Genomic DNA, 576,716 nt, shown 5'->3' with positions numbered 1-576,716 from the left:
AGCCGGGTGACTTGGAGGGAGACCGACAGGAGCCTGTGAGTAGGATACTGCGCACTCACCGACAAGGGAGACGTGGGAGACTTTTACCGGAGGCCACTTCCTGCCCCCGTTCGCAGAGAGACACGCCCTCCGCCCCCGCCTTTGTGAGACAGATCCTTACCTCAGGTCGCGGCTGTGACTACACGTAAAACGGCCACAGAGGCCTGGACACTGCCCCCCGGCCTTCTCCCACTGCGGCGACCCTGTCATCACCGGCCTCAGGAGACACCACCTCGTCCTAGGAGAAATTAGAGGCCCATTTCCCGGCTGTGGAGGGACCCTTATCAGAGGACAGCTACTGGTCATTTGGGGAACTGCGTCATTACCGCGCCCCACCGGCATTGTTTCTTCAGGGCCTGTTGCGCCCCACCGGCATCGTTTCTTCAGGGCCTGTTGCGCCCCACCGGCATCGTTCCTTCAGGGCCTGTTGCGCCCCACCGGCATCATTTCTTCAGGGCCTGTTGCGCCCCACCGGCATCGTTTCTTCAGGGCCTGTTGCGCCCCACCGGCATCGTTTCTTCAGGGCCTGTTGCGCCCCACCGGCATCGTTTCTTCAGGGCCTGTTGCGCCCCACCGGCATCGTTTCTTCAGGGCCTGTCGAGCCCAAATCTTCTCGGGATATCGAGGGGTCAAGACAGCCGCATCAACGATCTCTAAGCGGCCGCATCTGCGTTCCCGAGTGACGCAAGGAAGGATAAGTGCACTATAGCCATAAGTACTATAGTTTGACCACATTCCGCTTTCTACACCCGGACTCGCCGGGGTACTCCCAGTTTCCTTAGAAAAGTATTGTTTATTTTATTGAGTCCCTGCGAGGACAGATTTGTGTTTACCCCTTTTCTGCCTGTTCAGCATAGCCCTAGGGGCTCCAATTTATAAAAGTTGATTATACAAGTTATACCCTGTCTCGTGTCTCGTCACTGCATCCTGAGAATCTGCTGGTCACTACAGATGCGCCTGATCTTTTTACTTTAATAGTAGTCAGAACATAGCATTAGTTGTTTCAGAACTTTATGGCAACACGCCTCATTAACAATAAGGGAGAATCTGTGCTTTCCATCCAATCAGCCTTGAATCAAACCCCATTGATCTAATATTAACTGTCCATCCTAAGGATAAGCCATTAATATCAAACTGCAAAAAAACTCCTTTAGTACAGCTATCTATAGCTACTGTGTATCAGGTCTAAAACAATGTCAGAAACCATATGATGCATACTGATCAGTTTACATTTGTTCATTTTATAAAAATGAAAAATAATTTGATTATGCTCATGGCAGTGTTTGAAGGCGAGCATAGGTGCATATTTTTACATCCCATACAAGATCTATTGTTACTTTCCTGAAATACTGAATTAGTGTTGCATCCTAACTTTGATGTTGCTCTGATATTCAGGACCCCACTGCCAATGACAGTGTGCCTTAAAGAAGTTGTCTAAGTAGTGGACAACTTCTTGTCATATCCAACACTTGGCCCTGATAAAATAATAAAGCTAATACTCACCTACCGTGCTGGCGCCATTCCCACGGTGTTGGCATTGGCTCTCTCTCGGTGCTCCCATGCTGTTGTGAAACGTGACGCCGGTGCCCAATCAGTGCTGGTGTCACTGTCCCCACCTCCTGACAAATTCAGCATGAAGAGGAAGTCGGAGATCAGCTGCAGCCTAGACTTCTTTTTCATGTTTGATTTGTCTGAAGGCAAAGACCGTGACGACAACGCTGATTTGGTGCCTTTGTCACGTGTCACAACAACCGCACGGGAGCCCATGTCACAACAATCGCACGAAAGCTTCTAGATAGCGAGTGCCGACATCTGCATCGGCATGGGAGTTGAGCATAGGTTTTATTATTTTGTGGGAGCCAAACATTTTGATCAAGAAAGGGTTGTCCTAGTAGTGGATAACCCCTTTGAGCCAGTTTTTGAGCTGTATCAGTCTAGTAACATGTCAGTTTTTTTTCTCTGGATTTTCAGTGTAGAGAGGTGAAATCATTACAAAATTTGCATGTTACATGTGCAAATGTTGTGGGTTATTTAAATTGCAGCAAAATCTGTTGTGAAATTTGCAGAAGATCTCCAATACAGTGTGCATGAAACTTTACATAGTAACATAGTTAGTAAGGCTGAAAAAAGACATTAGTCCCTCCAGTTCAGCCTATAACATTCTGTCAGAATAAATCCCCAGATCTACGTCCTTCTAAAGAACCTAACAATAACTGTAAGATACAATATTGTTACGCTCCAGGAAGACATCTAGGCCTCTCTTGAACCCTTCGACTGAGTTCGCCATCACAACCTCCTCAGGCAGGGAATTCCAGATTCTCACTGCCCTAACTGTAAAGAATCCTCTTCTATGTTGGTGGGAAAAACCTTTTCTCCTCCAGACGCAGAGAATGTCCCCTTGTGACTGTCACCTTCCTTGATATAAACAGATCCTCGGAGAGATATTTGTTTTGTCCCCTTATATACTTATACATGGTTATTAGATCGCCCCTCAGTCGTCTTTTTTCTAGACTAAATAATCCTAATTTTGCTAATCTCTCTGGGTATTGTAGTTCCCCTTCCCCTTTATTAATTTTGTTGCCCTCCTTTGTACCCGCTCTAGTTCCATTATATCCTTCCTGAGCACCGGTGCCCAAAACTGTACACAGTACTCCGTGTGCGGTCTAACCAGAGATTTGTACAGAGGCAGTATAATGCTCTCATCATGTGTATCCAGACCTCTTTTAATGCACCCCATGATCCTGTTTGCCTTGGCAGCCACTGCTGGCACTGGCTGCTCCAGGTAAGTTTATCATTAACTAAGATCCCCAAGTCCTTCTCCATGTCAGATTTACCCAGTGGTTTACCGTTCAGTGTGTAATGGTGATATTGATTCCTTCTCCCCATGTGTATAACCTTACATTTATCATTGTTAAACCCCATCTGCCACCTTTCGGCCCAAGTTCCCAACTTATCCAGATCCATCTGTAGCAGAATACTATCTTCTCTTGTATTGACTGCTTTACATAGTTTTGTATCATCTGCAAATATCGATATTTTACTGTGGAAACCTTCTACCAGATCGTTAATAAATATTTTGAAGAGAATAGGTCCCAACACCGACCCCTGCGGTACCCCACTGGTCACTGCGACCCAGTTAGAGAATATACCATTTATAACCACCCTCTGCTTTCTATCACTAAGCCATTTACACACATTTTCCACCAGACCCAGCATTCTCAGCAAACTTTAACTGATATGTACAAGTTCAGGGACAGTTTCATTTTTTTATTTGCATAAAAAATGTTTTTTTCTTCATTAAATATTGTTAACTGCTTAGTTTCTACAGCCTTATGTATTACAGCACATACCTGATTGATTTCTATATCAGATGAGATTTCTATTTTATAGCTAATAGTTGACATTACAATGAAAGCAAGTAAAATATGTGCACATATCAGATTGTACAATCAACAGGGCTAGTTTTAGTTTTTCCATGTATAAAGCACTTTGTACTGGTTATTTTGCATACCACGTTGCTCATTCAGACATAAATATGGTCTAAGCTTCTATATTTTAATCTTTGAAGTATACTAATACGTAATAACAGATTTTTCAATAGGTCAAATAAACACATTTTAAATGTGAAGAAGCACATAAGAGCTTTGCTTAGATTGCTTTACTGTACATTTCTTTTAAAACAGATGGCCATTTGGCTCATATGCCAATTTGCAGCACTTTGAAGCCCACATAATGTTCCTTGCATCTTCCTACTAGAACATGACTAGAGTGTCTACCTATTTTATTTGTGCCTTAAATTATGCAATGCTTTTAAGGGGAATTTTGCTATTTAATCTGAGAGTAGTGTAATGTGGGGGCAGAAATTCTGATTGCAGTGATGTCTCACTTGCCCAGTAGCTTGCAGTAGTTTCACTACAATCAATGTGTTATCAGCAGGAGATTATCACTGCATGACTAGGTGTGGTGTGCTAGGAAGTCCAGCTAATCTGTCTTTTACTCTACCCCCTAAGTGACTGGCATCTTGCTGACAATGTACAATATACAAGGATGTGGCTGGGGTTATGCACAGCTCAGCATTCTGACCACTGCTACATCTACAGCAGAGAAAACCGATATTTTATCAAACTGCATCAAGCAGTCCAGTATGTGACACATTACTGGATTCAAAATGCAAGGGAAAGAAAGGGAATGGAAGTCAGCTCACCACATCCAGGAGCAACTTGCTGTATCAGGTGAAGCTGCACGGAGCCGTCCAAACCAATCCAAACCATGATTAAGGCATTTCGCTGAAACGAGTTGGTTTCTATACATGCCATCCCATTAGGTGGACAGTTTTTATATTTCTTATGTTGATACAATAAAAGGCAATTTTTTTTTATTCCAACCAGATCATCAATTTATATAGTGGATATTTGCTGCTGGAGGACCTCCTTCTTTTTTGATTGTTGGAATTAGGCTCTCTGAACTTACATCATGCAGTCAAAGCAAAACCTGCAGACAAATTCCTTTATAGTGAACCTGTCCCCAGGTTTGGCCGATATAAGTTATGGCCACCACCTTTCAGGGCTGATATACAGCATTCTTTAATGCTGTATATCTGCCCCCAACCCGACCTGCAAGAGTAGAAAAATACATTTTAGTATACTCACATACGGGATGGTCCGGTCCGATGGGTGTCGCTGGTCCTGTGTCTGATGCCTCCCATATTCATGCTTAATTTGTGTGGACTCCTGCGCAGGCGTAATTCTCTGCCCTGTTGAGGGCAGAGCAAAGTACTGCAGTGCGCAGGTGCCAAAAAAGGTCAGAGAGCCCCGGCGCCTGCGCACTGCAGTACTTTGCTCTGCCCTAAACAGGGCAGAGAATAAGCCTGCGCAAAAGCGCTGCCGGGAGATTATTGTGGATGACGCAGGGATGGCATCGCATGAAGATGAGAGATGCCGGACCAGGACCAGTGACATCCCTCGAACCGGACCGTCCTGCAGGTCAGTATAATAAAAATTATTTCTCTACTCTTACAGGTTGGGTTGGAGGCTGATACACAGTATTATAGAATGCTGTATATCAGCCCTGAAAGGTGGTGGCCGTATCTCATATCAACCAAAACTGGTGACAGGTTCACTTTAAAGAGTCACAATGAAAGTACAGCGATGCTGTATGCTTTCATCCTTGTTTTTTTGATAAAACAGTTCTTGAGAAGTATAGCTTAGCCAAATCAGGCTTGTCTAGATAAATGCTGTTAGGCTACATTCACACTTATGTTTTGACATTTACTTTTTTGACAGACCTCCATTGATTTTTATGGGGTCCATCTGGCTTCGGTTGTGGGTTCATTATTAAAACGAAAGAAAAAGTGCATCAGGCAGAACTTTTTCTTCTGTTGTAAAAAGTGACACATAACGGAACCTAGACGGATCCCATCATAATCAGTAAGGTCACTCTGCTACCATTTGCATCAGTTATGCAACAAATCAACTTTTGACATTAATTTAATTTGTCTGTCCTAAAACCAGAGCAGACAATCAAAATGTCAATAAGCAAGTGTGAATATAACTGTAGTGTGTCATGACAGTGCCGCCACTTTAAAAGGGCGGTCCACTACTGGACAACCCTTTATTAATGGGTCCAAGGAGACTAGAAAAGTAAAAATATATATGCTTCAAGGACCAGGTCTGCTCCTTCATAGTCAGCGGTCTCTTCTTGCTTAGCTCAAACAAATTGTGAACATAGCAGCCGATGACTGCGAACTGAATGGCTGCGGCACTCGTGATGACTTTACTGGATGTTGATATAATGGGGACGCAGTGGTGACTACAGAGCAACAGCGCCAGTCTGCGAGGGGGTGAGCATGAATTATTATTTTATTTTTTTTACCTCCTTGGGCCCATTAAGAAGTGGTGGTCTGGGGTGGAAATTTCTTTAAGCTTACGTTTCCGCAATGAGTTTTTGGTGATTTTTTTTTTATGATGCCCATTTTCAGAAAAAAAGAAAAGTAGCCTATTTTACTTAATGAATGCAGAAATGGTGCAGAAAATCTGCAACAACAAAAATTCACCAAAAGCTCATCGTGGGAACACAGCTTAAAGGGAACCTGTCAGCAGAAAAAACACGCTATTAATCTGCAGGTAAATAGCGCTATGAACCTGCCTGGCGCCTGCACTTAGCTGAGCGCTGAAGGGAGAAAATTTACTTTATTCCACACGGCGGCACAGGTTCAGTAACCACTCTGTAACTTCACACTGACTGACAGCCAGCCTTAATGCAGAGCCAGTGGCAGATAGGGTCAGGGCAGTTACAACTGTCATTCTGTTGTAACTGGAAGCCAAACGCTCATGGGGGGAGGGGGGATCAAAGTTAATTTTCTCTCGGTAGCCTGTGGGTAAGTGCAAGCGCTAGGCGTCATGCTGTGACTGTACGTAAATAGGGAAAGAGGCACTGCAGTGTCCATTGGGCTGGGATGCTAACTATCCCTGCTCCCAAAGGTACCTCTAAGGGCAGTTTCACACGTCCAGATAATTCCGGTACCGGAGCTATCCGTGTCCGTGTGCATACGGAGGCCATTCGTGTGACATCCGTGTGCTATCCGTATGTCCGTGTGTACCATCCGTGTGCTGTCTGTGTGTCCGTGTCCATGTATTTGAAAAATTAGTTTCAATGTTAACCCTTTGACTTTTAAAAACACACACGGATCGCACACGGACAGCATACATTGACTTGTATGGGTCCGTGTGATCCGTGCTGTTGCACAAAAACGGACATGTCAGCGTGTTTTGCACATGGACACACGGTCCGTGAAAACACGCTGACATCTGCATAGACACATTCATTAGAATGTGTCTACGTGTGTCAGTGTCTCCGGTATGTGAGAAAACTGTCACTACACGTACCGGAGACACTGACGTGTGAAACTGCCCTAAAGGTGAGGAGGTTTGGGCCATCAGTCTTACTTTTCTCCTGTTATACCCTAAGCTGTCCCCTCCCCCTACTCCAGGAGGCCTGATACAGAAATGCTAGTGTATAAACATGTAATGCAAACAGGTATAACAAAAAGCAACCAACATACAAAACACTCACTAAAGGTAGAGAGGTATATAGGGAAGGGTCGGAGTGCACCAACCAAATGGGAATAGGACAATGAGGAAAGCATGCACCAAAAACAGCTTGCAGCAATCACCAGCAGCAACGATGACGACGATCTCCCACTCAGCACAGGGTCTCTAAGGAGCTACGAAGTAAAACTTTCACTGGCAAGGAAGAGAAGGTCTGGACAGATTTTATAGCTAGAGGAAATGACCAGGTCAGGAACAGCTGTGAGATGCAGCTGCAAGTTTCTAACCAGCACAGAAAGGGTCGGTAACCTGCAGATTAATAGCTGTTTTCTGGTGACAGGTTCCCTTTAAGTTGTATTTTGCTGAAATGCATGTGACAGTGAATTTAAAAAAAATAGTTACTTCATACCCACTGTTGAAACAGCATTTTATTTCTCTGTCACATTTCTGCTGCTGCTGTTTTTGTACTACTTTAAAAATAATGATATAATACAATGTATCATACATTATGCTACACTAATAATCATTTCATGGTGGTGACATGGCACAAAGCATCCCCAAGGGGAGCAGAAGTAGCAGTCAAACCTGAGCCCTAGTGTCTTCAGCTGACCATTACACATTATGCACTAATAAAGAGATTTATTAGGGTACATACATCTGATAGCTGTAAATAACTTCACACCTGGATCTCTATACAGTACTGCTCCCTCTGCTGGAATATGTTGGTACTAAGTCAAGGCAGACTATTAGAAATAGGCATACAAATAAAAAGAATGTTGAAAGAAAATAGCTTTTTATTTAGATGGGCCTCTGTGTTACAACAGTTTGCAAATATAATTATTCTTGTTAGCCAAAAAGGTATTCATCCTGTAATACTTTTTTCTTTTACATAAAAGTATTGAAATAGATTATCTAGCTTGAGCAAAGTTCAGGACGTTTTACAAATTTTACTGCTCTGGCATCCTCTTGTGGGCAATGCTTGTAACTTCAACCAATCACTATGTAATATTAATAAATGCATTAATGGAAGCAAATTTTGTATTGTCTAAAATATACAATAGATTCAAGTAATGTAGGAATTTATATTAAAAAATAATTCAAACAATGCTTCTAAATAATGTAACATTCTTATAATTATCAGGTCTACTATGTGACTGCCTACATCACTGTAGTCAACTGTCAAGTGAGAGCGTACACCAGAATCCCATTTTACAAGGTTTCTGATGTAATCCCCGACGGAGCTACTGAATGTAGGGTCAAACACTATGCGAACTTAGCCTTAGGGCTCACACACACATATATATATAATATATCTACTATCTTATATACATTATATATGATATATGTAATATATATAATGTACACTGTGTGCAGAATTATTAGGCAAATGAGTATTTTGATCACATCATCCTTTCTATACATGTTGTCCTACTGCAAGCTGTATAGGCATGAAAGCCAACCACCAATTATGTAAATCAGGTGATTTGCATCTCTGTAATGAGGAGGGGTGTGGTCTAATTACATAAAAACCCTATATAAGGTGTGCTTAATTATTAGGCAACTTCCTTTCCTTTGACAAAATGTGTCAGAAGAAAGATTTGACGGACTCTGAAAAGTCAAAAATTGTGAGATGTCTTGCAGAGGGATGCAGCAATCTTGAAATTGCCAAACTTTTGAAGCGTGATCACCGAACAATCAAGTGCTTCATGGCAAATAGCCAACAGGGTCGCAAGAAGCATGTTGATAAAAAAAGGCACAAAATAACTGCCCATGAATTGAGGAAAATCAAGCATCAAGCTGCCAAGATGCCATTTGCCATCAGTTTTGCCATATTTCAGAGCTGCAACGTTACTGGAGTATGAAAAAGCACAAAGTGTGCCATTACTCAGGGACATGGCCAAGGTAAGGAAGGCTGAAAAATGACCACTTTTAAACAAGAAACATAAGATAAAACGTCAAGACTGGGCCAACAAATATCTTAAGACTGATTTTTCTAAGGTTTTAGGGACTGATGAAATGAGAGTGACTCTTGATTGGCCAGATGGATGGGCACGAGGCTGGATCAGTAAAGGGCAGAGAGCTCCACTCTGACTCAGACGCCAGCAAGGTGGAGGTACTGGTATGGGCCGGTATCAAAGATGAACTTGTGGGACCTTTTCGGGTTGAGGATGGAGAGAAGCTCAACTCCCAGACCTACTGCCAGTTTCTGGAAGACATCTTCTTCAAGCAGTGGTACAGGTGCAGCTCTGAGAAACGGTCCGGCACATCCCGGCGCTCGCTGAGGCTCCTCTGAGTGGCGGCTCCTGCGGCAGTGAGTGAGTACAGAGCGGCGGCACCCGAATACTGGGCTGGTCGGGCTGCGGTTGACGGTCACCTGACAGATGCAGATTGATGCAAAATTTCTGATAGATGCAGATTGATGCAAATTTCTGGGCAGATTTGTGTGATTTGTCCTCTCCACAGGAGGCTCAGTGCCGCGCCTCCGCCACTGTCTGTTGTGTCTGGGGCTTTCCCTCTCAGATTTCATCTTTTCTGCTCAGCAAGTGAAATCGGCTGCACATCCACCTTGAGGCCTCCTGGGATAGTTGCAGATTTTTGCTGCGGATCTGCGGTACAATCCACAAGAGATTTTACACCTGAAAATGTCCAATGTGATTGTAGGTGTGACATGTGTAGAGAAATCCACGTGGGGAAACAAGTGGGAGGGAACTGCCATGCTGTGTAGAGCCGCAGCGCCCCCTACACACGGGCAACCCTCCGCTCATCGGCCCTGTGTGCATGGGGACTAAAGGGTTTGGGGGCTTCTGCCTGATGTGAATGAGCCCTAATATCTCACCCCCCGCCCCCGATGCAGAATATGGTACTGATGTGTGGGATCAGCCGGGCTCATAGAAGGTGAGGTGGTCCTCAGGCAGCCGCGTCCTGATTATCATCATTTGTTAGATAATATCCGTCAGGAAATCTGCTACCAAACACCAAGTGCTGTGACTCCCATCCCTTCCTGCATCTCCCCTGGCTCACTTTCCACATTTGATCCCATCACAGAAGAAGAAGTCTCCAGACTCCTCTCTTCTTCTCGTCCAACTACATGCACTACCGACCCCATTCCCTCACATCTCCTCCAGTCTCTCTCTCCAGTCGTCACAACCCACCTAACTACAATCTTTAATCTCTCCCTCTCCTCGGGCATTTTCCCATCCTCCTTCAAACACGCCATCGTTACTCCATTACTAAAGAAACCCGCTCTCGACCCATCCTGCACAAACAACTACAGACCAGTCTCCAATCTCACCTTCATCTCTAAACTTTTGGAGCGCCTAGTTTACTCCCACCTTACCCGTTACCTCTCCACTCACTCCCTTCTAGACCCTTCACAGTCTGGCTTCTGCCTGTCAGGAACACAGCACTGCACTTGCTCACTGAGCCAGTGCGCATGTCCTGAGTACAAAAACAGTGCTCAAAGATACCTGTGGAGCGGGCAGCAGCGGTGATGATGCATGCTCCAGGACCTGAAGCACGTGACTGCTGGGGGCGTGGCCTAAGCTCCACAGAGCTAGGAGCTGCAGGGAAACTCCTAGAAAGGTAACTACAGGACAATGTTACCAAGGGACATAGACAGAGACAGAAACCAGATCAAGCCAGGTCAAAGCACGAGATAGCAGGACAGTACCAAAGGGTTAGACAGAGCGAATAGTCAGGACATAGCAATAGATCAGAAAACCAGAACGGGCAATGGACGGTACAATAGGGACAAACTGCAACGGAGTAACAATAGCCAAGCCAGGAGGTCAGAACCGGAGAAGACAATAGTACCAAAACGAGAGACGGAGTATAGAGTGAGGGAACAGACTGGGTCATACACGGGAATCAAACAAGCAATGCAGAATACACGCACACCAGGGGGGGTCGGTGAGACACACAGCCAGAATAACAGTATAGCTGACAGAGAATGCTAGTCTGGAGTAAGTATAAATACCCCTCCCAGATCCAAAGAGAGGCCGGCAAAAGTTAACCCTGTGAGAACAGGACATTAACCACGTCCTAACCATGACACCGCCCCCTACATTTGACTGAAACTGCACTCATCAAAGTGACCAATGACCTTCTGACAGCAAAACGCAACGGTGACCACTCTCTGCTCATTCTTCTTGACCTATATGCAGCTTTCAATACTGTTGACCACCATCTCCTACTCTCTAGGCTCCTGTCACTAGGCATTAAGGACACTGATATCTCCTGGTTCTCTTCCTATCTCTCTGACCGCTCCTTCAGTGTTTTGTTCTCTGGCTCCACTTCATCTCCTCTTCCTCTTGCTGTCGGGGTACCTCAGGGCTCAGTCCTTGGCCCCCTTCTCTTCTCTCTCTACACAGCCCCAATTGGACAGACCATCAGCAGATTTGATTTTCGGTACCATCTTTATGCTGATGACACACAACTATATACGTCTTAGCCCGACCTTAACCCCTCTGTACTACAGAACGCCAGTGACTGTCTGTCTGCAGTCTCCAATATCATGTCCACTCTCTATCTGAAACTCAACCTCTCCAAAACTGAACTTCTTCTGCTCCCGCCATCTACTAACCTCCCTAAATCTGACATTTCCCTCTCCGTGGGTGGTACCACAATAACACCCCGGCCGCAGGCGCACTGTCTGGGTGTTATGTTTGACACCAATCTCTCCTTCACATCCCATATACAATCTCTTGCCCGCTCTTGCCGCTTACACCTAAAGAACATCTCTAGAATCCGCCCTTTTCTCACCATGGAAACAACAAAAACCCTCACTGTAGCATTGATCCACTCCCGCCTGGATTACTACAACGCTCTATTAATTGGCCTCCCCGTCACTCGACTATCCCCTCTCCAGTCCATACTTAATGCGGCAGCCAGGGTCGTCCATCTGGTTAATCGGTACTCGGACGTGTCCGCTCTTCGTCAGTCATTACACTGGCTGCCCATTCATTATAGGATCCAATTCAAAGTACTTGTTCTCACCCACAAAGCGCTCCACGGTGCGGCACCCCCCTACATCTCCTCCCTCATTTCTGTCTATTGGCCTAGCCGATTGCTGCGCTCTGCAAACGACTTTCGACTAACCTCTGCACTAATCTGTACCTCCCACTCCTGACTCCAAGACTTCTCCCATGCTGCTCCTATCCTCTGGAATGCTCTACCCCAAGACATTAGGACTAACCACAATTTGCATAGTTTTAGGCTCTTCCTCAAAACACATTTGTTCAGAGCGGCTTATCACGTTCACTAATCAAAGTCATTCTTTGTGTAAGTGTGCCTGTGAGGCCCATTCACTATCTCCTTCACTCCCTCAAGATGGCTGGACCTTGATTGTAAATATACAATTGTAAATACACACCTGTACTTTGTATCTCCCTCACCTCATTGTAGATTGTAAGCTCTCACGAGCTGGGGCGGCTTATTTCGTCTTATTTTGCTTTAATTATTGTATTGTTAACGTTGTTACTTATGACTTGTGTTTTGAAACTGTTAAACTGTAAAGCGCTGCGGAATATGTTGGCACTATATAAATAAAGATTATTATTATTATTCTTTCATGTCAGTGGCCACGTGATGTTATAGTGTATGTACTCTGCCACATGAGAGGAAAGTCATGGCGCTGTCTACCTGGGGGGGGGGGCTGTCTACCTGGTTGTGGTGTGTGGCTGGGGGGGTGGTCACCCTGGCAGTGGCATGGGGGGAGGGGCGGTCTCCTTGGCTGTGGCATGAGGGGGGAGGGGCAGTCTCCCTGGCTGTGGCATGAGGGGAGCAGGCTTAGCCATGGCATGAGGGGGTTGGTCTTCTTGGCCATGGTGTGTGGCAGAGAGGGCATCAGTCTTCCTGGCTGTAGCTCACAGGTGTGGGTGGGCACCTTCCTGGCTGGGGCACAGCTGGTGCGCTCTGTCGGGCGCCCTACAAATATCGAGCAGTTTAATCTCGGTGATCGGCTCTGTACGATTTTCATTGTGTTTTTCTGAACGTTGTTTCTGAAGCTTCCATAACGGCTGGGCACTGACCCCATTAGTGACCAGTAATACGTGATTTTGTGATGGTCACTAAGGGGCTTCTCTGCTGAATCTGTGCATCATGAATCATGGTATGTGTTAAAGGCAGCCTTCAGACAACGGCTGGAGCCATCATGGGTAGGACCCTAGGGAACCGGCAGGACATCAGAACAGGACTCGGATAGCACAGGTTCAGGAATGTTGGCACTACAGCATCGGGCATAAGCTGGACAGATCCAAGACTCACTGGCGGTACTGTCACCGGGGAACAGAGCTGGAAACTCCCGGAAACCATGGAGGAGGATTCCATCCAGGAAGAAGAACGGGACTGGCTTAAGAGCACAACTTCGACCACCAGAACCACGGACTGGATATCTGGACACAGGCTGGACACCCAGGAACACGGACTGGACACAGGCTGGACACCCAGGAACACGGACTGGACATCAGGACATCTGGTCACCAGGTGGACGTCAGGGCGGACAACAGGACGTCAGGGCGGACAACAGGACGCCAGGGCGGACAACAGGACGCCAGGGCGGACAACAGGACGCCAGGGCGGACAACAGGACGTCAGGGCGGACAACAGGTGGACATCAGGCACAGCACATCTGGAAGAGGTCAGACACCGGACATCAGGCAGCAACCTAGAAAGGAACCCAAGTGGTCTGGTGCAGACCTCGCCGGGTTGGACTGGAACCGGCAGGGAATTGCACCAAATAACCAGCTGAGCACAGCGTAGCAGAAACTCAGCAGATACCCTGGACTCCTACTTCCAAGATGACACAGTTCAGACAGGGTCAGGTAAAGGAGCAGATCCAGGAAACAAGACACAACATGGACGTGCCTGGAAATGTAGCCTCCAGGAAGGGCAATCTGGGTATCATGCCCCCCAGAGCAGGTCAAGATACAAGACACAGTTCACACAGGGACAAAGAGCAACAGCTCCCCAAGAACTGATCAGAATCAGAGCAGGAGCTGAACACACAAACTCACATGGCTAGGTTCAGGAACTCAATGCGAAGCTCTGGCAACTCCACAAAGGGGAGGGAACTTTATATAGGAGCTGCCTCACAGCGATAGGCTGGAGCAGCAATTGTAGCACACACCCATTCCTCATAAAAGCAGGGGAGGTGTGGCCGCGTGCACCCTAAGCAGACAGAAATCAGCAATGCAAAGGACACCTGGCGAGAACTGCAAGCCTGAACACATGTGGTAAGCCATACACAATGCAGAGGACCCATTAGCCCACGGGTAGCTTTCCACAGCGGCAGCCAGGAACCGCACCAGCGGGTGGTCATGCAGAGCAGCGGAGCCACACATGCAGCGAGACTGGGAACTGAGCAGCATCCAAACAGGACAGCAGCATTCCAGCTCATTAGAGGGAAGGAAGCGAAGGGTTAAAGCAGAGAAATTCAGAGTCACGCCATGAAACAAGGTCCAAACACAGTGGCGTTACACCAATCTTCCATACCGGACATCCCTTTAAGAGGGAAGATGTGCCTATGGGATGAGGGCAGTGGTGTAAATACAAAGTTATGGGCTCCGATGCAAACTTTCAAATGGCCCCCCCCATGCCAAAATATTTTCCACCCAAATTCACATTTTCCCTATTCATTTCGAAAACTATAGGTTTGTTGCAATGTTGTATAGCCTGACCTCAGTGGCGTAACTATCTGGTGCCCAATCCTGATATTTCTTCGTTCTAAAAGAAATCTTATTTCATGGGACTAATTTTTGGTAGTAGGTAGTGGTAGTTACACCACTGGTATAAATAATATCACTATACAGAGCAAATATAATACCGCCATGTAGTGCATACATAATACCATTATAGAATGCATAAATAGTACTAATATATTATAATACCACCAGACAGTGCCTAAATAAAGCCACCAAATAGTGCATAAATAATACCTCTATAAAGTGCTGAAATAACACCACTATGTAATACCACCCAGTAACCAAGTAATGCTATAAATCAGAGCTGAAATAATAACACCATTGCCATTACTAAATGATGCCGCCATATGGTGCACACGTTGTTTTATGGTGGGATAATACTGCAGTCGTTGGGGTGAGGGCCTTGGTCTGCGCTGTGCATGGAGGGTCTGTGATGAATGGACCATACGTTTCCTGGCAGCGATGACTTTTCCAGCCCTCATTATTGTGGCCACATCATGTCTCCTGCTGACCCGCACTTTTCTGGGGGGGGGATGCAGGAGTTTGTGGTCCAGATTCCTGCAGCCTCCCACAACGGAGGAGATACCGGCCCCAGATTTAAATCTGCATCAGATCTGCAAGGAAAATTAAGCAATGTGTGCATGAGACCTCAGGGTTCTCATTCATTTTGCTGGCTTCGGGAAACCCTTCAAGTTTGGTGACAAATTTGTGCAGAAAAATCTGCGACAATCTGCAAATTGTGCACAGGCCCTAAGGGTAGGTTTCCACGGGGCGTAATCCCTGCACTTTGGACGCAGTGGAAACCCCGCTGCGCCCAAAGTGCCGCCCCCTGATGTACGTACAGTGATTCCGCATGTGTTCAATGAACACATGCGGAATCACTACATCGTATCCATAGACTGGGTTATTTATCTTGTGGAGACGGAGCGTCTCAGCAAGATAAATAGATATGCTGCGTTCTGAAAAGACAACATTTTTCTAATTTTGGTTCTAGACAATACCACAATGAATTTTAAACAAAACAATTCAGATGCAGTTGAAGTTCAGACTTTCCTTCACAGCAAAACCTTCCAAATGCAAGCACCACACCTCAAATCAACTCCAGGCCTTTTATCTGCTTAATTGAGAATGACATAATGAAGGGATTGCCCACACCTGTCCATGAAAGATTGTCCAATTACTTTTGGTCCCTTTAAAAACAGGGTGGCACATGTTAAGGAGCTGAAACTCCTAAACCCTTCATCCAATTTTAATGTGGATACCCTCAAATGGAAGCTGAAAGTCTGAACTTCAACTGTATCTGAATTGTTTTGTTTAAAATTCATTGTGGTAATGTCTAGAACCAAAATTAGAAAAATGTTGTCTCTGTCCAAATATACAGGGCCAAGTATATAGCATGTGATGTTGAGTCACCAGGTTCAGGCTTGATCACTCCAGTGCTGGATTCTGTAGAGTCTCTGGTCACTCTCAGTATAGGGAGATTTATTGCAGTAGACTGAACTTTCATGAAGTCTGGTGACCCTGGAGCCCATGACCTGGCACTGACAGGGTGACCGGACTCCTGCAATAAATCTGTGAGCATCAGCAGAGCGGCTGCTGGTACAGCACACACACGGCCCTGGACTTATAGGTAGGTGAGCAGCGTCCTCCTCCTCACCACACAGAGAGCTGAAGCTCTTACTCACTGATATCTCCGGTCTGACCCATCCACCAGCTCCTCTCCAGCAGGAAGAAGATGCAGCTGTGTTCCCTCTACCTCAGCAGACACTGCACACAGGGAACAGTGAGAGTCTGGTCCACTGTGATGCAGGTAGTCAGGACATATATAATAGTGCCGGCCCGCCAGCAGGCTGCTTAGTGTCCCTCTGCCCCCCCACATGGCCCCGGCTGCCCCCTCCCCCTAGACATGCCTCTTACTGTTACCGTGCGGGAGGAATCTCCTGCACGGCAACATGGTGCTGGGTGCCTCTGACCTACCGCCGGCCCCTGACTCGCCAGGCTTGGTCGAAGCCGTGACTGCTGAGACCATGGTAGTTATGCCCCTGCTCCAATATATGATGGGCCCCATAAAGTGCCCCATATATAATGGGCCCTATATAATACTGCATACAGTACAGGAAGGGCCACAGAGCATAATGAGCCCCATATATTGCTCCATACAGTATAATGAGTCCCATATAATTCTCCATACAGTATATGATGGGCCCCATATATTGCTCCATACAGAATGGGCCCCATGTAATGCTTCATACAGAATAGGCCCCATATAATGCTCCATATATAATGGGCCCCATATGATGCTCCATATATGATGGGCCCCTTATGATGCTCCATAAATAATAATAATCTTTATTTTTATATAGCGCTAACATATTCCGCAGCGCTTTACAGTTTGCACACATTAATTGGTTCCATATCAAGCTCCATATTTAATGGGCCCCATATGATTCTCCATGATGAGCCTCATATAATTTTCCATATACAGTGGGGCAAAAAAGTATTTAGTCAGTCAGCAATAGTGCAAGTTCCACCACTTAAAAAGATGAGAGGCGTCTGTAATTTACATCCTAGGTAGACCTCAACTATGGGAGACAAACTGAGAAAAAAAAATCCAGAAAATCACATTGTTTTTTTTTTCATTTTATTTGCATATTATGGTGGAAAATAAGCATTTGGTCAGAAACAAGCAAACAAGATTTCTGGCTCTCACAGACCTGGTGGAACTTGCACTATTGCTGACTGACTAAATACTTTTTTGCCCCACTGTATAATGGGCCCCACATATCATTCTCCATCGTATGATGGGCCCATATAATGCTCCATATATATATTCAGCCCCATATATGATGCTCCAGTGAATGATGGGTCCATATAATGCTCCAGTGTACAATGGGCCATGTATATGATGCTCCAATGTATAATGGGCCACATATACAATATGATGCTCCAGTGTATGATGGTCCCAATATATAATGCTCTAAAAATAAATCCTCACCTCTCTTCGCTGGCCGCTGCTTTGCTCTGGACTCTTCAGCGACGCCATCTTCCGGCTCTCTGCATTATGACTGTTCAGGCAGAGGGCGCACAGTACTGATGTCATCGCGCCCTCTGACCTGAACGTTACAGTCAGAAGACGTGGAAGATGCCGCAGCAGTGGAGTGGGGAGAGGTAAATATCGCAAGTGCCGGGGCCCTAGGCAAGCGGGGTTGCCCACTCGCGGGTGCCATCACTGGCACAGACACCGGGCCCCCATAGCGCACCGGTGTCCCTGACGGCGAGTGGGCCCCCCGCCTGCTCAGGGCCCCGGCATTTGACCAGATGCGCTAGGTACTGACGCCAGCCCTGAACAGGAGCTCCAATAAACACCTGGTAGCTGCTTAGTTACACCCCTCCTAGGTAAGACTGGTCCCGTGGCATAGTGGGTTCACAAACCACGTGCGCCACTTGTGTACATAACACTTATAAGGGTTAAATCCCCTATATGACTGTATAAGTGGTTTAATTTGAGTTTTGGGGGGTGACTGAATTTATCTTAAAATCTTGATATCAGTCCAGATGTTACATAGCCAGTAACTAGTTTGGCATCAGGATCCATTAAAACAGTCTAACCCATCTCAAATATTAAAAATCCTTGGCATCCTGATTCTGCTTTCTGTAATTTTTACATGATATGTAATCATGTAATATTGAACTACAGCACATTGACTCTTAAGCCTTATGTGTTCCCTTGCAGTCAGAACCACATCAATCAAAAAGTGATAGCATATCCTATTGATATGTCATTTTTTTGTCATGGGAAAGCAGCCTAAATGCGTAACTGTCATTTATGGTGACAGGATAGAATAAACTGGTTTATGTGTGTACATTAACAAAATTATTTCTGGCTACTGTATGATTGCATTTTTTATCCCCTCTGCAGTCAAGATTCAAAGAAGCTTTATTGGCAGGACTAAATACATATTAGTTTTGCCAAAGCAAGTGTACAAAAGGGAATAGGGATAGGGACTGTAGGGATATTGGGAAGGGGCTGTAGGAAAGGTGGATGGGGCAGATCCAGGATGGGGGCTATAGAAGTCCATGGCATAGGGAAGCTGGATGGGGCAGATCCAGGATGGGGGCTATAGAAGTCCATGGCATAGGGAAGCTGGATGGGGGCAGATCCAGGATGGGGGCTATAGAAGTCCATGGCATAGGGAAGCTGGATGGGGGCAGATCCAGGATGGGGGCTATAGAAGTCCATGGCATAGGGAAGCTGGATGGGGGCAGATCCAGGATGGGGGCTATAGAAGTCCATGGCATAGGGAAGCTGGATGGGGGCAGATCCAGGATGGGGCTATAGAAGTCCATGGCATAGGGAAGGTGGATGGGGGGATGGGGGCAGATCTCTAATTCTAAATATGTCACCTAAATGAGCTAACAGTCTATTTTGTTTTGACCAAGACGGATATTAGTTGTAAATCATGAGTTCAGAAGACAGAGAGTGAGGAGAAAGAGTGGACACTAAATGGGAAAAGTTTCCCTCATACCCTGAATTACCAAGTCTCTCACATTGAGGGAAAAAAATACCGAAAATGTGGATCCCACGTAACCCCAGCTTAAAAATGGGGTGGGACATATGGGACTGTGTATTGCGTGTTGTGCCTTGTGGGTGGAGTAGTCCTCAAATTCAGGGAGCATTGCTGCCATAATGAAAGCAGCTCTCAGCAGCAATATGCATCATGACTTGGGTAATCTATTACTTTAGCAAAGGGAACTTTAGGGTCCGTGTAACAGTTGCCGGTACCAAACGACTGCCGATAAGTAAACATTTTCCGATCAACAGTCCTTTAAAAGCCTGTTAACTGTGACTGACAGCTCCTTTACTGTGTATCTTCAAGCAAAGAACCTGTCAATCAAACTGGAGAAGGAAGCACTTGGTCCAAAGTAATTTAGCCTCATTTGCATATTTGATTCAAATGCAGATTTCTCAGAGACAGAAGAACAAACTGTCCAGCTAAAGCTATGGCCTGACTTGTCTTTTCAAGAACAATGTGCATATAAATAGTTTGGGAGGCTGAAATCCTGTTGACAGATTCCCTTAAAGGAATAATCAAAAGGTTCCTGCATTCGTTAAAACTATGCGGATTATAGCCTTCTTGAGTGCTACTTTCTTCTTATAAACGAGACAAAAAATGAACCACAATGTAGATGTTCACAATGGAACTGTACCAGTATGAAAACACTTCCATTGCCTTTATTCTTGGCAAGTACAGTAACTATGTGCTGTTTAGGGAAACAAAAAGCAAACGACATGTAGAAACCTTGTAAGTAGCAATGCAATACTGTGATATCTAATTATGTGTCATTCATCTATAGCTTCTTGGGGTAAAACATTGTGACCTTTTCAAGATAATTACCTAACAACAATGATAAAAAGACCACAGAAAGGTGCCAGCAGCATAATAAATAAAGATCAGAACACACTGGCCTAAAATAAGACCCCCTCAGTTTATTTCAGTGGTTGATTCAAAGAAAGTTATCTCTCCCTCTATAATATGTTGTGTTACATGTAACTAATTTTACACAATGCTAGCATTATTTGCAATAGTCTAGGAATTGGCAAAAAGCGCTCATAGGGCATTAAACAAATGGCGTATGGTTTTATTGCGTTTTTTGCATTCACTTTGTAACCCTGTGAAACCACAGCATTTGATTGCCTTAGATAACAATATCCCATCTGATGCTGCTCCACTGGTTGAATAAATCAGCGTTGTGTAGTGTGGCTAATGGTCGTATAGTCAATGGGAGGTATATGTCACAGAGATGGCTTGTATTTTCTCTAGTGCATGAAAACACTAAGAGGTTCATTTGTTGCACCTGGTACCGGGTTGCGGGTAGCTATAAGAGATGGGCGGGTCTGGCTACCCACATACCTCACTTTTGGGTGTGGTTACAGACTATATAATGGAGGCTGTTTGGCACATGGTCTGTGTATTGGGAGGGAGAAGGCCTATAGTATGTTTGGCTCCAGACTGAGCCTGAATACTGGACGCTAACCCAGTCTGTGTGCCCACAGGCCTGGTGGAGCAGAGTCCTGCTAAGGAGATTGTGACTTTGTTTTGCCTGATCTAAAGGCTGTTTACTTTCTGTTTGTGCTTCTGAGGTTTATGCAGCAATAAACCCACATGAACTTTTAAAGGAATGTGCCTCCTATTTTCCTCCCTTCGCACCCAAGTGAGTACAACCCCTACAGTTGATATATGCAAAAAACAGAAATATGAATAAGCAGCACTGCTAATGAAGAATTCACAGGATAAATTTATTGTGGTTCTCCAGAGGAAGAGGTCTGTTTGACCTAGAAATGCGCCTGGAAAACTACAATCTATTTCTATTCATCTGAATACTGTGATTTTTTTTTTTTTTACCAGAAGCACAGCATACCCACATTTCTCCCTTTTGGTATAGAACAGTATTTATAAAGGAGATTGTGACAATCTCCTATGAGTTGTGTATATGATTTCATTTTAAGGAAATATTCAAATCTAAAGGGAATCTGTCACTAGATTCATTCTGTTTGAACCATTGGCAGTATGAATCAGGGCCTGGTTACATGACTGCAGCCAGGTATGTTTTACTGTAAGATTTCACAGCGTTTCAAAGAATACATGGTTTGAAAACCCATATGGAGACCATAGGGAGAGATGTGACAAAACCGGAATGACTTCTTCCTGCCCTGGCTGGCCATTTCCACCCTGACTGGCTTCTTTCCGCCCTGTGCTACATAACTGACAGGTCTCTCCCATGTGTGTAGATAGGGAGAAACCAGTCAATCACCTGGACTAGGATGTGGACTTTTTTTATTTATCTAAAATGGCAACCCCCACCTCCTCAAAACAGTGAATTGATGGGGTTTGTAACATAGTATTATTACATGTGTAAAGCCCCCGTCACACACAGCGATCTCGCTAGCGAGATCGCTGCCGAGTCACAAGTTTTGTGACGCAACAGCGATCTCACCAGCGAGATCGCTGTGTGTGACACCTATCAGCAACCGGCCCCCCTGCTGGGTATCGCTGATCGTTGTGGAAAGGGGTGGACATTTTTTTGGTCGCTGGCCTCCCGCTGGTCAGCACGCATCGCTGCGTGTGGCAGGTGGGAAACCAGCGATCAGCGAGCAGGAGCTTGTAATCAAGGTAAACAGCGGGTTTCTAAGCGCCGTGCTTGCGCTTAGAAACCCTCTGTGTACCTTAGTTACCAGTGCGCTGATGCAGGGAGCTGGTAACCAAGGTAAACAGCGGGTTTCTAAGCGCCGCGCGGCGCTTAGAAACCCACTGTGTACCTTGGTTACCAGCTCCCTGCATCAGTGCGCTGGTAACTAAGGTACACAGCGACGCGAGAACTCGTCGTCGCTGGTGAAGCTGCCTGTTTGGCAGCTCACCAGCGATCATGTAGCGACACACCAGCGATCCTGACAAGTTGATATCGTTGTCGGGATCGCTGGTGAGTCGCTATGTGTGACGGGGCCCTAAGAAGTCTAAAGGAGCTGTTCATTTATTTTATTGTATTCAATATTGTAATTAGTCCCCTACTATGTAAAATTCTGCTAATATTACCTTATTTAAAAAATACGGAGAAAAAATGAGTTTACCATATACAATAAAAAACAAGTATTTATTAATACAAAAGTTCATCAATTACATAAATAGTAAAATGTACAATAAAATATATCATATCAATTAGTATGTATGGATACACATGATCCACAAGACTGATGGCCACAGACTATGAGCAGAACATAATAGCAGGACAGAGCAAAAAATAACCTGTGTCAAACCAAAGGTGATAGAAAGAGTTAATGTAAACATCAGGCAGCGGATTCACTCAGAATCAGGTGGCTCATATAGGCAACCATGCAGTGCAATGGTATGCTGAACAAGTGCCCCTAAATCATAAACATCAGCATGGTATCGACAATGAATATATATGTATACATATGCAAAGACAGCTACATGACTAAGTAAAGAATGAAGAGGCTAATTACCCATAGTGACTGCCCGTGCTGTGACCACGTTCCCCAACGCACGTTTCGCTTGATATTTCTTTGCTTCCTCAGGGGGGAATCTTGGGCATGCGCAGTAGTTCTCTGCGTCTCTCATGCCCAAGACTCCCAGCCCCGCAGTGTGAATAAATCATAAGCGACTGCGGGGTGGGATCTGTGGCCGCGCGATATGAAGGCCAGGATGTGATCTGAGAGCACGGGCAAGTCGGGCAGCGCTAACTGCGCATGCCCACGAAACTATAGTACAGCAGGCGCCAGCATTTCAACAGAACACTGAGGAGGCGGCGCCAAATACGAAATGACTGATGGATGCGAGGCGTCTTTCAGAGGGGGAAAGACCTGTCCCCCTGTCAAAATTCAGGTATTTTTGAACAATTTTAAAAACAATCATTTCTGCGGTGGAAGGGACGCTAAGTAAAAGAGCCACCTTGACAGAATGCAGCATTAGTGCTGCACAAGGTGGCTCTTTTACCTAAAAACGCCTGGAGGGGGTGACAGGTTCCCTTTAAAGTCTCTGGCTTGGTCCTGAAGATAATCGAGGCACTGTCTCCTGATGAAAGCAGTGTGGTCAGGTTCCCTTGAGCGAGGTCCTGGGAGGATGGAGCAACGTACGGGTCGTGAAGAAGTCTTTGGTTCTGCTGGAGTGTTGCAGGGTTCAGTGATGGAGGCGAGATGCAAACCAGCCGGCTCCGGCTGATAGTGCTGTTCAGGGGTGGGCCACGTGCCCACGTTAGTCTGCGGGACTGCACACGCGGTCAATTCCGTCTCCGAGGTGGGTGAAGGCACATAGTCAATTTCCTCACAGTCAGTGGAGGTGCGTCGCAGCGTACGGCAGTGAGGGACGGTGTTGAGAGGTCGTCTCACGGAGGCGAGAGTTAACTGTCTCCTGATGCGTGCTCTGTCTTCCCACGAAGTCCCCATTGTTCCCACGCACAGCCCTTTTATCTCTGTCACACCACCTTCAGAAAAGTGCAAAGTTTGGTCCAGGTCTAAATGCTTTCCCCCCTGCAGCAATGGTGACAGTCCCTTTGGTTCCGGGACTGGCACAAAAGACACACCACCGACCCGTTCCATCTTCCTACATTTGCATGAACAGTGCATGAACGGTACCACTGAAGTTCTCCACAGGACGAAACCGAAACACCTATCACAGTTACTGATGGTACCTGCACAGCTTTTCTCAGATATTATAGTGTAGGAGAGGACAGTTCACTCCTCTGACTGTATAGTTATATGCTATTAGCTTATGTAGGGGGTAATAGCAGGAAGGATAATCACACTGTCTCCACAGCCGGCAGAGATAATACTGAAAAGAAAAGTAAGGAGTAGACTGAACTAGGTGTACTGTACAGTACATGGGTTAGACATATTTATAAATAGTGCAGAGAAAAAAAATTTAATGGGTGGTGCAGGGATAAAAAAAAAAAAAAATTACCAGACTGCTTTTATAACATGTTTTACCTGTGAAATCTGCACAACCTTGGCCATTTACGTGTAGTGTTGCTTTGCAGCAATTAAAACAATGTTAATGAAAGCAATGACAATTTCAAAGCAATCTAGGCTCTGTTTAGACTGGCATTACCATTTTGCTAGGTGTTTATTGCAAGAATAGCACAGTCTAAAGAACTATGCTTGTCAATCTAGAAACCTGTCAGGTAGACCCTATTACGTAAATGGGTTCCACCATGATTCATTGAGATATGTAAAAAAACAGATCCATAACAGTGGTCATGCCATCATAACACTTATATAAATAAGTCTAAGAAAATGAACCAAGTCTGTTTTTTATGAGTGTTTGATGAATGAGGAACAAAACATCACTATCTCAAAATTATCAGCCATTGAAAAATGTGCAGATATTTACTTATTTCGAGTCTTTTTAATAGTAATCAAGAAGAAGAAAATACAGATTTTAGATTTGTATTTTTAATATGCTGACATAGTGTAATGATTCCTTCCCTCAGTCTTTCTTAGGACACAGTGATTGACAGTTCAGTCATCCAGTCTGGTGCAGGGGTGTGCTGAGCTGCCTGTGCAGTGACTGATAGCTCGGATGTTCAATCTGGGTCTATGAGGTGCTGAGCTTCCTTCAGGTGTTCCCTGTTCCAGTGATTACTTAGCTACCCAACTGAACTGTTTGGCCCAGATAGCGGCCAGTTGTAGCTTTCAGCTCTGTGTGGCTTGTTTGTCTGTGCCTTGTTCTCAGCATTCTGATTTTTTGCACCCTGGACTTTCCTATTGACTACCCGTTTGTATTACCCCTTTCGCTCTGATCCACTGTCTTCCTGGTATTCTGACCTCGGACCATTACCTGACTACGCCAATGTCTTTTCCTCTTCCCTCTTCCCTTGTTTATGACGTATCCTCCTGGCTATTGACCTTTAACTCCTTGACTATCCCGACTCATGGCCTGACCGTGAGAAGTTACTCGGTGTCACACATAGTAAGTTGGGCTGAATAGAATACATGGAGGAATCACAAATTGCTATGGTACTTTGTTAAAATTTCTCCCTTATAAGTGTTTTCACTTCACCATGACAAAGCTGCAATATTCTTCACTACTACTAAGTAGACAGCATGTACATGCAGGTATGCAAGTTTTAATTTAGCCGATTGTGATTTGGAAACCTTAAACACCAGTGACACACAATTTCTTTCCTCACAATATCAGTATTGTTCCCTTGGAGGCCAATGGTAGCAGCCTGCAATGTATTGTAGTGAGGGGGGTGAACAAGGAAGCAGGAGAGGCCATTATAGTTAACAACAAAAAGTTAAAAACAAAGTGAGATAGAAGTTGAAACGACACACTGTATCAAATAACTTATCAGACTAGATGTCATTCCCACTTTAACTGGTTCCAGGCGGCCCCTGTAGATAAAAGTCGGTGCTTGCCTGGCTTTGTGCAGCACCGACGTTTCTTTACGGTCAGTGGTTTCGCAGCGCTCAGGACCCCCAGGGTCCTGCAACCTCTGACAGATGACATAATTGGGACCTGGTCCCAATGATGTTAACCCTTTGCTATCTTCTAAATTTTTAGACCATGCCCAGTGTAAGGGAGAAGACCGGGCTGCGGGTACCTGCTTGCCGGGACCGGAATTGTTGAGGCTGCCTTCCCTGTTTCCTTGGGGAAGGAATAGGGGACAGGACAGGCCCCATGACCCAGGAAGAGGGGGCGTGTTTAGTCAAAGAACCCGACTGGAAGCTGAGGGAGAAAACGCGCGAAGCTGCAGAGAGGCCCCTGCCGTCAGTGTGTGAGCAGCAGGGCAGGAGCGCACCCGAACCACCGGCATTGCGACGGACTGCAACAGACAGACCTGGCGGCCTAGAGACAGTTTTGGTGTGGGCAGGCGGCGTGCAGTAGGCTGAGAGGAGTGCTCCGTCCCCAGAGCGCTGGTGCTGCACAGGCCTGCGTCCAATAAACCTGTCGCCAACTACGGGGACTTGAGAGAGAGAAGTGCCCGGTGACTACCAGAGAGCAAGGTGCCGTACGTTCTGTGTCCGTGAGTACAGCTTACGTGCCACATAAGAGAAACCGGGTATGGGACAGACACTTGCACCCTTATTTGCCAGTTGATACTTGCCGGTCTACTTTGGACCCGGACACAGCTGCAGCCATAATTGACTCGGCCGCATGAACTTGTGGACTAGAGGCTCAGCGGAAGGTACCAGAGACTGATCACTGCCGCCAGAAGACAGATCCTTGTTGCCTACAGGACCTTCCTGGATAAGCACCGCGCCAGCCGTTGTTGGCGCTATTGCCTTCCCAGCAAGAGTCACAGTCTGAGGAACTTCTGACACATTAAGTGTTTCACAAGAACTGCCATTACCTGATTCATTGTTCCTGAACTCTGCATATCCTTTGCAAATTGAAGCGTTTATTCCATCAATAAACTGTTTACGTCCCTGCGTGGAGTATTCCCGTTAATTAACTCTGCCATCTGTCTGTCACTGCATTCCGCAACCTGCTTACACCCATAACCACACCCATGTCCACACACCCACACCAACACACCAATTCAGCATTGCCGATCACATTGTTTTATGAACCATAATCAAACACAGAAAAAATAAATATTTATTTCCAACAAGTAATGAATTAGGCTATGTGCACACGCTGCAGATTCACCTGCGGGTTTTTTCCCGTGGAACCGCAGGTAAAACTGCAGGTAAAGTGACCTGCGGTTTTGCTGCGGTTTGGCCTGCGGTTTTGCCCTGCAGTTTCACACCTCTACTATGTTAAAGGTGTGAAACCGCAGCGGAATCCACAGAAACAATTGACATGCCGCGGAAAAAAAAACGCAGCAAAACCGCGCGGAAAAAACCGCAGCGTGAGCACAGCGGTTTAGAAAACCCATAGGGTTACATGGTACTGTACATGTCTGCGGAACTGCTGCGGTTCCGCAGGGCCAAAACCGCAGCGGAACCGCAGCAAAAACCGCAGCGTGTGCACATAGCCTTACAGTATAAATGCAAACTTGGTTATGTAATTTTAAACTACATTCTTACTACACTAAATTCTATTTTAACCCCTTTACCCCCAAGGGTGGTGTGCACGTTCATGACTGGGCCAATTATTACAATTCTGCCCACTGTCCCCTTATGAGGTAATAACTCTGGAACGCTTCCATGGATCCCGGGGATTCTGACACTTTCTCTTGACATATTGTACTTCATGTTAGTGGTAAAATTTCATTCAAATAACTTGCGTTTATTTGTGAAAAAAAACAGAAATTTGGCGAAAATTTTTAAAATTTCGCAATTTTCCAACTTTGAATTTTTATGCCCTTAAATCACAGAGATACGGCACACAAAAAACTTTATAAGTAACATTTCCCACATGTTTACTTTACATCAGCACAACTTTGGAACCAAAATTTTTTTTTAGGAAGTTATAAGGGTTAAAAGTTGACCAGCGATTTCTCATTTTTACAACACCATTTTCTTTTAGGTACCACATCACATTTAAAGTCACTTTGAGGGGTCTAAATGATAAAAAATACCCAAAAGTGACACCATTCTAAAAACTGCACCCCTCAAGGTGCTCAAAACCACGTTCAAGAAGTTTGTTAACCCTTCAGGTGCTTCACAGGAATTTTTTGAATGTTTAAAAAAAAAAATGAACATTTAACTTTTTTTCACAAAAAAATTACTTCAGGTCCAATTTTTTTTATTTTACCAAGGGTAACAGGAGAAATTGGACTGCAAAAGTTATTGTGCAATTTGTCCTGAGTACGCTGATACCTGATATGTGGGGGGGAACCACTGTTTCGGTGCATGGAAGAGCTCAGAAGGGAAGAAGCTCCGTTTGACTTTTTCAATGCAAAATTGGATGGAATTCAGATTGGACGCCATGTCACGTTTGCAGAGCCCCTGATGTGCCTAAATAGTGGAAACCCCCCACAAGTGACCCCATTTTGGAAACTAGACCCCCACAAGGAAGTTATCTAGATGTGTGGTGAGCACTTTGTTTTCAATGTTTTATTTATTGAAACAATATTGGTAACTTGACAGCAACGCAACAGATACAACAATGCAGGTATGTTACATCACAAATAATACAATACAGTGTTCAAAGGACTCTTTCGATCTCAAGAACGGTAATGAGTACTAGAGGATGTCCATATCTATAGGGATGTAAACACCCACATCTTCGTCGAAATATTATCGTTACCTTGAAAAAATGCGATTAAGTCTTACTTGTTATCAACAAATTAGACATACATTTGGGACAGGACCTGGGCTCAATGTTGAATAACAAACCTTCACGTGAAAAAATTAGCTTAGTAGGAACCCAGTCTGGGCCCAAGAAAATGGAGAGAGTAAACCATAGGGTTCTATCAATAAACCGGGTGGGGGAGGGGGTCGAGAAGAAGGGGGGGAGGCAGAGGTCTGCAAACATGATGCTCAAGTCCAGAGTTTAAGATGTAGGGTTAGGTGTATACATAGAAATGATTTTTTCTGATTTCCTGTACGATATCCAAAGACTCCAGACATGCAAGAAAGCGGAAAAGCTATGTGTAGAAAGTGCTACCAATTCTTCAGCATGGTATAACTGGTCAATTTTAGTTAATAACTGGCTCCTGTTTGGGATGTTGGACGTAAGGCAATATGAAGGCAGAAGGAGCTTGCCGGCTGTCAGGATGAAGGACACCAGTTTCGATATGGCTTTGTTATTTGGGATACTTGGGAGATTGAGGAAAACATGTTCCGGTGTGAACTTTAAGTGGGTACGTGCTACTTCATCTAAAACTTGGGATACCATGTTCTAAAATTTTTGTATGACGGGACAGGCCCACCAAATATGAAGATATGACCCTCTGTCCATCTCGCATCTCCAACACAAGTCCGACAAAGTGGGGAACCATTTATGTAGCATAAGTGGCATCGTATACCAATGAGTTAGTATTTTATAGCTATTTTCTTGGGCTCTCACACAGTGCGAGGGTCCATATAAAGACTTATATATTAAATTAATTTGGGAGTCAGAAAAGGAGTGGCCCAGCTCTCTCTCCCATCTCCGCACAAAGGCTCTTTTTTGAGAAACTTGTTGTATAAGCAGCATACTATAGAGGGCGGACAGCACTTTTTTCGGAGTTTTTGTTTGGGAGCATAGTGTTTCAAACGTGGTTAAAGGTCGTGTAAGGTCGCCTTTGATCATGGCTTGGCGCAGCGACTTCCTTAGGGATTCATAGTGTAGGAAGGTGCAATTAGACATTGTAGGTAGTTTTTTCATATCTTGAAAGGATATAAAGAACCCCTCTTTATATAACTGATCTAATAGAGGTGATTTGTCAGTTGATGACTGATTCGTCAATTCCGAAGCCATAGTATCCGAGACCTTAGCTAGCGGTGAGGGGGTTGGCGCTAAGTAAATTGCCACTGATTTCCAGCATTTAATCGCCGCCCGAGTAAGGAGGTTCGGATAGGTAATTTTAGGTGTCGTTATAGGGGAGAGAATAACAGAACGTAATTGAATCTGAGCCATCTGTTCTTCAATAATGAGCCAGGGTTTCTCTCCAGTCCTCCTGACCCAATCAACAGTCCTTGACAGGACAGCAGCCAAATAGTAAGTTTTCGTGGACGAATCCAAGATTGGGTCTAGAGGAATATTCAGGTCCCCTCCAATAAGCGGTACACCTTCTAGAAAGGAGCGGAATTGGTTTAGCTTGGATGTAATCCATTTAATTTGCTTCTTGTTGGGGGCGTATAGGTTGCCAATAGTGACCAAAGTTCCTCCCAGTAGGCCTTTAATAAAAATATATCTCCCCTCTGTGTCAACTAACGAATCAGATAGTAAAAAAGAAGTATTCTTATCAAATGCAATTGACACCCCTCTAGAACTCTTCTGGGGGGAAGTGGCATGGTACCACTGGTTGTAATATGAATTCTCAAAAGAGGGTAGTTTCTCAATTTGAAAATGTGTTTCTTGCAAAAGAAGAATATTAAAATTTTCCTTTTTCAACCAATTTAGTATCTGTGTTCTTGGTATGGGTGAAGTTAGGCCGTGCGTGTTAAAACTTGCTAATTTTAGTGTACCTTGTTTAGCTTCCATACGAGTTGGAGCTGGTGGGTAGGCCATTATTCTGAAGTGCGACCTCGCAGGACCAACCAGGGAAGGACGGGGATAAAAACAAGGGGTAATTAGTGTATAAAGGTGATAAGGTTACTTTAACTGAGGTAGTACACTGGTCGAGGCCAGTGCTAAAAACTGTAACACAAACCATATTATGTTGAAACAATTAACATTTCAAAAGAGGGGAGTGAGTAGGATGGCGCCAATGTCACGGGCATCATGAATAAACAACTCTTTCCCATCTCTTGAGACAATGCCCGCCCCCCCTCCTGCAGACAGTATACATTGAAAGTGGAGCGAGCAGGCCCCCCGAGAGAGAAAACAGCAATACATTGTTCCGAGTAGTATTCTACTCACACATGGAGTCCATGGGATCTGCCATAGATAAACGATTGATGCTGCAGCTCAATCTTTCTACCTGAAACCAAAAATTAAAACACACAAAAGAACACAGGTATACATTAAAGTCAAACTAAGCGGCCTCTAGATGGCTCTATCATTAGTGATCGGCCATGACTGACAAGCAGTCTCTATCTCATGAACAAGTCTTTGTCCTGGGCTGCCAGTTCTTCAGTTATCTTCATCCGGATGGTTAGAATTTAGCTTTGCTGCTTTACGTCGGTTTCGAGTGGATTTTGTAGACTGGGCCATACTCCAAGGCTCGGGCTGGGCGAGAGGGTACAGTGAAGGGACTGAATGGTATACCTCTATATCTGGATACTTTTCCAAGGTGATCCCCAGCTCCTAGCAAGCTTCTTGAATTTCCGCCGAGGTCCTGGCCTTGATGCGTTTGTCCTTGGAGGATATTGCAATGCCAAATGGGTATAACCAACGGTATTGGTATTGGTTCTGTCGTAAAGCCTTAGTAAAGGGTTTCAGAAGACGTCTCTTATTTAATGTCGATGTTGCTAGGTCTTGAAAGATCAAGATTGGGGAATCCTCAAATGTAATAACTTCTGCTTCTCTTGACCGTCTTAATATTAAGTCCTTAGTACGATAATCCAAAAAACGGCAAATGACGTCTCGGGGAGGGTCTCCCATTTTGGGTCGTGGCTTTAGCGACCTATGGGCCCTAACCATTTCAAATTGCGAGGGGTCGTCTTGAGACAGCAGTTTAGAAAATATTTCAATCAAGGTTGCGATCAATGCTTCAGCAGCTACTGATTCAGGGATACCCTTTATCCGCAGATTATTCCTTCGTTCTCTATTCTCATGGTCCTCAAGGATAGAATATATTTGGTTGATATGTACCCCTTGGCTCTGGGAGCAAGTTATGACCTCATTGGTTTGCTGAATTATGGTGGAATTGGAGGCCTCGGTGTATCCACCCTATGGCCTATTTGAGATATTTCTTGCTTAATGTCAGATAAGTCTTTTACCACCGGTTCAAGAGATTTAGTAAGAATCCTCATTATGAAGGATCTAGAGACAGGCTGGTCCCCCATAGTAGTATCATCATCCATGTCGCTCATATCAGAATCAAGGTCACCCTGCGAGAGTTGATCCATATGTACAGGGGGTTTTGATTTAGTTGCGGTGGCTTTAATTTGTTTTTTTATTAAGGAATTTATTCATGTCTACTTGAGTTAGAGAAGCCTTCCTTATGTCCTGAAGAAACTGAAGTGGATCTACCAATCTTGACCATCATTAGATGTTGAAATTCAGCATTGTCTGGCAGCTATTTTAACGCCATTCACACTCCCCCCCATATAAATTTTCATGAGGAAAAATTACATTTTTAAAGGATGTGCAGAAGGATAGGCTCGTCTCTCATTTTGAGACAATTGGGCGCTGATTTTAAAATGGCCACTAGGTGTCGCTTTTAACCCAGCAGTGAGTCAGATTCCAAAGAGAGTGTCCTGAATCTTTATTTCTGGTGTTTATAAGATCCCAAGTCTAAATAAGAGGAAAAAAACACAGGTGGGAGATAAAAAGCCCCTCAAAGAAGGTGGGGGGTCAGGTCAGCGAGGGTTAACACTCCAGACTGTATTGTCCCCTTCTCTCCTTAGTCTCCTGCATCTTTTATGGCAGCGGATTTTTATTCTTCTTTTTTGTATTCTCTCCTTCCCCTCCTCCTCTCCCGACACCTCCCCCCCTCAGCCACAGCTCTTGGTGCAGTTTTATCTTACAGGGCCTGTCAGTGCTGTTCTCGCGGCCCCGGACCCTGGCGCCGCCACCGTCTGCAATATGGCGTCGGCCACAGGTGGGAAAAGTGTCTAGGACGCCACTGATCCTCTAGTCCCTGCTCAGGTATATCTCAGAAGCGGTCGAGCCGCCAAGAAGGTCAGGAGCACAGGAGGGATTCACCACGCTCCCCAGCGGAGGTGTATAGTGAGCGCCGTCGGTCGGCTGTAAACAGCACCTGTGAGGAGGCAGGCGGGTGTCGCGAGATGAAAGGGTCTGCCTGCAGAAGCTCCCCCTTCCCACTCCGGTGCCCGGTTCTCTCAGATAGCTAGCGGGGGAGGGAGATGTGACCGCTTTGCAGGGGTGCGGAGGAGAGAGGAAGCGCTAAACAGTCTCTACACGTGGTACCTCTGTGGCGCTGGGTGTCCGTCCTCCACAGCCTCACACTCTATAAAGATGGCGTCCGTTCTCTTCACTGCAGCGCCTGAGGCCAGGCCAGTTCTCAAACCCGGGCAGTTGCTGTTCTCTCTAGTAGCCAATTTCCCTCTCCCAAGAGAGCAGGGTGAGCTCCGGACTCCTCTGGTGCACGATTTCTAGCCAAGGGGTCCCTTAATCTTTATAATCGTTTAGTTTCAGTATGAGCTCTTGCTAGACGTGTCTTGTCTCCAGCTCAGCTAGGCCACGCCCCCCGTGGTGAGCACTTTGAACCTTCAAGGGATCACAGAAGTTTTTAACGTGCAGCTGTACAATTAAAAAAATCATATTTTTTCCACAAAAATGATCTTTTCATCCCCAATTTTTATTTTTCCATGGGTAACAAGACCCCAAAATTATTGTGCAACTTGTCCTGAGTACGCTGATACCCAATATGGGGGGTAAACCACTATTTGGGCGCATGGCAGAGCTCGGAAGGGAAGCAGTGCCATTTGACTTTTGGCTGGAATTGAGATCGGATGCCATGTCGCATTTGGAAAGCCCCTGATGTGCCTAAACAGTGGAAACCCCCCACAAATGACACCATTTTGGAAACTAGACCCCCCCAAGGAACTTATCTAGTTTATAACGCCCAGGTTTGAAAATAAAAAAAATCATATTTTTTCTGCAAACATGATCTTTTAGTCCCCAATTTTTTTACATTTTCCCAAGGGTAACAGGAGAAATTGGACCCCAAAAGTTGTTGTCCAATTTGTCCTGAGTACGCTGATATCCCATATGTGGGAGAAAACTACTGTATGGGCACATGTCAGGGCTCGGAAGGGAAGTAGTGATGTTTTGGAATGCAGACTTTGATGGAATGGTCTGCGGGTGTCATGTTGCCTTTGGAGAGCCCCTGATGTGCCTAAACTGTGGAAACCCCCCACAAGTGACCCCTTTTTGGAAACTAGACACCCCAAGGAACTTATCTAGATGTGTGGTGAGCAGTTTGAACCCCTAAGTGCTTCACAGAAGTTTATAATGTAGAGCCATAAAAATTAAAAAATCATATTTTTTTCCACAAAAATGTTATTTTTGCCCCCAATTATTTTTCCAAGGGTAACAGGAGAAATTGGACCCCAAAAATTGTTGTGCATTTTGTCCTGAGTACGCTGATACCCCATATGTGGGGGTAAACCACTGTTTGGGCGCATGGCAGAGCTTGGAAGGGGAGGAGCACCGTTTGACTTTTTCAACGCAGAATTGGCTGGAATTGAGATCATGTTGCGTTTGGGGAGCCCCTGATGTGCCTAAACAGTGGAAACCCCCCAATTCTAACTCCAACCCTAATCCCAACACACCCCTAACCCTAATCTCAGCCCTAACCTTAGTGACGCGCCCCAGAGGCCGTGGGATACTTGGCACCGAGCCCGTTAACTTCAATAGGAAATGTCACAGTGGCAGTGACCCGGTCCATGGCCTCAGGCAGTCATGTAAAAGGGGTAGAGTTAAATGGGGATAAAGTTTATGTAGTGATTTGTGATGCCAGTTGGAGTATTCAACTGTAGTATAGCCGGCACTGCAGATGATCCCTGGGGGAGTAGATGGTGATGGCAGTGCAGATGTTGAACCCTCTCCAACCAGGGCAGACCCCCGAGATTGTGATGGAAGTAGAAGGCACGGAGTAATTAAGCAGGAGACAAGAAAAGTCACTTTATCATTTACTGTAGTTCAGGTGCAGTTCAGAGGAGATATTACAACTCTCACCAGGTTACAGTCTGCTCTGGAGAATGGGAGTTATCTTTCCCTCTCTGCTGTGACTGAGTGTAAGCTTCCTGCTATTCTAATCCCTTCTGGGACCAGGGCTTCCCTGAGTTTAGAACATCCAATATTGCCTCTACTTACTGTGTATTTCTCCTTCAGCAACTTGCAGCTTGAATCTTTTGTGAAGCAGCTCAAGTTCCCACTTGCACTATCCTTCACTGATCCTAGGTTGTTGCAGTATTTCCGAGGAAAAACACTTTGCTGCTGGTTGTATAATCCCAGGCAGTCTCTCAGCTTACCACCCTGCTCTGAAAGCATGGATGGTCTAGGGGCTGGCTCCCTGATGCTTCTTTAGCTGTACTCCTGGATTGAGCACGTCTTAACATGGCTTCCAAGCGTTCTTCCTCTCTTCCTTCTCCTTCACACTGAAAAACAACAGCTCTGCTCCTCCCCCTCCCAGTTAGGGTGTGTCTGCAAAGCTCTAAGCTTCAGACAAGTGAGGGAGGGAGGTGAATTGTGTGTGTGTTGTGGTCTCTAGCAGAGAAAGCATAACTCCCATTGCTCCCAAAACACATACAAAATAGTACATATTTAAATCTTTTGTGGCGGTAAAGACATAGGGCGCCACACTAACCCTAACCCTAATGGGAAAATGGAATTTTCTTAATTTTATTATTTTTCCCTAACTAAGGGGGGGGGGGGTTTGATTTACTTTTTATGGTAGGTTTTTATGTTAGGCAGCTGTCACACGCTAAAAGACGCTTTTTATTGTAAAAATAGTTTTTGCATCACCACATTTTGAGAGCTATAATCTTTCCATATTTTGACCCACAGAGTCATGTGAGGTCTTATTTTTTGCGGGACGAGTTGATGTTTTTATTGGTATCATTTTTGGGCACATGACTTTTTCTGATCGCTTTTTATTCCGATTTTTGGGACACAGAATGAACTAAAACCAGCATTTCATGAATTTCTTTTTGGGGGGACGTTTACACCGTTCCGCATGTGGTTAAATTGATAAAGCGGTTTTATTCTTTGGGTCAGTAAGATTACAGCGATACCTCATATTATTTTTTTATGTTTTGGTGCTTTTATACAATAAAAACAATTTTATATAAAGAATAATTATTTTTGCGTCGTTTTATTCTGCGAGCTATAACTTTTTTTATTTTTTTTGCTGATGATACTGTATGATGGCTCATGCTTTGCGGGATAAGATGACATTTTCAGCGGTACCATGGTTATTTATATCTGTCTTTTTGATTGCGTGTTATTGCACTTTTTGTTCAGAGGTATGATGATAAAGCATTGTTTTTTGCCTTGTTTTTTTGAAGGGGTTCACTATAGGGGTTAATTAGTGGGATAGTTTTATAATAAATATGTGTACTTTTGTTGTTTTTTTATTTACAATAAAAAAAATTATTAGGGGAATTTTTATTTATTTAGGAATTTTGAGAAAATTATTTTTACACTTTTTTTTTACTTTACTATATTGTCCCAGTGTGGGACAATATAATAAAGTGTCAGATTGCTGATCTGAAACCTTGAACAGCAGTGTGTCAGATCGGCGATCTGCAGGCACTGCTGGAGGCTTTCTCAGGACCTGCTCTCAGCAGGCACTGAGGAAGCTGACTTCCTGCAGGACCCCGAAGGCCCCTGCGGCCATATTGGATCCAGGGGCCTGCAGGGAGATGACCCTCGGTGCAGCGTGAGCACATCGTGCAGCTCCGAGGGTCTTAGGGAAGCACGCAGGGTGCCCCCCGTACACTGCGATCAGTGTGCCAGGGGTTAATGTGCTGGGGGCGGTCCGTGACCGCCCCTGGCAAATAGTGCCGGGTGTCAGCTGTGATAATCAGCTGACACCCGGCCACGTTGGATGTACTATTCCGTCCTTGGGACTTAGGTCCCAGGTCACATGGACGGAATAGTACGTCCAATATAGGTAAGAGGTTAAAGTTGAAGATTACAAATGGACAACTCAGATGACACAGCAATGACAGGGGGTGGTGTGTAATAAGGCCACATGCATTTCGAGCAACACGGCTCTTGAACATTGGTCATGCTAAAGCCATGCCTTGATGACTCAAGGCAACTGAATATCATACAAGGGAATGAAAATGTAAAGCTTAAAGTCAAGAGTCAGCTTTTATAAAACATGAGTGCATTTAGTATTCATTAACCTGCAGCTGCTTACATATTCCCTTTAAAACGATTTTTCCCCAACTCCCGGCACAGTAAGGGTGTTTCCAATATTCTAAAACATTCCTACAGAAAATAGCATGAGAGGTACCTGATGTACAAGTTACACATACAAACATAAATTTTAGTTTCACTTACGGTACTTTTTTTTTACATGCTGTGCTTTCCAGCCAATTGGCAAAAAGAAAATCCCCACGTACAACACATGTTGCCACAGTAATATCTGTGGATAATCCCGTAGCATACACATTTTGGAGCAAAGTCATTATGGCTTGAATATTAATAAATAAAGTCTTACATAATGAATGGCATGTCTACAGTCTACAGGAAGAACACTGCCACTTACGGTATATTTAGTAGGCCAAATAAAAGCATATTCTCTGTCTAGGAAGGTCTCTAGTATGGCCTTGAAATGTCATGTGACCTTTAATTAATATTTTATTGGTCTTCCCGGAAAAGCTTTTGAATGCACACGTAATACTGCAATTATACAGGGGCTCTCATGTTGGAAGGCCAAGTTATTGACATTTGGCAGAAAGCACATGATGAGCGCCGTCACAGGGACATGAGAGGCCTGTGTTGCATGAAACAAGATACTCTTCCATTGATTTTAGATTATCGAGGACCTGCTTCATAAACTCATTGCAACGAACTATTTGAAAAAAGTAAGATGCTTTGATCCTGCATACAGAGACATCTTCGTTCATCAGCAGCATTCTCTTTACTTTCTCTGGACAATTACCAATACTGTAAAAGCTTATTTGGCAGAAGAATCCTCTTCACTTGATTCGGTCACCATAACAGTTGATTTGTTTGCACATTTCATAAGGAATTATTGTAATACATTTACAGGAGTCTGAGATATTTACAGTTTTCAGCAATATTTTTGATTTAAAGGGATTCTGTCAATAAGATCAACTCCTCCCCCCAAAAATGCATATATATGCTGCTCCTCGAGGTAGGCACAGTCACGCGTGTGGTTTAAGTCTCTGGGTGGTTTATTGCATCATAAACCAAAAACCCAAACTTGTAACAGAAAAACAGCCTGTCCGGCTCAAATGAAAATAAAAAGTTCATATACTGTCCTGCTCAGTTCTTCTGGGACAACACCTATGGCAGCTCTCCCAGAAGCTAGCAGTCAGGAGGCTTCCTTTCCTCCACACACACACAGAGAGAGACAAAAACTAACTGGACATGTAACTCCCTCCAGCCACACCCTGGAGGCGGAGATATGGTGGGTAGGCATCCCGCCCATCTCTGACCTACCCACCATAAAAGCCAGGCCCATATAGCGAATGGATTGCTCTCAGCACATATCATGCTGAAGAAAACACTTATGGCTTTCACATCATGCATGAAAGCAACCTTTGTGACACATATCTCCCCTCATGTATGGCCCCAGTGACCCTGTCACAATGAGTATGTAGGTCTTTGAAATGCAACCTTATATCTTCTATATGTGATTAGCATTCTCATTCATGTGCAACTGAGGCATTAAATGCTCTGGAGTTAGAGCTCCAAACAAGGCACTGCCTGCCCAGGTTGTTCCCCCGCCCATCAGCATCCTCTTTAGCTTGATTGATCGCTCTCTGTCAGATTTTCTGACCTCACATAGTCAGTGAGCTATCAATCAAGCTAAAGAGGCTGGTGCTGGTCAGTGAAGCAATATTGGAAGCAAAGGTTTGCGAGGTGCTCAGTCATGCCCAGAGCACTTAACATCTCATTTGATATGAATTGACACAGTAATTACAACAGATTAAAATGTAAAATACATTGATACCTTTAAATCTTCCAAGACCTTGCATACTTTTATACGCAGTTTTGGGAAGTTAATCTTACTTGTCAGATCCTCTTTAAAGTTATTAGTAGGTCCCTTTTACCCAGCTCCAAAATTGTGCATTAGTGATTGGACTGCGTAAATATTAGCTTTTTCTGCAGTTTTATTAGTAGGAAAATAACTAGACTTAGTAGAGCATAAAAGCAAAGTTTGGACTGCTACCAGTGCCTCTCACCGTTTCACAGATTACCGGGCATTGGGCTGAGGTTACAAATATATGCTAAATTTATCTGTGTATCCAATATATACTGTAACTATGGTACCTAATGATCATTGGGTCAATATCCAAATGCAATGTTATTATCAGTGTTATAATTAACATATTGTCTGGTGGTCCAATTATTGAGGGTCCTTTTCCGTCCCAGCACCTGATGCCTTTACAATGCAGACAACTGAGGCACATGGCATTGTAGTTCCCACACTATGCTAGCTGATGTAAAATGAAGAAATGTAAACTGTGATGTTCCATGTCTGTAGACAGATTGGCTTGGGTCAAAGGGCTAAATGGGCACCATAAATAATGCAGGTCTTCAATAATTGGGGCCAGTAGTGTAGCATTGCATACTAATTGAAGTATATGGAATACCAGGCTGTAGTTATGACTACAAAGCCACATTTTTATGAATATACTTACAACCAGGTGTTGCTTGTTGTGGGTATGTTCCTACACACTATTTCCCTGTCCAATCAATGCTAACCATTGGAGATAACATCAAGTTGTCAATGCATTCTTAAATTCTAAGAGCAATAACAGAGGAACAGCACAAGACAGAGATATGGGAAGACATGCCCTAGAATTATTTTCTAGAAATGCACTTTCTTTTCTATAGCATACAGAAAATTGACAGATGCTCTTTTGAAGTTATTAAAGAAGTGTATATATATATATATATATATATATATATATATATAGATATATCTCAAAAAAATAAACCAACAGTTATCTATGAGGACAACCAAGGATGCATTAAACTTACAAGCAGCGAGAAGATTAGTGCAAGGACTAAGCACATTGATGTAAAACATCACCACTTACCTGACGTAGTGGAACATTGTATATTAGAGTTTATTTATTGTGAGTCTGACTGGATGATAGCTGATGGTATGATGAAGTCATTATCAAGAGCCAAGTTTGTGGACTTCAAAACCTCAATGGGACTAACAGGATAAGTAGTTGTTGAGTGGGGGTGTTGGAATATGTTTGGTACAACAACTCCATTCCTGTCTATGAGTGTTTAGCTGCTTGATTTGTATGCTGTTCATAAAGTTAGAACAAATAAAAAAAACCTCCCAGAGGCTCATACAAGGATAGCATGTGACTTTATTTCCTCTGTCTGTGTATGAGAGAAGCAGCCTGCTGTAGATGCAGCACAGATAGAGACACACAAATGATTTATTCCTGAACTATTAAGCTTATCATATACTGTTCCTGTTTGTTCCAGAATAAAGAAGCTCTGTTGTCACATGTTTGGAGAGTTGTTATGAATGGGTCTTTGAGGAGGATGGCAGGAACAGGCTAAGCCACCAGAAAACCAGAGAGGTTGGTAACTAATCAGATTGCAGACCCCTGTTCCTATCCACACAACTAGCAGTAGCCGTGGAGCGTACCTACGATGCCTTAGACGCTTCGGCACAGCCGGAGAGCTAACTAAGCCTAAAGCAAGAAAGGTGAAATCTAAACTGCCCCGGAGCAGACCCCAAAAGGAATAGATAGCCCCCAAACATATATTGTCGGTGAGACAAGATGAAACACAAACGCAGGCAGAAAAATAGATTGAGCAAATGATGGGGCCCAAACTGACTAGATAGGATAGGAAAGATAAGACACTGTCTGCAATCACGCAAAAACCATGAAAAATCCAACACGTCTGATGTACAAAAAAAGACTGAAGTTAAACGACTTCGCCCCCACTATATCAGCACTCCGGTATGAACTGGAAGCAAAGCAAAAGAGACCAATATAACAGGGGACTGAACAAACTGACAAAGGCTGTAACATATGGAACGGTGTTATGAATGGGTCGGCGAGGTAAAAAAAACACCACAAGCTAAGTCTCAGAAAACCAGAGAGGTTGGTAACTATGCAGACTGCAGATCCCTGATTCTAACCACGCAACTAGCAGCAGTCGTGGAGCGTTCCTACGTTGGTCCTAGACACCTCGTCAGAACCGGAGAGCTAAATAAGCCTAAAGCAGGAAAAGAGGAAAACTAACTGCCCCAGAGCAGACCCCAAAGGAAAGACAGCCCCCCACATGTATTGACGGTGAAACAAGATGAAAACACATACAAAGGCAGGAAAATAGGCTGAGCAAACGATGGGGCCAAACTAACTAGAAAGGACAGGAAAGGAAAGACACTGTCTGCAATCTGTCAAAAACCCTACCAAAAATAGTGTCCAACACATCTGATAGCAAAATTAACCCTGAAGTCACTAGACTTCTCCCACTATATCAGCACTCTGAAATATTCTGAGACAGAGCAAAAAGAGGCCAATCTAATAAGGGACAAAAAAAAGCAAATTGGCAAATACAGATAAATAAGAGTGGAAATTCAGCACAGCCCAACCGAGCTGGCTGACCACACAAAAAACTGAATTGACCAACAAGAGCAAGTGTGAACATTAGCAAAAACAAACTTAACTTGAGAAGACTGGAACAGAGCTGAGTCCAAGACCTGAGAAGCAGACTGAATCACCAGCACCAGGATAGGGCGTCGGCTGTCTTATATCCAGTCTGATACTCCAGAGATCCAATCGTTATCCTCCTCACCAGGTGGCAGATCACTACCAATTAAACCAACCTCACTACCTTCTGTCACCACCAGAGGGAGAACGGAAGAACTCTCAACTGGTGGAGCAGAAAATGAGCTCATAACAGAGCGGTGGTCCAGCACAGCCCCCAGAGGAGCAAGCTGAACCTGCAAAACATGCAGAGAGAGACAAAACCAAATCAGATGGAAAGGATTAGCAAATTAACCACTTATCTGACCAATGCAGGATCAGGGCAGGAGACATCAGACCTCAGAATGCACAGGAAAGCAATCACCAGCAGGGATTGCAGGAAGTCTACAGACCTAAATACTCCAATCAGTAACCCCAGATCTCCAATCATCATCATCAGGTGGCAGACCTCTGTCAATCTGGCCTGCTCCACTACCTCCAGTAACCACCGCAGGGAGAAGGGGAAGCTTCGGCTTTACCAGATGATTGGCTAGAGAAGGATCAGAAAGCACAAAGCACAATCTCCCTCTGTGTAGATGATAATCAGATTGTGCATTTATGCAAGTGTGCAACTGAAAAGATGTGGGGTGAGTTACAGAAAGTGCGTGAAAGATCAAATCTCAGCAATAAGCTTTATCTCATGAGAAAGCTGTATCAGTCTAAGCTAAGTGATGGACAGAATATGCAGGACTATATAAGAAACACCCTAGAGATTGTGGAGCATCTCGGGGTATTGGAGAAGAAATTAAAGATTTTCATGCTGTTGCACTTCTATTAAGTGGTCTTCCAAAGAGTTATGACACACACGTGACAGCACAGGATTTCCCTAAATATAAGAGCAATCTATGAGAAACTTGTGAATGTTTTGTCTGTAAAAAGCCCGGCCACCTTAAAGCAGACTGCAGAATTTGGGAAGCAAGAATGAGTCAGCTTAAAAGCACCACAGTCATCAAAGGGTTAAAACAGCTGTAAAGGAAGATTCGGCATGTGTTGAAGCTGCATTTAATGCCAGTACTGGCCCATCTGCAAAGCATATATGGCGTATAGATTTTGATGCTGGCAGCCATATAACAAACAGCAAGAATTTTTTCACTGACCTTAATGAAAGCAAGTCAGAAAAGGTCATCTTAGCTAATGGTCACTATATGACTTCAGAAGGAAAAGAAGATGGCTACCTCCAGTTTCCTCAGCACAAAGCAGAAAGATCCCAATTAAGGATGTTCTTTATGTTCCCAGCCTTGAAAGCAATCTTCTGTCAGTAAAGAAGACCACACAAAAGGGGAATGTAGTTACTTTTAAAGATAACAGCTGCATCATCTCAAAGAAGGGTCACACTCTTGCAGAAGGAAAAATCCAAGATGAACTTTATCAGCTAAAATGCAAAGAAAGAGTGTACAGGGCTAGGCAAGATCAGCATAAGAACTGTATCCATGTATGGCACAGACGTCTTGGGCACAGAGACCCAGAAGAAGAAGTAAGGAAGCTAGCTCAACTCGCAAATGGTATTGAAATCAACCAGTGTAGTCAAATGATGAACTGCACCAGCTGTCTAAGGCTACTTTCACACATCAGGTTTTCGGCGTCAGGCGCGATCCGGCGTCGTGCCGGAATGCCGGATCCGGCAAATGTTTTGTAAAACCTGATGTGCCGGATCCGGTTTTCTGCCGGATCCGTCTTGTTCTTGACAGACAAAACCGGATCCGTCTCATCCGGTTCATCCGTTTTTCTATCCGTTTTTCGACGGATTACGCCGGATCCGGTTTTTAAAATTGACCCTTGTGGCCCCTCAAGGCAGAGTACACTGGCAGGATGACAGAGTGTGAAAGATTTGTGCCCTAAAACCAAACTTGTGTACCTTCTGGACCAACAGTATATACCTTTGCCAACCAAAGTTGGCTATCTTGTCATGGTCTACTATTTTTAGCTTTAGGCCACAGGTGTGTACCTGGTTGTGTTTTATGCAAAGTATTTCACCTTTAACAAAAGTTGTGTACATTGTTAGGAAATCACCAACAATAAACACAACTTTTTAGGTGAAATACTTTGCTTCAAACACAACCAGGAACACAACTGTGGCAAAAAGCTAAAATTTACCCACAGTTATATACCTGGTTTTGAATACCTTTTTACCTTTGAAATACCCTGTATTTAACCTTTTTTTTTAAACATAGTTCGCCGCAGAAAGAAAAGACAGACAACCATTGTGAAACGATAATTTAACTTTTATTTAAAATTTTTTTTTTTTTGTAAAATGTTTTTAAAGTGCAACAAACTTTTTTAATAAAGGTTTTAAACCCAATGGGCATTTTTATTAAAAAAAAAACACATTACAAATCTGTGTATTGTGGGGTGGAAATACTGCTGGAGGGGCTGCGGGACACTTCGACACTGGGTGTGTGGAGAGAGGACTGGGATCGTGGTGGGGAAGGAACAGTTAGAGGTGAAGGTGTGGAAAAAACTACAGAATGGGTGGACATGTTGGAGGCAGAAGAGGTGGTGGGCGGTGGAGTGGAGGGTTGGGCAGGGACTGTAGGAGCAGATGATGTTGATGGAAAGTTGTATGGGGAATTAGTTTGGTACGGGGAAGGAGTTTGGTACGGGGAAGGAGTTTGGTACGGGGCAGGTTGCTGGAAGTGGGGAGATGTCTGGTACTGGGGAGGTTGCTGGTACTGGGGAGGTTGCTGGTATGTAATAGGAGGGGGAGGATGGAAAGTGGCTGGAGGGGGTGCAGATGTAATAGGAGGGGGAGGATGGAAAGTGGCTGGAGGGGGTGCAGATGTAATAGGAGGGGGAGGATGGAAAGTGGCTGGAGGGGGTGCAGGTGGAGGAACTACAGTGGTGGGAGGTGGAGGTTGGGAGGTAACCTGCTGTAGAGCACCGTGGCATGAATGCATTACATGCATCTGCTGGGTAGGAGATAGTGTTGCCATGCGCTCCACAACAGACCTGAAAAAGGTGTGGTTTGGCGAAGATCTTGCTTCTGAATGCATGGTTTGCAGAAGTGTCTTCACCTCCAGAATGCTGGAGTTGATCTGCTGAAAGCCTGCGGAGATTTGCTCTGACAAGACTTTTAGACAGTTCTGGAAAGATGCATTCAGATGCAAGAACTCTTGCGCATAACTCTTTTCCTGACCCCTCTGCCGCTGCCGCCCAGTACCCGCAGGTGTACTAGAGGTGGCAGGGGCAGAAGGGTGGGGTAAAGGGAAAGCGATCTCCTCACCAGCAGCTTCATGTAATGTAGGCGGCCACGATGCTCCTGTGCTGGTGGATGGGACAGATGGGTCGAATGTGTGGGAAGGCTGGGAAGGTGCAGATGTACCGGGGCGGTCGAAGTGTCCCTCGGTGCCGGTCTCCTCAGGGATCGCCTCAGAAGGGTCCAATCGTGCAGGCTCCCGAGTGCTGCTCACCGTGCTGTGGAATAAAGAGAAAACAAAACAATTAAAATACTGACATGGTATGGCCCTGGCTGAAAAAAAAAAGTTACATCTAACATTTTTTTTCACATGTGGTGTGTAATATTTACCTTCTGGTGAGCATTGTTTCCCGGAGGAACGACAGGGCTTGTGCGTACTTGTACTTGCTCCTGCGTCCTCCAGATCCACTCGGGGCCCGCATCTCTTTATTGAACGCCTTCTTGAAACGATCCCTCACAGACCGCCACCGATTCACAATTCTGTTCCCTGAAACGAGAAAGGAGTGGTTAGTATACAACATCAGTGTTTCACAAACTCCAGTCCTCATGGTCCCCAGGGGTCATGTTTTCAGGATTTCCATAGTAAATAGAAATCCTGAACACATGATCCGTGGGGACCACGAGGACTGGAGTTCGGGAAACACTGGTTTACATCAAGCAACCGGTACTGTATATACTTACGCTCTTTAATCTGGGCCCGAACATCGAGGTCCTCCCAGCGGCCCACAAGGAGCGAACAGATTTCCTCCCAGAGTCGTCGGGTAACGATAAGGTCAGCGTGGCGGCGGTCAGCCATATTCCAGAGCGGCTCCCTTTGTCTGACGAGATCGATGAGGTGGTCCACATCGAGTCCTCCATCCTCACCGTCAGAGTCGGGAGCACGCTGTGAAGGCTGTTAAAGAAAAAGACAAAAATAACATTAGCCTCCACAAAAGAAATGAAATAAAAAGTGCAAAAAAACAAAGCAAAAATATTTATACTTACACGCTGGTGACCGCCGCGTTGCTGTCGCCGACGACCCTGGGAGGCACTGCGAGGACCTCTTGGCCGAGCACCAGATTGGGAAGACTAGAGAAGAAAACAAAAAATGTTATGTCTTTGGATGTAGGCATTTGTTTGCTGTGTGTGGTCTGCAGAACATTGTTTTCTATGTGTTGTGTGTAGTGTGATGTTGTGTTTCTGCGTTTGATGCAAAAAACTTACCAATTGTGAGCCCACTCCAGGTGTCTGTCCACCCCTTCCTTCTTCTTCTGGGAGCTCCTCTTCATCTTGTGATTCCTGTTTTGAAATAAAAGGCAATGAATAGACATATATTACAGAGATGATGGATTTTGGAAATAAAAACTTACCGTCAAACGCTGACGATGCGAGGGAGGGCTCCCAGAAGAGGATGTGCTGTCCTGTTGATGGCCAGACTCCATGGCTGTGGGTATTGCTGCTGCTGTTGCTGCTGCCAGTGATGCCATTTCTGCTGCTGCTGCTGCTGCATCTCTTTGGCGGCTGTTGAATAAAGAGAAACAAAGGGCCAATGAATATCTTGATATTCCATGGCCCTAGTTTGGAGGAATGGGGGATTTGATAATTACCGTCTCTCATCTGCTGCTGGACTCCCCTCCCGTTGTTCAGCATGCTGCTCCATTTGGGGTGGTGCTGATGGTGCTGCTGCTGCAGATGTCTGCTGCCTTCTCCTGCTCCTGGTTCTTGGCTTGGGTGGCATGTTGGGTGTGGCTGAGGGTCCCATTGTCTTGCTTTTATATATCTCCTGTGGGCAGTGCTACTGAGCATGCTCAGACCAAAAAACCGGATCCGGCGCATTGCGGCGCTCATAGGCTTTCATTGTGTGAAAAAGCCGGACGCTCCGGATCCGGCGTGTCCAGCTTTTTCGCCGGAGACAAAAAACGTTACAGTAGCCGTTTTTTCCAGACGCCGGATCGCGACACATTGCCGGATCCGGCGAAAACCGGATGAAACGCATGGCCATACGGCGCGATCCGGCGCAAATGCAAGTCAATGGGGGGGAAACCGGATCCGGCATTGCATTTCGCCGGATCCGGTTTCTGTCAAAAGCGCCGGATCGCGCCTGACTGCGAAAACCTGATGTGTGAAAGAGGCCTTAAAGGGAAAATGTCCAGAAAATCCTTTCCTAAAATAAGCACCACTAGATCTGCACAGCCTCTGGATCTGATACATACAAATGTATGTGGTCCAATGACTGTTCAAACTCCTAGCAATAAGTGATATTTTCTCACATTTACTGATGACTATTCCGGATATACAGTCGCCTATCTGCTTCACAGTAAGGATGAAGTTCCACAGAAACTTGAAGAATGTCTTGATAGATACCAATAGACACACTGGCGCTAGTCCACCTGAAAAATATGCAGGTAATCACAGATGCAGCTGGTGAATAACAGGCTCTGTGCCAGTGCCTGTTGAAAAAAGCTGAATCAGTAAATAAATAAAAAGATTCACCGCGCAATACTGAGATATAGGGAACTCCGAATATACGGATACACACTGAGTGGTGTGAAACAAATCTCGAGGTCAGAGTTGTTTCCCGTTGGTAGGGATGCTTCACAATGTTTGGAAATCCGTATATAGGGGTAACTGCTGGATGATATGGTAAAAAGGAGAAACATTTTTTTTTAACGATTAAATGGTGCAATACAAATCCTAACAGGCTGATCCCTGGTCAGATGATACTCACTCGAGTATGTCCAGATCCTGTGATGAATAGTACCGGAGTCAGATTGAGGTTCTTTGGTAGGATAAATCTAATTATAAATTGATGATACAGCAAGGAACAACCAATGGTAATAATGTCATGTAAAGCCTGGAGTAATGATCATTACTAAATGAAGGCTGCACTTACTGAGCAATGAAATGACATGTGGAATTAAATGGTTAATTACTTATGGAAGTGGCTGGAAACAAGGCGCTGTAGGTGGGTAGCCAGGTAGCAGTCTAGACCCACTGATAGAGCGAGGTGCTGGGCTGAATAGATCTGCTATTAGACCCTGATTGATCCAGCTATATAGCGGTTGGAGCTCGGACCCTAAGTGGTAAAAGAAGGTGAGTGACAGGCTGTGTGTGCTGCTTAACCAAGGTGATGGATCGGTGCACTTACTTCGGGTTGCTTGTGCTCAGTGACGCAGGCTGGGTAGTGAAGCTCCACTGGAGAGCGGTCCCTGTAGCAGCTGTGTCAGCGCGTGAGTGGCGCCGGCACCTTGCGTGCTCCGGCCAGAAGCGACGCTGAGGAGGGCGGCGGGAAGTGGGGGCGGAGCAAAGACGGGGGCACAGAGGAGGCACAAAACCGACGCGTTTCAAGGGAATACTTCCCTCTTCATCAGGGTTGTGCTAATTGGTGTGCAAACCGTCCTTTTATAGAAGCACTGGATCAGCTAATCTCATTAACACCTGCACCAAATGTCTGAATGGGCTTCTTAATTGGATGAATTAAATGGAATAAATGTCAACTGGATGAGTGAATGACCCTGGACCAGCCATCACAAAAAAATATAAATGTAAATAAAAATGAAAAAACACTAATTAACATATTCTATCTAGGAATATCTAGACTGAGAATCCCACCAAGGACAACATCTGCAAGGAGTTTGTATGTTCTCCCCGTGTTTGTGTGGGTTTCCTCCCACACTCCAAAGACATACTGATAGGGAATTTAGATTGTGAGCCCCATCGGGGACAGTGATGAAAATGTGTGCAAACTGTAAAGCGCTGCGGAATATGTTAGCACTATATAAAAATAAAGATTATTATTTATTTATTATTACTGAGAAACACTGGATCATTAACATATTGACAGCATCCCTTCTACTTGTAAGGATTTGATATGGAAATGTGAAACTGGATTTCATTTAGAACCCTTCTTGGAAAAGGGCATATACTGCCCATGTGAGATACATGTAGTGAATATTTATGAAATACATCTAGATTAAAAAAGTGTAGCGTAACAGGACAAAAAACAGTTATGTCCTTAAAGCAATTTATGGTCTAAGAGATATAAAACCTAACATTTATTTGCAAAACTTTACTTATAAAAAAGGATAGACTCCATGTATAAGATGTATAAAATCCAATTATAAATCATATAAAAATAGCGTTTTGTGACGAGCCCATCAAACAATTATAAACTAAAACCCCATTATATTATGGGAAACCTGATACTGTAGTAAAATGCGGCTTAATTCAGAAAAATAGTGTATTTGCCAGACCATAAAAATATATATTGATTTTAGCTAAAGTTATCATACCTAAAATTGATCATTTATGTAACTAAATACACTAACATGGTCAACTCTAAACATTATTGAAGCCTACAAAACAACTGAGTTCAAAAAAGCCCAGCCACTTGGCACTCAAAACTGCAATATAAAGCACAAAAGAAGTTTTTCCGTGCAAAAAATATTTCTTATTTTAATTAATAAATATTTACTATAAAAGGCAGACATGCAAATATGAGTATACGTAAGGTGGTAGATCCAAGGCCCAGACCACCTGACACATAGCGGTTAATACCACATTAGAAAGGTTTCCATCAGGGTAGTGATTGACATAGGGATAAGTACATAATGGAACAATGCATCCCAAATTCAAACAAGTCAATGTGTGGGTAAAAAGTGCCCTGTCACTAACATATCTTGACCACTGGTGAATTCAAGCTGTGAATAAGGGAGCAGAGCAAAAGCAACGCTAGTGCATGCAGCTATTTGGCTCTACAGCCACATATCCATTCCAATCCCCTCACACTATGCTGTGGACAACACCACTAGTATGGCACCGCAACAAATTCCTTACCCATGTGGGTGGTCAGACATTCCTGCCAGTGCCCTGACGCGTTTCGCTGTAAGGGCTTCCTCGGGGGGCTATGTGACCTGTATTATGGCCAGATGGGCTATTTATAATCCCCATAGCATATAGATGTGCGCGGCCATCTTAGCCGATGCATGCGCGGTCGACACCTGTGTCCCGCCGTGTCATTTCCGGCTATCCCGGAAGCCGCACCACGTCACAGCACCCATGGTAACCATGGATACCCGACATATGCCTGCTCCGTTCGGATGCCTTCCACAGCGCGGCAGGCGAATCCACCACGCAGGCGCATGGTGCCTCTACCAATATGAGGAGGGACTCTAAGCTGAGCGATATTGTGCTCTCACCGGCAGAATTGTTATGTGATCACAATTTCATTTTCACGGACTTATTAAGCGCATGTATCAATATTAAGTATAATTCTAATCCACAGATAATAAAAGATACGTAATGAACATGCGCATAGGTATTCCACTGATGCGGGATGTGTGTACAGAAAAGACACCTGCATCTCCACTATTCAAGAGGGATCTCATGTAGGACATGTGTACAAAATAGGATACATGTGTCACTACTATCCAACAGGGGGCATCAGCATAAAATATTAATGTATATTGCCCACATGGTAATGGAGAATATACAACATCTACAGTAATACAATATATATAGAAAATAAGGCATTACTACAGTAATACAATATATGTAAAAGATAAGGCATATAGATGTCCAACTGATGGATTTAGAAAACACATGAACTACACAGTGGAATAGCTAGAGAAAAGTGCCCAATATCACATAAAGGCTACTACTGGTATTACACATCAATTCCTTTAGATATTACAAGTATGCATATATTAAAATCTTGGGACAATTACCGCCCAAAGTTCAATCCAAAAATAGTGGTTAATGCACACAATTATAAAACAAAGGAAGAGAAGAAATCTACAGGTAACTTGAGATACAATCAAAAGATAGGCAGTGTCCATGTTGGAGTAAGATAATCCATCTCAGTCTGCATCGTCCAATATTTCATGGTTTGATAGTAGCCATGGACCTTCAGGGTTCAAGTTATAAAAAGGTCCCATATTTCATGATTTGGTAGTAGCCGTGGACCTTCAGGGTTCAGGTTATAAAAAGCCCATATATACTCAAAACTATTGTTTTTTTAATGTGTATTATATGCTTGATTTTAATCTGTTTTTGTTCTTTTTTTCTTTTAATAGTTTTGAGTATATATGGGCTTTTTATAACCTGAACCCTGAAGGTCCACGGCTACTACCAAATCATGAAATATTGGACCCTATATTGGACAATGCAGACTGAGATGGATTATCTTAAGGGCCCGTCACACATAGCGATATCGCTAGCAATATCGCTATAACATCACTGGTTTTATGACGCAGCAGTGATATTGCTAGCGATATCGCTATGTGCGATACTTACCTCCGACCGGCTCCCCCGCTGGTTATCGCTGATCGCGCGAGAACCGCCTGGGCCGTTTCTCGTCGTCAGCTTCCTGCTATGGCGACGAGCGATGCGTGGACGCGGGCGGGAGGACGTCTTCATCACCTCGTCTGACAGGTAAGTAGCGACCGCCGACCGCTGCTATGTCGCTGGTGAGATATGCCTGTGTGGCAGCTCACTAGCGACAACTTAGCGATGCACCAGCGATCCCGACCAGGTCATATCGTTGTCGGGATCGCTGGTGCATCGCTAACTGTGACTGTACCTTTACTCCAACATGGATAATGACAATTGTATCTCAAGTTACCTGCAGATTTCTTCTCTTCCTTTGTTTTATAATTGTGTGCATTAACCACTATTTTGGGATTGAACTATGGGGTGGTAATTGTCCCAAGATTTTAATGTATGCATACTTGTAATATCTAAAGGACTTGATGTGCAATACTAGTAGTAGCCTTTATGTGATATTGGGCACTTTTCTCTAGCTATTCCACTGTGTGGTTCATGTGTTTTCTACATCCATCACTTGGACATCTATATACCTTATCTTTTATATTTTACAATATTTTATATTGTATTACTGTAGTAATGCCTTATTTTTTATATATATTGTATTACTGTAGTTGTATATTCTCCATTACCATGTGGAAAATATACATTCATATTTTAGGTTGATGCCCCCTGTTGGATAGTAGTGACACATGTATCCTATTTTGTACACATGTCCTACATGAGATCCCTCTTGAATAGTGGAGATGCAGGTGTCTTTTCTGTACACACATCCCGCATCAGTGGAATACCTATGCGCATGTTCATTATGTATTTTTTATTATCTGTGGATTAGAATTATACTTAATATTGATACATGCGCGTAATCTATATTAATATGGTCCGTGAAAATGAAATTGTGATCACATAACAATTCTGCTGCTCAGAGCACAATATCGCTCAGCTTAGAGTCCCTCCTCATATTGGTAGAGACACCGAGCGCCTGCGTGGTGGACTCGCCTGCCGCGCTGTAGAAGGCATCCGAACGGAACCGGCATACGTCGAGTATCCATGGTTACCATGGGAGCTGTGACGTGGTGCGGCTTCTGGGATAGCCGGAAATGACGTGGCGGGACACAGGTGTCGACCGGGCATGCACCGGTTAAGATGGCCGCGCGCATCTAAATGCTATGGGGATTATAAATAGCCCATCTGGCCATAATACAGGTCACATAGCCCCCCGAGGAAGCCCTTACAGCGAAACGCGTCAGAGCACTGGCAGGAATGTCTGACCACCCACATGGGTAAGGAATTTGTTGCGGTGCCAAACTAGTGGTGTTGTCCACAGCATAGTGTGAGGGGATTGGAACGGATAGGTGGCTATAGAGCCAAATAGCTGCATGCAATAGCGTCGCTTTTGCTCTGCTCCCTTATTCACAGCTTGAATTCACCAGTGGTCAAGATATGTTAGTGACAGGGCACTTTATACCCACACATTTTCTTGTTTGAATTTGGGATGCATTGTTCCATTATGTATTATCCCTATATCAATCACTAGCCTGATGGAAACCTTTCTAATGTGGTATTAACCGCTATGTGTCAGGTGGTCTGGACCTTGGATCTACCACCTTACGTATACTCATAATTGTATGTCTGCCTTTTATAGTAAATATTTATTAATTAAAATAAAAATATTTTTTGCACGGAAAAACTTCTTTTGTGCTTTGTATTGCAGTTTTGAGTGCCAAGTGTCTGGGCTTTTTTGAACTCAGCTGTTTTGTAGGCTTCCATAAAAATATATAGTATAATATACAATGGCTCTAGGAAAAAATGAAGACATAAAAATACAAAGATAAATCAAATCATTTCATAAAAAATTGGCTAAAAATGAAAATGAATTGATCCTAGACCTGCGTTGGGAGTCATACATGCTAGGCCAGAGTAAATGTTGGAGGTAAAAAGGTAAGGGAAAAAAAGAGGGAGGGGGTTAACGGAAAAGGGTGAAATTAAAAAGCATATAGCTTGATTTCATGGTTTAGGCCTCTCGGGGCCCGGCTGTCCAAGGTATAAATCCACCTTGATTCAACCCATGACATTGTTTTTAAGTAATCTCCCCTTCTGGGGTTGGGTCGAACCATCTGAATGCCTAAAAAAAGAGACCCCTTTGCAGGACTGATTGTGAACCTCCAGGAAATGTCGGGATAATGGGTGTCCCTTATATCCTTTTTACCATATCATCCACCAGCTACTCCTATAGACAGATTTCCGAATCAGCAATCGAGAAATAACATAAAACATAACTTTTAATAATAAATGTAAAAGCTACCAAAGATAGTAGTGCAAGTAAATCACTAAATCAAAAACCACAAAAAATAAAGGAGGTAACTGTATGAGTCTCTATGACAGATTACTACCAATATATACATGTGGCTATTCCAAGTCCAAAATTTTTGAGAGATTGGACCAGAAAAATACTTGGACTAAACCAGTGCAAAAAAGGCCAAGTAAAAAATGAACAGTTTCCTTATCAGAGGAACTAAAGAGGCCTCTACCCTGTAAAGGTTATCAAGGAATATGCCTATTCATGTATATAATAAGGACATAACAATAAACCCATCAACAAAGAAATGTGAAAAGGAAAGATCTCACCACATGAAGATGGAGGATGTCCAGGATCAGATGTCCCATCAGAGTCATATCAGGTCAGGAAAAAAGGGGGGTTCACCCTATACAAGCCCTGTTTGAACTATAACTGACACCCATGACTCCCGCCCTAACAAGGGCAGTCCACATCTAATCCCTATAAACCATAGCCCTACAAAATCCCTGTGCATCCCGATGCGTTTCGTCACTAAATGACTCTTCAGGGGACATATTAGCACAAGAGGTGGTAATTGGGATCGCATCATTCTACAAAAAGAGACCAAGTGGATTTTTTGTTTGAATACCATGACCCCAAGAGGGCTTAATGATCAACTCAATTTTGGCTGCTACATCTAGGGTTTGATATATGTGTTTAATATTTCCTTTGTATATACTGTAAAATACCTCTTTTTTATATGTTTACGCTACCTTTTATTCGGAGTTTGAATTTTTGTCATTTTCCATCTTGCTTTATTTTGATTCTGGTAATGCTCTCTTCAGGCCTCTGATTGGATTAATATTTTTGGTAATCATTTTATGATTGAGGCCTTTTGGAGATGTATGATCTGTCTATTCGCTTGTAATATTGGCTTATGGACTGTTTTAAGTGCGCATGACGATATTGCCTTCTAGCAGCATTGCGACCTTTGTCGCATGCTTTACTTCCGTTATGTTGGCGCTGCTTTAACATGAGTGCGCATGACCGGAAGTGTGGCGGCCATTTTTTCTGCTGGCACCGATGAGTGCGCATGACCGGAAGTGCAGCGGCCATTTTGCTTTTGGGCGGTATGACGCAACCGGAAACAGGGCGGCCTTTGCCGCGGGATACGCCGGCATTTACACACTATTGCATGGTTTGGAGGGTGGGCGTTTTCCATTGATACACTCATCATGTGCCTGCGTCCCACAGGGACCAATGGTGGACGGCGTGCGTTCCAAGTCATCTCAGGTGGATGTGTTCTATTTGATTGGCAGTTTATTTAAGTGCCCTCCTCATTAGTCTGCCTCACTCCATTTTCATCTTAGGAGGCAGCCTGTATACTCTGTCATGATGCCCAGTTTGTGCTAATATGTCCCCTGAAGAGTCATTTAGTGACGAAACGCGTCGGGATGCACAGGGATTTTGTAGGGCTATGGTTTATAGGGATTAGATGTGGACTGCCCTTGTTAGGGCGGGAGTCATGGGTGTCAGTTATAGTTCAAACAGGGCTTGTATAGGGTGAACCCCCCTTTTTTCCTGACCTGATATGACTCTGATGGGACATCTGATCCTGGACATCCTCCATCTTCATGTGGTGAGATCTTTCCTTTTCACATTTCTTTGTTGATGGGTTTATTGTTATGTCCTTATTATATACATGAATAGGCATATTCCTTGATAACCTTTACAGGGTAGAGGCCTCTTTAGTTCCTCTGATAAGGAAACTGTTCATTTTTTACTTGGCCTTTTTTGCACTGGTTTAGTCCAAGTATTTTTCTGGTCCAATCTCTCAAAAATTTTGGACTTGGAATAGCCACATGTATATATTGGTAGTAATCTGTCATAGAGACTCATACAGTTACCTCCTTTATTTTTTGTGGTTTTTGATTTAGTGATTTACTTGCACTACTATCTTTGGTAGCTTTTACATTTATTATTAAAAGTTATGTTTTATGTTATTTCTCGATTGCTGATTCGGTACTTTGTATCGTGAGAATTTGAGGGTATATAACCCACTTTTTTGCTGTTTATATTATAGACAGATTTCCAAACATTATGAAGCATCCCTACCAACAGGAAACAACTCTGACCTTGAGATTTGTTTCACACCACTCAGTGAGTATCCATATATTCGGAGTTCCCTATATCTCAGTATTGTGAGGTGAATCTGTTTATTTATTTGAACAATATCTTGCTGTAGTGTTTAACGTTTAACAAATTTGGAAGAATGCCAAAAGCCCTGAGTGCAGATAATGGAGCTGAATATACAAGTGGTAAGGTGCAAACCATTTTGAAAAAGGATGGAATCGTGTTCCAGACTACCCTTCTATACAAACCAGAACAAAATGGCATTGCAGAGAGAAAGAACTGTACTCTTTGGGAAAGTGGATGAAGTACGTTGTTTGATGCGAATCTACTTACAAGGTATTGGGGAGAAGCCATCATGACAGCTTGCTATCTTCAAAACAGAGTGCCAGGTAAAGCCACAAATAAAACTCCATATGAGCTATGAAACTGCGAGAAGCCTATCCTGAAGCACCTCAGGATATTTGGAAGCAAAATGTTTATGTATGTTCCCAAAGAAAAACATTCCAAGTGGCAATCACACGCAAAGCAAGGAGTTCTGGTGGGCTATAGTGAAACTCAAAAAGGATACAGAATCCTGTACCCAGAGACCAACACAGTAACAATCAGCAGGGATGTAGTGATTGATGAAAACTCTATTGCTCAAATTCCATGAAGTTACACCAGTTATTCAACCTAAGAAGCAAGAACAAGAATCTCAATCACCAAACCCAGATGCCGAAAGGAAAGCACTGAAGTGTGGATAAGCTCTGAAACCACCAAAGAAGACACAGAAAAACCATGTCAACCTCCAGTCAGGAGATCAGAAAGGCCAAATGAAGGTATCCCAGTTAGACACCTTTCTTATATGGTGAGAACACTTCCTGGACCAGAGCCACAATCATGGCAAGAGATGCAAAAACTGCCTGGTCACGAGAAGTAGAAGTGGGTAAATGCCGCTAATGAGGAGATGGAGTCCCTTCAACACCAGAAATGGGAGCTTACTGAGCTACCACAAGGAAAAAGAGCTATCGGATGTAAATGAGTGTTCAAAAACAAATATGACTCGGATGGTAACGTTCACTGGTTTAAGGCAAGATTGATCGCAAAAGGGTACTCGCAAAAGTATGGTGAAGATTATGATGCTACATTTTCTACAGTTGCGAAGCAAAGCACATTCAGAACTTTAATGTCCGTAGCTGCAGTTCAACAGATGACAGTGAGACATTTTGATATCAAAACAGCCTTCCTACATGGTGACATTGAAGAAGAGTTGTACATGAGCCAATCCGAGGGATATATTAAAAAGTGTGAAGAGCCCCTTGTTTGTAAAATGCAAAAATCTCTCTATTATTATTATTATTATTATTTATTGTTATAGCGCCATTTATTCCATGGCGCTTTACATGTGAGGGGGGTATACATAAAAACAAGTACAATAATCTTAAACAATACAAGTCATAACTGGTACAGGAGGAGAGAGGACCCTGCCCGCGAGGGCTCACAATCTTCAAGGGATGGGTGATAATACAGTAGGCGAGGGTAGAGCTGGTCGTGCAGCGGTTTGGTCGATCGGTGGTTACTGCAGGTTGTAGGCTTGTCGGAAGAGGTGGATCTTCAGGCTCTTTTTGAAGGTTTCGATGGTAGGTGAGAGTCTGATATGTTGTGGTAGAGAGTTCCAGAGTAGGGGTGATGCGCGAGAGAAATCTTGTATGCGATTGTGGGAAGAGGAGATAAGAGGGGAGTAGAGAAGGAGATCTTGTGAGGATCGGAGGTTGCGTGCAGGAAAGTACCGGGAGACGAGGTCACAGATGTATGGAGGAGACAAGTTGTGGATGGCTTTGTATGTCATGGTTAGGGTTTTGTAATGGAGTCTCTGGGCAATTGGGAGCCAGTGAAGGGATTGACAGAGGGGAGAAGCTGGGGAATAGCGGGGGGACAGGTGGATTAGCCGGGCAGCAGAGTTTAGAATAGATTGGAGGGGTGCGAGAGTGTTTGAGGGGAGGCCGCAGAGCATGAGGTTGCAGTAGTCAAGGCGAGAGATGATGAGGGCATGGACTAGGGTTTTTGCAGTGGACTTAAGCAGTCAGCAAGAGCTTGGAACTTGAAAATGAACAAAGTTTTGATGGATGAAGGATTTAAAAGATCGCAAGCTGATCCATGTTTGTGTATGAAAAATGTAGCGAAGGAGTGAATGTATGTTCTCCTATATGTAGATGATGCAATCATGTGTCATCAAGATGAAATGGAAATTGCAAAGCTAGGTGAAATTCTCAACCAGTACTTTGAGACTAAGGACCTTGGAAATGTGACATATTATTTGGGAATCCAAATCCAGAGAGAGGAAGACGGGAGTTTTCTTCTCAACCAAAGTTCTAAAATTTCCACAATACTAAACCAGTTTGGTATGTCAGAAGCCGAAGGTGCGTCAACACCAATGGATCCGTCCTACTTAAAGTTGGAAGGATCTCACTCTTAGAGGTTGTGTGGATGCAGATTGGGCTGGAGATTCAAGTGATCAGAAATCAACAAGTGGTTTCTTGTTCAAGTTAGGAGAAAATTCAATTTCTTGGTCCAGCAGAAAACAAGTGTCAGTCACATTATCTTCTACAGAAGCAGAATATACGTGTGCTGCTTATGCAAGTCAAGAAGTAATTTGGTTGAAACAACTTTTGGAAGATTTTGGCAAGCCATTAGCTCAACCAGCAGTTATCTAAGAGGACAACCAAGGATGAATTAAACATGCAAGCAGTGAGAAGATTAGTGCAAGGACTAAGCACATTGATGTAAAACATCACCACTTATGTGACTTAGTGGAATGTTGTATATTCAAGTTTGTTTATTCCACATGTGAGAATGTTTTTAAAAATTCTAATCAAGATCTTTTACTGTCCAGAAAGCCCACTCCCAAACCCTCAGGTGATAAATTCTGTACCAACTTTATCACCACCTACAGTTCACAACACAAATCTATCAGGATCATCATGGAGGGTCTGTGGCATATTGTCAAAAGAGACCCCATTTTAAACAAAATCATTCCTGAGAAACCTGCTATAACCTTCAGGAAGGCTAAATACTTAAACACATTGGCACCCAGCAGGCTCACTATTCCATCTCACAAGCAGAACAATTCCTTATCCCCTGGCATCTATAAATGTCATCACTCTAAATGTAGTTGCTGTCACAACATTGCACATCAGACTATCCCTTTCTCACATCCCATCACTCAAGAAAAATTCCCCATCAAATACCACCTCACTTGTCTGTCCTCACACGTCATCTATATCATTACATGCACTTGTCCCAAAATCTACGTTGGACGTACCACCCAGGCACTTCATTGTCGGTTAAATTCCCACCGACATAATATTAAAATTGGCTTTCAGAAGCATGGTCTGTCACGTCACTTTGACCTTATACATGGTCGTGACATCAAGAAACTAACTATTTACCCCATTGAACAGATACCAGACAATACACCAAACCGAATCCAGACACTTAATAGGAAAGAGGTGTACTGGATTTACAAATTAAAATCTCTGGAACCCTTTGGACTAAATATTGTTTCTGATGTCTTTTATTAAAAATCCATTTTGTTTTTTTGGAGATTTTTGTCCCTGCCTCCCATGCATACTGAACCCTCCATTGGGATGCTTAGCCTGACTGTCTTGTTTTATCCTTCCATTCCACACATTTGTTTCACACAGAAAGCTCTCTCTTTTAACTGTAGTATTCTCTTCAAGCTTCTGACACTTCCTTGAAGCTCGTGTTAACGCCATCTAGTGCCTCTTTATAATACTACAACCCCCCTTTTTTTACATTGTTACCATGTTTTTATGATTTAATATTAAAACACTACTGCACTTTATTTCAAAAATTTTTTTTTCTTTTTTACAATCGGTATTTTTTTTATATAAGTGCCCTTAATCATTTTTTTTTTTTTTTTTTTTTTTTTAAATTCAGGGTACATCTCAACAGGATCACCTTCGACTGCGCCATTTTTGCGCGCGGTTCGGGTCGGTGGACCGCGGGGACGTCCCGGACGGACGAGCGTCGGCGCATCTTTCATTTTCGCTTTCGTTCCCGCGGAACGCTTTTCGACCTCCCTACAAGTCAACCTCTCCTTGCCTCACCATTACAATTGTGTTTTAAAGGTTTCACACAGTGGATGCGCCCTGTTTTGTTTCTTTTATTTACAAGTTTGTTTATTGTGAGTCTGACAAGATGATAGCTGATGGTATGACAAAGTCATTATGAAGAGCCAAGTTTGTGGACTTCAGAACCGCAATGAGACTAACAGGATAAGTAGTTGTTGAGTGGGGGTTTTGGAATATGTTTGGTGCAACAACTCTATTCTTGTCTATGAGTGTTTAGTTGCTCGATTTGTATGCTGTTCATAAAGTTAGAACAAAAAAACCTCCCAGAGGCTCACACAGGGATAGCATGTGACTTTATTTCCTGTGTCTGTCTATGAGAGAAGCAGCCTGCTGTAAATGCTGCACAAATAGAGACACACAAATGATTTATTCCTGATCTATTAAGCTTATCATTTATTGTTCCTGTTTGTTCCTGAATAAAGAAGCTCTGTTGTCACACGCTTGGAGAGCATCCTGAATAATTCGCTGCCAACAGGGAAACTGCCACAGGAGCAATTGGCGAAGGTCCTGATGCCATATCTTACTGTGGAACCACAGAAGGCATTTATAACATTGTCCTGCAGGATGCCAAGGAGTACAATAACTCAAGGTGGAGAGTATGGAATGTTTGGGCCTAACTTTAGCTGTTTGAGTGCGACGGGTGCACGCACCTCTGGTGCTACTAAAAGGTCCCGACCTGTTACACCTGGTGCAAAAATGCCTGCGGCGTGAACCGTGCTCAGTGTCACAGATTGTTGAAAGAGTGGTAGTGGACCTATTTATTCACTCATTACCTAAATCCATACAAAGCAGGGTTGCCCAGGGAGATCACTAGAATGCAGATGGCCTAGTGAGTCCGGTGGAAAGATATTTGGAGGGGAGAACTTCCTTTGCAGTCAAGGGAGCCCAATTTCACCTGTCAGTGATACTCAAAAGAAGGGGACCATGACTACGTCTGAGGAGAGTACAGAAACCCAGGAGGGGGTCAGAGCCGGGTTCAAGAGGTACACACTATCACATTGTTTGTTGGAGGTGTCGTATCCCGGGTCATATATCAGCCCATTGTCAATTGACCACAGAGCCTATGGACCACAGCAAGAGGTGGCGCTGCTCCTATTTTGCCTAACCTGCCTGCAGCGCTTTTCCTCATCTTGGCTAGAGGTGTCAGGTGCTGTATTCAGGGAGACGCAAAAAACTTTCCTGTGTCCCAGGTCTACATTGACACAGACTGGGATTTCGCGTCCAACACAGTGAGAGTTGTCAAAACCTTGCATGCTTTAGTTGTCGGTCATGATTTTACTCTGTTTTGGGATTTGTGGGGGAAAGCGTCACCGCCTTGTAGCTTGGCTGATAACCAGGTCACAACTGAAGAAATCTTGTCACATGCGACGGCCGATGAGCTTCCGTTGTCGATACTCATTGGCAACAAGGATGAGGAAGCATTGCATGAAGCCAATATCTAAGTTGGAGGTGTCCAGGGGAAACTTTGGAACTGACCAACTCAGGGACTTCAGTAAAAAAAACACTAGGGGAAAAGTAAGGGTGCTAAATGTTGTTCCCTAGGAATCAGGTATCGGTGTTCGGGTTCTGCATTTGGCTGGACCTAGGAGATGAGTCAGGCAAAAGAGCGCCTCCTCAAGGCATGATCCAAGGGTATAGTCCGTTGACTCAGGTGAAACTGACTATACCATTCAAGTATGGGAAAGGGTTGGTGAGGACCATTCTAAAGTTTACCAACCAAAGAAATGGAAGAGCCCTGCCAGATGGGTCATATCAGCTTGGTCAAAACTTGGCGGGATGGGGTTCACAATTGATGAGGTGAAGATGCCCAGTCCCCCGGCTTTGGGCAGAGGGGAAGTGTATGTAATTAAACAACTGGCAGAATCCTATATAGGAGGCCCCTTGAGGGTTAATAAGACCAATATATGGATCCAGGTTTGTTAGGAATGAATAGAGGAGATGAGTGGAACTATTAACACCCATCCTCCAATCCAGTGGGTGCAATAGGTTTAAAAGGACAACTGAGCTGTTCATTCCTTGTCTGAGAGTAGAGGAGAAAACACATCTGGTATTTGGGTCTATATATGCAAGGTGGAAAGACCTGTGTAAATTGCTTTGACTCTGCAAGAGCATTGGACTTTAAATATTGAGCAGCTGAACAACTCTGTTTCTCATACTGCTGTATGCACTCTGTTTTGTTATTACTTTCTGATGGAAGTTTATGAAGTTAATAAACCTTCTTCTAAGACAAGAAACTGCATGTCTGTGTGAACGGTACCAACGAGCTAAATCCCTACAGTACGTAGTGACTGATATGAGCGCTGTATCATGTCTCCATTCAATTCATTAGGCCTGGCACTTATACATGCAGTTAGTATAATTAGTAACTGTATGAATAAAAACATTGAATTACCTTTAAATTTTGAATGTACCAAATTCCATTCTGTATTCAGGCCAAGATTTTTATCAACATCCAGTTTCAGCCCAATCCTAAAAAAATGTTCCAAACAAAATCAGAATACTGATTTTACTATACAAGAGGAAAATATTATCTAATTTAAAGTTATGAGATACGTAGAATTCTCTGCCAAGCACATCCGATAAAAGAAAAATTTGTTGGACCTCCGAGTCAATACAACTACAAGAATAAAGCTACAGTACAAAATATTGGCATCTTTTAGTTCTTTTAACAGAATATATGATACATAGAGTTGAGCGAAACTGGTCGAAAAAATTTAAAAGTCACCGACTTTCGCCAAAGTCGGGTTTCATGAAACGAAACCCGACCTTAGCGTGACGTCAGCCACGAGGTCGGCGACCATCGCGCCAAAGTCGCGTTTCAAAAGATGCTTTTGTGCCCTTTTTCAGCCAATCAGGAAGAACGGACACTGTGGGCAACGTGATGACATAGGCAGCGGTTACCACCATGTTTGTGAAGGGCATGCAAGTGATTGGCTTGCTTTGTGTGGCGTCACAGGGGGTATAAAAGGGCGTGCACACCAACCGCCATGTTACTTATGCTGATCCCAGAATAGGGAGGGCTGCTGCTGCTGCTGATTCTGTAGGGAGAGCGTTAGGCAGGGAAGGAGATACCAAAAACTACTTCTGCTGCTAGCGATTTTGCCAGTACAACACACCAGTTACTGTGCAGTGCAAGGGGAGGCTATATTTCGGTGCATCAGCTCTGTTGGTTATTAGGCTGCCTTTTAAGGCTCCCTGATAGCTGCATTGCTGTTTTCACACTGCTGAGCAAACTGCTTTTTTCAAAGCAATCAAAATTTTATTGTTTTGTCCTGGTGAGTTACTGAGCGTTCATTTTTTCACACACCGTACAGCGGTGTATGCTCCTCACACAGTACCGTGTACCGGCTGTTATCACGGCCAAATTGAAGCTATCTACATGTGTGACTCTGTAAGGAAAAGTCGAGGAGTTTGTCCGTTCAGTATATTTGCTGTTTGATTACATTCAAAACTAGAGAGAGAGACAACGTGTGTTAGTCCGTATACAAAAACAAGGAGCTTGACAATTTTACATACATTGTACAGCGGTGTACGTGCACGCTCCTCTCAGTACCGTGTAACAGCTGTTATCATGGCCAAATTGAAGCTATCTACGTGTGTGACTCTGTAAGGAAAAGTCGAGGAGTTTGTCCGTTCTTACAGACCTACACTCTAGGGAGATTCCCATTCTGTCCAATTCTATATACACGTTGTAGTTAGTCATACACTAGGCAATTTCTGCCTGTCACATTGCGCTGTAATCTGTCCTGGGCCAGAGACAATAGTTCAGCGTCCTCCAATCTACATTGAGATTCAAATTCTCACCAATACTCTATACAGCTTTTGCCTTCTCATACACCAGCCAATTTCTGCCTGTCACATTGCGGTGTAATCTATACTGGGCCTGAGACAATAGTTCAGCATCCTCCAATCTACAGTGAGATTAAAATTCTCACCAATACTCTATACAGCTTCTGCCTTCTCATACACCTGCCAATTTCTGCCTGTCACATAGCAGTGTAATCTATACTGGGCCTGAGACAATAGTTCAGCATCCTCCAATCTACAGAGAGATTCAAATTCTCACCAATACTCTATAGACCCTTTACCTTGTTTTACAGTACCATATAGCTGTTATTTTGGGTACCTTTTTCAAAAAAATGAAGAAGTATGGTGGAAGAGGCCATGGAAGTGGGCGGGGGTTGCCAGCTGATCCTGATGGTGGTGTTGGTGGTGGTGCTTCTGCTGGTTGTGGCAAAAGCACAATAGCACCTAAGGCAGGAGGTGGTGAGCCGGCGTCATTGTCTGGCTCCACAAGGCCTCGTAGGCTCGCTTTTCTGGGAGTAGGTAAACCGCTTTTAAAGCCAGAGCTTCAGGAACAAGTTTTGGCTTACATTGCTGACACAGCCTCCAGCTCTATCTCCTCCTCTTCTGAAGTTTCAAAAAATAAAAGCACTGCGTCGTCAGTGGAGGCTCCTGGTCAGGAACAACACCTTTCCTTGTGTCCTTCACCCCTACCAAAAGTGAAGGATGCGGCAGGCCACACTACAGATTACTCCATGGAGCTCTTTTCTCATACCATGCCTGGGTTATCAAGTCAAATCGTGAATTCCCCAGTCCAAGATGAATCTGACATGGAGTGCACTGATGCACAGCCACTGCTAGATTTATCTGCTGGTACATTCACTCAGAGCACTACATTGTCCTCGCAGTGTACTGAGCCAGAATCTGACCCTGATGAAACTCATGTGCCCCTTCCCGCATACTATACCACCATACACGGAAACACAGAGGAAGGTGCACATGACCTTAAAGAGGAGGTGATGGATGACCCAGTTGTTGACCCAGATTGGCATCCATTGGGGGAAGAGGGTGCCGCTGCCAATAGCTCAGAAGAGGAGGAGGAGCATCCGCAGCAGGCATCGACATCGCAACAGCTGTTATCTGGCAGGCCCGGAGCAGTCCAAAAACGGGTTACAAAAAGAAAAAAAGAGTTGCAGGACAGCTTGGCCAGACAGTCAAAATAGCACAGTGTGCAAGGCCTCAAAATGTCTTCCATAGTAGGAAGAGTGCAGTGTGGCACTTTTTTGAACAAAATCCTAATGATCAGGCAAAGGTTATCTGTAAGAAGTGCGCAAAGACCTTTAGCCGAGGGAAAAATCTAAGAAATTTGAATACCAGTTGCATGCTTAGACATTTAACCAACATGCACTTGCAAGCGTGGACGGACTACCAAACCTCACGTACCACATGTGCAACTGCTCCCAAAGAAGGTAGTTAGCAACGCTACATTGTTTCCCCCACTGTAAGCCCACCGTTTAGCACACCACCAGCAACAAATGTTGAGGTGTCGTCGCAAGGCCAAAGCAGTCAGGGAATCGCAATGTTATATCAACGAAAGACTGAATCTAGGCCATCAGAAAGAACACCAACTCCATCACCATCATCAACCCTCTCTCATTCCGCCATGTCCACCGCTAGTTCCACCATATGCAGCTCTCAAGTCCAGCTCACCTTACCAGAGACTATGAGTAGGACAAGAAAGTACTCATCCTCTCATCCGCGTACACTGGGTTTGAACGCCCACATTGCCAAACTAATCTCGCTAGAGATGATGCCCTACCGGTTGGTTGAAAGCGCAGCTTTCCGCGAACTCATGGCCTACGCAGTACCACGCAATGACCTACCCAGTCGCCACTTCTTTTCTCGCAAAGCCATCCCAGCCCTCCACCTTCATGTGAAAGACCGCATTGTCCATGCACTCAAGCAATCAGTGAGTGGAAAGGTGCACCTCACAACTGATGCATGGTCCAGTAGGCATGGCCAGGGCTGTTATGTGTCCATCACTGCGCACTGGGTTAATGTGGTGGATGCAGGGTCCACAGGGGACAGCGGTGGTGGGCCAGTGCTGGCTAGCCCACGGTATAGGAAATGTGACGTCTGCCTGCGGGTCTGGGCTGCAGCCAGGCAACACCCCGAGAAACACTGATACCCTTTACCCCTATACAGGGATCTGGATTTATAGCAGAGCCCAGGAGGCGCTGTCTGAATAGGAGCAATGACCAGAGCAGGACGGTCGCCAGAAAGGTGTTCCAATACGGGACACAAACGTGGAGATATGCAAGTCTAAACCAGTCGGACAGCAATGGTACAAAAACGGTAGACAGAAGCAGAGTCAGATTCAGGCCGAGAGTCATAAACCAGGAGAGTAGCAGAGGTACAGAATCGTTAGGCAGAGGCAGAGTCAGATTCAGGCCGAAAGTCATAAACCAGGAGAGTAGCCGAGGTACAGAATCGTTAGGCAGAAGGAGAGTCAGAAGTCCAGGTCAAAGTCAGAGTCAGTCAGAAAGTAATTCGCACAGTAACACACGGGGGGAACCAAGAATATATCCGGCGGCTTGCAAGACCAGTCCCAAGGTATTTCAGGGATCTGGTCACCCCTCATAGGTTCCTGAACTGATGATGTCATCAGTACCGCCCCCAGGACCAGGCCAGATGGAGATGCAGTAACCTCTTGATGACTGACAGAGGGGCGGAGCCTGCGTCCACCAGATGCCTGCGCAGGTGCCCTTACTCTGTCAGCACCATAACTCCCGGGCGAGCCATAGCGCCTCCTAGTGACCACGACAGGAGCAGAAGACCCAGAATTTAACGGCGACGTGACAGACCGGCGCCTCCTAGAGGCTAAAGCCGGGACAGTAGGCTCTGAGCCTGACGTGACAGAACCACGGCCCCTTACAGTGGCCGAGGCAGGAACAGCCGTCCCTGAGTCTGACGATAAAGTGGCGGTACGGCGCCTCCTAGTGGCCGCGATCGGAACAGCAGGCCCTAAGTCTGGCGGAAACGTGACAGTACCCCCCCCTCCAAGAGGGGCCTCCGGACCCTTAAAACCCGGTTTATCAGGGTGAAGGAGGTGAAACCTTCTAATCAACCCCTTGGCATGAATGTCACTAGCGGGGACCCAGGACCTCTCCTCTGGGCCATAGCCTTTCCAATGAACTAAATATTGCACAGACTTTCTCACTAAACGGGAATCAAGGATGCCCTGGACTTCGTACTCCAAGGCACCCTTGACCAAAACTGGAGGAGGAGGGGATTGGACGGGACGAATTGGGGAGCGGTACACCTTGAGAAGGGATTTGTGGAAAACATTAGGAATTTTAAAAGCCTGAGGGAGCTTTAAACGAAAGGCTACCGGGTTAATTACTTCTAATATCTCGTAGGGACCAATAAACCTGGGCCCCAGTTTGGCAGACGGCACCTTAAGCTTAATGTTTCTGGTAGACAGCCAAACTTTGTCCCCAACTCCTAGGTGCGGCCCCGTGGACCTCCGTTTATTTGCGGCCGAAGCCTGCCTGACCTGGGACCCTTTCAAGTTTGTGTTCACCTCTGACCAGATTGTCCTTAAGTTACGTATGGAATTCTCTACTCCCGGAAGCTCCGACATCTTGGCCGAAAAGGAACCAAAACGTGGGTGCAAACCATGATTGCAGAAGAACGGGGTGGTTTTGATAGATTCCTGGTATTGGTTATTTAGAGCGAACTCAGCTAATGGGAGATGTTCCGCCCAATCAGACTGATGTTCCGAGACATAGCAGCGAAGATATTGCTCTAGAGCCTGGTTGGTACGCTCCGTTTGACCATTGGTCTCAGGGTGGTAAGCGGAGGAGAAGGATAATTCAATACCAATACGTTTGCAGAATGCCCTCCAGAATTTGGAAACAAACTGGGTACCTCGGTCGGACACGATATTCTCTGGAGCGCCATGCAGCCTTATCACATGAACAATAAACAACTTACTCAGAGTTTCTGAATTAGGTAATCCAGAGAGGGGAACGAAATGACATTGCTTACTGAACCTGTCCACCACCACCCAGATACATGTTTTCCCCTCTGAGGGTGGTAGGTCAGTAATGAAGTCCATGGAGATGTGGGTCCATGGACTCTCTGGAGCGGGCAAGGACTGGAGCCAGCCGGCAGGCCGATTGTGAGGGGACTTGGCGCGAGCACAGATTTCACAAGCTAGTACAAAATCCTTGCAGTCCTTAACTACCGTTGGCCACCAAAAACTCCTAGTCACAAGTCTGGCGGTATTATTGACCCCAGGATGGCCTGCCAGGACAGAGTCGTGCGACTCCTTCAGAACTTGTAGGCGAAACGGCGCTGGAACAAATAATTTCTGGGGGGGCGTCGAGTCAGGGGCTGGTTCTGGGGATCTACGGATCTCCTCCAGAAGGTCCAGAGACACAGCCGACACAACAATACCATTGGCCAGTATTGGAACTGGCTCCGAGTCCTCAGCCTGTGAGGGGCAGAAACTTCGAGAGAGAGCATCAGCCCTCACATTTTTGGTACCAGGACGAAAGGTTATTAAGAAGTCAAACCTAGAGAAGAACAAGGCCCACCTCGCTTGTCTAGGATTTAATCTTTTAGCTGATTCCAGGTAAGTCAGATTCTTGTGATCTGTAATCACAGTGATCTTATGTTTGGCGCCTTCGAGGAAGTGGCGCCATTCCTCGAAGGCCCATTTGATCGCCAATAACTCCCGATTACCTATATCGTAATTTTTCTCAGTGGGAGAGAATTTGCGGGAGAAAAAGGCACATGGGCGAAGCTGAGTGAGTGATGCAGTGCCTTGCGACAGCACTGCTCCCACTCCGACCTCAGAGGCGTCCACCTCTACAATAAACGGGCGGTCCAGATCAGGCTGAACCAAAACTGGGTTGGCTACAAAGCACTCTTTTAACAAAGCAAAAGCCTGAATTGCCTCAGGGTTCCAATTGGTCACGTCTGCCCCTTTTCGGGTCAAATCCGTGAGAGGTTTAGCAATTTCGGAGAAACCCCTGATGAATTTTCGGTAATAATTTGCAAACCCTAAAAATCGCTGCAGCGCTTTTAGCGACTTGGGTTGCACCCAAGTTTTAATAGGTTGGATCTTGGCAGGATCCATACGGAAGCCTGTGCTTGAAACCACATATCCTAAAAATTGTACCTCCTCCGCAAAAAAAACACATTTCTCCAGTTTAGCGAACAGGGAGTGTTCTCGCAGTCTCTGCAGTACGGAGCGAACGTGCTGAGCATGTGTCACAGGGTCAGCAGAATAAATCAAAATGTCATCTAAATAGACGACGACATACACCCCACAAATGTCCCTGAAAATGTCATTTACAAAGTGCTGGAACACGGCAGGTGCGTTACTGAGTCCGAAGGGCATTACCAGGTACTCAAAGTGGCCAAGAGGGGTATTAAAGGCTGTTTTCCACTCATCCCCGTCTCTTATGCGGACTAGATTGTATGCCCCCCGGAGGTCCAGTTTAGTAAACCAACGGGCTCCCATTAGCTGATTAAAAAGATCAGGGATGAGTGGAAGCGGATACTGGTTCTTAATGGTAATTGCATTCAATTCCCGGTAATCAATGCAGGGTCTGAGACCACCATCTTTCTTTTCTACAAAGAAGAAGCCAGCTCCAACTGGTGAAATGGACGGTCTGATAAACCCTTTTCTTAGGCTATCCGCTATGTACTCGTTCATAGCCTGACGCTCTGGACCTGAGAGATTAAATATTCTCCCTTTTGGGAGACGGGCATCTGGAATCAGATCTATAGGGCAATCATACTTTCTGTGAGGGGGTAGCTTTTCAGATTTTGCAATAGAGAAGACATCCTCAAAATCTCTGAAGGCAAACGGTATGTGGAGGGGTTTAACTTTAACTTGATTTACTGTTAGCGACATGCAGTTTTCCTGACAGTGTGAACTCCAGCGTATAACATCGCCTAGGTGCCAGTCGATGACTGGGTTATGCTGGCGTAGCCATGGCATCCCCAATATGACTGCAGCAGACAAATTATCCATCACAAAAAATGACATAACCTCGGTATGCAATGCTCCCACCGACATAGTGATTTTGTCAGTAACAAATTTAACCCCCTCCTGGACAATAGATGTGCCATTAATAGCTGTAGTTTTTATAGGGGCATTAAGTTTTAATAGGGGTACACCGAGACTTTTAGCAACCAAAGAATCCATAAAATTCCCTTCAGATCCACAATCCACATATGCGTTCACACACTGAGATTTCTGACCAAAAGAAAGGGCAATAGGCAATAAAACTTTAGCCGCATCTGCGGGCAATACCTGTGCCCCTGGGCAACCATAGCCAGAGTTGCCCAGAGGCCGATGTCTCAGTAGTATGGATCTCTGACGCTCAGCTCTCTCTCTGAAGGCTCCAGACTGCAGCATACTGGTGCAGGAAGATGAAAGTGCTCCTTCCGGCTGTGCACTGAACCAGGTGTTTAGGCCAGAAATCAGCTCAGTCAGAAGAAGGGAGAGAAAAAAAAAAAAGGTTCAGGGAGACTGCTTTTGTATATGGTGGATATATACACAAGAAGCAGTTTTTTTGTATGTGGCCGGATATAATGTGACGTCTGCCTGCGGGTCTGGGCTGCAGCCAGGCAACACCCCGAGAAACACTGATACCCTTTACCCCTATACAGGGATCTGGATTTATAGCAGAGCCCAGGAGGCGCTGTCTGAATAGGAGCAATGACCAGAGCAGGACGGTCGCCAGAAAGGTGTTCCAATACGGGACACAAACGTGGAGATATGCAAGTCTAAACCAGTCGGACAGCAATGGTACAAAAACGGTAGACAGAAGCAGAGTCAGATTCAGGCCGAGAGTCATAAACCAGGAGAGTAGCAGAGGTACAGAATCGTTAGGCAGAGGCAGAGTCAGATTCAGGCCGAAAGTCATAAACCAGGAGAGTAGCCGAGGTACAGAATCGTTAGGCAGAAGGAGAGTCAGAAGTCCAGGTCAAAGTCAGAGTCAGTCAGAAAGTAATTCGCACAGTAACACACGGGGGGAACCAAGAATATATCCGGCGGCTTGCAAGACCAGTCCCAAGGTATTTCAGGGATCTGGTCACCCCTCATAGGTTCCTGAACTGATGATGTCATCAGTACCGCCCCCAGGACCAGGCCAGATGGAGATGCAGTAACCTCTTGATGACTGACAGAGGGGCGGAGCCTGCGTCCACCAGATGCCTGCGCAGGTGCCCTTACTCTGTCAGCACCATAACTCCCGGGCGAGCCATAGCGCCTCCTAGTGACCACGACAGGAGCAGCAGACCCAGAATTTAACGGCGACGTGACAGACCGGCGCCTCCTAGAGGCTAAAGCCGGGACAGTAGGCTCTGAGCCTGACGTGACAGAACCACGGCCCCTTCCAGTGGCCGAGGCAGGAACAGCCGTCCCTGAGTCTGACGATAAAGTGGCGGTACGGCGCCTCCTAGTGGCCGCGATCGGAACAGCAGGCCCTAAGTCTGGCGGAAACGTGACAGGAAACAGTTGGCTGTAGGTGTTCAACCCTCCTCCTCCTCCTACAGAAGCGAAAGCTCATCCACAGAGTGCAGTCGCATGAGCACTCCATCCGCAGCTGCCAGTGTAGCACACGAGGTGTCCCTCTATCGATCAGCTAGTCGAAAGCGTCAGCAGGCTGTGTTGCAGATGATGTGTTTGGGCGACAGACACACCGCGGAGGTACTGGCCGACTTCTTTCAACGACAAACTGAGTCATGGCTGGGCAGTCTACATCTTGAAGCAGGCAAGGTAGTTAGTGATAACGGCCGAAATTTTGTGGCAGCCATAGCCCTTTCAAAACTCAGACACATACCTTGCTTGGCTCACACCTTGAACCTGGTGGTGCAGTGCTTCCTCAATAATTATCCTGAGTTAACAGGCCTGTTCCATAAGGTTCGAAGACTGCTCGCACATCCGCCGGTCGCCGGTACACTCCAGTCATATGCAGAAGCTGCAGCAATTGCTCCACTTTCCCAAGCACCGCCTAATTATCGACGTTGCAACAAGGTGGACTCCACCCTGCGCATGGTTGAGCGGCTGTGCGAACAGAGGCAGGCCGTAATGCATTTGTGGGAGGATACACGGGCAGGCACTTTGAGGGCAGACATGGAGTTGACAGGTGTGCAGTGGTCGAAGCTGAAAGACCTCTGTAAAGTCATTCAGTGTTTTGAGGAATGCACACGGTTGGTAAGCGCAGACGATGCCATCATAAGCATGAGCATCCCACTTATGCGTCTGCTCATGCAAACTTTGACGCACCTTAAGGAGCAGGCATCTGCAGCCGAGGTAGATGAGGAGGAAGAGGAGGAGGGAAGCCTTGATGACAGTCAGCCATTGTCTGCTCCGGGACCTCTCCTGGACGAGGTGGAGGAAGAAGAGGAAGAGGAGGAGGAGGATGATGATGGGGATGATTATTTAGGTGAGGAGGATGCTTCTCATGGGGCAAGAGAAAATGTTGGCGTGGCAAGGTCTGGTACAGGGTTTGAGCGTGACTGGAGGGATGTGGATTTGCCAGAAAGTGCTCCTCCACCCAGCACTCGCAGTGCATCATTGACACCTGGAACATTGGCCCACATGTCAGATTATGCCTTGCAGATCCTAAAAAGGGACCCCCGCATTGCCAAAATGATGAACGATGACGACTGCTGGTTGGCCAGCATCCTGGATCCACGCTATAAAGGCAAATTCCAAAACATAATGCCACAGGAGAACCTTGACCTAATATTGGCTAACAAACAAGCAACTCTGGTAAACCGGTTGGTTGAGGCATTCCCAGCACACAGCAGCGGTGATGGTTCTCGCACGAGCCGTAGGGGCCAGGGGCAGCTTGGAAGAGGTGTTCGTGGTGCACACATCAGAAGTGGCATTGGAGACAGGGGTTTCATGACCATGTTGTGGACTGATTTTTCAAGTCCCGCTCACACGACTGGTAATACTGCATCGATTGAAAGTGACAGGAGACAGCAGTTGTCAACTATGGTTACAAACTACTTCTCGTCCCATATCGATAGTCTCCCGCACAGGTCATTCCCATTTGACTATTGGGCCGCTAAACTGGACACCTGGCCTGAATTGGCACAATATGCCTTACAGGAGCTCCCTTGCCCAGCTGCAAGTGTGCTATCAGAAAGAGTCTTCAGTGCAGCTGGATCAATCCTGACAGAAAAAAAGACTCGTCTGTCGACCCAAAATGTGGATGATCTAACCTTCATTAAAATGAACCATGCATGGGTTTCCAAGGATTTTGTCCCACCTTCCCCTGATGACACCTAGGTTGCCAGAAAAATGACTTGCTTTGGTCCTCCTCTTCCTCGCACTTGCCCAATTTCGCCTTTTGCAGCAGCTGAATGTCCAACATCAACATATGCCATTTTGTAAACCTCCCTGACTGGGCTGCTTCCACCCCATGGCCGGGGTCACCACCTAGCGCACCCATCCGTGCGAGTGCCGTTGCCCTGGACAGGTGGGTGGGCCGACTCTTGGGCGCGGGTACTGGCACAGGGTCCCTCATAGTGCAATCAAGTGTCTCTAACGGTGGGGGTGCACACCCGCCGTCAGACACACCGCCGTACTATGAGGGGCCCAGTGCCAGTACCGACACCCACGAGTGTGCCCCCCTTGCTTGGGCAGGGCCACAGCATTTGCAATGTTTACCTCTCCCTGCTCCTCAGCTGTGTAGTCTGGGCTGTCAAATCCTTCACTGGGACTGCCACTACAAATTTGTTGAACTGATAGATGATGGTTAAGACGTAGCTATGCCCTGTCCCACTGGCCGGGCTCTAGCTTCAGATGATCAATGGCTTCCATTTCTTATGGACCTCGACTCACAATGACATGCAGTGGTGGTTTATCATCAGCTTTCACAGTTTTCCTACTCACAGACGCGTGACATTCCGGCGCACATTTTTAAATGTGCCCTGTCATGCCAATCCCATAGAATCGCCTACGGCCTGTGGCTTCTGTCTTTTGCACTCCAAAGTTACGTGACAGATCATGATAGGCAGTGAGCAACATGTTTACATCTCTCCCTGTGATTAAAATTTGATGGAGATGAGTAACGCTGATGGGATCAACGGTACTGCGATACAGCAACACTTTCTTCACAAAGTTATGTTTTCGCTGTCTCCACACACAAATTAATTGAGGGCCAGCATCGCCTCAGAATTGTGACCGCAGTTTTTCCCGTGATTGTTAATTAAATTCCTAGATTTCTGCAATCACTAGACTTTATGTCAGTAATTGTATGCATCTCATTTCCTATGTCAGAGAGGCTGGACTGTCTTACTGAGACAGAAATATATATGAAGATTTAAAAATACCACCAAAAGTGTATACTGGTGTACGCTTCAAAAACATTTCCTTTTTTCTACTTTTTAGATTGTTGTCTAATCCATGCTAAGACCACGGAGATTTTAAATGTTTAAACTATGCTATATATACCTGCTATCCAGTGATAATGTACCATTTCTCACCTTTGTCCAATCACGTCTAATCCATACTGGGCCTGAGACCATCTGAGCCTGCCTCCTGATCTATAGACATAGGTTTTTATTGTGTAAACTATGCTACATATATACGTGTTATCCGGTGAAACTGTACCCTTTATCAACTTTCTACAATGTTGTCAAATCCATACTGGGCCTGAGAACGGCTGCCGAGCTGTTAAGCAAGCTACAGCACCTGTGGTTTGGACACGTAAATTTTTCATTTTGTCAGGAATGCCGGTTAGGCCTAATTCCGTAATTGCTGTTGACCTGCACTTACTGGGAAATCATCGTTTGCGGGGAATAATTGGAATCCCAGATCCCCATCACTAACGGTGTTCAGCGGGTTATCAGCACCTGTAAGTGACAAAAGCTGGTCCTTTCAGTGTAGCGCGCATGCAGCCCCGGACATGTAAGGGCATGATAGACCTGTTATTGCTCGATCTCACATGCCAGAGCCTCGCGTATCCCTCTAGTAAGCTTGACGCGTACCGCGGGGGCATGCCGGAGTCTCGGTCGTCAACAGAATAAAGCTGAGAAATCGCTAGCACAACTACAAACGGACTTACCACACCACACACAGAAACGACAAAGCTTGCAATCTGTCCATCTTTTCTGTAGCTTGTATAGTTGTGGTTTCCCGGGTGGAGTCCAATTAAGCCACAGGCTCCACTCCTGGTGGTGCCCTTTTGGACATTCCTTTAAGGTTCAGCTTTGCAATCATACAGCCCCCGGAAACCAAACACTTTGCCTTCATGGACGCAGTTTGGAGGTTCGTGGGAATAACGCCGACCCATTGGCAGTTGTCATAATTTATTGGTGGGCAGTCCAAAGCTATATGATCGTGTTCGATTTCAGAATTTTTTTTTTTTTTTGGTTTGTATTTTACATTTTTATTCCAGCCTTTCTTGACTTCATAAGGGCATGACAAGCCTATATCTGTGTCTCCTCCACCTCCTCCTTTTACTCCTCCACCTCTTTTCTAAATGTAGTTGCCTTTTCCATATGTTATTTTTGTCTTCTGAGCATTTTGTCTGCTTTGGGACACCTTTAAAGGTGTTTTGTAATTGTTTTCTATGTGTTTGTATGTGTTTGCCTGCCATTGTTTTGAATGGGGTTCGACGGTGTTCTTCGAACGTTCGACGAACATTCTACGAACTTGTCTCTTGTGTGACGAACCAAAATACTAGCAGGGTGGCTCAACACTACTCCTGATATATCGAAGTACATTGTTAATGTTTAAACTATGCTATATATACCTGGTATCTGGTGATACTGTACCCTTTCTGCCAGGAAGTCCTCCTCCAACCAACACTCTAAGTGTATCATTGACACCTGGAATATTGTCCCACATGTGTGATTATTTCTTGCAGATCTTCTTGTTATATTGTGGTGTGATCCATCCTGAGTGTGTGAGTGTCTATGGGTTACTCCTGCAATTTAGATGTACATTTAAAAATTACCCCAACACTTTATGCAGCTCTACGCTTGTGATACATTACCCATTTACTACTTGTTATATTCTGGTCTAATCCAAACTGACCAAGTGAGAGTTATTTTCAGACTGTGGAAATAAATGCTGAAATTGACAACAATGACACCTACACTGTGTACAGCTGTACTCTTGAGATCCATTACCGTTTTACTGCTTTTTAGATTGTGTTGTAATCCAATACGGAGTCTGAGAGTGTCTGTGTGTGCCTCCTCAAATATCTACGGAGATTTAGAATGTTTAAACTATACTATATATACCTGCTATCTGATGATACTGTACACTTTGTCTACTTTTTATATTCTTGTCTAATCCATACTGAGCCTGTGAGCGTCTCTGTGTGACTGATGGAATATAGGGAGATTGACAATTATCCTTTGACTGAATAGAACTGTACGCTTCTGATACAGTGCCATATATCTGATGTTATTTTGAGTCTATTGTCTGCAAAATTTTGAAGTTTGGTGGAAGAGGCCGCGGACGATGTCGTGGGGGGGGGCCAGCTGGTGCTGATGGTGGTGGTGCATCTGCTGGTAGTGGCAAAAGCACAATAGCAGCTAAGGCAGGAGGTGTTGAGCCTGCGTCATGGTCTGGCTGCAGAACGCCTGGAAGGCTACCTTTTCTGGGAGTAGGTTAAGCGCTTTTAAAGGCGGAGCATGAGGAACTGGTTTTGGCTTACATTGCCGAAACAGAGTCCAGCAAATATGCCCTCCTCTTCTGAAGTTTCAAAAAATGCAAGCACTGAGTCGTCAAGTGCTGGCTCCTGGTCAGGAAGAACCCCTTTCCTTGTGTCCTTCACCCCCACCAAAAGTGAATGATGCAGCAGGCCACACTTCACATTAGTCCATGTAGCTCTTTCTATCATACCATGCCTGAGTTATCAAGTCAAATCGTGAATTCCCAAGTCCAAGATGAATCATACATGGAGTGTGGGTGGCCAGCCAGGGCAGTGGGGTTAATTGGTACCTGGCCGGTGTCTCACAGGGATGTGTCACGGTGGTGATGACCCGTTCCGTGGCCCTGGGCATCCATGCAAAGGGGTGAATTACGTTTATAGGTGAATGATACTTGACGCCACCTGTCGCTTCTGATTAGATTGACCAGCGCTGCAGTGTCGCTTCTCTGGGACAGATGTTGTGGTGCAGCTAAGATGTAGAAGCCCTGCACAGGTAGGGCCGTAGTTGCAGGGCAGATGAAAGAGTTGGTAGATGGTGTGCAGTGCAGGATGTAGCAGAGCCGTGCGCCAGGCGCAGGAGAAAGATGACAGACACAGTCATGCAGTTCCTTTACCTGTACTTGGTAAGTGCCGTCCAGGACCCAGAGTACAGATGGAGAAGGAGTTGGTCAGCCTGGAAGCCAATTTGGAATTCTCTCTCTGCAGATAGGTAGTGTGGCCTCCGTTCTAGCGCTTATCTGAGGTATTCGCAGTGCTGAGTTCAATGAAGTTCCCCCTGTTGACTCTCTTTTGGAACTTTCTCGTATGGCAGGCAGCTGTAGCCTTTTCCTTCTGGCTCCCACAAGTCGATGCTGGGGCCTCCGAGCCTTAGTTGGGTACAGAGCATTTACAACTGCTACTTCCTCCGGTTTCGGCTGCAGGAACGTCAGTGTCCCTACAAACTCGGAGACCGGAATCCGGACCATGCGCTCCAGCTAGGAGTGAGCCTTAACTCTGCTCATCCTCCAGCTCCCCTTCTCACGTCCACACACTTCCCCTTCCCTGCACAGAGTGCCCTAACTTACCTCCTCCCGACCACAGAGAGCAGCTCCTCAGCAGTCAGGTTCAGAGGTCTCCCTGCTGGCCTGGAGTGGGAAATGGGTTGTGTGTTGGTTGAACTCCTTCGTTGCTCCCAAGCATGTCATCACACTCCCTAGGAGGAAGGTAATTCCACTGTGGCGACCGTACTCCTGGGGACGCCACAAGTGCACTGATGCCCACCCACTGCTAGATGATTCTGCTGGTACATTGACCCAGACCACTGCATTCCCCTCACACTCTACACAGCCAGAATGTGACCCTGAGGAATCTCAGGTTCCCCTTCCCGCATACTATACCACCTTACAAGGTGACAAAGAGGAAGGTGCAGATGAAAGTGCAGGTTCCTTGAGCAGGTGGGGGGCATACTCATGGGCGATGGCACTGGCACAGGGCCCCTCATAGTACGCAAAAGTGTCTCTGCCGCCACCCGCCATCAGACACACCGCCACACACCACCGTACTATGAGGGGCCCTGTGCCAGTGCCGTCGCCAACGAGTGGGCCCCCCTGCTTGCTCCGGATCACAGCACTTGCAACGTTGAAATACTTACCTCTCTCTGCTCCACCGCCATGACGTCTTCCGCGTGTCCTGACAGTGATATTCTGATCAGAGAGCACAATGACATCACATCTGTACGTCCTCTGCCTAAACAGCAAAGTGCAATGAGATGGAAGATGGGGACGACGAGGAGTCCAGACTAGTACAGGGATTCCCTAGCGAGGAGACTTATTTAATTGTTTTCAATGGTGGGACAGCAATTTTTGGGGAGCACTATACTCTGGAGAATGATATATGGGGCCCACCATACACTGGAGCATTCCAAAGGTGGACATCAGACACTGGAGCAGCATTTACAGGGCCCATTATACACTGGAGCATGAGAAATGGGGCCCATTATATATGGAGCATTATTTGGGCCCATAAAACAGTGGAGCTTCATCCATGGGGACCAACATATACTGTAGCATTATGTGGAGCTCATCATATACTGTTTCAAACATTATATGGGACCAATGATTCTGTATGGAGAAATATATGGGCCTCATTACTCTGTATAGTGCACTATGCGGTGCCCATAATACTGTATGGAGTAATATACTGTCCATTTTTGAAGCTATTGGAGAATTTAAAATCGGTATCAGTCATGAGATGTTAAAAGTGAAGTATTTTTCATTGTACTATACCGCTATTTCTCTACCGTATAGGAGCATCATGAGTTGTAGTATGTGTTAAAGGGGCGCTCTTTGGCCCAGGGCACATGAAAACCTGGAGCCAGCCCTACCCCTCCACAACTTTAGCCAAATAACCCCCAGTTTTCAGTGCGTAACTATTATTATGAAGTAAATTAAGGTTGACAAGCTTCAGTAATAAAAATTGATGTTTTTGCCATTCAAATGAGCACTGTAGGTGTGTTTCCTGTCCTCCACTCCCTGCCGACTTTGCTTCCCCATTGACTTGCATTGGGTTTCGTGTTTCAGTCGGCCTTCGACTTTTCACGATAATCGGCCGATTTCGTTCGACCCGACTTTTGAGAAAGTCGGGTTTCATGAAACCCGACTCGACCCGAAAAAAGGCAAAGTCGCTCATCTCTAATGATACGTAATGAAGTCTGACTTCTTCGGTGCTCTGCTGTAACTGTGGAGAGGAGGTGTATGTGGCTATTTAGTTCATTGCTGCAGAAAATTCACAAGTGCGAATGCTGCTCTTGCAATGGTTGTTTTTTTGTGACTCATAAAATGGGGTCCTGATGTGATCCCCAGCGGGGATAAGGAAAGCCAGAAACAAGTCATTGCGTGCCAAGATCAAAACCGAGAGATACGGGATGTACCGTCGACTGAGAAGTAGGGGTAATCAAGTCGAAGCCAGAGGTCGAAGCCAGAATGCGTAGTGCGGTACAATAGGGACAAACTGTAACGGAGGTCAGAACCGAGGAAGACAAAAGTACCAAAATGTGAGACAGAGAACAGAGTGAGCAGACAGACCAGGTCATACACGGGAAGCAATCAATCAATGCAGTATACATGCACACCAGGGGGCCAGGCACACAGTCAGAGGAAAATGATAACGCAATCACCAATTTCTTGCAGAAAGCCCTCCAAAACTTGACAACAAACTGCACACCCCTATCAGTCACCACATTAACAGGCACACCATGAAGCCAGACTACGTGTTGTATAAATAAGCGGGCCAAAGTTTCAGCAGATGGTAGAGCAGGCAGAGGTACAAAATGAGCCTATATGGAGAACCTATCAACCACTACCCACACCTCAGAGTTTCCCTTAGAAAAGGGAAGATTTGTGATAAAATCCATGGACAGATGTGTCCATGGTCTATCCGGAATTGGCAAAGGCACCAACTCCCCGGCCAGCAATGAGAACTCTTCGAACGGGCACAAACCCCACATGCAGACACAAACTTTTTAATATCTGCTACCATCGATGGTCACCAGAAACCCCTAGCCACTGCTCCACGTGTGGCCGAAACCCCAGGATGGGCACTCAGTGCAGAATCATAAAACTCCTGCAGGAGTCTGTGACAGAACCATTCAGGTACAAAGAATTTGCCTGGAGGTTTATTACAGGGGGCCAGTGCCTGGGTCTCTAAAACCTGTCTCTCTAAGTCAGATCAAGTTTTGGCCACCACCACCCCTGGCTGAAGAATGGTGGAAGGAGGCACTGGAGGGGACACAGGATCAAAGCTTTGGGATAAAGCATCTGCCTTAACATATTTAGATCTGGGGCGAAAAGTGATGGTAAATAGAAATCGGGGAAAAAAAAGCGCCCACCGAGCCTGTCTGGGGGTCAATCTTTTGGCAGACTTGATACGGGCTAAATTTTTGTGATCAGTGATCACGGTTACAGGGTGAACTGCCCCCTCCAAATAATGCCTCCATTCTTCGAAGGCCAACTTGACCGCCAAAAGCTCCCTATTGCCTACATCATAATTTCTTTCGGCAGAAGAGAACTTCTTAGAAAAGAAGGCACAAGGTTTAAGATTAGTAAGGATGGCAGGACCCTGAGACAAAACTGCCCTCAACCCTACCTCAGAAGAGTCAACCTCTACGATAAAAGATTTAGATGGATCTGGCTGGACCTACACAGGAGCGGAAGAAAAACATTTTTTCAAAGCCAGAAAAGCATTTTTGCAGGTACAGACCAATTCTTTACATCAGCCCCCTTACGTTTGAGATCAGTCAAGGGCTTAAACACCTGCAAAAAACCCTTAAAAAACTTTCTGTAATAATTAGCAAAGTCCAAAAGCTATTGCAATCTCTTCAAATCTCGAGGTTGCACCCAATCCGTAATGGCTTGGACCTTTTTCGGATCCATGCGGAATCCCTCCCCAGACACAATCAAACCCAAAAAGGATAATTCTTGTACAAAGAATGAACATTTCTCCAATTTGGCATACAAATGCCTTTCCCTGAGTCTCATAAGCACCATACACAGATGGTGCAAGTGAGTTTGACTGTCCGTGGAATACACCAGAATGTCATCCAAGTAGATAACCATAAAATGACCAATTAGGTTTGAAAAAATGACATTAATGAAATTCTGGAAAATAGCAGGAGCATTAGTGAGCCCGAAGGGCATGACCAAGTTTTCAAATAGCCCCTCAGTTGTAAGGAAGGCAGTCTTCCTCTCATCCCCTTCCCGGACCCTTATGAGGTTATAGGCCCCTCGTAAATCAACCATTTGGCCCTATTAAGTTGGTTACACAAATCTGGAATAAGTGTTAAAGGGTACATGTTTTTCACCTTAATTTTGTTCAGTTCCCGAAAGTCGAGGCACGGCCGCAAACCACCTGTCAGGGTCCTGACAGCGCCGGCGTACAGCCTCCGCTAAGCAGGGACTCACCCGCACCGTAGGGACTCCTGGGGACAAGAACAGACGGAAAATAAAGATGCACGGGACCTGAATGTAGACGTTTAGAAAGCAGGCACAGGACCTACGGTCATGTGAACGATCATGTGACTGCAAGGGGGCGGGGCTTAGCGTCCTGCTTTCAAAGAAGGTAGAAAACTCAAAGTCGGTCAAAGCGGGGGTCATGCACAATACAGGCAAGCGAGGTACAGGAGGGATAAACAGACGGGAGGTCAGACAAAGCCAAAGGTCAAACACAAGATCTCAGTAAAGTACCAGGGATGAGACAGAACGGATAGTCAGAGCCAAGCAGAGATCAAAACCAAACAGACGTAGAAGGTACCAGGCAGAATCCAAAGCAGAATCCAGAGAACAGACCGAGTCATACACAGAGAATCATGCAACCAGAACACAGCACTAACACACTCAGGGGTCACCACACAATGCCAAGGGCGAAAGTATAACTGACGGGGGATGGGAGCTTCCTGAAGCTATAAGAAGCCTCCCCAGAACCAATGAGAGGCCACCATAATAGGTCCCAGGTGTGCAGGTGAGAGTCTGCACTGAGGTCAGAACATTAACCCCAGCAGTGCCGGTCACCCAGCACTGGTATCCATAACACCACCATCTTTTTTTTTTACAAACAAAACCCCCGCTGTCACAGGCGAGACAGAAGGGCGAATATGCCCCTTGCGGAGACTCTTGGTAATATTTTTTTCCATAAATGTGTTTATTAAACTTTTCAAAATAAGGTACAACAATCCAGAAAGATGAAATACATATGAATACATCAGAATATACAGACAGGTAAGATACAACTTTGTGAGGGACAAAACAAGCTTGTAATCCTAGATATCTCAAGACTCTTGGTATTATACTCCTTCATGGCTTGGCACTCAGGCCCAGACAAATTAAATAGATGAACCTTAGGCAACTTGGCTCCTGTGATCAACTCAATGGCACAATTGTAGGGTCTATGTAGTGGTAGCGCCTCAGCCTCACTTTCAGAAAACACGTCTTCAAAGTCCTTCAGGTAATCCAGAATACCCTCCAGACCGACAGACGACACTGATACAGATTTTAAAGGGGTGAATAATGGCCCCACATAACACAAGCCGTTAGCCTTACACCCCAACTGGATTATCTCTCCAGTAACCCAATCAATGTTAGGGCTGTGGCGTTGAAGCCAAGGCATCCCTAACACCAGACCTGCAGGCAAATTATTTAAAAGAAAACAGCTCAACTTTACTTTTGCACGTGAGCAGAACCCACTCTCAGGGAGAAAACCTCAGTCATGAAACATTCCTTCTCACGTGAGAGGAAAGGAGTCAATGGCCACAATTTTGACTGGAAATTCAACCCTGACTGTCCGTATCTTATTAAGTGTCACCACACTAGCGTCAATGGCAGAACCACAGTCAACAAAAGCAGTAGTCATAACGGGATTGCCAGCAAGTTTCTACTCCACCTGGAGAAGGATTTTAGCAAGTGAGGAAAAACATACCTGGAAGTCTGGGCAACCTCCTCGACCATTAACCAGACTTAGGCATTTCCTGACGTCTTCGCTTTTGAAGGACAAAAGGGACAGTCCCTTTTTCAATGTCCAGAGGCTCCACAGTAGAAGCATAGTAGGTTATCTCTGTGGTGTCTCTTCTCTCTTTCTTTCATTGAGATAGCACCAACCTCCATGGGTTCAGGTGTGGACACAGTGTCACCCAGGTTGGAGTATAAAGGGGCCTCCTGCTGCATCACTTCTCTAGCACGGGGCCTTCGGTCCATGCGAACCATCTGAATCATGGCGTCCTCCAAGGTATCAGGGGGAGGATGTAACGCCAGAGCGTCCTGTAGACGTTTGAAAAGGCCCCTATGGAATAATCTCCTCAGGGCGTTGTCGTTCCATGATATCTCTGCAGCCCAGCGCCTAAACCTAGAGCAAAACCATTCTGCTGAGTGATTCCCCTGTGCTACACTCATCACCATATCCTCAGCCATATCCTCAGCCAGACCCACTCTATCAGGCTCATCGTAAATGTGCCTCAGAGCCTCAAAAAACGAACCTACAGACATGCGTTCAGAATATAAAGATTACCAGCACCAAATTAAAACACAATTCACGTATATAAACTCAAAAGTACATAGCAAGAAAAGGAAAAAAACGAGTTTACCATATAATATGAAAAGTACGTACAGTTGTGGCCAAAAGTATTGACACCCCTGCAATTCTGTCAGATAATACTCAGTTTCTTCCTGAAAATGATTGCAAACACAAATTCTTTGGTATTATTATCTTCATTTAATTTGTCTTAAATGAAAAAAAACACAAAAAGAATTGTCCTAAAGCCAAATTGGATATAATTCCACACCAAACATAAAAAAGAGGGTGGACAAAAGTATTGGCACTGTTCGAAAAATCATGTGATGCTTCTCTAATTTGTGTAATTAACAGCACCTGAAACTTACCTGTGGCACCTAACAGGTGTTGGCAATAACTAAATCACACTTGCAGCCAGTTGACATGGATTAAAGTTGACTCAACCTCTGTCCTGTGTCCTTGTATGTACCACATTGAGCACGGAGAAAAGAAAGAAGACCAAAGAACTGTCTGAGGACTTGAGAAACCAAATTGTGAAGAAGCATGAGCAATCTCAAGGCTACAAGTCCATCTCCAAAGACCTGAATGTTCCTGTGTCTACCGTGCGCAGTGTCATCAAGAAGTTTAAAGCCCATGGCACTGTGGCTAACCTCCCTAAATGTGGACGGAAAAAAAAAATTGACAAGAGATTTCAACGCAAGATTGTGCAGATGTTGGATAAAGAACCTCGACTAACATCCAAACAAGTTCAAGCTGCCCTGCAGTCCGAGGGTACAACAGTGTCAACCCGTACTATCCGTCGGCGTCTGAATGAAAAGGGACTGTATGGTAGGAGACCCAGGAAGACCCCACTTCTTACCCCGAGACATAAAAAAGCCAGGCTGGAGTTTGCCAAAACTTATCTGAAAAAGCCTAAAATGTTTTGGAAGAATGTTCTCTGGTCAGATGAGACAAAAGTAGAGCTTTTTGGGCAAAGGCATCAACATAGAGTTTACAGGAGAAAAAAGAGGCATTCAAAGAAAAGAACACGGTCCCTACAGTCAAACATGGCGGAGGTTCCCTGATGTTTTGGGGTTGCTTTGCTGCCTCTGGCATTGGACTGCTTGACCGTGTGCATGGCATTATGAAGTCTGAAGACTACCAACAAATTTTGCAGCATAATGTACGGCCCAGTGTGAGAAAGCTGGGTCTCCCTCAGAGGTCATGGGTCTTCCAGCAGGACAATGACCCAAAACACACTTCAAAAAGCACTAGAAAATGGTTTGAGAGAAAGCTCTGGAGACTTCTAAGGTGGCCAGCAATGAGTCCAGACCTGAATCCCATAGAACACCTGTGGAGAGTTCTAAAAATGGCAGTTTGGAGAAGGCACCCTTCAAATATCAGGGACCTGGAGCAGTTTGCCAAAGAAGAATGGTCTAGAATCCTAGCAGAGCATTGTAAGAAACTCATTGATGGTTACTGGAAGCGGTTGGTCACAGGTATTTTGGCTAAAGGTTGTGCAACCAAGTATTAGGCTGAGGGTGCCAATACTTTTGTCTGGCCCATTTTTGGAGTTTTGTGTGAAATGATCAATGTTTTGCTTTTTGCTTCATTCTCTTTTGTGTTTTTTCATTTAAGACAAATTAAATGAAGATAATAATACCAAAGAATTTGTGTTTGCAATCATTTTCAGGAATAAACTGAGTATTATCTGACAGAATTGCAGGGGTGTCAATACTTTTGGCCACAACTGTATTTATTAGTACAAAAATTCATCAATTTACATAAATACTAGAATGTATAAAAATGTTGCATATATCACAATCAATATGTATGGATATAAATGATCCACAAGATAAGTGGTCACAGGTTGCAAGCAACAAACACTAGCAGGACAGAGCATAAAATAATCAAAGGAGCTCTCCATGCAGGTGAAACAAGCCATCCTTAAGCTGCAAAACAGAAAAAACCCATCCGAGAAATTGCTACAACATTAGGAGTGGCAAAATCTACAGTTTGGTACATCCTGAGAAAAAGAAAGCATTGGTGAACTCATCAATGCAAAAAGACCTGGGCGCCCACGGCATACAACAGTGGTGGATGATCACAGAATAATCTCCATGGTGAAGAGAAACCCCTTCTCAACAGCCAACCAAGTGAACAACACTCTAAAGGAGGTAGGCGTATCAATATCCAAATCTACCATAAAGGGAAGACTGCATGAATGGGCATGGGCATTGATTGGGGTGTGATCAAAATGGTAAATGGATGTGGATTGGGGTGTGGCCAAAATGGTAAATCGGTGTGGTTTGGGGTGTGGCTAGGGATATGGCCAGAATTTAATTTGTCCCTCTTTCTGTTCTTCAAAAGTCAGGAGGTATGATGTTAGGGTAGAGCTAACCTACAGATGTAATAAGCGCGTACGAGGAAATGACAGGTTCACCCTCCTCTCACCATTGTGTACTATTAGCGCTTCAATATATGGATGCAAAACTTCCTGGCAATGATTAGGAAGCTTCACACAAAAAAATCTCCAGCCTTTGCAACTAGTCCTGCCATCTGGTGTTTCTCAAGCAAATATCTGATTCATTACTAACAGAAAAGGACATTAAATCCTTACTGAAGTAATGCAGCAGATGACACAGCAGTGCTGGGCTCAGTCCTTATTAGACAGTACATATTTTCATGGCAACTGAAACTGACTGTAAATTCTATTTTCAAAATGTAAACTAATTAAAACAACCAAACTTTCTGTATTGTGATGGTTTATTTCCCATCTGATCCTGTATTTTTTTTACTGATGTGTGGCGCCCCTGAGGGTTCAGTTGCCACAGAGGTACTGCACCTCCTCCAGAGTTGTGGTACCCCACCTTCCTGGTAAGTTGGAGGCTCCTAACCACGCTCCAACACTCGCATCCCACACAACACAGTAGTTCAGCAAAGCCGCATTGCGGCTCCCTGCTTGGAGTGTAGCAGAGCACCTTTGGTGGCTCCCTGTTTGGAACACGAGACGTGCTGGGAGGCGGGTGGAGTTAGAATATATAAAAGATTGGGAAGGGTTAGGAGTTCAGTGAGTTCAGTTCAGTTCAGTTGAGAGGAGTGAGGAGAGAAGATCCCTGGGAGAGGGATGGAGGAAGGAGGTGCTGCAGCAGATCTCAGTGACCTGGGTCTGCTGGCACAGGAAAGGAAAGAAGGAGAAAGACATTGAACAGAAACCTGATCTTCCATAAGAGGGAAAGACGAGTACGGAACATTGGAGTAAAAGGGAACAGAGGATGTGGGTTAGAGGAAGAACCCTGCCTAGAAGCTCTAAGCGCAAGGCCGGGGCCCGGTTCCCGAGGTTGTATGGACACTAATGGTTCTGCAGCAGACACCGGTGGAGTAGTGGGCTGTAAATGCACTACTCCCATCTAAGACTTGGGGGCACAACAGCAAATTGGATAGTGAGCCGGGACTCAGGAGCAAGGAGTTCCCGAAGCAGGCTACAGCTGTCTGCCGTACAAGTAGAGTTCTTGGGAACATCTGTCAGGAGGAACTACAGTGTAACTCAGTACTAGGAGTACTTCACTTAAAGGCGCTATAGAGGAGACGTTCAGAAAGGCACATGTTGGTGGAGTGTTGGATGGGAGCATCCTATCTTGCCTGGAGGTTGACTGGGTCCCTGACCCAGAGGACACATCACGGAGGCAGGCACCTGTGTGTACTACAGACTGTGAGTAAAGCTTTGGAACTACAAGCCCTGGTGTCCTCCATTCATTCCTGCACCAACACACCGGGTACCGCTACATCTGGGTACCAGCTTCTGCACTGCCTGCGTCTCTCCTCTACCCCTACATCTACACTGCCCTGGGACTACAGCTCCGCCTGTGGGGAGCTTCACCATCTTGGCTGCAACACACCATCAGTCCCAGAGGATCTGCATGCAGCGTCGGCCTAACACCTCACTTGCCGAACACCACAGGTGGCGTCACGAACTATTAATTCAGTTAACCACATTTGCACCATTTCATCTCCCCTATTACTTGGGCGTCCAGGGCCACGGACCGGGTTACCGCTGCTGTGACACCTCCCGCCGACACCGGCCCAGTACCAAGTACCCCACAGCCCTGGGAGGGCGACCCAGATGCATGCCTAAAGTACTTCCAATGTGGCCAGTTTAATTAAGAGGATCTCAGATATAAAGTCTAAAAATGCCAGATTATTCATCTCATAAAATAAAAAAATCTATACTCAATCCACAGCATCCTAAGACTTCAGAATGTGAACAAGTGCCCATGCTTACTCTAAGAAAGAATCAGACAGAGGTGAAACACTTCGAACCAAAAGACTGTATTAACCCTTTTCCAATGTAGAACGTAAATGTGATGCTGAGTCAATTCTCATAAACAAGCTGTGGTTCAGGATAGTCAAGGAGTCCGAGGTCAAAACCAGGAGAGTATCTTATAAACAGAAGAAAGAGAAAAAGTCATAGTCAGGTAACAGTCTGAGGTCAAAATACCAGGAGAATAACCGATCAGAGCAAAGGGGTTAAACAGATGGGTGGTCAGAACGAGGTCCAAGGTCAGGCAGCGAAATATCAACAAACAGAACTCAAGGCACAGAAAGACAAACCACACAAAAGCTGAATGTACATCTGGCACAGGTCTGGGAAAGACAGGCCAGCAGCCTTGCAATCACCTGTGACAATGAACACCTGAAGACCGCAAGCACCTTCCAGTCTCATATTAGATGGTCAAGCTGTCAATCAAAAGACCAACAGTTCAGCACGCCCCTGCACCGCTGGAACATTGAGCTGTCAAAGTATTGACAGCTTCAGCGTGCCCCTGTAAAAGATTGGACTGCTGAGCTGTCAGTAACTGCATCCCAGACACACTGAGGGGTGAAATCATGACAGTAAAACTGTGTCCTTAGTCATGTCTGCATATGTCAGGGGGATGACCCGACTGCAGGGCGGGTACCTGTGTGCCAAGGCTGGAACTGATGAGGCTGCGTTCCCTGTTCTCATGGAGAATCTTGAGCTGGCAGGACCTACCTCATGGCTAAGCGTTACCAGGGGCAGCGCTGGGCGCAGGACTAGACAGAGTTGGCGGGAAGTGAGAGCTCCTGCTTCGGGGCCGTTAGGAGCAGAGGAGTGCACCCGGCCGTGAGAGAGACAGACCGCAGGGACTCTGACGAGAAGACCGTCATGTGCAGGTCGGCACCCGGACATTGAGGTGCCAATCGCTCTGTAACGGTCAGTGCTGCACGTGTGCCGCCTGACAGAGACTGTGACTTTGACCAGGTACTGCTGCTTCCTGAAGCCCCAGTGCATATTCATCGAGCCTCGACTAAGTCTGATAGGACTGTGGCCTATACCTTGCCGGCCACCAGAGTCTCCTTACTGAGGACTCCACGGGACGTTTCAAAGACTCAACGTTGCCAGCCGGGCACATATCATCACCTTCTTCAGAACCCCACTGGATCTATGTTGTGCTGACGTTTGTTGGCGCCATCATCTTCTCCGGGACCTCTTCTGACAGGAAAAAGTCTGATTGATAAGTAACTCCTTTGAGAACGACTTCACTCGTTTCTCCTACGTTGATTCCCCCTCAACCAAAGTCCTGTATTTCCTGTACTGCCTGTTATTTACCGCACGGTTACCTATCTCCCTGCATGGAGTAACTCCCTGCTTTATTAAAACCTGTTAACCCTTGATCTGCCTCCTGTCTGTTACTGCATCTGCCAACCTGCTCACACATATATGGAGCTGAGCCCGCGCTATACTCAGTCATTGCTGTGACTTCCATAGGCTCTCCATGACAGAATAAAAGGGTGCCACTGGGTTTTATACGGTAGCTGTTGGACATCTAAAGGTCCACACGGTAGTCATCCTAGTCCTTCTTATGAAGCCAAGCCAGTCGTTAAGATTCACTCGAGAGTGTCAATTTAACTATATAATGCAATTTCAAATCATATGATTGCCCTTTCAAGTCACTTAAGGAGACTGCAAAAAAAGGTAAAAATTAAAAGGAAAAGTTAAATAAAATATTCTAAATATAATTTGAATAATTTATCTTCCCTATTTTTTTTAAATAAAAAAAAAAGAAGCAAACCTTAAAAGTCCTATAAAAATATAAACATTTTTGTCCTGTATGGTAAATTCCATAATAGTAAAAAAAGGAACGACAGAACCTCCCCACGGCTAGGATCACACTACCGTTTTTCTCTCATCCAAGAAAATTGATCCAATTATGCTAATCACATTCTGATCAGAGATTGATCAGAATGTGATCAGTGTGTAATCTGATTTTCATGCATGTTGATCATAAAAAAAACATGTAATCCTAGAGCGGTCCCATTTTTTTTTCAATGGACCTATAGACTTGAATGGCGTATGGCAAATAGCACTCAGATTTATATGAGCCCTAAAAATCATGCAATAAAAGGGGATCAAAACTTTTTATGTATGGCATAATGATAGCTAGCCACACAAAAAATAAGCCCTCATTTTCTATTCTTTTCACAAGTTAAAAAACAAATAAACAAAAAAAATAAACAGCACAGAATACCAAATTGCATTTTACGGAGTCATTGTGACTCCATGCCCCCTTTTCTGTACAGCCTGTGTATATGTGCCTGAGGCCTTATGGAGAACGATTCTAGTAAAAGAAGTACATTAGGAAATTGCTGATAATGCATGTGTAAGATTATGTTAGGAAGCTGCATAATCAGACAGTGGCTCCAAAAGGCTTGTGCACTTCACTTTATAGCTTGTCTGACACCTACTATCACTATCCATAAAGTCAAGACCAGCGTCCTATGATGTGCTTCATGATATTACAATCAGGTCAAGTATTATGTAGCATATACACTCACTGGCCACTTTATTAGGTACACCATGCTAGTAAGGGGTTGGACCCCCTTTTGCCTTCAGAACTGCCTCAATTCTTCGTGGCAGAGATTCAACAAGGTGCTGGAAGCATTCCTCAGAGATTTTGGACCATATTGACATGATGGCATCACACAGTTGGCGCAGATTTGTCGGCTGCACATCCCTGATGCGAATCTCCCGTTCCACCACATCCCAAAGATGCTCTATTGGATTGAGATCTGGTGACTGAGGAGGCCATTTGAGTACAGTAAACTCATTGTCATGTTCAAGAAACCAATCTGAGATGATTCGAGCTTTATGACATGGCGCATTATCCTGCTGAAAGTAGCCATCAGATGTTGGGTACATTGTGGTCATAAAGGGATGGACATGGTCAGCAACAATACTCAGGTAGGCTGTGGCGTTGCAACGATGCTCAATTGGTACCAAGGGGCCCAAAGAGTGCCCAGAAAAAATTCCCCACACCATGACACCACCACCACCAGCCTGAACCGTTGATACAAGGCAGGATGGATCCATGCTTTCATGTTGTTTACGCCAAATTCTGACCCTACCATCCGAATGTCGCAGCAGAAATCGAGACTCATCAGACCAGGCAACGTTTTTCCAATCTTCTACTGTCCAATTTCGATGAGCTTGTGCAAATTGTAGCCTCAGTTTCCTGTTCTTAGCTGAGAGGAGTGGTACCCAGTGTGGTCTTCTGCTGCTGTAGCCCATCTGCCTCAAAGTTCGACGCACTGTGCGTTCAGAGATGCTCTTCTGCCTACCTTGGTTGTAACGGGTGGCAATTTGAGTCACTGTTGCCTTTCTATCAGCTCGAACCAGTCTGCCCATTCTCCTCTGACCTCTGGCATCAACATGGCATTTCCGGCCACAGAACTGCCGCTCACTGGATTTTTTTTCTTTTTCGGACCATTCTCTGTAAACCCTAGAGATGGTTGTGCGTGAAAATCCCAGTAGATCAGCAGTTTCTGAAATTCTCAGACCAGCCCTTCTGGCACCAACAATCATGCCACGTTCAAAGGCACTCAAATCACCTTTCTTCCCCATACTGATGCTCGGTTTGAACTGCAGGAGATTGTCTTGACCATGTCTACATGCCTAAATGCACTGAGTTGCCGCCATGTGATTGGCTGATTAGAAATTAAGTCTTAACACACAGTTGGACAGGTGTACCTAATAAAGTGGCCAGTGAGTGTACATCAATACATTTGGCTCTGGTTAAGTTTTACCACCCATTGTTTTTGCCATGGGGCAATAGGGGCCCCTAAACTGCAGTGTTGTTGATTTAGCTTCATTAACACTATTTTTGTCTTCTCTTTTTCAGCCTACATAGTAATTGATGTGTGCTATGCGACGACTAGAACAGTTGGCAATACAAATCCTTCCATTGGATCCAGCGATCACATTATTTATAGGTGACCCCCCAACTTAGCAGTGCTGCTGGGTCATAGCAGACGTGGATCAGGTTGCCAGTTCAAGTGGTGCAGGCTTTTTCCCCATGTGAAAAAAGCCTCACCAATACAAAAAAAACTGATAGAAAAAAATGCCTGCACAAATAATGCATAAAAACGATTCTCTCCTCAAAAAGAAGGTTTCATACTGCGACGTCAGTAGAAATTAAAAAGTTATGGCTTCTAAAATGGATTGAGGTCTCTCATTATGACCCTTGAGGCTTGGTGATGATTAAAGGGTTAATGGTAAGACTATGATCGATATATACGGTACCATCCAGCAAGAAGGTAAGTAAAAACCCATAAATGACAAGAGAATACAAGAAGAGCTGTACTTAGAGAATTACCATATACAGTGTAATCATTTCTGTGCACTCTTTCCATTAAAACTATATTTTTACTATGAAGTCTGACAAATGTCCAATGCGCGAATCCGCTTGTAAAAGTCAGTATATTGCAGAACCTATTCAGTAAGGATCAGTAGAATAAGGTGTGCTTAATAATGTAATGGAAGGATACAGCTGCCTTAAAGGGGTTGTCCGGACTGTGTCACTGTGTGACTCCAGACTTAAAAATCGACCCAGCGCACTCACTGTACATAGCTGGGATTCGCCGGTTTCTGACCCGGGACCAGAGGGTATGTATGAGTTATATATACACCCGGCCAGTGGGTGTGTCATCACTCCATACACTTGTATGGAGCCTGAGGCCGCTCTCCAACTACTGACGCAACGTCTAGTGGGTGTGATTGACTAGAGAGCGCGGCCTTGCTCTATACAAGTGTCATGTCGGACGCTGTTCACACCACAGCATCCGGCAGGCAGAGGTAGTTCCACCTCCAGCCACTATAGCCTCAGTGGCGCCGGCCTGATCTTCAGGCTCTCGGGGGTTAATCCTGCTGGAGACCAGGTTGGATGGTTAGTCACGCCCACGGTCTTTAAATAGTCATGCTGGCCTATGGGCGTCGCCGATTATAGCTTGTGTTTCATACCAAGTGGTTCCGGTCTGGAGTGGAGGTGTTCAAGAGAGAGAGATTCATATCTGGTGTCGTATGATCCGTCGTTATCCTTTCTCCTTCCCATATTTGTGTTTAGTTGTGCCCTGTTCACATTACTGTTTATTCCTGTGTGTGTGCGGCGCAGTGCAGTTTAAGTTCTCTCTGTCTGTCATTATTTGTGTGGGAGCTTTGGTGGTGACTTCTCACTGGGTGGAGGGCGGAGGGTTAAGTGCAGGGCTGAGCAGGAGATAAGGAAAGGTCGGAGGCTCAGGCATTTGCACCTTCAGCAAAAACCCTGGGTTGAGGGTCAGACAGGGTTTCCCCTAGTAAAGGGACACCACAGGGGCCCCGGGTATTTCAGCCTTAGTTGAACTAAGCCCCCGTGACATTATAATCGGCCCACATTTTTTCAGGAGTCCATGGATCCATTAGATTCCATAACCTGCCAGTTGGCGGCGCTGTCCATACAGGTCTCCGAGTTCAATGGGGCAGTTCAGCAGCAGGGCCTGGTAGTAGCAAAGGTGCAAACAGCATCTGCAGGTATCGGTGCAGAGCCGAAGTTTCCGCTGCCAGAACGATTTTCAGGCGATCGCAGCAAATTTGTCATATTTCGGGAGGCCTGCAAATTATACTTCCGCATGCGGCCAATATCCTCAGGTAATGAGGCCCAGCGAGTAGGGCTGGTGTTGTCATTACTGAGTGGTGACCCCCAAGCATGGGCATTTTCCTTACCACCTGACTCTGCTACATTTCATTCGGTCGATAATGTTTTTTCTGCCCTCGGGCTCATTTACGATGACCCTGACCGACTGGCTCTAGCGGAATCTAAAATCCGCGCCCTCCGCCAGGGGGAGCGCTTGGCAGAAGACTATTGTTCGGAATTTCGCCGCTGGGCTGTAGACACACAGTGGAATGACCCAGCACTGCGGAGCCAGTTTATTCATGGGGTATCAGGGAGGGTGAAACAAGCCCTCCTGATGTATGAGACTCCGGCATCATTGGAGTCTGCCATGAGTTTGGTGATACGTATTGATCGCCGTTTTCGTCAGGGGGCACAGGAGACGCTACCTCTGGGGGAAAACAGAGGTGCAGGTGTGGTTGAAGTAGATGAGTCCCCTGAACCTATGCAGATTGCTGGCGTGGCACAGGTTCAGCCTCGCGCTCCGGGAGTCCGGAAGTCCGGAGCATGTTTCTACTGTGGTAAAGGAGGTCATTATGTTAACGTTTGCCCGGTACTACCTAAGAGGGTCACACCGGCGGAAAACTGTTAAGCTCAGAGGGTATGGAGGAGACCCAACTGAGCGTATGCATATCCTCCATGATGGTATCTCAATGTATGCTCCCTGCCAAGGTTATTGTCGCCGGCAGAGAGCTACCTATATCAGTGTTTGTGGATAGCGGTTCCGCCACCAATCTCATAGATGAGGAGTTTGCACACACCGCCGGGTTTAAGATTGAAAAACTTCCTCACCCCATACAGGTGGTGACCATTAATGCTGTTCCCCTCCTTCAAGGGGAGATTACTGAGTTTGTGGCAGAGGTGAAACTCCACATTGGGGTCCTACATTCTGAGTCGGTTACATGTAGGGTCCTCCGTAATCTCCCAGCTCAAATGGTCCTGGGTTTTCCATGGCTGTCCAGGCACAACCCGGTAATTGATTGGAAAACTCAGGACATAGTACAATGGAGTGGTTTCTGCCAAGACAATTGCTTGGCCACATGTGTGTCCGCCGTGACGCCCAGCCTGCCGGAGGCTTTGCAGGATTTCGCGGATGTTTTCTCTGAGAAGGGTTGCTCAGAACTGCCTCCACATAGAGCCTATGACTGTGCTATTAGGTTAAAACCCGGGGCCAAATTACCTAAGGCCAGGATGTTTAATATTTCTGGTCCTGAGAGACAAGCTCTGAAAGACTACATCGCGGAGAGTCTGAGCAAAGGTCACATCCGGCCTTCGTCCTCGCCTGTAGCCGCGGGGTTTTTCTTCATTAAGAAGAAAGATGGGGGGTTACGCCCGTGTCTGGATTTCCGAGAGTTAAACCAGATTACGATCCGTGATCCCTACCCAATGCCGTTGATCCCGGATTTGTTCAACCAGGTAGCGGGGGCAAAATGGTTTTCCAAGCTGGACCTCAGGGGGGCGTATAACCTCATAAGGGTCCGTCAGGGGGATGAGTGGAAGACGGCGTTTAACACTCCTGAGGGTCATTTTGAGAGTCTGGTTATGCCGTTTGGGTTGACCACCGCGCCTGCCGTTTTCCAACATTTTATTAATGATGTCTTTGCTCATGTCTTGGGGAGATTTGTGATTGTATACCTGGATGATATCCTCATTTATTCTAGCGATCGGGACACTCATTTGCAGCATGTTAGGCAGGTGTTACAGTTGCTCCGGGAGAACCAGCTCTATGCTAAGCTGGAAAAATGTTTATTTTTTGTCCAGGAGTTGCCCTTTTTGGGATATATTGTGTCCGCAGCTGGTTTTAAAATGGACACCGCTAAGGTGCAAGCGGTGTTGCAATGGGAGAGGCCGGAGAGTCTGAAAGCACTCCAGCGGTTCCTTGGGTTTGCGAATTATTATAGGAAATTTATAAAACACTTTTTGACTGTCGCCAAACCGCTCACGGACATGACAAAAAAGGGTGCCGATCTGGCGAACTGGCCTGAGGTGGCTATACGTGCATTTGAGCGTCTGAAGAATAGTTTTGCTTCAGCCCCCATTCTGGTGCAACCAGACGTGTCTAAACCTTTTGTGGTAGAGGTTGATGCGTCGGAGGTGGGAGTGGGGGCAGTACTGTCTCAAGGCTCGTCCTTGAGCGAGATGCATCCATGCGCCTACTTCTCCAAGAAGTTGTCGCCGGCCGAACGGAATTATGATATCGGCAACAGGGAGTTGTTGGCCATCAAACTGGCTTTTGAGGAATGGCGATACTTCTTCGAGGGGGCGGCTCACCAGGTCACAGTTATCACCGACCATAAGAATCTGCTCTACCTGGAGTCGGCCAAGCGTCTGTCTCCTAGGCAGGCTCGCTGGGCATTGTTTTTTACTCGTTTCAATTTTCTTGTGACGTACCGTCCCGGGGCTAAAAACACCAAGGCGGATGCTTTGTCTAGGTGTTTTCCGGGGGGAGAACCTCGGGAAGAGCCGGTACCCATCCTCCAGAAAGGGGTAGTGGTCTCGGCTCTCACGACTGAGGTAGAGGCGGAGATTGCCGAGGCCCAAGAGGAGGTACCACCAGGACTTCCCGCCAACAAATCATTTGTACCCCTGCATCTTCGGCCTAAGGTGTTGAAGGAACACCACGATTCGGTACTGGCTGGTCACCCAGGGGTGAAGGGCACCTTAGAGCTGGTATCGCGTCGTTTCTGGTGGCCCAAAATCCGGCAGGACGTGGTCTCGTACGTGGCAGCTTGCATCACGTGCGCTAGGGCTAAGTCACCCCGAACCCGTCCTGCTGGCACGCTACAGCCTCTGGGGGTACCCAATAGGCCATGGACAGAAATCTCCATGGATTTTATCACTGACTTGCCAGCCTCGGCAGGGAACACGGTCATCCTGGTGGTGGTTGACCGTTTTTCAAAGATGGCGCATTTTGTGGCGTTGTCCTCTTTGCCCAATGCTAAGACGTTGGCTCAGGTATTTGTGAAGGAGGTGGTCAGACTCCACGGAGTACCGTCTGACATAGTATCTGATAGGGGTACGCAATTTGTGGCGAGGTTTTGGAAAGCTTTTTGCTCAAGGTTGGGGATCAAGTTGTCACATTCATCGGCGTTTCATCCACAGTCTAATGGACAAACTGAGCGCATGAACCAAAATCTAGAACAGTATTTACGATGCTTTGTGTCCGACAACCAGGAGGAGTGGTCTACTTTCCTTCCTCTGGCCGAATTCGCATTAAATAATCACCGCCAAGAGTCATCAGGAGAGTCTCCATTCTTTTGTGTGTACGGTCAACATCCTCAGTTTTGTACCTTACGTCAGGGTGACTCCGGGGGTGTCCCGGAGGAGGATCAGCTAGGAGCCCAATTGTCATCAGTCTGGAGGCGGGTGAAACAGCGTTTGTTGAGCATGAGTGCCAGGTACAAACGGGTGGCTGACAGTAGACGCGTGCCAGGTCCGGACCTGTGTGTGGGTGAATGGGTGTGGTTAGCTACGAAGAACATAAAACTCAAAATCCCTTCTTTAAAACTGGGTCCAAGGTTTATTGGGCCTTTTAGGATTTCTGCCATCATTAACCCAGTAGCTTATCGGTTGGAACTTCCCGCGGTGTACAAGATACACAACGTGTTTCACAGGGCTTTATTGAAAAAGGTGGTAGGCTTGGTGGACACGACGCCGATGCCACCTCCAGTCATGGTGGATGGCGAGTTAGAGTTCGAGGTCGCCAAGGTAGTGGACTCTCGAGTAGTACGCCGTACTCTTCAGTATTTGGTGCACTGGCGGGGGTATGGTCCAGAGGAGAGGTCTTGGGTTCCAGCCTCAGACATACATGCGGATCGGCTGGTCAGTTCTTTTCACCGTCGTCATCCGGACAAGCCGGGTCCTATGAGTCTTGAGGGCCCTGGGGTCCCTCGTAGAAGACGGGGTACTGTCATGTCGGACGCTGTTCACACCATAGCATCCGGCAGGCAGAGGTAGTTCCACCTCCAGCCACTATAGCCTCAGTGGCGCCGGCCTGATCTTCAGGCTCTCGGGGGTTAATCCTGCTGGAGACCAGGTTGGATGGTTAGTCACGCCCACGGTCTTTAAATAGTCATGCTGGCCTATGGGCGTCGCCGATTATAGCTTGTGTTTCATACCAAGTGGTTCCGGTCTGGAGTGGAGGTGTTCAAGAGAGAGAGATTCATATCTGGTGTCGTATGATCCGTCGTTATCCTTTCTCCTTCCCATATTTGTGTTTAGTTGTGCCCTGTTCACATTACTGTTTATTCCTGTGTGTGTGCGGCGCAGTGCAGTTTAAGTTCTCCCTGTCTGTCATTATTTGTGTGGGAGCTTTGGTGGTGACTTCTCACTGGGTGGAGGGCGGAGGGTTAAGTGCAGGGCTGAGCAGGAGATAAGGAAAGGTCGGAGGCTCAGGCATTTGCACCTTCAGCAAAAACCCTGGGTTGAGGGTCAGACAGGGTTTCCCCTAGTAAAGGGACACCACAGGGGCCCCGGGTATTTCAGCCTTAGTTGAACTAAGCCCCCGTGACAACAAGTGTATGGAGCGTGAGTCTGCTCCCACTGGCCAGTAGTATGTGTAACTCCTATACAACAGTGTACACAAAAAGCTGCCAATCAGAAGTGTTGGCGGATTCACGTAGTGCTCAGCATTCAGAGAATAGTAGATCTGTAGCACATAAAATAGTGATTTTATCAAAACTACAGATCAGCCCAGTAAGGGTATGTGTACACGTTGCGGATTTGCCTGTGGAATTTTCTGCTCGGATTCTTCCTCTCTTGGCAGAAAGTGCAGTTGAAAATCTATGTTGATTTGATGCGTTTTTGATGTGGATTTGATGCGGATTTTCAGGCGTTTTTTCATGCAGATATGTATGCGTTTTTGTAATCTAAGTAAAGATATATTAAAAAAAAAAGAATTGTGATATCATTTTCTTGTCCATCCTCTTCTTTTACATACTCCATTGAATACCATAATATCATCACATGCCGCCGTCACTCGGACCAGAGTGTTCAGCTGCATAGAAATACATGCAGCCGCACACTCTGGTCCTGAGTGGCGGCAGTGCCGGGTATTGAGGCGCAATGTCTGTTTAATTTAAAAAAAATGGAAAAAAAATTGTGTGGGCTCCCGTGCAATTTTCAAAACCAGAACAGGGGAAGCCAGCAACTGGGGGCAGATGTTTATAGCCTGGGAAGGGGGTAATACCCATGGATCTTCCCAGGCTATTAATATCAGCTCACAGCTGTATATTTAGCCTTTACTGGCTATTAAAATAGGGGAGCCCCCCAAATGACGTGGGGTCCCCTATAATTAATAACCAGAAAAGGCAATGCAGACAGCTGTGGGTTGATATTCATAGCCTAGGAAGGGGCCATGGATATTGCCCCCCCGCTACAAGCATCAGCTCTCAGCCGCCCCAGAAATGGCGCATCTCTAAGATGCACCAATTCCAGCACTTAGCCTTTCTCTTCCCTCTTGCCCTGTAGTGGTGGCAAGTGGGGTAATAGTTGTGGGGTTGATGTCACCTTTGTATTATAAGGTGACATCAAGCCCACGGCTTAGTAATGGAGATGTGTCAATAAGACACCTATCCATTACTAATCCAATAGTTGTTAAGGGGTTAAATAGAGACACAGCCAGAATAAAGTATTTTAATGAAATAAAACACAACACAGTTTTCCATATTTATTATACACCTAAACCATGCAAATCCCTCAATCTCCTGCAAAAAAATAAGATAATAAACCAACACAAATACTACCTGTTATGATGTAATCCATTTAATAACGAGTGTCCCATGACGATCTCCCATGTAGAACAGTGACATCGGGAGATGTGACTGCTCTACAGGGCCTCTGGTGATACACTGACTGGAGGTAATGGCTCCTGCAGTGCATCACTGAAGAGGTCACCAAAGTTTGTGCTCTCACTTTACGGCACCGCTGCATGAGAATTTTCTCACATTCATTGCCGGTGACAGCATGAACCCCGGTTGACCTCTCTCCCGTTCGCGGAGGGATACACTGCGGAGGATTACCTCTGGCCAGTGCATTGCCAGAGGCCCTGTAGAACAGTATGTTGTATGTTTTTTTTGTTGTTTTACACTTGAACACAGTCGCCGGATAATGGGACTACTGTCCCATCATCGGCTAATGCTGTCACTGTTATATGTGACAGCAGACATAGGATGGGAGCAGTAGTCCCAACAGATGATGCCTGACTACACAGACCCTCACACACACAGTATGATGGTTCCACCTGTAATCCCCTATATATAGTATGATGGCCCACACATGTAATCTCCTATATATAGAATGATGGTTCCACCTCTAATCCCCCATTTATAGTATGATGGCCCCACACCTGTAATCCCCCATATATACCATGATGGCCCCACAAAGCACTGATATATATATGTCAAACAAAAAAATACCTCTCTTCCTTTCTTCATTCCCTGCTGCTCCCATCGGGCTGCGGCTGCAGCGTTATTAGGGCCATGGATGGGAGAGCAGAGTGCATTCTTTCTGCCCACAGACAGTGCTGACACATAACACTGTCAGCACGTTCACGACTGCAGCCACACATGCGTCGCAGTGTTCAAATGACGAACGCTGTGTGCATATGCATGTCCCGGTGATAATAAGCCACCAAGGCAGGCACCTGCAGTGTGCTCTGAGCCACCGCAGAGCAGAGCACACTGTCAGTGTTTAGCGCTGGTCTGCAGCAGTGCAGCGGACCGGCAAGAAAACCCCAATGGCCTGGTCCTGGTCCACATACCAGTGGTTGGGGATCCCTGGTTTAAAGGAGTTGCTGGGTCATGATAAAAATTAGGGTTAGTGTTTAATATACCACATTTTCAAATTAACTGCGGTTGTCATGTCATGTCATATGTGATTTGAATACTTCCGATCACATCATGACATTTTTCTCTTTTGCTTCTCTTAATGTTCTCAATTCCACAGAGGACAGGAAACAGAAGATTCCTAACATTGTGTATATTACACATTGTTAGGTTTAAGCATGTTACCTTCCATCCCTAATATTGACATTATTTTCTGTAGATTTTTGGATGTCACTAACCATTTAGGGCAAATGGACAACAATGTCCAAATCCTACAAAAAAATCAAAGCATGATAGCATATTCCATCAGACTCTGAATGTACAGAGATACTCTACAGTAAAAGTACAATTTGTGAGTCTGTATGCAGTGCAAGGAGGCTGTATTGCTCTTTGCTTTGACATACAAGTTGCCCTGATATGTGCACTAGACCACACACTGAGGTTCCAGGTCTTTATAAGAAGTGCTGCTCAATAAAGGGCCTGTCACACTAAGCGATATCGCTAGCAATATCGCTGTAACGTTACTGTTTTTTGTGACGTAGCAGCGATATTGCTAGCGATATCACTATGTCTGATACTTACCTCCGACCGGCTCCCCGCTGGTTATCGCTGATCGCGCGAGTGTGGGGAAGGTGACTTGACGGACAGACGTGACTGGTAGTAGGAGGGGACGGTTTGTGCACTAGAGACGGAGATTGACAGGATAGAAGGGTGACAGCTGGGAAAGGTGGATAGGAGAGGGCAGTACCTGGAAATGACCACAAGATGGCAGGGGGGAGTAGTTTAGGACTTAACATCAGCTTATGGCTTGAGAAACGCTTAGTCATGGGGGGCTGGGAGATAGGAACCCAGGAGGGGAATTCCCGGTGAGAGACAGGATAAATAGAACATGGTAGGGTTCCAGGCAGGCTAGTCCCAGGAGAAGCTCGATAGAAGACGGTGAATATGTAGGGATGGTGACCTGACGGACGGACTTGTCAGCAAGTAGACCACAAGATGGCAGGGAGGAGTGTGAGTTCAGGACTTGACAGCAGCTTAGGGCTTTAGAAACCATTGGTCATAGGGGGCGGAGTTACAGGGAATCGGGAAAGTTATAAATTTGACAGGAGGGTTCCAGAAAGTTCCAGTCCCCGGGAAGAGCTCAAGTGGAGAGGAGCCTGAGGCAAAGTGGGTGTTGTGAGGAAAGCTCAACCAGGGGACTGAGGAGAGAAGAAGTCAGGGGGGTGGTCCTGACACGAAGTACCGCAGTACAGACGAGGTCCCGAGGGAAAGCATACTGAATTTGACGACGACAGTTGACCAGTAAAATTACTGTTGGTGTACAGGCCTAAGGCGGCCACAGTGACCAAACTGGCAGGAACATCACTAAGCTGAGAAAGGGACGGTGTGTGTATCGACGTCCCAAGTGAAAGTACGGTGTGTGTGTGTACCGGGGCCTGGAAACGGAGGGCCGTGAAGGAATTGCGGTGTATTGTCAGAGCCGTCAGTCGGACGGCGGAAAATAAACTTGGACCTGTTGCACCCGAAAACTGTCTCCATCTTGTGTCTGTACGTTACTGCGCGGTGTACAGAGGGACCACCCCCCCAGTCTGGCCCACGGACCCTACAAATAGAGAAGAGCTTGACCAGGGGACTGACAGCAAAGAGACAGTCAGGGGGGTGGCCCTGACCCAAAGGACCGCAGGACAGACGAGGCCCCGGGGGTACCGATTGGACGACAACCTCGGGCAGGTGAAGCGCTGACGGTAGATTGGTCTAGGACAGCCCCAGCAAAAGATCCGTGAGGGAAGTTACTTAGACTGGAGCAAAGGTGCAAGTACCCGGGCCTGGAGACAGAGAACTGTAAAGAGGCTGCGGTGCATGGTTGTGGTCGTCAGGAGGACGATGAATAAATCCGGAACTGTTACAACTGAAATCTGTCTCCGCCTCGTCCTTGCATCGCCTGGTGTCTGCGTCATCCGGACAGGGTAAGCAGTGGTCCACCCCCCAACCCCGGCCCCTACCACACGAGAACGTCCTGGGCCGTTTCTCGTTGTCAGCTTCCTGCTGGGCTTCCTGTGGCGCCGACGAGCGACGCGTGGACGCGGGCGGGAGGACGTCAGGATCGCCTCGTGTGACAGGTAAGTAGCGACCGCCGACCCCTGCTATGTCGCTGGTGAGATCTGCCTGTGTGGAAGCTCACTAGCGACCACTTAGCGATGCACCAGCGATCCTGACCGTGTCATATCGCTGGTCAGGATCGCTGGTGCATTGCTATGCATGACAGTTCCTTTAGAGACATGGAGAACAAATAAAGTGTTGCTAGCAGTGCTTAGTCTGAAGTCACCCTACACTAGGCACTGCTAGAGCTCCATGTCTCCTATTGGGTGACATTTCTGAGGAAGACCTGGGAGGGTAGAAACATTTATCAAAATATTGTTGTCTTAAGGTACTGTCACACTAAGTGATATCGCTAGCAATATCGCTATAACTTGTGACATTATAGCGATATTGCTAGCAATGTCGCTGTGTGTGATACTTACCTACGACCCGCTCCCCCGCTGGTAATTGCTGATTGCGCGAGAACGTTCAGGACTGTTTCTCGTCGTCAGCTTCCTGCGGCGCTTCCTGTGGAGAGACGAGCGACACGTGGAGCCGGGCGGGAGGACGCAGGATCGCCTAGTTTGACAGGTAAGTAGAGACCCCCGTCCCTAGCGATGTCGCTGGTGAGATCTGCCTGTGTGGCAGCTCACTAGCGACCACTTAGCAATGTACCAGCGATCCTGACTGCGTCATATCTCTGTATGCCATTCTACTTGCTCCATCTCAAGGCATTGAGTACACTCAAGTATATCTGAAAGTTGTACTCTCTGCAGTCGTAACCATGAATACTAATAGGCTTGGACTGGTCAACAGGAGAAGCGGAGAATCCTCCGGTGGGCCCCTGTGCAAGAGTGGGCCATCATCCTCTTATATGAACAGTACTTGGCACAATATACTTGAATCACTATGTACAGACAAAGGCAGCATCTTAATCATTTAACAATCTTCCTAGTTCATTGTTATATGATTTTGTGATTGAGGATAATGTCACATTTGCATGTAGCTGAAAAGTGGGGCCCTGGAATTGGTTACTGGTGGGCCCATGGCACCCCAGTCTGACACTAAATACTAACATGGTCAGGCTGCACAACAAGACCTGTGTATTGCCAGCTGTAAGACTGATCTACCAATTTATCATATCACATATTTCAACATTTCTGAATATCAATATGGCTCAATGTTAGTGTGTAGGAATAAGAATGTGTGCACATATTATTACTATTAGGCTTGGTTTACTCCCAATTTGGCTATGGTAACCCAATGAACTGCAAGTACATCACCATTAATTTTAAACCCAATTCAGTTCATCCAATCATATGTTAAGCTATCATATCCGGTGCCAAGTAAATTCTACGATATAAAAAAAATATTAAAAACAGAAATATGCAACCCACAGCATACAAAGAAACACCGTAAAGAATCTTTGAGATTCTGTAGACACTAGATAATATAAAATTTTGGCTAGTCTTGGAGTATGTTAAACAATTAGGAAAACAGAAGTTACACAAAAGATCCTGATTTTATCACAATCCAAATAAAGGATTGAATAGCAAGAGAACATTTGTTTCACTGCAAACTGAAGATACTGGTTAACACATAGGACACACTTCCACTAGCACACACTATAGCCAAGAAGCCTTACAGATGACACTGCAGAATTCAATGTGACCAGCCCTACTGGGAACCCAATCTATAAAGCACTGCAAACGGCTGCATCCCTACGAACGGATCTTTCAACTACTCCATGTATGGTTACATTATGAGAGACGGAAGCGTAAAAATATATGTCCCCTTGCTGGCAAGTACACAGTACGTGGTTGCAAATGTCATGACTTCCCACATAACGCCTTCTGTAAGAACAAACAGCATGCATTCATTATTGCAGGGAAAATAGAACAGAATTACTGTAGAGAAAGCAAGCTGACAAATGCACATGGCTTCATTCACACACATCCCATTATTTGCGAGAATGAAAGGCTGTGGAAAAACATCTCTGTTCTGTACCAAATCAATTATATATAGGTTTATACATGTCCCATTCATAAATAAAGGGTGTTATTAATGCCACATACCCCACTTTTCACCCATCAATGCTTACACTGCATGAAAAGTTAACACCTTATTGTCTTCTTCGTCTATAATCTCCATTAGTTCCTATATCGTACACAAGATATTGCAAATGAATGCTTCACCCCTTGTCCTTTCTCTATGTGGCTGCCCACCCAGTGACACATCTGTGACCACCAGGACAAGCTCTACTGCCTCATCAGTCAGTTCACTAACATGGTCCTTATACAGAATGCAGCTGGAGTGTCAGACTTAAATTTCTTATTAATGTCACTCCATCAGGCATTTTCCCATTATCACATTCATTCGATCGTATACACACATCATATATTTTAATAAAAAAAAAAATGATTTATATATGTTACAATTTACCAATGTAACAACAGCATGAACGTTACTATAAATATATAAAGGATTATCGTAATACCCTAGTATCATACCCGTCAGTGATCGTGCAGAACACGATGCAGACCAGTTCTGAGGTTCTCTAACACTTTCATTGTTGGCAGTAACAATAAAGAAATCTAATTTTGGTTATTTTGGGGCAAAAGAAACAATTGTTTCCATATAGGCGGTGCATTGTGTTATTACTAGGCATGCACAGCTTTGTGTACTTACCGGTATCATCCATTTATGTCTTCAAGTATCTTCGTGGTCTGACCGAACCCCTCTGATTGCCTGCGTCTTCCCAATAGTTCTCTGCCCTTTCCTGCCCTTCCTTTCTGACAGTCAGTCTTTGCAGTGCATGCAGTTCTTGTTGAAACAGCAGCAGACACAACACAAGGAAATTCAGATCTCCAAGGATGACAAAACAGCCATTAGCTCCATTATAGGATGACTAACACATTCTGAGCCTATAGAGGAGGCACTTGAAGCCCCATGGATTCAATTCTATTCTAGGCAAGCATAGTAGGGGAGGGGGAGCTGAAGGAGTCAGCCTTCCAGTCCTCACTATTATCTTGCAGAAGTCGATTCTAAACATAGGTTTCTGAAGGAGAAAACTGGAGCACTTAATGGTTCCCGATGAAAAGGAATTGCCATCAATCATTGGCTTCTTGCCTATATACAGTATATCAAGATGTCAATCTTCATTTATTGGCCGCCAGTAGGGTGCAAACCAAAAAAAACCCAAAATATCTCTTACAGGTGACAATGGTTTCATCTTAAAGAAAAAGAGGAAAAACCAATCACAGTGTGACATGTGCAATGTGGCATCGTACAATATTACAGGCAATTACTGGCAACCTGTTTACACTGTCAGGAAACAAACATTGCTGGGAACGCTCATTTACCATAATTGGCCAGTGTAAATAAACCTTAAAGGAATCCATACATTTTTTGATTTATTTTTTTCTATTGCAAAAAAATGTACAAAATATATTTACTTTCAACTCAATTACAAAGGATAGAAGCTTGTATGGAACAAGTTTGACTATTTTATTGTCATTAAATGAGTTTTCCCATCTTAGGAATCGGTGGCATATCCAATTACCATATATGTCATACATGTCTGGTTGGTCGGGGGTCCACCCATTGTGTGATGTAACTTCTACTAATTTTGTTGGTATTTACCCATTTTACTTTGAGCCATGAAGGATACAAAATGAAAAATTAACCCTCTAAAAGCAAAATGATACTTATGTGCATTATTGTGAGGGTGACAGCTTGTGGGGGAGGCTCAAGACCTGAGCCCTTTCTTCACAGGTCTGATGCCAGTTAGATTACAAAAGTGGCATCTGTTTCTAACAGCAGTAGTGAGAGCTGAGCTCCGATCATTGCAATAAACCATATAAATCCCACTGTCAGTCTCTGACAGTGCAATTTAAGAGACCAGTTGTCGGTGCTCACACTTACCTGCTCCCATTGGCACCCCACGTCACAATTATGGAGCATTGGTAAGTTGGCATGGCACTGGGTCTTGCTGAAGACCCCCATCAAATGCCATCTTGGTACTCCATCCAGTGGATGAACTTCACAGCTTCAAAGAAGACATTTATTTTCACTATATACTGCAAAACTATGGTATTGCCGTATATAGTTTGAGAAAAATAAAAAAAGTTGTAGCTTTTGGAAGCAGGGGAGAAAAGAACTAAAGTGCAAGTAAAAAAAATGATATGAGGAAAGGGTTTAAAGCACCCAATAAGACAGCAACAATGGTTGTAAATATTATGTGTTATTCTCTGATACAGTGGCTTACGAAAGTCAACATTTCCCCCCCCCCTTGGTATTTTTCGTGTTTTGTTAGCTCACAATCTAGAATTTCATTTTTTTTTGAGGACTTGCATCTGTTCATGTAACGAACATGCCTAGAATTGTGAATATTTGTTTTAAATTTTCTTGTGAAGCAAACAACCAATAGGACAAAATAACTGGAAGCTTCAGTGAGCATAACTATTCACCCCCCCTAAAGTCAATACTTTGTAGAGACTCCTTTTGCAACAATTACAGCTCCAAGTTGCTTTGGATAAGTCTCTATGAACTTTCCACATCTTTCCATTGGGATTTTTGCCCATTTCTCAAGGCAAAACTGCTCCAGCTCCTTCAATTTAAATGGTTTCCTCTGATGAACAGCAATCTACAAGTTTGACCACAGATTCTCAATTGGATTAAGGTCTGGCCTTTGAATAGGCCACTCAAAAACATTTACACATTTTCCCTTAAACCACTCGAGTGTTGCTTTAGCAGTATGCTTTGGGTAATGGTCTTGTTGGAAGATGAACCTCCATCCCAGTCTCAAATCATTGACAAACTGAAACAGGTTTTGCTCAAGAATATCCCTGTCACGATCCATTTTTGGATCTGTGGAAGATCTGGCTTCCCACATTAAAACTTTTTTCCTTTCAGGCCAGCGGGGGTTAAATGCATTTTTTCCCCTCTGGCGAGCTGATGTTACTGTGTAGGTAACAGCAGGTACGCAGGATGCAGTGACGAGACGCGAGACTGAGCTGAACTTTGAGAAGAAAAACTTTTATAAAATTTAAGCCGCAAGGGCTATGCTAAGCAACCAAAACACAATAACACCTATTGTCCTCGCAGGGACTTCTGCACAAACAAACACTTTCAAAGAGAACACGACTAACACGGCAAAGGCCGGTTGCTATATGGCCGCGATATGGCCGACTACGGGTCCTTATTTCCTATAGTGTCACTTATCCGTCCTGACGTCCCTCGGCGTCTCTGACGAGGCTGCTTTGGTGTCGCAGCCGCTGGGCCCAGCTGCTGAAGATCTGTCGGAGTCTTCAGGCACCCCAGCGTCCAGGAGGAGTTGGGGTACAACAGGCCCTGAAGGAGTCCTTTGATGAGGTAACCCCCTGCAGAAACAGCAGGGTTCCGCTCGTAAGCGAGTTCAATGAGACTCCAGTCCCCAAGCAGGGTTGTGTCGCAAATCCAAGGAGTGGCGGTTGGCAGGCCACGTGCACAGCCTGGGCCTAGGCAAAGAGTTTCTCTGTAGGCGAGGAGTAGGCCCCAACTGCCGACTGCATCGGGGTGACGTCAACTGCGGGCGATGATGATCAGGCCGCAGCCGCGAGCTGATGCGGGGTGGTAGCGGGCAGGCCGCAGCCGTGGGCTGGAGTGAAGCGGCAGCGGCTGCGAGAGGCGGCGGACAGGCCCTAACAGGCTGGAGCATAGCGGTAACAGCTGAGGATGACCGTAGGCAGGTAGTGACCCCGGATTGGAGCGAATCGGCAGTATCTTGTTGGTAAGTTCGGCGCTTACTCTCTGCAGGCCACTGTAAGTCTCCCCTCTGCCGCTGGTCTCCTCTCTTGTCACTGTCTGTCACTCTGGCTCTCTCAAACTCCCACAGTCTCTTCCTTCGCATCTGCCGTTCCGCCAAGTGACTCCCCTGCGCGCTCCCTGTCCCTTTTATACTCGCCCCTCCCCTTGCTGTCCTGTCACTCCCAGCAGTCCACTTTCCTCCGTTCCCCAGGTGCAGTTCCCTTAGGAACCTAGATGGCGGTCTGTTGTGAGTTCATTTTCTGGTCTGCCAGTTGTGAGTTCTCCTTCCAGGCTCCCTCTGGTGGTAACAGGAGGTAGTGAGGCTGATTTAATCAGTAGAGATTTGCCACCTGATAAGGAGGATGACGATTGGACCTCAGGAATCTCAGACTGGATTTAAGACAGCCGACGCCCTATTCTGGTGCTGGTGATTCCTTCTGGCTTGTCAAGTCTTGGTTCTCAGCTCTGTTCCAGTCAGCTCAAGCTAAGTTTTTCTGCTAATGTTCACACTTGATTTTGTTGGTCTATTCAGTTTTTTGTGCGGTCAGCCAGCCCCAGCTGGGGCTGTGCTGAATTTCCACTCTTATCTGTATTTGCCAATTTGGTTTTTGTCCCTTATTAGATTGGCCTCTTTTTGCTCTGCCTCAGAATGTTTCAGAGCGCTGATATAGTGGGAGAAGTCTAGTGACTTCAGGGTTAAATTTTTTTATCAGAAGTGTTGGACATTATTTTTGTTGGGTTTTTGGCAGATTGCAGACAGTGTCTTTCCTTTCCTATCCTTTCTAGTTAGTTTGGGCCCCATCATTTGCTCAGCCTATTTTCCTGCCTATGTTTGTGTTTTCATCTTGTTTCACCATCAATACATGTGTGGGGGCTGTCTATTCCTTTGGGGTCTGCTCTGGGGCAGTTCATTTTCCCCTTTTCTTGCTTTAGGCTTATTTAGTCCTCCGGCCATGACGAAGCGTCTAGGTTCATCATAGGTACGCTCCACGGCTGCTGCTAGTTGTGTGGTTAGGATCAGGGATCTTCAATCTGCATAGTTACCAACCTCTCTGGTTTTTCTGGGGCTTAGCTTTTTTAGGTTTTTCCTCCACGGTGACCCATTCATAACAGCGGTCCCTTTGGTTCCGGCCCGGACACTCTGTGGGGGCCCTCCTCCCTACACTCCCCCATCCTGTATGCTCACCAGTCCTCAGGTGAGGCCCTCAGTATACTTGGGTTGGTCTGCGGAGATGTCAGTTTTTGTTGCCATATGAACTGGTCCTGTTCGTATCGTTTGGGGGGTTTGCCGGGTGTTGACCACTCGGAGCGTCTTAGTTCGACAAGGGTGGGAGTCTTCTGGGGTGGTGGACGGTGGTGGGCTAGCTGGTTCAGGCAGGCTAATTGCGTCAGTTGGGTTGCCATTGAGTGGAGAGCCCCTGGATATGGTGGGGAAGTCTTCTTCGTCGTCCGGGTCCCAGAACACTGGCAAGGGTTCAGAGACCAGAGGAATAGGTTCAGGTTGTACCGGGTCGGTGGAAGTACATGGGCGTAACATACTACAGTGCACAATGCGAGTGGGTAGCGTTCCATCTTTCTCGGGTCGTATTTCATACACTGGTCCTTCAGGGTTTATACGGCGTAGGACTCGATAGGGACTCTCTTCCCAGCGTGGCTCTAATTTGTTTTGGGGGTGTTGGTCTAGTACGAGTACTCGGTCTCCAATTTGGAGGTTGGGAGGTGGGGATAGATTCTTTCCTGGGTGTTCTAAGTCTTGGAGTTTGGTATGTACAATTCGATGGAGAGTTTGCAGCCGGAGCCGGTGATTTTGCACCCATGATGATACCCCGGTCCAGGGCTGGGGTTCCTCTGGGTCCATCTCTACCTCCGTGATCCCTTTGCCTTCTCGTCCAAATAGCAGGGAGTAGGGGGTATAGCCGGTAACTCGGTGCACCCGGATGTTATAAACCCATACTAGTTCAGGGACATATTCGGGCCAACGGGCCTGCTTGTCACTCTCCAGAGTACGCAACATTTGGATTAATGTCCGATTAAATAGTTTGCAGGCCCCGTTTCCCTGCGGGTGGTATGGCGTGCTACGGGATTTGTCAATACCGTAGAGACGGTGCAGTTCCTCCATAATTTTTCCCCAAAAACATTCTCCTTGGTCGGAATGTATACGTTGAGGGCAGCCGTATACTTGTATGAAGATTCTACAAATTGCGGAGGCGGCCGACTCCGCGGTCTGGTCTCGAGTGGGAGTGACCACAGCGACTTAGTGAAATGGTCTTCCATGACGAGGCAGTGTTCGTACCCCTGGAATGCGGGACCAATGGTCAGGTAATCCACCGTCAGAAGCTCGAGGAGTGCTGAGGTCACTATTGTTTGTACTGGGGCTCGCAGCGCGGGCGGTTTGGCTAATTTGCATAGGCGGCAGGCCCGGCAAGTCTCGTCCACAACAGCATGCAAGCGTGGATGGTAAATTATCTGTTGCAACCATTGCAAGGTCTTTTGAGCTCCGAAATGAGGCCCCTTTTTGTTGGCTTCTCGAGCCAGTTCGTTAAGTTGGTCTCCGGGCGCGACTACCTGCCAAATCGTCATAGATGTTGTCCTTGATGTCATTTTACGATACAATAGTCCCTTTCTAATAACCAGCCTCTCCCATTGTCGTAACATCAGCGACATGTCCTGAGTCAATGTCTGTCTTTGGGAGTCAGTGGGCAGTTTACCAGCGGCTACCCATTTCCGGAGAATCCCAATTTCTTCGTCTTCTTGCTGCTGTTGGATCCAATTATCATGGGATTGCTCCAGCATTCCCCTTAGGGTCTCCGAGGGGAGTACTTTCTGGGTGGCAGCTGTGAGTACGGCAGCAGTGAGGGCGAACGGTATCTCTTCCCCTTCCAGCTCGTCATCTCGACTGTTCCCTGGGGTTGTATGTCGAATCCTGGAGAGGGCGTCAGTGTGTCCATTCTCGGCCCTCTTTTATAGATGATTTTATAGTTGAATTTCGCCATCCGGGCCACCCATCTTTGTTCCAGAGCCCCCAATTTGGCGTTCTCCAAATGAGCCAGTGGGTTATTGTTGGTCTGCACCACTACTTCAGAGCCCGCTAGGTACTCTGCGAACCGCTCCGTCATGGCCCACACTACTGTGAGGAGCTCGAGCTTAAAGGAGCTGTAATTGTCAGGGTTGCTCTCGGAATCATGAAGTGAGTGGCTTCCACACGCGATCACTCTCTCCCGGCCGTCTTGAACTTGTGACAACACAGCCCCCAGCCTGTGAAGACTCCCGTCAGTGTGCAGGATGAACGGTTGAGAGAAATCTGCATAAGCTAACACGGGGGCATCCGAGAGCGCAGCCTTAAGGTCTTGGAAGGCCTCTTCTTGGGGTTGTAGCCACTGGATTTTCCATCCATTTGCCTCAGCGGGAGCCCCCTTCAGCAGGTCGTGCAGGGCTCGAGCTCGACATGCAAAATTCTTTACGAAGCGACGGTAGTATCCGGTCAACCCCAGGAAGGCCCGCACGTCTTTTATCGTCTCGGGGGTAGGCCATCCCTGAATGGCAGCAACCTTTTTCCGGCCTTATGCCCTCCGCCGAGACGATATGTCCCAGATATTCGATCTGGGTGCGAAATAGGTGGCATTTTTGGGGTTTTACCTTCAACCCGTACTTTTGCAGCCGGCCGAGTACCTGCCCCAACCGCTTCAGGTGGTCCTCAATCATGGCAGCATAGATGATGATATCATCTAGGTATATCAACGTGGCCTCAAAATTGAGATCTCCCAGACACCGCTCCATCAACCACTGAAAGGGGCATTGGCCAGTCCGAGCGGCATTCGATTGAACTCAAATAGTCTCATAGGAAGTATGAACCCCGTCTTAGCCCTGTCTTCTGACATGAGCACCTGCCAGTACCCACTGGCCAGGTCCAAAGTCGAAAAATACGTCGCCTTCCCCAAGGCGGACAAGGATTCTTCTATACGGGGTAGTGGGTACGAGTCTTTGATGGTGCAAGCATTCAGCTTTCGACAGTCCACGCAGAACCGTAGGGTGCCATCCTTTTTGAGGACCAACACAATGGGACCGCCCAGGGGCTTTGGCTTTCTCGGATAACTCCCTTCCATAGCATTTGGGCCAGCAAAGTTTTCACCTCTTGGTAGAACTGTGGAGGAATCTGTCGATATCGTTCGCGGATGGGGGCCGCTCCTGCCGCGGGAATTCCATGGGCGATGGCGGTGGTACATCCAAAATCTTCCTCATGACTAGCAATTACCTCGTGGTACTGTCCGAGCAGTGTTTTTATCTGGGAAAGTTGAGTTGAAGTTAGTCCGGAGAGCTCGGCCTGCATTTGTTCCAGGATGTTTCGACCCTTCTCCTGAGTCGAGATTTCGGTAGCCTGTAGAGTCCGGATAGTTACTTCCCAAGGATCCTCAGATTGCACTCTCAATTGAACCGCAGGGGCCGGCAGCACTTCTTCCAAAGGCCTTACTAGCTTGGCCAGTTCGGTCAGGGGCTTCAGGACAACGTCTTGGTCTTCAAGGTTGACGCAGCGCACCAGGACAGTCCCCTTTTGCACTGTGGTCAGGGAGCGGGCCACCAGTATGCCAGGAGGTAAGCGCTCCGAGTAGCATGGCTCCACCTGCATCTCTACGCCCTCCAAGGGTATCGAGGCTCAAATTGGCAGGGCCATCACTGTCTGCCCAGGGGGCAGTACAAGCAGGGGAGCGGCTGGCGTGATGAATTTGCCCAGAGCGTCGCCCTCCCGGCAGTCCTGATGTACTTGCGCTTCCCGCACCAACTGCTGGAATACCTGTCCTTGGGCCGTGCAGGAACCCCACTGCTTCAGGATCTTGTGTGTGGGATCATTGAGGAGCAGATTGTCGAACTCCAGTAGTATGTTCATGCCCAGAATAACTGGATGCTGCTTATCGGTTTCCCCTTGGGTCAGAACCACTCCTCTGCGGCCGAGGGATTTTCTGCACAGCGTCACCTGTACCCACACCACCCCGGCAACAGGGACCGGTAGTTGATTGGTGGCTGCTAGTCTGATCATGGGTCCCCACTGGGGTCTCGCTGCCACGGGGAAATTCTGCTGGAAATAAGTTGCAGGCATAGTTGTCACTTGTGAAAAATGAGGATGAATGAACTCATGGAGATCAACATCCAACACTGCGGAGACACCATCACATGTTTCTCAACGCAGTGATTCTAGAGCAATGCCCCCATCCCTTATGGGAAATATGTAAAACCATGCAAAACACAAGCCACGGAGAGACCATCACATGTTTCTTAACGCAAGCAATGACTAGCCAGGTCTTTCCCAGGGAAGGAACAACCACGGGAAGGGCAGTCTCCAATGAAGGAAACCACCTATGCCAAAACATGGTATCCATCCACAGACAGCTGTTTCAGGGTATTGCCCCTCATCAGTGTGGAGTAGGAAACTGGCCAGTAGGAGCAATGCCTAGTAGAAGACTGTGAAAAATGAGGATGAATGAACTCATGGAGATCAACATCCAGCACTGCGGAGACACATCACATGTTGAGACATGCCTTCTACTAGGCATTGCTCCTACTGGCATAGGTGGTTTCCTTCATTGGAGACTGCCCTTTCCGTGGTTGTTCCTTCCCGGGGAAAGACCTGGCTAGTCATTGCTTGCGTTGAGAAACATGTGATGGTGTCTCCGCGGCTTTACATATTTCCCATAAGGGATGGGGGCATTGCTCTAGAATCACTGTGTTGAGAAACATGTGATGGTGTCTCCGCAGTGTTGGATGTTGATCTCCATGAGTTCATTCATCCTCATTGTTCACAGTCTTCTACTAGGCATTGCTCCTACTGGCCAGTTTCCTACTCCACACTGATGAGGTGCGGAGTTTCCTGAATACCTTGAGTGCTGTCTCTTGGCCTTCCAGCATCGCCACTTCGGTGGCTTAAGCCGGTCACTGCTTTTGGGAGATAGCCAGGAGGTTTCGGGGAGGAGACCCTTGGAGTTGCGGACGATGGGAGTCCGACTTCAATTCTCTGGGACCGGTGATAGCTGGGTCAAAAATGGATTCAGGTTTGACATCGCTGAAGATAAGAAGTTGCATTTTTCCCTGGGATATTTGGTCAACATGGTGTTTTATGACATCCTGAAGATTCGGAAGTTCGATATAATATGCCTGCAGGAGTTTAGGAGAGAAGGCAGGTATGTACTGGTGCTATCTTCTATGGCGGCTTGCCAGAATTTGTTTACTGCCCTAAAAAATGGAGTGGCAAATCCTTTGCTGGAAGGTCTTACCTTTACTGTGCTGTACTCTAAGGGAGATATCCCACTTGTAGTTTTCATGCACAACCCTTTTGTTTCCCTGGAGGACATTGCTTTATTTTTGAAAAGACATTGCATTTATGTTCAGTATTCCCACAGGGTCCTGAATGGAGAAGGGCTCTGGACCGGGAAGTACAAATTTTTTGTGAGATTTGGGATGGATCCCCAAGGCCCGGGAGGCATCCATTACCCCTCTCTTAATTTTCCAATTGGGAAAAATACTGTTTTTTTGTTCTTTCCAGATGCCCCGATGTATTGCAGGAGGTGTAAAAATTTTGGGCATACCCAGGATAGTTGCAAGGAGATGCCAACTTGCAGGAATTGCAATGCTTCTGGCCATATGGCAAAAGACTGCACAAATCCTGTTATGTGTAATGCTTGTGGTGAGGAGGGCCATAAGTATCGGGACTGTAAGGCCAGGATCAGTCCTAGGTCTTACGCTGAGGTCTCAGGTGGGGCAGCTGCACCCCCTGCTGCTGTTGTTGACATTCCACAGGTTTCAGACCCGGAACTTATTGAGGAACCTGAAATCATGGATGCACATGAGGAGGCCCTGCCCCAAACGGAGTCTCCCAGCCCAGAGGTGGCAGTTTTGGAAGCTACTGATGTTGAATGTGAGCTCCCTCATCAGTCTGATGTCTGTGGGGAGGGGGAGTTGGAGAGTACTCTTGGCAATACCCCCAGTGTATCTTGGTTTGCTACTGAGGAGGACTTGGCCAGTTGTGGAGATCAAGGTGACTTCACTCTTGCGAGGTCCTCTGAGGATGAGGAGCCTGGAAATTCCTGTAAGAAGCCCAGAAGGATTAAGCAGACCCCGGTGAAGTTGGTTTAAGTCTGGTGAGTGAACGTAGTTACCCTCAGAATGTCTTCTCTCCTGACACCAATGCTTTTTTAGGCATTCCCGCAGATTCAAGGAGTTGCAGTTCCAGATGGAAGACGAAAACGGCTGAAGAGGAAGTGGCGTGTTTGTCGTCATGTAAATAACACAGTCATGTTATGGCTCCCCAAGCTGGTTGGGGCATTGCGTCCCTGAATGTCAGGCAAATTAGATCCAAATTCAGGAGGGCAATCGTTCTAGATTATATTAAACAGATGAATGCTCACATCTTTTGTCTTCAGGAATGTGGGATTGTGGACGCTCCAAGCGATAAGGACTGGCCTTACGGACAGCATCTATGGTCTGGCTCATGTGTTAATGGGAATGATGGTGTAGGGATATTAATGGGTAACAGGGAGATTAGTTTAGTTAGCTACACGGTGGTAGAGGTGGGTAGATGTATAATTGCACATGTTAGCTATAGTGGGTGGCGGGCTAGAATTATTAATGTGTACTGCCCATCAGGACACGACAGGAAAAAGAAGCGTCTGGCTCTTTTGGAAAAATTAAGTTTGTTTCTTACGGGCAAAATGCCTACAGTTTTAGTTGGAGACTTTAATTGCACCACAGAAGGGAATTGTGACATAACTGGTAAAAAGTTGTCCAATCTTATTTCTGATTTTTCCCTTCTAGATGCTGCTGCTCTGAAATTTGACATCCCACCACCGCCAACGAACCATGCTGATAGGGGTGGTATTGCATCCAGGATAGATAAAATGTTGATTTCCAAAAATATGTTGTGTATGAATTTTGAACAAAATGCTGTACCTTTTTCTGATCATGAGTGTTTGAGAGGTGTGTTTAGTGCGATTGATGACCGTGTGTATGGGGGTGGGGCTTGGAAGCTGAATGTAAGATTGTTAGAAGATGAGGATGTGATGAATGAATTAAAAATAAAGTATAAAGAGTGGAGAGTATGTAAGAGGGATTTTGCGTGTGTACTGGAATGGTGGGACTGGGTTAAGGTGTGTTGCAAAAAATTCTTCAAAAAGTGGGGCTATAAAAAAGCTGCTATTTATCGGAGTAGATTTAATGATTTAAACAGGCGCTTAGACTGGTTAAGGAAGTGTGGAGAAAGTGGCATGGATGTGTCTGATCTGCTGGCTGAGACAAAGAGTCAATTAAAGAGTGTTATGGATGAAAAAGGGAAAGAAATCATCTATCGCTCCAAAATAGAACATCTTGAGAAAGATGAAAAGTGCACGAGGTTCTTTTTTAAGAAAATGAATGGGAGAAAGGTTGATAGGGATAAAATCCTGGATAGGAATGGTTTGTGTGTGTCAGGTGAGAATGTGATAAAGGAGGTGAATAGGTTCTATAGCAAGTTATATGATAAAAAATGGATTGATTCTGGTCTTGTTTCAGAAGTGCTGAATGGGTTAGAGAACAAGTTGGATAGTGGAGAATATGATATTTTGAATGAGGACGTAATTATGGAAGAAGTAGAAAATGTGATGAAGAGGGCTAAAAAGAATAAGACACCAGGAAAAGACGGATTGCCGGTAGAATTCTATGTGCAGGCGTGGGATTTTCTGGGTGCTGATTTGACTGAGATATGTAAGTATACGTGGGAGAGTGGTAAGTTGTGTGAATCAATGAAAGAGGGGGTGGTTGTGCTTGTGCATAAGAAAGGTGAGAGAAAGTGTTTAGAGAATTGGAGACCTACAACATTTTTGAATGCAGATTACAAAATCTATAGCAAATTGTTGGCGAATCGTATGCGTGAGGTGATTGGTAGTATTGTGGATGGGGATCAAGTGTGTGCTGTGCCTGGAAGAAGTATGAGTGATAGCTTATTGTTATTAAGGGATTTGATTGGAGACTGCATGGGAAGGAAACAGAAGTGTATGGTTCTGTCAATTGATTTTGGGAAAGCGTTTGATAGGATCTTGCATGTGTTTTTGTTTAAAGTTCTGGATAGAATGGGATTTCCTCAAAAATTTGTGAATGGGATAATGTCTTTGTATGATTGTGTGTCAAGTGAGTTTCTTGTTAATGGGTGGTTGAGTGAGAAAGAGAATATTAAGTCTGGTGTAAGGCAGGGGTGTCCCATGTCCCCTGTCTTGTTTGTATGTGTGATTGAACCTCTGTTGTGCTTGGTGAGACATGATAAAATGATGCGAGGTTTGTTGGTACCTGGGAGTGGTGGGAAGCATGTAAAAGTTCTTGGATAAATGTATGTTGTTGTGGCTGTGAGTGAAAGTCTTGCGTCTATGAGTAGGGTTAAGTTGCTTCTGGAGTTTTTCTGTGGCGCATCTGGCTTTAGAGTGAATTGGAATAAATGCAGTTTTAAATGTTTTGGGGATGACAGGGTTAAAATGGAGGGGGTAAAGTGTGAGGAGGGTGCTATCAAAGTGCTGGGAGTATTATTTAATAAGGACTTGGAAGGTAAGGAGAGCTGGGAGGAGTGTGGATTGCGCATAGAGCGTAAGTTAAATTTTTGGAGACTGAGAGACTTGACCTTGAGTGGTAAGATTTTGGTCATAAAAGCGGTGATTCTTACGATTTTGCTTTTTATTGAAACAGTTTTTCCACCATCATGTAGGAAAATAAAAAGAGTGGAAAAGTTAGTTTTTACTTTTTTCTGGAGCAGTAAAATAGAGAAACTTAAGAGAGAGAGTCTTTTCAAGGCGTGTCACCATGGTGGCATGGCCTTTCCAAACATTGAGATTTTTCTGGGGCTTCAGTATATCAAAACGGTTATTTTGCTGAATAAAGGAAAAAAGGGAGCATATATAGCGAGTTATTCTGCTGGTTGGATGTTATATGGCTTATGTTGGAGAAAGAGGGATGCTAGAGTGTCTGTTGCTTTCAAGTGTCCGGTCTGGTATGAGGTGATTGATAAGTTTGTGAGGAAGCATGATTTGCTGAGTGTGCCGATGAATGATTTTAGAATGGCTAAGAATGTGGTGAAAATAATACGTAAGAATGATGTGGAATGTAATATTGTGGGGTTGAGAGGGAATGAAGTTTCGGTTGCATGGAAGAGTTTGGGAACGCACGGGATGTCTAATAGACAAAGGGATATTGTATGGATGTCCTTGCACAATATTTTGCCTGTGCGACAGGTTCAGAAGAGACGAGGTCTGACCAGAATGGATGTGTGCCCGAGGGAAGGATGTGGTTGATGTGAGACTGTGTGGCATACTATGTGGGACTGTGATTACGCATGCAGTGTGTGGAAGTGTGTAGGTGGGTTGAGTAAGGAGTTAGCAGGTGCGAGTTTTATTTACTGGCGTGTTGCAATGTTTGGAATTGGTGCATGTGGTCGTGTGAAAAATAGAATCCTATGGTTAATTATGACTTGTGTGATGCAGAGTTTGTGGGATGTGAGGAATTTAGGAAATTTCAAAGAGAAGCATGTATCTGTGAATAAGTGTGTCGGGCTGATCCTTTCTAGGTTATATTTGATTTATAAATTAGACAGCGAAGGCGGTGGTGGTTCTGATGCAGAAGGTGTCTGGAAATTTAAAAAATGGCAGCACCTGATCAAATATCAGTGAATTTTAGTGATGTTTATTGATGTTCAGGATGTCTTTTGTGTATACCCTTGGTTTGTTATACTAAAATAAATATGAACCATGATGATGAGAGTTGAAACAACGACGTTTAAGTTGATGAGCTTATATTGAGTTGTTTATAACTAACCTGAATGGTTTTAAAAAACAAAACCAAAAAAAAAAAAACAGCTGTCTGTGGATGGATACCATATTTTGGCATAGGTGGTTTCCTTCATTGGAGACTGCCCTTCCCATGGTTGTTTCTTCCCCGGGAAAGACCTGGCTAGTCATTGCTTGCGTTGAGAAACATGTGATGGTATCTCCGCGGCTTGTGTTTTGCATGGTTTTACATATTTCCCATAAGGGATGGGGGCATTGCTCTAGAATCACTGCGTTGAGAAACATGTGATGGTGTCTCCGCAGTGTTGAATGTTGATCTCTATGAGTTCATTCATCGTCATTTTTCACAGTCTTCTACTAGGCATTGCTCCTACTGGCCAGTTTCCTACTCCACACTGATGAGGGGCAATACCCCGAAACAGCTGTCTGTGGATGGATACCATGTTTTGGCATAGGTGGTTTCCTTCATTGGAGACTGCCCTTCCCGTGGTTGTTCCTTCCCAGGGAAAGACCTGGCCCTCCTCCCTACAACTGCAGTGCTGCTGGGTCAGCTGATGTTGCTGGTGACCACTCCCACCTCTTTTAAAAGATCACCTGATGCATCAGCTGACTGTAGGTGATACAGGTCCTTTCTGGAGACCAGCCTAGCTGAAGCAGCTCTCTGGTGCCTGCCACGTTTGGTGTTAAGAGTCCTGTTGCTGTTGATATCTGCGGTGTGGAGCTTTGCAGCGGTGCAGCAGAAAGCTAAGTGTTGTATTTTTGTTACGTTGTCCCTTTAGTTGTGTGTCTTTCCATTCTTTTTGTTGTATTAGTGCAGTGGTGGGACCAATGCTCTCACCTGCCATTTCCCTATTTAGGGATGAGAGCAGGGCAAATGAGGGATTAGGTATCCTGCTCGGCAACGGGGTGCAAGAACTCGTATAGGGACAATAGTAAGATGAGGGCACATCCTCAAGTGAGTGCAGGAGGTGTCCATTCCCCCATTCCCTATTGACAGGGCCCACCATTGTTATAGTTTCCCTGGTGTTCCCTGGTGTGTTGTGCCATTTGGTGACTGACCAACCGTTGGGCCGTGTCACAATGGGTCAGTCACTGCGTGATAATCCCTGTATTTCGCACCATCCATCTTCTGCTTGACTAGGACCATTTTCCCAGTCCCTGGTGCCAAAAAACATTCCCCAAGCATGATGCTGCCACCACTTTTCACTGTGATGATGGTGTTCTTGGGGTGTTGAGCTGTGTTGGTTTTGCGCCAGACATAGCGCTTATCTTGGTGGCCAAAAAGTTAAATTTTGGTCTCATCTGACCACAGCACCTTCTGCCATACATTTGGGGAGTCTACCACATGTCTTTTGACAACCTAAAAAGGAGCCTTCATATATTTGTGTGTAAGTAAAGGCTTTGTTCTGCCCACTCATCCATGAAGACCACCTCTATGCAGTGTATGGCTTATTGTGTTTGTATGGACAGATACTCCAGTCTCTGCTTGGGAACTCTGCAGCTCCTTCGAGGTTACTTTTACCCGGACTGAGAGTTTTGGTGAGCAGACATCTATTGGTAGGTTTGTTGTGGTACCATGCTCTTTCCATTTGATGATAATGGATTTGATGGTACTACGGGGGATCATCAGAGATTGGGATTTTTTTTATGACCGAACGCTGACTTGTACTTCTCAGCAACTTTGTCCTTGACTTTTTTCAGAGCTCCTTGGTCTTCATGGTATTGTTTGAATAGTGTTGCCTCTTGCTTAATCTTGTTGCAGCCACTGTGGCTGTTACGCCCAACTGTGGCGTGAGTGGTTTTGCGGATCCACTGAGCCACAGGACCTGGCCTGCCTAGGAAGGGGCATAGCTAAATGGCTACCAGGTGTTCACTGGAGAGCCTGATGGTGGAGACAGTTATATATGTAACAGGTTCAAAAATGTGCAATTAATACAGGAAATGAGTGGAGGGTTTCTTAAAGAAAAACTAACAGGTCTGTGAGAGCCAGAATTCTTGCTGATTGGTTGATGATGAAATACTTATTTCATGCAATAAAATGCAATTTAATTATTTAAAAATCATGCAATGTGATTTTCTGGTTTTATTTCTAGATTCTGTCTTTCACAGTTGAAGTGTACCTACCAGACTTGTTTAAATGTCTTTTTGCATAATTATGATGCTGAATTTTACGGTGAGGATGCAGGAGAGGTTATCTTCTCATGACTTTTCTTTGAAGTTCATATTTGTGCAAGTGTACCTGAACAGTAGAACAATGTACCACAACTCCAGAGTCTGCTAATCTTTCTGAAGGTCTTTGCAGTCAAGCAGGGGGTTATGATTTGCCTCTGTAGCAATACTATGGCCTACTCTCACTGAAATATGACCTTATCTTGACCTCCACTGTTCCTGTTAAATGCCATTTCTTAATTACATTTCGAACTGAGGAAAGGGCAACTTGAAAACGCTTTGCTGTCTTCTTATAGTCTTCTCCTGCTTTGTGGGCCTCCACCATTTTCAGTTTGCTAGCCAGCTGCGTAGAAGAACCCATGGCTGCACAAGGTCACAGATGCCTGGGTTTTTATAAACATGGAAAATTTGCATCATCTGGCCTTTCATAACGATGATAGTGAACAAGCCATAACCCTTACAGGCTAATTAAGGTCTGAAATTTTGGTCAAAGTTATCTGAGCACACAAATCTCTAAGAGTGCCCAAATGTTTGCATCGGTCTTTTTAATTTTTAAAATGCTTTAAAGTTGCTGTAAAATAGTCATAATAAAGACTAGGATGCTTCAAAAGAAAGCCAAATGGGGTAAGAGCAAGACAAGGTGCAAATTCACCTTGCATATGCTGGAGAAACTGTGCGAACAGCAGCACACAATGAGTCTCTCAGTGGAACATCACCACTTCAAGATAAACAAGTGCACCTGCATGCGGGACATGTGTGCCATGTTGAGCTTATTCGAGTGCTCCAAGAACATAACCAGCGCTGATGATGCCATCATCAGCCTTACTATCCAACTTCTGTGATTCCTTGAAAAAACGCTTCAGACAATGATGGATCAGGTGGTGGCATGGGAGGAAGAGGAAGATTACTTCTGAGATTAATAGGGGGTAGACAGATTATGGATGGATTTGTAGGTCAGTTCAGTGTTAGCTTGAAGTTGATACTTTGAGGAATTGGACAAAATCAGGTGTGCACTGTGCAACTGTATCACCCGGAGTGGGGTACTGTGGTCACTGGGCAGCTTTGGATTCAGGGGTCACGGAGGTGGCAACCGTGCAAAGTGCCTGTGCTCCAGGGACAGTGAAATGGGGGTTAAAAAATAAAAGTAAAATAAAAGAAATTTGAAAAAGCGTTTGTGACGCCAGTTGGAGTGTTCGATTGTAAGAGTGCCGACACTGCAGATAATCCCTGGGGGGTAGGTGGTGATAGCAGTGCAGGTGTTTAACCCCCTCCAACTATGGCTGGCCCCCAGAGATAGTGATGGAAATAGATGGCACGGAGTAACAAGGCAAGTCACTTTATCATTTACTGAAGTCCAGATGCAGTTCATATGATAAAATACAACTCTCTCGCCAGGTTTACAGTCTGCTCTGCATGATGGGAGTTATCTCTCTCTCTCCTGTGGTTCAGTGTAAACTTCCTGCTGTTCTAATCCCTTCAGGGACAAAGGTTTCCCTGAGTCTGAAACTTCCAGTACTACCAGTACTCACAGTGCTTTCTGCCCCAGCAACATGCAGCTTGAATCCTATGTGAAGCACATGCTCGTTCTGGCATAATCCCTCACTGATTCTCGGTTGCTGTAGTTTTCCTTGGAGAAGAAACTCCACTGCTGGTTGTGTAAACCACACAGCCTCTCAGCTTACCATCCGACTCTAAAAGCATAGATGGCCTAGAGGCTGAAGCCCCGATCCTCCTCAGCATTGTTCCTGGAGAGAGCACATGTAACTACTCCCAGAACATTCTCCATTTTCTTCACACCGTCTTCCTCACAGGACAACTAGCTAAAAACTCCTACCCTCCCAGTTAGGGTACCTCTCCCAAGCTCTAAGCTTCAGGCAAGTAAGGGAGTGGGGTAAAATTGTGTGTGCAGTTGTCTCCAGCAGAGAAAGCATAACTCCCATCATTTGCAAAACACATATAAAATAGTACATATTTGACCATTTTGTGGCGGCAAAGACGCAGGGCGCCACACAACACCATCAGTGTAAAGGACATAACCACCGATACATTGACCAATAAGCATGGACAGGGACAATACACACGTGGTCAAAATTGTTGGAATCACTCATTTAATGACAGAAAAACCCACAATGGTCACAGAAATAACTTGCATCTGACAAAAGAAATATTAAGTCAAAAATCTATGAAAATCTACGAATGAAAGTCAGATATTGCTTTTCAACCATGCTTCCACAGAATTTTTAAAAAATAAAACTTATGAAATAGGCCTGGACAGAAATGATGGCACCCCTGAAAATAATGTGTCAAAAGGGACATGTTAAATCAAGGTGTGTCCACTAATTAGTATCACAGGTGTCTACAATCTTGAAAACAGTGAGTGGGCCTTGGGTCTGTATAGAGGGCTACAGATACTCACAGTGCTGTTTGGTGACATGGTGTGTATCACACTCAACAAGGACCAGAAGAAGCGATGGAAAGAGTTAGATTAGAAAGAAAATTATAGACAAGCATGTTAAATGTAAAAGTTATAAGACCATCTCCAAGCAGCTTGATGTTCCTGTGACAACAGTTGCAAATATTATTCAGAAATTTAAGCTCCATGGGGCTGTAGCCAACCTCCTTGGACGTGGTTGCAGGAGGAAAATTGATGACAAATCAAAGAGACGGATAATACAAATGGTAACAAAAGAGCCCAGAAAAACTTCTAAAGAGATTAAAGGTGAACTTCACGCTCAAGAAACATCAGTGTCAGATCGCACCATCCATCGTTGTATGAGCCAAAGTGGACTTCATGGGAGACAACCCAGGAGGACACTATTGTTGAAAAAAAATCATAAAAAAGCCAGACAGGAATTTGCCAAACTACATGTTGACAAGCCACAAGGTTTTTGGGAGAATGTCATATGGACAGATGAGACAAAAATAGAATTTTTTGGCAAAGCACTTTAGCTCTATGTTCACAGTCAGAAAAATGAAGCATATCAAGAGAACACTGTCCCTACTGCGAAATATGGAGGAAGCTGTTATGTTCTGGGGCTGCTTTACTGCATCTGGTACAGGGTGTTATACCACCTGGATTGTGGATACTTCACACTAGACCTTGGAAATCAAGGTCCCAAAGTCTGGGGGAAGAGTGGAGAGGCACACAATCCAAGCTCCTTGAAGGCTAGTGTGAAGTTTCCACAATCAGTGATGGTTTGGGGAGCCATGTCATCTACTGGTATAGGACATTGTGTTTTATCAAGAACAAAGTCAGCATGGCCGTCTACCAGGAAATTTTAGAGCACTTCATGCTTCCCTCTGCCGACAAGTTTTTTGTAGATGGAAATTTCATTCTCCAGAAGGACTTGGCACCTGTCCACATTGCCAAAAGTACCATTACCTGGTTTACAAACAACAGTATCACTGTACTTGATTGGCCAGCAAACTCGCCTGACCTTAACCCCATAGAGAATCTATGGGATATTGTAAAGAGGAAGTTGAGAGACACCAGACCCCACAATGCAGACGAGCTGTAGGCTGCTATCAAAGCAATCTGGGCTTCCATAACACCTCAGCAGTGCCTGAGGCTGATCGCCTCCATGTCACACCGCATTGATGCAGTAATTGATGGAAAAGGAACACCAAGTATTGAGTGCATTTACTGAAAAAGTGAACATACATTTCAGTAGGTAAACCTTTCAGATTTTAAAATCATTTTTCAAGCTGGTATTGTAAAGTATTCTAATTTACTGAGATAATGACTTTTGGGCTTTCATTGGATGTAAGCCATAATCATCAACGTTAACAGAAATAAACACTTGAAATAGATCACTCTGTTTGTAATGACTCTATCTAATATATGAGTTTCACTTTTTGTATTGAAGAACTGAAATAAATTAACATTAAGGATATTCTAATTTTGTGAAATGCACCTGTATATGGATCACAGCTAATGATCAAATAGATCAAAACACAATAATTTGCAAATACAGTGCAATTTAAATGTGAAACAATCCTGACTCAGATAAAATAATGCAAGCATAGCATGCATGGTCAGCAATAGTGATGAGCAAGAATACTATGTTATGAATGAGTCACCGGAGGAGAAAACAAAAATACAAGCTAAGTCCAGAAAACCGGAGAGGTTGGTAGCTATTGGATTGCAGACCCCTGATCCTATTCACCACAACTAACAGTAGCCGTGGGGGGTTCCTACGGTGCCCTAGACCCTTCGTCACAGCCGGAGAACTACATAAGCCTAAAGAAAGAAAGGGGAAATCTAAACTGCCCCAGAGCAGACCCCAAAGCAATAGACAGCCCCCAACATGTATTGTTGGTGAAAAACAGATGAAAACACTAACACAGACAGAAAGACAGGCTGCGCAAACGATGGGGCCCAACTAACTAGATAGGACAGGACAGAAAAGATGCTGGCTGCAATCCGCAAAAAACCCTACAAAAATGTCCCAACCGTCTGATAGGAAAAAAGGCCCTGAAGTCGCTAGACTTCAAAATCACTATATCAGCACTCAGGTATATTCTGAAAACAGAGCAAAGAGATCTACTGATCAGAGACAAAAATGGAATTCAGCCAGTCCCAACCAGGACTGGCTGAATACAAACACTAAGGAAACCAGGCAAAATCTCATGGAATAATAGCAGGGCAAAAACTTAGCTTTTAGTAGACAGGAACTAAAACTGGATGCCAGAGCTCAGAGCAGAAAGGATCACCAGCAAACCCTGCAGGGCGTCGGCTGCCTTATATCCACTCGGAAATTCCAGATGTCCAATCACACTTCACCTGTTCAGATAACAGGTTCTTCCCATCCCAATCAATTTCACTACCTCTCTTCGCCAGCAGAGGGAGTTCATCAGACATCAAAGGTGAAGGGGAAAATGAACTCACAACAGTACCTCCCCCTTGAGGAGGGGTCACCGAACCCTCATCCACGCCACCAGGGCGATCAGGATGGGCCCGATGAAAAGCACGAACCAATCTTTCGGCATGAATATCGGATGCAGGGACCCAAGAATTATCCTCCTGGCCATAACCCTTCTATTTAACCAAATACTGGAGTTTCTGTCTAACCAGACGAGAATCCAGTATCTTCTCAACCTCATATTCCACATTACCTTCAACCAATACAGGGTCAGGAGGTGCCATCACAGGAACTACTGGCTCAACAAACCTCTTTAACAGAGACTTATGAAACACGTTATGGATCTTGAATGCAACAGGAAGAGCCAATCAAAATGAGACCGGATTAAGAATCTCCAAAATCTTGTAATGTCCAATAAATCTAGGTTTAAACTTTGGAGAAGCCACCTTCATAGAGATATTCTTTGAAGACAACCAAACCATATCACCCACCTTAAATCGGGGACCAATGGTCCTATGCCGGTTGGAAAACCGCTGGGCCTTTTCCTGGGAGAGAGACACCTTATCCACCACTTGGTCCCAGATCTGGTGCATTCTCTCCACCACAGTGTCAACACCTGGGCAGGCAGAAGACTCCACCTGCCCTGAAGAGAATCGAGGATGAAACCCAAAGTTACAAAAAAAAGGTGACATCAAAGTGGCAGAACTAGCGCTATTATTTAAAGCAAATTTGGCCAAGGGCAAAAATGAAACCCAATCATCCTGATCAGCAGAAATAAAACATCTCAAATACGACACCAAAGTCTGGTGTGTTCTCTCCGTCTGCCCAATGGTCTGAGGGTGAAACGCAGAGGAGAAGGACAACTGAATTCCCAGCTTGGAACAGAAAGTCCTCCAAAACCTAGAAACAAACTGAACTCCTCTGTCAGATACAATGTTCTCAGGAATCCCGTGCAAGCGAACCACCTGTTGCAAAAACAAGGGCACCAACTTTGAGGAAGATGGCAACTTAGGGAGTGGTACAAGATGGACCATCTTAGAGAATCTATCACAAATCACCCAAATAACAGTCATTCTCTGAGAGACAGGCATATCAGAGATAAAATCCATTGAAATATGGGTCCATGGCCTCCTGGGCACCGGCAAAGGCATCAACAACCCACTAGAGCGAGAACAAGGTTTAGACCGGGAGCAAGTCCCACAGGACTGCACAAAATTCCTGACATCACGAGACAAGGCGGGCCACCAAAAAGACCGACTCACCAAATCTCTAGTACCAAAAATACCTGGATGACCAGCCAATGCGGAGCAATGAAACTCAGACATCACTCTCTTCCTCCACTGGTCAGGAACATACAATTTTCCAATGGGACAACGCTCAGGTTTGTCCTCCTGAAACTCTTCCAGAGCACGTCTCAAATCTGGCGAGATGGCAGAAAGAACTACCCCCTCACCTAAGATGGCAGCAGGCTTGGTCACAATAGGAGAATCAGCAAAGAAACTCCTAGAGAGGGCGTCTGCCTTGACATTCTTAGTGCCAGGAAGAAAAGAGACCACAAAATCTAAACGTGTGAAAAACAAGGCCCACCTAGCCTGTCTAGGATTCAAGCGTTTGGCCGACTCCAGGTAAATCAAATTCTTGTGGTCAGTAAGGACCACGACTTGATGTTTAGCTCCCTCCAACCAATGTCTCCACTCCTCAAATGCCCATTTCATGGCTAACAGTTCCCGATTCCCCACATCATAGTTACGTTCGGATGGGGAGAACTTTCGGGAAAAGAAAGCACAGGGATTGATTTTAGATGTTACAGTATCTTTTTGGGACAAAACAGCTCCTGCACCAATCTCAGAAGCGTCCACCTCTACCTGAAACGGGAGTGAGACATCAGGTTGCCGCAAAACCGGGGCAGAAGTGAACCTTCGCTTCAGCTCCTGAAAGGAAGAAACAGCCTCCAGAGACCAATTCAGCACATCAGCACCCTTCTTAGTCAAATCAGTCAATGTTTTGGCATACCAGAAAAATTAGCTATAAATTTACAATAAAAATTAGCAAAACCCAAAAACTTCAGGAGGGCCTTCAAAGAAGTGGGCTGAACCCAATCATAAATGTCCTGTACCTTGGCCGGGTCAATTTCAATAGTTGACGGAGACAAAATAAATCCCAAAAATGAAATCCTCTGTACACCAAAAAGGCATTTCGATCCCTTGACAGGGAATTCTCCCTCAAAATTCGGAACACAGTCCGAACATGTTCCACATGAGAGTCCCAATCCTTGGAAAAGATCAAAATATCATCCAGATAGATGATCAAAAATTTATCCACAAAATCTCGGAAAATATCATTCATGAAGCACTGGAAGACAGAAGGGGCATTAGTGAGCCCAAAAGGCATCACCAGGTACTCAAAATGACCCTCCGGAGTATTAAATGCCGTCTTCCATTCATCCCCCTGCTTAATGCGAATAAGATTATACGCCCCCCTGAGGTCAAGCTTGGTAAACCAGCAAGCACCTTTAACTCTGGAGAATAGATCAGAAATCAGGGGTAACGGATACTGATATTTAACAGTAATTTTGTTGAGGGAACGATAGTCAATACAAGGCCTTAATGAACCATCTTTCTTGGCCACAAAAAAAACAGCACCTAAGGGTGAAGAGGATGGTCTAATATGACCCTTCTCCAACGACTCCTTAATATAAGATCGCATAGCCTCGTGCTCGGGTACAGATAAATTGAAAAGTCGACCCTTGGGAAATTTACACCCAGGGCTCAGCTCAATTGCACAGTCATAACTCCTATGAGGAGGCAAAGACGCAGACTCATTCTCACTAAATACATCATAAAAATCAGCCAAATAGTCAGGAACATCATGCGACTGGGGAGAGGTGGAGAAAACAGGAGCGTCACTAAGGGCACAACGACAACCCCAACTCACCACAGACACAGATTTCCAATCCAAAACTGAATTATGGATTGAAACCAGGGAAACCCCAGAATGATGGTATCATGCAAATTATGCAACACCAAAAATCTGCAATTTTCTTGATGGTCTGGGGCGACCCGCATTACCACCTGGGTCCAAAACTGAGGTTTATTCTTCGCCAAAGGTGTAGCATCAATACCCCTCAAAGGGATAGGCGTCCGCAGAGGTGTCATAGGAAACCCACAACGTTTAGCAAAATCCAAGTCCATCAGGTTCAGAGTTGCTCCCGAATCCACAAAAGCCTTAGCGGAAAATGTGGACAGGGAGCAGATCAGAGTAATTGCCAGAAGAAACTTAGGTTCAACACCACACACAGCAAATGTGTGTACAAAACGTTTCTCTCGTTTAGGGCAGACAGAAATCATATGAGAGGCATCTCCACAGAAAAAACACAGCTTATTACGCCTTCTGAACTCCTGACGTTGCGCCCTAGACAAAACTCTATCACATTGCATAGGTTCAGACATTTGTTCAACAGGTGGCAACACCTCTCGTACAGTTTTGCGTTCACGCCAACGCCGATCAACCAATCAATGGCTAATGACATAGAATCGTCAAGACCAGAGGGAACAGGAAATCCCACCATAATATCTTTTGCGGTTTCTGACAAACTCTTCTGAAAGAGAGCTGCCAAGGCACCATCATTCCAGGTAGTAAGGACCGCCCACTTTTGGAATTTTTGACAGTACAACTCTGCAGAATCCCGACCCTGGCTCAATGCCAACAGGGCCTTTTCAGCCTGATCAATAGCATTAGGTTCATCATACAACAACCCCAAGGCCTGAAAAAATGCATTCACATCAGTCAGAATAGGATCAGGTTTCAAAGAAAACGCCCAATCCTGGGGATCGCCGTGCAGCAAAGAGATGACAATTTTAACCTGCTGCGCGGAGCTCCCCGATGAGTTAGGCTTCAAGGCAAAAAATAATTTACAATTATTCTTAAAATTCAGAAATTTAGACCCATCCCCAAAAAACACATCAGGAGTAGGGATCTTTGGTTCAGCAACATGTGAATGAGCAAGGTAGGTGGAAATTCCCCACACTTCAGCAGCAAGCTGCTCCACACGATCAGACAATTGCTCAATCTCCATTGAGAAAAAATTCCTCCTACGGCCTCAGAGAAATAGAGGAAAAAATATACAAAAAAAAAAATTCTGACACTTTTTTTTTTTTTTTTTACAATTCTTTCCTGCTATTGAGTACCCTAGAATCTGCAGTATGGCTGGTGATTCTGTTATGAATGCATCACCGGAGGAGGAGAAAACAAAAATACAAGCTAAGTCCAGAAAACAGGAGAGGTTGGTAGCTATCGGATTGCAGACCCCTGATCCTATTCACCACAACTAACAGTAGCCGTGGGGGGTTCCTACGGTGCCCTAGACCCCTCGTCACAGCCGGAGAACTACATAAGCCTAAAGAAAGAAAGGGGAAATCTAAACTGCCCCAGAGCAGACCCCAAAGCAATAGACAGCCCCCAACATGTATTGTCAGTGAAAAACAGATGAAAACACTAACACAGTCAGAAAGACAGGCTGAGCAAACGATGGGGCCCAACTAACTAGATAGGACAGGACAGAAAAGATGCTGGCTGCAATCCGCAAAAAACCCTACAAAAATGTCCCAACCGTCTGATAGGAAAAAAGGCCCTGAAGTCGCTAGACTTCAAAATCACTATATCAGCACTCAGGTATATTCTGAAAACAGAGCAAAGAGATCTACTGATCAGAGACAAAAATGGAATTCAGCCAGTCCCAACCAGGACTGGCTGAATACAAACACTAAGGAAACCAGGCAAAATCTCATGGAATAATAGCAGGGCAAAAACTTAGCTTTTAGTAGACAGGAACTAAAACTGGATGCCAGAGCTCAGAGCAGAAAGGATCACCAGCAACCCCTGCAGGGCATCAGCTGCCTTATATCCACTCAGAAATTCCAGATGTCCAATCACACTCCGCCTGTTCAGATAACAGGTTCTTCCCATCCCAATCAATTTCACTACCTCTCTTCACCAGCAGAGGGAGTTCATCAGACATCAAAGGTGAAGGGGAAAATGAACTCGCAACAATACTCGTTGCTCGGGTATTTTGGTGTGGTCGGAGATATAGTGTTTGTCGATGCAGCTGTATGATTTGTGGCTGCTGTACAGACTGAATACATGTGAGGAATGCCTGTTTTTTAGGGAATCACCACAAGTATTCAAACTGTCTAACAGCCCCAAATCATGCAGCTGTGTCGACAGAAACTAAATCTCCAAGCATGCCAAAATACTCTGAGGACACCCGAGCAACAATGCTACTCGCTCATCACTAGTCAGTACCAAAAAGCCAGAAGTCTATATAATACTAGAGCTTTCATATGTTTGTTTATGCAAAAAACTCTGCATAGAAAATGATGCCAAAATGAGCCTAAAAATGTCTCTTCAGAGAGGAAGAGGACTAGAACTCTAGTGCCACCTATTGGAAGTAGGAATCCTAAAAGTCAAAACCAGAAGCCAAAGGATAAAAGCCAAAACCAGAATCTCACTGTGTTTCGGGGTACTGCCCCTCGTCAGTGCAAAGTGTGAGATCTGGTTTGGCTGTGTGAGAGGCGTCTGACCGATATTCTTGCGGAGAATGACATGCTAAGCATGCCGAGATGAGGAGACTTAAGGCCGCAATGCTCCTCTGGGAAATATGCAATGTCGATCCTTTAACGAGCCTTGTTACATGACTTAGGATAAAAGCCAAAACCATAAACCATAAACATGTATAAGAACACTGAACATAACCTATGGCCCAATATCAGGAGCAAAGGATATTATAATACAAAGAAATACATATGTAACCACGGCTGTAACATGACCAATAATGATAAATGAAAAGAGCCATTATATTACTTTGCTGTGCATACATGAAAATTTGAAACTTAAATATTGAAAATACATTTTTATTTCTTTATTTTGATATCCCTATAAACATGTGATACACCTGAGGGAGCCATTATTGCGTGATGACACGCATCGGGCATTCTTTGGACCACAGCTCCATTTGCTCTTTATATGAACCTTGGACCATATAGGCAGGAAAAGGGACCATAATAGGTTATCAGTTGGTATTTGCTTCTATGAGCACATTCGATCCACTACTGTTTGCAAGTCTTGGGATTTATGCTGTGTCAGTTTGGGCTATTGAGCTCAGCCATATGTATTTCTTTGTATAATAATATCTTTATACACGATTAAACTAATTTTGGCATAATTTTCTATGCAAAGTTTCTTGCATAAGTTCTATTATTATATAGACTTGTGGATTTCTGGTGCTGACCATATATGCTCTGCTTGCATTATTTTGTCTGAGGGATTGTTTCACATTTAAATTGCACTTTATTTGCAAATTATTGTGTTTTCATCTATTTGATCATTACCTGTGGTTCAGTTACGGGTTGTTATGTACAATTGTAATTTTATGACTTTTTAAATGTTTTTAATTGTTTGTGACTAAAAGTGGTAAAATAAAATGTGATATTTTGGTGATCCCTTGTCTTTGTATGGCAATGTTTCTTTTCTTTATGTTTTCAAGTCTTTGAATAGATCTGTCATTAAAGGGGTTGTCCAGTACTATAACTTTTTTTTCCGAAATCTTGCTATTATGTGCCACTCAAAACATCCACTGTGTTTATTTTAACAATATTGCCTTTTATCATGCTCTAGCAGCACATCCTCAGCGCTGGCTCCAGCTCTCATGGGGTTAATCGACAACTTCCTTTCTCCTGACTTACTGTGCTCTAATACTACAAGTTCCATGATGCATTGCACTGGCCTGTAAGCCAGCACCTAGCACACCCACTCCAAACCACATCCAAACCCCTCCCTCCTCTAGCCTCTCCCTCCTCTATCTTCAAGCTGAAGCATCTTATTGTAACACTTTGTAAGCATCATGAGCACACGCACACGCACGAGCATGCACATGCATGAATGTATGCACAAACACAGACATTCTTTTTGTACCCATGTACATACTTTTATAGTGCTGAAAGCTATAAAGGTGTGTGCACACGTTGCGGATTCCAATGATGTAGATTTGATGCGGTTTTTCATGCATTTTTTACATGCGGATTTGTATTGGTTTTTGTAAGCTAAATAAAGATATGTTATTTAACAAAAAAAAAGATTTGTGATGTAATTTCCTGTCCAACCTCCTCTTTTACATTTGTCCAATCCACACTCCATTACACACAGATAGATAGATAGATAGATAGATAGATAGATAGATAGACAGACAGATAGATATGGGATAGATAGATAGACAGATAGATAGATAGATAGATAGATATGAGATAGATAGGTAGATAGATATGGGATAGATAGATGTGGTATAGATGGATAGATAGATAGATAGATAGATAGATAGATATGGGATGGATAGATATATATGAGATAGATATGGGATGGATAGATAGATATATGGATAGATAGATCGATAGATAGATAGATAGATAGATAGATATGGGATAGATAGATAGATAGATGTATAGCTAGGTAGATAGATGTATAGATAGGTAGATAGATAGATATGGGATAGATAGATAGATATGGGATAGATAGATAGATATGGGATAGATAGATAGATAGATAGATAGATAGATAGATATGGGATAGATAGATAGATAGATATGGGATAGATAGATAGATAGATAGATAGATATGGCATAGATAGTTATGGGATAGAGTCATGCCTGCTGATGATGTCACATCAATTTCCAGAGTCAGGAACTTGACGTTACACCAGAGGATATTAGTGGCGGCTTCAGCCTGGGGGGGCACATGACGCGGACTCAGCCACCAACATAGCGCCACTCACAGGCAGTATTGGCAACACAAGGTATTTACAAAATTCATTAGGGGCCCCGGGGGGATATATTGGGGGTTAACATAAAGTAGTGGAAACCCCTTTAATATCATTGTTCTGTCTTCTTCCACGTATCACACTGTGTGGATTCCAGCATACGGCTGGATTGTTGAACACAGTTATGGATGATTCAGGTAAAAACTATGAGAGACAGATAATGCAGCATGTCAGTACTGGTAGATAATATACAATACACAAATACTGGCAGGTAATCACTGCAATACAAGGTACTATCACAACAGTAGAAATGATACATGATGCTGTTATCTTGGTAGCATGCATTATATAGAAACTGAGCAATATAACATACATAGCAGTAAAGGAGAAAGATATCTAAAACAACTAATGGCTGCCAGCTTGCACTCACTGACAAGAGGATGCATATCTAGAGGATGCATACAACTATTATGCAGTGTAATAACATTACAGGAGCTGAACATGCATTGCAAACATCAAGGGGGGCTGCATTATGGCTACTAACACAGATGCATAGCACATAATTGCATTAATCTTACCTGAATCCGCTTGTATAAGCTGTGGTTTTGCAGAGAGCTGAGCTGAGCACATGTGAGCTACACAGAAGACCGGCTCAAAATGGTTACATGTTGTTGACCAGGGAAGGAAGAAGGGCAGTTCTGAACAGTTAACCATTTAAGAAAACAGAAGATTCCAAACACATGAATAAGGAAGAGAAGGGCAACTTTTGACATCTACTGGCGATAGTTGGAGCAGCACTTAAAAATATCTTGCTGCACAGAATGGGCAGAACATTCCCCGCTTGGCATCAACGGATGACACTATTTTTTTGGGGGGGATAATAACAGTACAAGTTCAGTAACTGGCATGAGTAACAGTTTGTTCTTCCCAAGTTTGCTCACTTTGACCTCTACCTTGCACACTTTCCTGTCCTTGCTGGGAAGAGGCTTGGTGACTGAGAGTCTTTGACAAGTACCATATTGCCTGGTTGGATGTTTGGGTGGTCTTTTTGCCACTTTGTCCTGGTTTGTAGAGTGGAGAGATATTGCTTCTTCTATCTGTCCCAGAAGACATTGGACAGGCTTTGCATTTGCCTTCACTGGCGTCTGAAGAGATCCTTATCGTTGAATTCTCCGAGTGGAGCTCTCGGGACACAGGTTTTCTGCGTGAGTAGCATTGCCAGAGTAAGGAATATCAGGTCTCCGGAATCGCTGGAAAGTGCTGACAGTGGTCTGGCATTCATGATAGCCGATACCTCGGCCAAGAACGTAGTTAAACTCTCAAGTGTGAGTCTGGTGTTCGTTTGCAAGAAGATAAAGTCTAATATCTTGCATGCTATGCCTATCATTCCCTCCCAGGCACCTCCCATGTGCAAAGAGTATGGCAGATTAAAAGTCCAGTTGCATCCTTGCTTGCCTAGGTACCTTTGAACATTAGCGATGTCCAAATTGGAAGGGATTTGGTGTTCTCTTGCCGCTCCAATGAAATCCGTACCTCTGTCGGAGAGAATATGCTTCACAGGGCCTCTGATTGCGGTGAAGCGTTGAAACACATTTATGAAACTTGAGGTGTCCATAGATTCGATTACTTTGATATGAACAGCTCTGATGGACAGACAAGTGAATAGAACTGCCCAACGCTTTGCTTCAGTATTGGATTTCCTAGCACGTCGAGTAGCCATGGACCAAGGACCGAATATGTCTAGTCCAACATTGGTGAAGGGGGTTCGGTACTGAGTCTGTCGAATGGAAGATTGGCCATCTTTAGATTTTGGAACGAGCCACAGAGCTTGCGACACATAACACAATTGAAGATTAGTTTGCGCACGCTTCTCTTTGCGCCGACTAGCTATAGACCAGCCGCCCGCAGAATCCCTTTAGTGAACAAACTGCCTTGTTGTCTCACTAAGTCATGATGATGCTGAATGAGCAGGGTTGTGACGTGATGACGTCCAGGAATTATTACCGGGTGTTTCTCTGAAACTTCTACCTCGGCTTCTTGAAGACGGACGCCTACTCTCAGCAGGCCATCTTGATCAACAATTGGATCGAGCTTCTTTAGCACGGTGTCTCAGGGAATAGGTTGTCCCTTGTTAAGGTTGTCTTTGACTATTTGTGTATCCATGATATCCAAGAACATCCTATTTTCTATGGACATCGCTACCTTGTTGTCCTTCTTTGTCCTGTGGAAGACTGTACATCCCATGTGGTCTTGTTCACCTTCACAGGCGTGGTCTTCATTGGTAGGTGCTGAGAAAGGGCAAGGTAGTGGAGTGCTGTTTGGCAATTCCTTTACCAGCAGACTTGTGACTTGGCTGGAAGAGAGATGGACGTCCATTTTCTAGTGTGCTGGCAAGCATACTGTTGACTGAGGCTGGCTTGTGTTCTCCTCCTAGACAGACGTCTCCTACAATGACCCATCCAAGGTCGAGCTTCTGTGCATATGGGGCGTTCCTGGAGCCGTTTATACATTTTCTAGTCTTGTGGACTCGTAGTATATCTCTTCCCAGGAGTAGAGCTATTGGAGTTCCTGGATCCATCTCAGGTATCAGGTGGGCTATAAGCTTTAGATGGGGGTGATGTGTCACCACCTCCCGTAAAGGTATATCTGACCTGTTGTCAGGAATTTGGTTGCACTCCAGGATGGTCAGTAGTGATAGGCAGGTTTGGCCATCTATGGACTCCACTTGGTATCCAGTTGCTTTTCTCCTCGCCGTCTCAACGGTACCTGAGCATGTCCTCAGGGTGTAGGGAGAACCAGTGCCTACAATCCTGAAGTTGTCAAAGAAGATGGACCTGGCTAGAGACCTGTTACTTTGGTCATCCAGGATTGCATAAATCTTGAAGGTTTTGTCCTTGCGGCCTGCAGGATAGGCTCCGACAAGGCAGATTTTTGAACAGGACCTTCCTCCTGTGAGTCCATTACAGATCTCCGTATATTGAGAGCTGACCACAGGGGTTTTTTCGTCAGTGTCCTCCTGCTTCCCATCTTGCTCCTCTGCTTGGACAATGCTCGTGGAGGTGATCCAGGGTGCAAGGCTGTATTGTGATCCGTGCTGCTGTATTCTGCACATTTCACGCTAGCTTCACAGTTCCTGGCGAAGTGAGAGGTTGTGGCACCACATTTGAAGCAGATGTGGTTCTCCTTGAGGAAACCTTTGCAATCCTCCAAAGACTTCTCCCTGAAGGCTCTGCATTTCAGTAGAGGATATGGTTTCTTATGTAGAGGCCAATTTTTTCTGACATCCTGGGGCTTGCTCTCATCTGGAGGGGTTTCATTCACCTTGTGAGGAGAGTCTGTGGAAACAATGTTAGTTTTGTGTACTGCCACAGGTATCTTACCGGGTTTGACAACATGGGCAGTGGAACATGACAGAGTAAATCAAAATTGGTGTCATTTCTGATCCCAGATTGTTTGGTGACAAAATCAACAAATACAGTGAAAGAAGGGAATGATACATTATGATTTTGTTTATACTCTGAACCACATGTAATCCATTTTTCTTGTAGGTTGTAGGAAGTTTCTGTACTATCGGATTGACACCCTTAGCGGTGTCTAAGAATGCCAATCCGGGCAAGTCTCCTTCCTCCTGGGCAACCTGTAACTCATTTAATAGATCACTCAGTTCTCTAAGCTTTAGATAACCTTTAGGTCCTATTTTAGGAAACTCATCAATTCTTTTATATAAAGCATTCTCTATGATTTCTACTGTCCATATCATTCATCAAGTCTTTCCCACACTTTAAGTAGACCTGTGCGATGATGCTTTACATTAATGTCTCTCAGTCTTTTGGCATGCTCGACCGACTCACTTCCGAGCCATTTTACCAGGAGATTTAACTCCTCACTACAAGGAAGGTCCAGACCCTGAATAGCATTCTGGAACGAGGCTCACCATGACCTATAGTTCTCAGATCTGTCAGTGAACTTTACAATACCTGTAAGACATTTCTGACTCAGGATAGTCTGAGCGGTACCTTCTCGGAGAAGAAGGTGTCTCTTTAAGGCGGGATGGGAGCTGTACCTTCTTCTCAGTGGAACGGTAGCTGTGGTTGACATCTCTGTGCTGGGCGTCTCCTTGCCTACAGTAGTGAAGCTCGGGGTTGGATCGCTGGTAATCGGCATGGGCTGAACAATATGATGCTTCAGGGCTGTCATCCACGCCAGAATGTTGACAGACGTACTCTACGATGCGTTGTGCTGGATCTTGCTACTCTAGATCTAGTCCGAGAATGGTGCTGCGTCTTTGAGAATCAGGATCTTTCATAGTGTGGTGCAGTGACCACTGTGTCCACTAGGGGGTGCTGTGTGGGTATCCCAGGACAGGCATACAGGCATATCCATTGTGGCAATGGGAATAGGACGGTAAATGACTGCTATGTATCCCAAGGTGGGTGGCCTTGGGATGAAGGCTTGATCGTGTGTTGATCAGCAAAGGTACTGCTGAGGTTTTGTTACAGAGTGTCAGGGAAGCCTTCAGGTGGCTGGTGAGATGGGTGCGACCAGTCACCTACAAACCCACCCAGGGGCGTGTGTCTAAAAACACCCATAGTAAGCTGTATGTGTGTGAATGGTGGTGAATCTGATATAGGACCTGCAATGAGGTCATAGCCATGTGATCTGGTGGGCATGGCTACGGACCATATAAGGTGACCAGGGTAGGTCACGAGAGATTGCCTGGATCTGATTGGTCTGTATGGAAGGTCTCGGCAGGCTTCCTGAAGATCACGTGTGGAGGCTGTGTATAGTGGCTGCGTGTGTCTGACAGTTCCCAGGAGGGAACGGACATCTGTAGTGTGAAGCAGCTAAGAGGTAACCTGGACAGGGGAGATTATCTGAGAGACTGTATAGCCTGTTGGCTGGATAAAGCACAGCCTGTGTGACCACAGGGCTAAGAGGAGCAGAGCTCCACTATGAAGATTCGTTGTTGTCTGCTGTAAGACTTTTGCATGCTGCTATGGTTTATGCTGTACAATTAACCGTATGGACTATGGCCCTGGGATGGAAGCTTGAACGTGTGTTAATCAGCAGAGGTACTGCTGAGGTTTTTGTTACAGTGTATCAGGGAAGGCTTCCAGGTGGCTTGGTGAGATGGGTGGACCAGTCACCTACAAACCCACCCAGGGGTGTGTGTCTAAGCGCCCATAGTAAGCCTGTATATGTGTGTGTATGGCTGGGTGTCTGAAATAGGACCTGCGATGAGGTCCTAGCCATGTGATCTGGTGGGCGTGGCTACGGACCATATAAGGTGACCAGGGTAGGTCACATGAGAGAGAGTGCCTGGATCTGATTGGTCCATATGGAAAGGTCCCGGGAGGCCGACGTGCTGGAAGGGGTGCTGACTTCCTGAAGAGCACGTGTGGAGGCCGCTGACCCAGGGAGGCCTGTGTATAATGGCCTGCATGTGTGTGACAGTTCCCAGGAGGGAATGGACGTTTGGAGTGAGAAGCAACTAAGAGGTAACCCTGGACAGGGGGAAATAACTGCTGTGATAAAGACCCATGTAGGGTCGAAACGCGTAGCTGTTGTCTCAATGCCTCATAGCACATCCATCCACTCCTGAGGAGTAAGCCGCTGTACTATTTTAATTTTTCAATAAAGCAAGAAATTTTATCAGCTGGAACGCCCCTTATGTTTCTGTCTACCGGAAATAACTGTGAGCCTATAGAGCCTGGATGCTGGAGAAAGCGAGCTCTATCGTGAACATTCTGTTGTTGGATATAAGACTGTTGCCATATATGATCAGTGGTGAACCTAGCCTCTCTGCTGCCTGAGGCGAACAGCAAAATGAGGCCCCCCCACCGCACACAAAGTAAATTTTTATATCTATATTGTAAAACTGAGTACAATAGTGGACATTTTGATTTAGATGAATAGAAAAAAAGGTGTCCAAACACAAGGATGTCAGCGCCATCACACGCACATACAAGAACAACACAGAAGTATCCAGAACAAGGGTCATTAATGGCAATAATAGGACTGGCACAGGGCCAGACTGGGACAAAAATGCATCCCTGCCACACAAATCCCACCAGCCCACAAACTATAACACTCATCTGCCCCAATCAGTGAATTTTTGCTATACTTTGTCGTCCCCTCATCACTCTGAGTTATTTGAAGAGCCACATGTGAATGGCACCACAGTGCGTATGATCGACCACAGCTCCATTTAGCAAAAAAAGGGAAAAAATATTCAGCCTACCGTACATCAGTGTCCATATAGTCCATAAGCGGTCTGATGCCAGGAGATGTCCAGTGCGGTTCAACTGGCGCTATAAATCCAAATCCAAAGGAAAAAAGAGGGGGTCTCCAGCACCAAAATTAGGGAAAAAAGATAAAACTCACATTTATAATGAAGGTTTTAAAATCATATTAATAAGCCACCAAGACAGGCAAGGCTACCTTACGCGTTTCAGACAGATATTACATGTCCTTAGTCATAGGTATATCTTATCAAAACTAGGAAGTTTAAATAAATGAATACATGAGTAGACTGCAAAGTGAACACCCAGTTTCAGGTAATTAATTAGCTCCACCTTATTCAGACCTAAGCAATTATTGTTGCTAAACAAAGCTAACATATAAATAAGAAATATATGTTTGCAGACATAAATGAATACATGCAAAAACAGCAATAAACCATAAATCATAATAGACGTAAATAGATGAGTATTGCAAAAAAAAAAAAAAAACCCATATTACATTATATATTGCAAATCTGATCTATAATTTAAACCTTTCGGTGCACGAGCATCAAGAAGCAGGATCCATTTAGCCTCAGCTGATAATAGTGCAGCAAACCAATCACCACCTCGCTCCGCTCTGTTAATTCTGTCTATGCCCCTCTCAGACAACGTAGACAAATCACCTCCATGCACTTCTAAGAAGTGTTTTGATAAACCAGAGCTAGGTCTTTTATTGCTATAGTGATCAGAAGTCTCCACGGGGCAGAAGCAGAAATATGTTCAACTAATTGTTTCTTTAACTTACGTGATGTACAACCAACATAATATTTGCTGCATGCTTCACAACTAGCTAAATACACTACATAAGTTGTTGAACAGTTTATAAATGTTTTTATCTTATAAATTTTACCATTATTATCTGAAAACTCTATACAATTAGCCATATATCTGGACAGATTACATCTGGAGGTACCACACCTAAATGAACCCACTGTGCTGAGCCACATATTACTGCTTCTAGGGGTGATATACAAACTTGGTGATAGCAAATTGCCCAAATTTGTGAATTTTCCTTCAGAATTGGATCCTGTTCCAACATAGGTATATATTTAAGAAAAGCCTTTTTTATGTTAATAAAATCCAGACTATATGGGGTAGAAAATGTAAGCTGATTTTTATCATCTAATCCTGGTTCATTATCCCTCAACAAATCTGATCTTGATTTTTTAGTAGCAATAAATAAAGCCCTCATAAGAGATTTATTAGAGTACCCTCTCTGTTTCAATCTATCAAATATAACTCCACATTCTGAATGAAAGGAAATTTCAGTCGAACACAATCTACGTGCCCTCACAAATTCTCCAATAGGTAAATTACGGATGGTATTAGCCGTGTGTGAACTAGTAGCATGTAATATAGAATTACCGCTTGTAGATTTTCTATAGAAAGCAGTGGTGATCAAACCTGTCTTATGATCTCCATGTAGAAAAACATCCAAAAAAGGAGCAGAATTTTTACAAATATCCACCTTGAATTTCAAATTTAGGGGGTTATCATTCAGATATCTTTGAAAATCCACACAAGACATCTGTACATCGTGTTGTGTGTTAGTACGCCAGATAATCACCAAATCGTCTAAGTATCTGGCTTACCAGCAAATTTTGTCACAGAAAGGGTTAAATGACGAATGAATATAAGCCTCTTCTCACCATGACATATATAAATTCGCCAAAGATGGTGAAAAAGATGATCCCATAGGGCAACCACACACCTGAATATAAAACTGCTTATTAAAACTAAAAAAATTATGTTTAAGCAGAAAGTCTGCAACCTGTAGAATATACTCAGTGTTAGAAGCCTCAAAATCCCCATATTGTTCCAAATGGAAATTGAGAGCTCTGATAGCTAAATGGTGGGGGATATGAGAATATAGGGCTTCAACATCACAAGTAACCCAAATCGAATCTTTGGAATAAGACATATTTGACAGTGCTTGTAATAAGTGTTTCGTGTCTTTGATATAACCCACTGTTCTCTTAACAAATGGCTGCAAAATCTTATCCAGCCAGGCAGGTAGTCTCTCTGTGCAAGATCCTATGCCAGCCACAATAGGACGAAAGGCAGGAGGAAATACCTCTTTATGCACTTTCAGGGCTGCCACTAGGAATTTTGGGGCCCCATACTGGCCTCCACTCCTCAAACTGTCCACAGTCCCACCGCTCTCTTGGAAAAACTCCACTTCTCACCAATCACACATTAACAGCTCCCATCACCGGATCACAAATATAGCCAGCAGCTCTTGTTTTGGTCTAAAGGTTTTTTAAGCCGCCATCACAACACTGTAGACTCTTTTGGCCGAACCCTACTCTACTGTAACCTATTAAATATTTGTATGCAATACAATTTAGGTACAGTATATTTTTATTTATTTTTCAATTTTTTAAATGAGCAATAATATCACATACAAGAGACAAATACCATCGCACCATGAACAGACCACATATTACCACCACATAGTGACCTATAATACCACACACAAGGAACAAATATGGCCACACCATGACCAGACCACATATTACCATAGTGACCGAATAATATCACATACAAGGAACAAATACCACCGCACCATGACCAGACCACATATTACCACCACAAAGTGACCAAATAATAGCACATACAAGGGCAAATACCACAACACCATGTCCAGACCACATATTAAGACCACTTAGTGACTTAATACTACAATGCTGATCAGTAATAAAAAACACAATACCATCACCATAAGTGCCATAATCCACAGGAGATCTGTACTTAGTATGCAGTGTCTGTGTACAGGTAATACAGTGATCAATGACATTATACACAGGAGCTCTGTATATAATGTACAGGTAAAACAGTGATCACTGGTGACATTATACACAGGACCTCTGTATTTAGTATACAGTATATAGTGTGTATATAGGTAACACACTAACTCACCAGTGATGCATCTAGGTGAAGTCCTTAATCTTTGCTTTTCATCTTTCATCCAGCACAGACCGCATCACGTCTTCCAGCCAGGACTCAACTCTGCAGGAAATAACACAGTTATCTAGAGCTCCCTTGCAGAACACATTACTTATTTTTTTCCCAACTTCTACATTACATCACATGAAGAAAAAAAGGCAACATAGTGTCACTCTACACAATAACAGGACCATCCCCCCATTTAAAACAGTATACTCAAAAATTAAAATAAATACATCACTGCAGTAATAATATCCCTTAATTAACCCCTATAGTAATAATGTTCTCCATCCTGGCTCCCGTGTGTCTCATTCCTGGCTTCAGCCACATGTTCCTCCCATCCCGCCCTTATGAGTATCCATTGTGCCCCATATGATTTCCCCATCTGTCTCCATCGTATCCATCCTGCCCCTTGATCCTGCACCCTTCCTGTGTCTTACTGCCACATTTTGCCCCCTCCTGTGTCTTACTGCCACATTCTTCTCCAGTGCCTCACATTCTGCCACCTCCTGTGTCTCACTGTCACATTCTGCCCCATCATGTCTTGCATTCTGCCCCCATCATGTCCAGCATTCTGCCCCCATTATGTCCAGCATTCTGCCCCCATCATGTCCAGCATTCTGCCCCCATCATGTCCTGCAATCTGATCCCATCATGTCCAGCAATCTGCCCCATCATGTCCAGCAATCTGCCCCATCATGTCCAGCATTCTGCCCCATCATGTCCACTAATCTGCCCCATCATGTCCAGCAATCTGCCCCCATCATGTCCAGCAATCTGCCCCCATCATGTCCAGCATTCTGCCCCCATCATGTCCAGCAATCTGCCCCCATCATGTCCAGCAATCTGCCCCATCATGTCCAGCAATCTGCCCCATCATGTCCAGCAATCTGCCCACATTATGCCCAGCATTCTACCCCATCATGTCCAGCATTCTGCCCCATCATGTCCAGCAATCTGCCTCATCATGTCCAGCATTCTGCCTCATCATGTCCAGCATTCTGCCCCATCATGTCCAGCATTCTGCCCCATCATGTCCAGCAATCTGCCTCATCATGTCCAGCAATCTGCCCCATCATGTCCAGCAATCTGCCCCATCATGTCCAGCAATCTGCCTCATCATGTTCAGCATTCTGCCCCATCATGTCCAGCAATCTGGCCCATCATGCCCAGCATTCTGCCTCATCATGTCCAGCATTCTGCCCCCATGACCAGCATTCTGCCCCAGTCTCCAGCATTCTGCCCCATGTTCAGCATTCTACCCCATGTCCAGCATTCTGCCCAAGTCCAACAGTCTGCCTCAGTCTCCAGCATTCTTCCCCATGTCCAGCATTCTGCCCCAGTCCAGCATTCTCCCTCATGTCTAGCATTCTGCCCCCGGGCCCCCCGGGTCGTTGCTGTAAAAAAAAAAACAAGTTCTAATAATTACCTGGCCGCGCTCCAGCGATTGGCGACGCTCGCGCTCCCTCCATGCTGACGTCAGCTGCCAGCCTCCAATTGGCTGGTGGCTGCCGTGGCTGTTAACGTGGCATGTCAATAGCGTTTAACTGCCACAGCGCCGAGGGCCCGGTTTAGCTGCCGGTAGGGGCCCGGTGAGCAGAGGAGACCGGGCCCGCATCCACCGGGCCCCATACGCCAGTCAGGGCAGTAATGCCCTGATGGTGGCCCTGTGCAACTTAGGCAGACCATGAAAAATAGCACATACAGGGTTTTCAGACACAAGATAATCAATCATTTTTCTGTCAAAAATGCCCAAAGCTTCCCCTTTACCTAATAAACATCTTAATTTCCTATTAATTTCTGATGTAGGATCAGCGTCCAATTTTCTGTATTACAATCTGATAACATACTCTGAATTTCTCTCTCATATAAGGTATTATCCAAGATAACCAGAGAGCCCCCTTTATCCGCAGGGCGGATCACAACATTAGGATTACATGATAAATCATTTAATCCCTTAACGACCGCCAATACGCCTTTTAACGGCGGTAATTAAGGGTACATAAACCACAGCGCCGTGAATTCACGGCACTGTGGAGTAAGTAAATAGCGCCCCCCAGTGTCAGATTTTCTCCGGGGTCTCTGCTGCAGGGGGTAGCTGAGACCCCAGAGAACATGAATCGGGTTGGTTTTTGCCAACCCCGCTTTTGCGATCGCTGTTATTAACACTATAACGGCGACCGCAAAAAAAGCCGCAATTTTGCATTTAATTTCTATTTCCTCTGATGTGATCGCACATCAGAGGAGAGAGAAAGAGGGTCCCCGATGCCCCCCTTGTACCTCCCGTTGGTACTCTGTCCCCTCCCGGTGGTCCTGTGTCCCGCCGGTGTCCTCCGGTGGGCGCCGCCATCTTGGATCCGGAGGAAATGGTGGGCGCATACGCAGTGCGCCCGCCGGGAATCTGCAGGCTCCGGCTGGCAGATTCCATTCATTCATTTTGATCACTATGATAAACTATCATAGTGATCAAAATAAAAAAGTAGTACATAACCCCCCCGTTTATCACCCCCTTAGTTAGGCTAACATAACAAAATAAACAAAAAAAATTTTTTTTTCAGTTTTCCATTAGGGTTAGGGTTAGGGCTAGGGCTAGGGTTAGGGCTAGGGTTAGGGTTAGAGTTAGGGCTAGGGTTAGGGTTAGGGCTATGGTTAGGGTTAGGGTTAGGGCTAGGGTTTGGGCTAGGGTTAGAATTAGGGTTAGGGCGAACTAGGATTAGGGTTAGAATTAGGATTAGGGATTAGGATTGGGATTAGGGTTGGGATTAGGGTTGGGGGTGTGTTGGGTTTAGGGTAGGAGCAAGAATTGATGGGTTTCCACTATTTACCAATTTTGGGGGTCTAAAAATTGGGGTAAAAAAAAAAATCACTTTTGTGGAAATAAATAAGACTTTATTTTCACGGCTCTGCGTTTATAAACTTCAGTGAAGCGCTTGGGGGTTCAAAGTGCTCACCACACATCTAGATAAGCTCCTTGGGGGGTCTGATTTCCAAAATGGGGTCACTTGTGGGGGGTTTCCACTGTTTAGGTACATCAGGGCTCTGCAAGCGCAACATGACGCCCGCAGACCATTCCATCAAAGTCTGCATTCCAAAATGGCGCTCCTTTCCATCCAAGCTCTCCCATGCGCCCAAACAGTGGTTACCCCCCACATATAGGGTATCAGCGTACTCAGTACAAATCGCACAACAACTGTGAGGGTATGATTTCTCCTGTTACCCTTGGAAAAATAAAAAATTGGGGGCAAAAATAACATTTTTGTGGAAAAAAAATGGATTTTTTATTTTCACGGCTCTACGTTATAAACTTCTGTGAAGCACTTGAAGGTTCAAAGTGCTCACCACACATCTAGATAAGTTCCTTAATGGGTCTAGTTTCCAAAATGGGGTCACTTGTTGGGGGTTTCCACTGTTTAGGCCCATCAGGGGCTCTGCAAACGCAACATGATGCCCGCAGACCATTCCTTCAAAGTCTGCATTCCAAAATGGCACTCCTTCCCTTCCAAGCTCTGCCGTGCGCCCAAACAGTGGTTCCCCCCACATATGAGGTATCAGCATACTCAGGACAAATCGCACAACAACAGCGGGGGTATGATTTCTCCTGTTACCCTTGTAAAAATAAAAATTTGGTGGTGAAAAGATCATTTTTGTGGAAAAAAATTGATTTTTTATTTTCACGGCTCTACGTTATAAACTTATGTGAAGCACATGAAGGTTCAAAGTGCTCACCACACATCTAGATAAGTTCCTTAAGGGGTCTAGTTTCCAAAATGGGGTCACTTGTTGGAGGTTTCCACTGTTTAGGCACATTAAGGGCTCTCCTAACGCAACATGGCATCCGACCTCAATTCCAGTCAATTCTGCGTTGAAAAAATCAAACGGTGCTCCATCCCTTGCGAGCTCTGCCGTGTGCTGAAAAAGTGGTTTACCCCCACATATGGGCTATAGGCGTATTCAGGAGAAATTTTACAATAAAGTTTGTGGTTGATTTTCTCTTTTAACACTTGAGAAAATAAAAAAAAATTGGTTCTGAAGTAAATTTTTTGCAAAAAAGTTAAATGTTAATTTTTTCCTTCCACATTGCTTTAGTTCCTGTGAAGCACGTAAAGGGTTAATAAAGTTCTTGAATGTGGTTTTGAGCACCTTGAGGGGTCTAGTTTTTAGAATGGTGCCACTTTTGGGTATTTTCTGTCATGTACACCCCTCAAAATGACTTTAAATATGATGTGGTCCCTAAAAAATGGTTTTGTAAATTTTGTTGTAAAAATGAGAAATCGCTGGTCAACTTTTAACCCTTATAACGTCCTAACAAAAAAAAATTTTGCTTCCAAAATTGTGCTGATGTAAAGTAGACATGTGGGAAATGCTATTTATTAAGAAATTTGTGTGACACATCTCTCTGATTTAAGGGCATAAAAATATAAAGTTTTAAAATTGCAAAATTTTCAAAATTTTCACCATATTTCCGTTTTTTTCATAAATAAACACAAGACTTATCGAAGAAATTTTACCATTATCATGAAGTACAATATGTCATGAAAAAACGATCTCAGAATCAGTGGGATCGATTAAAGCGTTCCAGAGTTATAACCTCATAAAGTGACAGTGGTCAGAATTGTAAAAATTGGCCTGGTCATTAAGCTGCAAACTGGCTCCGTCACTAAGGGGTTAAAGCCTTTTTTTTTTTTCAGCTTTTGTTAGATTGTTTACAGCTCCTATGTCAGTAGTTAGAATATCTCTTATTTCCTTCTCCAACAAATCCTGAAAGCTGTCCATGATGGGAACCCTTGCTGAAACAGGTTAAAAGTCTGGGTTTGGAGTTTGTATCGGTTTTAGTTCCATAGATTTTACAATCTTCCGATTAGTATCTAGGTCCATCAAGGTTTTAAATGCTATCTGTTAAGTTAAAGTCATAGATAATGGAATAATAGGAAATTCAGATGCTGTATCAGCAATAGATGTTGACATAGTAGCAGAATCCGCCGCAGATTGTTGAAAGTGTTTTTTCACTGCTAACAAGCGAACAAATTTATTGACATCTTTAATAGTTTGTGACATATTGGCACGAACACTGGGTGCAAACTTGATTTCTTTCTCCAACACTTTAATCTGAGTATGAGTACATATATTTGCTGATAGATTAATAACGGAGTAATTAGACACCTCAGACAAAGTTTTGTCTAATATCTGCGGCGATGTGACTGTCTCTTGGGGCATCTTTTTTCTCCCCCTGTGCCTCTTCCTTGCCCTATGCCATCTCCATTTTTTGACATTGACGGTACCCCTAAATTGGGCACCCTAGCAGATGGAGGGGTAGGGTGATTAGTATCCACATCTGAGAGATCAGTAGTATCACCAGCTGTCTCCTGATCTGTAACAAACTCCACTGTTTTATTTGGAGATTATATATTACTGCATACAGTATTATGGGCCCCATATAATGCTCCATACAGTATATTGGTTCCCAATTATTACTTCATACAGCCTAATGGGCCCCATATATTACTTCATACAGTATAATGGGCCCTGTTGTGAATTCGCTTTCTGGCCTACCTCTGGTTACTAGTGAAGGTAGTGGAGCTGGTTTTATTGACAGAGGGGTCACGAGTTCTCTTTCTGGGCTCCCTCTGGTGGTTGCTGGAGGTAATAGCGCTGATCTGATTAACAGAGGCTTGCCACATGATAATGAGGAGGACGATTGGAGATCTGGGGTTTCAGACTGGATTTAAGAATGCCGACTCCCTCTATCCCTGCTGGTGATTTTTTCCTGCCTCCTGAAGTCTTAGTTTCCAGCTCAGTCCCTGCATGCTCAGCTAAGTGTTCTTTTGCTATTGTTCACATTTGATCTGGTTTTGTCTATTTCAGTTTTGTGTGGTCAGCCAGCTCAGGTTGGGGCTGTGCTGAATTTACATCCATATGTTACTGCTTGTGCCAATTTGTTTTTGTCCCTTATTAGATTGGTCTCTTTTTGCTATGCTTTCAGAATATACTAGAGTGCTGATATAGTTGGCGAAGTCGTGCGACTTCAGTATTTTTCTATCAGACGTGTTGGACATTTTTTGCAGGGTTTTTTGCGTGATTGCAGACAGTGTCTTTCCTTTCCTGTCCTGTCTAGTTAGTGTGGGCCCCATCGATTGCTCAGTCTATTTTCTTACCTGCGTTTGAGTTTTCATCTTGTCTCACCGACAATATATGTTTGTGGGCTATCTATTCCTTTGGGGTCTGCTCTGGGGTAGTTTAGATTTCCCCTTTCTTGCTTTAGGCTTATTTAGCTCTCCGGATGTGCCGAGGCATCTAGGATCATCGTAGGTACGCTCCACGGCTACTGCTAGTTCTGTGGATAGGATCAGGGGTCTGCAATCCGCCTAGTTACCAGCCTCTCTGGTTTTCTGTGGCTTAGCTTGGTCTTGCTCTCCTCGGTGACCCAATCATAACAGGGCCCCATATATTACTTCATACAGCATAATGGGCCCCATGTATTACTTCATACAGACTAATGGGCCCCATATATTACTTCATACAGTATAATGGGCACCATATATTACTTCATACAGTATAATGGGCACCATATATTACTTTATACAGCATAATGGGCCCCATATATTTCTTCTTCCCATACCCTGCAGCTCTGGTCTTCTCAGTGTATTCTGATCCTCTGCACTGCTTGGCACAGGGACATAATTAGCTTCACGTATATAATTGTCCACTTGGACTGATAGTAATAGTGATTTGTTTGTACCCTGTTGTCTGAGGCTGGCCCACTTTATGCGGGTGCTCAGGGCATATGATTATACACCAGTAAAAAGTATGAGAGGCTCAATGTGACCAGTGCGACCTAGTTTCCTACCCCTCTTATTCTACCGGTACTGTGGGCACACTGACTGGTACTGGGGAAATGAAAGAAAGAACAGAGAGCAAGAAAAAAGAAAACAGAGAGAGAAAGAAAGAAAAACCAGAGAGAGAAAGAAAGAGGAGAAAGAAAGAAAGAGGGGAAAGAAAGAAAGAAAAGAGAGAGAAAGAAAGAAACAGAGAGAGAAAGAACAGAGAGAGAAAGAAAAATGGGACAGAAAAAACGAACAGAGAGAGAGAAAGAAAGAGGGAACAGAAAAAAAAGAAAGAAAGAGGGGAAAGAAAGAGGGGAAAGAAAGAACAGAGAGAGAAAGAAAGAAAGAAAGAGAGAGGGGAAAGAAAGAACAGAGAAAGAAAGAAAGAAAGAAAGGGGAAGAAAGAACAGAGAGAGAAAGAAAGAGGGGAAAGAATGAAACAACAAAGAGAAAGAAAGAAAGTTGAAACAAAGAAAGAACAGAGAGAGAGAAAGAAAGAAAGAAAAAGAAAGAAACAGAGAGAGAAAGAAAGAGGGGACAGAAAAAAGAGCAGAAAGAGAAGAAAAGATAGAGGGGAAAGAAAGAACAGAGAGGGAGAGAGAAAGAAAGAGGGGAAAGAAGGAACAGAGAGAAAGAAAGAAAGAAAGAGGGGAAAGAACAGAGAGAGAGAAAGAGAAAGAAAGTACAGAGAGAGAGAAAGAACAGAGAAAGAAAGAAAGAAAGAAAGAAAGAATGAAAGAAAGAGGGGAAAGAAAGGAAGAACAGAGAGAGAAAGAAAGAACAGAGAGAGAAAGAAAGATTAGAGAGGGAAAGAAAGAGGGGAAATAAAGAGAAAGAAAGAACAGAGCGAAAGAAAGAACAGAAAGAGAAAGAAAGGGGAAAGAAAGAGCAGAGAGAGAGAAAGAAAGAGGGGAAAGAATGAACAGAGAGAAAGAAAAAAGAAAGAAAAAGAACAGAGAGAAAGAAAGAGTGGACAGAAAAAAGAACAGAGAAAGAAAAAAGAAAGAGGAGAGCGAAAAAAAGAAAGAGGAGAGAGAAAGAACAGAGAGGGAGAGAGAAAGAAAGAGGGGAAAGAAATAAAAAACAGAGAGAGAAAGAAAGAAAGAAAGAAAGAGGGGAAAGAAAGAACAGAGAGAAAGAAAGAGGGGAAGAAAGAAAGAACAGAGAGAGAGAAAGAATGGAGAGAAAAAGAACAGAGAGAGAGAAAGAGAGGAAAGAAAGAACATAGAGAGAAAAAGAAAGAACAGAGTGAAAGAAAGAATGAGGGGAAAGAAAGAGAACAGAGAGAGAGAAAGGAAGAACAGAGAGAAAGAAAGAACAGAGAGAGAAAGAAAAAACAGAGTGAAAAAGAAAGAAAGATTAGAGAGAGAAAGAAGAGGAGAAAGAAAGAACAGAGCAAAAGAAAGAACAGAGAGAGAAAGGAAGAGAGAAAGAAAGAAGAGAGAGAAAGAGAGGAAAGAAAGAACAGAGAGAGAGAAAGAAAAAAAAAAGAAAGATTAGCAAAAGAAAGAACAGAGAGAGAAAGAAAGAAAGATTCTATAAAGATACTATAGCAGCCCGGCTCCCATTGTAGTGCCCACCTGAGCCTCCCGATGCAGGACATATCATGATCCACTCATATGGCCGGCATCCCCGAGTCCAAGGTGATCCCGCTGTCCACACTGTTGGAGGAGGACAGGGTGATGGATCTGAAGCATTCCCTGAAGTGCCTCTATGGTTCCGTCACAATCTCCTCCCGAAATTACCTCATTTCCGGTCAGCTTCTAGCACGTCACTTTCGGTGGATCGTCATGTGCGAATATTAAAGTGCTCCTCGGGGCTCCGCCGTGTACTCCTGTGTCCACGGGAAAAGTAAGCTCCCGGCCGGGGCAGAGGGGCAGACTCTCTCAAAATTGGGTCTGTCCCGCCGGGAGGTATGGATGTGCCCCACCATACACCTTGTAAACGTATGGCTCTGCACACCTCATACACACATGGTTCCGCTTTTTATGCCTCGTACACACACGGCTCTACTCTGTACACCTCGCACACACATGGCTCCACTCAGTACACACATGGCTCCACTCCGTAAACCTTGTACACGTGCCGCTTTGCTCCATACACCTCGTACACACACGGTTCCACTCCATACACACGTGGCTCCACTCCGTACACACATGGCTCTGCTCCACTCCATACACACACGACTCTGCTCCGCTCCGTACACATACGGTTCAGCTCCGTACACTTCGTACACATAGGGCTCTGTTTTGTGCGCCCCATACACACAGCTCCTCTCCGTACAACCCTTACACACGCGACTCCGCTCCGTACACCCCGTACACACACAGCTCCGCTCTGTACACCCTGTAAAACATGCTGCTCTGCTCCATACACCTCGTACACACGCTGCTCCACTCTACACCTCGCACACACAGCTCCACTCAGTACACACATGGCTCCACTCCGTACACCCCGTACACACGCAGCTCCACTCCATACACCCTGTACACACGCGGCTCCGCTCCGTACACCCTGTACACACGCTGTTCCGCTCCAAACACCTCGTACACATGCGGCTCCACTCTACACCTCGCACACACGGCTCCACTCAGTACACACATGGCTCCACTCCGTAAACCTCGTATACATGCGGCTCTGCTTTGTATACCTTTTACACACGTGGCCACACTCTGTACTCCTTGTACATTTACGGCTCCGCTCAGTAAACTTTGTACACATGCGGCTTTGCTCCATACGCCTCGTACACCTGCGGTTCCACTCCGTACACCTCGCACACACGCGGCTCCACTCCATACACATGCGGCTCCACTCTGTACACGCACGGCTCCACTCCGTTCACACACGGCTCCGCTCCTTACACCCCTTACACACACTGCTCGGCTCCGCACACGCGGCTCCACTCTGTATACCTCGCACACACACGGCTCCACTCCGTAAACCTCGTACACATGCTGCTCTGCTCCATACACCTTTTACACATGTGGCCATGCTCTGTACACCTTGTACACACATGGCTCATCAGTAAACCTTGTACACATGTGGCTTTGCTCTGTACACCTCGCACACATGTGGCTCCACTCCATACACACGCGGCTCTGCTCCGCTCCATACACACACGGCTCAGCTCCGTACATTTCATACACACAGGGCTCCATTTTGTACACCCCATAAACACACGGCTCTGCTCTATAGCACTCGCACACTCGCGGCTCCGCTCCGTTCACCTCGCACACATGCGGCTCCGCTCCGTACACCTTGCACACGCGTGGCTTCACTCCGTACACCTTGTACACACATGGATCCACTCCATACACCTCGTACACACGGCTCCGCTCCGTACACCTCGTACACACGGCTCCGTTCCGTACACCTCGTACACACATGGCTCCGCTCCGTACACCTCGCACAAATATGGCTCTGCTCCGTACACCTCGCACATGTGCAGTTCCGCTCCATACACCTCACACACACATGGTTCTGCTCTGTACACCTCGCACACCTGAGGTTCTGCTACATCAACCCTGTAAACCCCCCCTGACGCCACACATAAACATCCCTCATTCAGCACGATGACAACCAGCACAGCAGAGTCTTCCATAGACCCAGGGCTGATGCGCACAGGACCTGTGATGAGGTCACAGGAGGGGAGGGGTCACATGATCAGGGGGCCCTGACTCCTTCCCTCCTGTGACCTCATCAATTTCAAGCCTCTGCATGCTACCAGAAGCACCGGCGTGCAGAGGCTAAATTGTAGGTGCTGAGGCAACAGGCTCAAATGGCCTCATTATAGGTGTGCCCCTGTATATGGTTTATGCTCATTAATAAACCACATGGACTGATTTAATGTGAAAACCCATGCTGGACCTGTTTAATCTGCTGCCAAGCGGAGTGTCCCCAACATGAACAATAGGCGCTGCCTTACAGTACTTATACATTTTTTTTGTTCTTAATGCACATCCTTCAGCTAATCCAGTGAGAATTGTAGTCTTGACTGTAAGCTTATGTTGCAGCCTGTTTATGTAAGTCATGTTGCATTCACTGTTACAGTATTGTGTTAGTAGAGGTGTATTGTGCTCTGTAATCCTCCATATTAGTTTTGTATTTCTTGCACTGTACACTGTCAAGGTTGCTTGTTAAAGTTACATAACTCTTTGTAGAATTGTGCTTTCTGCAATGAATATTGTCACAGCTGTTTATGATTAATGTATTCGGTGTACACTTCTGCATTGTATTATCATTGCTACTGGTTTCTGTGATGTGCCCAGTATTGACTGACACTATTTGTATTCTTACAGTTTTAAAACTCATATTCATCTTCATATCATCGCACCAATAAACCATAGACTACTGAACTTTACAGTCTGTTTATTTGGGATGTGAAGGAGGTTTAGCAGTATGCTGGAATCCACATAGCTCCAGACGTGGAAGAAGACAGAACACTGAGTGCAGGCCTGGTGGGGCAGCTGCACCCTCTACCCCCCCTTCCGATAGCTATGATGAGTGTATTAGTCGGTAGTTATTTCTCGTAAGATGTGTTTTGGATAAATATATGATAACGGGACAACATTGGGTCACTCAAGAGAAAACTGTGCACCTCTTTGTTGCATCCTCCAACCCCCTCACATTCCATGCAATTATATCTATACACTTAATCATATTGCATTTCTAAGAAATATGTTACAAGCAGTACCACTTGACCAGATAGGCTGAGTGAGAACAGTTTCCAGAAGCATATCTTGAACTATTCTGATTGCCGTTTCCCAATACCCAAAACTAACTCACAAACTTCAACAAAGAAAAACCAAGACATTTCTCCTCGTTGAAGAGAATGGAAGCTATTAAAGTTTCCAATCTAGAAGAGGATACGTTTTCTTCTACAAATAATGGTCAAAGTAGACGGTCATCTAAGCAAGTTTCTTTGATCTCTTGGCCTGCGATTGTTTTCAGCCAGCCAACGAAGGACAGCTTTAGATGTCTTGTAAATTTTAACCTTTCCAAAAGCAAATACTCTGAGTGGAGCAGGATATAGGTTGGGATATGGTGAATAATCTCAGTTGCCTTTTAACTTCGGTGAATTGCGCCTTTTACTTTTGGACTTCTGCTGAAAAGTCTGTGAAAACAGATATTTTCCTTCCTTCTAAGGATACTGTACATCGGGATTCTCTCTGGCTTTATGAAGGATTATATCTCTGACCTTGTAATGTAATAATTTAATCAGGGTGAGTCTTGAGGGTGCCACTGATGGTGGAGGCCTGGAGAGAACTCTATGCACCCTTTCTATGGCAAAAAAGAGGGATAGCGAATTTATCCAAAAGGTGGTGATAATTCATTTTTTAAAATATTCTCCAGGTATGTCTCACAGTCTTTTCTGGAGTCTGTTTTAAAAATCATAATTTTTTTGTGCAAAGGATGCAATACTTTACAAGAAACTCTTACTGTATGAGGGGTATCTGGTCTTCCACCAAGCTTATTCTCCCCTCAGACCCTTTTATTCTCTCATAGACTTTTTGCAGGTCTTTTCTTATAAGGTAAGTATCCCCCTTTACTGACCCCAAATGTGAGTTTATGTGTCATGCATCTAGGTTCGAACCCTTGTGCCTCTGCTTTGCAATCAGTTTCTCTGACCGCCAAGCCACAGCAAAGACATCTTTTCTCTGGGTGTTTAGTTTCTGTTATCATTACTCCAGTCTTTTTAGGGTAACAGGTGTTTATATTTAGTCATTTATCTGCCCTCCTGGGATTTCCCACTTTTGATAGTCTCATTTGGATGTCCAGCTATACTGCTGTAATTTAAGCTAGTCAGTGAAAGTCCAGCTAGGGTTTCCCTCCATCTACTGTTTATATTCTTTACCCTGCAACTATCTCTTGCTTCTTTTTAGAGAGTAGGCATCTTATTCTCTAACAGCACATACTTAATCCTTTATTTTGTATGTGGTGGTCTGTTTTACTCACTCTCTGATCTCTTTCTACTTCAGCACACTTTCTCTTCTGTAGGTAATTTGCACTCTGCTTTGCCCTCCGTTTTTTTTAGGAAGAATGTGAAGCACTTGACGGTCTATCAAGCAGCATAGGTCCGAGTTGCCATCATCTAGTCTGTCGTTAGGGCTATCTCAGCTCATGCATGAACCACTATGGACTGCGGGGTCAGGATCTCTAGTCTGTACAGGAACCTGAAGGGACAGTTGCAGTTTTTAGTATGTTGCCTATTTTTCCAAGGGAGTTGATACACTTTCATAACATTAGGTTTATTAGGATAGTGTTAAATTTAATGACTGATACTAGGACATCACTTAAAGTAGGAACTTCCATTGATATTTGAGGGGAGACATTTTTATCCTGGCAGGATGACATTTTTATTTTATTTGAGGGTGTCTCTCTCTCTCTCCTCTTCCTCACCCCTACCCTCATCCTCTGCTATTAGCTCACATGCTAGAGCTTGTATCACAGGCTCACTTTCCTTGTCTCACGCCATTTCTTTCTCTGACAGCGCTATGATGGATCACGTGCCCTACTTACCAGATAGAGACTTTTGTGATGTTATGGCCACTTTTGCTGCACAGAAGTGGTTTTCCCAGGTACCGGATGACTCGTCTTGCCCTCCGGAGTCAGAATACGTTTGCAGAAAAAAAATATGGTGACTTGTTGCAGTATTATGACCGGATCTAAGCAGGAGTTCTGCAATTACGCAATCTCTCACATTCTCTAGCAGGCCATGCCCCCCAATTGACAGACCTTTTATGAATTTTCTACATATGACAATAAAGTATCTAAAAGCTCCTAGAGATCTTAGATAAATCTGTATAGTAAACATGTGCCAGAGATAGAGAAAAAAGATGCTACTTCAGAAGTGTGAAGAAATGGTTGTGGAGCTCAACAATTGTATGAGTGTGAATGTTGTGAGCTGTAAGTCGAGCACTCTGGCGAAGAAACGTTAGAACGGCAATGTGGGACTAATGACTGAGGGACTGCCACCTGGGATAAGATCAAGAAGTCTGGGGAAGCACAATAATTACTTTTGTAGAGGCAAAGAAGATCACAGGAAGTTTGAAAGTAGTAGACTTTTTTTTTATATAGGACTGGTTACCATTTAAATAATACAGATAACAATTTGCTCTAATTGTATCTTTCTCTTCAGCATTGTGCAGAAAAGAATGAACAGTAATTTTCCAGTACATAAACTCTGCATAATGTTCTTTAGACTCATGCCACAGCAGGAGAGAGCGAAACAAGTCCCAAGCATTCACCAGTATAATTTAATATTATGTGGGATGTACAGTATATTCATGTTTTTAGATGCCATGCAACTTATATCTGTGAGGTATGTAATAAAAGCTAAGAAAAAGCTGTGCAATTTACAAATTGTAAAGTGACATAGTGAAAGCTATGCATTATTTCCTTATAATAGGGAATATAAGTGAAGGTGCATATTCCCTTGAGGGAAGACACTTTTCCACTCTTCAACAAAATACAAAATAGAAAGGCTAGCAATCTTGAGGAGGTGATACGCTTTTAATGATAATTTATGCAAATATGTCATAGAAATAATGCTGGTGCAAATTGCTACAATAAATGGTTGGTCCAAAACTAACACTAATTTTAATCTTAAATGTCTCTTTATTATTTATAATCTGATAGCTTTTCTAATTAGACTTTAATTAAAAAGTCCCTATCATTCCCTCTCTGCTATCTAACTGCTTTATTATTTATTTTTTTACCTACTTATGGTTTGCTGACAATTCGTTTAAGAATCCCCAGTGCTTGGTGGGTGGGAAGAGGCTCCATGCAGTGCCGCAACCTCTGTTCACACCCTGAAATGAAGCATCATCAGTGACATCCGCTTCAGGGGGTGTGCTAGTCCCAGCTCTACTGAACATGCGTCGGTTGTCAGCTTGTCAACTCTGATGTATGCTCAGTACGAACTCCCTTGTCACTGTGCAATATTCTTTTCAATGCACAGTGACAGTGCGCTCCCTAATCAGCTCTAATGAGCAGTGATGAGCCAGAAAGAGAGTGCACTGTCAGTTCGCATTGTAAGAAGAGAACCCGGAGAGCAAGATAAGCAGAGACCAGCCTCAACAGCAAAACTTATGTCTGTTTAGAGAGTATGACTGGTCTCTGTTTTTCCATGTCTGCCACATATATAGCAATGGTGTAGTTCCCATAAGTTGGGCACAGTACAGTGTATTGGGCACTTAGCTGCCATATTTGCAATTTTCACTCCATAAGAAATTTGCCTCATCTTTCCAGCATATTACTGTAGACAAATTAGTAATTTTTCTAGTAGGTCAGTTTTCAGTCACTTCAAATATCACTAAGGGTCAGTGTGGATTTTTGCGGATTTTACACTGTTGCAATAAAAATATCAGTTAGAAATATTAGGATTAATAAGTTGTTTGCTTGTAGACAGGACTCAGATACTTCTTATATAGGTGTGAAACACATACCACATATATTCAAGAGTTAGCACTCCTCTAGTTGATTTGACAGGTTGCTCCCTATCACCTGGAACAGAGCAGAAAGAAGCCGGAAAGGATCGGTACTAGAGGTGTCACTTCTCTCCCTATAGTCACTGGATGGCTTTTCGAGCTATATTTTCTCTGAAACGTCAGAGTGTTGAAGAGAAAAACACACCTGGCTGTAATCACAGTCAGATCTGATTCATTTTGCCCTGGTTTTGGGCAGCATGAATCTGACATCTCACAGAGCTGATAGCAGAAGTGTAGATGACACATGGTAGGTAGGAGTCATGTTATGTATTTTGCATTGAGGACCATTGTACCTTCATTTTGTCATGATCCATGCTGGATCATGGCAGATATAAAGCACAGGTAACCTTTTTTTTTCCTAAGCTGTGCTTAAGGTGGGTTTTTTGCCCCCGGTGGCCATTAGGATTATTGCACTGTGGTGTTGTTTGTTTAAGTTTCCCCGCGGTGGTGGTGAGCGTCATTGAACTCTGGTTTCTTAGTTAAGTGCACCTGATTAGAATGCAGGTGTGATTTCTGGCCCTGATATAAAAGAGTCACAGGTGTTGCAATCAGTGTTGGTGATAGTATTCATTTCAACCATCCTTGGTGGAGGAAGGAGCTGTGGAGAGCAGCTCTGACAGAGCCTGGTGTGAAAGGAGTCATAGGGGATTTCCTTAGCTCTGACAGAGCTTGGTGGCAGCGATTCAGGAGGAGAGCTGCATGCTGGTGGTGGACTCTGTTGCCAGGAGCAAGTGCAGCAGAGTAAAGCTAAGTGGTGTTTCCCTGTTTGTGTTTTTCCTTAGTGTGTATTAGTGCAGCGGTGGGGCCAGTGCCTGCGCCACCCAGCTCCCTAGCAAGGGATAGATGTAGGGTGTGCTAGGGCGACAGGTTCGTGATCGGCGCCCGGTGCAGAACCGGCATAGGGAACGTTAGGGACGCTGACTCAGGGGAGTGCAGGAGGTCTCCACGTCCCCTGTCCCAATCGCAGGGCCCACCGTTGTAACTGTTTCCCTATCTCCTTGTCTTGTTGTTTTAGTTACCAGCCTGCGAGCCGTGTCACACAGGACAATATCACGTGCCGCGTCCTGTTGTTTTAGTTACCGGCCTGCTAGTCGAGTCACATTTTCAGTGTCCGCAGGTCCCGTGCCTCTTTACTTTCCAGCGCTGACTGGACCCTGACACTATTAGCTTGAAGCACGCCTGGTCACCTCTGCTGCCCTGCTCCCCAGGTAACTCCTAGCACTGCTTCTGTACTCAGGACACGCGCACTGGCTCTATGAGCAAGTGTAGTGCGGTGTCTCTGACATTATAACTGAACCTTTCAGTTTTGTTTGTTTTTTTTCTGAAGAAAAAAAGAAAAAAAAAAAAGTGTGTTATCCTCATGGATCCCATGCAAGCCTTGGCTGATCAGGTCAAGCACCTGACCCAAATGTTCCATAAGCTCAATGTGGAACAACACACGATGGCCCAGACCCAGCAACAGTTGGTGGTTACTGTGCAGGGGGCTGTCGATGCAGGGGCTTCTGGTTCTGGGGGTAGGGATGTGTCATTAGCGTCCCCGGAATCTCCGGTCAAATTACCAGACCTTTTCTCAGGGGATAAAAAGGAGTTCAGGTCTTTCAGAGAAGGATGCAAGCTTTTTTTTTCTCTAAGGCCCCGCTCCTCCGGGGATGAGTTCCAGAGGGTGGGGGTCATTATTTCCCTACTTCAAGGGGCTCCGCAAGCATGGGCTTTCTCTCTGTCTTCCTCTGCTCCTGAACGTATGTCAGTGAACGCATTCTTTGAGGCCCTCGGGCACATTTATGATGAACCTGACCGAGTGAGATTGGCAGAGGACATGGTGATGAGTGTCTGTCAGGGGAAACACTCAGCTGAGTGGTTTTGTTCTGAGTTCCGCCGCTGGGCGGCAGAGGTCTCTTGGAGCGACGCCGCACTCCGAGGACTCTTTCGCAGAGGCTTTTCCGAGCGGCTGCAGGATGCCTTGGCGTTACATCCCCCACCTAACTCTCTCGAGGACGCCATGACCCAGGCCGTCCGGATGGACCGCAGGCTGCGGGCCAGAGGGGTGATGCAGGTGGATACTCCATTATTCCCCAGTGGAAAAGAGACTGCCCCTGAGCCCATGGATGTAGGCGCCCTCTCCCTGAAGGATACGGAGAGGAAACGCCGGAAGGACAAGCAGTTATGCTTTTACTGCGGTAAAACGGGACATTGGAAAAGGGAGTGCCCGAATTGCCCGTCTTCAAACCCGGTCGGCGGGAAACGACTAGGTCTGGGTAGTCAACGGGGAGGCTGCTCAGACCCTCAGGTACCATTTTCCTCGTTTTCTAAAGTAGTACTGCCTGTGGAACTGTTTGTGGATGGTAGTTCTTTTTCCTCTACAGCCTTCGTGGACTGCGGATCATCTATTAATCTTATTGACTCCCAATTGGTCACACACTGCAAGATAGGGACAGTTAGGCTCAAGGTTCCGATCAAGGTGATGGCCATTGACTCATCTCCCCTCACTAAAGAGGGAATTCGCTTTATGTCTGATGTGTTTTCGCTCAGAGTGGGCGCTACTCATGTGGAAAACATAAGTTGTTTTGTGCTGGACAATCTACCTGCAGGGTTGGTGTTGGGCATGCCCTGGTTACAACACCATAACCCAGTTATTAACTGGAAAACGGGGGAGATTGTACAATGGGGGTTTAATGATTTTGAGTTATATGATAAATCCGCACTGCTGGTTGAACCTGTTAAATCTGTGTCTGTATCATCTGTCGAGCTGGAAGGTATTCCGGAATGCCTGAAGGACTTCGAAGATGTATTCTCCGAAAGCGAGGCCGAGACGTTACCGCCACATAGACCCTTTGACTGCGCTATTGAGCTGGTCCCGGGGGCTAAATTACCCAAAGCCCGTCTGTTTAATTTGTCCGGTCCTGAGCGCTTGGCTATGAAGGAGCACATTACTGAAAGTCTGCGCAAAGGACACATACGTCCTTCAGTCTCACCTGTGGTGGCAGGTTTCTTTTTTGTAAAGAAAAAAGATGGCGGGTTACGTCCCTGTCTCGACTTCCGGGAGCTTAATCAAATAACTGTACGGAATACGTACCCCCTTCCGTTGATTCCCGATTTATGTAACCAACTATCGGGGGCAAAGTGGTTTTCTAAACTGGACCTTCGGGGGGCATATAATTTGATAAGGGTCCGAGAGGGAGATGAATGGAAAACCGCGTTCCTCACGACCGAGGGACTATTTGAAAATTTAGTCATGCCATTTGGTCTTACCAACGCCCCTGCCATATTTCAGAATTTTATTAACATGGTATTCTCGGATCTCATTGGTCGTTTTGTCGTTATCTACTTAGATGATATTTTGATATATTCCCCCGACAAGTATTCTCATTTGGAACATGTACGAACTGTGCTCCAAAGGCTGAGAGAAAATCATTTGTATGCCAAATTTGAGAAATGTGTATTCTGTGTACAAGAGTTGTCCTTTTTGGGGTTAATTGTATCCGGTGAGGGTTTTCGCATGGACCCCAAGAAGGTGCAGGCCATTGCGGATTGGGTGCAACCCCGAGATCTTAAGGGTCTTCAGCGCTTCTTGGGGTTCGCCAATTATTACCGCAAATTTATCCGGGGGTTTTCGCAAGTGGTCAAACCTCTCACGGATCTAACATGCAAAGGTGCGGATGTGAGAAATTGGTCCTCGCTCGCAAAAGAGGCCTTTGCGACGCTGAAAAAATGTTTTATGTCTGCTCCTGTGTTAGTGCAGCCAGATCCGTCCAAACCATTAGTCGTGGAAGTGGACGCCTCTGAGGTGGGGGTGGAGGCGGGGGCGGGGGCGGTGTTGTCCCAAGGGCCTGCCACTCTAACCAACCTCAGGCCATGTGCTTTCTTTTCCAAGAAGTTCTCTGCTGCGGAAAGAAATTACGACGTGGGCAATAGAGAGCTTCTTGCGGTCAAATTGGCGTTTGAAGAATGGAGGCACTTTTTGGAGGGGGCCAGTCACCCGGTTACGGTGATCACGGATCACAAAAATTTGTCGTACATTGAGTCTGCTAAAAGACTAACGCCCAGACAAGCCCGTTGGTCACTTTTTTTTCTCTGTTTTCAGTTTACAATTACATTTCGTCCAGGGTCTAAGAATGTCAAGGCTGACGCCTTATCACGCAGTTTTCAGCCGGTGTCGCCCCCTGAGCCACCGTCCTCCATTCTTCACCCTGGGGTTGTGATAGCAGAGGTCTCATCTGAATTGGAACGGGAGATTCAGGGGGCCCAGTCGCAGGCCTCGGCGGCCAAGCCGGAGGGGAAGTTGTTTGTCCCAGAGCAACTTCGCCTGAAACTCTTGCAGGAGTTCCATGAATCCAAGCTGAGTGCTCACCCTGGTATTTCAGCCACACGTCTGGCGGTGGCTAGGATCTTTTGGTGGCCTACCCTTGGTTCGGACATAAAAAAATTCATTGCTGGTTGTGGGGTCTGCGCTCGTTCTAAAAGCTCTCATAGCCGGCCGGCAGGGGAGCTGATACCCTTGGCAGTGCCTGAAAGGCCATGGACTCACTTATCCATGGATTTTGTTACCAATCTCCCTCCATCTAAGGGTAATACAGTGGTATGGGTAGTGGTGGACAGGATTTCTAAGCAGGCTCATTTCGTACCCCTGTCCGCACTACCGTCAGCTGAGACGTTGTCCAGGTTGTTTGTGCAGCATGTGATCCGGTTGCATGGGGTACCCCTGAATGTGGTGTCTGATCGTGGTGTGCAGTTTGTGGCTAAGTTTTGGCGTGCTTTCTGCAAAAAATTAGGTATGTCTCTGTCCTTTTCGTCTGCATACCATCCTGAGAGCAATGGGCAGACGGAGCGCACTAACCAGTCCCTGGAACAGATCCTCAGGTGTCTAACCTCTGCTAGACAGAGTGACTGTTTGGCTCTCCACGCGAAACATTAAGTTAAAGATTCCGTCAGCCAAGTTAGGACCCAAATTCATTGGCCCGTACAAGATTGTGGAAAAGATCAATCCAGTGGCGTATAGGCTGTGCCTTCCACCCTCTTTCAAGATCCCTAACGTCTTCCACAAATCTCTACTGAAACCTTTTGAAGCAGTCTGGGGAGACTCCGAGTCTGCTGCTTCTCCTTTTTTGGTCGAGGGGCAGGTGGAGTACGAGGTTGGTCATATCGTAGATTTCAGGTTGGTACGGCGGTCGGTACAGTACCTGGTTCATTGGAAGGGGTATGGACCGGAGGACAGGTCCTGGGTACCGGCCCGGTTGATGCATGCTGATCGCCTGGTACGGGCTTTCCATGCTAAGTACCCGGGCAAGCCTGGGGGTCCAGAGGCCCCCGTTGAGAGGGGGGTACGGTCATGATCTCAGTGCGGGTTTGACTCGCACACGTGGGGTTAATGTTTGGAACCAGTGCTGATGACTGGCATTTCTGGGGTTAAAGGTTGTGATCCCGATGCAGGCTTACCTGCACACCTGGGGCTATGATTGTGGCCTCTCCCTGGTTCTGGGGGAGGCTTCTTATAGCCTCAGGATGCTCCCATCCCTGTCAGTTATACTCTTGCCCTTGGCATTGTGTGGTGACCCCTGAGTGTGTTTGTGCTGTGTTCTTGTTTATCTGATACTCTGTGTATGACTCGGTCTGTTCCCTGGATATCGCTTTGGATTCTGCCTGGTACCTCCTACGTCTGTTTGGTCTTGATCTCTGCTTGGCCCTGATTATCCACTCTGTCTCATCCCTGGTACTGTACTGTGATCCTGTGTATGACCTTTGGCTTTGTCTGACCTCCCGTCTGTTTGTCCCTCCTGTGCTTCGTTTGCCCGTACTGTTGTGATCTCCGTTTTGCCTGACTCTGAGTTGTTGTATGGTGTACTGTCATATCTGAAAGCAGGACGTTAAGCCCCGCCCCCTTGCAGTCACATGACCATAGGTCCCGTGCAAACTTGTGCATTTTCAGTGTCCGCAGGTCCCGTGCCTCTTTACTTTCCAGCGCTGATTGGACCCTGACACTATTAGCTTGAAGCACGCCTGGTCACCTCTGCTGCCCTGCTCCCCAGGTAACTCCTAGCACTGCTTCTGTACTCAGGACACACGCACTGGCTCTATGAGCAAGTGTAGTGCGGTGTCTCTGACACATGACCAAGCGTTAGCGTAACCGTTCATCACAAAGTTAAAGGAACATGAGCAATTGGTGGCTTTTGGTAGCTGCGTGCACACTGTTCAGATCTATATAAAGACCATGGAAATAAATGACTAACAAGAAAATAATATATTCTGCTTTAAATATGCAGCAACTAGCAGCTGGTGTCTGAGAGACATAGGGTTCAAAAGTATAACTTTTTCCCTGCAAGCTCTGCAAAATTGTGAAAGATCTGCAATATGATATGCAATAATGATATGCTGCAGATTTAAACATTTTAACATTATAGTCAATTTCTTCTCCAGTTTTTTTTTCTTGAAAGTGGATATGATTTGTATGCTGTAGATACTCCAGCCAAAAACCTAGATGTAAAATCCACTAAGTGTGAACATGCACATTTTTTAAACTTTCTATTAACAAAACAAAAATTCTAATAATCTGATATCTCAGTGGTGATAAAGTAAATAATCTTTAGGTTCTTTATGTGTGCTGGCATGGTGCTCCGCAATTCAATGTATGGCTGTATAGTGACGATATTCTCCCCTAAAAGCAAGGTGCTGGTGTTAGCTCAATTTCCTTCTGTCTGTTTGGAAGAACTAGTAGTCGGATAGTGTCTCCTTGAAGTACTCTTGGAGGACTGCTGGCATGATATCTCTGTGATGTTCTCAAGCTAAGTGTATCCCCTCAATCATCTGCCCTCTCTGTCTTTAGTTGTAGAAGGGGCTGGCTAGCGCTCACCCTGTCCCCTCTCTCTCCAGGGCCTATCGCTAGGGTCAGGCAGATATTAGGTTCCTTCTCGGTGATAGGTGCGAAGACTATTTAGGTATGTCAGGCAAGACAGGTTGTTGTTAAATCTGCCTAGGGGGCTCCACTCCCCACATACCTAGTGTTTGGGCTTCCCCTCCCTGTTCCCGCTGTTTTGCACCTTGCTTCTCCCTCATCCAGTGTGACAGGTGCCCAGAACTGAACACACTATACCAGGAGAGACGTGACCAAAGAGGAGTAGAGGGGGATAATTACTTTCCATGTTTCTCTTAACACATCATTAAACTGTATTTGCCTTTTTTGCTGCTTCATCACACTGCTGACTCATATGCAGTCTGTGATCTATATTCTTTTTCATATGTGCTGTTGCTTAGTTATATTCCTCCCATTCTGTAGATGTAATTTTAATTTGTCTTGCCCAGATGTAGAATCTTGTATTTCTCTCTGTTAAATACCAATTCTGATAGTCGCTGCCCATTATGCAATCTTCTCTAGATCCTTCTGAATCTTTTCTCCATCTTCTCTAGTGTTAGCTATCCCTTATATCTTTGCATCATATGTAAATTTGATTAACCTTCAGTTCCCTTATCTAGATCATTTACAAAAATGTTAAACACCAGACAGAAACTTGTGGTACACTACTTGAATTACTCTTCCAATTCGATGTGCAACCATTTATTACCACTCTTTGAGTACGATCACTGAGTCAGTTATGAATCCACCTAACATTAGCCTTGTCAACAACATACTTGGTCATTTTTTCAATAAGGATAGAATGAGTTACTTTATCAAATGCTTTGTTGAATGTGAGATATACTAAATCTACTACATTTCCCTGATCCACCCAGTCATTGATTCCACCCAGTCAGTGATCCATTTGTTCAGGATAGGGGATGGTCCAAATCTTGCACCGTGGCCCATCAGACTCTAGTTAAGCCACTGCCACTTTATATAGATACTGTAGGTACACACACAAAAATACCTTTTAGAGGAGATTGACAAGGAATGTAGTCAATAATTTATATCAGAAGGTATGGATTGATTACATTATTCTAAATGTTCTGCCCATTCTGTGCAGCAAGATATTTTTAAGTGCTGTTCCAGCTATCACCAGTAGGTGTCATAAGTTGCTCTTCTCTTTCTTATTCATGTGTTTGGAATCTTCTGTTTTCCCTAAATGGTTAACTGTTCAGAACCGCCCCTTCTTCCTGCCCTAGTCAACAATATGAACCATTCTGAGCCGGTCTTCTGAGTAGCTCACATCTGCTCAGCTCTCTGCAAAACCACTGCTTATAACAAGTGGATTCCGGTAAGGTTAATGCAATTATGTGTTATGCATCTGCGTTAGCAGCCATAATGCAGCCCCCCATGATGTTTGCAATGCATGTTCAGCTTCTGTAATGCTATTTCACTGCATGTTTGTTATATGCATCCTGTGAATATGCATCCTCTGTTCAGTCAGTGCAAAGCTTGCAGTCATTAGTTGTTTTAGACATCTTTCTCTTTTACTGCTGTGTATGTTGTATTGCTCAGCTTCTATATAATGCATGCTACCGGTATAACAGCATCCTGTATCATTGCTACTGTTGTGATAATACCTTGTATTGCTGTGATTACCTGCCAGTATTTGTGTATTGTATATTTTCTACCAGTACTGACATGCTGCATTATCTGTTTCTTATAGTTTTTACCTGAATTATCCATAACTGTGTTCAAAAATCTCTGAATCATCCATAACGGTGTTCAACAATCTCTGATAGCATCTACAACTTTGTACAACAACCCCTGATCTCATGTACTACTGTGTTCTACTATACCATCTGTTATCTCCCATTGTTGTCCATATCATCCCAATAAATATAGACTTAAACACCCATACAGTCTTGTTACTGGGAGTGGATGAAAGGTTTAGCCGTATGCTGGAATCCACACAGCGGCATACGTGGAAGAAGGCAGAACACTAAATATGTTGTGGAATAAATCCTGCAAATAGAATAGTAGTCAATACCAATACTTTTTACTGCATATATAAAGAAAATACCAATGGAACAGATAGTAATGAGTTAAGATAAGGTATGCAACATTCACAGGGATATGGTGACTGATTCAGTGAGTTGGAAAAAAATAAAATACAGGAACTGAATAAATAATCTGACAAAGGGTAAAGATGGCCTATGTCTAGATTACTGAATCCAGTCAGTGCTCAGAATAATAAAGTTAGACCAAAAAATATAGTGATAATATAGAGGCAATATGAACACGGCCCTATATTAGAATAGATAAATGCTGTAGCCAAAAATGGACGGACCCAAAAATGCAGCAGGTTGCGTCTGACGAGTCTAGACGCACACCTTGAAAAAAATGCGTGGGCACGAAAACGCTGACGAACGCATGCAAACGCAAGACCATGCGTACACGATGCGCTGCACAAAAAACGCTAATGTGAAACCAGCCTAAGATACGGGTGTGTGTCTTGGGAGGTCTTATATAGGCTCAGGAAATACAACACATGGTAGCCCATCAGGCTACCTGCAAAGCCCGATGTGGTGCCCAAGAAAATCTAATGAACCAGGGTATGTGCGTAACAGTTTAGTGTTACTCAATCAACAGTTACATTTGACATTTACTGGTTGGAACCCATGATGATTTTTAAACCTTTCTTGTGATGATATATTAAACTTATTAATGGTGCTTTGTAGGGTCATTCATATACATAAAAAATGCTACACATCTTACAAATTCTGCGAGTGGTACATAAATTTATTAGCATATGTTTTCAGAAATAGTCTTACTTCTTGCCACTTTAATGGAAGTTTCTAATTATTTGGTTCATTTCAGCCAACACCTGACAGCTAACTAATGAAAAAATATGCACCTATTGTGTAGGGATGTCATCTCATTCCTAGCTTGCATACAGCTGAGCTCACTTAGGGCTTGTTCAGACGTCAGTGATTTTTCTCGTACATAATAAACGGTCTGAGTTTTATCATTTTTTTTTGATTAGAGTAACATCAAAGTTTGATCAGTTTCATCAGTTATTCTCGGATTAAAAAAAGATAAACATTTCTAAAGCTTCTCCTATCAGTCGGTGAAAAATAGATATCCATAGTTTTGCATTGATATGTTTGAGAAAACACTCAGTTTTTAACGGACAAGTCTACACGCATATGTGGGAGCCACTTCGTCCGAGGAAATATCGCACATGTGAACTACTCCATAACCTAGACTTTTGTCTACAACACAGACCACTCTAGAATGCCACAAGACACACGCTTCTAGGCTCTCCATATAATCTGGATGCCTGATATCTAGTTGTTAAACAAGCCCTTGAATGCAATTCCCTTTACATAAAGAATGTATATGGCATGTCAGAGCGGAAAAGCCACAAAATTCTGGTCTGTTGTGTCGGAATTGGTGCAAGTTTCCTCACCAAAAGTTCCTTTCATGTACAATGACTCTGCAGTCTGATGGCATTAAGATGAAGAATTATTTCTCCTTTTTTACCGAACACAAAGTACGAATTAAAAACGTTCACAATTAACATTGTTTTGACTTTACTGTATTATATCATTATATTTGATACAGCTGCATCTCACGAAATTAGAATACCATCAAAAAGTTAATTTATTTCAGTTCTCATATTACCGTATTTTTCGGACTATAAGACGCACCGGACCATAAGACGCACCCCAATTTTCAGAAGGAAAATAGGGAAAAAAATAATAATGTGTCAAATGGGGGTCCGTCTTACAGTCCGAATTCAGCTTACCTGAGAAGGGATCCGGCACTGGTTGAGGAGTAGTCACACGGGTCATTCAGTGGTCCAGGCTCGTGCGGTGGTGGCTCTGTGCTGGGGCAGCTGTGCTGGGACAGGGGCAGCTGTGCTGGGGCAGCTTTGCTTGGACTGGGGCAGCTGTGTTGGGGCTGGGGAAGCTGTGCTGAGCTGGGGCAGCTGTGCTGGGGCAGGTGGGCTGTGCTGAGCTGGGGCCAGTGGGCTCTGCGGGGTGAGGGTGGTGGCGGTGGGCTGTGCTCCGGTGCAGGGGCAGCGGCTCCGCCGGCATTTCCTCACAGCCCGGAGGCCCCCGCACATCCCTTGCTGGCCGCCGCCATGTTGCGTTGGTCTCTGGGAACATGGACGCCGGGAAGATGGCCGCCGGTCCGGGGACGGCACATGTGCAGGTTCAGATCTCATCCCGAGATCTCGGGGGACGAGATTCAAATCTCGGCAATGAGATCTCGTCCCCCGAGATCTCGGGACGAAATCTGAACCTGCGCATGCTCCGTCCCCGGACCGGCGGCCATCTTCCCGGCGTCCATGTTTCCGGAGGCCACCGCAACATGGCGGTGGCCAGCAAGGGATGTGCGAGGGCCTCCGGGCTGTGAGGAAATGCCGGCGGAGCCGCCGTCCTTGCACCAGAGCACAGCCCGCCACCGCACCGCAGAGCCCCGCCCGCTGCCACCACCGCACAGCCCCGCCCGCTGCCACCACCACACCGCAGAGCCCCGGAGGTTAGAATATTGCGACCATAAGACGCACCCCCCACTTTCCCCCAAAATTTTTTGGGGAAAAAAGTGCGTCTTATGGTCGGAAAAATACGGTAGATAGTCATTACAAACAGAGTGATCTATTTCAAGTGTTTATTTCTGTTAATGTAGATGATTATGGCTTACAGCAAATGAAAACCCAAAAGTCATTATCTCAGTAAATTAGAACAGGGGTCCCCAACACCGGGCCGCTGCAGTGCCCTTGCCGGTCCGTGGACACAAGGGGAGCCAGGGACGGTCAGTGGCATAGCGGGGGCTGGGGCGGCGCGCAGCAGTTCTTAGCGGCGGCCAGGGAGCGATCCAAGCAGCTCCGCTGCCTGCAAGAGGGAATAGCAGGAGCGGAGCTGCAAGGACCCATCCAGCTTCCTGCCCGCCGCCCGCGCTTCCTGTCTCTGACTGACACAGAAAGGAGCGTGCCGCTGCTGTGTCAGAGCGAGGAAGCGCGGGCGGCGGGCAGGTGAGAGGAGAGAGGTGGTGTCTGTGTGTGTGTACGTGTGTGTGTGTGTGTGTGTGTGTGTGTATGTTTGTTGGTCTGTGTTTGTGTAGCCTGGCCCTGGAGGAGATGGGGACATGAGGAGAAGGCCATGAGGGGAGTGATGGAGAGACGGCAGTGATGGGGTGAAGCCAATGATGGGGAGAGGGGAGTGATGGGGTGAAGGCAATGATGGGGAGACGGCAGTGATGGGGAGAGGGGAGTGATGGGGTGAAGGCAATGATGGGGAGAGGGGAGTGATGGGGTGAAGGCAATGATGGAGAGATGGCAGTGATGGGGTGAAGGCAATGATGGGGAGAGGGGAGTGATGGGGTGAAGGCAATGATGGGGAGAGGGGAGTGATCGGGTGAAGGCAATGATGGAGAGATGGCAGTGATGGGGAGAAGGGAGTGATGGGGTGAAGGCAATGATGGGGAGAAGGGGGTGATGGAGCACTTATTCAAAACCTATGGTGAGTTGAGTCACATTATAAATGTTATTTAATTATAAGTATGCACTGCTACACTACAACCGCGTCCATAGCCCTGCCCCCTTATGACCAAAGCCCCGCCCCTGCCACACCTCCATCCCCTCCCTGCCGGGCCATGGAAGAATGGTCTTGCTTGAAACCGGTCCCTGGTGCAAAAAAGGTTGGGGACCACTGAATTAGAATACTTTATAACAGCTTGAAAAAATGATTTTAAAATCTGAAATGTTGGCCTACTGAAATGTATGTTCAGTAAATGCACTCAATACTTGTTTGTGGCTCCTTTTGCATCAATTACTGCATAAATGCGGCGTAGCATGGAGGCAGTCAGTGGCACTGCTGAGGTGTTATGGAAGCCCAGGTTGCTTTGATAGCGGTCTTCAGCTCGTCTGCATTGTTGGGTCTGGTGTCTCTCATCTTCCTCTTAACAATACCCCATAGATTGTCTAGGGGGTTAAGGTCAGGCGAGTTAGCTGTACAATTAAGCACAGTGATACTGTTGATTTTAAACCAGAAATTGGTACGTTTGGCAGTGTGGACAGGTGCCAAGTCCAGCTGGAGAATTAAATTTCCATCTTCAAAAAGTTTGTTGGCAGAGGGAAGCAAGAAGTGCTCTAAAGTTTCCTGGGAGACGGCTGTGCTAACTTTGACACCAGCAGATGACTTGGATCCCCAAACCAACACCGATTGTGGAAACTTCACACTAGACCTCAAGCAGCTTGGATTGTGTGTCTCTCCACTCTTCCAAAAAAAAAAAAAAAAAAAAAGGGAAAGGGGGGTACTTTATTTTATATATAGTAAATATTAATGGCGTGTACAATCCATCAATAAGTAGGTGGGACCTTGAAAATCACTAAAATTAGTAAGTTTTTTTTAGAAGACAGGTTCCCTTTAAAGTTTTGGAAAGTAAAGAAGGTATTTTTTTATGATAAATACCGTAAGTGAAAAAAATATTTTTATATAAAATGTAATACATTTTTAGTCCGCCTTGGTACACAGGATACACATGGATGTCTTCTGCCATTTCCAATATCTGGCAATTACTCTATTCTATCACCCACAGGAAAAAAAAAATAAATAAAGTGAAAATAATTTTGCTTCTTTGGTGGCTTGTCCCTGATGCTTGCTCTTCGTCATTTCCTAGGTGTAACAACAGCATGACAGAGAATAACGTTATGCTTTGTGACTTCTGTGCATTTCCTGTAGTGTTATGTATGCTGGTTACAGCCAAAGGAATGAAAGCAATCATGTAACACTGCAGCCCACACATTAATTCTACATTTCTCTCTTAGCCTATGATTTTAAAGTTCTTTACAATGTATGTAGGCTGATTAAAACTGGTTCATGCAGCTATTCATAGGTCACCCACTATTCTTCAGAAATCAGTTCCTTTGTGATGCTCTCTGAAATATCTTGTGGAAGTTTCGAAATGTAAACAGATCATCAATATCATATCAGTGGGCATCCAGAACCCCCACTGATCACCCGTTTTCAGCTCTGCCAAAGGACAGGATGTTCACTGTGTATTGGTTATTGCTGAGAACTGCTGCTCTGCTCCCATTTAATTTAATATGATTTGAGTTGCAGGTCTCATCAGTATTCACTAAACAGTGAGCAGAGTTGTGCGGTCCCCGCTTGATTTACAGTTGTCATCTGGCTGCAGTCTGAGCTGAAAACAGCTGATCAGTTGGGATGTTGAGCATCAGACTCCCACTATTTTGATACTGCTGACCTGTCCAAAGGATAACTCAATATCATAAGCCTGGTGTTATGTCTGTCAGAGGTCACAGGCACAAAAAGGGCACAGAAGAACACCAGCCTTCCCCCATTAACTCCTGTGATGGGATCTGGATTTAAAACTGGGTCCACTGAATTGCTTCCATGTAAAGGTTCCTTTCCGGAGAAGTGAACGAGAGCAAGAAGTGTCGTCACTCTTGGTCAATAACGAGAAGTCACATCAGGGACAAATAGTGAAAACACAAGCTGAGGTCAGCAGGATACACAACAATCACACAGGAGCAAGGTGTCAGAGACCAGGTCAAGCTACAAACAAACTAATAACTGGCAGCTAGAGGCTGTGGGCTGGGTTTTATATAGAAGGGAGTACCGCCCATGGCTCCCAGCAGAGAACGCATTACCAATGAGTTTACTGCAGCAAAACACAAGTATATAGGAAAGACTAAAAAACCAGTCTCAGCAATCTAAAAGCTTAACACCCACACACTGGCTGGCATCCAGCAGTAACCAAAGTGTTAGTCCAGCACCACCTAGTGACCAGTGCATGATTACAGCAGTAGGTTCAGACACAGATGTGAAACCTGGACAAGCCCATTAACTGATAATCTGTTAGTGATTTCACTCTGACACTAGAGTTTGCAATTTTTATTTCTGCTTTTCTTATCTGCCTTCAGCTGATTTATGACCACAAAGTTTAGCTAGACTTTGATGTGGACATAAATCAGCTGAGTGTCATGGTCTCTTTTTGAACCCTTGAGCCTATGCTTTGTGGTCGGGTTCTCTATCCGAGGAGCCATAGCAGATAAAACTTTTCTCCTGGTGTTTATTGACTGTTATCCTTGATTTAGTCTTTTTGTGTTAACAGGTGTTTTCATTTATTCATTTGTTTGCCCAATCACCTTTCAGGTGCAGCTATAAATATATATCTCTTTCCCCTTGCTGGTATTTCCTGCTGGTGATATTCTACAGTAATTTGAATGTCCAGCAATACTGACATTGTTTGTGCCAGTCAGTGAAAGACCAGCTAGGGCTTGTCTCTCTGCTGATTATGCTCATCACCCTGCACCAATCTTCTTCAGTTTCTTGTTTAGGAAGTAGGCGGCATACTCTCTAGCAGTATGTACTCTGCGATCTCTTTCTTTCTCATTCACAGTCTTTCCTTTCTCACCAGGTAAGGTTGTGATGGATAAGCCCTGGTTGGTTAAACATAATCCTACAATTGATTGAGAGACTAGAGGAGTTAGGTCTTGGGGGGAAGTTTTGTTTTTCCAGTTGTTTGTCTAAATCCCTGGCATCTATGAGATCTCTTTTTCCAGATTTTATTCAGGATTTTGAAGATGTTTTTTCTGAGAATAAATATGTCTGTGTCCTGCACAGGTAATTTGATTTTGCTATCGAATTTATACCAAGGGCCAAATTGCCTAAATCTCGTCTGTTTAACCTTTCTCTTCCTGAAAGAGGTGCCTTTAATGATCACATTCTAAAGAGTCTCTCTATGGATCACATAAGGCCTTCCACCTCACCTATCGCAGTGAGATATTTCTTTGTTAAAAAAAAATGGAACGTTGTATTTGTGTTTGGATTTTAGAGAAATTAATAAGATTACTGTACATAATCCTTACCCACTACCTCATATTCCTGATCTTTTTAACCAACTAGCAGGGGCCAAGTAGTTTTCTAAACTGGATCTGAGAGAGGCATATAACCTTATACGTGTTTGTCAAGGTGATGAGTGTCTCCCATCCCCCACACACCAACTTACTGCTCCAGGCCATACTGTGACTTCTGTCTGCTGCCAGCTCCATGCTGTGTGCCTCTTGCTTCCTGCCTGCTCTCTGCATGCTTCCTGGCTGTATGCATAGGGGGTGGTGCCAGAACTCTCTGGTTCTTATGGAATCAGGGTGCACCTGTCTAATGTGTCCCTGGCCAATTTCCAAGAGGCCTCAAGTATTTAGGGTAGCTCCACCCAGTGGTAGCTGCCTGAGCAATGCCTTCACTCAGTTATTGTCTTGCTACTGAGTTGCCAGGTCCTGTCCTGTGTTTCACCGTCACTGGAGGCTTGATTCCTAGCTTTGCCTTGTACCTGTCTGTCTGCCCTTCAGGAGGCAGAATATCCTGGTCTCTGTGTCCTTGTTCCTAGCCTTGCATCTGTCCATCCGCCCTCCAGGAGGCAGAGTATCCTGGTCTCTGTGCTATTGCTCCTGACCTTGTCTCTTACTTGTTCTTGCCACCCTCCAGGAGGCAGAATATCTTGGTTCCTGTGTCTTTGTTCCTGTACCTTCTCTTGTACCGTTACCTTGTCTGAATTCAGCCCTACCTCTGTCTCTCAGTCTCCTTGTCTCTTGTTCCTTTCCCTGCTGTGTCTTTCCTTGTGTCCTCTCCATCTGCCTGTGCTCCACACTCTTGCGGCTCTGCTTGTGCTCCGCACTCTTGCGGCTCGGCTTTGTTCTGCTTTTGCAGAACCTCTTGCTGCTAAATGCAGCTTCTCTCCGCAGCGGTATTCTCCAGTGTGAACAGGTCTGAACCTGTTCCTTCATACCCATCTATATTTCCATCCTTCCCGTACCGGAACCTGCACCTCCACCTCCTGTGTGAACAAGTCTCTACCTATTGCATACACCACTCCTTCCTGCCCGAGTCCCTGTGCCTTCCCAGTCAGCCGTGCCCGCCTACCAGTGTCTCAGCCATGCCCGCCTGCCAGAGTACCAGCCATGCCTGCCATGCTCACCTACCTGTCTGTCAGTCGCACGTGTCCTTGTGTCCTGTTCCCCAGTGGGATCAGCAGCCACAGCCAGACACCACCCTGGAGTGGAACCTGGCAGCTACCTGCCACACAAGCCTGATCTCAGCATCAGAGGCTCCAGTGAAGACCGAGGTAGCTGTCCTAGTCAGGCCCCTTCCAGGGTAGTCTGGTTTGTGTCACAGTGGGGCCACAACCCCCTCGCTCGTGCCAATCTGCCAAGGCGCGAGTGTGACAGAGTGGAAAACTGCCTTCAAAACAACCAAGGGTCACTTTGAAAACTTGGCAATGCCAATGCTCCAGCAGTGTTTCTGAACTTCATAAATTATATTTTTTCTTCTTTAGTAGGTAAATTTGTAGTGTTCTACTTGGACGACATCTTAATTTTACTCAGCTTTTCGTGAGGAGCATCGGACGCATGTTCGACAGGGACTTCACGTTCTTTGTGACAATTATTTATTTGAAAATCTAGAGAAGTGTAATTTTGAGGTGCAGCAGATTCAGTTTTTGGGTCATTTGGTTCCTGCTCAAGGTTTTCAGATGGATCCCATTAAGGTACAGGCCGTCCTTGATTGGGTACAACCTTCTAATCGTAAAGCTTTACATAAGTTCTGAGGTTTTGTTAATTATTAATCGTAAGTTCATTAAGAACTTCTTAGTCATAGTCAAATCTCTTACTGATATGACCAAGAAGGGTACTGACTTTCTCTTCTTCTACTGAAGCTGTTGAAGCTTTTGCAGCTCTCAAGACAGCCTTTTCTAAAGTTCTTGTCTTCAGTCAAATTGATGTTGATATGCCTTTTGTGGTTGAGGTAGATGCATTTTCTGTGGGGATAGGTGCTTTTCTTTTACAGAAGAAGGATGGATACTATGGTCCGTGTACTTTTATTTTATTATATAGGTGATTGGGATCTCTTAGCTGTTTTAAGAGCTTTCGAGGAATGGAAGCATTGATCACTGATCACAAAAATGTACGGTATGTTGAAGCCGCTGATTGCTTGAGCACTAGGCAAGCCCGGTGGGCCCTCTTTTTCTCTTTGAATTCTCTGTTACACATCTCCCTAGTACTTCGAATGTTAAGGCTGATGCTTTATCACATAATTTTGCTCCAGAATTGAGGGATGAAAATGCTGTCAAAATCTTTAGTGAACGGGTCGTAGTGGATGCTCTGTGGATTGATCTCAGACAGCACATTGTGGAAGCTCAGGTTGGTGCACCTGAGGAATTGCCACCCGGCAACCTTTTTGTGCCATCCTCGCTTCATACATATCTTCTTAAAGTACAAGATTCTGTGCTGGCCACGCATTTTGGTTCCTCTGCTACCTAGAAAGCTGCTTCCAGGTCCTTCTAGTGGCAGAGTGCTTCACAGGATGTTGATGAGTATATTCGTAAGTGTAGAGTTTGTGCCAGGTCTAAGGCTGCGTTCACACGTAGCTTGTTTTGCACTTTTGTGGCATTTTTTAACGTGCGATTTTGCAGCAAAAACGCAAAAAAAAAGCATCCCATGCAATCCTATGGCATTCCGCACATGCTGTGCTAATGCTGCGTATTTTTCTGCGGCGGAATCGCATCGCAGAAAAATACGCAGCAGGCTCATTCTTAGTGTGGAATTGCAGGAATTCCGCACACATAGGAAAGCATTGTTCCGCTCATTTTCCGCATGTGGCTATGGCCACCATGCGCAAAGTAAGTGGAACATGTGAGGATGGTACCCAGGATCTGGAGGAGAGGAGATTCTTCTCCAGGCTCTGGGTACCATATTCCTGTAAAAAATAGAATTAAAATAAAAAATGGTGTCATTCTCACCTTCCGGCGTCCCTCGCAGCGTCTCCAGGCCTCGGCGATGCTCCCGCCAACTCTCGTTCCCAGTGATGCCTTGCGACAATGACCTTTGATGAAGTCACGGTCTCTTACATCATCAAAGGTCATTGTCGCAAGGCATGGCATGGAACGGGACTTGCCGGGAGCATCGCGAGGATCGGGGACTCTGCGCGGGATGCCGGAAGGTGAGAAAAACACCATTTTTAATTTTTTTTTATTTTTAACTTTATATCTTTTTACTACTGATGCTGATGAAGGAGTAACCCTCCGAAACGATCGGTGGGGTGGATTGCTGACTGCTGGAGCCTCTGCCCGCCATTTCATTAGGTAATTTATGCTTCCTCTCTTATTACTATGCTTCTTAGGCATCATATATCTGTCTAACCATGGTGAATGGTCACCTGCTACCTGATAATGATCTATGTATCTAGCTGTTTACTTGATGGATGGAGCTGGTATAAAGAGATATATATACATATATACTGTTTGGCGGTCTATTCCTAATTGCCATACATTGCCATGCACTATATGCACTCTGTGATAATTTAGTAACTTTATGTATGCATTGTTACTGCATAGGTTCTGGTTGTACAGCAATCCTTTTTTATCCATGCGGTGTGCGGTTTCGCACTTTATCGCCCACTCCCCCCCATTTGTATCTGGATGTGTGTTAATTAAAATAAAAACTTTTTTGACTTTACTCTGGACTTATAGTCGCTTTTTTGGAGCTCTGCTCAGTTTTCTCTCTACTGATGCTGCATAGGCAGCCTCATAGTAAAAAGTTGGTTACACTGGTCAAACACTATGTTTGACGAGTGTGACCAACCTGTCAATCAGTTTTCCAAGCGATGCTACAGATCGCTTTGAAACCGCTAGTTAAAATACGGGAAATATGCAGGAACTACAAATGCGGAATTCTAGCGTATTTCTCACAGCAGGGAGTGGCGGAATTCCCGCAGAAAATACCGCGAAAAATCTGCACGTGTGCACATAGCCTAAATCCTCTCAGCAGGCTCCGGCAGGGTTTCTTTTGCCTAAAGAGGTTCCGTCTCATCCTTGGACTTATTTGTCCATGTATTTCTTTACAGATTTGCCTAATTTTGGTGACAATACTGTAGTATGGGTGGTGGTGGACAGTTTCAGCAAGATGGTTCGCTTCGTTCCTCTACTAAAATTGCCTATGGCTAAGAGTTTGGCTACATTGTTTACAGTTGTGCTCAAAAGTTTACATGCTTTCTTGGCCTTTTTTCAGAGAATATGAATTATAACACCAAAACTTTTTCTCCAAATCATGGTCAGTGGTTGGGTGAAGCCATTTATTGTCCAACTACCGTGTTTTCTCTAATGACAACCCAAAACATTAAAATGACCCTGATCAAAAGTTTTGATACCCTGATGATTTTGGTCTGATAACATGCACAGAAGTTGACATAAATGAGTTTGAATGGCTACTAAGGGTAACATCCTCACCTGTGACCTGTTTGCTTGTAATCAGTGTGGGTGCATAAAAGCTGAGTGAGTTTCTGGGATTGACACAGACGCTTGCAACTTTCATCCAGCCACTGAGGTTTCTGGATTGTGAGTCATGGCGAAAGCAAAAGAATGGTCAATGGATCTATGGGAAAAGGTAGTTGAACTGTATAAAACTGTAAAGGGATGCAAAAAGATATGCAAGGAATTGATAATGCCAGTCAGCAGCGTTCCACCTGTGATTATCAAATAGAAAATCAGGGGCTCTGTAAAAATAAAACCATGGTCAGGTAGATCAACGAAATTGTCCACAACAGCCAGGAAAAGTGTTTGGGATGCAAAGAAAAACCCACAAATACCATAATCTGAAATACTGGACTCTCTGAAAACTAGCGGTGTGGCTGTTTCAAGATGCACAATAAGGAGGCACTTGAAGAAAAATGGGCTGCATGGTCGAGTCTCCAGAAGAAAGCCACTACTGCGCAAATGCCACCAAGTATCTCGCCTACAATACACAAAACAGCACAGAGACAAGCCTCAAAACTTCTGAACAAGGCAATTTGAAGCGATGAGACCAAAATTGAATGTTTGAGCTACAACCGTAAACCTTATATTTGGAGAGAGGTCAACAAGACACTGGCGAAATGGTGATTTTATCAAACAAATGTCCAGAGAGGAAACCCGGTGGATTCTTGAATTAGTTACCCTTAAACAGAAGGGCTTAAATAATGATGTGCAACTCTTTGCTTTTGAATGATGCAACATCATAAGCCAAGGGTATTTAAACCCACCAATGCAGGAGGAGCCATCCCTGACGAAGGAATCCGCTGTTATTCTGAAACGTGTAGGAATTGGCTCTTTCTGCACTCCGTACCATCACGTGACCATCTGAGGCACGTGACGCTGACGTCACGAAGGTCCTGGCAGGTCCTGGAGGCGTCTGCTCCGGGTCTCATTGCATGCAATCTGAACTTCCGGCATAGTGAGCGCCTGTCACCGGCCGGGACAGCGCTCTCTTCAAGTGCCGCATCAAACACCACGGACCACGCAATACTGGAACATCGATAAGTAACTTCATTATTATCTTTGAATCATCTTCCCGTACGATAAAGTGCAAAGAGTTTTTAAACGCACTACCCTGCTGGATCAACTTACTGTTGTCAATTGAAGTGCTACACACACCACCATGCCTTTCTTTGTCTGATAAAGTGCAAAGAGATTTTTTCAATGCACTACCCTGCTGAATCAACTTACTGTTGTTTACTGAAGTGCCATGTGCATCACCCTGCTTTTCTTGGTTTGACATCTAGGTACCACGCGCATTTTCTTATTGGATCTACTAATTACTAGTCATGAGCGAAAGTGTTCACCACTACTCGGTACTTGCCCGAGTATCACTGTACTCGTTGTACTCAGCGAGCACCGAGCATTTCCGGGATTACTCGGCGGTCTCTACCCAGCTTTTTTTGGTGGACTTTACAGAACCAATCACGATGCAGGGATTGTATGCCAGGCAATGAAATGCTGCAGCCATCTTTGTTGTGGTCGTGCAGTGATTGGCTGGCCGCACAGCATCAACAGGGGTATAAGAGACCAGACATCGGATTGAGACAGTGTAGCGAGAGCTGCTGCCTTGATAGGGTCAGAATTGGAAATTTATTAGTGAGTGTGAGGTCTACCATCCTAAACAACTCAAATCCAGCTAAACCAATAGTCCTTCTAAGGACTAATTCCAGAGTATATAGGTTCCAGTGTTAGACAGGCTGGGTAGCGTACGTCACTGTATACACATCAGTGCAAGGCCTGCAGGCACTGTGTGTATATACATATCATTGCATATATCAAGAGGGTCCTGTGTTCTGGTGCTGCTGCTGCTAGCTGTGGAATATACCTAGCCCCAGGTGTAATTGGCTTTGAAAATTTTTTAGGCCAAGGCTAATAGAGCTTTTTTTATTGCAAAGCAATCCAGAGCCCCCTTTTTTATCCTCCATTTGCTTTTTGACAGTGCACAATACAGCCAGATCCTTTTCCTAGCACAGCGTAAAATTCCAGCAATTTTAAAGGGGTCCCAAACATCCCTTTTGAGCATGCAGAGAAATATTTATTTTTTGTGTGGTACGGTTGAGTATTTTTCTTTTTGAGTGTCTTACACAATTTCTTAACACTATTTTCCTGAACCCCGCAAAAAATACAGACAGGCCACACATTTTTCGGTGTGGTATCTGCGTGTCAGCTCATATCTTTGAGTGTTCAAAGTTGGGCCAGTTTACGGCTGTTTTCTTTTTTGTCTGGGGTGTCACTGGAGTTCTATACAGCAGTATTTACCCCCCCCCAAAAAAAAAACCAAACAATATTGTCGTAGTGGTATCTCTGTGCTAGCTCCTATCTGTGCGTGCGCAAAGTTTAGCCAGTTTACGGTCCATTTCTTTTTTTGGTCCTGGGTGTCACTGGACTTAGATACAGCAGTATTTAGCCAAAAAATTCTAAAAATACAGGCCACACATTTTTCAGTGTGATATCTGCGTGACAGCTCATATCTTTGAGTGCTCAAAGTAGGGCCAGTTTATGGCTGTTTTTTTTTTTTTGTCTGAGGTGTCACTGGAGTTCTATACAGCAGTATTTACCACAAAAAAAATGTAAAGAAAATTGTCATAGTGGTATCCGCGTACCAGCTCATATCTGTATGTGCTCAAAGTTTAGCCAGTTTACGGCTGATTTCTTTTTTTGGTCCTGGGTGTCACTGGACTTAGATACAGCAGTATTTAGCCAAAAAATTATAGAAATACAGGCCACACATTTTTCGGTGTGTCATCTGCGTAACAGCTCATATCTGTACGTGCTCAAAGTTTGGCCAGTTTATGGCTGTTTTCTTTTTATGTCCTGGTTGTCAGTGGACTTTTTTACAGCATTATTTAGCACAAAAAAAGTATAAAAAAAATAAAGGCCAGAAATTTTTGGTTGTGGTATCTCCCCAACAGGCCTCATTTATCCTTGCCAAAAATTTGGCCATTGTAGGTCTATACATTGTATTTATTTGCAGTCTGTTATAGTACTTATTAAATCTGATAAGGCAAAACACATTTTAACCTAAAGTACAGATAGGTAAAACTGGTTTTCCAGAACACGTATCACATACAAGTTGCCTCCCAAATCACCCTTTTGTATTGAACGTGTCTAATATGCTAGTCCATTTACAATGGGCAAGGCGCGTGGCAAGGGACAGTGAAGTGAACATGATGGTGCAGACCGAGGCCTAGGACGTGGGCAAGCTGAAATTGTGCCACCAAAAACACCCACATCTTCTAGCTGGACCTTAGGGTCCAAAATGCTAGGGAACCACCGTAAGACAGCACTATTGAAGCCCAAGCAGTGTGAAAAGGTTGTTAGTTGGATAGCGTATAATACTTCCAATTACTTGTCCACCTCCACCAGCACCCTGTCTTCCATATGGTCAAGTCACAGCTGCCGTGAATCAGGACCGCATATTACTTACCCTGATCCTCCTTCCTCCCAACATGCTGAGTGCCCTGAGACAACTGATCCCACACTTGGACACTCCGAAAAGCTGTTCAGTTTTCCATTTGGAGATTGGTGCCTCTCGCCCGATCCACTTGAAGCAGGGCAAGATGATATTCCATGTAGCGATGCACAAATCTTTGAGCAGCCACGGTCACAAGAGGTGGACGATGATGAGACACAAAAGCCGGAAAGTCAGGAAGAGGCCCAGGGTGGGGAAGAGGAAGATGAGGTGGTGGATGATGAATTAACAGACCCAACCTGGCAGGAGGACATGCACAGCGAGGACAGCAGCACACAGGGGGAGGTAGGTGTCGCACCATTTCAGAGCAGGAAGAAGCAGTTTGGTGGCTGCAGACAGAAGGCGTGCAACCATTCCCCCGTAACACCAACTTGACGTAAGTTGCCATTCCAACTGTTAGGTCTTCCCGAGTCTGGTTATTTTTTAAAGACTCTGCCGATAACCCCAAACAGGCCATTTGTAACACCTGTCATGCCAGCATCAGCAGGGGTAGCAAAATTACCAGCCTTACCACCACCAGCATGATAAGGCACATGGCAGCAAAGCACCCGACTTTGTGGGCCCAACCCCAGGCTCCAGGAACAGTGTCTGCGGGTGACACCACTGCTTCTTCCACTGTTGTGCGTGCAAGCCAATCCCCTGTCCACGGTGCATGCAAAGATGCCTCCTGACCTGCACCTGCCGTTGCCCACAGTCAAATACCCGCATCATCAAGCATGTCCACATCCTTGTCCCAGCACAGCCTAAAGTTGTACTTACCCCAGTCACTGGAACGTAAGCGTAAATATGCAACCAACGCCCCACAGGCCACAGTACTCAATTCTCATATTTCTCATCTGCTTGTGGTCAAAATGTTGCTTTTTAGGCTGGTGGAGATGGAAGCGTTCTGCAACCTGATGGCGGCGGCTGTCCCAAGGTACTCGGTCCCCAGCCGCCACTATTTCTCCCGCTGTGCCATCCTGGCATTACACATGCATATGTCCCACATTACCCCTGCCCTCAACAATGCAGTTACTGGGAAAGTACACCTAACCATGGACACGTGGACAAGTGCTTGTGGCCAGGGACGTTACATCTCGATGACGGCACACTGGGTTAACATAGTGGAAGCCGGGACTCAGTCAGACCTTTGGATGGAACACATCCTCCCGACACCAAGGATTGTGGGCATTACATCAATCAGGGAAACTCAGAAGAGCTTAAATCTCAGGTTATGAAAAAAATATACAATATTTCTCAAACAAGGTAAAGCCAAGTTTATATAAAATTGCAAAACTTTATTGTGTAATTCAATAAGGCAAGGTTAATATATAATAGACACCAAAAATCACATATGTAGGTCATTAAAACCAGTGAACAACGATGCAACCCATAGCATGATTAAGCAAATATCCACAACAATGATCGGGGAGAAAAAGGGTCAAAAACCCCCAATAGAAGGAGGAGAGGAAAGAGCGGGGGGGGGGGTCACTCAGAAAAGTGTGTGCTGGGTCCATACATATGGGTAAAAGAGTATACCGACTAAAAAGTCGCAAGAAAACAAGTCCCATAAAACGTAAACCCAGTTAATGGCCCATCAATTAGTATGAGGAGAATTCCCTCCCGTTCTTACCCATGTTGTGTGATTCGCCCATCACGCCAGTGCCCGACGCACGTTTCGCTTCCTGCTTCCTCGGGGGGCAGTGTGTCTGTGTGTAAACCTAGTCGCTTTAAATATCCTGCTCTTAGGAACTGACTGCCAATAGGGGACTTCCCAAAGCACCCGGCGCCGTGCGTCATCAGCGCATGGGGACAATAACATCCGGTTACCGATGTCACATCCGGCGTCCAGAGCGCTGCGTGTTAGGAACAAGGCGTTCCAGTGACGTCAGAGGCACACAGTGCTCGTATAGACGCCGCAAGGGACGGGGGCACAAGTGGATGAAGTGCTGACATGCGCAGTCACGGCACCCGGGGCATAAGATGTAATGCAGGATCAAAACCACCTTATTATTATGGGTTGTCCCACAAACAACCACTAGTCTCGCTGCATGTATAGAAAATTGAAATATTCTGTAATCCCCATTTTTTAACCCACTAAAGGGTAGAAACATATAAATAGAGCGCTGACATGCGCAGATGGAACTACAATAGCATCAGGTGTAGTGTAAAGTCAAATATACTTGTTCTCATAGATCATCTAACAGATATTCACTACTTCTACCACGCGTGCCACTAGAAAATATAATGCTACATAGTCCATAATTTTTAACCAATCAAAAAAATGTGCACACGTGGATACAATGCCGATATGTACGAATACAGCAAACGAGATATAATAATGCAGAGTCCAACACATGCTGTTATTATAGGGAATCCCAAAAATATTCACTAGTCCTCCCACATGAGCCAAAAATGGGTAAAATCATATACCAACGTTATTTAACCCCTCAAGAAGAAAACCCCTAAAGAGATTCTCCGTAGCTAGAGAATCATAAAATTGACAGAAAATCCATATATACCCGGATCATAGTGATCAAAAGCAATAGGACGAAAGAGAGCCCGCAGTTAACCGTGTAACATAGGGTCCTTGTTAGTAAATAACCCCGTCCCACATTCGGATATAAACATCCTCCATAACAGAGGAGACCCCCAAATAAAAAGAAATAAAGGGGAAGGGGGGAATAATTGTTATTATTGTCATAATTGTTATGAGGGGAAAAGGAGATGGGAAAGAGGAGGAGGACCAAAGATTACATAATCCTCCTCTTTCCCATCTCCTTTTCCCCTCATAACAATTATGACAATAACAACCATTATTCCCCCCTTCCCCTTTATTTCTTTTGATTTGGGGGTCTCCTCTGTTCTGGAGGATGTTTACATCCGAATGTGGGACGGGGTTATTTACTAACAAGGACCCTATGTTACACGGTTAACTACGGAATGACCGGGAGGGAATTCTCCTCATACTCCATTAACTGGGTTTACTTTTTATGGGACTTGTTTCCTTGTGACTTTTTAGTCGGTATACTCTTTTACCCATATGCATGGACCCAGCACACAATTTTCTGGAGTGACCCCCCTGCTCTTTCCTCTCCTCCTTCTATTGGGTTTTTTTTTACTCTGCTACTTATCTGTATCGGTGGGATCTAGGGTTATTTATACCTAACATTTAATTACTTTTGTATTTCCCTTTTTCTCACCGATCATTGTTGTGGATATTTGCTTAATCACGCTATGGGTTGCATTGTTGTTCACTGGTTTTAATGACCTACATATGTGATTTTTGGTGTATATTATATATTAACCTTGCCTTGTTGAATTACACAATAAAGTTTTGCAATTTTATATAAACTTGGCTTTACCTTGTTTGAGAAATATTGTATATTTTTTCATAACCTGAGACTTAAGCTCTTCTGAGTTTCTCTTTTGGCTATATATATTCTATGGAGAGTATCTCATGATTGAATCATGCTATTATCCTTGTATCCTAGCTATGTCTTCACTACATCAATCAGGGTTGCCCCCACTGTGTACAGCTCCAGCACCTCCACCTCCTCCTCTTCAGCATCCATGTCTGAAAGGAGCACATCAGTCACAAGCTGGAAGCACTGCAGCACTGCCAAAGCCAAGCAGCAACAGGCTGTGCTGAAGCTAATTTGCTTAGGTGACAAACCGCACAATGCTGAAGAGTTGTTGACAACTCTGAAAGAGCAGGCAGATGTGTGGCTTACACCACTAAATCTCCAGCCAGGCATGGTTGTGTGCGACAATGGCAGGAATCTGGTGGCTGCTCTGGAGCGAAGCGAACTGACACACGTACGATGCCTGGCCCATGTGCTGAACCTCATTGTTCAACATTTTCTAAAAAGCTATCCGGAGCTGCCGGATCTGCTGGTTAAAGTATGCCGCCTGTGTGCACATTTTAGAAAGTCAGCTACAGCTTCAGCCGCCCTTGCCGTGCTTCAGCAGCGATTGCAGATTCCGGCTCACCGACTGGTGTGTGATGTCCCCACACGTTGGAACTCTACACACCATATGTTGGAAAGGATTTGTGAGCAGAAGCGGGCACTTGGTGAGTACCAGTATTAACAAGGCCGTTGTGCTTCAGGTTTGACACCACACATAAGACCTCAGGAGTGGACATGGATGTCAGACTTATGTAGCATCCTCCAAAACTTTGAGGACTCCACCAAAATGGTCAGTGGCGAGGATGCCATAATTAGCGTCACTATCCCACTCATCTGCATTCTGAAAAGCTATCTGCTCACAATGAAAGAGGATGCATTACAGTTGGAGCATGAGGACATAGATCAAGGAACCATACAGGGTGATTGCACACAGACCAGCCTCATGTCATCCCAACGTGGATTGGTTGACAATGAGGAAGAGGAGGAGGAAGAACAGGAGCTACTTTCATGCGCTATAGACAGGACTACAACCACAACTGTCATACTGTCTGTTCAGCGTGGATGGCCTGAGGACAGAGAAGAGGAAAAGGAGGAGGAGGACACCTTGGTCAGTCATCCTGTTGGTGAGGACACGGAAGGCTTGCCTGTTGCCAGTCTGGCACGCATGGCTGACTTTATGTTGCGCTGCCTTTCCCGTGACCTTCGTATTGTCAAAATGTTTGGTAACAGTCATTATTGGCTAGTGACACTTTTAGACCCAACATAACTTTGTATCTCTTGTTCCAGAGGCAGACAGGTGTACCAGAACGGTGCAGTACCATAGGGCCACCGTTGCAAAGTTATTAAAAAAATTCCCTTCTCAAAATGCAGGTGGCAGAGATAACTTTCGTTGGCTAACCAAGCAGGACAGGCGACACAGAGACAAGTCCACTCCAGCAGAGGCAGGGTAACACTGGCAAAGTTCTGGGACAGTTTTCTAAGACCCTCCCATCGCCCACGCACTGAGGCACAGGATAATCTCACAAGGAATGCAATCTTTTCTAAGATGCTGAGGGAGTACCTTGCTGACCGTACCAATGTCCTCCGTGATTCCTCTGTGCCTTTTAATTATTTGGTATCCAAGCTGGACACATGGCATGAGCTGGCTCTCTACGCCTTGGAGGTCCTGGCCTTCCTTGCCACTAGCATTTTGTTCGAGCGGGTTTTTAGTGCTGCTGGTGGCATTATCACAGATAAGTGCATTCGCCTTTCTACGGAAAATGCAGACAGTTTAACCCTAGCAGCGCAAGAGGAAAGAAAGCCAGAACTGCTAAAGGGCGTTGAAGCCTAACTACCGCAGTTGTATGTGTCACCAGGCCCTCCAATTATCTGACCCCACTCTTTTGCGGTATCCCTGTGACAGTAATAATCACTAAATTTGGTTTATTTAAAGTCCTTATACACATTAGACTAAAGTTTGTCAAACTCACCAATATCAGTGGGATTGGCCGACAGCCTAATGTGCATGGGTGCCTCACAATTTTGATGGGAGAGTGAAGGATCCAACATGTTAGATTTACAATGGTAATTCCAAGTGCAGTGAAAAAGTGCAATTTCACAGCGTATTTTTGGATTTTTTTTTTTACCATGTTCACCAAATGCTAAAACTGACCTGCCATTATGATTCTCCAGGTCATTATGAGTTCATAGACACCAGACATGTCTAGGTTCTTTTTTATTTAAGTGATGAAAAAAAATCCAAAATTTGTTAAAAAAAATAAATGCGCTATTTTCCGAGACCCGTAGCATCTACAATTTTTGTGAACTCGGATTGGGTGGGGGCTTATTTTTTGCGTGCTGAGCTGACATTTTTAATGATACTATTTTGGTGCAGATACAATCTTTTGATCAACTGTTATTGCATTTTTATTCAATGTCGTGGTGACCAAAAAAAGTAATTCTGGTGTTTTGACTTTTTTCTCGCTACGCCGTTTAGCGATCAGGTTAATCCTTTTTTTTTTTTTATTGATAGATCGGGTGATTCTGAACACGGCAAAACCAAATGTGTGTATGTTTGATTTTTTTTATTGTTTTACTTTGAATGGGGGGGAAAGGGGATTCATTTGAACTTACATTTTTTTATTTTTTTAATATTTTTAAAAACATTTTTCCTTACTTTTGGCATGCTTCAATTGTCTTCATGGGAGACTAGAAGCTACCACAGCCCGATTGGCACTGGTAAATAGAGGCGATGATCAGATCAATTGCCTCTTCAGAGAGAAAGAGGACTTGAACTCTATAGAGCCACCTGTTGGAAGTAGCAATCCTACAAGTCACAACTGATCCTTTAAAGCAGTGGTCCCCAACCTTTTTTGCATCGGGGACCGGTTTCAAGCAAGACCATTCTTCCATGGCCCGGCAGGGCGGGGATGGAGGTGTGGCAGGGGCGGGGCTTTGGTCATAAGGGGGCGGGGCTATGGACACGGTTGTAGTGTAGCAGTGCATACTTATAATTAAATAACATTTATAATGTGACTCAACTCACCATAGGTTTTGAATAAGTGCTCCATCACCCCCTTCTCCCCATCATTGCCTTCACCCCATCACTCCCTTCTCCCCATCATTGCCTTCTCCCCATCACTGCTGTCTCCCCATCATTGCCTTCACCCCATCATTCCCCTCTCCCCATCATTGCCTTCACCCCATCACTGCCATCTCTCCATCATTGCCTTCACCCCATCACTGCCATCTCTCCATCATTGCCGTCTCTCCATCATTGCCTTCACCCCATCACTGCCGTCTCCCCATCATTGCCTTCACCCCATCACTGCCGTCTCTCCATCATTGCCTTCACCCCATCACTCCCTTCTCCCCATCATTGCCTTCACCCCATCACTGCCGTCTCTCCATCATTGCCTTCACCCCATCACTCCCCTCTCCCCATCATTGCCTTCACCCCATCACTCCCTTCTCCCCATCATTGCCTTCACCCCATCACTCCCCTCTCCCCATCATTGCCTTCACCCCATCACTCCCTTCTCCCCATCATTGCCTTCACCCCATCACTGCCATCTCTTCATCATTGCCTTCACCCCATCACTCCCCTCTCCCCATCATTGCCTTCACCCCATCACTCCCCTCATGGCCTTCTCCTCATGTCCCCATCTCCTCCAGGGCCAGGCTACACAAACACAGACCAACACACACACAGACATACATGTACACACATTATACACACACACACACACACACACATACATGTACACACATTATACACACACACACACACAGACATACATGTACACACATTATACATACACACACAGACAGACATACATATACACACAGACATCACCTCTCTCCTCTCACCTGCCCGCCGCCCGCGCTTCCTCGCTCTGACACAGCAGTGGCCGCGCTCCTCTCTGTGTCAGTCAGAGACAGGAAGCGCGGGCGGCGGGCAGGAAGCTGGACGGGTCCTTGCAGCTCCGCTCCTGATATTCCCTCATGCAGGCAGCGGAGCTGCTTGGATCGCTCCCTGCCGCCGCTACACACGCCGCCCCAGCCCCCGCTATGCCACTGACCGCCCCTGGCTCCCCTTGTGTCCGCGGACCGGCAAGGGCACTGCAGTGGCCCGGTGCTGGGCCGCGGACCGGAGGTTGGGGACCCCTGCTTTAAAGGGAATCTGTCACCCATATTTAGTGATATCATGTAAAGATATCACTAAATTGTGCATCCCATAAGGATTCTATTAGGGCTTTTGACTCCCCCCGACCCCGCACCTTTGAGGCATAAATACCTTCTTAGCTTGTTGGGGATGCATGCAAATCGCCGTGGTCCTGTCCGATGGGCGTGGCTTAGTGGTCTCCCCCCCCCCACCTCCTCGGCTTGCTTCATGTAATCTTCATCTGTGAATACCACAGACGCCGTTGGTTTTCGCACTCGCGCAATGTAAAGGCCCCCGGCGCCTACGCAGTATGCTTTGCCCAACTGTGGGCAAAGCATAAAATCGCTACGCAAGCGCTGGTATTTTCCAGCGTGGTCTATGCCCCGGAAGTGTGTCCTGCGTGTGAAGACTTCCCTTTAACGAGTCTTGCAATATGACTTAGGATAAAATCCAAATCAGAATCTCAAACATGCATGTACATTAGTCCATCAATATGTATAGGAGGGAAAACCCCATAAATAGTCTTCCAGCTCTATCACAGTAAGGGCTCTTTAAACACATCCTGGTGATTCCTGTATAGGAAAAAATAGCACTGATGAGATCTGTGGTCCATGTCCGTGTGCCTTCTGTATGTATGCATGCATGTGACATCCGTGTTACATCTGTGTATCCGTTTGCTGTACATGTGTCCTTGTGTCATATCCGTGTGGCATCCGTGTGTCGTCCGTTTATCCGTGTGACACGTACCGGCGCCTGGGAAAAGCAGTACAGTTTGTGCTGTTACCTGGCACCAGCTGTTGAAGGCAGCTCTCATCATTGTAGCCTGGTCTCCTTGAATTTAGCGCTACCAGGAGACAATGATGGGAGTTGTATTCAGCAGCAGCCATGTACCTCCTGTGTAAAATTAAGAATTAAATTAAAAAAAAAATTTCAGAACCAGCAGAGGGAAAACCCATTGCTTTGGGCTGATTCAAATAATCTAGGAAAAGGGACAATATCCCAAAAGGTTCCCAGGCTATTAATAACAGCTCACAGCTGTTTGCTTAACCTTTCCTGGTTAATTTACTGGGGACCTCAGAAAGTAAATGACGTAGGAACCCCCTACAAATTCAGACCAGCAAAGGCTAAACAGCCAGCTGTGGGTTGATATTAATAGCCTTCTAGGCTACCAATATCATACCTTAGAGTCCCCAGAAATGGCATATCCATAACATGTGCCAAGCCTCGCTCTTCCCACTTGGCAAGTGGGGTAGATGTCAGCTGACATCAAGCCAGGGGTTAGTAATGGAAAGGCATCTATAAGACACCCTCATTACTAACCCCATAGTAAGTTTTGAAATAAACACACAGTAAGAATAAAATCTTTTATTTGAAATAAAACTCAACACCCTCTTTTACACATTTATTTAAAAAAAAGTTATATTCACCTTTACATCTATAATCCATTGAAGCCCATGTCCCCATAAAAGACCAAAATAATAAATAACTATATGCCTCACTTGTCCGACGAGAAGATAAATCCATAATGTCCCACGCCGTAATCCATCTCTGCTTCATCTGGATTTCAAAATGAGCGGTGGCATGATGCCATAGAATCATAGAATGTTAGAGCTGGAAGGGACCTCAAGGGTCATCATGTTCAACCTCCTACTCAATGCAGTGCAGAATTCACTAAACCATCTCAGACAAATGTCTGTCTAGCATCTGTTTGAAGACTTCCATTGAAAGAGAACTCACCACCTCTAGCGGCAGCTTGACCACACTCGCTGTGTTTTCTAATATCTAATCTGTATCTTCTCCCTTTTAGTTTCATTCCAATGCATCTCATGTTTCCATGTGCAAATGAGAATAAGAATGACCTCTCTACACTGTGACATCCCTTCAGATACCTGTAGACAGCAATTAAGTCTCCTCTTAGCCTTATTTTTTGCAAGCTAAATGTTCCCAGATCTTTTAACTGGTCCTTGTAGGACATTCTGTGCAATCCGTTCACCATCTTGGTAGCTCTTCTCTGAACTTGCTCCAGTTTTTCAATGTCTTTTTTAAAATGTGGTGCCCAGAACTGAACACAGTATTCCTGATGAGGCCTGACCAAGAAGGAGTAGAAGGGGATAATTACTTCGCATGATCTAGACTCTATGCTTCTCTTAATTCTTCTAAGAACTGTATTATCACTGGTCACTGAAGCAGCGGTTCCCACGGACAGCTCATTGTGAGCGGCCCAATGAACTGCAGTGACCTCAATGAGATCACCACTAGCAACATGAGAAAATTCTTGAAATTCTAAGGTTAAAATTCTTAGGGCTCGTTCTATGTCTTTTTATTTTTTAATTAATGGGCATTATATATACTTTGCCATTTTTGCCATGAGAAAGTGCAGATAGCACAAAATTACCTTATGCTTATGTGGCGCCCCTGAGGGTTCAGTCGCCACAGAGGTACTGCACCTCCTCCTGAGGTGTGGTACCCCACCATCCAGGTAAGGTGGAGACACCTGACCACACTCCAGCACCTGCACCCCACACCACAAAGTAGTGTAGCAAAGCACCTTCGGCGGCTCCCTGCTTGGAGTGTAGCATAGCACCCCTTGGTGGCTCCCTGCTTGGAACATGAAACGTGCTGGGAGGTGGGTGGAGTTTAGTTTACATAAAAGAACGGGAAGAGTTGAGTCAGTCGTTCAGTCATGTATTCAGTCAGTGAGTGAAGATGTAGAAGGACAGAGAGTGAGACAGAGAAGATCCCCGGGAGAGGGATGGAAGAAGGAAGTGCTGCAGCAGGCCACAGTGATCTGGGTCTGTTGGCACAGGAAAGAGACAGAGAAAGGAAGCTTGATTCTCCATTGGGAAGAAGGATTAGCACGGAACGTGAGGTGAATAAGAGAACAAGGACTAGGGTTAGAGGAGAACCCTTCTCAAGTTCTAAGCGCAAGGTCGGGACCCGGTCCCCGAGGTTGTACGGATACTAATGGTCCTGCAGCAGACACCGGAGGAATAGAAGTAGTGACCACTTTATTCCCCACACAAGACTTGGGGGCACAACAGCAACATAAGAGTGAGCCGGGACTTAGTAGCGAGGAGTCCCAGAAGCAGGCTACAGCTGTCTGCCGTACAAGTAGAGTTCATAGGAACATCTGACAGGAGGAACTCCAGTGTAACTCAGTACTAGGAGTACTTCATTCAAAGGCGGTATAAGAGGAGACGTTCAGAAAAGGCACATATGTTGGCGGAGTGTTGGAAAGGAGTACTTCATCTTGCCTGGAAGTTGGCTGAGCTCTTGACCTGGAGGACAGGGCACGGTTGCGGGCACCTGTACGCACAACAGACTGTGAGTAAAGCTTTGGAACTACATGCCCTGGTGTCCTCCACTTATTCCTGCGCCAACACACTCAGCACTGCTACATCGCTGTGCCTGACACTACACCATCTAAGTGTCACTTCACCTACACTGCCCTGGGACTACAGCCCTGCCTGTGGAGGGCTATAACATCATTGCTGCACCACACCATCTGTCCCAGAGGATCTGTCTGCAGCGTCGGCTTACATCTCCATTGCCAAACACCACAGGTGGTGTCACGAATCACTTATAAACTTTCACCACCATAAGCACACTCCCCTGTTACAATGGGCACCCAGGGCCACGGGCCGGGTCCCAGCTGCCGTGACATCTCCCTTTGAAGCTCATTGGGCCCGGTACCGAGTACCCCACAGCCCTGGGAGGGCGACCCACTTGTGTATAAAAGAATGGTTTTAAGGTGTGGCAAGTGCAAGAGATCTTTAATATTGCTTCATTCATTATTCACAACTATAAAGACTTGACCTATTATAATATCACCACCAAAGACCACGGATTATAAATGTACATTAGAGTCGGGCTATTGTAATATTAGAAATTGAGCACAGCCTAGCAATATAGACAAATTAGCTATTGAACCCCTTCTACGCCTGGGTGGCAAGCATTTTTATTGGTATATTTTAAATTTTACAAGTATTAAAGTATTCGCTGAAACAAAAACTTCTCTGTAAACCACATTTTTGGTGTTGAAGACACTGTGTCTGTGAACTTGCACATACAATGTCTTCAATAAAATGTCGCTGGAGAATGCGCGCATAAGGAAAATGGTGATGGCCAGTGAGTGCGCACTGCTATGTTGACGTTGTTGTGCATTACTTTAATAAAATGGCAGTGGAGTCAGTGCATGCGCATACAGCAATATCCGGCGCCATTTTCTCAAGACACTGTCTGCGAATTAACATACACAATTTGTTAAATGAAATGGTGCCATAGTTCACTATGTGCACTTGCTAACACTGGCGCCACACTGCGCAGGCGCTGCTCATCGGACAGAAGGACTCAATATCTGTCACCATTTTGGTGAAGACTCTGTGTCTGGCAAATTCACATACACATTGTGTTAAACAAAATGGCGCCGTAGTGCGGTATGCGCACGTCCTGACTACAGCGCAACACTTCGCAAGCACCACCCATCCCGGCTTCGAACAGAAAACGCATCCAGGATTATATATAAGATGCTATTGTGTTATTGTCACTGCTACAGCTCAGAATACAAAGGAACAATACAATAAAAGCATCAAAAATGCAACACAGAATATATCTTTATACAAAATTCATCAAGGACTGGCTGGAATTAGATTCCTGAAATTCATCAACAGAAATTACTGCACCTTTAGGCCACCAGAGTAAGAGATATACAGTACTTCAGCTATCTGCTATAATTGACTGCAGTTTTTGGAGGACATTATAGTGAACATATGGTGGGCAGTGGTTGACTTTGCTCCCTCTGGCTAAACACTGCCTACTTTTTAGAAAAATAGTGAGTCTATCATCCAGGTGCTAAAATGTCATAGAGTTTTGCATAATATATAATATTTTTATGTGTATGAGATTGTTTTCTGGCTTATTTATTTTATTCACTTATATAGCACCATTAATTTCACAGCACTTTACCGACATCATCGCTGTCCCCATTGAGGCTCACAATCTAAATCACCTCTCAGTATTATGGCTTTAGAGTGTAGGAAGAAATTTATGCAAACACAGAGGGAACATTCAAACTGCTGGCAGATGTTGTCCTTGGTGGGATTTGGACCATGGACCCCATTACTGCAAAACAACAGGGCTAACCACTGAGCCACTGGCTTAAAAGCTTCTGATGAGTTGTCTCAAAGCTTATTGTGCAAAAAGAATCACAATAAAATGCAACTTACAAACGAAGACACGAGTGATTTGTGATATCACCATGGTACGACCACAGTTTATAAAACAGACCATTGTGACATCAAAACTTTTATAAATAATAGCATGGTGTGATATGTTATGTGGGTATTATTTTGTGTCTATTTATATTTTACGGATTTACATAGTGTTTTCTTGTTGCCCTGTATCATTCCGTGTATTCCCATATTGTCCAGAGTCTCAGTTACCTTCCAAAAGTCTGATAATTGAATTAGCTCACTTACTATCTGCAGCCTGACTGTATCTATGCTTCTTGATGAACCCCCTGTAGTGCCTTAATCCCCAAGGCACCTTTGTCAGGTCTGGGAGGCCTGAAAACCACCCCAACCTGTTTGACTACCCCTGGACATAAGGAGGGGGCTGGGTAGGACAGGAGATGTTCAAGTCAGACCATGTGTGGTGATGATCGTGTGAAGACAGCACATCAGAGAGAAGGGGAAGCATATGGACCCATTTTATCCTCTGTCTGCTGGATTATTGGACTCTTATCTCCTTGAACATTCATCCTGTTACTGAACTGCATTCGTGTTCTGGACTATTATATCCTCAGTGTGGTGGATTTTTTATGGACCTTTTAGTTTTGCCTATAATAAAGGTCTTGGGATTGCTCACACTTCCCTCACTCTGTTGATATCGGAGGATATCCCTCACTCTGTTGGTATCGGAGAAGGACCCCTTGACACATGGGTTAAACTACATCATTGACATAGGAAACAGCACACCACAAGTGATGAAAAGATACAGTAATATGACATTATTAAAACCGACTATTGGGCCATCATCACATTAATAAGTGTCACCAACCATAAGTATCAACCACCCATCATTGCTTCTATGGTTTAGACTTTGGGCAAGAGTGCAATATAGACCACTGTGATAGAATTGGGAGGCATTGACCCCAATATGTTTTCTCTAACATTGTTATTAACATTAAATACGATATAACTGATATACCAGTGATAATATTGTTTTGGGTAGGCTGGTCTGATTGTATGTTCAGTTACCCTTTGTCCACTATAGCCAGTTGCCTGGGAGCAGCGGGTCTCTGTGTATATATACTGTATTTGCCCGTCTGTGCCATAGACTGATATTTATCACTTCAAAATCGGCTTTACTGATGCTATAGTTCACTATAATTATTTATTTGATCTTTGTTGTCCAAATAGAGTTTTAGTTTTGGGGGTTATTAGTGAGCAGTCCAAGGAACCATATTCTGACCTTATTGTCCTAAATGCCCCTGTCCCCTCACCCCATGGATTATACAAGTGTTGGTCAATAGAAGGAGAAAACCCAGGTCATTAACGGACAGTTGACGCTGAGCAGGGGTACCAATTCATATTAGGATGTTATCCTCCTCTGTCAGGTAGGGATCTCTAAATAGGGACTTGGAGGATTGTGTTTCTTCCCCCCCATTCCAAAAGTAATTTTTATTTTCAGTTACTGACTAAAACCTCATTTATTTTTATATCTGATCTTTTTGGTGCTTGTGGTTGGTGATACTTCTTAATGTGCTTCTTTACCCCTGCGTATCCCTGGACTGCTCAGTTGTAGCATATTGGACAGACATCTTGGTTATTTAGGTTTTGGTTATTTGGCATTTCTGGTGTTTTGTCCTTTCTAATTAGGGTTGAACAGAGTGTTTAGGGACAGCCACCGTGGAGAGGGGACACCATTTGCGTCTCAAGAGGGTGTCAACCTCCGCTGTCAGGCAGGGGCGCCAGTTAGGGCCTAATAGGGCTATACAGGCCTACCCAACCCCCAATTTTTTTGATCACTTTTTTCTTTTTTGTGCACCATTGTGTGATTTTGATAAGCAAATTGGTTGCTTGTTTTTTTCTTTTTTTTGTTTTTTGATGTTTTTTAATGTAATTAATAAAGGTAAATTTTTACGGTATTAGTTTTTTCTGATGAGCTTTTTTGTAGAACTAATCTTTGGTGATAGTCGATAATTTACATCATCACATTAGAATAAAGACAAACACTATTGTGTCATCATTGAAATCCAACACATCCTGGGAAACACTAAAAACACAAGCACAGCAACATACAGGAAAACACTATTCGAGCTTTAAACACTGCGTATATGGTAACTAAATGTTCGTGATATTATCGAAATAGAACAATTTATAAATGAAAACCTTGGTCTCTATGACTTCATTATCACTAAACAAATAAGAATCTAAAGACAGAAAATTGTAAAATCATCAGTATAGAATAAAACATTGGAATAAAGACAATCATCACAATAAAATGCAAACTATATATCAAGACACAGTTTATGTCACCGTGAACATACCATATCAGTCTGTACAGAAAAGCAGTACTACCATGACTATAAAATAATTTTAACTCTTTCAACAATCGCCCAAGTCAGCCGTTACACAAGGGCTCTTTTTTGCCAAAGTCCTAGGGGTGGACATACATAAACTGTGTTCCAAATTATTATGCAAAAAGAGTTTAGGAGTGATAAGGTTAAAAAATTTTTGTTTGTCATTTAAACTCATTGATGGTGATGTGTGTCAGGGCTCTTTATATCACTGAAAGCAATTGCAGATACCTGTGCAAATTAGTTTGGCAGGTGTGTCCAAATAAAGGCAAGACTACTTAAGAAGGCTGTTCCACATTATTAAGCAGCCTACATTTTTTGCCAAAATGGGAAAGAAAAAGGATGTGTCGGCTGCTGAGAAGCAACAAATTGTGGAGTATTTAGGTCAAGGCATGACTACAATCAACATTGCCAAGACACTTCATCGTGATCATCGCACAATCAAGAAGTATGTAGCTGATTCCCAGCACACACGTGTGCGTGCTGATGAGGAAAAATTGAGGACTCTTTCCAACAGGCAATTGCGTCAGGTTAAAAGAGCAGCTTCAAAAATGCCTTGTCATAGCAGCAGACAAGTTTTTGAAGCTGCTGGTACCTCCAACGTTCCCCGAACAGCAAGATGCAGGGTCCTTCAGAGGTTTGCAGCTGTGCGTAAGCCATCCTGTCGACCACTTCTATCCACTGCACACAAGCAGAAACGGCTCCAGTGGGCCAAACGATACATGAAGACTGACTTCCAAACTGTTTTGTTCACCGATGAATGCCGTGGAACGCTCGATGGTCCAGATGGATGGAGTGGAGGATGGCTGGTTGATGGACACCCCATTAAAAAACACGGCTAAGGCGCCAACAAGGAAGAGGTAGAGTAATGTTTTGGGCTGGAATCATGGGGAGAGAGATTGTCGGCCCCTTTAGGATCCCTGAAGGGGTAAAGATGAACTCCATAATCTGTGGAGTTTCTAAAACAGCACTTCCTGCCATGGTTCAAGAGGAAGAAGCGTGCTTTCCGTAGCAAGATCATTTTCATGCATGATAATGCACCGTCTCATGCTGCAAATAACACATCTGCATCTCTGGCTGCTATGGGCATAAAAGAGGACAAACTTATGGTGTGGCCACCATCTTCCCCTGACCTCAACCCCATTGAGAACCTCTGGAGCATCATCAAAAGGAGTGTCTATGATGGCGGGAGGCAGTTCACATCTAAGCAACAGCTCTGGGAGGGTATTCTGTCCACATGCAAAACAATTGAAGCACAAACTATCCAAAAACTGACAAATTCAATGGACGAGAGAGTTCAGAAGCTTCTTTCGAACAAGGGGTCCTATGTGCAAATGTAACATCACCTAGAATAAAGTTTTGACTTGAAAACTGTTTGATTTCATTTTGTAATAAGCTGATAATGCTTATAATTTCACAATTGACCATTTTTTTGTTCAAAATAAAAATAAAAAGGTTGAAAACTCTGCTGTGCATAATAATTTGGAACATGCATTTTGAGTGTTTCTTATTTTTAAAAATATACTGTTTTCATAGGCAGTTTGTTCAAAACATTGCAATTACACTAGAATATTAGATGACTGGAAAATAACAATGACTGCAATTCATATAGCTAATTTAGAGAAGATGAGGAAATATTTTTTGCATAATAATTTGGAACACAGTGTAGAAGAGGGCTCCTGTGTAAGAACAATATATAGATCCTTTGAATTCCAATAGCTTATCACAATGTACAATTCCACCAACTTTGGAAGCGAAAGAGTGCCTCCATTGCATTTTGGGCCCCCTGAGCCTGCACCAATAGTATGTCCGCCCCTGCATTGTCCACCATGGCTCTATGAACATATCACTTTTGAAATTGACAAGATAACAAAAACAAATAAGCTTGTAAAAAAAACAAACACCATTGTGTAATAATCAGTAAAGAACAAAGCATAGTAATAAAGACGATCTGAGCACAGATTATAAATGAAGACACAGTTTGCGCCAAAGTGGACATTCCATATCACTTTTGAGATAATAGTTCTGACAACAATGCTTTACTGCATTGTTGCCTAATACAAACATTAACTATACAATAAAATATAAGCTACATCTAAAAAAAAATTACTTTAAAAAATAATTATAAATATGTATTTGGTTACCTGACCCTGCAACTCTAATTCTCAGCAATCTGACTTGAACGAATGGCATGGTGTCACTTTTCGATCTAGCTCTGGTAAATAGATCCTGGAAGGAAGAGCCACGATATAGAACTGGAAATGACATTTCTGGTCTTAGCCGCTGCTTAGCTTGTGTCTCTTCTACTTGATTTGTCACCGATTTCCACAGTGAATGTAGATGACAGTCGGTGTTGTCTTCTAGAGGCTTTTTGCATTCTTCAGTGACAGAAAAGTTTGCCATTAATCAAACTTTAATCTGAAAGATGACTTCAGTAAGTAAAAGTAGGCTCAATTAAAAAACATCAGCATCTGAAGTGTAGAAACAAAATTTTCAAACTGAGGAGGTGCAGGAAGTAACCACATCCCATACTGAACTTGTAACACAAAATGCAAAAGTGTTATAAATCATGACACATTTGTAAAGACTGAAAATATTGATCCCTATGCATGACAGAAATTAATATATACTTTTGACAGTTTTGATGTTACTCAATAATATCTATAATTATTTCCAGGAACACAGCTATAGGGGTGTAGAAGTAACAGATGTAATAAGGTCCTGGTGTCTGAAGATGTTGCATCATAAGAAGACAATAGTCCCAGTGGCCCTCTAGTGTCACCGCAGGTAACATTAATGGACAGACAGGACTAACTAGAAAAAGCTGAGCAACTTTTGCTATATTGTTAAGGTTGAACATTTAACACAAGGACAGAGTTAATGGCTTTTGTATGCCAGCCTTAAAGATCCTATCCCAATATGTAGTAGGTGTAATAATTCTAATATTAGAAATATCTCCAGTTAGAAATTTAGTATAGTTTTTCTGATTCCCTATATCTCTTTCCTCATGTGCAGGTATTGCAGTACCTTAGGTAACCATGGTTATGACCAGGGCCGCCATCAGGGCAATACTGCCCTGACTGGCATATGGGGCCCGGTTAGCAGAGGGGGCCCGTATCAGGCCCCGTCTCTTCTGCTGATGGGGCCCCAACGGCAGGATTCTCCGGTGCAGTAACTGAAACCTGCATCCGAGATGCAGGTTCAGTTACTCTATTGCCTTGCGGGCAATAGTTAAAGCCGCCAGTCAATTGGAGGCTGGCAGTGATGTCAGCACGCACATTGCCAGCATATGACGTCCTTGTCATTCGCCGGCAAGTGTGCACTTGAAACGCCGGGAGAGATCATCACCGCAGGAGCGCGGCCAGTAAAAGGAAAGGTGTTTTTTTATTGAAAGCGGCAACCGCACTATGTTTCACAGGCAGGGTGGAGACACATGGACCATGTGTCTCCATCCTTCCAGGGGCAGAATGGAGACAAGGGGCAGAATGGAGACACGGGGGCAGGATAGGAGACACAGGGGCAGAATGGGAGAAACGGAGGCAAGATGGGAGACATGGTGCAGAATGGAGACAGATGGGGCAGGAATATGGGGCGGGATGGAGACAGGTGGTGCAGGATCATGGGACAGGATAGAGATGGGGTAGGATGGAGACATGGGACAGGATCATGGGGCAGGATGGAGACAGATGGTGCAGGATCATGGGGCAGGATGGAGACAGATGGGGCAGGATCATGGGACAGATGGGGCAGGGTCATGGGGCAGGATGGAGACAAATGGTGTAGGATCATGGGGCAGGATAGATATCATGGAGACTGATGGGGCAGGATCATGAGACAGATGGGGCAGGATCATGAGGCAGGATGGAGACAGATGGTGTACGATCATGGGGCAGGATAGATATGATAGAAACAGATGGGGCAGGATCATGAGGCAGGATGGAGACAGATGGGGCAAAATCATGTGGCAGGATCATGGGGCAGGATCGTGGGAATTATGGGGCAGGATCATGGCACAGATGGGGCAGGATCATGGTTCAGATGGGGCAGGATCATAGGGCAAGATGGAGACAGATTGTGTATGATCATGGGGCAGGATGGATATGATGGAGACAGATGGGGCAGGATCATGGGGCAGGATGGAGGCAGATGGAGCAGGATTATGCGGCAGAATCATGGGACAGATGGGGCAGAATCATGGGACAGATTGGGCAGGATCATGGGACATCACATGGGGGCAGGATAGGAGAACATATGGCTGGAGCCAGGAATGAGACACATGGGGGCCAGGATGGGGGATATTATTACCATAGGGGCTAATTAAGGGATATTACTGCAGTGATGTATTTATTTTTATGATACTGTTTAAAATGGGTGGGGAGTCCTGTTACTGTGCAGAGCAACACTATCGCCTTTTTTTTCTTCATCTGGTGTAGTTTAGAATTTGGGAAAAAAATAAGTAATATGTTCTGCAAGCGGTGCTCTAGATAATTATTTCCTGCCGAGATGAGTCCTGGCTGGAAGAAGTGACAGCGGTCTGTGCTGAATGAAGATTAAAAGCGAAGATGAAGGACTTCACTTTGAGACGTCACTGGTGAGTCAGTGTGTTACCTGTACACTGTCACTATACACTGTATACCATATACAGCGGTCCTGTGTACAATGTCACCAGTGATCACTGTATTACCTTTACATTATACACTATATACAGAGCTCCTGTGTATAATGTCACCGTGATCACTGTATTACCTGTACACAGACACTCCATACTAAGTACAGATCTCTTGTATATAATAGCACTTATGGTGACAATAGTATTGTATTTTTTTTATTATTGATCAGTATTGTAGTATTCAGTCATTATGTGGTGGCAATATGTTGTCCGGCCATGGTGTGGCGGTATTTGTTCTTTGTATGTGCTATTATTTGATCACTATGTGGTGGTAATATGTGACTGGTTATGGTGTGGTGGTATTTGTTTCTTGTATGAGGTATTATTGGTCATCATATGGTGGTAATATGTGGTCTGGACATGCTGCGGTGGTATTTGTTCCTTGTATGTGGTATTATTCGGTCACTGTGGTGGTAATATGTGGTCTGGACATGGTGTGGCAGTATTTGTTCCTTATGTGTGGTATTGTAGGTCACTATGTGGTGGTAATATGGTGTCTGGTCATGGTGCAGTTGTATTTGTCCCCTGTATGTGATATTATTGATCATTTTAAAAATTGAAAAATAAATATTTACCTAAATTGTATTGGATATTTAAAAAAAATGTTTAATAGGTTAGAGTAGAGTAGGGCCTGGCCAAAAGAGTCTACGTTGTCATGATGGCAGCTTAAAAACATCTTTTGACTGTGGACAGTTCGAGGGGTGGTGTCATGATCCAGCATGGATCTGACAGATTAAATGGATAAGTGAACTTTTTTTCCTTTGGCTAGGTGCCAAAGTGGGTTGATTGCCCCCGGTGGCCACTAGAATTATTACACATGGTGTCATTCATTCTAAGTTGCCTGGTGGTGGTGAGTGGTATCGCACCTTAGTTTTAGGGTTAATGTGCACGCAATTACAAATCAGGTGTTAGGCTCTATAAAAGGGAGCCAGGTGGGTTCAATCACTGTTGGTGATATTGTGTGTTAGTCATTCACAAGGAAGTCTGGGTGAAAGAAGGAGCTGAACCTGAGTCCTGCACAGCCCAGCCAGAGGGGACGAGTGGTAGCTAGGTGGTCTGCAAGAAGGGCTGGCATGGCGTGGTGGAGTCACAGTTTATGGTGTTTGAAGGAAGTGCTTGCATGGCTTGGTGGAGTGACGACTATGGAGAGAGTTGCACTCAGCATGCGGGACTTGGTTGCTGAGAGCTGGACTCAAGCATGCTGGACTTTTTGGGCAGGAGCTGAACTCATCTTTGGGACTCTGTTACTGGACAGCTGCAAATAGTGGTGGACTCTGCTCCAAGGCTGCACTATGGTGAAGGATCCAGTTATGGTGATGGATCCGGGTGGAGGAGAAGATGCACACAGGTGGTGGGCTCTGTTGCTAGGAGCGTACGCAACAGAGAAAAGCTAAGTGGTGTATCCCCTGTATTGTCATTTTTCCTCATGTGTGTTTTAGTACAGTGGTGGGATTAGTTTCCGCACCGACCAATTCCCTAGTGAGGGTTTAGGTCAGGACGAGCTACGGTTTTTAGGTTCCTGTTGCGCGCCCGGTGCGGAACCGGCATAGGGAACGTTAGGAGTGCAGGGACACTGGCTCAAGGGGAGCTCAGGAGGTCTCCACTTCCCTATTCCCTGTCGCAGGGCCCACCATTGTTAATGTTTCCCAGGTTCCCCTTTATTATTTAAATTCGCCTTACTGGAGGCGGGGTTTCCAGACTTGTATATACGTGTAATGTCTAAATTCGCCAGATGGAGGCGGTGTATACAGCTGCACGTGTTTATTATTTAAATTCGCCCCACTGGAGGCGGTGTATCCAGGGTCACGTGCGTCACATGGGTTCGCCTTGCGGTACTCGCTGCGTCCAGACACACGTGACCGTGACAGGTGGAGCCTGGGCAAAGTCTCAAGGGGGCCCCGAAAATTTTGCCAGTATGGGGCCCTGAAATTCTGTGTTTTATGCTAAGCGTCTCATATTTTTTCTTAATACTCCATAGCTGTATTGCTCTTCAAATTTCATATATTCTACATGGGCATGCTTTAGCATGATAGAGTGCAACCTTATTTTGTATATTGTACATGGAGGTAGCTCCTCCTGGTATGCACCTATTCACACTACTCTGGATGTGCCAGTCAGTTTTTTGTCTTCTGAAATTCTTAGTGGCAGCCCTGGTCACAACTACTGATATAGGGACAGTTATCTAGCCGATAGTGGTCGTAACCATTGATACCTAAGGTCCTGCAATGCCTGCAGATGAGAAAAGAGATATAGCAATTCAGAAAAACTATACTACATTTCTATTTGGAGGTATTTGCTAATATTATGATTATTACACCTATTACATATTGGGATAGGATCTTCAAGATGGGAATACCCCTTTAATGAAAGCAAAAGTAGAGTAAGATGAGCCTTTTAATAATTTACTTGCACCTTACACCTGTCAATCCAGTCAGCGACAACCTAAAGTGGTGTAAATTTGATGAATTTGCCAGGCGAGCTTCACTATTTCCTGTTCTGCCTAAGCTCCACTTATTTTGACAGAGCTTGCTGGGACTGGTATAAATAAACCAAACAAATAGTGATGAGCGAACGTGCTCGGATAACATGTTATCCGTGCATGCTTGGGTGTTATCCGAGTATCTTGGGTTTGCTCGGATAATATGTTTGAGTCCCTGAGGCTGCATGCTTTATGGCTGCATGTTTTACAGCAGCAACACATGCAAGAATTGCCTAATAAACAGGCAATATTTTTATTCGAGCACGCCCAAGATACTCTGATAACACCAGAGCATGCAAGGATAACATGTTATTCGAGAAAGTTCGCTCATCACTACAAACAAACTTTTTGCAGAACTTCAAGTTATTGAAACATTTTGCAGCATTTCAAGGTGTTTTACGCTAGAAAACTAACAAAATTAACTTGCTGAATTAGGACCTTAGTTTTTTGATATGCTTTTTCACTTTTGTACAATATGAGCACATTTCATGGATAAAATAGCTTTTATGTCTGTTATGTTTTAAAGCCATAACTATTTTTACTTTATTTATTCGTCCATGTAAATGCGTGTTATACGGTACATATTATAACTATTAAAAAAATGTTCTTGTAGCACCAAATTTTGCATTTTCACAATGGTAACAAGAGAAAATGCACTGAAGATTTTGTTGTGCAATTTTTCCTGAGTACGCTGATACCCAATATGTGGAGGAAAACTACTGTTTGGGCGCACAGCAGGGCTGGGAAGGGAAGGAGCGCCATTTGACTTTCTGAAAGCAAAATTTGCTGGAAACATTAGCAGATGCCATATTGCATTTGGAGAGTCCCTGATGTGCCTAAAAAGTGGAAAACCCCCTAACAAGTGACCCCATTTTGGAAAGCTAACCCTTCAAGGAGTGTACTAGATGTGTGGCGAGCACCTTGAATGCCAGATGCTTCATAGCTTAAAATGTACAGCCATGAAAATGAAAAAGAAGAACAAAAAAAAAAAAAAAAAAAATCACATTTTTCCTATATAAATGTTCTATTAGCCCCAAAGTTTGCATTTTAACAAGGGTAACAAGAAAAAAATGCACCAAAAAAAATTTGTTGTGCAATTTCTCATGAGCACACCAATACCCCATTTGTGGTGGAAAACTACTGTTTGGGCTCACAGCAGGGCTCAGAAGGAAAGGAGTGCCAGTTGACTTTTTGAGCTCAAAATTGGCTGAAATCATTAGCAGACGCCATGTAGGGTTTGGAGAACCGCAGCTGTGCCTAGAGAATGGCAACCCCCCCCACAAGTGACCCCATTTGGGAAACTCCCAGATGCTTCACATAAGTTTATAATGTTGAACTGTGAAAATGAAAAAAAATATACATTTTTCTAGCAAAAATGTTGATTTTGCCCAAGATTATTCATTTTCTCAAGGGTAACAGCTGCAAAATGGACAATGCAATTTGTTGTTCAATTTCTCCACAGTACATATGGGGTTGAAAACTACTTTTGAGGTACAGTGCAAAACTCAGAAGGGAAGAAGCGCCATAATGGTTCAGTTTTGCTTTAAACGGTTTAAGGGTGCCATGCCACATTGGCGGAGTCCCTGAGGTGCCAGAACAGCAGAAAGCCCCTATAAGTGACATCATTTTACAAACTACCCCTCAACTTGGACCATTTTCCCTATCACTGCTGCTGAAAAACATCCCCACAGTATGATGCTGCCAACAAATTTCACTATGGGGATTGCGTTCTTGAGGTGTTGAGCTGTGTTTTTTAGCCCAAATTTTGCATTTCATAAGGGTAACAGGAGAAATTGCACCATACAGTTTGTTGTGCAATTTCTCCTGAGTACGCCGATACCCCATATGTGGGGGAATACTACTTTTGAGACACAGTTCAAAGCTCAGAAGGGAAGAAGTACCATATTGGAGTTCAGATTTTGCTGGAATGGTTAGAGGGTGCCATGTCACATTGGCAGAGCCCCTGAGGTGCCAGAACAGCAGAACCCCACATATGTTAACTCATTTTACAGACCACACTCCCCAATGAATTCATTTAGTGGTGCAGTGATCATATTGACACCACATGTGCCTCACAGAAATTTAGACCATTGAGTGGTGAAGAAAGAATAATTAAATTTTTACAGCTGAAATTTTTTTAGCCCCAAATTTTTTATTTTTATAAGGGCTATTAGGGAAAAATGGACCTCTCAGTTTGTTGTCCAATTTTTTCTGAGTACACAAATACCCTACATGTAATTAGGAACTACTTTTGAGGCACAGTGTAAAACTTAGAAGGGAAGGAGCACCATAATTTAGTGTAGATTTTACTGCTATGGTTTACGGGTGCCATGACCCAGTGGAAGAGCCCCTGAGGTGCCATAACTGCAAAAAAACCCCATTAGTGACATCATTTTACAAACTATACCGCTCAATGAATTCATCTATTGTATAGTGATCATATTGACACCACGGGTGTGTCAGAGAATTTTATACCATTGGGCAGTGAAGAAAAAAATAACATTTTTTTCACAAAAATGTTGTTTTAGCCCTAGATTTTACATTTTCACAAGGGATTAAAAATGACACTAAAATTTGTCACACAATTTCTGCTGAATGTGGAAATACCCTATATGTTGCTGTACAGTACAGCTTAGCTTCACAGTGAGAGTCGTGAGGGATGGAGCACTATTTGCCTCCCGAAGCACAGATTTTTCTAGAATAGTTTGCAGACTCCATATACAGAGCCCCTAAGGCTAGTTTCACACTAGTGTTTATTCGACGCAGCGCACGGCGCCGCTAAGCCCCGCCCCCTGCCGGCTCCCTGCCCGCCCCATCCGGTCATCGCCGCCTACTATCACACATGGACGCTTGCGATCTGCGCACCCTATCTTTAGCATAGGGTGCGCAGATCGTGCGCTGGCCGTGCGCTAGTAGGATTTTGGCGTGCGCTGCGCACTTTTGAAGGTGCGCCGAAATGCAACATGCTGGGTTCGGCGCACACGGGCGCACCTTCAAAAGTGCGCAGCGCACGCCAAAATCCTACTAGCGCACGGCCAGCGCACGATCTGCGCACCCTATGCTAAAGATAGGCTGCGCAGATCACAAGCGTCCATGTGCGATAGTAGGCAGCGATGACTGGATGGGGCGGGCAGGGAGCTGGCAGGGGCGGGGCTTAGCGGCGCCGTGTCGAATAAACGCTAGTGTGAAACTAGCCTAAATGCTAGAAAAGCTGAATATCTCTCTCAAGTGACCCCATTTTGCAAATTATACCCCTTTGGGAATTTATCTGCAGGTGTTGTGATGATTTGACTCCATGGGTGTTTTCCAGAAACAAGCAGCAGTGAATATTGCTGAGTGAAAATTGCAAATATGTTATTGTAGTGCCCATCCACTGTAGTGCCCAGTACGTTGTAGTGCCCAGTATGCTATGCCCAGCTCCTGCTTCTAGAGACCTGTAAATTAAGTGATCTGTCATCGCTACATAAATGCCAAACATGTGGAAGCTAAATGTGGGTAAGGCACACTGTGGGGCTCAGAAGGGAGGGGGCATTTGGATTTCATTTGGGAGTGCAGAACTTGTTGGATTTCATTTGGGGGGGGTGAAGCGCCTTTGTACTACTAGTAACATGGAAGCCCCCTACAGTGGCTTGCGAAAGTATTCACCCTTCTCGGCATTATTCGTGTTTTGTTACCTCACAACCCGGAATTTCACAGGTTTTTTTTTTTTAGTGTTTCCTTCAGTTCATTTAATGAACATGCCTACAGCTATGAACATTTGATTTTATTATTATTGTGAAACAAACAACAAGACAAAATTATGGAAAACTTCAGTGTGCATAACTATTAACCCCCTGTGAGGCAGCGACCGGAGTCATATGTGAGGGTTGCTATGTGTCCCCCAGGATGCGCTCAGAAGCATACTAGATCCGCTGTGGTTGCAGCAGTGTGCCTGTGACTCACAGGGCGGAATAAAAGTAAGTTTGAGCCTGGTCAAGTTATTTGGACCAAGGAGTTTGTTCAGGAAAACCCGGTATGGGCTTTTATTTTTGAAACAGACTGCAGGAAGGTAGTGGGGTCTGGTCCGTTTCCTCCAGCCCAGGTCTTATAAGTGGCCTATGGCCACAGATTGGAGAAAGGAAAAAAAAAAAGCCTGCAGAAAGAGTTTAGAGTGTGTCAGTTCTGGTTTGCACAGACAGAGCAGTGGTCTGCAGAGCGATCCCAGTGTGAGGCAACACAGGGCCAAGCTGAGCCAAAAGGTCCAGCACCCCTTGCATACCCGGCAGCACGGTCGCTCATGGCAACTGGCAACGGACTGTTTTGTTGCTTCCCGGCTGTGATCCGGAGGATACAGTGCACTGTGTGAGTTTTTTGGACATTAAACACATTTTTGTAGTTGAACTGGCTTGGGCCACAGCCTCATCACTGCACAGTGTGGACACCGCTGCTTTACACTTGGTAGGAGAATGCGAGCAGTGTGAACTGAGGCATACCCAAAGTGTGCTGCATGTCGTATATTAGGCCTGCACCGCTACACTGCAGCTTAAGTCGACTGATAAGATGGAAGAAATACTGAGACAGTTGGCCACCTCACAGGTGCGACAGCAGAAGGTGCAAGAGGAACAGCAGCAGCAGCTAAAGGAGCAGCAGCAGACCAACAATTTAATTCTGCAGCAGATTGCGGCTCTGCAAGAGGTACAGTGGGGAAAAAAAGTATTTAGTCAGTCAGCAATAGTGCAAGTTCCACCACTTAAAAAGATGAGAGGCGTCTGTAATTTACATCATAGGTAGACCTCAACTATGGGAGACAAACTGAGAAAAAAAATCCAGAAAATCACATTGTCTGTTTTGTTTTCATTTTATTTGCATATTATGGTGGCTCGACCTGGCTCACTCTCTCATGCTGGGAGGGCATTTGGGGCCCAGAAAGATGCTAGAGCGAATATTGCAGCAGTTTTTCTGGCCTGGAGTCTATGTTGAGGTCAAAAGGTATTGACACATGTCCAGAGTGCCAACTAACCTCACCCACCACAAACTACCAGAGTCCTTTGGTGCCTCTGCCCATTATAGAGGTACCTTTTGAGCGGATTGCGATGGATCTGGTAGGGCCATTAGTAAAGTCCGCCCGGGGCCACCAGCACATATTAGTAGTCGTAGATTACACCACCCGGTACCCAGAGGCGATACCACACTTCAGCTAAACTAATAGCCCGTGAACTGTTCGCCATGTTCTGTCGCCTAGGGCTACCCAAGGAGATCCTAACAGATCAAAGGTACTCCATTTATGTCTAAGGTAACCAGGGAGCTGTCTAAGCTGCTCCAAATCAAACAGCTACGTACGTCGGTGTACCATCCACAAACCGACGGGTTGGTGGAGAGGTTTAATAAGACCCTCAAAGCCATGCTAAGAAAGGTAGTCGCCAAGGATGGGAGGGATTAGGGCAGTAACATGCCCCATCTAATGTTCGCCATTTGCGAGGTACCGCAAGCGTTCACAGGGTTCTCCCCGTTTGAGCTATTGTATGGCAGGCACCCAAGAGGACTGTTAGATGTATCCAAAGAGACATGGGAACATAAGAGTGTCCGAGTATGTGACAAATATGCAGGATCGGATTGCCATTGTGCGGCCCATAGTAAAGGAGCATCTGTTAGATGCCCAGGCTGCTCAGAGCCGCACGTATGATAAGAGCCACGGTCAGGACCTTTAAAGAAGGAGACTGGGTGTTGGTACTAGTACCCACCCCAGAGTAAACTCATGGCCAAGTGGCAAGGGCATTATGAGATACGGGGAAAAATGGGGGAAGTGAATTATAATGTGTCAACCTGGGAAAAGGAAACCTGAGCAGCTGTACCATGTAAACCTGCTAAACGCCTGGAAGGACCGAGAATGTTTGGTTACAGAGGCGACTCCGGTCATACAAATGGGGGCCCCTCTGGCTAAGGACACAGCTGGGTGTGAGGTAAAAGTAAATGACGCCCTCACAAAACAGCAGCGACTGGAGGCTCAAGCTCTGGTGCAGCAGAATACAGATGTATTTTCAGAGCTGCCGGGGCGAACCTCGGTGATACAGCATGACTGTCACCGAACCCCAGGTAAGGGTACAGATGAAACCATACCGAGTGCCAGGAGCCAGGAGGCAAGCGAAAGCTGTTGAAGTGAAGCAAATGCTTCAATTGGGAGTCATTGAAGAGTCCCGGAGTGAGTGGGCCAGCCCCATTGTGTTAATACCAAAACCGGACGGGGCGTTAAGCTTCTGTAATGACTTCAGGAAGTTAAATGAGTTGTCAAAATTTGACCTCTACCCAATGCCTCAGGTGGACGAGCAAATTGAAAGACTGGGGAAGGCCCAGTACTTCATCATGCTCGACCTCAAAGGGTACTTGCAGGTTCCCCTGACAGAATTGGCTAAAGAGAAAACCGCATTTATCACGCCAGAGGGTCTGTTTCACTATGTTGTCTTACCCTTTGGGTTTCATGGGGCTCCAACCACATTCCAGAGGCTGATGGTCATAGTGTTAGAACCGCATTGAAAATACGCATCAACCTATTTAGATGACAGTCATCTTTAGTACCAACTGGGAAACACACCTGTCCCAGGTACAAGCCATGTTAGAGTCGCTCCAAGTCGCGGGGTTAAGAGCAAACCCAAAGAAATGTGCGATAGGGCTCACAGAAGCTCGGTACTTGGGTTATGTGATCGGTCAAGGGGTGATCAAACCCCAATTAAACAAGATTGAGGCCATCCAAAACTGGCCTAAGCCCTTAAGTACTAAGCAGGTGAGGGCATTCCTTGGCATCATTGGTTACTACCGCCGGTTTAAACCCAATTTTACCGGGGAATCAGCACCACTAACGGACCTCTTAAAAGGAAAAAGGACAGTGATGGTCCAATGGAATCCTCAGGCGGAAAAAGCATTCCAGTCCCTGAAGTCGGCGTTGTGTTGACAGCCGGTCATCATCAGCCCCGATGTTGTGAGTTCATTTTCCCCTTCACCATTGACGTCTGATGAACTCCATCTTCTGGTGAAGGAAGGTAGTGAGGCTGATTACCAAGCACCCGAGTTGGATGATGGTGACTGGGTGACTGGAATTGCTGACTTGAAATAAGGCAGCCGATGACATTCTGCCTTGCTGGTGATTTCCCTGAGGGATTCTAGGAGACCAGTCTGATTCCTGCTCCTCAAAAGCTAAGTTTTCTGCTCAGCTTTTTGCATTTGTGTTTTGGTTTTGTTTTGCCTTGTTTTTCTGCCATTCCCTGCTGGGGTGAGCTGAATTCCTTTTTGCTCTGTCTTCAGAAAACACCTGAGTACTGATATAGTCCTTTTGAAGCCTAGCGTCTTCAGGGCTTTTTTCCCTATCAGTCTGTTGGCTCTTGTTTTCATAGGGTTTTGGCGGATTGCAGACAGCAGCTTTTCTATCCTGTCCTATTTAGTTAGCTTGGGCCCCATCATTTGCTCACCCTATCTTTCTATCTGTGTGAGTGTTTTTTCATCTTGCTTCACCGTCATTATATGTTGGGGGCTGCCTATTGCTTTGGGGTCTGCTCTGGGGCAGTTTAGATTTCCCTTTCTGTCTTTAGGCTATTTAGTTCTCCGGCTGTGATCGAGGGGTCTAGGGCACCGTAGGAACCCCCCCATGGCTACTGCTAGTTGTTGTTGATAGGTTCAGGGGTCTGCAATCCGATAGCTGCCAACTTCTCTGGTTTTCTGGACTTAGCTAGTATTTCTGTTTTTGCCTCCTATGGTGACTCATTCATAACACCCCGACTTCAAGAAGACCTTTATTGTCCAATCCGATGCCTCAGAGGTAGGTCTAGGAGCGGTGCTGTAACAAGAGATGAACGGGGATGAGCATCCAGTCATCTACTTGAGCAAGAAACTGACCCCGGCAGAGAAAAATTATAGCGTAGTTGAGAAGGAGTGCTTGGTGATTAAATGGGCTTTGGAGTCCCTACGCTATTATTGATCAGGCCTCATTTTCGTTTGGTAACAGACCATTCCCCCCTCATCTGGATGAGAAACGCAAAAGAGAGGAATGCCCGAGTCACTAGATGGTTCCTGTCCCTACAAAACTTCAGTTTTTCAGTGGAACATAGGGTGGAGAAATCACAGGGAAATGCGGATGCCCTGTCACAGGCTCCATGTATGGTGACAAATGTTCAACCCCACAAGTTTGAACAGAGGGGGAGTATGTGAGGCAGCTACCAGAGTCATATGTGAGGATCGCTATGTGTCCCCCAGGATGCGCTCAGAAGCGTACTAGATCCGCTGGGGTGCCTTATGGTCGCAGCAGTGTGCCTGTGACTAACAGGGCGGAATAAAAGTAAGTTTGAGCCTGGTCAAGTTATTTGGACCAAGGAGTTTATTCAGGAAAACCCGGTATGGGCTTTTATTTTTGAAACGGACTGCAGGAAGGTAGTGGGGTCTGGTCCGATTCCTCCATCCCAGGTCTTATAAGTGGCCTATGGCCACAGATTGGAGAAAGGAAAAAAAAAAAAGCCTGCAGAAAGAGTTTAGAGTGTGTCAGTTCTGGTTTGCAAAAACACAGAGCAGTGGTCTGCAGAGCGTTCCCTGTGTGAGGCAACTCAGGGCCAAGCTGAGCCACGGACTGTTTTGTTGCTTCCCGGCTGCGATCCAGAGGATACAGCGTGTTGTGCACTGTGTGAGTTTTTTGGACACTAAACATATTTTTGTTGTTGAACTGGCTTGAGTCACTGCCTCATTACTGCACAGCGTGGACATCGCTGCTTTACACCGTATTAGGCTAGGTGCCCATGTTGCTGTTTTGAAGCAGTTTTTTCCTGAGCAGAAACGCACACCCTTGCCAGGAAAAATGCATGCGGTTTTTTACGCGATTGACGCGTTTTTGCATGGGTTTTTCTATGCGTTTTAGAGCCCAAATAAAGTTGTGACACAAAAAGCCTACTATGAGGTCATTTCCTGTTCAAACCCCTTTTCTCCATTTTGTTTTCTTGCTGTTTTCAATATGCCTCCCAGCCAGTGCCCCCATACTGCTGCCAGCCACTGCCCGCATACTGCTCCCAGCCAGTGACCGCATACTGCTGCCAGCCAGTGCCCCCATACGGCTCCCAGCTGCTGCCCCCATTCGGCTCCCAGCCATTGCCCCCATACTGCTCCCAGCCACTGCCCCATACTGCTCCCAGCCAGTGCCCCCATACTGCTCCCAGGTGTTAAATAATTGCCAGTCATGGGCCTTTATTGTTAAAAGTAATCAATCTTTTGTTTACAAAATTATCACACACAAAGAGTTTCTTTAGAAAAATGTTTTTAATAAACATAAATTAATGTTTTAAATTTAAAAAAAAAGACAAACAAATAGCACCGTCAACAGGACAGAGCCCCTACAAAAATAAATGCCCATACCCACCCTAGGGTGGGACATCCAGCTTGGTTGGTGGTGAGACCAAAAAATTTTTTAAAAATTTTCGTAATCTGGATTGCATCCATATGTTGGAAACATGTCTTGTGAAGACATCATAGAGTTGGGGGCAATAACATTATGGCCTGAGGTTTGAGGTGCAGGTGGTCGGCCATAACAAAATGCTGCTGCAGCGTCAGACCTGTATGCTGCCGCCTGCCCAAAACGCTGCGATGCAGCTGCTGCTGGTGGTGGTGGAGGCCCACTTTGGGGATTAAACATATTAAGAATCCCCGTCATTATAGCTGATGACGGGGGAATTGGGGATGGAACATCAACAGTCATTAAAAGTAAATTGACTGCTGACATGAACAGGTTCTGCCAGTCCCGTGGCATGGATCTTAGGCGGCCGGCTAAAAATGAGCCAAATTTGTCCAGCTCATCTTGCTTCGACGAAGTGCAAAGCATACTGAGGGTTCGACTAGTGAGGTTTTGTAACGCACTAGTTGAAATCTCAATATTTTGGACCTTCTTGGGTGCCGCCCTTCTCAATGGGAAAGGCAGAAGCAGCCCCCATCCTAGTGGGCCTTGACACGCCATCAGCAGAGCTCCAGGCAGCGCCTGAGACAGGAGCAGCAACGCTGGTCACTGATGCCATGTCCAGAAAACAGGCTCTATAGCCTCACAGTTATTTCCCCCTGTCCGGGGTTACCTCTTAGGAGCTCCTGCTCCAGACGCTGACTCATGGTTAGGCCTTTCTCTCAGGGAAGCGGCTGCACTGGGATCACTGTCCCGGACGTGCCTTATTCACTAGGCCGCCTCACGGTTCCAGAGCCACAGCCGGGCAGTGGCTTCCCCAAACGCAGGCCGTCACAGACTCTGCTCTCACACGTGGCTTGTACGGGTGCTGTTCAGGGACCCGACCCTACTCCCAGGGTCTCCCAACACACCAGCCTCACCAGGTCCAAGGTCGCAGCAGTTGCTATTCAGGAAGGCAGCACACCTTCCAACACCTAGACATTCCACATGAACCAGTCAGGTCCATGCACTCTCTCCCCCATGTGACCAGACTTGAGGCACATGATATGGTCCATAACCACACCCACAGTTGAAGTACAAATCACATGGTCATGACCTCAGTACAGGTCCTATTACAAACACAGCCACACACACACACACAGGCTTGACTTTGGGCGTTCAGACACACCCCCCTGCGTGGGTTTGTAGGTGACTGGTCCCACCCATCTCACCAAGTCACCTGGAAGCTTCCCTAACACACAGTAACAAACCTTCAGCAGTAGATCTGCTGATCAATACATGTTCCAGCTTCCATCACAGGGCCACCCACCCTGTGATACATATTGGCCATTTACAATCCTCACGCTCATCATTTCCCCATCACAATAAAGGAAACGCCTGCATGCATGTCCTGGGAAGGCCATACAGCGCCCCCTAGCTGTCACAGGGGAGAGAGTACATGGACCTGATTGGTTCGTGTGGAAGTCCTGGAAGGCCAAGGTGTTGGAAGGTGTGCTGCCTTCCTGAATAGCACCTGCTGCGACCTTGGACCTGGTGAGGCCGGTGTGTTGGGAGTCCGTGGGAGTAGGGACGGATCCCTGAATAGCACCCGGTGAAGCGTGAGTGTTGGGACGGTCTCAGGAGGGGACAGACGTCCTAAATAGCACCCACTGAGGCCCTGGACCTGGTGAGGCCGGTGTGTTTGGAGACCAAGGAGTAGGGTCGGATCCCCGAATAGCACCCGGACCGGCCATTTGTGTGAGCAGAGTCTGTGACGGCCTGCGTTTGGGGAAGCCACTGCCCGGCTGTGGTTCTAGAACCGTGAGGCGGCCTAGTGAATAAGGCACTGTCTGGATCGGTGAGCCCAGTGCGGCCGCTTCCCCGGAAGAAAGAGAAGACTGACAAAGAGTCGGCATCTGGAGCCGGATCTCCTGCGAGGTAACCCCGAACATGGAGTTATGACTGTGCCTGTTGTGTTCTATGGACATTAATGAACTGTATTGCGTGCGGTCGCCCACGATAACTGGACAGTGAGGAGGTCCAGCGTGTTTAGGGATTGCAAGGAAAAGCCATATGTTAATATGTTATGAACTATGTGTAAGCCTGTGAAGTATAACATGGCTTATGGTGCGGTTTATGATGGCACAATAAACTGCATTGGACTGTTTTAAGTGAAAGTGTTCCTGTTAGTGTTGAGCGATACCATCCGATATTGAGAAATATGGGATCGGATTGGATCTGCCTGATACCCAAAAAAGTATCGGGTATCGCCGATTCCGAAAGTCCCATTCAAGTCAATGGGTCAGAAATATCGGAATTAAAACCCTTTCTTTACTTGCACATCCAGTTCGGGAGGGGGGAAGAGTGTGGGTGGTGCGTGGGCGGATACTGTGCGTGCCTGTGTGTGCGGGCGGGGTCTGTGCGGGCCTGCCGGGGGTCTTGTGTGTGTGTGTGTGTGTGTGTGTGTGTGTGTGTGTGTGTGTGTGTGTGTGTGTGTGTGTGTGTGTGTGTGTGTGTGTGTGTGTGAAGGCATTGACTACAAGTCCCATCAGGCGATGCCTGCTACAATGACAGTGATTGACACATTAGCCAATGATGGGACAGTAGTAGTCCCATCATCCGGCTAATGTGTTGAATGTAAAAAAAAAAAAAAACATACATACTACATGTATACAATATTCATACATACTACATATATACACACAACATTCATACAGCATACATACTTCATATATACTACATTCATACATAAATACTACATTCATACTACATACATACTACATTCATACAACATACATACTACATATATACTACATTCATACAGCATACATACATACATACAGTGGGGAAAAAAAGTATTTAGTCAGTCAGCAATAGTGCAAGTTCCACCACTTAAAAAGATGAGAGGCGTCTGTAATTTACATCATAGGTAGACCTCAACTATGGGAGACAAACGGAGAAAAAAAATCCAGAAAATCACATTGTCTTGTTTTCATTTTATTTGCATATTATGGTGGAAAATAAGTATTTGGTCAGAAACAAAATTTCATCTCAATACTTTGTGATATATCCTTTGTTGGCAATGACAGAGGTCAAACGTTTTCTGTAAGTCTTCACAAGGTTGCCACACACTGTTGTTGGTATGTTGGCCTATTCCTCCATGCAGATCTCCTCTAGAGCAGTGATGTTTTTGGCTTTTCGCTTGGCAACACGGACTTTCAACTCCCTCCAAAGGTTTTCTATAGGGTTGAGATCTGGAGACTGGCTAGGCCACTCCAGGACCTTGAAATGCTTCTTACGAAGCCACTCCTTCGTTGCCCTGGCGGTGTGCTTTGGATCATTGTCATGTTGAAAGACCCAGCCACGTTTCATCTTCAATGCCCTTGCTGATGGAAGGAGGTTTGCACTCAAAATCTCACGATACATGGCCCCATTCATTCTTTCATGTACCCGGATCAGTCGTCCTGGCCCCTTTGCAGAGAAACAGCCCCAAAGCATGATGTTTCCACCACCATGCTTTACAGTAGGTATGGTGTTTGATGGATGCAACTCAGTATTCTTTTTCCTCCAAACACGACAAGTTGTGTTTCTACCAAACAGTTCCAGTTTGGTTTCATCAGACCATAGGACATTCTCCCAAAACTCCTCTGGATCATCCAAATGCTCTCTATCAAACTTCAGACGGGCCCGGACATGTACAGGCTTAAGCAGTGGGACACGTCTGGCACTGCAGGATCTGAGTCCATGGTGGCGTAGTGTGTTACTTATGGTAGGCCTTGTTACATTGGTCCCAGCTCTCTGCAGTTCATTCACTAGGTCCCCCCGCGTGGTTCTGGGATTTTTGCTCACCGTTCTTGTGATCATTCTGACCCCACGGGGTGGGATTTTGCGTGGAGCACCAGATCGAGGGAGATTATCAGTGGTCTTGTATGTCTTCCATTTTCTAATTATTGCTCCCACAGTTGATTTCTTCACTCAAAGCTGGTTGGCTATTGCAGATTCAGTCTTCCCAGCCTGGTGCAGGGCTACAATTTTGTTTCTGGTGTCCTTTGACAGCTCTTTGGTCTTCACCATAGTGGAGTTTGGAGTCAGACTGTTTGAGGGTGTGCACAGGTGTCTTTTTATACTGATAACAAGTTTAAACAGGTGCCATTACTACAGGTAATGAGTGGAGGAAAGAGGAGACTCTTAAAGAAGAAGTTACAGGTCTGTGAGAGCCAGAAATCTTGATTGCTTGTTTCTGACCAAATACTTATTTTCCACCATAATATGCAAATAAAATGAAAACCAAACAGACAATGTGATTTTCTGGATTTTTTTTTTCTCAGTTTGTCTCCCATAGTTGAGGTCTACCTATGATGTAAATTACAGACGCCTCTCATCTTTTTAAGTGGTGGAGACCAGGGATTTTTTTTTTTACAGTGGCGGAGGAATACAGTGCGGAAGGATGCCTACCTCCCGTCATTGTATTCCTGGAGCCCCGTAGAGAGCGGTCGCATCAGCTGATGCTGCTGTTCTCCACGGGAGATCGGCGTGGGACATTCGTGGATTTCTGCGGATCAGGGAGTATATTGCTTGTTTATTATTTTCATATTTTTCTACAGATGACACTGGCTTCGGGGATCAAAGTGACAAGTGATGGTGAGTATGTACTCTGTTATATATATTGTATCTTTATATGTATGAATGTATTGTATGTAGTATGTACTATGTATGTATGTTGTATGAATGTAGTATGTATGTGTTTTATGAATGTAGTATGTATGTTGTATGAATGTAGTATGTATGTATGAATGTTGTATATATGTAGTATGTAGTATGTATGAATGTTGTATGTATGTATTTTTTTTTTTTTTTTACATTCAACATATTAGCCGAATGATGGGACTACTACTGTCCCATCATTGGCTAATGTGTCAATCAGTGTCATTGTAGCAGGCATCGCCCGATGGGACTTGTAGTCCCATCGGACGATGCCCACACACACACACACACACACACACACACACACACACACACACACACACGACCCCCGGCAGGCCCGTACAGACCCCCGGCAGCCGGCACAAGCCCCCGGCAGGCCCGTACAGACCCCTGGCAGCCGGCACAAGCCCCCGGCAGGCCCGTACAGACCCCCGGCTGTCGGCACAGACCGCGCATCATGATGACATCATTTCAGCAGCCAATCACAGCCACAACAGTGGCTCATTGCATTATGGGGACTTCTGATTCCGGTATCCGATATTGAAAAAATATCGGTACTCAGTATCGGAATTCCAATACTGCAAATATCGGGTATCGGCCGATATTCGCTGTATCGGAATGCTCAACACTAGTTCCTGTGTGAATCAATATCGCAGCCAAGAGAGTGTTCCCCCAACGCACTCAGTGAGCGCTACCTTACAATAACATATATAATAAGTCATATACTGTATATATATATCTTCATTAGCGGCCTGTGTGCAATTCATGTATCAGTAATTCAGAACTTTAGCTTATGATATTTGCACAGGTTTATTTATCTATAGGCACATTGCACTTTTTCCTCTTTTCTATAGTATACAGTATTTGGATATTAATAGGGTGTACTTTTTCTGGTATAATTTATTTTTGTGGCAACTTTGATTTTTTTTTTTTTTTTTTTTTTTTTTTTTTTATAGATACCCAAGTCAGTTTATTGCTATGATGTGATGTCAGGTCAGCAATTGGTCTTACGGATGGAAGGTCATACTGGCAGTAGTTCTGCCCTAGAATGCCTTTTATTTGGTATTCTCCTGTCGTGCTGTCATGAGGGACGTCCGGGGGAAAATAGAAATTAGACCTACCGGTAATTATATTTCCAGGTGTCCATCATGACAGCACCATTATATTCCCTCCCTTGAATTCTGAAGCTGATGGGAGGTTAACATTTGTATGTAAGAATTCAATAAAATAGAGTTGCATCCATCCTGGTGTAGTGATTGGTAAAAGACACTGGGGGTGAGGTGGAAGAGGGGGCTTTTAACCTCTTGCTTGTTTCCTGTCCCTAGGGGATAAATAGGATTACATCCTGTTGTGCTGCCATAATGGACTCCTTGAAATATAATTACCGGTACGTCTAATTTCTATTTTTCAATATAAACCAGCCTTCTTTAGTAGTGAATGAAGTCTTCTGCTTACAAAGGAGTAGTTAAGAATCAGTCCACTAGAATTTTGAAACCACTTGCCCTAGTTTTAAGGCTGCATCTGTTTTCTAACCAGGAAGCTCAGAGAAATCTACTCCTCGTGACTGACCCTGTATGTGAGAAAGAAATTTCCTACAGAAAGGTCATGCAGCAAAAAAAATCGTGCTAGTCAGTTTAGATGTGAAATAGGTTATTTCAGGGGGAAGAAAATGCTACACTTTTAGCATCGAGTCCATATTTTTGTACTGATGACTCAGAAATGACTTCACACATCACTTACAAGTAAGTTATCATTAAGAGCGCAATTTCAACTTACATGTAGTTCTCAGCTGGTGGAATTCTTGTGGTGTCATCTTCATTCAGATCACTATAACTAATTAAAGGGGTTGTCTAAGATAAAAAAAAATGTAATAGGAGGGAATATGAGAAAATAAATATGCAATCCTATGCATGAAGTGGCCATCTAGATGTATGGCACTGTGAGGGATCATAATACCGGCGTGGGGAACATCATACTTGCAAAGGGGTTTGGAGACAATCATATTTTGTTGGTGCCATCATATTGTCTGGGGCATCCTATTGTGTGTTGAGGACTGTGTGGGCCCACATATTGTGGGTGGGTGACTTGACTGTGGGAGCCATGATACTTTGTGGGGGAGGGCTGTGCATGTGTGGGGTACTTTGGGAGTAAATTGTATGGGGGAATTCACAACAATGTGTGTGTGGGGTAGTATTTTGGAGGCATAATACCTTATGGAGCCATGAAAGGGGTATTGTAGTAGATGAGAACTCTAAAAGGCCTTAGTATGTGCACAATCACTGTGTTGTGCAGAATGTGTCCCTTTTGATGTCTTAACAATAATAATAATAATCTTTATTTTTATATAGCGCTAACATATTCCGCAGCGCTTTACAGTTTGCACACGTTATCACTGTCCCCGATGGGGCTCACAATTTAAATTCCCTATCAGTATGTCTTTGGAATGTGGGAGGAAACCGGAGTGCCCGGAGGAAACCCACGCAAACACGGGGAGAACATACAAACTCCTTGCAGATGTTGTCTTTAAAAGTTGGGAGGTATGAGCCTGTATATTCTACCAAAGCTTTTATTTTTTGAAGGTGGAGGAGGGTGTAAGAGGAAAGGGACAAGGAGGGTACGTAATTATGATGTTTGCTGTGGAACCCATAATTTCTATGTACGCACACTGCTTTCCCCTCCCTCAGCAGGGACGCTGACATACTCACCGCCGCCCAGCTGCATCCTTTGTTCCTTGTCTCGCAGTGCCTGCATCCCAAGACCTGTGCACTCTGCACCTCCAGTTAATATAGACCCCCTCCAAACACTTATCTGTAATGTTACTGTGGGACCCTCCCCCTCTACCACTGACAGCGGCCTAAACAAAATGCCCGATTGGGGGTGCGTCATACTATTTTCAAATCACCACCCTTTCTTCCAATAAAAAATAATAACAAAATACACATATTGCCACATTCAGAAGAGTCATATTTATCAAAATATGTTAAAAAAAAAACTATTCATTAACACTGCAAACAGAAAAAAAGAAAAAAAAAAAAAAAAAAGTTACTTTTTATGGTCGATGCAGTACCACAAAAAATGCTGTAACAAGTGATTAAAAAGTCACACCTATCCCAAAATTGTAAAAAAAAAAAAAAAAAAAGTTGTTTTGCCCCTTAAAAAATAAACCATCACACAGCTCCATCAACCAAAACAAGAAAACGTTTCGCATCTCAGAAATGGCAACACAACCCAAGTCTTTTTTTTTTTTTCCTTCTTCAAACTTCAGATTTTTTTCCACCACTAAAATAATAAAAAAAATAGACATGTTTGGTAATTGTACGGATGAGCAGAATCATATTGCAAGGTCATTTCTACTGTACAATGTACACTGTAAAAACAATTCCCAAAAAAACATTGTTAGAATTTAGATTTTTTCATAATTTCACTGTACTTGGAAATTTTACCGTTGTCCAGTACACCAAGCGGTAAAATGAATGGTGTCATTCAAAAGTAAATCTCGTTCTGCAAAAAAACAAGCCATCATATGGCTATATGGACAGAAAAATAAAAAATTATCGCTTTTGAAAAAGACAAGTAAAAAACAAGAGCTTAGAATTGGAAAATGTACACATCATGAAAGGGTTAATTTACATTAATTGTGTGAGCTTGACCCGCATTTTGTTTTCTGCTCACTCCTACTTTTTTCCTTGCGGTAGTTAGTGTACACTAGAAAATCCAACAACCGAATTCAATTTTTGAGATCTTACATTCATAATTGTGAGTAGTACCCGTTTTCATTATTAATAATGATCATTCATGTTTATTATACTGTATATGGGATGTCATTGTTTTTTTGTAAAGGCCAGTCTTGATGGTCACATTTAAGGTTCGCTCACATGAGTGATGGTTCTCTCTTCTGTCAGAGCTTGAGCCGGGTGTCAATTTACTGTGATCAGGTTCTTTTGTATGAAAGAATCGTATCACAGGTGCGGAGAAGACGGAGAACTTAACTTCACCAATCTGTGTGTTCAAGCGGACTGCACATTGGATGACATCCAAGTGCAGTCCAATGCTTCACATGCACCCATAGACTTGTTTGGGCACACACGATTCGATTTGCCGAGCCACTAGCAGCATGCTGAATTGTCATGAGAATAAAATACACCTCTGCACTGCCCCATACTGTAGTATAACATTAGGCAGAGTGCTATCAGATAAAACATCAGAGAGCACTTGTCCGCTGTATACACTTGTGTGAGCGAGCCCTTAGGCTGCGGTCACACTTGCGAGAAACTCGCATGACTGTCGCGTCTCAGTACCCGGCACTGCTGCCAGCACTCAGACCGGAGCGCACAGCTGCATAGAAATACATGCAGCCACACACTCGAGTCCCGAGTGCCGGCAGTAGTGCTGAGTATTGAGACGCGAGAGTCGTGCGGGTTTCTCGCATGTGTGACCCCGGCCTTAGGAAAAGTGTACTGTGCATTTTCAGTCATGTGAGTTTAAAAATGTAGTTAGTTCCTTGTCTGTGTGGTGCGTTGCTTATTAGGCCTCATCTACACTGCTAGATTTAACATGAAAACCACAGAAATACGCACCAGGGGTCTTTTAGCAAAGCCGGCAATTCAGTGCCTATACAGTAAACTCACACTGACAGTTTTAATAAAGAAACGAAAGAATAGATATAGACACATAGAATTCATATACTGTATATATATATATATATATATATATATATATATATATACATACATTCTATGTGTCTATATCTATTCTTTGGTTTCTGTTAGAAACCCTGTCATAGGGCTCCATTATATGTCCATTTTGCAAGCCTGCGAGAAAATCTCGCCATACGGATGCCATACGGATGCTCACATGCGCAAAATACGCGACCGCACCTTGCTTACGGATGACCTACGGAGCACTATTTAGGGGTCATTCATCCGTATTTCGCCTGTAAACTACGGACCGTATTTTGCGCAGGTTAGTGTGACCCCGGCCTTACTCTCCGTTACAAGGTAGCCCTCCATAACCCAGGTCATGATGATTTTTTGTACTATGTACCCAAAAGATATTTTTGCAGACTCTTGAAAACATTGAATATGAGACGAGTATAAATGTGGCGCCCCTGAGGCTCAGTCGCCACAGAGGTACTGCACCTCCCCCTGAGGTGTGGTTCCCCACCATCCAGGTAAGGTGGAGACTCCTGACCACACTCCAACACTGCACCACACACCACAAAGTAGTGTAGCAAAGCACCTTTGGCGGCTCCCTGCTTGGAGTATAGCAAAGCACCCATTGGTGGCTCCCTCCTTGGAACACGAAACGTGCTGGGAGGTGGATGGAGTTAGTTTACATTACAAAGAGTGGGAAGAGTTTAGGATTCAGAGGTGAGTTGGTTAGTGAGTTGGAGGGAGAAGGAGATCCCCCGGAGAGAGGGATAGATGAATGGAAGTGCTGCAGCAGATCCCAGTGACCTGGGTCTGCTGGCACAGGAAAGGAAGAGAGAGAGCGCAACATAGACTGAAAGCCTGATTCTCCATAGAAAGAAAGATTAGTACGGAACGTGAGGAGTAAAAGAGAACAGAGGACGTGGGTTACAAGAGAACCCTTCCTAGAAGTTCTAAGCACAAGGCCGGGGCCCGGTCCCCGAGGTTGTATGGATACTAATGGTCCTGCAGCAGACACGGGAGGAATAGAAGTAGTGACCACTTTATTCCCACACAAGACTTGGGGGCACAACAGCAACTGGATAGTGAGCCGGGACTTAGTAGTAAGGAGTCCCCGAAGCAGGCTACAGCTGTCTGCCGTACAAGTAGAGTTCATAAGAACATCGTACAGGAGGAACTCCAGTGTAACTCAGTACTAGGAATACTTAATTTAAAGGCGCTGTAAGAGGAGACATTCAGAAAGGCACATGTTGGCGGAGTGTTGGAGAGGAGTGCTTCATCTGGCCTGGAGGTTGACTGAGTCCCTGACCCGGAGGACACGACACGGAGGCAGGCACCTGTTTGTACAACAGACTGAGTAAAGCTTTGGAACTACAAGCCCTGATGTCCTCCACTCATTCCTGCGCCAACCCGCCCAGCACTGCTACATCCCATGCGCCAGACACTACACCATCTACGTGTCACTTCACCTACTCTGCCCTGGGACTACAGCCCTGCCTGTGGAGGGCTACAACATCATAGCTGCACTACGTCATCAGTCCCAGTGGATCTGCATGCAGCATCGGCTTAACATCTCCCTTGTCGAACACCACAGGTGACGTCACGAATCACTTATAAACTTTCATCACCATAAGCACACTGCAACAACCCCTTTTACAATGGGCACCCAGGGCCACGGGCCGGGTCCCAGCTGCCGTGACAACCCCCCATTGAAACTCAACGGGCCCGGTACCGAGTACCCCACAGCCCTGGGAGGGCGACCCATTTTCTGGCGTCACGAACAGGATGACGAGACCCAATGCCATTGGGTTCTGTGTGCCTAAGACTCAAACCTTTTGAAAATGTGCAGAATAACCAAATTGATAGACTGTAAAATGGACTCTCAAAATGGCCGCCGGCACGGTGAAGAAGGGTGTGACAACATGGGTGGTCCTAAGAAAAGACCGCGAACTGTCCTGGGCCTCCCCTGTCTGAACTTCTATGCGACAGCAACATGGCCCACCCCCCGAGGGTTTCGTATACTGGCCTGGTATGGAGAAGTAGGAAGAAGACGCCACCCTCAGAAGGAGGGGCGAGAGCCAGTGGCGGGAAAAGAGCCCAGACAGGAAGAACACTAGAACGCCATAATGGAAGGAGGGAAGAGGCCAAAAGAATGTGGGGAGGAAACGCAACTCGCCCCCAGGCCGCCCAGCGGAGCATACGACAGCTGAGATACCCTCTGCAGCGCCCGTCACCACCTCAAAGCAGATATTGCCACTGGATGAGACCTGCCTGGAGGAAGTATATGAGGGTCCCGAAGCAGAATGGAGGACAACAGGGGTTGCATCCCTGCCCGGACCTGGCGCGGCCGCGCAGGCCCCTACCGATGGCTTCGGCAGAAACCAACCTTGCGCCTGCTCGAATCCGACTACGACCTGCCCCGCAGGCAACTCCGGGGGCCGCGGCCGCCACTGCTCACTACCATATACCTGTACCGGGACCGGAATCTCATCAGGGAGCGCCAGGTATGATTACCGCTACTGACATGACCCTAGTCCTAGGAACGGAGCCAGTGAATAGGAATGGTTTAATTGTCCCCTGCCAGCCCCAGGCTACAGTACCACCAGCGGATGTCCCTATGGAACTGGAAGAACAAAACACAGTAGTACCGGTTGAATTGTTGGCAGTCGCAGAGGTACCTCCGGCAACTGCTGGTACACCATCCCCACCAGCAGTCGACATCTCCGTTGCACTTTCATTTACCCAGACTGGTCCCAATCTCACTCTTTGGGAAGCCGAGTACCTGCGAGCGGTAAGCAGACAACAACAGGATGAGGACACCCAGATCATCTCCCCTGGAAGCAGCCCAAGCAACCAGCTTCTAGAACCCCAGGAGGGGATCATTAGCCATAATCTTGATTTGAACTAACTTTTGTTGCCCAGGAGGGCATTAGCAAGTTTCCAGACTTTTCTATTTTTGATTATGATGTTTATCTGTTAATCCCGTTGTTGCCCAGTTTGATTGGCAGCGTTTTTCATGCTTGAACTGTGGAGATCATGGACGCTGAGTGATCCAGAACTGTCATTGTAAATAGTTTGCACCTCTTTAGGTGCTTTCTCTTGGTTTTACATAGGAACCTGCCTTGGAACAAGGACTACCTCGTTATAGGGACATTTCCAGACATGATGGCCGGTCCAAAGTCTACTTTTTGCACTTATGAATAATGCTTAGTATTTTTGAATAAGAAACTAGAAAGTGATAATGTGCAGTAAAAGTATTAATGACAGATTTTATAGGGTTCAATTGAGAAAGAAAAATAGAGAATGTCTTACAATGTTTGAATTAAGATGTGAGAATTGAATAAAAATATGCAGTTGACGATCCAGGCAATCGCGGTTGACACTCCTAAGACAAAAAGAAAAGAAGAGAGTAGAAAATGTGACAGATAACAGAAAAGAAATGTGTTGCTAGAAAATGTGTTACTCAAGCTGATAGTGAATTTGCTTCCATTGCACTTTAAATTAGGTAGCATAACTTTAAATATAGATAGACAGTTAAATTGTTTGCAATGTTCAAGAAACAGTGCCTCCCACATTCGGAAGTTTAGTATAAGACATGTTTATTATGCAATATAAAAATTTGTATGTTCCTGTATTGTCAACTTTGTTTCCCTTGCAACCCGCGGACGTGCTGTGTTTAACGGGGGGGTATGTGGCGCCCCTGAGGCTCAGTCGCCACAGAGGTACTGCACCTTCTCCTGAGGTGTGGTGCCCCACCATCCAGGTAAGGTGGAGACTCCTGACCACACTCCAACACCTGCACCCCACACCACAAAGTAGTGTAGCAAAGCACCTTCGGTGGCTCCCTGCTTGAAGTATAGCAAAGCACCCATTGGTGGCTCCCTGCTTGGAACACGAAACGTGCTGGGAGGTGGGTGGAGTTAGTTTACATTACAAAGAGTGGGAAGAGTTTAGGATTCAGAGGTGAGTTGGTTAGCGAGTTGGAGGAAGAAGGAGATCCCCGGAGAGAGATATAGATGAATGGAAGTGCTGCAGCAGATCCCAGTGACCTGGGTCTGCTGGCACAGGAAAGGAAGAGAGAGAGAGCAACATAGACTGAAAGCCTGATTCTCCATAGAAAGAAAGATTAGTACGGAACGTGAGGAGTAAAAGAGAACAGAGGACGTGGGTTAGAAGAGAACCCTTCCTAGAAGTTTTAAGCGCAAGACCGGGGCCCGGTCCCCGAGGTTGTATGGATACTAATGGTCCTGCAGCAGACACCGGAGGAATAGAAGTAGTGACCACTTTATTCCCACACAAGACGTGGGGCACAACAGAAACTGGATAGTGAGCCGGGACTTAGTAGCAAGGAGTCCCCGAAGCAGGCTACAGCTGTCTACCGTACAAGTAGAGTTCATAAGAACATCGTACAGGAGGAACTCCAGTGTAACTCAGTACTAGGAGTACTTCATTTAAAGGCGCTATAAGAGGAGACGTTCAGAAAGGCACATGTTGGTGGAGTGTTGGAGAGGAGTGCTTCATCTGGCCTGGAGGTTGACTGAGTCCCTGACCCAGAGGACACAGCACGCCCCAGAGGATTTACATGCAGCGTCAGCTTAACATCTCCCTTGCCAAACACCACAGGTGGCGTCACGAATCACTTATAAACTTTCATTACCATAAGCACACTGCAACAACCCCTTTTACAATGGGCACCCAGGGCCACGGGCCGGGTCCCAGCTGCCGTGACAACCCCCCATTGAAGGTCAACGGGCCCGGTACTGAGTACCCCACAGCCCTGGGAGGGCGACCCATAAAATCCTTGAATCGGAGACTATAAGGGTATGTTTCCACGGTCAGTAAACGCTGCGGGTTTGACACTGCGTACATCCGCAGCATAAAACCTGCAGCATCCAGATATTACAGCATAGTGGAGGGGATTTCAAGAAATCCCATCTACACTATGCGTTCAGAGACGCAGGTGGCAGACCTGCGTATCCGCACATGCGGCACGTCTTTCTACACCGCAGCATGTCTATTTACGATGCGAGACGCTCCGTCCCCACAGAGTAAATTTCCCATAGACTATTATTAGATGCTGTAAAGCTGCATCTAATTATTAGTCACATGTGTAATAAGTGCGTAAATGCAGCTTACTACGCATGTGTACTAATTTAAATAGTGACCGCCGGAAGTTCGCGTCCACTGCAGTTCTCGCGATGAATGAGCTGACTGCGAGAACTGCTGTACATGTAACTGCCGGGGTTATCTCAGGTCACTAGGCTGGTTCTCCCGATCAGCTGATCACAAGAACTACAGTACATGTGACCACCGGAGATCTCCGGTGGTCATCTACATGCTCTGCTGTATCTGTCAGGCATCCAGATGTGGCAGAGCTGAACTCATCGTGGAACTCTTGCTATTAAGGACTATTTTGGACAGGAAGTATTTGTGTTTATTATTTAATTTTTTTTGCAGTAGATCGAGGGCATCGCAGGAAGTAGGAGTATAATAAAATGGGAAAACTGTGTTTAGTGTTTTATTTCATTAGGAGACTTTATTCTGGCTTTGTCTTTGTTTAACCCTTTAATAACTATAGGATTAGTAATGGATAGGTGTCTTATTGACGCCTCTCCATTACTAAGCCGGGCTTGATGTCACTGGACAATACACAGGTCACATCAACCCCCCAACTATTACCCCATATGCCACCGCTACAGGGCAATGGGAAGAGAGGCTAAGTGCCGAAATTGGCGCACCTAGTGTTTGTGGTCCCCTCTTAGGCTATGAATATCAGCCCACAGCTGTCTGCATAGCCTTTTCTGGCTATTAAAGGGAATCTGTCACCCTTTTTTTCGACTATTTGCTGCCAACATCGCAATCAGGGGCTTATCTACAGCATTCTGTAATGCTGTAGATAAGCCCCCGATGTAACATGAAAGATAAGAAAAAGGAGTTAGATTATACTCACTCGGGGGGGGGGGTCCGGTCCGATGGGTGTCGCAGTCCGGCGCCTCCAGTCTTCATAGGACCTCTCTGACCTTTCCCGGTGCCTGCGCACGAGCCACGATGGTTTTAACGCATCTGATAGTCTATAGGAAATTTACACTGAGTGTCTCCGCATTGTAAATATACATGCTACAGTTTGAAAAGACATGCCGCATGTCCGGTTAAATGGGTCTGATCTCTCCAAGTGTTTTCTATAGTTCTCAGAATATTAATAAAGGATCCTGGCTAAATCATAGGGGTTTCATTAAATGCTGTCACAACAAATGCAGAACTTGCAATTATGCATCTGTTACCAAAACTTTTGATAATTATAATGGTACTATGACCCATACAATTAAGCAGTACATAAATTGCAACTTTGCTTTTGTTGTCTACAAAATTACATGTACTGCATGCAAATTAGACTTGAAATCTCATCTCTTGAGAGCTGGGTCCCGAGATCCCATCTGCGCAAGCGCCGGCGGCCATTTTTTACCGACACCACTGCGCACACTCAGGGGAACCGTGGAAATGCCGGGGCTCTGGCCTGTCGCACAATGTCGTCAGAGCCCCAGGCAGTGCAGGGCACACACGCAGCATCGCTAGCCACTGGAGACACCCGCAGCACCGGACAGCAACCGCCAGACACCTGGACGCCCCCTGATCACGGCCTATGGTAAGGCATGTCGTCTTTGTAAGATGCACCCCCATTTTCCCCAAAAAATTTTTTGGGAAAAGTGCATCTTACAAAGCAAAAAATACGGTACTTATTTTCCACTATAATTTGCAAAATAAATGTTGCCAAATCAGACAAGGTGATTTTCTGAATTTTTCTCATTTTGACTCTCATAGTTGTGGTCTACCTATGATGTCAATTACAGGCCTTGCTCATTTTTTTAAGTGGGAGCACTTGCGCAATTGATGGCTGACTAAATACTTTTTTCCCCCACTGTAACATGGAGGAGTACCACCTGGACCCGTAGAAGCGAGTAATCTTGAAACGGCCGTTGTCCGGCACCTCCTTCCCCTAGCATTCCTCTAACGTCCTGCATGTCCACATATCCATTGATGGAATTCATGTGAAATAAAGATGCACAGTTTTTTAGCTATATTGGTGAGTGCTGCATATTTCTTTCTTTTTCGCTTCACATTGAAATATTCATGTTTTTCATGCAAGCACCTCCGTTTTTTTACTGAAATATATACCGCAATACTTCAGATAAATAGCTCCGTCTGTTAATGTGGTGATTTGTGTGCCCTAGTTTGCCGTTCATCTGTTTGCTCTTTGCTGGGATCATTCTTCTTAAATTTAGTAGTGAATCACTCATTACAACATCATATGGCAGAGAGTTCCATAGTCTCACTGCTTTTACAGTAAAGAATCCAGTCTGTGATTATGCTTAAACCTTCTTTCCTCCAGACGTAGAGGATGCCCCCTTGTCCCCGTCACAGGTCTAAGAGTAAAAAGATCATTAGAAAGGTCTTGGTATTGTCCCCGCATATATTTATACATTGTAATAAGATCACCCCTAAGCCTTCAATTTTCCAAACTAAATAACCCCAAGTGTAATAACCTGTCTTGGTATTGCAGACCCCCTAGTTCTCTAATAACCTTGGTCGCTCTTCACTGCACCCACTCCAGTTCAGCTATGTCTTTCTTATACACTGGAGACCAGAACTGTACGCAGTATTCTAAGTGTGGTCGCACTAGTGACTTATATAGAGGTAAAATTATGTTCTCCTCATGAGCATCTATGCCTGTTTTAATGCATACCATTATTTTATATGCCTTTGCAGCAGCTGCCTGACACTGGCCACTAAATGTGAGTTTGTCGTCCACCCATACACCCAGGTCTTTCAGTGACAGTTTTGCCAAGTGTTTTACAATTAAGCACATAAATATACATCTTGTTCGTTCTACCCAAGTGCATGACCTTACATTTATTCCCATTAAAGCTCATTTGCCATTTATCAGCCCAAGTTTCTAGTTTACATAAATCCTCCTGTAATATATAATTGTCCTCCTCTGTATTGATTACCCTGCAGAGTTTAGTGTCATTTGCAAAAATTAAAAATTCTACTCTCTATGCCCCCTACAAGGTCATTAATAAATATGCTAAAAAGAAGCGGGCTCAATACTGACCCCTGTGGTACCCCACTGCTAACCGTGACCCAGGCCGAGTGTGCTCCATTAATAACCACCCTTTGTTTCTTATGCCTGAGCCAGCTCTTAATCCACTTACACATATTTTCCCCTATCCCATTGTTCTCATTTTATGTATCTGTTGTGAATTCCCTTGCTAGGATTTCTGAGCCGAAGCTCCCTCTGCTCCCTCTGGTGGTAACAGAGTAGTGGAGCTGGCCAGGTTGATGGATGTTCCCCACCTGACGAGGATAATTGGGAACCTGGGATTACTGGCTGGGAGCATATAATTGAGCTGGCTGCTCTTGGTGGTTGCTGGTGATTTTCCTCCTTGTGCATTTGGAGTTCTTTTGTCCCCTGCCTGATCTGCATGGTTCAGTTAAGTGATTATTTTGCTAATCCTTTGCATCTAAACTGGTTGTGCCTTTTTATTCTTTCTGCTTTGTTGCTAGGGTTCAGTGTACTCCCTGCTGGGGGCAGCGCTGGGCCCTGCTCCATATGTTACAGCTTGTGTCAGTTTGTTCAGTCCCCTGTTAGTATCTTTTGCTTTGCTTCCAGTTTATACCAGAGTGCTGATCTAGCGGGGGTGAGGTCGTGTGACCTCAGGTTTTTTGTATATCAGAAGTGTTATTTCTTTAGGGTTTTGTGCGTGATTGCAGACAGTATCTTTTCTGTCCTGTCTAGACAGCTTGGGCCCCACTGTTTGCTCAGTCTGTTTTCTGTAGACAGGAAACAAGAAAAGTTCCAGCTTCCAGGATAATAAATTTTTATTCCAAAATGTAGATATAAAATTCCACACACAGTTTTCTCCCCATATACAAATGGAGTGTGTCGGGCACTGAATCAGCTACGCGTTTCGATCCTTTGTGGATCTTTTTCACAGCTGAAAAATTGATGACATGACGCAAATCTTATAGTTTTCAAGGACCAATAGAAATGACAACTGCTGTCACATGATTAAATTGATAGGTCCTGCATGCATTTGTCTACATAATGCAAGATTGCATTATACTATTTCATTAAAATACAAAACAAACAAATTTAACATATATTAGAATACAGAAATAATTAATAATAATAATACATGATTTTGTTTCTTTTGTTTAAACCGCTGGGATATCTAGAGCCTAAATATAGGATCCAGAAGCCTTTTTTTTTTTCTCTCTATCTCCTCCATGTTTGGAGTTTTTAGCACATTCTATTCCGACAATCGACATAGTTTCTAAATTACCATTATGTTGTGTCAGGAAATGTTTAGAGACCATGGATATATTGCGCATATTTGTATTATTGTTTTCTACGACCCTAATATGCTCTAAAACACGAATTTTTAACTTTCTTGTTGTCCAGCCTGTTGTGAGTTCATTTTTCCCTTCACCATTGAGGTCTGATGAACTCCCTCCATCTCAAAGCTAAGTTTTTCTGCTCTGCTTTGTACTCTTCAGTTTTGTTTTTGTTTTGCCTTGTTTTTTGGGAGTTCTGCCATCCCCGGCCGGGGGTGAGCTGAATTCCATTTTTGTCTCTGATCTGTTGATATTTTGCTCTGTCTTCAGAATATACCTGAGTGCTGATATAGTCTTTTGAAGCCTAGCGACTTCAGGGCCTGTTTTTCCTATCAGTCGGTTGGCTCATTTTGATAGGGTTTTTGCGGATGGCAGACAGCAGCTTTCCTATCCTGTCCTATGTAGTTAGCTTGGGCCCCATCATTTGCTCAACCTATCTTTCTATCTGTGTTAGTGTTTTCATCTTGCTTCACTGTCATTATATGTTGGGGGCTGCCTATTGCTTTGGGGTCTGCTCTGGGGCAGTTTAGTTTTTCCCCTTTCTGTCTTTAGGCTATATAGTTCTCCGGCTGTGATCGAGGGGTCTAGGGCACCGTAGGAACCCCCCACGGCTACTGCTAGTTGTGGATAGGTTCAGGGGTCTGCAATCCGATAGCTGCCAACCTCTCTGGTTTTTCTGGACTTAGCTGGTATTTTGTTTTTTCCTCCTTCGGTGACTCATAACAGAATCACCAGCCATACCACAGATCCTAGGGTACTCAATAGCAGGAGAGAATTGTAAAAAAAAAAAAAAAAGTGTCAGAATTTTTTTTTTTTTTTTGTGCATATTTTTTCCTCTATATCTCTGAGGCCATAGGGGGAATTTTTCTTTCAATGGAGATGAAGCAATTGTCTGATCATGTGGAGCAGCTCGCTGCTGAAGTGCGGGGAATTTCCACCTATCTTGCTCATTCACATGCTGCTGAACCAAAGATTCCTACTCCTGATGTATTTTTGGGGGATCGGTCTAAATTCTTGAATTTCAAGAATAATTGTAAATTATTTTTTGCCTTGAAGCCTAACTCGTCGGGGAACTCCGCACAGCAGGTTAAAATTGTCATCTCTTTGCTGCGCGGCGATCCCCAGGATTGGGCATTTTCTTTGAAACCTGATGATCCTATTCTGAATAATGTGAACGCATTTTTTCAAGCCTTGGGGTTGTTGTATGATGAACCTAATGCTATTGATCAGGCTGAAAAGACCCTGTTGGCATTAAGCCAGGGTCGGGATTCGGCAGAGTTGTACTGTCAAAAATTCCGAAAGTGGGCGGTCCTTACTACCTGGAATGATGGTGCCTTGGCAGCCCTCTTTCGGAAGGGTTTGTCAGAAACTGTAAAAGATACTATGGTGGGATTTCCTGTTCCCTCTGGTCTTGACGATTCTATGTCATTAGCCATTCAGGTGGATCGGCGTTTACGTGAACGCAAAACTACACAAGAGATGTTACCACCTGTTGAACAAATGTCTGAACCTATGCAATGTGATAGAGTTTTGTCTAGGGCGCAACGTCTGGAGTTCAGAAGGCGTAATAAGCTGTGTTTTTTTTGTGGAGATGCCTCGCATATTATTTCTGTCTGCCCTAAACGAGAGAAACGTTGTACACACACGTTTTCTGTGGGTGGTGTTCAACCTAAGTTTCTTCTGGCAATTACTCTGATCTGCTCCCTGTCCACATTTTCCGCCAAGGCTTTTGTGGATTCAGGAGCAGATCTGAACCTGATGGACTTGGATTTTGCTAAACGTTGTGGATTTCCTATGACACCTCTGCGGACGCCTATCCCTTTGAGGGGTATTGATGCTACTCCTTTGGCGAAGAATAAACCTCAGTTTTGGACCCAGGTGGTAATGCGGGTCGCCCCAGACCATCAAGAAAATTGCAGATTTTTGGTGTTGCATAATTTGCATGATACCATTATTCTGGGGTTTCCCTGGTTGCAAATCCATAATCCAGTTCTGGATTGGAAATCTTTGTCTGTGGTGAGTTGGGGTTGTCGGTGTGCCCTTAGTGATGCTCCTGTTTTCTCCACCTCTCCCCAGTCACATGATGTTCCTGACTATTTGGCTGACTTTTATGATGTATTTAGTGAGAATGAGTCTGCGTCTTTGCCTCCTCATAGGAGTTATGACTGTGCTATTGAGCTGAACCCGGGGTGTAAATTCCCCAAGGGTCGGCTTTTCAATTTATCTGTACCCGAGCACGAGGCTATGCGATCCTATATTAAGGAGGCATTGGAGAAGGGTCATATTAGACCATCCTCTTCACCCTTAGGTGCTGGGTTTTTTTTCGTGGCTAAAAAGGATGGTTCATTAAGGCCTTGTATTGACTATCGTGCCCTCAACAAAATTACTGTTAAATATCAGTATCCGTTACCCCTGATTTCTGATCTATTCTCCAGAGTTAAAGGTGCTTGCTGGTTTACCAAGCTTGACCTCAGGGGGGCGTATAATCTTATTCGCATTAAGCATGGGGATGAATGGAAGACGGCGTTTAATACTCCGGAGGGACATTTTGAGTACCTGGTGATGCCTTTTGGGCTCACTAATGCCCCTTCTGTCTTCCAGTGCTTCATGAACGATATATTCCGAGACTTTGTGGATAAATTTTTGATTATCTATCTGGATGATATTTTGATCTTCTCCAAGAATTGGGACTCTCATGTGGAACATGTTCGGACTGTGTTCCGGATTTTGAGGGAGAATTCCCTGTATGTCAAGGGATCGAAATGCCTTTTTGGAGTACAGAGGATTTCATTTTTGGGATTTATTTGGTCTCCGTCAACTATTGAAATGGACCCGGCCAAGGTACAGGCCATTTATGATTGGGTTCAGCCCACTTCTTTGAAGGCCCTCCAGAAGTTTTTGGGTTTTGCTAATTTTTATCGGAAATTTATAGCTAATATTTCTGGTATTGCCAAGCCATTGACGGATTTGACTAGGAAGGGTGCTGATGTGCTGAATTGGTCTCCGGAGGCTGTTTCTTCCTTTCAGGAGCTGAAGCGAAGATTCACTTCTGCTCCGGTTTTGCGGCAACCTGATGTCTCACTCCCGTTTCAGGTGGAGGTGGACGCTTCTGAGATTGGTGCAGGAGCGGTGTTGTCCCAAAAAGATCCTGTGACATCTAAAATGAATCCTTGTGCTTTCTTTTCCCGAAAGTTCTCCCCATCCGAACGTAACTATGATGTGGGGAATCGGGAACTGTTGGCCATGAAATGGGCATTTGAGGAGTGGAGACATTGGTTGGAGGGAGCCAAACACCAAGTCGTGGTCCTTACTGACCACAAGAATTTGATTTACCTGGAGTCGGCCAAACGCTTGAATCCTAGACAGGCAAGGTGGGCCTTGTTTTTCACACGTTTTGATTTTGTGGTCTCTTTTCTTCCGGGCACTAAGAATGTCAAGGCAGACGCCCTCTCTAGGAGTTTCCTTGCTGATTCTCCTGTTGTGACTAAGTCTGCTACCATCTTAGGCGAGGGGGTAGTTCTTTCTGCCATCTCGCCCGATTTGAGACGTGCTCTGGAAGAGTTTCAGGACAAACCTGAGCGTTGTCCCAGTGGAAAGTTGTATGTTCCTGACCAGTGGAGGAAGAGAGTGATGTCTGAAGTTCATTGCTCTGCATTGGCTGGTCATCCAGGTATTTTTGGTACTCGAGATCTGGCGAGTCGATCTTTTTGGTGGTCTGCCTTGTCTCGTGATGTCAGGAATTTTGTGCAGTCCTGTGGGACTTGCTCCCGGTCTAAACCTTGTTCTCGCTGTAGTGGCTTGTTGATGCCTTTGCCGGTGCCCAGGAGGCCATGGACCCATATTTCAATGGATTTTATCTCTGATATGCCTGTCTCTCAGAGAATGACTGTTATTTGGGTGATTTGTGATAGATTCTCTAAGATGGTCCATCTTGTACCACTCCCTAAGTTGCCATCTTCCTCTGAGTTGGTGCTCTTGTTTTTGCAACAGGTGGTTCGCTTGCACGGGATTCCTGAGAACATTGTATCTGACAGAGGAGTTCAGTTTGTGTCTAGATTTTGGAGGACTTTCTGTTCCAAGCTGGGAATTCAGTTGTCCTTCTCCTCTGCATTTCACCCTCAGACCAATGGGCAGACGGAGAGAACAAACCAGACTTTGGAGTCGTATTTGAGATGTTTTATTTCTGCTGATCAGGATGATTGGGTTTCATTTTTGCCCTTGGCCGAATTTGCTTTAAATAATAGAGCTAGTTCTGCCACTTTGATGTCACCATTTTTTGTAACTTTGGTTATCACCCTCGATTTTCTTCAGGGCAGGTGGAGCCTTCTGCCTGCCCAGGTGTTGACACTGTGGTGGAGAGAATGCACCAGATCTGGGACCAAGTAGTGGATAAGTTGTCTCTCTCCCAGGAAAAGGCCCAGCGGTTTTCCAACCGGCATAGGACCGTTGGTCCCCAGTTTAAGGTGGGTGATATGGTTTGGTTGTCATCAAAAAATATCGCTATGAAGGTGGCTTCTCCTAAGTTTAAGCCTAGATTTATTGGACCTTACAAGATTTTGGAGATTATTAATCCGGTCTCTTTTCGGTTGGCTCTTCCTGTCACATTTAAAATTCATAATGTGTTTCATAAGTCCTTGTTGAAGAGGTTTGTTGAACCAGTAGTTCCTGTGGTGGCACCTCCTGACCCTGTATTGGTTGAAGGTAACATGGAATATGAGGTAGAGAAGATACTGGATTCCCGTCTGGCTAGACGGAGACTCCAGTATTTGGTTAAGTGGAAGGGTTATGGTCAGGAGGATAATTCCTGGGTCTCTGCCTCTGATATTCATGCCGAAAGATTGGTGCGTGCCTTTCATCGGGCTCACCCGGATCGCCCTGGTGGCATGGATGAGGGTTCGGTGACCCCTCCTCAAGGGGGAGGTACTGTTGTGAGTTCATTTTTCCCTTCACCATTGAGGTCTGATGAACTCCCTCCTCTAGTGAAGGAAGGTAGTGAGACTGATTACCAAACACCTGGGCAGCTAGATGATGACTGGGTGGCTGGAATTGAGGACTGGATATAAGGCTGACGACGCCCTTCTTCCTGGCTGGTGATTTTCCTGCTGGATTCTTGGAGACCAGTCTGATTCCTGCATCTCAAAGCTAAGTTTTTCTGCTCTGCACTCTTCAGTTTTGTTTTTGTTTTGCCTTGTTTTTTGGGAGTTCTGCCATCCCCGGCCGGGGGTGAGCTGAATTCCATTTTTGTCTCTGATCTGTTGATATTTTGCTCTGTCTTCAGAATATACCTGAGTGCTGATATAGTCTTTTGAAGCCTAGAGACTTCAGGGCCTGTTTTTCCTATCAGTCGGTTGGCTCATTTTGATAGGGTTTTTGCGGATGGCAGACAGCAGCTTTCCTATCCTGTCCTATGTAGTTAGCTTGGGCCCCATCATTTGCTCAACCTATCTATCTGTGTTAGTGTTTTCATCTTGCTTCACTGTCATTATATGTTGGGGGCTGCCTATTGCTTTGGGGTCTGCTCTGGGGCAGTTTAGTTTTTCCCCTTTCTGTCTTTAGGCTATATAGTTCTCCGGCTGTGATCGAGGGGTCTAGGGCACCGTAGGAACCCCCCACGGCTACTGCTAGTTGTTGTGGATAGGTTCAGGGGTCTGCAATCCGATAGCTGCCAACCTCTCTGGTTTTTCTGGACTTAGCTGATATTTTGTTTTTTCCTCCTTCGGTGACTCATCATAACACCAGCCTATATATGACAAATTGCATTTATCACAATGTATTTTATATACCACATTTTCTGCGTTGCAGTTAATAAACTGTTTAATGCTAAATGTTTGAGTATTGTCTGAATTATTAAACTTATTTGTTTTATGTGCATATTTGCACATAGAGATGAGCGACTTTGCCTTTTTTCAGGTCGAGTCGGGTTTCATGAAACCCGACTTTCCCAAAAGTCGGGTCGAACGCAATCGGCCGATTATCGTGAAAAGTCGAAGGCCGACTGAAACACGAAACCCAATGCAAGTCAATGGGGAAGAAAAGTCGGCAGTGAGTGGAGGACAGGAAACACACCTACAGTGCCCATTTTAATGCCAAAAACATCAATTCTTATTACTTAAGCTTGTCAACCTTAATTTACTTTATAATAGTTAGGCATTGAAAACTGGGGGTTATTTGGCTAAAGTTGAGGGGGGGGTTGGGCTGACTCCAGATTTTCGTAGGCCCAGGGCCAAAGAGTGTCACTGGGCTCCTTTAACACATGCCACAATTCATGATCCTCTGATACGGCAGAGAAATAGCAGTATAGTACAATGAAAAATACTTCACTTCTGACATCACATTACTGATATCCATTTTAAATTCTCCAATAGCGGACAGTATATTACTCCATACAGTATTATGGCCACCACATAGTGTGCCATACAGAGTAATGAGGCCCATATATTTCTCCATACAGAATCATTGGTCCCATATAATGTTCAATACAGTATATGATGAGCTCCACATAATGCTACAGTATATGTTGGTCCCCATGGATGAAACTCCACTGTCTTATGGGCCCAAATAATGCTCCATATATAATGGGCCCCATTTCTAATGCTCCAGTGTATAATGGGCCCTGTAAATGCTGCTCCAGTGTCTGATGTCCCCCATTTGGAAAGCTCCAGCATATGATGGGCCTCATGGATGATGCTCTAGTGTGCAATTGGTCCAAATAATGCTCCATATATAATCTGCCCCATTTACAATGCTCCAGTATATGATGGGCCCCATGGATGATGCTCCAGTGTCTTATGGGCCCAAATAATGCTCCATATATAATGGGCCCCATTTCTAATGCTCCAGTGTATAATGGGCCCTATAAATGCTGCTCCAGTGTCTGATGTCCACCTTTGGAATGCTCCAGTGCATGGTGGGCCCCATATATCATTCTCCAGAGTATAGTGCTCCCCAAAAATTGCTCCCAACCTTTAAAACAATTAAATTAGTCTCCTCGCTAGGGAATCCCTGTACTCTGGACTCCTCGTCGTCCTCATCTTCCATCTCTCTGCACTTGGACTGTTTAGGCAGAGAGCGTACAGATGTGATGTCACTGTCAGGAAACGCGGAAGATGTCATGGCGGTGGAGCAGGGAGCGGTAAGTATTTCAACTTTGTAAGTGCTGTGATCCTGAGCAAGCAGGGGGGCCCACTCATTGGCGACGGCACTGGCACAGGGCCCCTCATAGTACGGCAATGTGTCTGATGGAGGGTGGGCCCTACCACCGGCAGAGACACTTTTGCGTACTATGAGGGGCCCTGTGCCAGTGCCGTCACCCATGAGTATGCCCCCCACACCTGCTCAAGGAACCTGCACTTTCATCTGCACCTTCCTCTTTGTCATCATGTAAGGTGGTATAGTATGCGGGAAGGGGAACCTGAGTTTCATCAGGGTCAGATTCTGGCTGTGTAGAGTGCGAGGGTAATGTAGTGGTCTGGGTCAATGTACCAGCAGAATCATCTAACAGTGGCTGGGCATCAGTGGACTTGCGGTGCCCCCAGGAGTACGGTCGCTACAGTGGCATTACCTTCCTCCTAGAGTGTGTGATGTCATGCTTGGGAGCAACCAAGGATATCTAGCAGTTAAACCAATGTACAACACAGTTCCCACTCCAGGCCAGCAGGGAGAGCTCTGAACCTGACTGTTGAGGAGCTGCTCTCTGTGGTCGGGAGGAGGGAAGTTAGGGCAGTCTGTGAAGGGAAGAAGTGTGTGGATGTGAGAAGGGGAGCTGGAGGATGAGCAGAGTTAAGGCTCACTCCTAGCTGGAGCGCACGGTCCGGATTCCAGTCTCCGAGTTTGTAGGGACACTGATGGTCCTGCAGCAGAAACCGGAGGAAGTAGCAGCTGTAAATGCTCTGTTCCCAACTAAGGCTCGGAGGCCCCAGCAGCGACGTGTGTGAGCCAGAAGGAAAAGGCTATGGCTGCCTGCCATACAAGAAAGTTCCAAAAGAGAGTCAACAGGGGGAACTTCAGTGAACTCAGTACTGCGAGTACCTCAGATAAGCGCTAAAATGGAGGCCACACTACCTATCTGCAGAGAGAGAATTCCTAATTTGCTTCCAGGCTGACCAACTCCTTCTCCATCTGTACTCTGGGTCCTGGACGGCATTTACCAAGTGCAGGTAAAGGAACTGCTCGACTGTGTCTGTCATCTTTCTCCTGCGCCTGGCGCACGGCTCTACTACATACTGCACTGCACACCATCTACCAACTCTTTCATCTGCCCTGCAACTACGGCCCTACCTGTGCAGGGCTTCTACATCTTAGCTGCACCACAACATCTGTCCCAGAGAAGCGACACTGCAGCGCTGGTCAATCTGATCAGAAACCACAGGTGGCATCACGTATCATTCACCTATAAATGTTATTCACCCCTTTGCATGGATGCCCAGGGCCACGGACCGTGTCACCACCACCGTGACACATCCCTCTGAGACATCGGCCCGGTACCGATTAACCCCACTGCCCTGGCTGGCGACCCACACTCCATGTCAGATTCATCTTGGACTGGGGAATTCACGATTTGACTTGATAACCCAGGCATGGTATGTAAGAAAGAGCTACATGGACTAATGTGAAGTGTGGCCTGCTGCATCATTCACTTTTAGTGGGGGTGAAGGACACAAGGAAAGGTGTTGTTCCTGACCAGGAGCCTCCACTGATGACTCAGTGCTTTTATTTTTTGAAACTTCAGAAGAGGAGGCGATAGAGCTGGAGGCTGTGTCAGCAATGTAAGCCAAAACTTGTTCCTGAAGCTCCGGCTTTAAAAGCGGTTTACCTACTCCCAGAAAAGGGAGGCTTCGAGGTCTTGTGGAGCCAGACGATGATGCAGGCTCAACACCTCCTGCCTTAAGTGCTATTGTGCTTTTGCCATTACCAGCAGATGCACCTCCACCACCATCTGTACCAGCTGGCAACCCCCGCCCACTTCCACGGTCTCTTACACCATACTTCCTCATTTTTGCAAAAATGTACCCAAAATACCACCAGCTATATGGTACTGTAAAACAAGGTACAAGGTGTATATAGTATTGGGGAGAATTTGAATCTCGCTAGAGATTTTAGGAGGCTGAACTATTATCTCAGGCCCACTATTGATTACACCTCAATTTAACAGGCTGAAATTGGCTGGTGTATGACAAGGTACAAGGTGTATATAGTATTGGGGAGAATTTGAATCTCCCTAGAGATTTTAGGAGGCTGAACAATTATCTCAGGCCCACTATAGATTACACTTCAATTTAACAGGCTGAAATAGGCTGGTGTATGACAAGGTACAAGGTGTATATAGTATTGGGGAGAATTTGAATCTCCCTAGAGATTTTAGGAGGCTGAACAATTATCTCAGGCCCACTATAGATTACACCTCAATTTAACAGGCTGAAATAGGCTGGTGTATGACAAGGTACAAGGTGTAATATAGTACACTATAGGAACACAAAAAGCGCAATAGGGTCTTATCCGGGTTAATGTTAAAATTATAAAAGAAATTCACTCACCTATTATAGGAGAGATCAGGCATATACTATTGGTAGTCAGCTGCTGCACGTCCAATGGCCAGACAAGTGACCGCTAATATATCAATTCTTATGGAACTAATTTTTGGACTTCTGTGCGCTGCTTGACAAAATACAGGATTCCAATTATGGTAGAAGATTAGTCATTTATTCCCAACGCGTTTCGAAGTAAGAACTGTGTCTTCCTCAGAGGATGACAAATATGAGCTGACAGCGTTGTCTCAGGACTATATACACTCCAAATTTGAAAATTGGCGCCAATAGTCACATGTTCTTTTACAAGAAGTCAAAGTTCAACCACATCAAATGACATAATCATCAATCTTTACATCTTAAAATAACAATGTCCCTTTATTTTATTACAGAAAAAAACTTAAAAAAGAGGAAAAAAAGAAAGGAAAAATAAGGAATATATCCAGAAAAAACGAACTCGCTATAAAAAGAGTTGGAAAACAATGGCGAATCACTTTATCCACTCCACGAGAACAGAAGTACATCTCAATGGAAGAAAAAGATTCAGTGGATGTATATTCATGGAAATATATATATAAAAAAAAATATATAAAAATATAATAAAAAATCTTTTTTGTGAATTTGTAAAAGCCAGTTCAAAAAAATAATATAAAAAATTTATATATTAAAAATTATTTCAATAAAAATTATATATGTATATTTCAATAAAAATATTTCAATAAAAATGTACATGATTAACTTAAAAAAACTGACTGAGGGAATAAGCTTTGTCCTTTTACAGAATCACAACACATTAAAACAAAATCAATTCATATTGACAAACATACCCGTTAACATTTCACTATCCCAGATGTCAAAATCAATCGTGGCATCCAGCGTAAGGATCGGACGCGCAACAAGATCAGCGCTATCAAGGAAGCTAGGATCGCTCCCCGTATAAAGAAACATCGCTGCACAGATCAAGGAAGAGCACAAATCCACAAGTACATTGATACATCTGTATCGGAACATGACAAAAGATATTCCCATAAATTTTTCACTTCACTGAATACCCACATCTAATTGTAATATCAGTTATAAGAGTCTGACTTACAATCAAGTCAGTCGCAGACGGGAAAAGAGAACCTGATCGTTCCTTCCACCATAAAGATTATATATATCTCTCAACATTATTACAAAGGGGAAAATTATATCATAAATATATACACAATTAAAAAATAATAAAACCGCAAAAAGTTGCACACAATAGTTTAAAATAAAAATCACACCAGACTGCACATAGTGAAAAGTCGCACATGAGAATTTGTGATCAAAGCATAAAAACTGAAATAGATTAATAATAATTAGTATAAATACAGACTAAAAAAATTATTAAAATCCAAAAATAACAATTTTAAAATCGAATATATAAAGCTCAAAGTGTGTATGTACTGTATGTGTGTATGTGTGTGTGTGTGTGTGTGTATGTACGGGATAGGCATCCGCACCGTCGCAGCTACAGCCACAAAACTTGGCACAGTCACACGTCTGGACCCCGAGAGCGTCCTAAGCTATGTTGTGAGGTGAAATTTTAACCCAGAGCGTTCCAATTCATCAAACAATTTTGCCCCTATCTACATACTGGGGGAAAAAGTGTGTGCGCGTCAAGCCCCGCCCCTCATTATGATGTCATAATGCCCCTATTTGCATACTGGGGAAACAGTGTGTGCGTTTCAAGCCCCACACCTCATTATGATGTCACAATGGTTGCCATGGCGACGCTGATGTCATCATAGGTTGCAAGCCCCGCCGCCGCTCATTATGATGTCATAATGGTTGACTATGGGATGGAGGATGTGTGATGGGTATATGGGCACTGGACTATGGGATGGAGGATATGTATGACGGGTATATGGGCATGGGACTATGGGATGGCGGATATGTATATGGGCACAGGACTATGGGATGGAGGATGTGTGATAGGGGTATGGGCACTGGACTATGGAATGAAGGATATGTATGACGGGTATATGGGCACGGGACTATGGGATGGCGGATATGTATATGGGCACAGAACTATGGGATGGAGGATGTGTGATGGGTATATGGGCACTTGACTATGGGATGAAAGATATGTTTGACGGGTATATGGGCATGGGACTATGGGATGGCGGATATGTATATGGGCACGGGACTATGGGATGGAGGATGTGTGATGGGTATATGGGCACTGGACTATGGGATGGAGGATATATATGACGGGTAAATGGGCACGGGACTATGGGATGGAGGATATGTATGACGGGTATATGGGCACGTGACTATGGGATGGAGGATGTGTGATGGGTATATGGGCACTGGACTGTGGGATGGAGGATATGTATGATGGGTATATGGGCACGGGACTATGGGATGGCGGATATGTTTGATGGGTATATGGGCACGGGACTATGGGATGGAGGATATGTATGATGGGTATATGGGCACGGGCCTATGGGATGGAGGATGTGTGATGGGTATATGGGCACGGGCCTATGGGATGGAGGATGTGTGATGGGTATATGGGCATGGGCCTATGGGATGGAGGATATGTATGATGGGTATATGGGCACGGGCCTATGGGATGCTGGATATGTATGATGGGTATATGGGCACGGGACTATGGGATGGAGTATAATTATAATTTGCTATTACTAACCACAGCTAGTTACTATGCCCGGGCAGCGCCGGGCTCTTCAGCTAGTATTTTATAAAAATACTTCAGTGGTTTTGTTCAATCCATTAGGTTTCAGGGTATTTAGCCTATAAATCCAGAAAATCTCTTTTCTATTCAGTTGACCTATTCTATCATAAACATCACTGGATACATGCTCAATTGGGCTAATTTTTAATCCATTAGTGTTTTTGTTATGTTTAATTGCAAAGTGTCTTGAGAGACCATGCATTAAAAACCCTTTTTTTATATTGTGTCTATGGGAATTAACTCTTAAATGTAATGGTTGCATTGTCCTACCAACATATTGTTTTTTACATTCGCATTCAATTAAATAAATAACAAAGTCCGTAGTACAGCTGAGATATTGCTTAATGGGAAAAGATTCGTTAGAATAGGTAGATTTAATGAATTTTTCTTTATGAGTAATAATATTACAACAAAGAATTTTTTCGTCCACACTTATAAATCCCTTTTACTGGAACATTTATAAATGGGATTGATTTGTTATTAATTTTTAATCGGCTGGGGGCTACTAAACTTTTGATAGTAGGTGCCCTTCTAAAAGTAACCCCCAGGTTTTTAGGAAGGATTTTTTGAAGAATCTGGTCACTTAATAAAATATGCCAATTACTTTGCAAAATATTTCGGATTCTCATATGCTTAGTGCAATATTGAGTAATAAAATTAACCATGAATCTATTATCAGGTTTTATTGTTTTAGATCCATTAATTAAGGATTCTTGTGACAGATTAATACATTTATTATAAGCTTGTTTAATCAGATTTTCAGGGTATTTTTTATCCATAAATCTATTTCTTAAAATGACAGCTTGTTCTTTAACCCCTTTCTGCCATTAGACATACTATCCCGTCCATGTGTCCTGGGACTTAATTCCCAAGGACGGGATAGTACGTCTAATGCGATCAGCGGCGCCCACGTGGTGAGCGCCGCTGATCGCGGCCGCCCAGACACGTTAATCCCTTGTACACCGCGATCAAACACGATCGCGGTGTCCCGGGGGTTAAAGGGAAGCATCGGCAGGGAGGGGGCTCCCTCCGTGCTTCCCTGAGCCCCCCACGGCAGCGCAATGTGCAGCTCTGCTGTGGGGGACTCCTTCCCTACAGGCCCCCGGATCCAAGATGGCGACGGGGGCCTTCGGGGGCCTGTAGGGAGCTGACTTCCTCACTGCCTGCAAAGCGCAGGCATGAGGAAGACTGCAGCAGTGCCTGTGACAGATCGCTGATCTGTCACAGTGATCTGTGACAGATCAGCGATCTGTCACAGGACAGTGATGTCCCACCTGGGACTATGTAATAAAGCTAAAAAAAAAAAAAAAAAGTGTAAAAATAATTTTTTAAAAATCGCTAAATAAATTAGTAAAAAAAAAAAAAAAAAAAAAATATTCCCCAATAAATTCATTTTTTGAAAAAAAAAAAAAAAAAAAACAAAAAACAATAAAAGTACACATATATGGTATCGCCATGTCCGTAGCGACCCGCCCTATAAAACTGTCCCATTAGTTAACCCCTTTAGCGAACCCCTTAAAAATTAAAAATAAAAAACGAAGCAAAAAATAATGATTTATTATCATACCATCGACCAAAAAGTGCAATAACGCGCGATCAAAAAGACGCATATAAATATCCATGGTACCGCTGAAAATGTCATCTTGTCCCGCAAAGCACGAGCCATGATACAGAGTCATCCGCAAAAAAATAAAAAAGTTATAGCTCGCAGAATAAAGCGATGCAAAAATAATTATTTTTTATATAAAATTGTTTTCATTGCAAAAAACCGACAAAACATAAAAAAAAACGACCTAAATGAGGTATAGCTGTAACCGTACCAACCAGAAGAATAAAACCGCTTTATCAATTTTACCGCACGCGGAACGGTGTAAACGCACCCCCCAAAAGAAATTCATGAAACGCTGGTTTTTGCTCATTCTGAGTCCCAAAAATCGGGATAAAAAGCGATCAAAAAATGTCACGTGCCCGAAAATGGTATCAATAAAAACTTCAACTTGTCCCGCAAAGAATAAGACCTCACATGACTCGGTGGGTCAAAATACGGAAAAATTATAGCTCTCAATATGTGGTGATGCAAAAACTATTTTTACAATAAAAAGCGTCTTTTAGCGTGCGACAGCCGCAAAACATAAAAACCACCATAAATAGTAAATCAAACCCCCCGTTATCACCCCCTTAGTTAGGGAAAAATAATAAAATAAAAAAAATGTATTTATTTCCATTTTCCCATTAGGGTTAGGGTTAGGGCTAGGGTTAGGGCTCAGATTAGGGTTAGGGGTGTGTTGGGGTTAGGGTTGGAGTTATAATTGGGGGGTTTCCACTGTTTGGGCATATCAGGTGCTCTCCAAATGCAACATGGCGTCTGATCTCAATAACAGCCAATTCTGCGTTGAAAAAGTCAAATGGTGCTCCTTCCCTTCCAAGCTCTGCCATGCGCCCAAACAGTGTTTTACCCCCACATATAGGGTATCAGCATACTCAGGACAAATTGCAAAACAACTTTTGGAGTTCAATTTCTCCTGTTACCCTTAGGAAAATAAAAAAATGGGGGCAAAAATATCATTTTTGTGGAAAAAATTGATTATTTTATTTTCACGCCCAGGCGTTATAAACTTCTGTGAAGCACTTAGGGGTTCAAAGTGCTCACCACACATCTAGATAAGTTCCGTGGGGGGGGTCTAGTTTCCAAAATGGGGTCACTTGTGGGGAGTTTCAATAGTTTAGGTACATCAGGGGCTCTCCAAACGCACATGACACCCGCAGACCAATCCATCAAAGTCTGCATTCCAAAGCGTCACTACTTCCCTTCCGAGCCCCGACGTGTGCCCATACAGTAGTTTTCTCCCACATATGAGGTATCAGCGTACTCAGGACAAATTGGATAACAACTTTTGGGGTCCAATTTCTCCTGTTACCCTTGGGAAAATAAAAAAATTGGAGACTAATTGATCATGTTTGTGGAAAAAATACGATTTTTTTATTTTCATGCCTGGGCATTATAAACTTCTGTGAAGTCCTTGGGGGTTCAAAGTGCTCACCACACATCTAGATAAGTTCCTTAGGGGGTCTAGTTTCCAAAATGGGGTCACTTGTGGGGGGTTTCCACTGTTTAGGTACATCAGGGGCTCTCCAAAAGCAACATGACACCCGCAGACCATTCCATCAAAGTCTGCATTCCAAAACGTCACTACTTCCCTTCCAAGCCCCGACGTGTGCCCATACAGTAGTTTTCTCCCACATATGAGGTATCAGCGTACTCAGGACAAATTGGACAACATCTTTTGGGGTCCAATTTCTCCTTGTACCCTTGGGAAAATGAAAAAATTGGTGACTAAAAGATCATGTTTGTGGAAAAAATACGATTTTTTTTATTTTCAAGTCCGGGCGTTATAAACTTCTGTGAAGCACTGGGGGGTTCAAAGTGCTCACCACACATCTAGATAAGTTCCTTGGGGGGTCTAGTTTCCAAAATGGTGTCATTTGTGGGGGGTTTCCACTGTTTTGGTACATCAGGGGTTTTCCAATCGTGACATGGTGTCCGATCTCAATTCCAGCCAAAAACGTCAAATGGCGCTGCTTCCCTTCCGAGCTCTGCCATGCGCCCAAATAGTCATTTACACCCACATATGGGGTATCAGCGTACTCAGGACAAATTGCAAAATAACTTTTAGGGTCCGGTTACCCTTGGAAAAATAAAAATCGGGGGTGAAAAGATCATTTTTGTGGAAAAAATAAGATTTTTTTAATTGTACCGCTGTACGTTATAAACGTCTGTGAAGCCCTTGTGGGTTCGAAGTTCTCACCACATATCTAGATAAGTTCCTTGGGGGGTCTAGTTTCCAAAATGGGGTCACTTGGGGGGGTTTCCACTGTTTAGGTACATCAGGGGCTCTCCAAACGCGACATGGCGTCCGATCTGAATTCCAGCCAATTTTGCATTGGAAAAGTCAAACGGCGCTCCTTCCCTGCTGAGGTCTGCCATGCGCCGAAACAGTGGTTCCCCCCCACATATCAGGTTTAAGCGTACTCAGGACAAATTGCACAATAACTTTTGCAGTCCAATTTCTCCTGTTACCCTTGGTAAAATAGAAAAAATTGAAGCTGAAGTATTTTTTTAGTGAAAAAAAGTTAAATGTTCACTTTTTTTTTTTTAAATATTCAAAAAATTCCTGTGACGCACCTAAAGGGTTAATAAACTTCTTGAATGTGGTTTTGAGCACCTTTAGGGGTGCAGTTTTTAGAATGGTGTCACTTTTGGGTATTTTCTATCATATAGACCCCTCAAAGTGGCTTCAAATGTGATGCGGTCCGTAAAAATAAAATGGTGTTGCAAAAATGAGAAATCGCTGGTCAATTTTTAACCCTTATAACTTCCTAACAAAAAAAAAATTTTGGTTCCAAAATTGTGCTGATGTAAAGTAAACATGTGGAAAATGTTACTTATCAAGTTTTTTGTGTGCCGTATCTCTGTGATTTAAGGGCATAATGATTCAAAGTTGGAAAATTGCGAAATTTTCAAAATTTTTGCCAAATTTCCGTTTTTTTCACAAATAAACGCAAGTTATTTGAATGAAATTTTACCACTAACATGAAGTACAATATGTCATGAGAAAACAATGTCAGAATCACCGGGATCCATGGAAGCGTTTCAGAGTTATTACCTCATAAAGGGACAGTGGTCAGAATTGTAAAAATTGGCCTGGTCATTAACGTGCAAACCACCCTTGGGGCTTAAGGGGTTAAAATCTTCCATATTGGAGCAATTTTTCCTTATTCTTCTGAACTGATTATCAGGGATATTTCTCAGCCATTTACCAAAATGCCCACTATTAAAGGGTATATAGCTATTTATGTTAACTATTATCTCAGGCCAACTATAGATTATGCCTCAATTGAACAGGCTGAAATTGGCTGGTGTATGACAAGGTACAAGGTGTGTATATAGTATTGGGGAGAATTTGAATCTCCCCAGAGATTTTAGGAGGCTGACAATGATGCTCTCAGTCCAAGTATGGCAGCAGGCAGCTTAAGGGCAGTTTCACACGTCCAGATAATTCCAGTACCGGAAAAACCGGTACCGGAGCTATCCGTGTGTCCATGTGCATACGGAGGCCATCCGTGTGACATCCGTATGTCTGTGTGTACCATCCGTGTGCTGTCCGTGAGTCCGTGTCTGTGTAATTGAAAAATTAGTTTCAATGTTAACCCTTTGACTTTTAAAAACGCACACGGATCGCACACGGACAGCATCCGTGTGCGGTACGTGTTTACACAGACCCATTGACTTGTATGGGTCCGTGTGATCCGTGCTGTTGCACAAAAACGGACATGTCAGCGTGCTTTGCACACAGACACAGGGTCCGTGAAAACATGCTGACATCTGCATAGACTCATTCATTAGAATGTGTCTACGTGTGTCAGTGTCTCCGGTACGTGATAAAACTGTCCCTACACGTACCGGAGACACTGACGTGTGAAACTGCCCTAATAAGCAGGACTGCTGCACACAAAGGGGTGGAAAAATGAACGCTTGGTAACTGTGCAGAAAAGAGGAAAAAAAGTATTTTTGCTTTTAAAAAAGCAGTTTGCACAGCAGTGTGCAAACAGCAATGCAGCTATCAGGGAGCCTTATAAGGCAGCCTAATAACAAACAGAGCTGATGCACAAAAATATATCCTCCCCTGTCACTGCACACAAACTGTTGTGTTGTACAGTGAAAATCGCTACCAGCAGAAGCAGTTTTTTTATTTCTTCTTCCCTGCCTAATGCTCTCCCTTATTCAGAATCAGCAGCAGCAACCTCTCCCTATGCTAAGATCGGCAGAAGTAAGATGGCGGTCGGCGTGCACGCCCTTGTATAGCCCCTGTGACGCCGCACAAAGCAAGCCAATCACTTGCATGCCCTTCTCAAAGATGGTGGTGACCGCTGCCCATGTCATTGCGTTGCCCACAGTGTGCGTCCTCCATCATTGGCTGAAAAAGGGCGCTGGAAGCATCATTTGAAACGCGACTTTGGCGCTCTGGTCGCCGACCTCATGGCCGACCTCACGCTATGGTCTGGTTTCGTTTCATGAAACCCGACTTTAGCGAAAGTCGGCTACTTATGAATTTGACCGACCCGTTTCGCTCAACTCTATTTGCACATTTTTCAATTTTCTGAACCACACTTAAAAAAACCTGTAGTTTTCAGCCAGTTATTTATAACAGGTGCTGATGAGAAAAAACTCGGAGAAACCAAATCCCCAATAGTGGGAGCACGTTTAGCAATGACATTAGTACCTGATTCTAAGATTTTTGACAAAATGTCATCCTCGTACAGAATTGGTAAATTTTTTAAAACATTTTTTTTTATTTTGTCAAATTGAAGGCTATATTCCAGACTAAGAAAGGTTTTTTATTTATATCACTTTTATTTTCATGATTTTCTTTTGGTTCTAATAAGTCTGGTCTGTCCTTTTTCTCTGCAATCCTCGCCGCTCTTTTCAACATCCAGTTAGGATAACAGCGTTTTTTTAATTTTTTATGCAATTCAGCAATTTTTTTATTTTTTGTTTGATTATCCCTGCAGTTTCTTTTTAATGTTATATGTTCACCTGTGGGAATAGACCTGATTACATGTTTAGGATGTCCACTGCGTGCATGCAATATTGTATTCCCTGACATGGGTTTGCAGTATGTATTGGACATAATATTTTGGCTGGGGTCACACTAGAGAGGAATATGGACGAGTGAGAGGCGTTAAAACCATGCATTACACACGGACAAATGATTCTCTATGGGGCAGCTTCCAACAGCCGTATATTTCTCGTCCGTATTGTACGGTCCATGCCAATCGCAGCATGCTGCGATTTTCAGCGCACTACGCCCGTAGTACGCCAATGCAAGTCTATGGGGGCGCAAAAAACACGGATTACACACGGACCACACGTGTGACTTGCGATAAATACGCAGGTCTTTTGGCAGGTGACAGGAAATGGGCCTATCCATCATCAGGAAGCTTAGACAATCTAATTAGCTCAAAAAGGGCTCCAGACATCCAGGAAGTACGCCTCCACGGAGTCCTGCAGCATCATGGTGCCATATTTCCTCAATGTGAAGTTGTTGATTGTACTAGTGCAGGAGCTGCCGGAAATCTGGGACCAACGTGATGCCCATTATGCCAGCCGAGCAAGAAAGGAGGCATCATGGAGGTGCATATGTCGCCAGATGTTCCACGATTTTGGTGATCGGCCACGTGAGGAGCAGCAGCAAATGAGTAAGTACAACCCAAAAAGTGTTTAAAATTACCTCACATCAAAAAAGGCATTTAGAATCAGGCCCCCCCCATCCTGTGTTTAGACTTTTTGCCTCATGAGTCGGGTAGATTTTTATGTGAGCCATGGTTTTACACTGCCATAATTTGGCCCAGGCCACAAGCTCATCATCCTCCTAGCCAACCAAGTTATTAAGTGTAGTTACTTGATACCTGAACTATTGTGACCCTGTGTATCTGTCCTGGATGCCCCAATTATATATGCCACCCTGGGTAGAAAGCACACCCTAGAACAGGGTCGGACTGGGACTAAAATTCAGCCCTGGCATTTGAAGTTACACAGGCCCACCAGTCACATGGTGACTATATAATATCTTTGTACACTTGTAGGTTACAAGAAGTGAGGGGAGATTAACACGACTATATAACATGTAGTCACAGCTGTGCCCAGTATTTCAGCTCAGGCCTATTTATTGCTTTTAGTTGCAGTACTCCTCCCAAAGCTCTGTCCCCTTTTGTACGCACGGTGACAGAATTCCTGGCAGAACTGCTATCCAGTGGGCAACCAGACCCCCTGGTTATAGCTGCCCCTATCATACCTCCCAACTTTTGAAGAAGGGAAAGAGGGACAAAGAATGATATTTTTGCCCTCAATATTTTTGTTATGCGGGGCTTAGGTCAAAGGAGGCTGACAAACCCGGGCCCCTGCGGAGTCCCTCAAACTAGGGAAAACCCTGTCTGACCCTCAACCCAGGGTTTTTGCTAAAGGTGCAAATGCCTGAGCCTCCAGCCTCTCCTTATCTCCTGCTCAGCCCTAAGCTGAACCCTCCACCCTCCACCCAGTGAGTTGTAAAACCACCAAAGCCCACACAGTAATGACAGACAGGGAGAACTCAAACCACACCACGCCGCAACCACACAGGACAATACTATAATGTGAACAGGGCAAAACAAAGCACAAATATAGGAAGGCGAAAAGGTAACAACGGATCATACAACACCAGATATGAATTTCTCTCTCCAGACCGGAACCACTTGGCACAAAACACAAGCTATAATCGGCGACGCCCACAGGCCAGCACGACTATTTTAAGACCGTGGGCGTGACCAAACATCCCACCTGATTTCCAGCTAGATTAACCCCAGATAACCTGAGTAAAATCAAGCCGGCGCCACTGAGGCTATAGTGGACGGAGATGGAACTACCGCTGCCTGCCGGACGCTGTGGTGTGAACAGCGTCCGACATGACAATTTTATTTTCCTAAGGGTAACAGGAGAAATTGGACCCCAAAAGTTGTTTTGCAATTTGTCCTGAGTAGGCTGATACCCCATATGTGGGGGTAAAACACTGTTTGGGCACATGGCAGAGCTTGGAAGGGAAGGAGCACCATTTGACTTTTTCAACGCAGAATTGGCTGGAATTGAGATCAGACGCCATGTTGTGTTTGGAGAGCACCTGATGTGCCCAAACAGTGGAAACCCCCCAATTCTAACTCCAGCCCTAACCCTAGCCCTAGCCCTAACCATAATGGGAAAATGGAAATGAATACATTTTTTTAATTTGATTATTTTTCCCTAACTAAGGGGGTGATAATGGGGGGTTTGATTTACTATATATGGCGGTTTTTATGTTTGACAGCAGTCACACGCTAAAAGACGCTTTTTATTGTAAAAATAGTTTTTGCATCACCACATTTTGAGAGCTATAATTTTTCGCATTTTGACCCACTGAGTCATGTGAGGTCTTATTTTTTGCAGGACGAGTTGACATTTTTATTGGTACCATTTTTGGGCACGTGACTTTTTTTGATCTCTTTTTATTCCGAAACCAGCATTTCAAGAATTTCTTTTGGGGGGGTGCGTTTACACCGTTCCGCGTGCGGTAAAATTGATAAAGCGGTTTTATTCTTCGGGTCAGTACGATTACAGAGATACCTCATTTATGTCTTTTTTTAAGTTTTGGCGCTTTTATGCAATGAAAACAATTTTATATCAAAAATAATTATTTTTGCATTGCTTTATTCTGCGAGCTATAACTTTTTTTTTTTTTAGGTGATGACGCTGTATGGTGGCTCATTTTTTGCAGGACAAGATGATATTTTCAGCGGTACCATGGTTATTTATATCTGTCCTTTTGATCACGCATTATTGAACTTTTTGTTTGGCATTATGATGATAAAGCTTTATTTTTTGCTTCGTTTTTTATTTTTATTTTTAAGGGGCTCAATAAAGGGGTTAACTAGTGGGACAGTGCTATAGGGCGGGTCGTTACGGACGCGGCGATACCAAATATGTGTACTTTTATTGTTTTTTATTTCCAAAAAATGAATTTATTAGGGAATATTTTTTTTTTTTAATTTATTTAGTAATTTTTTATAAATTATTTTTACACTTTTTATTTTTACTTTATTACATTGTCCCAGGGGGGACATACCTGTCATGTGACATATCGCTGATCTGTCACATCACAGATCGCTGTGACAGATCAGCGATCTGTCACAGGCAGTGCAGAAGAATTCTTTGTGCCTGCGCTTTGCAGGCATTGAGGAAGCCGGCTCCCTGCAGGCCCCCGAAGGTCCCCGCCACCATTTTGGATCCGGGGACCTGCAGGGAAGGAGACCCGCAGGGAAGGAGACCCCCGCAGCAGCGCTGCACATTGCACTGCTGTGGGGATCTCAGGGAAGCACGGAGGGAGCCCCCTCCCTGCCGATGCTTCCCTAAACCTCCGGTACACTGCGATCGTGTTTGATCGCAGTGTGCCAGGGGTTAACTTGTCGGGGGCGGTCACGGACCGCCCCTGACACATAGTGCCGGGTGTTAGCTGTGATAATCAGCTGACACCCGGCAGCGATCAGCGGCGCTCACCACGTGGGCGCTGCTGATGCTATAGCGTACTATCCCATCCCTGAGAATTAAGTCCCAGGGCACATGGACGGGATACTACGTCATATGGCAGAAAGGGGTTAATTAAGGTAAGTTCACAATAGGTGTTTTTTCAGCGGTTTTTTTTTTCCTGCAGCAAAATCTGATCTCTTGGCAGGAAAGAAGCTGCAGAAAAAGCATGTTTTCCTTGTTTTTTTTTGTGTGCATTTTTTGCTGTGGTTTCGGCATGTTAGATTTGTGTTGAAAAAAAATTCCTATTCTATGAAATCAGGTTTTAGCACAAAAAAATGACAGCAAAACCTGATACCTGTGTTTTGGTGCATTTTTTTCAACCTTCCATTCATTTCAAGGGGTTAAAAACGCTGAAAGTAGTGACATGCTCCATTGAGCAAAAAAAACATGCAAAGCACAGAATCCTGATGACAAAAAAACCAAGCTGTGTGCATGAGTTTTCTGAAATCTCATAGATTTTGCTGGTAATGTAAAACGCAGCTGAAAATTTGCATTAAAAAAATGCTGTAAAAACGCCTAGTGTGAACTTAGCCTTAGGCCTCTTTCACACTTCCGTTTTTGACAATCAGTCAAGATCCGCCAATTTTGAAAAAAAACGGATCCGCCATTTTTCTTTGCGGATCCGTTTTTTTCCCCATTGACTTTCATTATTGGCGGATCCTGACTGATTGCCGTCCGTTGCATCCGTTTTTTTGAGGATCCGCGACAATGTTAGCGTCCGTCAACATCCTCAAAGATTTGTAAACGGAGCTTGCAACGTTTTTTTTTCCGGCGGATCCTCCAGACACTGAATTAACCCCAAAATCTGTCTGGGTGCCGGACAAAAAAAATCTCTCTCGCCAGCGGTTCCTTTAAATTTCATCCTTTTCAGGATCCGTCTAAAAACGGATCCTGTGCCATCCGTTCACATCAGTTGGCAACGGATCCGCTTGTCTGCCTTTATGGCGGATTGTAACTGATGCAAATAACTGAAGTGTGAAAGAGGCCTAACAGTTTTCAGAGATCATTAAATCAAGATTGTAATTGTTTATTCCAGCATCACAAAAAAAGAAAGGACAAAAGGTTTGTGTTATCCTTTCAGTATAATCGAATGAATAGAATTATAAAATCTATACTTCATAAAACAAAGTATTAAGGCCCCCACATTCCCCTCAAAACATATGGCCCTACCACATGATCCCCTCACATAGTATGATGACCCCACAGCATCCCACATGGTATAATGGCCTCTCACAACTCCCCACACAGTATACCACCCCACACAATATATTCCCCCAGAGCCCCCAAACACTGTATGATACCCCCCCTTTCCACACAGCAAGGTAGCCTCCACAAAAAGTTGAACCAGTATGCTGGCCCCCACAGTGATCTCCTCACAAATTGTGATGGCCCCCATAGCACCCCAGACACAGTATGATGGTCCCACCGTAGGCCCCATCAAACAGTATAATAATACTCCCCTACAAGCGCTGAGGCACAAAATTTAAAAAAAAAAACTCTATATACAATGCTGGCGAGCCCATCGGCACAATCAGCGTCCGAGTGTGAGGTGATGGAGAATATGCCACTGACTGTCACCTACCATTAACCATTTCCAAGTCATTTGCAGCTGCTGTTCTAATTTGTTAGTTATGTAGAATTAATATTATTGCCTGCAGTACTAATCACCAGCCACAGGAGGCCACTGTTTCCCCTGCCACTGCTTGAAGACTTTGGCTTAAACTGGTTTGTGCAGGATTTTATTCTGAGGCGGTGACCCCAGTTCTGTGAGGAGAAATAAAAACATTGATTCTGTTGGTAGAGACTGGTGTTACAGTATGTTACATGGACTCTGTTTTGCTGGTTTACACTGCAGTTTGGACGGAACCAGCCAGAGCAACAGGCCAGAGGGCAGTACAAGCAATTGGGAAGAAGTGCGTGACAGGAAGGGATTAGTTCGGTAGCCATCTTGGGAGGGCATGGTGCGAGCTGGAAAAAGGACGTGTGTCTCCATCAAGCGCCATTTGAGGAGCAGAAATCTCCAGTACCCGACATTCATGATACCCCTGGAGGGCCCACCACCAAGTCATCTGTGGTGCCACGCATCGGTTAGAAACACATCATTCTTTGTGTAAACAGCCATCGTCCAGGCAGGCTCATCTCTGTAACGACAGAGTGACTAGACACAGGTTGGTAAATCCTGAGCTCAGACCCACTGCAAGGATTACAGTAGGCGCGTGCACACACACAGTTAGTTTGGCGCCAAACTCTGACTGGCAGATACAGGCACTTGAATGCATCAGTAACTATCAGACTCAGCTTGCTGATGTCACGGCACCGCCAGACTCAGGGCCTGCTGTCCCGGCCTCGGCCAGTAGGAGGCGCCGGACTATCACATCACCGTCAGACTCGGGGCCTGCTGTCCCGGCCTCGACCACTAGGAGGCGCCGGACTGTCCTATCACCGTCTGACCCGTGGCCTGCAGTCCCGGCCTTGGTCTCTGGGAGGTGTTGTGCTTCAACCCCGAGTGATGGCGGCAATAGTCATGAGGCTCCTGCGCAGGCGTCCGCTGGACGCAGGCTTCGCTCCTCGGTCAGTCATGAAGGGGCTGGTGCATTACCATCCAGCCTGGTCCTGGGGGCGGTCCGGATGACATCATCAGCCCACGGGCCTGTGAGGGATGACCTGATCCCTCAAATACCTTGGGACTGCTCTTGCAGGCCGCCGGATATATTCTTGGTTCCCCTGCGTGTTACTGTGTGAATTACTGTTGACTGACTCTGACTTTTGCCTGGACCTCTGACCCTTCCTCTGCCTAACGATTCTGTACCTCTGCGACTCTCCTGGTTTATGACACTGACTTCGGCCTGGATTCTGACTCTGCTTCTGTCTAACGATTCGGTACCTCTGTGACTCTCCTGGTTTATGACACTGACTTCGGCCTGGATTCTGACTCTGCTTCTGTCTAACGATTCGGTACCTCTGCGACTCTCCTGGTTTATGACTCTGGCTTCGACCTGGTATCTGTCTTTACTGCTGTCTACTGTTGTTAGACCATTTCTGCCTGACTGGTTTAGTCTCGAATATCATTACCTTTGTGACCTGTGTTGGAATACCTTTCTGGCGACTGTCCTGCTCTGGTCATTGCTCCTATTCAGACAGCACCTCCTGGACTCTGCTATAAATCCAGATCCCTGTATAGGGGTAAAGGGTATCAGTGTTTCTCGGGGTGTTGTCTGGCTGCAGCCCAGACCGCAGGCAGACGTCATAGCTGAATTACTAGAGACTTGCAGAGATCTTCCGAAGTATAGAGAGGTGATCTGAGGAATGGCCCATTGCACGCATGTGGTCCTTAAAATGAATATGACTGTGTATAATTCCATAACTGGGTTCTATGTAAGAGGATAAGAGTTGTTGGATGCAGTGAAGAGCTGGAGGCAGAGAAGGGGTTAATAGGATTTACTAGAACAGGTTGTTATACAGGGAATACTCCACGCAGGGAGATCAGATCAGTAACGGAAACAACGGGGTTTGCACACAAACACAATACTTGAGAAAAAGGTGTACAAAAAAGGTAACTTATCGCTTGCAGTTCTTGTTGGGGAAAGGCTGGAATATCTCCCACCGACGTCGCAGAACGTGGACAATGTCTCTGGCTCTATTACTAAGGAACAAGAAGCACCGTCTCCCGACTGTGCCGATGTATCTGATCCCGCTTGGCTTGGGTGCTCTTGAATGCGGAAACAGTCCTTTATGTAGATTCCTCTGGAATGGCTCCAAACATGAACTGCATGCACGGTCACAGGCCACGGCAGCGTGCGATCCTCTGGAGTAGTCTCTAGGAATGGAGCAAGTCAGCTTATCTCCCATTGTGTAATATCGAGAGAATGATGTGCACTCTGTCTATGAGGAAAAATGGTGCTGGCTGAACGCAAAGTCCAATACACAAAATAGAAACAGCCGCACTAAAATGGTAGATGATAGTGCAAATATAGGTATTTCTTTATTAATCTGTACACGCATCACCAGGTGCATGAAATAAGTGACATAAAGAGCTTGCGGACGAAAAGGTAACGTTTCGACCAGGATTGGTCTTTTTCAAAACCTGACTTTTGGAAAGGAAAAATAGAAGAAGTATTCGTGGGAGGGTAAGTCTCGGGTAAGCTTGTGTGAGACTCGTCCGCCTGGTATGCGATGCTGCATCGCATACCAGGCAAACGAGTCATGCTTCATCACACACAAGTTTACCTGGGACTTACCCTCCCACGAATACTTCTTCTATTTTTCCTCTCCAAAAGTGAGGTTTTGAAAAAGACCAATCCTGGCCGAATCGTTACCTCTTCATCCTCAAGCTCTTTATGTGGTGCCCCTGAGGGTTCAGTCACCACAGAGGTACTGCACCTCCTCCTGAGGTGTAGTATCCCACTCTCCAGGTAAGATGGTAACACCTGACCAGCCTCCAACACCTGCATCCCACACAACATAGTAGTGTAGCAAAGCACCTTTGGTGGCTCCCTGCTTGGAACACGAAGATTGCTGGGAGGTGGGTGGAGCTTAGACTGCACAAGAGAGCAGGAGAATATTAGGACTAGGTCAGTCTGTGAGAGAAGCTCCCCTGAGAGGGATGGAGTGAAGGAGGTGCTGCAGCAGACTTCAGTGACCTGAAGCTGCTAACACATGAAAGAGAACTAGAAAGCCTGATTCTCCAGAAGGAAGAAAGATTAGTGCTGAACGTAAGGAGAAGAAGAGAACTATGGACTAGGGTCAGAGTGGAGCCCTTGCTCAAGTTCTAAGCGCGTGGCCGGGGTCCGGTCCCCGAGGTTGTATGGATACTGATGGTCCTGCAGCAGACACCGGAGGAATAGAAGTTGTCACCACTTTATTCCCACCCAAGACTTGGGGGCACAACAGCAACGTGAGTGAGCCGGGACTTCATAGCAAGGAGTCCCCGAAGCAGGCTACAGCTGTCTGCCATACAAGTAGTAGAGTTCTAAGGAACATCTGAGAGGAGGAACTTGGGTTTAACACACAACTACAAGTACTTCAGTTCCAACGCTAGTGTGGAGACATTCAGAACAGGCACACAAAAGGGAGAGCTGGAAAGGTTAATTCCATCTGCCTGGGAGTTGGCTGAGCCCCTGATCTGGAAACCGCAGCATTGTCTGTGCCCAAAACGTGAGTAAAAGAACTGGAACTGCACTCAGCTGTCTCATTGCCTTTTTCCTGTGCCAACCCACTCAACACTGCTACATCTCTGTGCCTAACACTGCACCATCTACTTCTCACTATCTCCTCATTTGCCAACCTCATCTACTCTGCCCTGGGACTACTGCCCTACCTGTGGAGGGCTACAACATCATTGCTGCACCACACCATCCATCCCAGAGAAGCAACCCTGCAGCGCTGGTCAAACTGACCAGAAACCACAGGTGGCGTCACAAATCATCTCAATGACTTTAATGACTTTATCCCCATCACTCAACCCCTTTTACATGGATGCCCAGGGCCACGGACCGGGTCACTGCCACTGTGACATCTCCCATTGAAATCAACGGGCCCGGCGCCGAGTACCCCACAGCCCTGGCGGGTGACCCATTTTGGCGTCATGAACAGGATGACGAAGCCCGGTACCACCGGGTCCTGTGTGCTGAAGATTTATTGGACTTAAAGATTGCTGAAAATGTGCAGAATAACCAAATTGATAGACTGTAAAATGGACTCTCAAAATGGCCGCCGGCACGGTGAAGAAGGGCGTGACAACATGGGTGGCCCTAAGAAAAGAGTGCAAACTGTCCTGGGCCTTCCCTGCCTGAATTTCTATGCAACAGCAACATGGCCCACCCCCAGAGGGGTTCGTATACTGGCTTGGTATGGAGGCAGAGGAAGAAGGCACTACCCCAGGAAGGAGGAGCGAAGCCCTGTGGCGGGAAAGGAGCCCAGGAAGGAGAGAGAATGCCTGGACGCCATTTTGGAAGAAGCACGGAGGCCTGAAGAGCACGAGGAGGCTGAGCTTGCTGTTATGAATGGGTCACCGAGGAGGAAAAAACCTAAACAAGCTAAGTCACAGAAAACCAGAGAGGTTGGTAACTATGCAGATTGCAGATCCCTGATCCTACCACACAACTAGCAGCAGCCGTGGATCGTACCTACGATGTTCCTAGACGCTTCGTCACAGCCGGAGGACTAAATAAGCCTGAAGCATGAAAAGGGGAAAACTAACTGCCCCAGAACAGACCCCAAAGGAATAGATAGCCCCCACACATGTATTGACGGTGAAACAAGATGAAGGCACAAACACAGGCAGGAAAATAGGCTGAGCAAACGATGGGGCCCAAACTAACTCAAAAGAAAAGGAAAGGAAAGGAAAGACACTGTCTGCAACCTGCAAAAAACCCTACAAAAACAATGTCCAACACTTCTGATAGCAAAATTAACCCTGAAGTCACTAGACTTCTCCCACTATATAAGCACTCTGAAATATTCTGAGACAGAGCAAAAAGAGACCAAACTAGTAAGGGACAAAAAGCAAATTGGCAAAATTCTGATAAATAAGAGAGGAAATTCAGCACAGCCCCCAGCCGGGGCTGGCTGACCACACAAAAAACTGAATAGACCAACAAAATCAAGTGTGAACATTAGAAGAAAAACTTAGCTTTAGATGACTGGAACAGAGCTGAAAACCAAGAGCTGACAAGCCAGAAGGAATCACCAGCAACTGAATAGGGCGTCGGCTGTCTTAAATCCAATCTGAGACTCCTGAGGACCAATCATCATCCTTATTTTCAGGTGGCAGATCTCCACCGATCAAATCAGCCTCACTACCTCCTGTTACCACCAGAGGGAGTCTGGAAGGAGAACTCACAACTGGTGAACCAGAGAATGAGCTCACAACAGCACTCCCCCCTTGAGGAGGGGTCACTGAACCCTCATCCACGCCACCAGGCAGATCAGGATGGGCCCGGTGAAAAGCACAAAACCAATCTATTGGCATATCGGAGGCAGAGACCCAAGAATTATCCTCCTGACCATAACCCTTCCATTTGACCAAATACTGGAGTCACCGTCTAACCAAACGAGAATCCAATATTTTCTCTACCTCATATTCCACATTGCCTTCAACCAACACAGGGTCAGGAGGTGCTGCCATAGGAACCACTGGCTCAACAAACCTCTTCAACAGAGATTTGTGAAATATGTTATGGATCTTGAACGTAACTGGAAGAGCCAATCGAAACGAAACAGGATTAAGAATTTCCAAAATCTTATAAGGACCAATAAATCTTGGCTTAAATTTAGGAGATGCAACCTTCATAGGAATATTCTTAGACGACAACCAAACCATATCACCCACTTTAAACCGGGGACCAATAGTCCTATGCCGGTTGGAAAATCGCTGGGCCTTTTCCTGAGAGAGTGACAACTTATCCACCACTTGATCCCATATCTGCTGCATTCTCTTAACCACAGTGTCCACACCTGGGCAGGACGAAGATTCCACTTGCCCTGAAGAGAATCGAGGATGAAACCCAAAATTACAGAAAAAGGGTGACATCAAAGTGGCAGAACTAGCTCTATTGTTCAGTGCGAATTCGGCCAAGGGCAAAAATGAGACCCAATCATCTTGATCAGCAGATATAAAACATCTCAAATAACACTCCAAGGTCTGGTTTGATCTCTCAGTCTGTCCATTGGTCTGGGGATGAAACGTGGAGGAGAAGGATAACTGAATTCCCAGATTGGAACAAAAGGCTTTCCAGAATCTGGAAACAAACTGGACTCCTCTGTCGGACACAATGTTCTCGGGAATCCCATGTAACCGAACCACCTGTTGTAAAAACAAGGGCACCAACTCAGCGGAAGATGGCAACTTTGGGAGTGGTACAAGATGGACCATCTTCGAAAATCTATCACAAATCACCCAGATAACAGTCATTCTCTGAGAGACAGGAAGATCAGAAATAAAATGCATTGAGATATGGGTCCATGGCCTCTTGGGCACCGGCAAGGGCATAAGCAACCCACTAGAACGAGAACAGGGTTTAGACCGAGAACAAGTCCCACAGGACTGCACAAAATTCCTGACGTCACGAGATAAGGCAGGCCAGCAAAAGGACCGACTCACCAAATCTCTGGTACCAAAAATACCTGGATGACCAGCCAATGCAGAGCAATGAATTTCAGACATCACTCTCTTTCTCCACTGGTCAGGAACATACAATTTTCCCATAGGGCAACGCTCAGGTTTATCCTCCTGAAATTCCTCCAGGGCGCGTCTCAAATCGCGCGAAATGGCAGAAAGAACTACCCCCTCACCTAGGATGGTAGTAGGCTCGGTCACACTAAGAGAATCGGCAAAGAAACTCCTAGAAAGGGCGTCTGCCTTAACCTTCTTAGTGCCCGGAAGAAAAGAGACCACAAAATTAAAACGCGTCGAAAACAAGGCCCATCTAGCCTGTCTAGGATTCAAGCGTTTGGCCGACTCCAGATAAATCAAATTCTTGTGATCGGTGAGGACCACAACTTGATGTCTAGCTCCCTCCAACCAATGTCTCCACTCCTCAAATGCCCACTTCATGGCCAACAATTCCCGATTCCCCACGTCATAGTTGCGTTCAGATGGGGAGAACTTTCGAGAAAAGAAGGCACAGGGATTCATCTTAGAAGTCACAGCGTCTTTTTGGGACCAAACAGCTCCTGCACCAATCTCAGAAGCATCTACCTCCACCTGAAATGGAAGTGAGACATCAGGTTGCCGTAAAACTGGAGCTGAAGTAAATCTTTGCTTAAGCTCCTGAAATGCTGAGATAGCCTCCGGAGACCAATTCAGCACATCAGCGCCCTTCTTGGTCAGATCAGTCAGTGGTTTGACAATACCAGAAAAATTACCTATAAATTTACGATAGAAATTAGCAAAACCCAAAAACTTCTGGAGGGCCTTCAAAGAAGTAGGCTGAACCCAATCATAAATGGCCTGTACCTTAGCCGGGTCCATTTCAATAGTCGATGGAGATAAGATAAATCCCAAAAATGAAATCCTCTGTACACCAAAGAGGCATTTTGATCCCTTAACAAACAGGGAATTCTCCCTCAAAATCCGGAACACAGTCTGGACGTGTTCCACATGAGAATCCCAATCACTAGTAAAGATCAAAATATCATCCAGATAGATGATCAAAAACTTATCCACAAAGTCACGGAAAATATCATTCATAAAGGACTGGAAGACAGAGGGGGCATTAGTGAGCCCAAAAGGCATCACCAGGTACTCAAAATGTCCCTCCGGAGTATTAAACGCCATCATTCATCCCCGTGCTTGATGCGAATAAGATTACTGAGGTCAAGCTTAGTAAACCAGCAGGCACTCAACTTTGGAGAATAAATCAGACATCAGAGGTAACGGGTACTGATATTTAACCCCTTTCTGCCATTAGATATACTATCCTGTCCATGTGCCCTGGGACTTAATTCCCAAGGGCGGGATAGTACGTCTAATGCGATCAGCGGCGCCCACGTGGTGAGCTCCGCTGATCGTGGCCGGGTGTCAGCTGATTATCACAGCTGACACCCGGCACAATGTGTCAGGGGCGGTCACGGACCGCCCCCGACACATTAACCCCTTGTACACCGCGATCAAACACGATCGCGGTGTACCGGGAGTTAAAGGGAAGCATCGGCAGGGAGGGGGCTCCCTCCGTGCTTGCCTGAGCCCCCCACGGCAGCGCAATGTGCAGCGCTGCTGCGGGGGACTCTTTCCCTACAGGCCCCCGGATCCAAGATGGCGACGGGGGTCTGTAGGGAGCTGACTTCCTCACTGCCTGCAAAGCGCAGGCATGAGGAAGTCTGCAGAACTGCCTGTGACAGATTGCTGATCTGTCACAGTGATCTGTGATGTGACAGATCAGCGATCTGTCACAGGACAGTGATGTCCCACCTGGGACTATGTAATAAAGTAAAAAAAAAATAAAAAAAAAGTGTAAAAATAATTTTAAAAAAATCGCTAAATAAATTAGTAAAAAAAAAAAAAATATTCCCCAATAAATTCATTTTTTGAAAATAAAAAAAACAATAAAAGTACACATATTTGGTATCGCCGCGTCCGTAACGACCCGCCCTATAAAACTGTCCCATTAGTTAACCCCTTTAGCGAACCCCTTAAAAATTAAAAATAAAAAAACGAAGCAAAAAATAATGATTTATTATCATACCACCGAACAAAAAGTGCAATAACGCGCGATCAAAAAGACGCATATAAATATCCATGGTACCGCTGAAAACGTCATCTTGTCCCGCAAAAAACAAGCCACCATACAGCATCATCCGCAAAAAAATAAAAAAGTTATAGCTCGCAGAATAAAGCGATGCAAAAATAATTATTTTTTATATAAAATTGTTTTCATTGCAAAAAACCGACAAAACATAAAAAAACGACCTAAATGAGGTATTGCTGTAACCGTACCGACGCGAAGAATAAAAGTGCTTTATCAATTTTACCACACGCGGAACGGTGTAAACGCACCCCCCCAAAAGAAATTCATGAAACGCTGGTTTTTGTTCATTCTGAGTCCCAAAAATCAGAATAAAAAGCGATCAAAAAATGTCACGTGCCCAAAAATGGTACCGATAAAAACGTCAACTCGTCCCGCAAAGAATAAGACCTCACATGACTCGGTGGGTCAAAATATGGAAAAATTATAGCTCTCAATATGTGGTGATGCAAAAACTATTTTTACAATAAAAAGCGTCTTTTAGCGTGCGACAGCTGCCAAACATAAAAACCGCCATAAATAGTAAATCAAACCCCCCCCGTTATCACCCCCTTAGTTAGGGAAAAATAATAAAATTAAAAAAAAGTATTTATTTCCATTTTCCCATTAGGGTTAGGGTTAGGGCTAGGGCTAGGGTTAGGGTTAGGGCTAGGGTTAGGGTTGTGTTGGGGTTAGGGTTGGAGTTATAATTGGGGGGTTTCCACTGTTTGGGCACATCAGGTGCTCTCCAAATGCAACATGGTGTCTGATCTCAATTCCAGCCAATTCTGCATTGAAAAAGTCAAATGGTGCTCCTTCCCTTCCAAGCTCTGCCATGCGCCCAAACAGTATTTTACCCCCACATATAGGGTATCAGCATACTCAGGACAAATTGCAAAACAACTTTTGGGGTCCAATTTCTCCTGTTACCCTTAGGAAAATAAAAAATTGGGGGCAAAAATATCATTTTTGTGGAAAAATTGATTTTTTTATTTTCACGCCCAGGCGTTATAAACTTCTGTGAAGCTCTTGGGGGTTCAAAGTGCTCACCACACATCTAGATAAGTTCTGTGGGGGGTCTAGTTTCCAAAATGGAGTCACTTGTGGGTAGTTTCAATAGTTTAGGTACATCAAGGGCTCTCCAAACGCACATGACACCTGCAGACCAATCCATCAAAGTCTGCATTCCAAAACGTCACTACTTCCCTTCCGAGTCCCGACGTGTGCCCATACATTAGTTTTCTCCCACATATGAGGTATCAGCGTACTCAGGACAAATTGAACAACTTTTTGGGTCCAATTTCTCCTGTTACCCTTGGGAAAATAAAAAAATTGGAGACTAATTGATCATGTTTGTGGAAAAAATACGATTTTTTTATTTTCATGCCTGGGCATTATATACTTCTGTGAAGCCCTTGGGGGTTCAAAGTTCTCACCACACATCTAGATAAGTTCCTTGGGAGGTCTAGTTTCCAAAATGGTGTCATTTGTGGGGGGTTTCTACTGTTTGGTACATCAGGGGCTTTCCAAACGCGACATGGTGTCCGATCTCAATTCCAGCCAAAAACGTCAAATGGCGCTGCTTCCCTTCCGAGCTCTGCCATGCGCCCAAATAGTCATTTACACCCACATATGGGGTATCAGTGTACTCAGGACAAATTGCACAATAACTTTTAGGGACCTATTACCCTTGGAAAAATAAAAATTGGGGGTGAAAAGATCATTTTTGTGGAAAAAATATGATTTTTTAATTGTACCGCTGTACGCTATAAACTTCTGTGAAGCCCTTGTGGGTTCAAAGTTCACACCACATATCTAGATAAGTTCCTTGGGGGGTCTAGTTTCCAAAATGGGGTCACTTGGGGGGGTTTCCACTGTTTAGGTACATCAGGGGCTCTCCAAACACGACATGGCGTCCGATCTGAATTCCAGCCAATTTTGCATTGAAGAAGTCAAATGGCGCTCTTTCCCTGCTGAGGTCTGCCATGCGCCGAAACAGTGGTCCCCCCCCACATATCAGGTATCGGCGTACTCAGGACAAATTGCACAATAACTTTTGCAGTCCAATTTCTCCTGTTACCCTTGGTAAATTAAAAAAAATTGAACCTGAAGTATTTTTAGTGAAAAAAAGTTAAATGTTCATTTTTTTTTAAATATTCAAAAAATTCCTGTGACGCACCTAAAGGGTTAATAAACTTCTTGAATGTGGTTTTGAGCACCTTAAGGGGTTCAGTTTTTAGAATGGTGTCACTTTTGGGTATTTTCTATCATATAGACCCCTCAAAGTGGCTTCAAATGTGATGTGGTCCGTAAAAATAAAATGGTGTTGCAAAAATGAGAAATCGCTGGTCAACTTTTAACCCTTATAACTTTCTAACAAAAAAAAATTTTGGTTTCAAAATTGTGCTGATGTAAAGTAAAGTAAACATGTGGGAAATGTTACTTATTCAGTTTTTTGTGTGCTATATCTCTGTGATTTAAGGGCATAAAAATTCAAAGTTGGAAAATTGCAAAATTTTCAAAATTTTCGCCAAATTTCCGTTTTTTTCACAAATAAACGCAAGTTATTTGAATGAAATTTTACCACTAACATGAAGTACAATATGTCACGAGAAAACAATGTCAGAATCACCGGGATCTATGGAAGCGTTTCAGAGTTATTACCTCATAAAGGGACAGTGGTCAAAATTGTAAAAATTGGCCTGGTCATTAACGTGCAAACCACCCTTGGTGCTTAAGGGGTTAACAGTCATCTTGTTAAGGGAACGATAATCAATACACGGTCTTAATGAACCATCTTTCTTGGCCACAAAATAAAAACCAGCACCTAAATGTGACGAGGATGGTCTAATATGACCCTTCTCCAATGACTCCTTAATATAGGATCGCATAGCATCATGTTCGGGTACTGATAAGTAGAAAAGCCGAGCCTTGGGAAATTTACACCCAGGCATCAACTCAATTGCACAGTCATAACTCCTATGAGGAGGCAAAGACGCAGACTTGCTCTCACTAAATACATCAGAAAAATCGGCTAGATAATCAGGAATATAATGAGACTGAGGAGAGGTAGAGAAAACAGGAGCATCCCTAAGAACACACTGACAACCTCAACTCACCACAGACCCAGATTTCCAATCCAAAACTGGATTATGAGTTTGCAACCAAGGAAAACCCGTAAGAACAATAGTATCATACAAATTATGCAGCACCAAAAATTTACAATTTTCTTGGTGGTCTGGGACAACTCGCATTATCACCTGGGTCCAAAACTGAGGTTTATTCTCCGCCAAAGGAGTAGCATCAATACCCCTCAAAGGAATAGGCGTCCGCAGAGGCGTCATGGAAAAACCACAACGTTTAGCAAAGTCCAGATCCATCAGATTCAACGCTGCTCCTGAATCCACAAAAGCCTTCGAAGAAAACGTGGATAAGGAGCAGACCAAAGTAATTGCCAAAAGAAACTTAGGTTGTATACTGCCCACCGCAAATGTGTGAGCAAAACGTTTCTCTCATTTTGGGCAGACAGAAATAGTATGAGAGATGTCTCCACAGAAAAAACACAGCTTATTACGCCTTCTAAACTCCTGACGTTGCACCCTAGACAAAACCCCATCACATTGCATAGGTTCAGACGTTTGTTCAAAAGGTGGCAGCGCCTCCCGTGTAGTTTTACGTTCATGTAAACGCCGATCAAATTGAATGGCTACTGACATAGAATCATCCAGACCAGAGGGAACAGGAAATCCCACCATAACATCTTTTACGGTCTCTGATAAACCCTTCCGAAAGAGAGCTGCTAATGCATCATTCCATGTAGTAAGGACCGCCCACTTTCGGAATTTTTGACAGCATAACTCTGCAGAATCCTGACCCTGGTTTAATGCCAATAGGGTTTTCTCAGCTTGATCAATAGCATTAGGTTCATCATACAACAACCCCAAGGCTTGAAAAAATGCATCCACATTAGTCAGAATAGGATTTTCAGGTGTCAGAGAAAAAGCCCAATCCTGGGGATCGCCGCGCAGCAAGGAGATGACAATTTTAACCTGCTGCACGGAGCTCCCCGATGAGTTAGGCTTCAAGGCCAGAAATAATTTACAATTATTCTTAAAATTCAGAAATTTAGACCGATCCCTAGAAAACACATCAGGAGTGGGAATCTTGGGTTCAGCAGCATGTGACTGAATAAGGTAGGTGGAAATTCCCTGCACTTCAGCAGCCAGCTGCTCCACACGATCAGACAATTGCTTAATCTCCATTAGGAAAAAGAAAAAAAAATCCTCCTACGGCCCCAGAGAAAAAGAGGAAAAAATATTAAAAAAAAAAAAATATTCTGACACTTTTTTTTCTTTTTAACAACTTTTTCCTGCTTTTGAGTACCCTAGAATCTGCGGTATGGCTGGTGATTCTGTTATGAATGGGTCACCGAGGAGGAAAAAACCTAAACAAGCTAAGTCACAGAAAACCAGAGAGGTTGGTAACTATGTAGATTGCAGATCCCTGATCCTACCACACAACTAGCAGCAGCAGCCATGGAGCGTACCTACGATGTTCCTAGACGCTTCGTCACAGCCGGAGGACTAAATAAGCCTGAAGCATGAAAAAGGGAAAACTAACTGCCCCAGAGCAGACCCCAAAGGAATAGATAGCCCCCACACATGTATTGACGGTGAAACAAGATGAAGGCACAAACACAGGCAGGAAAATAGGCTGAGCAAACGATGGGGCCCAAACTAACTCAAAAGGAAAGGAAAGACACTGTCTGCAACCTGCAAAAAACCCTACAAAAATAATGTCCAACACTTCTGATAGCAAAATTAACCCTGAAGTCACTAGACTTCTCCCACTATATCAGCACTCTGAAATATTCTGAGACAGAGCAAAAAGAGACCAAACTAGTAAGGGACAAAAAGCAAATTGGCAAAATACTGATAAATAAGAGTGGAAATTCAGCACAGCCCCCAGCCGGGGCTGGCTGACCACACAAAAAACTGAATAGACCAACAAAATCAAGTGTGAACATTAGCAGAAAAACTTAGCTTTAGATGACTGGAACAGAGCTGAAAACCAAGAGCTGACAAGCCAGAAGGAATCACCAGCAACTGAATAGGGCGTCGGCTGTCTTAAATCCAATCTGAGACTCCTGAGGACTAATCGTCATCCTCATTCTCAGGTGGCAGATCTCCACCGATCAAATCAGCCTCACTACCTCCTGTTACCACCAGAGGGAGTCTGGAAGGAGAACTCACAACTGGTGAACCAGAGAATGAACTCACAACAGCTTGTCTTCCCCGGCGCACTAGCCGAAGGCTTCGATCCTGCTTCCACGATGGACCACCAGCAGCTGGAGGAAGAAATTGCCCAGCTGACCCACCATCTGTGGCTGAAACAGGAGGCTCAGAGAACCATGAACCTGCAATGCGCCCAGGAGGGGCCTGCGCCAACGATTCCTCCACCACCGGTACCCGTCACCGCTGCACCAGCCTCACCGCCGGCAGCGTCTGCTACCTCCGCGGCACCCATTACATCGCCGCCAGTGTTTGCTGCCGCCTCCACCCTGGCACCACAGCCGGATGCCGCTGCCTTCCAGGAGGAGTTACCCGAGGGCCTAGGAGCTGAAGAGAAGATGGCGACTGCGCTCCAGCCTGGACCTAGCGCGGCCGCGCAGGTCCCACCGGAGGCCCCTGCAGATCCGGAGTCAGCATCCACTCCACCACCATCGCAGCCCGCTGACCAGGCAGCTCCAGTAACCACCGCTGCCACCGGCTGCTGTCCAGTGCTTGCACCGGAGCCGAAACAACACCGCCAGGAGGCACCAGGTATGACCGCCGCCCCTGCATCTGGGAAGGCCCCAGGGTGCCCAGCTGCTACAACGTCTGGGCAGGTCATGCTGGACCTAGTCTGGGACCGGGACACTAGTCCCTGGGGGGGAACACCTGAACCCCTGGCAGTGGTGCCCCTGTCCACGGTGGGTAGAGGCCGGTCCAGAGAGGAAGAGGAAAGGGAGGCCAGATGATAACAGACTATTCGCCAGCTGGCAGCAGAGCAGAGGGAGCGGGAGCAGCGGAGACTGGCAGAGCTGGGCCCTGACATGGACCGGAAAGAAAAGGCCTGCGCCGGGCATTACGGTCCCCGGGACTTGGCCGGCTGGGGTCAGGTCCTGAATTTAAAATCTGGAAAGGGGGTTTGGCTTCATCTCAGACCCCAAGAGGATCTCCAACCTCTTTGTCAGCCGGAGGGATGTAGTGTCCCACCTCCGGAGGGGACACTCTGCTCGTGATTTATACCCGGGAGAGTACGTCACCTTCACCCGGCACGAGGGGCTACGCGGCTGGTATGCCTTGAACGTGCTTCGCATCCTGAAGGACTTTATAGCAGCCTACAAAAGGGACAAGACCTATGTTCCACCGGCAGAAGCAGTCCCCACTGTGAGATTTGTACCCAGCAAGGCCACACAGGCCACATCCGCCAAAGTACAACATCCCCTGGTACAGGTTGCTACCCCTGCAGTTCCACAGGCAACAGTGCCACCAGCTGTCAGACCAAACACCAGAGCAGCAGAGATACCACCTGACGCTGCTGTGCTACCCTCACAGGCAGTTACTGCTCAAAAACAAGCTGCCACCCCATCTGTACAGGCAGCCATCCCCAAAGCCCAACAGGAGGAGTACCTGCAGTTTGTGAATCCATCAGCAGGACGTGGACATTCTGAAAATCTCCCCTGGAAGCAACAAAAGAAGCCCGCTTCCACCACCCCAGGAGGGGATCACCAATAAAGAACATGCTTACCAATAACTAACTGCACTGTTACCCAGGAGGGTATTGGCACCGTTGTGCCTCAAAGTTTGCTTCTGTTTTCTTGTTATTGTTCTTCAGTTTTGCCTCAGTTGGCACCAGTATTATTGAAATAAAGAAACTGTAGCAATCATGGACAATGACTGATCCAAAAACTTTCCTGTAAATAGTTTGCGCCTCTTAAGGTGCTCTTTTTTGATTTTATATGAACAGTCTTCAAATAAGAACTACCTCAGACCTGGAGTTCTGCTCCAACCCCAAGGACACTGCAAGAAATCCCAGCTGGGAGCGGTGTCCAGCACGTGCAAGAATTATTGTTGTCTTAGTGTGAAGTATGTTATAATGTGCCTTAAAAATATTGATAGCAGTAGAGTATAGTTATGGTACTAGAACAGATTTTCTACAGAATTTGATAGTGGTCTTTAATGAAAATGTTGGTAGTAATATTTAGGTATCTGATTAGGAGTGAATATTTTCTGCAGAATTTAGTCTCATAGTAATGCTTTAATAAAGATATGTGAAGCTTTGAATAAAAATTTTGAATTCCGGTGATGAACCAGGAGCCAGCGTTTGTCACCTATGGGTCTAGAGGTAATAGTAGAATGTGAAAATGTGAATGACAAAAGAATAAGGTGTTGAAGTGAAAATGGTAATACTTGAACTGGTAGTGAACTTCTTAGCAACGGTTACTGCCAATAGCACTTTAGATTAGGTAAAATGTTAAATTATAGGTAGTCTGTTAACTTGTTCTGCAATGTTTAAGAATCAGTGCCTCCCATATTGGGAAGTTTAGTTTAAAAATTGTTTATTTGTTCAAATGCATTTTAAAAATTTTAAAAAAGGGGACAAAAACTGAACTTGGAAATTATAGGCCAGTAAGTTTAACCTCAACTGTGGGTAAAATCCTGGAGGGTTTTCTAAGAGATACTATACTGGAGTATCTAGAGAAGAATAACCTCATGACCCAATATCAACATGGGTTTACAAGGGACCGTTCCTGTCAGACTAACCTGATAAGCTTTTATGAAGAGGTAAGTTCAGGACTGGACCAAGGGAATGCAGTGGACGTGGTGTACATGGACTTTTCAAAAGCTTTTGATACGGTGCCACACAAAAGGTTGATACATAAAATGAGAACAATGGGGATAGGGGAAAATATGTGTAGGTGGGTTAAGAGCTGGCTCAGGGATAGGAAACAAAGGGTGGTTATTAATGGAGCACACTCCGGCTGGGTCACGGTTAGCAGTGGGGTATCACAGGGGTCAGTTTTGGGCCTGCTTCTTTTTAACATATTTATTAATGACCTTGTAGGGGGCATAGAGAGTAGAATTTCAATATTTGCAGATGACACTAAACTCTGCAGGGTAATCAATACAGAGGAGGACAATTTTATATTACAGGAGGATTTATGTAAACTAGAAGCTTGGGTTGATAAATGGCAAATGAGCTTTAATGGGGATAAATGTAAGGTCATGCATTTGGGTAGAACAAACAAGATGTATAATTATGTGCTTAATTGTAAAACACTGGGAAAAACTGTTACTGAAAAAGACCTGGGTGTATGGGTGGATGACAAATTCACACTTAGTGGCCAGTGTCAGGCAGCTGCTGCAAATGCAAACAAAATGATGGGATGCATGAAAAGAGGCATAGATGCTCATGAGGAGAACATAGTTTTACCTCTATATAAGTCACTAGTGCGACCACACAGAATAGTGTGTACAGTTCTGGTCTCCGGTGTATAAGAAAGACATAGCTGAACTGGAGCGGGTGCAGAGAAGAGCGACCAAGGTTATGAAGGAACTAGGGGGTCTGCAATACCAAGACAGGTTATTACACTTGGGGTTATTTAGTTTGGAAAATCGAAGGCTTAGGGGTGATATTATTACAATGTATAAATATATGCGGGGACAATACAAAGACCTTTCTAATGATCTTTTTACTCTTAGACCTGTGACAGGGACAAGGGGGCATCCTCTATGTCTGGAGGAAAGAAGGTTTAAGCATACTCACAGACACGGATTCTTTACTGTAAGAGCAGTGAGACTATGGAACACTCTGCCATATGATGTTGTAATGAGTGATTCCCTACTAAAATGTAAGAAGGGACTGGATGCCTTTCTTGAAAAGTATAATATTACAGGGTATATACACTAGTTTCCTTAATATTGCGTTGATCCAGGGAACTAGTCTGATTGTCGTATGTGGAGTTGGGAAGGAATTTTTTTCCTCAATGTGAAGCTTACTGTTTGCCACATGGGGTTTTTTTTTTGCCTTCCTCTGGATCAACATGTTAGGGCAGGTTACGATAGGATATGGGTTGAACTAGATGGACTTAAAGTCTTCCTTCAACCTTAATAATAACTATGTTCCTTATGTAACATCTTAATACTCATTTGTTTACAGCCCGCGGATGTGCTGCAGTTAACGGAGGGGGTATGTGGCGCCCCTGAGGGTTCAGTCGCCACAGAGGTACTGCACCTCCTCCTGAGGTGTAGTATCCCACTCTCCAGGTAAGATGGTAACACCTGACCAGCCTCCAACACCTGCATCCCACACAACATAGTAGTATAGAAAAGCACCTTTGGTGGCTCCCTGCTTGGAACACGAAGATTGCTGGGAGGTGGGTGGAGCTTAGACTGCACAAGAGAGCAGGAGAATATTAGGACTAGGTCAGTCTGTGAGAGAAGCTCCCCTGAGAGGGATGGAGTGAAGGAGGTGCTGCAGCAGACTTCAGTGACCTGAAGCTGCTGGCACGGGAAAGAGAACTAGAAAGCCTGATTCTCCAGAAGGAAGAAAGATTAGTGCTGAACGTAAGGAGAAGAAGAGAACTATGGACTAGGGTCGGAGTGGAGCCCTTCCTCAAGTTCTAAGCGCATGGCCGGGGTCCGGTCCCCGAGGTTGTATAGATACTGATGGTCCTGCAGCAGACACCAGAGGAATAGAAGTTGTCACCACTTTATTCCCACCCAAGACTTGGGGGCACAACAGCAACGTGAGTGAGCCGGGACTTCATAGCAAGGAGTCCCCGAAGCAGGCTACAGCTGTCTGCCGTACAAGTAGAGTTCTAAGGAACATCTGAGAGGAGGAACTTGGGTTTAACACACAACTACAAGTACTTCAGTACAAGCGCTAGTGTGGAGATGTTCAAAGCAGGCACACGAAAGGGAGAGCTGGAAAGGTTAATTCCATCTGCCTGGGAGTTGGCTGAGCCCCTGATCTGGAGACCGCAGCATTGAAGCGGGCACCTGTCTGTGCCAAAAATGTGAGAAAAAGAACTGGAACTGCACTCAGCTGTCTCATTGCCTTTTTCCTGTGCCAACCCACTCATCACTGCTACATCTCTGTGCCTAACACTGCACCATCTACTTCTCCTCACTATCTCCTCATTTGCCAACCTCATCTACCCTGCCCTGGGACTACAGCCCTACCTGTGGAGGGCTACATCATCATTGCTGCACCACACCATCCATCCCAGAGAAGCAACCTTGCAGCGCTGGTCAAACTGACCAGAAACCACAGGTGGCGTCACGAATCATCTCAATGACTTTAATGACTTTATCCCCATCACTCAACCCCTTTTACATGGACGCCCAGGGCCACGGACCAGGTCACTGCCACTGTGACATCTCCCATTGAAATCAACGGGCCCGGCTCCGAGTACCCCACGGCCCTGGCGGGCGACCCATTTATGTCACTTTTTTCATGCACCTGGTGATGCTTGTGTAAGGGGGTGACGTTGCTATGGACCATAGAGACAAGTTGCCACTTTAAGAGACAGCACCCCCTTGGTTAGAGCAGTGAGTCATTCTTCACTCTCCTGCTTTAAAGACTGTTTTGTTTCGTCTGCCTGCACTAAAGAAGGGAGGAGCTGCTTTTCTTTGTGTGGAGAGAGACACAAGATTTCTGCAGGAAGCAGACGTGCCTGCCTGGAGCTGTGAGGAAAAGAACGTTTAGTCTGAGACTGTGACTTTGTAAACTATTCTGGGGATAAAAAGGTAGCTTTCCTGTGTTGCCGTGAGAAGTATTAAATATTAATCGGTTGTTAATTTCTTATTACACTCAGTTCTGTACTGAACATTGCTTTCGTTGACACTACATGCCATTTTTGTAAGTTTAGCTCATGGTCAATGTCAACTCCATATATAGAGACCACGTGCTTTGAGAGACGTATATTTAAGGTGGGGGCTTACTCTAGGGGTGTCGCTCTCTCTCCTTTCCTACCACCATGAGACACAGACTCGAGGAGTCTTCTGTGCTGGGCCACGACATTGAATGGACAGCCGGTATGTAACTTAATCATCATATGTGACTTCAGGGAAGCTACGTACTACAAGACAGACGCCTTTTTCAGAGTTCCAGGAAAGAAGGATCTATGAACAAATGGACAATCTCTATTTATATTCATGCACCTAATTTTATGTTTTTTTGTAATAATCTTTTCTTTGATGGAAGAATCCAAATAAACCACTACATTTTTTTATAAGAACATTGTCATATTTTACAGTATCACATCTGGTAACAAGTCCTGAATAATATGCAAGAATATGCATTTTTAACAAGAAGCCACAAAGAAAAGACAAGAAAGGAATCCAGAGGAGGGAATCAACCGTTTCTAGGAGCATCACTGGACCTGCACACAAGGAAAAGATCACGTTGCACAAAGCTTCCAGGAAGACGTGTGCACCAGCGTCGGACTGGCCCACCGGAGAGACTTCTTCGGTGGGCCCTGGCATCTGGTGGGCCCTGGCACCTGCTGGCATACAGGCCCAGCAGTTGCCTAGGGCCCCCGTTGCTTCAGGGGCCCCCAGCCAGTGGTGTGTTGCTAATAGCGGCACACCACACAGCTGCTAATGGGGGCCCTGTGCCAGCGGAGCAGAAGCCATGAGCCCCTGTCCCCGCAGCTAAAAGGAAATGAATATTCACTGCTTCCCACGCCCACATGGGTGTGGAAAGCAGTGTATATCATTTCATGGTCTCCACTCCCCCAGGGGCCCCACCCCCCAGCCTGGGCAGCCGCTATGCAGCAGTAAGTGAGGGCCGGCGCCGCCCTCAATTGTAATGGGAGAGAGTGTCAGATGACACGCTCTCTCCCATCAGTCCCCTCTGCTGACTCACAGCCGTCACTACATTTCGCACCCACTATATGTCTGGCAGAGGGGGCAGCTCCTGACACTGAAGCCGGCTGCTGGAATCAGCATGGGAGCGAGGAGGAGAGGTGAGTATTGTGTTTTGTATTTTTATATCTCTATCTCTTTCTCTATCTATCACTCTCTCTCTATATCTATCTATCTCTATCTATCTATCAATATAGCTATCTCTATCTCTATCTATATCTATCTCTATATATCTATATTTATCCCTATATATCTATCTGTCTATCTCTCTCTATATCTATCTATATATCTATCTCTCTATCTATCTATATCTCTCTATCTATCTCTATATCTATTTATCTATATATCTCTATATCTATCTCTATATCTATCTATATCTCTCTATCTATCTTTATATCTATTTATCTATCTATCTCTATATCTATCTCTATATATCTAGCTCTATATCTATCTATCTCTATATATCTATCTCTATCTCTCTATCTATATATCTATCTCGCTATCTATATATCTATCTCTCTATCTATCTATCTCTATATCTATCTCTCTATCTATCTTTATATCTATCTATATATCTATCTCTATATCTATCTATCTCTATATCTATCTCTATATATCTATCTCTCTATCTATATATCTTTCTCTTTAGCTATCTCTCTATCTATATATCTATCTCTATATCTATCGATCTATCTATCTCTATATATCTATTTCTATATCTATCTACATATCTATCTCTATATCTATATATCTGTCTCTATATCTATCTATCTCTATATCTATCTATCTATATCTATCTATCTCTATATATCTATATATCTCTCTATATATCTTTCTCTTTAGCTATCTCTCTATCTATATATCTATCTCTATATCTATCTCTATATCTATCTATATATCGATCTATCTATCTATCTCTATATATCTATTTCTATATCTATCTATCTATCTACATATCTATCTATCTATACTGTATATCTATATCTATTTCTCTATATCTATCTATCTATCTCTATATCTATCTATATAATAAAAAAAATGAAAAAGCAGCACAAAAAGAGAAAAGAGGGTGCACGCTCCCAGGCATATACCAAACCTTTGAAGTATCCATCAAAAGTTGAAAGCAGCACGCCTTAGAAAGTTCAATATAATGATGTCTTTATTCAGCCCATCAGGCTATGTGCCCATTCAGTGCAATGTTTTGGTCCAGAAAGGGTGCGGACCTGCTTGAGAAAGGCGTGCTGCTTTCAACTTTTCATGGATATCTCTCTATATATCTATCTCTCTATATCTATCTCTATATCTCTATATCTATCTCTATCTATCTCTCTATCTATATATCTATCTCTATATCTATCAATCTATCTATCTCTATATCTATCTATCTATCTCTATATCTATCTATTTCTATATCTATCTATCTATCTATCTATCGATCTATCTATCTCTATAAATCTATCTCTATATCTATCTATCTCTATAGCTATCTATCTATCTCTATATAATAAAAAAAATGAAAAAGTAGCACAAAAGAGAAAAGGGGGTGCACGCTCCCAGGCATATACCAAACCTTAGAAGTATCCATCAAAAGTTGAAAGCAGCACGCCTTAGAAAGTTCAATATAATGATGTTTTTATTCAGCCCATCAGGCTATGTGCCCATTCAGTGCAATGTTTCGGTCCAGAAAGGGTGCGGACCTGCTTGATATCTCTCTCTCTATATATATAGATATATCTCTATCTATCTATATATCTATCTCTATATCTATCTATCTATCTATCTATCTATCTCTATATCTATATATCTTTCTCTTTAGCTATCTCTCTATCTATATATCTATCTCTATATCTATCTATCTATCTATCTCTATATATCTATTTCTATATCTATCTATCTATCTACATATCTATCTCTATATCTATATATCTATCTCTATATCTATCTATCTATCTATCTATATCTATCTATCTCTCTATCTATATATCTTTCTCTTTAGCTATCTCTCTATCTATATATCTATCTCTATATCTATCTATATATCGATCTATCTATCTATCTCTATATATCTATTTCTATATCTATCTATCTACATATCTATCTATCTATACTGTATATCTATATCTATATATCTATCTCTCTATATCTATCTATCTATCTATCTATCTATCTCTATATCTATCTATATAATAAAAAAAATGAAAAAGCAGCACAAAAAGAGAAAAGAGGGTGCACGCTCCCAGGCATATACCAAACCTTAGAAGTATCCATCAAAAGTTGAAAGCAGCACGCCTTAGAAAGTTCAATATAATGATGTCTTTATTCAGCCCATCAGGCTATGTGCCCATTCAGTGCAATGTTTTGGTCCAGAAAGGGTGCAGACCTGCTTGAGAAAGGCGTGCTGCTTTCAACTTTTCATGGATATCTCTCTATATATCTATCTCTCTATATCTATCTCTATGTCTATCTCTATCTATCTCTATATCTATCAATCTATCTCTATATCTATCTTTCTCTATATCTATCTATCTATCTCTATAAATCTATCTCTATATCTATCTATCTCTCTATATAATAAAAAAAATGAAAAAGTAGCACAAAAAGAGAAAAGGGGGTGCACGCTCCCAGGCATATACCAAACCTTAGAAGTATCCATCAAAAGTTGAAAGCAGCACGCCTTAGAAAGTTCAATATAATGATGTTTTTATTCATCCCATCAGGCTATGTGCCCATTCAGTGCAATGTTTTGGTCCAGAAAGGGTGCGGACCTGCTTGATATCTCTCTATCTATCTATCTATATACAGTGGGGAAAAAAAGTATTTAGTCAGTCAGCAATAGTGCAAGTTCCACCACTTAAAAAGATGAGAGGCGTCTGTAATTTACATCATAGGTAGACCTCAACTATGGGAGGCAAACTGAGAAAAAAAAATCCAGAAAATCACATTGTCTGTTTTTTTTTTCATTTTATTTGCATATTATGGTGGAAAATAAGTATTTGGTCAGAAACAAAATTTCATCTCAATACTTTGTGATATATCCTTTGTTGGCAATAACAGAGGTCAAACGTTTTCTGTAAGTCTTCGCAAGGTTGCCACACACTGTTGTTGGTATGTTGGCCCATTCCTCCATGCAGATCTCCTCTAGAGCAGTGATGTTTTTGGCTTTTCGCTTGGCAACACGGACTTTCAACTCCCTCCAAAGGTTTTCTATAGGGTTGAGATCTGGAGACTGGCTAGGCCACTCCAGGACCTTGAAATGCTTCTTACGAAGCCACTCCTTCGTTGCCCTGGCGGTGTGCTTTGGATCATTGTCATGTTGAAAGACCCAGCCACGTTTCATCTTCAATGCCCTTGCTGATGGAAGGAGGTTTGCACTCAAAATCTCACGATACATGGCCCCATTCATTCTTTCATGTACCCGGATCAGTCGTCCTGGCCCCTTTGCAGAGAAACAGCCCCAAAGCATGATGTTTCCACCACCATACTTTACAGTAGGTATGGTGTTTGATGGATGCAACTCAGTATTCTTTTTCCTCCAAACACGACAAGTTGTGTTTCTACCAAACAGTTCCAGTTTGGTTTCATCAGACCATAGGACATTCTCCCAAAACTCCTCTGGATCATCCAAATGCTCTCTAGCAAACTTCAGATGGGCCCGGACATGTAGAGGCTTAAGCAGTGGGACACGTCTGGCACTGCAGGATCTGAGTCCATGGTGGCGTAGTGTGTTACTTATGGTAGGCCTTGTTACATTGGTCCCAGCTCTTTGCAGTTCATTCACTAGGTCTCCCCGCGTGGTTCTGGGATTTTTGCTCACCGTTCTTGTGATCATTCTGACCCCACGGGGTGGGATTTTGCGTGGAGCACCAGATCGAGGGAGATTATCAGTGGTCTTGTATGTCTTCCATTTTCTAATTATTGCTCCCACAGTTGATTTCTTCACTCCTAGCTGGTTGGCTATTGCAGATTCAGTCTTCCCAGCCTGGTGCAGGGCTACAATTTTGTTTCTGGTGTCCTTTGACAGCTCTTTGGTCTTCACCATAGTGGAGTTTGGAGTCAGACTGTTTGAGGGTGTGCACAGGTGTCTTTTTATACTGATAACAAGTTTAAACAGGTGCCATTACTACAGGTAATGAGTGGAGGAAAGAGGAGACTCTTAAAGAAGAAGTTACAGGTCTGTGAGAGCCAGAAATCTTGATTGCTTGTTTCTGACCAAATACTTATTTTCCACCATAATATGCAAATAAAATGAAAAAAAAACAGACAATGTGATTTTCTGGATTTTTTTTTCTCAGTTTGCCTCCCATAGTTGAGGTCTACCTATGATGTGAATTACAGACGCCTCTCATCTTTTTAAGTGGTGGAACTTGCACTATTGCTGACTGACTAAATACTTTTTTTCCCCACTGTATATATATATATATATATATATATCTATATCTATCTATCTCTATATCTAACTATCTATATATCTATCTATCTATCTCTATATATCTATCTATATTTATATCTATATCTCTATCTATCCATCTATCTATCTCTATATCTATCTATCTCTCTCTATATCTATCTATCTATATATCTCTATAGCTATCTATCTATATATCTATCTCTATATCTATCTATATCTGTCTATCTCTATATAGCTATCTATATCTATGTATCTCTCTATCTCTATATCTATCTTTCCATCTCTCTATCTATATCTCTATCTATCTTTCTATCTCTATATTTATCTATCTCTATATATCTCTATATCTATCTATCTCTATATCAATCTATCTATATCTCTATATCTATCTATCTCTATATCAATCTATCTATATCTCTATATCTATCTATATATCTCTATCTATATATATCTATCTCTATATCTATCTCTATATCTGTCACGATCCCACCCGCCGACACCAACATGTCACTGACGGAGGGATGCGATGCACTGCCGACACATGGCTATCATAGGCAGAGTGGGGGCTTATCTTAGTTATCCCACCACTAGCACCATGTGACAAAAATACAGCAAGCTAGTCTTACCCTAACAATTTATTGCAGGGGGGTTATTTTGGATGCCCCACCACTGCTAACAACCTTCCAAGATCTGCGGGGATTTATGTATATCCCACTTTCTCAGTTCCACTTTTGAAACTCACAGCTCACCGGAGCCCCCCTTATCCTCAGGTCAGTCAGAGAACTACACCTAGGATAAATAGTCGCCGGACAGGCTGCTTGTTGTGCACAGGCGATTAGACAGTGCAGTAAGGGAATTATCAATGCTTTGGCCGCAGCCACTCATTCAGCATATAAGTCCCTTCCGTACTGCCAGCTAGCCCAACCAACCGAAACACACCACGCTGCCACCAGCTCCCGGTTTCTCTGCTTAAGGTATAGCCTTAATAGAGGGGTTCGAAGCCAACCCAATCAGTAGCGTAATTATCTAAAACAGGCGCTTAAGTTCGTTTCTTAGAGCATGAAGGCAGACTGATAAATTTACGATTTATTCCCCAAAAGAGGGCAGTGATTACACAGATAAAAAGTTGTTACAAAATTGAGACATTAGATATGTACATTGCAAATATAAAATAACAGGGATGAAAGCAGAAATTAAACTTACAGTTGCTTAATGTTCTTTAGGCAAGCCATGTGGCTGGGGGATGGGCAGCAGCCATACATCCCCAGACTTCTGGTGGGTCCTTTCAGCATGGACTCTGCAGCTTGAACTAACTGATTTGTTCACTGGAATGCCTTATGGCCTCTGCTGTGTGACATCACAGAAGGGGCCGGCTGGAGATGGTCTGCCCCCCTACTCTTGAAGTTATGATTTCGCTACAAAACTTATCATGACTATATCTAGCCGGGGAAAGCTCGTATAAACACGCATATGGTATCATTTTTCCCAGTTTATCGAATACAATAATTAAAGACCAAACATGCAGTAGTTAGGACACTCCATTTGGAAGTAATCCATATCTCAGTTTCTGGGGGTGTTTGAACCGTGAAAATTAGGGATCAGAATACTGCGTTCGTGCCCTACGCAGAGATGTTTTTTATATCTCTGTCACATATGGTTCTTGCGATATGACTTCTTTTAATATTTCCCATAGCTGGATTGGCACATGGTTTCAAACAAAGACAGTCTTTCACTTAGCTAATCAATATTCCTTAGCTACACAGGAAATGGCCGGTGTCCTATTACCAATGCAGACATAGAGCTGTAGGCAGAGAGGACACCCACAGCTGCTAAGGGAGGGCAAGAGGGGGGAATGCTGCAGCTATGAAAGGCTGATTTTCTCATCAGTGGAGTAGCAATGGGGAATTCTAGAATGTACCAGCAAAATCATATCTTACTTAAACATTACACCTCCCCCTTTTAGAGTGCGCTATGGAGGCATAACCTGACAGTAATCCGCCATGCGCACCTCAGCGGGTTCACCCCGGTGGGAAAACCCATCGGCGTTACCATGTTCGCTTCCCTTTTTGTGCTGTACGGTAAAGTCGTACTGTTGAAGGGCCAGGCTCCTGCGTAGCAACCTTCCATTGGTTCCGGCCACTGTGTGCAGCCAGCTCAGTGGGTTGTGGTCGGTTACCACCATGAAAGTGAGCCCGTACAGGTAGGGCTGCAAATGTTGCAGTGCCCACACCATGGCCAGGCACGTCTTCTCGATGGTGGAGTATGCCACTTCCCTTGGCATAAGTTTCCAGCTGAGGTACAACACGGGGTGCTCCTGGTTCCCCGAGTCGACCTGGCTGAGCACAGCACCGAGGCCAAACTCGCTGGCGTCAGTCTGTACCAGGAATGGGCGACTGCTGTCAACTGCTTTCAACACTGGAGATTTACACAGGGCTGTTTTCAAAGCTTGGAAGGCTGCCTCGCAGCCATCTGTCCAGTTGACTGTTTGGGGTAGCCTCTGCTTGGTGAGGTCAGTCAAGGGTTTTGCAAGGGCGCTATAGTCCTGTACGAACCGCCTATAGTACCCTGAAGTGCCCAAGAAGGACTTCACCTTTTTCTTGGTCCTGGGGGTGGGCCAGGACACGATTGCGTCCACCTTTTCCGGCTCCGGACTCATGGAACCCCTGCCTACCCGGTGCCCCAGGTAGTGGACCCCGCTCATGCCCATCTGGCACTTTCCCGGCTTGATAGTCAGGCCTGCCTGGTGAAGACGCTTGAGCACCTCCTGGATATGCTGAAGGTGTTCCTCCCAGGTGGAACTGAAGAAGGCAATGTCATCCAAGTATGCCACCGCGTACTCCTTCAGTCCCCGGAGCAGGTGGTTGACCATCCGCTGGAACGTGGCAGGGGCATTTTTCATGCCGAAGGGCATGACTGTGGACTCGTACAGTCCAAAGTGAGTGATAAAGGCAGATTTTTCCTGCGCCTCAGAGGTCAGGGGAATCTGCCAGTATCCCCGACTCAAATCCATGATGGATATATAATATGTATTTTGCTTTCGCCAACCGCTCAAGCAGATCCTCGATGCGCGGCATCGGGTGTGCATCAGAGGTTGTGATGACATTGAGCTCCCGGTAGCCCATGCAGAATCGGGTGGTCCGATCCTTTTTAGGCACGAGAACTACAGGTGAGGCCCACATGCTCTTGGACCGTCGAATCACCCCCAGCTGTAACATCTCATTGATCTCTTGGCGCATGACCTGTTGCACCACCACAGAGATTCGATAAGGTGTTCGCCGTAGTGGGGCGTGATTCCCGGTGTCCACCTCATGAACCGCTAACTCCATCCTCCCAGGTCGGTTGGTGAACAAGACCCGGAAGGCTTCCAGGGTGGCCAACAACTGCAACCTCTGGGGTACGGTTAACAAATCACTTATCTCCATGTCCTCAATGGACCCATTGGCCTTGGCTTGAGCCAGCATGTCCAGGAGGGGATCTTCCTCCCCATCCTCGGGCAGGTTGCAGACCGGTAGGACGCAGGCTTTACGTTCGTGGTGCGCCTTCAGCATATTGACGTGAAAGGTCTTGCGCCTACCCTGAGCATGGTCAAGCGTGACCACGTAGGTGACTGGGTTGAGCTGTTGGTGGACAACGTATGGGCCTTCCCAGGCTGCCTGAAGCTTATCTGTTGGTACGGGGGCCAGCACCCACACCTTTTGACCCACCTGGTAGGTCCGTTCCCGGGCGTTCTGGTCGTACCAGTGCTTCTGGTCAGCCTGAGCCTGCGCCATGTTGTCATGCACCAACTGCGTCAAAGTGTGCATCTTGTCACAGAAGCGCATGACAATCTACGATGGACACTTCTGTGGGGTTTGGCTCATCTTCCCAGGATTCGCTTATCAACCCAAGGGGTCCCCGGAATCACCTACCATACAGGAGCTCGAAGGGGGAGAACCCCGTCGAGGCCTGTGGAACTCTGTAAGCGAACAGCAGGTGTGGGAGGTACCGCTCCCAGATGCGCCTTTGGGTCTCAACCAGCATGCGGAGCATCTGTTTGAGGGTACCTTTGAAGCGTTCGCACAAACCATTGGTCTGTGGGTGGTACGCCCTCGACACCAGGTGCTTCACCTGCATTTTCTTGCAGAGAGCCTCCATTACGCGAAACAGGAATTGAGTCCCTTGATCGGTAAGCATCTCCCTGGGAAATCCTACCCTTGAAAAGATGGTCACCAGTGCATCAGCCACCTTATGTGCCCTGGTTGAAGACAGAGCTACTGCCTCTGGGTACTGGGTAGCGTAGTCTACCACGGTGAGAATGTATTGCTTTCCAGAGCTGCTGGGGACGGCCAGCGGGCCTACAATGTCCACCGCGATTCTCAGGAAAGGCTCCTCTATCACTGGCAAAGGAGTAAGGAGAGCCTTAAGAGCAGGCCCCACCTTACCCACTCTTTGACAGGTGGCACAGGAGCGGCAGTAGTTTGTTACATCTGTCCCCATCTTGGGCCAATAGAAGTGTTGAGACAGCCGTGCCTTTGTTTTGCTGATCCCCAAGTGTCCAGTGAGTGGAATCTCATGGGCAATCCGCAACAACTCAGTTCTGAACTGATAGGGAATGACCAGCTGTCTTTCCCTCAACCACTCCTTTTGGGATTCTACGGGTACTGTCTCCCGGTAGAACCTTCCTCGTTCTCAGAACACCCTCTCCTTATCAGACTCGGAGGTGGGCGTCTTGGCGAGGTCTCTCAACTTCTCCAGGCTCGCATCTGAGTGCAGAGCGGCCTGGAACTCCTGGCTGGAGGCTGCCAGAAGTGACGTCAGGGTCCCTTCCTCACTGGGCCCTCTGGAATCTGCTCTGGGTTCACCTCTCGTTCAGTCTCTCCTGAAGCAGAAGAGGTTCCAGAAGGCAGGGCGCTACCTGCGATCTAGGCGCTCTACGTGTGACAGCAGCTACGTATGCTGTCTCCCCGCGGATTTCTACAGACCCACCAGCCGGCACTGCTATGGGCTCTACCTCCCCATCCACCCCCAGCACTTCAGGAGCAGTGCTACTGATGGGCCAGTTACCTTCCTCAGTGGCACTGGTTAGTTGCATGGCATCACCTTCCTCATGGTTCCCATGCACCTCCCCATTTCCTTGAGCACCGTTGCTTGCTCCTGTTAGGGGTTCCTCAGCCGTCGCACTCCGCAGAGTGACGGGGCTGAGCACTTCGGTACCTGAGGACACATCTACCATTTCAAGGAAATGGTTAACCGGTTCAGTCGGCACAGATACATCATCATCATCATCATCCCTAGAAAAATAATGGTTATCAGATTTGTTTGGTACAGTTACATCACCACTAGCATCATTCCTGGGGAGAGAATGGTTATTAGTTGCAATAATACTCATCAAGGCATTAGCAGGTAACACATTCAGTTTCCCATCATCATCATCATCATCAGGATTAACGTTACCCTTGTTATCAGATTGGGGAGGGGTGTCAGGGACGTAGTATGCAACCATCCTCCCCAAGTCAGTCCCCAATAAAACATCAGTGGGCAGGTTTTTGAACACTCCCACTTCCCGCACCCCGCTCCCAGCGCCCCAATCAAGAAATACCTGAGCCACTGGCAAGGGACAGTGGGTACCCCCGATCCCGGTGACAGTTAGGGTTTTCCCCTCAACAAACTCTTCAGGGGCCGCCAGTCCAGGACGGATGAGGGTTCGTTCAGCTCTGGTGCCCTTGAGGCCTGTAGCACAATGGACCCCCACCTGGACGGGTTGAACGTTGTCATCACTCCTCCCAACCATACCTCCCACCAAAAGGACAGAGACCTTGGGCCCAGAGGCCTTGGCTAGGGGGTTCTTCAGCCTTTCCGGACAGGTGACACTGATGTGACCAGCCCGATCGCAGTTGAAACAGTGCGACTGTCAGTAGTAGGCCTGGTGTTGGCAACAGGGGCAGGGCCTCCGGAGGGACGGCTGGCAGGGGCACTGGGGTTGGTTGCAGGCTTACCCCTCTCCAGCTGGCGGTGACTGGCCTCCGTGTCTCTGGCTTCCGGTTGGCCTCATAATTGTTGGCGATCTGGGCTGCTTTGTCCGCATTCGTTGTTTCTCGGTCCAGGACCGTCGGACCTCAGCTGAGCAAAGATGCAGGAACTGGTCTTTGATCATCAGGTCCCATAGCAGCTCAAAGGAATCAACTGACAGTCCATGGATCCACTGGTCAAAGTGGGTCCTGAGTCCTTGCATCACGTCGCTATAGCTATCGTGTGGGCCACGTTGGAGGTTCCGGAACTTCTTTCGGTACATTCAGTACACCTCGGGTGTCAGCCGGTATTTGGCAATCAGGGCCTGCTTGATGGCATCATAGTCATCATCGTCTTCTGGCGGGAGAGACGCAAACACCTCCAGAGCTTTGCCTTTTAGCCCTGGGGTCAAGTACCTGGCCCATTGTCCTCTAGGCAGCTGGTACTGTCTGCAGGCTTTCTCAAAGGCCCGTAGAAACGTGTCCAAATCTCCGTCCTTTTCCATCACGGGAAAATGCTCTGGCCGGGGCTTCGGACTCAGCGCTGCTGGGCTCACTGCTCCGGGCTGTGGGTGGTGTTCCCCCTTGCTGGAGCATCTCAAGTTCGTAGTCCCTCTAAGCTTGGGCCTCCCGCTGCTGAGCCTCTCGCTGGGCTTGGCGCTCGGCTCTTTCGGCCTCCCGCTCAGCTCTCTGAGCCTGTGCTTGACGCTCAGCTCTCTCCGCCTCCCACTCGGCTCGCTGCTCCGCTCTCTCCTGAGCTTGCTGGATCAACTTCAGATGTCCATCATGGTCTTCGGCAGAGAGTGCGTCCAAGGCCGCTTGCAGGTAGGGGTCCAGCCTGGCCTGGTTGCATGTGGGGCCGGCATACGGTGGTTGAACCTCAGCTGCAGCGCCATCTCCGCTGGGGCTGGCTTCTGCGCTCGCTGGGCTCTGGGTGCTGTCCAGCTGTACCAGAGCCGCGATCAGTTGGGCTCTGTTTTTGCTCATGGCGTCAAGGCCTTGGTACGTGCATAACCCAGCAAGAACTTCCTTTGTCTGCTGTGTGTACCAGCGTTCTCCTTTTGCCACCATGGTTCCAAAATAAAAGATAGAAATGAAAAATGAAGAAGAGGGAGGGGATACTCGCAAGTTCACAAAATTTTCTCAGGACTAGTAAACACTGAGTCTGTTCTTCAAAACTTCTGATAAAGGATTCCTGCAGGAACCGTGCAGGTTTTTAGAGGAATGATTGCTCAAACCAAATCACTAATGCTCTATGATTATCCCACCGCTGCTACCAATATGTCACGATCACACCCGCCGACACCAATATGTCACTGACGGAGGGATGCGACACACTGCCGACACATGGCTATCACAGGCACAGTGGAGGCTTATCTTAGTCATCCCACCACTGGCACCATGTGACAAAAATACAGCAAGCTAGTCTTACCCTAACAATTTATTCAGGGGGGTTATTTTGGATGCCCCACCACTGCTAACAACCTTCCAAGATCTGCGGGGAATTATGTATATCCCACTTTCTCAGTTCCACTTTTGAAACTCACAGCTCACCGGAGCCCCCCTTATCCTCAGGTCAGTCAGAGAACTACACCTAGGATAAATAGTCGCCGGACAGGCTGCTTGTTGTGCACAGGCGATTAGACAGTGCAGTAAGGGAATTATCAATGCTTTGGCCGCAGCCACTCATTCAGAATATAAGTCCCTTCCGTACTGCCAGCTAGCCCAACCAACCGAAACACTCCACGCTGCCACCAGCTTCCGGTTTCTTTGCTTAAGGTATAGCCTTAATAGAGGTGTTATGAATGAGTCACCGGAGGAGGAGAAAATAAAAATACAAGCTAAGTCCAGAAAACCGAAGAGGTTGGTAGCTATCAGATTGCAGACCCCTGATCCTATACACCACAACTAACAGTAGCCGTGGGGGGTTCCTACGGTGCCCTAGACCCCTCGTCACAGCCGGAGAACTACATAAGCCTAAAGAAGGAAAGGGGAAATCTAAACTGCCCCAGAGTAGACCCCAAAGCAATAGACAGCCCCCAACATGTATTGTCGGTGAAAAACAGATGAAAACACAAACACAGACAGAAAGACAGGCTGAGCAAACAATGGGGCCCAACTAACTAGATAGGACAGGACAGAAAAGATGCTGGCTGCAATCCGCAAAAAACCCTACCAAAAATGTCCCAACCGTCTGATAGGGAAAAAGGCACTGAAGTCGCTAGACTTCAAAATCACTATATCAGCAATCAGGTATATTCTGAAAACAGAGCAAAGAGATCAACTGATCAGAGACAAAAATGGAATTCAGCCAGTTCCAACCAGGACTGGCTGAATACAAACACTAAGTAAACCAGACAAAATCTCATGGAATAATAGCAGGACAAAAACTTAGCTTTTAGTAGACAGGAACTAAGCTGGATGCAAGAGCTCAGAGCAGAAAGGATCACCAGCAGCCCTGCAGGGCGTCGGCTGCCTTATATCCACTCAGAAATTCCAGATGTCCAATCACACTCCGCCTGTTCAGATGACAGGTTCTTCCCATCCCAATCAATTTCACTACCTCTCTTCGCGAGCAGAGGGAGTTCATCAGACATCAAAGGTGAAGGGGAGAATGAACTCACAACAGTACCTCCCCCTTGAGGAGGGGTCATCGAACCCTCATCCACGCCACCAGGGCGATCAGGATGGGCCTGATGAAATGCACGAACCAATCGTTCGGCATGAATATCGGATGCAGGGACCCAAGAATTGTCCTCCTGGCCATAACCCTTCCATTTAACCAAATACTGGAGTCTCCGTCTAGCCAGACAAGAATCCAGTATCTTCTCAACCTCATATTCCACATTACCTTCAACCAATACAGGGTCAGGAGGTGCCACCACAGGAACTACTGGCTCAGCAAACCTCTTTAACAGAGACTTATGAAACACGTTATGGATTTTGAATGTAACAGGAAGAGCCAATCGAAAAGAGACCGGATTAAGAATCTCCAAAATCTTGTAAGGTCCAATAAATCTAGGTTTAACTTTGGAGAAGCCACCTTCGTAGAGATATTCTTTGATGACAACCAAACCATATCACCCACCTTAAACCGGGGACCAATGGTCCTATGCCAGTTGGAAAACCGCTGGGCCCTTTCCTGGGAGAGTGACAACTTATCCACCACTTGGTCCCAAATCTGGTGCATTCTCTCCACCACAGTGTCAACACCTGGGCAGGCAGAAGACTTCACCTGTCCTGAAGAGAATCGAGGATGAAACCCAAAGTTACAAAAAAAAGGTGACATCAAAGTGGCAGAACTAGCTATATTATTTAAAGCAAATTCGGCCAAGGGCAAAAATGAAACCCAATCATCCTGATCAGCAAAAATAAAACATCTCAAATACGACTCCAAAGTCTGGTTTGTTCTCTCCGTCTGCCCATTGGTCTGAGGGTGAAACGCAGAGGAGAAGGACAACTGAATTCCCAGCTTGAAACAGAAAGTCCTCCAAAATCTAGAAACAAACTGAACTCCTCTGTCAGACACAATGTTCGCAGGAATCCCGTGCAAGCGAACCACCTGTTGCAAAAACAAGGGCACCAACACTGAGGAAGATGGCAACTTAGGGAGTGGTACAAGATGGACCATCTTAGAGAATCTATCACAAATCACCCAAATAACATTCATTCTCTGAGAGACAGGCATATCAGAGATAAAATCCATTGAAATATTGGTCCATGGCCTCCTGGGCACCGGCAAAGGCATCAACAACCCACTAGAGCGAGAACAAGGTTTAGACCGGGAGCAAGTCCCACAGGACTGCACAAAATTCCTGACATCACGAGACAAGGCGGGCCACCAAAAAGACCGACTCACCAAATCTCTAAAACCAAAAATACCTGGATGACCAGCCAATGCGTAGCAATGAACCTCAGACATCACTCTCTTCCTCCACTGGTCAGGAACATACAATTTTCCAATGGAACAACGCTCAGGTTTGTCCTCCTGAAACTCTTCCAGAACATGTCTCAAATCGGGCGAGATGGCAGAAAGAACTACCCCCTCACCTAAGATGGTAGCAGGCTTGGTCACAATAGGAGAATCAGCAAAGAAGCTCCTAGAGAGGGCGTCTGCCTTGACATTCTTAGTGCCCGGAAGAAAAGAGACCACAAAATCAAAACGTGTGAAAAACAAGGCCCACCTAGTCTGTCTAGGATTCAAGCGTTTGGCCGACTCCAGGTAAATCAAATTCTTGTGGTCAGTAAGGACCACGACTTGATGTTTAGCTCCCTCCAACCAATGTCTCCACTCCTCAAATGCCCATTTCATGGCTAACAGTTCCTGATTCCCCACATCATAGTTACGTTCGGATGGGGAGAAGTTTCGGGAAAAGAAAGCACAGGGATTCATTTTAGATGTTACAGGATCTTTTTGGGACAAAACAGCTCCTGCACCAATCTCAGAAGCGTCCACCTCTACCTGAAACGGGAGTGAGACATCAGGTTGCCGCAAAACCGGAGCAGAAGTGAACCTTCGCTTCAGCTCCTGAAAAGAAGAAACAGCCTCCGGAGACCAATTCAGCACATCAGCCCCCTTCTTAGTCAAATCAGTCAATGGTTTGGCAATACCAGAAAAATTAGCTATAAATTTACGATAAAAATTAGCAAAACCCAAAAACTTCTGGAGGGCCTTCAAAGAAGTGGGCTGAACCCAATCATAAATGGCCTGTACCTTGGCCGGGTCCATTTCAATAGTTGATGGAGACAAAATAAATCCCAAAAATGAAATCCTCTGTATACCAAAAAGGCATTTCGATCCCTTGACATACAGGGAATTCTCCCTCAAAATCCGGAACACAGTCCGAACATGTTCCACATGAGAGTCCCAATCCCTGGAAAAGATCAAAATATCATCCAGATAGATGATCAAAAACCTATCCACAAAGTCTCGGAAAATATCATTCATGAAGCACTGGAAGATACAAGGGGCATTAGTGAGCCCAAAAGGCATCACCAGGTACTCATAATGTCCCTCCGGAGTATTAAACGCCGTCTTCCATTCATCCCCCTGCTTAATGCGAATGAGATTATGCGCCCCCTGAGGTCAAGCTTGGCAAACCAGCAAGCACCTTTAACTCTGGAGAATAGATCAGAAATCAGGGGTAACGGATACTGATATTTAACAGTAATTTTGTTGAGGGAACGATAGTCAATACAAGGCCTTAATGAACCATCTTTCTTGGCCACAAAAAAAACCCCAGCACCTAAGTGTGAAGAGGATGGTCTAATATGACCCTTCTCCAACAACTCCTTAATATAGGATCGCATAGCCTCGTGCTCGGGTACAGATAAATTGAAAAGTCAACCCTTGGGAAATTTACACCCAGGGCTCAGCTCAATTGCACAGTCATAACTCCTATGAGGAGGCAAAGACGCAGACTCATTCTCACTAAATACATCATAAAAATCAGCCAAATAGTCAGGAACATCATGCGACTGAGGAGAGGTGGAAAAAACCGGAGCCTCACTAAGGGCACACCGACAACCCCAACTCACCACAGACACAGATTTCACATCCAAAACTGGATTATGGATTTGCAACCAGGGAAACCCCAGAACAATGGTATCATGCAAATTATGCAACACCAAAAATCTGCAATTTTCTTGATGGTCTGGGGCGACCCGCATTACCACCTGGGTCTAAAACTGAGGTTTATTCTTCGCCAAAGGAGTAGCATCAATACCCCTCAAAGGGATAGGCGTCCGCAGACGTGTCATAGGAATCCCACAATGTTTAGCAAAATCCAAGTCCATCAGGTTCAGAGCTGCTCCCGAATCCACAAAAGCCTTAGCGGAAAATGTGGACAGGGAGCAGATCAGAGTAATTGCCAAAAGAAACTTAGGTTGAACACCACCCACAGCAAATGTGTGTGCAAAACGTTTCTCTCACTTAGGGCAGACAGAAATAATATGAGAGGCATCTCCACAGAAAAAACACAGCTTATTACGCCTTCTGAACTCCTGACGTTGCGCCCTAGACAAAACTCTATCACATTGCATAGGTTCAGACATTTGTTCAACAGGTGGCAACATCTCTCGTGCAGTTTTGCGTTCACGCAAACGCCGATCAACCTGAATGGCTAATGACATAGAATCGTCAAGACAAGAGGGAACAGGAAATCCCACCATAGTATCTTTTACGGTTTCTGACAAACCCTTCCGAAAGAGAGCTGCCAAGATACCATCATTCCAGGTAGTAAGGACCGCCCACTTTCGGAATTTTTGACAGTACAACTCTGCAGAATCCTGACCCTGGCTCAATGCCAACAGGGCCTTTTCAGCCTGATCAATAGCATTAGGTTCATCATACAACAACCCCAAGGCCTGAAAAAATGCATTCACATCAGTCAGAATAGGATCATCAGGTTTCAAAGAAAACGCCCAAACCTGGGGATCGCCGCGCAGCAAAGAGATGACAATTTTAACCTGCTGCGCGGAGTTCCCCGATGAGTTAGGCTTCAAGGCAAAAAATAATTTACAATTATTCTTAAAATTCAGAAATTTAGACCGATCCCCAAAAAACACATCAGGAGTAGGGATCTTTGGTTCAGCAGCATGTGAATGAGCAAGATAGGCGGAAATTCCCCGCACTTCAGCAGTAAGCTGCTCCACACGATCAGACAATTGCTTAATCTCCATTGAGAAAAAATTCCCCCTACGGCCTCAGAGAAATAGAGGAAAAATATACACCAAAAAGAAAAATATTCTGACACTTTTTTTTTTTTTACAAGTCTTTCCTGCTATTGAGCACCCTAAAATCTGCGGTATGGCTGGTGATTCTGTTATGAATGAGTCACCGGAGGAGGAGAAAACAAAAATACAAGCTAAGTCCAGAAAACTGGAGAGGTTGGTAGCTATCTGATTGCAGACCCCTGATCCTATACACCACAACTAAAAATAGCCGTGGGGGGTTCCTACGGTGCTCTAGACCCCTCGTCACAGCCGGAGAACTACATAAGCCTAAAGAAGGAAAGGGGAAATCTAAACTGCCCCAGAGCAGACCCCAAAGCAATAGACAGCCCCCAACATGTATTGTTGGTGAAAAACAGATGAAAACACAAACACAGACAGAAAGACAGGCTGAGCAAACGATGGGGCCCAACTAACTAGATAGGACAGGACAAAAAAAAATGCTGGCTGCAATCCTCAAAAAACCCTACCAAAAATGTCCCAATCGTCTGATAGGGAAAGAGGCCCTGAAGTCGCTAGACTTCAAAATCACTATATCAGCACTCAGGTATATTCTGAAAACAGAGCAAAGAGATCAACTGATCAGAGACAAAAATGGAATTCAGCCAGTTCCAACCAGGACTGGCTGAATACAAACACTAAGTAAACCAGACAAAATCTCATGGAATAATAGCAGGACAAAAACTTAGCTTTTAGTAGACAGGAACTAAGCTGGATGCAAGAGCTCAGAGCAGAAGGATCACCAGCAGCCCTGCAGGCCGTCTGCTGCCTTATATCCACTCAGAAATTCCAGATGTCCAATCACACTCCGCCTGTTCAGATGACAGGTTCTTCCCATCCCAATCAATTTCACTACCTCTCTTCACCAGCAGAGGGAGTTCATCAGACATCAAAGGTGAAGGGGAGAATGAACTCACAACATAGAGGGTTTCGAAGCCAACCCAATCAGTAGCGTAATTATCTAAAACAGGTGCTTAAGTTCGTTTCTTAGAGCATGAAGGCAGACTGATAAATTTACGATTTAATCCCCAGAAGAGGGCAGTGATTACACAGATAAAAAGTTGTTACAAAGTTGAGACATTAGATATGTACATTGCAAATATAAAATAACAGGGATGAAAGCAGAAATTAAACTTACAGTTGCTTAATGTTCTTTAGGCAAGCCATGTGGCAGGGGGATGGGCAGCAGCCATACATCCCCAGACATCTGGTGGGTCCTTTCAGCATGGACTCTGCAGCTTGAACTAACTGATTTGTTCACTGGAATGCCTTATGGTCTCTGCTGTGTGACATCACAGAAGGGTCCGGCTGGAGATGGTCTTCCCCCCTACTTCTGAAGTTATGATTTAGCTACAAAACTTATCATGACTATATCTAGCCGGGGAAAGCTTGTATAAACACGCATATGGTATCATTTTTCCCAGTTTATCGAATACAATAATTAAAGACCAAACATGCAATAATTAGGACACTCCATTTGGGAGTAATCCATATCTCAGTTTCTGGGGGTGTTAGAAGCGTGAAAATTAGGGATCAGAATACTGCGTTCGTGCCCTACGCAGAGATGTGTTTTTTATATCTCTGTCACATATGGTTCTTGCGATATGACTTCTTTTAATATTTCCCATAGCTGGATTGGCACATGGTTTCAAACAAAGACAGTCTTTCACTTAGCTAATCAACATTCCTTAGCTACACAGGAAATGGCCGGTGTCCTATTACCAATGCAGACATAGAGCTGTAGGCAGAGAGGACACCCACAGCTGCTATGGGGGGGAAGAGGGGGGAATGCTGCAGCTATGACAGGCTGATTTTCTCATCAGTAGAGTAGCAATGGGGGATTCTAGAATGTACCAGCAAAATCATATCTTACTTAAACATTACACTATCTATCTCTATATCTATCTATTTCTATATCTATCTATCTTTCTATCTCTATATATCTATCTATCTAAAGGTACTGTCACACTTAGCGATGTACCAGCGATCCCGACCAGCGATATGACGCGATCAGGATCGCTGGTACATCGCTAAGTGGTCGCTAGTGAGCTGCCACACAGGCAGATCTCACGAGCGACATCGCTGGGGACGGGGGTCGCTACTTACCTGTCACACTAGGCGATCCTGCATCCTTCCGCCCGGCTCCACGCTCGTCTCTCCACAGGAAGCACCGCAGGAAGCTGACAACGAGAAGCGGTCATGAACGTTCTCGCGCGATCAGCGATAACCAACGGGGGAGCGGGTCTTAAGTAAGTATCAGACACAGCGATGTCACTAGCAATATCGCTATAACGTCACAAGTTACAGCGATATTGCTAGCGATATCGCTTAGTGTGACAGTACCTTATCTCTATCTATCTCTGTATCTGTCTTTCTCTCTATATATCTATCTATCTCTATATATATATTTATCTATCTATCTCTATTTCTATGTATCTCTATCTATCCCTATCTATCTATCTCTGTTAGGGCTGGCGGAACGCACCAAATAATAAAGATGGTGATAAGGTGCGTTCGCAGCCCGGGGTCCAACGTGCAGGGGTGGTAACCTGCTGCTCAGTAATGGTGGATGCTATATGGCGGTATACTATAAGAACACACGCGGGTTAACGTCACCCGGTGTGTACAGGGGCGGACTCTGTTGCTTCACAGAGCCGCACTACCGCTGAACATAAACGCCGGAGCCTGTTTGTGCTCACAGAGCTCGGCTAAAAGAGAGCACAGTGTACGGCCACAGAACTCTACCCCAAGGACATGGGGTTAGAGTTCTTCTAGGCACACTGAACGCGCGGCGTCGCTGCCGCGAGCGCCGCTATAGACGCTGGCTATGGAGCACGTGCACTGAGGAGTGCCGAGTCCCTGGTGAGGCCTGATGCCTGACTCAACCTCAGACCTACCTACGCCTAAGCCTGGGTGCTAGCAGGCTAGGCTGCACAACACATGCGTACCAAGGGTAGGGGTTTCTTAATGAGTCATTCACTAGAGACATTCATACGTGCATACATCACTCACTCCACATAGACTGTATTTACAGACTATCCTAGCGCGTGGGCGAGCGGCCATGCAAACCTTTTATAGCCACGGGTGTCCGGGACCTTCCTGGCTTCTCGGATGGGCCAATCCGAACACGAGCAGGACCTGAGCACGTGACCCTCGATCTCCAATGGGAGATCACTCCACGGGCATGCTCAGTGGCCCGACATGAGGACTTAGTCCCTGGAGAATCTCGCTGCTGAGCAGCATGCATTGTCATAGCTGTGCCAGAGGTGGCAGCAGCAAGCAAACCCACGGAGTTGGCCTGGGCAGAGCGCCGGGACCGATGAATCTGCTGAGCAGGCTCCACTGCGGCGGAAGACGAATGGGAGACCGCTGGGTGCAAGGCTCTGGATTCCTGCTGTGCAGTGGCAGGAACCCGACGCCTAACATTACCCCTCCTCCTTGGGCCCCCTCCCCTCTGAGCCTCGCTACGCTCAAACGCCGCAATGAGGAGCGGAGCGTGGATGTTCTCCACTGGGTACCAGGTCCGAGCCCCTGGACTATGACCCTTCCAATCCACCAAATAAAACTTTTTGCCCCGCATCACCTTGCATCCCACGATGGCATTGACCTCAAACTCGTCCGAAGACAAGTCTGATGTCCCGGCAGATGACTCGGAGAACCGGGACAAGTGAACAGGCTTAAGGAGGGACACGTGAAATGTAGCACAGATAGCCAAGTGTGGTGGAAGGGCCAGACGGTAGACCACAGAGCTGATCCACTCGAGGACCTTGAAGGGGCCAATGTAGCGCGGTGCGAACTTAGCAGACTCTACCCGCAGCCTGATGTTTCGGGCGGAGAGCCACACCAAGTCGCCAGGGGCAAAAGTCGGAGCAGGGCGCCGGTGTGCGTCAGCGGAGGTCCTCATTCTTTCCTTGGAAGCCCGGATAGCATCCTGGGTGTGATCCCAAATGTCGCGTGCCTCCACCGCCCAGTCTGCCACCCTGGAGTCGGTGGATGACACGGGCATGGGCACAGGGATGCGCGGATGCTGACCGTAATTTAGGAGGAATGGGGTCTGACCGGTGGAGTCGGCCCCAGCATTGCTCAAAGCGAACTCTGCCCACGGCAGCAAGGATGACCAGTCGTCCTGCCTGGCCGAGACAAAATGTCAAAGATATGTCATCAGGGTCTGGTTGGCTCTCTCTACCAACCCGTTCATCTCGGGATGATAGGCCGAGGAGAGATTCAGCTCAATGCTGAGCAGGGAACAAAGCTCTCTCCAAAACCGGGACGCAAACTGAGGACCCCGTCACTGACAATCTTGTCCGGCATGCCATGCAGGTGGAAAACGTGCTTAATGAACAACACTGCCAGGCCCCGCGCAGAAGGTAACCGGGATAGAGGTACCAAGTGCACCATCTTAGAGAAATGGTCTGTGACAACCCAAATGACCGTGCTGCCACTGGACTTGGGTAGCCCCACCACAAAGTCCACACCGACCATCTCCCAGGGCCTGTCCGCTACCGGTAGAGGAAAAAGAAGCCCAGCGGGCCGCTGCCAAGAGGACCTATTCTGGGCGCAAGAGACGCACGCCTGAATATAGTCCCTGACGTTAAGGGTCGATATGCGGCCACCGGTATGTCCTCGCCAAAAGCTCAGAGTTCCGTTTTGTCCCGAAATGTCCACCCACCCTGGACAAATGAGCCCAAGAGAGGACCTCCGGTCTCAGACGGGCAGGGACAAATGTCTTGCCCGGAGGTACTGACTCAAGGGCAACCGGAGCCACAGTCCTCAGGCTCTCGGATGGGACGATCAGCCGAGGCTCCTCCTCCTCTTCCTCCGATGACACCACTTAGCGGGAGAGAGCATCGGCCCGGACTTTCTTCTCCCCGGAGAGAAAATGAAGGGTGAAGTGGAACTGGGAAAAGAACAAAGATCATCTGGCCTGGCGAGAGTTTAGCCGCTGGGCTGTTTGCAAATACACCAAGTTTTTGTGGTCGGTGAACACCTGGAAAGGGTGGCGAGCCCCCTCCAGGAGGTGTCTCCACTCCGAGAAGGCCAACTTCCTCACTAGCAACTCCCTGTCCCCGATGGCATAATTCCTCTCCGCCGGTGTGAAGGTCTTGGAGAAAAAGAAGCATGGATACGTCCGACCTTATGTGTCCTTCTGAAACAGGACCGCTCCAGCACCGACGGAGGAGGCATCCACTTCCAGAATGAAGGGCTTATCTACATCGGGGCGATGTAGAATGGGAGTGATAGCGAAATAGGACTTAATGGAGGAGAAGGCCTTGGAGACCGGTTCCGACCACAACTTGGGATTTGCACCCTTCTTGGTGAGGGCTACCAAGGGTGCTACCAAAGTCGAGAAGGGAGGGATGAATTGGCGATAGTAATTTATGAACCCCATAAAGCGCTGCACCGCTTTGAGAGAATGAGGTTCCTGCCAATCCGTCACCACCTGTAGCTTGGCAGGATCCATGGCCAATCCCTGGGCGGAGATGATATAGCCCAGGAAAGGCAAGGACTCCTGCTCAAACACACAGTTCTCCATCTTGGCATAGAGGGAGTTTGCCCGCAGGCAATCGAAAACTTTGCAAACATCTCTCCGGTGGGAGTCAATATCTGGAGAGTAGATGAGAATATCATCCAGATAGACTACAACCGAGGTGGTAAGCATATCCCGGAAGATATCGTTCACAAAGTCTTGGAAGACGGCCAGAGCATTACAGAGGCCGAAGGGCATCACCAGGTATTCATAGTGCCCATCCCTGGTGTTAAATGCCGTCTTCCATTCGTCCCCATCACGGATGCGAATCAGGTTGTAAGCACCCCGCAGATCAAGTTTGGAAAACACCCTCGCTCCCCGTAGCCTATCAAACAGCTCTGATATCAGGGGCAGAGGATACTTATTCTTAACGGTGATGGCATTAAGACCCCTGTAATCAATGCAAGGACGTAATTCCCCACTCTTCTTCTGGACGAAGAAGAATCCCGCCCCTGCTGGTGACACTGACTTCCTAATGAATCCTCTTGCCAGATTCTCCCTGATGTATTGAGACATGGCCTCTGTCTCCGGGAGAGATAGGGGATAGACTCAACCCCGGGGAGGCTCAGCACCAGGCAAGAGGTCAATAGGACAGTCATAGGGGCGATGCGGTGGAAGGGTCTCCGCTGCCTTTTTGGAGAACACGTCCGCATACTGTCGATAGTGTTTGGGGAGCGAGGAGAGATCAGCGGGAACCTCGGTGGAGGCAACCTGAACGCACTCCCTCAGACATCTACCCTCACATGATTTACTCCACCCAATAATCCTCCCTGAGGACCACTCTATATGGGGGGAGTGGTACCGCAGCCAGGGGACCACTAGAAGTACCTGGTCAATACCCTCGGGCATGACGAGGAGGGATATCGTCTCCTGAAGAGATGGAGCCACTTAGAGTAACAAGGGGACGGTCTGGTGGGTTATCTGTGAGGGTAGAGTGGCGCCGTTCACCACTCTGATTGTGACTGGTGTAGACATCATAACCAGGGGTATAGTGTGCCATTGAGCGAAGGCTGACGACATAAAATTGCCCCGGAATCCACGCAAACCTCCACTGCCAGAGTGGAAGAATCAAACTCAAGTGTCCCCTTAAAGGACAGCTTGGAGGAAAACGTCACTGATTCTAGTGCACCGCCTCCTACGGCCACTAGGCGCGAGCGTTCTCCCAGCTGCTGTGGGCATCGGTTTGCAAGGTGACCGGACTGCCGGCAAACATGACAGCTCACAGGAGCTTGAGCGGACCGGGGCCTGGATCCCTCACGGGAAGCCCCCTGACGCTCGGACGCCCGATCGGAAGATTCCAGAGGTTTAGCAAAACTAGGTGCCAACCTAAACCTCTGCCTAGACTGGTCCCGCTCCAACCTTCGCTCGGCGAAGCAAAGATCTATACGGGTGGAGATAATGATAAGCTCCTACAGTGTAGCGGGAATCTCCCTGGTGGCCAGAGCGTCCTTCACATGGCCAGCCAAACCTTTCCAGAATGCCGGAATGAGGACCTTATCTGGCCACTCTAACTCAGAGACAAGCGTCCAGAACTGGATGGCAAAGTGGCTGACCATGGATGAGCCCTGTGACAATGCCAGCAGCTGGAGCGCAGTGTCATGGGTGACTCGTGGTCCCAGGAAGACCTGCTTCAGAGTGTCCAAGAACCGCGAGACACTCTGCACCACGTGATCACCACGCTCCCACAGCGGTGTGGCCCACTCCAAAGCCCTGCCCGACAAGAGGGAAATAATAAATCCCACTTTAGCCCACTCAGAGGGGAATCGTGCGGCCAGCAGCTCCAGCTGTATAGCGCACTGGCTTACGAAACCCCTACAAGAAGCACTATCACTCGAGAACTTCTCGGGTAGCGGGAGGCAGGACAAAGTCGGGGCAGGGATGGCTGAGGTCACACGGGAGACAGCCTGTGTGGCTGCCTGAACAGCGACCGCAGTAACATCCGCAGCTGAGGCTGAACGCTCGAGAGCCGCCAACCTGCCCTGCAGCTGCCGGATGTACTGCAGCAGTCGCTGTTCGTCCGCCATTACTAGCCAGACCCTGGCGCTAGGATAATGTTAGGGCTGGCAGAACGCACCAAATAATAAAGATGGCAATAAGGTGCGTTCGCAGCCCGGGGTCCACCGTGCAGGGGTGGTAACCTGCTGCTCAGTAATGGCGGATGCTATATGGCGGTATACTATAAGAACACAAGCGGGTTAACGTCACCCGGTGTGTACAGGGGCGGACTCTGTTGCTTCACAGAGCCGCACTACCGCTGAACATAAACGCCCAGAGCCTGTTTGTGCCCACAGAGCTCGGCTAAAAGAGAGCACAGTGTATGGCCACAGAACTCTACCCCAAGGACACAGGGTTAGAGTCCTTCTAGGCCCACTGAATGCGTGGCGTCGCTGCCGCGAGCGCCGCTATAGATGCTGGCTATGGAGCACATGCACTGAGGCATGCAGAGTCCCTGGTGAGGCCTGATGCGTGACTCAACCTCAGACCTACCTACGCCTAAGCCTGGGCACTAGCAGGCTAGGCTGCCCAACACATGCGTACCAAGGGTAGGGGTTTCTTAATGAGTCATTCACCAGAGACATTCATACGTGCATACATCACTCACTCCACATAGTCTGTAAATACAGTCTATCCTAGCGCATGGGCGAGCGGCCATGCAAACCTTTTACAGCCACGGGCGTCCGGGACCTTCCTGGCTTCTCGGATGGGCCAATCCGAACACGAGCAGGACCTGAGCACGTGACCCTCGATCTCCAATGGGAGATCACTCCACGGGCATGCTCAGTGGCCCGACATGAGGACTTAGTCCCTGGAGAATCTCGCTGCTGAGCAGCATGCATTGTCATAGCTGTGTGAGGTGGCAGCAGCAAGCAAACCCATGGAGTTGGCCTGGGCAGAGTGCCGGGACCGATGAATCTGCTGAGCAGGCTCCACTGCAGCTGAAGAAGAATGGGAGACCACTGGGTGCAAGGCTCTGGATTCCTGCTATGCAGTGGCAGGAACCTGATGCCTAACAATCCATATATCTATCTATCTATGAGAGGGGCTGCATTATACCATATGAGGAGGCTGCATTATACTGTTTGAGGGGGCTGCTTTATATTCTATGAGGGAGGCTACCCCAACTCCTGGTACATAATTAAGATTTGTACTACCTTATATTATACCCGGATATTAGTGCGTTTTACCGCACAATTGGTGGTCTTATATTTATCTCTATGCAGCTACATAGTGGGCCCCAAGAATGATTTTCTCTGGTGGGCCCAAGGTGTTCTAGTCCGACGCTGGTGTGCAACATCTTGCAAAGCTTCAGGGGCCCTGGGAATGGACTGAGATACCAACGCTACTGTGAGTGTTAACCTCTTCTGTGCACATGCTAGGGTTTAGGATAGGCTGCAATAGATAGAGCATGGCAGTCGTGTGGCCTGGTTAGAAAAGGCCAGATAGGTTATAGTTAGTGTAGCACCATACATTACTTTACTGTGTTGCCTTGCCAGTTGGATAAATACACCGAGCTGTTATAGTTGGTGCTCCGCGCTGTTTGACAGCCCAGCTAAAGAATATTATCCCTGTAAATTGTCTGTTTCCATAGCATACCCCTGTTTCTACAATTTCCTATACACTGCATTCCTTGCCTGTAAATAAATTACCCCTTTGTTGCTTGCACCTCATCTTGTGTACCATAGTCTCCCTGCATTGTGGTGGTCCCCCCGGCCATCGCTTCACTTGTACAGAACAATAAAGAAATACCTACCATTTGAGTGCGGCTGATTCTATTTTGTGTATCTGCCATTGTGGGCGGGAAGGAACTGTCCAGCAAGGAAGGGTCCAAAGACAGCTCAGCAGGGACACAGTCAGTATGCAAGTCAGGATGCTGAGGGATGAATGAGGTGGAGAGAGCAGTCATTGGAGAGGGAGTCAACCTTCTCCTTGTTCTCCTGTCGCCTTCCTGCAAGTCTCCCTCGTTCCCGCGCTCAGTTCCTTTTATCTCCCCCCTCGCCCCCTGCTGTCCAGTGCTAAGGTCCTCCCCTCCCAGAAGAACCTTCCCCCAGCAACAGTGGTGACAGTCCTGATAGTTCCAGCCCCAAAGTGCATCGGGAACCGCTGACTCTGATCTTCTTACATCCCCCCTCTCTTTTCATTCACCATTCCATGGGCGAGGCATCTTGAGAAACATCAGAGCGCTGCTTGTCTGTCTTAGCGGCTTGTTGCCAAATAAACTGATCCTGGTTGTAACGATTGGGTGGTTGTTCAGCCGTTGTACGTTCGGAGCGACGTAGATTGGAAGGAATAGTGGAGTCTTCCAGGGCACCATCAGGGCATGACAGCCCTTACCACTGTATGGGGCCCAGTGAACAGCAGTACAGAAGGGGGGCCCGCATGTCAGGGGCCCCACTCCTGTGCTTCTAGTCATCGGGCCCTAAGTGCTGTGCTCTGCGGCCGGGCCCTAAGTGCTGTGCGCTGTGGCCGGGCCTGCGGCGCGCCGCGCACACATCAGAAGAGCCGCAACAGCGACCGATATCAGATGAGAGTTGCGCTGAAGTGGAAGAGGTGAAGGACCTGTGGTGACGTCCTCAGCTCCGCCCCCTGATCACATGATGATGACATCACCACAGGTCCTTCAGCTCACAGCAGCAACTGCATCTTCACTGCAGGAGCGCGGCCAGGTAAGAATAAAGTTGTTTTTTTTTATTTAATTATTAAACGCGTCCAATATGTTTCCCTGGCAGAATGGAGACACATGGACCATGTTTCTCCATCCTGCCAGGGCAGATTGAAGGCACATGGGCAGATTGGAGTGTGACACTGGGGGCAGGATGGAGACGGGGCATGATTGGAGACACGGGGCAGGATTGGAGATACAGGGGGCAGAATGGAGACACGGGGCAGAATGGAGATGCGGGGCATGATTAGAGACACGGGGCAGAATGGAGTTATGGGGCATGATTGGAGACACAGGGGCAGGGTGAAAGACATGGGGGCATGATTGTAGATGCATGGCATGATTGAAGAAATGGGGCAGAATGGAGACACGGGGCAGAATGGAGATATGGGGCATGACTGGAGACACAGGGCAGAATAGAGATCTGGGGCATGATTGGAGACACGGGGCAGAATGGAGATACAGGGCATGATTGGAGACACGGGGCATGATTGGCGACACAGGGGGCAGGATGAGAGACATGGGGGCATGATTGGAGACACGGGGCATTATTGGAGACACAGGGGGCATGATTGGAGACACTGGGGGCAGGACTGAAGACAGATGGGGCAGGACTGAAGACAGATGGGGCAGGGTTGGAGACAGATTGTGCAGGATCATGGGGCAGGATGGATACGATGGAGACAGATGGGCAAGATGGGGAGATCATATGGGGCAGAATGGATACACATGAGGGCAGGATGAGAGAACATATGGCTGAAGTCAGGAATGAGACACACGGGGGCCAGGATGAAGGATATTATTTCCATAGGGGCTAATTAAGTGATATTATTACTGCAAAGATGTATTTATTTTATTTTTTGAGTATACTGTTTTAAATGGGGGGGGGTGCTGTTACTATGTAGAGTGATACTATGTTGCCTTTTTTTCTTCATGTGATGTAATTTAGAAGTTGGGAAAAAAATAAGAAATGTGTTCTGCAAGTGGAGCTCTAGATAACTGTGCTATTTCCTGCAGAGACAAGTCCTGGCTGGAAGACGTGATGGCGATCTGTGCTGGATGAAAGATGAAAAGCAAAGATGAAGGACTTCACCTAGAGACATCACTGATGAGTTAGTGTGTTACCTATACACTGACACTACACACAGAGCTCCTGTGTATAATGTCATTGATCACTGTATTACCTGTACACATACACTGCATACTAAGTACAGATCTCCTGTGTATAATGGCACTTATGGTTGGCACTTATAGTGACATTAGTATTGGTTTTTTTTATTACTGATCAGTATTGTAGTATTCATTCACTATGTGATGGTAATGTGTGGTCTGGACATGGTGTAGCGGTATTTGTTCCTTGTATGTGGTATCATTTGGTCACTATGTGGTGGTAATATGTGGTCTGGTCATGGTGTGGCGGTATTTGTTCCTTGTATGTGGTATTATTCGGTCACTGTGGTGGTAATATGTGGTCTGTACATAGTGCGGTGGTATTTGTTCCTTGTATGTGGTATTATTCGGTCACTGTGGTGGTAATATGTGATCTGGTCATGGTGTTGCGTTTTTTTTTCTTTGTATGTGATTTTATTTTGTCACTGTGGTGGTAATATGTGGTCTGGTCATGGTGTAGCGGTATTTGTTCCTTGTATGTGGTATTATTCATCACTGTGGTGGTAATATGTGGTCCGGACATGGTGTAGCGGCATTTGCTCGATGTATGTGATATTATTGGTCATTTTAAATATTGAAAAATAAATAAAAAGATATCTAAAGTGTATTGCATATTTTAACAATTATTTAATAGGTTACAGTACAGTAGAGCTCGGCCAAAAGTGTCTACCTTGCTATGGTGGCGGCTTAAAAAATCTTTTGGCCAAAACAAATGCTGCTAGCTATATGTGTGATCTGGAGATGGGAACTGTTAATGTGTGATAGGTGAGAAGTAGAGTTTTCCCAAGAGAGAGCGGTGGGATTGTGGACAGTTCGAGGGGTGGAGGGCAGGGCTGGGGTGGAGCCTGGGTGGAGTCTCAAGGGGGCCCCGAAAATTTTGCCAGTATAGGGCCCCGAAATTCCTAGTGGCAGCCCTGGAGTCTTCTAGTGGAGGCAAAGTTGGATCAGTACCTGCTGCAACGTTTTCTTCTGTGGTCTCAGGGCCCTGACCCACAGATGCATTCTCAGATGGCGGCTCAGGACTTTCTTCCTCTTCTACGATTATGGGAAGCACCTCTTCAAGAACCTCAGATGTTTCTTCTCCTTGCATGGGGTCCTCTGAGAGGCATGGCCGGAGAATACTTCTATGTATCACTCTAGTGGGCGCATTCTTTTCTCCTTCTGGACAAATCTCATACACGGGTCCTTCTGCACCGACCCGACGCTTCACTCTGTATGGCCTACTCTCCTACCGATTTTCCAGCTTGTCACATGGACGTTTCTCCCGCACCAACACTCGATCACCAATCTGAAGATCTGTCCCCCGCAGAGGGAGCTTCTCAGGGTGTTCCAGCTCTAGGAGCTGAGTCTGTACTAGACGATGTAAGGTCTGCAAACGGTGGCGATGTTCTCGGACCAAAGTAGACACCCCTGTCTGTGGGTAGTCCTCCCCTGGATCCAGCTCCAGTTCCATGACTTCTTTCACCGTTCGGCCAAACAGCAAGGAGTAAGGCGTGTAACCAGTGGTTTGATGGACTTGATTGTTGTAGATCCACACGAGTTCAACCACATACTCCGGCCACCTAGCCTTCCTATCATCTTCCAGGGTTCTTAGCATCTCGATTAAAGTACGGTTAAACTGCTCACAGGCCCCGTTTCCTTGAGGGTGGTACGGTGTGGTATGCGACCTGTCGAACTGATAGATCCGCTGTAACTCATCCATTACTTTTACCAAGAAACAGGCTCCTTGATCAGAATGGATCCGCTGCGGGCACCCATAGACTTTGTCAGTAGCAAATTTGGTAAATTTTACCAATTTGCTACTGACGATTTTGATTGATATTGGTACAATAGACCCCTGCTTTTCTGCACCCATAGACTTTGAATGAAATTTTTACAGATGGCATATGCAGCAGACTCAGCCGTTTGGTCCCGGGTGGGCGTCACCACCGCAAACTTCGTGAAATGATCTACCATCACTAGACAAGTAGTCGTATCCTTGATGTGCCAGCTGGATGGTCAAATATTCGATGGTCAACAGCTCCAGAGGGGCTGAGGTCACGATCATTTGGGTAGGAGCTCTTTGTTCTGGGAATTTGGCCAACTCACAGGCCTGGCAGAGTCTACAAGCCTCCTCAACCACTGCTCTTAGCTGAGGGTGGTAGACAAACCGCTGTAGCCACTGGAAAGTTTTTTCAAGACCAAAGTGAGCCCCCGTTCCGTGAGCTTCAGTCGTCATGGTAGACTGCACCGTCTCTGGAATCACCACCTGCCAGGAGGCTCCCAACTCCTTTTGTTGTTGAACATTGCAATATAACAGCCCATTTCTCATCTGGAGGTGCTCCCACTGCCAGAGTATCTTCCGTGCTTCTGGAGTCAGAGTACTCCGCTGTTCCTGACTAGGCAGCTTCTTCAGTGTCACCCATTGACTAAACAGAGCAAGTTCAATATCTTCCTGCTGCAACCAGACCCACTCAACCCGTGATCTCCCAACACTCCTTCTTGATGGGGGGCCGTATCTGATCCAGCGTGGCCGTCACCGTCCCAGCCGTCTTCCGGAAATGGGGGACCTCCTCCCCCTCCAGCATATCATTTTTACTCTTTCCAGGCGGCGCATGTCTTGCTCTAAATAGGGCGTCGGCGTGGGTGTTCTCTGCCCCCTTCTGTAAGCGATTCTGTACCAAAACTTCGCCATCCGGGCTACCCAGCTGTAACAACCCTGCTGGCATCACTGCATGGCCTCCCATCCCCCGCACACCAACTTACTTTCTGCTTCAAGCCATGCTGTGAATTCTGTCTGTTGCCAGCTCTGTGCCTCTGCTCTCCATGTTTCCAGACTGTGTGTATAGGGGGGCGGTGCCTGAACTCTCTGGTTCTTATGCAGTCAGGGTGCACCTGTGTAATCTGTCCCTGACCAATCACCTGGAGCCCTTGACTATTTAGTTTCGCCACTCCCACTGAAACATTGCCTGTGCAATGTCTAAACTCAGTTAGCTCCTTGCTGCTGAGCTAGCCAGGCCCTGTCCTATGTCTTGCCTTCTCTGAAGGCTCTTAGTCTGTATTCCTGTGTCTCGGTACCTTGCCTAGCATTTCTCTGTCTGCCTGCCAGGAGGCTGAATATCCTGGTCCTTGTGTCTTTGTCCCTGTCTCTCTGTCTGAACTCAGTCTTACCCTTGTCTATCAGTCTCCCTTTCTCCTTGTCCGTGGCTCCCTTCCTTGCTGTGTCTTTCCTTGTGTCCTCCCTGTCTGTGCATCTGCACTCTCGCAGCTTTATCTGTGCGTCTGCACTCTCGCAGCTTTATCTGTGCATCTGCACTCTCGCAGCTTTATCTGTGCATCTGCACTCTCGCAGCTTTATCTGTGCATCTGCACTCTCGCAGCTTTATCTGTGCATCTGCACTCTCGCAGCTTTATCTGTGCATCTGCACTCTCGCAGCTTTATCTGTGCATCTGCACTCTCGCAGCTTTATCTGTGCATCTGCACTCGCGCCGCTCAGCCTGCTCGGCTCTCTAGCCACTCTGCCTGCTCGGCTCTCTAGCCGCTCTGTCTGCCCGGCTCCTTAGCCGCTCTGCCTGCACGGCTCCTTCTGCCTCTGCAGTACCTCTTGCTACAGCTTCTCTCCACAGACCTTGTGGTTCAGCTTTGCTCCACTCCTGCTGCCACTGCAGAACCTCTTTCTGCAGCTTCTCTTTGCACTTCTGCCTTCACCTGCACCCCCTGTGTGAACAGGTCCAAACCTGTTCCTTATTTCACGCCTGCCTGCCTGCATCCATACCTGCACCTCCTGTGTGAACAGGTCCAAACCTGTTCCTTCATATTCCACTCCTGCCTGCCTGCATCCATACCTGCACCTGCTGTGTGAACAGGTCCCTACCTGTTCCTTCTCAAGCCGTGCCCGCCTGTCCTGTGTCTCAAGCCGTGCCCGCCTGTCCTGTGTCTCAAGCCGTGCCCGCCTGTCCTGTGTCTCAAGCCGTGCCCGCCTGTCCTGTGTCTCAAGCCGTGCCTGCTTGCCCTGTCCAGTCTGCCTGTCAGTCACATCTCTCCAAGTGACTTGTCTCCAAGTGGGATCAGCAGCCACAGCCAGACACCACCCTGGAGTGGCACCCGACAGCTATCTGCCGCACAAGCCTGACCTCACCATCAGAGGCTCCAGTGAAGACCAAGGTAGCTGTCGCAGTCACGCCCCTTCCAGGGTAGTCTGGTCTGTGGCACAGTGGGGCCACAACCCCCGGCTCACGCCATTCAGCCAAGGCGCGGGCGTGACAGTTTGCACAGGCCATGGTCCCCGCTGAGACCAATGTCCTTCCGCTCGCAGAGCATCATGAACTCTCTCCCTGCCAGTGTGAGCCACTGGAAGAGTTTGTTCCGCCTTGTGTGGTTCCAATTGTGGAGACTTCTGAACCACTCATAGTCTCCAAGGCCATCTATGAGCAGCTCCTGGCCTACGAAGAGCACGACCCAGCAGATCCGCCTAGGTTCTATGGGGACCCCAAAGAGTGCCAAGGGTTCCTGAAAAAGTGCCTGCACTACATCCTGCAGAATGCAGTTTGTTTCCCCTCTGACCGGGTCAAGGTGGCATATATCATGTCCTAGCTAGCTGGTGATGCCTTGAATTGGATCTGTCCCCTTTGGGAAGCAGGGGACCCTGTCGTCATGAGCCTGGGGGCCTTCCTGGTGGCCTTCCGTAAAGTTTTCAACATGCCTCGTCCAGCTGCTCGAGATGTCTTCTCCTTCAAGCTTCCAGATACAGACCAGACAAGAGGAACCTATGGGTGAATCCTCTCATCCGTCTGTGACCGTCCCTGACACTCCTGTTCCTCAGCCTGCTAAGGCGGCCTCCCGTGTAAGGTCCAAGAGGTCTAAGAAAAAGTGGCTGGCAAGCTTACAGCCGCAATCTGGTCTCGTGAAGGAAGATCCCGACGGTCTCTGTCCTGTGAAGCCAATGACTGTTTCTCTGCCTTCTGGGAGCTTTGGTGTGTATAAACCGCCAGCCATACGGAGTCAGTGTGTCGTCTCTGTCATACAGCTCCCGAAGCCGACGTGGGCGTTGTCTCGAGGTGGCCGAGCCCTGTTGGAAAACAGTCTAGTCCTACAAGGACAACTACAGCTCCAGGTTGGAGCTTTATACATGAAGTTCATCTTCCATGTGTTGACTGGTATGCCCATGGGTCATTCTGAACCAGAGATCCTGGTGCCCATTTATGTTTGGAGACCCAGCAAGGCACCACACTTGAAACAACCAAGTGACAAGAGGTGTCTGGTTCCCTTGTGTCGCATTCAGTCAGCAAGGTCGTCTTCTTCGTCTGGTTTGCTAGTCGCCGAGTCAAGGTGTGAGGATGCCTCTGAAGAGGGGGAGGCGGTTTCAGTCTCCTCACACGTCCCCAGCGACTATACCAGTGTCCTGCTCCCAAGAGCACCCCTGCCTCTTGATTGTCTTCCCCAGGATAAAGGGCTGAAGCTGGATCCTGAGTGTATGCCTTCAGCTCCCCTGTGGCCCAGGGGTGAAGGTCCCAAGACAGAGCTTCACCCATCCTCTAACCAGGAAGATGTGGTCCAGTTTTTTCAGGGTAACAGGCTGAAGTGGCTCCCTGTATGTATGCCTCCAGCTTCCATTTGGCAGGTGGGTGAAGATGTTGGAGCAGTGACCTACCTATCTCCATTTCTCACCAACCGGGAGGAGGAGGTCCAATTTTTCTGGCACATCGGGCGGAAGTCGGACTCGGTGATGGTGTGTTCTGTTTCTAGCTGGCCGGCTGATGTAGGGGTCAAGCCTGAAGCTTCCAGGTCCCTGCTCTCTGCCAATCAGGAGGAAGAAGTCTTTGTACCCTCTGTGCTGGAAACTGACTCCCTTAGGCACCAAGAAACCGGGCAATCTGCGATTCCTGATGGCACACATACTCCACCCTACCTGATGGATGTCGTGTCAACCTGGACTGTGTGTGGTCCCGTACTCCTTCTTGTGGTCATTCTGGCAGGCTTGAGGAAGAGGGGCCGTAAAGGGGGGGTACTGTAACAACCCTGCTGGCATCACTGCATGGCCTCCCATCCCCCGCACACCAACTTACTTTCTGCTTCAAGCCATGCTGTGAATTCTGTCTGTTGCCAGCTCTGTGTCTCTGCTCTCCATGTTTCCAGACTGTGTGTATAGGGGGGCGGCGCCTGAACTCTCTGGTTCTTATGCAGTCAGGGTGCACCTGTGTAATCTGTCCCTGACCAATCACCTGGAGCCCTTGACTATTTAGTTTCGCCACTCCCACTGAAACATTGCCTGTGCAATGTCTAAACTCAGTTAGCTCCTTGCTGCTGAGCTAGCCAGGCCCTGTCCTATGTCTTGCCTTCTCTGAAGGCTCTTAGTCTGTATTCCTGTGTCTCGGTACCTTGCCTAGCATTTCTCTGTCCGCCTGCCAGGAGGCAGAATATCCTGGTCCTTGAGTCTTGCTCCCAGTGCCTTGTCTGTTCTCTGCCCGCCTGCCAGGAGGCTGAATATCCTGGTCCTTCTGTCTTTGTCCCTGTCTCTCTGTCTGAACTCAGTCTTACCTTTGTCTATCAGTCTCCCTTTCTCCTTGTCCGTGGCTCCCTTCCTTGCTGTGTCTTTCCTTGTGTCCTGTCTGTGCATCTGCACTCTCGCAGCTTTATCTGTGCGTCTGCACTCTCGCAGCTTTATCTGTGCATCTGCACTCTCGCAGCTTTATCTGTGCATCTGCACTCTCGCAGCTTTATCTGTGCGTCTGCAATCTAGCCGCTCTGCCTGCTCGGCTCTCTAGCCGCTCTGCCTGCTCGGCTCTCTAGCCGCTCTGTCTGCCCGGCTCTCTAGCCGCTCCTCTGTCTGCCCGGCTCTCTAGCCGCTCCTCTGTCTGCCCGGCTCTCTAGCCGCTCCTCTGTCTGCCCGGCTCTCTAGCCGCTCCTCTGTCTGCCCGGCTCTCTAGCCGCTCTGCCTGCCCGGCTCTCTAGCCGCTCTGCCTGCCCGGCTCTCTAGCCGCTCTGTCTGCCCGGCTCCTTAGCCGCTCTGCCTGCACGGCTCCTTCTGCCTCTGCAGTACCTCTTGCTGCAGCTTCTCTCCACAGACCTTGTGGTTCAGCTTTGCTCCACTCCTGCTGCCACTGCAGAACCTCTTTCTGCAGCTTCTCTTTGCACTTCTGCCTTCACCTGCACCCCCTGTGTGAACAGGTCCAAACCTGTTCCTTATTTCACGCCTGCCTGCCTGCATCCATACCTGCACCTCCTGTGTGAACAGGTCCAAACCTGTTCTTTCATATTCCACTCCTGCCTACCTGCATCCATACCTGCACTTGCTGTGTGAACAGGTCCCTACCTGTTCCTTCTCAAGCCGTGCCCGCCTGTCCTGTGTCTCAAGTCGTGCCCGCCTGTCCTGTGTCTCAAGCCGTGCCCGCCTGTCCTGTGTCTCAAGCCGTGCCTGCTTGCCCTGTATCTGTCGTGCCTTCTTGCCCTGTGTCTCAGTCTGCCTGTCAGTCACATCTGTCCAAGTGACTTGTCTCCAAGTGGGATCAGCAGCCACAGCCAGACACCACCCTGGAGTGGCACCTGACAGCTATCTGCCGCACAAGCCTGACCTCACCATCAGAGGCTCCAGTGAAGACCAAGGTAGCTGTCGCAGTCACGCCCCTTCCAGGGTAGTCTGGTCTGTGGCACAGTGGGGCCACAACCCCCGGCTCACGCCATTCAGCCAAGGCGCGGGCGTGACACCAGCGCTGTTCCAGGGCCCCTAATTTGGCATTCTCCAGATGCGCTAACGGGTTGTTATCAGTGCGCACCAGCACTTCTAAGCCGGACAGGTATTCTGCGAATTTCTCCATCATGCCCCACACCAACATTAGCAATTTCAGCTTATCTTCCACTGTGGGTGGAAAGGAACTGTCCAGCAAGGAAGGGTCCAAAGACAGCTCAGCAGGGACACAGTATGCAAGTCAGGATGCTGAGGGATGGATGATGTGGAGTTAGCAGCCGGAGCAGTAGGGAGGAAGTCAACCTTCTCCTTGTTCTCTTGTCGCCTTCCCGCCAAGTCTCCTTCATTCCTGTGCTCAGTCCCTTTTATCTCCCCCATGCCCCCTGCTGTCCAGTGCCAAGGTCATCCCCTCCCAGAAGAACCTTCCCCCAGCAAGTGGTGACAGTCCCGATAATTCCGGCCCCAAAGTGCACTGGGAACCGCTGACTCTGTCTCGACTTATCATCTTACATCTACATAGGGGATTTACAGTCGTCTTGTTAAGTATGTAAGCTGCTGTGCTGCATCGCCATTAGGCCATCCCTGGCATTCATTTGATTGATCCAGTTTTCCAGGTAAATGCTCGGTAGCAGCACTAGATGGCAGTGCATTTAGGTAAATTATAGTAACGTAGTCAACGTTTCCATGCCTACTGAATGACGCAGCACAGTGGTCCTGGTCAGTTCTGATCGGGCGTGTGTGAATGAAACAGTCACATTTTGTTGGTTGGTGGAAGTGTAACCAGTCTGAGTTTAAGGCCCGGGTCACACTTGCGATTGTGATGCGAGAAATTTGCATCAATACCGGGCACTGCTGCTGGCACTCGGGACCGGAGTGTGCGGCTGCATAGAAAGACATGCAGCCGCACACACTGGTCCCGAGTGCCAGAGGCAGTGCCGGGTATATCTGATGCAAGAGACGCGCATCACACTTGCAAGTTTGAGTCTAACTGCATTAGAATGCTTGGCACTGATACAGTTATAAGTGGCAGTTATTGTGGAACTCACCGTGTGAGTGGATCCGGTAGATGCACTACTGCTGGGGCCTTTTTCTGGACCGGGGGCCCTTGACAATTGCCCAGTTACTTCTCTCCTTCCCCGATGCCGTCCCTGATATATGGTGTATGGCGTTATCATTTGAGCATTGCCTTGCAATGTTATTTCAATATTGTTTGGTGCTGTGTACAGCTATGTGCAAACTACATCTTTTTCTGGCAGATTCTGAGGGAGAAGCCACTGGTAAAACCATAGAAAAATGTTCAAAAGAAGAGAAATGAGCAAGTCTGTGTAAAAACTACTTGCCGTGCAAATGTTCAGGCTTTTCAAGGTCTTTTAAGTACTTCAAGTTTGTAAAAATACCAATTGGTAAAAAAAAGTAACATGCCCATTCTTTTTGCGCCTTTTACTTAGAAGACGCTCTGTACTTTTACAAGTCAATAGGGATACCAAAAAGAGGCCTAGGCATTTTTTGTTTTATTTTGCTTCCTCAAGCATTTAATGTGTGAAATACTGGTTAGATTTGCCTGAGTAGAAGTTGTCCACTACTTGTCATACCCCTCGCTTGGCCGCGATAAAATAATAAACCTTATACTCACCTCCTGTGCTGGCGCCATTCTCACGTTCTCTGCACTTGCTCTCCCCGGGGCCCTCGTGTGCTGTTGACACGTGATGCCGGCACCAAATCAGCACTGGCGTCACTCTCCCTGCCTTCAGACATTTTGAGCATGAAGAGGACGTCAGAGATCAGCTGCAGCTGGACTTCCTATGTTCAAAATGTACGAAGGCTGACAGTGACCCCAGCGTTGATTGGGCGCCGGCATCACGTGTCACAATACCGCAAGAGAGTCCTGGCGACTGCCAATACTGTGGGAACAGTGCCGCCAAGGGAGGGAGGGGAGTATAAGCTTTATGCTATTGGGGCCAAAAATTTTGATCCTGGCAGTGGACAACCCCTTTAAGTCCACGTTCAGTATTTTACCTCAGTATCAGTAAGCCGAATCCAGGAGTGAAACAGTCAGGAAAAGTGGAATAGAAACACGTCACCACTTCTTGCGTTTTTCACCCACTTCTGGTTTTGGCTTACAAATACTGAGGTAAACTGAATACTGAATGTGTGAAGGCGGCCTCAAGTGGTGGTGTGCACCTAGTCTGAGGCAGTTATGTGATGCCTGCATGTCTGCACCATTACTTAGGTGGTGTTTGGCAGTCACAAGCAGGTATGTGTACTTAGCCCTTATAGCCTGCTGCTGCAATCATATATTTCCACGTTCATTTATGAAGACAGCAGGCTATGAAACATCCAGCTTCCACTATGAGGAGCTATGAGGCTGCCCGTGTCCATTACAATGCGGTGTCACGGGTCAGTTAGCTTTCTGCTTGCACACAGAGCCATCACACCGTGTCATGAGGTAAATCACGCCGCCTCTCATTGTCTAGCAGGAGTTTCCTCATGTCACAGTCGGAGCCTCGGAGGTCACGTGACAAGCCATCCGGGAGACAGGAAGAAGCTGCACTACCCCGAGGGGCTGCGGACGCCGGTGGACAATATGCTGCTCCCTCTGCTGGCTGCTCTGCTTCTCGTCCCCGCTCAGCTGGGGGCTGCTCGTGCCACCTATGAGCCCACCTGGGAGTCGCTGGACGCCAGGCCGATCCCTGACTGGTTTGATGAGGTGAAATTCGGTATCTTCATCCACTGGGGAGTATTCTCCGTCCCCAGCTTCGGCAGCGAGTGGTTCTGGTGAGCCGGGAGTGAGGGTGAAGAGGGCAGGAGTAGGTGTAATAATCAGTGACAACCTTCATTATATGGAGCAGACCTGAGCCCAGTACTAATGTGGGATAGTGAAGCTTGCATGCTCTTGGGGTTATTCATTTTAAAATAAAATTCCCTCTATACTTTGATACTCTATACCTCTCAAACATGGAAAAGTCATCCATCGGACTGGGCAGTATGCATGCCATGTTGGGGAGACGTGCCTACATTCCCCCCGGTCTTTGTGTGCTGGTGCGTCTTCCAGTCACCACTGCTCAGTGTGAATGTGCTGTGGATAGAGCGCGGTAGTCTAAGGCCTCTTTCACACATCAGGTTTTCGGCGTCAGGCGCGATCCGGCGCTTTTGACTAAAACCGGATCCGGCGAAATGCAATGCCGGATCCGGTTTCCCCCCCATTGACTTGCATTAGAGCCGGATCGAGCCGGATGGCCATGCGTTTCATCCGATTTTCGCCGGATCCGGCAATGTGACGCGATCCGGCGTCTGGAAAAAACGGCTACTGTAACGTTTTTTGTCTCCGGCGAAAAAGCCGGACACGCCGGATCCGGCGTGTCCGGCTTTTTCATACAATGAAAGCCTATGAGCGCCGCAATGCGCCTGATCCGGCGGCCGGATCCGGTTTCTTTGGTCTGAGCATGCTCAGTAGCTCTGCCCACAGGACATATATAAAAGCAAGACAATGGGACCCTCAGCCACACCCAACATGCCACCCAAGCCAAGAACCAGGAGCAGGAGAAGGCAGCAGACATCTGCAGCAGCAGCACCATCAGCACCACCCCAAATGGAGCAGCATGCTGAACAATGGGAGGGGAGTCCAGCAGCAGATGAGAGACGGTAATTATCAAATCCCCCATTCCTCCAAACTAGGGCTATGGAATATCAAGATATTCATTGGCCCTTTGTTTCTCTTTATTCAACAGCCGCCCAATAGATGCAGCAGCAGCAGCAGCAGCAGCAATGGCAGCAGCAGAAACACCACCCACAGCCATGGAGTCTGGCCATGAGGAAGACAGCACATCTTCTGGGAGCCCTCCCTCGCATCGTCAGCGTTTGACGGTAAGTTTTTATTTCCAAAATCCATCATCTCTGTAATATATGTGTATTCATTGCCTTTTATTTCAAAACAGGAATCACAAGATGAAGAGGAGCTCCCAGAAGAAGAAGGAAGGGGTGGACAGACACTTGGAGTGGGCTCACAATTGGTAAGTTTTTTGCATCAAACGCAGAAACACAACATCACACTACACACAACACATAGAAAACAATGTTCTGCAGACCACACACAGCAAACAAATGCCTACATCCAAAGACATAACATTTTTTGTTTTCTTCTCTAGTCTTCCCAATCTGGTGCTCGGCCAAGAGGTCCTCGCAGTGCCTCCCAGGGTCGTCGGCGACAGCAACGCGGCGGTCACCAGCGTGTAAGTATAAATATTTTTGCTTTGTTTTTTTTTGCACTTTTTATTTCATTTCTTTTGTGGAGGCTAATTATGTTATTTTTGTCTTTTTCTTTAACAGCCTTCACAGCATGCTCCCGACTCTGACGGTGAGGATGGAGGGATTGATGTGGACCGCCTCATCGATCTCGTCAGAGAAAGGGAGCCGCTCTGGAATATGGCTGACCGCCGCCACGCTGACCTGATCGTTACCCGACGACTCTGGGAGGAAATCTGTTCGCTCCTTGTGGACCGCTGGGAGGACCTCGAAGCTCGGGCCCAGATTAAAGAGCGTAAGTATATACAGTACCGGTTGCTTGATTTAAACCAGTGTTTCCCGAACTCCAGTCCTCATGGTCCCCACGGATCATGTGTTCAGGATTTCTATTTACTTTGGAAATCCTGAAAACATGACCCCTGGGGACCATGAGGACTGGAGTTTGGGAAACACTGATGTTGTATACTAACCACTTTGTCCTTTCTCGTTTCAGGGGAGAGAATTGTGAAGCGGTGGCGGTCTGTGAGGGATCGTTTCAAGAAGGAGTTCAATAAAGAGATGCGGGCCCCGAGTGGATCTGGAGGACGCAGGAGCAAGTACAAGTACGCACGAGCCCTGTCGTTCCTCCGGGAGACAATGCTCACCAGAAGGTAAATATTACACACCACATGTGACAAAAAAATGTTTAGATGTAACTTTTTTTTTTTCAGCCAGGGCCATACCATGTCACTATTTTAATTGTTTTTTTTTCTCTTTATTCCACAGCACGGTGAGCAGCACTCGGGAGCCTGCACGATTGGACCCTTCTGAGGCGATCCCTGAGGAGACCGGCACCGAGGGACACTTCGACCGCCCCGGTACATCTGCACCTTCCCAGCCTTCCCACACATTCGACCCATCTGTCCCATCCACCAGCACAGGAGCATCGTGGCCGCCTACATTACATGAAGCTGCTGGTGAGGAGATCGCTTTCCCTTTACCCCACCCTTCTGCCCCTGCCACCTCTAGTACACCTGCGGGTAACTGGGCGGCAGCGGCAGAGGGGTCAGGAAAAGACTTATGCGCCAGAGTTCTTGCATCTGAATGCATCTTTCCAGAACTGTCTAAAAGTCTTGTCAGAGCAAATCTCCGCAGGCTATCAGCAGATCAACTCCAGCATTCTGGAGGTGAAGACACTTCTGCAAACCATGCATTCAGAAGCAAGATCTTCGCCAAACCACACCTTTTTCAGGTCTGTTGTGGAGCGCATGGAAACGCTCTCTCCTGCCCAGCAGATGCATGTAATGCATTCATGCCACGCTGCTCTCCAGCAAGTTACCTCCCAACCTCCTCCTCCCACCACAGTAGTTCCTCCACCTGCACCCCCTCCAGCCACTTTCCATCCTCCCCCTCCTATTACATCTACACCCCCTCCAGCCACTTTCCATCCTCCCCCTCCTATTACATCTACACCCCCTCCAGCCACTTTCCATCCTCCCCCTCCTATTACATACCATCCACCTCCCCAGCACCAGCAACCTCCCCAGCACCAGCAACCTCCCCAGTACCAGCAACCTCCCCAGCACCAGCAACCTCCCCAGTACCAGCAACCTCCCCAGTACCAGCAACCTCCCCAGTACCTGCAACCTCCCCAGTACCTGCAAACTCCCCAGTACCAGCAACCTCCCCAGTACCAGACATCTCCCCACTTCCAGCAACCTGCCCCGTACCAGACATCTCCCCACTTCCAGCAACCTGCCCCGTACCAGACATCTCCCCACTTCCAGCAACCTGCCCCGTACCAAACTCCTTCCCCATGCAACTTGCCATCAACATCATCTGCTCCTACAGTCCCTGCCCAACCCTCCACTCCACCACCCACCACCTCTTCTGCTTCCCACATGTCCACCCATTCTGTAGTTTTTTCCACACCTTCACCTCTAACTGTTCCTTCCCCACCACAATCCCAGTCCTCTCTCCACACTCCCAGTGTCGAAGTGTCCCGCAGCCCCTCCAGCAGTATTTCCACCACACACTACACAGAGTTATAATGTGTGTATTTAAATAAAAATGACCAGTTTTATGGTTTCAAAGCTTTATTAAACAAGTTTATTAAAATTTTAAAAAAGTTTACTAAAAAAAACATTTTTCAATAAAAGTTAAATTATTTTACACTGGTTGTCTGTCATTTCTTTCTGTGGCGAAAAAGGTTAAATACAGGGTATTTAAAAGGTGAAATGGTATTCAAAACTAGGTATATAACTGTGGGTAAATTTTAGCTTTTTGCCACAGTTGTGTTCCTGGTTGTGTTTGAAGCAAAGTATTTCACCTAAAAAGTTGTGTTTATTGTTGGTGATTTCCTAACAATGTACACAACTTTTGTTAAAAGGTGAAATACTTTGCATAAAACACAACCAGGTACACACCTGTGGCCTAAAGCTAAAAATAGAGACCATGACAAGATAGCCAACTTTGGTTGGCAAAGGTATATACTGTTGGTACAGAAGGTACACAAGTTTGGTTAGGGCACAAATCTTTCACACTCTGTCATCCTGCCAGTGTACTCTGCCTTGAGGTGACATAAAGTATAGTGCAAAATTGTCCCTCATTACTGAAACCGTCACAGAACTTCTAGTGGTAATGTCATGGTAATCTTGCAAGGTGGTTTCTTCAGAGGTGTCCTCAATGGAAATGGGTTCCTTGCAGATAACAAAATTGTGGAGTACCACGCACGCTTTGATCACCTCGTCCACAGTTTCTGTCTTGAGGTTGATCGCAGTCAATAGGACCCGCCATTTGGCTGTCAGAATACCAAAGGTACATTCAACCATTCTTCTTGCTCTTGTGAGGCGGTAATTAAAAATGCGTTTTGGTCTTGTCAATCCTCTGCTAGAGTACGGTTTCAAAAGGTGTTCTGACAGCTGGAAGGCTTCATCCCCTACACAGACAAATGGCATAGGTGGACCAGATGTTTGCGGCAGCGGTCTAGGTGGTGGGAACTGGAAGGTGTTTCCATACAGTTTACGCCCCATGGCAGACAGTTTGAAAACTTGAGAGTCATTGGAGCGGCCATAGGCCCCAATATCAACCGCAATAAATTTGTATTCCGCGTCAGCGATGGCCATGAGGACAATTGAAAAATATTTCTTGTAATTGAAATATTCCGATCCCGATCCAGCTGGCTTTACAATGCGGATATGTTTCCCGTCCACAGCGCCCAAGCAGTTGGGAAACTGACATATCTGTTGAAACTTGTCAGCAATTTCAATCCACCTCTCTGTTGTGGGCTCTGGTAAAAACTCTTCAGCTAAGGAGTCCCACAGTGCACGGCATGTGTACTTCACAATTCCAGATATGGTGGAAATCCCGAGTATGTACTGGAAATGCAGTGACGAAAGGGATTCTCCAGTTGCAAGAAATCTGTGGGGAATTAAAAAACAATAAATTAGTTTTAAATCACAGCATTACATACCAAAACTGAGCTATAACACTTGGAGATACAAACTACCACCAACAAGATTGCAGTGAAAGTGTGCTCTGATGCGATCACATCCAATAAATGTGGCTTACCTTAAAGTCACCATCAGACGCTCTGCGGGTGAAACAGAGAAGCGGCAATAGGTGTCCGCTTTTCTTATGAGGTGTGCAATGCGCTCCACCAAGTAATCAAAATTCTCCATTTTCATCCTAACATATCCAAAAAATGTATCCGGGTTTCGTCGAAGGTCCATGCAGAGTGTAGAATAGACCCCACGCGTCATTCTCTTGGCTGTGATGGGGTGGATCCACAAACGTCGTCTACGATGCCTGATGCGCTGCTGTCTCGCTCTCTCCTTCTCCAGAACAATCACCCTCAAACGATTCGCCTCCGCTATAAAATCCGCCAAATTCTTCAAAATATTTCCAATGACAACATCCATCTTCGCCAGTAACTTGCTCTTCTCTCCAACCTGCACTTTCTCCTCGACAACCTGTCAAAGAAGGGCTGTAGGAACACTCTATATATAGTTTTCCAGTAGCCAATCCCGTTCGGAAGGCCACAAGGGTCAATTTTAAAAACCGGATCCGGTGTAATCCGTCGAAAAACGGATAGAAAAACGGATGAACCGGATGAGACGGATCCGGTTTTGTCTGTCAAGAAAAAGACGGATCCGGCAGAAAACCGGATCCGTCACATCCGGTTTTACTAAACATTTGCCGGATCCGGCGTTCCGGCATGACGCCGGATCGCGCCTGACGCCGAAAACCTGATGTGTGAAAGTAGCCTAAGGCTATGTGCACACGTTGCGGATTCTGCTGCGTTTCCGCCGACAAAGTACAGTACAGTGAAACCCTATGGGGTTTCAAAACCGCTGTGCTCACGGTGCGTTTTTTATCTGCGCGGTTTTGCTGCGGTTTACAAACCGCAGCATGTCAATTGTTTGGGCGTTTTCCGCAGCGGTTTCACACCTTTACCATAGTAGAGGTGTGAAACCGCAGGGCAAAACCGCAGGATAAACCACAGGTCACTTGACCTGCGGTTTTACCTGCGGATCCGCACCGAAAAAAACGCAGATGAATCTGCAGCGTGTGCACATAGCCTTAGGGTATGTGCACACGTTGTGGATTCTGCTGTGGATTTGGCCCTGCGGATCTGCAGCAGTTTTTGCTGCGGTGTACAGTACCTTTATTTTCAATGGAAAACAAAAACCGCAGTGCACATGCTGCGGATTTTTCCACAATTTCAAATCCGCAGCATGTCACTTCTTTGTGCAGAACTTACAGCGGTTTCACACCTGCTCCATTGTCCAGGTGTCAAACCGCAGGGGAAAACTGCAGGTTAATCCACAGATAAACCGCAGGTCTTTTGACCTGCGGATTTTGCAAAATCCATGCGGAAAAATCCGCAGCAGAATCCACAACGTGTGCACACACCCTTAGGCTACTTTTACACATGCCGGGTTTTTTGCAGGCCGTTTTGCCGTGATTTTTTCACTGCCATATATACGGCCATACGGGACACGGCGCTCCGATGTATTTTTGCGGGCCATTTTTGTGGCCCCATTAGAAATCTATTGGGGCCGCAAAAGCGGCCCGCAAAAACATGGCAAGTGTAAAAGAAGCCTTAAACAGTGCTTAAAGGGATTGTCCAGGAGCAAACAATTCATGCCCTATCCATGGACTAGATCCAAAAGGAAAGGGAGACCGCACTCGATAAGCTGGTGAAGATATCGCTTGATTTATTGGCACATGCGGTACGTGTCGGCCGGGGGAGTGATATCAGGAGAGGAAAAACAGCTGACAACGGCACACCACCAGAAGTTATATGGTAACAGCGGTGCCGTCCGTGTTTTTTTCCTCATTCTTCACATGTTACTATCCATGGACTAGCTCATCAATAAAAGACCAGTGGGGGCCAACACCCGGCACCCAATCAGCAGCAGCCATATAAGCGACAGATGTGACGGAACACTTATGAGCCGTACATGGGACAATGGCGGTTACCGAATTTTGCGCTTTGTATCCCATTTACCGTATATACTCGAATATAAGTCGAGATTTTCAGCCCAAAAAATTGGGCTGAAAGTCCCCCTCTCGTCTTATATTCGAGTCATATACAAAGGGGGTCAGAGGGGGGAGGGGGGGCGGGGGTGTCAGGTCATACTTACCCGCCCTGACGCTGTCTCTTGAGCCCCCAGCTTCTCCCCGTGCTCTCTCTTCCTGCCTTCAGCGGTCATGTGGTGCCGCTCATTAAAACTCATGAATATGCGCATATTAATGAGCGGTATCACAAGACCGCTGAATGCAGGAAGAGAGAGCGCGGAGAAGCTGGGGACTCAAGCGACAGCGTCAGGACGGGTAAGTATAGCGATACTCACCTGTCCTGCGTCCATGGCTGCTTGCTGCTGTCTGTCATCGGTCAGTGACTTCAGAGGGCGCGGTGACGTGGTTAGTGCGCGCCGCGCCCCCTGCAGTCTGAACGTCACTGACTGATGACGTGCAGATAGCGGTGAGCAGCCATGGACGCAGGACAGGTGAGAATCTGACACCCAGCGACGGAGAGGTGAGTATGTCATTTTTTTTATTTTTACATGCAGCAGCAGCATGGGGGCAGCATATGAGGGAACAATCTATGGAGCTATTTATGGGGGCAGCATATGAGGGAACAATCTATGGAGCTATTTATGGGGGCAGCATATAAGGGAACAATCTATGGAGCTATTTATGGGGGCAGCATATGGGGGAACAATCTATGGAGCTATTTATGGGGGCAGCATATGAGGGAACAATCTATGGAGCTATTTATGGGGGCAGCATATAAGGGAACAATCTATGGAGCTATTTATGGGGGCAGCATATGGGGGAATAATCTATGGAGCTTCTTCTGGGGACACCATATGGGGGAATAATCTATGGAGCATTTCCCACCCTAGACTTATACTTGAGTCAATAAGTTCTCCCAGTTTTTTGTGGCAAAATTAGGGGGGTCGACTTATACTCGGATCGACTTATACTCGAGTATATACGGTAAGTGAAATGAACTTTTTTGTGTGATTATCTGGTTAATGGAGTGGTCTTTTGAATGTTGTCTATATGCTCCAATATTTGATTCACAGACAAATCAGTTCTCTTCCTTTGTACGGATGAGGGCCAAATGCCCCGAAACACATATCTGCAGAGGCAACTAAAACTTTCCCTGGGAGAAGCATTGCTTCCATAGGATAATGACTCATTTCAAATTGGACCAGACATGACCAGTTTTGGCAGCACACAAAGGCCATAGGAGTATGTGCATCGGTGCTAGGCTTTGTTTTTTTATGGTCTTTAGCAAATGGGTGTGACTCACAGGGTAATAATGCAGGGTACCCTAAAGAAATTCCCCAAAGAATCCTGTAAGCCACGTCTCGTTGGTAAAGACCATAAAAATAGCACGAAATAAATAGGATCACATCTTGGGACTGTGTGGTGGACTAGTATAAAAGCTAAAGCTGGTTTACTTGGGCAGCTAGAATAAAATAAAATCAGGTCCTCTCTTTAAGCGGATCATACTCCTGTGGGTAGGGCTGATGTTGGATGAGGGTTGGTCGAGCTGGGCAATTGCACAGTAGCAGTGACTTGCCTGCGCAGAAGCAGGATGAAGACACTACCATTAGAAGGGTGGATAAGGTACCCATAACCACGAGAGTGCATGGCACATGCGTGGGATTACAGCGCCGCAATGCACGTCACTGAGTAGTGTGACGTGCATGGGAGGGGGGTAGTATCGTGATGAAAAGAGGAGGCAGGGATTTCTTCCAGGCACCACTTGTCTTGGATCCTGGAAGAAATCATTAACATAAAAGATGAAAAGTGCATTTCTCAACATCTAGACTGCAGCTTTAAGGCATACAGGTAAGACTAGTTTAACCATTCTATTACCTGTATGACCTTAGTAATAGCTTAAAAGCATCCCGGGGGTGACAGATTCTCTTTAACCAGGATCAATGGTGGTCTCAATGCTGAGCTATATGTGAGTATCCTACAAGATGAGTTACTTCATACACTCGAGTACTATGGGCTTGAAAAGGACGACAGTTTTCCAGCAGGACAACGACCCAAAGCATACGTCAAGATTGGCGAATAAATGGTTCAGTGACAGTGAAGTAGAGGTGCTGGAAAGGCCCCCACAGTCCCCAGACATCAACCCAATCAAACACTTGAGGGTAGAATTGAAGAAAAAACTATACATACCCAAGTGAGTTGATCAGTGTGCACCAACTTTGGGAACGTGTAGAAGAGACCTGGGATCAGATTTCGGTCGAGATATGTTTGAATCTCATCGAGAGCATGCCCAGAAGGATTCAGGCAGTGTTGAAAGCCAAAGGTGGATTTGCAAAGTAATAAAAATTAAAATTTAGATTTATATGAGCAAAACAGTAACAATGCAGTAGTCTCACATTTGAAGCAGTAGTGGATGGTGAGATATGGAGCCTGGAAGTCAAAACCTCAAAATATTGTTACCATTTTGCTCGTTAGTGTAGCTACACACACATATATACACAAAAACTGATCGGGAATAAGAGAATAGCTGTACATTACAGCTGACGCACTGCAGTATCAGACCCACTGGTATTGGGTCTGATTAACCCCTTAAATACCGCTGTCAATCGCGACAGCGATAATTAAGTTGTTACAAGGGGGTCACAAGACCCCTTTAGTAACCATCGGACCCCGCGATGAGAATCGCGGGTCCCAATGGTTACCATGGTACCCGGAGGTCATGTGATGACCCCAGGGTATGGTGGCCTGTGAGATCCAGCAATAGCTGCCCAGATTTACTACTATCGTAAAGTACAATATGACAAAAGCATTCTCAGAATCAGTGGGATCAGTTGAATTGTTCCAGAGTTATAACTTCATAAATTGGCAATGGTCAGAATTGTAAAATTTGGCTTGGTCATTAAGGTCAAAATTGGCTGTCAGTAAGGGGTTAATACTAGCATATGAAATGCCCAAAGTAGTAAATTCTCACAGTAAATACACAAACTCTGAATTATAGAAGTGAGATCATGAGGTCTGCTTTCACATCGTAGAGTAATCAAAATTCACAAAATGCCTAGTTCAGTGGCAAACTCCAAATATCAAATCATCTTATGAGGAAATTAAGAAGTCATATTGCCATAAAAATAGAAATTTTATTCAATAAAATTTAAAAAGATAAAAGATACAACCAATCCGTATATGTGTTTAAAATATGGGTACAGTCAATGCAAAAAAGAACGGTCACTGGAGATATGAAAACAACCAGACTGTATGTACTAATCACAAATTAGTAAACTGTACGCAAAGTGTTCATATGCAGGCATATAGAGCAACCAGAAGGCCTACAAAAGTGCATAGTGCATATAACAACCAGTAAATATAAGAGAGTACATACTATGTCCAGTAGTAGTAGTTGCGTGATGCTTCTTCCAGGAGGGCGTGTGCAGATATTGTCTCCTAAGTGCGTATTTATACGGCGCGATTATTAATGGCGACGGCGGTATAGTAGCGGCGCTTCCGTTCACATGACCTGTCCGACGTCAGTGCGGGTCTGCGTCATGTGACATCTGGCTCCTCCTCCGTTCGACATGTCAGAGCTGGAGAGGAGATCAAGACGCCCATGGAGACGCGTTGCCGCGGCGACGTCCATAGGCAGGAAATGGGCGGGAGCGCTCCCCGCCGTGATGGATTGTCATAGACATCTGCAGGAAAGGAATGAGCGGTGAACCTTTGCTGCTGGGAAAGCTATCGTACTGGCTTGTAGGAGGCCATGACCCAGTGTGAATATAGACTAAGCATAAGTGGGGCTATGCCCATAAACAAGGTATATACATGGATTTGTAACCGGGCACAACTATATCCGCAAAAAGGAACATATGTGTGGTTAATCATGCCACACAAAGAAATAATAGTAAATAAATAATAAACAAATAAAGAAGAAGGGAAGGAATATATATATATATATATATATATATATATATATATATATAGGAAAGATGTATATCTTTGTACCGTGTTAGCCAGTGGATAGAAAAATATTCAGGATTGAGAGTCCTCAGTAGTTGATACCTTTTAATGGCTAACTGAAAAGATGGTAACACATTGCAAGCTTTCGAGACTACTCAGGTCACTTCATCAGGCTAGACTAATACAAAATCTGAAGTCACATATTTATGCACAATACAGCCTAGAAAAAATGCAATAGATAAGACAAGTGACGTGAAGCAGAACTATCAATATGGGAGAGGGAAAAACATAAATATAAACATTGGACCAGTTCATAGATAAGGAGTCCGGATGTTTTATGGTCCTCTGATTGGGGTCTAGTTTTAAAAGGAAATTCCTTAATTGATGTAAAAAGACATAAATCCATGCGACACATTCATTCCAGCACTGAGAGTGTCAAAGTTCGTCATAAATTTGTACTCCCAAACTCGTCTCTCTCTCTGAGAATTGAAGTTACCTTTCAATACCAGTAATTTCATAACCACGCTGCTGTGATCAGGGATACAGAAATGTTTTGCCACAGGTAGATCCATTCTTTTTTCTCTTATTGTGTGACGATGAGCATTCATCCTTGTTCTAAGCTTTTGCCCAGTCTCCCCCACATACAGACCCCCAGTTGGACATTTAGTACAAATAATTAAGTACACCACATTAGATGTAATGCAGGTGAAAGTACCTGGGATATTGTAGTCCTGATGTGAGTTGGGGATCTTTATCTTGTCCGTGGTCATTATAAATGGACAGGTTTTACATTTTTTCTGGTTGCAAGGAAAGGTTCCTGCAGCTGTTGGAGAGGACAGGGAGCTTCTGACAATGATGCTTCTTAAATTTGGGGGCTGCCTAAAACACAGCAGTATCCCTGATCACAGCAGCGTGGATATGAAATTACTGGTATTGAAAGGTAACTTCAATTCTCAGAGAGAGAGACGAGTTTGGGAGTACAAATTTATGACGAACTTTGACACTCTCAGTGCTGGAATGAATGTGTCGCATGGATTTATGTCTTTTTACATCAATTAAGGAATTTCCTTTTAAAACTAGACCCCAATCAGAGGACCATAAATATCCGGACTCCTTATCTATGAACTGGTCCAATGTTTATATTTATGTTTTTCCCTCTCCCATATTGATAGTTCTGCTTCACGTCACTTGTCTTATCTATTGCATTTTTTCTAGGCTGTATTGTGCATAAATATGTGACCCTTCAGATTTTGTATTAGTCTAGCCTGATGAAGAGACCTGAGTAGTCTCGAAAGCTTGCAATGTGTTACCATCTTTTCAGTTAGCCATTAAAAGGTATCAACTACTGAGGACTCTCAATCCTGAATATTTTTCTATATATATATATATATATATATATATATATATACATACACACACACACACACATAAAAAATAATAAATTAATATACATACAGTAAGTGGGACATAAAGAAGACAAAATAGTGAATAAGATACGCAACCCTGAAAATGTGCCATATCTGTACATATTAAAAATAAAATCAGACAGTGCTATGTGTCAACATGTTCAGTAAATAGATGCCATATATAAATGTTGAACATATTGTATATTTTATATTATGCAGGTGCCACAACATATAAACAATCAGTTCGTAAGTGACATAACAAGTGCAACCGAGTAGAAGAGGATGTGCCAGACATCAATGCCAAGTGCATTACTATAAGTACATAGTAACATAGTTAGTAAGGCCGAAAAAAGACATTAGTCCATCCAGTTCAGCCTATAAAATTCTGTCAGAATAAATCCCCAGATCTACGTCCTTCTAAAGAACCTAACAATATCTGTAAGATACAATATTGTCACGCTCCAGGAAGACATCCAGGCCTCTCTTGAACCCTTCGACTGAGTTCGCCATCACCACCTCCTCAGGCAGGGAATTCCAGATTCTCACTGCCCTAACTGTAAAGAATCCTCTTCTATGTTGGTGGAAAAACCTTTTCTCCTCCAGACGCAGAGAATGCCCCCTTGTGACCGTCACCTTCCTTGGTATAAACAGATCCTCGGAGCGATATTTGTATTGTCCCCTTATATATTTATACATGGTTATTAGATCGCCCCTCAGTCGTCTTTTTTCTAGCCTAAATAATCCTAATTTTGCTAATCTCTTTAGGTATTGTAGTTCCCCCATCCCCTTTATTAATTTTGTTGCCCTCCTTTGTACCCGCTCTAGTTCCATTATATCCTTCCTGAGCACTGGTGCCCAAAACTGTACACAGTACTCCATGTGCGGTCTAACCAGAGATTTGTACAGAGGAAGTATAATGCTCTCATCATGTGTATCCAGACCTCTTTTAATGCACCCCATGATCCTCTTTGCCTTGACAGCCGCTGCCTGTCACTGGCTGCTCCAGGTAAGTTTATCATTAACTAGGATCCCTAAGTCCTTCTCCATGTCAGATTTACCCAATGGTTTACTGTTCAGTGTGTAATGGTGATATGGATTCCTTCTTCCCATGTGTATAACTTTACATTTATCATTGTTAAACTGCATCTGCCACCTTTCGGCCCAAGTTCCCAACTTATCCAGATCCATCTGTAGCAGAATACTATCTTCTCTTGTATTGACTGCTTTACATAGTTTTGTATCATCTGCAAATATCGATATTTTACTGTGGAAACCTTCTACCAGATCGTTAATAAATATGTTGAAGAGAATAGGTCCCAACACCGACCCCTGCGGTACCCCACTGGTCACTGCGACCCAGTTAGAGAATATACCATTTATAACCACCCTCTGCTTTCTATCACTAAGCCAGTTACTTACCCATTTACACACATTTTCCCCCAGACCCAGCATTCTCATTTTGTGTACCAACCCCTTGTGTGGCACGGTATCAAACACTTTGGAAAAATCAAGATATACCACATCCAATGACTTACCTTGGTCCAGTCTATAGCTTACCTCTTCATAAAAACTGATTAGATTTGCTTGACAGGAGCGATTCCTCATAAACCCATGCTGATATGGCGTTAAACAGTTATTCTCATTGAGATAATCCAGAATAACATCCCTCAGAAACCCTTCAAATATTTTACCAACAATAGAGGTTAGACTTACTGGCCTATAATTTCCAGGTTCACTTTTAGAGCCCTTTTTGAATATTGGTACGACATTTGCTATGCGCCAGTCCTGTGAAACAGAGCCCGTCGCTATAGAGTCTCTAAATATAAGAAATAATGGTTTGTCTATTACATTACTTAGTTCTCTTAGTACTTGTGGGTGTATGCCATCCGGACTCGGAGATTTACCGTATTTTTCGGACCATAAGACGCACTTTTTTCCCCCAAAATTTTGGGGGAAAGTGGGGGGTGCATCTTATGGTCGCCATATACTCACCTCCGGGGCTCTGCGGTGCGGTGGTGGCAGCGGACGGGGCTCTGCGGGGCGGTGGTGGTGGCGGGCTGTGCTCCGGTGCAGGGGCGGCGGCTCCGCCGGCATTTCCTCCAAGCCCGGAGGCCCCCCGCACTTCCCTTGCTGGCCACCGAAACATGGCGGTAGCCAGCAAGGGATGTGCGGGGGGCCTCCGGGCTTGGAGGAAATGCCGGCGGAGCCGCCGCCCCGCAGAGGCCCCCCTCCCCCAGCACAACTGCCCCTCAGGACAGCTGCCCCAGCCCCACGACAGCTGCCCCAGCCCCACGACAGCTGCCCCAGCCTCAGGACAGCTGCCCCAGCCCCACACAGCTGCCCCAGCCTCAGGACAGCTGCCCCAGCCCCACACAGCTGCCCCAGCCTCAGGACAGCTGCCTCAGGACAGCTGCCCCAGCCTCAGGACAGCTGCCCCAGCCTCAGGACAGCTGCTCCAGCACAGCTGCCCCAGCCTCAGGACAGCTGCCCCAGCCTCAGGACAGCTGCCCCAGCACAGCTGCCTCTGCCCCAGCACAGCTGCCCCAGCACAGCTGCCCCTGCCCCAGCGCAGCTGCCCCAGCACAACCAACCTGCCCCAGCACAGAGCCGCCACCGCACGAGCCTGGACCACTGAATGACCCCTGTGACTACTCCACCTGTGCCGGATCCCTTCCCAGGTAAGCTGAATTCGGACTGTAAGACGGACCCCCATTTGACACATTATTTTTTTCCCTATTTTCCTTCTGAAAATTGGGGTGCGTCTTATGGTCCGGTGCGTCTTATAGTCCGAAAAATACGGTATCTATTTTAATCTTATTTAGCTGGATTTGCACCTCTTCTTGGGTTAGATTGGTGACCCTTAATATAGGGTTTTTTGTCTCTCAGCATTTCACCTAGTATTTCATTTTCCACCGTGAATACCGGTGAATCACAATTTTTTAATGGGCCTACACTTTCACTTTTGATTCTTTTACTATTGATATAGTTGAAGAACAGCTTGGGATTAGTTTTACTCTCCTTAGCAATGTGCTTCTCTGTTTCCATTTGGCAGCTTTAATTATTTTTTTAGATAAAGAATTTTTCTCATTATAGTTTATTTAGAGCTTCAACGGTGCCATCCTGCTTTAGTAGTTTAAATGCTTTCTTTTTACTGTTAATTGCCCCTCTTCTTTGTTTAGCCACATTGGGTTTTTCCTATTTCTTGTCCTTTTATTCCCACAAGGTATAAACCACTTACAGTGCCTATTAAGGATGTTCTTAAACATTTCCCATTTATTTTCTGTATTCTTATTTCTGAGGACATTGTCCCAGTCAACCAGATTAAGGGCATCTCTAAGCTGGTCAAACTTTGCCTTCCTAAAGTTCAGTGTTTTTGTGACTCCCTGACATGTCCCCCTAGCGAAAGACAAGTGAAACTGTACAATATTGTGGTCGCTATTTCCTAGATGCCCAACAACCTGCAGATTTGTTATTCTGTCAGGTCTGTTAGATAGTATTAGGTCTAAAAGTGCTGCTCCTCTGGTTGGATTCTGCACCAATTGTGAAAGATAATTATTCTTGGCTATTAGCAGAATCCTGTTGCCTTTATGGGTTTCGCAGGTCTCTGTTTCCCAGTTAATATCCGGGTAGTTAAAGTCCCCCATAACAAGGACCTCATTATGGGTTGCAGCTTCATCTATCTGCCTTAGTAGTAAACTTTCCATGATTTCTGTTATATTTGGGGGTTTGTAACAGATCCCAAAGAGAATTTTGTTACTATTTTTCCCTCCATGTATTTTTACCCATATGGATTCGACATCCTCATTCCCTTCACTAATATCTTCCCTTAAAGTGGACTTTAGACAAGACTTTACATAAAGACAAACCCCTCCTCTCCGATTTTTACTATCCTTTCTAAACAGACTGTAACCCTGTAAGTTAACTGCCCAGTCATAGCTTTCATCTAACCATGTCTCGGTTATTCCCACTATGTCATAGTTACCTGTAGATATTTCTGCTTCTAGTTCTTCCATCTTGTTTGTCAGGCTTCTGGCGTTTGCGAGCATGCATTTTAGAGAATTTTGCTTTGTTCCAATCTCCTCCCTGTTGATTGTTTTAGAAATTTTCTTACCTCCCTTCTGAGTATGTTGTCTTGGATCTTCTTTGCCACACCTCATATCATTCATCAGTATAATATCTGGTTTCATGTTCGTGTCTAACGTTTTTCTTCCCATCCCCTCTTCTTCTAGTTTAACGCTCTCCTGATGTGTAGCGAGTCTTCTGGCGAATGTGTGTTTCCCAGGTTTGTTGAGGTTTAGTCAGTCTCTGGCGAGGAGTCTATCGTACAGGTAATTCACACCGTGGTCCAGGAATCCGAATCCTTGATATCTGCACCATCGTCTTAGCCAGTTGTTCGCATCAAGGATCCTGTTCCATCTCCTGGTGCCATGCCCGTCTACTGGAAGGATAGAAGAAAAAACTACCTGTGCATCCAGTTCCTTTACAAATTATCTTATAATTACAAATGCAAATTATCTTCCTCAAGCTTCAATCCCTGGTTCGGCGATGCTTTCCAAGCAGCTGGTCCCAGCTGTATCCAACGATCTTCTTGCTTAGGGAGACTCTTCGCTTTTCCCAGAAGGCACCTGGAATATGCAAATTATCTTCCTCAAGCTTCAATCCCTGGTTCGGCGATGCTTTCCAAGCAGCTGGTCCCGGCTGTATCCAACGATCCTCTTGCTTAGGGAGACTCTTCGCTTTTCCCAGAAGGCACCTGGAATATGCCAGTTATCTTCCTCAAGCTTCAATCCCTGGTTCGGCGATGCTTTCCAAGCTGCTGGTCGCAGCTGTATCCAACGATCCTCTTGCTTAGGGAGACTCTTCGCTTTTCCCAGAAGGCACCTGGAATATGCAAATTATCTTTCTCAAGCTTCAATCCCAGGAATAGAAGATATATTGTATATACACATACTCCCTGGGGATATAAATACCAAATAACCCATTAAAAAATAAATAAATGAAATATATCAGAATAAGGCATCCTCTATGAAAAAAATCCTTTTTGGGTGGTTATTCAATCCTCTGTCTATTCGTTTGCTCATTCCATGGCTATGAAGATTCTTTGAGAGATTCCCGAAAACAGCCGCCGCATTCCTCCGTAATATGCGCCAAAAATGAATATAGGTACTAAAAAAGGAAATATACAAATAAAAACAATTAAAACCATATATATAAACAAGGAGCAAAATTACAGAAAAGGGGCATAGCTCAATACTTCATTGAGCCCCAGAGGTTGAACAGATTGGATTTTATAAATCCAATGGGACTCCAGCTGCGCTAAGGTTTTCCTCCAATTTCCACCCCGCAAATTTATGTGGACTCTATCTATACCTGTGACTTTGAGGGCTGTGGCATCGCAGTTATGAAACATCTTAAAGTGTTTAGGTATGGGTTTCAGAGTTGTCCAGTCATCGCTATTCTGAGCATTAAGAATGTCCCGATAGTGTTCCCTTACTGTAACCCTTAATGGTCTTGAAGTAAGACCCACGTAAATTTTTGGGCAAGGGCAAACCGCATAGTAGATAACGCTAATCGTTGGTAATGTGTTGCGTAATAGTAAATTCCCTCTTACCGTCACTTGATTGGAAGGTACTGGCTCTCAACATGTTAGGGCAGGCTATGCATGCTCCGCAAGGGTAAAATCCCCACTTAGGTCCTTTAGATCCGAAAGCTTTATTCAGTTGCCGTCTGGGATAATGGCTGTGAACCAATTGATCCTTCAGATTTGGCGATCACCTATAAGTAATAGATGGTTGTTCAGGGATGTATTTTGCATGGGTGCGGTCCATTTGAAGGATGGGCCAAAATTGATTTAGAATATTTCTCATCTCCATCCATTGGTGGTTATAGGTCAATATAAATAGTACCTTTAATTCATTCGAAGGCTTAGTAACGGGTTGTAACAAATCAGTTCTTCCTCCTGAGCCCATTCTTAATGTTTCTCTTTGAGTATCCCTGTTCTCGAAATCTGCGTGACAAAAGGTCAGCGTGTTCAGAAAACATCCTTTCGTTAGAGAAAATTCTTTTGGTTCTCAAGAATTGCCCGGTGGGGATTCCATTTATGAGGGGTATAGGATGTGAGGATCCAGCGTGCAGTAATGAGTTGACCACCGTCTCTTTACGAAACACATTAGTTTGTAATATGCCATGAATACCCTTAGAGATTAGAAGGTCCAAAAAATCAATACTATCCCGGCTGTACTTGCATGTCAATTTGATGTTTAGCTTATTATCATTCAAAATGGCTATGAAGGTGAGGAGATCCTGCTCTGAGCCCTGCCATATGAGCAAAATGTCATCAATATAGCGGGCCCACAGCAGGACCCCCTCAATGAAAGCCACCGGGTTGGTGAAAAAAATGGATTGTTCCTATTTCCCCAAAAAGAGATTTGCGTAAGAGGACGCGAATGCCGCCCCCATTGCGGTACCCTGTTTTTGCAGATGGATACCCTCCTTGAATGTAAAGTAATTATGCTCTAAAGCAAATTTAAGACGTTCCAAAAGGAAATCAATTAACCCAGACTCATAATTTTAAAGGTGTAAAAAAGTCTTAACCACCTGTATACCATTTTGATGGTGTATAGAGGGACTCAATGTCCATAGTGACCTTGATTTTTCGTAATACATCTCCTGTATCTTTAAGATATGAAGGTAAATTACTAACTAGGGGTTTGAGATAAAAATACAAATACCTGCTGATGGTTTTGCATAAATTACCATTACCTGAAACTATAGGGTGACCGGGGGGAGTTGTAGAATCCTTATGGATCTTGGGGATAAAATAAAGGGCCTGTCACACTAAGCGATATCGCTAGCAATATTGCTATAACGTCACTGGTTTTTGTGACGTTATAGCGATATCGCCATGTCTGATACTTACCTCCGACCGCTCCCCCGCTGGTTATCGCTGATCGTGCGAGAACGTCCTGGACCGTTTCTCATCGTCAGCTTCCTGCTGGGCTTCCTGCTGTGATGACGAGCGACGCGTGGTTGCGGGCAGGAGGACGTCAGGATCGCCTCGTCTGACAGGTAAGTAGCGACCCCCGACCCCTGCGATGTCGCTGTTGAGATCTGCCTGTGTGGCAGCTCACTAGCGACCACTCAGCGATGTACCAGCGATCCTGACCGCATCATATCGCTGGTCGGGATCGCTGGTGCATCACTAAGTGTGACAGTACCTTAAATGTAGGCCATTCTCGGGTATTCAGGGACTAAGTGATTCTTAAGATCTTTATTAATGATTCCATTATCAAAAGCCCTGTCCAGAATTTGTTGTAATTCATCCTGAAATTTGGATGTGGGGTTGAGGTATTGGAGGTATGATATATTTCATTTGGCTGCCTATTCTTACTTATTTGTCAATCTGCCCTTTAAGGCTACATTCACATGTAGCGGAACTCTCAAGGAAATTACCGCGAGAATTCCGAATTCCATTCCGCGGGAAAATCGCATTTTAAATTCCCGCGATTTTCCCGCGGAAAAACTAGCATTTTGCAAGCGTAATTAGCTTGCAGAATGCTAGCGTTTTCCAAGCGATCTGGTGCATCGCTTGGATAACTGATTGACAGGTTGGTCACACTCGTCAAACATAGTGTTTGACTAGTGTGACCAACTTTTTACTACTGAGGTTGCCTATGCAGCATCAGTAGTAAAAGATAAAATGTAAAAAATATTGTTATTCTCACCTTCTGACGTCCCACGCAGCCTTCCCGCCTCTCTCCACGCTCCCGGTCCCAGTAATCCTTTGCGAAAATCACCACGATGACGTCCGTTCTCGCGGGATCGCAACGTCTCGCGAATGACCGCGAGACTTTGCGATCCCGCGAGAACGGATGCCATCGCGGTCATTTTCGCAAAGGATTACTGGGAGCATGGAGAGAGGCGGGAAGGCTGCGCGGGACGTCGGAAGGTGAGAATAACAATATTTATGCGGAAAGTAAGCAGAACAATGCATTCCTATGGGTGCGGGATTGCCGCGGTTCCGCTAAATTAATGAGCATGCTGCGTTTTTTACCGCGAAGCGATTCCGCCGCGGTAAAAAATGCAGCATTAGCACAGCATTGCGGAATCCCATAGGAATGCATGGGATGCTTATTTTTCGCGTCTTCGCGGCAAAATTGCGCGGTTAAAACCGCCGCGAAAACGCAAAAAAAAGCCACGTGTGAACTCAGCCTAAACCTTAGTTCCCTTCTTTATCACTCGGGTCTCATTTGGGATATTTGAATACTGAGGCATCTACTAACTTAGGCATTTAAGCCGAATGCCCCTAAGTAGGGTTTATACATAGACAAAAATTTTTTTTTTTTTTTTTGTTATATGCACTATGCACTTTTGTAGGCCTTCTGGCTGCTCTATATGCAGTACATAGTATTTACTCACTTATAAGTAATATAAAGCTATTTACTGGGTGTTATATGCACTATGCACTTTTGTAGGCCTTCTGGCTGCTCTATATGCCTGCATATGAACGTTATGCGTACAGTTTACTAATTTGTGATTAGTACATACAGTCTGGTTGTATTCATATCTCCAATGACCGTTCTTTTTTGCATTGACTGTCCCCATATTTTAAATGCATAAACGCATAAACGGATTGGTTGTATCTTTTTAAATTTTATTGAATAAAATTTGTATTTTTATGGCAATACGACTTCTTAATTTCCTCATAAGATGATTTCACATCGTAGAGTTGTCCATGAGTTTGATATTGATGGCCAATTCTTGGGATGGGTCAGCAGTATCAGATCTGTGGGGGCTTGATATGCTGTTTCAGGTCCACAGCAGCCAGGATTAAATAGTGTATGGAACTGAAACAGCACTGCTTCATACACTGAGTAGTGGCTGAGCTGCAGTACTTTTCCCCTACACAGCGTACAGAATTCTGGGGTACCACTCCTTACACAACCTGAAAACAGCTGCTCACTACGAGTCGAACCACTACTGATCTGATATCACTGACCTACACTAAGGATAAGCTACAAAACAATAAACACCTGGACACTCCCTTTCAATACATGCCAAATTCTGCATCTCATTACAATATAGTGGTAAAAGCTGATCCTAAGCTGATGATCCTAGCAGTACACTTTTAAAAACAAGTACAATTATCATTTATTCTTTATTTTTAGGTGGTATTGGCAAGGGCAAAAGTCAGAGCCGTATGTCAAATTTATGTCAAATAATTACCCCCCTGGTTTCCGCTATGAAGATTTTGGGCCTCAATTTACTGCTGAGTTCTATGACCCACTGCAATGGGCAAGCATTTTAAAAGAGTCAGGTGCCAAGTATGTTGTCCTCACCTCAAAACATCATGAAGGTAAATATTGGATGTTTTACTATTTTTGCATCAATTATGTGTTCAGTTTCCAATGCATTTTTGTCTACAGCAGTGGTCTCCAACCTTCCTGACCTTGAAAGCCACATTCATCTTATAGAGAGGGTCGTGAGCCACATTCAGCACTGAGAGGGTTGTGAGCCACATCCAGCTCCCACCCCCATCAAACTAGTGTCAACCAAAGCCCCCATTACAGGTATAATGATTTTCAAAGCTTTTCCACAGAAATCACTCCAAAGCAGTACACTGAGATCCAGGGGTTCCCACAATACCCCCATTCAGTATTCTCTCATCAAGGACTCCCAACACACTGTCACATCCAGCTTTGAGCACCACCTCTAACAGGTAGTACCATCCTCCAGCGTACCATACCCAAAACATCTCTAAACCCATAAGAACAGTAAATGTGCATCCAGATCGGCTCTTCTGTGCAGGGTTACTCAAAAATTCACCATTTTGAGATGTACTCTTCATACCTGTTTGCTAGATCTGGACCTAGTGCACCAAGCTAGCAGACAGTCGCGAGCCACAATTCATGGGACTGCGAGCCACATGTGGCTCCCGAGCTACAGGTTGGGGACCCCTGGTCTACAGGATATTATAGCAAAACGTGTGCAACACCTGCAGGTAAATTGGTGGTACCACATGCAGGGTCTATTGTACAGTGCTACACCTACTTGTGCAGCACCCAAATATATCCTTTAAGGCAAAGCTCACCTTCTCAATCCATTTTATTATTGTGCCAATGTAACTAAAATGAAAAATGAAACAATTTTGCTAGAGCTAGGGGACAAATGGAAGCGAGTATACTGCATAATCAGCTTAGGTCTACATAGAAGATGTTGACAAAAATTAGTAGGACACTTTGAATCAAGAGTGTTTTCAAAAGGGAATCTGTCAAATACTTAACCCCACCCTTCCCCTAATCATTAATATGACTGTAAGATTAAAGGATAAGCCAATCGATTCAGTCTAGAAGTGTACTGGGGCATCCTTCCCTGGTTGATTGACAGGTCAGTGGCTATCTACTACAGCAAACGGTCTGTCAATTAGCCAGGTTTAGAGTGCTGCTTAGTATGAAATACATTGGGAGGTTGAGAAGCACTTCCAGTCATAACTTAAAAACACGATTTTTAGCTGCTGGAGCAGTGATTTGTTGTCGTAAATGTATCGACTGGCTTATTTTCTTTGAGTCCATTGTGAGAAAAACGTAACACAGAGGTTTGTTGTATCTTCTAAAGGGTTATACGATCATATTCATGGTTTGGGGAGGGTAATAGTTTCTTATTGGTTCTCTTTAGGATGCATTGCATAGTTTTTAAAGGGGGGGTCTGAAGCATAATTTTATTTTAATTCTAAATCATTGCTGGCCTAATCTAATTTTTTTTCTAATATACTTTAATTGAAACGTCCCTACTAGTGATGAGCGAGTATACTCGCTACTCGAGATTTCCTGAGCATGCTCGGGTGATCTCCAAGTATTTGGCGTGCTCGGAAAATTCGTTTCTGTCGCCATAGCTGCATGATATGCGGCTGCTAGCCAGCCTGAATACATGTGTGGATTGCCTGTTTGTTAGGAAATTCCCACATATATTCAGGCTGTCTAGCGGTCGCACATCATTCAGCTACGGGGACAGAAACTAAATCTCCAACACATCCAAATACTCGGAGATCACCCGAGCATGCTCGGGAAATCTTGAGTAACGAGTATACTCGCTCATCACTAGTCCATATCATTTCCTCACTACTTTAATTTTTTTTTACTACAACTTCCTCTTTGACTATTTTAGAATGTCGGTGCATGTTGAGATACTGATATGAGTCATCATCAGGGGGCAGAGGCTGTGGTCTCGCTACTGCAGTCTCTGCCCCATTCCTGAAACAAAATGTTATCTGTGACCTCCGTTTCAGGGGCTGCTCTACTATGTGCTGGTTGTTAATTCTGATGGCTGCTCAGTAGGATTTTGTCACTGCACTGTTCCTGTCAGTGCACAGTGACATTGCACTCTCTCGCTGGAACTGATCAGAAGTGACAAGTCAGCAACAGAGCGCATTGTGAGTAAGGAATAAGCAAGCATAGACCAGCGCCACCTCTATTGATTAAAATACAATTTAGTTTCAGACCATCTCTTTAAGGCCAGGTTCATACTGCGTTTGGCAGCCCGTTCAACGCATAGCGTTGACGGGCTGCGTTAACGCTATATAGCATAATGCGAACATGTTATGCTATACTTAGAACTACTTGTTCTAAGTATACCTACTATCGCAGATGATTCATCTGCGCTAGCGGTGATGGAGCCTCAGACGCTGCAGGCAGCTTCCGAGGCTCCGTCACTGAATGACGGCACATCGCGAACGCATGCCGCTTTATGCGCCCGATAATGGGGGTTAATGGCAGCAGTAGCGAAATTTGTTACACCGCGTTATGCCGCGGTGTAACGCAGTCCGTCTAACGGACTGCCATAACACAGTGTGACCCCGGCCTAAGGCTACTTAAATGTGGAGCTTCTCTATGCAGTTCAGCAAGTCATTCTGTAGCAGTAGTTTGATCCCAATCCATTAGTGTACTTTTTATGTAACCAATACGTGCAACAAAATGTACATGTGTGGGATGCTGATTACTGCAGATACAAAGGGTGATATCCATGATGGAAGTCATGATGGAAGTTCAGCAAGTCATTCTGTAGCAGTAGTTTGATCCCAATCCATTAGTGTACTTTTTATGTAACCAATACGTGCAACAAAATGTACATGTGTGGGATGCTGATTACTGCAGATACAAAGGGTGAAATCCATGATGGAAGTTTGTGACAAATCAACAACATATTAGATCATGCTCCATATGTAACACACTTCAGTAATCAGTATTTTTTTTTTTTAAAAGGTTACACCCTATGGGGCTCCAAATTCTCTTGGAACTGGAACTCCATGGATGTGGGATCAAAGCGTGACCTTGTTGGTGAGCTGGCAGATGCCATCCGGCAGAATACCGATTTGCACTTTGGACTTTACCACTCTCTTTTTGAGTGGTTCAACCCTCTTTTTCTGACTGATAAGCAGAATGCTTTTCAAACACGTTTTTTTCCAGCTAGTAAATCGTTGCCTGAATTATATGAAATTGTAATAAAATATAAGCCAGAAATTGTTTGGTCTGATGGAGATGGTGAAGCCCCAAGTACCTACTGGAACAGCACTGACTTTCTGGCTTGGCTCTACAATGAAAGGCAAGTTGAGTCTTTTATAGTCCGTTTAAAGATTTCAGTGAAATTTGTTAGACATGTTATTATCCTTGCTGGTCCCAATGCATGGACAGGCTTTGTTGCTAAGGTAAAGGTTATTCTGTATTCTCCAATAATGGTACTGAAATACAAGGAAATAGCCAAAAAACTTTTAAAAGAAACATCATAGTTAGTTTTATATTGTTTATTGCTGTGTTAATCTATTGAAATTTCATGCATATCCTTATATCTTTCACCCATTTCAGCCCAGTAAAAGATGTCGTAGTAACTAACGACCGATGGGGAACTGGCTGTATGTGCAAGCATGGTGGTTTTTATACATGTAGTGACCGCTATAACCCTGGACACCTACTACCTCACAAATGGGAGAACTGTATGACTATTGACAAACGCTCCTGGGGTTATCGGAGGAATGCATTAATATCTGAATTACTGACAATTGAAGAACTAGTACAGGTAGGCTTAAATCTAAATAAATGCAAAAATTTTACATGATTGCCAGGCAAGTAAACGTTATGGGTAAATGCACACTTAAGGTACTGTCACACTTAGCGATGCACAGCGATCCCGACCAGCGATATGACGCTAGTGAGCTGCCACACAGGCAGATCTCACCAGCGACATCGCTGGGAACGGGGGTCGCTACTTACCTGTCACACTAGGCGATCCTGACGTCCTCCCGCCTGGCTCCACGCTCGTCTCTCCACAGGAAGCGCCGCAGGAAGCTGACGACGAGAAACGGTCCAGGACGTTCTCGCGCGATCAGCGATAACCAGCGGGGGAGCGGGTCGGAGGTAAGTATCAGACACAGCGATATCGCTAGCAATATCGCTATAACGTCACAAGTTATAGCGATATTGCTAGCGATATCGCTAAGTGTGACAGTACCTTTACTGTGTTTAAATGTAGTATTAAGCTGAATATTATAGTACCAGCTAAGTAGATGAGATATTAAAACTCTGATCTACGCCTTAGGAAAATTTCCATACGTAAATTGACCTACGGTACAGATTTGCAATGCGTACAGTTAAATCTATGGTAAAACTGCAACAAAATGTGCATGTACCGTAAAGGAGCAGTCCTAAGGCGAAAATAAATGTTATCTAAATTTCTATCTATTTGGTGCCACAATCTAAGCCATTTTCGTATGTACTTGCTTTCAAAATTCCCTACCGTTCACTTATTACATTAACTGTGGGTATATATTTTTTTTGCTTCCTGTCTGATGACGATTCGTTTGAGAGCTCCCAGTGCATCCTGGGATTCTCAAACGATGCATCATCAGCGTAGGGGGTGGAAGCTATGGTCACTGCCACAGCCCGTGAAACGAAGTGTCATCAGTGAAAGGGGCGGACTTGGTCCCTGAACTGTGTGACACAGTGACACCCTCCGCTCTATTGTCTGCTCAGCTATGCTGTAATGATCTGGCAAGACAGCGCTGTGACTATACCTGGCAGAGACCAGTGATGTCAACTGTGGGGGATGATCTCCTGCACGCCAGGTATAATGACACCGATGTGGTCGCCTTTGGACCACCCCTTTAAGGCCTCATTCAGTTGTCTGTTTCTCACGTACATATTCTGTTTCTCACATACGTATTCTATCTATTTTTCAGGAATAGAAGATGTAGCCATTACAATCAATTGTATTGTTCACATGTCTTTATTTTGGGGGGGGGGCATGTGTCCAAACAGTAGTTTTATCACTACATGTATGGTATTGCTGTGTTCAGGAAAAAATGCTTGACAAGTTGGGGCATACATTTTCTCCTGTTATCCCTTGTTAAATTGAAATTTGGGGCTAAAACATCGTTTTAGTAAAAAAAAAGCAATTTTTCCTTTTCCACTTACTAATGTAATAAACTTTCATGAAGCACCTTTGAGTCCAAAAAGGTCACTACACCTCCTGGATGAATTTCTTTTTAGGGTGTATTTTCCTAAGTGGGCTGTTTCTCCTGTTTTGGCACTTTGGGGCATCTGTGAGTCAGATATGGCATCCACAATCAATTCCAGCCAAAATTACACTCCAAAAGTCAAATAGCACTACTTCCCTTTAAAGGGAACCTGTCAGCAAGATTGTGCACAGCAACCTACATACAGTGTCAGATTGGCTCCGTTATACTGATTAAAATGATTCCTTGATTGATGAAATCCGTCTTGTTGTTGTTTAATCTTTATTTTCAGTTCTGAGTTAATATGCTTGTGCTTCGGGGTCCGGCCTGGAGGGGAGTTTGTGGTGGTCTGCTTAGGTATTGATAATGCAGACTGCTGACAGGTCACTGATCCCTCTGTTACCTGCCCAATAATGAATACCCGTACATACTGAAGAAAAAAACCTTCTGCAAGCAAGCACCAGCAGTTATTACTAGGACACTAAACATGCTATTATGCTGCAGCGCAGGTGCAGCGCCTACATATTTTTTTTTCTTCAGTATGTACAGGTAATAATTATGTTATCTATCGGGCAGGTCACTGAGAGGGATGAGTGACCTGTCACCAGTCTGCATTATGGATACCTAAGCAGGGCACCACATGAAGAACCCCGCTCCCCACAGGACACCGCGGGGAACGAGCATATTATTATCTAAAAACTGAAAATAAAGCTTAAAGGGAATCTGTCACCCCATTTTTGAAGTATCAGCTGCCGGCACCGCCATCAGTGGCTTATCTACAGCATTCTGTAATGCTGTAGATAAGCCCCCCATGTAACCTGAAAGAGAAGAAAAACGAGTTAGATTATACTCACCCGAGGGGCGGTCTGGTCTTGGTTCAATGGGTGTTGCGGTCCGGCTCCTCCCATCTTGTAGCGGTGACGTCCTCTTCTTTAATTCCCGTTGCGGTGTGGGGAGGTTGAGCTGGGTACGGTTCTGTCTGTGATAGGAGACAGAGAGATTGACAGCAGGTGTCATGTGGCAGTCTGCCCATCAGAGATCACTGGAGAGCACCGATGGCAGTGATTATGTAACTGTCATTTGAGTGTTACATAACTGCCAGAGGTCGAGATGACTCTGATTGGGCAGAGGTGACAGAGGGTGGGGCTACCTGGTCTGTCTGAATAAATACTGAGGTAAGCTTCCAGAAGCTTCAGTCAGCCAGGGGAGCTCACAGGTTAGGAGAGTCTGTCACACAAAGGAGACCCCTCAGAGACTTTTGACAGTGGAAACGGTCATGGGGGGTGACCCTATAGGGCATTGGTCACAGGCAGAGACGGCCTGTGAGGACCTGGATTATTGGTGGACTTTGTAAGGTGAAACGCCGTGGTGGATTGGCCTAGGGCAGCCACGGCGGATAGAGCCACGAAGTACGCCTGACGGAGAAAGTGTACAAGTGAAGGTACTCGGGCCTGTCTGCAGGAGGACAACAGTGTGAAACATCTGTCGTGGTTTTTTTCTGGTCGTCGTGAGGGCGGCCAATAAAAGCAAACCTGTTGAATACGATTCCTGCCTCTGTCTCGTGCCTGTCGACGCCAAGAAGCGGGTCACCCCCCATTCCTGTGAGTACAGCACACCTCCGCCGCCTATCTGCACTAACACCAGCAGCAGCACCACCACCCAATTGCCATTCCTCCCTCGCCACCGACCCTACAGCGGCTACAGCGCAGGTGTACTTTACCTGCCTCTCTGACCTGGTCCAGTGCCTGCGCACTGCAGTACTCGGCTCTGCCCTCAACAGGGCAGAGAAAGTACACCTGCGCAGGAGCCGCGGCAGAAGTAAGGAGGAGGACGTCATCGTTAGAAGATGGGAGGCGCCGGACCGCGACACCCATCGGACCAAGACAGGACCGCCCCCCCTGGGTGAGTATAATATAACTCGTTTTTCTTCTCTTTCAGGTTACAACGGGGGCTTATCTGCAGCATTACAGAATGCTGTAGATAAGCCCGATGGCAGTGTCGGCAGCTGATAGTCCAAAAATGGGGTGACAGATTCCCTTTAAACAACAACCACAACCCTGCTGTCTGTCAAAACAGTAATTTCTGACTACTTTGTATGGGTGTGTACACAATATGGGGTCCATAGTCAATTCCAGCCAAATTTTTTTTTTAAAATGACACTTTAAAAGTCAAATGGCCTGCCTTCCCTTCTGTGCCATGCCGTGTACCCAAACAATAGTTTCCAACCACTTATCGAGTATTACTGGGTTCAGGAGAAATTGTTTAATAAATCATTTGGTGTATTTCCTCGCGTTTGTGTAAATGAAGCTAAAGCAACATTTTAGGTGAATGTAACCTTTCATTTTTTCATTCCACTTTGCATTTATTTCTGTGAAGCGCTTGAAGGGTTAACAGACTTCCTGAATGCGGTTTTGAATACTTACTGGGGTGCAATTTTGAGGGTTTTCTGACATACAGGCCTCTCAAAGTCACTTTAAATCTTAATAAGCCTGTGAAAAATAGATTTTAGAAATTTTGTTTAAAAAAAAAAATGGCTGCTAAACTTTTAGCTGTTCTAACACCCTAGCTAAATAAAAAGATGTTTAAAAATTATATAAACTACACACAGTATTTGAACTGTAATCTGTAAACTAAGCTTTAAAATTCCTAATTTTTCCAAATTTTGCCAAATTTCCGATATTCTCATAAATGAAAAAAAATATCTGTGAATCACTGTTTGGATTGGGAGAAGCATATAGAAATAAATGCGAGACTAAAAAAATAAAGTAAAACATGAAAACATTTTTTAAAGGATAATTTAAAAATATTTTAATTATAAAGCCCATTTCCCAGTTCAAAAATAAAAATAATTCAACAGATTTTGTATTATGTCTGTAAAAAATTGATAATTTAAACTGTACATTAAAGGAGTTTTCCCATGAACAAAGTATGGTATATTTTATTCACTCCATCTTGGAATAATAAGTTCCACAATTGGATGTGTTTAAAAATATTGATTCAATGCTGAGATAATCAGATACCAGTGTCCCAGGGATATGGTCTGATCATACCACATCTCCTGGGCAGGGGAGGAAGCAAAAGAAGATACAGACTTTTACAGTATCTGATCACAGATGATTCCTTCTGTGAGGTAAAAGAATTTCGTTATCTGTTTTTAGACAATGTTTTACCTCAAAGAAAGAATAGTTCGTGATCTCATACTGTCCTGTCTGTATACTCTCGTTTCTTCCTCGGTCCAGGACCTCTGGTACAATCAGACCGTGTTCCTGCACGGTGAGACACAGCCATTACACAGTACACAGCAGGAGCACATTTATAAGATTATCTCAGCACAGGGACATTTTTTTAAAACACATCCAATTGTGGAACTCATTATTATTCCAAGATCTGTTGATTAAGATGAACTTTGTTCGTGGGGAAAACCCCTTTTAAATGCTAAAAAAAACCACCAGAACGGTCATTTATTCGGTCTCCCATGACAGCACGTCGAGAGAGGGGATCCGCCCTTCAGGGAAACGAAACACACAGACCTAAAAGGGTGGCACCTACAATTAGGTCCATATATATTTGGACAGAGACAACATTTTTCTAATTTTGGTTCTAGACATTACCACAATGAATTTTAAACAAAACAATTCAGATGCAGTTGAAGTTCAGACTTTCATTTGAGGGTATCCACATTAAAATTGGATGAAGGGTTTAGGAGTTTCAGCTCCTTAACATGCCACCCTGTTTTTAAAGGGACCAAAAGTAATTGGACAGATTGAATAATTGTAAATAAAATGTTCATTTCTAGTACTTGGTTGAAAACCCTTTGTTGGCAATGACTGCCTGAAGTCTTGAACTCATGGACATCACCAGACGCTGTGTTTCCTCCTTTTTGATGCTCTGCCAGGCCTTCACTGCGGTGGTTTTCAGTTGCTGTTTGTTTGTGGGCCTTTCTGTCTGAAGTTTAGTCTTTAACAAGTGAAATGCATGCTCAATTGGGTTGAGATCAGGTGACTGACTTGGCCATTCAAGAATATTCCACTTCTTTGCTTTAATATACTCCTGGGTTGCTTTGGCTTTATGTTTTGGGTCATTGTCCATCTGTAGTATGAAACGACGACCAATCAGTTTGGCTGCATTTGGCTGGATCTGAGCACACAGTATGGCTCTGAAAACCTCAAAATTCATTCGGCTGCTTCTGTCCTGTGTCACATCATCAATAAACACTAGTGACCCAGTGCCACTGGCAGCCATGCATGCCCAAGCCATCACACTACCTCCGCAGTATTTTACAGATGATGTGGTATGCTGTACCACGCCTTCGCCATACTTTTCTCTTTCCATCATTCTGGTAGAGGTTGATCTTGGTTTCATCTGTCCAAAGAATGTTCTTCCAGAACTGTGCTGGCTTTTTTATATGTTTTTTTTAGCAAAGTCCAGTCTAGCCTTTTTATTCTTGATGCTTATGAGTGGCTTTCACCGTGCAGTGAACCCTCTGTATTTACTTTCATGCAGTCTTCTCTTTATGGTAGATTTGGATATTGATACGCCTACCTCCTGGAGAGTGTTGTTCACTTGGTTAGCTGTTGTGAAAGGGTTTCTCTTCACCATGGAGATTATTCTGCGATCATCCACCACTGTTGTTTTCCGTGGGCGCCCAGGTCTTTTTGCATTGATGAGTTCACCAGTGCTTTCTTTCTTTCTCAGGATGTACCAAACTGTAGATTTTGCCACTCCTAATGTTGTAGCAATTTCTCGGATGGGTTTTTTCTGTTTTTGCAGCTTAAGAATGGCTTGTTTCACCTGCATGGAGAGCTCCTTTGTCCGCATGTTTCCTTCACAGCAAAATCTTCCAAATGCAAGCACCACACCTCAGATCAACTCCAGGCCTTTTATCTGCTTAATTGAGAATGACATTACGAAGGGATTGCCCACACCTGTCCATGAAATAGCCTTGGAGTCAATTGTCCAATTACTTTTGGTCCCTTTCAAAACAGGGTGGCACATGTTAAGGAGCTGAAACTCCTAAACCCTTCATCCAATTTTAATGTGGATACCCTCAAATGAAAGCTGAAAGTCTGAACTTCAACTGCATCTGAATTGTTTTGTTTAAAATTCATTGTGGTAATGTCTAGAGCCAAAATTAGAAATATATTGTCTCTGGCCAAATATATATGGACCTAACTGTATCTCCCGCATCATTTGGATTACAGAGCATGAGAGGACCTCCCAGTTGGTTTCCTGTCCCTGAAAGGTGAACCTCTTCAGACATACCTTTGGAAGAAGGTGGTAGATCGAAGATGTGCCCAGGCCCGGCAGGTCTACTCAGGCAGCGGGGGTCCCCTGCCTTGGCCTGTCTGGTGTGCTGGAAGCGCCACACTGCAGGGTGACTGTGACTCGCCCCCAGAGGCCGTGGGGTACTCGGTGCCAGGCCCGTTGATTTCAATGGGAGATGTCACAGTGGCGGTGACCCGGCCCGTGGCCTCAGGCGGTCAATGTAAAAGGGGTAGAGTGATGGGGATAAAGTTATTGAGATGATTTGTGACGCCACCTGTGGTTTCTGGTCAGTTTGACCAGCGCTGCAGGGTTGCTTCTCTGGAACAGATGGTGTGGTGCAACAATGATGTTGTAGCCCTCCACAGGTAGGGCTGTAGTCCCAGGGCAGAGTAGATGAGGTTAGCAATTGAGGAGATAGTGAGGAGAAGTAGATGGTGCAGTGTTAGGCACAGAGATGTAGCAGTGCTGAGTGGGTTGGTGCGGGAAGAAGGCAACTAGACAGATGAATGCAGTTCCAGTTCTTTTACTCACGTTCTTGGCACAGACAGGTGCCCGCTTCAATGCTGTGGTCTCCAGATCAGGGGCTCAGCCAACTCCCAGGCAGATGGAATTAACCTTTCCAGCTCTCTCTTTTGTGTGCCTGTTCTGAACGTCTCCTCACTAGCGCTTATACTGAACTACTTGTAGTTGTGTGTTAAACCCAAGTTCCTCCTCTCAGATGTTCCTTTGAACTCTACTCACATGACAAGTGACTGTAGCCTGCTTTGGGGACTCCATCCGTCATGTCCCGGCTCACACATGGGTTGCCACCGTGTTTTTGAGTCTTTTTTGGGAATAGAGTGGTCACAGCTCCTATTCCTCCGGTGTCTGCTGCTGGAACATTAGTTTCACAAACAGCCTCGGGGACCGGACCCCGGCCATGCGCTCCGAACTTGAGGAAGGGCTCTGCTCTGACCCTAGTCCTTAGTTCTCTTCTCGTTACGTTCCGCACTAATCTTTCTTCCTTCTGAAGAATCAGGCTTTCTATTGCTCTTTCCCGTGCCAGCAGCTCCAGGTCACATGAGTCTGCTGCAGCACCTCCTTCACTCCATCCCTCTCTGGGGAACTTCTCTCACCAACTGACCACTTCCTAACATTCTCCCGCTCTCTTGTGCCATCTAAGCTCCACCCACCTCCCAGCACTCTTCATGTTCCAAGCAGGGAGCCATGAAGGTTGCTCTGCTATACTACTGTGTTTGTGTGGTAGCAGGTGTTGAAGGCTGGTCAGGTGTTACCATCTTGCCTGGGGAGTGGAATACTACGCCTCAGGAGGAGGTGCAGTACCTCTGTGGCGACTGAACCCTCAGGGGCACCACAACTGCATGTGTAGGCGACAGCAGAAGAAGCAGCCTCCAGGGAGGATTGTGATCTTGGTGGTGGTCGATCGCCGCAGGTGCGGGTAAGTATGTGCTGCAGTGGTGTCCATCTCCTGGGGCTGGGCCGGGCTCACGGCGGTGTTTTCCTGGCGACTAGCCGGTGGTTCCTTGGCAGAGGGCTGTAATACGCGTCCGATCACCGGCGCATGTGCGGTGGCATCCGGGAAGCCCTGATGACGCGGCCGGGTCACGTCCTCGGTGACGCAGCCGCGGCGTGACCCGGTGATGAGGGGTCAGGGGCATGCGCAGTGGGTGGGCCTTGGTGACGCAGCCGGACGCGCTCCTATGATGTGGTCGGGGGTCGCTGGTAAAGATGGAGGCCGTGGCGGTGAGTCAGGGGGTGCGGTCCAGAGCGAGGGGCGTTGCATTGGAGCCAGAAACCGCTGGTGTGGTCGATTGTAGCAGGGGCTTGTCCGGATGTGGGGACGCCACACGCGGGCCGGGGGCGCGGACGTGGGGGGGTGCGCCCAGCGGCCTGCATGGTAACACCAGGCAGGCCACACGGAGATACTTCTTGCCCCGACCGGGAGCGGTACCAGAGGGGGAGTGGTTGGATCTATTGAAGGAGGCCATGGTGGGTGCTTCTAGGCCCATATACCAATATGGAGTCACCAGAGCAGCAGACGCCAATACGCATTAAAACGGTGGCCACTAAGGGACTTTATACTCATATTCCCTCATCACCGTTTTAAAATTGCAATTGGGAATAAGGAAATAGCGCCTCCTAGAGTCTGAAAATCTCCAGGGTCTCTACTTTGGGGTAGCTGAGACCCTGGAGAATATGATCAAAGCTGGATTTTCTGGTCCTCAATCACGTAAAAAAGTGTGCCTGCTAATAAAATTTCTCACTCTTCTGACATGATGAACACAGTTGGAAGTGTGGCCAAGTGCCATTTTATTGTAGCCCAGCGCTATTGACTGCACTCCACTTATCACAGGACCTGTAACCAGAAGCTGTACTGTTCACTTCCGGTATAATAGGTCCTGTGTTGTAAGGAGAACAAGCTGCAGAGGCCGGAGAAGGTAGACTAGACGAGTGGCGAGTACCTAGTGCAGCGTGAACAGGAGGAGCGGCATGTAAGGGTAGCGGCGTGGACAGGAGGAGTGATGTGTTCCAGTTGCAGCGAGTACAGGGAGCAGTGTGGGCCGGAGAAGCTACGACAGGAGCAGTGACAGGGCAGTGACGTTGCCCTTCGATCGCAGGATGTAGCAGCCTTTCATGAGTATTAGAGCTGCGGCGGTGAATTGAATATGATGGGGGGGGGCCATAGGGGGAAGCATTGGATATGACGTTGGGAGACATGGAATATGAGGGAGGACATGGACTATGAGGTGGGAAACATTGAATGTGGAGAGGAGGCATGGAATATGAGGAGGGGGGAGTCCATGCTGCTTGTCCTCAGGTCCACGCTGCGCCTCCTCCGGTCCATGCTGCTGCCATTATACTGTATGGTGCACTATATGGGGCCAATATACTGTAAGTTGCACAATGAGTGAGGAGGTCATTGTACTAAGTTATGATGTATACTCTTCCGTGACCCCCTCCGAATATTATTATTTTTTGGAGGTTGGTCAAATAATGTGTGAGCCTGCCCCATCCACTTCTATGGGAGTAATAATATAGTGGACAGAGCTTGGTCACATGTTATACCACTTCTCCCATAGAAGTAGATGGAGCGGGGTCACACATTTCACTGCTCAAGTGAATGGAGTGGTGTTATACATTAGATACGGCATATCTAATTCTGCCCTGTGTGATACACTCCTCTGAGCTCAATATCAAATCCCATCATGTGATACACTACACTGCACACTCTAGCTCAGGGCTCCCCAACTCCAGTCCTCAAGGCACACCAACAGGTCATGTTTTCAGGATTTCCTTAGTATTGCTCAGGTGATAATTGCTTCACCTATGCAATACAAAGGAAATCCTGAAAACATGATCTGTTGGTGGGCCTTGAGGACTGGAGTTGGGGAACCCTGCTCTAGCTAACCCCATCGTGTGATACTCTAAGCGTATCTAATTGAAACAAGTGATACATTCCACATATCTAACCCCAGCTTATGATACTACAAGCAGCACCAACCAACAGAATTGGTGCTGCCCGCGGTGACAGTCTACTTGTCAGTATCGCTGGCATTCACCAAAAAATTGGCTCTGCACTGTGATCCTGAACTTCATCCTTTATCCTTTTACAAACACCCCGAAGGAGAGGAGTGACATCACACATGTGGGTAGACTCCGCCCACATTTACTGCAGTCGTAATGTGAGCTAGTTATACACTAGGTTTTCATGGTAAATTTCAGCAGCTGCTTTCTCTAGTGGTTAAAAGTGGAAATATCAAACCTTTTTAAATTATTTTTCATATTTTACTTCATTAAATGCAAATGATATTTTAAAACAAATTAAACTTTAACACTTTACTCTTTTTTAATTGTTGAGAAAATTTTTTTTTTTTGAAGGCACAATCCCTTTTAAGGTCAAAATTATCTCCATCAGTAAGGGGTTAGTATCAAGCCTGTTGGTTGTTAGTTGTTACCTTAGCTGTATGTTTGTGAACTTTGGCTATCGTTTACATCCAAATCCATCATAAGCAGACACCATGACTCGGTGCTGGATCCATTACAGAACGGACACAGGCAGCGTCCTCTGGACTCCATTGACTTACATTGGTCCATCTAGTTCCGCCACTGGCTTTGTGGCTTTGATTGGAAAAATAGCAATGTATGCAGCTCTATTCTTTCTTAAAAGCATTACTAAAAACAAGAATAAAGACCTCCTTAAAGGGTGTCTGTCAGACCAAAATGACAGGATAAAGCACATGGGGGGGGGGATATAGCCCCTTTTACCTTTACTGTTCTAATTGTGGCCTCTATTCTACACTGAAGTTTAGTTAGATGCGATAATTAAGGTGCTTGGTACAACCTTGGCGTAGTCAAGAGGCTCAGTGCACCTTCCTGCCCACTGCCATTACATGCCCCACCTCCATGACTGGTGATTGATAGCCCTGGCTTGACATGTGACTCAAGTAAAAAAAAAAAAAAAAAATTTTTGTACAAATGTCTGAATGTTTTTTTCCACCAATTACATAAAAAATGCATGTTTGATATTGTCTTAATTAGAGTTGAGCGACTTTGGTCGGATCGGGTTTCATGAAACAAAATTTGAGTCGGATGAAACTGGTCTGACTAGGGCAAAAAAAGTCAGAGTTTCCTCAGAAACCCGACCTCAAAGCAACGCAATGGGGAATAAAAGTCGGCATTGAGTGGATGAATGTCATCCACTCAGTGCCGACTTTTATTCCCCATTGACTTGCATTGGGGTCGGGTTTCGGACGAAACTCCGACTTTTTTTTGCCCTAGTCGGACCAGTTTCATCCGACTCAAATTTTGTTTCATGAAACCCGATCCGACCAAAGTCGCTCAACTCTAGTCTTAATCATACTGACCTGGACAATCGTATTTCCATGTCATTTTTACCACTGAATGAACAATGAAAAACCATAACCCAAAAAAACTAAATATTGTTGAATTGTATTTTTTCGCAATTTCACTTCACTTTAAATTCTTTCCCGTTTTCCATTACACCATATGCTAAAATGAATAGTGTCATTCAAAAAGTACAACTAGTCCCACAAAAATTAAGCCCTCATATACCTTTGTAAGAGGGAAAAATTAAAGCTTTTGGAAGAAGGGGAGGGAATAATAGTTTGATCCTGAAGGGGTTGAGGACCAGTTTATACTGAAGATGTTTTAATTCCAGTGGAAATTATTTTTAAAAGTTGCTGTTATATGGTTTTAAGAGGGTTTAGAGGTTTTGGATTGTTGCTTTTGTCCGTGCGTTATATGTATGGATAAGTACGGTAATCACTTGCTACTTGCATTTTAACAGGAGTTAGTTGAAACTGTATCCTGTGGTGGTAACCTACTGATGAATATTGGACCCACTCATGATGGTCGCATTCCTGTAGTATTTGAAGAGCGTTTATTACAGATGGGAAAATGGCTAAAAGTGAATGGTGAGGCTATCTATAGTACAAAGCCTTGGAGAGCTCAGAATGATTCGATTACATCGGGAGTTTGGTAAGAGTCATGGTTATTAAACAACTTTGATTTAGCTCACCATAATCCATCTTTATCAAATTGTATTGTGCTCTTTTAGTCATCAAACACTTTGTGCCATGGAATCTGGAGTATAAAGGTTCCTTTTTTCTTTTGTTCTTAGATAAGCTTCAACACTTTTCTGAAAGTGATCAGAGCTTAGCAAGTGAGACATGGTTAGATTTTCATAATTTACACTACAAAGTGGCGTAGTCTCAAGAGACTAAGAACGTGCCAAATTTATGAAGAGGCATGTGTCTTAATGAATCTGGCGGATCTTAGTCCAGGAGAATTTGTACCAAGATTATAATAGTATCAGATTTCATGAATTCCCTCCATAGTATTTTTTGCTGTTTGGCCACTGGAGTAATCCTGCACTTCAGTTGTAATAATGAGATTTTATATATCTGCAGTCTTCTCTACAACTGTTTTTTTTTCCATTATTGTCCATAGGGAAAAATAGCTGTATTAAAACCCCAAGTAGAAACCATGGCCATTGTACTGAGATTCAATTCCGCAAGTTTTCTTGTCACTTGCTGATTACTACAGGCCAGCTGTTAGTCGAAACTTAAATACATAGGGCCCAAATCAATATTGCATTTACACCTTTTTTTAACCTAGCTAAATTTTGCCACATTCAAGTCCAAAAAAGTTTCACAAAAATAAAGATAATTTTATGCATTAATTATGTGCACTGTTTTGTAACATCCCCTTTTCTTGTGCAAGTTTTGTAAAATCCAGGAAAACCCTTTTTATTTTTTTTTTCTTATTATTTATAGCATTGCCACTGTAATTTTAGAAATATTGAAGGGGTTTTCCCATAAACATGATTAACAAAAGACAGATCCAACAGTGGGAACCACTGCGATGCAATTTATGTATTTTTCTATCACAAATCAGTATTTAAACAGGGTATCAGTTAGCAGAATATTCCTGTCTGTTTCACTGGGTGAACTTGCCTGTATGCGGGTCAACAGCCAAGCCTTGCATCACCTCCTTCAGGTTGTTCTTAGTTAGGCACACTCCCGTTTTGATTCTAAGAACAGTGCAGTTAGGGATCCTGACAGTGTATATTGCCAGTGTTGATCCTCCCCTTTTGATCCTATGAATTATGCAGCCATTACTCTTAACACTTTAAAAACCTTGGTTAGACTATACGAGGCCTCCTTCATACATCAGTGTTTCCAGTACCTGTGGTTTTCACTGGAGACATTTACACATGCCCACCGATTATAATCTATGGGGCTTCGCACATGACTGTATGTCCTACATGTGGACATGTCAGTTTTTTTCCAACAGCACGGATGTCAATATGTCCTGCACATGGAAAGCAAAGCGTGTCATCTTTGTGCTATCCGTGTTACACGTACCGTAATAGAATGGAGAATAGAAATGTTAAATGTTTAGTTGTTAGATGTGCAACAATGGATGGGATCGTCTTGGGAACTTAGGGACATGGAGCCCCCGGGCCATGAGTTTGGGACCCCAACTCTAGGATGTCCAGTGCTCTGGTTGCAGATATCTAGAACGTCTTTTTAGGACCGCTATCAGCTCTTCTGACATCCTGAGGAATGCATCAATAGTTTATTTTGCTAGCACAAATTCTCCTGATTCTGATCTTATGAAAAGTACAGGCAATTCACTTGATTATCCGAGGAGAGTGTGTACATCAGTTCAGAACGGGTAATGTATAATTTCTATACATGCTCCCCAGGATGACAGGCATTCTGACTGCAATGTTCACTATATGAAAAGAGAGAATTGGTGTTGGCAATAACACTGTGTGCTAACTAGGCAAATGGGAATGCTGTTGGAGAGCTTGGCATGCGCATACGCAAGCTATGTGCATTCAAGTGAGGAGCTGGCTGTCCATGATTGTATGCTCTGGTCAAGAGGCTTCCATGTAGTCTGCTATTAGAAGGCCACGTTATTGTTGGACTGAACTATAGCTGTGCTCAAAAGTTTACATATCCTGGAAGAATTTTTGCTTTTTTTCAAAGAATATGAATGATAACACCAAAACTTTTTCTCCACTCATGGCTAGTGGTTGGGTGAAGCCACTTATTGTCAAACTACTGTTTTTTTCTCCTTTTAAATCATGACAATCCAAATGACCCTGAACAAAAGTTTACATACTCCATTTCTTAATACCATGTATTGCCAGCTCTAACATCAATGACAGCTTGAAGTCGTTTGAGGTAGTTGTGGATGAGGTTATTTTCTCAGATGGTAAAGCTGCCCACTCTTCTTGGTAAAAAGCCTCCAGTTCCTGTAAATTCCTGGACTGTCTAGCATGAACTGCGTGCTTGAGATCTCCCCAGCCTTGTGAATCCTCAAGTTGCGCACACTGTGAGGATTCTCCAGCGACTGCTGCAGCGGACATGAGACAGCAAGTATATGGTTTGCATACATGTACTGTCTAGATGGGCATGGCCTCACTCATTGCAAGTGTATTGAGCAAAACCAGACAGTCTAGTTGAAATGTGGCCGAAAGTATGCAATTCGCATATTTGTGGTGGCATTACTGTCTGTCCCCAGCTCCTGCATCCAAGAATCCTCACAGTACATGCAATGTGAGGATTCACAAGTCTGCGGTCACATAGAATGACTTGTACCCTATGGCTGGACAACCCCTTTAACTTCATTACATATATTTTGTATAGAAAGGTATTATGTTTTGAAAATCCCCATTAATGCAGTGTTTACTCAACAGGTATACATATAGATCTCAAGAGCAATCTGTGTATGCTATATTTCTGGAGTGGCCCACAAATTGGAAAATAATCCTTGGAGAACCCATACCTGGTGGTAAGACAGAGGTCAGTTAAGTTTTTGGGTTATTAAATTTTTTTTTATTAGTGTTTGTGATGCAGACCACATCACACCTTTTTCTTTATAAGATCAAATATATCAAATGGTTTAGAAGTTAGAAATGCAAACTAACCAGACTGTGACATTGTAATAAGGATTATATTAAATTATATCCTCACATGATAAGACACATTTTATTTATAATTTGCCTATATTGCGGCTTTTTTTTGTGGCACTGTGTTTTGATATGGAGTGGGCTTGAATTTGCCACATTTTTTGGGGGCTTTCTAAATAAAAAAAACACACTAAATTTAGGGTTTGTTCTGACCAAATGCAAATATAGTAAATTATCCAGCTGGATTTTCAGATGAGATGATTTAAAAAAATCTCATGCACATGCTGTAGAGCAAATCCATAGCTTAAAAGGGTGGTCCAAAGGCAAAACATTTTTCTCCTAACTCCCTATTTAGTCCCATAATCTAAGCTATTTTCTAATCTACTTGCTTTAAAAATTTCCTACTATTCCTAAGAAAGGGCTAGTGTTTTTTTTTTTCCCTATGTCCGCGTCTGATGACTATTCATTTGAGTATCACCAGTGCATGTTGGGACACTCAAAGTATGATCGGGGTAGTGGAGGATACAGTCTGTGGTCACAGCAACAGCCTCTGCCCCATCCTTCAAATGAAGTGGCCGCAGTGACGCTCGTATCAGGTTGGTCCCTGCTCTGGGCCTGCTTCGTCTCCGCCAGTGCCCTGTGCAATGAGCGCGTCATGTGGTATTTTTGTCTGTACAGATGAATAGTAATAAGCCTGCAGAAGAGCGGTGTCACTATGCACAACAGAGACCGGAGATGTCACTTGTGAGGGTGGCACCAGTCCTGAACATCGGGCATAGTGACACCGCTCTGCTACCAGCTTTTTACTATTTATCTAAGCAGACAGCAGACCAGAAGCTGCGTTCATTGCATGGGGCACTGGGGGAGACTATGTATGGAGGGGGGAGACACTCAGGGACAGCAACACGCCTGAAACACGGATGTCACTGATGACGCTTTGTTTTAGGGAGGGGGCAGAGGCTGTTGCAGTGACCACAAACTCTACCAAGTTTATTGACTCTTCAGGCGCTTCACAGGAACTGATGCAATCTGGAAAGAAAAACAAAACATTTTAACTTTTTTTTCACAAGTTTTAGTTTTTGAACCCAATTTTTTTTATTTTCACAAGTGTACCAGAAGTAAATGGACCCAGAAATTTGTTGTGCCATTTCTACTGACCACCCCTTCTCAATTACTATATGTCCCCCATGGAAAATAACAGCCTGTAGCCACCTTTTGGTACAGCAGTTTCACCTCTTTTAGACTTCAGTAACACCTGGAAGAAGAGAGAACTGGTACTGCTCTCATTTCCTATGGATATTAGTTTTGTCTGAAGGAGGTGAAAGTGATGTGGCTGCTGCAGGGATCGTGTGACATAACGTCATGTGAGCCTTGGGAGACCATAGTTGTCTGAACTAGAGGTTAGTATAGCTGCAGTTGCTTTACATGGGGGAGGATATAGTGATGGAGAAGGGGTTTTACGAGTAGTGGACAGTCCCTTTTAAGGAGACTGAGCAGTGAATAAACTACACTTTGTTGAGAATGCCAATGTGTACAAAGGACACACAGAAATGGAGAAATTTGATGGAGCAGTTAGCACATAAAATTGGGTATAACTTGTGACAACCAGTTACACTTGTTTCTGTGGGTTCTTTTTAACCTCCATGTCCTAGAAAACTGAAAGCTATAATTTGATAGTGTCCTAATACTTCTTTATTGTTTGTGAAGTAGTTATCAAATACGCTTATACTAATGTCCCTCCTGCTATGGCAGTTTTAAAGAGACTATATGTAATACTGTAACTCTGCACAATAATGGGGCATACCCATTCAGAGGATATGCCAAAAAAGTGTGGTAGGTTATACCACTAGTAGAAAAGACATTTTATTAAAACAAACATTTTATTTCATACATCATAAAAATAGTACTCAATAATAATCCAAAACAGGGATGTATAGATGCAAAACGGTAGCTGCCAACAGCAGGATCACTCAAAGACAAAACTATGGGATAGACCTATAATGATTGAGTGCATCAGATATATATTCTCATTCAAAAAGAGGTTACAAAAAACTCTATCTTATCTTAGGCAACTGTGCACTTAAACAAGGTAAATAATCATCCCAAAGAAGGTAAAGTGTCAATAGGATGCCAAACATAAGGCTATCTGAAAAAGCTGCTGTACAAAATGTATATATCCTCCTTATTAGATGTCAAAAAATGCACAAAAACAAAATTCACATGGCTAAAAAAAAATAATCAAATAATAAGAAATATTTTAAAGTGCAACGTGCAAAAAATTCTAAGTTCTTGATATGGACAATTAGACCTCCATGCAAATAATTAAAGTGGTCAAAAATATTACCATGTAGCAACACATCCAGAGCCCTAAATAAGAATTACAAAGGCAATAAAATCTCTAAATAAACATTTTAAAATAATTCAAAAATATTGCCATGTGACAATAATTTTAAAGCCATAGATAAAATGACTAAAGTTCACAAGTGTGTAGACAGAGAGTTCCTTATTTGCACATTTGACACTCTCCGTCTACACACTTGTGAACTTTAGTCATTTTATCTATGGCTTTAAAATTATTGTGGTCACATGGCAATATTTTTGAATTATTTTAAAATGTTTATTTAGAGATTTTATTGCCTTTGTAATTCTTATTTAGGGCTCTGGATATATGTGTTGCCACATGGTAATATTTTTGACCACTTTAATTATTTGCATGGAGGTCTAAGTGTCCATATCAAGAACTTATAATTTTTATGCACTTTAAAATTTTCCTTATTATTTATTTTTTAGCCATGTGAATTTTGTTTTTGTGCATTTTTGGACATCTAATAGGAGGATATATACATTTTGTACAGCAGCTTTTTCAGATAGCCTTATATTTGGCATCCTAGTAATACTTTACCTTCTTTGGGATGATTATTTACCTTGTTTATATGCACAGTTGCCTAAGATAAGATAAAGAGTTTTTTGTAACCTCTTTCTGATGCACTCAATCATTATATGTCTATCCCATAGTTTTGTCTTTGAGTGATTCTGCTGTTGGCAGCTACCGTTTTGCATCTATACATCCCTGTTTTGGATTATTATTATGAGTACTATTTTTATGATGTATGAAAAAATGTTTCTCTTAATAAAATGTCTTTTCTACTAATAGTATAAACGTCCCCTCTTTTTTGATTGAATACAAAAAAGTGTGGTAGTTGTGGGACCCATCACTGGGAAATGCATCCATCTCCAGAATGGTGCCCCGTCATGCATATGTTAGTGGAGAGGTAGAGTTATAATTCCAATACAAATGATTAGAGAGAGTTATACATATATGTGAATTCCCCTCCTTTCTGAACAATGGTAGGAGTTCTAATAAGTTTAGCAGTTATGACTTGAATACCCCTTTAATATAATACACCTATTTAATTTCTTGTTGTATATTTTTCACCAATACAGTTTGACTTGTCCCTAATAAGAATAGTATTAGAATTGTGTGATGAAAATCCTATGATCTGTTTTAGGTTCAGCTGGTTGGATATGAAGGAAAACTAACGTGGTTGCCATTGGGAGAGAAAGGAATGATTGTATCCCTGCCAGCACTTGGCCCTTCACAAATGGCAGTCCAATGGGGCTGGGCAATGAAGATTACTAACCTGAATGAAGCCGTTAACATCACCTAGGCACCAGATAAAGGGTGGATTTATGTAATTGTTTGTGAATCTCAATTCTGTAGGGCGTTAGATACTTATTGGATTTGTATTGCGGTTCTGTACAACTCTGATCTTGTAAGGACCAGCACCACACCTAAGAGTCTGCACAAGTTGTATAGAACCTATACTGTATTTTATTTTTAAATAACCTACATAGGTAAAATTATGCTACTCAGACCTATTCTGCAAATGACTGGCTCCCCTAATCAAGTGGTAGAATACATAAAAGTCCTGACCTTTTGGTTGTAATGGCCATTATGTTGCTTTATGGATTTTTAACAATGGCACAGCTAATCAAGTCTGCTTTTATTTTACGAATAACTTCTACTAAATGAGAGCTGGCATCTTATTGCTATGAGCAAATACTCAATTTGTGTACCAGTTTACATGTCCCCGATATCTGTCTCCATTTTTGCACATAATGTTACAGATATTGAAACAGTGTGTACATTTTTGACAGGTACAGAACATTAATGTTATTGCTTGGCTAGAATTAGGTTAAAGTCTCTTCGCAGCTGTATATTAATTGTGGCTAATATTGCAGCTCAGCGACATTGAAATGAAGGGGGATAAGCTGCTATATTTTTCAACCCACAGACAGGTGTGTGCAGGATAAGAAAAACCACAACCATTTCATATTAAAAACAATATTAAGATTTGCGAGTCCTCAGTGGTTGATACCTTTTAATGGCTAACTGAATTATTAACCACTGAGGATTCTCAAATCCTAATATTTTTCTATCTACTGGATAACACAGTAAAAAGATACGTATTTTTCCTGCTACATATACACACACACACACACACACACACACACACACACACACACACACACACACACACACACAGAGTGTGTACGGAAAGTATTCCGACCCCTTTAAATTTTTCACTCTTTCATTGCAGTCATTTGGTAAATTAAAAAAAGTACATTTTTTTCTCAATGTACACTCTGCACCCCATCTTGACAGAAAAAAATGCTGTCCATTTCCTTGTGAGGGTGTGTGCATACGTTGCGATTCTGCTGTGTTGTACAGTACCTTTATTTTCTATGGAAAATGAAAACCGCAGTGCACATGCTGCGGCTTTTTCCGCACGGATTTGCTGCAGTTTTAAATGCGCAGCATGTCACTTCTTTGTGCGGAATCCACAGCGGTTTGACACCTGCTCCATTGTACAGGTGTCAAACCGCAGGCTAATCCGCAGATAAAACGCAGGTCTTTTGACCTGCAGGTTTACCTGCGGATTTTTCAAAATCTGCGCAGAAAAATCCGCAGCAGAATCCACAACATGTGCACACACCCTGATCCTCCTTGAGATGGTTCTACTTCTTCTTTTGAGTCCAGCTGTGTTTAATTAAATTGATAGGACTTGATTTGTAAAGGCACACACCTGTCTAGATAAGACCTCACAGCGCATGTCAGACCAAATGAGAATCATGAGGTCAAAGGAACTGGCCAAGGAGCTCAGAGACAGAATTGTGGCAAGGCACAGATCTGGCCAAGGTTCCTAAGAGCACAGTGGCCTCCATAATCCTTAAATGGAAGACGTTTGGGATCACCAGAAGTCTTCCTAGACCTGGCCGTCCAGCCAAATTGAGCAATCGTGGGAGAAGAGCCTTGGTGAGAGAGGTAAAGAAGAACCCAAAGATCACAGTGGCTGAGCTCCACAAGATGCAGTAGGGAGATGGGAAAAAGTTCCACAAAGTCAACTATCACTGCAGCTCTCCAACGGTCGGGCCTTTATGGCAGATTGGCCAGACGGGAGCCTCTCCTCATTGCAAGACGTATTACAGTCCGCATAGAGTTTGCTAAAAAACAAACACACACATGAAGGACTCCCAGACTATGAGAAATAAGATTCTCTTGTCTGATGAGACGAAGATAGAATTTTTTAGTGATAATTCTAAGCGGTATGTGTGGATAAAACCAGGCACTGCTCATCACCTGTCTAATACAATCCCAAAAGTGAAACATGGTGGTGGCAGCATCATGCTATTGGGGTGTTTTTCAGCAGTAGGGACAGGATGACTGGTTACAATTGAAGGAAACATGAATGTGGCCAAGTACAGAGACATCCTGGTTGAAACCTCTTCCAGAGTGCTCTGGCTGAAGGTTCACCTTCCAATAAGACAATGACCCTAAACACATAGCTAAAATGAAAAAGGAGTGGCTTCAGAAAAACTCTGTGACCATTCTTGACTGGCCCAGCCACAGACCTGACCTAAACCCAATTGAGCATCTCTGGAGAGACCTGAAAATGGCTGTCCACCAACATTCACCATCCAACCTGATGGAACTGAAGAGGATCTGCAAGGAAGAATGGCAGAGGATCACCAAATCCAGGTGTGAAAAACTTGTTGCATCATTCCCAAGAAGACTCATGGCTGTACTAACTCAAAAGGGTGCTTCTACCCAATACTGAGAAAATGGTATGAATAATTATGACCATGTGATTTCAGTTTTTATTTTTTAATAAATTTGCAAAAATTTCTACATTTGATTTTTTTTTTAGTCAAGATGGGGTGCAGAGTGTACATTAATGAGAAAAAAAATGACCTTTTTTGAATTTACCAAATGGCTGCTATGAAACAGAGTGAAAAATTTAAAGGGGTCTGAATACTTTCCGAACCCACTGTGTGTATATACAGTATATGTATGTGTATACATATACAAATATATATCACGTCAGGGCTTCTCTAGGTTGGGATCCAATTCAGTAATATTTAAGAATTACACTAAGATTTTTCAATGTGTATATCTGTATTTAGGTGTAGTCATAATCTATTACTCTGATCAAATAAAAGGGATGTTGGGAATGGATTTCCAAAATATGTATATTAGATTGTATTAATGTTTCACTTGTGAAAGCTGGAATAACTTTATAAAATTATAATATATTTAATTGTTTAAGTCGAGGACTATTTTGTTTTTTTAATAAATGAAAAGTACTGTTGTATTTCTAATTCATTTGCTAACTGGATATTAAAAACAATTGTTTGTAAAGACTGGCATGGTATATATTTTCTTAATCTCGAACGCTGTGCCACTTCCAAAGCAATTGAAAGGCATAATAGGGCCAATTCATAAGTGTTTTCTGGTGTAAAGATTCTTCACGTGTAGCAAAATTTATTTGCAACTCAGACGATGTGCAAAAATTCTGACATTCAGCATCTTCAAGCTTTGCCAAAATGACAGAAAACGGTTGGGACTGTGCGTGGCTATGCCTGCCTAATACATTAAAATTTGCACCACTTTACTGCCAAAATCTATGCCGCTATTGTACTGAAGTCCCTGATGGGAGTACATTTCTGGCAGAGGCACATGGCATTTGCAAAATGCACCAAAGTAATTAAGTCAAATGCGCCTCTTAATGCATAAGATGCATCGTTCCCCAGTGACCAGTGTGCATTGCTGGTCTTAATAAATCGGTCCCATAATGTTTTTGTTGGCAAGATACGAGCAGTGGCTCAATGACTGATGCTTTGCAGCACTTTGGTCCTGCATTCAATACCTACCAAGGACAAATGGAGATCTCTCAGTGACATTTCCAAGTACAAAATACAAATTTTTCACTTATTAAAGAAGCCTACTAGTTGACTAAATGAGCTGGATATGTTCACACAGTGTCTATACAGATTTATCTTTAATTTGGAAAGAAAATAAGATTTTGTCATTACCAAAATAAGAGTTGTAAAAAAGATACAAGAATATCAATTACTTAACAGAAATGAGAAAAGTTAAACCTATGCTTTCATGTCATTGTTAAAGTTGTGGTGGAAGAAGTGTTACACATTTATTCAAAGACTAGTGGCCCTAAGTACATACTGCTTAGTGGCAGAATGTTAGGTGCAAGCAGTCTACTAGATACAGTCTACATATTAGATGAGTGACAGAGACACGTTATTGGGACAAGTGACAAATGCTTCCATATTGATTGTCTGTAGTATTGAGTATTCACTTTACACTAAGAAATGGTAGTAAACCATGTACTAAAATAATGATTTAATTTTTCCTAAATAATAAGCCAAGATATTTATAAAATGCTAGTTTATTGAATTGTAGTCATTTTTAGTTATCGTCCATTAAACATATTAAGAATCCCTTTCAGTAGGCAAAGTTCATAATTAACAACTTAATACAGAACATAAGTTAGAATATCCATTATAATTACTGCACTGAAATTAGCAAATTAAACAAAGGCTTTCATTTCAATACTAAACTACACCTGGTTGAAGTGGTGCACACCATTTACATCGTTCCCACTACAAATGGTTGAGTTAGATTATAAGGTTGCGTTCACAAGCAGAGGTCATGTTGCAGCTTTTAATGGGACAGCACAGAATGACTGTTCAAACCAAGTACATGTGTTCAGTGCTTTATGGTGCAGATATTCCTTTAAATACACCTTTCCCACCTGTTTGTTTTCCATCTCTCTCCAGAACTGGCAAAGAAGAAGGGGGTGGAGATAGATGGAAAATAAGCAGGTGGGAATGTAAAGGATTGGCCCTGCCGTGAAGCACCGGGCGGCAGGACTGAGGATGAACAATCACTGTCCTGACAGAGTCCCTTTAAGTCGCAGCAGCCCTGTGCTGCTGAACTATCACATAATCTCCTAGGTGAAACCGACATTACCATGCAACACGTCAGGGGCTACATGGTGACTTTGTCCATGACACAGGTTCTCCCGGGGCTACTGCTGCACTCAAGATGCAATACATGGGAATGGGGCTGCATTGCACTATGACCGCAACAACCCAAGAAGTCCAACCTCGGCTGTTATTTTTCCCTCAACTGGCTTGTTGCAGTACTCTTGTATTGCCCTGTGATGTGGTACCATGCCTACCTTGGTCACGTGGCAAGTGTCGCGGATAAAGTCGCAGTGCAACCCCAGATTAAGTGATTTACTATGTTTCAGCCCAAAAGACTGCAGTGACACAGGGCTACTGCGACTAAAAGCCACAACAGGACTGCTGCTTGTGAACACACCCAAAGGGATAAGCAGTTATACTCATAACCAATCATTGGGCCCTATTCATCAAACTGTACCACAGGCAGCAGCCTATCAGCTCAGTTCATTGCCTTTCTTTCGCTTTAAAATAGAAGCTGCACCATGATTGGTTGTTTTGGTCAGTAAGGACAGCTGTATTATGGTGCCCATTAATTAACCTACACTCTGATCATGGATTAGATGCCTGGCAAAGAGCAGTAAATTAGTCAATGGTTATAATAATGGAAAATGGATTAGAGCTCTGATCTTAGGCTTCTATTGTATAGGAACCATTAGAATACTACTGCTGCAGTCTAAAGAAATTGATGCAGATTTGCTATGCATCATTACAAGTGAAACAAGTAAAATAAATTTGTTTCATCTGCAAACCATGGTAATTTGTAGTAAATCCGCATGCAAATTTTGATGAGCTTGTCCTCAGTGCAGTAAAAAAGTGAGGTTTTGCTTGAATATAGAATGAGTCAAATGTTATACTTTTGGAGGTAAAAAATGAAAATGAGGAACCCCAAATCAACAAGGGTTTGTCTGTGTAAACTGTTTTCCATCGGACTGTAAGTAAACATATTTTAATTTGCTTAATAAACTAAATGATTCAATGACAAATTCAGATCTGCTACATATGCATAATCATTGTGAATGCATTTTTTTTAAATTATGGCACGCTTACAAAGTTATAAGATTGATGGATTCAGATTTAAAGGGATTGTCATTCACTTCAATAGCAGCTGAACTGCAATACCCAAGAACAGCCACTAAGCAGTGAACAGAGCAGTGGTGACTCTTTATACTGTTACATACAAACTAACCGGATAGGTCATCAATATGCAAGACATAGGCAGCCCCTTTAACAATACAACAATTAGCCTGTACATAATGGTTGTTCTACAGAGTGTAACCGAAGGTTAAATCACTGATATTTAAAAAAAATTCAGTGGATGAAGAATAAAACGTACAACACAAAATATTGAGAAGCTGCAATGCGAGTACAGTAATCGCTAACTAGTCAGTTCTTTCTCTACTAGTAAAAGGAATATGGTTGAAAAACCAATCCATCATACCAGCACATTGTGCACGCTTTACGAGTACTCTGGGTAGTCGCAACTTATTAAACATACAGTTGTATGAATGATGACAATATTACTGGCTTTACCCAAAATGTTAAATGCTGGTTTGGTCTAAGGGTTAATAAGGCCTGTTCATATTGTAAAGCACTCTGTCAGCTATTCATGCCACATTCATTTGATTTGGACTATAAAGTTAATGCATTGTTTGTACCAAAATGAAAATTAATAAATATATTTCATATACCATTAGGTAAATTTCAATGTCTCCTATAAATTTTCTTTAAATGACATCCTGGTGAGTATAAAGTAGATGCTAATTGCTGTAGTGACTGAAACTGATTCTAAGCAGTTCTTCATGGTACAGCATTCACACCAGACATCCATTCTTCGGGTCCATAAGGAGACACTATTCTTTAATTAAAAAAGGAATGTCAAACACATGCTGTAAACATTAATGTCCCACTGGGTTCTCCAGAGACATCATGATGGACCATTACTTCTCAAGTTGCTGGGGTGTGCTAAATGCTTCATACACATTGGCAGCAAAGTCCTTAACTTGATCCATGAGTAGGAGATCCTATGGAATAAGTCAAAGTAAATGTTAATGCAAATATCAGTAAAACAAAAAAAAATAAGCCATAAAAGTCAAGACATTAAAAACTTACCATCCCAAGTCTCCAAAGGAATTTTCATCACATCTCAACATACTTGACATTTTAGTTAGTTTTTTTCTCCATGTAGGAACACAAATTACCATTTTTTTTTTACTATAAAATGCACTTTTTAGGAAGAGAAAAATCTTGCAGAAAAAAAAGTGTATCCTATAGTCCAGAGGAGGGTTCCTATGTTGGAGAGCGCTAACACAGCATCCTTCCTGATCACTGAGAGGAGTATTTCAGCAGCACAAATCTCTTCTCCTGTCTAACAAGGATCAATCTGATTGCTGCAGACAGGACAGAAAGCTACCATGACCTGCTCATCACTACAGATGAATTGATGCTGCAGGTCCTGACTAACAGAAGGAGCTTTCAGGTTGTGTGATCAGACACATGCCTGCAAGTAACTTCAAATGTGGCCAAACTTTCTTCCACATGTCCCAAAATTATGAAGAGGGCTTCACCAGAGAAATAACTTACAGAAAGTATAAGGATTGTACTACAGAGAAGTGGGGTAAAGTTATTTTCTCTGATGAAATCCCTTTCAAACTGTTTAAGGACATCTGGAGGAATAATTGGTGAAAAGGTGAGCGTGTCCATGAGCCTTGTGTCATACCAATAGTAAAGTACTCTGAGCCCACTGATGTGTAGAGTTGCTTTTCATCCATGGAGTGGGCTCACTTACAATTTTTCCTGAGAACTCTACTATGAATAAAGAATGGCATCTAAACGTCTTCCGAGAGTAATTTCTCCAAATGATCCTGATACAAAATTTGTTGATTAACCCCTTAACCACCGCCAATACGCATTAAAACCGCAGCCACTAGGGCCTTATTCCCTCATCGCCTTTTGAAAATGGAGATCTGGTATAAGGCTGTAGTGCCTTCCAGAGTCAGAAAATCTCCAGTGTTTCAGCTACGGGGATAGCCGAGACCCCAGAAAACATGAACAGGGCTGGATATAGTGGTCCACATTATTCAGTGAATAACAGTGATCACAAAAAAAAAAAATAAATTTGACCGCTATTACAAGGATATCGCTCTCTTTTGATATGATAAACATGTCAGAGGAGAGAGAAATGAGGTCCTCCGAGCCCCACCAGTACCCAAGCCATCCTCCGGTCCCACCTGCCCTGTCCCCTTAGCCTTCCGCGTCATCTTCCTGGAAAAAAAAATATGCAGTGAGCCCGCCGAGATCTGTCGGCCGGTACCTGGCAACAATAGAGATTTTTTTCCTATCGGTTCCATTTGATCACCTAGATAGACACTATCACAGTGATCAAAAGAAAAAAAAAAAAAAAAAAAAAAAAAGTAAAATCAAACCCCCCATTGTCACCCCCTTAGATAGATGAAAACTACAAAATATTTTTTTTCATTTTTTGCAGTTAGGGTTGGTGTTACGGTTAGGGTTTTTTTTTCAAAAGTAAAAAAAAATATGACAGCTTATGTTCAGCACAAGTGTTCGCTACTCAAGTTTGCATCAGGTGCTAGGGTATGCACAAAATATGGCAGATCCCAGCATGCTTTTTGGGTGTCTAACAGCTATGAAACATGCAGGGCGGGGACTTTAGCAAAATTTTCGGCAAACTTCTGTTTTTTTCACAGATAAATGCAACTCACATCGAAGAAATTTTACCCACTATCATGAAGTACAATATGTCACGAAAAAAACAATGTTAGAATCACTGGGATCCGTTGAAGCGTTCCAGAGTTATGATCTCATAAACTGACAGTGGTCAGAATTGTAAAAATTGACCTGGTCATGAAGGTGAAAACAGACTTGGGGGGTGAAGAGGTTTTCCCAAGAACAAAAAATTATTTTAATCAATAGATGTATTTAAATAAAATGTTCCTGTGCTGAGATAATCTTATAAATGAACCGCTACTGTGTAACGGCCGTGTCTGACCGTACAGGGGCCACAGCTCCTGGGCAGGGGGGTATACAGACATTACAGCTGAGAATCGTAGATGATTATTTCTTTGGAGGAAAACATTGTTTAAAAACAGGCAGTGAAATGTTTTACCTCACAGAAAGAATCATCTGCGATCCCAGGCTGTCCTGTCTGTATCCTCTTTTGCTTCCTCCTGCCCAGGAGCTGTGGTATGATCAGACCATGTTCTGCATGGTCAGACACAGCCATTACAAAGTACACAGCAGGGACACATTTATAAGATTATCTCAGCACAGGAACATTTTATGTATCATATCCAATTTTGGAGCTTTTTATTATTCCAAGGTTATTGATTAAAACTAACTTTTGTCCATGGAAAAACCCCTTTAAGTTCCACCATCTGGTCCAAACGTGAGTTCAGATAGCCATTGGCTTCTCTGTGACATGATCGCTGGAAACCAATGGGTTACTATTACAGCCAAGACTGGCTGAACACCTCCATGACTGTCATTTGATCGCTTCTGTGAAGTCTAGCCTGTGGCTAAGCGTCATAGAAGACAATGATTTTTACCATATGCAGCAATACTACAGAAATGCTGTATTCAGTAGAAATAATCAGATAATCCCTAAGGGGACTAGCAAATAAAGTAAAGAAAAGCAGTTCTTAGGCTGGTTTCACATTAGCGTTGAAACAACGCTGCGCACTGCGTCGGTAAGCCCCGCCCCGATCCGGCTCCCTGCCCGCCCCACACGCATGCGATCGGCGCACCCTATCTTTAGCATAGGGTGCGCAGATCATGCACTGTCAGTGTGAAAGTAGCGTGCTGCGCACTTTTGACGGTGCGCCGTGCGCGCCGAAATGCAGCATGTTGGGGCGGGCAGGGAGCCGGATCGGGGCGGGGCTTACCGACGCAGCGCGCAGCGTTGTTTCAACGCTAATGTGAAACCAGCCTTATTAATGCAAAAAAAAAAATCCCTTTTCCCCCAGTTAGCAATAACGTAAAAAACCCATCATCATATGTATCTGGTATAAACGTGTTCATTAATGTCTTGTCTATGAAAATATACAATTAACCCACGCTTTAAAACCTGTAAAAGAGAAAAAAAAAATCCAAATGCCAGAGCTGCGAGTATTTTAATGCCGCAACGCCACAAAAAATGCATTAAGGAGCAAGTTTGTTATTGCCGTAATTGTACTGACAAGAACAATCATATTTCAAGGTCATTTTTAATGTAGAATGAATGCCAAAAAAACCAGAACACAATTGTGGAATAGCATTTTTTTTTTTTCACAATTTCACTTTCAAGTGAACCATATAATAAATGGATGGTGTCATTCAAAAGTACATCTATTCCCAAAAAAGTGCTGGCTTTGCCTGCTCTGTCCACATTCCCACTATGTGGACAGAGCAGGAGACATTGCCGGACACACATCAGGGGATCAACTGACGTGAATGGGCCCCAGTAACACAGGAACAAGTGTGGATTGTGCAGACGCCACTTCTGAGCAGCAACTGGCAGGGTTGGAGGCCAGGGGAAATACTAGAGACAATGGAGCCAGAGGCCTAAGTGGAGCACGGTTAAAAATATGTAGTAGTGTGACTGTGTAGGCAGCAGGAGACTTTGCCATCCACACAGCAGGGGAGCAGCTGGCGTTACTGAACCCCACTGACACAGGAGCTAGTGTTTCTCTGTGCGGACGGCACTTCCAAGCAACAACTGGCTGTGTTGAAGCCCAGGGTCAATCAAGGAGCAGGCTGAGGCCTACTTGGAGCAAGTAGAAAATAAGATGTAGTGTGATTTTGGAGGCAGCATGAGACTTTGTCGTCCACACAGCAGGGGAGCAGCTGGCATTACTGAACCCCACTGACACAGGAGCTAGTGTTTCTCTCTGTGCGGACGGCACTTCCAAGCAACAACTGCAACAACTGGCTGTGTTGAAGCCCCGGATCAATCAAGGAGCAGGCTGAGGCCTACTTGGAGCAAGTAGAAAATAAGATGTAGCGTGATTTTGGAGGCAGCAGGAGACTTTGTCGTCCACACAGCAGGGGAGCAGCTGGCGTTACTGAAACCCACTGACAAAGGAGCTAGTGTTTCTTTCTGTGCGGACGGCACTTCCAAGCAACAACTGGCTGGGTTGAAGCCCAGGATCAATCATGGAGCAGGCTGAGGTCTACTTGGAGCAAGTAGAAAATAATATGTAGTGTGATTTTGGAGGCAGCAGGAGACTTTGTCGTCCACACAGCAGGGGAGCAGCTGGCGTTACTGAACCCCACTAACACTGGAGCATATGTTTTCCTCTGTGCAGACGGCACTTCCAAGCAACAACTGGCTGTGTTGAAGCCCAGGATCAATCAAGGAGCATGCTGAGGCCTACTTGGAGCAAGTAGAAAATAATATGTAGTGTGATTTTGGAGGCAGGAGGAGACTTTGTCGTCCACACAGCAGGGGAGCAGCTGGCGTTACTGAACCCCACTGACACTGGAGCATGTGTTTTTCTCTGTGCAGACGGCACTTCTGAGTGACAACTGGCTGTGTTGAAGCCCAGGGATTACAGTTCAGGTGGTAGAAACATGAACACAACAGGAGACCTGGATACTGTTGTCAACCATTTATTTATTCTGGAAGAGGACTGGCAAATTCTGGCGAGATCCTACTGGCTAAGCTCTGGCCATGTATCCAGCTTAGAGACCCAAAACTTGAAGGGGGAAGAGCCATCTGGGAGTACACTGACAGGGCAAAACATGTAGTCTGTCACCATCTGACGGAAACGTTGCCTCCTGCTGACTGGAGCCGTCTGTTATGGTGTAGACATTTGTGGCGGACACACAAAATTTTGCCACATTTGGGCCATACTGGTCTTGCCTTGTGCTGAGGCGCTGCCTCTGCTCCCTCTTTGTGCAGAGCTTCGTCCACGCACAGAGCTGCTTTGTAAAGCACTAGCAGCACTGCTGTCGGGTGGAATGGAGAACATGATGGACTGCACCAGTGTGTCTTGGTACTCCCGCATTTTACGCTCCCGGTTCAACGGTGGTATGAGGCTTTGTAAGTTGTCCCGGTAGCGAGGATCTACGAGGGTGTACACCCAATAATCAGCCGTGTTGAGAATGTGGGCGATGCGGCGGTCGTTTCTCAGGCACTGCAGCATAAAATCAACCATGTGCTGCAGACTCCCAACTGTCAAAGAAACGCTGTCCCCTGCTTGAGGCGTCATCTCTGCCTGCTCTGCATCACCCCACCCTCGCTGTACATACTGATTAGAGCATTGTGGACCTCCCTCCTCTGGAGAGATATCTTCCTCCTCCATTGACTCCTCATCCTCCTCACAAAGTGTCCCCTGCCTAGGCCTTTGTGAAGAACCACGTAGCGCAGACTGTCCAGAAGCAGTCCACCTCTTCCAAAACCTCCTCCCTTAGTGCTTGCAGTGTTTTTTGAAGCAGGCAGATAAGGGGGACAGTCATGCTGAGTAATGCATCATCTGCACTCGCCATCCGCGTGGAATCATCGAAGGCACGCAAAACGAGGCAGATGTCCTTCATAGAGGCCCACTCAGTGGTGCTGAAGTGTGACCGGCGCACAGTGCGACTTGTTTGCGCCTGATGCAGCTGGTACTCCATGACTGTTGCCTGCTGCTCACACAACCGCTCCAACATATGTAACGTTGAATTCCACCTGGTGGGTAGGTCACATATGATGCGATGTTCCGGAAGGCGTAATCGACGCTGCAGAGCAGCAAGGCGCGATCTTGCCGTGCTGGAACGCCGCAAGTGAGCGCACTCTATGCGGACCTTGTGCAGCAGTGCATCAAGATCCGGATAGTCCCTCAGAAAGCTCTGCACGACCAAGTTCAGCACATGTGTCAGACATGGGATGTGAGTGAGGTTGCCTAGGCCCAGAGCTGCCACCAGATTTCGGCCATTGTCACACACTACCAAGCCTGGCTGGAGATTCGCTGGCACAAACCACACGTCACTCTCCGGCTTGATGGCATTCCAGAGCTCCTGCGCTGTGTGGCTTCGATTCCCCAAAGAAATTAATTTGAGTACGGCCTGTTGACGTTTGGCCATGGCTGTGGTCATATCGGTCGTAACAGGCTCCTGCAGCGCTGTTTCTGAGGAACTTGAGTAGGAGGAGGAGTCAATGTGTACAGACTGGATTCCTGCAATCTGTGGAGTTGGCAGAACACGTACAGCGCCACTCTCCAGATCTGTACCCGGCTCCACAACATTGACCCAATGGGCAGTGAGGGGAAGGTATCGTCCCTGTCCATGGTTACTGGTCCACGCATCGGTGGTCAGGTGGACCTTGCAACTGACGGCGTTTAGTAGCGCATGTTTTATTTTTCCCTCCACATGCTTTTGCAGGGCAGGGACGGCTTGCCTGCTGAAATAAAAGCGGCTGGGCACGGTGTATTGTGGGACTGCCAATGCCATGAAGTTCCGGAAGGTGTCAGTCTCCACCAGCCTGAATGAGAGCATTTCAAGGGCCAGTAGTTTGGCAATGCCAGCATTCAGAGCCTGTGCTCGGGGATGGTTTGCCGAGTATGGCCGCCTTTTATCCCATGCCCGTGCTACCGATGGCTGTAGAGTGGCCTGGGAGTGTGAGGATGACTGGGAATGTGGTGCTGTGGGTGGAATGTCACTGGGTCTCCAGACAACAGTGCCAGAGGTTCTTCCTTGGCGATCCTGTGAGGAAGCTGAACGAGCTGTGTGAGCTGGAGGAAGAGGCCCCAACACGAGCTGAAGAGGTGGTAGGTGGTGCTGTACGTTGGCCTACGTCTTCAGTGTGTCTGTGTAACTCCACCACGTGCTTGGTCCACACGTTTCCACATATTTGTGGTATTGAGGTTGCTGACATTTTTCCCTCTTTTGACTTTCTGATGACACAGCTTGCATTTGGCAAAGCAAATGTCATCTGCAACTGTGTCAAAAAAGGACCACGCACTGCAAGTCTTGGGAGCGCCCGTTTCGGCTTTTGGAAGAGGAATGCTCCTAACGGGTGCTGAAGAGGAGGCTACAGGCAACCAAGTCTGCCCCCTCTCTCTCCCTCCTGTTTTGGCCATTTGGGGAATCTCTGCCTCAGAGCTGCTCCCACCACCTTCCTGTTCCTCACGCCATGATGGGTCAAGGACCTCATCATCTACACTCCCCTCTTCAAACACCTGCTTCTCCTGAGTTGTCTCGCCAGCACCGTACGCTCCAGAAAGTGGCACCTGAGTCTCGTCATCATCTGATGCGTACTGAGGTGTGCTGACCATAGGCACTGGCCCACCCGCCTCTTCAGATTCAGAGGGACAAAGAAGTTGCGCATCACTGCATACTCCCTCTTCTTCATATTCTTGAATGCTGCTTGGCTGGCCCCCTCTTTCCAAGCCAACAGATTCTGAGAACAGAAGTAGAGACTGTGATGGCTCCTGTCCAAGGCTCTCTGACTGCCTGGGCACTTTGGCAGGTGGTGAAGAGACAGATGGTTGCTCTTCAGTGCTATGGCCCTGAGAGGACGTGGAAGTCATTGAAGTCGATGCGTTAGCTGCCATCCATCCGACAACGGCTTCAATTTGTTCCTCCCGCAGCAGTGGAGTACGGCGAGTTCCTACAAAGCTGCGCATAAAGGACTGTTGCCTGCTAAAACTGGGGGATGCTGACTCACTGGTGCCCGCAGCAGGCACAGAATCCCCACGTCCTCTCCCTGCATAATCCCAACATCCTCTCCCTGCAGAATCCCCACGTCCTCTCCCTGCAGAATCCCCACGTCCTCTCCCTGCAGAATCCCCACGCCCACGTGCCTTACTCAATGCCTTCTGCATCTTGGTAGACTGATAAAGATAGGCAGAAAAGTACAAAGGGGGGCTTAGTGTGCTTATTCCTGGAAAGCTGGTAACAGGTATAAGAAACACTAATTTTATGAAGTGTGTGTGGATTACACTTTAATAGGAGCTAATGTGGCCTACACAACTGTCAAATGGAGTGTTTGGTGAACTTTATTTTGTTTTTTTTTTGTTTTTAAAAAACTAAAAGGATGTGACCAAAGATTTGAAAGCGATAGTATCACAAACTTTTTGGAGCTACTACAATGCAGGAAGGTAACCTACAATGCAAAAGATGAGGCTCCAAAAAATAGGGTAATACTAATCTGGCTGCAGCTGAAGGGCACAAGCCAGAAAAAAGGCTCCTCTATCTACTCCTATATAGTGTTTGCAACCAACCAATGTAGATGGATACGGATGGATGCACAATAATAGGAGAATAAAAAATGAGCTGCAATAAAAGAAAAATGTGTGAGGCAGTGACGCACGCTGAGCGGCCTACAACCAGACGTAGCTGCAGGACACACTACTCAGAGTGAGCTGCACTCACACACAGAGACCTCTCAGACAGCCGTGAACAGTGCAGATAAGTGGCCACTAGCACTGAAAGGCTGCAGAGAGGCTCCGCTGTCTACTCCTATAGTGTTTGCAACCACCGTATATGGATACAGATGGATGCACACTAATAGGAGAATTAAAAATTAGCTGCAATAAAAGAAAAATATGTGTGAGGCAGTGACGCACGCTGAGCAGCCTACAACCAGATGTGCCTGCAGGACACACTACAGCGTGAGCTGCACTCACACAGAGACCTCTCAGACAGCTGTGAACAGTGCAGATATTTATGGCACTAGCACTGGAAGGCTGCAGAAAGGCTCCGCTCTCTACTCCTATAGTGGTTGCAACCAACGTATATGGATACGGATGGATGCAATTGCACACTAATAGAATGAAAAATTTGCAGCAATAAAAGAAAAATATGTATGAGGCAGTGACACGCTGAGCGGCCTACAAGCAGACGTGCCTGCAGGACACACTACAGTGTGAGCTGCACTCACACAGACCTTGCAGACAGCTGTGAACACTTCTGCAAGGCAAAAGAAAGCTACACTTATTGAGAATGTAGCCTGGTTAAAGCACAATATGATTTTGAAAATCGCTATCACTAACTGTCCCTCAGAGTCTTGAACAGCAGCCTGTCTCTAACTGAATTCACAGCAGAGTGAACCACTAATGGCGGCGGCGAATTTATAGTGCATCATGACATCATTTCAGCAGCCAATCACAGCCACGCCATTAGTTAACATGCCTACATGCCTAACAGGATGTGCCCACACTTCTGAGGATTGTCATTGGTTGAATCAAATCAAACTGGCTCATAGCATTATGGGAACTTCCGATTCCGGTATTCGATATGCTAAAAGTATCGGAACTCAGTATCGGAATTCCGATACAGTGAATATTGGCCGATACCCGATACTTGCGGTATCGGAATGCTCAACACAAGTCACCACCGAGCAAAAGAGGATTGGATGTTCTAAGCAGAGACAGGGGGTAAATAAAAGTACAGTGACTCCCCCTAACCAGATAATCAAACACCATGTAAAAGTGTAAATCCACTCAAAAGCCTACACTATAGTGGCAGACTTACAGGCACATCTAATAACAATGATACATGAGGCTGAAAGGATGCATTATATCCCTACTAATATAATAGACAAGAGAAGGCTGAATCATAGGTAAATACTTACAAGAATGCAATATTATCCACTAGATGCAAGGCTTGTCAGAGGTAAATTATACAAGATAGTTATTACCTGTGTGGTAAAAGCCTGGGACGGGAGGTCTGCTCTGGCATCCCCTCACCTTGCATCAAGCGGATAATATTGCATTTGTGTAAGCATTTACCTATGATTCAGCCTTCTCTTGTCTATATATTAGGAGGGATATAATGCATCCTTTCAGCCTCATGTCTCATTGTTATTAGATGTGCCTGTAAGTCTGCCACTATAGTGTAGGTTTTTTGAGTGGATTTACACTTACACATGGTGTTTGATTATCTGGTGAAGTGCCTTCTCTTACACAGGACATTTTTTTGTATTTAATTATACTATATAGTATGAAGTGTAGTACGTACCTGGACCATGTGGCTAGGCATCTCACTACATATGGAGTGGATCTGTCCATTTACTATAGGAATAATTTTTGCCAATGGTAAATTAACTCTAGAAAGGCTGTAGAAATAGAAAGAATTATTTTGAATTAAATGTGCTAATTAGAGAAAAAGTAAATAGTAACAAAGGGCCTGAATCATCAAAGCTTTAAACAACAGAACGACAGAATTCTGGCTTTGAAAAGTTACAAAATTTAGGCACAACTGTTGTGCCTAAATTTTGTGACTTTTGACGTTTTCATACCAGTTTATCCCAGCTCTGACAAAATGGTGGGAGCTGGGGCAGGGCAACGTGTGGCGGGGCAGCAAGCGACAGGTCGTCTACTTCATGAACAGTGTGTCATTCCCTACTGCAGGAATCAGACTGGAGATTTATGGCATAGCGCATAGGGATGCACGCCATCCGTCAGATTCTCCAGATTGATGAAGAGGCGGGCTTGATGAATTGTTCCCATAAACCTCAATTTATGAATGCGGCCACTTTTTATACCAGTCTTTATGAAATGGACACTACAGTAATATACGCCAAACCCATCTTTCAGCTACTGTTCACCACAAGAAGAAATGCATGCAATCGGACAATGTTCATTTCTGCCTTAATTTACACTACTTTTGTGACTTGTGGAATTATGATGAATTTGCTGGACATGTTCTTCCACATCTCCTATTGGAACACTTTACCCATTGTTCAAAAAGTTGTCAGAGGTGGTTGAGGCTGGAGTAAAAAAAAATGGCAAAAATTCCCAATTTTTGCAACACTGCAAGAGATTTTAAGCTAGTTTCTCGCATAAACTTGTTGATGAATGGGGGTCATACATGAATATATTATATTACACATTGATGAAAACATACAGTTCATCTTCTATATAAGTATATAAATGTTATACTGACTTAACCCCATAACAATTGCCGATACGCCTTTCAACGGCAGCAGTTAAGGGTACTCATGCCTAAGCGCCGCTTTTTAACGGCGCTGAGGAATAAGGGTATAGCACCCCCCAGAGTGGGAATATCTCCGAGATCTCGGCTACCAGGGGTAAAACGGCGACCAAAGAAAAAAAAAAGTCAGATTTTCCATTTAATTTCTCCACTGATGTGTTCGCACATCAGAGGAGAGAGAAATGGGGTCCTCTGATCCCCCCGGTATCTCCGTTGTCCCTGCAACCCCCCGTGAAGTCCCCCTGGGCTGCCGGCGTCTTCTTACGGAAGTAAATGGTGGGCGCATGTGAAGTGCCCGCTGAGATCTGCCGGCTGGCACCCGGCAACAATAGGAAATTTTTCCTATTGGTTCATTTTGATCACTGTGATAGACCCTATCACAGTGATCAAAATGAAAAAATAGTAACTCAAGCCCCACTTTATCACCCCGATAGTTAGCTAAAAATAATAAAAATAAAAATATTCATTTATTTCCATTTTTCCATTAGGGTTAGAGTTGGGCTAAAGTTAGGGTTAGGGTTGGGGCTAAAGTTCGGATTGGGATTAGGAGTGTGTTGGGGTTAGGTTTGTTGTTAGGGTTAGGGCTGAGATTAGAGTTAGCGGTGTGTTGGGGTTAGGGTTGGAGTTAGAATTGGGGGGGGGGGGGGTGTTCCACTGTTTAGACACATCAGGGGGTCTCCAAACGCGACATAGCAACACCATTGATTCCAGGCAATTTTGCATACAAAAAGTCAAACAGTGATCCCTCCCTTCTGAGCCCTGCCATGCTCACAAAAAGTGACTTTTCCCCACATACGGGGTATCGGCGTACTCACGAGAAATTGCACAACTATTTCTGTGGTCCATTTTCTCCTGATACCCTTCAAAAAATAAAAAAAATGGTTCCAAAGGACGGTACATTTTAGTGAAAAAAGTAAAATGTTCATTTTTTTCCTTCCACATTGTTTTAGTTCTCGTGAAGCACCTGAAGGGTTAAATAAACTTCTTGAGTGTGTTTGTGTGCACCTTGAGGGGTGCAGTTTTTAGAATGGTGTCACTTTTGGGTATTTTCTGTTAGATTAACCCCCCAAACTGACTTCAAATGTGAGGTGGTCCCTAAAAAAATGGTTTTGTAAATTTTGTTGGAAAAATAAGAAATCACTGGGCATCTTTTAACCCTTATAACGTCCTAACAAAAAAAATTATGTTTCCAAAATTGTGCTGATGTAAAGTAGACATGTGGGAAATGTTATTTATTAACTATTTTGTGTGACACCACTCTCTGATTTAAGTGTACAAAAATTAAAAGTTTGAAAATTGTAAAATTTTCAGAATTTTTGCCAAATTTCTGTTTTTTCATAAATAAATGCAAGTTATATCAAAGAAATTTTACCACTAACATGAAGTACAATATGCCACGTAAAAACATTCTCAGAATCAGTGGGATACGTTAAAGCATTTCAGAGCTATAATGTCATAAACTGACAGTGGTCAGAATTGTAAAAATTGGCTTGGTCATTAAGTACCAAATTGGCTCTGTCACTAAGGGGTTAAGGAGGTTTCTTACTCTTTCTTCAGAGCATCACTTCCCAAACTCCTAGCTTCTGCTTGCTGGAGGTGGATGATGTGCTCTTAAAAACTGATAGTTCAAATAAATGGCATGGCCACTCCACTGGTGTGAACTATGTGCTCTCCAATGCTGCACACAGAGTAAGTTTTGCCTCTGCAGCGTCGGAGGAGGGCAGAGGAACTGACACTGGCAAGAGTTAGCGATCCTGTCATCTTCAGGGTGCTTGCAAGTCATCTTCAGTGTGCTTGCAAGCTGTATAGATAAATGCTTGCAAAAGTGTTATCTTTTTCTTGGAGACAAGGCCACCGTTGATAATACTTCAGAGGTCGCCAGTAACTGGGCAACTGGAGTAAACTATAAAATTAAAAATCCCTCAGTTCTTGAGAACAGAGAGAAATAAATTTGAAAATTGCCTTTACAAGTACTTTGCAAATCTATCCATTCAAAAAACTGAAACAAACCCCTTTACATATTTATCAATTTAAATGATCAAACTACAAGTTTTTGTAATTATTTAAGGCACAAGTATAAGACGTACCTGCCCACTGAGCTGTTTGGATTTAATTCTTGCTCGTTTGGTCTAAAGAACTCTGCAATGCTGTCGAGAAGTCTGCCGAAACCTTGATTCAGACATGAGTTCAACACTGTGGTGAAGTCTTGACTAAAAAGACAGATCATATAAAGTATGTTAAATGTAAAAATGTTAGAGAGCAGGCCCAGCAATTGTTCATATCACCTAATGTAAAAACTCCTCTAAAAGATGACACTCATGTGTAGGCAACATTGTTACCCACAAAGAGTACAGAGCAGCTAATATTTGGCTAAATGAGATTAAATATATCTCAAATATGGTTTTGGCCCAGCAGGTTGTAAAGATAATCACCCTGAAAGAGTACTGTCTACAGATAGATTTCTCTTCCTTTTGGAGGAGTCGATACAAGCTAGTTTGAATTCTAGAAGAGACAGCACTATTTCTGATATACCGTATATACTCGAACATAAGCCAAGATTTTCAGCCCTTTTTTTGGGCTGAAAGTCCCCCTTCTCGGCTTATATTCGAGTAAATCTCCCTTACTTCCTTCAGCGGTCACATGGTACCGCTCATTAAACTCATGAATATGCGCATATTTATGAGTTTTAATGAGCGGTACCACGTGACCGATGAAGGCAGGAAGGGAGATCGTGGAGAAGCTGGGGGCTGAAGAGACAGCGCCAGGTCGGGTAAGTATAGCGATACTCACCTGTCCTGCGTCCATGTCTGCTTGCTGCTGTCTGGCACGTCATCTGTCCGTGACATTCAGACAGCAGAGGGCACGGTGATGTAGTTAGTGCGCACCGCGCCCCCTGCAGTCTGAACGTCACTGACAGATGACGTGCTAGACAGCAGCAAGCAGCCATGGACGCAGGACAGGTGAATATCTCAGGTGCCAGCAGTGACATCGGCACCTGGCCCCCAGCGACGGAGAGGCGAGTATGTCATTTTTTTAAATTTTTAAATGGAGCAGCAGCATATGGGGCCATAATCTATGGAGCATCTTATGGGGGCAGCATATAGGGGTATAATCTATGGAGCATCTTATGGGGGCAGCATACAGGGGTATAATCTATGGGGGCAGCATATGGGGGAATAATCTATGGAGCATCTTATGGGGGCAGCATATGGGGAATAAACTATGGAGCAGCTTATGGGGGCAGCTTATGGGGGCATAATCTGTGGAGCATCTTATGGGGGCAGCATATAGGGGCATAATCTATGGAGCATCTTATGCGGCAGCATATGGGGGAATAATCTATGGAGCATCTTATGGGGGCAGCATATAGGGGCATAATCTATGGAGCATCTTATGCGGCAGCATATGGGGGAATAATCTATGGAGCATCTTATGGGGGCAGCATATAGGGGTATAATCTATGGAGCATCTTATGGGGGTAGCATATAGGGGCATAATCTATGGAGCATCTTATGAGGGCAGCATATGGGGCCATAACCTTTATGGAGCAGCATATGGGGCATATTATTCTATGGATCATCTTATGGGGCCATTATTAACCTTTGTGCAGCATTATATGGGGTGTATTTTGTAAGGAGCATCTTATGGGGCTATCAAACTGTATGGACTGTATTATGTGGGGCTCCATATCAATATGGATATTCAAAAAGATTTAACCTACTGATGTCTCAATTAATTTTACTTTTATTAGTATCTATTTTTATTTTTTAAATTCACCAGTAGCTGCTACATTTTCCACCCTAGGCTTATACTCGAGTCAATAAGTTTTCCCAGTTTTTTGTGGCAAAATTAGGGAGGTCAGCTTATACTCGGGTCGGCTTATACTCGAGTATATACGGTACTAAGGCTATATTCACAAGTCCAGTAATCATCCGTTAGAATACATACAGCAGCAATCTATTGTCAAAACGTTTTTTGACACAACTTTTTGAAGAAAAAAAAAAAAACGATTTCACCTGGATCTGTTTTTTTTTGCAAATGAAATCTATGATTACTGGACATGAGCATAGCTTAAAGTGAACCTGGCAGCAGGATTTTGCAATGTAAACTAAAGGCATTGTCAGGTTGGTGTTGTTACACTGATTAGAATGATACCTGGGGTGAAGAAATCTGTCTTGTGGTTCTTGAGCAAGCTACAAGATAGATTTCTTCATCTCAGGTATAATTTTAATCAGTGTAACAACACGAACTGACAATGCCTGTAGTTTACTTAGCAAAATCCTGATGACAGTAATTTCTTCTTAAAGCGAACCTATCAGTTATTATTTCCAGGGAAGTGAGAAAAAAAAAAAACAGATGACTGTGATATCATTTATGGGACAACAATTATTACTTTACCTCTCCAACATGTCTCTGGTTTCATTCAGGAGACGGATGGTGGTGACGTCCTTCTCCGTTAGTCCACATGCCTAGTAAAACCAAATATATTTTTTACCACAACTAAAAGCAGTTCTTAGCAACTCAAGAAGGAAATTCTGCTTAGATTTTCAACCGCAATAGTGATACAGAAAGGGCCAGCAGTGACATGTAAAAGTATGCAAATTGAAGATGAAATGATCTATAAAAGGCCTAAAGTTAAAGATGACACATTTCCTTTGTATTTGAGGCAAATATATAAATATTATACATACATAAACACAGACAATCATCTTGTACATTTTAAAAAAGATACAAAAAATAAAATGAGCCAATGCAAAAGTTTGGCACCCTGGATGGTTAGTACCTAGTTTTGTAGCCAGCCAAGAATCTTTCAATTCTTATTTGAGGCATTTTCATTCATTCTTCCTTAGAAAATTCTTCCAGTTCTGTGAGATTCCTTGGTCGTCTTGCATGTACTGCTATTTTGAGGTCTAGCCACAGATTTTCAATGATCTTCAGATCAGGGGACTGTAAGGGCCATTGTAAAACCTTCAACTTGTGGCTTTTGAGGTAGTCTCTGACACTGAATTTTATTGTGAGAAAGCAAGAGAGGTTTTTTTACTGATTACTCTTCCATGAAGGTTATTATTTGTGTAGGTGTCTCTGTAAAACAATGTACCAGAACTCCACAGTCTGCTAAATCTTTCTGAAGTTCTTTTTCAGTCAAGTGGAGTTTCAGACTTGCCTCTCTAGCAATCCTATGGGCAGCTCTCACTGAAATTTTGCTTGGTCGTCCAGACCTTATCTTCACCTCCACTGTTCCTGTTAACTGCCATTTCTTAATTACATTTCGAACTGAGGAAAGGGCAATTTGAAAACGCTTTGCTATCTTCTTATAGTCTTCTGCTGCTTTGTGGGTCTCCACCATTTTCAGAGTGCTAGGCAGCTGCTTGGAAGAACCCATGGCTGCTGCTTTCTGGCACAAGGTTAGAGGAGGCTGGGTTTTTATAAAGCTGGTTAATTTACATCACCTGGCCTTTCCTAATGATTATCGTGACCAAGCCATGACCCTAACAGGCTAATGAAGGTCTGAAACCTTGGCCAAAGTTATCTGAGCACACAAATCTAAAAAGGTGTCAAAACGGGAAAAAAATTCCAGTGAAATTGCAAAGAAACCACACAATTCTGACATTGTTTTTTGGGAATTATTTTTATGGCATACACTGTGTGGTTAAAAAGATCTGGAAATATGATTCTCCTCGTCAGTACGATTATGGCGATACCAAACTTGTCCAGTTTTTTTTTTTTTGGAAAAAAAAAGAAAAAAAAAATGTTGGGAAATGTGTCGCTATTTTCCGTGGCTTGTAACGTTTTAATTTTTTGGTTGATGGAAGTGATGGGGCTCTGCACATGTCCTTGCCAGAGTTGGATCTGATATTCGGATTTCAGTTATTGATGATGTGAAAAACATCAGACTGCACTAGGATGACATCTGAGTGTAGTCCAATTTACATGGTCTTACAGAATGAAGAAGAGATTTTTTTTCCCCATCTTTTCCTCATCCAAGAAAATCAGATGGCAGTGTAAGGCCCCCGTCTCACATAGCGACGCACCAGCGATCCCGACAACGATATGACCTTGTCAGGATCGCTGGTGTGTCGCTACATGATCGATGGTGAGCTGCCAAACAGGCAGATCTCAGCAGCGATCAGGACCAGCGACGACGCATGTAACAAGCGCGCACGTTGCTTAGTTACCCATTGTGTACCTTAGATACTAGCGTGCTGGTGCAGGGAGCTGGTAACCAAGGTAAACAGTGGGTTTCTAAGCGCCATGCAGCGCTTAGAAACCCGCTGTTTACCTTGGTTATCAGCTCCCTGCACCAGCGCGCTGGTATCTAAGGTACACAATGGGTAACTAAGCAACGTGCGCGCTTGTTACATGCGTGGTCGCTACTACGCTTAGTAACCCACGGTTTACCTTGGATACCAGCTCTAGATCGCTGGTCTCCCGCCTGCCACACGCAGCGATGCGTGCTGGCCAGCGGGAGACCAACGATAAAAAAAATGTCCACGGCTTTCAAGCACGATCAGCGATACCCGGCGGGGGGGCTGGTCGCTGATACGTGTCATACACAGCGATCTCGCTGGTGAGATCGCAGTTGCGTCACAAAACTTGTGACTCAGCAGTGATCTCGCTAGCGATCTCGCCGTGTGTGACGGGGGCTTAAGCACACTGTGATCAAGTGTGATCTGCATAATCAGCCCGATTCTCTCAAAAGACAGAAAATACACTGGTGTGTCCCTAGCCTAACATGCAGATACCCCAGTAACTGAAGTTTCTATGGTGCTTTTCTGGACAATGATCTATGCTTGACCAACCAAAAGCTGGATTATTTGATATTAAAACTATTAGACGCCCACTGTTAAGAAAAAAATCCCCACACCGTAAACAGCTGCAATTTAAATAATTTAACCCCCATTAAACATTTATTCACGCTTATTTGCTAAATGTACAAGCTTCCTGATGTTTTCAATAAATCAATCAAACTAGCACAATATAACAAGTGGTTTCTCCAAATTAAACACAAAATACCAATTTTAATGACTACAGCAACCTCGGAATAATACAACCCTTTCATCACAATCCATAGTACTTGGTAGAGCCCTTTTGGCTGTTATGACCTGCTGCAAACATGATGCATAGCCAATTACCAGCTTCTGGCAGCGTTCCTGAGGCACGTCAAATAGTGATGAGTCAGCACGTTTGGGTGCTAACTGAGTGACTTTGGCGTGCTCGAATAATATGTTTGAGTCCCTGTGGCTGCATGTCTCGCGGATGTTTGATAGCTGCAACACATGCAGAGATTTCCTGTTAACAGCCGCGAGACATGTAGGCACATGGACTTGAACATATTATTCAAGCACACTGAAGTCACTTGGTTAGCACTGAGCATGCTCAGACAACACCTTATCCGAGCACGTTTGCTCAACATTAATGTTAACCCATTCCTCATTATCAATAATTCACTAATATTCTTAGCTAGTTAACACCTTTCTGACAGCCTCTCTGCCTTTGGATCGGAGGCCCCGCGGCGAGACGCGGGGCCCTGATCGTTGCCATGGTGAGTGGATGTGGTTATGACAACATCCGGGTCACCAGAACTAGTAAACTTGCTGATCATGCGCAGTGCATGATTAGCAATTCTCTGTCAGTGCAGCGCTGTCAGCTTCTATTGCATGGCATGCAGATGCTGCTTCATTTTCATTCTGCAGAAGCGATCACCCTATAAAAAATGATTGTCCCATAGTGGGACAATGTAAAAAAGATAGAATAAAAGTAAAAAAAATAAATAAATTTTAAAGTAATTGTAAAAATATTAAAACAAATCAAAAAATATTGTCTCAGAATGAATATTTGAATGAAAAAAAACAATAAAAGTACACATTTTTGGTATCACTGCGTCCGCAACGACCCGACCTATAAAACTGTCCCACTAGTTAACCCCTTTAGTGAATAACAAAAAAATAAAAGACAAAAAAACAATGCTTTATCATACCGCCGAACAAAAAGTGGAATCAAATGCGATTAAATCGACAGATATAAATAAGCTTGGTACCACTGAAAACGTAATTTTGTCCCGCAAAAAACAAGCCGCCATACAGCTCAGTCAGCGGAAAAATAAAAAAGTTATAAGCTCTCAGAATAAAGCGATGGAAAAATAATTATTTTTTCTATAAAACAATTTTATTGTATAAAAGCGCCAAAAAACATAAAAAAAATATATAAATGAGGTATCGCTGTAATTGTACTGACCCGAAAAATAAAACTGCCTTATCAATTTTACCACACATGGAACGGCATAAAAAAAAAAAAAAAAAAAAAAAAGAAATGCCTGAATTGCAGGTTGTTCATTCTGCCTCACAAAAATGAGAATGGAAAGAGATGAAAAAATGTCATGAGCCCGAAAATGGTGCCAATAAAAATGTCAACTCGTCCCGCAAAAAACAAGATCACACATGACTCCGTGAGCCAAAATATGGAAAAATGATAGTTCTCAAAATATGGGGATGCAAAAACTATTTTCTGCAATAAAAATTGTCTTTTACTGTGTGACAGCAACCAAACATAAAACCCAGATAGAAGTCTGGCATCACTGTAATCGCACAGACCCGAAGAATAAAGTCACCTAATCACTTGTACCAAACGAGGAATGGTGTAAAAATAAATAAAATCAATTCTTCACATGCTGTTGATTTTTTCATTCTGCATTCCAAAGATTGTTAAAGATAAACATGACATCAGATATTAAATTAACTGAGGATATACCTCTGTTCTCACAGTACTATTCATATTACCTTAAATTTTTTTTTCTAAAACACGTGTGAATGATTTATCCTGCACTCTGCATTGAGCTCTTGGAACCTCTGGCGGAAGTTTCCCTATAATGAGGCAGATGGAGGCACTGTGGATGCCGTCTGACCTGTGATCCGGCAGTGTCCATCTTTTTAGGATTGCATAAAAGTGCCGTCAGCCACTGTGTTGTGCACTTCTGAAAAGGACACCACTGAACAGAAGCCAGACGGAGTCCAGAGAAAAAAAAAAGCAAGCCCTCACTCAGGTCTGTCATCTGTTAACGGAAATATAGAGGGCTTCCATGTTACTTGTAGCAAAGGTTTTGGAAAAGCAAAATTGCTCCTCACACGCCAAAAGAAATTCAGCAAACTCTATGCTCCCTGGTCATTACAACGGCAGTTTGCAATTTTCACTCGGCAACATTCATTGTTGCTTGTTTCTGGAAAATACCCACAGAGTCAAAATCGTCACTACACCTGTAGATAAATTCCCCAAGGGGTATAGTTTCATAAATGGGATAACTTAAGGATGGGGGTATTCTGCTCTTCTATAAATTAGTGGCTCTGTATATGGAGTCCGCAAAACTGTTCTAGTAAAATCTGCGCTCCAGGAGGCAAATAGCGCTCCGTTCCTCCTGAGTGTCTCTGTATGGCTAAGTAGTATTGTACAGCCACATATGAGGTATTGCCACGTTCAGTAGAAATTGTGGGACAAATTTTTTGTGCCTTTTTTCCCCCACTTGTGTGAAAATGTAAAATCTGGGGCTAAAACTAAATTTTGGTAGTAAAAATGTAGTTATTTTTTCTTCACTGCCCAATGGCATAAAATTCTGTGACACACCCGTGGTGTCAATATGATCACTGAACCCCTAGATGAATTCATTGAGAGGTGTAATTTGTAAAATAGGGTCACTTATGGGGAGCTCTGCTGTTTTGACACCTCATGGACTCCTCCAGTGGGTCATGGTACCTGTAAACCATAACAGTAAAATCTGGCGCTTCTTGCCTTCTGAGCTTTGCACTGTGCCTGAAAAATATGTCCTGATTACATGTAGGGTATTGGCGCACTCAGGAAAAAATGGACCTCAGTTTGTTGTAAAAAAACTCCTATTAGCTCTTACAAAAATTAAAAACTTGGGGCTAAAACATTTTAGTGGTAAAAGAAGGATTTTTGGTACTCCCCGTAAAATCTCTTTCTTGGAGCCTTCAATGGGGGACACAGGTAATCACGTGTGTATGCTGCCGTCGCTAGGAAGCTGACCCTATGCAAAAAAACTGAAAATAGCTCCTCCCCAGCAGTATACACCTGCCGACAGACACCAAGTACCTCAGTTGGTCTAAAAGCCGTAGGAGAAGCAACCAGAACTCAACATATGTGCAAAACAAAGGCACATATGCCCAAAAAGTGGCACAACAGAAAGGGAGGGTGCTGTGTCCCCCAATGAAGGCTCCAAGAAAGAGATTTTACGGTGAGTACCAAAATCCTTTATTTATCACTTCATTGGGGGACACAGGTAACCGTGGGACGTCCAAAAGCAGTCCCAAGGGTGGGAAAGAAAGTATACCGAGAAAATGGACTTGGGTCGGTCGGTGCGCCTGCAGCACTTTCCTACCCAGGCCTGCATCTGATGAGGCATGGGTATGAACCCTGTAAAACCTTGCAAATGTGTGCATGGACAACCAGATCGCGGCCTTGCAAATTTGTAAGGCCGAAGCCTGGTGACAAACAGCCCAGGAATCCCCCACAGCCCGGGTGTAGGGGGTTCTCACTCCAGAAGGTGGCTGTTTTGTCCTGAACGCGGTAAGCCTCCAGTATTGCCGAACAAATCCAATGGGCGATGGTGGACTTAGATGCTGGGAGCCCTTTCCGACGACCCTCAGAGACGACAAACAGGGAATCGGATTGACGAAAGGAAGCAGTCCTAGAAAGATAGACCCGGATGGCTCTGACCAAATCCAGCTTGTGGAGGGACTTCTCCAGTGGATGAACTGGGGAAGGACATAAGGAAGGAAAGACAATGTCCTCATTGATGTGAAAAATGTCAAAGGAGGAAGAAAAAGACCGGGTTTTCAATGTATCCGCGCTGACCACACAAGGACAGAAATATTTTTCATAATCTTATTGTGGCGACGCGTTTCGTGGCAGATCTGCCACTTCCTCAGGGCCAAAGAATTCAATGTGAAAGGAAGAGACCACCTTGGGAAGAAAAGAAGGAACGGGTCTGAGAACTACCTTGTCCTGATGTAGAATCAGGAATGGGGAACGACAAGACAATGCTGCTAACTCAGAAACCCTCCTAATAGACATAATGGCAATTAGGAAGGCCACCATCCAAGACAGAAGGGAAAACAAAATGCTCTGAATGGGTTCAAAGGGCGCACGTTAGAGGGCACTGAGAACAAGATTAAGATTCCATGGATCTATCGGAGAATGGTAAGGAGGTGTCAAATGGGTGACACCCTGAAGAAAGGTCTTCACTTGAGAAAGGTAGGCCAGATCCCTCTGGAAAAGGATGGGCAGAATGGAAACCTGGCCCTTGAGGTTACTGAGGGATAGACCCGAGTCGAGCCCCACTTGAAGAAAACCCAAGATAGAAGGAAGTGAGAAGTCCATCATTGTTTTCCTCGCATCACCGGAAAAAGGCCTTCTAACACGTGTGGTAAATGTGTGACGATGCTGGCTTTCTCGCTCTAATCATCATCTGAATGACCTTGTGAAAAAAAACAGACTCCTTCAGAACTGCAGCCTCAATGGCCATGCCGTTAAACTCAGAGACTGAGAACTCTGGTGGAAGAGGGGGCCTTGCGAGAGAAGTTCTGGATGGTTTGGAAGTCTCCAGGGAACGTTCGGAAGCATGTGTACCAGCTCCGCATACCAAGGTCATCTTGGCCAGTCCGGAGCTATCAGGATTCATGGGAATCCCCTCTGACTTTATCTTTTTCACGACCTTCGGAATCAAGGGGTGAGGAGGAAAAAGATAAGGCAGCTGAAAACTGGGACCACGGAATTACTAGGGCGCCGCAACTGATGGCCAGCGGATCCCGGTACCTGGCTATGAACAGGGGAACCTTGTGGTTCGTTCGAGAAGCCATGAGATCGATGTCCGGAGTGCCCCATCTCAGACATATTTGGTCGAAGACTGTGGGATTGAGAGACCACACACCTGATGCGAGGTCCTGGTGACTCAGGAAGTCAGCTGCCCAATTTTCTACCCCCGGAATGTGAACGGCCGATATGGCGGGGACGTGACATTTCACCCATCATAGAATTTTTGTCACCTCTGCCATCACCTGTATGCTGCGAGTCCCGCCCTGGTGGTTTATGTAAGCCACGGCCTGTTGTGAGTTCATTTTCCCCTTCACCATTGAGGTCTGATGAACTCCCTCTTCTGGTGAAGTAAGATAGTGAGGCTGATTACAAAGCACCTAAGCAGAATGATGATGACTGGGATTGCTGACTGGATATAAGGCAGCCGACACCCTTCTGCCTTGCAGGTGATTACTCTGAGGGATTCTTGGAGACCAGTCTGATTCCTGCTCCTCAAAAGCTAAGTTTTCTGCTCTACTTTTTGCATTTGTGTTTTGGTTTTGTTTTGCCTTGCTTTTCTGGATTTCTGCCTTTCCCTGCTGGGTGAGCTGAATTCCTTTTTGCTCTGTCTTCAGATAATACCTGAGTACTGATATAGTCTTTTTGAAGTCTAGCGTCTTCAGGGCTTTTTTCCCTATCAGTCTGTTGGCTCTTGTTTTTGAGAGGGTTTTGGCGGATTGCAGACAGCAGCTTTTCTATTCTGTCCTATTTAGTTAGCTTGGGCCCCATCATTTGCTCAGCCTATCTTTCTATCTGTGTGAGTGTTTTTTCATCTTGCTTCACCGTCATTATATGTTGGGGGCTGCCTATTGCTTTGGGGTCTGCTCTGGGGCAGTTTAGATTTACCTTTCTGTCTTTAGGCTATGTAGTTCTCCGGGTGTGATCGAGGGGTCTAGGGCACCGTAGGAACCCCCCACGGCTACTGCTAGTTGTTGTTGTTAGGTTCAGGGGTCTGCAATCCGATAGCTGCCAACTTCTCTGGTTTTCTGGACTTAGCTAGTATTTCTGTTTTTTGCCTCCTACGGTGACTCACTCATAACAACGGCCGTTGCGTTGTCGGTTTGAATGCGGACCGGCTTGCCTGCTAGGAGTGACCACCAGTGGAGAAGAGCAAGGAAGATTGCCCTGATCTCCAGAAGATTGATGGGGAGAAGGGCTTCCTGAGCATTCCAGTGACCTTGAGCTGTGTGCTGAAGGAAAACCGCTCCCCACTCGAGAAGGATGGCGTCGGTGGTGATGACTTGCCACTGAAGAGGAAGGACTGAAGCGGATAGCGTCCACCAGGTCAGGGATTGCCTCACTTTGAAAGACAGAAGCACAGGTCGGTCTAGGGAGACCATTGTCTTGTTACAGGAGGACAGGAGGGCCAGCTGGAGAGGTCGGGTGTGAAACTGGGCGAAGGGCACGGTTTCCATGGAGGCAATCATCTTCCCCAGGACTCTCATGCAGGACCGAAGTGGGAGGGGGACTGGACACTTTAGGGATCCGATTCCCTTGCAGAGAGATGAAAACTTGTCCTTTGGAACCTGAATGTCCACAGAGCAGAGAAACTCCCCTGAATCCATGGAGGCAATCACCGAGCGTAAGGACTCCATCCTGAAGTGGTGCATCCGAACGTGGCGATTCAACTGCTTGAGGTCCAAGATTGGGCGGAGCGAACGTCTTTTTTTGGGACTACAAAAAGATTTGAGTAGAACCCTGAACATCATTCATTCTGAGGAACGGGTCCGGGGGGGGGGGGGGGGAGAGAAAAGTCGATTTTGTAGCCAGACGCAATGATATCTCTGACCCAGGCGTCGTCGACCACCGACAACCATGCGTCTCTGAAAAGAAGCTGGCCTCCCACCCTGGAAGAGTTTCCAGGTGGGGGTGACCTGTCACTTAAAGAATCTGTGAGAACGGGACCCGGAGGACTTGGAAGAACGGCTCTTTGGTCTCCAGTGAGGCGCTGGTTTGAAGAACGGTTTCCTTCTTTCTCCAGGGGCGGAGGAACGGTCCTGCTGAGAGGAGGGTTCCTGAAGAGGAGTAAGGTCGTAAAGGTCGAAAGGAACGAAAAGGCAGAGGACCCTTTCTGTTGAAGGGACGTTTTTGCCTGGACTGGGGCAGAGAGGTGCTTTTCCCCTTGGTAGCGTCTGATATTATCTGGTCCAGCCTGGACCCAAAGAGCCTAGAACCCTGGAAGGCTAGGTTGAAGAGTGATTTTTTAGAGGTCGGGTCTGCATTCCACGCCTTCAACCAACGGATGCGGCGTATGGCAATGATGTTGCTGCTCGCTCTTGCTGAACAGGCGGCTGCATCCAAAGAGAGAGTCAGGAGATATTTACCGCGGGTGTATACTATTTTCAGGTTTTTTTGCATAGCATCAGCCTCCTAATGACTGCAGCATACACCCACGGTTATCTGTGTCCCCCAATGCAGCGATAAAGAAAATAGGTATTACCGGATGGTCTAATACCTATTTTCCAGGACATCCACCTGACAGCACCATGGAGAGTACCAAAGCACCTCCTCAGTGTGGGATTACCGCCTGGAGAACCTTTCTCCCAAATGCGGTCTGTTGACCAGCTAGCACATCAAGCTTGTAGTGCTTGCAAAATGTATTAAGTCTGGCCCATGTTGCTGCTCTACAGATTTGATCAACTGAGGCGCCTGCCCGTTAGGCCCACGAGGCCGATACTGCCCTTGTAGAGTGGGCCTTTAAAGTATCTGGCGGGGTTGGCGCCTTCAGCTTGGTAGGCGTCTGAGATTACTGAAGTAATCCATCTTGCGATGGTTGCCTTAGAGGCTTTTTTCCTCTTGTTTTTACCCCCAAAAAGGACGAACAGATTTGGGTCAATACGCCAACTCCTGGTGGCCTCTAAATCTATTATATAAAGCTCAAGTGTGTGTATGTATGTATGTATGTATGTATGTATGTGTGTATGTCCGGAATTGGCATCCGCACCGTCGCAGCTACAGCCACAAAATTTGGCACAGTCACACGTCTGGACCCCGAGAGCGTCATAGGCTATGTTGTGAGGTGAAATTTTAACCCTGCGCGTTCCAATTCACCAAACAATTTTGCCCCTATCTGCATAATGGGGGAAAAGTGTGTGTATCAAGCTCCGCCTCTAATTATGATGTCATAATGGTTGCCATGGCAACAGTCATCATAGGTTGCAAGCCCCGCCGCTCATTATGATGTCATAATGGTTGACTATGGGATGGAGGATGTGTGATGGGTATATGGGCACAGGACTATGGGATGGCGGATATGTATGATGGGTATATGGGCACGGGACTATGGGATGGAGGATATGTATGATGGGTATATGGGCATGGGACTATGAGATGAAGGATGTGTGATGGGTATATGTGCACTCGACTATGGGATGGCGAATATGTATGATGGGTATATGGGCATGGGACTATGGGATGGAGGATGTGTGATGGGTATATGGGCACGGGACTATGGGATGGAGGATGTGTGATGGGTATATGGGCACTCGACTATGGGATGGAGGATATGTATGATGGGTATATGGGCACGGGCCTATGGGATCTTGAATATGTATGATGGGTATATGGGCACGGGATGGAGGATAATTATAATTTGCTATAACTAACCACAGTTAGTTACTATGCCCGGGCAGCGCCAGGCTCTTCAGCTAGTAGTCTATAACCGCGCGTCTCACATCCAGTGAATGAAGACGCTGTTCCTTTTCATTACGGGGGCAGTCACAGAAGGATGTTAACACTACCTCCTGGTTTATATTTTGGCAAGAGGCTACCTTTGGAATAAATGCCGGATCTAATCTCAAGATTATACGATCTTCTCTGATCTGGAGATATGGGTCTCTGGTGGACAGGGCCTGGATTTCCCCTATTCTCTTGGCCGTGGTAATGGCTACACAGAAGGCCGTTCTGCGAGTGAGAGCTGAAATGGTCATCTCTTCCCTGGGGACGTAGGGATTCCTACATAGGAACCCGAGTACCAGGCCAAGAACCCAAGGCGTGGTGAGCTGCTTAATCGTGGGGTGAAGACGTTGCGTGGCCTTTATAAATCTTACTACCCAGGGGTGAGAAGCTAACGGGTAATCAAAGAAGGAGCTTAAGGCCGAAATCTGGACCTTTAAAGTGCTAGGCTTAAGGCCTTTATTAAACCCTGACTGTAGAAAGTTTAAGATATTAGGGAGGTCAGGGGTACCCGCCACGAGGTCGTACCTGCCACCGTCCAGACAAAATCTCTTCCATATCTTCCGGTATATTGCGGACGTAACCGGTTTCCTGCTGGCCTGTAGGGTAGATATGATCTGATCTGATAAGCCTTTTGCCTTCAGGATGTCCCTTTCAGGATCCAAGCCGAGAGGTGGAGTCTTGCTGGATTCGGATGGCGGATCGGGCCCTGGTGGATGACGTCTTTCTTCCGAGGTAGCTCGACTGGGTTTTCCACCGCCATGGCCCCCAGTAGGGGAAACCAGCTTTTCTTTGGCCAGTATGGAACCACCATTATCACCTTTGTGCGGTCCTCGTGGATTTTCCTGAGTACTGCCGGTATAAGCGCCAGTGGTGGGAACGCGTAAGAGAGGGGTTCTTCCCAGGCCTGGCTCAGGGCGTCTACGCCTTCCGGGTGGTCTGCCGGGTTCATGGAGTAGAATCTGGAGGCCTTTGAGCTTTTTCGGCTTGCGAACAGGTCTATACTGGGGGTACCCCAATGCTGACACAGTTGATGAAAGATCTCTTCGTTCAGTTTCCACTCTGTCGGGCAGACCTGCTGTCTGCTTAGGTAGTCCGCTAACACGTTCTGGGAACCCTCTAGGTGGACTGCCGTTACTGAGAGGACTGTTCCCTCTGCCCAGGCGAATATTCTTCCTGCTAGGGCCTGCAGTTGTCGGTGCCTGGGGCCTCCCTGGTGCTTCAGGAATGACACTGCTGTTACGTTGTCGGATAGTACATGAACATGTCGATTCTTCAGGACTGGCAGGTTCCGCCGCAGGGCTTCCCAGACCACATAGAGTTCCCTGAAGTTGGAGGATCTGCTTCTGATGTCTACTGGCCATCTTCTCTGGAAGATTTCCCATTTTACATGGGCTCCCCATCCCCACGTACTGGCGTCTGTGGTGAGTACCACGTATGGAGAGGTTGTCCATAATACGCCCACCTGGAGATTCCTGGGCTGTGTCCACCAACATAGTGACTTTTTCACTAGTCCTGGCAGCCTTATGGGTCTGTCGAGTGAAGCCTGACTCCTGTCCCATATTGCGAGGATCTCCCTTTGTAATGGTCTCGAATGGAACTGGGCCCATCTGATGCACGGAATGCAAGCAGTCATTAAGCCCAGAACCTCCATCGCCCCTCTTATGGAGGAGCGATTCCTCAAGGGGTCCCCGGCTCTGTGTTGAATAGTCTTCTGTCTTCCTTTTGGTAGCAGGGATATCCTGTCTTGTGAGTCTAAAGGTACTGTCACACTTAGCGATGTACCAGCGATCCCGACCAGCGATATGACGCGGTTAGGATCGCTGGTGCATCGCTAAGTGGTCGCTAGTGAGCTGCCACACAGGCAGATCTCACCAGCGACATCGCTGGGGACAGGGGTCTCTACTTACCTGTCACACCAGGCGATCCTGCGTCCTCCCGCCCGGCTCCACGCGTCGCTCGTCGTCACAGCAGGAAGCGCCGCAGGAAGCTGACGACGAGAAACAGTCCTGAACGTTCTCGCGCGATCAGCGATAACCAGCGGGGGAGCCGGTCGGAGGTAAGTATCAGACACAGCGATGTTGCTAGCAATATCGCTATAACGTCACTAGTTATAGCGATATTGCTAGCGATATCTCTTAGTGTGACATGCCCTTAAGAGAACTCTGAGGAGGACCTTTCTGCACTCTGGTATGAGGTCTGACTTCTGCCAGTTGATCACCCAGCCGAGGAACTCCATTACTGTAATTGCCCGGTTCCTGTCTTGAATGAGCGCTTTTTCGGAACCTGCCACCAGGAGGAAATCGTCTAAGTATGGTATGCTCACAATACCCTGACCTCTCAGGAAGGCCACTACTTCAGCTACCAGTTTTGTGAAGATTCGGGGGGCCGACGCCAGCCCGAATGGAAGGCATTGGAACTGGAAGTGGCAGGTCCGGGTTGGTAATTTGATTGCGAATCTTAGCAGACTTTGGGATGACGGATGATAGGGACCTGATAGTACGCACTCTTCAGGTCGAGGATGCACATGACAGCGTCCCTGTCTATTAGCTGTATTGCGGACTGAATTGATTCCATCCGGAACCTCTTGTACCTGACCCAGGCATTTAGAGGTTTTAAATTTATAATAGTTCGGGCCTCGCCGGATGGTTTTGCAATGGCGAACAGGGAGTAGTGTCCCTTTCCCCTTTCTGTCAGAGGAATCAGTACTATAACCTCTGAACTGAACATGTCCTGTATGTCCGCCCACATGGCGGAGTCAGCTGGGGCTACGGTGGGGGCAATGTATCTGTCGGGGGGAGGGGAGTAAAGTTCTATACTGTAACCCTCCGCAATGGTTCTGAGGACCCACTGGTTGTGGGTGACTCGGGCCCAATTTACTGCGAAGTGGCGAAGTCTTCCCCCGATACTTACGGCGTCATTGCCTCCTAAGATCTGGAGGTTGACGCAAAAAGGGATCCTTTGCTTCTCCCACCCTGGCTGTGGGAGCGCCTATAGGAGCCTTTCCAACAAGGAATGGATATCAAAAAAACCAAGGACGAAGTCAAATCTAGACTAACGGATCCACAGTGGTTATCCCTGCATAAAAAAAATGGACACAAAATTGATTACCATTCAGGCGAATGTGAAACAGGTCAAAAGGGACAAGTTTATCGGTGAGAAAGGTGATTATGATTCCAACCGCATTTTTTCATGGAATAAAAATAAGAATGAACATGAGAGTGGGAAACCACAAAGGTTCTTTCATTATAAGAGAAATAATAGGAAATAAGGTGAAAAGAAATATAGGAATGAATATCTGACAACAGAGTCTGACTCGAGTGCGCAAGAAGAATCCGTCACTTCACCAGGCTATTCAGAAAGGACTTATGCTAATGCAGCAGATTCTGCTTCGGCACCCCCTTTAGGCGGAGAACGCACAGAGGGGGAAGGGAAGAATGCGCAGGACGCCAGTGGAAAAGGAAACGTGTGTCTTGGAGGCAGAAGCAGCAATAGACTCTTGTGATAACATGGTGTTGAATTTAACTGATCATGCTCTGAATAGCTCACATGTGTCTGTTCTTTCAAAGGGATTGGGTTTTTGTGTTTCAGAAGCGTTTAATTTTGTGGACTTTAAAATAGATCTCCTTAGAGCTATGCGAAAAATTCATTTACACAAATCATTTGCTTCAGGTGTTTCAGAGGTAACAGCATTAGAAGGAGAGTCCATGTCAGGTGGGCGCCTTGGGGTTTCTTGCTGGCGCCAATTCACTGGCCGATGTTAGGGCGGATGCCCAGGTTTTGTGCGATCTGACTGTTCCAGAATTGGCTCATTCTGCAGATTCAGATCCCTTGAAACCCTTTACAGGAGGTGTACCGTCCACTTTCATGCCCCAGGTGGTCCCTGGGAATGTTATCGATTTATTTGAAACGCAGGTGTTGAAGGATGTTGAGTCCATTGTATATCCGACCACTCCGCCCATTCTGTCGGCCTCGGAAAGACGTGCCCTCTTTGAGATCAGAGAGTGGTCTGATGTGGTCGTGAGGAACGCTGATAAGGACGGTAATATAGTCCTATTACAAAGAGAGTAGTACATGATGGAGGCTATGAGACAGTTATCTGACACGTCTACTTATTTAAAATTGGCACAGGACCCGAAGACTAAGTATAAAAATGAATTGTGGAGTTTTTTACGGAAAAATGTGGAATTAGGCATGCTGACTAAGAAAAAGGCTGAAAGGTTATTACCGGAGTTCCCACGCCGCCCCCATTGGTATTATATTCCAAAGGTGCATAAATCCCTTATTGCTCCATCAGGATGCCCCATTGTGTCAGGGATTGGATCCCTCACAGAACCATTGCCACAATACATGGATTGGTTGTTGCGCCCCGTATTGCAAGATATCCCTTCCTACATCAAAGACACGGATGAATTTTTGGGGGCGCTTAGAGGCATTGTATGGCAAACAGGCTTCTCTTTGGTGTCGATTGATGTAGAAAGCCTATACACGAGGATTCCCCAGGATCTAGGTATTGTGGTTTTGAGGAGGATTTTAGGGTCTTTAAAGAGAAGTGACAGTTTTGTCAATTTTGTATGCGAAGGGGTTGATTTTGTTTTAAAACACAATGCATTTAAGTTTGAAGACGCGTGGTTTTTACAATGCACTGGGACCGCGATGGGAACTCCGGTTGCTTGTAGTTTCGCGAACCTCTTTCTAGCTGTGTTGGAGGAGGACTATGTGTACAATGTGGGGAACAATTTTCTGAGACATATCACACTTTTTATACGCTATGTGGACGATATATTCATGATATGGGACGGACCCCGTGAATCATTTGATGAATTTGTCCAGTACCTAAATAAGTCCAATGGCATGAATATGTCGTTCACGTCGAGATATGGAGGTCTTAATCTCGATTTTTTTGGATGTACAGATCAGTGTTGTAGATGGTGAGTTGCAGACCAAGGTATTTCGTAAACCCTCTGCCACAAATGCCGTTCTGCGGTTTGATAGCTTCCATCCAAATCATGTAAAACGGTCTCTCCCTTATAGCCAATTATTAAGATTGAAGAGAATTAATAATACCCAGGAAGGTTATAATCAGCAAGCAGAGGAATTATGTGATAGGTTCCGTTGTAGGGGCTATCCGAATGGTCTTCTTAATGAGGCTAAGGTTAGGGCTGATTAGGCAGGAGGTCGCAATCGTAGTCCTGCCTGTGGATCTGAAAAGAGATTTGTTTCTAGTTTCAAATTTGGCCCTATGGATGGGGTTATACGATCTGCCATTTGCAGGAACTGGCATATTTTGGAGATTGATAAGGATATCGTAGAGGTGTCAGCAAGGGGTCCTATTATTTCTAATAGACGGGGTACTACCTTGGGTGACATAGTAGTAAAAAAACGGATGGTGAAGCAACGAAGTAATTGGTTAAGCAAGAGTGTTCCACATGGTAATTTTAAGTGTGGACATTGTCCATTCTGTAGTTACCATATTGTAGATAGAACACTGTGCATCGGGGGAGTGTTAAGGATTTTATCATCTGCAAAACAACTCACGTGGTTTATGTTGTTTTATGTTGCTGTAAAACTTTTTACATCGGTAAGACCATTCGCCCCCTATATGTGAGATTCAGGGAGCATTATAATTCGGTTGGATCAGGTAAAGGTGTCCCACGCCTAATTAAGCATGTCGGGGAATCTCATAGAGGAAATCCAGAGGTACTTTATTTTGCTGGCCTGGAAAGGGTGTCTATTCCAGTACAAGGGGAGATTTACATAAACTTCTATTGAAGAGAGGCCATATTGATCATGTGCACTCGGGCACAAGAATCTGCTGGTCTAAATGAGAGATTGGATATGTCTGTTTTCCTATAATAAGTTTTCATGATTGTATATGTGTTTTTTTACTTGTTTTTCTAAAATATTTTAACTGTCATTGATAATTGCTGCATATGTGTTGAAGCAGTGGGGGTGGGGTTTGATTGTCTCCCTCAGTTAAGAGGTGAGACTGGGCTCACTCCCCTCAGACCAGTAGGAGCACCACTGCAGCGCGAAACAGCTGTCGTCATCTCCACTCTTGCTCCCATCCTCCCTATGCCGATGTTTTAAAGAAATAGAATAAAGAAGATTTTAACCGGTGAGTGCCATCTGTATTTCTTTTTTGGTCAAACTATAGGAGCCTTTGTTGAACCTGGCTTGGCTCCTAAAGTCAGCCTGTCTCCTATAGAAGGGGCCTCTCAGAAAGGACTGGGGCCGCTTAGGTTTTCCTTCTGGGAAACCTTTATTTTTTTCGGACACCAGCTCTAAAATGTTATCTAGGGCCGGTCCAAATACCCTTAGGCCCGAGAAGAGGATGGAGCATAGCTTCGCCTTAGAGGCGTTATCCCCTGACCAGGATTTAAGCCAGACCGCTCTTCTAGGTGCATTAGAAAGGGAGCTGTTTCTGGCTGCAAACCTTACTGATTCGGCTGACGTAACCGACAGGAACGTCGTGGCCGATTTCATGAGGGGAAGGGATGCTAGGATCTCAGATCTAGAGGTCTTGTTGGTTAGGTGTTCCTCCAACTGCCCCATCCACAGAAACACAGACCTGGCCACTGAGGTGGCTGCTATGTTAGCCCTGATGAGGGCTGCCGAAGTCTCCCATGTCCTTTTTAATAAAACGTCCGCCTTCCTGTCCATCGGGTCCTTGAGTCCTCGAACGGGATGGCGGTCTTCTTGGTGACTTTGGCTACAGGAACATCGATCTTCGGACCTTCCTCCCATGATCGGGTTTCCTCGGGATCAAAAGGCAGTCGACTTTTAAAGTCACGGGATAGTAGGAGTCGGCGTTCCGCCTCCTTCAACTCCTCAAGGACCATTGTTTTGATGTGTTCACTTACGGGGAACACTGTCTATGTCCGAGCCACCAGTCCTCCGAACATCAGGTCCTGTCTAGACTGCGGCTCAGGAACCTCCTCTATCTGCATGGTGTTCTTCACCGCCTGGACCAACTCGTCCGTGTCCTCTAGCCTGAACAGGTATTTCCTGCCTCTATCCTGTCTGTCCACCGGGATCTCTCTTTCCTCCTATGGATCCGAGTCCCGGAAGTCAGACCCCTCGATAGAGCTTGCTTCGGACACTGGCTCTGCCTCCCACCTGGGACGCTTGCGGCTTGGCCCTGGACTGGGGGACTGCTGCTGTGCAAGGCTGACTCTGGAGGCCTGGACTTCCTCCCGTATCAAGGATCTCATCTCGGAGAGGAGGGGTGGTTGCTCGTCTCTTATGACCCTTGATGTGCAGGGTCCACAGATGGTTTTGCTATAGGTGTCTGGCAGCTTTACCCTGCAAACAGGGCATCTGACCGACTTGGATGCGGCCTGGGCAGGGTCCTTAGTCACTGTCGGGGGGCTGCTGGGGTTCCCTTATCCTATTGATTTATGATAGAGTAGTCAGGCCCTGGGCTGCGGGGATGGCTGTGGGGAGGGAGGTATGCGCCTGGCGCACTTACCCCTCTATTCGCCGGAGCTTCTGTATCCATCCTTGCCGCGGTCTGCGCTTCCAGAGAAACGCTGAGCTCCTGGAGCGCACGCAGATTCAAACCCGGCGCGTGACGTCACCGGAAGTGACGCGCGTCTTCTCGCGATACGCCGGGAATCGCTCTGGCCGCTTCCGCCGCTAGCCCTGACTGCGCCTCTGACGGCGCTCTCTTTGTGATTCCGGCGCCAGCTCGGCCAGCTGTCTGCGGGGGACCGGCCTTCGCCTGCCATGGCGGCCACCAGCTGGAGCCGAGAGCCTCCCACCGGGAGAAGCGGCTCTCTCCAGGAGCATCGTCCTGCTCCTGGCCTTTGGGGCAGAGGGACTCCCCACCGGGAAGTTTCGGCCCCGGGCGTCTTGACGGGGAAGGTTTGGACTGGCCGCCCGATCCCCCTGGGCCCTCCGGTAAGCTCTGCAGCGCTTCCTCGCGCGTGTCCCTCCATGCAGGGACAGGAAAAACACTGAGGGAAATGGGGTGGGACAGGACCTTTTAACCTCTCGTGTGCTTTTCCTGTCCCTGTAAGGAGGAGGAGGACGTCCTTCATGGTGCTGTCAGGTGGACGTCCTGGAAAATGTAAATTTATTATTTCTTCACCGCCAAGTGGTATAAAATTCTGTGAGGCACATGTGGTGTCAATATGATCACTGCACCATTAGATGAATTCATTAGGAAGTATAGTTTGTAAAATGAATTCACCTATAGGGGGATACTGTCGTTCTGGCACCTAAAGGGCTCTGCCAATGTAACATGGCACCCTCAAACCATTCCAGCAAAATCTGAACTCAAATATGGCACCTCTTCCCATCTAAGATTTGCACTGTGCCTCAAAAGTAGTATTCCCGTACATATGGGGTATCGGCGTACTCAGGAGAAATTGCGCAACAAATTGTGTGGTGCAATTTCTCTTGTTACCCTTATGAAAATGCAATATTTTGTGCTAAAAACATATTTGTGGGGAAAATGTGATTTTTTTAAATTTTGTACAGCTCAACGTTATAAACATCTGTGAAGCACCTGAGGATTCAATGTGCTCACCACACATCTAGATCAGTTCAATGTTGGGTCTATTTTCCAAAATGGTGTCACGACTCACTTGTGGGGGATTTTCACTATCTAGGCACATCAGAGGCTTTGCAAACGCGACATGGCATCTGTCAATTGTTCCAGCAAATATTGCATTCAAAATGTCAAATGGTGCTCCTTCCCTTCCGAGCTTTGCCGTGCGCCCAGTGGTTTTCTCCCTCATATAGTGAATCGGCATGCTCAGGAGAAATTACACAACAAATTTTGGGGTCCATTTTTTCCTGTTACCCTTGTAAAAATAAAAAAAAAATGGATCTGAAGACAATTTTTTGTGAAAAAAAGTTACACTTTTTTTTTTTTCAAAAAAATTCCTGTGAAGCACCTGAAGGGTTACTTCTTGAATGTAGTTTTGAGCACCTTGAGGGGTGCAGTTTTCAGAATGGGGTCACTTTGGGGTATCTTCTTTCATATAGACCCCTCTAAGTGACTTTATATGTGAGGAGGTCCCTAAAGAAATGGTTTTATAAATTTTGTTGAAAAATGAAAAATCGCTGGTCAACTTTTAACTCTTATAACTTCCTAACATTGTCCTAGTTGACATGTGGGAAATGTTACTTTGTGTGACATAGCTCTGTGATTTAAAGGCATGGAAATTCAAAGTTTGAAAATAGCGAAATTTTCCAAATTCTCGCCAATTTCCCTTTTTTTTTATCAGAATCATCAGGATCTGGTCCAAAAAAGTTAGGAGAAGATATAATGGTCTTACACAAACAAACAAGCAAAAAACACTAAATGTTACAGTTTGAAGCAGCATTTGCAAATTCCTCCCCTTATTCCAAGAGCCATAACTTTTTTTTTTCCGTCCATATAGCTATATATGAAGCTTTGTTTTTTGCAGAATGAGTTTTACTTTTGAATTATACCATTTATTTTATCATGTGATGCACTGGAAAGTGGGAAAAAAAATTCCAAATGTGTACAGATTGCAAAAAGTATGCAATTCCACAATGTGCAGCAGAGCTGTGTGTACAGCAGTGGGGTGTTGTCAGCAGCAGAGCTGTGTGTACAGCAGTGGTATGTTTGTATATGTGCAGCAGAGCTGTGTATACAGCAGTGGTGTGTGTGTATGTGCAGCAGAGATGTGTGTACAGCTGTTGTCTGTGTGTGTCAGCAGCAGGGCTATGTGTACAGCAGTGGTGCATTTCTGTGTCAGCATCAGAGCTGTGTGTACAGCAGTGGTGTGTTTGTCAGCAGCAGAGTTGTGTGTACAGCAGTGTTTTTTTGTGTGTCAGCAGTAGAGCTATGTGTACAGCAGTGGTGTGTTTCTGTGTCAGCTGCATAGCTGTGTACAGCAGTGGTGTGTTTGTGTATGTGCAGCTTTGCTGTGTGTTCAGCAGTGGTGTGTTTGTGTACATGCAGCAGAGCTGTGTGTTCAGCAGTGGTGTGTTTGTATATGTGCAGCAGAGCTGTGTGTTCAGCAGTGGTGTGTTTGTGTATGTGCAGCAGAGCTGTGTGTACAGCAGTGATCTGTTGTCAGCAGCAGAGCTATGTGTACAGCAGTGGTGTGTCTCTGTGTCAGTAGCAGAGCTGTGTGTACAGCAGTGGTGTGTTGTCAGCAGCAGAGCTGTGTGTACAGCGGTGGTGTGTTGTCAGCAGCAGAGCTGTGTGTACAGCAGTGGTGTGTATGTGTATGTGCAGCTAAGCTGTGGACAGCAGTGGTGTGCTTGTGTATGTGCAGCGGTGTGTTTGTGTATGTGCAGCAGAGCTATGTGTACAGCAGTGGTGTGTTGTCAGCAGCAGAGCTGTGTGTACAGCAGTGGTGTGCTTGTGTATGTGCAGCTGAGCTGTGTACAGCAGTGGTGTGCTTGTGTATGTGCAGCTGAGCTGTGTACAGCAGTGGTGTGCTTGTGTATGTGCAGCAGAGCTGTGTGTTCAGCAGTGGTGAAGTTTGTGTATGTGCAGCAGAGCTATGTGTACAGCAGTGGTGTGTTTCCGTGTCAGCAGCAGAGCTGTGTGTACAGCAGTGGTGTGTTTCTGTGTCAGCAGCAGAGCTATGTGTACAGCAGTGGTGTGTTGTCAGCAGCAGAGCTGTGTGTACAGCAGTGGTGTGCTTGTGTATGTTCAGCTGAGCTGTGTACAGCAGTGGTGTTTGTGTATGTGCAGCAGAGCTGTGTGTTCAGCATTGGTGTGTTTGTGTATGTGCAGCAGTGCTGTGTGTACAGCAGTGGTCTGTTGTCAGCAGCAGAGCTATGTGTACAGCAGTGGTGTGTTTCTGTGTCAGCAGCAGAGCTGTGTGTACAGCAGTGGTGTGTTGTCAGCAGCAGAGCTGTGTGTACAGCAGTGGTGTGCTTGTGTATGTGCAGCTGAGCTGTGTGTTCAGCAGTGGTGTGTTTGTGTATGTGCAGCAGAGCTGTGTGTTCAGCAGTGGTGTGTTTGTGTATGTGCAGCAGAGCTGTGTGTACAGCAGTGGTCTGTTGTCAGCAGCAGAGCTATGTGTACAGCAGTGGTGTTTGTGTATGTGCAGCAGAGCTGTGTGTTCAGCAGTGGTGTGTTTGTGTATGTGCAGCAGAGCTGTGTTCAGCAGTGGTGTGTTTGTGTATGTGCTGCAGAGCTGTGTGTACAGCAGTGGTCTGTTGTCAGCAGCAGAGCTAAGTGTACAGCAGTGGTGTGTTTCTGTGTCAGAAGCAGAGCTGTGTGTACAGCTGTGGTGTGTTGTCAGCAGCAGCAGAGCTGTGTGGACAGCAGTAGTGTGTTTGTGTATGTGCAGCAGAGCTGTGTACAGCAGTGGTGTGTTGTCAGCAGCAGAGCTGTGTGTTCAGCAGTGGTGTGTTTGTTTATGTGCAGCACAGCTGTGTGTTCAGCAGTGGTGTGTTTGTGTATGTGCAGCAGAGCTGTGTGTACAGCAGTGGTCTGTTGTCAGCAGCAGAGCTATGTGTGCAGCAGGGGTGTGTTGTCAGCAGAGGAGCTGTGTATACAGCAGTGGTGTGTATGTGCAGCAGAGCTGTGTACAGCAGTGGTGTGCTTGTGTATGTGCAGCTGAGCTGTGTACAGCAGTGGTGTGTTTGTGTATGTGCAGCAGAGCTGTGTGTACAGCAGTGGTCTGTTGTCAGCAGCAGAGCTGTGTGTACAGCAGTGGTGTTTGTGTATGTGCAGCAGAGCTGTGTGTACAGCAGGGGTCTGTTGTCAGCAGCAGAGCTAAGTGTACAGCAGTGGTGTGTTTCTGTGTCAGCAGCAGAGCTGTGTGTACAGCGGTGGTGTGTTGTCAGCAGCAGCAGAGCTGTGTGGACAGCAGTAGTGTATTTGTGTATGTGCAGCAGAGCTGTGTACAGCAGTGGTGTTTGTGTATGTGCAGCAGAGCTCTGTGTGCAGCAGTGGTGTGTTCGTGTATGTGCAGCAGAGCTGTGTTCAGCAGTGGTGTGTTTGTGTATGTGCAGCAGAGCTGTGTTCAGCAGTGGTGTGTTTGTGTATGTGCAGCAGAGCTGTGTTCAGCAGTGGTGTGTTTGTGTATGTGCAGCAGAGCAGTGTTCAGCAGTGGTGTGTTTGTGTATGTGCAGCAGAGCTGTGTGTACAGCAGTGGTCTGTTGTCAGCAGCAGAGCTAAGTGTACAGCAGTGGTGTGTTTCTGTGTCAGCAGCAGAGCTGTGTGTACAGCGGTGGTGTGTTGTCAGCAGCAGCAGAGCTGTGTGGACAGCAGTAGTGTATTTGTGTATGTGCAGCAGAGCTGTGTACAGCAGTGGTGTGTTGTCAGCAGCAGAGCTGTGTGTTCAGCAGTGGTGTGTTTGTTTATGTGCAGCACAGCTGTGTGTTCAGCAGTGGTGTGTTTGTGTATGTGCAGCAGAGCTGTGTGTACAGCAGTGGTCTGTTGTCAGCAGCAGAGCTATGTGTGCAGCAGGGGTGTGTTGTCAGCAGAGGAGCTGTGTGTATAGCAGTGGTGTGTATGTGCAGCAGAGCTGTGTACAGCAGTGGTGTGTTTGTGTATGTGCAGCAGAGCTGTGTGTACAGCAGTGGTGTGTATGTGCAGCAGAGCTGTGTACAGCAGTGGTGTGTTTGTGTATGTGCAGCTAAGCTGTGGACAGCAGTGGTGTGTTTGTGTATGTGTAGCAGAGAGTGGTATAGTGTGCGAGCTGTAAATCTACATCTGTATTATACATATGCTGCAGAGAAACACTAACAATAGTGCTATTACCTCTTTATTTTTTTCTTTGTCACTCTTGTATCCTAGAGTGTTATCATTAATTATATTTACATGTCAAATTCTTAAAAACACTTATGAAGGTTTAATTAGCAAGAAATACAGTATGTTTTTCCTATTTTCTGTTGTCTGAACAAAGAATGTATCTTACAGTAAGGTGTGTTCTATAGTCTGAAAAAGCAAAGACCATTAATTTCCACTGCCTTTAAATGTTCCGGACATGCAAGGTCATCATGTTTCTGCTTAACATAATAAATTAAGCAGTATGCCTATCAAGATGCGAAATATCCATATAGTAAGACTGAACTGAAGAGTTGTCATGAGAACACAAGTACAGAAGCTCTACAGGATGTCTGGTACTTGAACCTAAGATATCCAGAATGAAATATTAAACATTTTTAAGATTCTTTATTCTGCCAATTCTGACATATGGTTAATTAATAACACAGACATTTTAAATTACCAATGGAAGAAATAAATATCTGGTTACCTACAACGAAATACAATAAACAATTTGTCTCTGAAATCCTCAGAAACCAAGCAGCCACTCCAGACAAGGTCATGCTGACTTCTGAGGGGACATTAGCTATGTATCTCCACTATGACAAATTACTGAATGACCTTAGACGCCCGGTCTGCATCTTCCAGAACACTCACATTGAAAATCATAACGGTTAAAGAATTCAATCGTGTCTAGACGAGATGTCCTAAAACTCAGCTTTCCCCACATTCCCTTCTCTTCTTAACAAATATTTGGCATTAAGTCTAGATAGAGGTTTCCATGTATTATACTAACCTGCAAATAACTAATTCTATAATACTTTAAAAACAACCCTTCACTGAATTATTTAATTTAGAATGAGTGCCTTTTAATTGCGGCTGTTCCACTGATTTTAGAACAGTCTTTAACTTCTTTCTATGCTACTCCGTTCGGAAGCTACTCCTTGATAATAAAGATGCAAATTTTGGAATGTCGGAGCACAGGAGAAAATAAACAGTATATCATCTGTAACTCCAGTTTAATAGCAGGAAGAAATTGTGGAGTCTTCTGCATGGTCAAACAAATCTCATCTCAGGAGAACATGATGAGCCAGGCTGCCCTACAATGCGGCCCTGTTTTGATTGTCAAGGAAGAGCAATACCACACTGAGAAGTTCTGTGGTATACACTCAACTGGTTGAATCTGAATCTTTATCTCTGGGGCCTAACTTTGAAACAAAGAAAATATAGAATCGGTAAAGCAGCGAGAGCAGTTTAATAAACAATCAAGTGAAGGGTCCCCTCAAAAAGGGGTATTCCAGGACTATTTAATTATTTTATTATGGGTTTGAGAACTGATAGGCAGATAGTTGCTTACTACCAGTCACAGACTGCTGCTGCCGGCAATTCTTTTGCTTCTCGTCAAGAAAGCAGCTCTTTCTGTTTTGGGCTGCTCCGTCAAAGGGGCAGGACTGCTGGCGTCATGCTGACTTGACAGTTGGCTTCCCACAGTCAGTGCGCAGGAAGTCGGATGTCAATCAGCATGGCATCGGCAGTCACACCCCAGCAACAGAGGAGATCGGAAATGATGCAGCTGCTCTGACGACGTAACCATTCTGAGCTGGCAGAGATTGGCAGAGGGCAGAACAGGCAGGTAGTTAGCATTACCAAACTGTTAGCTCTTAGGCCCATAGTAAAAAAAAAATTATATAGTCCCAGATAACCCTTTAGTACTTTTATCCCCTTTCCTACAATGGACGTAATATTCCGTCCATGTGACCATGGACCTAATTCCCATGGATGGAATATTACGTCATAGCGATCAGCAGCGCCCATGTGGTGAGCGCCGCTGATCGCGGCCGGGTGTCAGCTGATTATCACAGCTGAAACCCGGCACAATGCGTCAGGGGCAGTCACGGACCGCCCCCGACACGTTAACCCTTTGCACACCGCGATCAAACACGATCGCGGTGTACCGGGGGTTAAAGGGAAGCATCGGCAGGGAAGGGGCTCCCTCCGTGCTTCCCTGAGCCCCCCACAGCAGCGCAATGTGCAGCGCAGCTGCGGGGGGCTACATCCCTGCAGGTCCCCGGATCCAAGATGGCGCTGGGGACCTTCGGGGGCCTGCAGGGAGCTGGCTTCCTCAGTGCCTGCAAAGCGCAGACACGAGGAAGCCTTGTGCAGTGCCTGTGACAGATCGCTGATCTGTCACAGTGATCTGTGATGTGAGAGATCAGCGATCTGTCACATGACAGTTATGTCCCCCCTGGGACAATGTAATAAAGTTAAAAAAAAAAAGAGTGTAAAAATAATTAAAAAAAAAAAAAAATCGCTAAATAAATGAAAAAAAAAAAATATTCCCTAGTAATAATCAGCCTACTCAGGACAAAAAGCAAAACAACTTTTGGGGTCCAATTTCTCCTGTTACCCTTAGGAAAATAAAAAATTGGGGGCAAAAATATCATTTTTGTGGAAAAAAATGATTTTTTTATTTTCACGCCCGGCGTTATAAACTTCTGTGAAGCACTTGGGGGTTCAAAGTGCTTACCACACATCTAGATAAGTTCCCTGGGGGGTCTAGTTTCCAAAATGGGGTCACTTGTCTGGAGTTTCAATAGTTTAGGTATATCAGGGGCTCTCCAAACGCACATGACACCCGCAGACCATTCCATCAAAGTCTGCATTCCAAAATGTCACTAGTTCCCTTCCGAGCCCCGACATGTGCCCATACAGTAGTTTTCTCCCACATATGGGGTATCAGCGTACTCAGGACAAATTGGACAACAACTTTTGGGGTCTTATTTCTTCTGGTACCCTTGGGAAAATAAAAAAAAATTGGTGACTAAAAGATCATGTTTGTGGAAAAAAGGAGATTTTTGTGTACTCACCGTAAAATCTCTTTCTCTTAGCCTTTAATTGGGGGACACAGAACCGTGGGTGTTATGCTGCTGTCCACTAGGAGGCGACACTATGCATAATCTGAAAAAGATTAACTTTGGCTCCTCCTCTGCAGTATACACCCCTGGACGGCGTCAGCCTTCTCCAGTTTTGTGCCAAAGCATAAGGTGGAACGTAACCAAATAACATAACCATGCCTGTAAGAAGGCTACTATGTACGAGCTCAAAGAACAATATGAGAACTCAACAGTAAACAACGGCCCGTAAGGGCAACAGGGTGGGAGCTGTGTCCCCCAATTAAAGGCTAAGAGAAAGATTTTACGGTGAGTACACAAAAATCTCCTTTACTCTGTCGCCTAATTGGGGGACACAGAACCGTGGGACGTCCCAAAGCAGTCCCTGGGTCGGAAGCAGTGGACGAATATTGTGTTGACAGTTCCCTAGACTTGGGGTACTGCCGCCTGCAGAACCAGTCTACCTAGGCTCGCATCCGCTGAGGACTGGGTATAAACACTGTAGTGTTTCGTAAACGTGTGTAGGCTAGTCCAAGTGGCCGCCTTACACACTTGTTGTACCGAAGCCTGATGCCGAATGGCCCAGGAGGCCCCTACTGCCCGTGTAGAGTGTGCCGTGATACCGGCCGGAAGAGGGGAACTGTTAAGTCGGTAGGCCTCATGTATGGTGGACTTGATCCACCTGGCAAGGGTAGCCTTGGAAGCCGGCAACCCCTTGCGACTACCTTCTGGAAGAATGAAGAGGGAATCAGATTTTCGGAAAGGTGCAGTCCTGGACACGTAAATCCGCAATGCTCTGACGAGGTCAAGCGTATGCAGAGCCTTCTCCACTCTATGAACCGGAACCGGGCAAAGGGAAGGCAGTGAAATCTCCTCATTGAGGTGAAAGTTGGACACAACCTTCGGAAGGAAGGATGGTACCGTGCGGAGAACCACCTTGTCCTGGTGAAAGGCTAGGAAAGGCCGTCTGCAGGAAAGTGCTGACAATTCCGACACTCTGCGTAACGAGGTGATTGCCACTAGAAAAACCACTTTCTGAGACAGAATGGAGAGTGGAACTCCTCTAAGAGGTTCGAAGGGTGAAGCTTGCAATGCTGTCAGGACCAGATTGAGGTCCCACGTATCCAGCGGACGTTTGTAGGGAGGAACCAATCGGGAAACTCCCTGGATGAAAGTCCTTACTTGCGGTTTAATAGCAATGCGCTTTTGAAAAAGGACTGAAAGCGCCGACACCTGACTCTTAAGCGAACTTAAGGATAGCTTGGCATCTAGGCCCGATTGAAGAAAACCTAGTACCTTCGGGAGGGAATAAGGGAGTGGGACTTGTCCATGAGATTCGCACCAAGAAAAGAAAGCTCTCCAGGTGCGATAATAGAGCTTGGCGGAGGCAGGCTTCCTTGCCCTGATCATAGTTGCAATGACTGCCGGTGAAAAACCTGCCTGGGTTAGAATCCAGGTTTCAAGGGCCATGCCGTCAAATTGAGAGCCCCTGAATTCTAGTGGAAGAACGGACCTTGAGACAGAAGGTCGTGACGGTCGGGTAGACGCCAGGGGGCGTCTGCTGTAAGTTGGACGATGTCGGTGTACCATGTACGTCTGGGCCAGTCTGGCGCGATGAGGATGGTCGGAACTCCCTCTTGCTTGATCTTCCTCACGACCCTGGCGATTAGGGGGAGGGGTGGAAAAATGTACAGGAGTCGGAACTGGGACCAGGGCATCCGCTCCGAGCGACCGCGGGTCGTGTGTCCTGGCCATGAAATTGGGGACCTTGGTATTGAGATGGGATGCCATTAGGTCCACCTCCGGGGTTCCCCAGCATTGACAGATCTGGTAAAAAATCTCGGGATGGAGAGACCACTCCCCCGAGTCCATTCCTTGCCTGCTGAGGAAGTTGGCTTCCCAGTTTTCTACACCCGGAATGTGTACTGCAGAAAGTACCGACCTCGTGTCTTCCGCCCAGCGGAGGATATGAGCCATTTCTCTCATCGCCTGGGCGCTGCGGGTCCCGCCTTGGTGGTTCACGTATGCCACAGCCGTGGCATTGTCCGACTGTATCCGTATGTGCGAGGCTGCAAGCAAGTGATGAAAGGCTCTCAGTGCCAAGAGGATGGCCCTGATTTCCAGAACATTGATGGGCAATGTCACTTCCCTCGGTGACCACTTGCCCTGTGCCCTGTGATGTAGGTGCACCTCCCCCCAGCCTGTCAGGCTTGCATCGGTAGTCAGGATCTTCCATTGTCCTGAGAGGAATGGCTTCCCTCGTGTAAGCGAGGTTGGTTTGAGCCACCAATGCAGGGACCTCCTGGTTGATGACGTCAACCTGAACTCCCTGTCGAGGGAGAAGGGGTTCCTGTCCCAAGACCTGAGTATGGCTAGCTGAAGGACCCTGAGGTGAAACTGGGCAAATGGCACTGCCTCTATTGCTGCTGCCATCCGGCCTAGGACTCTCATGGCAAACCGGAGAGATCGAGGAGGACTGCGAAGGAGTGTGCGAACTCCCAGACAGATGGCCAGTGTCTTGTCCTTGGGAAGGAGTACCAGGCCCCTGGCGGTGTCGAATACCATTCCCAGGAATGTTAGGGTCCGAGTTGGGACAGTCGACGATTTCTGTAGGTTGACTAGCCATCCCAGGCGACTCAGAGTGTCTAGTGTGATTGAGACACTGACCTTGAAAGTGGGAGACTTGATGAGGAGGTCGTCCAAGTACGGGACGACTAGAATGCCTCTTGAGTGCAGGACGTCCATGGTGTCCGCCATGACTTTGGTGAACGTTCTTGGAGCCGTGGCAAGTCCGAACGGAAGGGCGACAAACTGGTAGTGATTTTGGTTGACCGCGAACCTGAGAAACCTTTGGTGGGCGGGAGCAATTGGTATGTGGAGGTACGCATCCTGTATGTCTATGGAGGTGAGGTATTCTCCCTGGTCCATGGATGCAATGATGGACCGGAGGGACTCCATGCGGAAATGACGGACCCGTACGTAATTGTTGAGCTGTTTTAGGTCCAGAATGGGTCGGACGCCGCCTCCTTTCTTGGGGACTACGAACAAATTTGAGTAGAATCCTCGGAATCTCTCGTTCGCGGGAACCGGCACCACAACTCCTGATTGAAGGAGAGAGGAAACCGCTTGGTGGAAAGCACGAGCCTTTTCTGGTGGTGTTGGAGGAATAGAAAGGAAGAACCGGTTCGGTGGAACGGAAGTGAACTCTATCTTGTATCCGGAAGACACTATTTCCCTGACCCACCTGTCTTCTGTAATAGGTAGCCAGACTTGCTGAAAGAGTAAAAGTCGGCCGCCTACTGGTGGGGTGTCTTCCGGAGGTCACGAGTCATGATGAAGCAAAGTTCTGAGGTTTTCCTCCCTTGGGTTTCGCTTGGCCTGCTTTCAACTGCCAAGCCCTGTCAGGTCGCTGCTGCGTCCGTGGGTTGTCCCTGCGTGGAGAACGGTTACGGTTTTGCACTGGGCGCGAAACGGACCAGACCGAGGAATTCCGAAAGGATCGGAATCGCGTCTGGTTTCTTCGTTTAAACGTGCGTTTCGGTTTTAGTTGAGGGAGAGAGGTACTCTTACCCCCAGTGGCATTGGCAATCATGGTGTCCAACTTTTCGCCGAAAAGTCTCCCAGTAAAATACGGAAGTCGCGTGAGGGACTTCTTTGAGGCCGCATCCGCTTTCCATTCTCGCAGCCAGAGGATGCGTCGGATCGTGATGGCGTTTGATGCTATTCCCGCTACACCTCTGGCGGAATCCAGGGCTGCATGAATCATGTAGTCTGCTACCACTGCTATCTGGACCGCTTGGTCAGAGAGCTCAGGATTTGAAGCCTGAAGACCCTCCTGTAGTTTTTTGGCCCAAGCCAGGATGGCCTTGGTTGCCCAAACTGAAGCAAACGCAGGGCCCAGAGAGGCGCCTGCCGCTTCGAAAATAGAACGAGCCATGCGTTCTACTTGCCGGTCTGCTGCGTCCCTGAGGGTTGAGCTATCCGGCAGAGAGAGTAAAGTCTGCGCTGCTAGCCTAGAAACCGGAGGGTCCACTTCAGGTGGATCTGTCCATTGTTTGGTGTCTTTCTGTGGGAAGGGGTACTTGGCTTCCAAATATTTGCGATTAGCGAATTTTTTCTCAGGCTGCGCAAACTGTTTGGTAAGTATTTTCTCAAACTCATCGTGATTAGGGAAGACCTTAGGTGGTTTCTGAACACTTTCGAAGCAAATCCTATGTTCTGGGACTTCCGGGGCCGACTCTGGAATTTTTAGCACCCGATGAATGGCAGAAATTATGTCCTCAACTAGCGCTGTATTGCTAGGGGGAGAAGGTACCACGGACCTGACCGTTTCGTTATCTGAGTCGGAGTCACAGATGCCTTCCGAATCCTGTGCCTCGCTAAGGAGATCCCTGGAGGGCGACCTGGGGCGGGGGTCTTCTGTGGTGGGGGATCCCTGTGGTAAATTGCACTGTCTGTCTGTGGCAGGGGACTGCCCAGGAGACCTGGAATGACGCTGTCTCTCCCTGGAGGGGGACGACCTTGTGCTATAGTGCGACTCAGGTGATCGAGACCTGTGGGTCCGCTTACGTCTGTGAGAGTCGGAAGCAGCATGTTCCTGAGACAAGCTGTCCGTTTGCTGTGTACCGTCCATAGCCGGGGCCCGATTCTGCAGAGCTTGCAGCAATGTGGCAGTTAGGTTGTCTATGGACTGTGACATAGACTGAGACATCTGAGTTGCCCATTCCGGCGTGGCCTGTGACACTGAAGCGTCAGTAGGGACTCCCTGGGGTTCTGACCCAGAGTTCTGGATGCAGTCCCGGCAGTGCGGATACGTGCTGCCACTAGGGAGCGTGGCTTTGCAGGCTGTGCAGAATGTATAGAAATATTCCTGCCTGGTTCTCTTCCTTGAGCCCGGCATAGTGCACAGAGGCTGGCTATAAGGGATCGTACAGGGGTGGCTACGCAGAGGGAACCCACAGAGAGTCTTATAGGAAGTATAGATTCACAGCTGAGTATGAGAACCCAGCTGTGAGCTTACCCCACCGGTGTGCCCCTAGGTCCAGCGCCGACAGATCCCAGTTCTGTGCCCCCCGGAGACCGCTGTGATGCTCCTCTCCTGGATCTCATCCAGAAAAAATGGACACCGGGACTCTGAGGAGAGGGGGCGGAGAGCTGAAAAGGGCGCGCTGGGCTGTGTAAAAACGCGCCCTTTCTGCCTCAATCCGCCCCTTCTATGACACTTCAGCGTGTCATTTTGGTCATCCGGGGGGCGGGCCGGGGGGCGGGGAAAAGGCGGCGGCTTCGGCTAGGCCGAAGCCGCGGTCTAAATTAGAGGTCTGATGCCCAGGAGGGCTCCAGAGCGGCGCGGTAGTCCGGGGGGGGGGGGGGGGCGGATTTGTACCGGACCCCCCCAGAATGGTCGACTGGATAGCGGTGGGGGTAGCAGGGGTAGCGGTTTCTATATGGGGGGCCCCTGAAGCGCTATGGAGCCGCTGCTGTTGCAGAGACAGGGATGCAGAAAAAACCCTTTCTCTGCTGTGCCATCCAGTCCGCACCCTCCCCCGGCCCCAACAGGATCCCTCAGCCGGCCTGGGGTCCCTGGAAGCTGCGGAATGCTGCCTGATCTCCGACCCTACCTGAGGCGTCTCAACCTAATGCCCCGTGCGGGGGATTAGGGAGGGTGCGTCTGTCACCGTCAGGGGGTCTTCATCCTCGCCTCAACCTCAACCCAGACCCCTTAAAGGGGTTGGGGAAGGAGGGGGGTCTCGACCTCGAACCAGGACCCGAGGGACTGGGGAGGGAGCGACATGGGGAATAGCCACCTCGACCTCAACCGGGTACCCCTGATAGGGGACCGAGGAGGGAGCCATGCCGGGAGTCTCGCTGGAGACCCACTTTTCTTCATCTGTATTTCAGGACGAAAAAAGGAAAAAACGGAAGAAAAAAAGGTGTGCCTCCTTGCGACACTAAGCAAAAACTGGAGAAGGCTGACGCCGTCCAGGGGTGTATACTGCAGAGGAGGAGCCAAAGTTAATCTTTTTCAGATTATGCATAGTGTCGCCTCCTAGTGGACAGCAACATAACACCCACGGTTCTGTGTCCCCCAATTAGGCGACAGAGTAAATACGATTTTTTTATTTTCACGCCGGGGCGTTATAAACTTCTGTGAAGCCCTTGGGGGTTCAAAGTTCTCACCACACATCTAGATAAGTTCCTTGGGGGGTCTAGTTTCCAAAATGGTGTCATTTGTGGGGGGTTTCCACTGTTTTGGTACATCAGGGGCTTTCCAATCGCGACATGGTGTCCGATCTCAATTCCAGCCAAAAAAGTCAAATGGCGCTGCTTCCCTTCTGAGCTCTGACATGCGCCCAAATAGTCGTTTACACCCACAGATGGGGTATCAGCGTACTCAGGACAAACTGCACACTAACTTTTAGGGTCCTGTAACCCTTGGGAAAATAAAAATTGGGGGTGAAAAGATCATTTTTGTGGAAAAAATATGATTTTTTAATTGTACGTCTGTACGTTATAAACTTCTGTGAAGCCCTTGTGGGTTCAAAGTTCTCACCACATATCTAGATAAGTTCCTTGGGGGGTCTAGTTTCCAAAATGGGGTCACTTGTGGAGGGTTTCCACTGTTTAGGTACATCAGGGGCTCTCCAAACGTGACATGGCGTCCGATCTGAATTCCAGCCAATTTTGCATTGAAAGTCAAACGGCGCTCCTTCCATTCTGAGCTCTGCCATGCGCCGAAACAGTGGTCCCCCCACATATCAGGTGTCGGCGTATTCAGGACAAACTGAACAATAACTTTTGCATCTAATTTCTCCTGTTACCCTTGGTAAAATAAAAAAAAATTGAACCTGAAGTATTTTTTTTGTGAAAAAAAGTTAAATGTTCTTTTTTTTTTTTAAATATTCAAAAAAATTCCTGTGACGCACCTGAAGGGTTAATACATTTCTTGAATGTGGTTTTGAGCACCTTAAGGGGTGCAGTTTTTAGAATGGTGTCACTTTTGGGTATTTTCTATCATATAGACCCCTCAAAGTGGCTTCAAATGTGATGTGGTCCGTAAAAATAAAATGGTGTTGCAAAAATGAAAAATCGCTGGTCATCTTTTAACCCTTATAACTTCCTAACAAAAAAAATTTTGGTTCCAAAATTGTGCTGATATAAAGTAAACATGTGGGAAATGTTACTTATCAAGTTTTTTGTGTGCCGTATCTCTGTGATTTAAGGGCATAAAAATTCAAAGTTGGAAAATTGCGAAATTTTAAATTTTTTTGCCAAATTTCCATTTTTTTCACAAATAAACGCAAGTTATTTGAATGAAATTTTACCACTAACATGAAGTACAATATGTCACGAGAAAACAGAGTCAGAATCACTGGGATCCATGGAAGCGTTTCAGAGTTATTACCTCATAAAGGGACAGTGGTCAGAAATGTAAAAAATTGGCCCGGGAGTTAACGTGCAAACCACCCTTGGTAGTGAAGGGGTTAAAGGGAACCTGTCACCAGAAAAAAATGCTATTAAATTGCAGATATGGGGTTAATCTGCAGGTTAATAGCATTATTAACCTGCCTGGCTCCTGAATTTAGCCAAAAGCCCCGGGGAGAAAATGAGCTTTATTTCCCCCACAGTGTTCCGGTTCAATCACAGCAATCATATCTGCACGTTAATAGCGTTTTTTTTTCTGGTGACAGATTCCCTTTAAATGAAGATGCATGCACTCAATCCGGTGTGCGTCTTAACTCCGTAACGCCTTCTTTCTGCATGCCGTGAAGCTAGGGAGAGTGCAGGCAGACTCATGCATAACATTCATGGGTCTGCCGACCTGCTACAGCCAGAATTAATTCAACAGATCCCAGACCAATGAGCAGGCATCCACAGATCTACTTCCATTAAAGGAAAGTTACTCAGTAGCGTAGCTATCTAAATGGCAGAGATCAGCCTGGGCCCACCAGCAGCAACCACCATTATTAACTGCATCAGTGTGCATGGCAAGCCTAAGCAGTTAAACCCTGAGGTAGAGCAGAGAGGGATAGTCACTCTTCATTCTGTAGGGCACTATAGGTCTGCAGCCTATAGAATAGCTGGAGCATGCATGTCAACATCCCGATGCAGATGGAGTGATTACGTCACCACATCACACCGCCTGTGCCAGGACCCTGAGTGCTGATGGACTCACCAGGATTCAGGGTTAGGAAAAGATATACACAGTTCTTTATTTTCTAAAGCTCCATTACTTTTTTTTGTAGATGAACTCTGAGGTCATGATTACTAGGCAATAATATTTGCTAAAAGGACACTCAGAGGACACTATTAATTTTTAGGTGGTCACTAAAGAGGCCTAATAACATAATAGGTGCACAAAATATTATACCTATCAAAAGGCACACGCGTATTAATTTTTACAGGGCAAAATGTGGGCATTATTACTTCCTAAAGGACTCACATGAGAAGGATAGTAGAATTTGTGCAGGCTGGGAATAAATTGGGACAGTGCTGGAAATGTGAGAAGTCAAATACTGTAGAATATTAACAACCAGACATACTGATAGGGAATTCGGATTGTGAGTCCCAATGGTGACAGTGATGACAATGTTTGTAAAAAGCTGTGGAATTAATAGTGCTATATAAGGGATAAATGCTATGAAGAGGAAAACAAAAAAAAAAAAAATCAAAATGTCAGAATTTTTCCTTCACAAACATCCCTTAACCCCTTAGTGACAGAGCCATTTTGCAGCTTAATGACCAGGCCAATTTTTACAATTCTGACCACTGTCAATTTATGAGGCTATAACCCTGGAACGCTTTAACGGATTCCGCTGATTCTGAGATTGTTTTTTATGTGCCATATTGTACTTCATGTTAGTGGTAAAATTTCTTCGATATTACTTTATATTTCTTATTATTTATGAAAAAAAACAAAAATATGGCGAAAATTTTTAAAATTTTCAAACTTTACATTTTTATGCCCTTAAGGCTATGTGCCCACGTTGCGTGTTAAAACGCACACAGAAAACCGGACTCCTTCCCAGAAATCGCGCGTTTTTTTCAGCGCGATTTCACCGCGATTATGATCGCGATTTTGCCGCGATTCTCGCGTGCGATATTCAAGCACTTTCCAAGCGATTTGAAGCATCGCTTGGAAAGTGATTGACAGGTTGGTCACACTCGTCAAACATAGTGTTTGACGAGTGTGACCAGGTTTTTACTATTGAGGCCGCCTATGCGGCATCAATAGTAAAAGATAGAATGTTAAAATGCTAAAAAAAAATAAAAAAAATCGGGGTATATTTACCTTCCGGTGTCCCGCGCTGTATTCCCGGGCCTCAGCGTTCCCAGTAATGCCTTGCGAGACCTGTGATGACGTAGTCTGGCGTTGCTATAGCGATCTCGCGAGACCGCTAGAGTCACGCGAGACTACGTCATTACAGGGCCTTGTCGCAAGGCATTACTGGGAACGTTAGGCCGGGAATGCAGCGCGGGACATCGGAAGGTAATTATACCCCGATTTTTTATTCTTTTTTTTACAGGGGTATGGTACCCAGGGCCTGGAGGACAGTCTCCTCTCCTCCACACCGTGGGTACCAACCGCACATGAGACGCTTAACTTCCCGCATGGTGGGCATAGCCACATGCGGGAAGTAAGCGATTCTCATGCATTCCTATGGGTGCGGAATCGCGGCAATTCTTTGCGATTCCGCACAAAAGAATGAGCATGCTGCGATTTTTTCCGCGATGCGATTCCGCCGTGGAAAAAAGCGCAGCATTAGCACAGCATGTGCGGAATGCCATAGGAATGCATGGGGGGCATTCTGTACACGATTTTTAAACGTTTTCGCAGCGTTTTCGAGCCGAAAATCGCGGCAAAAACGGTTAAAAATCGCTACGTGGGCACACAGCCTAAGGCTAAGTTCACACGTAGCGGAACTCTCGCGGAAATTACCGCGAGAATTCCGGAATTCCATTCCGCGGGAAAATCGCCTTTTAAATTACCGCGATTTTCCAGCGGAAAAACTAGCATTTTGCAAGCGTAATTAGCTTGCAGAATGCTAGCGTTTTCCAAGCGATCTGGAGCATCGCTTGGAGAATTGATTGACAGGTTGGTCACACTCGTCAAACATAGTGTTTGACAAGTGTGACCAACTTTTTACTACTGAGGCCGCCTATGCAGCATCAAGTAGTAAAAGATAAAATATAACAAAATAATGAAAAAAAATAATTCGCGATGACGTCGCGCGAATGACCACGAGACTTCGCGATCCCGCGAGAACGGATGTCATCGCGGGCATTTTCGCAAAGGCTTACTGGGAACGGCAGCGTGGAGACAGGCGGGAAGGCTGAGCGGGATGTCGGAAGGTGAGAATAACAATATTTTTTATTTTAAATTCTATTTTTTACAGGGATATGGTACCCAAAGCCCGGAGGACAGTCTCCTCTCCTCCGGACCGTGGGTACCATCCGCAATTGTTCTGCTTACTTTTCGCATGGTGTGCACAGCCACATGCGGGAAGTAAGTGGAACAATGCATTCCTATGGGTGCGGGATCGCCGCGATTCCGCAAAATTAATGAGCATGCTGCGTTGCGATTCCGCCACGGTAAAAACCGCAGCATTAGCACAGCATTGCGAAATCCCATAGGAATGCATGGGATGCTTATTTTTCACGTTTTCGCGGCAAAATCGCGCGGTTAAAACCGCCGCGGAAACGCGAAAAAAACGCCACGTGTGAACTCAGCCTAAATCAGAGAGATATGTCACACAAATTTCTTAATAAATAACATTTCCTACATGTCTGCTTTACATCAGCACAATTTTGTAAACAAAATTTTTTTTAGTTAGGAAGTCATAAGGGTTAAAAGTTAACCAGCGATTTCTCATTTTTACAACAAAATTTACAAAACCATTATTTTAGGGACCACATCATATTTAAAGTCATTTTGAGGAGTGTACATGACAGAAAATACCCAAAAGTGACACCATTCTAAAAACTAGACCCCCAAAAGGTGCTCAAAACCACATTCAAGAAGTTTATTAACCCTTTACGTGCTTCACAGGAACTGAAGCAATGTGGAAGGTAAAAATTAACATTTAACTTTTTCTTTGCAAAAAATTTACTGCAGAACCAATTTTTTTTTTTATTTTCACAAGTGTTAAAAGAAAATGAACCACAAAATTTGTTGTGCAATTTCTCCTGAATACGCCGATACCCCATATGTGGGGGTAAACCACTTTTTGGGCGCAGAAGGGAAGGAGCACCGTTTGACTTTTTCAATGCAGAATTGGCTGGAATTGAGATTGGACTCCATGTCGCATTTGGAGAGCCCCTGATGTGCCTAAACAGCGAAAAAACCCCCCCCCCATAAGTGACACCATTTTGGAAACTAGACCCCTTAAGGAACTTATCTAGATGTGTGGTGAGCATTTTGAACCCCCAAGTGCATCATAGATTTTTATAACGCAGAGCAGTGAAAATAAAAAAAATCGTTTTTTTCCCTCAAAAATAGGGATTTTTGTGTACTCACCGTAAAAATCCTTTTCTCAAAGCCATTCATTGGGGGACACAGAGACAGTGGGTGTTATGCTGCTTGCCACTAGGAGGACACCAAGTAAACCAGAAAAAAACTCCTCCCCTGCAGTATACACCCTCTCGCTGGATGAGATTTCTCCAGTTCGGTGAAAAAGCAGTAGGAGCTTAAACAGTCAACAATAACCATAACTATGTCAAAACCTAAGGTGCTGTGTCCCCCAATGAATGGCTCGGAGAAAAGGATTTTACGGTGAGTACACAAAAATCCCTATTTCTCCTACGCCTTATTGGGGGACACAGAGACAGTGGGACTTCCTAAAGCAGTCCCTGGGTGGGGAGCATACATCTGCTAATACCCCATGTACCACTGAGTCAACACTGAGGTACTGCCGATTGCAGGATGCGACTGCCGAGAGCTGCATTTGCAGAGGCCTGAGAATGAATTTGGTAATGTTTTGTAAAAGTATGCAGACTGGGCCAAGTCGCAGCCTTGCAGACCTGTTCTGCCGAGGCCTGGTGCCGAATGGCCCAAGAGGCGCCCACTGACCGGGTAGAGTGCGCCTTAATCCTCGCTGGGACAGGAGTGTTCCTGACACGGTAGGATTCCTGAATCGCTAAGCGAATCCACCTGGCTAGCGTTGCTTTTGAAGCGGCTAGACCCTTCCTATGCCCCTCTGGAAGTATGAACAGGGCATCTGACTTGCGGAAGGGAGCCATCCGCAAGATGTACCGTCTCAGCGCCTTAAGCACATACAGGGTGTGGAGGGCCTTCTCAAAGAGATGGACTGGCACCGGACAAAAGGAAGGCAAAACAATTTCCTCGTTGAGATGGAAAGAGGAGACGACCTTGGGCAGGAAGGAGGTGGACGTCCTGAGAACTACCTTGTCCCGATGAAAATTCAGGAACAGAGAACGGCAGGACAGGGCTGCCAATTCCGAAAGAAACTCGCCTGGTTGACGTAATTGCCACTAGAAAGACCACCTTCCAAGAGAGGACGGTCAATGACACATCCTGCAGCGGTTCGAAAGCAGCCTCCTGTAAGGCCCGAGAACCAGGTTAAGGTCCCATGATTCCAATGGCCTTCTATAAAGGAGGCGCCACATGGGAAACTCCCTAAATGAACGTCTTGACCTGAAGTTTGGTGGCAATTTTGCGTTGGAAAAGCACTGACAAGGCCGAAATTTGGCCCTTGAGCGAGCTAAGTGCGAGGCCTGATTTTAATCTGGATTGAAGGAATTCCAATATAGCCGGAATGGTCGAGGTGATCGACCATGATCTTTGCACCACGAAAAGGTTTTCCAGGTGCGGTGATAAATGCGCATGGACACAGGCTTCCTAGCACATGGTGGAAATCACGTCGTGAGAGGACCCAGCCTGTACTAAAATCTAGGATTCAATGGCCACGCTGTCAAAGACAGGACCCTGGAGTTCTGGTGGTAAATCGGGCCCTGTGAGAGTAGATCCATGCGATCTGGAAGTCGCCAAGGAACGTCGGCGACTAGTTCTATTAGTTCTGCATACCATGCTTGGTGCTGACAATCTGGCGCGATTAGGATCACTGGTACTCCCTCCGCTCTGATCTTCTTGATGACCCTCGGAAGCAAGGGAAGAGGGGGAAAGATGTACGGGAGCCGGAACCGGTGCCATGGCAAAACTAGGGCATCCGCTCCGATGGCGCATGGATCGGGCAATGAACCAAGGAGCCTTGTTGTTTAGTCTTGGGGCCATGAGAGCCACATCCGGAGTCCCCCAACGATGACTAATCTGCTGAAAGACTTCCGGATGAAGAGACCACTCTCCCGAGGCAATGCCTTGGCAACTGAGAAAATCTACCGCCCAATTTTCTACGCCCGGGATGTGGATTGCTGAGATGGGTGAATGGTTGATCTCGGCCCAATGGAGGATGTGACTCACTTTGTGCATGGCCATCCTGCTCCGGGTACCTCCCTGGCGGTTGGATATATTGTCGGATTGGATCCTGATGGGGTGACCTGCAAGGAAATGGTGGAAACTCCGTAGAGCTAATCTGATCGCTCGTATCTCCAAAATGTTGATGGGAGACGTGACTCTCGGGTCGACCAACGACCCTGTGCCTTGTGGGGATGAAAGACCGCACCCCAGCCGAGAAGACTTGCGTCGGTGGTTACTACCAACCATCTTACTGGGAGAAAAGACCTCCCTTGTTTCAGGGAGGACCTCAGTGTCCACCTCCTAAGGGCTTGCCTGACCCGAAGGGACAGAAGGTCCAGGGAGAACGGGTTCTTGTCCCAAGCTAACAGCAACACATGTTGTAAGGGACGGAGATAGAACTGTGCAAATGGAACTGCTTCCATCGCAGCCACCATCTTTCCGCAAACTCATGCTGAAACGAATGGAGTGAGAAACTGGTCGGGAAAGAGTCCGCGCTGCCTGTTGTCTTTTCTGGAGGGAGAATGACCAACCCGCAGGAAGGGTCCAAGATCATTCGTAAAAAGGAAATCTGCTGAGCTGGTTTCGGGAAAGACTTTTCGAAGTTTATCTTCCACACCAGGAGCGAAAGTGTATTTACTGTTATATCCACGGATTCCTCGCAGGCTGGAAGAGACGGACCCTTGATGAGCAACTGAAGGGTGAGTCTGAAGGGCAAGGCAACGAACTGGAAGTGTTCCTTGTGAATTGCAAAACGCAGGAACGGGCAGATCGGAATGTGAAGGTAAGCGTCCTTGATTTCGATGGATGCTAGGAACTCTCCTTTTTCCATGGAAGCGACAACTGATCGGAGAGATTCCAGTCGGAATCGCCATACCCTGACAAACTGATTTAACAGTTGGAGATCCCGAATGGGTCACATCGTCCCGTCCTTCTTTGGAACCACAAAAAGGTTTGAATAAAAACCTCTGAACCTTTCGTGATGAGGGACCGGAATGATGACTCCGTCCCTTAGCAGAGGCTCTTGTCTCTTTCTTGAGGGGAGAAGGGAAAAACCGAGCTGGAGGGGGAGAAGAAAATTCTATCTTGTATCCGGAGGACACCAGCTCCCTGACCCACTTGTCGTGGACGACCGCGAGCCAGGTGTGGCTGAAGGAAAGTAGGCGACCGCCTACTTTGTCGGTGTCCGCTGGATACTGCAACAATTCATTGGGTAAATCTGTGAGATCTGGCTCCCCTAGATCCAGAAGCCCTAGGCCTGGGTTTCCAAGAGCGGTTAGGTCTGTATGAGACCTGGGTGCCTCTGTGTCCAAGCAGAGACCGACCTGATCCGGAAGAGAAGGTAGAGGTGGACCAACCGGAATTGTTGCGAAAAGATCAAAAACGCGTCGGCTGATGGTTGCGAAACGTCCGAACAGCCTTTTGTTGAGGAAGGAATTTACTTTTTCCTTCGGTAGTATCAGAAATGAGCTGGTCCACTTTCTCTCCAAAAAGACGACCCGTTTGAAAGGAGAGAGAAGTCAACGATCTTTCACATGTGGCATCCGCCCGCCAGTCGCGGAGCCATAGGGCTTTTCTAATGGAGATCGCATTATTGCCAGTTTGAGCAGCGCAATTGGCGGCATCAAAAGAAGCGTCCACTACAAAGTCTGCTGTGTGAATTATCTGCCTGGCGACAGTGGTTGCCTCTGGAGGAAGATTGGTGCCCTGGAAGGAAGTAATCAAGACTTCTGCCCAAGCGGCCATTGCCTTAGTGACCCAAATTGCAGCGAAAGATGGAAAAAGCACTGCTCCTGAAGCGTCAAAAACTGAACGGGTAAGGTAGTCAATTTGACGATCGGAGGGGTTTCTGATTGAGGAACCCTAAGAAATGGATAGGAGCGTTTTAGAAGCAAGACGCGATACAGGAGGGTCCACTGGAGGGGACTGTGACAAATCCTTCATTTGGTCTGGATCAAAAGGGTATTTAGCCTGAGTAGACTTTTGCCCTGTGAACCGCTTATGTGGACGATCCCTATGTTTCTGGACAATTTCCTTAAAGTCCGGATGGCTGGTAAATAACCTGCGCACACGCTTGGTTTTCTTAAATGAGATTGGATGAGGAAAAGATTTCCGCTCCAGCACATCCTACTTCAGAATCCTGTTGACTGACTCTAAGAGAATCAAGCGACTCTTGATCAGTTGGGGGATTCTGAGGAGCTGACGTGTCAGATTCGAATTCAGAGTCGTGATCGCTGTGACCCTCAGGAGAGAGAGAGCGAGAGGCAGGAGTCGCAGATGCTGAGGCGCAAACGTGACGAGGGGACGCGTCATGGGTCCGCTTTCTAGAGACCTGACCATCCCTTGAACGAGTACGGCCCCTGCTGGTGTATGGTTCCCGGCCGACGCCAGAGCCCTCCTCGGGAGGTAAGGACGCTTTCTCACTTAGAGAGTCCTCCCGGAGGGAGAATATAGCCTGGGTCAGATACTCCACCGACCGTGACAGGGACGCAGCCCACTCAGGGGTACTAAATGCAGGAGGCCCGTCAGCAGCGGCGGCGATAGGCGTTTGAGCGCAGGTCGGGGCGCAGTCCATGCATAACAGATTAGTCTGTGCACTGGGTAAGGCAGACTTGCAAGTGGTACACACGGTAAAAAACACAGTGTGCGTCTTAGCAGCCCGTTTAGCCTCCTTAGATTAGACATAGCGCTCCTGAAAGGGTTAACGGCAGAGTTTGTCTGCAGCTGCAGGGAATGTGCCGGGAAGGGGTTAAGCTTTAATCTGGGCGGAGATGCAGCTTACCCACGATCCTGTGCTGTGTACCCCGGGAGGAAAACGGTGGCCCTGTGGTGTCTCCCGGTATCCTACACGCCTCACAGCTCGTGTCCAGAGCAGGCTGAGGTAAATGACATGGCCCCCGAGATTAGATTTGCGCGTCTCGTTAAGTAATGAGAGGCGCAAAGAGGAGGGGGCGGCGACGTCAGTGCGGGCGGCGCTATTCAAATTGCGGCCTAGTAGGCCGGAAAAGCCGGGGACTAAATTTTTGGCCTATCCGCGGTAGGCGCCGGGGGCGGGGAGGGGGAGACGCTAGTAGGCGGCGCCATTCAAGTTGCGGCCTAGTAGGCCGGAAAAACCGGGGACTACATTTTTGGCCTACCCGAGCGCCGAGAGCGGGAGGGGCGTCGGTGTACCGCCGCTGAAGCTAAATTAGCGCTTCTCCCAGGGGCCAGGACCTGACCCCATACCTCCACTCCAGTGTTCGGCAGGCCGCGCTGTCCGGGGCCATCCATGCAGGTCTTCTCATTCTCCTGGCTGATGAAGCAGAGTTCTTAAAGGGGTATGCTCAATAGACACTCCCTATGGCAGGGGAATGGAGAGCTATAGGGCTGATTCAGGGTATTCGGAAGCGCTGCTCCAGTCTTCTCCATTGCACTCCATGAGCTTGCCCTCGTATCCGTGGATTACCGGGACCGTAAAGATCATCGCCAGAGGAATGAGCCCCAATCGTTGCAGGAAAGGGTAAGGGGAGGTATACTTTGCGTGCTTGCCTGTTGGTTCGGGGGAGAGCGGGCCCTAGAAAGGAACCGTCACCCCCTTCACTCCGTTAATTAAAAAATAAAAATTTACAGAAAAATCAAAAATCAAATAAAAACGGTGGGGTCTGAAGCCAGACCCAAGTGCCTCCTATAGACACTAAGCAAGAACTGGTGTATACTGCAGGGGAGGAGCTAACTTTTTTTCTGGTTTACTTAGTGTCCTCCTAGTGGCAAGCAGCATAACACCCACTGTCTCTGTGTCCTCCAATGAGGCGTAGGAGAAATGATTTTTTAGCCTGCTATTTTTTATTTTCCCAAGGGTAACAGGAGAAATTGGACCACAAAAGTTATTGTGCAATTTGTCCTGAGTACACCGATACCCCAATATGAGGGGAGAACCACTGTTTGGGTGCATGGGAGAGCTTTGAAGGGAAGGAGCGCCATTTTGGAATGCAGACTTTGATGGAATGTTCTGCGGGCATCATGTTGCGTTTGCAGAGCCCCTTGTTGTGAGTTCATTTTCCCCTTCACTACTGAGGCCCGAGGAACTCCCTCTTCTGGTGAAGAAAGGTAGTGAGCCTGATTGTCAAACACCTGGGGCTGATGATGATGACTGTCTGAGTGGAGTTAATGACTGGATATAAGGCTGCCGACGCCCTTCTGGCCTGCGCGTGATTTATCTGTGGACTTCTAGGAAACCAGTCTGATTCCTGCTCATCTAAAGCTAAGATTTCTGCTTTGCCTTTTTGCATTAGTGTTTTGTTTTCCTTGCTTTTCTGGATTCTGCCATTCCCTGCTGGGGTGAGCTGAATCTCCTTTTGCCTGTTGCTCTGTCTTCAGAATATTCCTGAGTACTGACATAGCCTTTTTTGAAGCCTAGCGTCTTCAGGGTCTTTTTTACTGTCAGTTTGTTGGCTCTTATTTTCATAGGGTTTTTCACGGATTGCAGACAGCAGCCTTCCTGTCCTTTCCTATCTAAGCTAGCGTGGGCCCCATCTTTGCTCAGTCTATCTTTCTGTCTGTGTTTTGTTCTTTCTTCTTGCTTCACCGTCATTATATGTGGGGGGCTGCCTTTTGCTTTGGGGGTCTGCTCTGGGGCAGTTTAGATTTCCCTTTCTGTCTTTAGGCTATGTAGTCCTCCGGCTGTGATTGAGGGGCCTAGGGCATCGTAGGAGCCCCCCACGGCTACTGCCAGTTGTGTTGATAGGTTCAGGGGTCTGCAATCTGATAGCTGCCAACTTCTCTGGTTTTCTGGACTTAGCTAGCATTTCTATTTTTGCCTCCTACGGTGACTCAATCATAACAGCCCCTGATGTTCCTAAACGGTAGAAACCCCCCACAAGGGACCCCATTTTGGAAACTAGACCCCCCTAGGAGATTATCTAGATGTGTGGTGAGCACTTTGAACTCCCAAGTACTTCACAGAAGTTTATAACGCAGGGTAACAGGAGAAATTAGACCCCCAAAGTTGGTAAATAGTGGAAACCCCTCAATTCTTGCTCCAACCCTAACCCCAACACACCCCTAACCCCAACTCTAACCCCAACCCTAATCCTAACCCCAACACTATCCCTAATTCTAACCCTAACGGAAAAATGAAAAATAAATATATTTTCTTTATATTTCCCTAACTAAGGGGGTGATAAACGGGGGTTTATTTACTATTTTTTTTATTTTGATCACTGTGATAGTTTATCACAGTGATCAAAATGAATTAATGAAATCTGCCGGCTGGCAGATTCGGCGGGCGCACTGCGCATGTGCCCGCCATTTTCTTCCGGGACCAAGATGGCGGCGCCCACTGGAGGAGGCAGGAGGGTCCGAGGACCACCGGGAGGTACCGGGGGGATCAGGGACCCTATTTCTCTCTCCTCTGATGTGCGATCACATCAGAGGAGAGAGAAATTAAATGCAAAATTGCGGCGCTTTTTTTGCGATCGCCGTTATAGGGTTAATAACGGCGATCGCAAAAGCGGGGTCAGTAAAAACCGACCCGAATCATGTTCTCTGGGGTCTCGGCTACTCCTGTCAGCTGAGACCCCGGAGAAAATCCGACGCTCGGGGGCGCTATTTACTTTTTCCACAGCGCCGTTAATTGACGGCGCTGTGGTTTAAGTACCCTTAACTACCGCCGTTAAAAGGCGTATCGGCGGTCATTAAGGGGTTAAAAGAATGCAAAAAATACTGATCAAAACATTGTATGTACCCTATAGTTGTATAAACATTAAATTGCTATGCAACATACCTTCATACATTGATGGAAAAAACAATTCTGACTTTTTTCCACCACTTAAATAAGAAAAATAAAATTATACAGGTTTGGTAGTGCCATAATCACACGGACCTCTACATGCTGACAGTGCATTTGTATTGCACAATGAACACTTAAACCATGGCAAATCATCTTTTCTCGTGATGTCACCATACTTGGAAGATGTTTTCCAGTACACAGCATGCTAAACTGCATGGCGTCATTGAAAACTACAACCTGATCTGCAAAAACAAGTCCTTGACAGCTAGAACAGGGCTGTCATACACATGCTTTGAAAAGTGACCTCTGGCTCTCTCCAGCAAACACTGGAGTGATCCAACAGGTCACAAACTTATTGAGACCGACCGAAGCCGATGGACAACAGAAGAAGACGGCGGCAGGTAAGTATGAGAATAGAGGTAGCACCACTGCATCACTGAAATAAAAAAAAAACGCTGGAGTGGTTCTTTAAATACCGATGCTAAGACTCTAGGAGTTTGGAGAACAAATAGGGGCTATGAGTAGTTACCTGAGAAGTCAGTGGGTTCTCGTCATCTGGCATCATGAAATGACATAACATTGACTTCTTCTGTGACTCCTCCATATCTGTTTTGTTACAATCTTCCACCAATCTACGAATTTCTTTCATATGTTGCTCCAAATCAGTAAGCGAAAGAGACTGCTTTAGAGATAGACTGGTAAGAGAATACAAACCTCATTCTGTTTAGATTATTTCATTTCCACATTATTACAAACACAATTTATAATAACTGCCACAAATGTCCAGTGTTTTCTATAGTATATTTTACAATCGCTTTTGATGGCGTTTCTCATTTTTCACATTTTGCATATGCATTTTTATTGCCATTTCTCAGGTCAAATAGAGAAGCCTTCAGGGATGTTTAGAAGAAAAAATACAATACCTGGAGTTTGATGCATTTTGACATGAAAAAAAAGTTGCGGATTTGCAGATTGAAATGCAAAAGTCAATTTGAGCCATCTTGAGATTGGCACTAGGCATATTACAAATTTTAGTATTGTAAACTCTACATTGCTGCACATAACAGGAATATAGATGAAAATGTTTATTTCATTTTTTTTTCTGTGCACTCTGTTATGGAGATACAGGGCACCACAGTTTCTGCCACCAATTTTCTACTGGGGGTTTTCTTTCAGCTTTATGGGTGTGTACTTTCAACCGAATATGATGCTACACAATGATTAAAAGGCAGTGTCTTTGGAAAAAAATAGAAAAATTTGAGTCAAAATCTGCAAAGAAAAAGCCTTCACTTTGCTTCAAACAAGCTGCCAATTCATTTCCATGGAAAATCATGCCTACAGCGTACATTGCAAGTTTTATTCCGAGTGTTTAATATCAAATGTAAAAAAATATATATATTTCTTCATGTGCAAACATGGCAAGTTTCCCATTGAAATGGAAAAAACAAACAAAAAAAAAAACCACAATTCGTGTACATACATACACACATAAAAAACATTGCCAAGCAAATGCATGTTTTTTTTTTTTTTTGTTTTTTTAAGTGGTATTGGCATTTCTTTGTGAACACACATTTAAAAGAGGTTGTCCACTACTAGGACAACAATGGCGTCGGCACGAAAGAGGAATATAAGATTTTTTATTTTATCGGGGGCAAGTGTGGGGTATGAGAAGGGGTTGTCCAAGTAGTTGCTAACTTTGTTAAAAGGATTGTCCACTACTGAGACAACCACTTCTCGTTCCTCATGTTTGGCCCCGGTAAAATAAAAACACTTACACTCACCTCCCGTGCCGCTGCCCTTTCAGCGGTGTCGGAACTCACTTTCCTGGGGCTCATGTGAAGCTGTTACGTCACAAGAATACTGTGCCCAGTCTCAAAATGATAATGGGGACAATATGTAAGGTGTAGTGATTTTTGCACATAAATAACTATTCTGACCACACAAAGCATCTAACCAAATACGAAGAATAAAAAAAAGCTGCTTGCTTAAAATATGACCCTTTTCCTACTGAAACACTGCAATTTCTCAATCAGCGATAACGATCAAATTATGACAATTGCTGAGGGAGGGGGGGACCCCTATGATTGCCACTTAGTGTTGGATTCCTGTAAACTGCTTCACACCCTTGATATAAATGTAAATGATTGATACTGCCCCAATTTAGTTTCTCTTGAAATAACTTTCAACTTTTGCATGAAAGCATAACACAAAAACAGCAAATGTTAAACATTGAAGCTTAGATGATAACTGTACTTTCAACAAACTTTATAAACCTATAAAAATATTGGAGCTAAATGACCCAAGATGATATATAAATACTGAGATGAGAGACTCTATGTGTTTAACAATATCAAAAGTTCATTAAATTCTCACTCATGTAACAAGAAACAAATACAAATATAATAAAAGATGGGTTGAAATGGTGAAGACAAGGCAACAAAACAGCATCATCGATAGCGCATATAAAAAATTAAACCTTGCCGATGCATAGTGTTTCAGCCACAGGCTGCATGGTGAAATGACAGGGGGTTGTGAGGGGATATATGTTATGAAATACTATGTCACAGCGGTTTTAACTGTTCTTTATTTCTATTCAGTACCCTTACTCTGGATATTTGCTGATGGAATACGCCTTTGTCACCCAGATCCTTCACTTCCCCTTTCGCTCCATCATCACATCTCCAGACAGTTAAAGGACCATCTTGGGACACAAGCAATTTTATGCAACAACTATGGATTCAATATTATGTGTTATTATAGTGTGATGCTATTTTTCATGATCTGTTACCATAATCCCTGTCACATATAGTGATGTATGCTTGTTTCCCTTTTTCACAGTGGTCCTTTACAATTACATGTTTGTCAGTTGCTGCCCACACTCCTTCCCTCAAGCAAAATGTCCACCGCACTGAGCATATGCGTCACGGCTCCACGCTTTTAACTCGTGCTTCCAGCCATCGGGCTGGAAATACCTGCACAGTTGACCCGTCACATGATCGGTGGTTATCGGTTCGTCGGTATAACAACCAGAGGTCTCCTTGAGACTTCTATGGCTGTTGATCCCGGACTGCTATGAGCGCCACTCTGTGGTCGGCGCTCATAGCAATGCAGTAATTCTGCTACATAGAGGCAATCTGAGTATCACCTCTATGTAGAAGAGCCGATTGAGCTACGGCAGCTTCTAGCCTCCCATGGAGGCTATTGAAGCATGCCAAAAGTTAAAGAAAAATGTTTTTAAAAATATTTAAAAAATTAAAAGAAACATTAAAGTTCAAATCACCCCCCCTTTCGCCCCATTCAAAATAAAACAATAACAAAAAAATCAAACATACAGATATTTGGTATCGCAGCGTTCAGAATCGCCCGATCTGTCAATAAAAAAAAAAAAAAAAAAAAAAAAAGGATTAACCCGATCGCTAAACGGTGTAGGGAGAAAAAAAAAAAAAAAAAAAAAAAAATCGAAATGACAAAATGATGTTTTTTTTTTGTTCGCCGCGACACTGCATTAAAATGCAATAACAGACGATCAAAAGAATGTATCTGCACAAATGTGGTATCATTAAAAACGTCAGCTCAAAAAAAAGCCCTCACCCAACCTGAGATCACGAAAAATTAAGACGCTACGGATTTCGGAAAATTGAGCTTTTTTTTTTCTTAACCCCTTAGCGACAGAGCCAGTTTGCAGCTTAATGACCAGGCCAATTTTTACAATTCTGACCACTGTCCCTTTATGAGGTTATAACTCTGGAACGCTTTAATGGATCCCGCTGATTCTGAGAATGTTTTTTTGTGACATATTGTACTTCATGTTAGTGGTAAAATTTCTTCGATAAGTCTTGTGTTTATTTATGAAAAAATGGAAATATGGCGAAAATTTTGCAATTTTAAAACTTTAAATTTTTATGCCCTTAAATCAGAGAGGTGTGTCACAAAAATTTCTTAATAAATAACATTTCCCACATGTCTACTTTACATCACCACAATTTTGGAAGCAAATTTTTTTTTTGTTAGGAAGTTATAAGGGTTAAAATTTGACCAGCGATTTCTCATTTTTTTTTTAAATCAGATAGTTTTTATTAAAAGTTTTAGAAAGCATGTACAACTTACAACATGTTGTCAAACATTCCCTTCCCCCATAACACCCCCCCCTTGTCCGATGGCATATAGACTGGTACATAGCGAGTAAACCAAGTTCCATCATACAACCATATCATATGAGAAATGATGATTAACTACCGACAGGAGACCACCCCCAGGGCCCACTCATTAATCTAGGAGATTCGAGGCAGCCAGGCCAGCAACCCTCAACCATCCCTCCCATATTTTCCCAAAAATATGCGGCACACCCCTCCTGAGGTACACAGACTTTTCCCTGTATAATATTTGATTTAATCTATTAATATATTCTTTTCTTGAGGGAGTTTTGTCAGAGATCCAGTGATAAGCTATCAGCTTTCGGGCCACAAATAGCATTCTGGCCACAGCAATTTTAAGGTATTGATCCCCTCCCACCTCATCAACATAGCCCAAAACACATATCGTGGGGTCCCTGGGAATATCCTGTCCCGTGACCAAATGTATAAGGCCAAGGACCACGATCCAAAATATTTGTAGGCAGGAGCATGTCCACATCATATGCAAAATGTCCGCATTATCCATCGTGCACCTGGGGCATCTCGAATCCCACCGTAACCCTCTACTAAACAACCATTCGGGAGACCTGTATGTCCTATAGAGGATATATAGCTGAGACAGGCGGCCAGGCTCACTAAGAGACAGTCTGGGAATCATCTGTAGAATCGAGTCCCACTGTTCCGCTGATATCATGCCCAGCTGTTGTTCCCACTTTGTCAGTGCACCAATAGGATGCCTTGACAGGACCTGTCCAAGTAAACCACCATACACCATCGAAATCAGTCCCTTGGTGGACCCCTGCATACCAAGCCTATGGATAATGACGTCGTGGTGTATGGTTAGGTCAGCTTTTTTGCCTTGCACCATATATGCGTGACGCAGCTGCAAATATTGATAAAACATAGAACGTTGGAGGGGAAATTCCCGTCCCAATTGCTCAAAAGTCTTAAAAACCCCTCCCTCCACCAGCTGCGACACCCACCATATGCCAATCCGCCTCCAGTGAGCGAAGCCTCTGAGCGTTTTCATGCATGGCAAATGCTGATTGTCCCATATGGGGGAGTACCTTGTAAGACCGCGTATTCCTCTCAGCTGCCTCAGCTTGTCCAATACCCTAACCATCAGAAGTACCGTAGGGAATCTGAATGCAAGGGATCGAAATCTACCCGACTCCAGACTCGACACCAGTGATCCCCGCCCCACTAGGAATTGAAGGATCTTCTGACCTCCCACCAAATCCACCAACTCGCCCTCCATTCCTCCCGCTACATGCTGGCATTGGGAAGCCAGAAAATAAAGCCATGGGTTGGGCAACGCAAGTCCCCCCTCTTCTTTAGGTTTTTGCAAGTGTTCAAGTTTAATTCTCGCGCCTTTTTTTTAGCCAGATGAGCTCTCTAAAAATCATATTAATTTTATGAAACCTGTTCTGGGGAAGCCAGACAGGGGAGTTATGAAGGACATATAGGAGTTGCGGCATAACTACCATCTTCAACAGATTCACTCTTACCACAACAGAGAGGTGTAGCTTCGCCCAAGCCTTAACCTTCTGTTTGATCCTATCCAACAGCGGAACAAGATTGAGGCTCTCATAGTCTGTCAGCTTATTGGATATTCTTATGCCCAAATATTGGAGGGACGTTGCAACCGGCACACCTACTACACTGCAGGAGCATGAGTCCAGTGGAAGGAGCGCTGACTTCTCCCAGTTAATAACCAGACCCGAGACCTCCCCAAACGCCCCAAGAAGTGTCATTGTGTTTTGTAATGATCTGTCCACATCCGCTAAAAATAACAACAGGTCATCCGCATATAATGCTACCTTCTCCTCATGCTCCCCATACCGGAATCCCTCTATGCCAGCATCCGATCTTACCCTCGAGGCCAATGGCTCCACCGCAAGAGCAAACAGCAGCGGGGATAAAGGGCATCCCTGCCTTGTTCCTCTATGAAGTGGAAAAGGATCAGACAACTGACCATTGGCCCTCAACCGAGCACTCGGTTCCGAGTACAAGAGCTTGACCCAGCCAATAAAGCCCGGGTCAAAGCCCATTCAGTGAAGCGTCGCCCATAAATAGTCCCACTCCACACTATCAAATGCCTTAGCGGCGTCTAGGGACAGAACCACCCTCTTCCCGGCATTATCAGCCCTCACCTGCATATTCAGATATAATCTCCTAATATTCATAGCCGTCGATTTGTTGGGCATAAACCCGGTCTGATCGGGGTGTATTAACACAGCTACTACCTTTGAGAGTCGAATGGCCAGGACCTTCGCCAAAAGTTTAATGTCTAGTGTCAACAGGAAGATGGGCCTATACGACGCGGGCAGAGTTGGGTCCTTATCCTTTTTCAACAGCACGGCAATGACAGCTTCTTGCATAGATGGTGGGAGAACACCCCGTTCCAAACTATCATTAAACACTGTCAATAGAGCAGGGAGCAACACCGTTCTATACCGTTTGTACACCTCAGCTGGCAACCCATCTACCCCAGGTGCCTTACCATTGGACATGGTTCCCAGAGCCTCCTCCAACTCGTCCAGACTTAGAGGTCTATCTAGAGAGTGTCTGTCCTCAGGAGTCAGCCGTGGGAGATTGGCAGTCTCCAAAAAGGCAACAACATCCTCCGCCGGGGCCCTAGCATGTGAGGAATATAAGTCAGCATAAAAAGTCTCCAGAATTTTTAAAATCCCCGGTGCGTCAGTGAGTAGTCGCCCATTCACATCCTGAAGACCCGCTATAGTCGCAGACCCTCTCTGTGCCGATGTCACAACAGAAAGCAAATGCCCCACACTTTCCCCACTCTCAAAATATTGAGTAGATTGAAACAGCCGTTTTTGCGCCGCCGCCTCCAATGTCTGTTTGGTCACCTTTGACTGCGCCTCCCCCAACCGCTTCCGAGTGGCAGGTGTGCTCTGTGTTGCAAGGGCCCTTTCCGCATGTTTCAGTTCCCTGAGTACAAGTTGTGATTTTGCCCTGGAGGCGGTCTTTATTTTAGAAATCTCTCTTATGTACATTCCCCTTAAGTACACCTTTAAGGCCTCCCAGACAATCCCACTAGAAGCCGAGCCTCTATTAAAACTAAGATATTCCTGCAACTCAGGGATAAAGCTGTTATTCTTATCGATTAGCTGTAACCAAAACGGGTTGAGACGCCAGAGAGGTCTATCACTCCTCCCGTTCCCGCCCCCCCCCAGCATGACTGAAACAGGCGAATGATCAGATACTGTTCGCGCCAGATATTTAACCTCTAAAGTTTTCCCCAGCATAAGATCATCACCCAGGGCCAAATCAATGCGAGATAGGGAGGAATGAGTAGAGGAGAAGCATGAGAACTGACGGACACCAGGGTTACGGCATCTCCACAAGTTGGTCAAAGCTATCTCCCGCACGAGCACCCCAAATGGCGTAAGATTACCTCCCAACCTCAGAGGTTCATGGCTACCCCTGTCTCAGTGTGAATCCAGATTATTATTAAAATCTCCCACCACCATATGCGGAACCCCCGGAAAATCTCTCAGAATGGTAAGAACTTTATAGATGACTCTACTGCTGTATGGCGGAGGTATATATATATATATATATATATAGATATCAGCACCAGTGGGGTAGAAAAGATTGTACAAGATAAAAGGACAAATTGCCCCTCTGTGTCCACCTCTACCCGGTGACACTTAAATTGAGTCCTGGAGTGAATCAATATACTAACCCCCCTAGAGTATTGGGAATGAGTAGAGTGGAAGCCCGCCTGCACCCATCTTTTATCCAGGATTCCCAACGTCTCCCGTGTGAGATGCGTCTCCTGCAAACAAACAACCGCCGGCTTCTGGTCCGTTATGAAGGAGAATATGGCCTGTCGTTTTACCGGCGACTTTAACCCCCTGATATTCCAACTAAGTATCTTGAAATCAGCCATTATCATACCATAGCATATTGCCTGCCATCTCCCCCCCAACCGCACCACAGCCAATATTGAAATGTACAAATATGCCAAAGGACATTTTGAACCTAGTCCCTCCCCCCTCAGAACACCCTCCAACATTTCCTTGGGCTGAACCAAGGGTGCAACAGGTAAGGGTGTTGTCGAACCCTTCCACCCCATTCAGCAGGCGCTTCAGTTCCTTTTCACTACCCGCATTTGACAGGATATAACCCCACAGCACTTAGCATTTTTCCTTATCCATATTCAAACCAAGGCCCCATAAGGACCACAGATTCTTAAAAAAACAGCATATAACAGAATAATATAAGAATAAACAAAAATATAACTTCTTAGGCAGTCCATTGCCTCAGGACCGCAGACTTCAACCACAAGGCTCCATAATAACTGAGCGACATAAGATACCATCAGCCACATTCCTGCTCCTTCCTTTCCTTCCTCAGCTGTCGCTCGTTAAGGTCCAACCAGTCTACGGCTTCCCTGGGGTCCAGAAAAAAGTGGATTTTATTCCAGGCCTCAACACGCAGTTTAGCCGGGAAAAACATGGAGTACTTGACGCCACAGGCTCTCAGACGCTTCTTGACATCTATAAACTTCGCTCTCATCTTCTGAACCTCCGGCGAAAAGTCCGGGTAAAAGGAGACTCTGGATCCTTCTATTGTAAGGTCAGGGTGTTCTCTTGAGTATCTAAGGATAACGTCTCTATCTCTGTAATGGAGGATTTTAGCCAGCACAGGTCTTGGTGGATGACCAGGGAGGGGGGGCCGAGTCGGGACTCTGTGTGCTCTTTCCACTGTGTATAGATGTGTTAGATTGTCCTCACCTACTTTTTCCTTAAGCCATGTTTCAATGAAGGCAGTAGGGTTCTTTCCCTCACAGCGCTCTGGCATGCCCACAATACGAACATTATTCCTTCTGGATCTATTTTCAAGGTCGTCAGTTTTAGCCCAGACAGCTGCCATGTCCTTCTTGAGCTCTGTACAATAGTGTCCTGAGTCAGAGGCCAAATTTTCCACAGCACCCATACGTTTTTCCAGCTGGCTTGTTCTGTCTCTAACACTGTGCAGATCATGTCGCACAGTCTGCATGGACTCCTGCATAAAGCCCAGTTGTGTCAGGACATGTGAGATCGCAGTCCCGCAGTGCACCACTGCCAGCATTACATCTCTATTGGTGGGCTCGTCTGGAACTTGTAGTTGCAAGGCTGTGAGGTGTTGTTTATTTCTTTCCACCAGATCACTCCAGCTAGGCTAAGCTCCCTTCCCCCCCTGCGCTCTGGCATGAGCAGCCTCCTCCTCCTCCCCAATTCCCAGGCTCATGTCCTCCGCCACAGTCTCCTGGTCCATATCAGAGTCCTGGAGAGGCTCCTGCTCTGCCTCGGCCGTGCGGGCAAAGCGCCGCAGCCTGACCGCCACTGCCCTGTTCCTAGCCGCGCTGTCTTCTGCGGCCTCCTCTAAGGCGCGCGCTGTGGCGGCGGCGCCATCTTGGCTCCCCGCTCCGGCCTCTCCTGCCACCCTTCTCTGACCTTTTTCCCCCATATCCTGGGGTGAAGCCGCGACCTCCAGTACCCTGCGGTGTTTACCGACTCCGGTGCAGCGTCCAGGGGTTATACTAGCCGTGCTGTGGGGACGGAACAGCTGTATTAAGCAGGTATATGCGGGAGCTCAGCGGGCACACGTCTACCTCACATGCCGCTCAGGCCACGCCCCCCGCGATTTCTCATTTTTACAACAAAATTTACAAAACGATTTTTTTTTTTAGGGACCACATCATATTTAAAGTCATTTTGAGGGGTGTACATGACAGAAAATACCCAAAAGTGGCACCATTCTAAAAACTAGACCCCTCAAGGTGCTGAAAACCACATTCAAGAAGTTTATTAACCCTTTAAGTGCTTCACAGGAACTAAAGCAATGTGGAAGGAAAAAATTAACATTTAACTTTTTTTTTGCAAAAAATTTACTTCAGAACCAATTTTTTTTATTTTCACAAGTGTTAAAAGAGAAAAGCAACCACAAAATTTGTAGTACAATTTCTCCTGAATACGCCGATACCCCATATGTGGGGGTAAACCACTTTTTCAGCACACGGCAGAGCTCGCAAGGGATGGAGCGCCGTTTGACTTTTTAAACGCAGAATTGGCTGGAATTGAGATCGGATGCCATGTTGCATTCGGAGAGCCCTTAATGTGCCTAAACAGTGGAAACCTCCAACAAGTGACCCCATTTTGGAAACTAGACTCCCCAAGGAGCTTATCTAGATGTGTGGTGAGCACTTTGAACCTTCAAGTGCTTCACAGAAGTTTATAACGTAGAGCTGTGAAAATAAGAAATCCATTTTTTTCCACAAAAATGATCTTTTCGCCCCCAAATTTTTATTTTTACAAGGGTAACAGGAGAAATCATACCCCCACAGTTATTGTGCGATTTGTCCTGAGTACGCTGATACCCCTTATGTGGGGGGGAACCACTGTTTGGGCGCATGGGAGAGCTTGGAAGGGAAGGAGTGCCATCTTGGAATGCAGACTTTGATGGAATGGTCTGCGGGCGTCATGTTGCGTTTGCAGAGCCCCTGATGGGCCTAAACAGTGGAAACTCCCCACAAGTGACCCCATTTTGGAAATTAGACCCCCTAAGGAACTTATCTAGATGTGTGGTGAGCACTTTGAACCCCCAAGCGCTTCACAGAAGTTTATAAACGCAGAGCCGTGAAAATAAAGTCTTTTTTATTTCCACAAAAGTGAATTTTTAGACCCAATTTTTAGACCCCCAAAGTTGGTAAATTAGTGGAAACCCCTCAATTCTTGCTCCAACCCTAACCCCAACACACCCCTAACCCTAATCTTAATCCCAACCCTAATCCTAATTCTAACCCTAATCCTAGTTCACCCTAACCCTAATTCTAACCCTAGCCCTAACCCTAGCCCAAGCCTAACCCTAGCCCTAACCCTAATGGAAAACTGAAAAAAAAAAATTTTTTTTTCTTTATTTCGTTACGGTGGCCTAACTAAGGGGGTGATAAACGGGGGGATTATGTACTATTTTGTTTATTTTGATCACGATGATAGTTTATCATCGTGATCAAAATGAATGAATGGAATCTGCCAGCCGGAGTCGGCAGATTCCCCGGATCCAAGATGGCAGCGCCCACCGGAGGACGTCGGCGGGACACAGGACCACCGGGAGGGGACAGAGGAACACGGAGAGGTACCGGGGTGGGGATCGGGGACCCTCTTTCTCTCTCCTCTGATGTGTGATCACATCAGAGGAAAGAGAAATTAAGTGTAAAAAATCGCGGCTTTTTTTTTTTGCGGTCGCCGTTATAGGGTTAATAACGGCGATCGCAAAAGCGGGGTCGGTAAAAACCGACCGATTCATGTTCTCTGGGGTCTCAACTACCCCCGGGAGCCGAGACCCCGGAGAAAATCCGACACTGGGGGGCGCTATTCACTTTCTCCACAGCGCCGTGAATTAGCGGCGCTGTGGTTTTAGTACAGTTACAGTAAATACCGCCGTTAAAAGGCGTATCGGCGGTCGCTAAGGGTAAGCAAAGTTTGGAATTTTTTTCACCAATTAGATAAAAAAGAACCTAGACATGTTTGGTGTCTATGAACTCGCAATGACCTGGAGATTCATAATGGCAGGTCAGTTTTAGCATTTTGTGAAGCTAGCAAAAAAGCCAAACAAAAACAAGTGTGGGATTGCACTTTTTTTGCAATTTCATCGCATTTGGAATTTTTTTCCCATTTTCGAGTACACGACATGCTGAAACCAATGATGTCAGTCAAAAGTACAACTTGTCCCGCAAAAAATAAGCCCTCACATGGCCATATTGACGGATAAATAAAAAAGTTATGGCTCTAGGAAGAAGGTGAGGAAAAAACAAACACAAAACTGGAAAAAGCTATGGTCATGAAGGGGTTAAACACAATGTCTCTCATTTCAGTATGTATATATCTTCTTGGGGCTTCAATATTTTTGTAGGATTCTAGACATTGGGAGTTGCTCCCCCTTTACTATTCCTTTGGAAAATTATAGGTGTATCTGGTATGTTCGTTTTTTGTGAAGTTTCACAAACTTTGCAAGAATCAATAGTGCAGGCCGTTAAGAGAAACTTTGTAATTTATCATAGAATTGGACTTCTTTCTTCACTTATGATATTCTACTCCTCCACCCTCCTAAACATGTCATTAAAAAAAAAATAAACAAAAAAAAACAGATGAACTCCATCTTCCTCTAGATACAATGTAATCTCAAGCACAGTCAGGATATGGGCACACGTAGTTTTTAGGTGCTGCGGAGTTCTCCCCGCGGATTTTGTAAAATCCGCAGTTAAATTTCAGGTCAAAAGACCTGCGGTTTACCTGTGGATTAGGCTGCGGTTTTGCCCTGCGGTTTATCAACTCTACAATAGAGGATATGGTAAACCGCAGCAGAATCCGCAGAAAAGTGACATGTCATTTCTTTCTGCGGATTTGAAACCGCAGCAAAACCGCGCGGAAAATTCCGCAGCATGTGCACAGCAGTTTCCATTTTACATAGAGTAAAATGGTACTGTACAACGCAGCAGATTCTGCTGCGGACCCGCAGGGCCAGAAACGCTGCGGATCCACAGCAAAATCCGCAACGTGTGCACATAGCCTCAGGTTATGTAGCCTATTATGCTCCATAGAGACGGGAGAGGAGAAGTGAGGAGCGTGGAGCAGAGTGAGTAAACAGGAAGGGAGAGATACAGAAAGATTGTGCTGAATTTTCTAACAAATTTTTTACCCCAGACAGATGGATTTACATCTGCACTGCTCAGTACTGCTGTATAATGTCCTCAATACTGCTGTTTGTCTCTATGTGTTAAATGAGTAGTGATGAGGCGGAATCTGTGATCTGTGTAAAGCCCCCATTACACACTGCGATATCGCTAGCAATATCGCTGTAAAGTCACCGATTTTGTGACGCAGCAGCGATATTGCTAGCGATATCGCTACATGTGATTCTTACCTCCGACCGGCTCCCCCGCTGATTATCGCTGGTCGCGTGAGAAGGTCCTGGATCATTTCTCGTCGGGCGCTTCCTGCTGGGCTTCCTGTGGCGCCTACGAGCGACGCGTGGACGCGGGCGGAAGTCAGGATCGCCGCGTCTGACAGGTAAGTAGCGACCCCCGACCCCAGCGATGTCGCTGGTGAGATCTGCCTGTGTGGCAGCTCACTAGCGACCACTTAGCGATGCACCAGCGATCCATATCGTTGTCGGGATCGCTGGTGCATCGCTAAGTGTAACGGTACCCTAAGACACAAGGCTCAATTGCAAATTAACAGATAGCAGCTGCAGAGAGGGAAAACTGGTGAAAATTCAGGATACAAGTGATAATGGGCAGATATAGTGCTATTACTCAAGTATAAGTGATATATGTAGTGATATCGTGTTATTACTCATGAACACACTTAGGGACAGCTTATCCTGAAAAGTTACTTGACAATAGGGTTTTAAACTAAGTGTCAATAAAGAGAAAACTCTATGAAACATATTACCTGCCGAGCACTTTCTGTACTGCCTTTTTCACAAGTGTTATCAGCTCGGTAAGTCCTGAAGTGAAAGAAATGACAAATCATTTCTCCTGAGCACTGCAGTCTCAGATATATCTGACAGTGAGTAATAGGCTTTAGATCAGTTAGCTGAAATGCAGAAAATAATATAATTAAATCCTACCATCTCCAAGGAGGTGCTGAATACTTGAGAGATATTGCTGTTGTACCTCTGGGGATGCCTGCAGTGCCTGAAAAAAATAAAGAAAATCATTTATTAGACTAAATAAATGTTTTCAGAAGGATGATTTATGAAAAAGATCTTTACTGGTGCTTACACAGTAAAAACATTTTTCTTAGTTGAAACTGCTGTTTTGAAGATCAAAGATTCGTCTTGGAACTAATAGAAAGTTACAAAAAGACATTTGCCACCCAAAAAGTAAATACAGCTTAAGAAATAGGATGATCCCTAGCTGGAACCTCTTTGATCGTTGTACAATAATTGGTTTCATTTTGCTAGGATGTGCAGATCTATTACATTTGCTGCACTGTAAGTCTGGGGGCTTATGGTATTGCATTCTTACCAATTTAATCCTATGCTTGTGTTCTCAATGACAGGCTTTTTTCCTGCTCCGATTGGATCGTGATCAGAAAAATACTTGCAGCATGCTGCGATTGCATGCAAAATTCAAATTGCGTGCACCTATATAAATCACCTGAGTGAGGTGCGATTTCCACAGACGCCGGCAATGATGGAAATGGAGAAATTAATTTCTCAGTCTCCTCTGCAGCTGTGCTCCGATGCGAGAAGATCGGAGGACACAGCACTAACACTTGGCTGACGCTCGCAGATCTGGAGCAGAGTGTCATTAGCATTTGGCATCGGATGTGACACGCTAATGTGACTCCAGCCTTACTTCTTGATCGATGTAAAGGTTCCTAATGAGGCTAATCAAATGGTTTGGCACACCCATGTCCTTCGTGGTATTCCAAAGTTTCTGATGATCAACACAGTTGAAGACTTTGCTGTAGTTGATGAAGCATTATATTCTTTGGCTTTTTCTATTGTCCATCTAATGATAGCAATCACATCTCTTGTTCCTCTGCCTTTCCTAAATCCGTCTTGCTCCTCTGGAAGCTCTTTGTCAAAGTAAGCCTACAATCGCCTTTGTAGGATTGTCGGTAGTATTTTGTTGGCATAATGTATGAGACCAATAGTCTGATGCTAATGACTGGAAACTATCTCCCATCTTTGGAATCAGAATAAACACGGATCTTGTCCAGTCCCTGGGCCATTTACCAGTTGACCATATCTGTTGACACAGGCGTGTGATGACATCAACTGCTGCCCCAGAACTTTATTAGCTTGATTGGAATATCACATCCAGTTTTATCGCAGCAACGACTTCGTCTTTCAGGATGTTCGGCTCTATAATTTCCAGCCTCAGTTTCTTCCCGTATCACAGTTATTTTTGTAGAGGTGCTCTGTGTACGCTTTCCTTTTTTTCTTGATTTGGTCTGGATTAGTTAGTTTGTTCCAGTTGGCGCCTTTCAACATTCCCTCCCTTGGTTGAAACTTTCGTCGTATATCTTTGATCTTTTGGTATGCCTTCCTGGTCTTGCCCTTCATAGGTTTTCTTTCTATCTCTGTACAAATCTTTTGGTAATAAAGTTCTTTGTTTGAATGGCTCCATTTAGTTCTATTCACTGAACCCTCAAAATAATAGAACCTTCATCTCCCAATGGGACACAGACACCTCAGGCTGTAGAGTAAAATAACTATATAAATTATCACATGGACTCTCAAGATTTATCAGACTTAAAAAAAAAAACAAACAAAAACCTTCACACCTTTTTTACTTCACTTTAAAAGATGTTTAGGATCAGACGCATGTTACCTGAGAACCTAAAACCTGCATGCATATGTGGTGGAATTGTTCTGTTATAGATAGATCTAGTATCCCTGATCAAAACCTGTTTTCACTTAATCAAAAAATCTGCTATTTATCCTGGAAATTATCCAATAAAATGACTTTACTCAACCACAGACTACAAAAGATTCCTAAAGCTCAGAGATATGTTTTCTACTGCTCTTACAGTTGTTGCCAAAAGTATTGACACCCCTGCAATTCTGTCAGATACTACTCAGTTTCTTCCTGAAAATGATTGCAAACACAAATTCTTTGGTATTATTATCTTCATTTAATTTGTCTTAAATGAAAAAACACAAAAGAGAATGAAGCAAAACATTGATCATTTCACACAAAACTCCAAAAATGGGCCAGACGAAAGTATTGGCACCCTCAGCCTAATACTTGGTTTCACAACCTTTAGCCAAAATAACTGCGACCAACCGCTTCCGGTAACCATCAATGAGTTTCTTACAATGCTCTGCTGGAATTTTAGACCATTCTTCTTTGGCAAACTGCTCCAGGTCCCTGATAGTTGAAGGGTGCCTTCTCCAAACTGCCATTTTTAGATCTCTCCACAGGTATTCTATGGGATTCAGGTCTGGACTCATTGCTGGCCACCTTAGAAGTCTCCAATGCTTTCTCTCAAACCATTTTCTAGTGTTTTTTGAAGTGTGTTTTGGGTCATTGTCCTGCTGGAAGACTCATGACCTCTGAGGGAGACCCAGCTTTCTCACACTGGGCCCTACATTATGCTGCAAAATTTGTTGGTAGTCTTCAGAATTCATATGTCATGCACACGGTCAAGCAGTCCGGTGCCAGAGGCAGCAAAGCAACCCCAAAACATCAGGGAACCTCCGCCATGTTTGACTGTAGGGACCGCGTTCTTTTCTTTGAATGCCTCTTTTTTTCTCCTGTAAACTCTATGTTGATGCCATTGCCCAAAAAGCTATACTTTTGTCTCATCTGACCAGAGAACATTCTTACAAAACGTTTTAGGCTTTTTCAGGTAAGTTTTGGCAAACTCCGGCCTGGCTTTTTTATGTCTCGGGGTAAGAAGTGGGGTCTTCCTGGGTCTCCTACCATACAGTCCCTTTTCATTCAGACGCCGACGGATAGTACGGGTTGACACTGTTGTACCCTCGGACTGCAGGGCAGCTTAAACTTGTTTGGATGTTAGTCGAGGTTCTTTATCCAACATCCGCACAATCTTGCGTTGAAATCGCTTGTCAATTTTTCTTTTCCGTCCACATCTAGGGAGGTTAGCCACAGTGCCATGGGCTTTAAACTTCTTGATGACACTGCGCACGGTAGACACAGGAACATTCAGATCTTTGGAGATGGACTTGTAGCCTTGAGATTGCTCATGCTTCCTCACAATTTGGTTTCTCAAGTCCTCAGACAGTTCTTTGGTCTTCTTTCTTTTCTCCATGCTCAATGTGGTACACACAAGCACACAGGACAGATGTTGAGTCAACTTTAATCCATGTCAACTGGCTGCAAGTGTGATTTACTTATTGCCAACACCTGTTAGGTGCCACAGGTAAGTTACAGGTGCTGTTAATTACACAAATTAGAGAAGCATCACATGATTTTTCGAACAGTGCCAATACTTTTGTCCACCCTCTTTTTTATGTTTGGTCTGGAATTATATCCAATTTGGCTTTAGGACAATTATTTTTGTGTTTTTTCATTTAAGACAAATTAAATGAAGATAATAATACCAAAGAATTTGTGTTTGCAATCATTTTCAGGAAGAAACTGAGTATTATCTAACAGAATTGCAGGGGTGTCAATACTTTTGGCCACAACTGTATCTGAAGCATAATAGTTATTTCCTTTGTACTGGAACCTCCCATAACACCCGTCAGTGTCTCAAAGGCTCCAAAAAGTCAACTATGTGCTGTATTTTACATGGAAGAGCTATCAGCTTGGGAAGACAGATCCTATACTGCATTTCAGTAGATTTGGCTCCCTCGATTAAGATTTGTTAGACCGCAAAACAAACATTTAACTCAGTTTTAAATGTTTAACTATCCTTGACATCTCTATTATTATATGAAGCTTTCAAATTTCATAGTAGCCCTTTGGGGGTAGTGACTGCCTCCATCTTAATTGTTTTTAATTGCAAAATAATAAAGTTGGATCCTACATGTCCTGAGATTGTCTTGCAGCCCAAAGACAAGGAGAGATAATGGTGTAGAATCTGAAGAAGTTGTCTTGTGTTTTGCAGAGAGGATCACACAATTTGAGCAAAATATAGTCTAGATCAAGGGTCACAAAACTGCAGACTGAGGCCCCCTTGCAGTCCTTGAGGTTCTCATCTGCAGCCCACCAGGCACCAGAGGTCTCAAAACACCCTCTGGAGAGCAAAGCGCCCCATAACCATTTCCGCGACCTTTGACGTAAATTTATGGGGGGTTTATGGGGGATAGGGGTTCATGACCTAAGACGTAAACTTAAGTCATGGCAATCGTGTGGGCACATGAGTAGTGTCTGTGCGATCGCCACCAGGATCTCGGTGTAAATAATAGCCAAGACCTGGCTATTCCTGCCAGGAATGGTTCCTGCACCGTCCTGGGCCGTTTAACCCTCTAAATGCCATGAACGATATCAACCATTTAGGAGGCTAGGAGAGGGAGGGCACTTCCTCTCCCTTCTGATCTGTACCTCTGCAACTTCATCGTGAAGGCCTGATCATTGCCATGACGACCTCTGGGTCTCCCAGCTATGGCAAGACTGTTAGACCATGTTGAGAGCATAAGGCTTCTGTCACTGCTGCACTCACAGGTATGATGCATTGCATCGCTGGTGCATTGCAATACAATATACCAGCTATCAGAGCAATGAAAGATAAAAGCCCCATAGAGGGACGAAGCTAAAAAGAAAAAAAAAAAAAAAATTTTAAAAAATTGTATACCATAAGTATTGAAAAAAAAATTATACCAATAAATACATATATGTATGTAAAAATAAACAAAAAAAAAGTACACATTTGTTATTGATGCATCTGGAGCGAACCCCACCTATAACATGGTCACACTAGTTGACCACTTCAGTGAGCACCGTAAAATAAAAAAAAATGCTTTTTCATCATACTGCACAACGAGTGGAATAAAGTGCAATCAAAAAGTTGAATGTGAATAAAAATGGTATAGCTGAAACCGCCATGCTGTCCCAGAAAAAAATAAAAACAAGCTGCCATACAGCTTCATCTGTCATCGGAAATTTAGGGGCTTCCACGTTACTGGTAGCACAAAGGGTCTGAAAAAGCAAAATGGCTCCTCATCCCCCCAAAAGAAATCCAGGGAATTGCGCACTCCCAAATCCAAATGCCCCCCTCCTTTCTGGGCTCCATTTAGCATCCACGTTTGGCATTTCTGTAGCGACAACAGCCTGCCTAATTTATGGGGTCCATGTTTGCAGAAGCACAAGCCATGCACAATCTATATGCACTACAATGTACTGGCACTGCAATGTATGGGCACTAAAATGGCAGATTTGCAATTTTCACTCAGCATCATCCACTACTGCTTGTTTCTGGAAAACACACATGGAGTCAAAATCGTCACCACACCTGTAGATCAATTCTCAAGGGGTGTTATTTCCAAAATCGGGTCACTTGAGGGGGGGGTTCTGGTCTTCTGGAACTTAGGAAATTTGTATATGCAGTCCGAAAACTATTTTATCAAAATTTGTTCTCCAAGAGTCAAATAGCACATCGTCCCTCTGGAGTCTCTTCATATGGCTAAGTAGTACTGTACAGCCACATATGGGGTATTGCTCCATTCAGCAGAAATTGTGGGACACATTTTGGTGCCAGTGTTACCAATTTTCTGTGTTGGCTAAAACAACATTTTTGTGGTAAAAATATAATTATTTTTTCTTCATTGCCAATAGTATAAAATTCTGTGACACACCTGTGATGTCAACATGCTCACTGCACCCTAGATGAATTAATTGAGACGTTTAGTTTGTAAAGTGGGGTCGCTTAAGGGGGGGGGGGTTTGCTGTTTTAGCACCTCATGGGCTCTACCAAAATGACATGGAACCCGCCAACCATTCCAGCAAAATCTTCACTCCAATATGGCACTACTTTCCTTCTAAGCTTTGCACTGTGCCTCATATGGGGTATTTCCGTATTCTGGATAAATTGCATAACAAATTTTAAAGGGTATCTGTCACCTATTTTTTACTCCAGTGTGCAGGCACCGGACCTCTGACCTTTCCCGACACCTGCGCCCTGCAGTACTCGTCTTCCCCTCAAAAGGTCAGAGCAGTACGCCTGCGCAAGAGTCGCGACGGGAAGCAAAGAAGAGGATGTCACCGCTAGAAGATGGGAGGCACCGGACCGTGACACCCATCGGTCCCGGACCGCCCCCGTGTGAGTATAATATAACTCGTTTTTCTTCTCTTTCAGGTTACATCGGGGGCTTATCTACAGCATTACAGAATGGCGGTGGCCGCATCTTATATACGAAAAAATAGGTGACAGATTCCCTTTAACATTCGTTTTCTCTTATTACATCTAATGAAAATTAAAAACTTTGTGCAAATCAACCTTTTTTTTTGGAAAAAAATGGTAATTTTCTATTTTCTCAGCTTAATGTTATACACTTCTGTTAATTGACTGAGATTTAACCCCTTCATGACATGCGCATGTCGTGTCCCCCCTTTGATGTGGGCTCCGGTGCTGAGCCCACATTTTTCCCGGCACATGTCAGCTGTTTTGAACAGCTGACATGAGCCCAAAACAGCCGTGGGTGGAATTGCGATCCACCCACGGCTATTAACCAGTTAAATGCCGCTGTCAAACTCTGATAACGGCATTTAACATGAAATTCCTTCAGTCGCGCCGGAAATCCGCCCATCGGGTTACCGATGTGTTGGCATAACAACCAGAGGTCTCCCGGAGACCTCTATAGTTGTCAATGACGTATTGCTATGAGCACCACCCGGTGGTTGGCGCTCACAGCAAATTAGTAATTCTGATACATACAGGAGATCTGATGAAGTATGCCACAAGTAAAAAAAAAAAAGGCTTTTTAAAAATATTAAAGTTTAAGGCACCCCCCTTTCACCCCATTCAAAAGAAGAAAAAAAAAATCAAATGTACACATATTTGGTATCGCCGCATTCAGAATCACCCGATCAATATAGAAAAAAGAATTAACCCGATCGCTAAACGGCATAATGAGAAAAAAGTCGAAATGCCAGAATTAAGTTTTTTTGGTCGCCGCAACATTGCCTTAAAATGCAATAACGGGCAATCAAAAGATCGTATCTACACTAAATTGGTATCATTAACCCCTTAGTGACAGGTCCAATTTTTTTTTTAATTCTGATCAATGTCACTTTATGTGGTGATAACTCTAGAAGGCTTCAACAAATCCTATTGATTTTGAGACTGTTTTTTTGTGACACACTATAATTTATGATAATGGTACATTTAGATTGATATGTTTTGTGTTTATTTATAAAAAAAAATATCAGAAACTTGACAAATGTAAAAAAAACTGCAATTTTCAAACTTTGAATGATTATCCCTATAATCCAGATCGCCATACCATAGCAAAACATTAAAAAAATAACATTTTCCACATGTCTGCTTTACAGCAGCACTATTTTTAAAATGCTAATTTACGGTATTTTGTTAGCCTTTTAGGAGGTTTAAAAATGTAGCAGTAATTTTTCATTTTTTCAAGGAAATTTACAAAATTATTTTTTTGAGGGACTTATCTAGGTTTGAAGTGACTTTGGGGGGGTCCTATATATTGGAAAACCCCAAACGTGATACCATTTTAACAACAGCACCCCCTGACATATTAAAAACTTCTGCCAGATAGTTTATTAGCCCTTCAGGTGATTTTCAGGAATTAATGCAAAGTGGTATAGCTGGAATGAAAAAGTGTCTGTTTACCACCTAAATGTCACTAACTTCTGAACTGACCGCTATAGCCAGCAGACTCTAAAGGACCCTTTACAAATAGCGATATCGCTAAAGCGTCACCGATTTTGTGACGCAGCAGCGATATCACTACATGTGATACTCACCTCCGACCGGCTCCCCAGCTGGCTATCGCTGATCGCACGAGATCGGCCAGGTCCATTTCTCGTCGTAGGCTTCCTGCTGGCGCTGACGAGTGAGCCGTGGACGCGGGCGGAAGACGGCCACCCTCGCCACGTCTGACAGGTAAGTAACGACTGCCGACCGCTGCTGCATCGCTAGTGAGATCTGCCCGTTTGGCAGCTCACTATCGACCATTTAGCAATGCACCAGCGATCCTGACCAGGTCATATCGTGGTCGGGATCGCTGGTGCATCGCTAAATGTAATGGGGCCTTAAGGCCACAATTTGGCCATGAACTGCTTTGGCAAACATCAGGACCACACAATCATGATCTCGGTGTGTCAATTAGATTAAAGCGGAAGCCTCCACAATCTATTAACCATTTATTTGATGTAGTCACTTGACAGCAGCAACTAAGGGGTTAAACAGATAAGGACAGAGCCAACACTGAACATTGCTGATGAAGCAAGTTGTCAGCTATAGTGTACAGTTGACAGCTGCTGGATTGTCACCTGTATGGGGACGATATTCCCTTATATCTCAAGTCAGTAAAAAGACGTACTGGCTGTGATTAAGAGGCTAAAAATGTCCGCTGGGAACGCAAAAAAGCCCCCACACAACCCGAGATCACGAAAAATGAAGATGCTACAGGTCTCGGAAAAGAACGCAATTTTTTTATTTTAAGAAATTTTGGATTTTTGTTTACACCACTTAAATAAAAAAGAACCTAGACATGTGTCCTGTCTATGAACTCGTAATGACCTGGGAATCATAACGGCAGGTCAGTTTTAGCTTTTGGTGAACATGATAAAAAAAAAATCCAAGAAAACATTGTGGAATTGCACTTTTTTTTGCAATTTCACCGTGCTTGGAATTTGTTCCCATTTTTAAGTACATAATATGGTTAAACCAGTGGTGTTGTTCAAAAGTACAACTTGTCCCACAAAAAATAAGCCCTCACATGGCCATATTGACAGAAAAATAAAAAAAAAAGCTATGGCTCTGGAAAGAAGGACAGCGAAAAATGAAACGCAAAAATGAAAAAGGGCTCCATCATGAAGGGGATAAAAATGCTCACTACACATCTAGATGAATTTCTCGAGTGGTGTAGCTTCCAAAATGGGGTCACGTGTGTGTGGCGTTCTGCTGTTTTGACTGGTCAAGAACTCTTCAACCGTGACATGGCATTCACGATCTATTCCAGCCAAAATGACACTCCTTCACTTCCGTGCACCCAAACAGTAGTTTTCCACCACATATGGAGTATCGGTGAACAACAAATTTTATGGTCCATTTTCTCCTGATACCCTTGTGAAAATGAATAATTTGGGGCAAAAACAGGGATTTTTGTGATAAACTCACCGTAAAATCCTTTTCTCCGAGACGCTCATTGGGGGACACAGATACTGTGGGTGTATGCTTCTGCCGCTTGGAGGCTGACACCAAGTGAAAAAAAGAGGTTAGCTCCTCCTCCGCCGTATACACCCTCGCCCCTATTGAGGGCGGAAATCAGTTTGGTGCCAAAGCAGTAGGAGGACAACAAAATCAGCCTTAATACAGGTACAACATGTCCAGAAAAAAGACCACCCTTATATCACATAAATAAATGCGTATCAATTAAACAAAATAGAAGCCAACTTGGCTAATAGGGTGGGTGCTGTGTCCCCCAATGAGCGTCTCGGAGTAAAGGATTTTACGGTGAGTTTATCACAAAAATCCCTGTTTCTCCTTCGCCTCATTGGGGAACACAGATACTGTGGGACGTCCTAAAGCAGTCCCTGGGTGGGAGATTGACTCAAATATCCAAGCCACATGCACCTCTTGTTTAAAGGTGCGCCACCGCTGCTTGGAGAATCCTTCTACCCAGGCTCGCATCCGCCGAGGCCTGAGTATGGATATTATAATGTTTGGCAAATGTGTGCAGGCTGGACCAGGTTGCTGCCTTGCAAACCTGTTCCGTCGAAGTCTGGTGCCGAAGAGGCGCCCACTGCCCGAGTAGAGTGCGCTCTGATCCCTGCTGGAATCGGCGTGCCTCTAATGCGGTAGGACTCCTGAATAGTCAAACGAACCCATCTGGCTATGGTCGATTTCGAGGCAGCGAGTCCCTTCCTGCGCCCTTCGGGGAGCACGAACAGCGTGTCCGTCTGAGAAAAGGGTGCCGTCCTCGACACGTACCTCCGGAGGACTCTTACCAGGTCTAACGTGTGAAGAGCCTTTTCCACACGGTGCACCGGTGCTGGACAAAATGTAGGCAAGACAGCATCCTCATTAATGTGAAATGAGGAGACGACTTTCAGCAGAAAAGGAGGGACTGGTCTGAGTAACACCTTATTCTTATGGAAAGTGAGGAACGGAGCTCGGCAGGATTGGGCCGCTAGCTCTGAAACCCACCTGATAGTAGTGATGGCCACTAGGAACACCACTTTCCAGGAAAGGTACCTCAAAGAAATATCCTGAAGCGGTTCAAATGGAGCTTCCTGCAGAACACTTAGGACCTCCAGGCATCCATAGGCACCTTATAGGGAGGTACCAAGTGGGAGACTCCCTGGATGAAAGTCTTTACCTGCAAACTGGTAGCAATTCCGCACTGGAACAGGACGGATAAAGCCGATATTTGTCTCCTGAGGGAACTTGGGGCCAGGCCCGAGTCTAGGCCCGACTAGAGAAAGGCCAAGATGTTGGGGATCGAAAATCTCAGTGGAGAAACATCGTGGCCTCGACACCAAGCCAAGAACACCTTCCAGGTGTGGTGGTAAATTCGTGCTGAGGCCGGCTTCCGGGCGCTAACCATTGTAGCGACCCCCTTGCTCCCATACCCTGCCTGGGTTAGAATCCAAGATTCAATGGCCATTCCGTCAAACACAGGGCCGCCGAGTTCGGGTGGCAAATCGGCCCTTGAGAAAGTAGATCTGGGCGCTCTGGTAATCGTCAAGGAACGTCGGCGAGCAGCTGCATTAGATCTGCGTACCACGTTCGACGGGGCCAGTCTGGGGCCAGCAGAATCGCCGGAACCTCTTCTATCTTGATCTTTTTGATGACTCTCGGAAGTGGTGACAGCGGGGGAAATAGATATGGGAGGCAAAACTGGTTCCATGGCAGAACCAACGCGTCCACAGCGATTGCCTGCGGGTCCCTGGCCCGAGCGACGTATGTGGGCACCTTGGCATTCACTCTGGAAGCCATCAGGTCCACATCCGGCGTTCCCCACAGTTGACAAATCTGCTGGAAGACTTCGGAATGTAGAGACCACTCTCTGGACGCAAGACCCTGCCGGCTGAGAAAGTCTGCCGTCCAATTTTCCAGGCCTGGGCTGTGGACTGCCAAGATCACCGAGTGGTTTGCTTCAGCCCACTGAAGAACGTGCCCCACCTCGCGCATGGTTGCTCTGCTGCGGGTGCCCCCTTGATGATTTATGTAAGCCACCGCCGTGGCGTTGTCCGATTGAATTCGGACAGGGCGGCCTGCTAAAAAGTGATGAAACTGTTGCAGAGCCAGCCAAATTGCCTGTATCTCCAATAAGTTGATCGGGAGGTGGGTCTCCTGCGGGGACCATTGCCCCTGGGTCGTGTGGTGGCGAAACACTGCTCCCCAGCCGAGGAGACTGGCGTCGGTTGTCATCACCAACCAATGGCCTGGGGGAAAGGGTTTCCCCTGGGTCAGAGCGGAACTGGTTATCCACCATTCGAGCGACTGCCTGTCCTGAGAGGACAGCCGGCACCGCCGATCGAGCGTGAAAGGATTCTTGTCCCAAGCTGACAAGAGGGCGTGCTGCAGGGGGCGAAAATGGAACTGGACGAACGGTATCGCTTTCATTGTCGCCACCATTTTTCCTAGAATCCTCATCCCGAACCGGATGGAATGAGGGACTGGTTGGCGAAGTGTCCGGACTCCCTGCCGAAGAGCAAGCGCCTTTTCCTGAGGGAGAATTACCAACCTTCAGCAAGTGTCGAAGATCATTCCTAAGAAGGAAATCCCCTGAGCTGGCACAAGAGATAACTTCTTTGCGCTGACCAACCACCCTAAGCGGGCAAGAGTATCCAGCGTGATGTTGACATTTCCTCCCATGCCCGTATTGAAGGGCCCTTGACCAAGAGGTCGTCCAAGTAAGGCAAGATAACTATGCCTCAAGAATGCAGTATGGCCATGACAACTGCCATAACCCTTGTGAACACTCTGGGAGCCGTGGCTAGCCCAAAGGGTAGTGCTACGAACTGAAAATGTCGACCGTTGATGGCGAAGCGTAGAAACCTCTGATGAGGAGGAAAAATGGGAATATGCAGATATGCGTCATGAATGTCGATCGAGACCAAGTATTCTCCCTGCTCCATGGCCGATATGACTGAACGGAGAGACTCCATCCAGAAATGTCTGATCCTGATGAATTTATTCAGAAGCTTCAGGTCCAAAACAGGTCTGACAGACCAGTCCTTTTTGTGAACCGCAAACAGATTGGAATAGAATAAACCCTGAGCTCTTTCGTTTTCTGGCACGGGAACAATGACTCCGTTGTGCTGGAGCAATTCGATGGCCCCTAACAGAGCCCCTGCCTGGGTATCCACCCTGGGAAGACGAGAAAGCGAAAACTGTCTTGGAAGGCATCTGACAAATTTTATTTTGTAACCTGAGGCCACCAACTCCTTTACCCACGCGTCGCGTGCAACACTGAACCAGACGTCGCGATACCAGAGTAGACGCCCGCCCACCTTGCTGGTGACGCCTGGCAAACACCTCGAGTCATTTAGCTGACGATCTTTGGGATCTGGATCCCCTCAATCTGGGCTGCTGAGTTCGCATTCTCCCCAATGGGTTGGCTCTATATGAGACCTGCCGCTCCCTATCCTGGTTAGGGTGGCCTGAAGCGGCGGAATTGGCCGCTGTGGCCCACCCGGGGTTGTGAAAGGTCCGAAAAACGTGCATGAAAAGGGTGGCGAAAAGGCGGTTTGACCTTTTGTTGAGGGAGAAAACCGCTCTTTCCTCCTGTGGAGTCAGAGATAAGTTTATCCAACTTCTCCCCAAATAGATGGCCGCACTGATAAGGCAGGGAAGTCAAGGACTTCTTGGAAGCAGAATCGGCCCACCATGTCCTTAACCATAGAGCTCCTCTGATAGAAATTGTGTTAGCGGCAGCAAGTGCCGAGCAATTGGCCGCATCCAAAGATGCATTCAGTACATAGTCTCCGGCCATCGCCATCTGACTCGCGATCTCCGATATCTCGGCAGGTAGTTCTCACTCCTGCGCGACCTTGTTTAATGATTCTGATCATGAGATCATGGCCTTGGCTACCCAAGTTGCTGCGAACGAGGGAGAGAGCGCTGATCCTGACGTCTCATATACTGAACAAGCTAAGCTCTCTATGAGGCGATCCGTGGGATCCTTAATAGAGGAAACACTAGGAACGGATAACAGGGTTTTAGTGGCTAGACGCGACACTGGTGGATCCACCGTCGGAGATTCCGTCCATTTCTTACGGATGTCCAGGCAAATGGATACCTTACTTTGAGTGCATTTTGACCCGAGACACGCCTGTCTGGTCGTTCCCTGTGTCGCTGCACTATGTCCTCAAACTCAGGGTGAGAGGAAAATATTCTGTGCGGCCGCTTCACTCGCTTAAACGCCACCTTATGGCCTGAAGCCGCGGTGGAATCATCCTCAATCCCCAAGGTCTGATTGACGGCATCTATGAGACTGCCCACCGTCTCACATGACCCCGGAGCATCCAGGTCAAGGGGCTCGTCTGAGTTGAAATCTGAGGTCTGCTCGCTATCAACCACTGCTGACGGGGAGAGAGAAGCAGAACTTACAGAAGCCAAAGCACCGGATGGACTGGGCGACACCCGCGTGGATTCTCTTACCCAGGGTCTGCCTGGTGTGAGAGCGGCTCCTGCCGGCCGAAGGCTCTAGTGAGGTGGAGGTACCCTCTAAGGCTGGCGAGCTCGTAAGCGACGCCATGGACTGTGACGGTCGCAGGGGAGGGCTCCTGGGCGCGTTTGGACTCGCAGGCTTCGCATAACCGCTTGCTCCGCGCCCGCGGAAACGCAGCCCGACAAGAGATTTCATGCAGCGTAAAAAAAAAACAAAACGGATTACTTACCGGTAATACTCTTTTGTAGAGTCCACGACAGCACCCACTGAGAGAGGGGATCCGCCCCCGGAACAGGAAACCTACAGAGAGATAAATGGGGCGGTCCCCCTCGCTCCCTCAGTTTGTGTTACCGAGAACAACGGAGGAACCGCCATACATGTTTTAGTCAATTTGTTTGGGCGATTCATCTATCTTACCCCTATGTAGTTTTATGCTTACTAAGTTTAATCACATATCTAGCTTAACTCAATCTCCACCACCAAGGAGACCCATGTGTGAAAATTTTTTACGGGAGGGAAGTGAGCGGGTGCTGTCGTGGACTCTACAAAAGAGTATTACCGGTAAGTAATCCGGTTTTCCCTCTTCGCCACGACAGCACCCACTGAGAGATTTCCAGAGATAATCACTTGGGAGGGCACACCGTGTTAAGGACTGATCTACCAAAAGTTAGATCCTCGGTAGAGGACAAATCTAGTCTATAGTGACTATAAAAGGTAGACGGAGAAGACCAGGTTGCAGCCTTACATATTTGTTCAATTGGGACGTTCGCTCTCTCGGCCCAGGAGGAAGATATGGCTCTAGTAGAGTGCGCCTTAATCCCCAGTGGAGGGTCTTCTCCTTTTGCCAAATATGCCATTGTGATCGCATCTCTAATCCATCAGGATATCGTGCCTGATGTAACTGCAGAGCCCTTCCTGTTACCCTGGAAGGAGACAAAAAGAGACCTACTCTGCCTCCAGGGACTGGTCCTATCTAGGTAGGCTAGCACTGCTCTTTTCACATCTAAAGTGTGATATTTCACCTCGTCCTGTGTTGACGGGTTCTCATGGAAGGAAGGTAGGTATATCTCCTGAGATCTATGAAATTTAGTTGCCCGTTTTGGAAGGTAGGACGGGTCTGTCTCGTGTTATTGACAGGAACGGAGGGTCTACTGATAGAGCGTGAAGATCACTCACTCTTCTAGCCGATACTAAGGCTACTAGCATAGCAGTTTTTAATGAGAGGCACTTCACTGATGCTGAGCTTATGGGCTCAAATGGTGCCTGAGTGAAAGCATCCAAAACTAGAGTAAGGTTCCATGCTGGTAGCTGAGGAATATGCACCGGTTCTGAGCGTTAACAAGCTGAGATGAAACGGGTCACCCATCTATTTGCTGCCACGTTATAGTTAAATAGGGCTCCTAGGGCTGACACGTGGACCTTTAGAGTGCTTACCGAGAGCCTTAATTCTCGGCCTCTTTGCAGAAATTCTAGAATGGCCGTAATGGGTACTTCACCGGCTAGTTTTGCTGGGTGAAAGGCCAGGAACTTTTTCCACACTTTAGCATATATTTTTGTTGTGGACTCCTTCCTACTTTGTAGCAGGGTATTGATTAGGTTCTTTGAGAAACCTTTCTGCCTCAGTAGCTCCCTTTCAAATTCCAGGCCGCTAGGTGCAGGGCTTTGGCCTGTGGATGGTAGCAGGGTCCCTGCGAGAGAAGATTCTGGTGCAGCGGCAGGATCCACGGGTCGGTTACTGACATGGCTCTCAGCCATGAAATCCACGGTCTTTTTGGCCAAAAAGGGGCTATCAAGATGACCCTCGCTCTCTCCTGTCTTATCTTCCTGACTACTGTTGGTAGTAGAACCATTGGAGGGAAGGCATAGGCTAGCTGGAATGTCCAGGGTGCTTGGAGGGCATCTAGAATGTCTGGGTTGTCTGACCTGTAGAGTGAAGCAAACCTTCTTACGCACCTGTTGGCTCTGGTCGCGAATAGGTCTATCTCTGGTCTGCCCCATTCTGACGCTATCATTTCGAAGACGTGCCTGCTGAGGACCCACTCGCCCTGATATAGGGCTTGGCGACTGAGATAGTCTGCTCGGGAGTTGTCTACTCCTCTTATATGGAGTGCTGACAAGGAGAGAAGATGTACCTCTGCCATTTCCAGGATCTTTCCCGCGATAGACATCAGTGGCACTGACCGCGTGCCTCCTTGCCGGTTTATATAGGCCACTGCGGTGGTATTGTCTGTCTGGATTCTTACATGGGTGCCCCTTAACTGCGGGAGAAAATGAGATATCGCATAGAAAATCGCTGATAGCTCCTTTACATTAGAGGAGGTCTCTATTTCATCATTACGCCACCAGCCTTGTACCATGTGCTCCTCTAGATGGGCCCCCCAACCTAAGGGGCTGGCATCCGTGGTGAGTATTTTGGAGGGAGTCACCCACCATTGCACTCCCTTCGATAAATTGGAAGGATGTAACCACCATTTTAGGGATTCAACCACCTCGGGCGATAGGGACATCTTCCCCTCCAACCGCCCCTGCAGTCTGTTTCCTGCAGAATAGCCCACTGTAGTTCTCTGGAGTGGAACTGGGCCCATTGCACCGCTGGAATGCACGATATCAGGGACCCCAGCAAGGACATACCCTGTCTCAATGATATTACGGGTCTTCCTGTAGTATTCCGTATCTTATTGATTATGGCTATCACTTTGGCGTGTGGCAGAAAACATTCCTCAGTTACGGAGTCTACTTGCAGGCCTAGAAACCTCTGACAGGTTACTGGTTCTAGCCTGGACTTCTCCCAGTTAATTAGCCAGCCTAGTGTTTTTAGGGATGAGATAATCTTAGCTATTCTGGCTTCGCACTGTGAAACAGACTTTCCCACTATGAGTAGGTCGTCTAAGTAAGGGATAACTAGGGTGTCATTCAGCCTTACATACGACATCACCTCCAGCATCAATTTTGTAAATACCCGAGGAGCCATGGATAGCCCGAATGGCATTGCCGCAAACTGGAAATGCTGAATCCGACCTTTGAACCAGACTGCTACCCGCAGGAACCTCTGGTGCCCACGATATATGGGGAGATGGTAATAGGCGTCCTTTAGGTCCAAGACTGCCATATAACACCTGGGGAACAAAAGCTTTATTGCAGACTTTATCGACTCCATTTTAAACGACCTCAGCTTTAAGAAGGTATTAAGCTTCTTTAAATTTATTATAGTCCTGTAAGAGCCATCTGGTTTTGGGACTAAAAATAGAGGAGAATAAAAGCCCATTCCTATTTCGTCCCCTGGGACCTCTACTAGGACCTGTTTAGTTAGCAGTACTGCAATCTCCATCTCCAGTGCTTCCTGCTGTGTCCGGGACTTCATAGAAGTCAATAGGAAGGAGTTCGGTGGATGCCGAACAAATTCTAATTTTAGGCCTGATGACACAATATCTATGGCCCATGGGTTTGATGTCACCTTCTCCCATTGGCGGCTGAATTTTAATAGCCTGCCACCTACCGGTGTAATGGTTTTATCGGGGTCTCCCCTGAAGGGACGTTTCCCGAATAGGTTGCCCCTTTGTTTGGGGTCCTTATTTCCCCAGCGGTCCTGGGGTCTAAAGTCCTTCTTTTTACCAAACGGCGGCTTCCTGTAGGCCCTCCTGTTAAACGGAACATACGGGTTAGGAAAACCCTTCTTCCTCTCCCCCGCTTTTGTCAAAATCTCATCCAGTTCCGTGCCAAACAGGTACTTACCCTGGCAGGGTATAGCACACAGTCTAGTCTTTGTTTGTGTGTCTCCTTTCCACCCCTTCAACCATAAGGCCCGCCTGCCTGCATTGGTCAGTCCTGCCGCTCTAGCCGATAACCGGAGAGAGTCCGCGGAGGAGTCGGAGAGGAAGGCTGCTGCTCCCTTAATGAGGGGCATAGAGGAAAGGAGTCTATTCCTAGCTACTCCATTCTTAATATTGTCCTCTAAGTCATTCAGCCACACCAACATTGATCTTGCCGTGCACGTGGCTGCTATTGCGGGCTTAAAGGCTGCCGTACATGCTTCCCAAGATCTTTTAAGGAATGTATCGGTTTTACGATCCAAAGAATCAGCCAAAGTTCCCGAATCCTCTACCGGCAGGGAGGATCTACGAGAGGTAGAGGCCACTGCCGCATCCACCTTGGGGGCTCTCGACCAGGCTGTTAACTCCTCATCGTCAAAGGGGTACTTACGCTTTGACGTTAAGGGGAGGAAGGTTCTCTGACCTTGTTTTTCCCACTCCCTTTTAACTAGCTCTTTTACAGCTGGGACCACTGGGAATGCCCGGACTTTTCTACGGGAAATGCCCGCAAACATTATGTCTTGAGGGGTCTTGGGGTCCTTACTCTCTGGCAACCCCATGGTATTTCGGACAGACTTCACTAAATTACTGACACTGTCCGTGGGAAAACACGTCTGGTCGTCGTCCTCTGAGGAAAGGTATTCCTGGGACTTATCGGAATCTAGTTCCCCGGTTCCTGACGGCGACTTTGACGCCAGCGAGACTCCTCCTCTTGGCGAACATATTTCTCTCACGGAGGAGTGACCCTCCAAACTACTGGAACCGCCTAAGGCCCGTAGCTCCTCTCTTATCATTGCCCGGATATCCTCCTTCTTTCGTGAGGATTCCTCCTGTAAGGCCTCCTCAATACACGATTGGCATAATCTCTTAGGGTGGCCGTCTGGGAGGGGCTGAGAACATAAGGCACACTCTCTATGTTTCGCCTTCTCCGTTCTTTTAGCCTAAAGGGGGTATGGACCAGAAAGAGAAGGCCATCAAATATTTATTCTGACCAAAAAACACTCACCCGTGAGTTTCGTCAGCAAACTACCGGCTGCGGGGTCCGCGACCCAGGCTGAGGCGAGGCATGGGACGACTTCTTTTCTTTGCGTTTTTTCTCTAAGGGCTCATCTTGCCTGGAAGGTCCACTAGATTCCTTCCTGGAGCTGCCACTTTTTCTGGTGCTACTGCTTCTCCTTGTAGCACTGCTCTGTCTACTGCCATGTGGGGATTCCACTGGCTGACCTAACGGGAGGGAAGCTGGGTCATCTAAGGACGACATGACTGCGCACTAGCGCTGTGTCTGTGGCTTCCTTTTAAAGCTTTTGCTATAGCTGCTCCTCTTCTCTTTTTTTTTTTTCCCTTCTGCGCATGCGCGGGCGTTGTCCCGCGGTCTCTGCCTCTGTCCTGACCCCGGAGGTCCTCTTACCACTTTCGGGTTGCCTCTCCTGGGGAACGCTCGGTCACAGCGATTAGTGATGCGGCCGGCGATGCCCACCGCGCATCTGCGCCCCGCCATCAACGCACGGGGTCCTCCTCACATTAACCCCTGCCGCAGGTATGACTCCCGGTGGCGCTGCTCAGCACGAACGCTCGAGCTCTTCTGCCTTTCGGGGGGGGGGGGGCGCGCGGCCCAGTATGCCCGAATGGTATTTGTAATGCGCCTGCCCCCTCAGGGGGGGGGTATAGCCATGTCCCCCCCCCAGTGAGCCTTGGCACCACTGTCACCTCTGGCCTCACCTGCATTACCAGCTCTGGGGGGGGGGGGAATACACCTCTCCACCCGACGCTGCCTCCAGTCCTGGGGCCCCTGCTGCTCATATTCTGCACGCAGGCGGCTACCAGACCAGGAATCCTCTTCTGCGGGTTCCTTTCCAGGAACAGGAAACCAAAACTGAGGGAGCGAGGGGGACCGCCCCATTTATCTCTCTGTAGGTTTCCTGTTCCGGGGGCGGATCCCCTCTCTCAGTGGGTGCTGTCGTGGCGAAGAGGAAAAAAAACGTGTGCGTCTTTGCCTTTTCGGACATGCTGTATCTGTCCGCTGCTGGGGATGAGTGGGAGGAGGTAGCACCTCGTTTCCCTGTAGCGTGGCCTCTCGGGCAGCACTTAACCCAGTCCTGTGCCCCCCACGTTCCTGGACGCCTCCACCACCGAAATTGCGCGCCACTAGCTGCGAAGCGGACCGCTGGCATATAAACTATAAACTGCCCCAAGGGCGGACTTCCGGGTCTGCAGCCTAGCCGCGCTCCGAAGCCGGGGGCTAAATTTATTCACCGCCACCCAGCCTGGGGGGCGGGCCGCCGGAAGTGACGCACGACCCGGAGGCGGAACTTCCAGTTGCGGCCTAGCTCTGGCTAAAGCCGCGGCCTCAATTTTCTCCCCTGCCCGCGACGGGGTGGGGGGGGAAACGGGGGGGGGGTGCGACTTCATGGCGCCGCAAACAATGGCGCTACTTACTGGCGCGGCTTTATCGCACTGCACACCTGCAGCCATGCTCAGCCAGGAATGGCCGGTGGCATCTGACAGCTACGGGTTCCAGCCCTGGATCTTCGTCGCAGGAGCCCTCCCAGGCCCTCTCCTCACTGGCGATCCTCTTCAGCTTCCCAGCTCAGGTATGTGAAGGGGCCTTGACAATATAGGACGGTGCAGGCACCCTAGCTCCATCTAACCCCTTCAGGGGCTGAGGAGAGGGACCGTCCGCCACCTTGCAGCACCGCAGTCTAAGCATTGGTGTAGCAGTGGGAGCCGCACGGACAAGTCTTGTGCCTCTGTACAGCCCATGGTTTCAATACCTAGGGGTGGTCAGGGCTAAGTCCGGCATTGTGTCCCACGTCGCGGGAGAGGATACGTGGAGGGACACTCGCACGTGCTCGCCCGTTGTTGGTTTGGGGTAATCGGACCCTTTCAATAGGATCCATCCGTTGCCCCTGTCTAATCTTCATGGAAGGAAAAAAAAAAAAAAAAAGGCTGGGGAAAACAGCCCAGATATGTCCCACGGTGTGGGAGAGGGTACGTGGAGGCGATACTCAACACGTGCTCGCCCGTTGATGGTTTGGGGAGATCGGACCCTTTCAATAGGGTCCGTCGCCCGTCTCATTTTCATAGCAAAAAAAAAAAGAAAAGAGAAAAAGCCTGGAGCAAACCAGATGTGTGTGTCTCCAAAGGACACTAAGCAAAAAACTGATTTCCACCCGCAATAGAGGCGAGGGTGTATACGGCGGAGGAGGAGCTAACCTCTTTTTTTCACTTAGTGTCAGCCTCCAAGCGGCAGAAGCATACACCCACAGTATCTGTGTCCCTCAATGAGGCAAAGGAGAAATGTATTTTAATATGTGTTTTATTTTCACAGCTGAAAGTTATAAAATTCTGTGAAGCACACCTCTAAATAAATAAACTCCTTGTAGTTTACAAAATGGGGTCACTTGTGGAGGTCTTCTACTGTTTAGGCACATCAGAGGCTCTGCAAACGCGACATGGCGTCCGCTATCTGTTCCAGCCAATTTTCCACTCTAAAGTCTTCTATTCCAAGCCCTGCTGTGTGCCTAAACTGTAGTTTTCCACCATATATAGGGGTATCTTTGTACAAATGTTGTGGTCCATTTTCTCCTGTAACACTTGTGAGAATAAAAACTTGGGGCTAAAGCACACTTTTTGCTGTAAAAAGAAAAATTTTCATTTTTTCCATGTAAATTGCTTTAATTCTTGTGAAACACTTGAAGGGTTGTTCATACATTTCTTGAATAATTGGTTTTGTACATTTTTTGGAAAAACAAGAAATTGGTGATCAACTTTTAACCCTTCTAACTTCCTAACAAAAACAAATCATGTTTCAAAAATGAGGCTGATAGAACATAGACATGTGAGAAATGTTATTCATTAACTACTTTGTGTGATATAACTCAAAATGCCGATATTTTCACAAATTAACATATAAAGTATCGCACTGAATTTACTACTAACACTTCCTACACATGTCATGAAGGTGACAACAGTCTGGGGGGTTAAGGGGTTAATGACATCATGCTGACAGCATGTCAGAGCGCAGTACGTTGGAGTGGAGGTGTCTTTCTCCCATGCTGCTGGACTGATGGTGGTAGGTGAAAATGGAGAGATTTTTTTTATAACCACTTCTGGACAACAGCCGTAGATATACAGTACAGCAGCAAGTGACTTCTTAAAAGCCGCCATATATGTACGGTGTGATGACGTCAACTGTATATCATAGCAGACACCTTGGTGCAATGTCCACAATCAATATTCATACAGGAGGTAGGTCATCACTCTGTATGAAGTGGTGCCCATGGAAGAACAACATGCAATGTATAAGAAAGATCCAGGCACTCACGTGTTGGATAATCAGCTATTAATTCAGCTCACACAGAGATCCAATTAAAGGTTTCAGCCCATCCCATGCTTTCATCAATAATTACTGAAATGAAAGCCTGGGATGGGCTGAAAAGTCTAACTGGATGTCTATGTGTGTGCTGGATTAATAGCTGATTATTTAACACGTGAGTGGCGGGACCTTTCTTATACGATCAATGTTTACACTGATCATGGATGACTATGCCTTAGATACACTGTCAATAGTGACAGTAGTATTTAGATGTTTATTTGAGAGAGGGAACTCCCTCTTCAAGTCTATCGGCACTCAGCAATTGCAGGAAGCCGGTAGTTGCCATAACAAACTGAGGCCAGTTCTTCAGGACAGTCAGCTACAAAGGCCTGTAAGCCCTGCACTAAGCAGTCGAAGGGTATGTGCACACGTTGCACATACCCTAAAAGGTGAAGGGTCAGTGTAAGGCCGGGATCACACATGCGAGGAATACTGCTGAGCTTCGCATGTTAATACCTGGCACTGCCGCCGGCACTCAGGAGCGGAGCGTGCGGCCGCATTGCAATACATGGAGCCGCACGCTCCGCTCCTGAGTACCGGCGGCAGTGCCGGGTATTAACAAGCGAGACTCGGCCGTATTCCTCGCATGTGTGATCCTGGCCTAACACAGAGTTAGTATCCCGCAATATAGAAGTATTGCAGGATATTAGATCAGCGATTATGTATGAGCACTGTAGAAAAAAAAAAACATACGAAAAAATTAGATTTTTCATTATAATGTCTCACAAAAAATGAAAAAAAAGTGATCAAATATACATAAAAAAAAAAATGGTATCGCTGAAAACATTTCGTCCAGCAAAGAATATGGCCGGTCAACTTCAAATTTTTCTTTGTGCAGCCCACTACACCGGCTGGGTTTGAGACCCCTACTATGGATAGTAGAAATACAATTCATGTATTCAATGTTCACATACATCTTAAATCTTAAGTGTTTCAACAGTGATGTTTAATATTTCTGAGCTGGTTCACTAGTTGCTGGCATTGTCTAATTGATTTTGTAGTATAATCTCTGACAGCTTAAAGTTTTATTTTTTATCATTACATTTTTTACATCATGTGTGCTAAACTAATAATAATAATAATAATAATAATAATAACACAAACATCTACAAATAAAGTTATATCAAATAAACTGTATGTAGTTTTTACCTACATTGCCGTTCTTTGCCGCAGAAGAATTATCTAGGTAAATATATCCACCAATAATATTTAGCTGAATTCTCAGGAGCACAACAAGCATACACGCACTGTACACTGCGACAACACTTCTAGTAAAACCTGTGAATGACAGAGAAAGTACTCCATGAAAACAGTCATCATTTCTATGTCGGCACTCTTATACCACTCACGCAGGACACATTTATTTTTGCTGGTTGACGGTCTTGCAGAACGGTTTCTTTAGTCTAGGTAAAAAAAAAAAACTAATGACATGATTTTACTTTTACAAGCAATTCTTTAAGTGTATTTCCTCACTGGAGTTAATTTGGATACAAAACCTCACAAGTGTCTTTATGAAACAGTCACATCTGAAAAGTTGAGTAAGCCTCCGTTTGCCTGGCCATAAATTTGACTCCAATCACGAAGTAGACGAGCTAGCATTTAGTTGGAGCTACATTGTTTTGCTTTTTTTTTTTAAACCAATTTATGACAGAATTCTGACTAAAATGCTTTGATTAATTGGGGCCTTGGTTCTTGCAACTGGGATCTTTATGTATTATATCTACTGCAGAACAGGAAAACAATTCAGCAAATTCTTTTAAATTCTGCTGCAGATCTTGTTGCAGGAAAGGAGTGGATTTTTTAACTCATTACACTCCTTGCATTGCAAAGGGTGATATAGGTACAGATATAAATAAGATAAACTAACATGCTGCGAATTTGCTCCACAGTGGATGTGTCATGGGGTTACCGCGACAGTGTAGAGCCAGAAGACAGCAGCATCTGATTGCCCCCACTCTAGCGCTAAGCACTACTTCATTTTAAATGTGTTTATTTCTTCTGGCAATAAAGGGGTTAATCGGCCATGTAGGAAATCCTTGTGCTCACAGCTGAGCTCAGTTAGCCACACTCCTTTCCCCTTTATAATCTGGGCTCTGATACAAATCCTTGTCAGGGCAAGCATTTGCTACAAGGATAATGGAGTGAGAGGAGTTCATATGAGAAGGAGAGTTGGAGGGGTTATCTGTGACTGTTGCTTGGTTTGTAAGTGTAGTAATTCCGTATCCTTCTCTGTTTTGGTTTATTCCCCTAACTCCATGCCCTGGTGCATTCCTCTGTTATATGTGAGTGAATATTTTGTATGCCTGGAGTTTTCTGTTAACCCTTGTTTGTGTTGCTTTGTTTGTCGAGTTGGCATACTACAGTGCACAGTAGAGCCCCTCTTCCCTGGGTGGGGGAAGAGAACAGATGGAGGGCTAACTTAGGAGATAATGCAAGGGTGGAGGCCCTGAATCTTCACCTTCAGAAGTATCCTGAGGAGTAGGGCAAGCTAGTAGTAGGGACAGGGAAGGAGCCCCTGGTCCCAGGTCACCCAACAGCTGTGCCGTGACAGGATGAGTTTTCTAATATTTTCCATGTTAATATACACAGAGTTCTCTGCATACAGATCTGCAGCGAAAAAACCACAGTCAAAACAGACGGATGTGTGAAAAGGGTTGGAAAGTTATTAGACAGGTCTCACTTTCAAAGTATTTTTATTTTACTTGCTTTGGCTTTAAAAAACTATAGAAAACCGTATCTCATGGTCCGTATGCTTCTTCATATGAGATTGTAACTGCTTGTATCTATTCAATGCCATGTAAAACACTTTAAAAAGTTTGCACAACACAAAGTTACGCAGAAATTTTGCGGCTTTTTCACACCAGTTTCGGGTCAGCTCTGACAAAAAGGACACAGCTGTGGCAGGACTCAGTGTTGTTCACTTGTCTACTTCATGATAAGTTGTGGCGTACCTTAGACAACAAATCTTACACCAGTATACGACTGGAATAATATTTGTGCTGAGGTGCACAGAGGCACATGCCACTCTTAAGAACCATCTGATTCATTAAGAGACATGTGCCGCTTAATAAATCAGGCGCCTCCAACCGCAAAACGCACACTTTTCAAGATTGGCGGTCTTTTGTCTTTCAATAAAATACACAAGAAAGGTCTGAGGCCCAGTCAGATACATTTTCCATTCCCTTATTTACTTCTCTGCTTCACAATAAAGCAGATAGTGTTGTCTTTTGCTCTTCTTGAATAGTGGATCAAGGCAGGGTCCCTAACTCACATGCTGCACATCAAATTTATCTGGATGCACAATTTCTTCTGAAAACAAAGCAAATGTAAGATGAGATTTAACTTACTAATAATCTTTAGATCTTCCCATATTTCTATCTTATTTGACGGTCTGCAGAACAAAAAATGTATTTTAAGGATATAATAAATACATGAAACATTGAAAAAGGTCACCCAAATTCCATTAAATATGCACCATCTATTACGTACCCTTATTACCGTATATACTCGAGTATAAGCCGACCCCCCTAATTTTGCCACAAAAAACTGGGAAAACTTATTGACTCGTGTATAAGCCGAGGGTGCACAGTGAGTGGCCTCAGTTATCTGCAGTATGTGGCCCCAGTTATGATGCACAGTATGTGGCCCCAGTTATCTGCACAGTATGTGGCCCCAGTTATGATGCATAGTGAGTGGCCCCAGTTATGATGCACAGTATGTGGCCCCAGTTATCTGCAGTGTGTGGCCCCAGTTATCTGCACAGTATGTGGCCCCAGTTATGATGCACAGTGTGTAGCCCCATCATGCTGCTGCTGCCGCTGCCTCTGCCTCTCTTACAAAAAAAAACACAAAAAAACTGTATAGTCACCTCAGTCGCTGCCCCCTGCTCATCAGCGTTGCGCTCTGCAGTGACTGTGCAGGCAGAGAGTGATAGCGCTCTCTGACCTGAATGTCACTGCAGAGGACGCAAGACAGCAGAGTGCAGGGACAGGTGACTATGCCTCACCCCCGGTCATACTCACCGGGTCCTGGCGCTTGTCTCTGCAGCTCCTCTGCTTATTCCATGTTGTCGGCGCTGCTCTCTTCCTGCTTCAGCGGTCACGTGGTACCCGCTCATTAAATATGCGCATATTTAATGAGCGGGTACCATTTGACAGCTGAAGCAGGAAGAGAGCAGCGCCGACAACATGGAACAAGCAGGGGAGCTGCAGAGAAGGGTGAGTATGATCTGACACCCCCACTCCCCCTCCCCCGCCGATCCCCCCCGGTATATGACTCGTGTATAAGCCGAGAGGGGGACTTTCAGCCCAAAAAAAATGGGCTGAAAATCTCAGCTTAAACACGAGTATATACGGTAAATGTAATTAGCTGTTTGCCACAACAAGAGACATATACAATCTAGGACTCATGAAAGAAATATGGACCAGGTGCCCTTGATTAGGCCTCTTTCACATTTTTTGCCATCAGTCGCAATCCGTCATTTTTAGAAAAACACAGATCTAGTGACTGATGACGCTGGATACGTTTTTTTTGCATAGACTTATATTAGCGATGGAATGCGACAGATGGCCTCACGTTTCATCCGTCGTTCATTGGATCCGTCGGAGATTTTGTGTCCGTCGGGCGGAGACGAAGGACAAAGTAACGGGTTTCTTTGTCTCCGTCAAAGTCGGACAGTGACGGATCCAGCGCCGTCCGTTGTTGGTTATAATGGAAGCCTATGGGCGCAGGATCCGTTGCTGTCCGTCAAATGACGGAATACAGAGACGGATTCCGTTTTTTTAAACTGAGCATGCTCCAATTATTATTACCAGATAGGGCAGTCGGATCCAGAGAGAAAACTGATCCGTTGCATCAGTTTTTCACAATCTGCGGCGGATCCGTTTTTTTCCAAAACTGCTGGATTGCGACTGATGTTAAAAACCTGATGCGTGAAAGAGGCCTTAGCTAGAGCAAAGAAATGCTGCAAATGCTCTGCAGGGCCTTTGTAAGTGAATATTGCAAAGACAAGTGTGCACAAGGTGATTGGTTTTCTGAGCAATAAATGCCAATTCCTTGAGTATGCCACAAAAATAAGGGGACTTCCACAGATAGTGATGAGTGTTTCAGCCTAGCAAGGAGCTGTAACCTATGACCATGGGCTCTTGGCTGTTACTGCTGGGTTAACCATTCACAAAGAAGACATTTTCCCTGAGGTGACACATGAATTCACATACCATAGGTCTGGCAGATCATTTAGAGTTTCATTTCCCTTGCTAATCAGCGGCCCCTAACCTGTCCAGATTAGTGGGAGCCACAGATGTCAGACTTTCTCTAATCAGAATGTTCAAAGAACATTCAAAGATAATACAATTCCTCAAAATACAAATTGTTTCAATACATCACTACTTCATTTTATGATATAAGAGGAAATGTAACTTTCCACAGTATGTGATCAAATAACAGCTAAATGAAGGCTTCATCAAGATACCTAAATTTACAAACCTGTGCTTTAATGAGTCTACACATGGCTAATAAAAAGGAGATTTTGTGTACTCACTGTAAAATCTCTTTCTCTTAGCCTTTAATTGGGGGACACAGAACCGTGGGTGTTATGCTGCGGTCCACTAGGAGGCGACACTATGCATAATCTGAAAAAGATTAACTTTGGCTCCTCCTCTGCAGTATACACCCCTGGACGGCGTCAGCCTTCTCCAGTTTTGTGCAAAAGCATTAGGAGGAATATACCAGAAACATAACCATGCCTGTAAAAAAAGGCTACTATAAACAGGCTCAAACAACAATATGAGAACCCAAACGTAACAACGGCCCGCAAGGGCAACAGGGTGGGAGCTGTGTCCCCCAATTAAAGGCTAAGAGAAAGAGATTTTACGGTGAGTACACAAAAATCTCCTTTACTCTGTCGCCTTATTGGGGGACACAGAACCATGGGACGTCCTAAAGCAGTCCCTGGGTGGGTAGCAGTGGACGAATATTGTGCTGACAGTCCCCTAGACTTGGGGTACTGCCGCCTGCAGGATCCGTCTACCCAGGCTCGCATCCGCTGAGGACTGGGTATGCACTCTGTAGTGTTTTGTAAATGTGTGCAGGCTAGTCCAAGTGGCTGCCTTACACACTAGATGTGCTGAGGCTTGATGCCGAATGGCCCAAGAGGCCCCTACCGCCCGCGTAGAGTGTGCCGTGATACCGGCCGGAAGGGGAGAATTGTTGAGGCGGTAAGCCTCTTGAATGGTGGACTTGATCCACCTAGCAAGGGTGGCTTTGGAAGCCGGTAGGCCCTTGCGAACACCTTCTGGAAGAAGGAAAAGTGAATCAGACTTCCGGAAGGGAGCAGTCCTAGACACGTAAATACACAATTCCCTGACAAGGTCAAGCGTATGCAGAGCCTTCTCTACCCTATGAACGGGAGCCGGGCAAAGAGACGGTAGTGATATTTCCTCATTGAGGTGGAAGCTGGACACGACCTTCGGAAGGAAGGATGGTACTGTACGGAGAACCACCTTGTCCTGATGAAAAACCAGGAAGGGTTGTCTGCAGGAAAGAGCTGAAAGTTCAGACACCCTGCGTAGCGAGGTGATTGCCACCAGGAAAACCACTTTCTGTGATAGAAAGCGGAGTGAGACCACCCTAAGGGGTTCAAAAGGAAGTGACTGTAGTGCTGTCAAGACCAGGTTGAGGTCCCACGTCTCCAACGGACGTTTGTAGGGGGGAACCAATCGGGAAACCCCTTGGAGAAAAGTCTTCACTTGCGGCTTGTTAGCAATACGCCTCTGAAAGAGCACTGAAAGCGCTGACACCTGGCTCTTCAGCGAGCCCAGGGATAGCTCGGCGTCCAGGCCTGACTGAAGGAACCCGAGGACCTTTGGAAGAGAATAGGGAAGTGGAATCTGCCCACGAGAGTCGCACCATGTGAAGAAAACCTTCCAGGTACGATAGTAAATCATGGCTGAAGTTGGCTTTCGAGCCCTGCTCATGGTTTTAACGACGTCCGGTGAAAAACTTGCTTGGGTCAAAACCCAGGTCTCAATGGCCACGCCGTCAAATTGAGAGCCCCTGAGTTCTGGTGGAAGAACGGGCCTTGTGACAGGAGGTCGGGACGTGTGGGGAGACGCCAGGGAGCGTCTGCTGTGAGTTGCACGACGTCGGCGTACCATGTACCCCTGGGCCAGTCTGGAGCGATCAGAATGGTGGGAACACCCTCTTGTTTGATCTTCCTCAGGACTCTGGAGATCAGGGGGAGGGGTGGAAAAATGTACAGAAGCTGGAACTGGGTCCAGTCCTGAACCAGGTCATCTGCTCCGAGCGATCGCGAATCGCGCGTCCTGGCGATGAAATTGGGAACCTTGGCATTGAGATGGGATGCCATCAGATCCACGTCCGGGGTCCCCCAACGATGACAGATCTGACCGAAGACTTCGGGATGGAGAGACCATTCCCCCGAGTCCATTCCTTGTCGGCTGAGATAGTCGGCTTCCCAGTTGTCCACACCCGGAATGTGGACGGCGGAGAGTACCGACCTTGCAGCCTCCGCCCATTGTAGGATACGCGTTACTTCGGTCATCGCTTGGATGCTGCGGGTGCCGCCTTGATGGTTCACGTATGCCACTGCCGTGGCATTGTCCGACTGTACTCTGATATGAGAGTCTGCCAGCAAGTGATGGAAGGCTTTCAACGCCAGGAAGATGGCCCGAATTTCCAGGATGTTGATGGGCATGGTCGATTCCCTTGGTGACCACCTGCCTTGCGCTCTGTGATGTAGGTGCACCGCGCCCCAACCCATAAGGCTTGCGTCGGTGGTCAAAACCTTCCATTGACCGGAGAGAAAGGATTTTCCCCTTGCAAGCGAGGTTGGCTTGAGCCACCAGTGCAGGGACCTCCTGGTGTTTGCTGATAACCGGAACTCCCTGTCGAGGGAGAACGGATTCCTGTCCCAGGACTTGAGGATGGCCAGTTGAATGGGTCTGAGGTGAAACTGGGCAAATGGTACCGCCTCCATTGCTGCTGCCATCCTGCCAAGTACTCTCATGGCATACCGGAGAGATCTGGGGGACTTGCGGAGGAGTGTGTGAACTCCCAGACGGAGAGCCAGTGCCTTGTCCCTGGGGAGGATCACCAGACCCTTGGAGGTGTCGAATAGCATCCCCAGGAAGGTCAGAGACTGACTCGGGGTAGTCGAGGACTTCCGTAAATTGACTAACCATCCCAGGCGCGTCAGAGTGTCGATCGTGATCGAGACGTTGACCTCGCAGTCCTTGAGGGTGGGGGCCTTGATGAGAAGGTCGTCCAGGTATGGAACGACTACTATGCCTCTGGAGTGCAGAACATCCATGGTAGCTGCCATGACCTTTGTAAATGTTCTGGGAGCCGTGGCCAGACCGAACGGGAGGGCCACAAACTGGTAATGGTCTTGGTTGATTGCGAATCTGAGAAACCTCTGATGGGCGGGAGCAATCGGTATATGCAGGTATGCGTCCTGTATGTCTATGGAGGCAAGATATTCTCCTTTTTCCATAGACGCAACGATTGACCGGAGGGATTCCATGCGGAAGTGACGAACTCGAACGTACTTGTTGAGTTGCTTGAGGTCTAGTATGGGTCGGACGCTGCCTCCCTTCTTGGGCACCACGAACAGGTTGGAGTAGAACCCTCGGAAGCGCTCTTCTGCTGGGACTGGCACTATGACTCCTGCTCGCAGGAGGGAAGAAACCGCTTGACGGAAGGCCTGAGCTTTGAGCGGGGATTTTGGAGGGACAGAGGGAAAAAACCTGTGCGGTGGGCTGGTAGTAAACTCGATTTTGTATCCTGAAGACACTATTTCCTTGACCCACTTGTCTTCTGTAATAGGCAGCCAGACCTGCTGAAAAAGTAGCAGTCGTCCGCCTACAAGTGGGAGGTCTTCCAGAGGGCATGAGTCAGGATGAGGGAAAAGTCTGAGGTTTTCCTCCTTTAGGTTTTGCCTGGCTTGCCTTTGATTGCCAGTTCCTGTCCGGCCTCTGTGCCGCACGTGTGTTGTCCCTGCGGGGGGGAACGATTACGGTTTTGTGCTGGGCGTGAGACGGACCAGCCCGAAGAATTCCGAAAGGATCGGAAACGAGATTGACTACGCCTTTTAAACGTGCGTTTTGGTCTTAGTTGAGGGAGGGAAGTACTTTTGCCCCCCGATAGCATTGGATATCATTGTATCCAGCTTTTCACCGAAAAGACGGCCACTGAAGTACGGGAGATTTGTTAGGGACTTTTCTGGGGCCGCATCCGCTTTCCATTCTCTTAGCCAGAGAATACGCCGGATTGTAATGGCGTTTGATGCTATTCCCGCTATTCCTCTTGCAGAGTCCAACGCTGCATGGACCATGTAATCTGCCACCACTGCAATTTGCACCGCCTGGTCCGCCAGCTGAGGATTTGAAGCTTGAAGGCCCTTTTGCAATAGATCAGCCCAAGCCATGATGGCCTTGGCTGCCCAAACTGAAGCAAATGCGGGAGCCAAAGAGGCACCTGCCGCTTCAAAGATTGAACGAGCCATGCGTTCGACTTGTCTGTCTGCCGTGTCCTTGAGGGTTGAACTGTCCGGCAGCGAGAGAAGCGTTTGTGCTGCCAGCCTAGAGACTGGAGGGTCCACTTCAGGCGGATCTGTCCAATCCTTGGTGTCTTTCTGTGGAAAGGGGTATTTTGCTTCCAAATACTTGCGATTTTTTCTCAGGCTGCGAAAAATGCTTAGAAAGGATTTTTTGAAATTCTGGGTGATTAGGGAAGACCTTCGATGGTTTCTGAACACTTTCAAAGGAAATCTTGTGTTCTGGTGCTTCTGGGGTTGGATCTGAAATGTCCAGCACCCGAAGGATGGAAGAGACGATATCCTCAACTATCGCAGTATTGCTAGGGGGACAAGGGAGCAAAGCGTTCTCTGTTTCGTTATCTGAATTGGAGTCACATATGCCCTCTGAATCCTGCGCATCGCTAAGGAGCTCCCTAGCGGGCGAACTAGAGCGGAGGTTTCCCGTGGTCTGGGATCGTTGTGGAGATCCGCATTGTCCTTCTCTATCAGGGGACGGCCTCGGTGACCTGAGGCCACTGTGTCTTTCCCTGGAGGGGGAAGACCTATTGCTATGTGAGGACGCAGCTGAACGCGACCTGTGGGTCCGCTTACGCCTCGAACTGTCGGAAGCGCCCTGATCATGAGACCGGACGTCCCTTTGCTGGGTAACGTTCATAGCCGAGACATGACCCTGCAGTAATGTGGAGGTCAGGTTATCTATAGACTGTCATAGGCTGCGACATCTGAGTCGCCCATTCCGGCGCAGTAGCGGTCGCAGAAGCGTTGGTAGGGACTTCTTGGGGTTCTGATCCTGTTTTTTGGGTACAGTCCCGGCAGTGCGGGTACGTGCTGCCGCTGGGGAGAGTGGCCTTGCAGGCTGTGCAGACTGCATAAAAGCAGTCTTGCCTGGTTCTTTTCCTTGAGCCCGACATAGTACCTAGGCTGATTAGTGGAGGCCCTACAGGGGTATCTACGCAGGAAAGGAGGAGAGCGCTATATGGTATAGCAATTCACAGCTGAGTACCAAGGACCCAGCTGTGATCTACACCACCGGTGCTCCCCCTTAGGTCCAGCGCTGATAAATCCCACGTCCTGTGCCCCCCGGAGACTGCTGTGCTGCGTTCTTCCAGGTGCAGCAAGATGGCCACCGGATTCTGAGGTGGAGAGGGAAGGGGGCGGAGAGCTGGAAAAGGGCGCGCTGGGCCATGTAAAAGCGCGCCCCTCCTGCCTCGATCCGCCCCTTCTATGACACTGCAGTGTCATTTTCGTCATCCGGGGGGCGGGCCGGGGGGCGGGAATGGGGCGGCGACTTCGGCTAGGCCGAAGTCGCGGCCTAAATTTGAGGTCTCCTGCCCAGCAGGGCTCCAGGATGGCGCGGTCGTCCGCGGGGGGGGGGGTCGGATTTAAACCAGACCCCCCCCAGAATGAAAGGAGGGCTGGCGGTGGGGCCATATATGTGACTGGGGCCCTGTGGAGGGTCCCTTGTGGCGCCAGTGCTGCAGAGACCGGGGCGCAGGGAGCCCGGTCTCTGATAAGTGCCCTGCCTCGCTGCACCTCCCCCGGTCCCAAAAGGAGCCCACAGGTGGACTGGGGTCCCTGGTGCCTGGTACAGGCCCTACCTGCGGTGTCTCAACCTAATACCCCCAGAGGGGGATTAGGGAGGGAGCTGCTGTCACCGTCAGGGGGCTTCATCGTCGCCTCGACCTCGACCCAGAGCCGGACGGAACTGAGGAAGGAGGGGGGTCTCGACCTCGAACCAGTACCTGAGGGACTGGTGAGGGAGCGACATGGGGAATAGCCACCTCGACCTCAACCGGGTACCCCTAATAGGGGACCGAGGAGGGAGCCATGCCGGGAGTCTCGCTGGAGACCCTCTTTTCTTCATCTGTAGTCCTTTGGAAAAAAATCCAGGAAAAAGACGGAGTGTAAAAAAAACTTAGGTGTGCCTCCTGCGACACTAAGCAAAAACTGGAGAAGGCTGGCGCAGTCCAGGGGTGTATACTGCAGAGGAGGAGCCAAAGTTAATCTTTTTCAGATTATGCATAGTGTCGCCTCCTAGTGGACAGCAGCATAACACCCACGGTTCTGTGTCCCCCAATAAGGCGACAGAGTAAATGTGCAAGTTTCTTATAAATTATTGCTATTAAGAATACCTGTTTTTCAGCAGGCTTGTTAGGCTTTCCGAATTCAGCTGTTGCATTAAAGCCTCTCTCAGAGGTGGGAGCATTGATAATACTACAAAGAAAAAGAAATAGGAAGAATAGTAATGTTTGCCAAAAAGCTGACATACAAGAGAGATTCAATCTATGTTGTGTAAATACTACAATAATGAGATTGGTTGACCCTGAAACATACAGTCACAATAATAAAGTCATATTGGTTTTATCTCCATTTTCCTGCACAATGCAACTATGTGGAGCTTGGGACTTCTGGCTTCAGCAGCACCGCTACGACTACCCACTTACAGATTCATTATATGTTTTCACATCATTTTAGACATCTATTTCCAAAGGAAGGTAGCACCCAACACCTCTACGTATTTGTACTGTGTATATTTTATGCGTAACTTGTCTGTTTTATTCTTGTAATTATATGACTATACGGAAACATGTCACCGACATATGGCATCTAACTTAAAGGTATGATTGGCATTTTGAACTTGTGGCAGCGGCCCTTTATATTTCACCTATTTGAAAGACAAAATTCCCTAATAATTTAACAACCTGTCATGTTACATGTTCTCTGGTTGCTTTCAAAATGATACTGTCTCCGTGCTTGTGCAATATACTCAGCGGCTTCTCTTTCTTGAATTTCGCGGATTTTCTTTTGAGCATATTTTCCAAAAATGTACACACCTAGAGAAAAAGTTATAGAAAAATTAAGCTATTATCAGCAACATTGCTAGGACATGATTTGAACTCATGTGATAACACTAGTTTACAAGTGTAATAAGCACAATTATATGCCTGTAATACAACAGTATATCACAGATCTGATGACCTGAACAAACAGTATGATAGGTAACACAGTTTCTGTAACTTTGGAACACTAGACTTGTGGGATTTACTACCATAACCAGGGCACAAAAACATGGACGCAGCCATTGAATCCTGATATATGCTATGTAGAAAAAGAATTAGGAATGATGGATTTCAGAACGGTCAGCCTTCTCTTCCCTCTCACGCCCATTGAAATACACTATGTGCACAATTAATTAGCCAATTTGTATTTTTTATCATTAATTTTATTATTGAACAACCACAGTTCTGGTAAGTCAATCCAAACTGTTAATAAACCTGAAGCCTGAATATTAAGAAGGTAAAGTGAGGTTTTATCTACCGGTAATTGGGCAGCATGGTGGCTCAGTGGTTAGCACTGAGTGGTTAGTGAATCCCGAATCCAACATCTGCAAGGAGTTTGCGTGGGTTTCCTCCCACATTCCAAAGACATACTGATAGGGAATTTAGATTGTGAGCCCCATCAGGGACAGTGATAACGTGTGCAAACTGTAAAGCGCTGCGGAATATGTTAGCGCTATATAAAAATAAAGATTATTATTATTAATTATTGGGCAACTGTTAGTGTGCAGAATTATTATGCAAGTAAATGAAATGTGTACATTTTCCCATCTCAAATGTTTATGTTCATCTGTTAAAGTAAGAATAATAACCAATCAGTGCAAAATTTATAAAAACACATTTAAAAAAATATATTAGAGATCAATATAGCACCTTTATTTTTCAATAAAAATCATAAGCCTTCCATCCATGGAGTCTGTCAGTTTCTTAGTGAGTGGACAAACTTTTGGGCAGCACTAACCACAGCCTCCCAAATACTGTTCAGACGCTGAGCCTGCATCTTTCCCCGCACATGGGTGGAGATCTAACTGCGGCTGTTAACCAGTTAAATCCTGTTGTCAATCTCTGACAACAGGGCTTAACACACGATGGCCAGCCGCGCATCATAAATAACTCCCATCGGAGACCCTGTCATGTAATCGCGGAGCGTTGATGAGTTGTCATGACAGTCGGGGGTGCCTTTCTTTACAATACTCCTGTGAAAGTCAGCCTGTTGCCAGCGTTCACATATTGTGCCGAAGCCCTGTTACATTTAGCACAAGTGAGCAGATGATCGCAGCTTCGAGTCTACTAAGGGGTCTATTAAATAAATTAAAAAGTGAGAAAACACAAAAGTTTTTAGCAATATGAAAAAAAAAAAAAGTTCAAATCAACCTATTTTTGCCCCATTGAAAATAATAAAAACAGGGATTTTTGTGTACTCACTGAAAAATCCTTTTCTCCGAGCCAATCACTGGGGGACACAGAGACAGTGGGTGTTATGCTGCTGGCCACTAGGAGGATACTAAGTAAACCAGAAAAAAAGTTAGCTTCTCCCACGCAGTATACACCCTCTCGCTGGCTGAGATTTCTCCAGTTCGGTAAAAAAAGCAGTAGGAGCATAAACACTCAGTCAATAATAACCATAACTAAGTCAAAGCATAAGAATGCTACAGTGAGCCAATAGGCTAAACAGGGTGGGTGCTGTGTCCCCCAATGATTGTCTAGGAGAAAAGGATTTTACGGTGAGTACACAAAAATCCCTATTTGTCCTACGCCTCATTGGGGGACACAGACAGTGGGATGTCCTAAAGCAGTCCCTGGATGGGGAGCATACATCTGCTAATACCCCATGTACCACTGAGTCACCACTGAGGTACTGCCGATTGCAGGCTGTGTCTGCCGAGAGCTGCATCATCAGAGGCCTGAGGATGAACTAGGCAATGTTTGTAAAGGTATGCAGGCTAGATCAAGTCGCAGCCTTGCAGACAGGCCTGAGAATGCATTTGGTAATGTTTTGTAAAGACTGGACCAAGTCACAGCCTTGCAGACCTGTTCTGCCGATGCCTGGTGCAAAATGGCTGAAGAGGAGCCCACTGACCGGGTAGAGTGCGCCTTAATCCCCACTGGGACAGGCGCATTCCTGATACAGTAGGACTCCTGAATCGCCAAGCAAAACCACCTGGCTAGCATTGCTTTTGCCACGGCTAGACCCTTCCTATGCCCCTCTGGAAGCATGAACAGGGCATCTGACTTGTGGAAGGGAGCCGTCCGTGAGATGTACCGACTCAGCGCCCTAGCCACATCCAGGGTTTGGAGGGCCTTCTCAATACGATGGACGGACACCGGACAAAAAGATAGGCAAAACAATTTCCTCGTTGAGATGGAAAGAGGAGACGACCTTGGGCAGGAAGGACGGGGATGTCCCGAGAACTACTTTTCCTGATGAAAATTCAGGAACGGAGAATGGCAGGACAGGGCTGCCAATTCCAAAACTCGTCTGATTGACATAATTGCCACTAGAAAGACCACCTTCCAAGAGAGGATGGACAGTGACATGTCCTGCAGCGGTTCGAAAGGAGCCTCCTGTAAGGCCCCGAGAACCAGGTTAAGGTCCCATGATTCCAATGGCCTTCTGTAAGGAGGCGCCACATGGGAAACTCTCTGAATGAACGTCTTGACCTGAAGTTTGGTGGCAATTTTGCGTTGGAAAAGCACTGACAAGGCCGAAATTTGGCGCTTGAGCGAGCTAAGAGCGAGGCCTGATTTTAATCCAGATTGAAGGAATTCCAATATGGCCGGAATGGAAAAAACACCAGAGGTGATCAACCATGATCCTTGCACCACGAAAAGAAGGTTTTCCAGGTGCGGTGATAAATGCACATGGACACAGGCTTCCTAGCATTAATCAGGACGGAAATCACGTCGTTAGAGAGCTCAGCCTGTGCTAAAATCCAGGATTCAACGGCCACGCCATCAAAGACAGGGCCCCGGAGTTCTGTTGGTAAATCGGGCCCTGCGAGTGTAGATCCATGCGATCTGAAAGTCGCCATGGGACGTCGGCGACTAGTTGTATTAGTTCTGCATACCATGCTCAGTGCGGCCAATCTGGCGCGACTAGGATCACTGGTACTCCCTCCGCTCTGAACTTCTTGATGACCATCGGAAGCAAGGAAAGAGGAGGGAAGATGTACGGGAGCCAGAACCGGTGCCATGGCAGAACTAGGGCGTCCGCTCCGAAGGCACATGGATCGCGCGATAGGGCAATGAACCGAGGAACCTTGTTTAGTCTTGAGGTCCTGATATCCACATCCGGAGTCCACTAACGATGACAAATGTGGTGAAAGACTTCCGGATGAAGAGACCACTCCCCCGTGGCAATGCCTTGGCGACTGAGAAAATCTGCTGCCCAATTTTCTACGCTCGGCCAATGGAGGATGTGACTCAGTTTGTGCACGGCCATCCTGCTCCGGGTACCTCCCTGGCGGTTGATACACGCTACAGCCGTGGCGTTGACGGATTGAATCCTGATGGGGTGACCTGCGAAGAGATGGTGGAAACTCTGTAGAGCTTAAATGATCGCTCGTATCTCCAAAATGTTGATGGGGAGACGTGACTCTCGAGTTGACCAATGACCCTGTGTGGCGTGGCGACGAAAGACCGCACCCCAGCCGAGGAGACTTGCATTGGTGGTTACTACCAACCATCTTACTGGGAGAAAAGACCTCCCTTGATTCAGGGAGGACCTCAGTGTCCACCACCTGAGGGCTTGCCTGACTCACAGGGACAGAGGGATCCGACGGTCCAGGGAGAACAGGTTCTTGTCCCAAGCTAACAGCAACGCGTGTTGTAAGGGACGGAGGTGGAACTGTGCAAATGGAACAGCTTCCATAACTGCCACCATCTTTCCGAGAACTCTCATGCTGAAACGAATGGAGTGAGAAACCGGTTGGGAAAGAGTCCGCTCTGCCTGTTGTAAGGCTTAGGCTGGTTTCACATTTGCGCTTTTGTCCGCTGCGCATCGTGCGCCAGACGCAACATGTTGGATTTTTTGGTGCGCCCTGTCTCGGCAAAAAAACGCATGCGCGCGCTTGCGCACGGAATGCGCAAAAACAACACATTGAAGTCTATGGGAACGCATGCGTGCGCATGGTCTTGCGCACGGTTGCGTTTTTTTGCGCATGCGTTTTTGAGTGAAACAAGTCTAGAATGTTCTCTAGACAATGGAAAAAATGTCACACCTAAAAACGCATGTGCATAAAAAAACGCAAACGCATGCAAAAACGCATGTAAAACGCAAGCAACGCTGCGTTTTTTTGACGCATCAGCGTGCGCATGATGTTAAAAAAACGCGCGTTTGTTTTGTGTTTTTCTTTGCGTTTTTAATGCGCACGATGCGCTGCGCAAAAAAACGCTAATGTGAAACTAGCCTTAGGTCTCTCCTGGAGGGAGAATGACCAACCCTTGGGAAGTGTCCAAAATCATTCCTAAAAGGGAAATCTGCTGAGCCGGATTTGGGAAAGACTTTTCGAAGTTTATCTTCCACCCCAGGCGAGAAAGTGTATTTACTGTTTTCCATGGATTCCTTGCAGGCTGGAAGGGACGGACCCTTGATGAGCAGGTCGTCCAGATACGGTAACACAACCACTCCCCGAGAGTGCAGAATGGCCATGACAGCCGCCATGACCTTGGTAAAGACCCTGGGGGCGGTGGCGAGTCCGAAGGGCAAAGCAACGAACTGAAAGTGTTCCCCGTGAATTGCAAAACGCAGGAACTGCTGGTGGGAGGTGCAGATCGGAATGTGAAGGTAAGCGTCCTTGATGTCGATGGATGCTAGGAACTCTCCTTTTTCCATGGAAGCGACATTCGGAATCACTGTACCTTGACAAACTGATTTAACAGTTTGAGATCCAGAACGGGTCGCATCGTCCTGTCTTTTTTTGGAACCACAAAAAAGGTTTGAATATAATCCCCTGAACCATTCGTGATGAGGGCCCGGAATGATGACTTCGACCCTTAGCAGAGCCTGAACAGCCCGAAAGAAGGCTCTTGTCTCTTTCTTGGGGGGAGAAGAAGGGAAAAACCGAGTTGGAGGGGGAGAAGAAAATTCTATCTTGTATCCGGAGGACGCCAGCTCCCTGACCCACTTGTCGTTATTGGGTAGATCTATGAGATCTGGCTCCCCTAGATCCAGAAGCCCTAGGCCTGGGTTTCCAAGAGAGGTTAGGTCTGTATGAGACCTGGGAGCCTCTGTCTCTGCGTGGGGACGACTGACCTGATCCGGGAGAGAAGATAGAGGAGGACCAACCGGAATTGTTGCGAGAAGATCGAAAACGCATCGGCTGGTGGTTGCGAAACGGCCGAACAGCCCCTTTTGTTGAGGAAGGAATTTACTTTTTCCCCCGGTAGTATCAGAAATGAGCTGGTCCAGTTTCTCTCAAAAAATACGACCCGTTTGAAAGGGGGGAGAAGTCAACGATCTTTTAGGTGTGGCATCCGCAGGCCATCCATGGAGCCATAGGGCTCTTCTAATGGAGATCGCATTAGCGGCAGTTTGAGCCGCGCAATTGGCGGCATCAAAAGAAGCGTCTACTACAAAGTCAGCTGTAGTCAGCTGCATGAATTATCTGCCTGACCACAGTGGTTGCCTCCGGAGGAAGATTGGTGCCCTGGAAGGAAGTAATCAAGACTTCTCCCCAAGCGGCCATTGCCTCAGTGACCCAAATTGCTGCGAAAGATGGAAAAAAACGCTGCTCCTGAAGCTTCAAAGAACTGAACGGGCAAGTTAGTCAATTTGACAATCGGAGGGGTTTCTGACTGAGGAACCCTCAGAAACAGATAGGAGTGTTTTAGAAGCAAGATGCGATACAGGAGGGTCCACCGGTGGGGACTGTAACCAATCCTACATTAGGTCTGGATGAAAATGGTATTTAGCCTGAGTAGACTTTGCCCTGTGAACCGCTCATGTGGCCGATCCCTATGTTTCTGGACGGCTGGTAAATAACCTGTGCACACGCTAGGTTTTCTTAAGTGAGATAGGGTGTGCTGGAGCGGGAATATTTTCCTCATCCAACCTCAGAATCCTGTTGACTGATTCAATAAGAGAATCAAGCGACTCTTGATTAGCTGGGGGATTCTGAGGGGCTGACGTGTCAGATTCGAATCCAGGGTCGTGCTCGCTGTGAACCTCAGGAGAGGGCGAGCGAGAGATAGGAGTCGCCGATGCTGAGGCGCGAACGTGACTAGGGGACGCGACATGGGTCCGCTTTCTAGAGACCTGACTATCCCTTGGACGAGTATGGCCCCTGCTGGTGGACGGTTCCCGGCTGACACCAGAGCCCTCCTCGAGAGGTAAGGACGCTTTCTTAAAGAGTCCTCCCGGAGGGAGAATATAGCCTGGGTCAGAGACTTCACTGACCGGGACGCAGCCCACTCAGGAGAACTAAACGCAGGAGGCCCGTCAGCAGCTGCGGCGAGGGACATTGGAGCGCAGGTGAGGGTGCAGTCCGGGTCGCAGTCCGTGCATAACGGATTAGTCTGTGCACTGGGTAAGGCAGACTTGCAAGTGGTTCACACGGTAAAAAACGCAGTGCGCTTAACAGCCCGTTTAGCCTCCCTAGATTGAGACATAGCGCTCCGAAAAGGGTTAACGGCAGAGTCTGTCTGCAGCTGCAGGGAATGTGCCGGGAAGGGGTTAAGCTTTAATCTGATGGCAGATGCAGCTTACCCACGGTCCTGTGCTGTGTCCCCCGGGAGGAAAAACGGTGGCCCTGTGGTGTCACCCGGTATCCGGCTGTCCAGAGCAGGCATAGCGCTCTTGAAAGAGTTAAAGGCAAATGAAGACATGGCCCCCGAGATTAGAATTGCGCGTCTCATAAGTAATGAGAGGCGCCAAGAGGAGGGAGCGCTAATCAAATTGCGGCTTAGTGGGCCGGAAAAGCCGGGGACTAAATTTTTGGCCTACCCGAGGTAGGCGCCCGCCATTCAAATTGCGGCCTAGCAGGCCGGAAGAGCCGGGGACTACATTTTTGGCCTACCCGAGCGCCGAGAGCGGGAGGGGGGGCCGCGATGGGGCGCCGGGGCACCACCGCTGACATTAAGTCAGCGCTTCTCCCGGGGGACAGAACCCGACCCCATATCTCCACTCCTGTGCTCAGGCAGGTCGTCGCTGTCTGGGGTCTTCCAGCTGTCTCATCCTCCGGGCGATGTAGCAGAGCTGGAGGAGGTCTTAAAGGGGTATTGCTCAATCGATCCACCCTGTGTAGGGGAATAGAGAGCACTGGAGCGGATTCAGGGCATCCGAAAAAGCGCTGCTCAAGTCCTTCTCCATGCACTCCTGTACTACGTCCTGTTGCGCTTGCCCTCGTATCCGTGGAGTACTGACCGTAAGGGAACCATCGTCAGAGGAATCAGCCCCATTCGTTGCAGGAAAGTGTACAGGGAGGTATACTCCGCGTACTTGCCTGTTGTTGGTTCGGGGGAGAGCGGGCCGTAGAAAGGAACCGTCGCCCCCTTCACTCCGTTAATTAAAAAATAAAAATTTACAGAAAATTCAAAAATAAAATAAAAACGGTGGGGTCTGAAACCAGACCCAAGTGCCTCCTACAGACACTAAGCAAAGAACTGGAGAAATCTCAGCCAGCGAGAGGGTGTATACTGCAGGGGAGGAGCTAACTTTTTTTCTGGTTTACTTAGTGTCCTCCTAGTGGCCAGCAGCATAACATCCACTCTCTCCGTGTCCTCCAATGAGGCGTAGGAGAAACAACAACATAATGAGAAAAAAAAAAAAAAATCGAAATATCAGAAATACGTTTTTTGGCTGCCGCAACATTGTAATAAAATGCAATAAGAGGTGATCAAATGTCTTCTACTTCAAGAAAGTAGACATGAATAATTTTAATGCCATTTACCTACAGAATAACCCAAAATCGGCAACTAAATAGCGTTTTTGGACAGGCTTCCTTTAAAGCAAACCTATCAGCAGGACTTAGCTCAGTAAACTACAGACAGTATCAAGTTAGCACTGTTATACTGATTAACCCCTTTACCCCCAAGGGTGGCTTGCACGTTCATGACTGGGCCAATTTTTACAATTCTGACCACTGTCCCTTTATGAGGTAATAACTCTGAAACGCTTCCATGGATCCCGGTGATTCTGACATTGTTTTCTCGTGACATATTGTACTTCATGTTAGTGGTAAAATTTCATTCAAATAACTTGCGTTTATTTGTAAAAAAAAAATGAAATTTGGTGAAAATTTCGGAATTTTCCAACTTTGAATTTTTATGCCCTTAAATCACAGAGATATGGCACACAAAACTTAATAAGTAACATTTCACATATGTTTACTTTATATCAGCACAATTTTGGAACCAAAATTTTTTTTCGTTAGGAAGTTATAAGTGTTAAAAGATGACCAGCGATTTCTCATTTTTACAACACCATTTTATTTTTACGGACCATATCACATTTGAAGTCACTTTGAGGGGTCTATATGATAGAAAATACCCAAAAGAGACACCATTCTAAAAACTGCACCCCTCGAGGTGCTCAAAACAACATTCAAGAAGTTTATTAACCCTTCAGGTGCTTCACAGGAATTTTTTGAATGTTTAAAAAAAAAAAAAAATGAACATTTAACTTTTTTCACAAAAAAATTACTTCAGGTCCAATTTTTTTTATTTTACCAAGGGGAACAGGAGAAATTGGACTGCAAAAGTTATTGTGCAATATGTCCTGAGTACGCCGATACCTGATATGTGGGGGGGAACCACTGTTTCGGCACCGTTTGATTTTTTTCAATGCAAAATTGGCTAGAATTCAGATTGGATGCCATGTCACGTTTGGAGAGCCCCTGATGTACCTAAACAGTGGAAACCCCCACAAGTGACCCCATTTTGGAAACTAGACCCCCCAAGGAACTTATCTAGATGTGTGGCGAGAACTTTAAACACCCAAGGGCTTCACAGAAGTTTATAACGTACAGCCGTAAAATTAAAAATTCACATTTTTTCCACTAAAATGATCTTTTCACCCCCAATTTTTATTTTCCCAAGGGTAACAGGACCCTAAAAGTTATTGTGCAATTTGTCCCGAGTACGCTGATATCCCACATTTGGGGATAAACCACTATTTGGGCGCATGGCAGAGCTTGGAAGAGAAGCAGCGCCATTTGACTTTTTTGGCTGGAATTGGGATTGGACGCCATGCCGCGTTTGGAATGCCCCTGATGTACCTAAACAGTGGAAACCCCCACAAATGACACCATTTTGGAAACTAGACCCCCCCCCCAAGGAACTTATCTAGATGTGTGGTGAGCACTTTGAACCCCCAAGGGCTTCACAGAAGTTTATAACGCCCGGGCGTGAAAATAAAAAAAATCATATTTTTTCCACAAACATGATCTTTTAGACCCCAATTTTTTTATTTTCCCAAGGGTAACAGGAGAAATTGGACCCCAAAAGTTGTTGTCCAATTTGTTCTGAGTACGCTGATACCCCATATGTGGGAGAAAACTACTGTATGGGCACACGTCGGGGCTCGGAAGGCAAGTAGTGACGTTTTGAAATGCAGACTTTGATGGAATGGTCTGCGGGTGTCATGTTGCCTTTGGAGAGCCCCTGATGTACCTAAACAGTGGAAACCCCCCACAAGTGACCCCATTTTGGAAAATAGACCCCCTAAGGAACTTATCTAGATGTGTGGTGAGCACTTTGAACCCACCCAGTGCTTCACAGAAGTTTATAACGCCCGGGCGTGAAATTAAAAAGATCATTTGTTTTCCACAAAAATGATATTTTTGCCCCCAATTTTTTATTTTCCTAAGGGTAACAGGAGAAATTGGACCCCAAAAGTTGTTTTGCAATTTGTCCTGAGTAGGCAGATACCCCATATGTGGGGGTAAAACACTGTTTGGGAGCATGGCAGAGCTTGGAAGGGAAGGAGCACCATTTGACTTTTTCAACGCAGAATTGGCTGGAATTGAGATCAGACGCCATGTTGCGTTTGGAGAGCACCTGATGTGCCCAAACAGTGGAAACCCCCCAATTCTAACTCCTACCCTAACCCCAACACACCCCTAACCCTAATCTCAGCCCTAACCCTAACGGGAAAATGGAAATAAATACTTTTTTTAATTTTATTATTTTTCCCTAACTAAGGGGGTGATTTACTATTGCGGGGGGGTTTTTTTGGCAGCTGTCGCATGATAAATGACGCTTTTTATTGTAAAAATAGTTTTTGCATCACCACATTTTCAGAGCTATAACTTTTCCGTATTTTGACCCACCGAGTCATGTGAGGTCTTATTTTGGTGGGACGAGTTGATGTTTTTATTGGTACCATTTTTGGGCACGTGACATTTTTTGATCGCTTTTTATTCCGATTTTTGGGACGCAGAATGAACAAAAACCAGCATTTCAAGAATTTCTTTTGGGGGTGCGTTCACACCTTTCCGTATGTGGTAAAATTTATAAAGTGGTTTTATTCTTCGGGTCGGTACGGTTACAGCGATACCTCATTTGTCTTTTTTTATGTTTTGGCGCTTTTATGCAATGAAAACAATTTTATATAAAAAATAATTATTTTTGCATCGCTTTATTATGCGAGCTATAACTTATTTTTTCGCTGATGACACTGTGTCGTGGCTCGTTTTTTGCGGGACAAGATGACGTTTTCAGCGGTACCATGGTTATTTACAGTTAGGTCCATATATATTTGGACAGAGACAACATGTTTCTAATTTTGGTTCTAGACATTACCACAATGAATTTTAAACAAAACAATTCAGATGCAGTTGAAGTTAAGACTTTCAGCTTTCATTTGAGCGTATCCACATTAAAATTGGATGAAGGGTTTAGGAGTTTCAGCTCCTTAATATGTGCCACCCTGTTTTTTTAAGGGACCAAAAGTAATTGGACAATTGACTCCAAGGCTATTTCATGGACTGGTGTGGGCAATCCCTTCATTATGTCATTCTCAATTAAGCAGATAAAAGGCCTGGAGTTGATTTGAGGTGTGGTTGCATTTGGAAGGTTTTGCTGTGAAGGAAACATGCGGTCAAAGGAGCTCTCCATGCAGGTGAAACAAGCCATCCTCAAGCTCCAAAAACAGAAAAAACCCATCCGAGAAATTGCTACAACATTAGGAGTGGCAAAATCTACAGTTTGGTACATCCTGAGAGAGAGAGAAAGAAAGCAAGCACTGGTGAACTCATCAATGCAAAAAGACCTGGGCGCCCACGGAAGACAACAGTGGTGGATGATCGCAGAATAATCTCCATGGTGAAGAGAAACCCCTTCACAACAGCCAACCAAGTGAACAACACTCTCCAGGAGGTAGGCGTATCAATATCCAAATCTACCATAAAGAGAAGACTGCATGAAAGTAAATACAGAGGGTTCACTGCACGGTGAAAGCCACTCATAAGCATCAAGAATCAAAAGGCTAGACTGGACTTTGCTAAAAAACATCTAAAAAAGCCAGCACAGTTCTGGAAGAACATTCTTTGGATAGATGAAACCAAGATCAACCTATATCAGAATGATGGAAAGAGAAAAATATGGCGAAGGCGTGGTACAGCTCATGATCCAAAGCATACCACATCATCTGTAAAACACGGCGGAGGCAGTGCGATGGCTTGGGCATGCATGGCTGCCAGTGGCACTGGGTTACTAGTGTTTATTGATGATGTGACACAGGACAGAAGCAGCCGAATGAATTTTGAGGTATTCAGAGCCATACTGTGTGCTCAGATCCAGCCAAATGCAGCCAAACCGATTGGTCGTCGTTTCATACTATAGATGGAAAAAAATGACCCAAAACATAAAGCCAAAGCAACCCAGGAGTTTATTAAAGCAAAGAAGTGGAATATTCTTGAATGGCCAAGTCAGTCACCTGATCTCAACCCAATTGAGCAGGCATTTCACTTGTTAAAGACTAAACTTCACACAGAAAGGCCCACAAGCAAACAGCAAATGAAAACCACCGCAGTGAAGGCCTGGCAGAGCATCAAAAAGGAGGAAACACAGCGTCTGGTGATGTCCATGAGTTCAAGACTTCAGGCAGTCATTGCCAACAAAGGGTTTTCAACCAAGTACTAGAAATGAACATTTTATTTACAATTATTCAATCTGTCCAATTACTTTTGTTCCCTTTAAAAATAGGGTGGCACATGTTAAGGAGCTGAAACTCCTAAACCCTTCATCCAATTTTAATGTGGATACCCTCAAATGAAAGTCTGAACTTCAACTGCATCTGAATTGTTTTGTTTAAAATTCATTGTGGTAATGTCTAGAACCAAAATTAGAAAAATGTTGTCTCTGTCCAAATATATATGGACCTAACTGTATATCTGTCTTTTTGATCGCGAGTTATTGCACTTTTTGTTCGGCGGTATGATAATAAAGAATTATTTTTTGCTCTGTTTTTTATTTTTATTTTTTAAGGGGTTAACTAATGGGACAGTTTTATAGGGCGGGTCGTTACGGACGCGGCGATACTAAATATGTGTACTTTTATCTTTTTTTTTTTTTTTCACTGCGAAAAAATGAATTAGGGAATATTTTTTTAATTTATTTAGCGATTTTTTATAAATTAATTGTACGCTTTTTTTTTTTTTACGTTATTACATTGTCCCAGGGGGGACATAACTGTCCTGTGACTGATCGCTGATATTGGATCTGGGGACCTGCAGGGAAGGAGGCTCCAGCAGCAGCGCTGCACATCGCGCTGCTGCGGGGGGTCTCAGGGAAGCACGGAGGGAGCCCCCTCCCTGCCGATGCTTCCCTAAACCCCCGGTACACTGCGATAGTGTTTGATCGCAGTGTGCCAGGGGTTAACGTGTCAGGGGCGGTCCGTGACCGCCCCTGACACATAGTGCCCGTTGTCAGCTGTGATAATCAGCTGACACCCGGCCGCGAATAGCGGCGCTCACCCCGTGAGCGCCGCTGATCGCTATGACGTACTGTTCCGTCCATGGGCATAGGGGCCAGGGTCCCATGGACGGGATAGTACGTCAGATGGCAGAAAGGGGTTAAAATGATACCTTGATTACTGAAATCTGAATTTTCAGTTTTTAGTTAATGAGATTCTCGTGCTATGGGGCAGCCTGTGGGGGTGGGGTATTTATGTGTTGCTCCAGTAAAATATGCATCTGTGTAGCTTATGACAGGTCACCGATCCTGCAGTGACCTGCCTCCTATTTTACATACTGCATATACTATTGTGGGGTTTAAAAAAAACTAAAAAAAAACTACATTAATCAAAATGCTTTTAATTTTTCTAAGGACCAATAGGATTTTTTTTTTTTTTTTTACAACAAACTGAGGTCCATTTTTTCCTGAGTGCGCCAATACCCTACATGTAAAATATTTTTCAGGAACAGTGCAAAGCTCAGAAGAAAAGACGCCCCATACTATAGGGCAGATTTTACGGTTATGGTTTGCAGGTGCCATGATGCACGTTGTTAGAACAGCAGAACCCCCCTTAAGGGACACTATTTTACAAACTACACCTCTCAACAAATACATCTAGGGGTGCAGTGATCATATTGACACCACAGGTGTGTCACAGAATGTTATAACATTGGGCAGTGAAAACAAAATAATTACATTTTTACCACCAAAATTTTGTTTTGGCCCAGATTATACATTTTTACACAAGAAATGGGTAAAAAATGACACCAAAATTTGTCTCATAATTTCTACTGAACGTGGCAATACCCCATATATAGCTGTACAGTACTACTTAGCCATATGGCAAGACTCGGGAGTAGAGTTGAGTGAATATTTTCGGTTCCCCGCTTATTCGGCAAGCTATAGCGCTTTCCAAATAAGCTACAGCCGGAACCCAGTTTCCTGGATCGCGTTTGCTGAACAGCTGATCGCCGCCGAAGCTGCAAGTGTTGCGACTGTGTTACAGTACATGCATGGGAGAGCCTTGTGTTGGGCTCTCCATGCATGTACTGTGAATGACACAGCCACGACACATGCAGCTGCGATCGGCTGTTCAGCAGGTCCATGTATCCGGGTTCCAGCTGTAGCTTATTCGGCAAGCGCTATAGCTTGCCGAATAAGCAGTGAACCAAAGATATTCGCTCAACTCTACTCGGGAGAAACAGAGTGCTATTTGCCTTCTGGAGCGCAAATTTTCCTAAAATAGTTTGTGGACTTCATATACAGAGTCCCTAATTGCTAGAAGAGTAGAATTCCCCCTCAAGGACATTATAACCCTTTGGAAATTATACCCATTTTGGAAATTTATCTACAGGTGTAGTGACGATTTTGACTTCATGGGTGTTTTCCAGAAACAAGCAGCAGTGAATGTTGCAGAATAAAAATTGTAAACTGCTGTTGTAATGACCAGTACGCTGTAGTGACCAGTATGCTATGCCCAGCTCATGCTTCTGGAGTCACGCACCCATAAGTTAGGCGGACTCTTATCACTAGAGGTGAGCGAATTTGTTTGAATTGGGTTCCGAATACGATCGGCACCGAATATTGTTTTTGCAATATTCGTTGAACACAGTCGAATTAGAGTCAATGGGAGTAGACATTACCGAATATGATCGGAACCGATCATCAAACATACATGCGGCACAAATAGGGAACCAATATGACAAATTCAGATCCGGTGACCAAATCCAAACAAATTCGCTCAACTCTACTTATCACTACAGAAATGCCAAACGTGGATGCTATATGTGGTTTAGGCACATAGTGAGACTCAGAAAAGAGGGAGGCATTTGGATTTGGGAGCATAGAATTTGCTGAATTTCTTTTGAGGGGCGAGGAGCCAATTTGCTTTTCCAGAGCCTTTGTGCTACCAGTACCGTGGAAGCCCCCTATATTTCTATTAACAGATGACAGACCTGAGTGGCCGATGGCACTTTAACGCAATCCTAAATAGACGAACACCGCCCGATCACAGGCCAGACGTATTTCAGAGATTTGCACTGACTCTCTGGTGTAAGTGCTCAGCGCAGAACACAGAATAAATGTGCGCTGAGCCTTACTGAGATCTTTGGGAGGCAGAATGAACAAAAACAGCAGGTAAAGAATTGGCTTTTTTTTTTTACGTTGTTCCTTATGAGGTATAAGTGATTAGGCGACTTTATCCTTCAGTTCGGTGCGATTAAAGCGATACCAGACTTATATCGGATTTTTATGTTTGGCTGCTATCACACACTAAGGGCTCATACTCACTTGCGAGGGACTCGCACGATTCTCGTGCGAGTCTCTCGCAAGTAAGTATGAGCCCTAAAAAAACACTTTTTATTGCAAAAACTAGTTTTTGCATCACTATATTTTCAGAGCTATAATTTTTCCATATTTCGTCTGACAGTCATATGACGGCTTGTTTTTTGCTGAACCAACTGAAGTTTTTATTATTTATTATTATTTTCCGACACATGACTTTTTTTGATTGTTTTCTATTCTGATTTTTGTGAGGCAGAATGAACAAAAACCAGCAATTCAGTAATTTTCTGGGATGAGGTGGCTTGTCGTTCCGTGTGTGGTAAAATTGATAAGGCATATTTATTCTTCGGGTCATTATGATTACAGCGATACCCCCTTTTATATCGTTTTTTGCGGGACAAGATGACATTTACAGTGGTACCATGTTTATTTATATTTATCTTCGGCGGTATGATGATAAAACGCTAGATATTTGTCTTTCAACACTCCAGACAGTGTGTTCTGTTGATGGCTCTTTCCTATTCTGACCTCGCGAGAGAGCGCGCTGTCATTGTGCACCTCACACAGCAAGGTCACCGATGACGCTTCATTTCAGAGAGTGGGCAGGGGATGAGGCAGTGAACGAAGCCTCTGCCGTCTGATGCTTTGTTTGAGTATCCCTGGATGTACTGGGATTTTTAAATGAAATATCATCACAAAGGAAGGTGCAAAAAAAAAAAGAAGTTAGTGTAGTTAAGGAAGGATAGAGAGGTTATAGTTAAAGTATGTTAGATTATGGAATTAAATAGATTATGATTTTGGATGAAAAGTAATTTCTATTTCAGACCACCCCTTTAATACTTGAGGAATTAATCTAGGACTATGGAAGAAGCTAAGTAAGCAAAAAGAAAATTACCTCCAGCGAATGCACCAAAAATGATGAACTTTCTTTTGTGACGTTTTAAGAAATTCCAAACAGAAAGCATGGCTAAGGTAAGGCAGACCTGTAATGTAACGAAAAAAAGTACATCTATAATCAGAACTAGAGCTGCACTAAGGAAATCTATCGTGGTATAATTATAAATATAACAGGAATATGAATACCAAATAGTATAAAGTGACTTATGGTGATACTAGATTTCTTTTACTACTGCGTACTAGAAGACACCAGACCAGATTTAGAGAAAACTGGGCACCGGGCTACACAGAACCAGAGTCCACCACTAGTCCAGTGTCTTCTAGCACAAGAGGTGCGTGTACACACAAATGCACATTTGCCTTCTATGGACCCCTATAATGGTCATTTCCCTGATGGTCCACGGCCGTGCTGGTTTTTATTCTCCAGTCTGAAGGGAGCCACAAAGAAACAGGGCCCTAAGTAAGGTCGTAGTGACCTTCGGCATCCCAGCTGTTAAGTACCACAACTCCCAACGGTATCTGAGAGCCCAAGCTCCTGAAGGAATGCTGTGACCTGTAGTGCCACACAAAGTTGATCCCTGGTCTACAACTGCTGTGAAACGACAGGTCTACAAGGCATACTGAGGATTATAGTTTCAGACCAAATGGCAAAAACATCTACATCACGGGTCTAGAGAAATCGTGACATGTCAGAAGGCGACACGATGGGGTGAGGTGAAATCATGCAAAAAAGCCAAATGCTGGGGCCTGAACCAATTAGAGGCATGTCTAGGGTAGGTGGGCTCAGTAAATAAAGGCATGTATGAATTCTTACTAGGATGCTAGTATAACCACATCTCCATAGGTGACAGGTTACCTCACTGTCCGCTAATTACTAATATAGGACAAAACCCAGGTCTATGAAGCCATAAGGAACACAATGTGACAGGAGCAGGTGCACAGGCCACCACCTGACTACTCCGCCGCAGCAATGGAGGCAGCGTCACCCAAGGGCACCTCTGCCACCAGCTCCTATATCAGTGCCCCAGTGTATGTGCCCTGCCATGTATACGAGACCCATACTCAGCTATCAGCCGGCGCGTTCCGCCTCCCCGGGACAGAAACAAGGGAGCACAGCGCATCCGACAAGCCGTTCCTCCGGCTCCAAAGAGCGTGCTTCCTGGTTCCGGGGTAACACGTGACCGGTGTGTATCCGTGTAGGTGAGTGATAGAGGATGCGGGGCTATTACAGGGGTACAGTGACCGTTCAGTGGGATAAGTCTACGTTATATGGGCTCCTTCTAGTGCAGTGTGCCCACCACGTCTTAATCTGGGGGCAGGCACGGTACACAGCATTGTGATTTAGGCGCTGCCTGCATGTGATCAATGTCTTTGGCCACGTTCACACGTTCAGTAATTGGTCGTTTTTTACCTCAGTATTTGTTAGCCAAAACCAGGAGAGGTTGATAAAAACTTGACTGTTTCTCTCCAGATTTTGGCTTACAAATACTGAGGTAAAATACTGACCAAATACTGATAGTGTGCACGTGGCCTTATTCAGTTGGTAACGGACGTGGTTGTTGTGCGCTTGAACCAAACTAGAAAAGGCGGCAACCGATATATGTATGCCATACGTCTCCATCGCCATATTAGATCGTGGGTAACTAAGTGTGCGTGCACACGCTGCGGATTTTTCCACGCGGATTTGTCAAAAAACGCAGGTAAATCCACAGGTCAAAAGACCTGCTGGTTTCCCCTGCGGTTTGACACCTGCCATGGAGCAGGTGCCAAACCGCAGCGGAATCCGCACAATGAATTGACATGCTGCGGTTTTGAAACCGCAGCAAATCCGCGTGGAAAAATCTGCACTGTCTGCACAGTGGTTTTCATTTTGCATTGATTACTGCAGGACCAAAACCGCTGCGGATCCGCAGCAGAATCCGCAGTGTGTGCACACACCCAGAAACAGTCATTTCTCCTCCACATTTCTGTGTTGTATTTACGACATTCACGACTGTGTCTGATCCGGTTTGCATGAACAAACAAATTTTTGTAGCTTCTTCTAGCAACAAGTCAGCGGCATCCGTGTGCTGCACGTCTTTTGTGCGGACCCGTTCACTGGAACGGACATGGTTTGGCTTGTGCACACGGAGATATTTGAAGAGTCTTCTGTCGGAATCACTTTAAAAAAAATTGCTTCAAAGACTTTTTATTTCTGTTGCAAACCCATTTTACGCCATATTTTCAGTCTTTTGAGCATTCTTCCATTTCAGGTTTTGAACGTATAAAGTGCATGTGACGTCTATGAAGCTGCTCCCAAGCGAGGCACTGTCCGATCAATGGGCTGCAAAAAATGCTTCTGGAAAAACGTCCAAATAGCGCTTAAAAAAAACTCCTTCAGGAAACTGAAAAATTCCCCAAATAAGGAGTATTCCATGAAGCATTTTTATTATAAATCTCATTGTTTTTGACCACCTAAAATAAATTTGATAACGCAACATACACATGCCCTAAGGGTCTTGTTCACATGTAACATTGTTGGTGCATTTTGTTCCATGCAGAAAAAGCATTTTACAGTAGCAGCAAAATAAGATTTTTAAAATCCCCAGATTGGTAGCGACCTGCCCAGATGACTCTTCTCTTCGCCCTCTAAAATGCTGCACCTTTTCAGTAAAACATGGATGCATGAAGTAAGGGAGCATATCCTTGTTCCATGTTGCCCATGGTTTCTTTAAATATAATATCATTTACTACTTTCAGGGCATATTATATGGAAGAATGAATAACCTAGAGATGACTGACGAGATGAAGACATGGATGGACAAAGCCTTTCATATGGTATGGAGTGAGAAGGGCATCCTTTATAAATGAATCCTCCCATGTGATAAGTTATTGGTCTTCTCCTGAGGAAGATTTCAGTTTTGTCTAGTGTTTTTACCATGGAAAAAGTGGGTCTTTTCAGAGGCGACCTGTCGATAGCTGGCAGTACCTGGACCCGTCACAGTCTTATTGAGCCAAACCTAGATCATCATTTTATGTTTCGCTATGATCAGTGTACTTGGAATGTACTGCATATGGGTGTTTGCAATTATTATGATTGTAAGAAATTGGAAACAGTTAATTTTCAGTCTAGATACTGTTATCAGATGCTACATAGAGAACACTGATCTGTCACTTGTTAATGATTTCCTTTTTTGTCTTTAAGCATTCAAATCCCATGAACTTTTCCATATTTCTTCACATTACACCCACAAACTTAAATTAAATGTATTTTATGTGATATACTAACACTAAATAGCAAGTATTTATGAAGTGTAAAGGAAATTATACATGGTTTTCTAAGTATTCTAAAAATCTCAATCTGAAAATTGTGACGTGCATTATTTGTTTTCAGCCCCCCAGAGTCAATACTATGTAGAACCGCATTCCACTGCAATTACTGCTGCAAGTCTTTTGGTGTATGTCTCTACCATCTTTACATATATAAAGGTTGAAATTTTCGCCATTTCTTCTTTTGTAAGCTAGCTGTAGCTCAGTGAGATTGGATGGAGGCGTCTGTGAACATCAATTTTCTAGTCTTGCCACAGATTCTCAATGTAATTTAGGTCTGCATTGTGACTGGGTCATTCACACACATGAATATGCTTTGATCTAAATTATTTCATTGTAGCTCTGGCATTATGTATAGGGTAATTATCCTGCTAGAATGTGAACCTGCTCTTCAGTCTCAAGTCTTTTACTGCCCCTAAGACCTCTTTCACACATCCATGTCTCCGGTACGTGTAGTGACAGTTTTCATACGTACCGGAGACACTGACACGCATAGACTCATTCAAATGAATGGGTTTTGTGCTCATGTCAGTGTGTTTCCACGGACTGTGTGTCCGAGTGACTCACACGTCGGCATGTCCGTTTTTTACCGTCGGCACGAACCGCAAAATGTCCCTCACACATGCACACGGAGAACACACATTGATGTCATCCGTGTGACACCCATCAGCATCGGGGAAAAAGCGCTACAGTAAGCGCTGTTCCCTGGCGGCAAGTGCTGAAGACAACTCTAATCATTATCCCCTGCTCTGCTGGCGATCGGCGTGAGCAGAAGAGAATGATGACAGCAGGTAGGGGCTTTTGGGACTATTACTCCCATCATCCAATACCTACTGCCACTAATAACAGTGACAGCAGTAGCGGATGATCGGGGTATTCCTCACCTGCCGCCTGCGCTATAACTAAATAAATTATTGAAAAACCCAATGTGGGTTCCCCCCTATTTTCTTTAACCAACCAGGCAAAACTCACAGCTGGGGGCTGCAACCCTCAGCTGTCAGCTTCAGCAAGCTTGGTTATCAAGAATAGAGGGGTCCCCATGCCGTTTTTTTACTTATTTAAATAATTAAAAAAAAAAAAAAAAAAAAAATCGGCATGGAGTCCCCCCCATTTCTGACAACCAGCCTTGCTAAAGCTCACAACCGGGGGCTGTTATTCTCAGGCTGGTAAGGGGCCATTGACATATCCCCCCTCAGCCTAAAAACAGCAGCCCGCAGATGCCCAGAAAAGGTACATCTATTATATGCACCAATTCTGGCACTCTGCCTGGCTCTTCCCACTTGCCACTGCTACAGGGCAAGTGGAGTAATATTTGTGGGGTTGCTGTCACCTTTGTATTGTCAGGTGACATCAAGCCCACGGCTTAGTAATGGAGAGGCGTCTAAAAGACACCTATCCATTACTAATTCTATAGTTGTATGGTCAATAAAGACACAGCCAGAATAAAGTCCTTTAATTGAAAAAAATCACACAGACTCCTTTAATCTATATTAAACCATACTTACGACCTCGCCTAATTCCAACAAAGCCCTCGATCTCCTGTAATAAAAATAAAATTAAAAAAAAATTTACCATACCTGTCCGTCGTTCTGTCCCACGCTGTAATCCATGTCTGGGGGCTAAATAGTTTTCCCCTGGACAGTGCCACACATGTGCTGCAAGTATTACACACACGGACACGATATCTCCGGTACTGGAAATAAACAGACGTGTGAAACCAGCCTAACTGGTTTTCCTCCAGGATTGCCTTATATTTAGCTCTATATGTCTTCCCATCAACTCTGACCAGCTTCCCTTTCTCTGCTGAAGAAAAATATCTACAAAGCATGATGCTGCTACCAACATGTTTGACTGTGGAGATGGTGTTTTCAGGGTGATGTTCAGTGTTCGTTTTCCGCCACACATAGCATTTAGCCCAAAAAGTTCTACTTTGGTCTTATTTGATCAGAGCACCTTCTTCCACATACTAGCTTTATCCCCTACATGGCATTTTGCAAACAGGACTTCTTATGGCTTGCATTCAAAAATGGTTTTCTTCTTGACACTCTTCCATAAAGGCCAGATTTGTGGAGTGTATGACTAAGGTTGGGGTCACACTTGCAAGAAACTCGCACGAGTCTTGCGTCTCAATACCCGGCACTGCCGCCAGCACTTGGGACCGGAGTGTGCGGCTGCATGTATTTCAATGCAGCCGCACACTCCGTTCCCGAGTGTCGGCGGCAGTGCCTGGTATTGAGATGCGGGACTCGTGCAAGTTTCTCGCAAGTGTGACCCCGGCCTAATAGTTGTCCTGTGTACAGATTCTCCCACCTGAGCTCTGGATCCCTGCAGCTCCTCCAGAGTGACCATGGGCTTCTTGGCTGCTTCTCTAATTAGTACTCTCCTTGCTTGGGATGTCAGTTTAGCTGGATGGCTATGTTTGGTAGGTTTGAAGTGGTGCTATATTCCTTCCATTTTTGGATGACGGATTGAACAGTGCTCAGTGAGATGTTCAGCGCTTGGGCTATTTTTATGTATAAAACCTAACTCAGCTTTACTCTTCTCCTCAACTTTATTTTTGGCCTGTCTGGTGTGTTCCTTGGTTTTCATGATGCTACCTTATTCCTAATGTTCTCAAACAAACCTCTGAGGCCTTCACAGAACAGCTGTAGTTATACTGAGAATAAATTACACAGAGGTGGATTCAATTTACTAATTATGTAACTGAAGGCAATTGATGACTCAGGATTTTATTTAGGGCTATAAGACTACAAGTAGCTGAATACAAATGCATGTCACAATTTTCAGATTTATATTTTTTAAATTATTAGAAAACCATGTATCATTTCTTTTATACTTCACAAATACTTACTACATTGTGTTGGTATATCACATAAAAGTATTTTATTAGGATTTTACATTTGCCTGTGTAATCTGAATACTTTTTCAAGCTACTGTATTTTTCTTTTCCACAATTTATTAATGGTTAATTCCTCCTCTATGCACAGGCTCAAGATGCCTTGGATAATGGAGAAGTCCCAGTTGGATGTCTCATGATCCATGACAAGCAGATTGTGGGGCAAGGAAGAAATGAAGTTAACGAAACAAAAAATGTATGTTTAGACGCTATTACAAAATCTACATCAATACATACATTAAGAATACAGTAAACTATTGATTATGTTCCCTGTAATAACAGAAGACAGCACTACACTACACTACACAGCACTATTTCTACAGCACTAAAGCTAATGCTATTTAGTTTGTCTACACTAATCTCCATTGCAATCATACAGTACATTGTGGATTGCAGATCTAAGGCCGGGGTCACACTAGCGTATAACAAGGCCGAGTGCTATACTGTAATTCTGTCACTTCAAGCTAGTTTGCGAACTAATAAAACAATCTTATATACCGCTATAAATATATATACATAGATGTCTGCGATATAATTGATGCAATGCAACTTACTGTAAATGTATGTAGCTCATAATTAAATAAATAATAGAAAAAAATGGCATTCGGTACCCCTTATTTTACCTAGACAGCTGAGGGAAAGCTGACACCTGGACGCTGATGTTTATAGTCTGGGAAGGGGTTAATAAAGATGGAGCTTCCCAGGCTATTAATGTCAGCTTACAGCTGTCTATTTAGCCTTTACTGGTTATTAACAAGTGGTGACTCAAACCCCCCCTCCAAAAAAAAAATTAAGTGGGATACCTCCTATAATTATTAACCAGGAAAAGCTAGGTAGACAGCTGCAGGCTGATATTAATAGCCTAGGAAGGAGCCATGGATATTGGCCCTCTCCCAGACTAAGAACATCAGTCCTCAGTCGCTCCAGAAATGGCACATCTATTAGATACGCCAGTTCTGATGCTTAGCCTCCGCTCTTCCTTCTTGCCCTGGTGCGGTTCAAGTGGGGTAATAGTATTGGGGTTGATGTCCCCTTTGTAATTTCAGCTGACATCAAGCCCAGGGGTTAGTAATGGAGAGGTGTCTATAAAACACCCACATTACTATCACCATAGTCAAAGACACAAATCAAGTAAGGTCCTTTAATTGAAATAAAAGCACAAAAACCTATATCTGAAATAAAAGCTTCCCAACCCTCTTTACCCATTTATTAATGTAAAATAAAAAACCACAGTATTCCTCACCTGTCCGCCGATAACTCATTTGTCCCGTGCTGAGCCCAACTCAGCTACATCAGGATTTATTGCTGAGTGGTGACATGATGCGACCTCTCAGCCCTGCATCCAGGAGATACTAAGCTGTGTGTGAGAACGCAGCTTCAGTGTGGAGTGCTGATGTCAGTTTGGTGACTGGAGTTCATAGATGAACTCCGGTAAACTTGCTGACATTGCTGCATGAGAATTGGGGAGTCACCCCTTGTTAATGATGAAGAAAGGCTAATTAGACAGCTGTGAGGTGATATTAATAGCATAGGAAGCTTCATGTTTATTACCTCCTTTCCAGACTATAAACATCAGCTGTTGGTTTTTTCTCAGCTGGCTAAGGAAAATTAGGGAGACCCCATGCCATTTTTTTTCTTTTATTTATTAATTTTTTAACTAAATGCATATACATTAAACTACACATGCACTGCACTAATTATACATGTATATACAGTATATATATATATTGTATGTATGTATGTCACTGACCTCTCTTTTCTATTCCGATGAGTCACGCTGTGAATTTACTGTACTTGGCTGATGAAATGTCAGATTTCCTATGAGATGGGTGTGTAAAAATCGGACGACACGTGCATGATCCGAATCTCGTCCAATATACATGGCCACTCGCAACATGTGCTTTTTTTTTTTTTTCTCCATCTGAGCTGAGAAAAAAAATCGCAGATGGACATATAATCATTGACTAGCACTAGTCAGAGTGCAATCTTCTTTTTTTTTTTTTTTTTTTTCAAATTGCAGTCGTCTGTTTAAAGCGTAGATGAGTATGAGCACTAAGGGGAAGACCTTTTTTTACTTGCTGGAAAGGGGTTAAAGGGACTGTCACCAGGTTCTATTATCCCATCTGAGAGCAGCATGATGGCATGATGTAGTGGCAGAGACCCTGATTCCACTGATGTCCCTTACTGCTTGCTGCAGTTTTTATAAAATCACTGTTTTTATCTGTCGCAGATCTGCTGCTTCACTGAATACTGAGCTTTGTATAATCCCTCCCACACCACTGACTGGCAGCTTTCTGTGTACACTCTATCGGCAGAAAGCTTTTAATCTGTGGGAATGGGGTTATACAGAGCTTATGAATATGAAGGACTACCTGTCAGCAGGTTTACTAGTCTTCTAGTGATACTTTTCTGCTGATTTAAAACAGTGATTTTATCAGAACTACAGCAAGCAGCCCAATAAGTGACACATGGAATCAGGGTGTTTGTCTCCACATTATGCTGCTCTCAGGTTAGATGGCAAAAAACTGGTGACAGATTTCCTTTCACAAAATGTCACTGAAGACTTTATAATTCAGTGGGCCAAAATAACCAGTTTTGAGGGGATCAACCACAGTAGGGTTGTGTGTGACCATTCACCTTTCCTAAATCTGACACGTCGACTTTAGTTTGTTCTACAACTTTGCCTTATATATTGAGATGAAATCCACATGACATGTAAATGGTGACGTTGCAGTCTATTCTGGATGCTTTGTGTTACCAGTGAGTCCTAGGAAACGTATCTGTTCCGGATGCAAGAGAAGTTTGTGCTGGATAATCGGTGCAGACACTGCAGTGTTGTACGTGGGATAATTTTTGGAGCTGATGAAAGGGAAATTACCATAAGCTGTTATATTTTGCTCATTTGATATGTAGAAAATAAAAACTCAAAGGGCATAACACAAGCTAAACTGGGGTGCAGCGTCTAAAAGTTTCACTGGTCTTCACCCTTACTGTCTGCAACTAAGGTAAGACTAAGGCCTGTTTCACATTTCCGTTTTTTGACGTCAGTCAAAATTCGCCAATTGTCGAAAAAAAACGGATCTGCCAATAAGGGGCCGATCCGTTTTTTTTTCCCCCATAGACTTACATTAGCGGCGGATCTTGACTGACGGTCATCCGTCCCACCCGTCTTTTGACGGATCCGTCAAACTTTTAACGTCACCCGGGCGGATGAGACGGACTCTGCAACGTTTTTTCCGAGCGACGGTCCGCTAATTTATATTGCGCATGCCCGGCAGATTCGCTGAACCAGGGCTTTTAACCCCTGAGTAGCGTTCCGGAACAGCCGTGCAAACAAAAGAAAAAAAAAAATCTCTCTCTCTCTTTTTTTTCTCTCTCTTTTTTTTCTCTCTCTTTTTTTTCTCTCTCTTTTTTCTCTCTCTTTTTTTTCTCTCTTTTTTTTCTCTCTTTTTTTTCTCTCTCTTTTTTTTCTCTCTCTTTTTTTCTCTTTTTTTCTCTTTTTTTCTCTTTTTTTCTCTTTTTTTCTCTTTTTTTCTCTTTTTTTCTCTCTCTTTTTCTCTCTCTTTTTCTCTCTCTCTTTTTCTCTCTCTCTTTTTTTTTCTCTTTTTTTTTCTCTTTTTTTTTCTCTTTTTTTTTCTCTTTTTTTTTTCTCTTTTTTTTTTCTCTTTTTTTTTCCTCTTTTTTTCTCTCTTTTTTTCTCTCTTTTTTTCTCTCTTTTTTTCTCTCTTTTTTTCTCTCTTTTTTTCTCTCTTTTTTTCTCTCTTTTTTTCTCTCTTTTTTTCTCTCTTTTTTTCTCTCTTTTTTTCTCTCTTTTTTTCTCTCTTTTTTTCTCTCTTTTTTTCTCTCTTTTTTTCTCTCTTTTTTTCTCTTTTTTTCTCTTTTTTTCTCTTTTTTTCTCTTTTTTTCTCTTTTTTTCTCTTTTTCTCTCTTTTTCTCTTTTTTTCTCTTTTTTTCTCTTTTTTTTTCTCTTTTTTTTCTCTTTTTTTTCTCTCTCTTTTTTTTTCTCTCTTTTTTTTTCTCTTTTTTTTTCTCTCTTTTTTTTTCTCTTTTTTTTTCTCTCTCTCTTTTTTTTTTTCTCTCTCTCTTTTTTTTTTTTTTCTCTCTCTTTTTTTTTTTTCTCTCTCTTTTTTTTTTTCTCTCTCTTTTTTCCCCAGACTCGTTTTCCTTTAAATTTCGGTCACTACCTGCTAAAGCGGATCTGTCCAAAATGGATCCGGTGTCATCCGTTTGTGTCACAACACTGACAGATCCGTTTTTTAACAACCTGGCGGATTTGGACTGACGTCAAATAACTGAAATGTGAAACAGGCCTAAGCTGCAAGGAAATCCTGGAATCGCAGAATAGTCTCTCTTTTGCAGCTGTGATACAGTAGCATAATCAGGTGAACAGTGCAGTCAGCAGGAAAATCGCCACCAGTTATAAAGGATATGGCAGTAGCCTAGTGAGAGTGCTAAAATTTGTAGGATGATTGCCAGGTGAGGAGGGCTGTAAGCAGAATGGGCCCGAGTTGCCAAGACATGCGTTTAATACCTAAATAAATAGTGCAAAATTATACACAAAAAAATTGTCTTTTATGGATCTGTTTCACAAAAACGAGGCAAAAACCCTTTTGTGAAAAGCCACAGTAAATATAAAGTTAGACCACTCAAAACGTGTGATAAGTGTTCATTATCTACCCACAATCAAAGCCAGGTGTTCTTATAGTCTGTACTCATAAAATACTGTACATGTCTCCATTTTAACCACTATATATCGGTGTTTGCACAGCATACAGAGGAATAATCCTCCAGCGCTTCTAACACACTACTGACCATAGATTAAAACAGTAAGGGTTGATTTATAGGGCCAATGTATTTTACTAAAATATATAAAACATTATCTTAAGAGCAATTTGAAGTCCATAAAACAACATGCCTCATGTATCTTGTCCTATTGTGTCTGAACAAGGGTTTCGCTTTTCCTGCCCTGGACAAAGCCAGAGAGGCGAAACCCTGGGACGGGCACAATACATGAGGGGTGCGGTTCTATGGACTTTTAAAATCTTAAAGCGCTTTTTTTATTTACTTATATGAATAAAATACTTTGCCTCTAATAAATCACCCTTTTCAGTTTTACACTATGGTTGGATGTCTGTATGTCTTTTTAGAAATATAGCATGGTGGATCATTCCCCTAGATGTTGTGTATTGTGGAGGAGATGATGCCGATCTATGGTGGTTTCAATGAAGACAGTCTGTCCAGGGTTCTCGTAAGATAGAATATTAGAACGCATGGCTCTAGTCTTGAGTGAATGCTGAATTAGGGCAACCTTATGTTTTGCGAGGTCCGACATTATATTTATTGTGAGTTTTATTTCTTGGTTATTACTAATGCTCACTACTTGGGTACGGTAATCTTTTGGATGTTGGCAGCTTAATGCATGTGAAAATTATTCAAAAGGGAAGGTGACATTTTGTTCAAAGATCAGTAAACTAAATACAGTCTTACACGTGAATGTGTGCAGTTTATTGCCCCATAGTTCCATGGTAAGAATTCGTCTGATGGGTCCCAATATTAAAAATCAGGGTTTTGCAGAATTTGAGAATGTGTAGAGCACAAACTGATTTTCTGCTATAAACAGGCTTCACTAATGTGATCTTCCAATCATCTTGGACATCACTGATTTCAGAAATTAAAGAGGTTTTCCAGATCAACTTTGATGTCCTCACATGCATTTATGCCTCTAAAACCACAAATACAGATGATATGCCTCCTGGGTTCAGTGCTGGTTCTCTGCTGGTGCTTTTGTATTTAACAAGCTGCAATGGTGAATTAAAACTATAGTGCACATCAGTGCTGCAGCCAATCATTGAGCTCAGCAGCTCATACCATCTACCCTAGCTTTCCGCAGTGATGTGGTCGTGACATCAACGCTACAGCCGGTAAGCAAAGACTAGAGCAGCTTTGGAGAGGCACTGCTGGACTCGGGGAGGGTGAGTATAATGTGTGTTTGTTATTATTTTTTATTTGTTTGTTTTACAGGTGTACAAGGGGATATAAAGGTTAATAGTGGAAAGTCTCTTTTAAACGGATCTTTAGAGCGCTCAACGTTCTGTTTGTTACTTGTAAATAACTGAGAATCTGATAGAAAACGTAAAGCAAAGGTTTATTTGTATCCATAAAGGTTTAATTTGAATTTCATAGATTTCTAGTGGCATTCTACAAATCAGTGGTGATCCAATATTATCTTGCATGCATGAATGACAGAACATCATTTAGATTCCCACACCTGAAAGAATAGGTCTTCCTTGTAATATTTCAGCATAACATAGGCAGCTAAAAATGTTTAATTCCTATTCTCTTCCTACAGGCTACACGTCATGCAGAAATGGTGGCGATTGATCAGGTATTAGCCTGGTGTAAGAAGAATGGAAAGAACTCTGTTGAAGTTTTTGAAAACACCATCTTGTATGTGACGGTGGAGCCGTGCATCATGTGTGCTGGTGCTCTGCGTTTACTCCGTATCCTTTCTATGTTAGAGCATTAATACTACGTTTCTCCTCTGCTAGGTCTGTGTCTCTCAGGCCGAGCGCATGCAGTTACACCTCGCTAGCAGCGGATGAGTGCAGATCAGTAGTATGCAGGACATGTTTGACCCTGCTGAGACATACATTCTCCATGGGAGCAATGTACCCTAGAACACTCTCCCCCAGTGTGAACTAGTGGATTCAACTAACTCCAGTGCAGGGGTCGCTGCTCAGTGCAGTAGATTATTGTGAGAAATACAGTGCTTATTCACCACGAGTACCCTGGTTGCTGTTGTTTATGCCGCAGTTCATTATGATCTGGACTCTATATGATCCAGGCAGAACATAGAGTTCCTCATGCGTCACAGTTCCCTTGTACAGTCTGTTTGCCTGTCTTTGCTATTCTTGGGCAAAAGCATTTTTGTTCTGTTCAGTCTCTGCAAGCCAACAAAAATATTCTTGCCAAAGGAAAAGTCATACGTGTATATATTACTTTTATCCTAAAGAAGTACCTTGCCCGGAGCTGAGAAAAGTGATTCCAGGCACCTGGGAAATGTAGTTTTCTAGCAAAAAAAAAAACAAGTGTATGATAAACATAAAAGGATCACCAGATTTGCTAACTTAAACTGAAAGACCAGATTCAGAAAAGATACTAGGGAATTGCATAACAAGTGCACAAGAGTAGGTTTTAGTAACTTGCAAAAGTATAAGACATTTCAATATAGCATCACATTCTGGTCAATCCCCTTTAAAGAGGTTGTCACGTCTCTGAAGAAAAGTCTGCAATCACTCTGACTGCAGACTGCTGAATCATGTCAGTGTGTAATGCACACACTGTCATGTTTCCCTGTTTTTTAGGGTTTTTTTTGCGCGGATGGAGGGATTGCACGTGTCAACTATTCCTAGTCGCTCCTCTTAATTCTATGCTATTGAAAAAGTCTTGTGGGACTAGTTGGCACATGATCTCAAGCATGCTATTACAATCAATGGACCAAAAATTAAAATTCCCCCCAAAAATTCAAGCATTAACACAGTAGAATAGGGCAGCAGTATTTATCTGCCCAAGTCACAGAAATAATGCACTATCCTGATACAGCACACATTTAATAGAGATGGAAACAGCACAGGTGCAAAATACTGATGAGACAACCAATCCTAACCTACCAGTTCATGGAGTAGATGATTGCTTAGGCCGAGTGCTATGCGATTCGAGCGACACAACGCACAGCACTCGGATATCATCCGAGTGCGGTGCGATATACGCTTGGCAGCGGAGGAGATGGAGAAATTATTTTCTCCTCCGCAGCTGTGCTCTGATCCTCTCTGCGAGAGGATGGAAGCACAGTAGCATGACACTCGACTCCCGCTCGCAGAAGAGCAGGAGTCGAGGGTCATTAGCATATCACATCTGATTCTCTCATATCGTATGGTTAGTGTGACTCCTGCCTCAGTATTAAAATTGCACGTAAGTAAAGCTTATATAGGGCGCTGTTCACACATGTATTGCACGGTATAGCACCAAAAAAGGGACAAAAATCCAAAAAGTACAAAGTTTCCTCATTTTACACCCTAGGGAAGAGTAAGAATAACATATTTCTCAGGTGAACAGTATACTATTGTTCAGATAATACTAGAGACTTCCCAGTATGCCATAAGGGAAGAAATCATCACTCCCATAAGACATACAATAAACAAATATTAAGGCAGAGATTAAATAATCCATATATCTGTAATCATGCTGCTGCCTGGTTGTGTACCCCGTGACGCGCCCCGACGCGCGTTTCACCGCCTCTGCGGTTTCATCAGGAGGTACTGTATGTAAGCGTTGGATCTGACCCTTTAAATAGCCCCCTCATGCGTCTCTGAACACCCACAGCTGTGTGCGGCGCATTAGCGCCATGTTGTGACGCGGCGAGGAGGGCGGCGCTCAGGACGCTCGTCACATGGTCCGGTCACATGACTGGGCATGTAACCAGGCAACGCACTATCCACAAGAACGCCGGCCGCCTCACCACACCACAGAGCATGCGCGGTGTGCGCTCAAGCCTGCCAATACCACGTCAAGCAGATCTAACACTGAATTGCTGAATGTCAAATATGGGTAGCGCTAATAATGAAAAGACTAGATCTCCACAATTTAAATTAATATACCATGACTATTCAACACACACAGTTGTTAGTCCATCTACTTAAAAAAAGAGGACCATACAAATCCGCTATTAAATATATATCAAGGGAACGACAACTCCAAATAGAAAAATACATATAAAAATAGACAATTACAAAAATGCAAATAAATAGATCATCATTCAATAAACACATCATGAGGGGATCGTAATATTATATAAGTATGAATACACACATATCATAATTTTCTACAAAATACATCAAATATATGATCCATTCTATATCCTTTACCCATATAGTACATATAACCAACTACCAATAGGGCTATGACAAATCACATCCATTATTATTCAAAAATATATCCCACATATTAAATTACCAAATCCCTATGATTATCAACAATATATAACATAGGTAGATAAATATTCCATTAAACTGCCATAAAAATTCATAATTGAATTCGGTATATAGATATTTATATTAACATCATAAATCATCTCATATGTCACATTGGCAATTCATAATTAAATCTTCCCATTATGTTCTCTTTAAAAACAGGGTGGCACATGTTAAGGAGCTGAAACTCCTAAACCCTTCATCCAATTTTAATGTGGATACCCTCAAATGAAAGCTGAAAGTCTGAACTTCAACTGCATCTGAATTGTTTTGTTTAAAATTCATTGTGGTAATGTCTAGAACCAAAATTAGAAAAATGTTGTCTCTGTCCAAATATATATGGACCTAACTGTAAATAACATGCAAAGCATTATATACACTTTATGAGGCATTGGTGTTGATATTTTGGTCAAAATACACAAACTCGCAACCTGCGTTAAGGGTCCTCATACTTGTGAGTCCCTATGCTAAAATGAAACAAAAAACTAAAATTCCCACCAAAAATTAAAGAGGTGTCCTGAGACCACAACTGATCACCATGAACTGTTTGATGAATGTCTGGTCAGCGAGGGTCCAACCACTGGGACCCTACAGGTGACAGAAACTGGGATCCCAAATTCCACTAGTCTTTGAATGGTGTGGCAGTGCTTATGTTCATCCTCTGTTCCACTCGAACAAGGAATAGGTGATAAGTATAGATAATGGGAAACTCTTAGTTCTATTAGGTTATATTGAAATGTAGCAGATTTGTTGCAGATATTTCCGCATTCAGTATTCTGCTTTGTACATCCTAATGTAGTTGTTTATTAAGCATGTGCATGTCCTATATAGGCGTTCGTCTCATAAAATCCTGCAACATTTGCTTTGTGTGAATATAACTGTCATCAACCCCTTCTGGCAAAAGAACGTTGTATTAACGTTCTGGAAAGGGGTACTCAGGTGTGTAGGAGACTCAGGAGCTGAGCTCCCTCAACATGTGGCGAATACAGGTTAAATTATATAGCTGCCGCCGAATTCTGGCTGCAACTGTTAACCATGTAAATGCCGCTGTCAATCTGACAGCAACATTAAATAGAATGCGCACTAACTCACATCGGGCCCCTGCAATGCGATTTTAAGGGACCTGAGGGGCCTTTAAAAATATTTAAAACACACAGTAATCTCCAGCGATCTCAGGCAGGAAGGTAGTTATAGAAAATATATTCCTTTATTTCTTTTCATTAAAAGAACATGTTACAGGTAGTGGATACCCCAGTGGATGGTAGTTACCATCCACTGGGGTATCCACTACCTGTAACATGTTCTTTTAACGAAAATAAATAAAGGAATATATTTTTTATAACTACCTTCTTGCCTGAGATCGCTGGAGATTACTATGTGTTTGGACTTGTATCCGCCAGGCCAGGGCGGCTCTGTGCGACGGTGTGATTCCTGCTATCCGGAGGACGCTAAGGGGTGAGCTGAAACATTTTTTTCACTTTAAAAACATTTGTAATGAATAAAGAATATTTTTAAGAATATAAAAAAATCTAAAAAAAATAATATTAACGGTCTAATCACCTTCCTTTTGCACCCGTTAAAAATAAACATTATTTGGCATTGTCATGTTCATAAAAAGTGCAAAAGTTAAAAATTCCCTCATCGTTAAGATTCATACTTGAAAGAAACGAGCCATTTTCTGCTAAGCACAATTCTAGTTGTGATATTTTACATTAATGTAATGTGTAGTGCAAACATATGACATTAGTATCTCCTTTAACTTTCGTCATACCATTGGTCATTAAAGTGTTGTTCGCATCATCTTTAGGCAATATCACCATGTTCAGTGTTCACACACTGAGGTCAACTCTGACACATGGTAAGGTTTTTAAATATTAGACAGCGTGGAACTTCCCAATCAGGGACACGTCGATGGTGGGATGGCTTTTATGCTATTTTTGACCACAAACAGTATTACTTAAAACCCTGTGTTACTTAAATGCACGTTTGTTTTTTACCTATTTAGTTACAGAAGGGTTTTTGCTCATTTTTTTGTCTCTTGTAGGTTTTGTATGTTTTATGGCCAATGTGAACATGCGTTTATGTGCTGCATGTATACCAACTTAAAACAAGTTCAATTTTTGTGTTTTTACGTTTAGTACAATGTATATATGAGACTTGCAAGCAGGTGGAATGTTTTTACTAAAGAGTCATCATCCTTTTAGCTTTTCATGTCTTAAACGTTGGTTAAAATGTACTCAAATGCTTCCTGAACGGTCACTCAGGAATTCCTTTGGTGGTGTATGGTTGCTGTAATGATCGGTTTGGTGGCTGTGGATCAGTTCTGAATGTTGCCGGAAATGGAATACCCAACACAGGAGCTACATTCACGGTATGTAAAACCACTTCTGTACTGTTATCATATGTAGGCAGTGGTGCCTTTCACACATCAGCAGTCCTGAAAAAGTCAATAAAATATATTAGTATTGGTATAATTTGCTATTAATATGAGACAAATAAAATGCATTCAATTATAAGGTCACAGAAACGCAAGAGATCCCTCTACAGAGTAGTGGACATGCACATAATGGCAAGAGGCCCTCCTGGTGTGCAGGCCGCCTCTGGGGATTCGCTATACGTCCAGCCATTCATTTGTAGACTGATGCCACTTATCCACACTGAAACCTGTAGCCAACTGTCAGTGTGGAGAGAGATTTGTGGCCCATGCTGGATTACTGTTGCATCTCGGCCAATTGTTTTTTTTTTGTGATGGTTGGTGGTACATTTAACATCCTGCTTCATAGATCTTCAGATGCCTAACCACTAGTAAATGTTAGAAGTGACTCAGCATGTACTTTGGTGACGGTGAAATAATTAAGATATTCTTGGTAAAATAAAGCAGGAGAGGCCAATTAATGTAGAACAGGAGTACAGATTTCTGACATCTTTCTTTTCCACCATACCATGACTGCACACATTATTCTTACAGTGCTTACCAGGATACAAAGCTGAGAAAGCCGTAGAGATGTTGAAGACATTTTACAAGAAAGAAAACCCTAATGGTTGGTATTGTCTTAAGGTATTAACACATTTTAAGAATGGTGGTTGAAAAATTTTATTTTTTTTTCTTATAGCACCAAAATCTAAAGTCCGAAGAAAGGAATAAACAGTTTTTTTATTTTTGGTTTGGATCATGAGGTTTTTGATCACTACCTTTGGCCAATCAAATAATAGGCGCAAAACTTGCATGAAGGATTTGTCTTCACATGGAGTTATTCTCACCTCCCAAATCTCATGCTACCGCTTCTTTGGCTCACCACTCTATTTTCTAGGCGCCAGAGATATCTCATAAACATCCCACGAAACCACTGCAGCCAATCAATCACTGACTGTAATCGTGACATGTCAACACCACTAGGATCACTGCATCCAGATGGCAGTAGTCCAATCTCATGTCGAAACAAGATTGCTGGAGCCAGGTGGATGGAAGCCAGAAGGGAACCAGAAAATGTTGGCACAGAGGAATCGGTTCAGACGTGTTTTTTTTTTTTTTTTTTTTTTTTTTTTAATGTATTTTTAATTAATTTTTTTACAGTGCTTTCCAATTGCAATTCAAACGAAAGCCATTTACTCAATGACAGGACAATGATTTCAAGTGTCTTTTTATTTGCAAGCTTCCGAATGATCATGTGAATTCTTTGCAAACCAAGACTTGGAACACCAATAAAAATTTGCCCAGAAGAGGTCACCACTGTGACATACACTCCTAGTGTATGTTACATGTAATATAATCTAGGTCTTTGCACTTCCCAAGTAAAATAAATATATTTTTCAATATATATATATTTTAAAACTGGTGCACTGCATCTTAGTTTAGTTGAAAAAAAGTGCGGAAATTAAAAAAAAAAGTAACTTAACAAAAGCAAACTTAAGAGTGTTAACCACATCATTGGTCATGGTACATTGTACGTATGTGTTGGATATAATTGATTATATTTTAGACTGTTGTAATATGTCTGTAAAGTTCATTCCATAGGCGCAACCAGTCTGGTTCTACTTATCAAACTCTGACAGTGTGAGCATGCCGCCGGTCTTCTCCAATGTCAGTACGTATGAACAGGGTTGAGTTTAGGAAGCGCTCGCTGTAAGAAAGCCAGCGCTGTTAATAAAGATTAAGTGCCATGCTAGCGGTACAAATCAGAGGACGTAATTGTACCAAGCCATTGGCCACACCAAGGGTGCACTAAAGCGACCTCATTTGCATGTGGCTTAAAAGTTCATTCATATATTTACTGACAAGCAAAAGGGTAACAATGTTTTGAACGTTTGACTTTCAGGCTCCATATCTCACGTTCCACTACGGCTTTGAACATGAGACTACTATCATTTTATAGACAATCATCTTGGATATCTCATACAAATATTTGACTTGCAACTATTTAGCATATGATTAGTTATGCAGATTCTTGTTTATTTTTGCTAACTCTGCACTGGCGTATACAGTACCCTTAATAAACCAGTGAGAGACTTAGAGACATCGTTCCTATGTCTACCTTCATGTGCAGCCAAATGAGCCGATCTGCCACACTAATGTTAATAAATATACAGTATGTGTGTGTGTGTGTGTGTATATATATATATATATATATATATATATATATATACACACACCGTATTTTCCGCTTTGTAAGACGCACTTTTTTTCCCCCGAATTTGGGGGGAAAATAGGGGTGCGTCTTACAATGCGGATTTAACTTATCTGTGCTGCCGCTGTGGGTGTCCGGTGCTTGCCGCCGCCGCGCTCTGTCCGCCGGGTGTTGCTGCCACGCTCTGTCCCCCAGTGCTTGCCGCTGCGCTCTGTCCCGGGCTGCGTGGGGGCTTTGCCGTTCCATCCATGCTTTCTTGTCTGTGCGGTGGATTGCTTCCTGGAAAATGGCCGCCACACAAGCGCAGATGGAGATCTCGGCACTGAAATCTCGGGAGATAAGATTTCAGCGCTGAAATCTCATCTCCCGAGATTTTAGTGCCAAGATCTCCATCTGCGCTTGCGCGGCGGCCATTTTCCAGGAAGCAATCCACCACACAGGCAAGAAAGCATGGATGGAACGGCAGAGCCCCCCACGCAGCACGGGACAGAGCGCGGCAGCTGCAAGCATCGGGGGACAGCGCGCAGCAGCAGCACCTGGCAGCATCGGGGGACAGAGCGGGCGGCAGCACCAGGTACAAAGCGTGGGGACATAGCACAGCGGCAGCATCGAACACCAGCAGCGGCTAGCCACAAATCAAAACACCCCCTCATCTTAGCAACATTTCACTCCTGCCTCTTCCAGCCGCAACCCTGGGACCCCACTTCCCACCACCCCCGGTAAGCAATAAGACGCCTGGATTATAAGCAGCCCCATCATTTTATTAAAAAAAAAGTTGTTTCCTATTTTTCTCCTCAAAATTTGGGGTGTGTCTTATAATCCGGAGCGTCTTATAAAGCGAAAAATACGGTATATACTGAATATCTCCTTTATAAATGTTTGAGTAGCTGTCTTGCATTTTGCCGATGATGGACTTCCTTTACCCCCTTTCTGACAATGGATATACTATTCTGTCCATATGCCCTGGGACTTAATGCCCATGTACAGAATAGTACGTCATACGTGATCAGCCGCGCTCACGCCGGCACTTTAACCCCCGGCACACTGCGATCAAACGTGATCGCAGTGTTCCGGGAGCCGGCAGAGGGGCTGTCAGCTGTGACATGGTAACCTGATGTCGTCATGAGGACATTCGGGTTGCCTGAGCTCAGAGATTTCCTGCCATGCGCAGTGCATGTCAGGAAGTCACTGAGGTTAGTGACAAGACTCTGCAGTGCTGACCGCTTATATGGCATGCAGATCAGCCTGCACAAAATGAGTGTTCCATAGTGGGACACAGTGTAAAACATAGAATGAAGTAAAAAAATTTTTTAAATAATTGTAAAAATATTTTTAAAAAATCAATATTTATTCTATCATTTAATCAATATTTGAATAAAAAATCTAAACAATAAAGGTACACATATTTAGTATCACCGCGTCCGTAACGATCCAACCTATAAAACTGTCCCACTAGTTAACCCCTTTAGTGAACACCATTAAAAAAAGGCAAAAAACAATTCTTTATCATCATATCTTCAAATAAAAAATGAAATAACGTGATCAAAAAGACGGATATAAATAAATGTGGTACCAATGAAAATGTCATTTTGTCCCGCAAAAAACAAGCCGCTATATAGCTCCATCACCAGAAAAGTAAAAAAATTATAGCTTTCAGAATAAAACGATGCAAAAATTATTTTCTTTATCGCCTTATTGGGGGACACAGATTACCATGGGTGTATGCTGCTGCTTCTAGGAGGCTGACACTATGCAAAACAAGAAAATTAGCTCCTCCCCGGCAGTATACACCCACCGACAGGCACCAAGCACCCCAGTTTGTGCTTAGTGTCTGTAGGAGGCGGACCGGGATCTCCCCAGATCCGCAGTTTTTAATCCAATTTTTCTTTCAGGTTTAGCTTGAACTTTTTAATCTTTTCCTTCTTTTATCTTTTAGGTTTTTTCCAGTGGGAAACAGGGTATAGTTATCACCCTGATTTCCTATATCATGCGGCTGAGCGAGCAGTGTGGTGTCACCCACATCGCAACTCTCAGTACCGCAGGCAGGACTTTTCCATATCACCTTCCGGTGATAAGGGTTGTGGACAGGTGGCTGGTCCTTGCCGAATCCCCCTCCTCACCCCTTTCTCGGGACAGGGCTGAGAGGAAGACGGCGATCGCAGGTGTTTCAAGCCGTCTTCTGCAGGATGCGGGTACAGAGGACTCCTTCCCCTCCCAGCGGCCTGCCGTTTCCCCATGGGCCCCCGTGGTCATCCTCTTCTGGGACGTCAGGTAAGTGCCTGTACGTTCCCTCCAGCCCCGCATAAGCTTCAGTGCATGGGAGAAGAAAAAAGGACCTTGGTGAGGTCCACAGCATTTGAATCTCCCGCCCTTTCTGCCTGCCGCGCGCTCACACAGCCGCTTGCGGTCCTCCCCTTCCCCTGCTCTAGTCAGGGAGACTCTGGGGTTCCCCTCACTCACCGCAGCGTCACAAGCAGCAGGACCGCGATCAGATGGCCACTTCCTTAGCGCGGTATGTCGGGGTCGGCATGGGGCTGCGGCGCCGTCACTTTCGCTTTCACTTTCCACTCAGCGCGGGGAATTCTTCTGCTCCCTCCTCCCTTCCTAGCGCGCTCCTTTCATCGCGCCTTTTCTAGCCCATCACAGGGCTTCTTTCTCTTTGAGATGCCAGCCTCCCCCTTCTGCCATGCCCTCTCCGTCGCTATTAACCACTCACGGCGCAGCCGCCAAGCTCCGCCCCCATCTTCCAGCACAAGGATCTCCTGTTTCTAATCACTCCTTCCTGCGCTGCTTGGGGGAGACTTTGGCGTTTCTTCTGCTGCTCGCACAGAATCTCGGTAGGCTCTGCTCTGAGGCAAGGATTAGCTCTCCTCGGCAGTTATTCCCTAATTCCTGCGGCCATTCAGTGCAGTTTACTTATGCCCAACCCTTCAGGGGATCTCTGCTTCAGGCCCACCGCTACCTATTACGCCTGTGCGCGCTGTAAAAAGAAGTGGGCATCGGGTCGGTCGTCCCCATTCTGCCCCCCCTGCAGTCCTTCAAATATGTCAGCATCTCAGGAACGCACAGAGTCCCAGCCTGAGGGCGCTCTTCCCTCCTCTCTCCCCCCGGAGTGGGCCGTTACAATGTCACAGTCTGTTTCTGATTTGACAAAAGTATCACAGTCGCTGGTCCAGGTCTTAGAACGATTACCTCAGCTATCCTCAGCCACCTCTGCCCCGACCGCCTATCGGGGTGAGTCGTCCGCACCTGACCGCGACCTTCAGAGAGACAGACAGGGTAGGACTTCTAGGAAGCGGGCTCTGTCCACTTCGTCCTCGAGCTCGCAGGGCCCTTCCGCTCCCAGGCCTCCTTCTCCTTCCTCGGATGACAACCTTCAGTCAGGCGATGATTCTCAATCGGAAGCTAGTTCTGAGGGGAACAGCGTTTCTAAAACGCGGGACATGGTCGATAGTCTTATTGCAGCTATCTTCCAAACACTAAAAATTAAACAGGATGAGGCTCCACCTCAGGAATGCTCGGTTCTCCTTAAACGAGCAAGACCTCCGTCTCGAACCTTTCCCAATCACAACGATTTCGATACTACCTTATCCAAACACTGGGAGCGCCCTGAGCAACGTTTCTCAGGCCGCAAGTACTTGGACGTTCTGTACCCCTTTGACGCAGAACTGATCTCAAAGTGGTCAAAGGCTCCCGAGGTGGATCCTCCAGTTTCCCGGATAGCCTCAAAAACGGTGCTCTCTCAACCAGATGGGGCATCGCTCAAAGATCCTTCTGACAGGCAGATTGAATCTCTAGCTAAATCTACCTTTGAGGCATCTGGCGCCTCTCTCTGCCCTATTTTCGCATCCGCCTGGGTGGCGAAAGTCATTTCCGCTTGGGCAAAAATTCTTCGCAGAGGCATCTTAGCGTCAGCTCCTCAAGACGAGTTGGCGGATCTTGCAGATCAGATTAACCATGCGGGTAAATACCTTTTTTCCGCCTCCTTGGACGCGGCCGGCTGCGTAGCAAGGGCTAACAGCAACATAGTAGCTGTACACCGAGTCCTCTGGCTAAAGTCATGGAATGCGGACACTACTTCAAAAAAGTCGCTTGCCAATCTGCCATTCCATGGCTCTAGACTCTTTGGAGCAAAGCTGGATCAGATAATTTCCGATGCCACTGGAGGTAAAAGTACTTCGCTTCCCCAATCTCGACCAAAACGTTTTTTGAACAGAAAGGGTTTTCGACCATTCTGGCCCTTTCGTCCCTTCTCTGCCACGGAGAGAGCCACTCAACAGGATCGGCTGCCCGCCACCAGGGAGCGGGATCAGAGGAAACCTTCCTACAAACCCGCTCCTCGCTGGAGATCTAGAGGACAATATTCCAGATCTGCAGGCGCCAATTCCGGCAGATTTTCGTCTAAGTGACGGGTCACCCCCACCTGGAATTTCTTCCAGGGTGGGAGGCAGACTTTCCTCTTTCGCGGATGCTTGGCTGTCCGTTGTCGACGACGCTTGGGTCAGAGAACTCATCGCATCCGGATACAGGATCGAATTTGCTTCACTCCCGAACAGACTGTTTTTCTGGTCTCGGCCTCCGCGACAGCGGGCCCAGATTCCGGGTTTTCTGCAGGCCATTTCCTCCCTTCTTTCCGCCGGAGTCATTGTTCCCGTTCCCTCAAACGAACGGTTTTCCAGGTTCTACTCCAATCTCTTTGTAGTCCCGAAGAAAGACGGCTCTCTTCGTCCTATTCTGGACCTCAAATTGCTCAATCGCCACGTGAAGATTCTTCATTTCAAAATGGAGTCTCTTCGGTCGGTGATTGCTTCCATGGAACCCGGGGAATTCCTCTGCTCGGTGGACATTCGGGATGCCTATCTGCACACTCCAATTTGTGCGCAGCATCAGAAGTATCTTCGATTTGCGTTTCAGGGAGACCACTTTCAGTTCACAGCTCTTCCTTTTGGCCTAGCTTCAGCGCCCCATGTTTTCACGAAGGTTATGGCGACCGTCATGGCCATCCTTCGCTCCAGAGGGATCCTCATCATCCCTTATCTGGACGATCTTTTGATCAAGGGTTCGTCTCGCCAGGACTGTCTCCAGAGCCTTCAGATAACTCTGGACACTCAGCCGCCTAGGTTGGCTAGTCAACAAGGAGAAGTCCATTCTGATCCCCACCCAGCGTCTGACCTTTCTGGGCATGGAATTCGATACGAAGCTAGCCCGTGTTTTTCTTCCAAGGGAAAAATTTACAACTCTTTCCAAGGGCATCAGGACTCTCAAGAGGCCTACTCCCATTCCCATTCGGTTCTGCATGAAGGTCCTGGGGAAGATGGTGGCTTCCATGGAAGCAGTACCCTTTGCACAGTTTCATCTTCGGCCCCTCCAGCTGTCTCTGCTTTCAGCCTGGGACAAGACCACGATGTCCTTGGACCATCCTATTCGGCTTCCTCTCAGAGTGAGGCAGTCTCTCACTTGGTGGCTACGGCCAGCGTCAGTTCTCCAAGGGAGGTCCTTCCTTCCGCCTCAGTGGCAAGTTATCACCACCGATGCGAGCCTTCTAGGATGGGGGGCCGTGTTCCATCAGAAAGCGGCCCAAGGACGCTGGAAGCCACAGGAGTCTCTCCTCCCAATCAATCTTCTGGAGATCAGAGCAATCTTCCTGGCCCTTCTTCATTGGCAGCCCCTCCTGTTCGGCAAGCCGGTCCGTATTCAGTCGGACAACGCCACGGCCGTGGCGTACATAAACCATCAGGGGGGCACGCGCAGCAAGCAAGTAATGTCAGAAGTGGCCAAGATATTCCGCTGGGCAGAACGTTATGTTCCGACAATCTCCGCCGTCCATATTCCAGGGGTGGAAAATTGGGCAGCCGACTTTCTGAGTCGCCAGGGCCTAGCGTCCGGCGAATGGTCCCTGCACCCCGCAGTCTTCTCTCAGATATGCGACCATTGGGGCACCCCGGATGTCGATCTCATGGCATCTCGGATGAACCACAAGGTGCCGCAGTTCGTAGCCAGGTCCAGGGACCCTCTAGCCGTCGCATGCGACGCACTTGTGACTCCGTGGTCCCAGTTTCAACTTCCTTATCTGTTCCCGCCTCTGGCCTTGATCCCTCGAGTGGTCAAAAAGATAAAATCGGAAGGCGTACCAGTGATTCTAGTCGCTCCAGATTGGCCAAGACGGCCTTGGTACGCGGAACTGGTCAACATGCTCGCGGACGTCCCCTGGAGGCTTCCAGACCGTCCAGACCTTCTCTCGCAAGGCCCCCTTTACCACGAGAATTCTCAGTCTCTGAGTTTGACGGCATGGCCGTTGAGACCGCAATTCTGAAGGAATCAGGTCTGTCCAGTCAGGTTATTCAAACTATGATCAGAGCCAGGAAACCAGCCTCTTCCCGCATTTACTATAGGTACTGGAAGGCTTTTTTCCGTTGGTGCGATGATAAAAGAGTCTTCCCAATGTCCTTTTCTATCCCATCTATCCTTGGGTTTCTTCAGTCTGGGTTAGACGCGGGTCTGTCCCTCAGTACGCTCAAGGGCCAGGTTTCCGCTCTCTCTATCCTCTTCCAAAGAGAGCTAGCTTCTCTACCACAGGTCAAAACCTTTCTGCAAGGGGTTTCCCACGTGGCTCCTCCTCATCATTCGCCAATAGACCCGTGGGATCTCAACCTCGTTCTTGGCGCTCTCCAGAAGGCGCCGTTCGAGCCTCTCCAGGACATCCCTTTGTCCCTTCTCTCTTGGAAGGTCACCTTTTTGATCGCCATTTCATCCATCAGAAGAGTTTCTGAATTGGCGGCCTTGTCTTGTCGTTCCCCTTACCTGATTCTCCATCAGGAATAAGCCGTTCTCAGGCCCGTTCCTTCTTTTCTTCCAAAGGTGGTTTCCGCTTTCCATATCAATGAAGATATCGTCCTTCCTTCTTTTTGTCCGGCTCCATCTCATCCTCTTGAGAAGTCTCTCCACAAACTGGACGTAGTTAGAGCCCTGCGTGTCTATCTCGCCAGGACTTCTTCCTTTCGTCGGTCCGATTCCTTGCTGATCATCTCTGAAGGTCGCCAGAAGGGCCTTCCGGCTTCCAAATCCACGATCGCTCGCTGGATTCGTTCTACCATTCTGGAGGCGTATCGTCTTCAGGAAAAGCGACCCCCTCCGGGAGTAAGAGCTCATTCCACCCGGGCTGTGGCGGCTTCGTGGGCTGCTCGTCACCAGGCCTCGGCCATGCAAATTTGCAAGGCCGCAACCTGGTCATCTTTGCACACTTTCACGAGGTTCTACAGGGTTCATACCCAGGCCTCGTCTGATGTTGTTGGTAGGAAGGTTCTGCAGGCGGCGGTGGCTCACCGGCCGATCTAAGCTTTTCAGTTACTTTCGTTCCTTATTGCTGTTCCCACCCTTGGGACTGCTTTGGAACGTCCCATGGTAATCTGTGTCCCCCAATAAGGCGATAAAGAAAAATGGATTTTTGGTTCTTACCGTAAAATCTCTTTCTTGGAGCCTTCAGTGGGGGACACAGCACCCTCCCTGTTTAAGTTGTACCGTGTTGGGCTTTGAGCTCCTTGTTGGGTTGGTACATATGTTTAGAGTTTTCTCGTTGCTTCTCCTACTACTTTTTCACCAACTGAGGTGCTTGGTGCCTGTCGGTGGGTGTATACTGCCGGGGAGGAGCTAATTTTCTTGTTTTGCATAGAGTCAGCCTCCTAGCAGCAGCAGCATACACCCATGGTAATCTGTGTCCCCCAATGAAGGCTCCAAGAAAGAGATTTTACGGTAAGAACCAAAAATCCATCTTTTTCTATAAAATTGTTTTTATTGTATAAAAGCGCCAAAACATAAAAAAATGTAAATGAGGTATCGCTGTCATCGTACTGACCCGAAGAATAAAATCTGCTTTATCAATTTTACCACACGCGGAACAGTATAAAGGCCCCCCCCCCCAAAAAAAAAAAGTTAATGAATTGCTGGTTTTTGTTCATTCTCATCCTGCAAATAACAAGACCTCACATGACTCAGTGGGCCAAAATATGGAAAAAATATAGCTCTCAGAATGTGGTGATGCAAAAACTATTTTTTGCATTAAAAGGCGTCTTTTAGTGTGTGACAGCTGCCAAACATAAAAACCTGCTATAAATAGTAAATCAAACCCCCATTTATCACCCCCTTAGTAAGGGAAAAATAATAAAATAAAAAAAAATGTATTTCCATTGTCCCATTAGGGTTGGGGCTACAGTTAGATTTAGGGTTGGGATTAGGGTTAGGGGTGTGTTAGGGTTAGGTTTGTGGTTAGGATTATGGTTACTGTTGGGATTAGGGTTCGGGGTGTGTTGGGGGTTAGGGTTGGAGTTATATTTGGGGGGTTTCCTCTGTATAGGCACATCAAGGGTTCTCCAAACGCGAGATGCATCTGATCTCAATTCCACACAATTCTGCGTTGAAAAAGTCTCGGTGCTCCTTCCCTTCCGAGCTCTGCCATGCGTCCAAACAGTGGTTTACCCCCACATTTGGGGTCCAATTTCTCCTGTTACCCTAGGGGAAAAAAAATTGGGGGCGAAAAAATCATTTTTATGAAAAAAATGATTTTTTATTTTTATGGCTCTACATTATAAACTTCTGTGAAGCACTTGGGGGTTCAAAGTGCTCTCCACACATCTAGATAAGTTTCTTAGGGGGCCTACTTTCCAAAATGTTGTCACTTGTGGGGGGTTTCCACTGTTTTGGCACATCAGGGGTTCTCCAAATGTGACATGGCGTCCAATCTCAATTCCAGTCAATTTAGCATTGAAAAGTCAAACCGCGCTCCTTCCCTTCCGAGCTCTGTCATGCACCCAAACAGTGGTTCACCTGCATATATGGGGTATCAACGTACTCAGGACAAATTGTACAACAACTTTTAGGGTCCAATTTCTCCTGTTACCCTTGGTAAAATAAAACAAATTGGATCTGAAGTAATTTTTTTGTGAAAAAAAGTTAAATGTTCATTTTTTAAACATTCCAAAAATTAGTCAGATGGAGTTGGTTATTTCCCATGCAACATTAAATATACTCAGTATTCTAAAAGTTAGCAGAGCTGGCCGGGAGTGGGGTAAAAATTGCAAAATGCACAATATTTTTGGGCAAATTTGTGTTTCACAATCATTTTGCAACATTTCAAGCTGTTTTGTGCCAGCATTCTGGTGAGAAAACCTTGATTAAAGATGTGCCTAATCTCTGTCCTATGTCCGGGAAAGCCTGTATACCAAAGTAAAAAAAACTGTTCAGTTCACCATATCTTCAGACTTTTACACAATACATATATGCGGTTCTGTTAAGCCTGGTTCAGAACACATGTTTAGAGGACATTTTTTGCTGCTTACTGTGGGGGGAAAAAAAAAAAAAAAAGTACCAATACACTTTGAAAAAGTTTGACTTTTTTTTCAGGAAGATCTGGAAAAATAGCTTGCCCAGCGCCTTTGTCATGTTTACTTGTATCTGTGCAAGTGAATGGATTAGTTCAGATGAATGTTTTTGCATGAGAGCCAGTGGTCCGTGCGTAAAAAAAAAATATATAGGGGATCAAACTCGTTGCAAATTAGCTGGCAATGGCTCAGAGTAGTGTTGGACTGCTCCTGCCGGTGATTCAACTTCTCCATGTAAACAAAGCAGCTCTTCCTGTTTTAGGTTGCTCTGTCGACAGGGTGTGACTGCCGACATCATGCTGAATGATGGTTTTCAATCAGTAGCCACAGGCCGTCAACAGAGCAGATTGGAAGAAAAGCTGCTGCTCGTCAAATTGACGTCATGGAAGATGCAGGAGCGGCCTGTGATCACTGTGCTGAGCAAAAGAGGCAGGTAGTTAGCATCTGTCAGTTCTTCGGCACCTAGTTAAAAAAAAAAAAAATCTAGTCCTGGATAACCCCTTTAAACTCAATGCAGATGTAATGCAAAGCGGATGTCATATGGACAGGATGGCAACATTATGACAATACTGATAAAAAATGTCCATTTCTTTTCTGGATGAGAAATAGACGATTTTACATACCATAATATCGCCTGAAGCTTTGGCACTTGATATCTGTCGGGTTTCATCCCTTATATCATGGCTCTACCAGTCTTTAGAAATGTCTCCGTGATCTGCTAATGACACATTGAGCCAGCCCAGGGCTGTGGAGTCGGTAAGCCAAACCTGTGACTCCGACTCCTCAATTTCCCTTACACCGACTCCATCTCCGACTCCACGACTCCGACTCCGACTCCCACACATATTGCTTATATTTAAGTGAAAAATTTATTGTAGTACAATGTGAACCTCAGACATTTAATCATTTTTATGATCCAATAATCAAGATATTTAGAACAGAATATATATTGGTGTACTACCCGGTTTTCATTCTTTTTGGTACAGATACGATATGGATAAACAGATATGGATAAATGGATAGATAGAGCAGATTTCTAATCTGCTTTTGCTATTGAAAACATTATCTATGAGCTCAAAAACCTTTCAGGTGATGCAGTTTTTTAAAAAGATGATCAGCTTTTGCAGCTGAAAAACGTATCCTCAAAAAACACAGGAAAAACGCTGTGTGTGAATGTAGCCTTAGATCAGGAATATAACAGCCATTTATAGGACATTTCATAACTTTCCCAAACTCCTATGAAAAAATATTCAGCACATCCTGCATTGAATTACTGTACCCAATTTATTATATATTTTAGGAGTCGGAGTCGGTCCATTTTATACCGACTCCGACTCCACCAAAATGAGCACCGACTCCACGACTCCGACTCCACAGCCCTGAGCCAGCCATTTCCATTTTTTGCAGAATTAAAAAAAAAAAACGGATGGCTTCCACATGACATTCAATTTTATTACAACTTCATCTTTGGATGGTCAGTTATGATCCTGCAATAACAGAATGAACAAATAGGATAGGCCATCAATATCAGATTGGAGGTGGAGCAACATCCAGCACCCTTGCCAATCAGCTGTTCCTGGTACACAGCTCTATTAACTGCATAGTGACCGCGGCCAGGTACTGCACATCTACCCGGCATTTATTCGAATCGGGGGTGAATGGCTAAGGATAGGCCATCAATCTAAAAGTTCTGGACAACCACCTTAAATAAACAGTTGACTGAATAGTTGTATTGAATTGTACAGGTTTGTATGTGGACAGCATAAAAGCAAAAGAAAAAACTCTTGTAAATACGCAATCGACACAAAAGTTACATACATCTTATGAGCTAGATTCATTGAGGTGTCTAAGCCAGAATTCCTGGCAGAAAACACCATAGTAAAGCCTCTTTCACACTTCAGTTTTTTACAATCAGTCACAATCCGCCAGGTTTTGAAAAAAACGGATCCTCAATTTTCTTTTGAGGATCCGGTTTTTTTCCCCATTGACTTCCATTATTGGCGGATTGTGACGGATTGCCGTCCGTTGCATCCGTTTTTTTTGCGGATCCGCCAAAAGTTGCTGTCCGTCACCATCCTCAAAGATTTGAAAACGGAGCTTGCAACGTTTTTTCCACTGGCGCATCCTCCAGACACTCATTTAACCCGATCTTTCTGGGTGCCGGACAAAAAAAAAAAAAAAATTCTCTCTCTCTCAAAACGGACGGGTGGCATCCGTTGTCATCAGTACTAAAACGGATCCGCCATCCGTCCTTTTGGTGGATTTTGACTGATGCAAAAAACTGAAGTGTGAAAGAGGCCTAAGTTGCAATATTTTTGCACTGATCAAAAATTTTGGCATTTTACATTTTAATTCTGGCCAGCTACCCAAACATGGGCAGGGTCACGCCTCCCGTCGTGGCATAACTTGATCCAGAAATTTTCATTAGTTTCTGACTGGAGTACATTTCTACTGAAGGTGCCATTTAATGAATAGGGCGCATCATACTCCAGCGAGCAACTTCATTAAGACTGACGTGCAGAACATCAGTCTTGATGAATCTGCTTCTTTCAGGGTTTTTTTGGTCCAACATTGTGTTGATTGATATTTTTCTTATCTATATAGCAGTCAGTGTTCTATTTATCTGGTACAAAGTAACAAAGTGGTCTTTTTCTCTTCCATTGAGAGCTCCATTAACCACATGTTGTGGGTTCACAGCAACTGCTTCCGAATGAAAATGCTACTCTTGGAATCCAATCCAGACCTTTGTACCTGCTTAATTGATGATGCATTAACGAGGGAATTGCCCATGCAGCCCATTAAAGAGCTTTTGAGATAATTGTCCAATTACTTTTGGTCCCTTTAAAACAAGGCCACTACATATTAAAGAACTGTAAGGCAGAGTTCACACATTTGAGTATGTGGTCAGTATTTTACCTCCAGTATTTGTAAGTCAAAACCAGTAGTGGGTGATAAATACAGAAGTGGTGACGTGTTTCTACTATACTTTTCCCCTTATTGTTCCTCTCCTGGTTGTGGCTTACAAATACTGATGGAAAAAAACCTCACCAAATACTGAATTTGGCCTACTTCTTAAACCCTTATTCCAATTAGGATGTGAATATTCTCAAATTAAAGCTGAGAGTCCGCACTTAGCCCATATTGATTATATGACTGTATCTTGAATATGTTTTGGTAAACAGCTAAAATGCCAAAATTTGTGTCACTGTCCAAATATTTCTGAGCCTAACAGATGTATAAAGTTTTATTCGGTCGTCCATGACAGCACCACCTGAGAGAGGGGATCCGCCCTTTAGGAACAGGAAACCTACAGATACAAAAGGGTGGCACCTCTCCCACGCATCAGTTGGTTTCCTGTTCCTAGAGGACAGGACTCTCTACAGATCGTCCGTCATGGAGTCGTCATTGAATACCCAGGCCGGCTGACCGACCCAGGTAGCGAGGGGGTCTCCTACCTCAGTCAGTGCGGGGTCCCTGGAAGCGTCACGGTGGGGCCGGGTAGGTCACCACGGCAGTGGACGAAGCAGGTGGAGCAGGGGTCCGGTGGATGCCGTCTCCGAAGCGCCAGCACCTGGTATGTATGCCCCGGGTTTCCTGCTGCGCTCCCCCAGGCCCGGTCCTCCCGGTCGATACTGGCCCCTGGCAGCGGTCATGGCGGCGTGCGCGTGGGGCTAGGAGGCATTCCGTGCAGGGGCGCTGCGCGGCTCCTTCGCGCGCTCCCGCAGGGCTCTGGTGAGCGGCGGAAGTGACGCGGCGGAAGGGGCGGAGCGAAAGCGCCGATACCGGAAGTCGGGGGCCGGCCTCCGACGCGCGCCGCGGGTGTACGCCTGTCCGGGGGTCGCGCGGCTGGTGCTATGGCCGGATACCTGCTGACCCGGACACCAGGAGGCCATATAAGGCAGATGGGGACGCCGCTGGGGTGCTTCCGGAGGCCCCAGCGATGGATACGACGGAAGCCCCCTTAGACCAGCAGGACGAGGCGCAGGAGCGCCCGCAAAAACAGGCCACGACAAAACCGCATACGAGTGGCCAGCAGAAGAAGCAGAGACGAACTAGCGACCAAAGCCGCAAAAGTTCCTCCAGAAAGGATCCCCCTGCCTCCCTCCATGATCCGGTACCTGCTTCATCTGCATGGGTAAGAGATCTCCGTGAATGTACCCTGATGCAGTGTTCCCTTATGTTTTTTTGCAGGGGAACAAGGCTACGGGAAAACAGAAGCACAGGGAATGTGCCCTCTGTAGTTCCCCCCTACCAGATGGCCACCCTAAAAAATTATGCCAGCCATGCATACGGCAGACGGTAGGGGTTAATAAAGACAGGGAGTCCAGGGGTAGATGGTCAGGCCCTTATACTCTCCCCCGTTTATGCAGGTAGCGGAAGAGACACCTGACTTCACTTCAAACCTGAGAGAGATGATCAGGGCAGAAATGAAAGTCTTACTTCTAAGTGAACCTTCTAGGAGAAGAGAGGCTAGTGGTTCAGGCTCGGAGGCCTCAGTCGCCCCTAGGAAGGGTGACAACTCCTCGGCCTCCTCGTCGTCTTCCTCGGATGAAGACTCTAGCCGGTTCTGCTTCCCCTTAGACCAGATGGACAGATTAGTGAAAGCAATACGGTCCACCATGGAGGTAGCGGACAAAAAACGGGAACTCTCAGCACAGGACATAATGTTCGGGGGTCTAGACCCCAAAAAACGCAGAGCTTTTCCATTAAACGATAAGGTCCAGAGCCTAATTGACAGAGAATGGAAGAGACCGGAAAAAAGGGGCACCATGCCACCAGCCTTTAAGCGGAGATACCCCTTTGATAACCCGGTAGTAAACAGATGGGATAAAGCCCCGAAACTAGACGCAGCAGTAGCCAAAGCGTCTAAAAAATCCGCCATACCATTTGACGATATGGCCTCCTTGAAAGATCCGCTAGATAAAAAAGCAGATTCTTTTCTTAAAGGGACATGGGAGATGTCAGCAGGCGCATTAAGACCAGCGGTAGCTGCCACCTGTACAGCCAGATCCATGATGGTCTGGCTAGATCAGCTGGATTCCGAGCTAAAAGACGGAGCTTCAAGAACATCTATTCGGAAAAGTTTGCCGATCATTCAGAATGCCGCGGCGTTTTTAGCCGATGCTTCAGCAGACTCTGCAAGAATGGCGGCTAAAGCCGCGGGTCTATCTAATGCAGCGCGAAGAGCGCTCTGGTTAAAATGCTGGCCGGGAGATATTCAAGCCCGGTCCCGTCTCTGTTCCATTCCTTGCGAGGGGGAGTACCTATTCGGCCCCGTCTTGGACGAATTGTTAGAAAAAGCTGGAGATGACAAAAAGAAATTTCCCAGTCTCCCGAACCCCTCTTACAGACGTCCCTTTACCAGAAAAGGTTTTTTCCGGAGAAGGCCGTCCAGAGATCAGGGCAGATGGGATGAGGAAAAAAAGGAAAGGTACAGGATTCATGTTTGGAGGGGGGCGCCAGGAAGGTCCAGCTCGGGATACGAAAAAGCCGCCCCAATGACTAGTTGCCCCGGTAGGAGGGAGACTAGCTGCCTTCTACCCATCCTGGTCTCTGATCTCTAATAGCAGCTGGATTTTGGGGATAATAGCCGTGGGACTACAACTAGAGTTTTCTAGGGTCCCCCTTGATCAATTTAAAATCACCCCACTCAGGTCTTCTGCTTCAGAACAAGCTGCCCTGGAGGCCGAGGTTCATGACCTGTGCGCCAAGAAAGTCCTAATAGAGGTTCCAGAGGGAGAATGGGGGAAAGGATTCTACTCCCCTCTGTTCCTGGTCCGCAAGCCAGACAGCTCCTTTAGGACAATAATAAACCTTAAGGCCCTCAACAAGTTTCTGGTCATACGTCCATTTAAAATGGAAACAATTAAATCTGCAATAAAATTGCTGTTCCAAAACTGCTTTATGGTGGTGTTAGATTTAAAAGACGCATACTACCATATACCCATCCATGCAGGCCATCAGCGGTTTCTCAGAGTGGCGGTTCAGTTGGATGGGTCAATTCGACATTTCCAATATGCGGCCCTCCCCTTTGGAGTGGCAGTCGCTCCCCGAGTGTTTACTAAAGTGATAGCGGAGGTCATGGCCCATCGACGTGAATCAGACATTCTGGTGATCCCCTACCTGGACGATTTTCTTATTGTAGGCAAAACGGCGAATCATTATTTACAACAGCTACAAAAGGCAATGTCTGCCCTAGAACGGTTAGGATGGTTGCTGAACGTCAAAAAATCTTGGTTGCAACCAATGAAAGTCCAACAATTCTTGGGCCTAACCCTAGATTCTGAGAAACAGGAATGCCGTCTGCCTCCGGAGAAGCTTGTTCGCCTCCATTATCAGATCCTGAATGCCTCCAATAACCCCACTATGTCCCTCAGGAAAGCCATGTCCCTTCTAGGCTCTCTTTCGGCCTGTATCCCGGCAGTCCAGTGGGCCCAGTTTCATGCAAGGAAACTACAGAGCGAGGTCTTCTTACATCAAAAAGTCCTTGGGGGTTACTTGGAGGGTCAGCTAACCTTGTCCCGTAACACAAGGGAGTCCCTAGAGTGGTGGTTAGACAAGGATAATTTGTCTAAAGGGGTGCCCTGGGAGTATAACGTAACCCGCATAGTCACCACGGATGCTAGTCCTTCCGGTTGGGGAGCTCATATGGGTGAAATATTAGTCCAGGACCAATGGCAACATCATCAGTTAGGAATGTCATCTAACCTAAAAGAATTGACAGCAGTAGAGCAGGCGGCTAAAAAGCTCCTTGTGTATCTACAGGGCCATCACGTACGAGTGTTCTCCGACAATCAGGTCACCGTGGCATATATCAATCACCAAGGCGGGACCCGTTCCAGACCCCTGATGATTGTAGCAGAGCGGTTGTTCCAACTAGCAGAACAATACTTTCTATCTTTAACAGCGTTGCGTATAAAAGGAAGAGACAACATCACGGCAGACTTTTTAAGCCGCAATCAGCTAAAGCAAGGGGAATGGTCCCTAAACACCTCCATATTCAATCTGATTGTACAAAAGTGGGGATATCCAGAGGTAGACCTCTTCGCCACCAGAGACAACAGGAAATTGAAACAATTCTGCTCCCTAAGTCCCAGAGAGAATCCTCTGGCGGTAGATGCCTTCCTGATAAAGTGGGACTTCAGACTAGCCTATGCCTTTCCTCCCCATCTCTTCTACCCCTGGTGATGAGGAAAATCAGGAAAGACAGAACGAGGGTTATAGTTATCGCTCCATTTTGGCCCAGGAGAGCATGGTTCTCATGCCTCAGGACCATGTCGGTGTCCGATCCTTGGGTTCTGCCGGACATCCCGGATCTCCTGTCCCAGGGCCCGGTCTTCCATCCTCAGGTGGCTGGCCTACATCTGACGGCGTGGAGTTTGAACGGTCATTATTAGAAGAGAAGGGCTTCTCCTCAGACCTAATTAACACCCTACTCAAGAGTAGGAAAATCATTACCACAAAAATTTATGTTAGAATTTGGAAAAAATTCCTCCAAAACTCAGGAGTAGTCGCTGGGGATTCAGCACCTATATTTCAGATATTAGAGTTCCTACAAAAAGGTCTGGACATGGGGCTCTCTACCAGTACCCTTAAAGTACAAGTGTCAGCCTTGGGGGCCCTTTTTAGCTGTAACATCGCTGGTAATTATTGGGTAAGCAGGTTCATTAAGGCGGCAGGTAGATCCAGGCCAATAATGAAGGATAGATTCATGCCGTGGGACTTGAACCTAGTCCTCACTGCTATGACGGAAACCCCATTCGAACCTATCTCGTCGGCTTCCCTAAAAAACCTGTCCCTTAAAGTAGCCTTCCTGGTAGCTCTAACATCAGCCCGCAGAATAAGCGATATCCAGGCTTTATCTAGGTGTCCTCCTTATTTACAGTTCAAAGAGGATAGGGTGATACTTAGACCTGATCCAGCGTACTTGCCGAAGGTAGTTTCTAGTTTCCATAGGACACAGGAAATAGTTCTCCCATCCTTCCTCCCTAATCCAACTAACGAGAAGGAAAAGAAACTACACAGCCTGGATGTCAGGAGAGGCCTCATAGAATATCTGACAGTCACCGATCCCTGGAAGAAAGATAATGCCCTATTTATCTCTCACCAAGGCCCCAGGAAAGGTTGTAGGGCATCAAAAAATACACTAGCCAGATGGATTAGAGAGGCGATTTCAATAGCATACACCTCAAAGGGCAGGTCGCCACCCGGGAAGCTGAGGGCGCATTCCACCAGGGCCATGGCGGCCTCATGGGCCGAAAGATCAGAAGTCTCCATTGACCAGATATGTAAGGCGGCTACTTGGTCCTCTCCGAGCACCTTTTATAGTCATTATAGGCTAGACCTGGGTGCTTCTACAGACCTCTCTTGGTATAAGGGTGCTGCAGGCTGTAGTCCCTCCCTAAAGCTGATATTACTCTCTGTAAATCTCTCAGGTGGTGCTGTCATGGACGACCGAATAAAGTCTTAGTTACTCACCGGTTAACGGTATTTTTCGGAGTCCATGACAGCACCCGTATATTCCCTCCCTTTAGTTTAATTTGGGTGTGCACGTCTCCTCTTGTATATGCTCACTGGTGATAAAAGTTTATAATTGTAAAGAATACTGTACATAAATCATGCATTAACCTTGGAAGTCCTCTTGTGCTCTGTAATCCAACTGATGCGTGGGAGAGGTGCCACCCTTTTGTATCTGTAGGTTTCCTGTTCCTAAAGGGCGGATCCCCTCTCTCAGGTGGTGCTGTCATGGACTCCGAAAAATACCGTTAACCGGTGAGTAACTAAGACTTTTACTAAAGAAATAATTTGGTTTGACACCCACAACATTTTTTTTGAGTCACCCATGACGGCACCACGAGAGAGGGGATCCGCCCTTCAAGGACAGGAAACCTCCAAGATAAAAAGGGCAGCTCCTCTCTCCGTATCAGTTGGTTTCCTGTCCTTGATGGGGAATTCTCAAGATGAAGATGGAGGAGGATGCCTGGGACGGATGAGGTTTTGGCAGGCAGGGGTCTGCTGCGGCCGTCACCAGGTGCCGGTAGCGCCTCTGAGACCACAATTGCGCGCCCACCCTGAGCTAGCAGGCTTTTTGCCATGCCACACAGCCCGGGAGCACATTGGTGCCTGGGTGAAATACATAGAAGAGGATGCCTGGGTCGTTCGGTTTGCATCTGAAGGCTGCTGCGGCCGCTGCCAGAGTTTCAGTAGCGCCACGGAGGCCAGGTTTTCCTGCCCTCCCTGAGTGGTCAAAGGCAGAACACAGAGCAGGGTGTCCAGGCCGTGTTCCCCGAACGCCGGGAGGTAAGAGGCAGAAGCAACCTACGGGCGGGTGAGGCGAGCTGTGTGGTGATGGGCTGAGGGCTAAGAGTCCCTCGCTTACCCCTTTCTATTTGCTCCAGGATGGCGCCGGCAAATACTGCGAGTTTCCTCCATTAGGTGAAGAGCGCGCATTCCGCTGATGCGCACCGGAATTTGCACATACTGGAAGTCGAATTCCGGTGACGCAGGAGATCCAGGGGCACGCGAGGCCAGGAGGTGTCACCGGAAGGGGCGGTACCGGAACAGAACATGCCAGTCAGTGGTTCCCGTGGGATTTGAAAGGTGACCACCGGCAGGTGAGTGGCTGGCAACATGGAGGTTTAGTCACCTGAGCAGCTACAGCCAGGACAGCAGGAGCAACAGGAGTTGCCCCAGAAGCAAGACAAGAAGCAGCTATCACGTCCTCACAACAGGAGGAAGCAAAATCCCCAGCAGCTACGTCACAGCAGCAGTGGAGGCCACTCGGGCAGCACATGGGCAGACCATCGCGGTGCCAGTAAGGAGGAGAACATAGTCTCCGGTGGAGACCTTACTGACATCATTCAACCTCTGGATCTGGGGGTCCCTAGGAAGAGTAAGAAAATTGAAGAATAGGGAATGCCCCCTTTTTGGACAGCAATTTGGGACAGCCTAAACAAAGAGATCGTCAGGACTATATAGAACGGACAATATCGGAAGAATCCCCTAGTTTTTTGGCCACTCTAAGGTCCTTAATCTGATCTGATGTGCGTAAGTCGGTTAGCGCACTGGAGCCCCTGGCAGATAGTTGTGGTATGAGGAAAGAGTGGTCCAGTCCATCCTTTTCAACACCAGACAACACTTCGGCATCAGAACTAGGGGACTCGGATCAGATGGGGTCATACAGCAGTTCAGAAGAGAGAGACTGTTTTCCAGTTGAGGGAACTGATAAATTAATAAAAGCAGTAGGGTCCACAATGGGACTAGTGGATGAGAAAACTAAAAGGTCAGCTCAGTACCTTATGTTTGGGGGGCCTACAGAAAAAGAAGCGCAGAATATTTCCCGTGAATGAACAATTGCAGAACCTCATTAAAAGATAATGGAAAAGGCCGGACAGGAAAACACAGGGTCTTATACCCCTTAAAAGAAAATTATCCTTTTGACGAGGAAGCATCCTCCTGGGATAAGGCCCCAAAATTGGATGTGGAAGTATTTAAAGTCTCAAGGAAGTTTTCTTTCCTGTTTGAAGACTTGGGATCATTAAAGGACCTCTGGATAGAAAAACAGTTTCCTTAAAGCCGCTTGGGAATCCTCAGCGGGAGCCCTAAGACCAGCTATTGCAGCTACATGCACAGCTAGATCCTTAAATGTCTGGTTAGACAACCTCGAGGACCAGCAGGAACAACGAGTCCCAAGAGATACCATCCTAGTGGCTGTTCCCAGCATGAAGGCAGCAGCAGCGTTTCTGGCAGATGCTTCGGCAGACTCAGCGAAGTTGGCTGCCAGATCGGCAGCACTGGCCAATGCAAGTCGTCAGGCGGTCTGGCTAAAATTCTGGCCAGGGGACATGCAGGTCAAAGTCAAACTCTGTTCTCTCCCTTGTGAAGGAAGATTCTTGTTTGAACCAGCCCTCGATGAAATCCTAGAGAAAGTGGAAGATAAACAAGGGCTTCCTTAGCCCCCTTTTCCATCCATTCAGCGATCCTTTCAGAGGGGTTGCAGGTCCAACAGACAATCATACAGAGACCAGGACAAACCAGACCAGCAGTCAAGGGGGGGGATTTCTACTTTGGGAGACCTGCCTGGGACACCAAGAAACCCTCCCCAATGACTTTCTTTTCCAGGTGGGAGGGAGGCTGTCTTACTTCCTCTCGGCATGGGAAAAGAATTTCTTCCAGTGCCTGGATTGTGGAATCAGGCCTGAAATAAAAATTCCATGCTCGACCGCCAAAGAGATATGTAGTGACCCTGATGCAGCCTTCTCAACAAAAACAGCTGGTCCTGGAGAATGAGATAATGTCATTAAAAGAAAAGCATGAACTGGAAGAAATTCACCTAGGGGAAAGAAAAAAGGGGGTTCTATTTCCCCCCTATTTCTGATTTTAAAAAAACTGATGGGTCATGGAGGACCATCATAAACTTGAAGGCCCTAAACAAATTTTTGATAGTTCGTTCATTCAAGATGGAGTTGGTGAGAACAGCGGTGAAGGGTCTCTTTCCACATTGTTACATGGCGGTCCTGGACCTCAAGGACGCCTATTATCATGTTCCCATCCGTGAGCAAGAGCGGAGATTCCTCAGGGTGGCAGTGCAAATACGATCATAAGTAAGGCACTATCAATGCAGAGCTCTCCCCTTTGGGCTAGCTTTCTATGAAAGCTAGTTCTCTACAGGTGCATGCAACTTGCCACTCATTTATTTATTTTTATTGGGGGAGTGGGAGTTAGTTGTTTTAAGTCACGTGTAGGAATTTGAATCTGCAATAATTTTAAATGAAATACAATTATTCTATTTTGCAATGTCAGTAAACGTACTTGACTTTGTTTCAGTAACATGCGGAAATTGTATGCGGTAGAGCTACTACCCGCAGTTTATTATTATAATTTCTAGGTTTAGTGTTCCGTTAAGGCAGGGGTGGGGAACCTCAGGCCCCCCGGCCATTCCCCCGGCAGATTCTCAATGACCGCAGTGCTTTGGCAGGGAGCTGTATTTTGATTGCCACCAGCTCATTAATTTCTTCTTTGCTCTGTTAGCACACACACACAGTGTTCACTACTGAACACTGAAGGGCATGCAATGAAAGATTACGTCCTGACACCCGTGCCAGAGTCAGTATGTACTTTCTGGGCGGACTTTGTACAGCCCCCAAAGGATGGTATAAATATCCAAACGGCCCTTGGCAGAAAAAAGATTCCCCATCCCTGCGTTAAGGACTGAGGCAGGTTACAGGACTCTTTGTAAGATTGGAATATTTTCCTTGTTCCTTTGAGATTTATTTATACTGTACAACTCTGTTAGGTATTAATCCATACACGCATTATATGATGTACAAGCAGTTCTTCAATTTATGTATATTAATATATAAATTAATGAGTAACTCAACTTTATGCCCAATGTATTTAGCAGGCACTTTTAACTAAATGTTTTCAGATTAAGGGTGGTTTGGGTCCTAAGACCCCCAACAATTGTGCAGTAGAAGTGGGCAACTCAACAGACAGGTGCATCATTGTCTAAGCTTTCTATTGAATCCATACCCCACTCTTTGAGCACTCTCAGTCAGTAGTACCTCTCGGGTAGTCTGTTGAGTGGTCAGTGGGTATCTCAATAACAGACCATTTAGGTTCCTGCTAAATATGAAAAATCAGGCTGAACATTTAGTAACTCTTTTAATTGAACACTTGTACATCTCAAGGTAACCCTCAAGTCAGTTAGACTTCATGGATATCAATCTGTCTGGTTATCTGGTTAGGAAACATGAGCAATTCTGAATCAAGTTTACCAGCTTTCATGCAAATAAGTTTTAAAAAGTGCTCTGGAGAGGTAACAAGACAACCCCAGGACAGGGAACAGTTTACACAGTTGCCACAGGCAATTACTTTCACCTTATCTTTTCTGACTTATTCTTCCATTTTCCAAATAACTTTATTAAAATAATTTTACACTTTTCTACTGTCTTGTGACTACTAGTATTATGAGGCAGTATCTGCAGCCATTTCAGATTATACAGGAAATCCAGTTGATCCAGCATGGCACATTTTACAGGCTGTTCCCAGCACAGTCTTGAGAATTAAAAGCAAATACCAGAACATGGGTCATTGCGTCAATCTAGCAGTTGGACTGTTATAATAATGATAATCTTTATTTATATAGCACCAACATATTCCGCAGCACTTTACAGTTTAACAGGTTCAAAACACAAGTCATAAGTAACAATGTTAACATTACAATAATTAAAGCAAAATAAGATGACCCTGCTCGTGAGAGCTTACAATCTACAATGAGGTGGGGGAGATACAAAGTACAGGTGTGTATTTACAATGGTGTATTTACAGTGATGGTCCAGCTAACTTGAGGGAGTGAGGGATGGATGGAGATAGTGATTGGGCTACACATGCAAACTTACACATAGAATGACTTTGATTAGTGAATGTGATAGGCCGCTCTGAACAAATGTGTTTTGAGGGAGCGCCTGAAACTATGCAATTGTGGATAGTCCTAATTTCTTGGGGTAGAGCATTCCAGAGGATTGGCGCAGCGCGGGAGAAGTCTTGGAGTCAGGAGTGGGAGGTACGGATTAGTGCAGAGGTTAGTCAAAAGTCTTTTGCAGGGCGCAGCTGTCGGTTAGGCCGATAGAAACGAGGGAGGAGATGTAGGGGGGTGCCGCACTGTGGAGAGCTTTGAATTGGATCCTATAGTGAATGGGCAGCCAATGTAAGGACTGGCAAAGAGCGGACATGTCCAAGTACTGATTAGCCAGATAGATGACCCTGGCTGCTGCATTAAGTATGGACTGGAGAGGGGATGGTCGAGTAACGGAGATGCCAATTAACAGAGCGTTGCAGTAATCCAGGCGTGAGTGGATCAATGCTACAGTGAGGTTTTTGTTTCCATGGTGAGAAAAGGGTGGATTTCAGAGATGTTATTTAGGTGTAAGTGGCAAGAGATTGTATATGGGATGTGAAGGAGAGCTTGGTGTCAAACATAACACCCAGACTGCGCGCCTGCTGCCGGGGTGTTATTGTGGTGCCACCCATGGAGAGGGAAATATCAGATTTATTGAGGATAGTAGACGGCGGAAGCAGAAGAAGCTCAGTTTTAGAGAGGTTGAGTCTCAGATAGAGAGCGGACATGATGTTGGAGAGAGTGGACATGATGTTGGAGACTGCGGACAGTCACTGGCGTTCTGTAGTACAGCGGGGTTAAGGTTGGGGAATGACATATATAGTTGTGTGTCATCAGCATAAAGATGATACTGAAAGCCAAATCTGCTGATGGTCTGTCCAATTGGGGCTGTGTAGAGAGAGAAGAGAAGGGGGCCAAGGTCTGAGCCCTGAGGTACCCCGACAGCGAGAGGAAGAGGAGATGACATAGAGCCAGAGAACAAAACACTGAAGGAGCGGTCAGAAAGCTAGGAAGAGAACCAGGAGAGAAGTGTCCTTAATGCCTAGTGACTGGAGCCTAGAGTAGGAGATGGTGGTCAACAGTGTCAAAAGCTGCAGATAGGTGGAGAAGAATGAGCAGAGAGTGGCCACCGTTACGTTTTGCTGTCAGAAGGTCATTGGTCACTTTGAGTGCAGTTTCAGTCGAATGTAGTGGTAGGAAGCCGGACTGTGAATGGTCTAGAGGGAGTGAGTGGAGAGGTAACGGGTAAGGCGGGAGTAAACTAGGCGCTCCGAAAGTTTAGAGATGTAGAGGAGATTGGAGACTGGTCTGTAGTTGTTTGTGCAGGATGGGTTGATAACGGGTTTCTTTAGTAATGGAGTAACGATGGCGTGTTTGAAGGAGGATGGGAAAATGCCCGAGGAGAGGGAGAGATTAAAGATTGCAGTTAGGTGAGTTGTGACGACTGGAGAGAGAGACTGGAGATGTGAGGGAATGTGGTCGGTAGTGCATGTGGTCAGACGAGAGGAAGAGAGGAGTCTGGAGACTTCTGTCATGGGATCAAATGTGGAAAGTGACAGAGGGGAGATGCAGGAAGGGATGGGAGTCACAGCACTTGGTGGTTGGGAGCAGATTTCCTGATGGATATTATCTATTTTTTTCTGTAAAGTGGGAGGCCGGATCATCAGCACAAATGTCTGTGATAGGGGCTTGTGCTTTCGGCCTGAGGAGGGAGTGAAAAGTGTCAAAAAGTTTCTTGGGGTTGTTGGCTAGTGAGGAGATCAGGGTGATGAAATAGGTCTGTTTGGGGAGGTGAAAGGCAGCGTTATAGGTTCTTAACATAAATTTGAAGTGGATGAAGTCTTCTGGTGTGCGGGTTTTTCTCCATAGGCGTTCAGCACTCCTAGAGCATCGCTGGAGAAGTTGAGTTTGCGATGTGAGCCAGGGCTGTTTTACTTGGTGTTTGCTGGTTCTGAGGGTGAGGGGAGCTACATGGTCAAGGGTGCTTCTAAGAGTGTCGTAGTGACGAACAGCCAGATCAGGACAGGAAAAAGAGGAGATTGGGGACAGTGATGAGTGTCGGGAGTCTGAAAGTGTCTGAGGGTTAATGGCTTGTAGATTTCTGACTGTGTGGTAGGTAGGAGTGAGCTGGGGTGGGTGAGGATTTGTGAGCGTGAAGGAGAGAATGTTGTGGTCAGAGAGTGGAAGCGGTGAGTTACTTAAGTGGGAGATTGAACAGTGTCGGACAAAGACCAGATCAACGGTATTACCGTCCTTGTGTGTCTCAGAGGTTGAAAGCTGCGAGAGGCCTAGAGAGGTTGTTAGTGATAGAAGCTGGGATGTGGAAGTAGGGCTGTTAATGGGGATGTTGAAGTCTCCCAGGATGTAGTTCTGAGGACATGAAGTGCGGCAGCCAGGCTAAAAATTGGTCAAGGAAGTGGGTGGGTGAGCCTGGGGGCCGGTATATGACCGCTACTCTGAGGGAGAGGGGACGATGAGCCTGATGGTGTGGACCTCAAAAGAAGGGAATATGAATGATGGAACTGGGGGAATGACCTGGAAAGTGCATTGTGGGGACAGGAGTATGCAGACTCCACCTCCATGTCTTTTTGTGGGTCTCGGGGAATGAGAGAATTGTAAGCCACCATAGGAAATGGCAGCAGGAGAGACAGTGTCAGAATCCTGAATCCAGGTTTCAGTGAGGGACAACAGTTTAAAAGAGTTGTTCAGAAAGTAGTTGTGTAGGAATGGAAGCTTGTTACAAACAGACCGTGGATTCCAGAGGGCACAATTAAAAGATGGAGATGAGGGAGTGCAAGTAATATTAATAAGATTATTATGGTTTCGATATGAGGTAGGGGTTGAGGTTGGGGATGGTGCACCAGGGTTGGGGGAGATGTCTCCTGAAATCAGTAGGAGTTGGAAGATAAAGAGCAAATAGTTGTTGGAATTGTAAGTAGTTTTTCTCTGCGATGTGTTTGGGCAAGATGAGCTGAGGTTTCTCAGGAAGGTGAGGAGTGCATGGGAGCTGTACATGGGAGAGGGAAATATAGAGGGGTTGATGTATATGATTCGTGATGGTGGGGGGATGGGGTGTTGAATGTGGATGGCAAGGGAGCACAGGAGGATAGAAATAAAGCACATGGATAAAGGGGAAAGCAAAGTGTGGGTTACCTGACTCCTGCCCTGATTAACTGCCATGTTATCTGATCCTTTGTGCTGAAGCTCTACAACTTGACTTTTAGATTGCAGCTGGAATGTATGCGTATGTTTAAATTGTCAAAAAACAGACACCAAGTGGATGGCTTGTGGACATCAATTCCTATTGTTGGACCTGTGCTAACAGCCTGGCATCATACAGCTTGATTGGCTTTCAACAGAGAACATCAAAATGGTCAGGTCCACCATTTGCACCCTATCTTCTTCACAGATGAGACCAGGTTCAAATTAATGGATCAAAAACACATGTGACATGCACAAATGTGAACAGGTCGGTCGGACAGTGTTCACACCACCAACTGACCGAAACACAAAAAGAAAACACAGAATGACAAATGTGCAAAAATCCTCTGCAGTAAAAAATATAACACTAGTCAGGTAGTGCTAGTAAAAAGATAACAAATACAGGGTATGTAGTCGATACGTTTTTTGCAAAAAATGTATACCAAGCCACTCCACCTCGTCACGGCAACCCTTAACGGAGCAGTCCCTATCTAATGCATATAAAACCTGAACATGTGAACAGTACCTAAATGAATGACAAACGTGCAAAAATACTCTGTAGTAAAAAAGGGAGATTCCCACCCCTCTCTTGTATGGCATGCACATAAAGAGTCATCTTACACCACGTGCCCACATCGGGAAGCGCCTTTCTGAATCCTGCTCATTTAAGTACTGTTCACATGTGCAGGCTTTAAATACATTAGATAGGGACTGCTCCGTTAAGGGTTGCCGTGACGAGGTGGAGTGGCTTGGTATACATTTTTTGCAAAAAACGTATCTACTAAATACCCTGTATTTATCATCTTTTTACTAGCACTAGCTGACTACTGTTATATTTTTTACTACAGAGTATTTTTGCACGTTTGTCATTCTGTGTTTTATTTTTGTGTTCAGGTTCAAATTAAGCACATGTGAAAGACTGGTGATATTATGGTGGACACTATACTGCCTACATCATCCAGCATGGCAAGTTTGGCGGTGGATCAGTGATGGTCTGAGAAGGCATGTACTTAGAGGGTCTCACAAACTTTTGTAGCTACCAATAGGGCTTCTTTACACAACCATATTCTTGGGCCAATGTTATTCAATGGGGCAGTGAAGATGAGCATTTTTCTTTTTTTTTTTTCACTGACAGGACTGCATGTGAAAATAATTGCAGTATGTTCTAGTTTCTTCAGTAGATTGGATGAGACTCACACATTCAATTCTATTTTATGCAAAAAAAAAAAACCCAAATCAGATGCTATACAGAGACACAGTGTAGAATACGATTTTTAAGGCTATATTGCAATTTTGTAGCATAGGAAACTGTAAATGGTCCTACACATGATTAATAGCTGCTGTAAAAAAATGATTCTATCCGGACTTCGAAAAAAAAAATGTGCTTTTCCGAATGAAGCACTGAACGATTTTTTATACTCTTGTGTGAACATACCCTTACACTGACCGATAAAATCCTGAGAGCCATTGTCAGATTTGACTTTATGTAGCTGGAGTTTGGAGACAGTTCCTGGATGACAGAGACATTGATGCCATTTACTGGCCCTTGTTTCCGCAGAGCTGAATTCAATTGAGAACCACTGGCACGTTATCCATCAGTGCATCCAACATTGTCAAGTAGGTAGGACATAGACTGTTTGCTGATGTCCTAAGGCAGGTCCCGGAGGAGATATCCAAGACACCATTCCACTTTTTCATCAGGAGTTTGCCAAGACAATGTCAGTAAAAGTGAGTGGATTGATTCACAGGTCTCTTATCCATCGTAAAGGTCAGTGGTACCTGGCGGTTAAATGGGAGGACCACAGACCGCTTACTTTTTGCCATCGCCAGGGCAGCATTTGATTAGTCATGGCTGTCACAACATCGTTTGTATGATGTGGTGCTTAGATGATATGCCAGCCCTAGCTAATCAAAAGATGCGCCGGGAACACCGGAAATTTACGTCCCTCTTGTCTAGCCAATAGGTACAGATGGAATCAATATATTTGAATTTAAAGGGGTTATATAGGACTTTGGTTTTTGATAATTACATGCCTGTTCTGCCCTATGATGATCTCTTTTGACTCTGAACATTCGTGGACCACCCCTGCTGGTGATTTCCCTGCTTGCTATGACGTCACGTCAACTGAGCAACTCGTTCGCACTACTGTCCACCGAACATGACTGTCAACATCATGCAGATTAACGGCCTATTCCCTGCTGCCTAACTGCATAAATAGCATGACTTCGGCAGAAAGAACTGTTCTGTTGAGAAGTCGAGAAACTGCTTCCTAAGGAGATATAGATCGTTGTAGGGCAGAACTGGCAGGTAGCTACTAACTACCTGCCTGTTAGTTCTTAGCCCCATAAGAAAAAAAAAGTCCCGTATAACCATTTTAAGTTCACTTTAAATTTTTACTTTGATTTTGACGGTAATTTGTATTTTAGCTCTCGGTTGAATAATTTGGTTTCCATTTGCCATTGATGCAAATTACACAATTTATGTCTGAAGGTTTTCTTCTCAAACTTTTCATTCATCAAGATCTGATGTGTGGTTTGTGTTCCTTTAATTTTTTTGAGCTGATATATAATACATGCACATAAATATAACTGTATAATCGTTTCTTGGATTAATGTACAGGATTTTTGCCCGTGTGCTTGCATGTCCTTGTCACAGCATCCCTCGCCCTGAAGGAGTATCACAGAGGGCTATGGTTGTGGATGATGCCTGTGAGTGACATTGTGCACAGAGGAGTTTGAGCAGAGATGCAGTTTGACACCTTTTCCGGCAGATAACCGGGGCTCCTGTCACTTCTAAGTCGTCTGTTAGCAGACTGGAGATACAAAACTGCAGAAGGATTTGTGACTGACCTGCAGAGCATCCTCACCACAATGCCCAGACACATAGGGAGGGCATATGTGCACAAGAGAAACAAATAAATCTTGCCCTTCTGTGTAGAGTCCATTAAAATAATCAATCCTAATGAAAAATATTATGACCGTCTCTCTGCCGCTAGATGCAAATTGTTCCATTTAAATGAACTATTATTGTATTATGCTTAGAAAATATCAAATGACTGGTAAATATGTGCACTGGAAAGATGTTCGAGAATCTTAAAAAAAAAAAAAATCAAATCCAAAAATTGTAAAGAGTTCATGATTGCATTTGTCTTTTCTGTGACCCATATTAAAATTATAAACATATATTGATCTCTTGGTGCATTTTTAAGTGCTTACCCACACGGTGCAGATTTGCTAGATTTAGTGTATCACTTCTTTCTATGCAAAATCATAACTTATGACTTCAATAGAAATCACTCCATAATTTTTTTTTTTAACTATAGTTGACAAATATGCAAATATTTGACAAGTCTTCTTTCAGGGTTTTTTTTTGTTACTGTTTCGGAAGGTGTAGTGTGCTGCGCTATCGTATGCTGATTCCATAATAATGTAGGATTTTATAATAAGTGATATGTAAAGGTTTGCACACCCCTGGTCAAAATTACTGTTATGAATAGTTAAGCAAGTTGCAGATGAAATAATCTCTAAATGGCCTAAAGTTAAAGATGACACATTTATTTTTAATATAAAAATATTACAAATTATTTCATCTTTTATATTTTAAAAATTACATAAAAGAAAAAAGGGCCAAAGCAAAAGTTTGGGCACCCTTGCAGATTTGTGTGCTCAGATAACTTTGACCACGGTTTTAGACTTTAATTAGCCTGTTAGGGTCATCGCTTTGTCACTATAATCGCTAAGAAAGGCCAAGTGATGCAAATTTCCCAATTTTATAAAATCCTAACTTTCTCTAACCTTGTGCCAAAAAACAGCACTCTGAAAATAATAGTACTTTTGACCAGGGGTGCCCAAAATTTTACATGCCACTGTAAGGTTTGTGTGTAATATATTTATTTTTTTTACAATGGTGGTCAACATGTGACATATAGGAAAACTGTACCATGCATCACATCTTCTGTTGGAGGTATAGATTGGGCAATTGTATAATTTATTGAGCTGGAAGTATAATTTACTTTGTACCATTTCCTATTAGGCTAAGTGCACACGTACCGGAACTCTTGCGGAAATTACCGCGAGAATTCCGGAATTCCAGTCCGCGGGAAAATCGCATTTTAAATTCCCGCGATTTTCCCGCGGAAAAACTAGCATTTTGCAAGCGTAATTGGCTTGCAAAATGCTAGCGTTTTCCAAGCGATCTGTAGCATCGCTTGGAGAACTGATTGACAGGTTGTCACACTCATCAAACATAGTGTTTGACAAGTGTGACCGACTTTTTACTACTGAGGCCGCCTATGCAGCATCAGTAGTAAAAGATAGAATGTAAAAAAAAAATAAAAAATGGTGTTATTCTTACCCTCCGACGTCCCGCGCATCCGTTCCCAGTAATCCTTTGCGAAAATGCCCGCAATGGCGTCCGTTCTCGCGGGATCGCGATGTCTCGCGGTAATTCGCGATGACGTCGCGCGAATGACCGTGAGACTTCGCGATCCCGCGAGAACTGACGCCATCGCGGGCATTTTCGCAAAGGACTACTGGGACCGGGAGCGTGGAGAGAGGCGGGAAGACTGCGCGGGACGTCGAAGGGTGAGAATAACAATATTTTTTATTTTTAAATTCTTTTTTTTACAGGGATATGGCACCCAAAGCCCGGAGGATAGTCTCCTCTCCTCCGGACCGTGGGTACCATCCGCAAATGTTCTGCTTACTTTCCGCATGGTGTGCACAGCCACATGCGGGAAGTAAGCGGAACAATGCATTCCTATGGGTGCGGGATCGCCGCGATTCCGCAAATTAATGAGCATGCTGCGGTTTTTACCGCGAAGCGATTCCGCCGCGGTAAAAACCGCAGCATTAGCACAGCATTGTGGAATCCCATAGGAATGCATGAGATGCTTATTTTTCGCGTTTTCGTGGCAAAATCGCGCGGTTAAAACCGCCGCGGAAACGCGCAAAAAGCGCCACGTGTGAACTCAGCCTTACAGCCAAATCTACATTAACATTTCATATAAAATTTATTCGTCTATTTTATATAAATCTTCTCATAGACAAAATTGTCATTTTTTTGTTTCACAAAGTGAAATAAGATATGGTCTCTCCTCTCGGACTATTTTCTTGTCATGTGGCGTTTCACTTTCTAAATCCAAGATCTCAAACGGATGTGAGCTTGGTGTACGTATTAGTTTGCAGAATAAACAGAAAAATCAAAGTAATGCAAATCTTACTAATTACTATACAAAAAAGGCAAAATTTCAATCCAGGTTTAGTGGAAAATAAAGTGACTTATGCTCCAATTTTTTATAGTTAGCTATTTATCTATCTTATGTCTGGTTGTCTGTCTGTTCTATCCACTGTAAAAATTATTTTCTGTGCTTGAAATGACTGCTTGTGCCTTTTCTGCTTCAACCCAATGATATAGCTTCTCTAAATGATGGGCATGAATTGTCACGTTAACTCAATACTCGCAACAAGGTGCAATTTACTACTTGGACCCCTGTCAGAGGCCTCTCAGCCAGCTTAACCAGTTCCCTGCTTTGCACTGATGAGGGGCAAACACCTCAAAACACATGTCTGCAAAAGGGGTTTCAGATTTGACTTTTCATCCTAAGTTGTGTTCAGGACCTTTTAAAGGGTCAATATTTATTTTCAGGATTGCTACCCCAATAGGTAGCAATACATTTCCTGTCCTCTCTACAATGAAAAACCTTAACTATATAGGGGTGACAATGGTTTACAACCCCAGCAAACATCCCTACAAGTACTAGAACTCATCGCTTTTGAAATTTACTGAATGTGAAAAAAGTTGATATAATTGTTTTGCATTTGGGGATCTACCGTATATACTCAAGTATAAGCGGAACCGAGTATAAGCCGACCCCCCTAATTTTGCCACAAAAAACTGGGAAAACTTATTGACTCGAGTGTAAGCCTAAGGTGGAAAATGCAGCAGCTACTGGTAAATTTCAAAAATAAAAATGGATACCAATAAAAGTAAAATTAATTGAGACATCAGTAGGATAAATGTTTTTGAATAGCAATATTGAATCCGGAGCCCCATATAATGCTCCATACATTTCATGATGGGCCCCATAAGATGCTCCATACAAAATACACCCCATATAATGCTGCACAAAGGTTAATAATGGCCCCAAAGGTGCTCCCTAGAATAATATGCCCCCATATGCTGCTCCATAAAGGTTATGGCCCCATAAGATGCTCCATAGATTATGCCCCCATATGCTGCTCCATAAAGGTTATGCCCCCATAAGATACTCCATAGATTATGCTCCTCCATGGATTATGCCACCATATGCTGCTCTATATATTATGCCCCCATATGCTGCTCCATATATTATGCCCCCATATGCTGCCCCCATAAGATGCTCCATACATTATGCCCCCATATACTGCTCCATGGATTATGCCCCCATATGCTGCTCCATATATTATGCCCCCATATGCTGCCCCAATAAGATGCTCCATAGATTATGCTGCTCCATAAAGGTTATGCCCCCATAAGATACTCCATAGATTATGCTCCTCCATGGATTATGCCACCATATGCTGCTCTATATATTATGCCCCCATATGCTGCTCCATATATTATGCCCCCATATGCTGCCCCCATAAGATGCTCCATACATTATGCCCCCATATACTGCTCCATGGATTATGCCCCCATATACTGCTCCATGGATTATGCCCCCATATGCTGCTCCATATATTATGCCCCCATATGCTGCCCCAATAAGATGCTCCATAGATTATGCTGCTCCATAAAGGTTATGGCCCATAAGATGCTCCAAAGATTATGCCCCCATATGCTGCCCCCATAAAATGCTCCATAGAATATGCCCCCATACGCTGCTCCTATATGCTGCCCCATGGATTATGCCCCCATATGCTGCTCCATATATTATGCCCCCATAAGATGCTCCATACATTATGCCCCCATATGCTGCTCCATATATTATGCCCCCATATGCTGCCCCCATAAGATGCTCCACATATCATGCCCCCACAGCGTCAGACTGGAACACCTTGGGCCCACCAGAGAAAATCGTTCTTGGGGCCCACTATCTAGCTGCATAGAACGAAATACAAGACCACCAATTGTGCAGTAAAACACGCTAATATCCGGGTATAATATAAGGTAGTACATGTCTTAATTATGTAGCAGGAGTTGGGGTAGCCCCCTCATAGAATATAAAGCAGCACCCTCATATAGTATAATGCAGCCATCTCATAAAATATAATGCAGCCATCTCATAGAATATAATGCTGCCCCCCTCATAGGGTATAATGCTGCCCCCTCATAGGGTATAATGCTGCCCCCTCATAGGGTATAATACTGCCTCCTCATAGGGTATAATGCTGCCCCCTCATAGGGCATAATGCTTCCCCCCCTCATAGAGTATAATGCACCCCCTCATAGGGTACAATGTACCTCCTCATAGGGTATAATGCACCCCCTCATAGGGTATAACGATAGATAGATAGATGTATAGATAGATAGAAGATAGATAATGGTTAGATAGTTGGACATAGAGATATAGATATAGATAGCGATAGATAGATATAGAGAGATAGATAGATAGTCATAGATATAGATAGATATAAGATAGATACAGTTGTGGCCAAAAGTATTGACACCCCTGCAATTCTGTCAGATAATACTCAGTTTCTTCCTGAAAATGATTGCAAACACAAGTTCTTTGGTATTATTATCTTCATTTAATTTGTCTTAAATGAAAAAACACAAAAAGAATTGTCCTAAAGCCAAATTGGATATAATTCCACAACAAACATAAGAAAGAGGGTGGACAAAAGTATTGGCACTGTTCGAAAAATCATGTGTTGCTTCTCTAATTTGTGTAATTAACAGCACCTGTAACTTACCTGTGGCACCTAACAGGTGTTGGCAATAACTAAATCACACTTGCAGCCAGTTGACATGGATTAAAGTTGACTCAACTTCTGTCCTGTGTCCTTGTGTGCATCACATTGAGCGTGGAGAAAAGAAAGAAGACCAAAGAACTGTCAAGACCAAAGAACTGTCTGAGGACTTGAGAAACCAAATTGTGAGGAAGCATGAGCAATCTCAAGGCTACAAGTCCATCTCCAAAGACCTGAATGTTCCTGTGTCTACCGTGCGCAGTGTCATCAAGAAGTTTAAAGCCCATGGCACTGTGGCTAACCTCCCTAGATGTGGACGGAAAAGAAAAATTGACAAGAGATTTCAACTCAAGATTGTGCGGATGTTGGATAAAGAACCTCGACTAACATCCAAACAAGTTCAAGCTGCCCTGCAGTCCGAGGGTACGACAGTGTCTCAATCCGTACTATCCGTCGGCATCTGAATGAAAAGGGACTGTATGGTAGGAGACCCAGGAAGACCCCACTTCTTACCCCGAGACATAAAAAAGCCAGGCTAGAGTTCGATAAAACTTACCTGAAAAAGCCTAAAACGTTTTGGAAGAATGTTCTCTGGTCAGATGAGACAAAAGTAGAGCTTTTTGGGCAAAGGCATCAACATAGAGTTTACAGGAGAAAAAAAGAGGCATTCAAAGAAAAGAACACGGTCCCTACAGTCAAACATGGCAGAGGTTCCCTGATGTTTTGGGGTTGCTTTGCTGCCTCTGGCATTGGACTGCTTGACCGTGTGCATGGCATTATGAAGTCTGAAGACTACCAACAAATTTTGCAGCATAATGTAGGGCCCAGTGTGAGAAAGCTGGGTCTCCCTCAGAGGTCATGGATCTTCCAGCAGGACAATGACCCAAAACACACTTCAAAAAGCACTAGAAAATGGTTTGAGAGCAAGCACTGGAGACTTCTAAGGTGGCAAGCAATGAGTCCAGACCTGAATCCCATAGAACACCTGTGGAGAGATCTAAAAATGGCAGTTTGGAGAAGGCACCCTTTAAATATCAGGGACCTGGAGCAGTTTGCCAAAGAAGAATGGTCTAAAATTCCAGCAGAGCATTGTAAGAAACTCATTGATGGTCACCGGAAGCGGTTGGTCGCAGTTATTTTGGCTAAAGGTTGTGCAACCAAGTATTAGGCTGAGGGTGCCAATACTTTTGTATGGCCCGTTTTTGGAGTTGTGTGTGAAATGATCAATGTTTTGCTTCATTCTCTTTTGTGTTTTTTCATTTAAGACAAATTAAATGAAGATAATAATACCAAAGAATTTGTGTTTGCAATCATTTTCAGGAAGAAACTGAGCATTATCTGACAGAATTGCAGGAGTGTCAATACTTTTGTCCACAACTGTATATATAGAGATAGATAGGTGGATAGATAAATAGATAGGGGATAAATAGATAGATCCATGGATAGATAAATAGATAGTGATAGATATAGATAGCTATAGAGATAGATATAGAGATAGATGATAAATAGATCTGTGGATAGATGATAGATGGATAGATAGATATAAAGATAATAGATATAGATAGGTTTAGATAGCTATAGATAGGTATATAGAGAGATAGGTGATAAATAGATCGATCTATGGATAGATAGATAGATATAAAGATAATAGAGATAGCTATAGATAGGTATAGAGACAGATAGATAGATATAAATAGTCTATATCTATCTATCCATCTCAATATCTATCTATCCATCTCTATATCTCTATATCTATCTATATCTATGTCTATATCTCTCTATATCTATCTCTATATCTAAGATAGAGATAGTCAGATATAGATATGGAAATAGATATAGATATATATATATATATATATATATATATATATATATATATATATATATATATATATATGAGAGAGATAGATAGATATAGAGACAGATAGATATAGAGACAGATAGATATAGAGATAGATAAATAGATAGATCTATGGATAGATGGATGGATAGATAGATATAAAGATAATACATAGAGATAGATATAGATAGCTAGGTATAGAGAGAGAGAGATATACATAGTCTATATCTATCTATCTCCATATCTATCTATCTATATCTCTATTTCTATATCTCTATATCTGTCTATCGCTATATCTATCTATCTCTATATCTATCTATCTATCTATCTCTATATCTATCTATTTCAATCTATATATCTCTATATCTGTCTTTCTCTATATCTATCAGTCTCTATCTTAGATATAGAGATAGATATAGATATAGACATAGATATAGAGATATAAAGATAGAGAGATATCGATAGATATAGAGATAAATATAGATATAAAGATAGAGCGATGTAGACATAGATAGATATAGAGATGGATAGATAGATATAGAGATGGATAGAGATAGATATAAATACTGTATATACTCGAAGATAAGCCGAGATTTTCAGCCCGTTTTTTTGGGCTGAAAGTCCCCCTCTCGGCTTATATTCGAGTCATATACACCGGGGGTCAGAGGGGGAGGGGGGGCGGGGGTGTCAGGTCATACTTACCCGTCCTGACGCTGTGTCTTGAGCCCCCAGCTTCTCCCCGTGCTCTCTCTTCCTGCCTTCAGCGGTCACGTGGTGCCGCTCATTAAAACTCATGAATATGCGCATAAGTATAAGTATAGCGATACTCACCTGTCCTGCGTCCATGGCTGCTTGCTGCTGTCTGTCATCGGTCAGTGACTTCAGACAGCAGAGGGCGCGGTGACGTGGTTAGTGCGCGCCGCGCCCCCTGCAGTCTCAACGTCACTGACTGATGACGTAGCAGATAGCGGTGAGCAGCCATGGACGCAGGACAGGTGAGAATCTGACACCCAGCGACGGAGAGGTGAGTATGTCATTTTTTTTATTTTTACATGCTGCAGCAGCGGCAGCACATGGGGAAATAACCTTAAGGAGCTTCTAATGGGGGCAGCACATGGGGAAATAATCTTAAGGAGCTTCTAATGGGGGCAGTATATGGGGGAACAATATGGAGCTTCTAATGGGGGCAGTATATGGGGGAACAATATGGAGCTTCTAATGGGGGCAGTATATGGGGGAACAATATGGAGCTTCTAATGGGGGCAGCATATGGGGGAACAATATGGAGCTTCTTATGGGGGAACAATATGGAGCTTCTAATGGGGGCAGCATATGGGGGAACAATATGGAGCTTCTAATGGGGGCAGTGTATGGGGGAATAATCTATGGAGCATTTCCCACCCTAGGCTTATACTCGAGTCAATAAGTTTTCCCAGACAGTGTAGGACTATCCCGAACAGAGTTACCTTGTCGTGGTGGGATGGCTTTCATGCTACTTTTGATCAAAAACAGTATTACTAAAAACTCTGTATTATTTAGATGCACTTTTGCCTTTACTTATTTAGTTACAGCAGGGTTTTTGCTCACTTTGTCTTTTGCGGGTTCTATCTATAGCTATCTATATCTATCTCTATCTATTATCTTTATATCTATCTATCCATCTATCTGTCTATCCATAGATCTATCTATTTATCCCCTATTTATCTATCTATCTCTATATCTATCTATCTACAGTTGAGGCCAAAAGTATTGACACCCCTGCAATTCTGTCAGATAATACTCAGTTTCTTCCTGAAAATGATTGCAAACACAAATTCTTTGGTATTATTATCTTCATTTAATTTGTCTTAAATGAAAAAACACAAAAGAGAATGAAGCAAAAAGCAAAACATTGATCATTTCACACAAAACTCCAAAAATGGGCCAGACAAAAGTATTGGCACCCTCAGCTTAATACTTGGTTGCACAACCTTTAGCCAAAATAACTGCGACCAACCGCTTCCGGTAACCATCAATGAGTTTCTTACAATGCTCTGCTGGAACGACCATTCTTCTTTGGCAAACTGCTCCAGGTCCCTGATATTTGAAGGGTGCCTTCTCCTAACTGCCATTTTTAGATCTCTCCACAGGTGTTCTATGGGATTCAGGTCTGGACTCATTGCTTGCCACCTTAGAAGTCTCCAGTGCTTGCTCTCAAACCATTTTCTAGTGCTTTTTGAAGTGTGTTTTGGGTCATTGTCCTGCTGGAAGACCCATGACCTCTGAGGGAGACCCAGCTTTCTCACGCTGGGCCCTACATTATGCTGCAAAATTTGTTGGTAGTCTTCAGACTTCATAATGCCATGCAGTCCAGGTCAAGCAGTCCAGTGCCAGAGGCAGCAAAGCAACCCCAAAACATCAGGGAACCTCTGCCATGTTTGACTGTAGGGACCGTGTTCTTTTCTTTGAATGCCTCTTTTTTTTATCCTGTAAACTCTATGTTGATGCCTTTGCCCAAAAAGCTCTACTTTTGTCTCATCTGACCAGAGAATATTCTTCCAAAATGTTTTAGGCTTTTTCAGGTAAGTTTTGGCAAACTCCAGCCTGGCTTTTTTATGTCTCGGGGTAAGAAGTGGGGTCTTCCTGAGTCTTCTACCATACAGTCCCTTTTCATTCAGATGCCGACGGATGGTACGGGTTGACACTGTTGTACCCTCAGACTGCAGGGCAGCTTGAACTTGCTTGGATGTTAGTCGAGGTTCTTTATCCAACATCTGCACAATCTTGCGTTGAAATCTCTTGTCAATTTTTCTTTTCCGTCCACATCTAGGGAGGTTAGCCACAGTGCCATGGGCTTTAAACTTCTTAATGACACTGCGCACTATAGACACAGGAACATTCAGGTCTTTGGAGATGGACTTGTAGCCTTGAGATTGCTCATGCTTCCTCACAACTTGGTTTCTCAAGTCCTCAGACAATTCTTTGGTCTTCTTTCTTTTCTCCATGCTCAGTGTGGTACACACAAGGACACAGGACAGAGGTTGCGTCAACTTTAATCCATGTCAACTGGCTGCAAGTGTGATTTAGTTATTGCCAACACCTGTTAGGTGCCACAGGTAAGTTACAGGTGCTGTTAATTACACAAATTAAAGAAGCATCACATGATTTTTCGAAGAGTGCCAATACTTTTGTCCACCCTCTTTTTTATGTTTGGTGTGGAATTATATCCAATTTCACTTTAGGACAATTCTTTTTGTGTTTTTTTCATTTAAGATAAATTAAATGAAGATAATACCAAAGAATTTGTGTTTGCAATCATTTTCAGGAAGAAACTGAGTATTATCTGACAGAATTGCAGGGGTGTCAATACTTTTGGCCACAACTGTATCTCTATATCTGTCTATCTATCTATCTCCATATCTATCTATCTATCTATTTCTATCTGTATATCTATCTATCTCTATCTTAGATATAGAGATAGATATAGATAGATAGATAAATAGATATAGAGATAGATAGATATAAATAGTCTATATCTATCTATCTCTATACCTATCTATATCTATCTCTATATCTATATATATATATCTATATCTATATATCTCTATATCTATCTCCATATCTATCTATCTATCTATCTATATATATATATATCTATATCTGTCTTTCTTTATATCTATCTGTCTCTATCTTAGACATAGAGAGATATAGATAGATATAGAGATATAAATATAGAGAAATATAGATAGATATAGATAGAAAGATAGATAGAGATGGATAGATAGATATAGAGATAGATAGATATAGACTATTCATATCTATATATCTATCTCTATATCTATCTATCCATCTCTATATCTATCTATCTATCTTTCTATCTATATCTCTCTATCTTTATATCTCTATATCTATCTATATCTATCTCTATTAAAAGAAGATTGAGGCACAAATGGTATACATGTGGCCAAACAGATGGTCAAATAAATGACGAAATGTCACTCCAGGCCACATATACCTGCAGTACTAGATCGCGGACAACTGTACAGTATACAGAATAAACAAGAAGGAAGGCACAACAGTCATAAATGTCCATTAAAAGAAAATACTTTATTAATATAAATAGGTAAAATATAGACCAGGAATTAAACAGGGGGGGAGGGAAAACCAACAATTATGGCATACAAATGGCAAATGCGGCCAATTACGTCACCAAGGTACTCCAGGAAATAGGAGTGATTAAATATATAAAGAGGGAAAATATCCCATAATATGCATTCATGCAACGATGTTCCCCTGGCAAAGATATAGCATAAATCTGTATAAAGGATACTGTCAGATTACATGACCATAAACATGAAATGCCAAGACCAAGAAAGGTAACGCATTAATAACATAGATCCTCCCTTGTGGGAACTAGTGGTATGACATGTACATATGGATATAAAGTAATGAGTTAAATATACTGACAGTGTCAATAGCCATCTATATGACTAAGGGGAATCATCTGCCTTTGTAAAAAAGATGCAAGCAGAATCGCCATACACATGATGGCATAAGTTACCTGGAGAGGACAAGGAGACGTGAAGTGGCCGGACCCCGACGCGCGTTTCGGAGCGCTCGGCTCCTTCCTCAGGAGCTCCGAAACGCGCGTCGGGGTCCGGCCACTTCACGTCTCCTTGTCCTCTCCAGGTAACTTATGCCATCATGTGTATGGCGATTCTGCTTGCATCTTTTTTACAAAGGCGGATGATTCCCCTTAGTCATATAGATGGCTATTGACACTGTCAGTATATTTAACTCATTACTTTATATCCATATGTACATGTCATACCACTAGTTCCCACAAGGGAGGATCTATGTTATTAATGCGTTACCTTTCTTGGTCTTGGCATTTCATGTTTATGGTCATGTAATCTGACAGTATCCTTTATACAGATTTATGCTATATCTTTGCCAGGGGAACATCGTTGCATGAATGCATATTATGGGATATTTTCCCTCTTTATATATTTAATCACTCCTATTTCCTGGAGTACCTTGGTGACGTAATTGGCCGCATTTGCCATTTGTATGCCATAATTGTTGGCTTTCCCTCCCCCCCTGTTTAATTCCTGGTCTATATTTTACCTATTTATATTAATAAAGTATTTTCTTTTAATGGACATTTATGACTGTTGTGCCTTCCTTCTTGTTTATTCTATATCTATCTCTATGTCTATCTATATCTCTCTATCTTTATATCTCTATATCTATATATATCTCTATATCTAAGATAGAGACAGATATAGAGAAAGACAGATATAGAGATAGATAGATATGGAGATAGATAGAGATATAGATAGATATAGAGACAGATAGATATAGATAGGTATAGAGATAGATATAGACTATATCTATCTCTATATTTATCTATCCATCTCTTTCTATCCATCTCTATCTATCTATCTATATCTGTCTATATATATCTCTATATCTATCTATATCTATCTATATCTCTCTTATACAGATAGAAATAGATAGATATATAGAGATATGTAGATAGATATAGAGATAGATAGATAAATAGGGGATGGATAGATAGACAGATGGATAGATAGATATAAAGATAATAGATAGATAAAGATAGGTATAGAGATAGATATAAATAGTCTATATCTATCTATCTCTATATCTATCCATCTCTATATCTATATCTATATATATCTATCTATGTCTACATCGCTCTATCTTTATATCTCTATATCTATCTATATTTATCTCTATATCTATCTATGTCTCTCTATCTTTATATCTCTGTATCTATGTCTATATCTATCTATATCTATCTCTATATCTAAGATAGAGACAGATAGATATAGAGAAAGACAGATATAGAGATAGATAGATATAGAGATATATAGATATAGAGACAGATAGATATAGCGATAGACAGATATAGAGATATAGAAATAGAGATATAGATAGATATAGAGATAGATAGATATAGAGACAGATAGATATAGAGACAGATAGCTATAGATATAGATAAAGAGATAGATAGATATAGAGTTAGATAGATAGATATATAGATAGATAAGTAGATCTAGAGATAGATAGAGATATAAAAAAACCCCACAATACTCACCTCTCCTCCTCGCTCCCATGCTGATGCCGGCTTCAGTGTCAGGAGCTGCCCCGTCTGCCAGACACACAGCGGGTGCGCGATGAAGTGATGTCATTGCGCATCGGCTGTGAGTCAAGAGCAGAGCGGACTGATGGGAGAGAGATGTTCTCTCTTCCACTGCAATTGAGGGTGGCGCCGGCTGCCTAGGTTGGGGGGCGGGGCCCCAGGGTGAGTGGAGGCCGAGAGTGAAATGATATTCACTGCTGAAGCAGTGAATATTCATTTCTCTTTAGTAGCAGGGACAGGGGCTCCTGCCTCCTGACACCCGCTGCTGCTCCGCTGGCACGGGCCCCCATAGCAGCTGTGTGGCACTGGCTGGGGGCCCCTGGAGTGGTGGGGACCCTAGGCAACTGCTGACCCTGTATGCCAGCAGGTGCCAGGGCCCACCAGATGCCAGGGCCCACCGGAGAATCCTCCGGTTCTCCGGTGGGCCAGTCCGACGCTGTGCCCCCATATGTTGTCCCCATATGCTGCTCCACATATCATGCCACCATATGCTGCCCCCATAAGATGCTCCATACATTATGCCCCCATATGCTGCCGCTGCTGCTGCTGCAAATAAAAAAAAAAAATGACATACCTCTCCGTCGCTAGGTGCCGGTGTCGCTGCTGCCTCAGGACCCGGCACCTGAGACATTCACCTCTCCTACGTCCAATCCTGCTCGTCGGCCGCCGCTGTCTGCCACGTCATCTGTCAGTGACGTTCAGGCAGCAGAGGGCACGGCGCACACTAACCACGTCACTGCTCCCTCTGCTATCTAAAAGTCACTGACAAGAGGACACATCAGACAGCAGCATGCACCGATGGACCGGGGACAGGTGAATATAGCCTATACTTACCCCTTCCTGGCTCGGTCTCTGCAGTCCCGTTCTCCCACGGTCTCTCTTCCTGCCTTCAGCGGTCACGTGGTACCTCTCATTACACTCATGAATGCACATATTCATGAGTTTAATGAGCGGTACCATGTTAAATCACAAAACTCAAGATAAAAAGCGGACGGCGCCGCTGTTACCGTGTGACTTCAAATGATGTGCGGCATACAGAAGCCCAGCAGCTGGGAATCTCGGGTGCCAGACCTGGAAACAGTCAATCCTAGGAATCCATGCAAAGATAAAAGGTCGCACCCATCGAGATAGAAGTTTCACTGATTTATTGACATATCATGAACATGTCAAGTCGGGGGAGTGACATAAGGAGTGCAAGAAAGGCTGACAACGGCCGTTTCGTGCTGCTCGAGCGCTTCAACGGGTCACTTAATGAGCGGTACCATGTGACCGCTGAAGGAAGGAAGGGAGACCGTGGAGAAGCGGGGGGGCTGCAGAGACCGCGGCAGGGGGGGTAGGTATGATCTGTGATACCGCCGCTCCCCCTCCCCCGCTGACCCCCAGGTATATGACTTGAATAAAAGCCGAGAGGGGGACTTTCAGCCCCCAAAAATGGGCTGAAAATCTCAGCTTATAGTCGAGTATATATGGTACTTTTAATTTTGCAAATGGCCATAATTTGCTTAAAACTGGCCTTGATGGTACAGATATTACATTGACATCCAGGAACTTTCAAGGTAAACTGCTAATAATGCCAAAATGTTTCAGGTCAGTGTCAGAAATCCGATGCTATATAATAAACTAGAAATACCAAAGTTATTAATCACTTGAAACTATATCCAGAAAGGTAGATTTCAGTGTTAGATTAAAAAAGTTATAGGATTCACTCCTTGTCCATGTCCTACCTGCTGCTTCAAACGCCTTCAAGTGTAAATGTTGTTTTTATCCCCCATAAATCAAAAGTACCGTATATGTGAAAATAAGACTCTTGCTACTATGTATTAGAGAAATTTGCTTCTTTCTCCTCCCAGACTGATCATTTATTCTCAAAATTCTCACCAAGTAAAATTTGTCCTCAGTGACTGCAAATGTTCACATTACTGATAAAGAAATTGACAATTGGTACTCAAAGTTCGATGGAGAACAGGAAGTGTCGTTTCCTGAATGTTGGTGTCGGCGTCCAGCTCTCCCCTCCGTCGAATATTAAAAGTACCTGCTGTCATCTAAATTTGATTATGGCGTATCACTGATTTACAGATGTTACAAATGAATTCGGAAACGATCAGTTGAGGAGGACAAAGAAGCCGATTTCTCTGATAAGATATATCACAAAGTGGCTTATATTCATGTGTATTATTGATTTATGGAAATCTAAAACAAAGGTTACTCTTTAAGATAAAAGTTGCCTTCAAATCAATGTGCTTCCTTTAGTAGGCTGGGTTCCACACTATCTTAAGTCTAGAAATAACTGTGTTGTTTGTTCAGGATTTACTAAGATGGAACTGTCCAAAATATGAACTTTAGCAGTTACCACTGATAGTACCTTATTGCTTTAAGGTGTAATAAAAGTGCGATGTGCTGTTTCTATATCAGTATTATGTGAAAGAGCAGGGTAAAGTTTATGCGTGTCTATAATTGTGTTATAGTCTCTGTAGGCATCTTAGGCACATAGAACAACGACCATGCGCTCCCAGCCTCTCCCTCTCCTTGCACATATAAAGCATTCATGGGCACTTTATTTTAATGACTGCCATTAACCTGCGGGGTCATCTAGATGCCTGAGACGCTTTAGCCAAGGTTTCACAGACAGCTAGTGCAACTATTATGAGGCATTTGGGAAAGAAGTTTTAGAATGAGCACAACTAATAGGAAAAGTGGAGTTAATGAGTGCATTGCGGCTGTCAGATCGGGGTAACACTGCTGGGACAAGACATTTCATTATTCTCCAAAATGGAGCCAAAGCCACTAATGCAGGAGACCAAGGGAAAAATATTTCCTTTATCCATAAAATAAATACTTTTAGCAATAATATTCTCCTGATAATGCTGCTGGGTAGAAAATAATATATTTCTGGCAGTATAATTCATTGGTAAATACAAGTGAATCATATAATATACAAATGTACATAGACACACATTATCCTCACATACAGTGGGGCAAAAAAGTATTTAGTCAGTCAGCAATAGTGCAAGTTCCACCACTTAAAAAGATGAGAGGCGTCTGTAATTTACATCATAGGTAGACCTCAACTATGGGAGACAAACTGAGAAAAAAAAATCCAGAAAATCACATTGTCTGTTTTTTTTTCATTTTATTTGCATATTATGGTGGAAAATAAGTATTTGGTCAGAAACAAAATTTCATCTCAATACTTTGTGATATATCCTTTGTTGGCAATGACAGAGGTCAAACGTTTTCTGTAAGTCTTCACAAGGTTGCCACACACTGTTGTTGGTATTTTGGCCCATTCCTCCATGCAGATCTCCTCTAGAGCAGTGATGTTTTTGGCTTTTCGCTTGGCAACACGGACTTTCAACTCCCTCCAAAGGTTTTCTATAGGGTTGAGATCTGGAGACTGGCTAGGCCACTCCAGGACCTTGAAATGCTTCTTACGAAGCCACTCCTTCGTTGCCCTGGTGGTGTGCTTTGGATCATTGTCATGTTGAAAGACCCAGCCACGTTTCATCTTCAATGCCCTTGCTGATGGAAGGAGGTTTGCACTCAAAATCTCACGATACATGGCCCCATTCATTCTTTCATGTACCCGGATCAGTCGTCCTGGTCCCTTTGCAGAGAAACAGCCCCAAAGCATGATGTTTCCACCACCATGCTTTACAGTAGGTATGGTGTTTGATGGATGCAACTCAGTATTCTTTTTCCTCCAAACACGACAAGTTGTGTTTCTACCAAACAGTTCCAGTTTGGTTTCATCAGACCATAGGACATTCTCCCAAAACTCCTCTGGATCATCCAAATGCTCTCTAGCAAACTTCAGACGGGCCCGGACATGTACAGGCTTAAGCAGTGGGACACGTCTGGCACTGCAGGATCTGAGTCCATGGTGGCGTAGTGTGTTACTTATGGTAGGCCTTGTTACATTGGTCCCAGCTCTCTGCAGTTCATTCACTAGGTCCCCCTGCGTGGTTCTGGGATTTTTGCTCACTGTTCTTGTGATCATTCTGACCCCACGGGGTGGGATTTTGCGTGGAGCACCAGATCGAGGGAGATTATCAGTGGTCTTGTATGTCTTCCATTTTCTAATTATTGCTCCCACAGTTGATTTCTTCACTCCAAGCTGGTTGGCTATTGCAGATTCAGTCTTCCCTGCCTGGTGCAGGGCTACAATTTTGTTTCTGGTGTCCTTTGACAGCTCTTTGGTCTTCACCATAGTGGAGTTTGGAGTCAGACTGTTTGAGGGTGTGCACAGGTGTCTTTTTATACTGATAACAAGTTTAAACAGGTGCCATTACTACAGGTAATGAGTGGAGGAAAGAGGAGACTCTTAAAGAAGAAGTTACAGGTCTGTGAGAGCCAGAAATCTTGATTGCTTGTTTCTGACCAAATACTTATTTTCCACCATAATATGCAAATAAAATGAAAAAAAAACAGACAATGTGATTTTCTGGATTTTTTTTTCTCAGTTTGTCTCCCATAGTTGAGGTCTACCTATGATGTAAATTACAGTCGCCTCTCATCTTTTTAAGTGGTGGAACTTGCACTATTGCTGACTGACTAAATGCTTTTTTTCCCCACTGTATGTTATATTTTATATATCGTTCTCTTCATTCTATTCATTATATATGTATGCAGGGCCGTATTTGGCGTTAAGATCGCCCTATGCCCCTTTCTGACATCTGACGTAATGATCCGTCCATGTGACCTGGGCCTGTTTGACTATGGACGGATCATTACGTCATATGTTTAATGTGACGCTGCGACTTAAGTCGCGGTGATCGCATTAAAATTCCAGCGCAGTTTACCTGTGGGTAGATGGTGCCGTCATCCTGGGGGGTGTTGCTGCCCTTCCGCATCCACAATTGCTGTGATTGGCTGTTCAATTCGCACTGTGCCCTGCCGGTGGCCTTTCGCTGATCTGCCTAGGATCGGAGCTGTGAGCTCCGATACTAGGCATGGCCTGGAACCGCTAATTGGTGCGATCAATGTAATAACCTGCCGGTGACCTGCCTAGGATCGAAGCTGTGCCTAGCAACACCAGCGTCACCAAGGCCAGCTCTGATTGGTGTGATCGATGTCGTCATCGATCACACCAGTGACTGGTCAGAGCACCGGTATGACCGCTCTGTCACCTGTCTGTGACTGCACTGTAGGTCCTCACACTAGCTGAGGATTCCTTCAGAGTGGTCACACTACAGAATCTCCTGCTGTGCTGGGCCTTGTGGTGCCACAGAAGCCTGTGACACCACAATCCCCTTTTTCAAAGAATAGAGAAGAAAGAAGACAAGACAGAAGAAGAGAGACAACAACTGTAAGAGTTTTGATCCCTGATCCCTGCCCGATCTCTCTTCATCTATCCCAATCCCCCATCCCCTCTTCCCTTTCCCCCTCTTTTTACCCCCTCCACCCCCCTTTGCGCCACCTCTGTGCGCACATTCAGCAGCCGCTGAGCATTGATTGGTGATGCAGTTCACCGATCAACACTCGTGCTCGCTGTTTTCCACTTTTCTTTTTTACCCACCTTTGCGCCACTCCTGTGCGCACATCCAGCAGCCGTCAAACTTTGATAAGTGACTCAGTTCACTCATCAGAACTCGTGACTGCTGTTTTCAATTTCTCTTCCTCACTCCCCCTTGCCCCACCCCGTGCCCAGATTCAGCAGCTCCCGAACTTTGATAAGTGACGCAGTTCATGTTGGCATATGCAACAGAAATGGACTTATTGTTTATGTAAGGGAGGACTTTTAGCCTGACAGCAGATGGCGATAGTGTGAAGTTATATGTTTGCTGTATTGTGGGGAGGGAAGCTCTTTTGTTGATGTTAAGTTTTACTTTGCTTTTGACTGTATTATACCATCAGCACGGCTGTGTGCTTCTGAATTCTTATCTCATGTTTACCGATAGGAAGTAAATGCTGTTTACTCAAGATAACTTGCTCAGTGAAGTTCTCCTGTGTACCGGTGGATTCTCAAAAGATACACTCTGCTACAGGTTATGGGCCCAGGACAAAGAATCCCAGACACCCAGAACAGAGACACCCAGGAGATAACCTCAGACACCGGAGAAGCAGATAAGCTCTGTTAACAGAAGGAGATAAAACCCAGTGAACGGAGGGGGAAAAGAAAAAAAAATCCAGGGACAAAGGAATTTATGACCCAGGAACTGGATGACCGCACACTGGAGATAATTACAGAGAATCACCACACACAGGAAATACAGGAACTCTAAAGAAGAAAGAAGAATGATGTGTAGCACTGAGCTGAAACTCACAGTAGCTAAGCTGAACAGTGAAAATTATCAGTTATGGAAATTCAAAGTATAGATGTTGTTATCTAAAGATGATTTATGGGAAGTAATCATTACAGATAGACCTGATGAAGATAATCAGACATGGGATAGAAAGAGTAGAGAAGCTAGAGCCACCATTAGCTTATTAGTGGATGATGCTCAATTAATACACATAAGAAATGAAGAAACAGCGAAAGGAATGTGGGAAGCATTAAGAAAAGTACATGAAAGATCCAGTTTAAATCACAAGTTATTTGTATTAAGAAAGCTTTACAGTATGAGTGAGTGCAAATGATGACATGCAGAAGTACATATTCTCAATGATGGAAGTAATATCACAGCTAAGGTCTATTGGTGAAGACATTAAAGAAAGTCATGTAGCAGCAATATTATTGTGCAGTTTACCAGATTGGTATACAGCCTTGATAAATGCCCTAGAGACAAGACCAGAAAAAGACATCACATTAGATTTTGTGAAAACCAGACTAATAGATGAATATCAGAGAAGAAAAGAACAGACAAATTATTCTTCTACTGAAAAGAACAGTGGAAACTCTCTTAAAGCTACAGAATTTAAAAAACCCTATAATAAAGAGACAAGAGAATGTTTCAGATGTAAGAAAAAAGGTCATTTAAAGAAAGACTGTACCATATGGAAAGCAGAACAACAAAAATTACAACATAGCATACACAGAAAGTGAAAAACACAATTTCAGATTCATGTGAGAATAATTGGAATGACACATTTAAAGTAACAGACAAGAAATCATCACTTGGTTGGTTTATTGATTCAGGAGCAACGAGTCATCTGACAATTGACAAGAATTTCTTCACTGATCTTGATTTAGATAAGAAAGAAGCCATTTATCTTGCAGATGGAAGCAAAATAACCGCAGAAGGTATAGGCCAAGGTATGCTAAACTGTTCAAACAAGTTCGGACAAGATTCAAAGATACTTGTACAGAATGTGTTGTATGTTCCAAAATTGGAAAGTGGATTATCTGTGAAGCGTTTAACAGCCAATGGACTCACTGTAAAAGTCAAAGACAATGAGTGTGCAATTCTAGCAAGAAACAAGGTGATAACCAATGTTAAGGCAGATGAACAATTATATCATCTTGACACAGCAAAGGAACAGATGAAGGTATGTACACATGATCACAAGAACTGTATTCACGTGTGGCATAGACGTCTAGGACACAGACACCCTGACAGTATAAGGGTACTACAAAGAAAAGAATTGACAAAAGATCTTAAGATATCAGATTGCTCAATTACCGTAAGATGTCAATGTTGTATAAAATCTAAATCCACAAGAATATCTATTCCAAAAGAAAGTGAGATGAAAAGCAAAAGACCACTTGATTTGGTGCATACTGACGTATGTGGACCCATGCAAGTGACTACATCAGGAGGAAATAAATACATGGTGACTTTCATAGATGACTACTCAAGATGCAGTTTTAGGTCCTGGTCCTTCACATGGGGATCCTGAAGAAGCCAGAACTTTGGCAATTTTGGAGTGATGATGTTTTATTCAACGCTCCAGTGTTCCAAATGGTCATAGCCGGGACACGTCTTGAGGCCATCCACAAATTACTGCATTATACCGATAATGCACAGTCTGTACAAAGTTCAGCCTGTCATCAAACACTTCAACAAAAAGTTTGCTGAAGTGTATGTGCCCCAAAGGGAAATCTGTGTGGATGAGTCCTTAATTCATTTTAAGGGAAGGCTCAGATTCCATCAGTTCCTGCCCAGCAAGAGGGCCAGGTATGGAATTAGACTCTACAAACTATGTGAGAGTACCTCATGCTACACCCACAGGTTTAGAGTTTACAAAAGGAAGGACACCAGGATTGAACCCTCTGAATGCCCCCCTGTCCTGGGAGTGAGTGAGAAAATTGTGTGGGATTTGGTGCACCCAGTGCTGGAAAAGGTTATCACCTCTATACAGTTAACTTTTATACCAGCATCCCACTTTTCAAATCTCTCTCTGTGCGAGGTACCGCAGCCTGCGGTACTGTCCGCAAAAATCAGAGAAGCCTCCCAAAAACACTATTTGGGCAGATGCTCATAAGGGGTGACAGCAGAGCCCAATGTAGCAACCACCTGCTGGTGGTCAAGTACAATGACAAAAGGGATGTCTTTTTCTTGACCACCATACATGGTGATGGCAGCACCCTCAGCACTGTCGGAGGTACCTCTGCACAGGTCAGCAAATCAGACTGTGTACTGGGGTACAACAAAAACATGGAGGGTGTTGATCTCTCTGATCAACTCCTCCAGCCGTATAGTATTTTGAGAGAGGCCAAGATGTTGTACAAAAATATGGCCGTGCACATCGTACAAATGGCAATACACAACGCGCTCCTGCTGTCACGAAGTGCAGGCCAGACCACTACGTCCTACCTTCAGTTCCAGGAGGTAGTGATTAAGGCCTTAATCTTTGGAAATCAAGATGGCCCAAGTACTTCCGGAATTGAAGGTGCTCGTATCGTATCAGGACAGCATTTCCCAGGGGAAAGGTCCCGCAAACTGGAAAAAAAGGAAGGTTGCAAAAGAGGTGCCATGTTTGTTACAAAAGACGATTACGTAAGGACTCCGTTTATCAATGTGACACCTGACCCGACAAACCTGGCCTGTGTATGAAAGATTACTTCAAACTGTACAACACCTCCATGCACTACTAATTTACTTACTAGTTTCCAAATTGATGTGACTTGTGTTTTTTTTTAGTGTTTAGGAACATCAGGGGCTGTGCAAACGAAACATGACGTCTGCAGACCATTCCATCAAAGTCTGCATTCCAAAACGTCACTACATCCCATCTGAGATCTGACGTGTGCTCAAACAGTAGTTTTTTACCACATATGGGGTATCGGTGTACTCAAGAGAAATTGCACAACAACTTTATCTGTCCATTTTCTCCTTTTACCCTTGTGAAAATAAAAAAAATTGTTGCTAAAAGATCATTTTTGTGACTAATAAGTTAAATGTTCATTTATTCCCTTCCACGTTGCTTCTGCTCCTGTGAAACGCCTGAAGGGTTAATAAACTTCTTGAATGTGGTTTTGATCAGCTTGAGGGGTGCAGTTTTTAGAATGGTGTCACTTTTGGGTATTTTCTGCCATATAGACCCCTCAAAGTGACTTCAAATGTGTTATGTTCCCTAAAGAAAATGGTTTTGTAAATTTTGTTGTAAAAATGAGAAATCCGGTGGTCAACTTTTAACACTTATAACTTCATAACAAAAAAAATTGTTTCAAAAATTGTGCTGATGTAAAGTAGACACATGGAAAATGTTATTTATTAATCATTTTGTGTGACATACACTATGTTCTGCCTTCATACACGTTGACACTTTGTGCAATCTAGCATACAGCATAAACCACTTTCTGTCTTCCAAATAAGCAGACTGTTCTCTGTAGTCTAATTTGTTTATTGCTGAACAGTATAGAACATGCGGTAAAACTATAAGAATGCAAACAACATAGATAAGTATTGGGCAGATGATTGCACAGCTAACACAATTACAGGAAAGTATACAGTGTGATGCAAACTTTACATGAAAATACACAGGTTTCTAATCACATCTCCTATGCACTGGCTGCTATACAGTTAATAACATCTCTTGTACAATACTGCATTGCAAGAAAAGATATTAATCTTACCAGTTATGCTTTACCAGGATAGCAAACTTAAATTGGGGAGTTACAGAAGGACAAATAAACACGTGTGTCCTATGAAGTACACAGAAAAAAATGACATATTCCTCTTCCCAGTATACATTGGTTCAATCCCACATGCAATACTCTGCTGTTAAAGACACAGGCTATAAATTCAGCCACCACCAGATGGAGCTAACAACTAAATCAGCACATAATACAAACATTGCTCTATATTCAGAGGGCAGAACAACATATTTCTCTGTTGTAAGGGCATAAAAATTCAAACTTTGAAAATTGCAAAATTTTCAAAATTTTTGCCAAATTTCTGTTTTGTACACAAATAAACGCATGTTACGGTATATCAAAGAAATTTTACTAGTAACGTGAAGTACAATATGTTACAAAAAACAGTCTCAGAATTGCCAAGATCCGTTGAAGCATTCCAGAGTTATCTCATAAAGGGACAGTGGTCAGAATTGTAAAAATTGTCCCGGTCATTAACGTGCAAACCACCCTTGGGGGTAAAGGGGTTAAGTGGTCATGCCCCCTGATGGTAAACACCATCCAAGAGAGACAGACCAATTTCTTATATGATTGCTCGTGTTTTCCCGAGTATTTTGGCATGCCCGGAGATTTAGTTCTTGTCGAGCCAGCTGCATGATTTATGGCTGCTAGACAGCCTGAATACATGTGGGGATTCCCTAACAAACAGACAATCACATGTGTTCAGGCTGTCTAGCAGCCGCAAATCAAGCAGCTGTGTGGACAAAAGCTAAATCTCCGAGCACGCCACAATACTCGGAGGACACCAAAGCATGCTCATGAAAACCCGAGCAACAAGTATACTCGCTCATTACTAATAAGATGTTGCTTCTGCTTTTTTCTCCTCTGTTTTTTTTCTTTCACTAGTTGCTTCTAATCCAATAAAAAACCCTTCGGAAGGTCATGTTTCTATTCAAGTTCGTCACTAAGCAAGAAACCCGTGAGACACAGATGCAAAATTAAAGAAAGTCCGATCTACATCAGTCTGATCTGCAAATCGGATGAGAACAGGACCTGCTCTGAGTCACAAGAATCTCACTCTCAGATCCATGATTTTAACAGATGTCTGAATATATCAATTTTCCTCTATGGGACAGTGTGCTGCCGAAGGGAAAAATAAAATTGGACAGCACTCAGATGTGTCGCACAGATGTGTGAATGTTGCCTAAGGCGACGTTTCCGCGATTAGGATTTGGTGGGATTTTGATCTTTATATATTTTCTGCAGCATTTCAAAACCCTGTTAGCTAAATTAGGCTACATGCGCTTTTTTCATTTTTTTTTCTTACGCCCTTTTTGTCTTTTTTTGGTATATTATGCTTTAAATAAAACAACTTTGCTTTGGACAACTCCTGTTACTTAGGATTGATATAACTTCACTAATAAAGGAATATGCTGTTTACATGTACTTTTATGGTGTTTCCACTGCGGAAATGCCCTAAAAATGTATGTACTTTTTTATCTGTTGATTTTTCTCATCTAATTCAGGTCTATGGGTAAAATCTGTAGATAAAATGTGTGACGAGGTTTCAGGGCTGCCACTAGGAATTTCAGGGCCCCATACTGACAAAATTTTCAGGCCCCCTTGAGACTCCACCCAGGTTATACCCCCAGCTCCGCCTCCCCACCTTGAACCTTCCACAGTCCCACCTTCCACTCTTGGAAAAACTCATCTTCTGCACCACGTCCTCACCAATCTGATATTAACAGTTTCCATCATCACCATATCAAATGCATAGCCAGCAGCTTTTACTTTGGCGAAAAGAATTTTTAAAGCCGCCGCCACCACAAAAAGGTAGACTGTTTTGGCCGGGCCCTACTCTACGCTAACCTATTAAGCAATTCTTAAAATATCCAATACTCTTTTTAGGTATATTTTTAATTATTTTTATTTAAGGGAATGAGTCACATATATTTTTTAGAATGACTATTAATACCACAAGGACCAAATACTGTCACACCAGGACCAGAACATATATTACCACCACATAGTGACCTAATACTACCACATGCAAGGAAGAAATACCTCCACACCATGACCAGCCCACATATTACCATGGCATAGTGACTGAATAATACCACATACAGAGAACAAATACCGCCACACCATGACCAGACCACATATTACCACCACATAGTGACCGAATAATACCACATACAAGGAACAAATACTCCCACGCCATGACCAGACTGTATATTATCACCACATAGTGACAGAATAATACCACATAGAAGGAACAAATACTGCCACACCATGACCAGACCACATATTACCACCACATAGTGACCGAATACTACAATACTGATTATTAATAAAAAAAACAATACTAATGACAATATACACAGGAGCTCTGTATATAGTGTCAGTGTATAGGTAATACAGTGATCACCAGTGAAATACACAGGAGCTCTGTGTATAGTGTATAGTGTACTGGTAATACAGTGATCACCAGGGACATAATACACGGGATCTCTGTATATAGTGTACAGGTAATATAATGATCATCAATGACATTATACACAGGAGCTCTGTATATAGTGACAGTGTACAGATAATACAGTGATTACCAGTGACTAGAGTTGAGCGACTTTTGGTTTTTTATGGTCGAGTTTCGTTTCGTGAAACCCGACTTTTCCAAAAGTCGGGTCGAGCAAGATCGGCCGATTATAGGGAAAAGTCGGGGTCGTCCCGAAACACGAAACCCAATGTAAGTCAATGGGGAATAAAAGTCGGCAGTGAGAGGAGGACAGGAAACACACCTACAGTGCTCATTTGAATGCCAAAAGCATCAATTCTTCTTACTTAAGCTGGTCAACCTTAATTAACTTCATAATACAAGTTACGCACTGAAAAATGGGGGTTATTTGGCTAAAGTTGTGGGGGGGTAGGGCTGGCTCCAGGTTTTCATGTGCCCTGGGCGAAAGAGCTCCCCTTTAACACATAATACCACAACTCATCATGCTCCGATACGGCAGAGAAATAGCAGTATAGTACAATGAAAAATACTTCACTTTTTACATCTCATGACGAGGCCCATCTATTTCTCCATACAGAATCATTGGTCCCATATAATGTTTGAAACAGTATATGATGAGCTCCACATAATGCTACAGTATATGTTGGTCCCCATGGATGAAGCTCCACTGTCTTATGGGCCCAAATAATGCTCCAAACATAATGGGCCCCATTTCTAATGCTCTAGTGTATAATGGGCCCTGTAAATGCTGCTCCAGTGTCTGATGTCCACCTTTGGAATGTTCCAGTGTATGGTGGGCACCATCTATCATTCTCCAGAGTATAGTGCTCCCCAAAAATTGCTGTCCCAACATTGAAAACAATGAAATAAGTCTCCTCGCTAGGGAATCCCTGTACTAGTCTGGACTCCTCGTCGTCCCCATCTTCCATCTCACTGCACAGTATTTCAACCTTGCAAGTGCTGTGATCCTGAGCAAGCAGGGGGGGCCCACTCGTTGGCGACGGCACTGGCACAGGGCCCCTGATAGTACGGTGGTGTGTCTGATGGCGGGTGGGCCGAACCTGCACTTTCATCTGCAGCTTCCTCTTTGTCACCGTGTAAGATGGAACTGTATATGGGAAGGGTAACCTGAGTTTCATCAGGGTCAGATTCAGGCCGGGTAGCGTGCGAGGGGAATGTAGTGGTCTGGGTCAATGTACCAGCAGATTCATCGAGCAGTGGCTGGACATCAGTGAACTTGTGTCGCCCCCAGGAGTACGGTCGCCACAGTGGCATTACCTTCCTCCTAGGGAGTGTGATGTCATGCTTGGGAGCAACGAAGGATCTCTCTAGCAGGTTAACTGATTGGGCGGCGTTATTCCCACGAGTCATGACCCTCCAAACAGCGTTCATGAAGGCAAAGTGTTTGTTTTACGTGGGCAGTATGGTTGCAAAGCTGAACCTTAAAGGAATGTCCAGAAGGGCACCACCAGGAGTGGCGCCTACGGCGTAATTTGACTCAACACGGGCAACCTCAACCATGCCAGCTACAGAACAGATGCACACATTGCAAGCTTAATTCCGTTAACGAACGAGACTCCGTCATGCTCCGCGGTCCAAGTCCGGCTTACTAGAGGGACACGTGAGGCTCTGGCACATGAGATTAGCCAATAACTGGTGTGTCATGCCCTTACATGTCCGTGGCTGCATGTGCGCTACACTGAAAAGGCCAGCGTTTGTCGCTTACAGGTGCAGATAACCCGCTGAACAACGTTAGTGATGGGGATCACTGATTACAATTATTACTCGCGAACGATGATTTCCCAGTAAGTGCAGGTCAACCGCAGTTCCGGAATTAGGCCTAACCGTCATTCCTGAAAAAATGAAAAACTTACGTGTGCAAACCACAGGTGCTGTAGCTTGCTTAACAGCTCGCCAGCCGTTCTCACGCCCAGTATGGGTTACACGTGATTGCACAAAGGTGAGAAAGGGTACCGTATCCCCGGATAACATGTATGGATAGCGTACACATTCAAAAGATATGTCTATACATCAGGAGGCAGGCTCAGATGGTGTAAGGCCCAGTATGGCTTGCAAGTGATTGCACAAAGGTGAGAAAGGGTACCGTATCCCCGGATAACATGTATGGATAGCGTACTCATTCAAAAGATATGTCTATACATCAGGAGGCAGGCTCAGACGGTGTAAGGCCCAGTATGGCTTGCAAGTGATTGCACAAAGGTGAGAAAGGGTACCGTATCCCCGGATAACATGTATGGATAGCGTACACATTCAAAAGATATGTCTATACATCAGGAGGCAGGCTCAGACGGTGTAAGGCCCAGTATGGCTTGCAAGTGATTGCACAAAGGTGAGAAAGGGTACCGTATCCCCGGATAACATGTATGGATAGCGTACACATTCAAAAGATATGTCTATACATCAGGAGGCAGGCTCAGACGGTGTCAGGCACAGTATGGCTTGCAAGTGATTGCACAAAGGTGAGAAAGGGTACCGTATCCCCGGATAACATGTATCGATAGCGTACACATTCAAAAGATATGTCTATACATCAGGAGGCAGGCTCAGACGGTGTTAGGCCCAGTATGGCTTGCAAGTGATTGCACAAAGGTGAGAAAGGGTACCGTATCCCCGGATAACATGTATGGATAGCGTACACATTCAAAAGATATGTCTATACTCTGGAGGCAGGCTCAGACGGTGTCAGGCACAGTATGGATTTGACGGCCCAGACTACACAGCGGAGGAGCAGGGAGAGGTAAAGATTGCAAATGCTGGGGCCCTGCCCAAGCAAGGGGGGCCCACTCGTGGGCATCGGTACTGGCACTGGGCCCCTCATAGTACGGCGGTGTGTCTGACGGCGGGTGTGCACCAACACCGTCAGAGACACTTGATTGCACTATGAGGGACCCTGTGCCAGTGCCCGCGCCCAAGAGTCGGCCTACCCACCTGTCCAGGGCAACGGCACTCGCACGGTGTCATGCGCTAGGTGGTGACCCCGGCCATAGGGGGGGAGGCAGCACCGTTAGGGAGTTTTAGAAAGTGGCATATGTTGATGTTGGACATTCAGCTGATGCAAAAGGCGAAATAGGTCAAGCCCCAGGAAGAGGTGGACCAAAGCAAGCCATTTTTCTGTCACCCTATGTGTCATCAGGGGAAGGTGGGACAAAATCCTTGGTAACCCATGCATGGTTCATTTTAATGAAGGTTAGATCATCCACATTTTGGGTTGACAGACGGGTCCTTTTTTCTGTCAGGATTGATCCAGCTGCACTGAAGACTCTTTCCGATAGCACACTTGCAGCTGGGCAAGCGAGCTCCTGTAAGGCATATTGTGCCAATTCAGGCCAGGTGTCCAGTTTAGCAGCCCAATAGTCAAAGGGGAATGACCTGTGTGGGAGAACATCGATATGGGAGGAAAAGTAGTTTGTAACCATAGTTGACAACTGCTGTCTCCTGTCACTTTCCATCGATGCTGTATTACCAGTTGTGTGAGCGGTACTTGAAAAATCAGTCCACAACATTGTCATGAAACCCCTGTCTCCAACGCCACTTCTGCTGTGTGCACCATGAACACCTCTGCCAAGCTGCCCCCGGCCCGTACGGCTCGTGTGAGAACCATCACCGCTGCTGTGTGCTGGGAATGCCTCAAGCAACCGATTTACCAGAGTTGCTTGTTAATTAGCCAATATTAGGTCAAGGTTCTCCTGTGGCATGATGTTTTGTAATTTGCCTTTATAGCGTGGATCCAGGATGCTGGCCAACCAGTAGTCGTCATTGTTCATCATTTTGGCAATGCGGGGGTCCCTTTTTAGGATCCGCAAGGCATAATCTGACATGTGGGCCAATGTTCCCGGTGTCAATGATGCACTGCGAGTGCTGGTTGGAGGAGCACTTTCTGGCAAATCCACATACCTCCAGTCACGCACAAACCCTGTACCAGACCTTGCCACACCAACATTTTCACTTGCCCCACGAGATGCATCCTCCTCCCCTAAGTAATCATCCCCATCATCATCCTCCTCCTCCTCATCTTCCTCCAACTCGTCCAGGAGAGGTCCCTGAGCAGACAATGGCTGAATGTCATCAAGGATTCCCTCCACCTCTTCCTCCTCGTCAACATTGGCTGCAGACGCCTGCTTCTTAAGGTGCGTCAAAGTTTGCATGAGCAGATGCATAAGTGGGATTCTCATGCTTAGGATGGCGTCGTCTGCGCTTACCAGCCGTGTGCATTCCTCAAAACACTGAGGGACTTTACAGAGGTCTTTCAGCTTCGACCACTGCACACCTGTCAACTCCATGTCTGCTCTCAAAGTGCCTGGCCGTGTATCCTCCCACAAATGCATTATGGCCTGCCTCTGCTCGCACAGCCGCTCCACCATGTGCAGGGTGGAGTTCCACCTTGTTGCAATGTCGATAATGAGGCGGTGGTTGGGAAGGTGGAGCAATCGCTGCAGCTTCTGCATACGAACGGAGTGTACAGGCGACCGGCAGATGTGCGCGCACAGTCTTCACACCTTATGGAGCAGGGCTGTTAACTCCGGATAATTTTTGAGGAAGTACTGCACCACCAGGTTCAAGGTGTGAGCCAAGCAAGGTATGTGGCTGAGTTTTGAAAGGGCTATGGCTGCCACAAAATTACGGCCGTTATAACTAACTACCTTGCCTGCCTCAAGATGTACACTGCCCAGCCATGACTCAGTTTGTCGCTTCAAGTACTCGGCCAGCACCTCGGCGGTGTGTCTGTCGCCCAAACACATCATCTGCAACACAGCCTGCTGACGCTTTCCACTAGCTGCTCGATAGGGGGACACCTTGTGTGCAACAGTGGCAGCTGCAGATGGAGTGCTCGTACGACTGCGCTCTGTGGACGAGCTTTCGCTTCTGGAGGAGGAGGAGGAGGAGGAGGGTGGAACGCCTACAGCCAACTGTTTCCTATACCGTGGGCTAGGCAGCACTGTCCCACCACTGCTGTCCCCTGTGGACCCTGCATCCACCACATTAACCCAGTGCGCAGTGATGGACACGTAACGGCCCTGGCCATGCCGACTGGACCATGCATCAGTTGTGAGGTGCACGTTTCCACTCACTGACTGCTTGAGTGCATGGACAATGCGGTCTTTCACATGATGGTGGAGGGCTGGGATGGCTTTGCGAGAGAAGAAGTGGCGACTGGGTAGGTCATAGCGTGGTACTGCATAGGCCATGAGTTCGCGGAAAGCTGCGCTTTCCACCAACCGATAGGGCATCATCTCAAACGAGATTAGTTTGGCAATGTGGGCGTTCAAACCCAGTGTACGCGGATGAGAGACTGAGTACTTTCTTGACCTACTCATAGTGTCTGGGAGGGTGAGCTGGTCTTGAGAGCTGCATATGGTGGAAGTAGCGGTGGACAGGGCGGACTGAGAGAGGGTTGATGATGGTGATGGAGTTGGTGTTCTTTCTGATGGCCTAGATTCAGTATTTCGTTGATATAACAGTGGGATTCCCTGACTGCTGTGGCCTTGCAGCGACACCTCAACATTTGCTGCTGTGCTAACCGGTGGGCTTACAGTGGGGGAAACAATGTAGCGTTGCTGACTACCTTGTTTGTGATCAGTTGCACATGTGGCACTTGAGGTTTGGTGTTGTGTCCACCCTTGCAAGTGCATGCTGGTTAAATGTCTAAGCATGCAACTGGTATTCACATTTTTCAGATTTTTCCCTCGGCTAAAGGTCTTTGTGCACTTCTTACAGATAACCTTGGCCTGATCATGAGGATTTTGTTCAAAAAAGTGCCACACTGCACTCTTCCTACTTTGGCAGACATTTTGCGGCCTTGCACGCTGTGATGTTTTGACCCTCTGGACAAGCTGTCCAGCAACTCTTTTGATTTTTGGAACCTGTCTTTGGAGTGCTCCGGGCCTGCCAGATAACAGCTGTTGCGATGTCGATGTCTGCTGTGGATGCTCCTCATCTGAGCTATTGGAAGCAGCACCCTCTTCCCCCAATGGATGCCAATCTGGGTCAACAACTGGGTCATCCATCACCTCCTCTTCAATGTCATGTGCACCTTCCTCTGTGTCACCGTGTATGGTGGTATAGTGTGCGGGAAGGGGCACCTGAGTCTCATCAGGGTCAGAATCTGGCTCTGTACACTGCGAGGACAATGTAGTGCTCTGAGTGAATGTACCAGCAGAATCATCTATCAGCGGCTGTGCATCAGTGCACTCCATGTCAGATTCATCTTGGCCTGGGTAATTCACCATTTCACTTGATAATCCAGGCATGGTATGTGAAAACAGCTCCATGGAGTAATCAGTAGTATGGCCTGCGTCATCCTTCAATCTTGGTTGTGGTGAAGGACACAAGGAAAGGTGTGGTTCATGAACATGAGCCTCCAATGACGACTCAGTGCTTTTACTTTTTACAACCTCAGAAGAGGAGGCGATAGAGCTGGAGGCTGAGTCAGAAAATGTAAGACAAAACTTTTTCCTGATGCTCTGGCGTTAAAAGCGGTTTGCCAACTCCTAGAAAACTAAGCCTTCGAAGCCTTATGGAGCCAGACGATGACGCAGGCTCAACACCTCCTGCATTCGGTCCTATTTTGCTTTTGCCACTACCATCAGATCCACCACCAACACCATCATTACCAGCTGCCAACCCCCGCCCAATTCCACGGCCTCTTCCACCAGCCTTCCTCATTTTTAGTAGAAATGTAGACAAAATTCTACAAACTATATAGTAATGTAAAACAAGGTACAAGGTGTCTATAGGACAGGGGAGATTTAGATTTTCTGCAGACACTTGTGGACACTGGACACTTGGATTGTGTGAGGCCCACTGAATATCACAGCGCTATGTCACAGGCTCGATGGCACAGGTGTGAAAAAAGTGACTACAGGATAAGGGAGATTTTGAATTTCTGGGAGATTTTGAATTTCTGCAGACACTTGTGGACACTGGACACTTGGATTGTGTGAGGCCCACTGAATATCACAGTGCTATGTCACAGGCTCGATGGCACAGGTGTGAAAAAAGTGACTACAGGATAAGGGAGATTTTGAATTTCTGCAGACACTTGTGGACACTGGACACTTGGATTGTGTGAGGCCCACTGAATATCACAGTGCTATGTCACAGGCTCGATGGCACAGGTGTGAAAAAAGTGACTACAGGATAAGGGAGATTTTGAATTTCTGCAGACACTTGTGGACACTGGACACTTGGATTGTGTGAGGCCCACTGAATATCACAGTGCTATGTCACAGGCTCGATGGCACAGGTGTGAAAAAAGTGACTACAGGATAAGGGAGATTTTGAATTTCTGGGAGATTTTGAATTTCTGCAGACACTTGTGGACACTGGACACTTGGATTGTGTGAGGCCCACTGAATATCACAGCGCTATGTCACAGGCTCGATGGCACAGGTGTGAAAAAAGTGACTACAGGATAAGGGAGATTTTGAATTTCTGAGAGATTTTGAATTTCTGCAGACACTTGTGGACACTGGACACTTGGATTGTGTGAGGCCCACTGAATATCACAGTGCTATGTCACAGGCTCGATGGCACAGGTGTGAAAAAAGTGACTACAGGATAAGGGAGATTTTGAATTTCTGCAGACACTTGTGGACACTGGACACTTGGATTGTGTGAGGCCCACTGAATATCACAGTGCTATGTCACAGGCTCGATGGCACAGGTGTGAAAAAAGTGACTACAGGATAAGGGAGATTTTGAATTTCTGGGAGATTTTGAATTTCTGCAGACACTTGTGGACACTGGACACTTGGATTGTGTGAGGCCCACTGAATATCACAGCGCTATGTCACAGGCTCGATGGCACAGGTGTGAAAAAACTGACTACAGGATAAGGGAGATTTTGAATTTCTGGGAGATTTTGAATTTCTGCAGACACTTGTGGACACTGGACACTTGAATTGTGTGAGGCCCACTGAATATCACAGCGCTATGTCACAGGCTCAATGGCACAGGTGTGAAAAAAGTGACTACAGGATAAGGGAGATTTTAAATTTCTGCAGACACTTGTGGACACTGGACACTTGGATTGTGTGAGGCCCACTGAATATCACAGCGCTATGTCACAGGCTCGATGGCACAGGTGTGAAAAAAGTGACTACAGGATAAGGGAGATTTTGAATTTCTGCAGACACTTGTGGACACTGGACACTTTTGGATTGTGTGAGGCCCAATGAATATAAGAGCGCTATGTCACAGGCTCGATGCAGCAGGTGTGAAAAAAGTGACTACAGGATAAGGGAGATTTTGAATTTCTGGGAGATTTTGAATTTCTGCAGACACTTGTGGACACTGGACACTTGAATTGTGTGAGGCCCACTGAATATCACAGCGCTATGTCACAGGCTCAATGGCACAGGTGTGGAAAAAAGTGACTACAGGATAAGGGAGATTTTAAATTTCTGCAGACACTTGTGGACACTGGACACTTGGATTGTGTGAGGCCCACTGAATATCACAGCGCTATGTCACAGGCTCGATGGCACAGGTGTGAAAAAAGTGACTACAGGATAAGGGAGATTTTGAATTTCTGCAGACACTTGTGGACACTGGACACTTTTGGATTGTGTGAGGCCCAATGAATATAAGAGCGCTATGTCACAGGCTCGATGCAGCAGGTGTGAAAAAAGTGACTACAGGATAAGGGAGATTTTGAATTTCTGCAGACACTGGACACTTTTGGATTGTTTGAGGCCCAGTGAATATCAGAGCGCTATGTCACAGGCTCGATGCAGCAGGTGTGAAAAAAGTGACTACAGGATAAGGGAGATTTTGAATTTCTGCAGACACTTGTGGACACTGGACACTTTTGGATTGTGTGAGGCCCACTGAATATCAGAGCGCTATGTCACCGGCTCGATGGCACAGGTGTGAAAAAAGTGACTACAGGATAAGGGAGATTTTGAATTTCTGAGAGATTTTGAATTTCTGCAGACACTTGTGGACACTGGACACTTGGATTGTGTGAGGCCCACTGAATATCACAGTGCTATGTCACAGGCTCGATGGCACAGGTGTGAAAAAAGTGACTACAGGATAAGGGAGATTTTGAATTTCTGCAGACAATTGTGGACACTGGACACTTGGATTCTGTGAGGACCACTGAATATCACAGTGCTATGTCACAGGCTCGATGGTACAGGTGTGAAAAAAGTGACTACAGGATAAGGGAGATTTTGAATTTCTGGGAGATTTTGAATTTCAGCAGACACTTGTGGATACTGGACACTTGGATTGTGTGAGGCCCACTGAATATCACAGCGCTATGTCACAGGCTCGATGGCACAGGTGTGAAAAAAGTGACTACAGGATAAGGGAGATTTTGAATTTCTGAGAGATTTTGAATTTCTGCAGACACTTGTGGACACTGGACACTTGAATTGTGTGAGGCCCACTGAATATCACAGTGCTATGTCACAGGCTCGATGGCACAGGTGTGAAAAAAGTGACTACAGGATAAGGGAGATTTTGAATTTCTGCAGACACTTGTGGACACTGGACACTTGGATTGTGTGAGGCCCACTGAATATCACAGTGCTATGTCACAGGCTCGATGGCACAGGTGTGAAAAAAGTGACTACAGGATAAGGGAGATTTTGAATTTCTGGGAGATTTTGAATTTCTGCAGACACTTGTGGACACTGGACACTTGGATTGTGTGAGGCCCACTGAATATCACAGCGCTATGTCACAGGCTCGATGGCACAGGTGTGAAAAAAGCGACTACAGGATAAGGGAGATTTTGAATTTCTGCAGACACTTGTGGACACTGGACACTTGGATTGTGTGAGGCCCACTGCATATCACAGTGCTATGTCACAGGCTCAATGGCACAGGTGTGAAAAAAGTGACTACAGGATAAGGGAGATTTTGAATTTCTGGGAGATTTTGAATTTCTGCAGACACTTGTGGACACTGGACACTTGGATTGTGTGAGGCCCACTGAATATCACAGCGCTATGTCACAGGCTCGATGGCACAGGTGTGAAAAAAGTGACTATAGGATAAGGGAGATTTTGAATTTCTGCAGACACTTGTGGACACTGGACACTTGGATTGTGTGAGGCCCACTGAATATCACAGTGCTATGTCACAGGCTCGATGGCACAGGTGTGAAAAAAGTGACTACAGGATAAGGGAGATTTTGAATTTCTGCAGACACTTGTGGACACTGGACACTTGGATTGTGTGAGGCCCACTGAATATCACAGTGCTATGTCACAGGCTCGATGGCACAGGTGTGAAAAAAGTGACTACAGGATAAGGGAGATTTTGAATTTCTGCAGACACTTGTGGACACTGGACACTTGGATTGTGTGAGGCCCACTGAATATCACAGTGCTATGTCACAGGCTCGATGGCACAGGTGTGAAAAAAGTGACTACAGGATAAGGGAGATTTTGAATTTCTGAGAGATTTTGAATTTCTGCAGACACTTGTGGACACTGGACACTTGGATTGTGTGAGGCCCACTGAATATCACAGTGCTATGTCACAGGCTCGATGGCACAGGTGTGAAAAAAGTGACTACAGGATAAGGGAGATTTTGAATTTCTGCAGACACTTGTGGACACTGGACACTTGGATTGTGTGAGGCCCACTGAATATCACAGTGCTATGTCACAGGCTCGATGGCACAGGTGTGAAAAAAGTGACTACAGGATAAGGGAGATTTTGAATTTCTGGGAGATTTTGAATTTCTGCAGACACTTGTGGACACTGGACACTTGGATTGTGTGAGGCCCACTGAATATCATAGCGCTATGTCACAGGCTCGATGGCACAGGTGTGAAAAAAGTGACTACAGGATAAGGGAGATTTTGAATTTCTGGGAGATTTTGAATTTCTGCAGACACTTGTGGACACTGGACACTTGGATTCTGTGAGGCCCACTGAATATCACAGCGCTATGTCACAGGCTCGATGGCACAGGTGTGAAAAAAGTGACTACTGGA

At 45.2% G+C, this 576,716-nt stretch overlaps 4 protein-coding genes across 9 annotated transcripts in view; 2 read left to right on the top strand and 2 right to left on the bottom strand.

The window, feature by feature from the left end:
* PHACTR2 (phosphatase and actin regulator 2) overlaps positions 1-104,888 on the bottom strand; it is a 284,129-nt gene extending 179,241 nt beyond the window's left edge. The window contains exon 1 of the mRNA XM_073575682.1: positions 104,587-104,888. Within this exon, the coding sequence (XP_073431783.1) occupies positions 104,587-104,599 (13 nt within the window). The 5' untranslated portion in view covers positions 104,600-104,888. The remainder of the gene's footprint in view (positions 1-104,586) is intronic.
* A 210,051-nt stretch (positions 104,889-314,939) lies between these two features.
* FUCA2 (alpha-L-fucosidase 2) lies at positions 314,940-362,603 on the top strand. The gene is made up of 7 exons (XM_073575672.1): positions 314,940-315,370; positions 336,858-337,045; positions 339,948-340,287; positions 340,548-340,758; positions 352,767-352,957; positions 355,689-355,794; positions 359,411-362,603. Exons 1-7 carry the CDS (start codon positions 314,955-314,957, stop codon positions 359,567-359,569), a joined length of 1,611 nt encoding a protein of 536 aa, XP_073431773.1. The 5' UTR covers positions 314,940-314,954; the 3' UTR covers positions 359,570-362,603.
* A 1,025-nt stretch (positions 362,604-363,628) lies between these two features.
* Positions 363,629-492,753, bottom strand: PEX3 (peroxisomal biogenesis factor 3). 4 transcript variants are annotated; one of them, XM_073575673.1, is made up of 13 exons: positions 492,619-492,753; positions 491,555-491,642; positions 475,348-475,479; positions 474,778-474,859; positions 466,437-466,480; positions 464,243-464,367; positions 441,247-441,313; positions 441,069-441,123; positions 428,001-428,166; positions 381,534-381,604; positions 379,223-379,345; positions 376,161-376,257; positions 363,629-366,247 (listed from the first exon to the last, which is right to left on the bottom strand). In XM_073575673.1, the coding sequence occupies exons 2-13, from the start codon at positions 491,622-491,624 to the stop codon at positions 366,164-366,166; spliced, it is 1,116 nt and encodes a 371-aa protein (XP_073431774.1). In that variant the 5' UTR covers positions 491,625-491,642; positions 492,619-492,753; the 3' UTR covers positions 363,629-366,163. The 4 variants fall into 4 exon arrangements, with proteins under 4 accessions (XP_073431774.1, XP_073431776.1, XP_073431775.1 ...); XM_073575675.1 differs by lacking the exon at positions 492,619-492,753 and adding an exon at positions 492,507-492,525; XM_073575674.1 differs by lacking the exon at positions 492,619-492,753 and adding an exon at positions 492,413-492,456.
* On the top strand, positions 492,618-564,564 carry ADAT2 (adenosine deaminase tRNA specific 2). Of its 3 annotated transcripts, none has more exons than XM_073575678.1 (7): positions 492,618-492,756; positions 494,296-494,373; positions 497,853-497,957; positions 504,111-504,261; positions 509,055-509,161; positions 509,759-509,831; positions 564,132-564,564. In XM_073575678.1, the coding sequence occupies exons 2-7, from the start codon at positions 494,314-494,316 to the stop codon at positions 564,191-564,193; spliced, it is 558 nt and encodes a 185-aa protein (XP_073431779.1). In that variant the 5' UTR covers positions 492,618-492,756; positions 494,296-494,313; the 3' UTR covers positions 564,194-564,564. The 3 variants fall into 3 exon arrangements, with proteins under 3 accessions (XP_073431779.1, XP_073431781.1, XP_073431780.1); XM_073575680.1 differs by lacking the exon at positions 564,132-564,564 and adding an exon at positions 509,904-511,311; XM_073575679.1 differs by lacking the exon at positions 492,618-492,756 and adding an exon at positions 492,833-492,880.
* The last annotated feature ends 12,152 nt before the right edge of the window (positions 564,565-576,716 follow it).

This window comes from Dendrobates tinctorius, unplaced genomic scaffold, assembly GCF_039654945.1.
Source record: "Dendrobates tinctorius isolate UK_male_01 unplaced genomic scaffold, ASM3965494v1 ptg000046l, whole genome shotgun sequence".
Classification (NCBI taxonomy): domain Eukaryota; kingdom Metazoa; phylum Chordata; class Amphibia; order Anura; family Dendrobatidae; genus Dendrobates; species Dendrobates tinctorius.
Note: the sequence above shows the minus strand (reverse complement) of the source record. Positions and strands in the feature narration are given on the sequence as shown.

What these genes read in the sequence shown, in the direction of transcription:
- PEX3 (XM_073575673.1), bottom strand. Translation starts at nt 491,624, where the DNA reads ATGCTTTCTGTTTGGAATTTCTTAAAACGTCACAAAAGAAAGTTCATC. An exon ending in GAGAACATGTAACATGACAG is followed by an intron (nt 474,860 to 475,347) that starts GTTGTTAAATTA and finishes TTTTCTTTGTAG; the next exon opens with TATTATCAATGCTCCCACCT. An exon ending in ACAAGCCTGCTGAAAAACAG is followed by an intron (nt 466,481 to 474,777) that starts GTATTCTTAATA and finishes TTTGTTCTGCAG; the next exon opens with ACCGTCAAATAAGATAGAAA.
- ADAT2 (XM_073575678.1), top strand. Translation starts at nt 494,314, where the DNA reads ATGAATAACCTAGAGATGACTGACGAGATGAAGACATGGATGGACAAA. An exon ending in TGGTGCTCTGCGTTTACTCC is followed by an intron (nt 504,262 to 509,054) that starts GTATCCTTTCTA and finishes ACGGTCACTCAG; the next exon opens with GAATTCCTTTGGTGGTGTAT. An exon ending in ACACAGGAGCTACATTCACG is followed by an intron (nt 509,162 to 509,758) that starts GTATGTAAAACC and finishes TTATTCTTACAG; the next exon opens with TGCTTACCAGGATACAAAGC.
- FUCA2 (XM_073575672.1), top strand. Translation starts at nt 314,955, where the DNA reads ATGAGGCTGCCCGTGTCCATTACAATGCGGTGTCACGGGTCAGTTAGC. An exon ending in TTCGGCAGCGAGTGGTTCTG is followed by an intron (nt 315,371 to 336,857) that starts GTGAGCCGGGAG and finishes CTTTATTTTTAG; the next exon opens with GTGGTATTGGCAAGGGCAAA. An exon ending in TACCTGGTGGTAAGACAGAG is followed by an intron (nt 355,795 to 359,410) that starts GTCAGTTAAGTT and finishes GATCTGTTTTAG; the next exon opens with GTTCAGCTGGTTGGATATGA.